Below are 576,172 nucleotides of genomic sequence, written 5' to 3'. Positions count from 1 at the left end.
AGTCTTGGTGGTAAATCTTATTGTCTTTTTTGTGTGGATGACTTTACTAGATTCACTTTGGTGATTTTCTTGACACACAAAAGTAACACTTCTTCTGCATTTACTGCTCGTTGTAAACGTATTCGAAACATGATTAGTCTTACTATTTGTAGCATTAGAAGTGATCATGATAGAGAATTTGATAATGATAAGTTTATTTTATTTTGTAATAAGCATGGTATTGATCATAATTTTTTTGCTCCCCGAACTCCTCAACAAAATGGTGTGGTAAAAAGAAAAAATAGAGTTTTTGAGGAAATGGCTCGGACTATGCTTTGTGAAAATAATTTGCCAAGATATTTTTGGGCGAAAGCCGTAAATACAGGCTTGTTATGTTATTAATCGTGCCATGATTAGACCCATCCTTAAGAAAACGCCATATGAATTATGAAATGATAGAAAACCCAACATTGGTCATTTTCATGCATTTGGATGTAAATGTTTTGTACTTAATAACAATAAAGAAAATCTTGAGAAGTTTGATGCAAAATCTGATGAAGCCGTGTTTCTTGGATATGCAAATTCTAGTAAAGCTTATCGTGTTTTTAATAAAAGAACCTTACTTGTTGAAGAATCTATACACTTTGCTTTTGATGAATCTAACTCCTTTACTTCCAAGAATACCGCTAGTGATGATGTTGCAGATTCTAATCCAAGTATTGAAGGCATTTACTTATCAGAAAATGATGAGCCTCTTGCTTCGGAACCCAATATTGAAGTCTATATAGAAGATCTTCAAAAAGAGTATACCCATCCAACAAAGGAAAATGATCTACCCAAAGAATGGAAGTACGCTCATGGACATCCCAAAGACCTCATTATAGGACATGCCACACAAGAAGTAAGAACTCGTTCTTCTATTCATAATGTTTGTGGAAATTTAGCTTTTGTTTCTCAAATTGAGCCAAAAACCTTTTCTATGGCTCAACACGATGAAAACTGGATTTTTGCTATGCAAGAAGAGTTAAATCAGTTTGAAAGAAATGAAGTTTGGTTTTTGGCTCCTCGTCCTATGGATCATCCCGTTATTAGAACTAAATGGGTTTTTCAAAATAAAATGGATGAATCTAGGATTGTTATCCAAAGCAAAGCTAGACGAAATAACCAAGAAGAGGGCATTGATTTTGATGAGACATTTGCACCCGTTGAACGCCTTGAAGCTATTCGTATATTGCTTGCATTTGCTTGTTTTAGAAATTTTAAACTCTTTCAAATGGATGTGAAAAGTGCCTTTTTAAATGGGTATATTTCGGAGAAAGTGTATGTTGAACAACCTCCCAGTTTTGAAAACCACAAACACCCGGACCACGTTTATAAACTTTCAAAAGCCTTGTATAGTTTGAAACAATCCCCTAGAGCGTGGTATGAACGATTGAGCAATTTTCTTACTGAAAAAGGTTTTTGTCGTGGGAAAATTGATATCGTGGGAAAATTGATACCACTCTTTTCATAAAAACTAAAAATGAAGATATGCTTATTGTTCAAATTTATGTTGATTATATTATATTCGGAGCTACTAATAAATCTTTGTGCGAGGAATTTGGTAAGGATATGCAGGGCGAATTTGAAATGAGTATGATGGGAGAATTAACGTACTTTCTCGAATTACAAATAAAACAAACCCAAGATGACATTCATCTATCCCAAGCCAAATATATCAAAGATCTCTTTAAAAGATTTGAAGTGGATTTGTCCAAACTTGCAACAACTCCTATGAGCACTTCGATTAAAATCAACAAAGATGAGCAAGGTAAACCAGTAGACGAAAAGAAATGACGAGGTATGATTGGTTCCTTACTCTATCTACTCTATCTAACGGCTAGTAAACCCGATATCATGTTTGGTGTTTGCATGTGTGCTCATTTTCAATCATCTCTAAAATAATCACACGTCACCACAGTAAAACACATTTTTAGATATCTCGTTGGCACTCCACTTTTGGGGCTTTGGTATCCTAAAACAAATATTTTTGATCTTTATGGTTATTTGGATGCCGACTTTGCGGGATGTAGACTTGACCGTAAAAGCACTAGTGGCACTTGTCATTTTCTTGGAAATTCACTCAGATCTTGGTTTTGTAAAAAACTAAATTTTGTAGCTTTATCTATAGCTGAAGCGGAATATATTGCCGCTGCTAGTTGTTGTACTCAAATGATTTGGATGAAAGAACAACTTCTTGATTTGGAATTCACTTTGATCACATACCTATTAAATGTGATAACACTAATGCCATTAATCTTTCAAAAAATCTCATACAGCACTCACACACTAAACACATTGAAATAAGGCATCACTTTCTATGAGATCATATACTTAAAGGTGAGATTGAACTCGAATTTGTGCCTACAAGTCAACAATTAGCTGATATTTTTACAAAGCCTCTTAGTAAGGAACATTTCTACTTTATACGGACTGAGCTTGGTATGTTAAATATTCTTATATGATATTAAACTATGTGTTATTATGCTTATTTGAGAAATTTGATGAGAAAAAAACTAGTTTTTGCCTTCCAGGACCCTAAGGGTCGACCCCCTACTCTATAGGGTCGATACCTTGTGAACTAAGCTTGTGTCTTTTTGTTGCTTAGGGTCGACTGTAGCTCGACTTTCTTTGCGCCCCCTTTTGGAGAGCTCGAATTGGTCCTACAGTTTGGACTCCTATCACGGTTCGGACTCCTATCACGGTTCTAAATCTAATCTCACAAAATGTAATGTGAAACTGATAAACACTAAAGAATCTAATTCAGCAAATCATTTTGGAAAATCAGATTTTGAATCAAATAATGCCAAAACTGGACTGCTTTGTCAGATTACAAAGTTGCCACCTAAATATTTTATTTTTGAGAAATTTAGGAAACCTTGACTCGTGCCAAATGCCACGTGTCTGTCATCACCAAAGTTGTATCGGCTCGGGAACTTGGGTACGAGAGGGGAAGGTCATAAAATGAGCACCCCCGCTCGCTCGATCAAAGGATCGGCCTCTATTAATCATGATATGTTATTTTATAAACCTCATGTGTTCTTATCCAGTTATTAGCTAACTTTACTATGTGACACACACATACAAGTATAGACTAAAATCGCAAGAATTGGAACGAATTCAACTTATGTTTGCTTTCGAAAATGGTTTGAATTTGCCACCAACCAGTGGGCTAAAACGCGGATTTCACACCCTCAAGTGGGCTTAAAACATGATTTGCCACTTCGTAAAGTGGACTTAAAACTCACAATCATCGAATTGTTCCAATTCAAGCAACAAAGCCTTCATTCACAGGCATTCATGCAGTTAATCATTTAAGCAAATAGCCTCATGGCAAGCATTGCAAACATGACAACACTCACACTCATGCAAGTGTGCTAAAGTGTAAAACTTACCGAGTACTCCAAGCCAAAACAAAAACTAGTTAGAAATATGCATGATCCTAACTATGCTAAAATGCTTAATGCAACACATGTAATAATGCAATTAATAGTCTCGGCTACTTAATCATGGTATATGATACAATTTGAATAACATGTGATAAACACGTATTCAAAGAAGTGTATTAAAATACAATGCAGTTTGAATGATGCGTCGAGCCTCGGTACATGTAAGAAAAATGAATGATGTAAACATGCAAGAATAAGGTATGCTAATCGAAACATGATCCCTAATCTAACCATCGAAAGTGGATAAATAAAAGGAAGAAAGACGTGGGGTTAGAAGACATGCATACACGCACGCACACTTATTACAACATTGTGCCCTTGTGAAGGAGGGTCCGAATGAATAAACTAAGCTAATTAAGCTAATCTAATTAAACTAATTAGACTAATTATTACAAAACAAAATAAAGAAATACCTAAGCTAAGCTACTTAATTATTACAAAACTTAACTAATTAGCAACTAGTTAATTAAATTACAAATTCATGCTAACTAAACATGTAAAGCACTAAACTACACTGCCTCAGCTCTACTACGGGAAGTTGAATATGCATGCACTCGGTTTTCGTCCCGAAAAGCCTTCCGGTTTGCTCTTGAGAGGCTCTGTTTCCAGGGTTGACCATACTCCAGAACTTTCTGCTCCACCTTACTAAACCAATGCTAAAGACTGCACCAGTGGCCTGCCGGCCATGAATTCTTGCTGCCGGCCCCCTGCCGGCCAAAAATGTGCCATGCCGGCTAAGGATGAAGCACTGCCGACCATCAATGAGCCACTACCGGCCACTGGTGTGCTAAATCACCACACTGCAACAGAGCACAAACAGAGAAAAATTGAGGGTTTTCCAAGGATATGTTTGTACTGTGCCCCTCCTTATCATCTCAAAACATCAAAGGAGTGGCACTCTTGGATCCAAAACCACCAATCAAGCATTTTCAATGCATGACGGCCAAAGACCCAAGTTGTACATTTTCAATAAATGCATAAAAACAATACTCTAGACCACTACCTTGTCATAAATGATCAAAGGCAATGGAGACAAAGGAGATTGGCTCATTTCATCACTTTGAGTATGAAATGCTCCAATCTACCTTGTGTTCAATATAACGTCCGATTGAACACATGCAATACAAACACAACATGCTTAACTTGCTCAAGTTTTACTTGTCATGTTTTATTTACTCATTTTACATTACCAAATCATTCTTTAACCGATTAAGTCCAAGGTGATTGTCCTCTAATGAGAGAGGGGTCAACCAAAGGATGATTTAAAACATGAGAGAGATCATGCCTTTGGTGAGTAAAAACCCTCAAAAGATGATTAAAACCATTGAGCACAAGTTCTATCTCAAGCTTAAACACAACCTTAAGGTTAACCAAACCTCAAAACAAATGGAAAAGTGAAGATGTGAGGGAGGTTGCAAATATTTCAGTGCTGAAATGGCATGAAAAATGATACTGCAACATGCAAGCAACCCATGCACAACATGTTCAAAAGCCAAAAACACTGAACTAGTGAAGAGCACTACACTATAGACATGCAATATAAAAATCAACTGACCATACTAGCTCAAAACAGAGTTAAAATATGCCAAAACAGTGGCTAAAACTTGCTGAGATTAAGGCACAAAAGGCTAGAAAAATATGCTCACATGTTAGGCTACAAACAAGACTCAAGAGCAACTCTAAAAAGTAATGAAAGAGTGAAGCAAATGAGCATGTGACAGAGCTATGAACACTGAAATTACATGTAAAAAAAGACACTTCAACATGCAAACATCTCAAGCAAATCAAGTTTAGAGACCTAAAATGCCAAGCTAGTGAAGCCATTTGCACTACAACCATGCAAGACAAGGCTCATATGACCAAGATAGCCCAAAACAAAGTTAAATTATGCCAAATCAGTAGCTAAAACATGCTGAGATCAAGTCACAAAAAGGTAAAAAAACATGCTCACATGTAAGGCTATCTATACTTGCAAACAAGACACAAGAAGGGGAGGCCACCCCCTCCTATTTTGGACCTCAAAACAAGGTTTTTACCACTGAAAATCCCATGGAATTCAGTGGATAAAAGAGCCAAAAAAGTTGTTTTAAAAGCTTTGAAAGATGGCACAACTCTTTAATAAACAAGCTACAAAAATGATGGATTGCTCCTAACTCAAATCAAACCTCAAACCACCATTTTAAACCATAAAAATAGAGATTTTAGAGGTTAAAACCAGCCTCAAAATAGCATGCAAATGTGGCCAACAAGTATTTAAATTAGACTTAAAATACAAGTATTCAACCTCTTTGAAGACAAGATGGTATTTAGGCAACAAAGGAAAGTCAAACCAAACTAATATCCTCTTCTAGAGCTCAAATAGGACCTCAAGCAACCTCAACACAATGGTGATCAAGTTTGATCAAGAGCTCACAAGGAAAAGTGTAAAGAATTTAGGCTTTAAGGCAAAATATTTAGACATAGAGGATTCTAGAGAGAGAGAGAGAGAAATTTTTGTCTTCAAAATTTCCAACCTTGAGCATGCAAGAGGAAGGCTTCTATATATAGAATATACAAAATCCTCTCAAAGAGATCCAGCCATACACGTGCAATCAGATGGCTCAACCTGTGCAAACAGCTGGTACAAAATATCAGAAAATATCTACTAATACACTGGTGGCCGGCCGGCCATCAGTAATGGCCGGTAGGGGTTCATTGATGGCCGGCAATGACTTAACATGGCCGACAGTGCATCACGAATAACATGCTGGAAGGACCAAAACATGATCCAAAACTGAGAGAATTGATACAGGGTTTGGAAAGCTCAAACCTGTGGCATTCCGCTGCGGAGTTTGAGCGCTTGACAAGCAACCAAACTTGTCACTGGATGTACCTATAAGAACATCCAAGTCTTGAGGATGGTCAAAAATGGGGTGCCTATAGTCGACACCTGATGAATCTGTGGATATTGCTTTTCAGTGTCGACCCCCTTCTCTTAAGGGTCAACACCTACCTTTTGAGTAAAATGTTTACCGCGCGATCTGCTCATATTCGAAGGGTCGGCCCCTCTCTTCGTAAGGGTCGACACCCTCTCAAGGGTACTTATACCCCACGACCCTTCCTTTCTCTCTCACAACACCTCCTAAAATTTAGCCCTAGCCCCCTTTTTTGTTTAGGCGACTCTCTCCGACGATCCACATTCCAATCATCTTCCATCTTTCTCTCGATCTCTATCATTCTTTTCTATGGAATCTCAAGCCCCTCCTCCTATTGCAACACGAAAGCGACCACGAACCTCCTCCACTTCCATAATCAAAAGTGGTTATCCCTTTTGAAACTCGACTATGATATTTACCCTACACTCATCAAAGAGTTTTTTGCAAATCTATCCTGTGATGAGGACACCTCTCCACATACCCTTGACTATTTTGTAAAAGGTGTCCCTTTCACTCTGACATCCTCTGTTATTAACTCTATTTGAAAATCTCTAATGATGGATATTGGATAAATCCATCTGTAACTCTCAAACCACCTTAATACTCTCATCTCACTAGCCTCCGTCTCTTCACAAACAACCCTGATTTAGATCACCTAGTTACAGTCTCTGGGAAAGATCTCTCCCTAGAATTGAGACTGTTACATCATATCATCACTCATAACAATATTCCTCATTCCGGCTGTTTTGATGTCGTCACATACGGCCACATTTATCTCATTTGGGCCTTAACCACTGGTTTCGCCACTAATTTTGGTTTTCTGGTTATCCATTGTATCAAAAATGCCCACAAACAGAACAATCAAGCTATTCCCTACGGAATGGTCTTCACTAAAATCTTCAAACATTTGGACTGCGTTTGGGGCTGAAACTCTTCGTAACATGGGATATTCTCTCGTTAACCACGTTTGGACCAAGACCAAGAAACCTTTAACTTTCCCTGGCCTCTCTACCCCTGGGTCTTCTCTTCACAGTCCTCCACTTCCCTTCTCCACCCCTGGTCCCTCTTCTTCATCACCTTCCTCTGACCTCTCTTCTTTCTCTCAAAAAATCAACCATCTTGACTTTATGGTTCAGGGTCCCCTGATGGATGGGATTGCTTCGATTAATTCTAGGCTTAACAATCTCAACCTAGATTCTCACTCCATCCTTGCCACTGACATTCTTTCATTAACTTCTCACTCTATTTCTGCATCATCCTCCTCTGCCCTGGAAGAAAAAATAGATGAGTTGAACACCCTGGTTCTCCAACTTGTTTCTCAGCAAACTGAAATGCAGCATGATATTGATCGCATGAAACTATAACGAGACCAAGTCATCGCAGCTGCTAAAGAAAGTGTTGAAAGTATGGTGGTCGCCGTTTATGGGATCAAGGCCTCCAATGAAGAATCTCGTCAAATCTTTCAACAGTGCTGGGACGATGATTTGGGGGAACATATTAGGAAATTTATGCTATAGTTTGTTTAAGGCTGGCACGAAGCTGTTCCTTACTGGCCGCGCTCTCTTCCACATTTTTGCTAACTACTGCCTCTTTTTGATGATGACAAAGGGAGAGAAAGTTGTAGTTGTTATAGTTGCTTTTCCTTGAGTTGTCTTTGTACTTGGTTACTTATTAGGTGTGGATGTTTAGATATTTAGAAAGCTTAGATGTGGATGCTTAGGTACGTGGATGCTTATGAACAACTATTAGATGTGGATGCTTAAAAACATTTACTTTTGGACAAACATTTGAGAAACTGAAGTTCTTGATATTTTGGAGACACAAATATATTATGGTATGAAAAACTGAAGTTCTTGATATTTTGGAAACACATATATTATGGTATGAAAACACTCCATTATTAATTGCGATTGATTATGAATGCTTGTGATGCGTTGTGAATATCTATATTTTAAGCATTATGGAATCTATGTTAAATGCTTGTGATTTCATTCAATGAAAATAAATTGTAGAACTTGATTTCACTAATAATTGCTTCAGTATATGTTGACAGGGGGAGCTTAATCTATTATCTTGACTTCTCATCTTCTTTGATTTGGTCATAAAGCCCTTTTTATAGGGGGAGTTTTTGATCTCATGTTTCAAATCCCTTATCTTACAAAAATTCCTTAAAACAAATCTTCTTAATGCTTTTACTCATTCTTTGAAAACTTTAAATATTTGTCATCATCAAAAAGGGGGAGATTGTTAGCCCCAAGGTTATTCAATTCTAAATTTCTATTGATTTTGATTATGAACAAATATTTTGAACTTATTTTGTTATTTGAAGTTTTCAAAATAAAAATATAAAAATTGTGCTTCATAATTTCTAGAAGTTATATGACTCTAAAGTATCATTTTTAATGATTTTTGGGACTTCAAAACATGAGCTTCAAACCTTGATTACAAAACTCTATCTATACTTAAAACAGGTCTAAGGGTCGACACCAAAATGAGGCTCAAAATGCACAAGTGTTCTAGCTGCAAGGGTCGACACCTAATTTCAGAACGCAATGCAGCAGCAAGAGTCGATACCAAGAACTACAAGGGTCGGCAACAAATTTCATAATGCAATTCAGCAGCAAGGGTCGACACCAAGAACTACAAAGGTCGACACCAAATTTCAGAATGCATCTCAGCAGCAAGGGTTGACACCAAGAAAGATAAGGGTCGACACCAGAGACATTTGAGACTCAACGTAGAGAAGAGAGAGAAGCAAAAGGTCGACACCTGTAATATCTGGGTTTAAAAATTCAACCTGCCAAATTAGATCCAAACTGCTGTAGATCGTTTCTCAGTCACTTTTTCAGAGTTTTGTGCATAATATGTTATCTTTTCTGACCTTTGAACAGATCTTCTGGAACCATATCCCCTCCAAGAAGTTGACCTATGAAGAAGAACATTAAATAAAAAGCATATGCATTAAATGATCATTCCTTACCCAAGACCTGTCCACAATCTGCAACTCACCATACTCTGATCAAATAACAGTTGGAATATATCATGCTTGATCTTCTTCAACAGCTAGAAATTTCAAAACCTCTCTCTCTCCAACGGTGAAGCCATTAATGCTATAAAGATGAAGTTTTTCCTGTTCATTCACTACACTCCTTAAACACAACAAGCCTAGTGTATTCAAGAGCAATCAAGAGCTTTTATTATACTCCATTTGTACTTCCACTTTCATATCTGAGTGAGACTTAAATTACTTAAGAGCTTACACTTTCATATCCATCTCTTGTAAGAGAATATTTGTAAAAGATGACAGTTGTACCTCTTATTCTTGCTCCTTATTTTCTGAGTGACACACCTGTAAGGTGAGGCATTTAGTTGAGAGGTCCTCAACAGATTGAAGTAAGCTCTTTTGAAATCCACAAGCTAGGTGAAGCTTGGTGGTGCATCTATTCATAGTAAAAAGATTCTCAAGAAAGTGTCTTGAGGAGTGGACGTAGGCCGGTGAGCTGAACCACTATAAATCCTTATGTCAAGCTCTTATTTTCTTTTCTTTCATTTTCTTTTCTTTCATTTTCTGTGCATTCATTCATTATCATCTTTTTAATCACTTAGTCTTTGCTAATTTATTCTTGGACAAAATTTTTAAATTACCCAATTCACTCCCCTCTTGGGTTGCCTACCTAAATAACAAAAATAAATAAAATTATTAGTGTACCCCAGCCATACTCGTATCTTACTTTTTTTAGAATTTGACGTATCAGCGTACCTGTACTCACACCCGTACTTTCTAGTCCAACACTAAAAAACTCGTTACGCTGTGTTTGGGTTATGGGATTTAGAAATGTATTTGGAAAGGAAAAGAGAAAATGTAGGTGAAATGTGAATAAAATATACCCACATTTCACTTAATTTCACACGCATTTTTCTTTTTCTTTTTTTCAAATTCATTCCAAAATCCCTTAACCAAACACAGCGTTAGTGTATTTTTCCATAAAGTAACACTTTAAGGTAACACTAAAAAAAAAAACACTCCAACGTAACACACTAAAAAACTCCTTAATGTATTTTTTTCAAATGTAACACCCCAACGCTCCAATGTAACACATTAAAAATTTCTTAGTATATTTTTTTCAAACGTAATACTCCTTCAACATAACAATTTTAAAAATTCCTTTAACGTAGCACACTAAAAAATTTCTTAATGTACTTTTTCCAAACGTAACACTTTAAGACTAAAAAAATTTTTAATATACTTTTTCCAAACGCAACAAACATGACATGCTAAAACATTTCTTAATGTATTTTTTTAAAACGTAACACTTCAATGTAATTCTCCAAATGTAACACTTTAATGTGGCGGACAAGTAAGTCATTACACATTTAAAACGACTAAATGGATCATAAAAAATAATATGAAATTATATGAATCACAAATTTAAAATATGAGGCTTATTAGTGAATCTCTCATTACTATTAGGGCTTTTACTTTATGAAATTTTTATAATTGGACTTTTGTATGATTTTTCTTTTCTTTTCCCTTTTTTATAATTGGACTTTTGGACTTTTGTTCATTTTCACTTCCAGACAATAAAGAGATTTTTTCAGCCTCTTATTAGAGCCTTTAAACAATTTTTTTTTTTTATTGGTCATTGGACTTTTGGACTTTTGTTCATCTTCAACCCACTAGGCATATCATGCTTGTTAGTCAAAATGCCTAGTATAATTTATTTTTTTCAACTCCAATGCACTAGGCATATGATTAGGCATTTTAGCTCAACTCACATTCACTAGCTACATGTAGCTAGCCTTCAAGACTAGGCAAAATATATTTAATCATTAGGATCATTTCCCTCCATCTTTGTTGTTGATGTGGCATTTTATAAAATTAATAGTATTTAGATGAATAGCTAAAATAAAGAGCATGGTTGGAATAGAAATATGAAATAGTTGATAGGCAAAATAAAATATCTACTTTATAGTAATATTTAGATAGGTAAAATGCCTATTACCGTTGGAGATGCTTTACGGGCCTTAGACGAAAAATTTGTTTTCATTATTTATGATTGGGGCTTCAGCCATAACTTTTATTTATTTATTTATTTATTATTTTTAAATTTTCAAACAAAAGTAAGCACTCTGACGTGTCCAAATTTATTTGAAAGTTTACGTGGCGTTTTGATATTTTTAAATTTGATATATGTAATAATATGCACTTCAACTAAAATGATAAATTTATTATTTTATTTAACTTTATTCTCTTCCTTTGTGTTTTTTGTTTTTATATCTCTTTTATTATATAAAGTATATTGAATAAACAAATAAATAAATAAATTTGAAGGTTAAGACGTTTCATGTCAAATTTGAAGGTGGAAAAAAACTGCCAAATGCTACATAGAATTTTGACATGTTTGTTGGAGTATTAAACACCTTCAATTTTTTTATAATTCCACTTGTCATCTAATAGTTGGCATCATCCCTAACAGTTGGCATCATCCCCAGAGATACTTTAAAGACCATATTTTACTTGATTGATACCAAATTACTAAAATTGGAACAAGGTTAACATTAAAAACAATGAAATTAAAGTCGACCAAAAACGTGAAATTGTCGTAAAAAGGTAAATTACCGTCGTTAAAAGTCGACCAAAAACGGCGGGTAATATAGGATAAAAAACGGCGATTTTTTACCGCCGTAAATAGGTTCAAATTTTTCAAAAAATAATTCTTTCTTCTTGCACTCCCCAAATTTTGAACCCAAGACCTCTCATCCACCAACACCAACCACTCTACCATAGCCACTCTTCATGAAATATATTCCCTAAATAAATATTTAAACATTACTTTTACTTTATTGTAGATGGTTTCGCCGGAGCTCGCCGGAGTTTCGCCGGAGCACGCCGGAGTTTTGCCGGAGCTCCGTCGGCAAAGACCGCCGTCATTAACGGCGGTAATGATTGGGCATTAGCGGCGGTTTTGTTACCGCTGTTAAAAAAGAGTTTCATTATCGTCGTTAAAGACACTTTTAGTGGCGGTTTTTTAACGGCGGTATTAACGGCAGTTTTCGTTACCGCCGTTAATAGTACATTTAACGGCGATTTTTGTTACCGCCGTTAAAAAAACCGCCGTTAATACTCTGTTTTGGCGTAGTGATTAGAATTGCTTAAAGTGAAAAATTAAGAAAATTATAAGAAGGAATAATATAAATCACACTATTTTGAAGCAACACAACTTAAATTGTATAATATAATATGAAAAAGATATTATTTAGTATCGTCAGTAAATATTCAATTTAAATTATCGTTTTTTTTTTCATCAACCATATACATAGTGTGGTGTGGTGTTTAAACAAGTGAGATTTGCAAAAAAATATAAAATAAAAAATGGATAAATTAATTAGTATTGTTAAAGACTTTTTTGTTTGTTCGGATGAAAAACATTTTATAATAAAAACTTTTTTTTTTGCTTTAAAAAAAAATGCTTTTATAGATAAAATATTTTTCGATATTTGGTGGCCGTGGTGGTGAAACGAAAGTCAAGGTGGAGGTACTGGCATGGTGGTGGGGTGGCGATAACGATGATGGCAATGGCTGTAGTAATGGTGATGTAGTGATGGAGGTGAAAGTAGCAATGGTAGTATGGTGACATTGGTAAAATTTTAATTTAAAAAATATTTTTTAACTTTTAAAAGTAAAAAATATTTTTTGCCTAAATAGATTTATTTTTCATTGCCCATAAAAAATATTTTTTATTTGCTTTTATTTTTTATTATACTAAATAATAAAAAATATATAAAATATTTTATAGCCAAATAAACGGATCATAAATGAATTATTAAATATTTTCTTATTACCTAATATTTTTGTAAATGACTTGAGGGACCATTTAGCGGAAGTGGAGATGCTGTGCGAGCTGCACAACAGCAGTTGTTGTGAGGCAAAATAGGCTCATTTTAAGGCTTATTTTGATAATTTGAACCGTTCACATTTTAGAATACATCAAGTAGAACATATCTGCAAAATATTAAGTCAATCTAATATCGTTTACCTATTCATCCACTCATATTTGTATTTATTTTAATATTTTAAATCACAATTACTATTTATTTTTATAAATACAAATATAAATGGATGAATAGGTAAACGATATCTAATTAATTTAACTTTTTATAAACAAATTTTAATTAAGATATTTTAAAATATAAACAATTTAAATTATCAAAATAAATCTCGAAATAGAGCCATTTCACCGCACAACAGCGGGCGCACCAGCATCTCCACTTCCCTATTCAGCAAAGCTGGCTGGATAAATAATAGTGGCCCCACTTGGCGCCGGACTTTCCGTGGACCTCACCCCAACAACACATTTTTTTTAGTGGTGTTATTACCCCCTCATCAATTATTTTGAATCGAATAATGCTAAAAAATTTTAAAATTTTATTAAAATTTTTATTAAATATTTTATATGAGTGTGGGATCTATGTAAATTCTATATGTATGACATTTGGTAAGATTTTGATAGATATTTTGAGATATCTAACATTTTTGTTTTGCACTCCTTATTTATTTGGACGCCCACTTATAAATTTTAAAACCCTTAAAATTTATTTTCTCTCCCTGATAATATCAAAATTATCTTTGTGAAAACATTCTACTCATTCAATTAAATGCACACCTCCACATCTCAAAAAAATTCTCTCATAAAAATCCTAACAAAACCCATGAAGGTGATTACTATTTCATTTCCCCATTCTTATTCATGACTTAAGAAAAAAAAATGTAGGATTTTTTTATTATTGATTCAAAATTCTCTTTTTACGAATTCTGCGATCTCCACGAGTTTCGATTATCTGTTTCTGAACAAATAAGAAATGTTCGATTATCTATTCCCAAACAAATGAACAATGTTCAAGTCTGTATTCTTGAATTTCGGTCATATGTTTTGGAGTTCAATCCCAAAAAAATGACGAATAGCTTTTATTATTTTTGTCATTTTTTTTTAAAGAAACTTACTCTTATAAGGCCAATCTCTTCTGAATTAATAACACTATCAAAGTTATTAATCTCCTTTGAGCTTTTTATTGTTGTACTCCTCTCGTCTCATGGTGTTGTGGTTGCCATAAAAAATTTCACTCATTGTCATTACCGAAAAAGTGTAAGTAATCAAATGGTTGTCACCGTTACCGCCGGAATATTACCGCTAAAGGATTTTCAACATATTAAGAGTGGATAGATTTTGAAAGTGAAATTTGAGGAAGATGGATAGGTGGTGATGAAGGTGAATGCTCTCCTAAACCCTAACTCATGATGTAGTGGGTGTGTAAACTTAATTGTGAAATGAAGTGCCATAAAATTATTGATATCCTTTTTAATAATTACATTTGAGGTTATTATCGTAATAATAAATAAAAGCTAAAATATAGAGGGTTCAAAATAATTAATGGAGTGCTAATAGCAACATTTTTTTTTTTTTGCTTTGCTCATCCCGTTACGAATTGACTATCATGTCCCTAGACCGTTTACTTACAAAATTGAAATGATTGACAAACAGATATAAGAGCTCGTTTGTTTTCAGAGATAGAATGGACGAAGTTAATAGTGAGGAGATTATTAGTGAGGGGATTGATAGTGAGGAGATTAAGTAAAATTATGTTTGTTTTGATGATAGTTGTTAGTGTGAAGATTGTTAAATTATTTTTATATAAAAGAAAATAAAATAATAAAACAAATAAAATTGTAATTTTTACTTAACAAAAATACAAAAACATTAAACATTAATGTTTAAAAAAAAATACCTAAGGAATAAAAAATGAAAAGAAAAGTTAAGCCGAATGATTAATTTTGTAATACCAAGTCTTTGGCCTTTATCTCAATCTCAACATCCAAGGCCCATCATAATCCGGTGGACTTATGAATCCTCTCTCTATCTCTCAAAACAAACACAATTTAAATAAGTTTCATCTCTATCTCAATCACATTCCTTCTTCCATCTTCCAAAAAATGTTATTTAGGGTGTTAACTTTGTTATTAAAAAAATTAAATAGTTAAAATATCTAATTAAATTAATTTATATATTTTTTAAAAATATTAAAAAATTAATTAAAATAGTGAATCCTCCCAACTAGGAGTGCAACTCGGGCATGTTCGGTCGGGTTAGGAGGTTATCCAAACCCAACCTAAGTTTTGTTGAAACATGCCCAGACTCGAATTGTAACCCGAGATTTCCTGTCAAAACTCGACTCAAGTTAAACCTGAATTGCCCGAATTATAAATGATTTTTTTTTTGGGTAGCTACATTATTAAATTATTAAAATTTGATTCTATTTACATTTTTTTTTATATAGAAAATCATTAATACCATAAAAATAAATAATTTATATAATGTAAGAGAGATGCCGCTATAGTAGTCTTTATAATTTATGAGTGAAAATAAAAAAAAAGAGTAAGATTTTATGTTATTTGTATATATAATATGTATTTAATATGATTTAATAATTTAAATTAATTTAATATCATATAATGACCAATAATTTATGGGTATATTTAATATTTTTATATATCTATATATGTATAATTCAGGTTTTGGGTTGCTCGGGTTGTCTGACATTTTTGCCCAAGCCCATCCAAATTAAATTCAGGTTTATGAATTTTTGTCTAAGTCCATATCAAATTTAAAAATATCTTATCTAATCCCTAAAAAAATTTAGATTGAGTTCAGATTGTTCGAATTGAGCCCTCCCAAATTGTACCCTTACTCCCAACAGCATTGGAAAAAATTGGCATGAAAAGTTACCATTTGCACTAACAACAATTATTTGGACCACTAAAAAATACACCACTAATAGCACTAATGCATTGAAAATGGCAAAAAAAAAAAAGGCGTAGAAAGTGGCCAGGGCCCACTGCCACATCATTAGTGTTCCCTTTTTAGTACTCCCAAACATTTTTCTTGCACTAATGACCAATAGGCTATTCATAGATCACGTGCCTACCACTGCTAGTGAGTGGGTTGTTGGTCACGGGCTAACTCTTCTTTGCTTACTGGATTTAGGTCCCGTTTGGTAGAGTTGTGAGAAAGTGATTATAACTTATAACTTATACTTGTGAACATAAGCTGATTTTTTATTTATAAATTAAGTTTCTCCTCCCCAACTCAAAGAATAAGTTAATTTTTGACTTACAAAAAGTTATAAGTTGTATTGTTAAGCTGAACCAAATACATCAAAATAACTTAAATTAAGCTAAAAATTAAAATAAGCTGAAAATAAGTCCTACCAAACATGACCATAATGTGGCATGAAAAATTTACCATTTGCACTAGAGTAATATTAGAAATTTTAAATATTTTATTAAATATATTATATAAGCATGGGGTATAAATGAGATTTATATGGTGTGAGTTATACATTTATATAAAATATTCAATAAAATATTTGATAAAATACTTAAAATTGCTCACATTTTTATTACACTAATGACCAATAGACTATTCATAGGTCACGCGCCTACCATTGACAGTGGGTCGTTGGTCACAGCTACTTCCTTTTTGATAGTGTTATATGCGTCAATTAATATATATATATACACCAATTAGTATATATATTAATTAGCATATCACCTGTGTTATGCATAAGATTAAATTTAAAAAAAAAAAATTAATTATATTAGTATTTTATCAAATACTTAAAATTGCTCACATTTTTATTACACTAATGACCAATAGACTATTCATAGGTCACGCGCCTACCATTGACAGTGGGTCGTTGGTCACAGCTACTTCCTTTTTGATAGTGTTATATGCGTCAATTAATATATATATATACACCAATTAGTATATATATTAATTAGCATATCACCTGTGTTATGCATAAGATTAAATTTAAAAAAAAAAATTAATTATATAATGTCAAACATATTTATAAATTGTTAGCATAAAATGTATGTAATTTTAAAAGAAAATGTTGACATTACATAATTAAAGTAATAAAAATAAGAATTTATTACATTTGTTCGAAATTCACTGAATAAGTAAAACAAAAAAATAACTAAAATCTAAATTGTTGTGAGCATTCCATCAGCATTCTTGCATTGTCAACATGATAGTTAGGTGGTGTTTGGTTATCATATTTGGCTAACTAATCACAAAAAGACAAAAAAAAAATCAAAAAATCACAGAAAGCCAAAAATCACTTTTCCAAAGCTAAAAAGTCAAAAATCCAATCAAGAATACTAAACGAACAAAAAATTCTCAGGCTCAAAAAGTCAAAAAGGCCAAAAAGCCAACTAAAAAAGTCATTGTCAAACAAAGGCTTAGTATTATAATTAATGAACAATACATATATTATGTATTTATAAAATGATATAAAGTAAAAATGTTATATTTACATTTTTTTTTAACCTTCTGAAATGTATAGACATTCTTCTGATCAATCTACTTTTAAAAAAAATAATCGTTGAACTAACTGCAATCACATTTTTTTCTTTGTGAGTGTTTATATTTATCTAACTTCAATCATATTAAAAAATCAAATTATAATTTTTTTTTGGCTAGACCAAATACAAATAAAAAAAAAGATAACTTCAATCATACAAATCACAAATATTTTTATGCTATCTAACTACAATCATATTTTTTTCATAATAAAAAAATAATTATAAATAAGAACTATTAAAGCAGTAAATAAAACGACTAAATCATGTTAAAAAAAAAAAGTATTGAACAAACTACAATCACATCACATTTTTCTCATAATAAAAAAAATAAATGAAAAAAAAGAACTATTGAACTAATTACAATACAATCACATTAAAAAAAACAACCATTGAACAAACTACAATCATATCACATTTTTCCCATAATAAAAAAAATGAATGAAAAAAAAGAACCATTAAACTAATTACAATACAATCACATTAAAAAAAAAGAACCATTGAACTAACTATAATCACATTAAAAAAAAGAATCGTTGAACTAACTACAATCACATTTTTCTCTTTGTAAGTGTTTATATTTATCTAACTTCAATCATATTAAAAAATCAAAATATAATTTTTTTTTAACTAGACCAAATACAAATAAAAAAAGAAGATAACTTCAATCATACAAATCACAAATATTTTTATACTACCTAGCTAGAATCATAATTTTTTCATAATAAAAAAAAATAATTGTAAAGAAGAACCATTAAAACAGTAAATAAAACAATTAAATCACATTAAAAAAAAATCATTGAACAAACTACAATCACATCTCATTTTTCTCATAATAAAAAAAACAAATGAAAAAAAAGAACCATTAAACTAATTACAATACAATCTCATTAAAAAAAAGAATCATTGAACTAACTACAATCACATTAAAAAAAAAAACTGTTGAACTAATTACAATCACATTTTTCTCTTTTGTGAGTATTTATATTTATCTAAGTTCAATCATATTAAAAAATCGAATTATAATTTTTTTATTACAAATCACAAAAAAGAGATAATTTCAATCAAAAGAACCATTAAAAGAACTATTAAAATAGTACAAAAAAAAAGAAATTGCTAAACCAAATACAAATTATAATTTTTTTTTACTAGACCGAATACATAAATAAAGGAGATAACTTCAATCATACAAATCACAAATATTTTTATGCTATCTAATTACAATCATATTTTTTTCATAATAAAAAAAATAATTATAAAGAATAACCATTAAAATAGTAAATAAAACGATTAAATAATTATGAGAGGGTTTTAACCAAATCTCCCAAAAGGCATAGGGATTGAGAGAAATTAATACATGCTGAGTTTTTTTTTTTTAAATCAAAAAATTAGAAAATTAGGATTGAGATATTTGAGCTCCCACAAGACTTGTGGGTTAAAAATATCATTTTGCTTAATATATAGTACTAGCCTATGCACGGAATAATTATAGATATTTATATTTGTTTTAATATATAAATTATGTTTTTAAAGATTTTTTATAAAAATAATTTAATAATCTTATCACTAATCACAGTGTACAGGAGAAATTAAAAAGGCTACTGCAGTAACTATACACGGGCTGTATCTATAATTATTTGTATGAGAGAATTTTAAATGCCAATCAGGGATTTTGACCAAATCAATAAATAAAGGCATGTGGATTGGAAAAAGTTAATAAATGCTGATAAGGGGATTTTCACCAAATCAATAAATGTTGAGGTTTTTTTTTTTAAAATCAAAAATTTTAAAAATTAAGATTGAGAGATTGGAGCTCCCACAAGGCTTGGGGTTTAGAAACCCCATTTTCCTTAATATATTTACAATTATCTATATATGTGAATTGCGATTTTTAAATGTTTTTTTTTATTTTTAAATGTCTTATTTTTTTCTTTTTTTATATTATATTAAAGTTTAATATTTTGATAATAATCATATGTGTTGGACTTTTCAAGGAATTAAATGTCTTCTTTTTTTTATTATATTATATTAAAGTTTAATATTTTGATAATAATCATATGTGTTGGACTTTTCAATAATTTTTTTTATGCTTGTTCTTAATGCATTAAAGTGTTATTATGGGGGATAATAATCATATGTGTTGGAACTTTTTAAATAATTCATATGTGTTGGATTTCAAAGAATTTTTTTTTATGCTTGTTCTTAATGCATTAAAGTGTTATTATGAGGGTAAAACTTGGGAGTTGGGAGAAGTTAATAAATACTAAGTTTTTTTTTAAATCAAAAAATCAAGAAATTTAGATTGGGAGATTAGAGCTCCCACAACGCTTGGGTTTAAAAACCCCCTTTTGCTTAATATATAACTAGCCTATCACCCGTGCTATGCATTGGAATAATTATAAATATTTATATTTGTTTTAGATTTTTTAATATAAAAATTATGTTTTAAAGATTTTTTATAAAAATAATTTAACAATCTTATCACTAACCATAGTGTATGAGATAAGTTGAAATAGGTACTGCAATAACTATACATGAATTGTATCTATAATTATTTGTATGAGGAGATTTTAAATGCTGATTAAAGGATTTTGACCAAATCAATAAATGTAGGCATGTGAAAAGACATGTGGATTGAAAAAAGTTAATAAATACTGATCAAGAGATTTTGACTAGATCAATAAATGTTAAGTTTTTTTTTTTAATCAAAAAATCAGAAAATTAGGATTGGCATATTGAAACTCTCGCAAGGCTTGGTGTTAAAAATCCCCTTTTGCTTAATATATAGTATAGATAATATAGATAGTATAGATAATATAGATAGATATATAAATATAGATATAGATATAGATAATATAATATAGATAGATAGATGTGTTGAAATTTTCAATGAATTTTGTTTATGCTAGTCTTTAATGCATTAAAGTTTAAGTATGAGAGAGTTTTGACCAAATCTTCCAAAAGGCACAGGGATGGGAAGGAATTAATAAATATTGAGGCTTTTTTTTTTTTTTAAATCAAAAAATTAAAAAATTAGAATTGGGATATTGGAGCTTCCACAAAGCTTGTGGGTTAAAAATTCCCTTTTGCTTAGTATATAGTATATATGTATTAACTAGTGTTATGATATTATTAATGACCTTATTTATTATACAAATTATAAATACTCAAAACTTCTAAAATTATGCCACATCAGTAATTGATATACTAATATGTACACTAATTAGTGCATATAACATTATTCAAAGAACTACTATAAGTTATCATACTATTCTATTTATTTATTTTTTCATGTTTTTTTATAAAAATTAAAAAATTATTAAAAAAGTTTATTTTCAAACAAAAACTTAAAAGAAAAAACTAAAACAGTGATGACAGATAGGATTAGAGTTGGAGTTTTTGTCCCGTTTGTTTTCAGAGGTAGAATATATGAGATTTATAGTGAGAGGATTATTAGTGAGGGGATTGATAGCGAGGGGATTAAGTAAAATTGTGTTTGTTTTGATGATAGTTGTTAGTGTAGGAATTATTAAATTATTTTTATATAAAATAGTAAAACAAATAAAAAAATATAAAAAATTAAACACTAATATTTAAAAAAAATTCCCAATATATAAAAAATAAAAAAATTTATAATCCCCTCACTATTTTTTTAATACCATCTCCACCTCCTCTATCTCAATCCCCCTTCCAACCTCCATCTATATCACATCCTACATCCTAATCCCCTCACCAACTCTACAAACAAACACAACACTAAATAACTCCACCTCCATCCTAATCTCCTCCCATCTATTTAACCCCAAAACAAACGGTGCCTTAATTCCAACTTTAGTGATGTGGCAATACATAATTAAAAAAAAAATACAAAATCACAAACCAAAACATTAAATCATAATAAATAATATTAGGGATTATGAAAAAAATATCATAAAATGCTTTATAAAGATTTCTCATATTTTGATTAGTGTATGGTATTTTCTTGTATGTATAATCTAACAGTGAAGAATCTTTTATAATTATTTTTGTGATTTTTTTTTTTATGATACCTAGCATTACTTACTCACCTCAAAAGCTAGGTCTGAAACATTTTTGAAACTAAAAAGGGAGAAAGAGATTATGGTAAGGTAGATATATAATTTAAAAATAAAAATAAAAATAAAAATAGTGGGTGTAATGAGTTAGGTTGGTGGCATAAATAGAATACCTCAGTATTTTGGTATATCAGTTGTGTTTTTTTTTTTTTTTAAGATTCTTATTAGGTGTGAGAGTCATATGGTTTGATGCAAGGCATTTGATAGAAATTTTAATAAAATTTTTAAAGTTTCCTCCATTATTTATTTTTTTTGAGAAGTGTATATAAGTTTTATGTATGTATATATGACTAAGATTAGAGATTCTAAAAATTTTACTAAATATCTTAGGGTGGATCCACATAATGTAAGTCATTCCACACCCATATAAATGTTTAATAGAATTTTTGATAAAAATTTAGGTTGTGTTTGATAAAGTTTTGTAAATATGATTTGAGAGTATGAGTTGTATTTTGAGTTTGTGAGTTGTGAAATTATGATTTAAGTGTAGAAAATTTGTTTGGTTATAGTTTTTGAATAGAGTGTTGAATTGAGTTTTGAATTGTACGTGGAATTGAGTTTTGAAAGTTTGATATGACATGCGAAATAAGAAAATTTGTTTGGTGATGAAATTTCAAAATAGATTTCAAAACTTAATTCAACCTATAATTAATAATCAAACACACAACACATAACTCGATATCCGTATTTTTAATCAACAGTCATAACCAAACTATTTTTAAAATACTCAAATAAAAAATATATATTTTTTTCAATTAATTGTTTTTAAGTAATTTTTTTGAATAATTTTTTTTTCAAATAACTTCTATATCAATTATTTTATGTCAATTAATTTTTCTGTCAATTCATTTTATATCCCTGTATAAACATTAAAAATATTAAAATTATTTAGAAAATTAAAATATTAAAAATATTTATAAAATTAAAATATTAAAAATATTCTGAAAATTAAAATACTAAAAATATTCCGAAAATCAAAATATTTACAATTAAAATATCAAAATATTAAAATTCAATTAAAAAAATTTATTATTAACAGAAAATAACATTAATCAATTTTAAAATTGAAAATACTACAAAGGAAATAATTTTTTTTCAAAATAAATATTCAAAAAATTTAAATCATAAATATTTAAATAATTTAAATAATCTAAAAAATTTAATAAGTAAAAAATTAAAATAAATATTCAAAAAATTTAAATCGTAAAAATTTAAATATTCAAAAAATTTAAATAATTTAAAATTTTAATATTTTAAATTTAAAAACAACTCTATACTCAAATCGTAACTAAACACATAAAACAAAACTCAATTAAGAAATTATTTTTAAAACTTATAACCAAATATATAACTTGAAACTCCATATATTTTTAGGCCTGTATAAACATTAAAAATATTAAAAATATTTTACAATTATTTAGAAAATTAAAATATTACAAATATTAAAAATATTTAGAAAATTAAAATATTAAAAATATTCTGAAAAATAAAATATTAAAAATATTCTGAAAATCAAAATATTTACAATTAAAATATCAAATATTAAAATTCAATTTAAAAAATTTATTATTAACAGAAAATAACATTAAACAATTTTAAAATTGAAAATACTACAAAGGAAATAATTCTTTTTTCAAAATAAATATTCAAAAAATTTAAATAAAATAGAGTTATTTATTTTTATAAAATATTTTAAAATTTAAAAAATTAAAATCATAATATTTTAAAATTAAAATATTTAAAAATATTCAAAAAATTAAAAAATTAAAAAAATCGTAGCATATTTAAATATTTAAAATCTTAACAAAATGAAAATATTTTTAAAATATTTAAATATTTAAAAAATTAAAATATTAATTTAAATTGAGTTTTGAAAAGAATTTCAAATTATGTGTTTGATTATGAGTTTTGAAAAGTAATCATTATATTTTGAATTGAGTTTTGAAAAATAAGTATAAAATTATGATTTAAAAGCTGAAAATAAATACCACACTCAAATCAATAGGTAAAATTATAATTTAAGGGCTTACCAAACGGAGCATTAAAATTTCTAACATTTTTGTGTATATATACCCTCTCACTCTGCTACCTTAACCCTCTTGTTTTTGACGAAGGCTCTTTCTCTTCTCTCTGTCTGCTTTTTTGTTTGTTCAATTTTGGGGGCTAACTATTAGCAAAAAGAAAGAAGAAATGGGAGAGACGAAGCCAAAAGCCAGTGGTGTTTGGCCCACCGTGAAGCCTTTCGTCAATGGCGGAGCCTCTGGAATGCTCGCTACCTGTGTCATCCAACCTATCGACATGATCAAGGTAGTCAAATACACACACAAACACACACACACACACACACACACACACATATATATATATATATATATATATATAATATGTTGTGTATAGGTTTCAGATCTTAGATCTGACATTGAAATGGATCTTTGTCAAATGTTGAGTTCCTTTTATGTGTAACTAATGTTGATTGTTTAACTGAAATATGAGATTGACAGGGATCTTAAGATCAAAATGGCTGGTTATTTGTTAAATCTTGAATTTGTTTATATATGAAATAGTGGTTGATTGGAAATTATGATTTGATATATGTATATATATATATATATATATTTGCTCTTACTAACAGTCCGTTTGGATTGAGTTACTTGGAGAGGGAAAAAAAATCGATTTCCCTTTGTCTTAATTACTTGCTTGGATTATTAAAGAGGAGATAGCTTACAACATGAATCTCTGGGAGAGCAAAAGAAATGTGATGATTAATGATTTTATATAATAGCAAAATTGTTCATCTAGCTATTAAGGCAGTGTTTGGTTAATGGATTTGAGATTTGTAAAGGGAAAGATAAACGCGGTGAAACGTAAATAATATATAGTTATCTGTACTCAAATCTATGAACCTAACAGTCTTAAAAAAATAAAAACAGAGATGTTTATTTTAGTAATATAACCATAAAGTTTTTATTTATTTATTTATTTTAAATGTAATCTATCCAAAATAGATTGGAGAGAAATAACTATATTTTCTTTTCTTTTGTCTCCGGTATAACCAAACAAGATGGAGAGAAATTGCTATCTTTTATTTTATTTTCTCTCCTAGCTTAACAAATCATTTTTTTTCTTCTCTCTCCTAGACATCCAAATATAGTGTATGAGCTCTTAGTACTAATCGCTGTATATGTAGTCCTTGTCCCGCATACCAAATCAAACTAAACCTTGTGTCCAAATCATGGTTATATGAATCTTTTTTGACATTCGTCTGCTCTAGCATCTATCGAGAGCTATATGCTTAAATAAATTCATATATTTTTTACTATTGCAGTCCATGTCAGTTTTGTTCTCCCGCCACATTTTCATTTGTGGTGATCATATGACCTTGCACGACATGAAGTTTGAACCCATGATAGGTTTGATTTTGAGTTATTCTTTGACAATTACAGGTCAGAATTCAATTAGGTCAGGGATCAGCCACTGATGTGACAAAGAACATGTTCAAGAATGATGGTATTGGTGCCTTTTACAAGGTTTGTTTCTACCAATTGATTTTTTCTAAAGTTTATTTTTGTTTCATTGATCCTCCAGGAAGGACTGTAAAATTGGGGGTTTTCTGTGAAAAAAAATCTATTTGATTTGAGTTATGCTTCTTATATAAGAAAGAAAACTACTCGGGAATGACTAAATTATCCTCCCACACCCCCAGTCCCAACAGCAGCAGTCATGCATTAAAGTTCAAAAAATTTTCATTTCAAGGAAACCTAAAAGTAATCACGTAGGAGAAAAATGCATTCTCCTATTTCGTTAGTGGCCCCTTATTATTAATAAATTTTAACTTCAGTGACATAGCAAGTGCAATGTCTCAATTCAAATTGAAGGGAGCATCATATGACATTCAAAGTTTTTAAATATATGAACATATATTTTAGGCAATATCAGTAAAATGATGTTTCCTTCGTACTGATTTAAACTAAAATTATTTGTGGTTTTTGTTATACTATGTGCTGGCATTCTTGCAAATAAAAGAGATATTGCCCCCCGTGATTTTTTGCCCTACCAACTTCAGTACATTAAAGGACTAGAACATCGTTGTGATCTCCTTTGGGACTTCTTCATGCATTTTCATGGAATATATCAGTAGCTACTGCTAGAACCACTTTCTTTATGCACACTATCTTGTCTAATTTGAATTGTTCTTGAGCAGGGGCTGACTGCTGGGCTGCTTAGACAAGCTACATATACAACTGCCCGACTTGGATCATTTAGGTGAGTGTTTCTCAATGTTAACCACATACTAAGATTGATTATGTGCTCATTTATTTGAATGCTTTGCTTCATTTATTTGGGTGGGGTGGGGTTAAAGCCACGGGTAGAACAATTTGGGATCTTGTCTTAGGAAGCAGAGGTCTTGAATTTCAAACCCAACCATTCTGGGCACCCCCAAAGGCCCCATGTTCCATGACCTCTAAGATGTTTGCAACCTTCACACATTAATAGGCCACCGAGCACCTACACACCACCTGGCACCTGCCCACCCACGCACATCACCTACACAACCACTCCAAAACCACCATGTGTGGCAGCGAGCCTCTCTCTCTCACCTCTTCCTTCCTATCCCTTTTCTTTTCCTTCTACTGACCGAAGTCCCACCACAAGCCATGAGAACTTTTGCCCACCCTATTGCACCACACCACAACACCATTGAACCACTGGCATCCTCATATATATTGCTAGAAACGTCACCCAAAAATATAACTGTCTTCTTCTTGCAACCCACGAGAAACCAACCACCCAGCCTCACCGATTTCCACCACACATGTTTTCACCATGGTTGCACAACTACTGCCCACTTGTGTGCTTGTGATGATTGCAGTGGAGAATACTTGTTTTTCCTTGCAGACTTCTCTGCATTGGAATAAAGGATGAACGTGATGAGTATGTATGTATATGTTAGATATTAATGGAAAAAATTTCATTTACTCGGTGCATTTGGCGCCAATGTCTTCCCACCCTATCACACACATTCAATTTAGGTCGTGTGCAACACATGTTGATAATTCAACGGATTGTATTATTTTTGCACTTAAATCTAAACCACAACTCCACCGGTCCCAAGCCCGGGTTAAGGAGGAGGGTTGTGTGTTAGGTAGCCGACAGCCAACACGTAAAAAAGCCGCTCGGATCCCTTATGAAAATGAATCCTACTTTGAATCGTTTAAATGCTAGGTCGTTCCCCTCAAGTGACGCGTTGCGCCTGCCTCCGGGTGTTTCGAAAAGTGAGCAAGGGGCACCGCATCGACGCCTGGGTGCGGTGAAAAATGGGCAAAGGTTTCCACGTTTTTCTGGACGAGCGCGGGTAAAGAAGCTAGTCCAAGACTATAGGTTTAGGATAGCCACTTGGAACATAGGAATCTTAACTGGTAAGACGATGGAATTGGTAGATGTTATGATTAGGAGGAGAGTTAGTATAGCTTGCATACAAGAAACTAAGTGGACGGGAGAGAAAGCTAGGGAAATTGAGGATACTGGTTTTAAACTTTATTATAGTGGTAAGGATAGACGCAGGAATGGGGTAGGAATCATAATTGCCAAGGGTCTTGTGGAAAGTGTGGTGGCGGTCATTAGGAAAGGAGATAGGATTATGCTAGTTAAATTAGTTATTGGAGGGAATATAGTGAACATTATTAGCGCTTACGCCCCTCAAGTAGGGTTAGATGATCAGACTAAGAGGGATTTTTGGGAGCACATGGATGAGATCTTACAGGAGATACCCGTAGGAGAGAACCTGGTTATAGGTGGAGATTTTAATGGCCATGTGGGCATAGATAAAGTAGGTTATGAAAGGGTGCATGGTGGATACGGTTTTGGTGACAAAAATGAGGCTGGAGAGAGAATCTTAGATTTTGCGTTGGCTTCTGACCTGGTGGTGGCCAATACTATGTATAAGAAGAGGGAGGAGCATTTGATAACCTTTAAGAGTGGATTAGTTAAGAGCCAAATAGATTATTTCTTAGTGAGAAAAGTAGACTGCCTAAAATGCAATGATTGTAAGGTGATTCCTGGAGAGAGTCTGGTCTCTCAACATAGGATTTTGATACTAGATTTATGTTTTAGAGGGCAATACCTGTTAAATTTGATGTATAAAGAGAAATAGAGAATTGTATTATTGATTGATATATTGATGTAGTGTATATTACAATTACAAGGATTCCTATTATATAGGAGTGTGTTTGGGAGTAGGTGGAGAGTAGGTGAAGTGGAGGTGGTAGTGGTGTAGTGGGTTAGGTTTAGTGGAGTAGGTGAGGTGGTAGTGGTGGTAGGTTTATGGTAAATTCTAACAGCCCCCCGCAAACTCAAGGGGGATAGGAACTAACCAACTTGAGTTTGGAGATAGTAACAAAACAAGAAAATACATAAAAATAAAAAAGGATAGGAGACACTGTATGGTCGTGTCAGACCATTGGTGAAGACACTGGATGGTGGTGTCATAACGTTGTAGAGGACACTGTATGGGGGTGTCATAACGGTGTAGAGGACACTGGATGGTGGTGTCAGAACGGTGTAGAGGACACTGGATGGTGGTGTCAACCGATGTAGAAGACAGTTTACGGAGTCTTGTCGGACCCTTGTAGAAACTAACCGGAATCTATGTCGGGACAGTTTACAGAGTCTTGTCGGACCCTTGAAGTAGCTAACCGGAATCAATGTCGGGACAGTTTACAGAGTCTTGTCGGACCCCTAAAAAGTCGCACCCTCAAAAGGTGTGCCCAATCTGTTAAAAGGCGTGCCCTCAAAAAGCGTGCCCAATCCATAAAAAGGCGTGCCATCAAAAGGCGTGCCATCAAAAGACGTGCCATCAAAAGGCGCGCCCATTTTGTCTTCGAGCGCCGAGCAGCGCATGATGCGCGTGTCTGCCTCTTCGTCAGGGTCTTTATAAACTGAGGCGGAGGCGGTGCTTGAGGCAGAAGCGAAGACAAAAAAAACTTTGTGAAAAAACTTCTGAAAAAACTCTTCATTTTCTGAGAGAGATATTCGTTTTCTGAGAGATTGTCTCTAAGAGCTGCAAATCTTGAAACACTCTGTAACCAACCCTTCTCTGAAAAACTCAGCAACCCATAACATGGCCTCTTCTTCCCGTCCAGCTAACCAGAACATGGCCTCCTCTTCCCGTGGGCTGCTTACGCTCTTTCCAGAACTGAATGAGTCCACAAGAGAAATAACTGGTGTGGTGGCCAGTGAACCTCAACCAAACACCTCTGGTTTTGCTCCGTTGAACTTTCCGATGCGGTCGGTGGAGCAAAAAATGGCGGTGCAAACTGATATTGAGGCCAATCAGTATACTCTGAAGTCATGCGTGGAAACCATGACTGCGGTCACAAATTTGTCGCACCGGCTGCAGAGCAGGACAAATGAGGTGCAACAGTTAAACTCCCAGCTGGCTCTGCTCCAACGCATGTATAAGGATGCGCGAGCAGAGATTAGTGTGCTAAAGGCGGAAAATAAGGAGCTGAAGCGGAAGGCCACCGGTATGTTCCGATTTGGAGGGCCGCCATATGCTGCAGTGGAGGAGCAGGGAGTAGTGATCATGCCCAGTGGAGTGGGAAACACGGAGGCAATACCGGCAAGGGCCACTCAGGACGGAGGCAAGAAGAAGAGACCGGCGGCAGAGTAGAGAAGGAAAATCCTACCTGTGGATGTGGTTGTTTTGTGTGTTTTTTTTTTTTTTTTTTTTTTTTTTTTTTTTGGGTGTAAAATGCTGATCGGGGTTGATCCCGGCATGAAAAAAAATGACAAGTTTGTGGAATGAAAACCGAGGTGGGGGTGAATGGTTTTTTTTTTTTTTTTTTTTTTTTTTTTTTTTTTTGAAAATAATAATAATAATAATAATAAAAAATAAAACGAAGTGGTGGATCAGCAAGAGTTGTGAATCAGCAAGATTTTTGTTTTTTTTTTTTTTTTTTGAAACAATAAAATAAAGAAAGGAAAAAAATAATAATAATAATAATAATTAAATTGGAAAGCAAACGTATGAGAGAGAGGGACAAACTCAGGTGGATGGCATGATAAAAAAAAAAAAAGGCAAAAGAAATAAAAAAAGAGAAAAATGCAAAGTGGAGACAAATTGAGTGAAATTCGGTGGAAAGAAGTGAGAAATCAGGATTATAAATTGCTTTGGCTAGTGGTAGGGTCCACCAGCACTATTCACTTCAAAAATGTGGAATGGGGAGCATGTGTATGCATGTGCTCTCTCTTGTCAGGATAGCTTGACAGGGAGAACAACTCACACACAGCACTAGTCTCTCTGTCGGTGGTGTTCATGGGCAGGGGTGAAAAATAGATTTCAAAAGGGAGAGCTTTTCTGAGGGAGGAGAACAACTCACAGGCAACACACACTCACACACAAAAAAACACACACATACAGCAGCAGCTGAGAAGAAGAACCAAGAGCCATCACCATGGTGACTGCACAGCCAAGCCACTGCAGCCCATAGCTCTGACCACCAGACTCACTGGAACAGCAGAGGACCAAGCAGCTGGATCTGCTGGGCTGTTGCAGGGGTGACAAACGTGAAGAGCCGAGCACGGATGATTCAGCATCACCCCTCCAGCCTCCGTCTTCCATAGTCGCTCTAGCTGTGCTGAGCTGAGCTCTCAGATCTCCGAAAATGCCGTTCAAAAGATACGTGGAGATAGGAAGGGTCGCTCTCGTCAACTACGGGAAGGAATATGGGAAGCTCGTTGTCATTGTCGATGTCCTCGATCAAAACAGGGCTCTTGTAGATGCCCCTGATATGGTGCGTACCCAAATGAATTTCAAGAGGCTTCCACTCACCGATATCACGATTGACATTAAAAGGGTTCCAAAGAAGAAGACTCTGGTTGCAGCCATGGATGCTGCTGATGTCAAGAACAAATGGGAGAACAGTTCTTGGGGCAGGAAGCTTATTGTGCAGAAGAGAAGGGTTGACCCAGATGAAGATTTGGATGCCCGGAACTGGAATGTGGATAAATCAAAGAAAATGTTGGAAGAGACAGGAAACTGAAGGTATGTGTAGAGGTCCGGCGGGCGGCCAAGGCGAGGCTGCCGCCCGCCGGTGAAGCAGAATTATTCGATTCTAAACCTGCTCTGATACCATGTTAAATTTGATGTATAAAGAGAAATAGAGAATTGTATTATTGATTGATATATTGATGTAGTGTATATTACAATTACAAGGATTCCTATTATATAGGAGTGTGTTTGGGAGTAGGTGGAGAGTAGGTGAAGTGGAGGTGGTAGTGGTGTAGTGGGTTAGGTTTAGTGGAGTAGGTGAGGTGGTAGTGGTGGTAGGTTTATGGTAAATTCTAACAATACCAAGCTAGGAAGGATGGTAGGCGTCGTAGGACGAGATGGTGGGACTTAAAAGGGGATAAACTAGAAATATTTAAGAATCGAATGGATAAGGAAGGTACTTGGGATTTAGAAGGTGATGCTAACACTATGTGGAATTCGATGGCCAATTGTATGAGGAGAATCTCAAGGGAAGTGCTTGGAGAGTCGAAAGGAACGGGACCCAGCTCTAGGGAAACTTGGTGGTGGAGGGAAGAGGTCCAAGCGGTAGTTAAGGCAAAAAAAGAGTGCTTTAAAAAGTGGCAGAATGATAGAACTGAGGAAAACCTTAAGAGCTATAGATTGGCTAATAAGGAGGTCAAGAAAGTAGTGAGAGAGATTAAGTTGAAAGTTTATGATGACCTATACACTAGACTAGATAGTAAGGAGGGAGAGAAGAGGGTATACCAACTTGCTAAGATACGGGAGAGGAAAACAAGAGATTTTAATCAAGTAAAGTGCATCAAGAGTGAGGATTCTAAGGTATTGGTGAAGGACGATGAGATTAAGGAAAGATGGAAGAATTATTTTGAGAAACTGTTAAATGAGGAACATGGAAGTACGACAATAGGGGAAGAAATAATCAGTAATACGATAAACCAAGACTATAGGTTCTATCACAGGATTAGAAATTTTGAAGTGGAGATTGCACTTAAGAAGATGAAATCAAATAAGGCTTTAGGACCTGATGATATCCCTATTGAAGCTTGGAAGTGTTTGGGTAAAAAGGGAGTTGCTTGGTTGACTAGGTTGTTTAGCAAAATTTTGTTGACTAGGAACATGCCAGATGAGTGGAGGAAGAGTATTTTAGTACCAATCTATAAGAATAAAGGTGATGTCCAGAATTGTAACAACTATAGAGGAATTAAGCTAATGTGTCATATAATGAAAGTGTGGGAGAGGGTGATGGAACGTCGATTGCGAGACATAACAGAGGTGTCAGAGAATCAATTTGGGTTTATGCCTGGTAGGTCAACAATGGAAGCGATATATCTTTTGAGGAGAGTAATAGAAAAGTATAAAGAAAAGAAAAGAGACATTCATATGGTGTTTATCGACCTTGAGAAAGCATATGACAGAGTGCCCTGAGATATAATATGGTGGGCGTTAGAGAAGAAAGGGGTGACAAAAGGCTACATTGACGTGATTAGGGACATGTATGAAGGGGTGGTGACCACTATTAGATCGCCAGCTGGAGAAACAAATGAATTTCCTATCACTGTAGGGTTACACCAAGGATCTACCTTAAGTCTTTATCTTTTTGCTTTAGTTATGGACGAGTTGACGATAAATATTCAGGATGACGTGCCATGGTGTATGCTTTTTGCAGACGATATTGTGTTAGTGGATGAGACTAGAGAAGGAGTTAACACAAAGTTGGAGATCTGGAGAAAAGCTCTTGAATCTAAAGGGTTTCGAATAAGCAGAACTAAGACAGAGTACATGGAGTGTAAATTTAGTAACAGTAACAATGAAAGCAGAGGAGAAGTGAAGATTGAGAACCAAGAACTGCCTAAGAGTGAACATTTTCGTTATTTAGGGTCGATTATCACAACAGCGGGAGAGATTGATGCAGATGTGGCCCATAGGATTAAGGCGGGATGGTGTAAGTGGAGAAGTGCGTCTGGGGTATTGTGCGATAAACGAATACCCACTAGACTAAAAGGTAAGTTTTATAGAACGGCTATTAGACCAGCTATGTTGTATGGGACGGAGTGTTGGGCAACTAAGAAACAACATGTAGATAAGATGAGTGTGGCTGAGATGAGGATGCTAAGGTGGATGTGTGGTAATACTAGACAGGACAGGATTAGGAATGAGTGTATTCGGGAATGGGTAGGAGTAGCACCGATAGAAGATAAGTTGAGAGAGAATCGTTTGAGATGGTTTGGTCATATTCAACGGAGACCAACAGAGGCAGTAGTGAAGAGATGCGATGCTGTAACGGTAGATGGAAGTGTTAGGGGACAGGGTAGGCCTAGATTAACGTTGACTAGCGTTATAAATAGTGATATGAATCTACTTAATAGGCCCTAATGAAATGGCCTTTGATAGTGCCGCGTGGAGAAGAAAGATTCATGTAGCCGACCCCATTTGATGGGACATAAGGCTTCGTTTGGTTTGGTTTGGTTTGGTTTGGTTTGGTTAAACCATATGGGGGTATATTAGTAACCTTATTGTAATTATAATTACTTTTTTTTAGCTGTTGCCTGGCCTTTTGATCTTTTTGTTGATCCAAAATCTTATTTTAGAGTTTTCAAGAAAATGGTCTGTATGGAACATTTGGAGGAAGACTGCTCTGTGTATTGTATATGATATCTCTGAAGGAACATGAGGTCACTACTACATTTGGGTAGTATTTACCATGTTAACATTCAACATTATTGTGAGTTCAAATCAATACAATTTCTTTTTTTATTTTTATTTTTATTTTTATTTATTTTTTCTTTTCTCACTTTAAGATTCTAGTGTAATTGGTTTTTCACTCATAGGTTTTTCAAGCTCTAGAACTCTAGTTAAGCAGAAAAATTCAAGAAATATATTAGTTCCTATGCTAATTTACAAATTTAACCAACTGGGGCTAGCTTAGTTTGCTAGAATAACAAATCTATGTCTTGAATTTTTAGCATATGGGTACTTTGGGATGATGCCTGCAATTGAATATTTAATTTTTTTTAAGAATGATCGTGTTTGGAGTGGACCAACAGTAGTAAATTCCATGCATAACATTTAGACTCATTCTGAATGTTATGTTAAATAAAAAGCATGAATTGCTTCTTTGCGAGTCCACCAGGGCAAATCTAAGTGTTCTGGAATACTTTTAGTCATGCTTATTTTTCTTTTTGATGGCTGTGTATGGAGTCTTGGACACAAGCAGGTTCATATATGTGTTTACAATTACATGTGGATGTTAGTCATCTTAACTCTTTTATAATGCCATGATGTGTCTGTAGAATACTTGACTCTGTTTCATGATGTTGAAAAATGAAACTCTTCAATATTGTTTGGAACTTATTTTTTCCTTCTGGCGCCAGGATTTTGACAAATAAAGCAATTGAGGCCAATGATGGGAAGCCCCTACCTTTATATCAGAAGGCTTTGTGTGGCTTAACTGCTGGAGCAATCGGAGCATCAGTTGGTAGTCCAGCAGATTTAGCACTCATTCGTATGCAGGCAGATGCTACCTTACCTCTCGCACAGCGCCGGAACTACACGAATGCATTCCATGCCCTTTATCGTATTGTTGCAGATGAAGGAGTTTTGGCACTCTGGAAAGGTGCAGGCCCTACTGTAGTGAGAGCAATGGCACTGAATATGGGAATGCTTGCCTCATATGACCAGAGTGTGGAGTTCTTCAAGGATTCTGTGGGTTTTGGTGAGGCTGCTACAATATTAGGTAAGACTGTCAAATAGTAAATAATGCACAAAGTTTTTAAAATGCTTAGGCACAATATTGACCAAAATATTGAGTTGTTTATGTTTTATCATTTATAATATATATTTATAATAACATGTATGTGTAATATATTTAAATTTTTTATTGATTTGGACTCAGCTTTTAGTTCTCTAGTGGCTGCTTCTTTTACCCCAACTTTAATGTCATTTGTAATAAGCTGTATCAGTATGGTGTCATGATGTAATAATGAAGTTTTAAAATAGTAGGAAGGATTTTTAACCAAAAAAAAAGGATGGGGAAAATTTTACTTTACTAGAAGTTTGGTCCATGGGTAAACGAACCCCTTCCCTATTTCCCTCCCTTCCTTATCTTGGCCAAAAAAAATAAAAATAAAAATAAAAATGGAAAAGTAAATTATTTCTATTTTCTTTTCCTTTTGCTTTCCTTCAATTCATTTTTCAGGAAACATTCTTGTGTGCAGTATTCCTGACAACTGAATAGTGACCACTTCTGTCGTTGGTCCAATACAGTGGGATCTTTAGGAGGTTATCGAAGCAGGATTTTGGCATTCCTATGTTTCAGCGTTTTTCTCTCTTCTTAAAGAATGTAAATGTACAACAAAACTTTTAATGCTTGGAATCATAGCAATTTTTTTGGCAAATCATTTCAATTATTAGATTAAGTTGTGATACAATTGAATGTGGTGCGACATCTTTGTTTCAGCAACCCATTATTTGAATGTAATTGAGGAATGTTTACGGATTTGTTTTGTGTTTATTGTAATGGACATTGATTCTCCAGCAAAATATCACTCTTATGTTTGGTTTGATAGGTAATATGTGTCTTTGTTGTTTTTTTTCAGGGGCGAGTAGTGTTTCAGGATTCTTTGCTGCAGCCTGCAGTTTACCATTTGATTATGTGAAAACCCAGATACAGAAGATGCAACCTGATGCTGAAGGCAAATTCCCATACACTGGTTCTTTAGATTGTGCCATGAAAACCCTGAAAGCTGGAGGGCCCTTGAAATTCTATACAGGATTTCCTGTGTATTGTGTTAGGATTGCTCCCCATGTCATGGTAATCTCTCTCTCTCTCTCTCTCTCTCTCTCTCTCTCGCTGCATGAACACTTGTTAGCTCCTGTAATCCACCCAGTAATGAGATGGAACACCAGAATCCATTTGTGTCCTTCAAATATCACATAATTGTTGGGTGTGCGCTTTTGCAGATGACATGGATATTCCTCAACCAAATCCAGAAGTTGGAGACGTCTGTTGGGTTGTAGTGTTTTTCAGAGATAGAGATCTAAATTGGAGTTGAGCTCGAGCCATCAGAATAATAATGGGGTTTTGTGTTGTATTTTCTTGCTGGCTTAGGTGACTTTTACCCCCCTCAAGTCATACCATTGCTTCAGAAAGAATTATTTTATTGCATCTTAAATAAGTTAGAATTTGTTTTTGGTGGGACTGAAATAGAATTTTGCATATTCCTGCAAGATTAATTTTGGAGAGTTATTATATGGAAATGCTTGAGAAAAAAATTGTTCCGGCAAAATTATCTTTATGTACTACTCCAAATTAGCTATATAAACAGGTTTTTTTTCCATCATTTTTTTGCAATTTGCTTCCACTTGATCACTGGGTTAATTAATTTTCTTCTAGCTGATGATTTGTCATCTTGCACAAAATCCTTTTTTATCATATGGAAGAGTTTTGATGTGGTTGAGACTTGATAGAACAGCAATTCCCAAATGGGCTATGGTGAGTCTATAAAATTATTATATGGATGTGGTAGTCTTTGAATGGTATACAATGATCCTGGTTGGTGGTGGTAGTGTGTGCATGTTATACAGCCTCCGTTTGGGAAGTGGGCTGGCTTTTTGGTTTTTTGGTTTTTTTAGCTATTTTAGCCTGGGCTTAAAAACTTGGTTTGGAAATGGTTTTTTGGCTTTTTTGAGTTTTTTTGTGAGAGAAGAATGTAATGATTATGGGTTGGATGTGATGCTTTGTTTGTTATGGCTAAAATAGCCTATTTTGTTTTTTGTGGCTAAAATAGCCAAAAAAGCCTGCAAACCCACTTGCCAAACACAGGCACAATAGTTCAGAGGAAATTTTGTTTCAATCCACCTAGTGTACACACTTGATAAAATATTATTTTAACAATAATTAAATTTTAAAATAAAATGATCATAATAGATATCAAAATACACTCATAATATTATTGTGGATGTTTGAGAAGTTGTTATTTTAGTAGGTTATTTTAATTTTTAATTATTTTAGTTGGTTAAAATTTATGCGTTCGAGAAGATAATTAAATTTTTTTGTAGTTAGATATGATGTTTGTGAGAGAAAAAATAAAATGATTATGGATTTGATATGATATTTTGTCTTATTAATTATTTTAGTTTACTTTATCTTTTTGTAAATTTTAACCTATTAGGTTAAAATTTCACTTCCCAAACAGCAAATATTCTCTTATACACCTCTTTTTTTTTAAAAAAAAAATCTCAATGTATATTTTTTACAATAAAAAACTAAGTCCTAAACCTCAATGCATCTTCTTCTCGGTTCGCCGGAGTTCGAGTCCGTGATGACGAATTGAACTCGAAAATTTCACCAAATTAGCATTTCTCAATCCGATACATCAATGATTCTCTACTCTTCAGGAACTATTAACAAATCCAAAGGCGTAAAGCTTAGTCATCGGAGCTTCATATCGTCGTTGGCCACAGCACAAGCTTCTCGTTTGGTGAGATCTTCGCTGACAGTTAGTTTCTGTGCGATTTTGTACTTCCACGTGTATGGATTTCTGTTGTGTTTGAGGGCGGTGGCGATGTGGTCTTCAATAGAATGGAGGTCTTCAATGGAAGAATGTGGTCTTCACTTTGTCTTCAATGTGTGTTTGCAACCGTAACAGGTGGGTTTACAATTTTCAACAACTCTGAAACCGTAGCAGTACTCAACAAATGTGTATAAGGACAGTAAGGGTGGTGTGTGTCCAATGGTATGATGGTACGAGTGAATGATATAATTGAATATTTAGTATGTAGATTGAAAAAAATAATTAATAATCAAATTAATAAATGTGTATACTAAGGTCATGTTTGATTGGGGGTTTAGGAGGGTGGATTGGATTACCAATCTGTGGGATTTATCAAACCCTTGCTTGGATGCAACAAAATGTCATAAAATTAGTAGTGAAGGGGGCTTAGTAATCCCCTTCTGTAAGGGGATTAGCTTGAGTAAATTTTAGGTGAGATTAATAAAATAGTGATGGGATTGAGTCTATTTTATATAAAAAAAATTATTTTTTTTTAACAAGTGCACCTATTTGTTTTATTTTTTTAATATACAAATTATTTATTTATATATTTTATATAAAAATAATTTAACAATCTCATCACTAATTATCTCTCACACTATCATCAAAACAAACACGATTTTACTTAATTCACTCACTAACAATCCACACATTAACAACCTCTTCACTAATAATCCCATCTAACCTAATCTGCCAAACAAACGTGGCCTAATAAAAGATGTGCATTAAGCTAAATAAGTGTGTGAGAATAGAATTTTCCATAATTCGGGTTGGTGAATTATATTAGGGATATTCATATAATTTTTATCTTGAGAATTTGTATCATTAGGGCAGATTTAGTTTAATACAAAATAATCAATTTCCCATTTATTGTAATACATTAACTTTATATTTTTTTAATTTTTTTTATATGTTTTGATTTTTGGCCTTTTAATTGGCTTTTTGAAAGTCTGTCACATGATTTAAAACTTTTAGTTTAATGGGCTAAACAATAAGCCGAAAATAATTTGACTTATAAAATGTATATTATGCCAAAAATATTATTGAATATCTCATTTTTTAGTTTCTGGAAGGTATATGACAAGCACTTTATACAGAACTTTGTTTGGTCCCTGTTTTCAAAAAAATACTTTTTAGAAAATTTTATTTTCTTATTTTTTATATTTTTTTTATTTGTACTAATTTTTTTTAATATTTTAAGTAATTTTTTTTTTATTTTTTAGACATACCTAACATAAATATACCTAAAAAGTAAAAAAAATATAAAAAAAACCTTTTAAAAATTTATTAAATACCAAAAATATAAAAAAAATACGAGAATTCAGTATATTTTTTATATTTTTATGTATTTATTAATTTTTTAAAATATTTTTTCACAAATTTTTTACTTTTTAGATATATCTAAGTAAAGTGAATCTAAAAAAGTAAAAAAAAAATGTTTAAAATTTTAAAAATATTCACTAAAAACAAAAAAAACACAAAAACCAAAAAATTCAATTTTTAAAAAACTTAATCTAAAAAACTCAAACCAAACACACTATAACTTTTTTGAAAAATATAACTATTTGTGCTTTTGTTATTCACGATTCTAAGAGTGTATACCATAAAAATCGTAATTTTTTTTTTTTGGATAAAGTGCACATTTTAGTATTTCTCTTTCTTTAAACACCCATTCTCAAATTTGAATTTTGTTATTTTTTTAACACTACAAATAATCCCAATCTTACCTGCACCCATCCACTTAACCACCATTTGTTGCATTCGTAACTTTCGTTACTGTTTCATCTCCCATGTCCAACGCCCGATATTCCCTCTCTTTCCCTTACTGTCGCCACCTATCGCCCTCTATTGTTCCCCGCCCATCCTCTTTATCTTTTTTCTACTCCCTACCCTCTCTGAGAGAGAGAGAGAGAGAGAGAGAGAGAGAGAGGGGGGCAGGGAGCCATTGGGGGTTAGCAAGGAGAGTTGTAAGGGAGTGAGGGTATGGTAGTGATTGGGTGACTATAAAAAATGGTGTTGACAACATTGATTTTAAAGAGGTAAAGTAACTGTGAACTAGTATTGAAAAAGGTCATTTACAATTCTGCACCAATCATAAGCGAAACAAGGAGAAGACCACAAGCCCAAGGGCAACGCCTAGGCCTAGTAACGTTACAAGATTAGAATGTCAAACCTAAGCACGAGATTGGGCCAAGCTAGTGTTCAATGGCCCAAACCGTGCAGGCCAAGCGTTTACTTGAATTAGAGAACCACCAAGGGACTAAACATGAAGACCAAATGTGATCTTAAGCCGAACGGACCGAGTGGTCCAAACCATGCGTGCGACGCTCCAAAATTTGAGGATATCATAATAAGGTTTAAAACTTAAAATCAATTTTCTTAATTAAGAATCCTTATCAATGTTGCCACCAAATTTATCATCATCCATTAATTAAAAACACAAAAAAAAAAGTTCTTAAATTACAACTCCAGTCAAATTTAAAACTTTGTCTTAGTACACAAATATAAAAAGAAACTAGAGAAAAACTAGAAAACTCAGAAAAATGATTCTTGGAACTTTGGCACGCTTCAAGCTAACCAAGGCTGAATGTTGCCTTCCAACGCCTCGGTGTTTCCTTCGGTTTCTTCGGTACCTGGCATGAAATGCCAGGGTAACGGGAATGCCAATGAGCGACGAGCTCAATAAGATAATACAATCCAAAAATACCCACCCCGATAATAATACTCACAAATAATAGATATTGTGTAATAACAGAATAATAAGTAGCATTTAATAAGCATAACAGAAATGCCAACAGTTAAAATAATAACAATAGATAAATAAATAAATAAATAAATAAAATGGCAAACGGAAATAGTAATTTATCATAAGGAAAATGCACACTTTTCTTTTTAAAGTCACATAGATTTAGTTTAATAGGTAAGTTTAAGTAACTCCCCGCGGAGCACTATTTCCACTCAACCGCTAAACAATGACCATGGGTAATTCTGACTCCCCCTTGGTCAAATATTCAAATGTTACTTGCTGTAATTACCAATGATGCCCATGCACCAGGGTTACATACCCGAGTCGTGACATCACGGTCTACCCTAAAGGAACGATCTATGTTGTGACACCTGCACCACCAACCTTATATCTCCTACACCGATAAGAGCCGAAATACCTTCCCGTGCCATGTTAGGGTTTGCAACTCACTTGCGCAAGATTCTAAACCAGGCTCACCCCATCACTTTTAAATTTTATATGTATCATCAGTTCAATTTCGTGTTTCTTTACTTCGTTGAATTCACATTTTTATGCATGTGTGAGTTTTAGTTTGAGAACCACAGTGACATAAGGTTTATATAGCACAACACAATCATATATGGCAACCAAAATAAATGTGATAGAATGTCTTAAGAATCATCACAAGATTTCCTAAGAATTCACACACTTCTTCTTTCAGCACTGTATGATTAGACAAAAAAATATGAAACCCATACCAAACGAAGTTCAACCATTATAATATTTTAACTGGTGCTAGTTCATCGAGTTAGGAAAATATTTCGAAAGAATACCAGGGCTAAAAACGATTTTAAAATGGAGAAATAATTTTTGGAAGAAACTGGACGGTGAGTTACTTTAACCTCCAGCACAGGTGTTCTGTGTTTGAAAAATAAAAAGGGTCCTCAAACGGGGTCGAAAAGAGGCATGGTCCGAATGGTTTGCTAATTTTTTGAGTTTAGAACATATTTCTAGTAGAGTGTGAAGACTGAAAACCAGTCGAAGATGGTCAAATAATTTCTATAAGAAAACTGGACAGATTCAGTCACATTTTGGAAAAATTGGCGTTTCTCTCTCAATACTTAATAAAAAATTATGAAACCAGTGGCGTTTGAAAGGTGAGAGGGTAATTTATAAGTAAATTGGGCCGAGCTAAGGAAGAGCCTTCTTTGTAAGTTAGGCCGCACAATGGGCTAGGGTAAGGTTAATATAGCTCGATCTTAGAGCTAACGAGTTGGGCCCACGTGAAGTTCGGACCGAGCTAAGCATCATGCATAATAGTGCCGGGTTGAGGTCACCATTGGGCAGAGTTAGCTCAGTCTTAAGTAAATAGCCCGGTTGAAGCATGCCTAGCCGAGGTACAGGCAATGAAGGGAAGATCTGAGTTGGGTAAAGCTCGGTCAAATCTATTGCTTGAGCATGGCAATATTAGCTCGGTCATTTTGTCATACTACCAAGCTAAAACCATTTCACTTGGTTAAAACAGTGATAAGGGTGCTAAGGGATAAGCATTATCTTTTACAAGTGTGATTCCTAGGAGGACTCTATATTGAGGAGTACGAGTCCTACTAGGATTATGCTAGGAAAAATTAATAAATGCTCACAACAGAACCTATGTACAGGTATCACAACTTTAATTCTCAAATACACAGAGCTTTTGTCTATTTGTCTATTTTGTTGACTTAAGCATCGGAGAGGTATCCGGCACACACCCGCCAGCTAGCTCACGTTTGTGTTTTCAGGGAATGAAGCGACGACGTTTGGAGGAGTGCAAACTTGATCAACAGGATAATACGAAAAGATTATTTCGTGTTCGTACAATTGGCGCCGTCTGTGGGAATTCCACAAAGAACAAAACCTCTTGATCAAGTTTTCCTCTCTAGTTGGAAGTAACGGCGCACAATGAAGACTTGCCGCAATTAGCCATTGATGGGTAAACCCCGGAGGGAGGTGGGAGGCGTGAAGGTTTGCCTTCTATCCCTCTCATGTCGGATTTAGAACCCAGCGACAGAACCCCTGGAGGGATGCAAGGGGGAGGCGGGCTAACAGCCCCTGTCGCTCTCAAAGTCTTGAAAGACAGAGGCGGAGGATGGACTCTCAAGTTCTGGAGGATCGCGTGAAGGAGCGTGACGAGTTAATAAGGAGGATGGCGACAGACATGGAGTCAATGAAGCACCAGATAAAAGGAAAAGAGGTGGCGATTGGAGAGGGGGGCAAAGGCAACACGCCCCCTCGCTACTCGGAGGATCGTGATAGGCGTACCACACCATCGCAAGCAGAAAGTAGGAGCCTTAGAGCAGGCGACACTTAATCAAGGACTTCCAGGACTCGTTACTCCAGGTTTAAGAGAACGAGAACTGAGAGGTCATATACTGAGGGAAGCACATATCGACCCTCGCACACGCACCAGACGTCATCTAGGCACACGGCGTTGCTTAGATCATCTGACTTACGAATTGTGCTTAAAGAAAGAACACGATGGAAGGAGGATACCAGGGCACGCGACCCGCGCAGAGTTTCAGCCCTTCAGCGGTTGGCACATCGGACGTATGAGAGTGTCGAGGTAGGAATGCCAATGCCGCGCGTTGCTTACGCACCAACCAACAAAGCATTAGCAAGGTTACAGAGCTCGCCATTCGTTCCGACAATTGAGAACGCGCCACTACTTTCAGGCTTCCACCAGCCCAAATTCACCACTTATGAGGGGAAGACAGACCCTTACATGCACTTAAGCCACTTTCGCCAGGTTATGGCAGTATACCGGCGAAACGAGGCTTTAATGTGCATTTTATTTCCATCCAGCCTTGGCGACCTAGGATTAACCTGGTTCGAAAGGCTACCAAAAGACAGCATTGCCTCATGGGCACAATTGGTAGAGGTGTTCATGACTAGGTTCAAAACGAACACCAAGACACCAGTGGAGATTGATCAGCTACTCTCCATTGACATGGGCGCACAAGGAGACGTTGAGATCCTACAACAGTCGCTACTGGGAAACCTTTAACCAGATTGGGGATTGCCCTACAAACCTCGCCATTGCACAATACAAACGGGGCTTGCCAGTCGGTAACAAATTAAGGGACTCAATTACTATGACACCACCCCTCACGATGGAGGCCTTAATAGAGAGAGTGCATCAACATATTCGTGTGGAGGAAAATAGCGCCCCTGCTAAGGCAAAATCCGACACAACAGCAATGCCAGATAAAAAGACTACAGTAAAAGTCAACATGGTAGAGCAACCTAATAGGAACGGACGAGGCCGGCGGGCCAACAGAGAGGACCCAGATAAAAGGAGGTTAAGAGTTCGCACTACCATTACCACAGTGTTCAAAAAACCAATCTACTGAATTCTCAGTAAGATATGCAATGAACTTTTCGTCCGATGGCCAGCTAAGTTAGGAGAAGCACAAAAAGACTATGACGAGAGGTCTCGACACACTTTCTATGATGAGAAGGGGCATCGCACTGAAAATTGCACGCCGTTAAGGCAACATTTGGAGGAGTTAGTGGCAACTGGGCACCTGGACCAGTACATAGAAGGAGGAACACAGCCAGCCCCTCAGAACCACAACAACCCAAACGGGATGCCGGTCGACGCTCCACCTCAAGGCGTAATTAACGTAATACGTGGGATATTCAAACCTGAGCGGGTATGTCAGCTCAGGGGGATGATAAAAAAGGCTGAGCACTTAAGGGAAGTATTAAGTGCACAACCTACCATCAAAAAGGGGAGAATAGAGGCCACAAATGTCATATCTTTTTCGGACAAAGATTTAGCAAGGATATACTGCCCTCACAATGATGCACTAGTTGTCACTCTACGCGTCAAGAATTTCGACATCAAGCGGATTTTGATTGACCAAGGAAGCTCATGTGAGATAATGTATTACGAAACCTTCAAACAACTAAAACTAAAAGACAAAGACCTGGCACCTGCAATATCTCCCCTAATTGGATTCAATTCAATGCCAGAGTGGCCAGTAGGTAAGATAATCCTCCCAGTCAAGGCAGGGATCATGATGAAACAAGTGAAATTATGGGTATTGAAAGTCCCTTCCACTTACAACATAATCTTGGGGTGGACATGGTTACACTCCATGCGATTTGTAGCGTCAACCTACCATCAAGTACTGCGATTCCCCAATGAAATCGGAGTAATTGAAGAGGTCTTTGGACACCATATTATGTCCAAACAATGTTTCGTCACAGTAAATGGCAGCCGCGCTGCAAAAGGGTATGTACAAATGATGGAAGAGACTGAGACCAATGAACTATTTGCGGATGTGGGCAAGGCAGCTGAACAGAAGGCAGTAGAAGACTTGGTACAGGTAAGGATAGATGAAAAAGACCCAAAAAAGTTCTTTTTGCTCGGCTCGTCTTTGTCCAGCACTGAGAGAATAGAGGTCATGGAATTCTTAACCTCTAACATCGAAGTGTTTGCCTGTACATCGTATGACATGCCTGGCATTGACCGAAACTTCATTTGTCACCAACTGAACGTCCACCCAACTGCCAGACCAATTATACAGCGCACTCGCAGATCAGCACTCCACTATGCCAAAATAGTAGTGGAAGAAGTGGGAAACTTGTTGGAGGCATGAGCTATCAGAGAAGTGCACTATCCCAGGTGAATCTCCAATACCGTAGTAGTGCCAAAGAAAAACGAAAAATGGCGTGTCTGCGTGGACTACAAAACAGTCAACAAGGCATGCCCAAAGGACAGTTTTTCCCTACCACGGATAGACCAACTGGTAAACCTGACTGCAGGACGCAATCGACTTAGCTTCCTTAATGCGTATAGAGGTTACCATCAGATCGCTATATATGAACCAGATCAGAAGGTCACATCCTTTACAACGCCTAGAGGATTGTATTGTTACAAGGTCATGCCCTTTGGCCTAAAAAACGCAGGGAAAACATTCTAACGGATAGTCACCAAGATGTTTGAAGCATTGTTAGGCAGAACAATGGAGGCTTACATAGATGTCATGGTGGTCAAAAGCAAGGATGAGAAGGACCATCTCAGGGACCTAGGTGAAATATTCCAGATTCTGAAGAAGAACAAGTTATGCCTAAATGCATCCAAGTGTGCATTCGACGTAGGATCAGGCAAATTCCTAGGCTTTCTGGTGACCAACCGAGGTATAGAAGCAGACCCTTCTCAGATCAAAGCAATCCAGGATCTAGAGAGGCCCAACACAGTAAAAGAGGTGCAGCATCTCACTGTCCTAGCTGCCGTACTCAACCGGTTCATAAGTTGGTCATCAGACAGATGTCGACCATCCTTCCAAGCATTGAAGGCCAAGTTTGAGTAGGATAAAGAATGCGATCACGCTCTAGAGAGCCTAAAAGAGTACATGTCTTCTCCACCGTTGCTAGTAACCCTAGTACCTGGAGAAAAGCTCTTTTTATACTTAGTAGTTTCACAGCATGCAGTCAGTGCAGTGTTGGTCAGAGCGGAAGGAATCCAACATCTGCCCATCTTTTATGTTAGCAAAACCTTGCTGGACGCAAAAACCAGGTACCTACCATTGGAAAAACTGGCCTTAGCCTTGATGATGGCCTCAAGGAAGCTGTCGCATTACTTCCATGCCCACACCATAATCGTCCTAACAGCTTTTCCATTAAAAGCTTTGTTTGAGAGGGCGAACTTTTCTAGACGAATCTTAAAGTGGGCGGTGGAATTGGGACAATTTGATATCAAGTTTCAACCCAGAACCGCAATAAAAACCCAAGCCTTGGCAGACTTTGTGGCAGAGTTCACACCAGGAAGTCATCATATCTGCCCAGTTGACTTGACTAGCACAACAGAAAAGGGGATGGAAAGTGCCACAGGAACCGCGCAACCTCCAAAACAAGATGCCCAGCCACATCCCAAGGCATACCGAATTGAAGAAAGGAAGGAAGAGGCAAACCAAGCCATCCCCAGTAAGGACTTATCAAAAAACAGAGATTTGAGGCAGTCTGACAGTGAAGATACAACACCTACAGTCGGCATGGACTTGGGGAAAAACATCAGCAACACGCATGACCCCAAGACATTATCCGATCCCTCCAATTGCTGGAAGTTATTCGTTGGAGAGATGTGGAAGCTCTTTATGGATGAAGTATCCAACAGGCACGGTGCAGGACTTGTCATAGTCCTCATCTCACCAGATGGCCTAATAGTGGAACAAGCAGTCAACCTTGGCTTCCCAGCATCAAACAATGAAGCGGAGTATGAAGCGCTTTTAACAGGCCTAAAATTAGCACTCTTCATGAAGGCCACCGAACTAATGGTTTACAGTGACTCCAAACTGGTAGTAAACCAGATTTCAGGCAACTGCAAGGCAAAAGACCAGAGGATGGCTAAGTACCAAGAGTTAGTCAGAAAGGAAATCATGAAATTCGATGTTGTACGGATAGAGCAGATTGGTCGAGAAGAAAATAGTAGAGCAGACGAACTAGCAGGCTTTGCTTCAATGGCAGATACATCCATCCCACATCCATTACTGATCGGCTTCCTACCAAGACCGAGCATTGAAGAACCCGAAGTAGCTGAGGCATGTTGTGCCGAACTAGGCCCTTCATGGATGGGCCCCATTATAGTATTCCTAAAAGACGGCGTCTTACCCGAAGAGAAGAAAGATGCCAACAAAATAAGAGCAAAGTCACAGCGATTTTGGCTCTCCCCATCAAAGGCCTTGTACAAAAAATCCTTCACAAGACCCTACTTGAAATGTGTCCATCCTAGCAAGGTCGAGGCATTCTTGTTCGAGATATATGAAGGCGTATGCAGAAGCCACCAAGGGGGACGATCATTGGCCTACAGAGCAATTTCACAAGGGTATTGGTGGCCTTACATGCAAGCAGATTCAGAGAAGTATGTTAAGAAGTGCGAGAAATGCCAGAAGTTCGCACACCAAATACATCAACCAGCCAAAGAGCTTCTACCATTAACTAGCCCATGACCCTTCGCAATGTGGGGCTTGGACATAGTAGGACCGCTTTCAACGGCACCTAGCAACAGAAAGTTCTTTCTTGCAGCAACAGACTACTTCACAAAGTGGTTGGAAGTAGAAGCTCTCGCATCAATAAAGGAGAAAGATATGAAAAAGTTCGTCTGGCAGAATATCATCACTCGGTTTGGCATACCCAAGGCTCTAATATCTAACAATGGCACTCAGTTCGATGGCAAAATTTTTAGAGGCTTTTGTGAGGAGTACAAGATAGAATTCTACAATTCTATACCAGTATACCCCCAAGCAAATGGCCAGGTGAAAGCATCAAACAAAGTTGTCTTAGATGGATGGAAGAAAAGGCTGGAGAAAGCAAAAGGCAGGTGGACTGAAGAGCTTTCTCGTGTTTTATAGGTTTACCGTACCATACCCCGGCGGTCAATTGGAGAAACACCTTTTTCCTTGGCCTATGGCATGGAAGTAGTAATCCCACTGAAAGTTGGCCTCCCTACTATTAAAAGTGAAAATTTTGACCCAGACTTAAATAGAGAAGCCATAGCCTTAGAACTCGACCTTGCAGAAGAGAGAAGAAAAAGAGCACTGGTTCACATCACCTCATACCAGCAAGAGTTATCTAGAAAATATAACAAGACAGTACATCCGAGGCAATTCAAGATTGGAGATTGGGTGCTGAGCAAAGTAATGGGAAATACTCTGGTACCCGGATATAGCAAGTTAGGGCCTAATTGGGAAGGTCCATACAAAGTGTTGGGCTTAGTAGGAAAATGGGCATATCACTTGGAAGATGGAGACAGTAAGGCTATTCCCAGACCATGGAACACTGTCAATCTCAAACTATTCTATTTTTAGCTTTTCATTAAAAGTACTTGTAATTTTTTCTTTTTTCAATACAACAATTAGCTTCCTTTTTAGCATAATTCTTTTGTAAAAGTTGTTTTAGTAAGCTAGGGACAATGAAAGCAGAGTTGGCAGGAAAAATCAACACTTGGCTCTAAGTTGGCAGGAATAACCAACTTAGAGCTTTCTTCAGCCAAGATCAGGATCTAGGCTGAAGAAAGTTTGGCAAGAATAACCAAACACTTGGCTCTAAGTTGGCAGGAATAACCAACTTCGAGCTCTCTTCAGCCAAGATCAGGATCTTGGCTGAAGAAGTTTGGCAGGAATAGCCAACACACTTGACTCTAAGTTGGCAGGAATAACCAACTTTGAGCTCTCTTTAGCCAAGATCAAGATCTAGGCTGAAGAAGTTTGGCAGGAATAACCAAACACCTAGCTCTAAGCTGGCAGGAATAACCAACTTTGAGCTCTCTTCAGCCAAGATCAGGATCTAGGCTGAAGAAGTTTGGCAGGAATAACCAAACACTTGGCTCTAAGTTGGCAGGAATAACCAACTTTGAGCTCTCTTCAGCCGAGATCAGGATCTAGGCTGAAGAGGTTGGCTGAAAAAACCAATACTTATCTCTCTTCAGGCGAGATAAGGATCTAGGCTAAAAAGGGGTTGGCTGGAATAACTAAGGTTGAGTACTCTTCAGCCGAGATAAGGATTTAGGCTGAAGAGTGGTTGGCTGGAATAACCAACTTTGAGTACTCTTCAGCCGAGATAAGGATCTAGGCTGAAGAGTGGTTGGCTGGAACAACAAACCTTGAGTACTCTTCAGCGGAGATAAGGATTTAGGCTAAAGAGTGGTTAGCTAGAATAACCAACTTTGCGTACTCTTCAGCCTAGATAAGGATCTAGGCTGAAGAGAATTGGCAGTTGAAAAAAAAATGCAAGAATAGAATGAACCGAGCAAAAAGATGAAAAATTTGAAAATTTCATTCCAAACTGGAGATTTCATTCCAAAATCCATTACAAAAAAAGGGGTCATAGCCCGATTACAAACTCCATTGATATCAAAAGAAGATCAGTACAAAATCAAGCAAAAAGATCATCAAGGTCTGCATCAAGATCAACTCGAGTTTCATCACTCCGTAGCCCGGTCTCAACAGGAAGGTCGGTCGCATCTCCAACTGTACTGGGCACCGGGAGCTCCACCCGAGCTGACTGAACAACTTGAACACCGGGATCATTGACAACAGCTAAGGTGTTGTTGGGTTTTGGGGGTGCCTCTTCTTCTTTCTCAACTTGAAGAAATTTTTGCTGAATGGCATTGGCATACTCCGCCATGTAAATCGGTATAAAATGTGGAGGAGGGTTCTGAAAGACCTCGGTCTCTTGGCCATGACCGAGCTTCGCCACAACTGCCTTCCATCTGCATTTGAAGAATATATCTTTGGCAGCTTCACATTGTTGGATGTAAGTGGCCTCCCATTCCTTATAACGCCGGTCTTCAGCATCTTCCACACTCTTCTCCAGCCGAGCGATCTCAGCATTCTTTTTTTTCTCGAGCTTGGCCAGCTCACGCAGATATTTATTTTTCAACTCGGTCGAAGCCTTTTGCTTATTTGCTTTAGCCGAGTTGACTAGGCCGATGAGTCGGGCTACTTCGGTGTGTAGCTCGGCCATTTTTTTCTTGGACTCTTTTAGCTTGGCCGACTTAGCATTGGCCTCTACCACGGCCTGCCGTGTGTTCTTACGTAGCTCCAACACACGCTTGTGAGCGACATGATTCTTTTGCATGGCCTACAAAGGGAGAGATAACAATTATAGTTAAAACTGCGCAAACAGATGTACAAATTAGAAGGACAAGCAAAGGGAGAACTTACCAGCACCATCGATTTTGTTGCCGAGCGAATGGCCTTCAGCTCGGTGAGATGGTCGTGGTGCTCTATATCTGCTGGTAGGCATATGCTCTTGGCAAGGTTAAAAGCCAGCGAATGGTCTTTTTCTGTGACCACTGAGTCAGTGTTAGTGATAGCTCGGTTCTTGTATGTGATCTTTGACACCCATTCTGAAGGGCTAGCCCGGTTTGAACGCATTTGTTCTGGGCTCAACTGGGTGGATTGAGGAAGCGCGGTGTTATCTTCATCAATGAGTTGTGATGGCTCGATTGCAAATGTGCGAGCACGTTTGCTCGGCCGGGATGATGAGACACGGGCCGTTGGAAGGGCCACCACTACCTCATTTGTTTGGCCGGCTTGTGGTACCTTGGCTTGAGTAGCCGTTTCGGTGATCAAGGCTCGGACAGCACGGCGTTTTGCCATTTCTTGTTCTTCGGTTAAAGGAACAAGGTTGATTTGGGGTAGAGATGGATCAGGTTCTAGGGAAGGTTCCGGGAGGAGGTCTGTTACCCTGGTTTTCCTCCTACTGCTATATCTGTATGTCGGTTCAAAGTTGAATAGCTCGGCCCAACCTCGATCGCGGTACCGCAGCGCGACGTGGAGTGCGTCTAAATTGGGGTAACTGTACTACGACTTTAGTTGGTTCAAATCTGCATAAAGAAAAAGGCAACGGTTAACACGGTGCAAAATTTATAAACAGAGTAAAGAACGCAGAAAACTGAGCCGAGGTATATATACCGGCTACTCCTTTATTCCAATTAATCCGATCTCCTGGTATTTGGGCTTCCTGGTCCTCGAAGTTACCAGAAACCCAGATGAAGTCGTCACCATTTACATCTTTATCTGGAGTGTTTTTTATTATTTTCTCTCGACGGCGTCATATTCTTAAATAGTATACCCAGCCATCTTCGTTTTGGCCTAGAGAGTACTGGTGAAATAGCTCGGCTAAACTAAGGTTGAGGCCAAGATGGCGATTTAGCTCAGCGATGCCATTTATTATTCTGTAAGAATTGGTGCTGAGTTGGGTTGGGCATATTCTAGTCTGCCTAAGGAATTCACAGAGGAGTGGATGAACAGGGAATCGGAGTTCGGCTTCTACAATGGAAAAGACGGTAAAGGGAACGAAGCCCTGTTTTCCCCACGGAGTTGTGTCTAGTTTGGCGAGTGAAAGTTGGACGTCATCAGGGATGTTGTAATCCTTGCAGAATTCCGCAATAGCCCCTGATGAGTTTACTAGGAATCAATATTTGCCTATGTGATCTTAAATTATGTATAAATTAGCTCGGAGTGCTAGCTCGGTGTTAAGATGGCGTTGAGTATCTCAGTTGAGCGTGCAAAGGAGTGCCTGGCCAACCTAGTTAGAGTCTGCAAAATGGAAATGAAAAGTGTTAAGCCCAGATCGTTGGACCGTGCTAAGTACGAAGGCAAAATAAGTATAGGCCTAGCTCGGCTACGTGGGATACTATTCATTCTTAGTTCTGTTGGGGCGAAGAACCTTAGCTCGGCTACGTGGGATACTATCCGTTCTTAGTTCTGTTGGGGCGAAGAACTTTAGCTCGGCACAATGAAGTGGAGGGTTCTTAGACTAATTAAAACTAAAGGTGTGGCGTGAAGTTTTAGTTTGGTTATTGGAGGAGTTATCTAGTTTGGCTGGGTGCACACCTAAAATACAAACAAGCTCCCTAGTTCGATTGTACCGAAGCCTAGAGTTGCCTAAACAGGTTTTTAGCTCGGTTACACCACGATTCTAGATTCAAACTTCATATTTTCTGAATCCAGAGGGTGTGTTCTTGAGCACGAGCCTATGGTTTAGGGGTCTGGTTTTTGGTACTATCTGTTCTTACCAATTTCATCAAAACTACAGAGTGTGTTTTGTAAAATATGTGAGTATATGCATCTATACTATGTATATTCACAAAATAAATGGAAAAAATGAGGATTTGAGTCACTTACAGTCTTGGAAGAAGAGGATGAAGTTCCAAAAATTGCAAAGATGGTGATGAGAACGCAGGCTCTGCAAGTACTATGATTACAAAAATGGAGGCTCGAAGTGGACAAGAGAGAAAAGATGAATAGTAGAAGTGATTGGTTTAAAACGTAGGGTTTTTGTATAAAGCATGTGAAAAAGGCGGGACTGTTCAAATTTTTCAGAGTACGAAGATGGCAGTGACAGCTATGCTAGGCTAATGAGAGCTAGCCACGTGCCCATGGAATAGAAAGCGATTCAAATGTGCAGAAGCAATTGAAAAGACGTTTATAGGCCGGACTATTCCATAGCTCGGTAGAATGTGAGCTCAGTTGGATTGAATGTTCTTAGCTCGGCTGGAGGAAAAATAATCCCAATCATGCTGCCCAGATGGGATTAAGGGGCAATCGAGAGGGTAATTTATAAGTAAATTGGGCCGAGCTAAGGAAGAGCCTTCTTTGTAAGTTGGGTCGCACAATGGGCCGGGGTAAGGTGGATATAACTCGGTCTTAGAGCTAATGAGTTGGGCCCAGGTGAAGTTCGGACCAAGCTAAGTATCACGCATAGTAGCGCCGAGCTGAGGTTACCATTGGGCAGAGTTAGCTCTATCTTAAGTAAATAGCCCGGTTGGAGTATGCCTAACCAAGATACAGGCAATGAAGGGAAGATCTGAGCTGGGTAAAGCTCGGTCAAATCTATTGCTTGAGCATGGCAATATTAGCTCGGTCGCTTTGTCATATTACCGAGCTAAAACCATTTCACTTGGTTAAAGCAGTGATAAGGGTGTTAAGGGATAAGCATTATCTTTTACAAGTGTGATTCATAGGAGGACTCTACATTGAGGAGTAAGAGTCCTACTAGGATTATGCCAGGCAAAAGTAATAAAAGCTCACAACAAAACCTATGTACAGGTATCACAACTTTGATTCTTGAATACACAGAGCTTTTGTCTGTTTGTCTATTTTGCTGACTTAGGCATCGAAGCGGTATCTGGCACACACCCGCCGGCTAGCTCGCGTCTGTGTTTTCAGGGAGTGAAACGACGACGTTTGGAGAAGTGAAAACTTGATCAACAGGATAATACGAGAAGATTATTTCATGCTCGTACAAAAGGTAACTTAAAAATCTAACTTTTTAGATTTGAATCACTTGAAAATTTATTCTAGGGAATAAACGGTGACCTGGTAAAGTCAGTATTGCTGCTGCCTCTAAACAGCAATGAAGTAAAAATATATTCAGGCTATGAAAATGTCAGCACAGGTGTTCTGTGTTCGAAAAATAAAAAGGGTCCTCAAACGGTGTCGAAAAGAGGCATGGTCAGAACGGTTTGTTAGATACTTGAGTTTAGAACATATTTCCAGAGGATTCGAAGACTGAAAATCAACGGAAGATGGTCAAATAATTTTTCTAAGAAAGCTGAACAGATTCTGTCGCATTTTAGTAAAACTACAATTTCTCCTTTTAGACTTATCCATTTTTTGTGAAATTGGTGGCAAATGAACGATAACTCTTATATCTAACTATTCCAAGTGGTCGTGTAGAAAAATACCATTTGTAGAGAAAATGGGACCTGTTTGAAGCCACTGCTTCTATTGTGTTGTAAGCGACACTTAGGGAAAATATTTGTTTCGGTAAGAAAATGGTGTCCAATGATTTTATAAAAATTTTATACAGTGTATAACACTTATATCTACTTCCAGTATACATAGATTTTAAACATCAATTATTTTCAATTCATTAGAGCTCTCTTTTTATCCGATAAAGTCTGGAACAGTAAAGAAGAATCTAAGTTTTAGATAAAAGGAAGCCATTCTCATCTCATTTTACTCTCTTGCAAGATTATTTCAAAAATGGAGAATATTGAACACATAAAAACAGTAGCTAAGTCATATATCTATATTTGCAAGAAGGAATATGAAATTATAACATAATGAAACCCTCACCCTATCAAAAATTCAAACATGCACGGTACTATTTTGCTATATATGACTTAACCATGCTATAAATTTAGTTAGAAGTATCTAAGGGAGGATAAAGGTGATGTATTCTTACCTCAATGAAGTAAAAAAAAAATTAAGTGTTGAGCCTTTCTTCCCCTCTCTTCTCTCCTCTCCCTCTTGCTTTCTCTCCCTCTCTTTCGCTTTGTTTTGCTCAGTTTCCTATGTGTGCAATGTGGCTGAATAGTGCTCATAATTATAGGAGATTGAGGGCCTAATTTATTATTATTATTACTATTATTATTTTATTTTTACTTTACTTCTCTTTTGGCTTAGGAACTATGATCTAAAAGGCTAGATTGCAGTTGGTTTGCATGTTGTGGCAGCCTTGACAAAGGCTTGAGATTTGCCATATGCATGTAGGTATGGAGTGCTGCAGTGGGCAAAGGCATGCATTGGCTAAATCCCTCTAGGAACACTTGTGGCAACAAGCAAGGGCATGCATTGGCATGCATTGGCAACACTTATTGCAGCAAGCAAAGGCATGCATTGGCAAAGGCTTTGATTTTTTTTATTTTTTATTTTTTATTTTTTTGTAAAAACTAAAAATCAATTGAATATATATAAAACCTAGCCACTAGATATTTTGCTCCCTACTATTTTCTAACTAACTTAGTTATTATTTGTTTAACTCATTTAGTTTCCACAACTGTATTTAGATACAAAACTTTAATCACATAAATAAATTTATTTAAAGGAGTTTAATATTGGTATTAATCGTGATGTTATTATCATTATAATTTTATAGTTTAATAATCACTATTAATTGACTTAATATTATAATATTATTATATGTAACTAAAAGATTTGAGTTTGAACCAATTAATCTCCATGGGTTAATTTTCTTGCACACAAATTATTAATGTAAAACTTTATACAGAACAATTATACAAAATAATATATTTCAAGAATTAGATTTGTGTAGTCATAAAAGTGACGACAATGACGATGACAATGACGACAACAACAATAATAATAATACTATGAAGATAAAAATTACACTAATTAAATAATTAAAAGTTAATTATAGAATTTTGTCACAAAATGTTGTTATGGAATTGGATTATGGCTGTTGATTACAAAATTTAAGTAGCTAATTATAATTACCACAATAATTTAATATGCAAAAATACGGGTTCTCACAACGCTGCCTAAGTACAAACTTGAGCCAAGCGCAACTAAGGAGGATGACCAACTTGAATCAATGCACTGAACCAACCATAAGAGTGTCCGGTACGATTCAATCACGCAAATTAACTAGTATCTAATACATGGAAAGAGCGCATGATTTTCCGTATAGCGATTCCGATTTTTGACCTGTTATCTATTGTATTCCGGGCTCAGGTTTAATGTTTCCATATTATTGTTTACCTCTTATTCCCCTCGTATCCCTTTGGAATTGGCTTTCAGGTTGTGGTTGTGCGTTTGGAACAGGTTGGTTGTGTTTCTTTTTCAAACCTGTGATGCCCAGATTTTGGCCTCCCTGCTCGAACAGGAATTCTTGCGCTTGATTTTGCCTCTACGCTCGAGCAGGATTTGTCAACTTTCAGTATTTATTTTATAGTTCTGAAAATATTGGGAAAGTGTTTTGGATGCTCGAGCGTCCAGTCCCACGGTCGAGCGGGGACCTTCGTCTACAGAACTTGTAGAAACATGTATTTTATGCCCGAGCGCCAACTTTCACACTCGAGCGGAACTGTGTGTCTGACGCTCGAGCGGACTGCGTGTATTTTAGTCCGAGAAGATAATATTTTGAGTCACTTTTTTCTCTCTCTCTCTCTCAAACTTTCCAAAAAGCTTGTTCTTGAGCTTCTCTCTTTAGAAATAACCTTCTCTCTTGGATCTCATCTAGATCCATCCATCCATCCTTTCACCCTAGTACCTTTGAGAAAAAGGTAGAGCTCGTCAAGATCTACATTTTGATCCGAATAGAAGTGGGTTTCGGCATTATTGGAGTTTCTATTTTGTTTGGGTCATCTTCTTCCTTTGAGGTAGGGACTCTTTCTACACTTTCATATGATATTTAGCTTAGATATTGTCTCTTGTGTAACAATGGTGTGATTTGGAGATATTTTAAACAAACCTAGGGTTTGAGCACAAAGTGAAAAGAGGGTTTTGGGGTGTAGATGAAATAAATGCTTGTGGGATTGAAAATGATATTGTGTTATGTTTAATTTGATGATTTTGGCACTTGGCTAATATTTGGGGAGAATGGGAAAATTGCCCTAATTTGATCAAATTATTATGTTGCGCAAATAATTGGAATTGACATTGAATATGTGAAATTGAGAGAGTATTGATATAAATGATGGGATTGGTTATGTATTAACTCATTCTTCTGGAAGTTTTGAATAAACTATATGTTTGAGATTGAATATCTATCTAGAGATAACTGTATCGGGTTATCGGTGGAGGATAGCTTTGACTGTTGTAAAAATTGCATGCAGATTAGGTAAATTGAAACTAATCCTTAATGGTTGTCATTGAATATGACCATGTTTATATACATTGCATATGTATGGATGATTGTTTAGGAGGAGAAAAGGGGTTGGACTCCACAATAATTAAGTTGGCCGGAGTGTCTTGGGTGAAAGTCCGGAAACTATACATGGGTGCCTAGCCCGCGGACGAAATATCCGTAAAATGGCAATGATAGTACTTGTGAAGCCTAAACGACTGCCCGTAGATGAAATTTCCGTGAAAGAGAAGTTTGAAGTGTTTGTGCATTGTTGATGTGATTGTAGAACTTATCAGTTGAAATTTCATTTGAATTGTTAAAAGATGATAAAACCGGTTCATGAAATGAAATAAAATGAATGGAAATTGGTACTTTATGACTATCTAAACTGTGGGTATCTCTATCACTGACATTGTGTATGCATAGTGTACTTATACCTTTGCTAAGTTTCATATATTGTGCTAGATGATTTCTATTGGGATGTAGCTTACCTTGTTTGGGAATAACATTTTCAGGTGTTGGTGACTTACCTCCACCAAGGTAACAGCTTAGAGGGACATTTTGAGAGCAAGAGCTTCGCTATTTGAATTGTATATTTTTGTAAAACCTAGGGCTAAATGTGTACGAGGTAGTCTCCTTTTGTGTAACCAAGTCAAGACTTGGAAAGATGTAAACCAGTAGGGCATTTAATTATGTTAAACTCTTTTGTATCATTCATTTCATGAAATGAAGGGACTATTTACTCTGATTTGTGTTGTTATTAATAAATGTTTGAGTTGTATTTATTGTATTATTTTTTTGGGGGCATTACATTCCGCAAATAAAGGAATTGCTTAAACAGATTCTTTGCTCTTTTCCATTGCGGAGTGACCTAGCATTACAGCAAGTGCTAGGTAACGAAGGGAGAAACTCGGTGAACAAGCCAAACATCATTATGAAAGGTAACCTCACTCTTCTTGTTGAGGGATCGATCTCTTTACATTCTAGACATACTCGTACTCTCTATATTTTCTCTACCAAACTCTAGTATTGACTTGACTGTCGGAGGGTTTTCCAACCAACCCCCGATCAGGCAGCCTAACTGTTTGTTCCTTGTGCAGGCTTTCACCCATTGGTACACTAGGGTTCATCTACGAAGTTTCATCTTACCCTATTGTGGAAACTAGTTTGCACAAGTATAAAGAGAGTGTACATAGAAATGAATTTTAAGTTAAGAATATAGAGTGTGTTTGTTTGGACGGATTGGATAAGGGGGGATTGAAATCCACCAGACGGTTAGTCTTGAGATATATTGTCCCCAGACTATTTGGTTGGATTGAATTTGTATCTCATGTTTGTTTAGTCATGTGATTAGATGACTATTTGGTTGGATAGTGTATGGATCTTATATTTGTTTGAGATATGATTAGATATGTTTGTTTAGTCATGGGATTATATTTGTTTCAAATGGCTATTTTACCATTTTCAATTATTTACAAAGTAATAGCAATATTAAATATATCTTTAATATTTTAATTATTTTTAATTAGATTAAATAAAAAAATTATTTTATTTTATTTTTACACAATTAAATAAATTTATTTTTTTTAAATTAAAAATTAAATAAATAAAATATCAATAAAAATATATGTTATTTTTTAAATTAAAATTTAAAATAAATTTATTTAAAAAAATAATAATAATTAAATAATGAAATTAAATAAAACATCTATTAAAATTTAAATAATGAAATTAAATAAAATATAAACAAAATTTTAAAATAAAATATCTATAAAAATTTATTTTAAAAAATTAAATAAAAAAATCAATAAAAATTAAATAAAATTATTTTATTTTTAAATTGAGACATTGAAATTTTATTCAATTTTACTAAATATAATACATAATTAAATAGTAGAGGGTTGAGAAATAATAGTCCAATGAATTTGGGACTAATAGTCTGACGTAAAAATTTTAAACCAAATAAAGAACTATTAATAGTCTAATCTCACAACTCAATCCATGAAAATAAACACCACATAATAGTTTTAAAAAAAAAAAAAAAAAGTCATTAAATAAGGAATTTCCAACAATATATTAAGATTCTCTCTTAATTCATATTTTTTTTGGGGTTTCTTTGTTTGTTAGATTTAGACTAGGGGTGGGCGCGGGTCGGTTGCGGCCACGAAACCTCCAATCCGCCATCCGTCCGCCAGATTGGCGGATTGAAGAAAATCAATCCGCATCCGTCGGCCAATCCGGTGGATGCGGATTGAGCGGATTGGCGGTTTGGCGGATGGATGCGAATCGGTTTAGCGGTTCGAAATTTTATAAATTTTCAACATAGTTCAACTTGTGCACTTCCTCAAAAAAAAAAAAAAAAAAGAGAAAGTATTACAGTCAATGACTTAAAAAAGTATTACAATTATTGCATGCCCCATCCAAAGAAAGAAAGTTTGAAACTTTAGAATATCACAATCACTGCATGTCTCATCCACATATTACAATCACAGCATGCCTCATCCACATAAAGTATTACAATATGTGGTTCTTCAAATATAAAAACAATTCAAACCACAAAAATCATGAACAGAGCAATAGTTGAGATTGTATGTCTCTGTATTATTATATTTATATATGTTTTGAAAACTAAAACCAACTAGCATATTTCATATTTTCTATTTATTATTTTTAGAGTTAGATTTAAAAACTAAAAAATATAGATAAATAATACGTTTACTTTTTTCAATTCAAAAAATATATTCAAGTTGAAAACTTTTTTTCAACAGAATATTTGAACTCTTTTTCATTTGAAAACACAAACAAAATATTTAAACAAATTGAAAGCATAAAATCTTATAAATTACTAAGGGTACTCGCGGTTTGGCGGTTCGGTTGCGGCCAAAAGAATCTCAAATCCGCCATCCGTCCGCCAAATTGGCGGATTGGAGAAAATCAATCCGCAACCGTCTGCTCGTCATCACGCATCCGTCCAAAATACAGCGGATCGATTTAGTTCGGTCGATTTTGATGGATCGATATATCCGCTGCTCACCCCTAATTTAGACGATCCCTTCGTTTGAAGCTAATAAATTGGCTAATATATATATATATTCCAAACACGAGCGATTGACGCTCCAGCAACGTGGTGCAGTTGGAGGGAAATCCATCCGACCGTTCATTTAACAACTTACGGTCTTGATTGCCTTCTCAATTCAATCCCATAGCAAAACCAAAATAGGGTGAAAAGAAAAGAAAAGAAAAGAAAGGGCGCAAAGTGAAGTTTTGTATATTAAAGAGATTGAAAACTGAAGAAGAAAGGAGGAGGACAACTTCTTCTAATGTCACCACAAAACTGCTCTTTCCTCTCTTTTTCTTTTTTTTATTTGGGTGCTCTGAAACTGGTAGCTGTAACAGAGAGTCTTCTTCTTATTGTATAATCTTTTTCTCCATTTCCATTTCCATTTTCTGCTTTCTGGTGGGGGGTTTATACTATATGTATGTTAATTGGTTCTTGTGAATCTGGCTAACTTTTGTTGAATTTGGAGTTGTACTTGCCATAGATCTTGAGGTGGGTCACATATTTTCCTCTGCATATTGTTCTTTTTTCTTATTAATTTGTAATTTTTCTGGGAAAACTTGCTTGCAGAGGAAAGAGAGAATGGATAAGTTACAGTGGGGAAACAGAAAGCGCCTCCGTTGCGTCAAGGTCAAAGACTCCGTTTTGGACAAATCTGACGACGGTGGCGCCGGTGGTGGTGGTGCTGCTGCTGCTTTGAGGAAGAAAACCACCTCTCGTGTTGATCGACGAGTTGTTGTCGGTGCAGATAATAAACAACCCTATCTTCCTCCTCCTCCTCTGCAATCTCCTCATCGTCTCGCCAGGTAACTGAACAACCCACCTCAGAAAAGAACAGAAAAAAAAAAAAAAAAACAATTTAATTGTGATAAGATAATGCTCTTTTTGGCTGCAAAAAATGCTTTAAATAAATAAATAAATAAATAAAATTCCAACTTTGGATTGGGTAAAATCCTAGTTTTTGAGTGGCCAAAATGGAGAGTTAAAGATTAGATTTTGACAATGGTATTGTTTGGTTGCTGACAAGTGTTGGGAAATAGGAAGGAAAATAGGTCATGGTTTGGTCAGTTATTGTTAGATCCATACTACTTTTGAGCAGTAAAATGCCAGGGTTGAAGATATGTACAGAACCCAATAGGTTTTGCTGCAGAATCTTTCGGGGGTGTAGACAATAATGCTGTTTGATTGCTAAGGAAAAAAGTAGGAAAATAAAGGAATAATTAGATTCCCAAGTTCTCTCAGCAACCAAACAGAATAGATCTGTGAAACCCAAATAAAAAACAGAGAAAGAAAAAGAAGGGAAAATCAGATATTGAAGCTATAACTATTTTATGTGGTGAATTTTTGTTGGTTAAAGAGATTTGGGGATGAACAGATCGATGTTGAACGAGAATAGGAAGATATCAACATCATCCTCACCGGAGAAGGAAGATCGGTATTACACGACGAGGGGGTCGATTATAGGATTGGATGACAGCAGTAGTAAGTTGTTCATGGAGGCAAGGAGGGAGGATAATCATAATAAAGGAGTTGGAGGAGGAGGAGGAGGAGGAGGAGGGATTGTTTGGCCTAAACTATATGTTACATTGTCAAGTAAAGAGAAGGAAGAAGATTTTCTGGCTATGAAAGGGTGTAAACTGCCTCAGAGGCCTAAGAAGAGGGCCAAGTTAATCCAGAAAACCTTACTTGTAAGTCCTTTTACATCACAAACAATTACTTCTTTTATTACTATTATTGAAGAATTTATATATTGTTTTCTGAATTGGGTTTTTTCTTTTAAAAATTCCTTGAGTTGTGCAGTTGGTGAGTCCAGGGGCATGGTTATCAGACCTTTGCCAAGAAAGGTATGAAGTGAGGGAGAAGAAGTCTTCAAAAAAGGTAATGATTTAGTAGTTATTTTTTTTCTTGATTTGTTAATATGCTATATATTCATTCATTCATAGATTTATTAAAAAGAAGGGATATTGATTTGAATGTTGGTATTGGTGGGTGGATGCAGAGACCTAGAGGATTGAAGGCTATGGGAAGCATGGAAAGCGATTCAGAATGAGATTTTTTGAAAGAGAGATAGAGGAAGAGGGAGGGGAAAAGAAATGGAGTGGTCCCTGTTTATTGTAGGTTTTTAAAGAAATTGGAAATTGGTAATATCTATCCCACCAATCCAATCTAATTTAATCTTGGAAAACACATTTCTTCCATGTCTATTCTTTTTTATCTTTCTGGTTGATAGTGATGCTTTTCATGTTTGATGATGATGATGTTCTCTTGTTCTTTATTTCTTGGTTAAAATTAACGCAGAGGCCGCTAACCAAAGTTATGGAATTACTTTAATTTTAAGTTTTTTTTTTGCTGACTTTAATTTTAAGTTGTAATGATTAAATTTGACTATAGAAAAAAATGAAATTCTCCTCTGTTGAGCACCCTCATCTCTATCTCTCCCTCTTAAAGTTGAAGTTGTTGAAGTTGAAGTTGAAGTTGAATGTGAATGGGGCCTAGAGATTCGAGGAGGCGCGCTTACAAACACACACTGCGTCCCCAACGAACCCACTGAATGAAGCTCACGTGAACAAAACAATACATTACATTATATACATTGGGTGTTGCCTAAGGTCTCAACCTTTTTAGACCTTTCATTTTTTTTATTATAATTTTGTGCTTATATCAAATTTTACTTTGTTTCAATCACTATCCTCCCAAGCCTAACTTTAACCCTATCCCTAATCTCACTCCCACCGGCATCTTCAAGCGACCTTCTCCCTGCTGAAAACCACATCCCTCATTTTTCTCATTTGGCGAAACCTCTCTTCGTAGCAACACCCCTTTTCCTTTTGGCGACCCCCCTTCCTATTGCAACTCCCACCCCCGTCCTCTTCCAACCCAACTACTTCTCACAATCACGATGCCCATCCCTGTAACCTCGACCATTGTGATCTCTGCCCTTACCACTCGCTTGTCTCTACAACTACTTTCATTGCTATTCAAATAACCAGATTTGAACAAAGGTTGGTGTACGGTATTATGTAGCCAAACAAAGGGGATTTGTTCCAACATGGTCGCCAGGAGTTGGACAAAGAGCATCTATTCGGTTGTGGAGCATTGAACATATTCAAAAAATCAGCTTTGTATAGCTAAACGAAGAGAGATTGATAGGGAGAAGAAGAAGAAAGGAAGTTCGGTCAGAGTTTGGGTTTTGAGGGTAAGGTGTTGGCGGAGAATGACTGAGAAGGTTGGTTGCGGTGGGTGGGTTGGGGTTAGTGGCGACACAACCGGAGGTGGTTGCTGAAGTGGGAAATGGCGAGGAATAAGAGTTGTCCGAGTAAAGTAATAGAAAAGGTGAGGGTGCAAAGAAAACGAGTGATGTTAGAAATATGGTGGGGGTCCAAAGCAATACAAGGAGAGAGCACTTTTGGAAGGTGGGGGCTAAAGAAGTAAGGAGTCCAAAGTAAAAGGTTAGGGTATTTAGCTATATATATATATATATATATATTATATATACACAATTTAAATATTGATATTATTATAATAATGATAATAAATAATGTGGTAAATTATAAATACACTTCTTAAGATTTATTTAAAACATGAATTGTCTCATGTGATTTTGAAAATTACATCATACTTTGTGAAATTTTTAATTTCATAAAAAAATAAGTCAATTAATAATTTTTAATGATGTTCAAAATTCATTTCAATTTTTAATTCAACTAATTTTATTTTATTATTATACAAGAGTGCATTTAAGAATTTTATTTTTTTTCATTTAATTTTGTTAATTCTGATATGGGAGTATTTATAATTTTTAAACCACATAGAACAATATTTTAAATGAATCTCAAAATGTGTATTTGTAATAATAATAATAGTAATAAAGCAAGAAGCGTTGACATTTTAGGGGTAAATTACACTAACAGCCCTTGAGCTTTCTATTAATATAAATTCCCACATATTTGAAAAATTATATTTCTCTTTTTGAGATATAATCTCATTACAAATTTTTCCTTGGATTGTTGATGTTATGTCTTAAAAATTTCTAAATAACTATCTTATCATTTTCCTGTTGAGAGGTAATTTTTGGGAAAGAATTGGGCCGAGCTGTGAGTTGGGCCCTGCGGCCCAAAGTGTGAAGGAATCGGTAAAAAGCCGTAATGTTATTTCGGCCCAGTAGAGGTATAGGTACTCCGGCCCAGGAGAAGTGAAGTTATTCCGGCCCAGGAGGGGTGTGGTTACTCCGGTTCAAGATGGTGTAAAGCTACTCCGGTCTGAAGGTAACTTGATGTAAGTCCGGTCTCACAGTTGGTCCGGTTGCGGTGTATTATTGTTAGATCGGTCGGAGCTTGCTACTCAGAAGCTTGGTCTCAGCATACCATGGTTGAACGGGAGAAAACCGAACTAAGGATAGTTCGGCCTACTCTGTGGCTCAGCATAGCCAGTGTTATTTCGGTCACATAGAAGTTCGGTCGTGGTAAAAACCATTCCACTTGGTTTAAGCAGTGGGGGAGGGTGTAAAAGGATAAGCATTATCCTTAGGAATATGAATCCTAAGAGGACTCTGCATGGAGAAATAAAAGTCCTACTAGGATTATGCCACTCGAAACCTATAAAAGCTCACAAGCACCACCTTGGAGGAGGTAATTGAACACAATTCTTTCTGAGAGCTTAAAACTTTGTCTATTTGTCAAGCTTACTGACTTAGGCATCGGAGAGGTTTCCGGCACACACCCGCCGGCTAGCTCATGTTTGTGCTTTCAGGTGATAAAGCGACGTCGTACGGAGGAGCGTGAACTTGGTCAACAAGATTATACGAGGAGAATTATTTCCTCCCCGTACACCTGTCATTTTGTTTTCCCTATTATTATGATTATATTCTACAACATTCCATCATTAAATTCTACCTGAACATATTTTTATTAAGTGATGATATACAAACATAAATTTTATATAGAATTTTCAAATACTATGATATAGCTTAATGGTGATCTTTTACTTTAAAACAAAACACCCATTAACATGATTTATATTTATAACAATATCGCTATCACAATATTTATATGATATTTTTAATATAAATTTTTATTATGAATATAATTTTTCATTTTTATTTCCATCATCATATCTAGATTAGATCAATTTAATTTAGATATATTTAAAAAGTATAAAATTTGTACACAAAATTATATATATAAAAAAAAATCTATTGAATACAACAAAATAAGATAATGTATTTAATTTTTGTATTTTTGTATTTTTTTTGTATTTGGTGAATTTAAAAAAAATACAAAATATTATATTTCTTAAGTATATTTAGATTAGGTGTATCTAGAAACAATAAAAAAAAAAAAGCTTAAAATATTAAGAAAATTTAATAAAAATAAAAAAAATAGGAAAAATAAAAAAACTCTAATTTTTTGTGTTAGTTAAACCAAAGAAAATAATTGTTGTTTCTCTTGAAATGATATGAACAAAATATCTGCATTATTTTATATGTATAAAGGTTAAAGAACAAACATGTCATTTTAATATGATAGAGAGATAAGTGTAATTTTTTAAATATGAAAAAGATCTGTATTAAACAAAAATCTCAATTTGTATAATTTACCCTAATATTTTTAATTTTAATTTATTTTTGAGGAAGAAGGGGTCAACACTTCATTTGTGAGATTTGGTTTTCATCGTCACTTCACTATCCCTATAGTTGCTTGACAAATATTAAACGCTATAAATCACCTTATTAATTGGTTTGCTCATGAATTATTTTATAAAATAATAATAATAATAAAATTATTATTAAATATTCTTGGCATATTTACCATTTACACAACAAAAAAAAAAACTTTTAAAAGGTTTATATATATATTTTTCAAGAATATAAGATTATCAAAAAAAAGTGTGAGGATCAAAGTTATTCGCCTTGTTTGGTTTGATTTTGAGAACAACGCTGTTACACACCCCCACTGGGGGTCGACCCCTAATGACGTAGCGGGCCTCCATTGGCCAGTTTTCTATATTTTTTTTTCTTTTCTTCCAATCCTGCAGTGCCACGTGGCACTGGGGGTCGGTGGGGGTGGGGTTTACTGGGGGTCCGGTGCATTTTTGTTTTGAGAAACAAATTTTATATTTTTTCTTTAAAAAAAAATTGTTTGGTTTAGTTATTTTGAAAAAAAAAAAATTCAAAATCATTTTATATCTCCTACACATCAATCAATCACTTTTTCTCTCTCCTCTTTCATTTTCAATCATTTTTTCTCTCCCACACATTTACTCAACTACAACAAAATATCAAATCATCCCAAACTCCTATACTCCAAAACTATTTCCAAAATATATAATCAAACAAATCAAAAAAAAAAAAATTTAAACTCTTTCCCAATTTTTTTTTTTAAAAAATTATCTCTCAAAATCAAACCAAACACACCCATTATGTTTCTATTTCAATTGGTTTCAAATGTTTGAAGTTATAAAAATAAATAATCACATTCTTATTGATTCTTATTCCTTCAAGGCAAGAATAAGATATACTATTATAAACATTTGCATTATTACATATAAACTTGGCCTACATATAAACTTTTTTTTTTTAGATAGTTAAAGGAAAGCAACTAGGAAACATTCAAAACATCACTCAAAACAAGCGCCCTGAGCGAACTTTCCATCCCCGAAGCTGGTCGAGATGAGCTTGAGTAGTGATGATACTGCTGATCCCTGGAGGGCAAGTCGGGTTGACCCACGCTTCCTACACCGTTCACTAGTCACTAAGCCCATTGGAGTACCTGCAAAAATGTCCAACGCGGAACGAGAGTCCCCAAGCGGACCCTTCGACGATCAAATTAGAAGAGAAAGAAATTGATGTGTGTAGAGACAGAGAGAATAAGAATAGAGAACTTAACCCCTTTTTTGTGTCTTGGAAGCCTTCTTATATCCTTTGTCCAGCATTTCCTTGTCCATTCCGACCTATCGTGTTGGCTGAAAGTCTATACTCTACCTTGCATTGTTCACGGTGAGGCTGCTCGTTCCGTCGTGAAGGGCTTACTGCATTTAATGCTGCAGGAGCCTCATTAATGGTTGATGTGTAGTGTAATAACTCTGCAGGATCTTTGTCTGCTTACATGGCTGGTTTCCTGTTTGACACATGTTCAGATGTCATTGGTTCCTAATTCAACTCTGGGTTCTCGAGGGTGTTGGGCTTTAGTGCTTGAGCTGTGAATTCGGCTCTAAGTAGTGGGTCAAAACCTTTTGTGAGCCCACCGATGTTAGTAATCCCCCATTTCCAAGTATAGCTTCAGTCCAACGAAGGGAATAAGAAGGAGGATGGGGAGTGTGCGGGGCCGAATGAGAGAGCCGACTGAGAGGAGAGTCGATCGCAAAGGGGGCCGAGTGAGAAGTGGCGGCGGCGCACGGGGCTTGAGGAGTGATGAAAGCACGTGATGGAGTGGAATATACAGGGAAGGAAAAAAAAGGAGGGTGAATCATGGTTGTACACGTGGTATGATCCAGTGGTGAGGGATGTGATGCGTTAGTAGGAAGCGAAGAGTTAGGACTAGGATGGGACGTGGAAAAGGCAGGGTTGGAAACTTTTGAAATTTTCAAACTAGGGAAATTTAATCTCGATATTTGGGATATAGGCAAATCGTGGGCATTTGGAGTTATTTGTTTTACATATCTCTTTGCGAAAAACCAACACATGGCTTGAAGCGAAGCGCCAGCCATGAGGCTAGAGGCATTGGGTGAAGACGATACGGTGGAGTTGGCGGAGCAATATAGGACGGAGAGGTAGAAGGACAGAAGGACGAAGCAAGCGGCGCGACCCCGTCTGTCTACCATGATCGTGGCCGCAAGGCCGATTAGCCAAGTAGAACCTGACCACTGGCACACCAAGGCCGACAAGTCGACGTTTAGGGCAGAGGAGTTGGAGGAGGTACGTAGGAAATACCAGATTCCGACGGAGATAGAGTTGAAGTTTCCCACGTCTAAGGAGAGGGCGTCGGATGCACGTCTGATGGAGTTTACGCTGTACGAGAAAGCGTTGCAGAGGGGGTATGAGGTTGCCACTCCCACAAATAGTGGTGGACGTGCTGAACCGATTGGAGGTGGCGCCAGGGCATTTGATGCCCAACGCATGGAAAATATTATTGGCCTGTGCGATTGCATGGCCACGGGAGACCGGGGAAGCAGTGATGATAGTGGAGGAGTTCTTTTCATACTACAAGGCCTCCAATCAACAAAAAACATGGGTGACCTTGCAGGCGGTGGCGCGCCGAGGGTTAGTGGCAGGTTTACCATTGTTGGTGAAGGGGTGGAGACCGAGGTGGTTCTATGTATCAGCGAATGGTGGGATAGGGGTGCGCACAGCATGGAAAGTTCCCACAAAGTCAGTGGAGCCAAGGCTGGAGCCAGAGACCGAGAATAGGGTGAAGTAGATGAACGAGTAGAGGGAGAAGGAGGGTGTGAAGTGGGATGACCTAATCCGGCCTTCGACCTTGTTCGCCTTGAGTCTCGGGCCACAGCCGACTGAGGAGGATCTTGCGCCAAAAGAGTTGGAGGCGAGGAGAAAGGTGCAGGAGGCAGAGGAGCAGAAGACATGTGCCAAGGCCGACAAGTATAAAGAATCACAGTTAGGCCCTGCGCCAAAACTGGTCATGAAAGAGCGAGTTTGACCACGCCCCAAGCCTTTAGGAGATAAGGATCTGACTAACTTTGCGCCACTATCGCCCTCAGTGGATCCCGCTGAAAGAGAGGAACAAACAGGAGATAGATGCAGTGTTGAAGAAAAAGAAAAAAAAGAGGGCGACTGCGGAGGAGAGTGAGAGGAGGCTAGCTTTGAAGAGGGTGAAAGAGAGAATGACTAAGGCAAACCAGGAAGTAGAAGTTGGGAAGACAAGGATGAGGGTAAGAGAAACCATGGGCCCAGATGTCTAAGTGGTGATTAGCCTAGCTAAGCTAAAGATTGGGCCTGCACCAGAAGTGTCTCCAAGTCCTAGGGAATGAAAAGGGGGAGTAAGCAGATAAGAGATGGGCGCCATGTCGAAGACCGTCACGTATCATGTTCGCGCGATAATTGGTCGATCGGCAAAAGTCGATCGGCAGAAGAAGAGGGAGAGGCCAGGGTCGCTGCCAATCATCTCCTAAGGGTAATTGAGGATGCAGCCGTGCGGTCGATGGCTTGATTCATGGAGGCCGACCTCCTGAGAGGGTTCTGCTCAGCGCAAATGGAAACGATGACCTTGGTGGTGGCCCTGCTGAATAAGGTGGCACGCGCGAAGGTGAAGGCAGAGCCGCTAAAAGCCCAACTGGAATTGGTGAAAGCATAGTTTCAAAACCTGAGGGTCGAGACGGCAGGCTGGAGGAAAGCTGCACAGAATGCCTGTGCAAAGGGCCTAGAGTATGCGCAAAGAGCTAAAAAGATGGAAATGCTGGTAGTGGTGCAGAGATACTTGGCAGAATGTGCTACTTTCGAGCTCACCATGACCAAATCAGAGCTGGAAGTGGTGCGCCACAAGGCGGTATCGCTGGAGTTTGAGTTGGCGGGCGAGCAGAGAAAGGTAGGCGAAGTCCAAGAAGCCTGCACCACTGCCAAGGAAAGGTTGGAAAAGGCCCTCGCCAACAACGAAGATCTGCGCGACCAAGCACTTAAAGACAAGGAAGAAACAGATGGGCGCATTGCGGAGTTGGAGAAGACGTTAGAAGAAGAGAGGGCCAAAATGGCCTCTGAAAGGGCGGCGTACCTCGACGTATGTGTGGCAGCTGTGGAGCAATTTAAGGGGTCTGCCGAATTCCAGATGGCCATTGACACGGCGATCGCCAGGAGCTTAGCTAAGGAGGGGGAAGGGGGTGCTGGGCCGTCGGGAATGGCCGTTAGAGGTAGGAGCGAGGAAGAAGTGATCCAAAGCTTTCAGCGGTCAGAATTTTACAGGCACGAGATGAGCCAGTATTGGGACAGCGGCTGGATAAGCTTCAAGTATAAGGCACAAAAGCTGTTCCTAGATGTGGATTTCAATCTAATGAAAGTAAAAGAAGACGATGTTGCCTAGACTTCCTTGGACGAGGGGGTAGAAGAGGAAAATCTCACGTTAAGCGAAGGGGAGTAAGGGCAAGGTGTTTTAGTTTTTTTTTTTTTTGAAGTAAATATAATTTATGTAATGAAGTGTATAACAGTGCAAATTGTTAATAAAACTACCAATTCTGTTATTGTTATTGCTGTTTTTTTACTTTGAATGGTAAAGTTTAAATGGTAAAAATGGCTGAGTAGAATTGGATAACTAAAATGGGTAAGAAAAATTTGGGAATGTGAAATTGGACAAGTGACCTAACTTGTAAAAATGGAAAAAAATGGGCAAGTAGGTTGACTTGTATGAATAGTAAAAATGGATGAGCATGAACTGAGATTTTAACTAAGTCTGGCTGAGACTAATTATAACTAATTGTAACTGCATGCTTTGTCTGGATGGGACTAGTTTTGACTTAGACTAGCTGAGCTCTTCATGCTCATTCTGGCTAAGACTTGGAGGGCTCAGTCGGGCTGAGGTTTCGGTTAACTCAGTCTGGCTAAGCTCTTCATTCTTAGTCTGGTTGAAACTTGGAGGGCTCCGTCGGGCCAAGGTTTTGATTAACTCAGTCTAGTTAAACTCTTCATGTTCCGTCTGGCTGAGCTCTTCATGTTCAGTCTGGCTGAGGCTTTAGTTAACTCAGTCTGGCTGAGCTCTTCATGCTCAGTTTGGCTGAGGCTTGGAGGGCTCAGTCGGGCTGAAGCTTTGGCTAACTCAATCTAGCTGAGCTCTTTATACTCAGTCTAGCTGAGAATTAGAGGGCTCAGTCGGGTCATGCTCAGTCTAGTTGAGACTTGGAGGGCTCAATCTGGCTGAGGCTTTAGTTAACTCGGTCTGGCTGAGCTCTTCATACTCAGTCTGGCTGAGAATTGGAGAGCTCAGTCAGGCTAACGTTTTAGCTAACTCAGTATGGCTGAGCTCTTCATGCTTAGTCTGGCTGAGGCTTTAGTTAATTCAATCTGGCTAAGTTCTTTATGCTTAGTCTGGTTGAGGCTTGGAGGGCTCAGTCGGACCGACGTTTTAGTTAATTTAGTCTGGCTGAGCTCTTCATGCTCAGTCCGGTTAAGGCTTGGAGGGCTCAGTCGAGCTGAGGCTTTAGTTAACTCAGTCTGGCTGAGTTCTTCATACTCAGTCTGGCTGAGGCTTGGAGGGCTCAGTCGAGTTGAGGCTTTAGTTAACTCAGTCTGGCAGAGTTCTTCATATTCAGTCTAGCTGAGGCTTGAAGGGCTCAGTCGAGCTGAGGCTTTTGGTTAACTCAGTCTGGCTGAGCTCTTTATACTCAGTCTGGCTGAGAATTAGAGGGCTCAATCGGGCCGACGTTTTAGTTAACTCAGTCTGTCTGAGCTCTTCATGCTCAATCTGACTGAGGCTTGGTCTAAAAGTTGTCATTGAAACATGACACAGATAATGGAGATATCAAATTGTTGTCATTTCAAGCACAGCCTGTTGATCACAAGTTTACACCATGTATGGAAAGGGCAAAAATGAACAAGTGCGCAGATCGACAAAAGAGAACGTACAACAATTGAACGACACAAAAACAGGAGACGCCATTTTACTGGAAATAACGCTTCAAGTGCTCGGCATTCCATGGATAGGGGAGGTCTCTGCCTTTCATATCTTGGAGACGGTAAGTGCCCGGACGAGGTCTGGCCTTGACAAGATAAGGTCCTTCCCATTTGGCTGCTAGCTTGTCCTCGGTCGAATTTTTAGTAGCAAGGGTGGCTTCGCGTAAGACTAGGTCTCCCACTGTGAACCCTCGTGGTCGGACTTTGCGGTTATAATGTGTTCTCATTTTTTGCTGATATGATGGCTACTGGACAGCAGTTGCCTCTCGGAGCTCTTCAATTAGGTCCAAGTCAGCCCAACGCAACTCTTCGTTTAGTTCAGGATTTGGGTATGAAACCCGAGGGGTTAGCAGGCCGATTTCCACTGGGATGACTGCCTCGACATCGTATGTTAGGTGAAAAGGGGTCTCCTCAGTGGGGGTTCGAGCGGTCGTCCGATAAGCCCAAAGTACATTTGGTAATTCCTCAGCCCAGAGTCCTTTAGCGGCTTTCAATGTTCAAAAGGGAGCGATTGGTGACTTCGACTTGCCCGTTAGCTTGGGGATGACCTAGAGAAGAGAAACATAGTCTAATGTGGAGCTCTTCACAGAATTTCCTGAACTTGGCATTGTCGAATTGTTTGCCATTGTCCGAAACGATGGCTTGGGGTATTCCAAATCGGCACATGATCGACTGCCAGATGAACCTAGTGGTGTTTCGATCAGTGATTGTAGATAAGGGTTCTGTTTCCACCTATTTGGTGAAATAGTCAATGGTAACCACAGGGAACTTGGTTTGGCCCCTACCAGTGAGCAGGGGACCAACTAAGTCGATGGCCCCTACCAGTGGGCAGTGAGCATGGGGGATGTTGGCAAAGCGCTAGCATTTATCACACTTAAGTATAAATTTGGTGGCATCTTGATTGAGAGTAGGCCAGAAATAGCCGATGTGGAGGATTTTATGGGCTAGAGACCTTGCACCCGAATGATTATCATAAATGCCCTCGTGGACTTCTCTCATCACATAGGTCGCTTGAGCAGGACTGAGACATCTAAGGTATAGGCATGAGAATCCTCTTTTGTACAGTAGGCCACTGATGAGGATGTAATTGGACGACCGAGCTCTGACTTTAGCGGCCTGCCGTTTATTATTTGGCAACTCCCCTCGTGTCAAAAATAGAAGGATGCCTTGAGTCCATGGGATAGGTTCGTTCTGGAAAAAGTGAACCTCCTGTGGGTTTGGTGAAGTAACCAGATGGGTCAGATATTCAATGCGGATGCCATGGCTGAAGTCTGATTGGTCAGCTGAGGGTAATTGAGTCATTTTGTTCGCCTTGGAGTTTTCTGACCTAGGGATGTGTTTGATCTGGAAAGTATTGGAAAGGAAATATCCCTGTATGCTCGCAACGTCTCTTCCTTTGCATCGAACTCCCCAGTTATTTGTCCGACAATCAATTGAAAATCACTGAATACTTAGATATGGTTTACACCAATGTCTCTGGCTAGTCGAAGACCTCCTATCAAGGCCACATATTCGGCCTCATTATTGCTTACGTCGAACGGGAAACGGAGGGCACACTTGAAGTACTCACCCTCTGGGGTGGTGAGGATTAGACCGGCTTCACTACCCTCTTTGCAAGATGAACCATCAACACTGAGGGTTCAGGAGTGAGGGTCTTTTACATCAGTGGTGAAGTGTGTTGGTGGAGGGAGAACGTTTGGAGGGAGATTGGTGAATTCCAAAATAAAATCGGCGATAGCCTGATCTTTGATCGCTGTTCGAGATCGGTAAGAGATTTCAAATTGACTTAGCTCGACAGACCATTGCATAAGTCTGCCTGACGATTCTGGTTGTTGCATGACCTTTTTCAGAGGTTAGTCAGTGAGAACCACTATGGAGTGAGCTTGGAAATAAGGTCAAAGGCGTCTGGAGGCGATGACCAAAGCGAAGGCCATTTTTTTTCCAGCAAAGCGTAGTTCTGTTCTGCCCCCTTGAGAGCGCGGCTAATATAGTAAACTGGACGTTGTACTGAGCCATCTTCCTTAACGAGGGCAGCACTGACTGTAGTGTTTGACATAGCTAAGTAGAGGAAGAGGGTTTCGCCTGGCAGCGCTTGAGAGACGAGGGGAGGGTTGGCCAGGCACTGCTTCAGTTATTGGAAAGCCTCCTCGGACTCGGTGTTTCATTCAAAAACCTTTCGGAGGACTTTGAAAAATGGAAGACACTTGTCGGTTCCCCGAGAAATAAAGCGTATAAGGGCGGCAACTCTGCCTGTGAGCCGTTGAACCTCCTTGACCATTCTGGGAGACCGTATTTCTATCAAGGCCTTAATCTTTTCGGCGTTAGCCTCAATGGCCTGTTTGCTAACCATGAAGCCCAAGAACTTCCCAGATCCTACGTCAAAGGCGCACTTCTCCGGATTCAGTTTCATCTGATATTTATGTAAGGTTTCGAAAGTCTCTCGCAGGTCTGCCAAGTGATCGGAAAAGAGCTTACTCTTGACTACCATGTCATCGATGTAGACTTCCATGTTCCGACCTATCTGTTGTTGAAAGACAGCATTAACCAGGCGTTGGTAAGTTGCTCCGGCATTTTTCAAGCCGAATGGCATATGATGATAGTGATAAGTTCCTCTGTCCGTGATAAAGGTGGTGTGTTCCTGGTCGGCCGGGTACATCAGGATTTGATTGTAGCCAGATAAGGTATCCATGAAGCTAAGCATCTGATGTCTGGCAGTTGCATCGACCAACAGATCTATCTACGGGAGAGGATAGCTATCTTTGGGACAAGCCCGATTGAGGTCAGAGTAATTGACGCAGAGTCGTCATTTACCATTGTGTTTGCAGACCAAGACTACATTGGACAACCACCTGGGGTAGTCCACGTTCTTAATGAACTGCGCCTTCAGTAGTTTGTCCACATTAGAGGCAATGAGGGTATTGCGTTCCGAGTGAAAAATACATCGCCTTTGTCGGAAAGGTCGGAAATGAGGCTCAATACTAAGGTGATGAGTGATGAAAGAGAGATCAATACCTGGCATGTCTGAGTGGGTCCAAGCAAAGACATTGTTGTGCTCGGCTAAGAGAGCTGTGAGATCGGCCTTGGCCTGAGAGGATAGTTGACTACCAATCCTGGTTATTTTAGCTGAGTTGGTATGATCGATGGGCACTTCGACAAGTTCTTCCACTATTTCCCTCTGACTAATTCTTCCTTATCTCTGACGTCAAAACCTTCGATGATCATAGTCTCCTTCATCTTGATTTCCTTTAGTGAGGCGACGTAGCATTCCCTGGCCATCGTCTGCTCGCCCCTCACGGTGTCGACCCTGAGGTCGGTCGGGAATTTCATAGCTAGATGGTATATGGAGGTAATAGCTTAGAAAGTTTTGAGAGTCGTGCATTCAAGGATTATGTTATGAGCAGAAGGACAGTCGACGATGAGGAATGTGAGTAGCTTGGTGGTCTGCCGTGGATATTCTTCGATGGTGAATGGGAAATCGATGGAGCCTATGGAGGTCACCTGATCGCCAGTGAAGCCGACTAGTGGGGTTTGGAGAGGGGACAATTTTTCCTCTCCGACATTGAGTTGGCGATAGGCGTTCAGGAAGATGATGTCTGAAGGGTTGCCGTCGTCGACAAGCACCCGTCTGACTTTGTAATTGGATAGGAAAGTAGAGATGACGAAGGGATCGTCGTAGGGCTAACGAATGCCTGTGCAGTCGACCTCCATAAAGGTGATGGGTTTGGTCCGCTGCATGGGGTGTTTGAAGGGGCGATCCAATGTCGTGACTTCTTTATCGGAACCTTATCTGATTTTTCTGAGTTCGGCTCGCTGGGCCGAACGGGATGGACCTCCGCATACGAGCCCGCCAGTGATAACTCTGATCTCTTCGACCAGAGGGGCATGATTGCCTTGTGCTCAGGGTTGTGGTGGGGGCCGATCATTGTCTCACTTAGGTTGTACGGGTTGTCAGGGGGGTATGTCGGCGGTGGCCCCCAGGCGAGTCGGTACTTGGTTGCTGTCACGACCCAAACCCGGCCCTATGGGTTTAGCACCGTAACCGGCCAGTAATCCGAGATTACCGATGGCCTGCAGGACAGTAGTACAGTAAAACAGAGTACAGGGCCTGGCGGAAGCCAATACAGTAAATAAACAGTGCCCAATGAGCTGTGACAATCTGTATGCAAAAAGACTTCTCATACATTTATACATAAACAGTATAGAACAGTATGCACAACATTTACAATCACACAGTACAGGGACTTAATCCCTGATAACAGTACAGTAAACAATTGACAGTCTATACAGAACGGTAAGACAGTACAGAAAGGGGAAATCTAAAACACCCCTAAGCCTTGACGGTTAGGCTCGGAACCTCGCAGTGAGGCACATAGGCTGGCTTGACAAAACTGGAGGAATCCTGACGCTCCTAGCCGCAGTCTGGTGCCTGTACACCTACATATATATATGAGCCGTGAGCTAAAGCCCAGTGAATAACATAATGCGTAAAGAGGTTAAGAATGAATGTCCTTACAGTATGAAAACAGTTCATTTCAATCAGTCATTCAGTTGTTCAGTACAGTAAACAGTCATATGTGGTACATCCGTTAGCATAACAGTAAACAGTAGGTCTAGAAGACCGAACAGTAATGATGGCCATCAGTCAGTAAACAGTAGTGGTTCCAACAAGGGAACCGACAGAGATCTCTGTAACAGTAACAGTAAACAGTAGGTGCTAAGGATGCCACAATACAGTTTAGAATATAGGACATACATTCATTCAGTTAACAGTAATCAGTTCAGAAAACAGTACAATTCAGTTGTTCAGAAAATAATCATTTGTGAACATATCTTTACACAATCGTTACTCACAGAGTTCGGCCTACAGTATGCTAGAGCGTGTCTCCCCAGTCGCCAACCCTACACAGATAACAGATTGAACACACTAAGCTACACAGTTGGGAAAGATAACACCTTAATCCCTAATGCCTCGGTGTGTTCTACATCTATATCCTCAACAAGATGCCTTAAACTAGGCCTAAGAATGCCTAGAATGGGATGAGGATGCAAAGATGCACATTTAAAAGCATTTTCAGGATTTTCAGAAAAACAGAGTCCCGCTCGAGCGCAGGTTTCCCCGCTTGAGCATACAGGCAAACAAAGGTACACGCTCGAGCGTAAACTTTCCCGCTCGAGCGTACTGTAAAAGTACTGGATGGGTGAAATCCCCACTCGACGCCCACTCGAGCTTGAGACATGACTCCGCTCGAGCGCCCAATCCTCCGCTCGAGCGGACTGTAAAACAGTGCAAGATGCTGGAAGCTCGATTTTACCGCTCGAGCGGCACTTCCCCCTGCTCGAGCGGACGACTGAAATCTGGAAATCCCAGATTCGAGCTCCAGGTTCAAAACCAAGCTCAAAAGCATCAAAACCAATCCTCTTGGGCCCATTTTCTAGAAAACATTTATAAACACATAGAATAACATGTTTCAAAGCTCAATTTTAAGAAATCAAAGCCCAAGGGTGTTTAATTCAAACTCAATTTAAACCATTTTTCAAGCACAAGATGAACATGCAAACATGCATGAATTCAAACCATTTCAAAGCTTCGATTTGATGCTCTAAAGAGCCAATTCTTTTCAAAACATGATGAAATCATGGACTACACTCAAGACATGAACATGCATGTAACATTTTGCCATGAAAACAACTCAAAATTCAACAATACTACCATGCATGCAAAGATTGGGCTTCAATTCACCATTAATGAACCAATTCATGACTTAGCTCTACAATTGGACATGAACCATGCATGAATCAACTTAAACACAAGTCAAAAGGATGAAATTCATACCTAGGTTCCTTGAATGCAAGTCTAGAGGTTCAAATTAACAATCCACACTTCAATCTTCAAGCAATTCTACCAATGAACTCAAGATCCACTCAATTCTCTCTCACTCTCTATCTTGGTCGGTTGAGTCTAGGAAATGAGCTGATGGAATGTGTATGAATGAGTGTAATGAGGCTCAAAGATGATTCAAGTAGTGGGCCACTTAAGTGGCATTAAGGTAATTAAGCCTAACTCTTTAATTAGCTTATTTTAATCTAATCTAATCATACCTAATCAATTTTCAAATAAATATACCATAAAATTACATTAATTATGACGCTCATAAAACATCAATCGGTTACTAATTCGGCCGCCGATAAGGCCTTCAATTAAACGCTCAAACATGAACAGATAAAATAAACAATCAACAGATAGAATGCAATTCAAACAGATGTATTCATTCAATTCAGTTTCAATTTCGGTCAGTCAATTCAGTACTTTAATCAGTTCAACTATCAGTCATAATCAGTCTCGGTTAACAGTAATTAGCAGTTAATTAGTCATTAATCGGTAAGCAGTATGAGGGTTGTTACAGTCTTCCCTCCTTATAAAGAGTTTAGTCCTCTAAACTCGAGTTACCTTCAGTCTGGAAGAAAACAGGGTTCAGTGGAAACAGTTCAGGATATCTTTTAGCCATGTCATATTCCCTTTCCCAAGTGGCATACATACCACCATGGTTCTGCCAGTCAACTTTCACTAGCGGGATCTCTTTGTTCCTCAGTTTCTTGATCCGTCTGTTTACAATCTGTATGGGCCGTTCCTCGTAAGTGTAGTCATCACTCAGCACTATACGAGTAGGCTCTATTACATGGAAAGGATTCCGGAGGTAATCTCTTAACATCGAAAAGTGGAAAACATTATGCATGTGCTCCATTTCAGGAGGAAGCGCAACTTGATACGCCACCGGATTGATTTTCTCAATAATCTCATATGGCCCGACGTATCTCGGTGCTAGCTTGCCTTTGACTCCAAAACGAGTCTGGCCTTTCATCGGTGTCACTTTCACAAATACGTGATCACCCACTTCATACTCTCTGTTTCGTCTTCTGACGTCAGCATAACTCTTCTGTCTACTCTGTGCATTTTTCAGTCTCTGTTGTATCAGTTTCACTTTCTCAGTCGTTTCATATACGATCTCGGGCCCAAGCAAAGGCCCGTCTCCAACTTCTGCCCAGCAAATCGGAGATCTACATTTTCTGCCATACAATGCCTCGAAAGGCGCCATACCAATACTCGAATGGTAGCTGTTGTTGTAGGTGAATTCAGCCAAAGGTAAATGACTTTCCCAGTCTCCCTGAAAATCAAGGACACACATTCTCAGTAAATCCTCCAGAGTTTGGATGGTTCTTTCTGACTGGCCATCTGTCTGAGGATGATAGGCACTACTCAGCCTCAAATCAGTACCCAATGCAGTCTGTAGACTTTGCCAAAACCTTGATGTAAACTTCGAATCCCTGTCAGAAACAATAGACACAGGCACTCCATGCAGTCTTACAATTTCATCAATATAGATAACAGCCAATTTGTCCGCATTATAGATTGTCTTGACAGGTAAGAAGTGAGCAGATTTGGTTAGTCTATCAACAATGACCCAAATTGAATCCATACCTTTTCTGGAGCGAGGTAACCCAACGATGAAATCCATCGTGATATGCTCTCATTTCTACTCTGGTATGGGTAAGGGTTGCAATAGTCCGGCAGGTCGTTGATGTTCAGCTTTGACCTGTTGGCAATGAAGACATTTGGATACAAAACCGGCGATTTCTTTCTTCATTCCTGGCCACCAGAAATTCTGTTTCAGGTCTTGATACATTTTCGTATTCCCCGGGTGGATAGACAATTTCGAATTGTGGCCTTCTTGCAGAACTCTTCTTTTCAGTTCAATATCATTCGGTACACACAGTCTTTCTTGAAATTTCAGTACACTATTCTCAAATTTGAATCCCGGTCTCGGTTTGGATTCTCTTTCCTCGATGATCTTCTTCAAGAAGTCATCCAGTTGTTGTTTCTCTTTAATCTCTTCAATCAGTGCTGGTTGGGCAGAAATAGCAGCTAAGGTTCCACCTTGTTCTCGCAAAACAATTTCGATTTCAGATTTTTCAAGGTCACAAAGCAACTCTTTCTGTCCGGTAAGCAAACATGCTACGTTTCCAATTGACTTTCGGCTCAATGCATCGGTGACGGTATTGGCTTTTCTCGGATGGTACAAAATCTGCAGGTCATAGTCTTTTATCAGTTCTAGCCATCTCCGCTGTCTCATGTTCAGTTCTTTCTGTGTGAAGAAATATTTCAAACTCTTGTGGTCGGTGTATACTTCACATGTCACTCCGTACAGGTAGTGACGCCAGATTTTCAGCGCAAATACTACTGCAGCAAGTTCCAGGTCATGGGTCGGGTAGTTCTTTTCATGCGGTCTCAGTTGACGGGAAGCATAGGCAATTACTCTCCCATTCTGCATTAAAACACATCCCAAACCCTTATGAGAAGCATCACTAAATACAGTGTAGCCATCCGTACCTGAAGGTAAGGTCAGAACAGGTGCAGTCACTAATCGAGTTTTCAACTCCTGGAAAGCAGATTCTCTTTGGTCAGTCCAGGCAAATGATATCCCCTTCTGAGTTAACTGAGTCAATGGTAGGGCAATTTTGGAGAAGTCCTTGACAAATCTTCTGTAATATCCAGCCAATCCCAAAAAGCTTCGGACCTCAGTCACATTTGTCGGTCTAGGCCAGTTCACTACAGCTTCAATTTTCTGCGGATCAACAGAAATTCCATCTTTGCTAACAACATGCCCCAAAAACATAACATGGTCAAGCCAAAATTCACATTTAGACAGTTTACCATACAGTTTCTGTTCTCTTAAGGTTTGTAGGGCAAGTCTCAGATGATGTTCATGTTCTTCTATATTCTTGGAGTAAATCAATATGTCATCAATAAATACAACAATAAAATTGTCAAGGTACGGTTTAAAAATTCTGTTCATAAGGTCCATAAATGCAGCTGGTGCATTCGTGACTCCAAAAGGCATAACTAAAAATTCGTAGTGTCCATACCTCGTTCTGAAAGCAGTTTTATCAATGTCTTCCGGTTTAACCTTCAGTTGATGATATCCCGATCTGAGATCAATCTTAGAAAACACTTGGGCACCCTGTAACTGATCAAACAGGTCATCAATACGCGGTAATGGGTATTTATTCTTTACAGTTACCTTATTCAGTTCACGATAGTCAATGCACAGTCTCAGTGAGCCGTCTTTCTTCTTTACAAACAAAACAGGCGCACCCCATGGTGAGATACTGGGTCTGATGAACTTTTTGTCTAACAGTTCTTGCAGTTGCACTTTCAGTTCTTTCAGTTCAGTTGGGGCCATTCTGTAAGGAGCTTTCGATATCGGCTGTGCACCCGGAATCACATCAATGGTAAATTCAATCTCCCTGTCAATTAAATCCCCTGGCAGATCATCTGGAAATACATCTGGGAATTCCCTGACTATAGGAATACAGTTCACATTAGCATTATCATCAGTAGACACAGTCAGCACCGAACACAGATATCCTTTACACCCCTTTCTAATTAATTTAACAGCTTTCACTGACGAAATCAAATACGGAGGAGGTACTACTCCACTCCCATTAAACACAAATTCAGGCAAACTAGGTGGACGGAAAACAACTTGTTTGGTCACACAGTCAATAGTGGCATGATATTTTTGTAACCAATCCATCCCCAATATTACATCAAAATGATCAATGTTCAATGGTAGTAAATCAATAAACAGATGCATGTCCCCAACAATGATTTCACATGCAGGGTACATATAAGCACATGTCATGGACCCTCCTACGGGTGATGATACGGCTAGCAGATAGTTCATGGGTTCTAAAGGTCTATTCAATTTCCGTGAGAAAGCATGCGATACATAAGAATGCGTAGACCCCGAATCAATCAATACATATGCATTTTGTGTACAAATAGAGAGGATACCTGACACAACGGTCTTAGTATTTTGCACGTCTCCCGGTACTAGGGCGAATACTCGGCCCTGCCTCATGGGCTCTTTCCCGATAGCTTTGGGGTTAGGCTTTGGTGCTACAGTTGATGCTGTCACGCTTGGTGCAGCTTTACTACTGGCTTGTGGAGCAGAGGGGCAGTCTTTGACCATGTGGCCCACCTTGCCACACCTGTAACAGGCTCCAGATATTTTGTAGCAGACCCCTTTGTGCTTCTTGCCACACTCAGAACAGGGTGGTATGAAACCACTTCCTTGGCTGGGGCTAGTTGTCGACCCCGTATTCTGTTTCTTGTTGGCCGGGTTGTGCTTGCTTTTCTTGAATTTGAAACCCTGCCTTTTACCATGCCATTCAGTTGTTGGTGTTTCAGATTGTTTCACTGCTGCAATGTTCGACTCGGCCATCAGTGCCCGGTCGAGAACACCCACAAAAGTCGGTAGTTTCAGAACATTTATTCGGTCAAGAATTGCAACATTAAGGCCACCTTCAAATTTTCTGGCCTTCTTATACTCAGTATCCACCATATGCGGTGCATAACGGGCAAGTTCAGTAAATTTTGTTTCATATTCCGCAACCGACGTGGTGCCCTGTTTCAGTTGTTCAAACTCAGTCACTTTCCTATCCCTGACACACTGCGGGAAATACTTTTCAAAGAAGGACTCCTTGAACTGAGCCCAGGTCATAACAGCATTTGTGTCGCGGATCAACATCCACCACCTTCTAGCTTCTTCTTGAAGGGTGAAGGTAGCTAACAATACTTTATTCGCTTCTGAGCACGGAAACACTTCAAATAGTTTTTCTGTCTCAAGCACCCAAGCTTCAGCCTTTAGCGGTTCCAATCCTCCCTGAAAGGATGGCGGTTTCATCTTGCTGAATTTATGGGTCAGTGCAATTATATCCCCATCGTTTACATTAGCATTAGGTTCCGGCTGTACCGGAGGAGGAGGAGGTGGGGGCTGTTGGTTCTGTTGTTGTTCCAGTCTAGCAGTTATCAGTTCTATCATTCTTTCCATTCTTTCCATTCTTGCCTCGGTAGATGAGGATTCAGGTTCATTTGCATTGTCCATTTCACTATAAGCAGTTTTAACAGTTTAAACATAAGCAGTCATTTGTTTAACAGTTTTAACACGTTAATATACATTCAGTCATAACATAACCACACACTTATCATGCTCATGAGATGCCCTAACTACTTTTCTAGGACACCCTATAGCTCATTTGGACACGTGTGTGCGGTATAACTCGTGGTTAAGTATCGCTCTGATACCACTCTGTCACGACCCAAACCCGGCCCTATGGGTTTAGCACCGTAACCGGCCAGTAATCCGAGATTACCGAAGGCCTGCAGGACAGTAGTACAGTAAAACAGAGTACAGGGCCTGGCGGAAGCCAATACAGTAAATAAACAGTGCCCAATGAGCTGTGACAGTCTGTATGCAAAAAGACTTCTCATACATTTATACATAAACAGTATAGAACAGTATGCACAACATTTACAATCACACAGTACAGGGACTTAATCCCTGATAACAGTACAGTAAACAGTTGACAGTCTATACAGAACGGTAAGACAGTACAGAAGGGGGAAATCTAAAACACCCCTAAGCCTTGACGGTTAGGCTCGGAACCTCGCAGTGAGGCACATAGGCTGGCTTGACAAAACTGGAGGAATCCTGACGCTCCTGGCCGCGGTCTGGTGCTTGTACACCTATATATATATATATGAGCCGTGAGCTAAAGCCCAGTGAATAACATAATGCGTAAAGAGGTTAAGAATGAATGTCCTTACAGTATGAAAACAGTTCATTTCAATCAGTCATTCAGTTGTTCAGTACAGTAAACAGTCATATGTGGTACATCCGTTAGCATAACAGTAAACAGTAGGTCTAGAAGACCGAACAGTAATGATGGCCATCAGTCAGTAAACAGTAGTGGTTCCAACAAGGGAACCGACAGAGATCTCTGTAACAGTAACAGTAAACAGTAGGTGCTAAGGATACCACAATACAGTTCAGAATATAGGACATACATTCATGCAGTTAACAGTAATCAGTTCAGAAAACAGTACAGTTCAATTGTTCAGAAAATAATCATTTGTGAACATATCTTTACACAATCATTACTCACAGAGTTCGGCCTACAGTATGCTAGAGCGTGTCTCCCCAGTCGCCAACCCTACACAGATAACAGATTGAACACACTAAGCTACACAGTTGGGAAAGATAACACCTTAATCCCTAATGCCTCGGTGTGTTCTACATCTATATCCTCAACAAGATGCCTTAAACTAGGCCTAAGAATGCCTAGAATGGGATGAGGATGCAAAGATGCACATTTAAAAGCATTTTCAGGATTTTCAGAAAAACAGAGTCCCGCTCGAGCGCAGGTTTCCCCGCTCGAGCGTACAGGCAAACAAAGGTACACGCTCGAGCGTAAACTTTCCCGCTCGAGCGTACTGTAAAAGTACTGGATGGGTGAAATCCCCGCTCGACGCCCGCTCGAGCTTGAGACATGACTCCGCTCGAGCGCCCAATCCTCCGCTCGAGCGGACTGTAAAACAGTGCAAGATGCTGGAAGCTCGATTTTACCGCTCGAGCGGCACTTCCCCCCGCTCGAGCGGACGACTGAAATCTGGAAATCCCAGATTCGAGCTCCAGGTTCAAAACCAAGCTCAAAAGCATCAAAACCAATCCTCTTGGGCCCATTTTCTAGAAAACATTTATAAACACATAGAATAACATGTTTCAAAGCTCAATTTTAAGAAATCAAAGCCCAAGGGTGTTTAATTCAAACTCAATTTAAACCATTTTTCAAGCACAAGATGAACATGCAAACATGCATGAATTCAAACCATTTCAAAGCTTCGATTTGATGCTCTAAAGAGCCAATTCTTTTCAAAACATGATGAAATCATGGACTACACTCAAGACATGAACATGCATGTAACATTTTGCCATGAAAACAACTCAAAATCCAACAATACTACCATGCATGCAAAGATTGGGCTTCAATTCACCATTAATGAACCAATTCATGACTTAGCTCTACAATTGGACATGAACCATGCATGAATCAACTTAAACACAAGTCAAAAGGATGAAATTCATACCTAGGTTCCTTGAATGCAAGTCTAGAGGTTCAAATTAACAATCCACACTTCAATCTTCAAGCAATTCTACCAATGAACTCAAGATCCACTCAATTCTCTCTCACTCTCTATCTTGGTCGGTTGAGTCTAAGGAATGAGCTGATGGAATGTGTATGAATGAGTGTAATGAGGCTCAAAGATGATTCAAGTAGTGGGCCACTTAAGTGGCATTAAGGTAATTAAGCCTAACTCTTTAATTAGCTTATTTTAATCTAATCTAATCATACCTAATCAATTTTCAAATAAATATACCATAAAATTATATTAATTATGACGCTCATAAAACATCAATCGGTTACTAATTCGGCCGCCGATAAGGCCTTCAATTAAACGCTCAAACATGAACAGATAAAATAAACAATCAACAGATAGAATGCAATTCAAACAGATGTATTCATTCAATTCAGTTTCAATTTCGGTCAGTCAGTTCAGTACTTTAATCAGTTCAACTATCAGTCATAATCAGTCTCGGTTAACAGTAATTAGCAGTTAATCAGTCATTAATCGGTAAGCAGTATGAGGGTTGTTACAGTTGCTGCTGGGAACGGGCTGCCGTGAATCGACTAAGGCGTCCCTGACGTATCAAATCCTTTACCTGGTCTTTAAGGTTAACACATTCCTCAGTGTTGTGGTAGTGGTCTTGATGGAAACGGCAGTACTTGGATTGATCTCACCGGTTGGAGGGAGATCGTGATGGTTAGGGTCATTTCAGGTTGTAATCTCATTGGATTTGGTTCAAGACTCGTTCCATGGGGGAATTAAGGGGGGTGTATCGCTCGAATCGATCGGGCGGTTGGATAGGTACCGGTCGGTTGGTTCGAGCGATTTAGTTTGTATACTGAGGGGTTTGCTGTGTATATTGGGAAGGTTTGGTTTTGGATTCCTTTCTTTTCTCCCTAGGGGTTGGATTTTTAGTTATAGTATCTTGGCGGGCTGCCAAAAAGTCTTCGGCATTCATATATTTTTCGGCTTTGGAGATGAGGGTGGCCATGGTGGTTGGAGGGTTTTTAGAAAGGGAGAAAAGGAAATCGAATGGTCATAAACTGACAATGAAGGTTGTGAGGATGACCTTGTCGTCGTTTTCCGCCACTTGTAGGGCTTCGCTGTTGAAACGGGTGACAAAGCTACGTAGTGACTCCTTTTCTGTCTGATGGATATTAAATAGTTGAGTTGCTGGGCGTCGCTGGCGCTGAGCACCAATGAAATGGCTCAGGAAGGAATCACTTAGGTGTTGGAAAGTAAAGACAGAGTCTGGTGGCAGCTGACTAAACCATAGTCGAGCCGACCCCTTAAGGGTCACAGGGAAAGCCCGACACATGATCTCGTTAAGAAAAGCATAGGGATCATAAGGGTCCTGTAGGTCTCCAAATGGTCAACCGGATCCGTTGTGCCGCCGAATGAGTCGATCGAGGGCATTTTGAACTTGGGGGGTAGGGGTTTGTCCCTGATGGAGGTGACAAACGGGGAGTTGGCTATTGTGGAGGGTTTTTTCTTGTGTGTTCTGCATGACTCCTTGAAACTGGAGTTTCATGTCTTGGAGTTCCGCATCCCAAATAGGAACATTGTCACCTCCAGAGTGCAGTGAGGGTTGAACACTACAAGCCTCTCCTTTAAGAGCAGGTGCTTGAACTGATGGATATAAACCCCGACATGGCGGGTTCATGTCTTGAGGTAAGGCTTGCAGACCCTCTAAGTTGGAGAGGTGGGCTTGTTAGAAAGGATGGCTCGGGGTTTGTTCTCGATTGGGAGGGATATCTTGTGGTGGTGGAGGAGGTATAGGGAGGTTTCGCTGGAGCAAGGCGTTAATCAACACCTGGTTTTGCTCGGCCAAGCGATTGATGATGTTGGTGAGTTCTGTGAAGTACTTAGGTGGGTTGTTTGGGTTAGGAGGGTTGGTTTGGGGGTCGACGACATTGTGTTGAGAAGCCATGGATCTCGTTGTGATCATCCACCTTGATGGCCGATAAGGAGGAATTATCGAGAACGGGTCTCCAGCAACAACGAGCACAATTGTTACCCGTAGTGGCGTTTCCACAAATGGCACCAACTGATGATACTGTTGATCCTTGGAGGGCGAGTCGGGCTAACCCACGCTTCCTACACTGTTCACCAGTCACTAAGCTCACTGGAGTACCTGCAAAAATGTCCAACAGGAAACGGGAGTCCCCCAGCGGACTCTCAGACAATCAAATTAGAAAAGAGAGAGATTGATGGTATGTAGAGAGAGAGAATAATAATAGAGAACTTAACCTCCTTTTTGTGTCTTGGAAGCCTCCTTATATCCTTTGTCCATCATTTCTTTGTCCATTCTGACCTATCGTGTTGGACGAAAATCTATACTCTAGCTTACATTGTTCATGGTGAGGCTGCTCATTCCGTCGTGAAGGGGTTACTGCATTTAATGCTGCAGAAGCCTCATTAATGGCTGATGTGTGGTGCAATAACTCTACATGATCTTTGTTTACTTACGTGGCTGGTCCCCTGTTTGACAAGTGTTTAAATACCTTTGGTTTCTAATTCAACTCTGGGTTCTCAAGGGTGTTAGGCTTTAGTACTTGAGTTGCGAATTGGGCTCCAAGTGATAGGCCAAAACCTTTTGTAAGCCCACCGATATCAAGTAGCATCAACTAAATGTTCAAAATTGGACAATTGCTCACTCAACGAGATAAGAGCCCGAATAATAGACCCTCCAAGATGATGTCCTACAAACCCAGATCGACAGCAAATTGAACTGCTCTGAAGGCAACCCAAGCTTCAATACACTCCACGTCCCACCACGCATCCATGTTATGCCTGACATAGACACATTAACAGCTCCGTCATGGTCCCAGACAACAACCCCAACTCCCACCAAACCCTCCGACGCAAAGCAAGCGCCATCAAAATTTATCTTGGTAGTTTATCTCGAAGAAACCACCGGTTGGTGGCCTCCAACCCAACTGAGATACACAGGTACAAATAGTCATCATATTACCCATGGGTTACATTACATATATGATTATAAGTTTGGTACTACTACTAATCCTAGAATTTTTATTTTTATTTTTTTTTTAAAACCAAACCCATTAATATAGAAGGGCAATGACTCAAGAAAAATATTTAAGACTCACAAAGCACTTTTAGTATTATACCCACAATGATATGATATTATAGCCTAGTTTGGGAAGATTGAAAAAAGACAAAAAGTTAAAAAGTTACTATCCTATTTAAGTCACATCATCTTATTTAAGTCACATCACCTCTCTAATACATCACTTCAAACCCAACCCAAACCCAACCCATATTTCATAAAAAGTCAAAAAATACACTTATTTAGTCTTCCCAAACTAGGCCTATATGTATCAATTTCTAATTGTTACACATCTAAATCATATATAGGATCCTACTCCATTATCACATCATTGTAGGTGGCTTTATGAGTCTTAAATGTAGTCTCTAACATTACTCACGACTCAGAACGAATCATTCCTAGAACGGATCATTTCTTAGACGCTTTACGAGAAACTTTGCCAGTTACTCAATCACTTTACATGGATTCCCCAATCACTTTACATAAGAACAACTTTTAAGCCAAAAGCAAGAGCCAAAAACTTCCCACCACTACAGAAAATATTACATTTGCTAACCCGACCTAAAAGTTAAAAAAGAAAGAAAAAAAGATAAGAGATAAGAAAGACATTGCACTCCATTAAGACTGACACAGAGGGGTAATGGGATTCCCAAGGGTTTGTTCATGGACAATTAGCGTTTCTACCAGGGCCTCCATAGTAAAAGTAGTGACCCCAATCCCCATTAGTGCCAGTTTGGACATCATAGCAATTAGATTGCTCAGTGAAAGTGCCAATCCCTTTAGGAGCCTTGAGGTTGTTGGAGCTATCCACAATTTGAATATTCTTGAAATAGCTTGATTTCCCAAATCCTTCTTCAGGGAAATGACCACTCCCCATTTGAGTTGAGGTGTGTTGCCCATCAGCTTCTGAATTCACTACCTCCCCACCCCACTCTATCATGGATCCACTGTCTGCCAAGTATGAGAACAAGAACGATGGCCAATACCCCAACACATATCCATTCCCAAATTGCATCCACCAGTTTCCCTCTCTTGGATCCTACATTAAAAATAATAATAATCATCATCATTCCAATCCGAGTTAGCAAAAAAAAGAAACCAAAAAAAAAAGGAGGTGATGAGCAAATCAATAAGTACCCTCCATGGCTTTATCCAGAACAGTCAGAAAGCTACAATAACTTTTCATTTACTGTGAGTAGAGTACCCTCCATGGCTTTATCCAGAACAGTGAGTGTCCAGATCAGTAACCAGAAGAAAAATGCCCAGATTCACTGCGTCTGATCTGAGCCTAAATTATTTATCTAGTCCGTAAGGGATGACTGGATGAGGTACTCTCTTATCAGGTGTGATGCATGACCCGATTTTGAGTCTTTACTTTTCATGATGCAACTTTCCTTCCCACATTCCTCTTCTTTTATTTAATTTTAAGAATAACCTAAAGTATTTTTTTTTTTAATTTTCATCACATCAATATAAACTACTTATTTTTGGTCTACCAATTTTGTCAAGGTTGCATTTTGTTCGTGCAAGCATTTTCAATGCCATCCTTGACAATCCACCCACCAGTCTTAGATTTTCCTGGGTGTATTACAAAAATCCATTAATTTAATAACCAAGACCGAGTGGGATTGTTTTGGATTTTACCTTCCAGACAAGAATACTGATATCGTATTGGGAATTACGATAGCCAGAGACAGGGGAGATGCTTGCTCCCATCGCTATTTCACTGCTGATTTGAATGAAGCCTGAGCACAGTAGATTATAGCAACCTGTGGCTTGATATGCATCACTCTACAATATTTTAAGAGAAATAACCCCCCAAAAAAACCATTAACACTGTGAAGATATGATTGTGGAAAATCAAAAGTGACAAAAACCCAAAACCAGAGTGAGAATTTTTTGAAAGCTTACAGTCCAGTAAGTGAACAATCTTGTGTTGTTATCACCATAAAGATCTGGGCTGACCTGAAATCATATTCACTCTACAATCAGACTCCAATTCAATTGTGGAACAAAAAATGCAATCAAATCAGAAGAATGTATTTTCATTTTAAGGTGGTGAGTAAATCCAGAATTTGAGTTAGAAAAAAACACCTGCCAACCAGCTTCAATGCTGTTGAGATCTTCACCAAAAGAACCACCCAATATCCAAATCTGAGACAAGCTGAACTCATTAGGCTGCTGTATTTTGGGTTCCCACACATTTAAGGTTGCTTTTGCTCCATAGTACTTGTCTCCTTCAACATAAGCTATTGCATGCTGATAACCCCCAAAATTAACCCAAAAAAACCAAAAATATTAGTTCAAAGAAATCAACATCACCAAATCAAGAAAAATGTCAGCTCTAAACTTGTTTGGTTTGGTTTGGTTTTTTTTTTTTTGTGTGTGTGTGTGGTGGTGAGGATTACGTTCCTTTTCATTGATTTACCTGATGACCACTTTGGTTGATGAGGTCAGGATCTGCAGACCTGGGCTGAGGGAAGCTTCTATGTTGCTTCTTTCCATATCTTTTCACTGAGCTTGCTCTCAGCACTTCTTCCTCCTTTGTTCTTCTAATGGGTATAGTATCTTCAGGGCACCTACCATTGACGTGCCAGAGCTGAGTAATTGCATTTGTTCCGTCATTGTTCTCTGTAGAAACCTTGTTCTCAAACACATCATAAAGCCCTTCTGGGTGATAGCTTGGCCTCATCTGAAAACATAAAAATCAAAACCATGAAGGGAAAAACAAAAACAAAAACAAAAACAAAAACAAAAAAATTTAAACATATATATAGTTTAGAAGCTACTGATTAACCTGAATTTTGTGGTCTTTGAGGAATGGGTGATCAAAAGCTGGTTGCTGAGAGATGTGAACACAGTCAATGATATCCCCATCTGGGCTCTGTTCAATCGTCCAAAAATTATTAGAACGCAAATATGAGATATCTTTTATAGTAATTATTACTTCTAATTCTCAGAATACTACTCCGATTTAAATACAGAATGCATATTTTCTTTTTCAAAATACCAAAATACTGATTTGGATATAAAAAGGAGACCATCATTGTACATAAAAGACAGGCGACGGATCATCTTCATCATCCCAAAAAATCATTGCTACTCCAACAGCCAAAAAATCCCACAGAAGTTACTAACATTTTTTTCCCTGTTTGGCAGTCTAGAAAATGTGGGAAAAGAAAACAAATCAAGAAAAGAGGAATTCCATTTAAGTGAACCGGATCCTACAAAAATGACCGATTAGAACCGAATTTATCCTTAGAAGAAAAGAAAACAGAGAAACGAAAAGCAGCTAAAGAAAAAAGGACAAAAAAGCATATTAGCACTCGTGAGTGTTGTTTTTCCCTTCTACTTTCCTACATTTTCTCAGCAACCAAACAAAAAAGGGAAATTTCCATTCAACAGAAAAAAGGAAAAAGAAAGAAAAAAAGAGAGAGAGAGAGAGAGAGAGAGAGAGAGAGTGTGAGAGAGAGAGAGAGAGAGAACCTGAATGGTTTTAAGGGCGGGTTTGTTCAAGCGATTCAAATGCTTCTGGACTTGAAACTTCTGCTTTGAGATGGGCAACCTAGCGGCGCAAGATAGCGAGATCAGACCCCAGAAGAAGAATACAACCACTGTCACAACTACTCTTCTGCTCCTCCGCCCACTGCTAAAATGCGCATCTCCCATTGCCATTGTAGACCACTTCCACCACGCTCAAGCTGTGTCGGTGTTATCTGATCAAAAAAAAAGCTGTGTAGGTGTTAGAGCTCATTTGATTTCACCACCATCAAGTGACAGACAGACGCACTGACTAGTACTCTCTCTCTCTCTCTTATCCTACGCACCGCTCACCTCTAACAAACAAAATAAAACAACCCGAGCCCGAGTCCTTTCTTTCAGAAATGGGACGGACTTTTGCTTTACTCTCTCTCTCTCTCAGCAAAAATCCAACTCTGCCTCTCAGCAAAAATCCAAACAGAAAGTAGATGGATATGGACCCAGAGACACACACAAAAAATTGGACCGCAAAGTGTAGGGCTGAGATCTACTTTTGTATAATGAGATTCTAATTGGAAAATGTTTGACATCATAAAAAAAAAATTACAATTTCACTTATATTGTGATAATATGGTAAGTGTGAATTTTTAATTAATTATAGACTTAAGGATATAAGATTTATCTTCTTTGTTACATTATTATCAATGAATTTGTAAATTTAAAATATATAGCCTTACTCATTCTAATAAATAATAAGTGTGTATTTTGATTGCTTATTTAAATATATATTGCTTATTTTCGATAGTAATTTTTTTTTTTTAAATTATAAGTTTCTTGATTTAGTTTAATGCTTCTGTTTGGAAAGTTGGCTATATGTGTTTTGACTGTTTTAATAGGTTAAAATAATTGTGTTCGGAAAGTTGGTTGAATTTTTTTATAGTTAGATGTAATGTGTGTGAGAAAAAAATGAAATTATTATGAATTTTTAACTATTTTAATATATTTTATCTTTTAATACTATTTTAGTCCAAAAAATTAAAAAAACTTCTTTCCAAACAACCCTAATAAGACAAACTAAAAATAAAAAATAAAAAGTAAAAAATAATGAAAAAATTTAGGCTTATTTTAACTTTTTTTTATGAAAAAATATTTTTTAGATGGATTGTAAAAGTAAAAAAAAAAATTAACATAATTTAAAAAAATATTAAAAATAAAATAAATTAAGAAATAACTTTTTAAAATGTTCCCAACACCTTAATCAAAATCATTTTAATTTATATTTTAATATTTTTTAGATTTTCTTTAAAGAAAAATTGTAGAACAGCTCAAAATCCAATTCTCACACTCAAGTTATATTTTCTCTAGAATTTTCTTACTTTCTGTCCTCATATATTGGATTTTATAGAAGTATTATACAATGAACAAAATAGAAGAAGAAAAATTGAGAAGAAAATCTTCATTCATACACAAATTCGTATAAAAAAATAATATCATTTTTATGAATAAATTTATTTTTAAAATAAAATGTGTGTATATTAAATTAATTATATATTTTTTGTATATTATTATTTTAAAATTAAAAAAAAATTTAAAAGTGAGTGAGCGAGTGGGTGGACAAAAAATGCACCACCACCACCGGGGTCCGTACCTAATCTGTCCACTGTTTTGGATCAGCAGCTATCTGCTGTGAGTATGTAAAGACTTTTTTCGAGTTATTTTTGATAATTTAAATTATTTATATTATAAAATTTATTAAATAAATTATTTATAAAAAATATTAAATTGATTGAAAATATATTACAAGAATATATTTGTTTTTATAAAAATAAACAGTTGATATCATCTTGATAAATTTTATAAAATAATTTAAATTTAATCATAAAATTATCGATTTGTAATTAATTTAATTTTTTATATAAATAATATACTTAATAAATATTCTAATACAAACTATTCAAATTATAAAAAAATACTCCACGAAAAACCTCTACACACTCAAACAGCATCCCCAGGTCCCGCTGGTTTTCGTCACTGCCGGGTTGGAGCCTGGCCTTGCCACCCGTGAACATCATTACCTACTTTCCCGTTTTGCACTCCACTTTCAAATTTGACTGTCCTTTTATTTACCGATTTGCCGTTATCATTTGGCTTATTAAATAAAAAAACCCTCCCACCCATAATTGATCATTTACTCCTAATTAACTAGGAATTAATTATGACATAGTAAACTATAATGCAATGGAATTATTAAATCACTCGTTCTGATTGACAATTATATGCTCTGCATTTCAAAATATAAAAAAAAAAAAATAATAATGTCATGATCCCTAACTTTCTTCATAAAATAAAAAAAAGATATATCCAATCGTTTATTTTAAATTTGAGTAATTCCTTTTGATATAGGTAAGCACATAAAGATTATAGCTCACCGCTTAGGACCCAATATATATCTCAAATACTAAAGTCCAGCACTGCTAAAGTCCCACATAGCAATAAGAACCAATGACATCAAGACACGTGGCGAGAGAAGGGCAAGCCACATCCGCAGACAAATATCTACAAAGTTATTGCTACGCCACATCGCCATTAATGAGGCTCCTTACAGCATTTATTGCGATAACCCCTCTCTGTCGAGACAGCACGCCCTCACCCTGAATAAGGTAAGCTACAGCATAGACTTTCGGCCAAGATGACAGGTTGAAAGGGACAACAAAATGATTACCAAAGGATATAAGCAGATGTTGAAGACAAGAAGAAGGTTAACCTTTTCTATCTTTAATCTATCTACATCCTCCGCTTCTCTCTCTAGCTTGCTCGTCGGAAGGTTCGCTGGGGGACTCCCCTTTTCCCGTTGAACTCTTGTGCAGGTCTTCCGGTGGACTTGGTAATTCGGACATAGGCTTGAAGAGCGTGGATCAGTTCGGCCCATCTTATCATCACAAACTGTATTATCAGTTGGCGCCGTTTGTGGGAAAGCTTTGCTCCGCACGCTGGTTGTGCTCATTGTCGCCGGAGACCCTGTCCCAATAACCCTTTCCTACTACCCATCAAAGTGTATGGTCACGACTAGATCCATGGCTTCTCACCATAATGCAGCCGACTATAAGACCGACCTCCCCAATCCAAACAAGCCACCACAATATTTCATCGAGCTTACCAACAGCATTAATCGCATGGCCGAGCAAAACCAAGCCCTGATTAATACTCTACTCTAAAGAAACATTCCTATGCCCCCTCCACCACCTCCAAATATACCCCCCAACCAAGAATGAGCCTCGAGCCATACTATCCCGCAGCCTAATCCACACAACTGGGAAGGCTTGCAACCCTCTCCCCCGGGTATAAACGTGCTACCTTGGGGCCCACAACCATCGATCCCGACACCAACCCCTGAAGGGGAGGCCAGCAGCGTCCAACCCCAGCTCCCCTCCGGTGGTGACAACATCCCTCTTTAGGACGCAGAACTCCGAGCCATGAAGCTCCAACTCCAAGGGGTCATGCAGAATATACAACATAAACCATCTACCACAGCCAACTCCCTGTTTGTCGCCTCCATCAGAGACAAACCTCTCTTTCCTAAGTTTAAAATGCCCACCATCAACTCTTTCGACGGTACAACAGACCTAGTCGATCACTTGGAGACCTACCGAACCCTCATGATCCTCCATGCATTCCCCAACGGGATCATGTGTCGAGCTTTCCCCGTAACACTCAAGAGGTCGGCTCGACTTTGGTTTAGTCAACTCCCAGCAGACTCCGTCTCCACTTTTCAGCACCTCAGTGACTCCTTCCTTAGCTATTTCATAGGAGCCCAACGCCAGCGACGTCCAGCAACCCAACTCCTCAATATCCGTCTGACCGATGGGGAGTCGCTGCGCAGTTTCGTTACCCGCTTCAACACCGAAGACTTGTAGGTAGCGGAAAACGATGACAAGGTCATCCTTACGGCTTTCATGGTTGACCTACGGTCATCTGATTTCCTTTTCTCCCTCTCAAAAAACCCCCCGACCTCCATGGCAACTCTACTCTCCAAAGCCCAAAAATACATGAACGCAGAAGATTCCCTAGCCGCTCGCCAAGACCCTACAACAAAAAACCCAACCTCCCGAGAAAAGCAAAAAGACTCAGAAGCCAGGAACACCGAGTACAATAACCAAACACCGCATTATACCAACCAACCAACCCCCTCGAGCCGACCGGTCGGCACCAGGCTGACCGCCCGGTTGGTTCGAGCGATACACACCCCTTAATTCCCCCATGGAACAAGTCCTCTATTAGATCCAGCGGGACTACCCCCTAAAATGGCCCCAACCATCACGGACTCCTTCCAATCGGAAAGACCAGTCCAAATATTACCGTTTTCACCAGGATCACGGCCATAATACCGAAGAGTGTGTTAACCTCAAAGATCAGATCGAGAGCCTGATTCGTCAAGGACGCCTCAGCCAATTCACGGATACTCGTCCTCAGCAGAGGCAGCAGACTAAACCCATCAGAAACAACTACCGATGCATACCTCCTCGACAACTAGCACAACCTAACCAAGGTCATGACCGCTCTCCGCAGCAACCCCGGGCACAGGGTAACCTTGCTCCACCTGTTGGAGAAATTAGAGTTATTACTGGCGAGCTTGCTTGTGGAGGCCCATCCCGCTCGGCTCAGAAAGCAGAACTCAGGAAAATAAGACAGGGCTTAGACAAAGAAGTTGCCACACTAGACCGACCCTCCAAACAGCTCAGACAGTGGACCGAGCCTATCACGTTTACGAACGCCGACTGCACAGGCATCCGTTACCCCCATGAAAACCCTCTCGTCATCTCCGTCCTCCTCTCCAATTACAAGGTCAGATGGGTTCTCGTCGACAACGGCAGTTCTTCAGACATCATCTTCCTCAACTGCTTCTGTCAGCTCAAGATTGGGGAAGAAAAGTTTGTCTCCCCTCCAAACCCCTTTGGTCAGTTTCACTGGCGACCGGGTGACCTCCATCGGCTCCATCGATCTTCCTATCACAATTGGCAAGTACCCGCGGCAGACCACAAAGTTGCTCACCTTTCTTGTTGTTGACTGCCCCTCTGCCTACAACATCATCCTTGGTCGTACTGCCCTAAATATTTTTCAAGCTATCACATCCACATATCATCTTGCCATCAAGTTCCCCACCGATCTTAGGATCAGAACAGTGAAGGGAGAGTAGACCGTGGCTAGAGGATGTTATGTCGCCTCACTTAAAGAAATCAAGCTGAAAGAGGCTATGATCATTGAAGGACTCGATGTCAGAGATGAAGACGAGCTAGTCAGAGGGGAACCAGTGGAGGAACTCGTCGAAGTCCGCGTCGACCCCACTAACCCGGCCAAAACTGCCAAGATCGGCAGCCAACTATCCCTCAAAGCCAAGGTCGACCTCACTGCCCTCCTGGTTGAACACAACGACATGTTTGCTTGGACTCACTCCGATATGCCGGGAATTGATCACTCCTTCATCAACCACCGTCTTAGTGTTGATCCCCATTTTCGACCTATCCGCCAAAAGCAGCGCATTTTTCACCCGAAACGCAATAACCTTATTGCTTCTGAAGTAGACAAACTCCTTGAGACACAGTTTATCACTAATGTGGACTACCCCAGATGGCTGTCGAATGTGGTTCTGGTTCGTAAAAACAATGGTAAATTGCGACCCTGTGTCGACTACTCTAACCTCAACCGAGCTTGCCCCAAGGACAGCTACCCTCTCCCTCGCATAGATCTACTGGTCGACGCCACGGTCGGTCATCAAATGCTCAGTTTCATGGATGCATTCTCTGGATACAACCAAATCTTGATGCACTCATCTGACCAGGAGCACACCTCCTTCATCACCGACCGAGGCACCTACTATTACCGGGTGATGCCATTTGAGTTAAAGAATGCCGGGGCCACTTATCAACGGTGGGTCAATGCCGTCTTCATTAATCAGATAGGCCGGAACATGAAAGTATATGTCAATGACATGTTGTTCAAGAGCAAACTCTCCACCGATCATCTGGCCGACCTGCAAGAAACCTTCGCCAACCTACGAAAGTACCAATGAAGCTCAATCCGGAAAAATGTGTCTTCGGCGTAAGATCTGGCAAGTTTTTGGGGTTCATGGTCAGTCAACGGGGCATCGAGGCTAACCTTGAAAAGATCAAGGCCTTAATCGAAATGCAGTCGCCCAGAATGGTCAAGGAGGTTCAGAGGCTTACTGGCCGAGTGGTCGTCCTCAACCGCTTCATTTCCCGAGCAACGGATAAGTGCCTCCCTTTCTTCAAAGTCCTTCGGCAAACTTTTGAGTGGACGGCAGAATCTAAAGAGGCCTTTCAACAGTTGAAATAGTGCATGGCTAACCCCCCTTACTTTCTCAAGCCATCACGGGCGAAACCCTCTTTCTCTATCTAGCCATGTCACACACTGCAGTCAGTACAACACTCGTCAGAGAAGACAGATCTGTCCAGGGACCGGTCTACTACATCAGTCGGGCTCTTCGGGGGGCGGAACCAAACTACCCGTTGTTAGAAAAAATGTCATTGGCCTTGGTCACCGCCTCCAGATGACTCTGCCCTTACTTCCAAGCCCATTCCATGGTTATCCTCACTGACCAACCGTTGAAGAAGATAATGCAACAACTAGAGCTCTCCGGTAGGCTTATGCAATGGTCGGTCGAACTCAGTCAGTTTGATATCTCCTACCGGCCTCGGACAGCAATTAAGGGACAGGCTGTTGCTGACTTCATCCTGGAATTCACTAACCCCACCCCAACCACAACTCCTCCACCTCCACCAACCCCTACCGAGCCAGAAGACCCCCACTCTTGGACCCTCAACGTCGACGGATCATCCCGCAAAGAAGACAGTGGAGCTGGTCTCATCCTCACCGCCCCTGACGGTGGTTATTTCAAATGTGCTCTCCATTTCCTGTTCGATGCCAACAATAATGAGGCCGAGTATGAGGCATTGATCGCAGGTCTCCGTCTAGCCAGAGACATTGGTGTCAGCCATATCCGAGTGTTCAGTGACTCCCAGCTTATTGTCAAACAAATTACGGGGGAATTCGATGCCAAGGATGACACAATGCGGGCTTATAGGGATCTTGCACTCCCCCTCGCTCGTCTTTTCAATACTTTCCAAATCCAGCACATCCATCGGGCGAAAAACTCCAAGGCAGATGAGATGGCTCAATTAGACTCTACAGACCAGTCAGATCTCAACCATGGTGTCCGCCTCGAATAGCTGACCTACCTTGCCATCTCCCTCGACCAGTAAAATTAACCTATCCCCTGGGCGTCTGACATCTTTCTATTTTTGACAACGGGAAAACTACCAAATGACAAACAGCAGGCTGCCAAAGTCAGGGTTCGGCCGTCCAATTACATTCTTGTCGATGGTCTTTTGTACAAGAGGGGCTTTTCACGCCCATACCTCAGATGCCTCAATCCTGCTCAGGCGACTTACGTGATGAGAGAAATCCATGAGGACGTATGCGGCAATCATTCGGGTGGCAGGTCGTTAGCCCACAAAATACTTCGCATTGGTTATTTCTGGCCCACTCTCAATCAAGATGCGACAGACTTCGTGCTCAAATGTGATAAGTGTCAACGCTTTGCCAACATCCCCTATGCTCCTCCTACAAAATTGATCACACTCTACAGCCCCTACCCGTTCGCCAAATGGGGAATCGACCTGGTCGGCCCATTGCCCACGGGCCGAGGCCAAACCAAATTCACCATTGTCGCCATTGATTACTTCACTAAATGGGTGGAAGCAGAACCCCTTGCCACAATTACCGAGCGGAACACAACCAGATTCATCTGGCAGTCGATCGTCTGCAGATTTGGCATTCCTCAAGCCATCGTCTCCGACAACGGTAAACAATTTGACAACGTCAAGTTCAGGAAATTTTGTACCGAGCTCCAAATCCAGTCATGCTTCTCCTCTCCAGGCCATCCCCAAGCCAATGGCCAAGTTGAGGTCACTAACCGTTCTCTTCTGAAGATCATCAAAACTAAACTGGAAGCTGCTAAGGGACTCTGGGCTGAGGAATTACCGAATGTACTTTGGGCCTACCGCATTATTGCCTGAACTCCCACTAGGAAGACTCCCTTTTGCTTGACATACGGCGCTGAGGCAGTCATCCCAGTGGAAATCGATCTGCCTAACCCAAGGGTTCTACATCCAAATCCAGAACTAACCGAAGAGCTGCGTCGGGCAGACCTAGATCTGATTAAAGAACTCCGAGAAACCACCGCAGTCAGATGGGCCTCATACCAACAGAAAATGAGAACACACTACAACCGTAAAGTCAGACCGGGGGAATTCGCCGTGGAGGACCTTGTTTTGCGAGAAGTAACTCTTGCCACCAAAAATCCGACTGAGGGCAAACTGGTAGCCAAGTGGGACGGACCCTTCGTTGTTAAAGCCAGACCTCGTCCAGGCACCTACCGACTTCAGGACATGGAAGGCTGAGATCTCCCCCACCCATGGAACGTCGAGTACTTGAAGTGCTATTTTCAATAAAAGTCCAATTCTTGTATCAATCTTTTGTTGTATTTCTTTTTTGGCCATTTGCACACTTTATTGTTCTCATTCTCCTCTCATGTGATGTAAATTCCTGATCCAATGGGCTACACTTTAATGACAACAAGCTTATATCTCAAATATCCGTGTAATCATTCAAATAACACTTTGATTGAAGCCTCAGCCAGACTGAGCACGACAAGCCTCAGCCAGACTGAGCATGACAAGCCTCAGCCAGACTGAGCACGACGAGCCTCAGTCAGACTGAGCATGATAGGCCTCAGCCAAATTGAGCGTAACAAGCCTCAGCCAGACTGAGCATAAAAGCCTCAGCCAGACTGAGCATGACAAGCCTCAGCCAAACTGAGCGTAACAAGCCTCAGCCAGACTGAGCATAACAAGCCTCAGCCAGACCAAGCATGACAAGCTCGGCCAGCCTGCGTTCCTCTGAGCATGACGAGCCTCAGCCAGACTGAGCATGACAGGCCTCAGCCAGACTAAACGTAACAAGCCTCAGCCAGACTGTGCATAAAAGCCTCGGCCAGACTGAGCATAACAAGCCTTAGCCAGACCAAGCATGACAAGCTCGGCCAGCTTGCGTTCCTCTGAGCATGACGAGCCTCAGCCAGACTGAGCATGACAAGCCTCAGCCAGACTGAGCGTAACAAGCCTCAGCCTGACTGAGCATAAAAGCGTCGGCTAGACTGAGCATAACAAGCCACGGCCAAACTGAGCATAACAAGCCTCAACCAGACCAAGCATGACAAACTCGGCCAGCCTGCGTTCCTTTGAGCCCGAAGAGCTCGGCCAGACTGAGTTACTTAAAGCTACTGAATTACTTGAAGGGTCAGTTCATCATAGCTTATCCCAAACTGAGCACGGATGTAGAGCTCGGTCGAGGACATTCACGTAAACTTCATGGTTGTAGCATACTAACCATACTTAGTCAAATTCTAGGTCCATGTTCCTACGACACTCTTTACGTTTTTACTTTTTGACTTGCACTTCCCAAACCAACCTCACATTTCTCAACACTCTTGCAAAATATTTTTGGGCGTAATTTGAAACTTCACATTTTTGACATTCTTACAAGTCAGATTATTTTCTTACTTATCAACTTTTGCAAGTTAGCCTCTTTTCTTACAAGTCAAGCCTAATTTCAATAAACCATTCTTCATTCATTTCAGACTCACAAAAATGAAGACAACAATTCAACAATTATAGCAATTCAACAATTCATTTCAGACAAACGCAAATATAGCTCATAATTTTATTCATTCACACCTTGTACATAGGTTTATCAACAGTACTTCAACAAAAAAAATAAAAAACAAAACAAACACACAAAAACAACTCTAAATACAAATTTTGTTCACTTCAATTATTCTTCCTCACTTGAAATGAGGTCTTCTTCTTCCACACCTTCATCCAAGGGGGTCTGGGCCACGTCGTCTTCGTCAATTCGCACACTGCTGAAGTCCAAGCCTGGGAACAGCTCTTCTGCTTTGCGTTTGAACATCTTCCAGCCATTGTCCCAGAACTCAACCATCTCGTGTTTGTAGAAGTCCGACCGCTGGAAGCTCTGGATTACTTCTTCTTCACTCCTGCTCCCAACAGTCGCCCCCAACGGACCAACCCTCCAGACGCCTCCCTTGCCAGGTTATTGGCGATCACAGCATCAATCGCCATCTGGAAGTCAGGAGACCCTTTGAATTGCTCTACTGTTGCGACGCATAAGTTAGTATATGCTGCCCTTTCAGACACTGCTTTGGTCTTTTCTTCCTCCAACTCCTTCTCCAACCTAACCTTCTCTGCCACCACCTTAGCACGCTCATCTGCTAACTCCTTCTCCAGCGCTGCCTTTTCTGCCGCAGCCTTAGCGCACTCGTCTGCAAGATCTCGCTCCAACTCAGCAATCTTGTGATCTAACTCTTCTTTCTCTTTGATTGACTGAGCACGAAGCTCTTCGTTGCTAACCATTGCTTCATCCCACCGCTCGTTGGCGATGGTGCAGGCTTTCTGCTCCTCTTTCACCTTCTTCCGCTCGCCAGCTAGCTGGAACTCAAGCGACACCACTCTACAGCGTTTATCATCCAGCTCCAACTTGACCGCTCGCAGCTCAGAGTGGGTGCGATCGACAACATTCTTCTGCACTACCGCCAACACCCCTATCTTTTTCGCCTTCTCAGCCTCCTCCCAACCCCTGGCATACGCGCTTCGCACAGCTTTCTTCCAGCCTGCACTCTCCTTCTTGAAACTTACAAGCTGGGCCTTCGCCTTTTCTAACTTGGCCTTCGCAGCCGCCGCCTTTCTCAGCAGAGCCCCTGCTAAGGTGGTTACCTCCATTTGGGCAGAGCACAACCCCCTCAGTAGCTCAGCCTCATTGAACCTGGCCACTGAGCACACGGCTGCTTAGTCCACTACCCCCACAAGGCGATCTGCAGCTACCCTAGCTGGGCCTTCTTCTCCCTCCAGCCGCCCAGACACTGCGTGAGCATGGGTGATAGCAGTCGTCAGCCTGACCTCATCTCCTTGGACAGCAGGCCCCCCCTGGATTGTTGCTCCACTCCCTCTACAGGACCAGCTGACCCACTCTCCACTAACACCTTGGGCACGGCACTCAGGTGCTCTTCTTCCTCCTGGCCCCCTTGACCTTTGTCCCCTTGCACGTCTGGGAGAACCACCCTTTCTGGGGTCGCCTCTACTCCCTTCTCCCTTGCCTCCTCCACCATGGGGGTAACCTCCCCCCCAATCCTCACCTTCTTCAACCCAGGCACATTTGAGGCCCCCTCAGGGGGAACCCTCCTCTTCTTCTTCTTCTTCAAAGCCTCCGCCTCCTTGTTTGCCCTTTCCTTCACCGGATCAACTGGGGGCGGTCGTGGCTCAAAGCTGCCCAAGTCTTTTTCCTCCAGCGGCTTGGGGCGCGGTCGGATTCTTTCCTTCGTGACCGATTTTGGTGGCGGGCCTAGCTGCACTTCCTTGAACTTTTGGGCTTTAGAAAAAATGGTCCGATCCTCCGCCTCCTGCGCTTTCCTTCTCACCTCTAGTTTCGCCGGTGCCAGATCTCCACCGGTCGGCCGAGGGCCCAATCCTGCGGCAAACAAAGCTGACGATTGAACGGGATCGTCCTATTTGACGCCCTTCTTCTCCCTCCATGCCTTCACCTTTTTCACCCTCTCCTCCGCTACGGCCCCCAGCTTCAGCTCCATAGACTTGGTGGGCACTCTCCACACCGTACGCACCCCCACTCCCCCGTTTGCGGACACGAAGAACCACCGCGGCCTCCACCTCTTAATTGATGACGGCAGCCCCACCACCAGACCCCTTCCTGCCGCCGCTTACAAAGTGACCCAAGTTTCTTGCTGGCCCAAAGCCTTGTAGCAGGCAAAAAACTCGTCCACCGTCATAGCCTCCCCCTCGTTCGCCCTCGGCCACGCACTTGCACAGGCCAGTACAATCTTTCACGCATTGGGCATTAGTTGGCCAGGTGCCACTTCTAGTCGGTTTAGGACATCCACTATTATCTGCGAAAGTGGCAACCTCAACCCTCCCTTCAACGCCTCTTCGTAAAGGGCGAACGCCCCCGGCCGGGCGTCGGATGGCCTCTCCATTGGTGTTGGTAATATTAACTCTATTTCTGCGGGAACTTGGTATTTTTTATGCATACCCTCCAACTCCTCCGCGGTAACGGTTGACTTGTCGGCCTTTGTATGCCAGTGATCTGGCTCAGCCTGGCTGATTGGCTTCGGAGCCGCTATCATTGTCAACGAACGAGGTCGCCCCGCCAGTTCCCCTAACCTCTCCCCTTGTCGCTCCATCCTGTACTGCTCTGCCAGCTCCACCGCATCGTCGTCCCCAAGTAAATCAACCCTGGCGGTTCCAGCTTCTTCCTGGGCCATTCCTGTCGTGTATCTGTGAATGGCTTCGGATGCGGGTGCAAGAAAACTCACAAAGTGTTGCAGGGGTGTATCGCTAGCAACGAAAGATTTTACACTTGAAATATTTTGGTTGTTTGCAAAAAGGTACATAAAACGGATAATACCAAAAGCCCACGGTTTGCCCGTATTCCAAGGGTCACAATTAAATTTCGCCAGTTTAAAAATTTTCAAAAATTCGCCAAAACCGTCTTTTCAACACCCTATAATGACCTATCGTTTCACTTATTGCCCAATGCCTAACCTCTCCCACTACGCGATTCCGCCACGTGTACGACCACGACCCACTGCCCCTTTCCCTTCCCTGTCTATTCCACTTCACTTCAGTACGTGCCACGCCACCTCTCGAGCCCCGCGCCACACCACTCGGCCACCTTTCGCGGTCAGCCTTCTTCATGGTTGATCCCTCCACTCGACCGTCCTTCGCGATCGGCCCCCCTCTTGGTCGGTCCCTCCATTCGGCCGCCCTTCGCGGTCGGCCCTTCTCTTGGTCGGTCCCTCCACTCAGCCCCCTTTCGCGGTCGACCCTCCTCTTGGTCGGTCCCTCCACTCAGCCACCCTTCGCGGTCGGCCTCCCTTATGGTCGACCACCTCTCTCGGTTAGGGGTGAGCATAGTCCGGATTGGACCAGATTGGAGTAAAACCAGGACCAATCCGTTATCTACGGATCCTGAAAAATTGGAACCAATCCAATCCATTTAAATCATGGAACCAATCCATTTAAACACGGATTAGATCGATTTAGGACCACGGATTTGCATAATTAAATAACAAAAAAATATATACAAGACTTTAATTTCATAAAAATATAAATATAGTACCATATTAGTTTCACAATAGCAACATGTCTTTTCATAATAGCGACAAATTGTTTTAGAATTTAAACAATCATAAGAAAATTAGTTCCACCATAAGTATTTAGACCATTACAAATTAACACTAAAAACTAGCAAACAAAAATAATAAAAGAAGATACTATGCAAGTTTAGGCTTGGATTTAAGTTTTATATGAAATAAGAGAAGATACTATGCAGGAGGGTATATAATAAAAATATAGACTATTTGTATACGGTCCGGATCGGTTCTAATCCGGAACCGTGGGGTTCAATCCGGAACCAATCCATGAACTACGGATTTTTAATTTTTCAATCCGGAACCAAACCACGGATTCAAAAAACCAATCCAAACCTACTGGATTGGACTGGATTGGATTGGATTACGGATTTCACGGATTCCTTGCTCAGCCCTACTCTCGGTCGTCCTTGACCCTGCCGGTCCCTCACAATCCTTATTTTCTTCATTATTCCCTTCGTTGGACTAAAGCTGCACTTGGAAATGGAGGACTACTGACATGGGTAAGCCCATAAAGATTATAGCCCACTGTTTAAGGCCCAATACATATCTCAAATACTAAAGTCCAGCGCTGCTAAAGCCCCACAAAGCAATAAGAACCAATGACATCAAGACACGTGGCGAGAGAAAGGCAAGCCACATTAGCAGACAAAGATCTGCAAAGTTATTGCTACGCCACATCGCCATTAATGAGGCCCCTTACAATATTTATTGCGATAACCCTTCTCCGTCGGGACAGCACGCCCTCACCCTGAACAAGATAAGCTACAACATAGACTTTCAGCCAAGATGACAGGTCGGAAGGGACAACGAAATGATTACCGGAGGATATAAGCAGATGTTGAAGATAAGAAAAAGGTTAAGCTTTTCTATCTGTAATCTATCTACATTCTCCGCTTCTCTCTCTGACTTGCTCGTCGAAGGGTTCGTTGGGGGACTCCCCGTTCCCCGTTGAACTCTTGTGCAGGTCTTCCGGTAGGCTTGGTAATTCGGACATAGGCTTGAGGAGCATGGATCAGTCCGGCCCATCCTACCATCACGAACTGTATTATCAATATGGGTTGTTTATTTATATTTATTATTATGTGACTTTTTCTTGTATTGATATTAGAGCAATGTTAAGGAATAATATTTTTAGACTTACAAATTTACCCATAATGATGTGGTAAGAGAGTTAGATTCATTATTAAATTTGTAATAAATCAAAAATTGACACATATGATACTGCATTGTTGTGGGTATTATTGTGAGAATTTTTTGTGAGTCTTAAAAACATTTTTCCTGATGTTAATATTGGTGTTGAACTTGTATGTGCTTTTTAGATTTATTTTTTTTTTTACATAATTAATTATTCAATTTCATATAATTTACATATTATTTATAAATAATATCCTACCATTTAACAAAATAAAATAAATTCGGGGTTATTCTTGACATATCAAAGAACAAGTTTTTGTATTTGTTAATAAATACAATACAAATTAAGTATAAAATTAAAATTGAATTCGAATGAATCATATTTATATTTTTAAATGTTATTTTTGACCCGTTAAACTTGTCATTGTTACAATTGCCAATTGCTGTCAACTGTGGCTAGCCCACTAACAAAGAGAAAACGTTGTTGTCAGCCCATAAACATTGCTAGCCCACCTTGTATCACATCTCAATGGATGTGCTAAATGCCACTAATTAAATGATCATATGCTCATAGATTTATTATTATTTATTGTTATTAAAGTGATGACAGATGTTCTTTTTACTTGGACGTTGATTGGTCAGAAATCATAAAAGGTTTAAAGTTTGGAAAGTGACCTCTTAAGCTTACAGAATAATGCAACATTTATTATATTTTTGGGTAAATTATATCAATCTTTTTAATATTTGGAAAAAAAAATATAGTAAATATCACAAATTTTTACACAAATATACTAACTTTTCTTTTAATAAAATTAAATAGATTAGAATTAGGAAAAATTAGTCTAAGGTCCCTCTCCCATTTTTAGTAATGAAAAATATTTATAATATTATTTTTTGATGTCTAAGATCCCTAAACCCATACCCATATATCATATCAGAGAAATTTGACTATCTTTCTTTCTGATCTTCATTCTATCAAACCTCATTTCCCCTCTCTCTCTCTTTTATCATTGAACCTGCCTGCTGTCTTCTTCTTCCATTTCTTTACCCCCAAGCAAATTCTCCAAAGAAAGTTTGAACAGCAAACGCATCGGTCATCTTTACGTTCTCATCATCAAAGAACAACCAGTGGTCCTGGCTTTTCACAAGGCTAGCATAGTGCCCGCGGTTTGGCACACTACCAACATGAATGACAGCAACAAATAAGGAGTATTCAGAGTTGGCATCTCTCTCTCTCTCTCTCTCTCTCTCTCTCTCAAGTTGCAGAAATGATAGATTCAGCCATCTTAGCTCCATTGAGTTTCTCCATTGCTTCTCGCAACAGAGCGTCGCCTCTCTCATTTGTTTCTCGTAGGTATTAAAATCTCTCTCTCTAGTAAATGTCTATACATATACGTAAAATTGTGAATTTGTGGTTGATTTGTTTTCTTTTCTTGAATTTTGGAGTTTGTGATATTTCAATTATTGTTTTTACTCTTCGAAAGCAATCTTCTTTGCAGAAACTCAACAAAATCGATAATATGTGCCTTGCTCAGTCCTTACGGTGACTTCTCAACAATTGGTAATTATTATTATTTTTTCTCAATTTAATTTTCTCGAATATTTAGTTTTCCATTGAAATACAACTCTGAAAGTCAGATTCGAGTTTAGAACTCTTTTCACAGTTACAATTTCGATTTCACGCAACAATGCCTTAATCTGAGTTAACTCTTTCTAATTCTAAAACCAGTCACATTTTTTTTTTCCTTTCCTTTTTGGGTTTGTAATTTTCTTGTGAACTGTGCTTTACAGCTAATATACTTGGATTGTCACGTAAATCTTCATAATAGCTCCCAAAAAGGCTAATCCTGAGTTTCCTTTAGTTGCACCACCCAACCAGGTAAGAACTAATCCTAGTGGAATTTTGAAAATTGAAGATTTGTTTTCCATTCAATAGCATCTGCCAAAACTGGCTGGGTAGGTATCTGGTTTGTTCAAATTTTTTTGGTTGTTCAAATTTCTCTTGTAGGTCTCTAGTTGTTCAAATTTTTGTAGTATTGGATTTTCTCTATATTAGAATTTCTCTGGTGGTTCAAATTTCCCTGGTTTTTCAAATTTCTCTAGTAGGTCTCTGGTTGTTCAAATTTCTCTGGTATTGGATTTCTTTGGTTTAACTAAACAACATTAACTGAGTTAATTATTATTTTATCATCTTGGAATAGCCCATCTGATATTTATTGGACATTTTCAATTTATTCTGAATTTCTCTAGATTGAAATTTTCTCTGGGTGTTAATTCAATTTTCTCTGGATTGAAATTTGGAATCCATGTTTTAGTCCATATTTTAGTCCATGAATTACAGAGTGTAGATTGAATTAACAGGTACTGAATTAATAGGTACTAGATCTTTGGATTATATCACTACTCTCGTGTATTGCAGAGTGTAGATTGAAATTAATAGGTACTGATCTCTAGATTGAAATGTTCAATTTTCTTTGGATTGAAATTTTCTCTGGGTGTTCAATTTTCTCTGGATGTCCATTTAATTTTCTCTGGATTGAAATTTGGAATCCATGTTTTAGTCCATGAATTACAGAGTGTAGATTGAATTAATAAGTACTAAATTAATAGGTACTGGATCTTTGGATTATATCACTACCCTCATGAATTATAGAATGTAGATTGAAATTAATAGGTATTGATCTCTAGATTGAAATGTTCAGTTTTCTCTGGGTGTTCATTTAATTTTCTCTATATTGAAATTTGGAATCCATGTGTTTAGTCCATGAATTACAGAGTGTAGATTGAATTAATAGGTATTGGATCTCTGGATTATATCACCACCCTTGGAGGACTAATATCAAGAAGCAGAGCACTATCTAGAGAAATTTAGAATTTTCTTTGTGATTTGTCTAGACAAATTTGAAATTTTCTCTGTGATCTGTCTAGAGAAATTCTCTGGATCGAATTTTTTCTAGATTGATGTTGAGGGACCTTAGACATTATGAAAATATTGAGTGTCCTTTATGCTATAAAATCTTAATACTAGGGACCTAAAAAAAAAATCCCTTAGAATTTATGTAGTTGATATAAAAATACAAGAATAATATATATATACATATATATTAGTGTAAAAGATATAACAATATAAATTTTTTATACATTTGACTAATAAATTATTGATGAAAATGAGATTAAGTGTGATATAAATTAAAACATTAGGGAAAATCAAAGTAATTTGTATTAAAATTATGAGATTTATTATATTTTTCCTAAACCCCAAAAGCGGTCGGTGTAATTTACTCTATTTTTATAACATACTATACTTATTATTTTATTTAGGATAAATTACAAATATATTGCTGAGTTTTGCTTAAAATACTAATTGCCTTTTGTGATTATAAAAATTATTCCCCTCAAAAAAAGAGTAAATTATTATCTCTCTAACACCATCTCCAATCCAGACTTACATCATTCATCAAATTTGATGAAAATTTGGTAAAAGGTGTTCCGACCATTTCATTAAATTAGCATCAAATAAAGGGAGTCCTACTTTTTTTTTATCAAATAAAGAGAGCGTTTAACCTTTCATTAATTCCACAAATGACCGTTGGTGGATGATCGACCGGACAACTGGCTGGATGATCAGATTGTGAAAAATTTGAAGAAAATTTACTCTAAGCTGGGCGACCACTTGAACATCTTTCCAGTTGTCCTCTCGATTGATCAGTTGTTTGATGAAAACTGAAAATTTAGCGTTGGAATGCTTGTATCAGATGAAGTTTCTAACCCAAAAATCTTGACTTAAATTTGATATAAATAAAATAAAAAAAGAGAGAGTAAGTGTTAGGAATGCTCTAAGAAATTAATTTGTTTGGTTTGGTTTTTGAAAATTACTTTTTAATTCATATTTTAATCAACTTATTTTTATTTTCTAAATGTACTTATTTTAGATACATTTAAAAAGTAAAATATTTATACAAAAATATGATTTTTTTTAATAAAAAAATTATAATAAAAATATGCACATTTTTTTTTTATCTATTTATATTTTTTTCATCTTTAAAATTTTGTCTTTAGGCTATGTTTGAGACGTTGGTTTCAGATTATTTTAGTCCAAAAAAGATAAAATAGTCTAAAAAATTAATAAGATAAATGTCACATCCAAATCATAATTATTTCATTTTTTCTCTCAAAAAAGTCAAAAAATTCATCCCACATGAGACTTTTTAGCCTCAAGCTAAAAAAACAAAAAAAACAAAAAAAAAAAGACCTAACCCACATCCTAAAAGAAAACTTAGGAGATGACTGGTGTGGATTATTAGAAGCTAAAAGCTGATAATCAGAAAGCTGTAAGCAGAAACACCCATTCTCTAACTTTTAAATAATCAGTTTTTCTCAGCTTATTTAAGTTATTTCTGCCTAAAAAACTGTAAACAGAAGTTACACCAAACAGTCTAGCACAGATTCCCAAATTAAAATAAGCTATAATCACATTTTATAATCCACACCAAACACCCCCTTAGTTTTGGTAGCGTTGGGTAGAGTTTTAGAATTATGATTTGAGAATAGAGTTGTATTTTGAATTTGTGAGTTTTGGAATTATGATTTGAAATGAAAATTTGTTTGGTTATGAGTTTTGAAAAGAGTTTTGAATTGAATTTTGAATTGAGGCCAAATTTGGCATGTGCCCAAAAAGCCAAAAAGTCAAAAAGTTAAAAAATTATCACTATTCACCAAAAGTCAAAAAGTATGGCTGCACAATTCCTAATCCTAATTTTCCCCTACACACTAATTTATATAATTTTTTAATACACATTTTTCCATAAAAAGTCAAAAAGTTAACCCAAACAACCATATTTTTTCCTCAACTTTTTAGTCCAAAAAGTCAAAAAGTGCACTTATTTAGGACATTCCAAACAACCCTGAGTGTTGAATTTTTTAAATGAGTTTTAAAATAAGAAAAATTGTTTGAGTATGAGTTTTAAAAAGGGTTTTCAAAATTTTCAAAAACTAATAACGCGTAACCAAACACACAACTCAAAATTCTATTAAAAACTCATAACCAAGCTCTTTTTAAAATTCAATTCTAAAAATAATTATTGAAAAAATTTATTTAATTTTTTTTTTCACATAACAGTTGCAAAAAAAAAAAAAAAAAAAAAAAAAAAATTGCTCCGGTCAACTGATCAAATGTCTGGCAGAACGACTAAGTATACCCAAAAATTCAAAAACTGTCTAGGATAATGTCTGAGAGGATGACCGGATAGACCAAATTTCAAAATTCAAAATTCAAGTATGTTGTCTACTATCCATATTCTGAAAAGAGTTATCAAACATAAATATAAAATTAATTTTTAAAAATTATATCTAAATACAACACTCAAATATGATTCATGGTTACAACTCTATTAAAACAATTCTTCACAATGTTTTCTTTGGGGTCAAGTTCATAAATTCCTCAGAGAACTTCAGGCAGTATCATTGGAATGAACCCACATGTGAAGCAACTTGAGAAGCCTTCATGGCTAGCTAATCATTGCACAAAAGAAACGTAAGGTATCTTTTTCATTATTTATTTATTTATTTATTAGAGCCTTGTTAACCTTAACAAAATCCTTTTTAATCAACAATGTTAAACATAATTACTTATAATGTTTCAAAATGAAAAAAGGAAGATCCCAAATAATAATAAAAAATTAAAGCAACATGAGGATATTTCGATCCACACCTTTTATTTAGGAAAAATATAAAAATCATATGCAAACAAAATAACATATATTGAATATAGATTTTTTATAACTTCGATATATCTACATTTTTTAAAAAGATTTATATAATTACTTTAAATGTTAGTAAATTTGTATTTTAATTATTTATGCAGTAGGAGTAATAAATGTATACAAACTCAATATTTTGATATAATACTTTTGAATACGGTGTGTACATTCACCATGCTACTCCAACATATTGAATAATTTTATGAGTTCGTTTGGAATGTGAGTTGACTTTTTAATTTTTTAATTTTTTTAATCTGATGCTAAAATGTCTCGTTTGTGATAGGTTTTTATTTTTATTTTTGTGAGTGAAAAAATGAAATGATTATGGGTTGGATGTAATGTTTTGTCTTATTAGATTAAAAAGTCTATTTTGTATTTTTTTGACTAAAATAGTCAAAAAATCAAAAAGCATGTATATTTGAAATAAGGTTGGCTAAGAGCATTTGGATCAAAATAGTCAAATTTTTAGTTAAATTTTACTTAAAAGACTATTTTTCAATTTTAACAAACCATCTTTTTAAATACATTCTCTTACAAGCTCTCTATTTTTTATTTCATTTATTGAGTCTTCTTTCCGTAGTTACTTATAATTAGTGGTTTGATATTCAAGCAAAATAGTTAGTCAATAATTAAATTTAATGAAATGTATTTATATGATTTTGCGCTATAAAATAATTAAAAAAAAGATTCTAACGAGCTTAATAATAATCCCCTAAACTTGCTCTTAGGTTTGCGTTACATCAAAAGATACCCCCAACAATCTATATTCAGCATTATTTTGTCTTTTATGTATGCATATGTTCTTGTCTTGTACCATCTTATTGACCTCAATCTTTTTATGATCTTTATATTAGTTCTCATCCTGCCATCGTTAAACTTTTTTTATTATTAAGCTTATGTTTGGCAAGGGCTTTTTCAGGTTTTTTTGACTATTTTAGCCACAAAAAATAAAATAGGCTATTTTAGCTATAACAAACAAAACATCACATCCAACCTATAATCATTACATTCTTCTCTCACAAAAAAAGTCAAAAAAACCAAAAAGTCAAAAAGCCAACCCACTTCCCAAACCAAGCTTTTTAGCCCAGGCTAAAATAGTCAAAAAAGCCAAAAAGCCAAAAAGCCAACCCACTTCCCAAACGGAAGCATTCATTATACTTGTAAGATAGGAACAAATGTACAATAAATATATTGGAGTTTATTGGATTTTTTTAAGGAAAATAACAATTTAGTGGGTATTTTAAAAGTTAATTACAAATTAAAGATAAAATTTATAAATATTAATAATTAAAATCATTAAGGTTGTGTTTGGTTGTGCTTTTGAAACGTGATTCTACACCTGTGTTTCAGTATGATGTTTGTTTAGGATTTTGTAATCACGTTTCAAAAGCTCTGCTGAGAGCTCTGTACCAAATCTGTCTCAGCCGCTCTTTTGCTCTGTTTTTTTTTTCAAAATTTTTGCTAAGGGGACGTCCGGCCGGTCGTCCGGCCGGTTGACCGGCCGGCTGTCCGGAACAGTAATTTTTTTTTTTTTTTTTTTTTTTGCAATTGATTTATATAATCGGAAAAAATATTTTCTGAAATTTTTTTAATTTTTTATGTGTTTTAAAATAATTTTGAATTGTATGTTTAGTTATGAGTTGTAAATTTTTGTATCACATATCAAATGTCACATCAATAATTCCCCACTCAAATCAAACCTCTTTTCCAAAACTATTTTCAAAACTCTTTACCAAACAAATTTTCTACACTCAAATCATAACTCCACAACACACAAACTCAAAATACAACTCATACTCTCAAATCACATTTACAAAATTCTACCAAACGCTACCTAATATTTTCATGAATTTGTAATAATTTTGTGAAACTACCTTTACGTGGTAAATTTTTGTTTTTATTTTTGTTTTTGGTCCCCTTCATAGACAGCTTTGATTAGATGTTGGTTAGTTGGTAAGGAAAGCAGCTTTAAATTTGAAAAGGTAGTGTGTAGAGTATAATGAAAAATGCTTGGGAGCACTAATTAGTGCTCCTACTAATTAGGTGGTAGTGGGTCTCGTCATTAATGATGTGATGTTTTGGTCTTGGAGTTGTATTTTTTTTTTTTTTTTTTACTTTTTTAATGCATTAGTGCTATTAGTGATGATATTTTTAATGGGATGAATCATTGTTGGAGTATAATATTGTTTAGGAAATGCTAACCACAACCATTGGGATTGTGAAACTGTTCATCATTGTAATTCAAATGAGAGTATGGGACTCTTTATTATAGTTAAATGAGTTGATTATAATTTATTTTAATTAAAATTTTATATTAAATTGTTTAATTAGTTATAAATTAGGATACAGATATTTTTTTACTTTTAATTTTTTAATATCAATTTTTAACAATGAGCAGTAACAAACAGGCTTCTGTATCTGCCGTAGACTTTTCCTTTTTCTTTTCTTTTTTTTTTTTAAAAATTCTAAAAATGTCAGCTCTTTGATAAAAGTAGATCCTCTATTCTACCCTCCAATTTTCCGATTTTGATTTGACAGTTGTGAGGTTGTTAATGAAAGTTCTCACTCCTCAGAGAGGGTAGGATGGTCATTTTCCAATCTTTTATTATTTTTAATTATTAGAGACAAGATTACGTGTATCTTGTCTTTCCTGACAAAAACTTGAAAAGAAAATCAGAGAGATTTCTCTTCTTGATAATATATGATTTTTTTTAATTTTATTTTTTATGACGTTTGTTTGAGAAGGAGGGGTACCCATTTCGCTTTAGATTGAGAATAATTCAACATTATAACATTCTGTGAGCTTTCTAGGATTCATCTATCATCTCTTCGTTTGGAAAACATTTTTGATTTTCTTCTTTACCAATTACTCAAAATCAGTGAGCAATAAATGTCCTCAATTTTTACTAGTGTTTTGTAAGATTTTGGATTCTGGGTATTTTTTTTTCAAACTTTAGTTTAGTACTAATATACTTTCTTGGTTTGCTGGTCGTGTATATGACTTTTGCTTCTCTCTTCTTTTTTGTTTCTGTTGTGGGGTGTCAAAATTGACAAGAGTTTCTGTCAATATGTTAATAATTTTTTCTTTTGAAATTCCTATATAGAATTTTTGCCTAAGAAAATGAAGGGAATTTGAAGTCATATAGTAATTTAGAGATTTGTGTTTCTTGATTCTTGTTATAGTTGTTGGAAAGAAATGAGGAGTGGTTGTTGTTTGTTGTTATGTGTCAATGAAGAAGAAGCAAAGTAAGTAAAGTATTTTTGTTTGTTTGTTTTGTTTTGTTTTGTTTTTTTTTTGATGAGGGTTTTGTTGTGCAATATCCACTGTCCTCCATTCATTTGCTTTTGCAAACCCTCCTCTGCTGCTGCTCATCTGTACACTCCTCCTGGGCCATTGAAATTGGAAAACACCCCACTTCCACATGTTACTTCAACACTTGTGTCTGTTGTTACTCATCATGATACCACCTCTCATCAACTATCTGGAGGTGGTGGTGAGGCCACTGAGGCTAAGGAAGCCAGTTCAGAATCAGATGGGAATCAACAACAACAACAACAACAAGCTGAGAATCCTCTCAAAAGCTGTATCAGGAAGCCGTGTGCCGAGCACAAAGAGGTTGAAAAGAAGAAAGTACAATGGATTGACAACATGGGGAAAGAACTTGTTGAGATCAAAGAATTTGAATCCAGGTGAGGTGGTCTCTCTCTCTCTCTCAATTTGGTTTCTGACATTTCTGTTTCTTTGTATTTATTCTTCTTTTGGTCAATTGGGATTTATTTCTGCACTAATTGTGACTCATGCCCATGGAGTTAGTGATTTTAGATTAAGTCAATAAATTAATCTCACCTTATAATCGTCTGTCTTCAATTGCAATATATAGGTAGGATGTAGGCAAATTGAAAAAGAAGAAGAAAGATTCATTAGGAAAGATACATAAGAATTGACATCCAGAAATTGGGAAAAAGGAAAGATAATGAATTAAATTATAAGACAACTCACATTGCCTGCAAGAGAGAGAGAGAGAGAGAGAGAGCTAGCTAATTTGTAAATGTCAAATGCTAAAGAACCCAGCAGAAACACATGCCGGTAAAGTGGGATAGAAATCCTACTGTGAAGATGCTTGCTTAATTTGAAATCTCGGATTTCATGTGTTGGATATTACTGAGTGGGAAATTGTAATACATCTGAGATAGCTTGGTAGCCATACATAGAAAACAAATTAATGAGTTATTTATGGAAATTATGCAATTGAAAATGGGGTAATATGATTGGTCAAGTGGAGTGAGTTCTTCTAGCAGTAATACTGAGTAAACACTTTACCATAGAGGTTGTTGGAGCATTAGTTAGAAATTTGAATCTCTTCAAAACTAGTCCTAAACAAAAGAAGCAAAAATTAGAAAATATTTACAGCTGAAGAAGAATATTTTGACTGATGAAAGAAAGAAGCATGACAAGGGTATTATATAATGGTGGTGAAGTTTGTTAGTAGAAATTTCCAAGCCTTTTTTGGGTGAATAGAAATTTCCAAGCCTGTTAGCGAATTTCTTTGTAGAGTGTCCAAAGATCATATTTGGAATCCTAGAACTCTGGAGGGTTTGGCCTCTAGGGTAATGTAAACTCTGTTCGCACAGCAAACTCCAATGGTCATACGCCAATCATGAATACTCCTTCCCAAGGCCAAGGGGCATAACAACTGGTAGGGATACATACCCAATCTTGAGGAGGCATCCCCCAATTTTTCTGTCAAGAAAAATTTTGTCGGACTGACTTTTCTTTTCAAATTACATATTTCATTCTCATAAGCCCAATAATTCTTCAGAGTGACTCGTGTCTTATGCGCTCATTTGGATCTCTGTAATAAAATTGATGGACGTAACTCCAATGGGTTTGCTCAAATGCTGAAAAATGTTTTTTATTTTTGTTTTTTATCCTCTCTCTCCCAGCCCTCTTTCAGGAAGAATGTTTCATTTGACCATAAGCATTGTGATCCTTTCTCCTGTACTTGTTTAACCTGTTGGCATGACTTCATAGAAGGAAGAAAATATCCACCATTTGTACCATCCTCAATTATCTTTCAGATGAAACTTAATGAGCCATGGTACAAAATTATAAGAAGTATTGATTTAACAAAGAACCCTCAATGGTAAAACATTGGCTTAATAACCTTCAGGTTATGTGTTCGAGTGTCGGGACAACTACTTTGTACACTATGCCAAAGGTTAGGTGTGTACCTAATCTTCCCATGCCAAACACACATTAATGTGTACTAATTAGGCGTTTTTTTTATTGATTTGACAAAGAAGAAAAATAGGATATTATTTTTCTTTTTGATTAGGAAAAAGAATATATGGGAGTTCATGCATAGTTAATTTTGGTGGTTGGGCAAAATGGACTCTTGAGTCCTGATAATTTGTTAGCATAGTGAACGTAAATATCTATACAATTGTTTATAACGATGGCCCCTGTTTCCTTTTCTAAAAACATTTATAGGGGTAGATCATTAGTTTCTCCTTTCTAAATGCAGCTGTTCAATATCTATAGGATGTACCCCTAATGATGTCGTGAGAAAGCACCTCCTCTCTCTTCTACCTTATCAGACAGTTCCCTAACTTAAGGCCTGGAAGTGATTCTCCGTCACTTTCCTGTTGTCTGAGAACTTAACTTGATACAGCAAAGTCAGACATGCTTCTTGGTATAGCTCAGAATTTGTCATGAAAACTATAGTTTGATGGTATGTATTTTTTATCTCACCTTCGTAGATAATTGAAAGCAGACCAGTTTATTTCTGGCCATCTACCCATGAAATCCCTTTGTAATTCTCTTAGAGCAAGTGGGAAGCAATCTCATGAATTTTTCACAGATAAAGTCACCCATCTGGTTTTCACAAGAATCTAATTAACCATCATATAATCTATATCTAATAGTTGAGGATCCTGGTACATGGTTCACCTCCGTCATAAATCCATGTGGTTGAATTATGACTTGTGGAAAATCCGTCTCCAATTTTCCTTTTTGTCTTTAACCAAAAGGCAATCAGGAAAGAAACTAGTTACCATTGACACATTTGAAAAGAGGCTGTCTCAGAACGTGTCAAAATTTATTAATTGTTGCTATTGAAAGCACATTACCTTCATTCTCATTGAGAAGGTTGTTTTTCAGCTATAATCTAATTATGATTTTATCTTTTGGCTTCATTTTATCAACAGTGATACAAGAGACACCAACAACAAACATGAGAATCGAAGCTGTGTTTGTATAATTCTTTGACGCTGCTTAACCAGAAAAACAAGTTACTTGTTGCATCTTCAGATATATATATTCTTTGCTGCGGGTCCTCAGCTCTCAAATTTAAGAATTTTTCTACGACAACAGTTTGATTTGGCTGAGACTTGGGATGGGATCCCTTTGTAAGAAAGAGAGGCTATTGTTTCTTTTTACAGCTATGTTGATTCTTCTACCAAGAATGAAAACTGCACTACTTGTTAATCTTTTCTTCTTTTTTCCTTATTTATTTATTTATTTTATCATTCCTTCTCTGCTGTAATATCAGAATAGTTTTATTAATTGATATTCTCCCTTGACGGAAGCTGAGGCAATTTGGCAGTTTTGTTGGGACCAAATAGAGAGCAACATATATATGATTGATATTGACAACAAGAAGCTGAGTGGAAATCCAATTCCTTCCCATGTAAAACCTTCGACTCCTTGATCTAGGCCTCCTTCCTGTGGCAGTGGCAGTTCCTATGGACATGACACCTGAATTTGCATTCAGCGTAAAACCTCTGTTATATATATGAGCATAGTATGAAGCGATCTTTTGGATCATTCATTGTGTGCATTTGTCCATCCGTTGGAATTTGACCCAAGAGCTTGGTAGGTGTTGGCTCACGTTCAGAGTAGAAGTGAGTTGATGTAGCTTTGCAAGTGTTGGTATGATTGAGCGACATGACTTGGATGCCTGACAAGTCCTCTCTCTCTCTCTCTCTCTCTCTCTCTCTCTCAAAATCACCAAATTAAACTTGCTGGTGTCTCACCAGCAAGTCTGTTGAATGCAGGATATGTTCAGTTTGTTCCTGATGACGGGTATAGTCTGGACTGAATACATACATTAATGTTCTAATTTCTAAATCTAATAAAGTGGATGTGGTGATTCAATATTTTGCTCCTTCAATTCAAGAGTCCAAAGTCAGTCAGTGTTTCATGAAATGATTAATTAATTATATTTCTTCAACACTGTTGTCCAGATAATTTAATTACACTCGATATAGAATCTGACTGAATATACTATTTTAGAAAGCAATCAACAAAAAAAATTAAAATAAAAATAAAATAAAATAAATATTTTGAACTTCTTTCAAAATTTATCCTGAGCTAAAGTTTCTATTATAAACTAAACCAAAAGCCATATCTGTATGAAACTCCAGATGATGATCAAGGAGGGCCCAAAACTCGTGCTCATGTCAGTTCAGTTGCAATCTCTCGAGCACAATTGCAGAGTCGGATCTTTCAAGGTGGGAATTGACTTCCATGGCTCTCTATTTCTTGTCGAATATCCCAAACAAAGACTTGATGGCATTGATGGCATTCTCATTGATAAAAGATTCATCAAACCTTTTCATAAGTAGCTCAAATTCTTCAGATTTCCTGATGTTAGCTAGATCAGGGTCTGTCCTGATTCTCTGTGATATATATATATATATATATATACGCACACATATATGGTAAGTTAACCATTTCAGATAGCTCTTGGAATCAGAATTTAAAATTAAAACAAACCACTGAAAAGTTATATGGTACTATTCATTTTACCTTGAAATCTTCAAATCCTGCTTCTAAGGCATCTTTAAGTGCAGAAAGTCCAGCTTGTATCTGAAACAGCAACAACCACAGAAAGAAAAAAAGGCAAAATATGAATTATCAATCAGCTACAAGTAATTTGTAGAGACTACCACAAATTGTAATTATATTTGTTTTTTTGTATAGTTTGGTCATGCCAGACATGGAATATCAATAAAAGTAAAATGGTCAACTGTAACCAAATAAAAATCGAGGAGATCAGTTTAAGTTTTCAGGTTCTAATCAATTTTGGGTAGACAGACAGAGGTGTCAAGTGTATGATCATACTGGTGAGAGAAGATAAAGATTAGGCATGCTAGTTGGTTGTTGGGTTGGGATCAGTTATATATGCCAAAATGTTAGCATAAGGAAATGGCTTAATAGAGTTGTTAGGCGTAAGTAAAGTAATGGTGTAACCACATAACCATTGCTTTGAAACTATAAATACACTACCTGATTAAGTTTAGAATAGCAACATGCAACATTGTAACTTGCTACCGAAGCTTCGTTTGGATCTGGTTTTGTCCCCAACACAGACTCAAATTTTTCCAGTGCTTCTTCATATTTTGCATTCCTGCATCCAATTTATTATGACACAGAAGGTGTTTGGAAGGTAACAAATGATCCCCAAAGGCATCTCAGGCCAGTATAGGCAAATAAGTCTCTTTATGTGTGTGGAGAGAGAGAGAGAGAGAAAGAGGTGTTGAACAAAACAAAAACAGAGCCAAAGAATATAAAATTTGACCAATAAAAAGGCTCACTTGTAAAGCTGCAGCCCTTGACGGAGGTCATTTTCTCTCTGTTCTTTCATCTCTTTCTTCCTCAAATAATTTTGCATCTGAATCAATTACAAGTTTGACACTATACTAATCAAACACTGAACAGCTCAAAAACTTGTCTCACATGAAAAAGTAATGAATATAAAAGCATAGGAAACATGAATTGCACTGTGCAACTTCAGCATGAGTTTTAGGATGGATAGGATATGCTCTACTCACTTGGATTTCCCTCACTCTATTACTAATTACACCAGAGTTCCTCTCGGCTCTGATAATCTCCTTTTCTGTAAGCTCACCTGTTTCATCCATCTTCCCTGCAAACCGTGTAAAATAAACAATAAAAAAATAAAGATAAAAATAATCGATTCACAATTTCAAAATGGCATACTACATACAAAATTCATAAGTTCAATTAGGACCATGAATGAAGTGAACTATGGAATAATTTTGACTGAGCAATATAATCATGTCGTCCGTAAATGTAATCTCTCTCTTTTTGAAGTTCAAGTGGGCTAATGTAAATCTGAATCAGTGCACGTACCTCAATCAATCTCGAATCAAAAAATTAAGATGATTATAATGTTAAAAGTGAAAAACAGTTTCTGGAAGAACTAACTAACCATATCTTTTCTGCATTTTCATAAGTAATGGGCCAACTCTCTGTCGGATGGTGTACATCGTTCTCCCATATTCAGCAGCTGGCCATATTTCTTCTCCAAACACTGCACTGCGTACATTTCACAACTACTACTTGGTCAGCTACCTCACATTCTCTACTCTACTCGCTCAACCATGCATGGATATGCACCCAATCACAAATTTTTTTTTTCTTCCCCAAAAGGCTTAAGATAATATCATATATGCCTCAAATCAAATCATACACATCATACATATGTTAAAAATTGGTATGTAGGTAATTGAAATGTTAGGAATTGACGCTTCCTAACCAAGATTGGTGAAATAATAAACAAAAAAGAAAAAACAAATCACCCACACAACAACACAAGGATTACATGATCACCCACAGCTGCTGCGGTTTTCATTATGATCAGAAAAAACACAACTCTTTTAACCTAAAAGAGGCGCCGCTCATCTATTTATAAGTATAGAATTAGGTTATACGGAAGCAAGATGAGAATTACGAAATGACCCAAAAAATTTCGGCCCCTGAACGGCCCTCCCTCTTGGGGGAGGCCCCTAAACCCCATTCGACCTAGTATTTGAGTGAACAGTACTTATCAAGTCATCGACCCAACATGAAATGTGTGAATGGCATACTTAAATTGGGCAAACTGACAAACTTTCTAAGATATTAGTCATGATGAAGAAACCAAATCTTGACCAATAAATCATTATTCTGGTCGATATACCACATAATAAACAGAAGAATGACTGCTAAAATTATAAATCTTCCGAAAAAATGAATTACACTGAAAAACAAATTAAAATTTCCTAAAATTTGCATATATTCATGCAATTTCATATACTACTAGTATATAAGAACATATATATATATAGAGAGAGAGAGAGAGAGAGAGAGAGATACCTGGTGGCAAGTACTTTATCCCCAACAGTGAACATGCCAGACTTGTCAGCTGATCCCCCAACACCAATGGCATCAATGTAAGTTCCACCATCTCTGCCTTTTCTAAACTTCAACCCATATGGCTGCACCAATTCCACCTCATACTCTTCAGCTTCATCTTCCTTCTCACCTTCACTCTCCGATTTCGATGATGATGTCTTGGCCTCTGTTTCCGATGCTCTAACCATCAATATTGAAGTTGGTTTTTCCAAATGGAAGGTATTGCAGAAACTTATTGAATTGCTCAGAAATGAGAGATTTCTGGATACAGATTTCACAAATTGGGGTGACAGAGATAGGTATGCCTTTGCTGATGCTGCTGCTGCTGATGGGTTTGATCTTGCCAATGGTGGGGAAGAACAGAGCGATGTGTAGCTACTTGGAGCTATAATAGACATGGTTGAGTGGTTACTAATAATTACTTCTCTCTCTTTTTCTCTGCCCCTCTCTCTCTCTCTCTCTCTCTCTGTCTCTGTGTATGTGTTTTGCTGATTTTGAGGTCAGAATTGAGAGAAGAAGAAGAAGATCATTGAATTAAGTTGAGTTGAGTGAGTGCCCATTTGTTGATAATAGACTTTTTCTTTTTTTGGGTCTGGGGAGGGAAGGACAGAGATTAGTCTGCAAAAGATAACAAACGCGAGTGGACAAGTGGCTCTGATTAACAGTATGCAGCTCACCTATTTTCAGCCACGTGTAAATTTCTGGGTGGGCTAAAATTGTGGTCTGATCTGAGTATATTCGTTGTTCTTGAAATAAAATCATAGCGGGGACACGTGGCTACATCACAGCGAGCTGACACTATATCATCATGCATGTTCCGGGATGAGTTCAGGTCACTGACATTTTCTCTTCTTTTTTTTTTTTTCAATTTTTGCTACATGCAATGCAATATAACATCAGTTAAGTCTGCACTTAGGCAAGCTTTAAAATTTTCTATTTAAGTTATGGAATAAAATAGGTGCATAAAGTTTCTTATCCCACTCATTATTGAAGGGTTCTAAATGCCCCTGAAGAAAATTTCTTCACAAAATACAAGGATCTCAATGCATGAAGTGGAAGCAAGCGACTCATACAGGTCCATATACGAACGAACCGAACATAATGATACCAATTAGATCAGACTTAAATCCTCAACGATCAGCTTAGAATTAGATCATCCGAATTTCCCTCCAAGCATCGATAAAATAAAATTAAAAAAAATAAAAATCGTTGAGAAGATTATCTCATAAATCATAACCAGGCCACAGGTGAAAATTCTTTTTCATCTAAACTCAAGATTCAATATTATTTTTCACTTGTACATTCAAACTGCAAGCTGCTACATGCCGGTACTCTGACAAGCTAACCTAGTCAGATTCTTAGTAACCATACCAGGGCTGACTACAAATGAAAATTACAGAAAAAAAAAAATAAAGCACTCAAGCACTCCTTGGCTACAATTTTGCTACCCACTAAATTGAAGTTGGATTGTTTCTTTCTTCACCTTCGTCACTCCACAACGTTGTACAATAGTTTTAGTAACCGTATCCTGATACAGACAAGAGGAGGCAATGAATCAAATGCATTTCAAAGAGAAGTAAAGACACAATCTGAAGGTAAAACAATGTCCAACTTATTTTAAATCACCAGCTATTACCTGAATTGTCCATGGGGTTCCCGGCCACCATTGGCTCAGGCTCTTTGATCGCAACAACCACACAATCTGACATCAAGAAAGTTTTAGCCACCGAGGCTGCATGCTCCAAACAACATCTGACCACCTGAATTAGTGCAACACAACAGAATTTTTCCAAGTCAGTGGAACACACGTCTTTAGTTCACCTGGCCTGCTAACTTCATAAAAAAGCATGAGCTTTAAAAAAGTCATTACCAAAATAGTGGTCCAAAACAATATTACCTAAACCTACCCGACAACAGGTACAGACTATGGATGAACCAACTCAGCCAACCTGAATGTAAAGCTACATGAAGAAGCCACTGCACTCCTCACAATTTGAAGAAAAAAAATGAAATGGTTGTGATAAGATTGATCCACTAATTGAATCATGTCTGTAAGCATGCGCCTGTTACTATAACAACATAACACAAAAACCTTAGGACCACCTAAGATTGGTAATAACTTGATTCCAAATTTCCACCGAACTACTGAAGTTAGTGCAATATAAACATATTTAAATGCATAAAACATATTGTCTGCTAAAGACAATACGTATCCACCAGTTTGCTTTCAATGATCCAAACATGCTATGCCTTGAAGAAAACCCGCAAACCAACAAATACTGAGTTCCAGCCTTTCGAGGAAGCAGATATCATTTTATTCTTGTAGGTATTCCATATTCCAAGCGTTGGGCAAACAGTAAGTTACCATTCAGACCTCCTAGTTTATCAGCTGACTTCTCACCTTCTGTGAGATAATTTTAAACATATCCTGCCCTAGCATTCTAACTGTATGCAACCTAATCGAATTTTTTTTTAAAAAAAATTACTATTGTCACAATTCACCTTGGTTGGATCAATTATTCCAGCAGCCATCAAATCTTCATAATTTCCAGTTGCAGCATTGTATCCAAATTTTTGGTTGTCACTGGAGAGCACCTGAAGAAAAAATAACATAAAATGACATCTTGAACATAAAACGTGACACCTTAATGATATAATAATATAGGTAATTACCTTCTCACTAACAACACTACCATTAACACCAGCATTCTTGGCAATTAACTTCAAGGGGTAACTCAAAGCTCTCTTAACTATATCTGCTCCAACCTGCAAACCACTCAAGTATAATTAGCAAGATGATAACCAGACTAATTGTACTGTTCTATGTGCATGGATTCCTTATATAAGTTACAAGACTGTTGGATGCCAGCTTACCTATAGACAGGTCGCCAGCTCTCCTTGGCTCAACAGAGCGGAGATATCAAGCCTGTTGTTGTGTCCCATGAACCAAACCTCAAGAGGCCGTATCATGAGAGTTGTAGGGTTAGGTATAATACCTAGGAGGGTATATCATGTCATGACAAACTGTAGGTATGATACCTCTTTCAAGGTGTCAGGTAATGGGTCAATGGCCCTCTCTCTTTAAGACTAGTCAAGGAGGAGCTACTCCCCAAGAGGGAGGCAACCCAAGCAACCTAGATGAGTCCTTAATCCTAGCATCCAATCCACAATCCTCCAATGATCCCCAGCAGTGGATGCCTAGGCCCTGCTCCCAGCCTAGGATGCCAAGTGATGGCCATGATATTAGTAGCCCTAGCTAAGAAGGTGAGGGCATAGGGAATATAGAGGCAAACCAAGGGTCAAGCCATGTTGCTACCTAGTGGGAGTGACTGAGCGAGGCACACTGGTCAGCGATGCTCCTAATTGCCCCTCAGCATACCCTATGGGAATGAGAAGAGACATGGTTGAACAAGAGCTCGTTCGGGTGAGCCAGAGCCATGGCATTACTGAGCGGGGCTATGGCCAAGCAACTGCGCTTGGCACAGCTGAGTAGTGTTGTGATCCATGCCTTGGGCTCTTCATACTTTGCCTTGTTCACTTGGTGCTTTGGCTCGCAACTAGGGTGCCAAGCACGCTAGTGGCCAAGCAGCCATACTTGGTGGTCTATATGTCCCCAGTTTGGCGGGACATATAAACCCATTTAGTCCACTAGGGAACATCACGGTGCCTTGGAAGGATTGCCATGTGGAGATGGTGAATACCAAAGCGGCTGCAACATAGCGCCCTATAAAGCACGGACACCTCTCCGAGGGCTCCGTACCAGTGTCGGACACGTGTCGGACACGCGGTTGACACGTGTCCGACACGCACTAGAGAGTGTCCAATTTTTATTTTTTATTTTTTTTTTGAAGCCGGACACGTCCAGGACACATTGTGGACACTTTCGGGACACGCACGGGGTCAATTTCAGAATTTACAAAATATTTTTAGGGTCAATTTCAGAATTTACAAAATATTTTTGGGGTCAATCTGTAAAAAAACAAAAATAACTTATATTTGCCCTAAATCGATCAAAACCCTAAATCGATCAAAACCCTAAGTCGATCAAAGAAAGCAGAGAACAAAAAGAGAAAGAGAGAAGGCAAAGATAACATAGGAGAAAGAGAACCTAGTCGCTCGTCCGTTGCTCGTCATCGCTCGTCGCTGCTCGTAGCTTGTCGTTCGTCGTCGCTCCTCGGTCGTCGCTCGTAAGGTACACCTTCTTCTTCCTTCCTCGGCTTCGGTCTTCTTCCTTCTTCTTCTGGTCTTCGTTCGTTCGTCAGTCGATGTTTCTCTCTCTCTCTCTCTCGACGTCTTCTCTCTCTCTCTCTGTCTGAGTATACTTTTATTTTTTATTTTTATTTTCATTTTATATTTTTTCCCCTTTGTATGGTGTGCCTTATTTCAGAATATATATATATATATATATATATATATATATATTTATATTTATTAATTAGTTTTGTTAATGTCTTATATTTTCAGAATATATATATATATATATATTTATTAATTAGTTTTGTTAATATGTTTTATTTGAAAATATATATATATATTTTATTAGTTTTGTTAATTTTAATAATTTTATGACATATAATAAATAAAATTATATGTTTTGTTAATTTTATATTTTATTAGTTTTGATAATTTTAATAAAATTATATTTTATTAGTTTTGTTAATTTTAATAATTTTTTCCACCTTTATTTTTTAATAATTTTATGACATATAATAAATAAAATTAATTATACATATTGAACGTGTCCCCAGCGTGTCGTGTCCCCCATTTTTTGAAAATTTACGTGTCGGCGTGTCCGTGTCGTGTCCGTGTCGTGTCGCGTGTCCGTGTCCGTGTCCGTGTCCGTGTCCGTGCTTCATAGATAGCGCCTGAGGGGCTTGCCACATGGCAAAGGTGTCCCAAACTTAATTATAAGACTTTGGCCAGTAGATATATCTAAGGCAAATTAAAACATAAAATCACCTTTTCCTCGTCATTATCAAGGCTCTCCTTAATGCAATCAACTTTTGAAGCAAGCCTCAACAGAGTGCATCCACCACCAACAACAATACCTTCTTCGACAGCTGCCTGAAAACCAATCCCAACGTCACTGTTAGAACCTGTTGTTGTTTTACCAACAAAGCTGAGGAGGAACTACATATATGAATTGAAATCTATGGTCTCATCAAGAACTTGCCTTTGTTGCATTAAGAGCATCTTCTACTCTCAATTTCTTCTCTTTCAGCTCTGTCTCAGTTTGTGCTCCAACCTTCAAAATTTAATTGGAAATCAGTACACATAACAAAATCAAAATTTATTTCAGAAACCACCAAACTGAATTAATCGAGATCATATGATTAAAACTGAAAGATTACCTGAATGACAGCAACACCTCCAGACAGTTTTGCTATTCTTTCATTAAGTTTTTCCTTTTCATAATCTTGCTCCGCAACCTGCTTAAACCAACCCCGCATAGTCAGCATTGGCAAATATGCATGTGTGTGTCACGCATGCAAAGGGAGAGAAAATCAAACCTCTATGAGATTTCTAATCTGGGCAACACGTTTATTCACTACTTCCTGAGTGCTCCCATCGCCAATTATTGTTGTTGAGTCCTTGGTGAGCACAACCTTAGCAGCATGACCCAGGACTTCTTTATCTGCTTGGTCTAAGGTAAGCCCAACCTCCTCTCTGATAACAGTCCCTGTTTATCGAGAAGAAAAATCTCTTAACATGAACAAGGAAGAAACAGACAAACCCAAGAACATTCCTATTTACAGTTATGAAGAGGAGAAATATTAGTGGAGGCAGTGGAAAGAGGGGGAAATTGAGATTGAGTGAACATTCAAGTTATATATAGTATGGTGGAAAACTATGACCTCCAGTCAGAATCGCAATGTCATCAAGGTACTGGCTCTTTCTTTCTCCAAATCCAGGAGCTTTCAGAGCGGCAATCTTCAGTGCTCCTCTAAGCTTGTTCACAACAAGAGTTGCCAATGCTTCTTGCTCAATATCTTCCGCAACTATTACAATTGGGTACCCACCTCTGATAGCATCTTCCAGGACGTTAATAAGATCCCTTGCATTTGATATTTTCTTGTCAACCAGTAGCAACTGCATGAACACCAAAAGAATAATTAAACCGAAAAAACAAAAAATACATAGTTATTATCTAATAGAAATAAATGCCGTTCTTTACAACTACAAGAAATAAACCTAACATCCCTACCTTGCAGTTCTCATATTCAACTGTCATTTTCTCACTATCTGTGACAAAGTAAGGTGAGATATATCCGCGATCAAATTGCATCCCTTCGACAACATAAAGACTGTTCTCAGCACTTTTACCCTCTTCGAGAGTCACCACACCCTTCCGACCCACTTTACTCATGGCTTCAGCTATCATATTACCTACTTCATAGTTGTTCCCAGCACTAACGGCAGCCACATCTGCAAGTTCACTGTCTTCAACCTACAATTCATATTGCAGTCCGTAAGTCCTAGATTACTATAATAAATTGAGACCAAGACATCAAGCTTTTTAAATAAGCCTGTCCAAAAAATTTAGGACAATTTACAGAAGCATTTACAATTTTAATCTCAAGCCTTAATTATTAAACCCATTTGTGAAACCGCTTTCCATTACCTCTTTAGACATCAGTTTAAGCTCTTCAACCAAAGCTTTTGCTGTCTTCTCAATGCCTCTAGTAATCAGAACAGGGTTTGCACCAGCTGCTACCACCTGAAAAAGTAATACCACTTAGCAAGTTTGCAAACACCAGAATCACTGATTGCTGTGCTCTTTGGATTTCAAAGAAAGATATACAGCATGAATTTCAAAGCAGACCTTTACACCCTCAGTGATAAGACCTTGCGCAAGAACAACAGATGTTGTTGTCCCATCTCCAGCCAGGTCATTGGTCTTGGCAGCTGCTTGTCTAACCAATTTAGCACCAATGTTCTCTACTGGATCTTCCAACTCGACCTAGAAAGAAATGAAGTATTACAGTACATTAGGGCCTCCAATATAAAAGGTTTATTGGAAATTATTAATGAATTCATTATAGAAAATCGGACAAATTTCAGGTTGAGCAACTTATTTGAGCCATTAGATAATTGCAAACTTCAGTGAGGACATTGAAGTACATAAAATCATGGCCATGAAGGTTTCCGCTGTTTGTTGGCTTCATAAAGTTGGAAAAACCTATTGCCCCCAACTCTCAGACAATTCTAGGCTTCTAAAATAAATTGTTTCCAAAAAGAGTTCAGTGCTATCCAAGGAAAAGTGATCAAACTACTTAAAGCCATGGCATGGGCTATTTATACCAATAGAGAACTAATTACTTCCAATAATTGCGATAAAGTATACCTCTCTGGCCACAGTCACCCCATCATTAACAATTTTTGGGGAGCCATATTTACTCTCTAGAACAACATTCCGGCCCTTCGGACCAAGAGTAACCCCAACAAGATCCGCAAGCTTGTTGACACCACTCTGACACAAAAAGGATAAAATTATTGTTAGAGATGGCATGCGCATGAACCTTCAATACAATATAAACCTCAACTCATTAAGAGACTCACTTGCAGTTTCTTAATAGCCGACCCATCCTTGTTGAAATACAACTCCTTTGCCATGGCATTTATTCTGGGAGAACATGTTCTACGCAGAGCAACATTTTGTCTCCTACCAAACAAGCTTGAAGATATGGAAGTGAAAGATGATAACTTGTCCAAAGAAGTTGCAAATCTCTTATCTGTCACACGAGCACTAGGTGCAGCCAAGGAGCCGACCGAAGACATGCCAGCCAAAGTTGATGCCATTTATTCTTTAAAATCTGATAGAAAAAAAAATTCAACAATAATCCTTCCCTAGAGTTACTTATCAAAAAAAAATTAAAAAATTAAAATTAAAAAATATATATATTCCTTCGGTGGAGAAATCAATCTACAGCTGAAGAATCATTACCCAAAACAAATAATAAATGTCAATAATCATAATAGCAGCAATAACAGAGAAAATGGAGTTAGGATTGGCTTGGCTTGGCTTGGTTTGGTTTGGTTTGGTTTGGTTTGGTTTATTTTATTTTGAAAAAATGTTGGTTGCGTTTGGTGCAGCTTTGTAATCATAATTCTACCTCTCCGTTTGCATGCATTGTTTGGATGGAGTTTTGGAAATGTGATTCCACCACACATTTCAACACATAGTTCTCTTTTACATTTGGCTACTCTCTCTCTCTTTCGTCTTCTTCATTTTGAAAAGCAGAGGATTTTTGAATTTTGGGTCTACGCGGTCATCCTTCCAAATATCCGGCCAGTCGACCGGAATAGTGTATTTTTTAAATTTTTTTTGCAATTGCCAATCGCTACCTATTATTTGGAAGAAAAAAAAATATATATTTGTTTTTGATATTTTTTAAATATAAAAATTATTTTTTTTGACCAAAATGACAAAAAAAAAATGAATTGAATGGTAAAAATAGTTTGGTTATGTGTTTTGAATAAAATTTTCAATAGAGTTTTGAGTTGTGTGTTTGGTTATGAGTTATAAGTTTTTGAATTTAGTTTTGAAAACTCTTTTCAAAACTTATAACTGAATAACTTTTCTCATTTCATATGTCACATAAAAAATTCAAAACTCTTTTCAAAACTCAAAACCAAACAAATTTTTTCTTTTCAAATCATAATTTCAAAACTCACAAACTCAAAATACAACTATATTCTCAGATCATAATTCTAAAACTCTACCAAACACTACCGTTATTTATCCCAAAAATGTACCTTAAAATATCTTGAAAGTGAAGTGTATGATATAAATTCGAAGTTGGTGTGCTGTGAGTCACACCATAATGAATGTGTATGTGGTACATAAATAAACTTTTCAGAATGAGCATTTAGCATTGTTTTTTTTTTTAAACCCTGAAAGGAGGAGAGGAATCCAATAACTAATCTCTAATTGGTTTTCTCTAAATAAGGATGTAAAGTAGAGATTGGCTGCAAACAGAGGATTTGAGCAAGGGGCTCTTATTCTTGTCTAGTAGTAGTACATCAAATAAGAGTTGTTGTTCAAATTGGAGTTTGAAGTGTCAATCCCCTAGATTGAGTTAGGTGGTAACACCTCTGTTTTATTGTTATTGCTATGTTTTTGTTGCTGTTGTTGCTTGGGTCTCCTAGGTTGTGTTGGTTGAATTTGTACTATTATGCTAGTTATTGACCACTTGTGAATCGGTTTGCGTTGTCTCAAGTTTGGGGTTTGCACATGATTTGTTTGTGTTTACGTGCCAATCTAATTGGGATATGCTCACACAGCCAGTGATGTAGTTCTTTTTCTGATGCATTTTATTAATCTAATGTCTTCATTTTTTTTATTTTTTGCTGATAAAAAAAACAAAAACAAAATAGAGCCTGCCTAATTATAGACCAAAACCATTAGGTCATGTTTGTTTGGGTGGACATGAGCTTGGGATTGGACTAATAGTCCAATAAAATTATTAATCCGATATTTGGTTAAACAATTGAAGTACGGACTATTAATTTTAAACTTGACTATTAGTTAAGATAGGATACATAATCCAACGGATTCGTAATCCTAGGACTATTAGTCATGGGAATGCTAATCCAGTCCGCCCAAACAAACATGGCCTTAGAGTAATGCCCTTCCTTACTTTTATTTCACATTACTAATATTACCCTTTTTGCTTATCAAAAAAATTATTAAAAAAATAAAATAAATAAACAATGAATAATAAGCACTTGAGAATATTGTTGCGAGTATAAGCAGCAATTTTGTAAACAGTTTGCTTCTAGTAAACTTTTAACAGTTCGATTCGAAACTCCTTCAACCTATCATTCAATTATGCATTTTCATTTTTTTACTTCTCTATCAACTGCCATTTAACAAGTTCAGATTTACAATTCAAGTGGTGGAGACAATAACAGTTCAGCTGAGAGAGAAGGAGAGGAGAGGACTTACGGTAGTGATGAAAAAGGCGGTGGTGTAAGAGGAGAGGAGGCGTCGCCGTGAGATGGTTAAGAGTGGAGTCGTCAGTGAGCCCTCAGGCGGCGCTGAGAGAAGAGAGAGAGTGACTTTTGAGAGAGAGAGAGAGAGAGAGAGAGAGCGATTGTTGATTTACAGCAAACTAAATTTAGGGGAAAACGAACGGCGTCGTTTAATAAAAATAATCCACGGGAAAAATGTGCGCATCGCAAATATCCAATTAATTTGTTAAGATAAGATCGTCTTATATCATCTCTTAATTCTTTACTTTTTTTAATTTGATAATTGAAAAAAGTACTTAATTTTTTTAATATATTCATCAAATGAATATAGAATTATTTTTTTAATCAAATTATAATTTCAATGAAAAAATATAATAAAAATATATTTTTATAAAATAATAATAATAATTTAATCAAATCAAATTTTTTATTTAAATTTAAAATTAAATTAAATAAAAATTAAACAACTTCTTTGCGACGCTATTTTCTTTCATTGCGATTTTTTTTTTTATTTATTATTATTTTTTTTAAGAACATTTTTTGTGATGGAAATGGCCATGGCTAATACACCATGCTTAAAAGAAAATTAAATCCAACTACAATGCCGTTTTGTTTGTCGTGCCGCGCCCTATGACACTCTAGAACTTTGTTTTGCCTTTTTGTTTTAGTTATTTTTAATTTTTTTAAATTGCGTACGACTTTGTATTTTCATTTCCCTACCATTATTTTGGGTAAATGATAGACATCCCCTAATCACTACTTTTATTCTTTGAATACCACTTATCTCCTTTACTTTTAATTTTATAATAACAAAATCACCCATTCGTTAACACAAATTTTTTTCTCCAAAATGCTAACATTACCCTTGTTAAAAATTTCACACGATTCATTTTCTCTCTACATTAAACATAGGGAGTTTTTTTAATAAATTCATTTTCTAAGAGCTTTATTCTATCCAACCCATATTCTTTTTGACTATTCCATTAGGTCCAATTTGAGATAAGAAGACCAAAATACCCTTTTCATCTACTTATGTTCCATTTAGTTCACATTATTTTCTTATGTTTCAATAAGTCTTATGGGTGACATAATTACCAAAATACCCTTAATGTGAATGTTCACACCGTCAATATAAATGTTTATATCGTCAATGTGTAGGGGCCCGGCTCATGTTGATCCTTGTGGGTGCCCGAAAAAATTCGAGTCGGTCCGGGCCGGCCCACAAGCCAAAAAAATAGGCCAAACCTGGCCCGTATTGACAAGTTAACATTCACATTGATAGGAGTGTAAAATTGGCTTGCGGCCCGTGGGCGACCCGAAACCAGCCCATCGCCCGGGGCGAGCCCGAGCCGGCCTGTTCACAATATGAATATTTACATTGACATATTAACATTAACATTAACATTGACAAGAGTGTAAAACTGGCCCATGACCCGTGGGCAACCCGAAGCCCGGATCGGGTGGGCCCGGCCCGGCCCGTTGACAATGTGAATATTCACATTGACATGTTAATATTCACATTGATAAGAGTGTAAAATTAGCCCGCGGTCTATGGCCGGCTCGAAACCCGCCAACGGCTCGTGGGCTGCCTTGGATGGGCCCGGCCCGACCCGTTGATAATGCAAATATTCACATTGACATGTTAACATTCACATTGATAAGAGTATAAAATTAGCCCACGTCCCGTGGCTGCCCGAAACTAGCCCACGGCCCGTGGGCAGGCCCGACCCGGCCTGTTGACAATGTGAATATTCACATTGACATATTAACATTCACATTGATAAGAGTGTAAAATTGACTCGCGTCCCATGGGCGGCCCGGGGCAAGCCCGGTCCAGCCCGTTGACAATGTGAATATTCACATTGACATATTAACATTCACATTGATAGAAGTGTAAAATTGGCCCGTGGCCCGTAGGCGGCCCGAAGCCCGCCCACTGCCCAAGGTGTGCCTGGCTCGGCTCGTTGACAATGTGAATATTCACATTTACATATTAACATTAACATTGATAAGAGTGTAAAATTAGCCCGTGACCTGTGGGCAGCCCGAAGCCTGGCCCCGGGCCGACGCGGGCCCGGCCCGTTGACAATGTGAATATTCACATTGACATGTTAACATTCACATTGATAATAGTGTAACATTAGCCCGTGCCCCGTGACTGCCCGAAACACGCTTACGGCCCGAGGGGGGCCGACTCGGCCTGTTGACAATGTGAATATTCACATTGACATGTTAACATTCACATTGATAAGAGTGTAAAATTGACTTGCGTCCCATGGGCGGCCCGAGGTGGCCCCAGTTTGGGTCCGGGCCTACCCCGGGCCGCGGGCGAGTTTCGGGCAGCGGACAAGTTTTACACTCCTATCAATGTTAATGTTAATATGTCAATGTGAATATTCACATTGTCACGGGTCGGGCCAAGCCCGCCTCAGGCTGCGATCGAGCTTCAGGCCGCCCATAGGCTGCGGGCCAATTTTACACTCCTATCAATGTGAATGTTAACATGTCAATGTGAATATTCACATTGCCAACGGGCCGGGCCCGCCCTGGCCCGAGGTCGGGCTTCGGGCTGCCCATAGGTCACGGGCCAATTGTACACTCTTATCAATGTGAATATTCACATTGTCAACAGGTCGGGCCGGGCCCGCCCCGGGCTGCGCTACGGGCCGTGGACGGGTTTCGGGAAGCCACGGGGCGCGGGCTAATTTTACACTCCTATCAATGTGCATGCTAACATGTCAATGTGAATATTCACATTGTCACGGGTCGGGCCAAACTCGCATCGGGCTGCGGTCGGGCTTCGGGCCGTCCACGGGCTGCGGGCCAATTTTACACTCTTATCAATGTGAATGTTAACATGTCAATGTGAATATTCACATTGTCAACGAGCCGGGCCGGGCCCGCCCCGGGTCGCGGGCGGGCTTTTGGTCGTCTATGGGCCGCGGACCAATTTTATACTCTTATCAATGTGAATGTTAACATGTCAATGTGAATATTCACATTGTCAACGAGCCGGACCGGGCCCGCTCATGGGCCGCAGGCGGGTTTCGCGCAGCCACAGGACGGGGGCCAATTTTATACTCCTATTAATGTGAATGTTAATATGTCAATGTGAATATTCACATTGTCAACGGGCCGGGCCGGGCCGAGTCGGGCCCACCCTGGGCTGCTGTCTAGTTTTATACTCTTATCAATGTGAATGTTAACATGTCAATGTGAACATTCATATTGTCAAAAGGCCGGGCCAAGCCCGCCCACGAGCCGTGGACGGGTTTCGGGCAGCTACAAGGCGTGGGCTAATTTTACACTCCTATCAATGTGAATGTTAACATGTCAATGTGAATATTCACATTGTCAATGGATCGGGTCGAGTCCGCCCCGGGCTGCGAGGGGCTTTTGGCCGCCCATGGGCCGCGGCCCAATTTTATACTCTTATCAATGTGAATGTTAACATGTCAATGTGAATATTCACATTGTCAACGGGCCGGACCGGGCCCGCCCCGGGCCGCCCATGGGCCGAGGGCAGGTTTCACGTCGCCACGAGACGAGGGCCAATTTTACACTCCTATTAATGTGAATTTTAACATGTTAATGTGAATATTAACATTGTCAACGAACCGGGCCCACCCTGGCTCGCTGGCGGGTTTCGGGCCGCCCACGGGCCAATTTACATTCCTACAAATGTGAATTTTAAAATATGAATGTTCACATCATTAAATTGCTAATCGTTGAAAAAATATTTATAAGGGTATCAAAATTAAATATAAGGGCATAAGTGTCCAAGAAAATAGTGTAAATCAAGAAAATGGACTTTATGGAATAAAACTATACATACATGGGACTAAATGGGTTAAAAAATTCTTTCATGGATTTCTTGAATTAAAACACTTCTAAATTGGACTTATCAATAAAAATCCCTTAAACAATTTGGATATTTAATTCTCCTATAAAACTAATATATTTTCATGATATCTCCAATAATGAAAGAAAAATAAATTTTCTTTATATAAAATTATATCTTCAATACTTTGATTGATTCTAGATAAACCCGATAAAATTAGATTCGATTCTCCATTTAAGCTAGTCTAAGATCCAAACCTATATTTATATATTGCTTCAAATTATATATATGTTGAGTTGTCTTTTTATAATTAGCATAAAGTGTGGACAATGCTACACCTAGCCACACCATTGCAAGAGAAAATTTATGACATATCAGACTTATTTCCACAATTCTTTGTTTTGTTCGTCTGTGTTATGTTAAAATGTTCAACACTTTTGTACTATAATTATTTATAAATAATATTATGGAGTCTTTTGAGAAACTGGCAAAAAGTCAACCTCTAGTTTTTTACTCATTTTGAGTCATATCATCTCTCATATAACTTATTCGCAAAAAGATAAAATAAGCTAAAAAAAGTCAAAAAATCAGTTTTTTATCAATTTCCCAAAACATCACCTTTATCTACCATGAATTTATTCAGAATTATTATTTTGTGACTCAGCTTTATTTTACACATAGACTTACACTACACAAATTCAATCACAACCACACAATCTCATTCGGGCCAAATTCGAAATAGATAAAGATGGGTACCAAGAATTATTCATCATTTTTATTGTTGATTTATTTTAAGAAAATTTTGATGATGCAATGTCGAAGGCTGTGTTTTTTAAATCAACAATTCATTTATTTTCAATATAGTGAAATTGTCGATTGGTTTATTTTGGTTTGGGTTGATTCACTTTCCCCTAATTTGCCTTTGTATGAATATGTTGAAATACAACTGATTGGAGATAAAATATGAAATTTTATTTATTCCAGTATATGTATACTACGTATATAGATAGACTGGTGAAGGGTAATTTGGAAAGCTAGCTAAAAAGTTAGTTTTTAACTTTTAATTTATTTTGGATTAAATTATCTCTCATATTTTTTACACATAAAAAGATAAAAATTAAAAAACTAACTTTTAACTAGCTTCTCAAATCACCCCCTATATAGCGTGAGGATCCTCTAGAGTTTCTTCTCTAGAGTGATCTCTCTAAAGTTAGATCCAACGGTTGATATTAAGGGATAGAAAATGACGTCGTTTTGATATTTAAAAAAAAAAAAAAACACAACGACAACAAACCATATGTTGTCTCTGTTCTGTTCTTTGTTTTCTTCCCTCAAAACCCTAACTCCCTTCAACAGCAAAGACAGTTGCAGAATACAAATTGAAGCCTTCAAATCATGGGTTATCTTCTACAAGCTAAAATCATCAGCAATCAATGAGTATTTCAGGACCTGTAAAATTTATGTTTCTTGGATACCCACTGAGAAAATAAATTCTATCTAACAAATTTTCTTTTCTTTTGTGTTATTTTATTTTTCTGGGTTTGTGAATGACATACTTGGAATATTCAGAAATTTGATTTGGGTATTTCGCAAAGTTTTTCATTTTTGGTTGTTGAAAACAGTTTTAAAAGGATTGAACCAAACTGGTGGTGTGTAATTAAGAGAAGGTTTGAAGTTGAAGATTTTTTGGTGGAGGAAGGAGGGGTGGCGGTTAGTGGAAGAAAAAGAAGCTGGAGATGGCTCCGGCGGCTGAGAGGGAGGAATCCGACGATGCTGGCAGAGAATCCATCCCTTTTCTCACTCTGTTTGTGTTTTGTTGTTCTTCTCTCTCCCTCTTCTTGTCTCTCTCTCTCTCTCTCTCTGTCTCTCTCGGTGATGGAAGTGAAACCCAATAGCAAAAGAAATTTGAATTTTTTATTTCTTTTTTTTTTTTAAAATTACTCACCAAAATCTTAGCCCTTGGTTCGCTAATGGGCCACGTATCGGCTCCTTATCTTTCACTGTAGGAGATGACTTTAGGGATAACACTCTAGAGGATCCTCACGCCCCTATATATACTAACATCCTTCGTGGGGAAGAATATAAACTAATTGAGTTTGGAAATTAAGGCCGAGTTTGAAAATAAAAAATGTTTTGGAAAGAAGGTAAAAAGTTAACTTTTGGCTTTTTATCAAACCTTTTTGACTATTTTAGAAGGTGATTTGAGAAGTTGGTAAAAAGTTACTTTTGACTTTTTTAGTTAATATTTATTTATGATGTCATATCACAATAAAATGACCAAACCACCCCACTCAATTTAAAAAATTTAGGTTGTGTTTGATAGAGTTTTGTAAATATGATTTTAGAGTATGAGTTATATTTTGAGTTTGTGAGTTGTGGAATTATGATTTGAGTGTAGAAAATTTGTTTGGTTGTGGTTTTTGAATAGAGTGTTGAATTGAGTTTTGAAAGTTTGATTTGACATGTGAAGTAAGAAAATTTGTTTGGTTATGAGTTTTGGAAAGAGTTTTTAAGACTTAATTCAAATTGTTATAACTTATAACAAAACACACTACTTTCACACTATTAAAAATTCTGACCAACACTCATAACAAAACTTTTTTTAAAATTCAATTAAAATTTTTTATTATCAACAGAAAATAACAGTAATCAAATTTTTTTATTGAAAATACTACAAAGGAAATAAATTTTTTTCAAAATAAATATTCAAAAAATTTAAATCATAAATATTTAAATAATTTAAATAATCTAAAAAATTTAATAAGTAAAAAATTAAAATAAATATTCAAAAAATTTAAATAATTTAAATATTCAAAAAATTTAAATAATTTAAAATGTTAATATTTTAAATTTAAAAACAACTCTACACTTAAATTGTAACTAAACACATAAAACAAAACTCAATTAAAAAATTATTTTTAAAACTCATAACCAAACACATAACTCGAAACTCCATACTACTTTCAAAGTTCTACACTCAAATCGTAACCAAATATATTACAAAAAAATTAAAATATTTAAAAATATTTTTATAAAATAGAGTTTCAATTTATTTTTATAAAATATTTTAAAATTTAAAAATTTAAAATCGTAATATTTTGCAATTAAAATATTTAAAAATATTCAAAAAATTAGAAAAATAAAAAAGCCGTAACATATCTAAATATTAAAATATTTAAAATCTTAACAAAATTAAAATATTTTAAAAATATTTAAATATTTAAATATTTAAAAAATTAAAATATTGATTTGAACTGAGTTTTGAAAAAAGTTTTGAATTATGTGTTTGGTTATGGGTTTTGAAAAGTAATGATTATATTTTGAATTGAGTTTTAAGAAATGGGTGTAGAATTATGATTTGAAAGCTCAAAATAAACAACACACTCAAATCAATGGGTGAAGCTATAATTCAAAACGCTTACTAAACGGAGCCTTACATTTTCACTTATGTATAATCTTAAATAATATAAAGGGTATAATTAAAATTTTATATGTAATTTTTTTTCACCTTGCCAAAGACTTTTTGCTAAAAAAATCAATGTAAATTTTTTGACGACAATGCTATGTAGCTCAAATTTTGTGACTCAAAAGTGGCTCAAATGGCCAAAACGACGTCATTTTGAGTGCAGAACAACATAAAAATGGCCAAAACGACGTCGTTTTGGCCATTTGAGCCACTTTTGAGCCACAAAATTTGAGTTACGAGACATTTTTTTTTTTTTGAAACCAAGCTGTAAACGCAGCTTTTTATCATGTTACCAAAAGAGTGCTAAGTTTTTTTTTAAAAAAAAAAAATTAAATTATGACAAAAAAAAAGAGCATAACTTTTAGATATTTTTTAACTTTATACAAAAAGATGTTTAAAAAGTTTTTTTAATAAAAAACTTTGACTTTCTTTAGATTGCACAAGTGAATTTTTACGTCATGTAATTTCTTGAAATATATTATATTGCTAATATAATAACATCACATTAATAATTCTCTTCAATTACTTCGATTATATTAAACATGGGCTGTATTAGGAGTGTAAAGCAAACTAGACTATTCAAATTTAGGTCAAGTTTGATATACACAAAATAATTTATCATTTTATTTTTTTATCTTTTTTCCATCACATCACTTCTCTACTTTTTTACACATCTTTTCGTAAAAAAATAAAAAGTACACTTATTTAGATCATCTCAAATAATCTCTTAACTTGTGCTCGACTCGTTAAAAACTTAATTAAAATAAATTAAAATAATTATAATAGAAACTTCCACATATACATAATCCCACAACCCTACTCTCATTCAAACCATTTATAATGTAGAGTACACACAAACAGAAGGAATTCCACGCACATATAAACGCCAAGATCAAATCAAAAGTCCAGGAACGAGGTCCCAAACATTTATGTGGATCAATGTGTAAACGTGTAACAAGGAGGGGGGCTGTTGCGCACCTAAACAATCTCACCGACAGCTCATTTAAAGCTTTTGGTAATGGAATTATTTTGAGAGGTTAGTTAAAATTAAATTTTTTAATTTTTTATATTTAAAAAAAAAAATATATGTAAAAATAGAGAGATAATAAGTTTGTTTGGTTTTGATTCTTAAAAAATATATTTTTTAAACAATTATACTTTTTTATTTTTCATTTTTTTCTTTTCAATTATTTTTAAAAATATTTTAAGTATTTCTTTTTAATTTTTAGACATACCTAACATAAATACATTTAAAAAATATAATATTTATGAAAAAATATTTTAAAAATTTATTAAATACCAAAAATATAAAAAAACGGAAAATTCAGTACATTTTTTACATTTTTGTGTATTTATTAATTTGTTAAGATATTTTTTTATAAATATTTTACTATTTAGAGATATCTAAGTAATGTACATCTTAAAATTTTTTAAAATTTCTTAAAATTTTAAAATTATTCACTAAAAATAAAAATACAAAAAAAATTAATTTTTAGAAAATTAAAACCAAACACACTAAGCCTCCGTTTGGAAAGTGGATTGACTTTTTTGGCTTTTTGACTTTTTTGGATTTTTTGGCTATTTGAGCCTGGGTTCAAAAGCTTAGTTTGGGAAGGACTTTTTGGCTTTTTTGACTTTTTTTGTAAGAGAAGAATGTAATGATTATGAGTTGGATGTGATGTTTTGCCTGTTGTGTCTTAAATAGCCTATTCTGTCTTTTGTGGTTCAAAGAGCCAAAAGAACCCAAATAAACTCCTCCTAAACGACACCTAAATATAACTTGGATAAAAAAAGATTAAAAAATCGACTTTTAACCCCATTGTCAAAATAAATCAATATATAAAGCTTGAAATGAAAGGTATTTTATACGGAGGCATTGGTAGGTCGTGTGGCGGGTTCCGGCCAATAGAAACAAGAGAATGACGTAAGTAGATAACCCGCAGGGGACGTTAGTATTGGGGGTAAAAAGTAAATAAAGAAAAATAGAGGGGGTGATGTGGTGTGGAGGTGGGGTTGGAAACCGTGGTGCTATTTGAATCACCACTTTTAGATGGATTCTCTCTCTTCGCTTCGCCATCAAAACCCAAACCCTCACTTCCCTACCCTTGGCGGCTGAAACTTCCCCCCCTTGTCTCCCTCTCATCTCTCTCTCTATATCTCGTAGGGTTTTCTTTCCTCTCCAATTGGATTTAGGGTTTTAGATCGTTACTCTCATGGCCACTGTTGCTCCTCCCGCAGATCGTATCCTTACCAACCCTGTTGTCCATCTGGGTATTCTTTTTTTGATTGTTTCGTTTCGTTTCTTTTGCTTCGTTTTTTTTTTTTTTTTTTCTTTTCTTCCTGATCTGCTCTTTCTTGATCGAACTTGGTTTGTTTTATTGTATATGCTTATATATAGATACCATGTTAGCCTTGTATTCTTGCTTCTCTATATAGATCTGGGTGTTGTTTATCTGTGGTTGTTGTTTCATAAGGTTTTGGATTTGGATTTGAATTTGAATTTGAATTTGAATTTGAATTTGAATTTTTGTCGGTTGATTTAAGTTTATTGATTGATTAGTGATGTCTATTGTTGTTTGAACTTGATATATAAGTGAAATTCTTGAAGACATGTCACGTGCTTTGCTTTATGCGGTGTAGTTCTTATGTATGGGATATGGGTGTATCTGGTTTGATTGTCTTTTTTACTTGTATGGTGTTGCTGACAACGACTGTTTCAAGAATAAATTTTTAGTGGTTTTTCTGAAATTTTTATTTGTTTTTTTTACCCTCAAAACTGAGTAGTTATTGTAATTTTGCTTTTGAGATCTGGATTCAGAGAATTCAAAATTTGGGTCTGGGGGTTTTGTTATGATTTGTTAATTATACAGGTTTAATTATCTGAAAACTGGGGTTTTCCTTTACTTTTTACTTCAATAGAAGCTGCAGATTTGCTGCAAAAGTTATCATTGGATTCTCAACCCAAGACCTTGGAAATTCCTGAACATACAAAGAAGGTGATTTGAAGCTCTTCCATGTTATTTGTTGGGTATTGTTTTTACTTTCAGGATTTGTTTGAATGAGTGATTTTAAGGGTTGTTCTTGTTATCTTCTGTACAGCCGTCTGTTGATGCAGCCGATACTACAAATGGTCAGATCCAGTTGTATGAACGTTCTGTGACCCCGTTATTACAGGATTTCAATGATCCATCCATGTGCTATGTCCCAAACAGTTATCCATCGACTGCTTATTATTATGGAAGTAAGTTGATAGTTAGGGAGTCCCTCAATAAAAATCTGAAATCGACTTTGTTTATTATTTCCAAGAAAAATTCAAAATTTAAATTGGCTATAGATAATTATACCATTCCTCTTTGATGAATTTTATGCTGAAAGGGGCATGTATGCTTTTCTTTCCTAGGTTACGATGGGACTGGTAATGAATGGGATGACTACCCGAGATATGTAAATCCAGAGGGAGTTGAAATGCCTCCTGTAAGTATTTTTTGTAGTGCACTCGTGTAATCTGGGAATAGAATTTGTATTTTGGTCTATGAAGAAATGTCATTGATTGTAGGTATTATTTATGATTTATGGGCACTTGCTTTGCAATTGAAAGAGAGATTATTAATTGTCATACTTGGGTTGCAGGTTGTACTTACAGTAATTTGTGTTCTTTTGTTGTTTGTTATATTTGCTTATTTACAGGGAGTTTATGGGGACAACGGATCGCTTATGTATCACCACGGTTATGGGTATGCCCCCTATAGCCCATATTCACCTGCTGGTTCCCCGGTTCCGACTATGGGACATGATGGGCAGCTATACGGGGCTCAGCATTACCAATATCCACCTCAATATTTCCAACCCCTGACCCCAACTAGTATGCCATACACCCCTACTGCTGCTCCCTCTAAAGGAGAAATTCCCAACTCTGCACCTGCTGACCAAACACCTTTGTCCGTGGAAACTGCTAATGGAAACTCCAATGGCATTGCTAACAGTGGGGGCGTAAAGGGAAATAATGGTTCAGCACCAACAAAACATACATATCAGAATTCATCATTTAATACCAATGCTTCCTACGGGAGGGGTGGCCTTCCTGGGGGAATTCCTGCGTTGGGTTTTCAAGATCCAAGATTCGGCTTTGATGGTTTAAGGTCTCCTATCCCTTGGTTGGATGGCACAATATTTTCTGATGGGCAGCCTAGGCCTGTGACTAGCACTTCGATGGTTTCATCAATATCACATGCGAATAACTCCCCAGCATCAAGGAATCAGAATTATCGTCCTCATTCTCATCTCATGGTATGTGATATCAAACATTAAGGTTCTATTTGATTGAACTGAATTTGTAGTTCTGAATTTCTAGTGCTGACATAGTTGAGTACTGGATTTTTAAATTTGAAAATTTTAAGATATAAATGTTAGTTGTGAATGAAACTGAAAATTACCTTTCGCTTTTTGTTCAGCATCGGTGAGTCAAGTCTCTCTCTCCCTCTCTCTGTGACTTAATTTTAAGATTCATTTTTAGTCAATTCAGATCTAAGTGGTGGTTGATTCTAGGTTGTTAAATGCACTTAATTGTGAAACTACTGAATGCGTAGGTGCTTAATAATGTTATCAAACAAGCTCTAAGTAAACTCTTCTCTGGGTCAGTTGAGTTTGTGAACCAAGGCCAAATAAGCTGATTGTTTGCAGTAATGGCCCACTAAGCTCAGCTAGTGGATCCCAAGTCCCCACTTTCACATTCCAAAATCGATTTAGGGAGTAAAAACAGCAGTGACTGACTTGGTCTGACTGGTCGAACTGAATTGTATTTATCCTGTTCTGTTTGATTAAATTGGATCATTACAGGATGTCATGTTAACTTGTTTTGAAATCTTTGATGATCCGAACTGTTTTGATTGCTTGATGATTTGTATATAATGTAATATAGTCCTCAGTATTTTTTTCCCATATCTGCAGGGTTTGCACCAACCGAGACCAATGCCTAGCATGGGCACAGCTAATGGATATATGAATAGGATGTACCCGAACAAATTATATGGCCAGTATGGAAGCACCTTTAGATCTACTCTCGGTTTTGGATCTAATGGTTATGATTCACGAACAAATGGACGTGGGTGGTTGGTCGATAGCAAGTACAAACCCAGGGGGCGAAGCAATGGTTTCTTTGGTTATGGCAATGAGAACATAGATGGTTTGAATGAGCTGAACAGGGGACCGAGGGCCAAGAGCTCTAAGAACCAGAAAGGTTTTACACCTGTTCCCTTGGCAGTGAAGGGGCAAAACACATTAAATGGAACAAATGATCTGGAGAAGGATAGGTCAAGTGTGGCTCCTGATCGGGAACAATACAACAAAGTAGATTTCCCTGAGAGTTACACTGATGCTAAGTTCTTCATCATTAAATCATACAGTGAGGATGATGTCCACAAGAGCATCAAGTATAATGTGTGGGCTAGCACACCGAATGGTAATAAAAAGCTTGATGCAGCATATCAGGAAGCTCAGCAGAAGTCTGGTGGTTGCCCTGTTTTTCTTTTCTTCTCGGTAAGCATATTGATGCGACTTGCATTATCAGGATTATTTCTTTAGTAACTTTGTTTGGTTTAGCAACTAAGTTTGAATTGTTGTGCCTAGGTCAATACTAGCGGGCAATTTGTTGGTGTTGCAGAGATGACAGGGCCAGTTGATTTTCACAAGAATTTTGAGTACTGGCAACAAGACAAGTGGAACGGTTGTTTCCCTGTTAATTGGCACATTGTAAAAGATGTGTCCAATAGTCTGTTGAAGCACATAACCCTAGAGAACAATGAGAACAAGCCTGTAACTAACAGTAGGGACACTCAAGAGGTATGTGTTATTCAGGCTTTTCTTTTTTTTTTTTTTGACTCGTTCTGTTGATTCTTCTTTTCAATCCAAAACTTGTGGTGTTGTGTAGGTTAAATTGGAGCAGGGGCTTCAACTGCTCAAAATATTCAAGGATCACTCAAGTAAGACATGCATCCTGGATGATTTTGGTTTTTACGAGGGTCGCCAGAAGACAATTCAAGAGAAGAAGGCCAAGCAACAGCATTTCCAGAAGCAGGCAAGAGATGTGTCATTGCCCAGTTTATATATCAATTAATACATCCTTGGTGAAATTTTGTTTAAAATTATCAGGAGCTCAGCAATATCTGCGGTCTACTTGTTTTTTTCCTGTCATCTTTCTCATAATTGTTCTGAACTCTTCTCCTTTTTTTATTTTTTCCCATGAGACATCAGTTACATTTTGATTGTAAGCGAAGCTAAATTTGGTCTGTTTGCTTTGGTAATACCAACACAGGTATGGGAAGGAAAACCAACTGATGAAAAGAACAAAGAAGGGGCAAATGGGGAACTGAAATCACAGCAGAAGTCTTCAGAAGCTGCCTCTGATTTTGTCAAGGAGCCTACTACCCCTGCTGTTCAGACGAACAGGGATGTAAAGCTTTCAGAAAATGGATCGGCAGTTACAAAATCTGGAGACGGGCCGAATGGTGCTAAAACAGCTGCAGTGCCAGAGAAAAAGATTGCGGCAAATGGGGTTGCAAATGTTGAGGGTACATTTTTTCCCATGTGACAAGGCAGAGAGGCTTAGCTGCTTTTGTTGAGAATGAAAACGAGCCCCATTTTTTCTCATGATGCGGGTCAGGTTCTATAGCTGTTTAGTTTCAAACAGGTCTCCTTACCTTGGGGGTTTGTGGGTTTAGGGCCTTTTTTTTTTTTTTTTTTTCTTTTTTTTTTTTGTGTGGCTTTAATATATTTTTGTTGGTCTATTTTTTTCTCTTTTGTTTTTTTGAATCTCCTTTTTTATTTCTAGTTTGGCCTCATCTTGTAAAATCTAGATCTACTTTTGCTAAAAGCAGATTTTGCTTTTTGTAGTTGGGAGAGAGCTAGAGGCAAGGTGGGAAAAAGTATTGCAATAGATAATAGTTCCTAGTAGTTGAAGCTTTTGAAAGTTAAATTGTTTTTTTTCTTTTAGTGTTTTCCTTTCGTTGCTTATGTTATATGTTTATGTTAATGACCTTTTATATTTATATTTTTACTGTGCTATTGAGTAAATGTCTTTTTTCGAAACCAACACACGGTTAAAATCATGTCTTCCGTTTTTTTCCTTAATTCTATTGTCGAAGACTTCATGTACCTGATATGGGTTGTTTGTCACTATAAATGTTATCACGTTAGTCTAGTACATTGCGATTGTGTTTGACCAATGATGTTGCGTGTTTTGTTCACATTATTCTTTCTTCTCTCTTTTTTTCTTCTATTACGTGCATATAATCTCCTCCTGTTATTTGGGTTACGTTTTTTTGACAGGTTATTTTGCTTGAAATTTAAAATCAGACAGTTGTATTTCAAAAAAGGTATTAAGTAATTTTTTGAAGGTTTTATTTAGTGTTAATAAATGGGCAGCAGTAAACATTTTTGTCCAATCGAAGAAGGTGACATCCAGTGGCGTAGCCAGGAATTTGATAGAGAGGGGGCACAAATTAATGATAACATCAGTGTATTTGGTTTGAGTTTTTTGAATTAAGTTTTTTAAAAATTAAGTTCTTTTGGTTTTTGTGTTTTTTTGTTTTTAGTAAGTATTTTTTAAATTTTAAAAATGTTTTTTTTTATTTTTTTAGATGAATTTTACTTATATGTATTTAAAAAATTTGTGAAAAAATATTTTAAAAAATTAATAAATACATAAAAATACAAATGATGTATAGAACTTTCATATATATATATATATATATATATTGTATTTTTGGTATTTAGTGAATTTTTAAAAAGTTATTTTCATAAATTTTTTATTTTTTAGGTATATTTATGTTAGATATGTCTAAAAATTAAAAAAATTCAGTGAAAATAAATAAAAAAAATCCAAAAAATAAGAAAGTAGAATTTTCTGAAAAATATTTTTGAAAAACTCTAATCAAGCAAATTTTTATTTTTTTATTTTTATAATAAACAACAATGAGATATTACTAAACTTAAATATTAAGAGTCTATTTGAATAAATGTGAATTTTAAATTATAGGATTTGAGATTAAATTTTATATAAATATTGGGTAGTAATTATTTATAGGTAGATTGAAAAATTAAAAAAGAAGATAAGTTGAGATAGAAATAATATATTTTAGTAGAGAAATTTTATAAAACACAACATAAAAAAAAGTGTCTATTATATGTCGTAATTACGATTTTCGTGGACTTTAGTTATGACACATTATAGTGTTAGATATAATTTAGTTATAACTTCTTGTGGTTGTTATTTTGGCTATTACTATATATCAAGTAATAGTTAGTTATGACTCATTTTGATATTAGTTATGACCTATTGTAATTTTTTACTTTTTTTTTATAACTGAAGATGTGTTACTTGATTATAATTTATATAGTGGTCATTTTAGTTATGAATGGAAAAAAAAACATATGGAGGACAAACTCTACATGTCAAATGTACGTAACAATTCAATAAATTTCATATATCTTCATTGAGGTTAATTATATTTGCGTGTCAATAATTATAAACATCACCATTATATTGAAATTTTTATAAATAATAATATAACTTATCATAGTCTCTTTACTTTCAATCAAAATAATCATTATTGTTCTTATAATTTTAAAAATATTATTGACATTTCACTTTAAATAATATTTTTATAAATTTTTTTATTTAAAATTTTTTCTTTATGTTTAAAAAAAAAAAAAAATCTCCAAAATCCCAAGGGGCACGTGACCCCCTGGGCCTTGAGTGTCTCCGCCCGTGGTGACACCTGAGGGAAGGTGCACTCTCTTGTTAAGCAACGGGTGTTTGTGTTTTATTTATTTATTTTTACAAAAATACATGGGACTCCTAAAGTTGGGGATCTTTATGATCCCTAAAATGATGTGGATCAATTATTTATTTTTTTGTTTTTTTTCTTTCTTTCTTTCCTTGGCCAATTGCAAGTGAGTGGGAGTTGTGCTAGTTGTGTTTTTTAGAGATCTGTAGTATTATTGTTATTTTTATTCTGTTTTAAATGTTATTGGTTGGCATGCTTTTTTTTGGATTGCCTTAGGGGGGTGTTTGGCAAGAAAAATTTTGGCCTTTTTTAGGTTAAAATTTACAAAAGGACAAAATATGTTAAAATAATTAATAAGATAAAATATCATATTAAATCCATAATTATTATTTTTTTTTTCACAAATATTACATCTAATTATAAAAAAATTTAATCACAGTTTACTAAAATAACCACTTTTCTAGATCTTGTTCATTGTGGAAATTACAATAAAACTGAATGAACAAGAGATGTTTGCAAACTAATGGGGCAAATACTTACACCGACCCCGTTACGTAGCTCGAGAGTTTAGAGCTCGAATTTGTTTTTCCTTCTTCCTCCTTTCTTCTCTGTCTCTCTCTCTGGTCTAAAACTGAGACGAAGAAGAACAAGAAAGAAGAAAGAAGAAAGAAGAGGAGGGGATTCAGTCCAGTTCTTGAAGAACGATCCAAATCAAAAACAGACTAGAGGTCTTCATCATCTACCAATATTCAGTTCTTGAAGAATGATCCAAACACACCCGACAGAAGATTTAAGATGAAAAAAAATGTATTTTGACATGAAGGTAATTTAAGATTAAAAAAATGATCCAAACTTATATTACAAATTTTCATCTTAAATAGAAATTTACCAACATTCAGTTCTTGAAGAATCATCTTCATCATAAAAAACATACCTTCATCAACAACAACACAGAGGTCTTTATCATTTCCAGATCAAAAAAAAAAACAGATCGGTGACCAAATCAATTTTTGAATGCATAAAAAAACAGATCGATGGTCAAAAAAAAAACACAGAGGTCTTCAACACAGGAATCAATTTTTTTCCCCCCCTTTAGATCCAGGTCCAAATCAACTAGAAAAAAAAAAAAAAAAAAGTGGAGAAAGCGGAGGCGATCGGTGACCGGCGTCGATCTTCCTTCTCTTCCATCACCTTCGATCTTCTCTTCCTCCTTTTCTCTCGCCTCTTCTCTCTTCCTCTCCTCTTCTCTTCTCTCTCTCTCTCTTTCCTCTTCTCTGCCAACTGTAATCGAAAGCAAGAAAAGAAAAAAAAAATTAAAAAAAAATTAATACCCAAAACGACGTCGTTTGGGTATTTTAGCCAATTTCGAACCCCATGTTTCGAGCTACGAAGCTTTTCCCTACTTACAATTGCAATATGAGTGGAATGTAGAAAGAATAATGTTTGAGAGTTCGAATTTGGCCCCCCCTAATCCCCCTAATCCCCCTAATCTCCAAAACGACGTCGTTTTGGGGATTTTTTTTTTTCCTTTCTTTCTCCATTTTCGACTCTGAAACAGGGAGAGGGAGAGGGAAAGAAGCAGAAGGGAGGGGAAGAGAGGAAGAGAGAGAGAGAGAGAAGACGATCGTCGATCGCCGATGCCCAGTCGCCGATCGTCGCCCAGCCGCCGGTCGCCGTCGCAGCCCAGCCCCGCCGTCGCAGTCCCCTCCTTCTTTCCTCCTCCTCCCTCCTTCCTCCTCCTCTTCTCCTTCTCTGCTTCTGAAAGGCCCCTCCCAGTCGCCGATCGTCGCCCAGCCGCCGGACAAAATGCTCTTTTCTCTACTACTATGGTGGCTAGCCATCTATTGTACGACTGTCATATCCTTCGCTACTCTAAAATCTCAACCTCAACCCTCATTATCTTCACCACCATTGCCGCCCTCCTTTACCCTTTCTGCCATCCATACTAGTACCACCACAGCTTTCACCTCATCACTATCCCTTGTCACTCTCCTGCCATTCCTAGTCTCTACCACTCACACAACAGCCCCTTTTGCCCAACTCATTGTTCCTCATTTTTTTGGAATTGAACCTCTAAACATATGATCGGAATTCGAAAATACATATTTAAATATTATTTATTTGTTTGGGAATAAATAACCAAACGTAGTACAATTTTAACATCTCTATTGAAAATGTCCCCTTATTTTAAAATAAAAAAATTACTCAATCTTTTTCAAACTTTAAAATCGCAAAACCCAATGTTTGGGATGTCCTAAATAAATGTATTTTTGACTTTTTATGAAATATGAGTTGGATTTGGGTTGGGTTTGAAGTGATGTGTTAGAGAGATAATGTGACTTAAATAAGATGATATGACTTAAATAGAATAGTGACTTTTTAACTTTTTGACTTTTTTTAAACATGCCAAACTAGGCATAAGGAAAATCTAAACTTGAGAGATCACAAATCTAAACTTGTGAAAATTGCAAAACCTACAAAAGGAAAATTTTGAATCAACAACAAAAAATCTTACATTTATTTTCTCAAGTTATAAAGAAGTATGTGGAGATGAAATAGTAATCACCTTCGTGAGTTTTGTTAAGGTGATTGAGAGAGAAGATTTTTAGGGTTTAGGAGTGTGCATTCAATTGAATGGGTGAAACGTTTTCACAAGGATAATTTTGGTATTATTTGAGAGAAAATTTTATTTTAAGGGTTTTAAAATTTATAGATGAGAGTCCAAAAAAATTGGAATTTAAAATAATTTGTGAGGTCCTAATAACAACACTCTAAATCTTTCCAATAAATATCCAACATTTCATTCGTTTTACAATTTTAAGAAATAATCGTTATTTTTTATTTGCTCTATTATTTGCAATTTGCAATTTTCATTTTTTATGTTTTCTTATTTGTGTGTGTATATATATATATATTAATTAAATTACACTCACCTCCCTTGAGGTTTAAAATTAAAGTAACTCTATAGTTTTGATGCAATTATATTAACCTCTTTTTTGCTACGGCTGTAGTGACTAAAACTAATACAAATTAGGGGTGAGCAGCGGATATACCGATCCGCCAAAACCGACCGAACCAAACCGATCCGCCGTGTTTTGGACGGATGCGTGATGACGAGCGGACGGTTGCGGATTGATTTTCTCCAATCCGCCAATTTGGCGGACGGATGGCGGATTTGAGGTCCCTTTGGCCGCAACCGAACCGCCAAACCGCGAGCACCCTTAATAATTTATAAGATTTTATGTTTTCAATTTATTTAAATATTTTGTTTGTATTTTCAATTGAAAAACAGTTTAAATATTCAGTTGGAAAAAAGTTTTCAACTTGAATATATTTTTTGAATTGAAAAAAATAAACGTATTATTTATTTATATTTTTTGGTTTTTAAATCTAACTCTAAAAGTAATAAATAGAAAATATGATACATGCTGGTTAGTTTTTGTTTTAAAAAACATATATAAATGTAACAATACAGAGACATACAATCTCTACTACTGCTATGTTCATGGTTTTGGTGGTTTGAATTGTTTTCATATTTTAAGAACCACATATTGTAATACTTTATGTGGATAAGACATGCTGTGATTGTAATATGTAGATGAGGCATGCAGTGATTTTGATATTCGAAAGTTTCAAACTTTCTTTCTTTGGATAAGGCATGCAGTAATTGTAATACTTTTTTAAGTCATTGACTGTAATACTTTTTTTTTTTTTTTTTTTGAGGAAGTGTACAAGTTGAACTATGTTGAAAATTTATAAAATTTCAAACCGCCAAACCGATTCGCATCCATCCGCCAAACCGCCAATCCGCTCAATCCACATCCACCGGATTGGCGGACGGATGCGGATTGATTTTCTCCAATCCGCCAATCTGGCGGACGGATGGCGGATTGGGGGTTCCATGGCCGCAACCGACCCGCGCCCACCCCTAATACAAATCATGTAGACACTAAAATAAATAAAAATAAATATGCATTTTAGTTGAAAGTAGATAACAATGTCATTTTTTTATTCATACGATTAACAAATTATTGATAAAAAATAACTTAACTGTTACGTAAATTAAAAACTCAAGAAAATTAATATAATTATATAAAAAATGTAAAATTATCTCTATATTTTTTTTAAATCTCAAAGTAGGTGAGTGTAATTTATCCACACACACGTGTATATATATATATATATACAGGTGCTTAAAGGAATGGACCCAGTTGTCTATTGTGGTGAACCTTGAATTAGCAGAATTTTCAATTTTGGCAACCATTTCTTAACTTCCTACCTACCCTATCCTCATATACCCAACTGTGTTCATTACTAAAAGTGCATATGGGGCTTTTTTGGAAAGCAAAAAAAAGTCGGTTTTTAATTTTTTTTACTCATTTTGAGTCACATCATTTCTCATATTTTTTAATTATAAAAAGATAAAATAAATTAAAAATTTAACTTTTTTTCAACTTTTCAAAACACCACTATATCACTTATTAATTTTACACAATACAGTACAAGCGACGATGCTACTATGGCCAACTATGTAAAACAAATTTTCTCCAAAAAATAAATAAAAATAAAATTATTTTGGGATGGTTCTTGAGATCCTCTGCTTAGTAATAAGCTTAAAAGTAAAACTGTCCATAAAAATAAAAAAATTAAATGTAATGAACGCATAGAGTATACTCTTCATTGAGTGCTGAGCATGTTCAAGTTAGAGGATTGAATAACGCTATAGATACCAATTAGTATATTAATTAGTACATCAATTGATGATGTGACATATTTTAAGAGATTTTTAATATTTATAATTTATATAATAAGTAAGGTTAATAATAATATTTTAATTAGTATTGATACACTAATTAATGCATATATGTTTAGAATATTTTCCTAGGATACCTGTGTTTTTAAAATTGCAGCAATGTTGATATTTTTACATTATATAGGTGTTTTTTTTAGTTTTAAGACGTTTTACATTAGATGGGCCTTTTATTGGTGAGTTTACACTGACCAATCAAGTGATTATTAACGAATTGTTGACATATTGATCCCTAGCAAAAAATTGCTGAAGGATTGTTTGGAGACCGATTGCCCCCAAGATGGGGCAGAGGTATTAATCATCGAGCACTAGGGATAGGTTTACGCTGTGTTTGGTTAGAGAATTTGAAGAGAGATTTGAAAAGAGAAAAGAAAAAGTTAAGTCACTTAGTTTCACACACCTTTTCCTTTTCTCTTTCTAAATCTCTCTCTAAATCTCCCAACCAAATACAACATTAAGGATCAATCTATAGAGAGAAAAAGCCAATTTCAACCTCATTTGAATTTCTAATTTTCCGTTGCTTGTACATATTACCCTAACATATTTTTTTAGGGCTAAGTTTTCATATTTTGAACAGTCAAAATATTAGAGATCCTAAAAGATTTTTTAAATTTTTTTATCAAATGTGGTGTGAGACAATACAAATCATTCAAAATGTAAAACATTTCATAAAAATTTTAATAAAGCTTTTTAGGATATTTAACATTACTCTTTGAATAGTGCTAAGAGGTCTTGAGTTTAATCTTTTCCATGTTTAGGTAAAATTTCATTTGAGCATTTTGTTAACAAAAACCCTATACACCAGTTTGCATTGCAAAAAACTGCAACATCTTGACATCCAGCATCATTTGCAAGTGAGTTAAGATTAAATTTTGAGATTGCTAAAAGAAGCTTGAAATATTTTGAAAAACCAACATAGAGGTGATAAAGCATTCACCGCTAGAATATACAATACGCTTCTTCTCTACTCTGTTATTATATGCTCAGTTCCTCCTTCCTTCCCCACGGATCATGACAGGCAATTAATGGGGCCTTCAACCTTACCAACATATTTTTGAAAAATATTATGGATCTCAAATAATTTATCAAATTTTTTATCGTAAAACTCATATAAACCCATATGTATACAGGTCCCACATATTCTGTTTGATAAAAAAATTGATAGATTATTTGAGACTCGTAGGTTCACTCTATATTTTTTTCATATTCATCATATTTGACTCTTATGATTTCCAAATCACACACTAGTGCTAACAAAAAAAAATATATATATATAACAAAATAAATACTGATATAGAAGAAAAGAGGCCTCAGAGATCTTGGTGGATAGGAATCATCAGGGGGGGTTTTGAAACAAAACTCACTCAAGAGTAGCAAATATTTGTAATCACATCACCGGCCTTTCCTTTCTTGTTCTTCGAATCAAAGTCGGAATAAATATTAAAAATACAAATTGAAATGTATAATACTATAATCTTTACAAATAAATAGAGATTGGGGCACTGATGAAGAGTCAGCAGCAGATTGTGATATCATCTCTTTTTAAAATAAGAGAAATCATTGGGAATCCGTCTGATTTATTTCATCATCCTACAACATCACGGCCACCAAAGTTTTATAAAAAAAAAATTTAGGTATAAATAAAACTATGAATGTATGTATCTACCTTGTCACCACCGATAAATTCTCATTCTGTAGATACATATAAAGTATTGAATATGGCCCAACGATAGATCCTTTGATTCACTCAAAATTATTGGAATCCAATCAAGGAATTGCAATATTAGGCGCAGTAGAAGATTACATATCTCTGCAACCAATCAAGTGTCATCAACAATCAGCTGAGGATGTTCTCCCTCTATCCGCAGGACTACGTACTCTACCCTAAACCCACCGCCCTTGGTTGCATTTTTTGAATATCTATATCTATTATATATATATAGGTGGAGGTGACGGCGGGTTATACGAAAAGCAACCCTACCTAATGAACAAGCGATGATGCCCTCTTACACTGTTGGTTTGAAATGATATAAATAAATATTGAGTAAATTATACTAATATTTCTTGATATTTATATTTATTATAGTTTTCTTCCCATCTTTTGAAAATTACATCACCTCTTATGAAATTTAAAATTTTATTACAGATTCCTTTTTTAGCAATTTAATTTTTTTAAATACCAATTTTGCCTTCATTGGGTAAATTACATTGACACTCCTCACATTTTAGAAATTACAATCCCCTCGTTAATGTTTAAAGTAGCATTACCAATTGTCCCCTTGGTTAGTATTAGTTGGAAAAAAAATTCATTGTAAAAAAATTAATTGGAAAAAAAATTATTTGAAAAAAAAATTTGTTACTAAAGTTTTTAAATTTCTATTTAAAAACCAACGTAAGCTCATTTTTTGAATTTACGTTTTTTTCTCAAATTTACAAACTGAAACAACCATTTATAAATCAAAAAAATTATCAAACAAATTTTTATAATAGTTTTTAAAATTTTTAAATAAGTTACCAACATAAGAAATGACTTATCAAAAGGTTCTTAGTCTATGTATGGTTTGATTTTTAGAATTTTTTTTTAAAAAAAATTAAAATTAATTTGGTTAAGAAATAAAAAATAATTATCATTTAAGGGTAAAAAATAATTATCATTTTAATTTTTAGACAAGTTATATACATACGTATGGCTGTTTCAATTTAATTTGTAAAAAATTATTTCTAACCACTCGAAAGATAAAAATTATATAAAAATGATAATTATTTTTTATTTTTTATTCTTAACCAAATTAATTTTTAATTTTAAATTTTTTTTTCTAATAATCAAACCATACATCACCTAAGAATCTTTTAACAAGTCATTTTTTACATTAGTAACTTATTTAATTATTTGTTAATTTTACGACATTCTTATCATCAAGCCTGTTTGGTAATCATTTCGTTTTCAATTTTCAATTTATATTTACAAAAATTTTAAAAACTATCATAAAAACTTATTTGATAATTTTTTTGGTTTATAAATGGTTGTCTCAGTTTGTAAATTTGAGAAAAAAAAACGTAAATTCAAAATATGAGCTTACGTTGATTTTTAAATAGAAATTTAAAAATTTTACTAACAAAATTTTTTTTCAATTAATTTTTTTTCCAATTAATTTTTTTTTTCAATGATTTTTTTTTTCCAACTAATACTAACCAAGGGGCCAATTGGTAATGCTACTTTTAACCTTAGGGAGGGGATTGTAATTTATAAAATATGAAGGGTGTCAATGTAACTTACCCAACGAGGGCAAAATTAGTATTTAAAAAAATTAAATTACTGAAAGGGGGAATCTGTAATGAAACTTTAAATCTCATGGGGGAGATGTAATTTTCAAAAGGTGATGGGAGAAATTGTAATAAACATAAATCTCATTGGGGTGTCAGTGTAATTTACCCATAAATGTATTTTTTGACATTTTGTAAAATATAGATTGAGTTTGAAGTGATATGGTAAAAAAATAATATGACTTAAATAAAATGACATTACTTAAATAAGATAGTGGACTTTTTAATTTTTTTAAATTATGCCAAACCTAGCCTTAGTTTGTTTAGAATGAAATAGGTAAAAAGTAAAAGAAAGAGAGAAAAAAAATTAGTTTTTATGAATTTGTTTAGCAAAGTGGTGGAATGTATAAAAAAAATTAATTTTTTTTGTACAACTCATATTGGAATTGGGGATGTTGTTGCGTGGGCTTATAACTAATTATTCTTATTTATTTATAGGTAAATCTGTATCTATAAAAATAAAAAATAATTATGATTTAAAGTATTAAAATGAATATAAATGTGAGTGGATGAATGTGTAAACAATATCCAATTAATTTGATTTTTTTCAGGAATGTTTTACTTAATGTATTTCAAAATATGAACGGTTTGAATTATCAAAATAGGCCCATTTCGTTGCACAGTAGTTGCTGCTGCGCAGCCCGTGTAGCAGCATCCCCAATTCCACTCATATTAGCATTATAACTAATTTTTTATTTCTTGCAAAAAATATAATAAAAATTGAATGTGTGAGTTATCCATAACCAAAATTTTAAATTTTTCTATCTTTTCTTATAAAATTTTCATCTTAATCAAATGTTTGAAAGAAAATATATTTTCTTTTCTATTTCTTTTCTTTCACTTCATTTCCTTTTAGTTTCACTTTTTATCAAATTTTCTTTCTAATCAAGTAGAGCGTTACCGCTGGGTGAACACAAAAGACTCAGGAAAAAAAATGAACATATATTAATTCAAAATATGTATTATTAATTTTGAAATAAAAAATTTACTATCGTCTTTTTTTCATCTTTAGTTTATATATATATATATATTTAATTTAATTTATTTTTATTTTTTTAAATACATCTAATCTAAATGCATCTATAATGTAATAATATTTATGAATAAATTAAAAAAAAAAATTCATTAAAGACAAACAAAATTCCATATTTTTTTGTTTTTTACATCTTTAATGGATTTTTTACATCACACACGGAACTGATGTGTAGATAATGTAACAAATTCTGTTAATTTTTTAGATGGAAGTTAGTTTAGGATTAAAATGAGAAATATTACAAATATATAGGGCCAAAATGAAAAAAATTAAAACTTAAAGAGGCAAAGTAAGAAATGACTGAAACTTTAGGAGAGCAAAGTATAACTTACTCAAATAAAAAATAAAACTAAAAAACAAAAAAGAAGGAAAAAAATTGACTTCTTATTTTAAAATTTTTAGATTCTTCTAGACTAAAAAGACTGTAAAAGTAAAAAATTGTCACAAATTTAAATTATTATTATTAATTTTTTTTTTTACTAGAGGCCAAAAAAGTTGAGAAAAAGATGTATTTTTTAAGCTGTTGCCATACATATGGTCAGTTTACCAAGGCTAATCTTTTTTAATATACTCCAGGAAGCAACTGAATTAGCTATATACATACCAATCACCTTTCCAGATTATTTCTAGATAAATTATAATTCCAATATTCAAAAATCATCCCATAAGAATGTCTACTCCTACAATATTAACTCAATTACTCATCCCTAGCAAACTCTAATATCCTGAAAATACATATATAATAATGAAATAGGAACCAACTATGTTGACCATGCTAACTTAACCTACTACAGCCAAGCCAACCCAAGCCAACTAACAGACAGGAACACCAATTATGAACCAAAACTGCATTGCTTGTGTTGTGTTGTGAGCAGCCAACAGGTCAATGCCAATGCCACTCACATATCCATCAATGTGAGTGAGTGAGTGAGTGAGCGAGCTAAGAGTTTGTCTACTGTTCAAGTGGAAACCCCCAAGCTCACAAACCTTCAGAGAGTCTAGCAGTAATGTTACATTGTTGTAGATTGACAATTGACAGTACTGCATCCACATATAGCAAAAAACTTCGACATCATCACAATCCTTAGATGTCAAGAGGAGGAGGACAAGACATGAGGTTCTCCTTTTACGGTTTTGGGATCAGCATCTTTTCTTTTCTTTTCTCCCGGAAAGAATGCCACAACTGAGTGACTGACTGTACAAAGCTCACTTTCATACCTGGCTGAATTGAGAGTATAGAAATAATGTTTGAAAACTAGAAAAAAAAGACTTCACCAACAAAATGCTCCAATTCAAACACTCTGAAACTTGCTTATTACATTCTCATCCTGCAAAAGAGAAGCTTATTGAAAAAAATAAATAAAGAGAACTAAAACTTGATAGAGCTTAGCAATATGCGGATCGGAAAAGAAAAAAAAGGAGTTTAGCAATATCAGTAATTTAGTGGGAAAATTCATGTTGCTCAAACCTGTTAATCCACGCATTTTATACACAGGACCATTGGTTAAATTCAATGGTTAAAACTCAACCTATCAACTCGAGGTGGTGAGTTTGAATATGAGGACAACCACTTTATGCATATCATGTCAAAGTTTAGGTCTACACCCAATCTACCCTTGACCCTCATCCAACAGAGGATTAAATTGAATGTACTTTTTGGGCAATCCACACAGTTAAAGCAAGGGAAAAAACTGAAATCAATATTTTGTCATTATGCAAATATGTGAAGGCCAAATCCACCCCACAAATGCTATTGTGAAATTAAAGATGCCCTCTCTGCCTGGCCTCATTTTGGTCACTAAAACAATATCTATCATGTATCCTATTGTACCCTTGCTTATATTTTTGCCCATTGCACTCTCTACATATTATCTTTTCTCCTACAGGTATTTGTTGCATTACTCATTTAGATGATCCCAAAATTGTTCTTTTTTTTTTTAATTGGCACTGGAGTGTCCGAATCAAAGTCCAACTAATCTCCAGGGGTGCACTAGCCCTTAGCAAGGAGTTTCCCGCAAGTGCACCACGGTTAATTCAAAGGTTTTTTTTTTCCTAGTCCGATGGCTCCAAGGAATTGTTAGCACCTAATAGGTTTCGATCCCTAAACTTTGGAGGGAGCATCAAGACCCAAGACCTTGCCATCAGGCCAACCCTTTGGGTTTCAAAATTGTTCTTTAATATATTCTTCCTATCTATTTGGGGTGCATAGGCACTAATTACATTAATTATACTTTCTCCATTACAAGTTTAATTAGCATTATTATGTCTCCTCTTTTTGTGACTGTAACTACCTCATCCTTGAGATGTTTAGATTTAAATACAATTATTCTCACATCATTTCTATATTTATATTTATCTTTACCATTACAATAAATTTTATACCCAGTATTTCCTTTGCTTTTTCACCTCTCTGTTTAGTTTCTTGTAAACATGCTATATTAATTTTCCTTCTTATCATGGTATCTACTAATACCAGTCTTACTTGCTAGTGTACAAATATACCAAGTTGCTAATTTAAACCAACAACTCTGGTCTAACTTCTTTACCCACGGTCGTCTAGGAAAGTGCAGGGACCCTTCCCAATTTTTCATTGCACCTGATCACCGACGCAATGCCCCTTGCCCATTTTTCCGTAGTGCCTGAAAGCAGGTGCAGCTCATTGCTTACAGAGAATGCCCCTATCCCTAATGCAGGAACACCCTAGCCCTTACAAACATGAAATCTATCCTTAGAAGCCTAAGCCAGGGCCCATTGCTTAGAGAACAAGAAACAAAATATTAAATGAAATAATTGCTCTCTTAATCCAAGAGATCAACAGTTGTCTCCATATTTAAAGCGGGAAAAGATGTCTTTCTGGTTGAAGAAGAAATTGGAGAGAGAGAGAGAGAGAGAGAGGGGGGTAGGACCATATTCTTCTGCAGTTTCAGATAATCAAAGATTATTAGAAATATGTATGCAATACGACACAACAGACTCCAAATTCTGAAAATCTTTACTCTGAAATATGGAGTGGAATTCTTGAAATTGACATGAATAACTGTTTTCAAAGAAAGTATCATTGGCTTGTTTTTTACTTGATCCTCAATTTGAAATGGGCATCCATATTCCATCAAAACAAAGTCAGCCAATACTACCATGCTTAACTACACAAACTCTAACTAAAATATTTATCCTAACCATCAAGCTGTGCCAGAAACATGAATAACCCTTCCAGCACCAAAATGGAACTCAATTTCTGTACAACAGAATGACCACATCATGTTATCAAAGCAAAATTCCATATTGTTTGCCTGTGATGTTTACTAGTGTTACTTTTGACACAAGTTTCTAGGAGTAAAAATAAAACACAATACTGAATACTACTATGATTAGAGTTCATAGAAATAAGAGGTTAATATCGCCAAGTTACCTTTATAACCTGAGAATATCTTCCTTCGGATGGCTTCAGTAGAAAAGCCCCGTCATCAGCAGATGTAGACCCTCCTTGACCAATGCCATGATTGCAACCCTACAAACAGATAAAAAGAGTGTAATGAAAACACACATACATTATAGAAACAGTTATAGGAGAGCCTCAACCCTGAAAAAGGGCCAAAAGAACCTCAAGTTTTGTAGGTCTTGAGGATATATCACAATATGAGACTGAAATATATGAATTGCCTTAGGGTTTTAAGAAAAGTGAAACTAACACCTTTCAGTTCAGATTTTGGGGCAAAAGGTGCTGAGAACAGCTCTGGAGCAGAAATTCACAATCAAGAAAAATAATTTACAGAAAGAGAGCAAAGGAAACTCTATGCCACAAGGGCTGTTTCAGATCCCAACCCAAACTAACAGAAAAATTTCACATTCATTCCATAACCAAGAAAAACCTTTCATTCAGCAGTGATCTTATTCTACACCAAGGGCCCTCCATGTAGATTGTCTAAAACCCTAAAGACTCAAATTAGCCTTCTAAAACTCAGCCCACAATAATATGACCGAATAGAACTAAATTTAATTAAAATAATTTCTAAGGTAATAATGAGCTGGATTGCAACCCGAAAAAAAATCAGGACTCTTAAACTTTAACACTATGTTTGGATACCTAGGAAAGAAAAGAAAAGACTTTGCTAAGATTAGGATTTCTCCCCCCTCTTGTTTAGTTAAGCTGGAGAGAAAAGAAAAGAAAATATTGTGATATCTCTCCAATCTTGTTTGGATAGACTACATAAAAAAAAAAAAAAAAGAAACTCTTACAGGTCATATTACCAAAATACAGAGCTGGTTTAAAACCTAGTATTTTCGCTTCCCCGGCGGGCGGCAACCTCACCTTAGCCGCCCGCCGGACCTCAACCTATTCCGCTGATAAAATCAACAAAGATTTGTGCAACTGTAGTCATGTGTGAGGCTGATGGAGAAGAATTCTTCACCTCATATGACGAGACAGTCTGGAACTGGAAACACTGCAACATTCTGCTCTGGAATTCTGCAGCAGCTAGATTATAGCTTGGTTGAGTGCCAAGCTTTGGTTCTTCCACCCACTCTTGAACTTGCCCAGCAAAGTGTGAAGGTTCATGCTTGTGTTGGAGGGACTAGTGTGCGCGAAGATCAGCGCATTCTCTCCAGTGGGGTTCATGTTGTTGTTGGTACTCCTGGTCGTGTGTTTGACATGTTGCGGAGACAATCACTTCGCCCTGTTTACATCAAAATGTTTGTCTTGGATGAAGCTGATGAAATGCTGTCACGAGGTTTTTAAAAATCAGATCTATGATATTTTCCAGTTGCTGCCACCCAAAATTCAGGTTGGGGTGTTCTCAGCCACAATGCCACCAGAGGCTCTTGAAATCACCAGGAAATTCATGAATAAGCCTGGAAAGAGAAAAAGCTCATACTAGGATTTGCGAACTGATTCGCTGCAGGAATTTTGGCTTTGGATGAAACCCTTACCATACTCCACTCATTCTCTCCAACTGTTCTAACTTTTTATTTTTATTATTATTATTATTATATCAAATAATCAATGCACTCATGTTCCCCACTAACAGTGTCCACTTTTGACCCAAACCATTTTCAATCCATTATTTCTCCTTCACCTTTTGCACCCCACTCACCGACTCTCTCTCCACTTTATCACATGGGTTTGTCCCTCTCTTTCCTCCATTTGATTTCAAAAATCACTTATTTTTATTTATTTTTTCCAAGTCACTTTTCCTCTTTTTTAAATACCCCACTTTATTTTGAAACAATCGCACTGATGTTTTTCATATAATCCATCTATAAATATTTTTTATCTATTTTCTTTCTCCCTTGTTTTCTTTCATTTTATTTTTATTTTTTCAACAAAACACTCCCAAAACAAAAACAAAACAAAAAAAAAAAAAAAAAAAAAACATTTTACAAACTTGTCATTTCTTCATGCCGGGGATCAACCCCGATCAGCATTTTACACCATAAAAATAAAAAAAAAAATAAAAAAAATAAAAATAAAAAAACACAAAACAAAACAAAACACAACCAACACAAATCGGAACAGTGGGATTTTTCTTCTCGCCTATTCCGCCGGTCTTTTCTTCTTGCCACCGTCTTGGGCGGCCCTTGCCGGTGTTGCCTCCGTGTTTCCCACTCCACTGGGCATGATCACTACTCCCTGCTCCTCCACTGCAGCATATGGCGGCCCTCCAAATCGGAACATAAAACTGGCCTTCCGCTTCAGCTCCTTGTTTTCCGCCTTTAGCACACTTATCTCTGCTCGCGCATCCTTATACATGCGTTGGAGCAGAGCCAGCTGGGAGTTTAATTGCTGCACCTCATTTGTCCTACTCTGCAGCCGGTGCGACAAGTTTGTGACCGCCGTCATGGACTCCACACATGCTTTCAAAGTATACTGATTAGCCTCCACATCCGTTTGCACTGCCATTTTTTGCTCCACCGACCGCATCGGAAAGTTCAACGGAGCAAACTCCGGGGCGCTTGGTTGAGGTTCCAGTGCCACCGCACCAGTTTTCTCTCTTGTTGACTCGTTGAGGTCTGGAAAGAGAGTGAGCAGACTCCGGGAAGACGAGGCCATTTTCTGGGCAACAGAGTGTTACAGAATATCTCTCGCAACAGAGTGTTACAGACTCTCTCTCTCAGCACAACGAAGAGTTTTTTCAGAGGATTTTCAGAAGTTTTTTGTCTGCCTCAGCCTTTGCCTCAACCTTGGTTTAAATAGCCAGGGCCGATCCGCGCCTCGCGCGCCACTTGCCGACAGACGACAAACGGGCGCGCCAACCAAGGCACTCACGTGCCTCGCCATCATGTCCGGCACACCTTTTGATGAATTGGGCACACCTTTTGATGGCACGCCTTTTTATGGATTGGGCACGCCTTTTGATGGCACGCCTTTTGAAAGATTGGGCACACCTTTTGAGGGTGCGACTTTTTAGGGGTCCGACAAGACTCTGTAAACTGTCCCGACATTGATTCCGGTTAGTTTCTACAAGGGTCCGACAAGACTCTGTAAACTGTCCTGACATTGATTCCGGTTAGCTCCTTTATGGGTCCGACAAGACTCTGTAAACTGTCCCGACATAGATTCCGGTTAGTTTCTACAAGGGTCCGACAAGACTCTGTAAACTGTCCCGACATTGATTCCGGTTAGTTTCTACAAGGGTCCAGCAAGACTCCGTAAACTGTCACAACAACTGTCACCACATTGTCTGCTACAACGGTCCGACATGACCCCATAAACTGTCTTCTACATCGGTCTGACACCACCATACAGTGTCCTCTACCACGTTATGACACCCCCATACAGTGTCATCTACAACGTTATGACACCACCATACAGTGTCCTCTACAACGTTATGACACCACCATACAGTGTCTTCACCAATGGTCTGACACGACCATACAGTGTCACCTATCCTCTTTTATTTTTATGTATTTTCTTGTTTTGTTACTCTCTCCAAACTCAAGTTGGTTAGTTCCTATCCCCCTTGAGTTTGCGGGGGGCTGTTAAAATCCACCTACTCTCCACCTACTTCACCCACTTAAACCTACTCCACTAAACCTAACCCACGACACCACTACCACCTCACCTACTCCACTAAACCTAACCCACTACACCACTACCACCTCACCTACTCCACTAAACCTAACCCACTACACCACTACCACCTCCACTTCACCTACTACTTACCTACTACACACTCACCTTCTTCTATATATAGGAATCATGAATCATTGTAATAAAAATCAAAATATCAATCAATAATAATACATACAATTTATTCTCTCTCTTTCTCTATACATTATTTCTTACAACCTTTTATGCTTCGTTTAGATAATAAATAAAATAAAATTTATTTAGTGTCTAGCAATAATAACAAACGATTCATTTTCCATGGATATATGTTGCAAAATAAGTTCGAACAATATAACACCCTAATGACTTATTTTTAGAAGCCTCAAGGATTTAGGGTTTCAAATATTTAAAGGGGAAGTTGCAAAGGATTTAGGGCTTCAAATATTTAAAAAAAAAAAAAAAGGATTAGTACGAATCAATTTTTGTATTTTAATAATAGAAGAACTCATAAGACGTGTTTGGACATATGTCCAACATGGGTTTGGCACGTGTATAGTGCGATAGGAGGCGTAGCCATCCTTCCTAGCACTATAGGTAACAAACATGTAAGAGCTTAACAAATGCAGTTTCAAACCTTAAGTTAGTTTTTTTGAAAAGAAAAAACGAAACAATGCTAAGTTGAAAACAAAATCATTTTTCTTTTTTGCATCATTTTAAATAACAAAAAATTGTTTCGTAGAAATGGGTTGTTTCTAGAAAATTTCTCAGAAATATTATTCAAAAACAATTCTACCAAACATATTTCTAACCTCTTTTTTTCCCCCATTTTTTCAGAACAGATGTAAACTAAATTTTTTAGAACAAGCATGTTATCTGATAATTGTTGTTAATATACAAACTGGCAGGTACAAACTCATATGATCACATTTTGTCATATAAATGATTTTTTTTTTAAATGGCGCAAAAAATAGTAAAAAGCAATAGTAATTTGAGGCGTGAGAGAAGGAAACTGTACCCCACATGAATGACCATTGCCTGGACCATCTTCAAAGAGAGAAAAGTAATATGCTGGATCATATATAGAGCCTCCTAAAACGTCATCGCAGTCAGAGGAATGTCTATTTATAGCAGGAGTTGCAGGACTTAGAAAACTATTTCTCATATCAAAATCAGTTTCTCGAGGAGCTGAACTGTCTACATATGAAACACCCAATCTGTACATCTGAACCCATAATGATGAGGACAATAACCTCACGAAGAACCCAATGATTTGCATGGATAATGTGATTTTCACTGAAAAGATAACAAAAGCCCCATACATCACAGAAGACATGTTCCTGCATACACAAATAAAGCTTTCTCAGAAACACAACCAAAAAAAAAAAAAAAAAAATTGCAATAATAATCACAATACTGGGTGTAATTATTAAATAAAGACCTTTCAGTATATGCATATGCATTATCTTTAATAATTTCATGGTTAGTTAGAATCTCAACCTCTGAAGTTGCATATCAAAAAACATTTGAAATGTTTGCATGCTCATTTGCATCAACCTAATAAAGCTTCCTTCAATTTCTTCTTAAACCATGGTTGGTAGTATGTTTTATTTTCTTCCATCTTTCCTATAAATTATTTAGTGGGTTCCCCCTACCTCACCCTACTAAGTGAAGACATAGTTCAATCTCTCACAAAACTTCCTTTGTAGACCAGAAAAATCTCAGGCATATATTTCACCAGTTTCTATAACCTATGAAGCATAGACAAGGACATGGGACATGGATACGACACAACATGGATACGTCTACATGAAAAATTCCAAAAAAGTAGGACACAGACACGGTTCGAACACACCAAAAATAATTATATCTTGTTATGTAGTTATCTATGTGCATAACATAATATTTACAAAATTAAATAATTTCTTTATACAATGCAAATATTGTATCTAATTCTCTTGCATAAACTTTTAGACTATAGCAAACATATATAACTGAGACATTTGCCTCATCCTTCTTAGACATCAACTACTACATATTTTATTTTATCATTTTTCATTTAATTTTATGTGAATCTTATACAAAATTATTCTTAATCATTATACATTTTTTGGGGATATAAGATATTTATGTCAAATTCTTAAACTTTGAGAATCATATATTAGCAAATGTCCAGTAAGTGTTGGCCTCGTTTTTATTTTATAGTGATAAACATGGCCAAGAAGTGACGGACACGTTGCAAAAATGAGTGTCAAACACGTGTCCAAAATTAAGATTTTTTACATGGAAAAAGAGTATCGAACATGTGTCCATGAGTGTCTGAGGAATGTTGACATTCGACATGTCTCCGACACAGACATGTCACCTTTTTAGAAGTGTAGTGCCTGAGGAATGTTGACGTTCGATATGTGTCCAACACAGACATGTCACCTTCTTAAAAGTGTCCTTACTTCTTAAATTTATAACAACATCCACGAGACTTAAAATGGGATTTTAGGGGCATCTTCATCATATCAACATTATTAGAACATCAATTGTAAGAACATATCTTGAAGTCCTTAATTATGCTTTGAGTCAAAACAGAACAACTAGGAAAGGCAACACAATGGTGATTGTTAATAAACAATTTTTATCATAATTGTAATAATAATTTATTGATGAAATTTTATGGGAAAACACCAAAATCTCACTAAGATTTTCTTCAATTTGAAAAATTCTGGGAAAGAGTAGTCTTTCATCCACTCAATGCAAAAATGTAACTTGCAATCCAAAAGGTCCAACATCAGTAGTGTGTTTTTGGCAAGTCCAAATGTCAAGCCTTGGTTAAGATTTGAGAAACAAAATAATTCCTTACATGAAATTGTTGCACACAAACATGAGCAAGAGTGTTTCTATGAACTATATCATCCCACGCAAGGATTGATCGCCACACAGCATGTCCTTTTATTTAATTAATTGCATTTAGGAGACGCGTGAAAAAAAAAAAAAGAAGTGAAAATTCATTTTTTTTTTAAATATTGAATTAGTGTTAATCTACATATTAGCAAAATAACAAATATATAAAAAAACAATTTTTTTATTGTCATGTTTTTAGAAATCACCGTGTCTATGTCCACGTCTGTGGTCGTGCTTCTTAGCCCTCAAATTTATAGGAGTTCGCATCCTTCATAACTATAGGGGTTTGCACCCCCAATAAACTATATGATAAGATTTTAAAATTAGTTTTCCAATTGAGTTTTATCAAATATTAGCCCCCAATTGTGTTTTTTTTTTTTTTTTTTGCCTTGGGACCTTTTCTATTTAATATGTGTGCAATATATGTATATGTATTATATATATTTTCATGATTTGCTTCTATTCTTGTATTTAAAATAAAATACAATGATTTAACCTAAAGAGCTGTTTTCACTTTGATTAATTCAATAACCTTGCCTGTTTTTGGTCCAATCTATTTGAAAATATTGTCATTTTAAGAAAAATATCTCACCACTGAAATAAAAAGAACATTTTCATTAATAAAATTTAACAAAACATTCATTTTACGAAGAATATCTCCAGTAACAAATTTGTCTTGAATAGCTCTCCAACAAAAAATCTTTATTGGAAAGAGACAATCTTTTCCCAATTCTAGCACAAGAGACAATTAGAGGATTTGAATCTTTAATGTCCTTGCTTGTTACTATTCTTGTTTTTTGTCCTAGTCACTTGTGTCTTTTCTATACATCACAATTTAAATTTTTATACTCCTTGTTTTATTGTTTCATCATGCTGTTCACCCATTAGCAATGAATATGTTAACTGTTTGACATGACATTCGTAAAAATGATTTCATCAAATTTGATAGTGTTTATTGAAATTAGTTATCCTCTCATTGAAAGATTGATTCATGTGGTGTTAATTTTACATGTTTCGAACGTGCATTGGAACGTGCATTTTCAGCTATGAAACTTGTCAGGACTAAACTGTGCAACAGGACGGAAGATGATTTTTAACTAGTTACTTAATCACATATATTGAGAAAGATTAATTGTGTTGATAAAGAATGTTTAGTTAATGGTAATGTTATTGAATTTTTTATGATGGTAGAAATTGATATTATATTTTAAAATTTTTGATAAATTTTCTTGATTGGGAATTACAAATGCTTTCACCCCCACAATGTCAAAATTCTAGATTTGACCCTAACCTCACGCCACTTCTTCCAATCATTACTGTGACTGTGAAATTGTCACAAAATTACTGCGAAAACCAGTAATTTACAGTTCACTATGATGATATGGGATGCTATGCTTTAATGAATTCTGAATCGAACGCAATTTCTCCTACCAATCACTATTGTGAGATATTCGACTTTCTAGAAAACCAAGCCAGTAACTAACAGTTCACTGTGATGATTTGGGGATTATGATTTGAAAGATACAACCCAAATTTAATAGACCAAATGATTGGTGATGATATTATGTTTCATATTAGACTCTCTCCATGCGTTCGCGAAGATATCCCTCTCCCCCAACATTTTTCTTCCCATCTCTCATAGCTTGCCGCCGCAACCCCCCCCCCCCCCCCCCCAATCGGAACTTAATATATTCCAAAAAAATAAAATCTCACATTCCAAAAAAATAAAATCTCACATAGTGTTCAGTGGCCCTCTAGAAAATTGATTGTGAAAGATTCCAGGGAGATAAGAAATATCTGCATATGCCGTGATGCATCCTAGTATGTCTTTAGCAAAATTATTTGGTTCATAAGAAAAACTCCTATTTCAAGGACAATTGAAAATGTGGGTATTATTGAGTAATTAGCAATCTGTAAAGTAAGGAGCACTCTTTAAGGTGTTGGGAACTTGCTTTGTAGTTAGAAAAAATTCATTTGCTGGGAATTTTCCCTTTGCAGCCTGTTTAAGCTTCTTTTGTAATGATCAGCAAGTTTCTTGTTAACAGCGTTACCCAACAGTTTCCACTACCATTGTGCTACGGTGGTTACACCACACTACTACATCAGTGCCACCGTAGCCAGAACAGCAGCAGCCAACATTAGTTAAAACCTTGATCCTACCATTAGCAACCTGTTTTTGTTTAATTGAAAATCTACCAAGACTTTTTGACCATAATAACCACAGTCGAGTTCCAAAAATGTGGCCTTAATGACTGCTTCTTTCTTACTTCACATATTACTAATAACTGAAAAAAGGCTACAGTTATCATACCCCGCAAACTGCATCAGTGCCAACATAGCCAGAACGGCAGCAGCCACCGTTACTTAAACCTTGATCCTACCATTAGCAGCCTGTTTATATTTAATAAAAAATCTAACAAGACTTGTTGACCATAATAACCACAGTGCAAGCTCCAAAAACGTGGCCTTAAAGACTGCTTCTTTCTTACTTCACATATTACTAATAACTAAAAAAAATCCCCTCTTTTCAACTGTCTCTCAAGTAGAAATCTTTCTCAAAACTAATTAATTTTACTAATCAATGGATGTAGGAACACTCCAGGTCAGGGACCTCTAAAAGACAATCCATGTTGCCCATCATTCAAATGAAGTACTCCATCGAGAAAAAAAGTAATGCCACCCATTACTCACACTGTTGGCATAATCAATAGATGAAGAAACACTTATGTTGCCAAGTATGCTCATCACATAATAGAAGCGATTCCCAATCTACATATTTTCCTTGAATGAAGATATACAATATTTTCCTTCATTTGTGAGCCAATCACAGCTTCTACATCTTGATTGACTATGTTAACCACAATGCAAGTTCCCAAAATGTGGCATTAAAAGACTGCTTCCTGCTTCACATATTATTAATAGCTTAGAAATACTATCGTCTATGCTATTCCCAAGCAGGAATCTTTCTCGAGCACCAATAAATTTTGCACTATTGTAAATGGTTCTTCTCCGCTGTCTTTCCCTTTGCTTTAATTTAGATAGTCAACAACATGAAATGTGTATATGTCTTGACTAGAGTAAGTATGTATCAGAAGTTAATAAGACAGGATGAGGACGAAAAATAAGCAAACGCACCAAATTTCATGTGTGAAGAGAATGAACCAAAAGATGTCGAGCAAAATTGTGCAGAAGAGAAGAACAGCATAGGTTCGGCCAAGGCTCTGACTGCTACTCTCGATTGCAACTAAAGCGAACAATGCAATTGCCAAATGAATAAGCAAGACTCCATTGTACAGTGCTCCCAGAGATCCAATCAGTGCACAACCAATCTTATCACCAACATGCATATATACATACAGTATCAATTAAAAGTTGCACCACGCAATAAAAACAAAACAATATTCATCTTAAATAGTAAAATTATATTCTTTTCCTTGAAAAAAACGATAGGGTAATCAATAAGGTCCAGATCGTATAATCTCCGCAAAAAAATTAAAAAAACTGAACTTTGTCCAAGAACAATTACATAAATTTAAGAAATTAAAACAAGAAGGAGCGTAGATACGTACTTGAATGTAAATGAAAATCACAGCGAGGTATTGAATCTTATCATAATCACGAAGCCATGACTGTATCTGACTTCTCAATGCAGAACAAAGCATCATATACCGGAATTTCCAAATGCAAAACCCCCAATTTCTGAACCAATCCCAAACGCACCAATTAATTAAATAAATTGAAAAGTATCGATTGATAGACAAATATAGAGACAGATGGAGGGGTCTACATTGAAAATGACAAGTATTTGAAATCTACCACGATTCGCTTATAAATTGATAAGGGTTCTATCATCTAATAGTTCGGATTCGTCCATTCTCGCCCAGTATCAGAGCGCAAAAACGATAAGAAAAGAAACCCTCCTCCTCTTCTCTTCTCTTCTCCACTTTATTTTCTTTTTCTTTCTTTGTCCGCGTGATTGTTCGACCTCGCCCGCGTTTGGATTTAGATGTTTCTGAAAAAATAAAGGCTGTGCTTGATTTGTGTTTTGAGTTGATTTTTTTTTTCAAAAAAATAAAATAAAATTGAGAAGAGAGTTTAGAATTTTTTTAATTTGTTTAATGGTATATTTTAAAAATAGTTTTAAATTTTGAGAGTTTTGGATTATTTGATATTTTATTATAGTTGAGTAGATATGTATGAGAAAAAAAATATTGAGAAAGAGAGATGAGAGAAAAAAAATGTTTGATGATGTATGAGAGAAAGAGTGATTTTAGAAAAAAAATTCAAAAAATTTGAGACAAACAGAATTTTAGAAAATTTGAGACAAACAAAATTTTAAAAAATTTCTAATAAATTGTATCTAGAGATATAAACCAAACAAGTCCAAAATATATCGTTTGGTAACATTTATATTTTTTGTTTATGTTTACAAAAATTTTATAAACTAGTTTTTGTTTATTTTTAGAAAAACATAAACTACAAACGCGTTTGGTTTGAACAAAATGTTTAAAAAAATTTAAAAACATAAATTAAAAAATATGTTTATTCATGTCTAAAATATTTATATTTATTTTTTATTATTTATGACAATGGGATCATACATATTGTAATTGAAAAAAAAAATAATTAAAAAATAATTTGAAAATAAAATATTTGAAAACAAAATTGTTAGTCAAAATTTTAATATTTTGTTTAAAAACCAATCTAAACTCTTTTTTTTTTTTTTGTGTTTTTTTCTCAAATTTATGAACTGAGACAACCATTTTAAATAAAATAAAAAATTATCAAATAAATTTTTATGACAATTTTTAAAATTTTTATAAATATAAACGGAAAACAAAATAGTTATCAAATAGGAACGAATATATTGTGTAAATCACAACAATCAAAATAAAATTTATTTTTGATTCTCGTAATAAAATAAAATTGAAAATTTTAGCTAAAACCCAATATGCTAGTGTGTAAAAAATAATTCAAAACATTTTACTTCCTAAATTCCTTGATTAAGAAGCGGAATTTTCATGAGTGGCATATTAATATTTTTTTTCCTTTTTTCTTTTAACAATCTTGCCCTTAAAATATATTTTAGATATTTGAATCAGATTCATTGACGATTAATGTTAAAGTCTGTTCAATGATCATTGTTGGCCATCGTTCAATGATCAAATCTAGGTCACAAGGAATAAATTTACCATCGGGAATACTATTCCAAACTTGTTGACCATCGCCAAGCATCAAAGTGAAAGCTTTTCGTTGAAAAAATTCAAGGTATCCATTGTTCAGTTGATGATTTCCTCCAACATTTGCAACATATTGGGGATATCTAGTTTATTGCTGTGGAATGTTTTTTTATGATTTGTTTGTTGAATTTGTGTTATCTTGGTTTATTTTAATTTTTTTATTTTTTTCCTCTTCCCGTTGGTGATTTGAATTGTTGTTTGTTGATTTATTTGTGAACTTGGAAGAAATCATAAAACTTTCTTCAGTTGATACTATTTTTTTTTACTAATTCCATATTCAATAAGATAGTAAAGTGTTACTCTAATAGTCAATAACATTTTATCGTAAATTATAGTAAAATATTAATTTTATGTCAATATCGACGTTAATTTATTTAATATTTTTTAAAAATAATTTCATAAACAATCTTATTTGATAGATCTTAATAAGAGAATTTTAAAAATACTAATTTTATTAAAAATAATATTTAGATCAAAAGTTATATCATTTTAAAATTTAAAATATTAAATTACTCACTAAGGATATTTTGATAATAATAGTGTGTGTTTAATTTCTCAATAAAAACTTTTTAATGCATTAAAATTTTAGGGGTATTTTTTTTTAAGGTCATTGATATTATGATTTTATAGTATAAAGGACATCAAATATTTTCATGATGTCTAAGGTCCCTCAACATCAATCCAGAGAAAATTGGTCCAGAGAAAATTCAAGCTAGAGAAAATTGGTCCAGAGAAAATTCAAGTCAGAGAAAATTGGTCAAGAGAAATTTTGAATTTCTCTGGCCTCCTTAGCCTTTCATGGACATTGCCAGAGAAATTTCTTTAGCCTTTCATGGACTCCAGAGAAATTTTCAATTTCTCTGTCGTGGGTTTGATCCTCCACCAAATGTTGTTGAAAGCTTTCACTGTGTCATAGATAGAAGGTTCTAAAAACGCTCCCAAATAAAATTACTTCTAACCCAGAGAAATTATGAACTTCCCAAAGAATTTCTTTGGGTTCAACCCAGAGAAAATTGAAATTTCTCTGCAGAGGAGGAGGTCTTGGAAATTCAATGAGATCAGATCTAATAAAGTTGGTATAGTTGAAAATTTCTCAGAATTCATTCATCAAATTTCACTTAACATTGAAATCTTTCTTCACAACCATAAAAAACAACAAGCAACCTTCATCATCATCATCATCTCCTTTCTACATCATCTGTAGCAGCACCATGAAAAGCAAAATAAGCAAGAGCACTTTGATAGCATTAACACAATTACACAACAAGATAAATGATTAATTGGAGATAGCATGAGACAATAACAAAACTTCCAAAGAAATTTGAACAACCAGAGAAATTTGAACAACCTAGAGACCTACTAGAGAAATTTGAACAAACCAAAGATCTACCAGAGAAATTTGAACAACCAGAGAAATTTGAAGGAAACTAAATTGCAAGATATCTCGGAGGAGAATGAGGGGCTGCGTATGAAGCTTGAGAAGAGCTTACCAAGCCAAAGAGAATATGAACTAGAAAAAGAACTGAAGAAATCAAAAGACAACATTGAACATTTGAGGGGCAAATTTGATGGATAAGGAGACGGAATTGCAAAATATATCAGAAAAAAATGAGATGTTGAAGTCAGAAACGAAGGGAAGAGAAATGGGGAAAAGTTTGAAAAAACACATCCAGAGGCACAGCCAGCAAGGACAGAAAAAGCAAACTCACACTTTGTAGGAAGAGATTAGGGAGAAAGAAATAGAAGAGAGTTTCCAGTATAAGAGAGAGCGGAGTCCTCTTCGTCGGCTTGTCGATTGCCGCGATTCCATTTCGGTGCTTTTGGAGTAACTCGTTGATTTGGTCTGTGTTCACAGCTCCATCAAGACCACGGTTTGTGGGTCTAGACGTGTTTAAGCAAGAACAAGGTCTGATAGCTGTGAGCACGCTCACGAGAATGAAGGAAGAAGCTAGGGTTTGGGGTTGATGTAGGAGAGAGAGAGAAAGAGCAGAGAGTCAGAAGAGAGAGACTTCTTAAATTTCTCTGTGATATATGAGTTTGGGGTTGAAGGAGCTTAGATATTAAAAAATAATTTTGTGGATCTCTTCTATTACGAAAAGTGGGAGAGGGACCCTAGACTAATTTTTCTAAAATTTTACTATGAAGTGACTTTAGCTAAATTCCCCTAACTTCTTTGATTTTAGTATATTTTTATTAAATAAATTTGACAAAAATTAGTATTTTAAATGTTTTATGCATGTATACCTTGAGTTTAATCACAAAAGTGTATTTTTTTCATTTCACTTAACGGAAATTGACAGATAATTTAGATCAACAATTAAAATAAATTTATAAGTATTATAAATTAATAAAAAATATATAGTTAAGATTTTATTTCAGAAAAATTTAAATTTAAAAATGGTGTAAGTTTTTTAGTTAATTATAACATTTACTCATTGGTTTATGAAATGTCTAACTAACATTTATATAAATAAATTATTTAACTTCAAAATAATTGTAACAAAAAGTTGCAAATACGGGTTGGGCAACGGTTTATCCGAACCGTTCGGGCCGCTCAACCCGCCCAATCCGCATACAAATGGGTGGGTGGTTTGGCAAACATAATGCGGGCGGATGCGGTTTAAAATATGACAAATTTGCAAGTTGCGGGCGGGTCGCGGTTTAAATTTGCAAACCGCAAAAACCGTCCGCACTTTAATTATTATTGTTATTATTATTATTTTTTTATATACCAACTTTGTAACTTTAACAGGAGCCCCATTATGTTTTCTATGACACTAGGATCCTTATTTTTAAGTATTTCTCAACTTTCTTAATGCCGTAGAATTATCAAGTCCTAAACTTGATTTCTTATATATTTTCATTAGTGACTCATCCACTTTTTTCTAATAAAATTTTTCTGCTGATGGTCGATGGAGCTTCTAGTTTGATTATTGATTACTGAACTGGCAATTCTAATTGCGTACAACCTTTAATGCATTGATATATATTTTTTAATGCATCGATATACATTTTTTTCATGGCAAAAATGCTAGTATAGAGTCTATTTGTTTTAGGTACTTTCATTTAATGCATTGATATTCAATTTTTATTTGTAAACTCATCAGAAATTTGTTGCCAAATAATCACAAATATATAAAATGAATCTGATGCCTAAATTCGATGGGAAAAAAAACTCAAAAATTAATTTTTAAAGAAAAAAGTGTAAACCGCAAACCGCCCGCACATACGCAAACCCTATCCGCATAAATCGCAAACCGCACTGCAGGCGGTTGCGGGTTGATTTTTTCCCAAACCGCATAGATACGGACGGGTCAAAACCAAACCGCAAACCGCACAAAACCGATCCGCGAACACCCCTAACTACCGTGAGTTACTTTACTACGTGATGACATATTTAAAAAATAATTCAGAATTACATTTTTTATAGAAAAAATTTGTGTTACAAAAATTAATCAATTATTTGCTGTGTTTATAAAATAAAAAGAAAAAATTGGCTTTCTTTACAAAAGACTAATTTGTGTAGTATTATTGATAAAAAGAATGTCTTTTTTTATTATTTTTTATTTTTATGTTTTTGATTTTTTTTTTGTACATGTTAAAAATAAAATCAGTTTTTTGACGTGTTTATAAATTTCTAAAAAACTGGTTTCTTTAAGAAATACTAATTTTTTTACTGTTGTTAGAGAATTTATATGTTTTTTTTTTTTTTTTATTGTACCATTAGTCTCTATTTATAATAAATGGTAGAGGGGGGATTTTATAAAAAAATAATGCTTATTCTAACATTTTTTTTGGACAGCAAAGTAACAAAAAATAATTACTGTGCTTATTTTCAGTTTTCAGAATTCAGTTTTCAAACAATTGTACTTTTTCATTTTTCGTATTTTTTTTACTATTTTTTTAATATTTTAATCAATTTTTACAATTTTTAAACATACCTAACATAAATACACTTAGAAAATATAATATTTGTGAAAAAAATCTTCTAAAAATTCACTAAATACAAAAAATACAAAAAAATTGAAAATTCAATACAATTTTTATATTTTTGTATATTTATTAATTTTTTTAAATATTTTTTCCACAAATAATTTACTATTTAGATACATCTAAGTAGGGTCCATCTAAAAAAGTAAAAAAATTGCATAAAATTTTAAAAATATTCACTAAAAATAAAAAATATGAAAAACAAAATACTTAATTTTTAAAAAATTGAAATCAAACACACTGAATGAAATCTAAAACAATGTTTAGAAGCAAGAAATATGACAATGCCATTTAAAAAACCCCAAAAGTGATAAATGTAGTTATCATAAATTTCATGAAAGGTCATTGTGATTTATTTATTAAAATAAATAAAATAATTATAATTTGATAGATGGTTAGATTAGGAGGGAATGAACTATATTAATTGGTATAGAACTGTTTAGATAATTCATATAATAACTTTATATGAATAAAAATTTATTTTTTATTTGTTTACTTTTAAAATTCGGTTACACAAAACATACAGTAAAACTATATATATATTTGTTTACATAATTATGTAAAAAGATCAATAAATACATCAAAAACAAAATGAGAATATATATGTGGCTTATTTGAGAGTTCTAAAAAACACACATTTATGATGTAATCTTTTGAAAATATTAAATCATATAGAATGCATATAGGAATGCATAAAGGATATATATATATATATATAAAGATTTTACCCCACTTTTCTGAATAATAGTGAAAATCTAACTTAATAAATAAAATTATACAATTTAAACAATTTAAATCATATGTTAAAACACTCATATGTATTGCTTAATTTATTATACAATCTTATTTTATAACCAAATATCCATGTTATTCTCCATAGGTCTGTCTCCTTCGTCATCATATTTGTTCACCTTCTTCTAAAATATAAATTTTTTGTCAATCAAATTAACTTTCAATAATTACTAATTTGGGCAATCATATGCAATTGAGATTCATTAAGTGAAATATTTTTTTAAAAAAAACCTAAGAGGTAATTACCAAAAAAAGAAAAAGGAAAAACTGATTGACTTTTATAATAAAATAAGTTAAGATTTTGTTTTTATTTTGTCAATTTAAATTTAAATTTCTTAATTTATTTTCAATCTAATCATATGCCTATTTATGTTAAATAAAAATAATAATAAAAATATTTTAGTTATTAAACTCAACAAATATAATATATGAGACATTTTATATATACTTACATTAAGTTAAATGATTAAAACATATGCGTTTTGATTAATTTTACGTAACGAAATTAGAATGACAGTTTAAATTAAAAATAAATAAAAATTAAGTTTTAAATTGATAAAACTAAGGTTTTGTTTGGCTAAGTTGGATGGAACTAAAAAAAGCACAAAGGACAAAATAAGTTAAATAAGTCAATAAAATTATAAATATTTCACTTTTTCTATTACAAAAATAAAAAAATCCAAACATTATTTCCAAAGAACATTTTTGTCCCAAACTAAAAAAATCTCCACTCAAAAAACATTAATTAAAAAAGTCATTGCCAAAAGGCAGCTAAAAAATTTCAATTTCCTCAAAATCTAAATAGTTGAAATTAATAATAATAATAATAATAATAATAATAATAACAAAAAAGTTGAAATTAATAATAATAATAATAATAATAATAATAATAATAATAATAAAAAGGGCAAATTACATATACACCCCTCGAGGTTTGGTTAAATTACAGATACCCCTGAGGTTTCGGAAATTACATCCCGCCCCCTGAGGTTTGTATTTTCATAATAATTTACCCCCTGAGGTTTATATTTCATAACAAATTACCCCCTAATTTCTTATGCAAATATAGCATTCAGGGGGAATTCGTAATTTCTCAAACCTCAGGGGTATTTGTAATTTAGCCAAACCTCGAGGGGTGTATATTTAATTTGCCCTAATAAAAAAGATATAAAAGCTTAGAAGATCGACCTGGGTATCACCCTGTTTGGTGCTGTATACCACCCGGATTCGCTTGTACTTCAGAAACTCTGATTCAGGTTTCGTCCTCTACATACCACCACGATTAGTTTTTATACTCGAAGCTCTGATTCAGGTAAAGATTTTGAAGATTCTGCCTCAAAAAATTTCGTATGAATTGCATCTAACCCTAATCGATGTGTTCCACAATAGACATGGCAGTTCCAATACCAAGTTTGAAGGATTGGGGCTAGATTTCATGAATTGGGATTTTTATAATTCATTGTCTGATTGTTTTGATTCTGACATAACTATCGGGTGATCTAAGATTTGGTTTCTGATTTGTATAATTGATTTGTTGCTTGCAGGATCTTCAGTCCAGCGTAGGAGTATGATGAGAAATCTTGCAGTGGGAGTGGTGACAATCTTGCTTGTCGTGGCTCAGCTACCGTCGGGGCTGACCCTCCCATCCACGGTACCTGCGTTTCTCTGGTCGTCTCACCAAGATGGGTATGCAATTATTAAATTGTAATTGAAATAATTTTTTAGTTTATTTTATTTTTTAAATTTTATGAAAAACACATACTTTGATGTTTTTAGTATAATAGGATTATGAACTTACCTAGTTTTACAATTTGAAATTTGATTTTTTTTTTTTTAATTTTTTAATTTTTTTTTGGTCGCCAATAACTCTATTTGTTGTATTATTACGTGTTTTGTGTCACCTCATGCTATTTAAAACAATCTGTCTAGAAAGGAAAGGTCTTTCAAATTTACTCCTCATTATCTCACTTTTCCTCTTGTTTGATTGGACAAAGATCTTGCACTAAGTGAGATGGCAAATTTACCCGAACCGACTGGATTTGTCCCAACCCGATTTTAATGAAAAAAAGAGAGTCAAGGTTAGGATAAAGTATAAATTTGCATCATTGAAATAGTTTAGTACAATCAAGATTCGCCCGCGAAACCCAAAACATCCCAACCCGTTGATGTCACTTTTTTCAAGTTACACGAAGAGGGATCTAGTATGTCTCTTTTTCAAGTTACTGATAACATGTGTTGTGTGTCTGGTTTGACCCTTACCTCCAACATTTTGGTCAATCTGTCAGTGTATTTGATTGACCATTTTCAAACATATGAATTTGGTTGACACTTAGTTATAAATGGAATTGATATGTAAAAAATGCATAGAACTTAATTATTTGACAACGGAACAAAATCAACGGTGGTATGTTGTCTAGTTTTCAGTAGATGGAGTTACTTTCAGTCTAGAGTTTCATATGCCATCATCAAAGATTATTTTTCCTTGGACTTATTTTGTAATATCTTCAAATTTTCCATTCACTCAAACAAACTATAATTCCAAAATCTGAAAATCATTAGAATAGAGATCATATTGGTTTTCGTGGATGGTTAGCCTTGAGGTTTTGGAGTGGGGATCCTTTGGCAGATTGTACGTACTGAGATGGCAAGGGAACGCTGAAGGCGGAGGAAGTGAGAGTTAAGAGTAGAGAGTGCTTTTGAGCTCACCAAAGGAGGTCACTCATTTGTTGCAAATAGCTTGTTGTCTTCATGCTTGGAGCAGGCTTCCTTATATGGTGTTGTCAAACCCTGGGTGCTAGCTTATTCTTGCATGATGTCCCACACTCAGGGATAGGTGGCTCCTTTTGGTTTGACAATCTAGATGTTTTGCAACTGCGGCAAAGACAATGATTCATAAACTTATGTTATATCTACTTTCTTTTTTTTTTTCACTTTTGGGTCGAAGAGAAAATTTCTTATACATCTTTTGATTCGGTAGATTTCTTAGGAGAGCTCAATTTTGGTGAGGGCCCTATAGTAGTGTTTTTGTTGCTTTACACTATATTTACCTCTAGTGTACATGGGTGCACCCCTACGTGGTGATTTTAATACATTATTATCTTATTAAACAAAAAAGATACCCATTTTTTATTATTTGGAAATCTTTCTCTAGACTAAGGCTTCGTTTGGGAACAGGCTTTTTTAGTAATTTTTTGACTTTTTGGCTAAAATGTGAGGTAAAAAAAACTAGTATGTTTGGGATGACTTTTTGACTTTTTATGAAAAGATGTGCAAAAAGTAGAGAAAAAAATGAATCTTTGATTTTTTGATACGAGTTGTTGGCTTTTTGATTTTTTTAGTGACTTTTTGGCGTTTTAGCTAAAAAAATCACTTGTCAAACGAGGCCTAAGCAACACCAAAGGAGAATAGCTTTCTACCGATAAAATGCTCCTAGTCATCCATTAAGTCCACATGCCCCTAATATGCTTCAACCTGTCTTTATATTTGTCTAGAGATAAACCAAACAAGACTCATCTTCCACCCCTTCATCCTTCTTATTGCCATTTGGCACAACCCACCACCACCTATTCATCTGAAAAAACTCTTTGTCTTCTATAAGCAAATTGTATTGAACTTCGGCCCTGTTTGGTAGAGCTGTGGGAAAGTGCTTATAGCTTATGTCTAAACAGCTTATAGCTTATAATTATGAACATAAGCTGATTTCTGACTTATAAATTAAGCATCTCCTGCCCCACTTAAAGAATAAGCTGATTTCTGACTTCCAAAAAGCTATAAGTTATAAGCTATAAGCTAAACCAAACACATCAAAATAGATTAAATTAAGCTGAAAGCTGAAATAAGCAGCTTTTAAGCTGCACCAAACAGTCATCACCTTTGGCCTTGTTTGGGAAAGGATTTTTTTGGTTTTTTGGGCTAAAATAGCACTAATAGACAAAATAGGTTAAAATAGACAATAAGACAAAATGTCACATCAAACATATAATCATTTCACTTTTTCTCTCACAAACATCATATCCAATTACAAAAAAATCCAACTATCTTCTCAAACACAACTATTTTTAGCCTTACTAAAATAGCCAAAAACTAAAATAACCTACTAAAATAGCCAACTTCTCAAACTCCCCCTTTGTCGCTACTTGCTATTGCTACTCTAAGATATGTCTACAGATCCTCCCCATGCCAACTAGCCTCATCAACCCCTTGTAACTTGTGTTGATTGTTGTCTAAATGTAAGCTTACTTTCCTCTCACTTCCACTTCCAAAAATCTGTCCCCCGCATTTCATTTCCAAGGCTTAAAGCTTCCACGTGGTGATCTCTACCCCTTAAACATTTATAGAAGCCCCTACCTTATTGAGACACCTCTCTCATCTTTTTGCAGACCCAAAACAACCCATAATGCACCAATGCAATGAACGAGTTACTTCTTTGCCTCTTTCTTGCAACTTGAAACTCCTCCATTGATCTTCTCCAATGTTGAGCTGATAGAAGGTCTTCCACCACCCACTTGCACTATCCTACTTTTTCTATTCTAACGAGCTATCTCTCATATTCTTTTGACTTACTGTATTCTCTACTCAGAGAAAAACAATCGTATAACTAGGGAACAATGATTATATCTCAGTATGTCATGAATTATGTGTCAAATGTAACATATTATATGATGAAACCTAACAAAGAATGCTGAAAACTATTTGATTCATTGCTACATCATCAGTAGTTTTGCACAACCTAGTGAAACTATGTTATGTTTATTGCACTTTGGGACGCCTTATCATTGTTTTTACAAGCTATTTTGGCTAGATTTTTTACTACTCTTGAATAGGTAAAATTATTGTATTTTCTTTTGACTATCCTAGTGAAATTAATTTAAGCAACAAAACTTAAGTGGCGAAAAGGTGCAAAAGGGCAAAAGATTTATTTTGAATTATAATATTTGAGTGTACACTACAAAGTTTTACCCTTGGTCAGAGCACTGCCCTGTGAAGGCAGAAGTTATGGGTTCGAGCGCCGTTAGTGCCTACAGATTTAATAAATACATCAATTCATCTCTCAATTTTCTGTGAAAAGGGGCATTGGGAGCAAAATTTCATTCTTGACGGTGGATCTTTATTTATTTGTTTCTTTTAGTTATCTTCTTTCTCAACTCCTGGTGTCAGACACGCCGGCTGACATGTCCCTTTGTTTAGTTAATTTGTTTTCTAAGACATAGTGGGACACACCAACTAGTTCCCTTCCCTCCCACCCCGCTCTTCTTTAGTGCTTTTGATGAATGTAGAATGTTTATTATTTTTTGCCTAGATGGCAATGAACTAATGATACATTGGATGATAACTTCTTTGTCTTAAGTTAATTCTTATTGTGTTCGTGTTCGTGTTTGCTTTTGTTTTTGCTTTGTTTTTAAATTGAATTAGTTTTGATTTTTGTTAATTTTAATTGTTTTTTGATGTAATATTAATCTACATTGCAAATTAAAATATGTATATATATATTTTTATTGTTGTGTCTAATGTTTTGAAACCCAGATTGTTAAGTAAACCAGAAAAGGGACTAGATCAAGGGTTAGTGGTTCAACCGTTGAGTCAATTGGAATCAAACTGTGATGTCACAATTACATCATAAATATATTAATAATTATGAATAAATAAAATATAGTCGTTAAAATTAAACAAATGTATTTATTTATATTATCAATTTAGTTTTAATTCAAAATTTAAAATTTTATGCTATTTTTTTTGGGGTACAAATATAATAAATAATATGCATCTCAACGTTTATCTCAAAAGCAGTGCATGGCTCAGTGGCGGGAGGCTAGGACTTTCTCACAGTGATAACAAGTTCAAGTTTCCAGCCCTGCACCTTTTTATGTTGTGACTTGTGACATGAATCAGCCGGTTGACCTGAACTGGTGGCGGTTCTTATGATTGACTGGTTTAACCGCTAGTTCATACAGTTCTCCTAAAAGACGCTGGTTCTTAAGAGCTTCCGGTTTTGATGATTAGCGCAAACTAGAACTTGGACTGGTCAACGGTTCAACCAGTCGGTCAATTCTGGTTTTAAAAACAATGGTTGTGTACCTGCCATGTTTGTGTCCTCATTTTTTTTAAATCGCCATGTCCGTGTTTGTGTCCATGCTTCTTAGTTGCTGAGGTATTAAACTTTGTCTTTGGTTGGAATGTATGCTGAACTTCATGTTTCTCTTGCACCCTCTATTATGTTATATTGGTATTTTCAAATTTGAATCTAATGTACAATAGTACAGATTGTTAAACAGCAGAATGAAGGAAGCTGTAAATTATCAAACTCTCTCTTCAAAGGAGTTAGCCAATTCTGTTATGTCTGAAGGGGGCTGGTCTAGCTTACTGGTATTGTGTATTTCTTACCTTTCAAATTTGATTGAATTTTTCTCTCGTTCAAGTATATCTATTTTTGTGTCATTTCTTTGCAAAATAAATGGTAATAATGCTTTTGCATGGGCAGCCTTGATCTCTTATAATAGTTTCTTTTCCTCAGTGTTCGGGGAATGAAGCTCAACAGCCTCTGGATCTTGCACTTCTTTTTGTTGGGAGAGAGGTAAGAATCTCCAATCTTTGGGTGAAATGAAATATGAATTATGGAAGGCATCATATTGATATGTTTGTCCCGTACTTTCTTCTTCTTGTTCCTGGCACTATAGTGCAAATTCTGCAGGTATAGTTTAGTGGTAAAAGTGTGAATCGTTTTTATTTCATTTTGTTTAATGCTCTCTGCCAATTAAAACGACAAAGCTTTTGGGTAAAATACATTCAGGAGCTCTTCACATATATTCAGACTGCAAATTTTGTTTATTTTGTTTGGTTGCGTTGCGTTCATAATAATAAAAAAAACATTTATTATGTAAGACATAATAAAATGTATGAAATAACTATATTTGAGAGGAAAACAAATTTAATGGTTTCATGGAAGTGGCACATTAGAAGCCAATGTGCGTGCCTTACACAACCTTCATAAGGAAGTCTGTACAAATTCATTTATTTACTGCTTTTTGGATTGGATTCCATTCGCCCCATGGGTGGGAACTAAGGGGACACTCCTCCAAATTTTGCGCAACGAGCTCTCCTCGAAGACACCAAATTTCTCATGCACAGGTGCAATTGCTCCATCAGTTACACACCTAGAGAGGCCAACAAATGCGCAGATGGACTAGCAAATTTAGGAGCTACCCACCAAGACAATCTGGTAGTGCTTGATGACGCACCAAGTGCCATTGTAAGTCTGTTGATAGCAGACATGGTGGGGGCATCTTGTGTTAGGACTTAGTGTCCATTGTTTCTTTCCTGCTCTTGTTTTATTTCCTTTGAATCAAAAAAAAATAATTGACTGTGTCTAGAAAGATTTTGGATTTGTTCAAATTTCTTGTTTTCACTAGAGAACATTGCAATCCTTGAGCTGCTGTTTCTGTTACTGGCTACTGATTTTTTATCCTTTCTCATCCATAGTTACAATCGTCGGATATTTTTGGAGCCAAACATGCAGACTCAGAACTTGTGGACTTTCTCAAGGTAACCCATCTTGACTGTGCTGAACTAGTTCCTCCATTAGTGATAATGAGTCAGGTTTCCAACACTAAAAATTGCCTCCAACTTGTGCCTCATGGTTACGACTTCATCTTGATGAGCAGGTCTCTTTTACAAGGGCCAATTTTTCATTGGCATTCCCCTATATTGCTGCTTCAGAGAATGAAGAGGTGATGGAAAGTATGTTGATTTCAGAGTTTACAGAAACTTGTGGGCATAATTTTGGTGCCAGTAAAATTGCTTTCCTGGAGTCCTGTTCTTTAGAGGGAGGAAATTATGAAAAACTTGCAGACTTGCACACAGTCAATGTAACTATCTAGTATATAATCAGTAATTTTATGAAATTCATTAAAAAATATAGCAGGTGTATGGGAAAGGTTTAATGCTGTTTTCTCACAATGAAATATGAGCAGGACTATCTAGTTTCAAGGATGGAAAACAGACCGAAGGGGCAGGCAGATCTGGTTGTGGCCTGCCAAGGAAGCTCACATTCTGAAAGTATGTTGACACAATAGCTCATGCAGGCATTGAAGATAATTTAGTTTTATAGTCCTTTAACATGTCATTTTAGCTGGAATATTTATAAAAAAAGTTTGGTCAAACATGCAGGGCAGATTTTCTCCGAGCTTATCAATTCTGTGGAGCAGTCTGGGGCAAGATATACGGTTCTCTATGTTTCAGATCCAGTTAGGTCAATTCAGTATCCTTCTTTTCGGGAGCTAGAAAGGTTTCTTGCAGAAAGTAGCCCGGGAAATGAAGCAGTTGATTCGAGGGTTTGTGATGGAGTTTGCGAGATAAAATCATCACTTTTGGAAGGACTCCTAGTTGTAAGTCACTCGCTATCTTTTCCTTTTGGTGAAATCCACGTTTAACTACGGATGAGTGTGAAACACAGGGATTGTGTCTTGCTCAGTTTGGATGACAGGAATCTTGAGTAAGAATGGAATGTGATTTTACTACCCATGATTTCAGTTTGGAATGGATTGGAATAAAAATATGATTTATTGAGAACCTATTCAAGCTAGAATCACATTCCCAAACTAAGTAGGAATCTGATTTTCCCACTCTCCCTTGAGAATCTAAGATTGTTGGAGGAATGTTTTGTGCTCCAAGAGTAAAAACTATAGTTGGGCCTACCAAATTTTAAAATTTTATCATTTTTTCATACATATTTCCTAATGAAACCAACGCTTGAATATTGACACAAGAATTTTATTACTGGTAGCGGTAATGCAATTCCTAATAATGAGATTTCCATTTTCGTTAAAGATTCTTGCCATCCAAATGCATAGCCCAGAAGCAATCCTTCTGTATCTTTATTTTGTGGTTTTATCTAATGGCATTTATGAAATGCACTTCATTCTGATATTGTTTCTTCTTGTGATGTTCAGGGGATTGTTTTGCTTATAATTTTAATATCAGGCCTTTGCTGCATGATGGGCATTGACACTCCTACTAGGTTTGAAACCCCCCAAGATTCTTGATCCTGAGATTGTTTTGCACCTGATAAATTTTCAATAAAGAAATTTCAGGGATAAGGCACGAGGTTATGAGGGTAATGGTTCTTAGAGATTTGTTCAGTATTCATTTCTTACTTGTGTGGTGTAACTTGTTATTGGTCCATTATTAGACTGTTTGTAATCCCTAAATACTTGCTTTTGTAAGTTAAAACACAAATGACATGGGATGGGACTGAAATATTACTTGATTATATTCTAAATTGATAATGGATTGTGGTGACTTTTAAATTGATCTATTGTACTTGGATCTGTGATAAGATGTTTTGATTTAGGTGCAGGATACTGAGGATATGAGGTTGAAGCTTGAGAATCTGTATTATAAACTAGTCCACTTGAGGAAATTGACTTCCTCCCAAGTATTTTTTTTGAGAAAAGTTATAAAGCAGTTGTGTAACTAAACTATTCACAAAAATTACCGGTATGTTTGGTTTGTCTCTCGAATCGTGTTTTTAGGGAATAAAAAAAATTCAAAAACATGTTTAATTGAAATTTTAAAGAAAAAAAATCAAAATTACTTTTCCATATGCACATCAATCAATCAATCACTTTCTTTCATATATATTTATTCAATTATAATAAAATATTAAATCATCTTAAATTTTAAAATTTCAAAATAATTTTTAAAGCATATAACCAAACAAATTTTTATACATTCTCTTCAAAAAAAATTTAACAAATATTCTCATTGGAACGATACTTTTAAAAAAAAAAAATTAATGCTACAAAACATAGAAATATCTCTGTTATTGAACTGAGAAATTTGTAATACAAAATACAGAAATTCACCACCACCATCTCCTACCATCCACCACCACCACCACCACCACCACCACCATAACATTTTTAACAAAGAATCTGTTTAAAACAAATTTTTTGAGTTTTATGTTTTTTAAATTTCACTATTATTAGTCGGAGTAAATTTTGTTACTAAACAAAATTATGTCACCACCACAATCACCTTCGCTGCTAGAAATATCTGTTACTAATCAAGACCTAAAAAATTTTTTGGGTGGGTGAAGACCAATAAATTTAACCACCACTGCCATTGATATTTCTAACAAGAAGAAATTTGTCAGTTTACGAAGAAATTTAACCACCACCCGCCATCGCTGCCACAACCACATTTATCGCCATAGCAACTACCACCATCAACCGCCTCATGCTACTTGCACCACCACCACCAAAGAAATTTCTCTATTACTGTGCAAGGATAAAATCATCCCAACAACGGATTACCAGAAAATGTAACCCTCACCTTCCAAATAAGCAAGTTAACACAATTACAATACATAAAAATGCTTGAAAACGAACCTGCATTATTTGTTTTAATTTCTACATATTGACAATTATTGTAGATATAGACGAATAATATGCCACCCTAATGTACTGACAGTTACATCATGGCTTGTTTATTTCTCCATTATTTTCTATTTGAAATCAAGCTTCGCAAATATTCTCTCCTTACGCAACCTAAAATAACGAGAAATAAAACAACTAAACACAATGAGATCATTACTGCAACCCATAGTCAAACAAACAGTCATGTGGATCTGAAAACCCTTCATTGTTCGCAATTTATCACACCAAACCCGCAAGTCCTAGCATTCATCTTTGAGGAGGGTCCAGTGTCCTAACATTGGCACTGGTCATTCCTTCAATTCGATCTTTAGTGATCTCTACAAAGTGACCCACCATTTCATAAAACTGCTTCAGCCCTGAAAGCGGGAGAATGATGGAGGAGCGATCAGAACCAGCAACCTGCAATTATGATAAAGAAACCTCAGAATATTGGTAAATCAAACCTAATAATACAAACTTGTTATCTTTACGACATCAAAAGAAAACAATTTTCAGACCTCGGAAATTCTTAAGAAATGCCCCCTGTTATTGCTCCCAAGATCAAAGAAGAACCTCTTTTGGTCAGCCCTGATCACCTTTGATACTGCCAAGTTACCAATTTCATCTGGTGGAGGCAAATCAACTGACCTGTCTACGTTCAATTCAGATGCGGGGGCAGGTTGGGAACTGTGCCCTGATATAAAGCCAGCTCCCACATCATCTGATAGCCCAACAAGGCGCTCTGAGGTCTCAGATTTTTGCTGATGTGACACACACATGCGGGAACCCAAGAAAAGTGAGTAAAGAAACAAAGGAGGCATTAGCTAGCGAGGCACCTCTTAAACAAAAAAGAGGGGATTAGTGCATGTGAAGACACCTGATTGGGCAGTATAAAAAGGCTTGATGATTCATTAATCTCTTCCAAGATGTTCCTGAACGCTACCCACCCTTCATCCCGGGCACTTCCTGCTGGAACAATAATAGTGCTGCGGTTTCTACTAACAGAAGCTTCAGACACCTGCTCACACAACTCTGTTAGTTCAGAGTACAGCTAAATTCTTTGGAATTTTCAAAGAGAAATAAACAGGTAAACCCTTCAAATTGTCTTCCATTCACAGTTTCAGCAGAGAGAATTTGAACACTAGAGACATGCAATCTCAGATAACATACAAAACAGAAAAAGCATCATACTGTGGCTCTTAGCATTAGAAGCCCCAATGATTCTCACCTCAATTCAAGCCAGCATCCTTAAAAGTTTGAATAAGTCACAGCTCCAATATATTTATTAAAAAAAGAAAAATTGCAGCTCCAATATATCTGCCAACTTTTAAAATGTGGTCATGAATTTACTTTTAACTGAGCATATGGCCCTTGATAGAGCAGAATGGAGGAAAATGATTCATGTAGCCGATACTGATTGATTGGGACACAAGGCTTGGTTTGGTTTGGTTTGGTTTTAACAGTGTTCCATGACATTTTGTACCATTTAAGTGTATAGCACAGGTTATTGGAAGAAGAATTAACTTACCTTCTACAGGACCAGCTTCCGCTATTGAGAAAAAATTCACAAAAGTAGTAACTTCAACAAAATATAGACAGACCTTGAAGTTTATTTAACATGAGCACTAAATCTGATGCCGTTTGACACAATATGAGCAAGCTAGGAAGCTGGCAAGCAACTTCTGAATCAAGAGGAAAATGATTTCGGGAATGACATGGTAGTAAAGACGCATTTATCCTATTGCTATCCTAATATGTTGTGTGTGTTAATTCTTTTGGTGTATAGGGCATTTGAAGAGGAAAATGTTGTGTTAATGAAATGATGACATAAGGGCCCTGACCTATGAATGCGACATATACAAAACAAAACCTATACCTCCAACTATCTACTCAAAAGGAGGATAGATCCTTCCCATGATCCAGCTGCACGATAGACTCAAAATCCAAACATTTTTTTTTTCTTTTTTTCTTTTTCCTTTTCTCTGTGGGATCAAAAAAACAAATTGTATTAGAGAATGTGCTGAGGGAGCACAACCCTCATACAATGAGGAAAAAAGAAAAAGAAAACAGTACACAAATAATCCCAAGACCAAAATACAAACAATAGACACCACAACTAACAAAAAACCTTAAACAAATGATGCATTCTCAGCTTTCATCATCAACTTCCATTTATCACCTCCAACCTTTCCAATAACGAAAGTGGATTTGATATCTGGATACTTTTCCTTAAAACTACCTTTTGAACTTATCCATGAAGACAAAAAAGGAACTGAAAGACTTCCTCCTCCCACCATGCCACTTTAGAGACTCACATCCCTATTGTCTATCATAATTAATTGGACTTCCTCCTTTCCTAGACAACTTAATCCTCTTTCCCTTCTCCTTCTCCTTCATAAAAACCTTCGACCCATACATCTTAGGACTAGCACAACCCTCAATCATGCCTTCCATTCTCAAATCAATAATCTTCCTAACAACTAGTTTAATTTGATCTTGAGTTAAACAACCTCCCTTATCATTGGTAATTAAGAAGAAAAAGGATTACAAGAAACTGGAAGACAAGTCGCAAGAAACTCTCAAGAGAGCCACACTTCTCGCTCCCACTCCTGCCCCCACCTTTGCTCCTGCCGCCAACCTTAAACTCTTCTGTAGGTCCCTCACTCCCGCTCTAGCCCCTACCCCTGCTCCCGCTTCATGCAACTATGAGCCCAACCAAAATTAAAAACTGCCAGGTCCATCTAAATTCATTGCAGAATTCCATTGAAGCCCAATACCATAACAAAAACCATACTCATTGCAAAAGATCTTATCGAAAAAACTTCTAATCATAGTTGTCAAATCGGGATTCGTATCGTGAATTGAAATGGTCTCGTACCGAATCGCGAATTGAATCGAATCGTGAATCGTAATGATTCGGTCACTTTTTCTAAATCACTTAAAAACATATATCTACAAATTTATATGTTAAATGTATCTTATGAATATAAAATATTTAGACTTAAATCAACAAAAATATTATTTTGAATGATAATCACGTAATTTAATAAGTAAGAAGTTAACAAAGGCTCCTATGTAAAATCACCATCTTACCCTTTTTTTTTTTTTTTTTTTTTTTATAGATTTTTTTATCAACCATTCTTAATAAAGGTGATAACCAAATAGAAACTATTAATTTCTAAAGTAACAATAGTTAACAACGATATTGATATTTGGACAATAAGCATATATACTTTTTTAAGTAAGAGTGAGCAAATAATAAGAAAGAATTATTTAGGATATTTTATTTTAAAGCCTAAAACATTTTAACAGGTATAACTGACCTCACACATGTAGTATTCAATTTAATAAAATAGTAATAGATAATTCATAGTGTAACTCTAATCTTAAACATTTTTAGAAGATATATTACAATTTTTTGAAGGGGACAAAAATGAGAAGAAAGGTTAAAAATATGTTAGGTTTGACTGAATCTGATTGGATCCTATAAAAAATTCCATGATCACTAAAACAATAACAAATCATATATGTTGGTTATTTTGATATTAAATACTATTAGAAGTTGTATTATGTCATTTTCACTAAAAAGATGAAAAAAAAATGAGTCGAAAATATGTCAAACACAATAATTTCAAAAATTGCATGAATCGTAAAAAGTGAATCGAATCGTGAATTGATTACGAATCGTGCGATTCACTAAAGATTCACTTCCAAAATAGATTCACTCATAGATTCGTATCGATTTTGCAAAAATTGCGTATCGAATCGTGAATCGAATCGCATCGCGAATCGTAAGATTCTGATAACAGAGCTTCTAATCAACTGAGGAACCACAAGTTTCCAAAAGGCCCTTTCGATATAACAACTCATCAAATCTTGCGAACCCAATATGATTACCACACCAAAAACCACTTCCCTCTGCAAAAATATCTCCAATACCCACCATGTGACCTCTCTATCTCATCCTCCTTCCTATCTCCACCAAGCCCCTACTTCCCTCAACTCTCCTCCCAAACTTAGTTGCACAAAGTGGGGGCAAGGAAGCAAGGACATATAAAAGTTTCAAAGAGTGAGAGCACCTATGGAAGCGTGTAAATATTTCATATATTAAATATACACATTCTAACAACTATTTTTTCAACGTATATGTGTCAAAATATGAATAAATATTTGAGATTGATGTCAATTATAAATTGTCTTTGTCAAGTATGCATAAATATTATGTAAATATAAAGTACTATAATAAGTTTAAGCCGTTTTTCTTTTGTTCCTTTGATATTTGTATTTTAAAGAGTTTCTATTTCAGTTGGGAGCAAGTTTCTTACAAGTTTTTTTACTTGGGAGCTCCAAAATGCATTTCTCAGTAAGAAACATCACCTAAGTAGGAGTTTCTTGCCACTAAGCTCCTCACCGTTCTAAAGTAGGACCCTACCTCTTTCCAATCCTTTCCATAATTTCTCCAAGCCCTTTGATTTCTACCACATCTCATGCCACAGCTTCTCTAACCCCCTAACCCTAGATTAAAAATGCGTTTCTCAAAGGAAAAGAGCCATTTATAATCCCCATAAACTTTTTGTAGTAAGATTTAACCTCACACCTATTGAACTTGAACGCATTGCAACTAGTCCATCCTCCCTACACCCAAGCCCTACATCTTACACAAATTCCAAAAAAACTAGCATTGCCTCAATCTCCCTATTGTTCACAAGGCTAACAATAAAAGATTCCAAGCAACCCATCACACACAACTATCAACCAATCTGCCACCAAACCAATATGCAACCAATCATATCACAAGGCTCACAATAAAAGATTTCAAGCAACCCATCACAGTCAACTATTCCAAGCTCCTCCCCTCTCTTGCTCAAAAAAAATTAAAGAAAGGGGAAAAAAATGGAGTAATAAAAACCCATGTCGCACATACATAGTGAAAATGACCAAAACTTCTTTCTTGATATCTTTCCACAAGCCCTCAGTAGAGCATATGGAGACCTCCATCATAGTCCACTCATACTAAATACATCCCTACTAAGAGGCAAGCACTCTGAAATTTATCTTTTTTCTCAAACAAACCTCCACAACCATTTTCCCCCTAACGCTTCATTAAACAAATCAAGCCACTTAAATATCCAAATCCTATGCAAGCATGAGTAAAATGCTTCCTAACCAACCAATTGGCATTCAACTACCACCAACCTCCCAATGAAAATCCCTCTGTAACCTTTTCCCACTCCGTCAACCTTAAAGTTAGGATGTTGAAAATGAAAATAATGCAATAAGGCCAAAAAACATGTACTTTATAGCAAGTTTGAAGTGTGTATATAACATTTAAACAATTTTTGGGTTAGATATACCCATATCACAACATATTATACATGAAAACACGAGTTCTGATTAAATTATCTCAAATTCAAATATCATGCCCTTTTTTTTTTTTTAAATATCAAGCCTTCTAATTGTAAGATATCATGTCACTCATCGCAAATCGTGCCCAAAAAAAAAAAAGCAAAAATAAAGACAACAATAAATTAGTTGTATCACCTAAAACATCCAATGAATAGAAGTTCCCCAATGAAAGATTGTTAAAATAAAACCATAGTCTTTTGAGCTTGAGCAATTTAAATTTTAAGCATTAATGTACACAATTGAGTCAAAGATGGAAATAGGATACTATTCAAAATATTATAACTTATATGTGAGGCATCATAAGTTTAAAGGTATATCTATAACTCCATACTCTTTTAGCCTTTTAGGCATTATAAAAGTCATCAAGGCGAGTACAGGTCATCCAGACCATGCCAGCATATGACTCATGTTTGGTGGAACAACAATTTCTTTGAATAAGCATCTATTCCATAGAATTTTTACAATCTTGAATTCTGGTTGTGGTCAATCAAACTTTGCTAGTGCCTCAATGTATCAATTATTTGATAATTATTAGTCCTGGTTTTGTATGTTTATTACTTTTCACTTCCCTTTCTATTTGTTTTCATGTATTTTACTTACCCCAAATTATCTTTCTAAATTTATAAAAAAGAAACTCGCAAAGGTGTATTGAGGTGTGTCCACAAAGTGTCCCCAATGTCTTGCAAAAAAATAATAATTAAAAAAATTGACAATACGTGTCTGACACGCATGTCGCCGCCATGCTAGTGGAAAGAATCAAGTAGATTGAGGATGGTGAGAAAAGATGTACTCCATGCATTCTATACGTTCAAAGTACTTTAACTCATATCCTAGAAAGATTTGACTACAATGATAAAGCTAGCCAAATCATCTAAACAAAATAAATATGCTTTACCTTCTCTTTCCTTGATCTTCATAATGCTTATGAACAATAAGATAAGATTTTAAAAAACCCTACACTTTTGTTCCAATTCCATTTTGAACGAAAATGTAAGAAAAAAGACATTAGGAAGCTAGATTATTTTCATTAAGCTGTACGATTAAGTATTATTCTTGCATTTAAGTTGCAATGTATTTTAGGAGTTTGCCATTGGTTGTATTGTTGAGAGTTTCTATGATCTTTTCAATTGTTAAAAAAAAAAAAAGAAAAAAAAAAAGAAAAAAAAAAGGGTTTTCAATTGTGAGGAGGTGGCTTCTTTCAAAGCACTTATCTTTGAGGCGACTATTTTTAGGAGATCATCACCGACCTGTGTTAGGGTGGCTACATGTAAGCCACTTATCAAATGCTTATCAGTTACTATCAAGTGGCAGAATGTAAGAGTCTGCCACTGTGTCATTCATTTGCCTTTTCATTTGGCAAAGGCTTAAATCCTAATCTTTTTCTTTTATAGCCCAAAAAACTCCCAAAAAGGGAGAGTGTGTGTGTGTGTGTTTGTCATGAACTTTTAACTTGTACAAATAAAAAGCCACCTTTCACTCAAAGGCCAAAAGCAAAAGCCAGCTTTTAAAAAATATCCACGGCTATAAGGTTTAGTCTCTCTTTTCTTTTGAGAGAATGATCTTTGGGAGAGCTTGAATCACTTATCTTTGGGAGAGCAACATCAAGGGCACAACTACATGTATAAAACAAAAGCAAGAAGACAAAACTATACCCGTCCAATAAATCCTTTTTGCAACTACAAAATTCCCCAAAAAAGTAATAGAAAATGAAAATTCACTCTTAGCCGAGAAAACAAGTATTTTTTTCATGAATAAAGTTGAGCTTTCATCATTTTCATAAGATCTCTTATTCCTTTCCCTCCAAACACACCAAGCAAAGCGGACAACTCCCTAACCCAATTCAAATGGCATTAAAATTGCCAATAAAAAATGTTAAAATTCCTCATGTTTTCAATCCTCATCATGAGAATAGGTTTGAGAAGGATGGGGACATATACATCCATAATTCATATGCTCACTTATAAAGCACACATCCCTGTCTGCACCTCATACATTGATGTGGGGTCTACATACATATTTAGTGAGCCCACTCCATCACCAAATATACTTCAGATTTTCCCTATCAATCGAGTATCAATGACTGATTTTAGGTTTGTCTCCTCTCGTCAAGGGCAACAGTACAAGCTTATGTTTTTTTTTTTTAGGTAAAATTTTTCATATATAATTTATAGAACTTAAATCATTGACCCCCACCGAAAAAATGTAAATTTTCCTGCAAGATGTTTCTCATAGAAGTTGAGGTGATGATAAATTTAGAGTCAAAAGTTACCTTCAAAAAGCGACCCCTTCTATTTTCGCCAATGTCAAAGTAAAACACCTGCAAACAACAACAAACACTCTCAACAAGCACAGTAGTGAAGGCAATTCAAGAGAATTAGAACAAATAAATGGTATTTGATAAGCATACCTTGGTGTCGAGCTGGAGTTCTTTGCTAAAGATGTCCTGATCATCGGAGGAGGAATTGACGTAGTAATTGAAGAGATCTAAGAACCAGGAGATACCATTGAAGGGGACTATGATTGTGGACCTGGTAGCAGAGGTCTTCTCAGAGATCTTGAGGTATCGTCCCCGAGGATTCTCCTTCAGATCGAAGTAGAACAGCTTGTGCTCCACCTGCAAGGTTTTACACAGCAGCTCCACGTCATTGTTATTGCCTCCGCTGCCTCCTCCTCCTCCGCCGCCGCCCGAGTTTCCGTCCATGGATAGAGAACGCTAATCACTACCACTCTCACTACCCCAATCAAAGCAAAGCAAAGGACTGAAAGAAAGGTTTGAATTCCAAAGAAAATGAATATGAAAATGGAAATTGGGGGTTCCCCCAAACAGGTGGTTACAAAACCCTAACTGTGTACACAGATCTGGAAGAACCGTTTGATGGTGATGGTGATGGTGATGGTGATGGTGGTGGTGGTGGTGGTGGTGGAGGGTAATGGAGTGCCAAACCTCTCGCACTCGGCGTTGGGCGTCTGACCCAAGTTATTTTCGGTTTGTACCTTCTGCCTTCTGCAAAATTAGGGTTTTGTTGGTTGGACCCAGTCCCGCCTTTATGCCTCGTTTAATCGAAAAATTAATCACTTGATTATTGATAATTGATTGTTTTTATTAATTTTTTAATTTTTATAAAAAAATATTTTAAAAATAAATAGAGTTATGTAACTAAAAGAGGGTTTGTTTGGAAAGAGTTAAAGTGACTAAATTAGTTTTTGAAAAATAAAATTGATTAATTTAATTAATAAAATAAAGTATTATATTTAAATTATAAGTAAAAAAAAATCTTTTTAAATAAAACTAATTTAATCATATTAAATTAGCTCAAAAAAAAAAAAATCAAAGGTAAATTAGCTTTTACTAGAAGAAGCCTCAATGTCAAACGAGCAAGGATCCTCTAGAGTATTTTTTTCCTAAAGTTTCCTAGAGTGGTGCATTGTGTGGTTGAGATTTAATGACAAGTCACATCAATTTTTCAACATTAAATCTCAACTACACAATGCACCACTCTAGGAAACTTTAGGAAAAAAATACTCTAGAGGATCCTTGGTGATGTCAAACCTCCGCAGTGTTCTCTAATCACAGACAAAAATCAATTGACCCACTGCTCCAACCCATGACAGTCAACTCGTGGCAACATGTGGCCATGTCCTGTGACATGCATAACTTTTCGTTCTAATAGACTAGTGGTCATATAAAAAGATAAAAGATAAATTTAAAAAATTTCATTCATATAATTTTTTTTTAACAAATCCTCTCAATGATAAGAAAAAAATAAATTAATGACTCAATCTTCTGCACTTATTTTTTCTCTCAAAACTTTGTCATATCATTCAAGAGTGTTTGTTAGGGATAATTTTGTGTGAATGTAGTATTGTTTAAAATAAATAATGATATATAATAATAGGTAAATTTCACTATTAGTCTTATATTTCAATTAGTTGTATTTTAGGGTTGGTTTGGCAACCTTTGAAAAAGTTAAAAAGTTACTCAAAAAGTCAAAAAGTTAAAAAGTTATCATTATTCATCAAAAAAAAAATTAAAAAATTAATATACAAATATTAATACATATAAAGTAGATGGCCCAAGATTGGTACCGACGTGATGAACTAGTCAGTGACAAAGACCCAAAAAAAAAAAAAATTTATGTGTATATTTACTAAATGGGATGGTAAAGTTGGGCCCGTGGGGGCCTACCATAAGTCCCGTTTTAATAATCTGAACCATTCAATATATAGAACTCGTCTAGTGCTATATGCTTGTAAAAAATCACGTCTATCGAATATCGTTAACTACATGATCAAATCAGTTTTGTATAAAAATAGATGGTGTTATAGTTAACAGTTAACAAAAAAAACTAACACGATCAGATAGCTATCGATATCCAATCAACGTAATTTTTTACAAACATAGAGTAATCGACGAGTTTTACACATTGAACGGTTCTGATTGGAAAAACGGGACCCGTGGTGGGCTCCCACAAGCCTAACAACACCATCCAATCAAAACCCGAGAAGGAGACAATATTTTCTTATCTACTCACCCGACAGATTGCACTGCCAATCCGTACGGCCTCTTATCCTATCTTCTCCTACACACTTATTTATAAAAAAATTTAATACACATTTTTTTCATAAAAAGTCAAAAAATTAACTCAAACATCCATATTTTTTTCTTAAACTTTTTAGTTCAAAAAGACAAAAAAATGTAGTTGTTTAGGACATCCCAAACAACCCCTAATTTGAACACATTTATTTTCTTATTTTTTAGAGAAGACCAATATAAAATGAGAGTTAATTTTTGGAGAATTATCAATTAATGTTATTTATAAAAAAAAATAATTGTTGATTTAACGAAACCCCCCACCACTAACTAGCACCTGCCACTGTCATGGGTAAGCCCATAAAGGTTATAACCCACCACTTAGGGTCCAATACATAATTCAAATACTAAAGCCCAACGTTGCTGGAGCTCAAAGTGGCATTAAGAGCCAATGACATCTAAACACGTGGCAAGAGAAGGACAAGTCACATAAGCAGACAAAGATCTTGCAAAGTTATTGCACTGCACATCAGCCATTAATGGAGCTCCTTACAGTATTTATTGCGATAACCCCTCTCCGTCACGACAGAACGGCCTCACCATGAACAAGGTAAGCTAGAACATAGAGTTTCGGCCAAGGTGACAGGTCGGAAGGGACAACGAAATGATTAACAAAGGATATAAGCAGGCATCGAAGACAAGAAAAAGGTTAAGCTTCTCTATCACTAATCTATCTCTACATTCCATCTCTCTTTCTAACTTGCTCGTCGGAGGGTTCCCTGGGGGACTCCCCATTCCCCGTTGAACTCTTGTGCAGGTTTCTCTATGGCATGGCACCTCGGACACTGGTTTGGGAAGCGTGGATCAGTCCGACCCGTTCCATCTGGAACACGTTGTATCATCAGTTGGCGCCGTCTGTGGGAAACCTTTTGCTCTGCGCGCCAGTTGTGCTCATTGTCGCTGGAGACCCCTTCCCAATAACCCTTCTCGCCACCCACCAAGGTGGATGGTAACAACTAGATCCATGGCTTCTCACCACAATGTTGCCGACCACCAAGCCGACCCTCCCAATCCAAACAACCCGCCGTAGTACTTCACAGAACTTACCAACAGCAGCAACCACTTAGCAGAGTAAAACCAAGCCCTGATCAATACTTTGCTTCAAAGAGACCTTCCCGTCCCTCCTCCTCCACCTCAAGATATCCCACCCAACCAAGACCGAGCCCCAAGCCATCCTATACAACAACCTTACCCACCCAACTTGGAAGGCTTGCGACCCCCTCCCCCAGACATGAAGCTGCCACCCCGGGCCCCACATCCATCAGTCCAAGCACCCACCTCTAAGGCAGAGGCCAGTAGTGTCCAACCTTCGCTACCTTTCCGGTGGTGACAACATTCATCTTTGGGATGCAGAACTTCGAGCCATGAAGCTCCAGCTTCAAGGAGTCATGCAGAACATACATAATAAACCATCTACCACAGCCAACTCACCGTTCGTTGCCTCCATCAGGGACAAACCCTTACCTCCTAAGTTCAAAATGCCCTCGATCGACTCTTTCGACGGTACAACGGACCCAGTCGATCACTTGGAGACCTATAGGACCCTCATGATCCTCTATGCATTCCCTGATGAAATCGTGTGTCAGGCTTTCACCGTAACACTTAAGGGGTCGGGCCGATTGTGGTTTAGTCAACTACCGACAGACTCTGTCTTCACCTTTCAGCACCTGAGTGATTCCTTCCTCAACCTATTCATTGGTGCCAACGCCAACGGCGTCCGACAACTCAACTCCATAACATCCGCCAAACGGATGGAGAGTTGCTGCGCAGCATCGTCACCCGTTTTAACACCGAGGCCTTGCAGGTGGCAAAAAATGATGACAAGGTCATTCTCACGGCTTTCATGGCCGGTCTATGATCATCTGATTTCTTTTTTTTCCTCTCCAAAACCCCCCCGATCTCCTTAGCAACCCTACTTTCCAAAGTCCAAAAATACATGAACGCCGAAGATTTCCTAGCCGCCCGACAAGATCCTACTGCCAAAAACCCGACCCTAGAGAGAAGAGAAATGACTTAAAAACCAGAAACACCCAGTACACTCACCAAACACCTCAGTACACCGACCAACCACCCCGAGCTGACCAGTCGGCGCCAACCCGACCGCTTGGCCAGTTCGAACGATACATATCCCTCAACTCCCCCATGGAATAAGTCCTGAACCAGATTCAACGAGATTATCTCCTAAAATGGCCCCAACTATCACGGTCTCCTTCCAACCGGTGAGACCAGTCCAAATACTGCTGCTTTCATCTAGACCACGGCTATAATACGGAGGAGTGTGTTAACTTCAAAGACCAGGTCGAGGGCTTGATATGTCAGGGACGTCTCAATCGGTTCATAGAAGCCTGCCTTCAGTAGAGGCAAAGGACTAAACCCATCAGAAACAACCGCTGGCGCACCCCTCCTCGACAACTCGCCCTACCTAACTGAGGTCATGATCACCCTCCACAGCAACCTTGGGCATAAGGTAACCCCGTGCCCCCTGTTAGAGAGATCAGAGTTATTGCTGGCGGGCTTGCTTGTGGAGGACCATCCTGCTCGGCTTAGCGGGCAGAACTCAGAAAAATAAGGCAGGGCTTAGACAAAGAAGTTGCCACATTTGACTGCTCTTCCAAACAGCCCAAGCAGTGGATGGAGCCCATCACCTTTATGGAGGGCGACTGCATGGGCATCCGTTACCCCCATGACGACCCCCTCGTCATCTCTGCCCTCCTCTCCAATTACAAAGTCAGACGGGTTCTCGTCGACAATGGCAGCTCTTCAGACATCATCTTCTTAAATGCTTTTCGCCAGCTCAAGGTCGGGGAAGAAAGTCTGTTCCCTCTCTAAACCCCATCGGTCGGTTTTACTGGAGATCGGGTGACTTCCATCGGCTCCATCGATTTTCCCATCACAATCTGTGAATACACATCCCTCAACTCCCCTATGTCACCGACCTTGGGGTCGGCACAGTGAGAGGAGAGCAGACCGTGGCCAGAGAATGTTACGTCGCCTCACTTAAAGAGGTCAAGCTAAAGGAGGCTATGATCATTGAAGGACTCGACGTCAGAGACGAAGACGAGCTGGTCAGAGGGGAACTAATGGAAGAGCTTGTCGAGGTCCTCATCGATCCCACCAACCCGACAAAAATAGCCAAGATCGGCAGTCAACTATCCCCTCAAGCCAAGGCCGATCTTACAACCTTTCTGACTAAACATAATGATGTGTTTGCCTAGACGCATTCTGATATGTCGGGTATCGATCCCTCCTTTATCACTCATCATTTGAGTATTGAACCCTACTTCCGACCCTTCTGCCAGAAATAACGCATCTTCCACCCGGAACGCAACACTCTTATTGCCTCTGAGGTAGATAAGCTACTGGCGGCACAATTTGTCAAGAACGTGGACTACCCCAGGTGGTTGTCGAATGTGGTCTTGGTTCGTAAGAACAACGAAAAATGGTGACTCTGTGTCGATTACCCCAAACTCAATCGAGCCTGCCCCAAAGACAGTTATCCCCTTCCTCTCATAGATCTACTTGTTGACGCCACGGCCGGTCATAAAAGGCTCAACTTCATGGATGCTTTCTCTGGGTACAACCAAATTCTAATGCACCTACCTGACTAGGAACACACCTCATTCATCACCGACCGGAGAACCTACCATTATCGCGTCATGCCATTTGGGTTGAAAAATGCCGGAGCTACTTACCAACGGCTGGTCAACGCCGTCTTTCATCATCAGATAGGCTGGAACATAGAAGTATACGTCGATGATATGCTATTCAAGAACAAACTTTTCACTGATCATCTGGCCGACCTGCGAGAGACCTTCGGCACCCTACGGAAATATCAAATGAAGCTCAATCAGAAGAAATGCGACTTCGGCGTAGGGTCTGGGAAGTTTTTGGATTTCATGGTCAGTCAGCGGGGCATCGAAGCTAACCCCGAAAAGATCAAGGCCTTGATAGAAATGCAGTCACCCAGAACGGTTAAGGAGGTTCAGAGGCTTACAGGCAGAGTCGCCGCCCTCAACCGCTTCATTTCCCGCGCAACGGACAAGTGCCTCCCCTTCTTCAAAGTTCTTCGGCAGACTTTCGAGTGGACGACCGAATCCGAAGAGGCTTTCCAACAATTGAAGCAGTGCATGGCCAGCCCCACATTACTCTCCCAAGGGCTCATGGGTGAGATTTAGCCGTATCGAGCACCGCAGTCAGTGCGGTTCTCATCAGGGAGGACGATTTAGTATAGCGCCCAGTTTATTACATTAGTTGGGCTCTCAGAGGCGCAGACAGAACTATCCATTGCTAGAAAAAATGTCCTTGGCCTTGGTCACCGCCTCAAGACGACTTCGTCCTTACTTCCAAGCCCACTCCATAGTGGTCCTCACCGACCAACCTTTGAAGAAGATAATGCAATAACCAGAGCTGTCTGGCAAACTTATGCAATGGTCGGTCAAGCTCAGCCAATTTGACATATTCTACTGACCTCGAACAATGATCAAAGGGTAGGCTGTTGCCGATTTTGTCCTAGAATTCACTAATCTCACTCCAACCACAGCCCCCCCGCCCCCGTAATCCCACACTGAGGCAGAAGACCTCCACTCTTGGACCCTCAACGTCGACGGATCATCCCGCAAAGAAGGCAACGGGGCTGGTCTCATCCTCACCGCCCCTGAGGGTGGTTATTTCAAATGTGCTCTCTGTTTCTTGTTCGACGCAAGCAATAATGAGGCTGAATATGAGACATTGATAGCAGGTCTCCTGTGACAACCCTCACCACTGATTACTACTAAACTGTGACTGAACATGATAAGTAACTGATTAGGATGAAATCCTAAACTGATTGCATGAATGTGTTATGTTAAATGCATTTCTATCTGTCTGTTATTGATATATCTGTTCATGTTTTAAGTTTGAACTGTAAATTGAAGGCTTTATCGGCGGCCGAATTTGAAATTGATTAGTGTTTTATGCTAATTAGAATTTATGTGATTTTATGGCATGTTTAATTGAAATTTGATTTGGTATGATTAAATTGGATTAAATAATGTTAAGTTACATTAGTTTGAATAAGCTACCATATTCCCACTTAGTGGGCCACTTACTAAGGCACCTTGAGACTTATTCAAACACATTTCCTCAGCCATTTGAGACCCATAACCGAGTGAGAGAGAGAGACTTGAGAGAGAGTTGCTCCATCTAGAGAAACTCTTGGAGAATTGGAAGTTTTCAAGAGAGGATTGCATATTTGAGCTCCTACATCTTGAATTGAGACCTAAGGTAGGAGAATCATCTTCTTGAATTTGTATTTAAGTTGTGTCTTGCATGATTCATGGAAATTTGGAGATTAATGTCAAGAATTGGTTTAAAATGTTGAATCGAGAGCTAGATCATGCATGCATGTACATATTCTTGCATTTTGAGATTGTTCTTCATGAATTTCCGCATGCATGTCCATATCTTGACTATAGTTCATGAATTCATCATGTTTTTGAAAGTTTTGACTCATTTGATTATGTATTGGAAGCTTTGAATTCAATTGAATACATGCATGTTATGTTTGAGCTTGTTCTTGAAGTTTATTTAAAAACGGTGTTCAATTAAACTACCTTTGGGTTTTGATTTTGCAAATTAATCTTTGAAACATGTCATATTATGAGTTTTAAAGTGTTTTCCAGAAAATTAGCCCAAAAGGATCGAGTTTGATGCTTTAAATGTTGAGTTTCATGCTTGGAGACAAATCTAGATATTCCAGATTTTGGATCCACGCTCGAGCGGGGAAAGTAACGCTCGAGCGTGAAATGCGTGTATCCAGTACTTTGTATGTGTTTACGGTCCACTCGAGCGAGGGAATGCACGCTCGAGCGAGGACTTGTGTCTCACGCTCGAGCGGGGGTCGAGCGCCCGTCAAGCGTGAATTTCATGCATCCAGTACTTTTACAGTCCCTCGAGCGAGGAAAGTCACGCTCGAGCGGAGCTCCTTTGTCTGCATGTCCGCTCGAGCGTAGAAAGCCACGCTCGAGCAAGACCCCTATTTTCTGAAAATTCTGAAAAGTGTTTTAAAGTGCATTTTTACATCCTCATTCCATCCTAGGCATTCCTAGGCCTAGTTTAAGGCATCTTAATGAGGATAATGCTATAGAACCACACCGAGTCAAGATAGGGACTAAGTTATTGTTTCCCAAACGTGCAACTTAGAGTGTGTTCATCCTGTAACTGTGTAGGGTTGGCATCCGAGGACGCTCACTAGCCTATCTGTAACCCAGAACTTTGTGAGTAACAATGTTGTAAAGATATATTCAATCATGAATATTTTCTGAATGATCATCGTACTGCTTTCTGAAATGATATTTCTTACTGAATGAATGCTTGTCCTATTTACGAACTATATTCATGGCATCCATAGCAATTTACTGTTACTGTACTGTACTGCTACTGTCACAGAGATCTCTTTCGGTTCCCATGTTTGGAACCACTACTGTTTACTGATATGATGGCCATCAACTAACTGTTCGGTCTGTTAAGACCTACTGTACTGTTTGCTATTGGATGTACCACTTATGACTGCTATGATCGAATAACTGATATACTGTCCAAATGACTGTTTTAAATATTGAAAGGACATTCATTCCTAACCTCTTTACGCATATGTTATTCACTGGGCTTTAGCTCACTGTTTATATATATATATATGTAGGTGTCCAGGCACCGGATCGGAGCTAGGAGCGTTGGGTTTGACTCTTTTTTGTCAAGCCAACCACTGTGCCTCACTGTGAGGTTCCAAGTCCTTCAAGCTAGGGCTTTTGGGGTGTTTAGATTCATCCTTTCTGTCTCTATTTTTGTGTAGACTGACTGTACTTGTACTGTACTATTCTAATAGGGATTAGGTCCCTGCCCTGGATGATTGTATATGTATGTATATATTGTTTTGGTTCAGAATGTGAATATGTTATGAAAAGTCTTTTTCGCATACAGACTGTCACAGCTCATTGGACATCTTTTATTACTGTTTTGGCTTCCGCCAGGCCCTGTACTATGTATTACTGTTATTACCGTTAAGCAGGCCTTCGGTAATCACGGGTTACTGGCCGGTTACGGTGCTAAACCCATAGGGGCAGGTTTGGGTCGTGACATCTCCGCCTAGCCAGAGACATTGGTGTCAGCCATATCCAAGTGTTCAGCGATTCCCAGCTCATTGTCGGACAAATCACGGGGGAATTCGATGCCAAAGAAGACACAATGCGGGCTTATAGGGATATTGCACTCCCCCTTACTTGCCTCTTCAACAATTTCCACATCAAGCACATCCTTCGAACCAAAAACTTCAAGGCAGATGAAATGGCTCAATTAACTTCTGCTGACCAGTCAGACCTCAGCCACGGTGTCCGCCTGGAATACCTAGCCCACCCTGCCATTTCCCCGCAACAACAGCAAGTCCATTTCTTCCAAAATGAACATATTCCATGGGCGGCAAATATCTTGCTATTTTTGACAAATGGGGAATTGCCTACCGACAAACACCAGGCCGCCAAGGTCAGGGCCCGGTCGTCCAACTACATTCTTATCAGCGGCCTCTTGTACAAACGTGGCTTTTCACGCCTGTACCTGAGATGCCTCAATCTTGCTCAAGCGACCTACGTGATGAGGGAAGTCCACGAGGGTGTATGTGGCAATCATTCGGGTGCCAGATCACTAGCCACAAAATACTTCGCACTGGTTACTTCTGGCCTACTCTCAATCAAGATGCCACCGAGTTCGTGCTTAAATGTGATAAGTGTCAACGCTTTGCCAACATCCCTCATGCTCTTCCTATAGAATTGATCACACTTTGCAGTCCTTACCCATTCGCCAAATGGGGGATCGACTTAGTTGGCCCATTGCCCACTGACCGAGGCCAAACCAAATTCGCAATCGTCGCCATTGATTACTTCACTAAATGAGTGGAGGCGGAACCCCTTGCCACAATTACTGAGCGGAACACAACCAGATTCATCTGGCAGTCGATTGTGTGCCGATTTGGCATCCCTCAAGCCATTGTCTCCAACAACAGCAAACAATTTGACAATGCCAAATTCAGGAAATTCTGTGCAGAACTTCAAATCCAGCCATGTTTCTCTTCCCCAAGTTATCCCCAAGCCAATGGCCAAGTTAAGGTTACCAACCGTTCTCTTCTAAAGATCATCAAAACTAAGTTGGAAGCTGCTAAGGGACTCTGGGTTGAGGAATTACCAAACGTACTCTGGGCCTACCGCACTACCGCCCGAACCCCCACTAGGGAGACCTTCTTTCGCTTAACATATGGCGCTGAGGCGGTCATCCCAGTGGACATCAGTCTGCCTACCGCGAGGGTTCTGCACCCGAATCCAGAACTAATTGAAGAACTGCGTTGGGCAGACTTAGACCTAATTGAAGAGCTCCGAGAGACCACAGTTGTCATATTAATAGAAAATGAGAACACACTACAACCGCAAAGTCCAACCGAGGGAGTTTGCCGTGGGGGACCTTGTTTTGCGCGAAGCAACTCTTGCCACCAAAAATCCAGCCGAGGGCAAGCTGGCAGCCAAGTGGGAGGGCCTTACGTTGTTAAGGCCAGACCTCGTCCGGGCACTTACTGACTTCAGGACATGGAAGGCCGAGATCTCCCCCATCCATGGAACGCCGAGCACTTGAAGCGTTATTTTCAATAAAGCCTTATTTTTGTATTGATCAATTGTTATATATTCTTTTTGATAATCTACACACTTGGATGTTTTTGTCTTTTTCTCACATGGTGTAAATTTGTGATCAGTGGACTACGCTTTAAATGACAACGATCTTATATCTCAATTATTTTCTTGGTATTTCAACTAACACCCTGCTTGCAGCCTCGGTCAGACTGAGTTACTTAAAGCCTCAGCTAGACTGAGTCACTTAAAGCCTCATCCAGATTGAGCACGAAGGGCTCATTCAGACTGAGTTACTTAAAGCCTTAGCCAGACTGAACACGAAGGGCTCAGCCAGAATGAACACGAAGGGCTCAGCCAGACTGAGTCACTTAAAGCCTCAGCCAGACTGAACACGAAGGGCTCAGCCAAACTGAGTTACTTAAAGCCTCAGCCAGACTGAGCATGAAGGGCTCAGCCAGACTGAGTCACTTAAAGCCCCAGACTGAGTTACTTAAAGCCTCAGCCAGACTGAGCACGAAGGGCTCAGCCAGACTGAGTTATTTAAAGCCTCAGGCAGACTGAGCATGAATAGCTCAGCCAGACTGAGTTACTTGAGCCTCAGCTAGACTGAGTTAATTATGGCTCAAGCCAAACTGAGCACTCGGCCAAGGCCATTCTTGTAACTTCATGATTGTGGCATAATTGCCATACTTAGTCAAATTCCAGGTCCATGCTTTTATGCCTCTTAACATTCTTTACATTTTTCAACTTTCATTGCCCAACCTAATCTTTCATTTCTCAACATTCTTACAACATGATTTAAAACTTCACATTTTAAGACCTTTACATTTCAACGTTTTACAAGTTAGACTGGCTCCCTACTAGGCCGTGATTTAAAACTTCACAATTTTTACCATTCTCACATTTTAAACTTCACCTTGCGTCGTGATTTTTTCACAAGTTAGACTGGCTCACTATTTCTCAACCTTTACTACGATTTATACATAACCCTTATTTGAATGGCCATTCTCATTATTTTTAGATCTACAAGAAATACAGACAACAGTATGAAAAAACACAACTCATAATTTTATTCATTTACAAACTTACACATAAGTTCATTACAGAAATTACACAAAAAAAAAAAACACAACTCATAAAGAAATTACATCAGTCACTCCTCCTCGCTCGAAGCCAAGTCTTCTTCGTCAACCCCCTTATCTGGGGGGGTCTGGGCCACATCGTCTTTATCTATTCTCACAATGTTGAAGTCTAAGTCTGGGAACAACTCTTTTGCTTTACGTTTAAACATCTTCCAGCTGTTGTCCCAGAACTCAGCCATCTCATGTTTGTAGAAGTCCGACCGTTGGAAGCTCTGGATCACTTCCTCTTCGCTCCTGCTCCCAGTGGTCGCTCCCGACGGCCCAGCCCCCCTATCCCCCTCTCTCGCCAAGCTGCTGGCAATAGCGGCATCAATGGCCATCTGGAAGTCGGCGGACCCCTTGAACTGCTCTACCACTGCAACACATAAGTCGGGGTACACCGCCCTCTCAGATGCTAACTTGGCTCTCTCCTCTTCCAAGATCTTCTCCAACCCTGCCTTCTCAGCTACAGACTTGGCCCGCTCGTCCGCCAACACCCTCTCCAACTCAGCGATCTTCAGATCTGTTTCTTCTTTTTCTTTGATCGACTGAGCACAAAGATCTTCATTGCAGACCATGGCCTTATCCCACCTCTCGTTGGCGACAGTGCAGGCTTTCTGGGCCTCTTCCAGCTTCTTTGCTCGCCAGCCAACTGGAACTCGAGCGACACCACCTTGCGGCGTTTTGTCTCCAGCTCTAGCTTGGTCGCGAGCAGCTCAGCATTAGCACGGTTGGCTGAATAGCCCTGCACCATCGCCAACGCCTTCATCTTCTTGGCGTTTTGGGCATACTCCAGCTCTCTAACATATGCACTCCGCGCGGCTCTCCTCCACCCCCTGGTCTCCCTCCTTAAATTTTCAAGCTGGGCCTTCACCTCATCCAGTTTTGCCTTTAATGGCTCAACTTCGCCTTTTGCGTACGCCGTTTTCTTCAACAAGGCTCCTGCTAAGGTTGTCACCTCCATCTGGGCCGAGCAGAGCCCCCTTAGCAGCTCGGCCTGTGTAAAACTCGCCATCGAGCGCATTGTCGCATCCTCCACCACGCCCAAGAGCCGATTAGCAACAGTCTTGGCTTCGCCTTATTCTCCCTCTAGTCGCCTGGACACTGCTGGAGCGTGGTAAATGGAGGTCTTCAACCTGGCCCTCTCTTCTTCTCCTTGGGGCGCAGGACCCTCCTTGGGCTGTTGTTCTACCCCCTGCTCAGGGCCAGTCGCCCCACCTTCCACTTGTGTTTCGGGGTCCGTGGTATCCCCCACTCCATCCCTTACCTCCTCTAGCTCCACCTCTGGGGCGACCTCCGTCACCCCCTTCTTCATCTTCTTCAATGTTGGCCCCTCTTCACCCTTGTCCACCATCTTTTTCTTCCTGTCCTTCAATACAGCCTCCACCTCTCTGTTGCCTCTTTCTTTCAATAGATCCACTGGGGGCGGTCGTGGCTCAAAATCACCCAAGTTCTTTTCTCCCAGCGTCTTGGGACACGGTCGAATTCTTTCCCTTGCGATCGACTTTGGTGGACGGCCTACCTGTGATTCTTTGTATTTATTAACCTTGGCAAAACTCATCCTGTCCTCCGTCTATTGTGCCCTCCTCCTTGCCTCTAGTTCTGCCGGCGCAAAATCTCCACCGGTCGGCTGAGGGCCCAGCCTTGCGGTGAACAAGGCTGAGGGCTGAACGAGGTCGTCCCACTTGGCGCCTCCTTCTCCCTCCATGCCTTCACCTTCTTCACCCTCTCCTCTGCTGCTGCCCCCAACCTTGGGTCCACCGACTTAGTTGGCACTCTCCACACGGTGCGCACTCCTACTCCCCCGTTGGCGGACACATGGAATCACTGTGGCCTCCACCCCTTAATTGAAGACGGCAACCCCGCCACCAGATCCTTCCCTGCCTCCACTTGTAAAGTGACCCAAGTTTCTTGCTGGCCTAGAGCCTTGTAGCATGCAAAAAACTCGTCCACCGTTATTGCAACCCCCTCGTTCGCCCGCGGCCACACGCTTGCACAGGCCAGTAAGATCTTCCACACATTGGGCATCAGTTGGCTCGGAGCCACCACCAGCCGATCTAACACGTTTACTACTATCCGGAGGAGTGACAACCTCAAACCTCCCTTTAACGCCTCATCGTAGAGGGAAAATTCCCCATGTCGAGCATCGGATGCCCTCTCCTTTGATGTCGGTAGTTTTAACTCTATTTCTGTGGGAATCTGATACTTCTCACGCATGGCCTCCAACTCCTCTGCGGTAAAGGTCGATTTGTCGGCCATCGTGTGCCAGTGATCTGGCTCTACCTGATTGATCGGCTTTGCAGCCACTATCAGCGGGGATGAGTGGGGTCACCCCACCGGCTCCCCCCCACTCCCTGTTCACTTCTCCGTCTTGTATTGCTCTGCTAGGTCCATCGCGTCATCGTCTCCCAACGCATCTAGCCTTACGGTGGGCACATCCTCTCGAGCCATCTTTCTGGTATGCCTGCGTATAGCTTCAGACACTAGTACTAGGTAGTTCACAAAATGTTGCAAAGGTATATCACTCGACACAAAATAGTTTACTTCTGGAATGTTTTGGTTTTTTGCAAAAAGGTAGGTAAAGCGGATAACACCAAAAGCCTAAGGCTTGCCTGTATTCCAAGGGTCACAATTAAATTTTGCCAGCTTGAAAATTTTCAAAAAATTCGCCAAAATTGCATTTTCAACACCCTATGTCAACCTACTCTTTCGTTTCTTGCCCAACGCCTAACCTCCCTCATCACGGGATTCTACCACGTGTACGACCACGATCCACTACCCCTTTCCCCTACCCTGTCTTTTCCACTTCAAATCACCATGTGCCCTGTCACTCCTCGAGCCCCGTGCACCGCCACTTGCCCCTCCACTCGGCCACCCTTCGCGGTCGGTCCTCCTCATGGTCGGTCCCTTCACTCAGTCACCCTTTGCGGTCGGCCCGCCTCATGGTCGGTCCCTCCACTCGGTCACCCTTCGCGGTCGCCCCTCCTCAGGTTCGATCCCTCCGCTCGGCCACCCATCGCCGTCGGCCCACCTCTCAGTTGGTCTTTACCCCGCCGGTCTTTCACAACCATCTTTTTTTTCATTATTCCCTTCGTTGGACTAAAGCTGCACTTAGGAATGGGGGACTACTGACATGGGTAAGCCCATAAAGGTTATAGCCCACCACTTTGGGCCCAATACATAATTTAAATACTAAAACCCAACGTTGCTGGAGCTCAAAGTGGCATTAAGAGCCAATGACATCTAAATACGTGGTAAGAGAAGCACAAGCCACATAAGCAGACAAAGATCCTGTAAAGTTATTGCATTGCACATCAGCCATTAATGGAGCTCCTTACAGCATTTATTGCGATAACCCCTCTCCGTCACGACAGAATGGCCTCACCATGAACAAGGTAAGTTAGAGTATAGATTTTCGGCCAGGGTGACAGGTCGGAATAGACAACGAAATGATTAGCAAAGGATATAAGCAGGCATCGAAGACAAGAAAAAGGTTAAGCTTCTCTATCACTAATCTATCTCTACATTCCATCTCTCTTTCTAACTTGCTTGTCGGAGGGTTCGTTGGGGGACTCCCCGTTTCCCGTTGAACTCTTGTGCATGTTTCTCTGTGGGCTTGGCACCTCGGACACTGGTTTGGGAAGCGTGGATCAGTCCGACCCGTTCCATCTGGAACATACTGTATCATCAACATTTGTCCTTCCTTCTTATGCCACCAACTGATTCCCCTACTTTTATGTCCCTAACCCCATTACCTTTGTAACATCGAATCCCCAACATTTTCGATCGGCCCTTCTTCAATATAGTCTGTTTTCAATATGTGATGTTTGATCTACAATAATGGTCTTGTTTTAAGTTTGCCATGGGGTGTGAAGATGGATTTCGTAGTAGACATGATTGGGTGGTGATGGTCTAGTCGTGACAAGGAGTTGGTTTTGGCGGTGGTGTAGAAGATGGGTTTTGGGAGGACTTGATTAAGCGTTGGTTTGGGGTGGATTTGGTGTTGGTTTGGTAAGATGCTAATGTTGCTTTGAGAGTTTTGGGGTCGCAATTGAAGGATTTGGAGGTGGATTCGTGATGGTGAAAGTAGTGGGGTGGAGAGGGTTTGGTACTGATGGTCTGGTAGTGGTGGGACTGGGTTTGGTAGTAGTTCAAGAGTGTTGGGAGTTGGGTTTTGGGATGGTAGAAGGGTTGGATTAGGTGTTAGTTTGGGGTGGATTTGTGTTGGTTTAGGAGTTGAGGTGTTAGTAATGGGTGGTGATGGTTTAGAGGTGGTGGAGAAGGTGAGTGGTTGGTAGTTGTACCTAGTGGTGGGAGTGAGGAAGAAGATGAATGACAAAAATAGAAGGAAAAAAAAACATTTGTCCTTTGAATTTGGTCACATGTTGAGTATGCGACTATTTCTCGTCCAAAAAAATCAGCTCCTTTTTTTTTTTTTTTTTTTTATTTGATTGAAAAATTAATCAAATTTATTTCGTTCCCCCCATTTAATGAGAAAACGAGTCCAAATTGACAAGATCATTTAAGGAATGATATGAAAAGAGAGAGACGAGAACATATTAAATAAAAAAAAAAGTATTGTGTTCAAATTAAAACAATAAAAACTAAAATAAAATTAAAATGAAACTACAAGAATGATAAAATTTGTTGTATAGTAATCTTCTTAATTAAATTATTACAAATTTAATAAGATGCATCTTATGATCAAAACAAGATACATATTTTAAATTTAAGGGCATGTGACATAATCTTAATTACTTATTATTATGTGTGAAATTTCATACCAAAACATATAGTAAACCCAAATTACCACCGCATCAAATTTCACCCACAATCAAAATTATAACCACCTTATGTCAAATCCCCCATTAAAGTAAACATCACACGCATTCTTTTGAATTTGTTTCTTTCTCCCTTTCATATCTTAGTTTCTTCTAAAATTTAAATAAAATATAAAATAGTAAGAAAAAAATAAAAAGATGAGAGAGAAAAGTTGTTTTGGCAACAAGCACAAGTGAGCATAGGAGTTTTGTAAAAGAGTGGCAATGATACAATGACAAATAGCGAATAAGATGGTTAGCAGAGTGGGATTAAAGGCTAATTGGCGTGGTGAAGGTCATGGAGTGGTAGGGAGTGAAAAACTAGAAAATGGGCAGAATGTGGATCACTCAATGCTAGGGAGTGTGAGAGAGTGGGGTTATTGGTACCCTATTTTTCGTCCACTCCATTTTATTTTCCAATGTGATTTTGGTTAAACCAAGTTTGATTTATTGGTTTTCACAAAATATGCAAAGAGTTATTTGATAAATTGACACATATGATTTATTATATCATCGGTCAAACTTTGATGCAAGGCAAATTAAAAGTATGAAACCTCAAAACAAAATGTATTTTGCTTTAGATGTATGTATATTATCGATGTAAGGTAAGTTATACTAGATTAATCATTGGGCCTCGCCTAATTTTTAAGAATAGTGATTGGTTTTAGTATTGCAAAATAACTTTGAGATTCTCTGGTATAATTTGTCGATCATTGGAATTCATTTAATTTTTAGGTGATGATTAACCTATTACCATTGACTAATCTCATGGTTAACTTTTCTTCTCTATTTCATTTATTGTTACGCCCTATTTTGTCTTTTTATATCTTGTTATGTTTATGTTTATGGATGGTGAGTAATGAAATAATTGCGTAAAAATAAAATTAAAAAAGGAATTCTCATGCCATATATATTTCAATCCATATGGACTCATTTTCTTTATAAAAAATATGGATATTTTCTTTTAAAAAATGGAATTATCATTTTTCATAAATTTATTTTTCTCAAAATTGTACAATTATAACCAATTATTTAAACATTTTTTAAGTTGTGAACAATACTTTGTGATTTTGTTGTAAACGATAACAAATTTTTAAAAAATTGTGGTTTTAAACTAAATAAAACCACGTTTGGTTCAATTCGGTTTAATTCTATGATTTACATTATTTGAATTAGTTTCAAATTTTATGCAACGATATATAATGATTTAATTCGTAATTTATTTCTAAATCGAACCAATTCAAACCATCCTCACCCTTTCCTAATTCATATAATATACCTTTTATGTTCAATGAATGTTAATAATTTCAGAAATATTACAAATCCAAACTTAAATTACTCAAAATTGTTTTATTATGGTTTAGATTTATTCTATATATGAATCTCATACTATACAAATTCAATCCTAACCGCACAACTCTCATTCAGGATAAATTCGAGGTATTTAAATGGAGTTCATAGCATTTTTCTAATATTTTTTTTTTGAGATTTATGTAAATTTATTATTTAGTTTAAAATAATTTTGTGGCAATTATTTTGTCAATTGGTATGCGGGAAATTATAGACTATTTCTGTAGTATTATGTATCTGTACTCTCTAGTAGCATCTCCAATGGTATATCTTTTTTTTTACCAAATCTGAGTAAAAACTCCATTTGATATCAAGTGTTCCAATAGAAGATTTTGAGCTTTTCTCAAAACATTGATCGACCAACTAGTGTAATTTTTTCACAAATTTTTTTAAAGAGTGGTCATCCAGGGGACATCCAGAGAGACATCCAGTGTGAAAATCCAACGGCTATGAATAGTGATTTGATGAAAGATCTTAACCATCCTTAATATGGTAAAAGATTTTTCATATCATCAATTTGATATGGAGCAAGAAAAATGATGATTTTTCATCAAATTTAAATTTGATGAAAAAATTGATGATACGTTGAAGATGGTCTAACCAATCATCATTTATTATGTCTCCTTATATTCCTCAATCACCCAACACAATATCCCACATATCCACCTTCTCCATCAATTATAATATTATAAAATATGACGTATCTATCCTTTACGCTATGTTTGGGTTGAGTGATTTGAAGAGAAAAGAAAAGAAATGAAGAGATATATATTTCTCTTACTTGTTTGGATAACTTAAGTGGGAAGAAATTGAGAGAAACTCATTTCTCTTATAACTTTTATTTTCAATCTTCTCAAAAGTGAAGAGATTAGAAGAGAAAAGAAACCAACATATTTTTATATTTTCATACCCTATAAAAATAAAAGAAATAAAAAGATTGAAAGTATAAAAAAGTTATGTTGGTAATATAACATAAAATAATTTCTTTTCTTTTTTCTTATGTTATGAAATCTAATCAAACAAAAAGAAAAGAAATTACAATCATTTTATATTTTTTCTTTTTTCTTATAACTTAAGTTTCATTTATTTTCTTTTCTAGATTCTCAAACGCATTGTTAGAACTACTCGATAATTACCGTTGGTATGATTTCTAAACTAAGAAACAAAGAAAAATTCCATCCACGTGAATGTGTAAGAGAGAGAGCGCGCGAGCATAGGGGAAATGAAACAGAAGCGGAAAAAAACGAAAGGAGAGGCGCAAGGGAAGGTGCAAGCAAGACGGGCGAGACGCAGAGCAATTTGCGGGGGAGGGGGGAGTTTTGAGAGGTGGAAATTGAGAGAGTCCCTTATGAAAAATATATTATAAAAGGGGAAGGTGGTGGTAGGGAACATCACAAACTCATAAAAACAAAACAAAATTTCCATATTCTTCTTCTTACAAAAAAATACATAAATAACAAAGAAGAAGAGAATAAAAGAAAAAATTAAAAAAAGTGAGAAAGGGAGGAGGAGCCAGCCAAACATGGGTAGCATGAAGACGACGTTCGTGGCAGCCGCATTGCTGCTTTGCTTATTGGCCGGGGTGTCAGTGGTACGGGCAGAGGACCCGTACCTATTCTTCGAGTGGACTGTCACTTACGGGACAATTTCGCCGGTGGGAGTCCCCGTGCAAGCAATCCTCATCAATGGTCAGTTTCCAGGGCCTAAGATCAATTGCACCTCCAACAACAACATTGTTGTTAATGTCTTCAACAAACTCGATGAGCCGTTTCTCCTGACCTGGTACGGGATCCAGCAAAGGAAGAACTCGTGGCAAGACGGTACGCTTGGAACCATGTGCCCAATCCAACCGGGCACAAACTACACATTCAAATTCCAGGTCAAGGACCAGATTGGAAGCTACTACTATTTCCCAACCACTGGCCTTCAAAGGGCATCTGGCGGAATTGGTGGCCTACAGGTCCATAGTCGGCTTCTCATCCCAGTCCCCTTTGATGCACCTGCCGATGAATACTTTGTCATTGCTGGGGATTGGTACAACAAGGGCCATAAATCTATTCAGAAGCAATTGGACACCGGGCGCTCACTCGGCAGACCTGATGGTATCCAGATCAATGGCAAGTCTGGCAAGGTCGGTGGCAGCAACGAGCCCATGTTCAACATGGAGGCTGGCAAGATCTACAGGTACAGGGTCTGCAATGTGGGAATGAAGACATCACTGAATTTCAGGATCCAAGGTCACAGTTTGAAGCTAGTGGAGATGGAGGGTTCACACACCGTTCAGAACGTATACGACTCTCTTGACGTGCACATTGGTCAGTGCTTCTCCGTATTGGTCGAAGCCAACCAAGAGCCCAATGATTATTACATGGTGTTTTCCAGCAGATTCACCAAGCAACCATTGACTAGTGTTGCAGTCATCCGCTATGCCAACGGGAAGAATTCACCTTCTTCTGAGCTGCCAGCACCCCCACCAGAGACAGCCACTGGAATCGCATGGTCCATCAATCAGTTCCGCTCATTCCGCTGGAACCTCACTGCTAGCGCTGCCCGCCCCAACCCTCAGGGATCATACCACTATGGTAAAATCAACATCACCCGCACTATCAAGCTTGTCAACTCGAGGAACAATGTGGATGGCAAGCTTCGTTATGCCATCAACGGTGTCTCCCACGTTGAGCCAACTACCCCGCTTAAGCTTGTTGAGTACTATGGAATCCAGGACAAGGTGTTCAAGTATGACATCATCAAAGACGAGCCCGAGGCTGCATCTGAATCTAATGAGAAGATCGTCCTCGCCCCCAACGTCCTTAATGCCACATTCCGTAACTTTGTTGAGATAATCTTAGAGAACCACGAGAAGACCATTCAGACATGGCACTTAGATGGGTATTCATTCTTCGCTGTGGCAATTGAACCCGGGAGGTGGACTCCAGAGAAGAGGAAGAACTACAATCTTGTTGATGCCGTGAGCAGGCACAACATCCAAGTGTACCCTGGATCGTGGGCTGCCATCATGACCACATTAGATAATGCGGGAATGTGGAACATGAGGTCCGAGATGTGGGAGAGGGCTTACTTGGGACAACAATTCTACTTCAGCGTTCTCTCCCCAGCACGCTCCCTCAGGGATGAATACAACCTCCCAGAAAAGACCCCAGTCTGTGGCCTTGTCAAAGACTTACCAGAACCTCCTCCATACAGCAACAGTGGAATCTTCTAAAATTTTTATTTATTATTTAGTACTACGTATGTGTGTGTATGTTTGATGACATGCGAGATGTCTAGACTTGACATACACTATTTTTTTTTTTTTTAAAGCAAAAACAAAAGTAATAAGTTGTAATAGAGGGTTGGAGCAACCTATAGCTCGGTTGATAAGGCGCATGTATCAACCCTTACGAAACATGTAATTGAATTTTCACTTCCTATTTTGTTTTCATTTCTCTATCTTGATTAATTTTCATTCATTTCGTGCTCAGATATTTGTTTTTGTTGCCCTTTCCCATGAGATACTTTTGCTTTTCTTAACAGAGTTAAGGTAGTGAGGGATAAAATGCAGACAAAAAAGAATTAATGAATTTGGAATCGATGCTTCTATTCTTATCAAGAAAAGAGAATATCTATATAATAAAACAAAGTGATTTTTGAATTTTGTCCTACGTATCATTGTAGATGGTGATGGTGAATTCAATAGAATGGTTCAAAAATGTCTTGCATACAATTTGTATTTGAATGGCATGGCTTATCTTTTAGCTTAGATCCTACTGTTAAGGATGCTTTTCTTCCTTTTGTTTCCCTCCTTAAAATGTTCACAGATTTGTGCATAAACATCGTTGGATCTCTTATGATGTTTTACCTCTTTTGAAGCATACGAAATTGCTTTCCCATTTTATATGCTATAATTTTGATTTTAGGGATAAATTTCCCTCCATAATTCATCTCTCTATACCTATTTATACTCCTCTTGAGGTTTTATAGTACAGGTTATACATACAAAAAATTAAATTTATCAGATAACTATAAATACAAAAATAAATCAGATTTTGTTTTACAAAATGAATTGTTTAAACTTTGTAAAACAAGTATTAATTTAAGTATGAAGCAACCAACTCTCATTAACATACCCTCACGGCTTTGTTCTTCCTTTGAGAAAAGTCTTTGTGGTAATTTGAAGGAGTTAGTCAACTTATATAGTCGAGTGTTATTTCCTCACAGAGCGATATGGGATAGACACCCAATGGGCTCCCACATAGGTCTATAATATATATACCAGAAAATAAGTAGAGAGATGGAGGCCGAGGGAAAGGAAGGTTTGTCCTTTATGACGACCTGAACAAATCCTATTGTCTCAGTCCAAAAATTGAATTTATAACCCGAACTCCCAATTATATAATCACTCTTCAGTTTCAAGTTAGTATTGCTCATCATATATATTTATTCATCGTATTTCTACTAATGCATTGGAGTGTTTACTTAAAGAGATAAACTTCTCTATATATACCCTGAAATGGAGAAAGATCCAATCTTGAGCACTATAACAAATATATCAAAGGTCCAGATTTATTAATCTTATAGTAAACCTCATTGTTATTGTTATAATAATGATCGTATAGCACTAAATTTATTTACAACTAGAGAGTATAAAGAATATGTTTGTTCCATCCATATATTCCTTAGAGAAAAGAATATAACCTCATATCTTCATACTTAACCAGAGAAAAAAGAATATATCCTCATCTTCAAAACCCTTTTGGCCAAATTATCCTCATGCTACTAATATTATTCTTCTAAGAAAAAACCTGCAATTCTCTTGATTGAGTAGTCTCATCTATACCTGCTCTGCTGTACAGGATTCTCAAGCTTCCTCCGCACACCTCCTCTTTTGTAGCCCTGCCAAAGAATTGATCAACCTGTATTATGCTCACACCACGACATTAATTAAGAAATGAAGAACTGGGGCCAAATTACATTAATCGCATGGATCACTGAGAAATTCTTCATTAATAAATATATAAGAATCAAATGCAATATAATTTATGTTTGTAATTAATGTTCTGTTGTGTTTAACATGATTGACTAAATATTGGATATAATGGGAATATCTTTGGGAGCATATACGGGCATGCAATGCACGGTCGAGTTGCAATCTCTAGAAAATGACCTGTAATAGAAAAGCAGAAGAATTATCCGAAAGAAATGACCTATTATGCTTGCCACTACCGCCACCATGCACCTCCACCACACCACCCGATGGCTGCTGCTAATCTTCACAATAGGAAGTAGCAAAGTGTCATGGTCAGGATCATCCATATTCCTCCTTTATTCCTCCTCAATTGGGTGCATTGCATGGCATTGGGTCCTCTGCACTCTACCTCTTTGAATTCATTCATATATAAATAGGCCATCTAAGCCACTGTTCAATCATGCATCAGAGTTGTTTGGAGCTTTTTACGTACTTACGTAACAGGTAATTAATGATTTTTTATTTGTTATGTTTCTCAATTAACATATCTTTCTCGTTTTAATTTCCAGTTATATTATCTCTTTCTTTCCCTTCCGCCAGTTACTTTTTTGAAGTCTCTCTTCTCACCACACTCATGTTCTCTCCCTCTCATGATTGTTGTTCTCTGATCATTCCCCTCTCCCCTTTCCAAGTTTCTTTGCTTAGAGCATCCACAGTGGAAGTGTTTACTCCTCCACTGTGTCAGAAGTTAAAGATTTGGTTTGTTTCCCTCATATTTTGTTGCACAGTGGAACTGTTAAGAGTAGTGTTAAGAGCAATTTTTTGTGTCAAGTCACTTGTTTACTGTGGTGAGTTGTCTAACAATTGCAAATAAGAGAGAGAAAGAGAGAGGGGACTGGCACAGCACAGAAATGCTGGCCAGTAGTCCTTTTTGTATTATTTATTTATTTTATCTATTATTTATATATATTTATATATCCTTAACAATCCCCTTAACACATTCGTTGCACCATCATTCACTCTCTAAATTAACAAACTCTTAACATACATTTTTGAGTCCCACTTTTATCACTTTTTGTCATACAACACACAATTTTAGCTATTCCATTCGAGATGCTCTTACCAAGTTGCCATCCTCTTCCTAGCTAGCAATCAAGCCTCAATATTTTGAAACATGAATACCTGAAAAAGTGAATAAATTTTTGCAGGTTTACTCTCAAAGATGGATGATGCTGGTGGAAAGTCCAGTACTAAGTATGAGTGCTTGCTCTTTGGTAAGCTCCAATTAATATATATAATCTGACATTAATTGATTAGTTAGGTGCATGGCATGATCATGATAAGCCAGTTTCTGTACCTTCTCATATATGCAAGTTGAAAAACCAGTTAGAATTGTAGTGTTACTTTTTCTAGAATCTTACAATTGAATGATTAAAATCGACAAGATAGGGAGATTTAAGAGAATAATTAGAAAATTGAATGTATTGTAGCCTATTTTCTTCAATGTGTAAATAATGGTAGACATCGAGAACATCATTACAAGAATTTGAATTCATACACCCACGTACGAGAATCTCACCTTCACTAACACCAGTAGGCTATAGTGCTAGTGGAAAGAATCCTTAGGTGCTTCTTATTGGAGATAGAAATATTCCTCCTCTGACTCTGGTTGAGATTGAGAATATATGTTGTAAAAACAAAAAAACTACTCACTGATTCTCAGATTTGTTCGTTCTTTAACTTGTTTTTCTCAGATATGGATGATACTTTGTACCCTATGAGCTCAGGTCTCAACTTGGCTTGTCGCAAGAACATAGAAGGTACGAGTTGTATATATAACAACTATATATCTATATATTAGTTATCAATTTATTATGATGCATGCTGCTAGTGATGATGATTGTATTGTGGGTATGAAGTGAAATGAAATGATGTTAATTAAATTTATGGCAGAATACATGTTGCGACACTTGCATATTGATGAAAATGAAGTTGCTAAGATGTGCTTGGACCTGTATAGGGAATATGGGACGACCATGGCTGGTCTAAAGGTGAAAACACAACTTAAATTTTTTTTTTCAATTGTTTTATTCAATTTCTTCCCCTCAATACGTTGTAACAGTAACAGGTACTAGTATTCATTGTCAGTTTACATCTATGAAACTCTTATGCTCTCCTTTTCAGGCTCTTGGCTATGAATTTGATGATGATGAGTTTCATGCTTACGTTCATGGAAACTTACCATACGATGCTCTGAAACCCGACCCAGTGCTAAGGAACCTTCTACTTTCTACGCCACAGCGCAAAATAGTATGTCAAGCATAATAAGTTGCTATGATAAGACTTGACAACTTTAATTGCTTGTACCTCGAACCAGAATTGGGATAATTTTTACTCTTTTATTTTTAACCTGCCATTTCTAAATATAATTTTCAAACCCAAACAATTTTGAACTTATATTTCTCAAATCTTATTTTGTCGAGTCATTTGAAGTTGTGTTTCAAAAGTATGACTTCAATTAATTTATTGTAAAAAAAAAAAAAACTCCAATAATTTGGCTATTCTGACAATGCATGTGTATTGGTGGTGTCTTTAGATCTTCACTAATGCGGACAAAGCACATGCAGCACAAGTCCTGAGCAGACTGGACTTGGAAGATTGTTTCGATGGTGTGATATGCTTTGAAACTCTTAATCCCAATCCCTCTTCCAAACCAGTTGATTACATGAACTGTAGTGTAGATGAAGACAAAGAAGACAGTGTGCCCACACAAGGTGAAGAGGGTGAATTAGAGTGCGCCCCCACTGATGATACTCATGACTGTAACAGTTTAGCACCCAAGTCACCCATTCTCTGTAAACCCACAGTGGAAGCTATTGAAGCCGCCATTCGGATTGCAAATGTTGATCCAAAGAAAACAGTATGTATGCTTTCATTCTTTCATTTGGGAAGCTAACTAGCTAGCCGACTACAGTTTAATAATTATTTTATTGAGTAATGGAAATCATTATATGTTCTTTTGTCCTCAGATTTTCTTTGATGATAGTGCAAGGAACATTGCAAGTGGGAATGCAGCTGGGCTTCACACAGTCATTGTAAATTTCTAAATCTCTCTAGGTTTCCTTCTAGTTTTTTTTTTTTTTAAAAAATATTAGTTGATTAGGACTTAACCCTAAAATCAGCTTAAAAACCCCATCAGAGGTAGTATCACTCGACAATTTTATGATAATACAATGTTTCTTTACTATAATAATAACAAATAATAACTGAAATAAATTTGATTTCAAAACTAAGAGCATCAGAACTTATTAATGAATGACAGGTAGGGAGCCCAACGCTGGTGCCTGGAGCAGACCACGCCCTGAATAGCATCCACAATATCAAAGAGGCACTGCCTGAAATATGGGAAAGTGAAAACGAAGAAGGAGAGCAGGTAGAGCAAGTCATCCAATCCACTGCTGTCGAAACTATAGTCCTTGCATAGGCTTCCGTCTCCCCTCCCACGCAAAAAATAGTTGTTCCTAGCCTGTACTTGGCTAGTGTAGTCCCCAAATTGATACATCTATACTCACAGTAAGATGAAGTTAGTTTACAAGTTTTGGGACAAATCGACAATAAAATTTTGCCTATCTCTTCTTGAATTACATAAAACCTGCTCAGGTGATCAATTTAAATTTCCAGCAAAAGCACCACACTCCTTTAAACTGCACAACTTTTTAAATAGCCAAAGCTCCTTCAGCCTACCAAATACCTTCAAGTAATCCTTCAGCACAAAGGACAACTAAGGCTACCAATTCTCATATGCTTAACCCAACTTAAACAACTCGTAACACATAACATCTCCAGAAGAATTATTATCCATTCAACATTTTTTCCAGGCATTATACAAATAATTTTAAGCAATACGATACTTGTCAAATAACAATAATAATCAGTGCCATGATAACAACTAACTGGCCGAGGTTGAGACATAATCTAGATCCACAAGTGCAATTTCCAGATCACCAGACAGAACGGAGTATGACAAATACCTGTTGTATACTATATAGGGCTTGATGTAGCTAAATTCATCAATCAGGCTTGTCAAGTTGAGCTCTCTCTCTCTCTCTCTCTCTCTTGATTACATGGATGATAGAATCTCATGTCCATATTCACCCATAACATAATACATGGACACATGTGAGAACTCGGTAGCAGACAAGAGTATAATGTTTCATTTGCATTTCTCTCAGCGACGGAAAATATAATCCCAAATACATGAGTTTTTGCATAAACATGCACAACCAAGAGGTGAGAACAAAAATGGAATAATGGACCAAATCGAAATTTGTAATCAGTGGTTGTTGATATGATGAGAACACAGACAGATCATCCATCCAGTGGTAGCTCTCCACAGTTGACAATTCTGCAAGGCAACCGAGGGATATCCGATCTACTTGTTTCTTGGGATTCAAGTTTCCGCACAACATCCATTCCATCGATGACATTTCCAAAAACAACATGACGATTGTCCAGCCATGGAGTCTGCAAAACACAAATAAAGAACATATATGTTGTTGATTCTATCAATATCATTACAAGTACTTTCGGGCACTTCAACAGTTTGCATCACATTCAAAGGCATAGCTGAAGTAACAAGTTGAATTACAGTAGCACGCCCAGCCGAGTTAAGGGTGGTAGCCTTCTACCCAAACAGTCTACTTTGCATTTTCTCGATGATGAATTGGAATTGGGATTTGGTCACCCTATTATGCATTATGGGGGTTCCAAGATATTTCCCCAAGTCTTGGGTAAGAGGAATGCCACACTAGCAGCTCAGAGCTCTGGCCTTATTGCTAGGGACATTAGGGGAAACGAAGATTTTAGATTTCTGGAAATTAATCCTTTGGCCAAAACAATCGCTAATATTACCCATGATATCCACAATCACATTGCAGGTATTAACATCAGCTCTAGTGAAAAGGAGCAGATCATTTGCAAAGAAAGGTGGAAATTAGAAGGGCAATGCCCCACAGCCTTAAGCCCTTTCCAATCACCATATCAACTTTATAAGTTATCATATTAAAGATTCTCTCCATGCATAAAACAAAAATGTAAGGGGACAAACACCTTGTCTAATTCCTTTACTGGTAGGGAATTCAGGTAAGGTCTCACCATTCCTAAGAATAGAGGTATTAACAACAGTAATGGAACTCATGATGAGGCTAATCCACATGTCATTAAATGAAAGTCAATTAAAGTTTGGTGAATGAATTCCCACGAGATTCTATCACATCTGAATATTATGCACATATGGGAGGCCAAATTTGTTTCAAAGCAATATGACCTATTTATAGGCTTAAGAAATCTCTAATAATAGAAGCCTTGTAAAACTCTTCCTACTAAACAAGGATACCTAATAAAGCTTAAATACTATCACTAAAGCTACTATAAAGTCCCAAACAAAAAAGAATATAAAACATAGCAATATTATCTAAAAGACTCCTAATAACACAAATCACTTAAACTTATTGATCAATTTATCATGTAGTGTTTTAACATTTCTAGGCTTTTGAAGGAAGCTTTATATATCTCAAAGTTACTCTAGGAAACATTTTATTCAAATTCTAACATCCGTAAGAAGAGAGCCAAATTGTCCCTAGGAAATGAAAAAGTTAGATATGTCAACAATAAAAACACACACACAAAAAAAGAAAAAGAAGAGAGGTTGCAGCTATTGCACCTTTACTGTGCAAATGAAAAATTGGCTGCCATTGGTATTAGGGCCAGCATTGGCCATGCTCAACACTCCGGGTCCAACATGCTTCACTACAAATAATTACACGAAATATCAGCACTTCATACCACACTGATTGAACAGTTTGAAGAAGAGAGAAGAAACAACGGCAAAGAACTGAATTTTACAACGATCCCACATTCACTCACAGGTGAAATTCTCATCTTCAAAACTAGAACCATAAATACTGATCCCTCCAGTGCCCTGCAGTCAGAAAACACCACAATCTATTAAAGATGACATTCTACTTGCAAAACCATATAGGTCCTCCACCTCCCTCAAGCCCAAATACAGCACCCTCGCATATATAGGAGGAGGGGGGGGGGGGGGGGGGGGGGGGCACAGGCACAGAGAGAGAGAGAGAGCTCACATCTCCTTCAGTGAAGTCCCCTCCCTGGATCATGAAATCTTTGATAATACGGTGGAAGGAGCATCCTTTGTAACCATATCCTTTCTCTCCTGCATGTTTTTTTTTTTAAAGGAAACATGAAATATTAAGTTCACTGCCATACAATTCTTTTTGCAGTAACAATATTCATAAATCCGTTGATGTGTAAATAGCTCAACTGGTATGTCCAATATATCTATAACTACAGAAAAACAGGCTGAGATTAAAATTCCGTGTCCATAATGTTTGAATTTCAAAAAATTTAGCATTTTGAAACTACTACTAATATTGACAATGATAGTGACACGTCCAACAACATCTACGTGTTTTTAAAATTACAAAACTGCTTTTCTTCCTTGACGATATTACAAACCGTACTGTAGTGAGTGATGTACTAATTGGCAACAGGTACAGTATTGAATATACACAGATTTCTCACCCATAGATACAAGTAAATGGGTTTAACCAATGGGTATAACTTACTTTAACAATAATGGTTCTAAAAACTTGAAGGACTACCAAGAAGAACTTGCCTGTGCACAAAGCGCGGAAGTTCTCGACAGTTTTAGGAACAATATCTCCAAACAGACCCATTACAATCCTACCAACAACTTCACCCCCAACTTCTACATCAAAGAAGCACTTGGTTGTCACTTTAGCTTGCAGCTCCAAATCCTAAAAGAAAAACCACGTAAAATGTTTAAATCAAAACAACAATTAACCATAAACACAAAAACAAGAATCAAAATGAATAACAACACTGTATACATATATATGACCATTGTTGTCAAATCGTAAATAGTAAGACTCACTTTATTTAGCATAATATATAATTTTATATATATACATATACATATAAAAATATATTGTTTAAAATGAAATAAACATCAATAAAACTAAAGTATATCAATGTAATTAATTACTTCTTTTTTTTTTAATTTTGTGAAATGATGCTGTTTCAGGCATTAAGCAAACGGTACTGAATCACAAGGAGTCGCAATGAATTGCAATGAATCGTAGTGATCGCTATTGAATCGTACAATTCACTCAAATTAAGATTTAATTACACAAATTGAATTATTTTACTTAAAACTCATACCAAATTTTAAATTGTAAGATTCCAACAATCATTTATGACTTTGAAAACTAGTAGCCAAGAATAAAGCATATTTTACCATGATCCAAGGAAACTATTCACTGAGAACATTATCAAGGCTCCAAATATTTTTTTTTAAAAAAAACGAATGAGAACTAAGGATACATTTGGTACACTGGAATGGAATGCAAGTGGGAATGGATACTAGGTTGAATGGAATATAATACTCATTCCCATTCTATTCTACTATTTGGTTGCCAAAATAACATAGGAATGTATTGACAATTCTCATTCCTCTGTGTTTGGGTATACCTAGGGGTGGCCATGGGCTCAATGGCCAGCCCAACCCGCTATTTTTAGGACTTGGGAAAAATATTTAGCCCATAGGGTTGGGGTGGGTTGAGATTTTGAACCCATTTAATTTTCATGCTGGGCTTGGGATAAGGAGTTTTAGCCTAGCCCGACCCATCCCGCACCCATTTATAAAATATTAATATTAATTGTATATTATTTAGTTACAAAATAAAGTAAGAAAATACGTATGTTTAGTCCATTACAAAAAGATACCCAATTTCAATCCAGCTAAATCAAGATGTACTATCCACCAAAGCATGTGTCTGAATTATAGTTTGATGTTCTTTACTAAATCTTACAACCATGTTCCATAAGGATTTTTGCATTTTTGAGCCCAAACGAGAAGAGTAATGCCATGTAGCCAAAAAAAAAACCAAAAAAAAAAAAAAGAGGAGCAAAAGTCTAAAGCAAAGCGATGAACTAAGGTACTTACACTGGCCATTGAGTTGCTACACACCATTCTACGTTTTGCAATTGAAAGTACTTTAGAAGGTTGTGATGCAGAAAAGCACAACGCGTAGTGAGATCTTGATGCTAACACTCTACCCAAGACAGATACTGTTTTAAGTCCAAAACAACTTGGCTGCAATTGTTTTATTCTTGAAACAATAACTGGCCTTTGAAGATATGAAACATCTCGGCTAAAATTTCCCTGAAAAGCAATAAAGTTATCCGTTCATGATGAATCAAGCAAGCATAAAAGATAGTAAAGTTCTAGCAGGTAGCCAAGCAACTTAACAAAGCAAGGTTCGGTGTGATTAATTCTTTAGTGATAAAATGCATTGCATGTTCAAGAATAAGGAAAGACTAGTAAAAATAAGGGGGATTTGGCCAGATGTCTCATTTTATGTACTTATACAACATTCAATCCCACTTAATGTTTTTTAACTCATTAAGTCCCACATGTATCCAAAAGACCATAATACACATCATTAACATGAGTAGAAATCCACAATGTTAATGGCACTCAGCAATGCGCCATACAGTTTTGTTTCAAACTCTAAATTATCATAACTTTCATTGTACACGTCTATTTTTTCTTTTTAAGAATTATATTTTTTGAACCTATTCGTTGAGACCTATCAAACGAGATGCATAATAAAAATGAAACTATGTATTAAAAAAAAAAAAAAACTCATAAATTCATAAATTATCAAAATTTCATTTCTAAGTTTCAAAACTGAGAAACTAAAGAGAAGCTTGAAACAGTGCCAGATCAGCAACATTTCTGACTCTGCCAGTGCCACAAAACTAATTCGAGAAGGTTCTTCTATGTCCGTTGCTCTTGTTGGGTATTTTGGTCGTTTGGTTGGGAATGGGATTTCACGCATTAAACAAGAAGTTTCACATTTTCAAACTGGGAAATTTCTTCGTTTCAAGTCATTTGGGATCAACATTTTGAGGTTTTGAAACCAAAAATTCTCAGTTACAATTTTGAAATAGAAAAAAAGGGTAAATTACACTTTTCACCTTCGTAGTTTGACTTAAATTTCATTTTGGTCCCTACACTTTAAGTCGAGTTTCAATTTCGTCCCACCCCCACCCCCTCTCTCTCTCTGAATTAATGAGAGAGAATTGAGATAGAAAATCGACCCACCAAAAAGGTTTGGAAGAACTATATGCTAGAAGTGCAACTCCACTCTCTCAAAACCAAGGGCACTTTTTTTTTCTTTTTTTTTTTTTTTGACAAAAGAGAATAATGTCATTGAATAGAAGGAAAAAAAATCAAGCACAACCAGAGAGGAAAAAGAAGTCTATCAAGATAAAAAGGAAATTAAGGAAAATACATGCTCACATTCTATGAATGACTCTGTAATCTCTTAAAAAATAAGAAGAAGGGGGGGGGGGGGGGTAAGAGACTTTAAAAATAGCATTTACGCCCAGAAAGAAGACAAAAAAACATATCCAAGAACATAAAATTTTGGTATTTCTTAATAGCACACGAATACCATAAATTAGCACCATCAATAATATAAGTTTCAAATCCAAGAAATAAAATACCACTAAAAAAAATATCATAATAATATTAGGCTTTTGAAATTGTTCCATTGCAAAAAAACATATATCAAAAGAATATGTGAAGAGGAAGACTTCTCAACCGTGCGTGTGCGTTTGGTTTCAGTTTTCTAAATTCAATTTTTTAAAAATTGAGTTTCTTATTTTTCGTGTTTGTTTGTTTTTAGTTAATATTTTTAAAATTTTAAGCAATTATTTTATTTTTTTAGACGCACCGTACTTAGATATATCTAAATATTAAAATATTTGTGCAAAAATATTTTCAAAAATTAATAAATACACAAAAAAAATGTGCTGAATTTTTATATTTTTTTTGATATTTTTGGTAATTAGTGAATTTTTTTTAAAAAAAATCACAAATATTGTACTTTTTAAAATGTACTTACGTTAGGTGTGTCTAAAAATTAAAAAAAAAAATTACTTAAAATATTTAAAAAATTCATTGAAAAAAAAAAAAAAACACTGAAAATAAAAAAAAAATAAAAAAATTGCATTATTTCACATATAACGCAATAGCAACAATTCTATTAATATGATATATAAAAGTCATTTTTTATTTATATAAATTATATTTACAGTCTAACAAATTATATTTACAGTCTAATAAATTATAACCTAATAATCTAATTATAATATTATATAGCCTCAAAATTGTATGCAATAATTGTGATAACTGTTAATTTACAAAGGAAATGCAAATAACGATTTCTATCGAGGTGGGAGAAATAAATAGGAACAATGAAAGTAAAAGAAGAAACATAATTAGTAAAAGAGCAAGCAAGCAAGCAATAATGATTAAAAGGAAAGTAACGGGCGAAAAACTGAGAAGTAGATGTAGAAGCAACCTTGCAAGAAGAGGCCGAGAATGCAGAGGCCAACATAGCTAATATTCTTCTCTATCTTCTTCTTCTAACTGTGACTAGTGCTGGGCTGCTAAATGGCCGAGGGAGGAGAGCAGGAGGGTTTATTGAGAATTTTGGTTTGAGACCTGAGCTTGTAATAGTGCAGAGACAGATAAGGTTAGTTTGGGTAAATTGCACTTTGCCCCTTAATGCTTGATATTTTTTATTTTGGTCCTTAAATTTTATTTTTTTTATTCAAGTTTTTTCTAATTTACTATAATAATTTACTTATCTCCAAAATTAGGAGAAGAAAGTTAAAAAAAAAAAAAAAAAAAACATATTGACAATCAAGTAGTATATAAATATTTTATTATATATAATTCAATATAAACTCAAATTATAATATAATAATACATATTTTATATTTTGTGACAGTGAAACTTTATGTCTAATGTTGAACATAAATTAACATTAAAAGTAATTGATTTTGTAATCGATTATTTTTATGTAAAATTATTGTATACACAAAATCTCAAAACACAATAAAAATATAAAAAATAAAAAGAACACTATACATTTTTTAGTGTGAAGTAACCAGCCTCATTAGCTCATTAGGGCAATATTGTCCGTTCTGAGCGTACGTTCGCGGTTTTATTTTCCTTTTAGGAAAAAGTCTTGTACTAATTTGAAAGAGTTAATCAATTTATGTAATAGTGTGGTTTCCTCACAGAACGATATAAGATAGATATCCAATGAGCTCTCACAACCTATGTCTGAATCTGAGTTAAGCGAGTTCTTGTTATTTGGCATAATCAAATACATATATTTGTATATGTACGAAGAACACACAAGTCTCATTGAAGAATAACAACCAAAGACTCTTGAATCTCATTACTGACAGTTTGTGTTGATTTAGGCTAAGTTTGGTGTGTGTAAAAAAAGATAAAAAGTCAAGAAGTTATCACTATTTATCAAAAAAAAAAAATTAATATTACACACAAAATTACAAGATAGATCTGACCCGTGGCTATTTTTTTTTAGATCTGTGGCTGCTTTTTTTAAGAAAAATTGCACAGTTGGAGTACAATTTTAACACACTGCTGTTCGGTCCGTAGGAGCCCATCACGGGTCCCGTTTTGATAATCTGAACCATTCAATGTGTAGAACACGTCGATTACTATATGTCTATGAAAAATCATATTGATCAGATATCGCTAACTACATGATCAAATTAGTTTTGTATAATAAAAAGAAAGATGATATTATAGTTAACAGTTGAAAAAAAAACTAATCTGATCAGATAGCTATTGATATCTGATCAGAGTGATTTTTTACAGGCATATAATACTCAACGAGTTCTACACATTAATGGTTCACATTATCAAAACGGGGCTCGTAATGCCCCCCACGGGCCGAACAGTACCGTCCAATGCAATGCCCGAAAAACAACCAATTATTTATTGGCATCAATTCGGCTGAGCAGATGATACGGCTGTACAACTTAAACTCTTAATCTTCTCTTGCATACTAATTTATACAATTTTTTAATATATATTTTTCTATAAAAAGTCAAAAAGTTAACCCAAACAACCATATTTTTTCCTTAACTTTTTAGTTTAAAAAGTCAAAAAATATATTTATTTAGGAGACCCTAAATAACCCCTTAATCTTTCTAATTTTTAAATTATTTACTTTTAAAGTATTAGACTTGTCATATCTATACTATATATATAATCAAATGTAGTTGTTTTGTCAAAAGCCTCCAAATATTAATTCTTAAATTCTCATAATTTTAAAACACTCTCTTTCCTACTTGGCAACTTTCTTTGATTGCCTTTCATGTTTTCTATTTTTTTTCATTTTTTATTTGTTTGATTAATTAAAATTAAAATTAATTTCATTACTTATGGATAAAGATTTGAATTTCAAAATTCCTCCATATAGATAAACATATAAAAAATGAAAATTGATTTTATAATCTACAGATAAAGATAAAAAATAAACAATTAATTTAAAAAAATTAATTTCATAACTTATAGATAATTTAAAATTTCTTCCCATAAATAAAAAAATAAAAGTTGATAAATAACTTATAAAAATTAATTTCATGGCCTACAAATAAAGATAAAGATTAAATAATTGATTTTTTTTTTTTAAAAAAACAAAATTACTCTCTTTTTTTTCCCCCTCATTTCGTACTTTAATTAATTTCATTATAGATAAACATATAAAATTCATAAATAATTTATGAAAATTTATTTCATGACCTATAGATAAAGATAAAAAATTTTAAAATTATTTAAAAATAATAATTTCATGACATAGATAAATAAACATATAAAAATTGATAAATAATTTATAAAGATTAATTTCGTGGCCTACAGATAAAGATAAAGATTAAATAATTGATTTTCAAAAAATTAAAATAATAAAATTTAGATAAAGATATGATTTGTTAATCTATATATCTATCAAAAACATATATATCTAAATCTTTATTTTGATTTACTCTTTTTTTTTTCTCCTATCACATATTATCTTTTTTTATTTTAAATTTTTTATCTTATGAAATGCTCTTATCTATAACTTCTTATCTCCTATTAAATTCTTAACCTTCTCTTGATAATTTTTATTATTCGTTATTATCTACCAAATGATAAAGATTATTAAAAAAAAAAATTATCGCTCTGAAGGAGAATAGTATTAATAATGAAATAATAAAGGCTACATGGGAGAAGGTAGCACAAAAATCTCACAAAATTAATTTTCTTCACTATATTTATAAAAGGTAATAATTTGAGATTCTTTCTATTAGTTATTAAAAATAATTTGCATTAGATCATTGTTTTTTTTTAAATTTTTTTATAAGACTGTCATTCGTTATAGTATTTCTTCAATCCTATCTCTAAATTCTCTCTTTGAAATTTTTGTTTTTTCAATAATTAAGTTTAGAATCAATTTCTTATCAAATTTGTTTTCTTGATCCTTATTTTATTGAAGGATCGAGACGAATAAAACTTTCATATAATATATGAAATTAATGAATATAATACAAAGATGAAAGGGAAGTACTACATATTTGTCAATATCTCTATGTTATTATTAGTTGATTTGCTAGATTATACTATCAATTTAGAGCCCATATGATTCAATTCAATGTTCATGACTTAATTTGTATTTGATCATTTTTTCGTTGAGTAACCGATATAATTTTTTTTTTGGGTATATAATGATTAAAGCTATCATTTGTTATATTTTTTCAAATACAATTCAAATAATTTTTTATCATTTTTTTTATAAATAAAATGGATTAAAACTATTCTCTTATATAATTTTTATAATACTATGACATTCTTATCTTGATTAATTTTTTTAAAATGACATAGAAACTATGCAAGTATTATTCAAATTATGGAGAATGATTTATACTTTGATATGATATGAGTGTGTCGTTGATAGAGGAAATCAAAGATAGAGAGTTGCTAATATAATCAATTAATGATTTGTTTGAGAAATTCTTTTTATAAGCAAGGCAACAAACTTAGATTAAATTTTTTTAAAAACTACTTATAAATTATAATTAAAAGTTGATATTTATTCATAATTTGATCCCACAATGATAATATACACCAGTAATTTAAAAGTCCATGTAAATTTATATATATAGTATAGATATTATCAAGTGATTGTGATACTATTATTCTCAACAATTTTTATAATTAATAATTTCTTATGCATATCAAATTTTATTGTAAAATTTTGTGGGTTAATTATTGTTAACATCTACCTAGATGGCTTAATATTATGGCTTGTCGCTATTAAGATATAATTTAAGATTAAGATTATTTATTTATCACACAAGATATATATAGTCTATTTTTTCGTGCATCGCACGGGTTACCGCTAGTTATAAAGTATTGTAAAGTATAAGGGCCAAGATAGTTCGTTGTTTATCAATTAAAATTCAAGTGGATGTATATTTTGAGAGTGATCTCTCCATCAGTGATGGTTCCAACTCTTAATGGATTCGTTTTTTTTCTTGTTTTTTTCAGCACGCTTATCATTTATCATTCATACGAGTGAGAAAAACGGGCTTATTGACAATGATCATAAAGAAGGATTTAACAAGAATTCGGATGGGATTTGCTCGAAGCGACCTTATTAGCTAAAATGGCCCTGCTTGGTAGAGCTGTGGGAAAATACTTATAGCTTATGCCTCAACAGTTTATAACTTATAACTTTCAGCTTAAGCTGATTTCCAGCTTATTCTTAAAGCATCTCCTGCCCCACTCAAAGAATAAGTTTATTTCCGACTTCTAAAAAGGTATAAGCTATAAGCTAAACTAAACACATCAAAATAACTTAAATTAAGCTGAAAGCTGAAATAAGCTGTAATTAAGCTCTGCCAAACAGGCACAATGTCTCGAGACGACCTGAGTGTAATCAAATTGATATTGGGGACGAATTTAACGACAAATAATTTAAGAATTATGATAAAAATTAGTCAGTAAGACAACAACAAAAATTCAATAATGTTTTCGATAGGCATAATCAGACGAAGCATAATTCTTCACATTATTCTGTAGAACCATAAATTTTGAATTTAAATGCTTGAAAAATGCCTTAGACCCCCCAGTGGGGACCCCCACCACCCCACTGAGTTTTTATTGGCTGAATTTATTTATTTATTTATTTATTTGTTTGGGTCTTCCACTCACAGCCCCCACGTGGGGTGGGGGTGTTGTGGGTCACCCCCACTTGTGGTATGCAGCACTGTTGTCAATGCTTTATGTCGTGCTGAGGATTTTATTTATTAATTTAGTAAAGACATTCTTTAAGTACATGAAAATTCAAAAAAAAAAGAAAAAAAGAAAAAGAGTCAAATAAAATGTTTTGTGCATGAAGTACAAAGTTATGTTCCTACATAATAACAGCAATTGCATTACAAACGAAGGTGACAGTATAAACAATTGTTAGAATGTGGCACAAGATGACGTAGATGATCATCTCGATGACAACTTATTTTCTCCGGTGGTAAAGCGCTGAGTTGACAACTAGTTATTTTATTTTTAATTTTTTTTATAAAATCATGTTTAAAAAAATAAAGAGAATAATTTTTTTTTTTACTATTTTAATATAAATTAGGTTTATTTGTGAGGGGGGATTTGACAACAATCTAAATAAACATTTTATTTACTTATTTGTTATAAGTTATTATATTGTCTCTTTATTTTTTTTATATATCTTTTATAAAAATTAAAAAATAATTAAATAATTAAAATAATATTATTTAGTTGAAATTAAATTTATAAAGTTATATAAAAAATGTTATCGTTATATAAAAAATAATTTAATTATTTTTGTAAAGTGAGAATTGTGTAAATAGTAATGCTAGGACATTTTCAACCCATGTCATTTTATTTTTAACTAGAACATATTTTTTCATCATCGTCGTGCTAGAATGCGGACCGCAATAATCTTTCCGTATTTTGGAATTGGAAGCCTTTTTTCAATTCCAATTTTTACAACCATTACTGCTTTTTTTCTTGTGCACTGAATCCAAGTCCAAGAAAGACCAACGCGAATTAAATAAAAATAAGAATAAGAATGGTTTCTTCATTGACGAAGAAGGAGCTAGGCAGGATTGTAGATGGCTTATCCCTAATCAGCAAGGAGGTTGTGAAACATTCTCGATCTCAAAATGGAGATTTGCAATCCCTAATTACTTCCTCCTTGAAGAAAGCAATCCTCGTCGTCACTGATCTCTCCGGACTCACCACCGGCGAGGTCCGCGAGTTCTCCACTCCTCCTCCTCCTCCCTCACCTCCTACTAGTAGTAGTAGTAACAATTCTAAAGCAACAACCAGTGTTGTATACTTCGAGGCGGCGGTTGAGGAGAACCAACCTCAAACACCATCACCTCTTCAACCATCGCCATCGCCATTGCCATCAAATGTTGGTGGTAAGGAAGTTCCCTTTCCCGAGATACCACCGCCATTGCCATCGAATGTTGGTTGTGATGTCAAAGACGGTTTGCTCGCTTCCGAGGCCAATGTTGCCCTTGACAAAGAAGAGCCTGCTCCTGCTCCTGCTCCTGCTCCTCCTAAGATACAAAAGAGGAGGCCGAGGGAGAGGAGAGTTCCTTCTACGCCCTTTTCTAGAGCTCTTGGGTAAGTTTTTCCCCATTCACAACCCCTAAACAATCCAAACCATATGGTAGTATTTATTTCACTGGAATGAAACGGAATGGGATATTCATTCTATCAAAATGTTCATTTTTATGTTTGGTTGACTAATAAAATAGCCACAAAATGTATTACGATTCCATATGAAAGCCTAAGGAATGATCATTCCATTCCATTTCAATTCATTCCAGTGAACCAAATGAAGCCTATATGACCACTGCTTATGGTATTTATTTTAGTTGATGCATATACTCGAAATTGAAAAGGATATACAAGTATAACCTCCAGCACAAATAGCAGCTACCAAAGCTTGTGTCAATTTCTCAAATTTAGCACATGCTATGGCAAGTCATTGGAGCATATACTGCTCTGTTGCAGCTGCCAAATTATGGCAATAGCAGCTCCAATGGCTTGCCATTGGAGATGCTCTTAGGTGCTAACAATTTCTTAAGCCATCGGACTAGGGAAAAACTCTTGAATTAACCGTGGTGCACTTTCAGAAAAACTCCTTGCCGAGGCCTATGCACCCTGGGGATTAGTTGGGCTTTGATCCGGACATCCAGTGCCAATCAAAAAAAAGAAAAATAAGAAAGAAAAAGATATACAAGTATGTCCATTTAGTTGATATGTGAAAAGATTCTCACTTTTTTTCTTTCTTTTATTTTATTTTTTCTATGTTGCAAGTATACATAAATATACATGAGACTTGGACTTGTACTTTCTGTTGAGCCCTGCACTTAGATTCCAGGAGACTTGGTTCCCCCTTTATTTAATTTTGGTCTATTACACTAAATGGTAATTCCCCCTTTATTTAACCATTTCAAAAAAATATAGAATTTCTAAAATGCCCCAAAATTTCTTAACTTAGTAGAACACGAATGCATATCCATGAAACTAGCGGTAACCTGTGCGATGCACGGAAAAATAGATTATTTATATTTTATGTGATAAACAAATCATCTTAATCTTAAATTATATCTTAATAGCAACAAACCATGATATTAAGCCATCTGGGTAGATGTTAACAATAATTAATCCATAAAATTTCACAATAAAATTTGATATGCATAAGAAATTATTAATTATAAAAACTATTGAGAATAATAGTATCATAATCACTTAATAACATAAATAACTTTTTTTTTTTATCAGCAAAAAGAAATATTTATTGATACAACAAACACAGTATGAAATATTACATCAATAAGGGGAGCTTGGAGCTAAACAGAAGCTCCCAACGCCAGTTGGTGAGGAACCAACAACAAAAAGCAAGAAAAAAGACAAACAGATAGAGAGCTAGACTACGTCTTCGAACTAAGAGACTAAACAAATGACTATCCAGCAAGGAAGTAGAATTCAACCAGCAGGCCAAATCCCAAACAGTTCAACCCAAAAACCACCTAAATACCTCATGATCTGTACAATAAAGCATCATTCCCATAAATAAACAATCCTCCATAGCAGACCAAAAACCTCCCACACTACCTATCAAATCCCAACACTACACACCTGCAACCTACAACACAGCAACAGAACAGCATAAAGCAGAACAACATACACCAATCCACCGCAACATAGCAAAACACCAGTACAGCATAGCTTAACAGCACAGCTTAACAGCACACAATCTGAGTAATACACCATACCAGCCCAACATACACCATACACCCAAGCAGCAAAATAGCAAAACAGTAGTATACCAAGCAGCAAAATAGCAAAACACCAGTACAACATGCACCAATCCTCAAAGCATAACAGCATACAATCTGGGTAATACACCATACCAGCCTAGCAAACCTCTCAAGTCCCACAAAAAAAACAGTAGTGCAGCATACACCCAACAACAAAGCCTAACAGCGCACCACAGATCAGTACACCAAACCAACACACCCTCCCAAGCACTTCCTCACTTGCCTCAAATTAAGCACAAAATCCTGAACTGAAAAATTAAACTCACTGAAAGCTGACTTTAACCAAAATGCAATCCTATATTTAATTAAGTTACAAAGGTCCTCCGCATTTGGAATAGTTTTTTCTGAATACACACTCATTCCTGCACTTCCACAAAAACTGGGGGTGATCAACTCTAGTGCTTCCATTGCTTGCGTGTTTTGTGGCAGTGATACTGAATCAGTGACTCATGTCTTAATTTGGTGTCCATTTGTGTGGAGGGTTTGGGATGAAATGTTGGGTTGGTGGGATGTCCAAACTGCTATTCCAGGATCTGTGGAGTGTTTACTGTTGTGGTGGCCAGGGGAGAGGTTAAAGAAGAAAGAAAGGAAGATCTGGAGGGTGATTCCATTGGCTGTGATGTGGTAAACACCAAATTAATAACATAAATAACTTGTATCAAACTAAACAAAACATTAAAAGAGAGAAATTCTATAAGCTTATAAAAGTTATCATAAATTTACTTGGACTTTTAAATCATTGGTGTATATTATTATTGTGGGATCAAATTATGAATATCAACTTTTAATTATAATTTATAAGTAGTTTTTTAAAAAATTTAATCTAAGTTTGTTGCCTTGTTTATAAAAAGAACTTCTCAAACAAATCATTAATTGATTATATTAGCAACTCTCTATCTTTGATTTCCTCTATCAATGACACACGCATATCATATCAAAGCATAAATCCTTCTCCATAGTTTGAAGAATACTTGCATAGATCCAACGTCATTTTAAAAAAATTAATCAAGATAAGAATTTAATAGTATTATAAAAATTATATAAGAGAATAGTTTTAATCTATTTTATTTATAAAAAAAAATGATTAAAAATTATTTGAATTGTACTTGAAGAAATATAACAAATGATAGTTTTAATCATTATATACCCAAAAAAAAAAAAAATATATCTGTGGGAAAAAATGGTCGAATACAAATAAAGTCATGGACATTGAATTAAATCATATGGGCTCTAAATTGATAATATAATATAACAAATCAACTAAAATAACATAGAGATATTAACAAACATGTACTACTTCCTTATCATCTTTGTATTATATTCATTAATTTCATATATTAAATGAAAATTTTATTCGTCTCGATAAGGACCAAGAAAACAAATTTGATAAGAAATTGATTCTAAACTTAATTATTGAAAAAACAAAAATTTCAAAGAGAGAATTTAGAGATGAGATTGGAGAAATACTATAACGAATGACATCCTTAAAAAAAAAATGATCTACTGCAATTTATTTTTAATAACTAATAGAAAGAATATCAAATTATTACCTTTTATAAATATAGTGAAGAAAATTAATTTTGTGAGATTTTTGTGCTGCCTTCTCCCATGTAGCCTTTATTATTTCATTATTAATACTCTTCTCATTTAGAGCGAACCAATTTCATTATTAATACTTTTCTCATTCAGAGTCAATAATTTTTTTTTTTAATCTTTATCACTTGGTAGATAATAACGAATAATAAAAATTATCAAAAAAAGGTTAAGAATTTAATAGGAGATAAGAAGTTATAGATAAAGACATTTCATACGATAAAAAATTTAAAATAAAAAAAGATAATATGTGATAGGAGAAAAAAAAAAAATGAGCAAATGAAAATACAGATTTAGATATATATGTTTTTTATAGATATATAGATTAACAAATCATATCTTTATCTAAATTTTATTATTTTGCTTTTTTTGTAAATCAATTATTTAATCTTTATCTTTATTTGTAGGCCACGAAATTAATTTTTATAAATTATTTATCAATTTTCATATGCTTATTTATCTATAATTCATGAAATTATTCTTTTAAATAATTTTTTAATTTTTATCTTTATCTATAGGTCATGAAATAAATTTTCATAAATTATTTATGAATTTTTATATGTTTATCTATAATGAAATTAATTAAAGTACGAAATGAAGGGAAGAAAAAATGAGTAATTTTGTTTTTTTTAATAAAAAAATAATTATTTAATCATTATCTTTATTTGTAGGCCATGAAATTAATTTTTATAAGTTATTTATCAACTTTTATTTGTTTATTTATAGGAAGAAATTTTAAATTATCTATAAGTTATGAAATTAATTTTTTAAAATTAATTGTTTAATTTTTATCTTTATCTGTAGACTATAAAATTAATTTTTAGTTTTTATATGTTTATCTATATGGAGAAATTTTGAAATTCAAATCTTTATCCATATGAAATGAAATTAATTTCAATTATAATTAATCAAACAAATAAAAAATGAAGAAAAATAGAAAACATGAAAGGCAGTCAAAGAAGGTTGCCACGTAGGCAAGAGAGAGTTTCAAAATTATGAGAATTTAGGAATAAATATTTGGAGGCTTTTAACAAAATAATTACATTTGGTCTTTATCACTTGGTAGATAATAACAAATAATAAAAATTATCAAAAGAAGGTTAAGAATTCAATAGGAGATAAGAAGTTATAGATAAGGACATTTCATAAGATAAAAAATTTAAAATAAAAAAAGATAATGTAACGCCCTCAAAATAACAACAATAAACCCATCAGATAAGACATGCATTTATATATAAACTAACCACATTCTTTTATTCATTAGAGTTCCATTACTTAAGTATTACATGTTAACATCAAAACAAAATGCCCTACGGGCTTACAGCTTTCCAAGTTAACACTTGGTTACAACAAAAGAGTACTAACTCGTTTACACATTAAGCCCTTGGCTTGAAGTTACATGTAATACATCAAAAGTTAAGCGACAAAAGTATGTCCGCCTCTAGCTTCCAGCTATGTCCTTGGAGGTGGCATGCTTCTTGCACCTGAAAATGATATTCCCATATAGGGTGAGCCACAGCCCAGTAGAAATACACTAAACCAACCATGGACAATGACTAAAATATTAGCAATTGATAGATGGTCAACACTGATACGTCCACATAAATCACATATTTATGCCATACAACTTATGAGTCTAAGTTACCTTTCATTTTCCCTTTTTCAACAGATAAGCATGCTAGCTCTATCATCATTTCCACAGATATGTATAAAAACTATATCCCACATTCAGATAAGCATAAAAGCTATATCCACATTCTCAACAGATATGTATAACAACAATATCCCACATTCACAGATAAGCATATAAGCTGTATCCACACTTCTCTAGACAAGCATATGAGCTATGTCTACGGAGTTCATCCCCTATTTTCTTCCAACACTATCCGGTTTAGAGGTACATCCCCTATCTTCCCCTGAACCGCGGAGTACATCCCCTATCTCCTCCTCTACACATAACGTATATAAACACATTGGTTCTATATACAATCACCCAATACATACAGTTAATGTATTCTATCAACCGTCAAGTTCCATGACACATTTCATTGATTAGTTTCAGTTTACCTAATCATCATGCATTGTCTACAACAATCACGACTATCCTCCACCGATAGCCCAAAGCAGTTATTTCTAAACAGAAAATAAATGCACAATGGATATTCAATCAACATTTTATTTCTTCATTCTTCTCAATTAATTATCCCAATTAATTAAACAATGTAATTAGGTCAATTCCCATAATTAACATTTCAACCCTTAGGTCCCATTTCCATCAATGAATTAACATCTATTCCATTTTTCCATGCCAAACATGCATCTAGGTTTATTATGAATAAAACCCCAACTTTTGTAAAATTACACAAAGCCCCAAACTTTCACAAAATTACCAAACCAAGCCCAACATCTCAAAATACCAAAATTTAAAGACAAAACCCATAGAGAGGAGTAGGATATCCCCACCTCGAAGTTTAAGCCACAAAGGAGATGAAGACTCGAAGATCAACTTGCTCCAAATCCAAACTTTTTCAGATTAAATCGAAGCCCTCAACGCCCTCTATCTTTTTAACAAAGGCCCTAGGCTAGATTCACACCCTAGGGAGATTAAATCTTAGAGAGAAAGCAAGTTTAGAGAGAGAGGGTGTCGGATTTAGGTTTTGCTCAAAGAAAGGGACTGAAAAAGTGATGTTTAAGACGCTACTGTCCGCTGATATAAAACACGCTCGCTCGAGCGAAGACTTGGTCGCTCGAGCGACCAAACACAGAAAACTCTCGCTCGAGCCAAGAAGTTCTCGATCGAGCGAAGAAAAATCCAGACCGCTCGAGCGAAGGAAGCTCGCTCGAGCCAAGAAAGGCAACTCTCAGGTCCAGAACCAGACGCAACACTACTCTCGCTCGAGCGACAAACTCCTCGCTCGAGCGAAGGACCAAAAATCTGGGCAGCAACACTAGGCTCCCAAACACAACCAACCTGTAACAAACCTGCCCAACACATCCCATAACTCAATATACAAAGTACAAAGGATGCAAACACGATAATAAACAACAACCAACATCCACGGACACATGTCCGGATCACTGTACAACAAGGGTAAACCCGGGATCGCTATAGATAATATGTGATAGGAGAAAAAAAAATTGAGAAAATGAAAATAAAGATTTAGATATATATGTTTTTGATAGATATATAGATTAACAAATCATATCTTTATCTAAATTTTATTGTTTTACTTTTTTTGTAAATCAATTATTTAATCTTTATCTTTATTTGTAGGCCACGAAATTAATTTTTATAAATTATTTATCAATTTTCATATGTTTATTTATCTATAAGTCATGAAATTATTTTTGTAAATAATTTTTTATTTTTTATCTTTATCTATAGGTCATGAAATAAATTTTCATAAATTATTTATGAATTTTTATATGTATATCTATAATGAAATTAATTAAAGTACGAAATGAAGGGAAGAAAAAATGAGTGATTTTTTTTTAAAAAAAAATAATTATTTAATCTTTATCTTTATTTGTAGGCCATGAAATTAATTTTTATAAGTTATTTATCAACTTTTATTTGTTTATTTATAGGAAGAAATTTAAAAATTATCTATTAGTTATGAAATTAATTTTTTAAAATTAATTGTTTAATTTTTATCTTTATCTGTAAACTATAAAATTAATTTTTAGTTTTTATATGTTTATCTATATGGAGAAATTTTGAAATTCAAATCTTTATCCATAAGCAATGAAATTAGTTTTAATTATAATTAATCAAACAAATAGAAAATGAAGAAAAATAGAAAATATGAAAGGCAGTCAAAGAAGGTTGTCATGTAGGAAAGATAGAGTTTCAAAATTATGAGAATTTAGGAATAAATATTTGGAGATATTTAACAAAACAACTACATTTAGTTATATATATAGTATAGATTCCCAACTTGGTTACATGAGGTACCAAGTAAGCCCTATATGAATTTCCAAACTTGCTTTTATTTTTCTTTGAATGTCTTGCACCAACTTAAATACAACCAATTCATTCCAGGGGAGGAGGTGACTAACATTGATTTTTGAGCACTCTAGAGAGTACTACTGTAGAGTTGGATCCCTTCCATCCTCTTACTTGGGCATGCCTTTGAGTTTCTTATTCAAAATGTAGTCCTTGTGCGATCCAGTAATTGAGACATTTCAGAGAAGACTGGCAGGGTGAAAGAGGCAATACCTATCTAATGAAGAGTACTTTATCTAGGTTGCCTACATATTTTATGTTTTTGTTTGTCATTACTTTGTTGCCGAGAGATTGGAAGCTGCATATAGATTTTTGTAGGGAGGAATAGGGGAGGATTCAAGTAACCATTTGGTTGACAGGGACTCAGTTTGCAATCCTATGAGGGATGAGGATTGGTATCAAGAAGCTAGAAAATTTCAAACAAGTTTTGTTGGGGGAGTGGCGTTGGAGGTTTGTGAGTATGAGGGATAGATGTTGGAGACATATGGGTGTGATTAAGGAAGTTGGTCCTCTTTCGAGGTATCTCTGTCTTATGGATTAGGCCTGCGAAAAGGAGTTGTCTATGTATCTCAAGTTCCCCCCTGCCCCCCCGTAAGTGTCATGTAAATTTTTTGCCTTAGTTTGATTGGTGTGCATTGTTCACACGAAACAAAATTAAAGAAATATATCTCCTTCATTATTTACGAAAGTTACTTTTATGGCTAATGACTACTTTGGTTCCTCCTCTATGGATGATAGAACTAAGATTTTGTCTATTGTTATTATTGGCAATTTCCTTTCCATTAAAAACAATAAAGACAGAAAGAACTAGAACACTTTCCTTTTCAAATCCCAAATGTTACTTATTACATCCCAAAAATCAAGTCATTTGGAATATTAAAAAATGGAGCTCATCATTGATGCATGTTTTGTGTAACTGTATTTATTTTTGTCCTGAACTATTCTCAAACTAGTTACCACTGCATTATTCAGGTCTTTGTAGTGCCAATATTGTTATTTGGCAGTCCTTTTCTTTTCTAAAACATAACATATCTTGGACATGGCTTTCAAATCTGTTAGTTATGAGGGAAATCATCAATTGTATAACATGTTTTTTTGTTCTTATGACTGAGATTTTTACTTAATTCCTAACTTATTTTGAAGGTTTTCCTAGGAGCTGGTCTTGCATGCGGGACAACCCAGGAATTTGCCAAGAGGATTGTCTTTGGTATGCCCGATTCACAAGAAAAACAATCCACTGTTTCCCCATTCTTATCGGAAAAAATGTGGAACGTCTGGCTCTTGCATTGTGCAGAATGCGCGGAGCGGCACTTAAATTAGGGCAGATGCTGAGTATTCAAGATGAATCCATTATACCTCCTCCGGTATTGTTTTTTTGACCTTTTACATTATTCACTTTTTGGTAAGTTATTTTATTACCAAAACAAAAGGATAGTACCACAAAAGCTCAAGACACAACCCTAAAGGGTACACAACACATGCTCAAGGCTTCAATAAGAGTGATGTGCTAAAAAGAAAAAGGAAGTATATTATTCTTTAGGAAGGATAGGGAACTTAAAAGGCTTCAATATTCACTTAATTATGATGGACAAAAGTAGAGTGAGGCTTAAGTGAGATTGTGTATTTAGAAAATGAGGATTAGTGTTTGAGGCTATCACCTAATAAGTCTGTTAGTGCGTTTTTTTATTTTGTTGGAAGAATTCAGGATGCAATTTAAGGAGAAGCATCCAAATATTGAGTTGGTTGAGGTTATTGGTAAAGTTGGAAGAAAACAATGAAAATTGATGTCAAGGAATGAGAAAGCATCCTTTGTCAAGAAGGCACTTTATTAAAGCTGTTAACACTTGGGATTTGATTTTGTTTTAGTTGTTAAAGGGGTGTCAGGTTTATCTTTTGTACTTTTTCTTCTTCTTTCTGTTTATTTATTTGAATTGTATAAGGGTTTTTTCCCCTCGGCACACTCTCTAATAGACTAATACAATTGTACTCTGTTGTTGATCAAAGAAAAAGGTGTAATCAGAGTGATTTTGTTCATCAATCCGTTTTAGTAAATGCTGACGGGTTAAAATTCACAATAAAAATTTTATGTTTGAAAATAAAAAAAAAATGTTATAATGTGATAAAACAGACAAATAGTACCGACCCTGATTTAGAAAGGATAAGTGGACCCTATCTGGATGATTATTCACCATTTGTTCTTCTTCAAGTTGACTTTTCCTCTGTTATGATTAAGTTTTATATTGTTGGCATGAATGAGGCTTGTTATATTTTGGTTCCAAAGCATGTGACAGCTCTTATCCCTTCGTAGATCTTGGCTGCGTTGGATATTGTTCGTCAAGGTGCTGATGTGATGCCAATGAGCCAGCTGAATCAAGTTTTGGATGCTGAATTAGGTCCTGACTGGTCATCTAAGTTGATTAGTTTTGATTATGAACCAATGGCTGCTGCAAGTATAGGCCAGGTGATGCAGGCAACTGTATTATTAAATGTTATTTATTCATTATGTGCTGGTTCCTTGTTTTATCCCTTTTAGCATGCAATCAAACAACTTAAGTACTTAATGGTGATAGAGTATGACTTGAGAGTATGGAACTGTGTTTATTTTGCAACTATTCTTGACCAATAGACATTTTTTTTATTAGTAGCAGCAAAAATAAAATTATTAAAAGGAGAATCAAGGTGGACAAGTTGTCCGACAAACAGAAGAGATAAAAAGAAGATACAAAAAAGAAGGTACAAGAAACATAACTAGCTTTATATGGCTCTCCCATTACTAGAAGTGAAAAAACAAAGGAATTCCCTTAAAAGGGGAGATGCAGAAGCCCAAAAAGAAGCCAATTTGCAAATTTTATTCCAAATACCCCCTAAGCTATAATTTCTTTCTAACCAAACAACCCACCTAGCTGCCAATACAAGTCAATTTAATATTTTTCTCTTTTTTATTTTTATTTTTTTGTTGTTTTGATTTGATTATTCACTAGGTGAGTGTTTTAGACAGTGAAAGTAAATGGATACAAATCTAACACATAATTTGCATAATTTTTTTTATGAAGATAATTAATTGCTAATCAATTAACTTCTTTATCTAATTATTTACTCCCTCAATGAATTTCATGAGTTACGTTATGAAATGAAATTTGCATATCACCAAGTATGATTTTATTTCCCCTAAAACAAAAGTTGTAATCATTACATCATTATTGAGCCATTATTATTCGTCAATACACTCGTTGCGATTTGCGCTTCTTGGCTCACTTATTTGAGTAAAAATCCATGCAGTTCTCTACTTTCTCTTCGCCTGATGAAAGAAAACAAAAACAACAAGAATAAAGGGGGGATATATTAAAAAGTGTAATACTATCCGTCATAAAATAAATATAATGAACAGTTTCATAAAATTAATTTAAGGGTGATTGCATAATATATGATAAACACTACAAACTAATTCAAGTATAAAAAATCTTCATGAAGGATTTTCATAATATTTTTTTCATAATGCCTAACAATATTGTATTAAAAAATCAATTGCCAATAATATACAATCGTCATCGGCATAAATATGATAGTTAATTAGAATCTATTAGATTTGTAGTTATGTACTAATAATAGAATTTACCATCCTGTATAATAGATTATTACTAAATAATTTGGTGATATTCCACATGTCGATAATGAGGTGTGTTAGAACTACTGTATAGATTTTTTTTTTCTTTTAATTAAAAGAGAGGAGAGATAAAAACTTACTAGGATTTTCTTTAGTACTAAAATGGGTGCGTAAAGAGGAAGCACAACCCAAAGTGCACAAGTCATGTGTATTTGGAGGAGGAGGAGCAGGAGCAGGATTGTTTGGTAGAAAGATGCAATCTTTGAAGCATTTGGCAGCACAAATCAACGAAGAAGTATTGGAAGATATGCAAGAAATATAGCATGCACCAAAACAAGCAGGGAAAGAAGGTCTGGGTTGTCTCGGTCCCATTACAATTGTTCCCATAATCAACCCTGCCATTACAACCATCACAACCTCCCTCATCATTCTCCCTCCCTCCATATTCTCTGTCTCTTTCTCAAAGCTTGATAGAAATATATATAATCCAAAACTGAAACTTGAAATCCTTTGTAGATCAAAGAAGGGTTTATATAGTACACATATAGGTAGATATAGTATGTAGACAGCTAAAATGATGATAATTATGTCTTTATTATGAGTTACGTTATGAAATAAAATTTGCATATAGGTTTGATTTTCTTGAAATATTTTCAATTGTATTTAGTTCTCCAATAAGTACCATTCTTTTTTCCAAAAATGATTTGTAAACATAAATTATATACTAAATATTTTATTAGAATGACATAATAATAATATTTTTTTAAATAATAAGTTACTTTGAGAATTTTTTAATTTAAAATAAAGGTGGGGTTTCTCTCCGATCCACATCTATACTAGAGGGTATTTTTTAGCTTTTTGATAATTTAATCATTTATTTTGTAAAATCTTTCGTATATATCATTCAAGGAAAAGAAAAAATAGTTGCATTTGATAATTATGGGTTGTTTATTTTATCACATTTGTTATGAAAAGAAAAAAAAAAGGGGTCTATTTTCAAAAGCACATTTGCCATTCAATTTTTGTTGTTGTTGGAAATAAACTTAATAAATTAAACATGTTACGATTATCGGATCTACTTAATTTATTTTAAAAAATGATATATATAAAGGGTACAACAAATAGTTCAGATTAGGAAACATGGTTAATGGTGGACCCGAACATCACCGAGTAGTTCAGATTCAGACTGGAGACAATTTGTTCTCTTTAAGTAAATTGACACAAATCTGACACATAATTTGCATAAATTTTTTTATAAAAATAATTAATTTCTAATCAATTAATTTCTTTATCTAATTATTTACTCCCTCAATGATTTCATGAGTTATGTTATGAAATGCAATTTGCATATCAGCATGTATAAGGTTTGATTTTGTTGGAATGTTTTCAATTGCATTTAGTTCTCTAGCTGGTACCATTATTTTTTTTCTTTTCTTTTTTTAAAAAAAATGATTTGTAAACATAAATTTTTTGTTAAATGTGTTATTAGAATGATATAATAATGACATTTATTAAAAGATAAAAAAATAATTTTAGTTTCTAAAATATGTACTAATTGTTATTTTAGTTCCTCAAGTTCTAATTTTGTTATTTGATCTTTGAAGTTACCAATTTTAGTCATTTTAATCACGAAGCTAACGTTTGTTTACTTGCTAACTTTAGCTAACTTTAGATCCATTTTGTGTGTGTCAATTTCTGATTACACTGCCAATCAAACACTCAGCTGGAGAACACTGGCAGAATAGACTAAACCCGAGCGACTTGCAACAGAAAGAAGAGATCCCGGCAATGGCTCGTCCACCCGGGGGCACTCCGACGATCAAGTCAATTATCTCTCAAAGATAGTAAAAGTGCTTAACTCACTATTCAGAGCATAAAAAGCATACCTTAGACCTATGGGGGTGCTTCTCTTTTATAGCAAACTCAATCCTAGTCTTAATAGAAGCCTAACTCCAATGGACTTAGGATTATTGCTAATCTTGGACTCCCAGTAGGATTAGAATAAACTCTCTAAGAGTCTTATCTTTATCCAAACTAAAGTCTTCTCCCATTCTAGGACTTTTGTCCCTTATCCGCTTATCTCGGATTCCGGTATTGCCACAGAATACCTCGGCAGTGCCCCAAATATCTCGGCAAACACGATCTGCCCACGTAGCACCTCGGCTAACAACCTCGGCCACATGGACTACCCAAAAAATATGTTCTCATAACTGCCCCTAGGTTCTATTACCTCGGCAAACTGAGGTGATGGAACCTATATTATCTCTTTCATCTAGCACATCGGCTAAGCTTGCTTCATCATTTATTGCCAAAGTCAGAACTCGTCGGCTCAATATGACCCAGACCTATAGTCTGCTTTCATCAAGGCTTTGGAACCAATAACCAAATTCGTTCAAGTTTTTCAACTGAAACTATCCTTCTAGCCGAGGTATTTGTTTAATTAAATGACGAACTTCAAGAGTTTCCTTCATGCGTATGAGCTGGCATGTACAATTTTTCAACCGTTTCTGCCACGCATCTTTCCTCTACTGAGCTGTGTCTGATATGCGTCATTAAGTCGCCTTGCATCTGCGTATTTGATCAAAATCTCTTCACTCTCTCCATCTTTTCACTTCTGCATCTTCGTTTTTGTTTAAACTCTCTCTTTCAAATCCTCTATTGCTGCTTTTGCGAAGCTGCTTGCAACCAGTTTCACTCTCCCCTCTGGCGAGGCTTCTGCTGTACTTCCTTACTTACGGCCACCGTATAATCCCGGCGAACTTTACTTCGGCTTCATTGTTTTACTTGTTCATGTCTTTTGATCATTTAACTTGTATCTTGAATTTTTACCATGTACTGAACATGTATTGTCTTTGTACCTTGTACTTTTTTGTTACTCAAACAATTTATTCTTCAATGTCAGGCCGAAAAGCCTTTTTTCCTTATCTGAATGCAATTTTTAACTTCTTCTTTTAAGTGTTTTGAATGTTTGCCCTCTTCTTAATGCCTTGTATAATTCCATACTTAGAATACAATTTGCATGTCTTCAACATACACCTTAACTATGCAATCTCCCCAGGTTAACATACCTTGGACAAAACTTCCGACCTTGCTTATCTCGATCTCGGTTTAACATTTGAAAACATTGTAACAAATATTTTCACAAGTGTTGCTTTTACTTCTTAAGACTTCTGTCTTCCATTATCTTCCAAGTCTTGGTAACACAGTCACCTCGGCACGTGTATAGATACTTCTTCCACTCATAATCTTGGATTTAATTTCAACTTGTAAATTTTCTCAAAATTTCAACAAGTGTTAAATCAATCTTCTTTCTTGGTTTAACTTCAACTTGTAAATTCTCTCAGAATTTCAACAAGTGTTAAACATGATCTCGGTTTAACTTCAACTTGTAAATTCTCTCAGAATTTCAACAAGTGTTAAATATGATCTCGGTTTAACTTCAACTTGTAAATTATCTCAGAATTTCAACAAGTGTTAAATCAATCTTCTTTCTCAGTTTAACTTCAACTTGTAAATTCTCTCAGAATTTCAACAAGTGTTAAACATGATCTCGGTTTAACTTCAACTTGTAAATTCTCTCGAAATTTCAACAAGTGTTAAACATGATCTCAGTTTAACTTCAACTTGTAAATTCTCTCAGAATTTCAACAAGTGTTAAACATGATCTCAGTTTAACTTCAACTTGTAAATTCTCTCGAAATTTCAACCAGTGTTAAACTGATTTTAGCATGTATATTCTACCTTGCCAAGAACCATTTTCTTTCTGCCCCATAATGTGAACCTAAGTTCCACTTGGGTTCTCATCAATCATGGGGTTTTTGACCTTGTTGCCGAGGTCAGATTCAAACAAAGACTGGCCGAGGTCACCAACTTCGGTCTCTTTGTTAATCTTGACTGGCATACACTTGGCTCCAATCTGTGTTTCAGCTGATATGCCCCATTTCCGGCAACCTTTCTCAGGATGAGTTCCCTATCCTTGAACTCTCTTGGGCTGACCCTCTTGTTTGTAAGCCCTAGCAAGTTGTTGCTGGTCTGCCTCCAGTCGATTTGCTGTTCTATCGCACATTGCAAGTGGATTTCAATAGCATTTTTACGTTTTTTTACATAGGCTTCAGCTTCCTTCTTCATGTAAGGTTGAAAGAATCCTTACGATATTGCTCTATGGACACGGGATCTGCCCTCTGCATGGCTTCCACATACTCTTTTGTGGACCTTATATAAAAATTCTTTAACTTAGGCCAAGCTTTTCTCTCATTGGACTTAATCATCTAGGCCGAGATCTCGTCTTCTGGGATCTAGGATCTGCTCACTTGGGTTGAGCTCTTGTCTTCTCGTATCTAGTGTTATCTTGGCTTCGCTTCAGCGAACCATTTCTCTTCTCTTGTTTGGACGCCTTTGTCCCCGGTGTGTCCTCCTCGGCTCTGGCATACTTTTCTATCCTGGCCATCAGCTCCTCCATGCTATTCGGCAATGTCTTTGCCAGTGATTTTTGAAGCGGGCAGTCATCCTTCAAGCCGTTTTTAAACGACACGACCGCCACCTCTTGGTTACATCCTGGTATTCGGTTGAATACCTCATAATACCTTTTGGCATAGGCCCTAAGGGTTTCATCATCACCGATCTTCAGGGCCATTAGGGCGTCCACTCTCAATGGCTGTAGCTTGTTTGTCACGAACCTGGCCACAAACATCTCGGCCAGGCCTTCCCAGGTTTTCACAGTTCTTTTCGGCAACTTATGAAACTAGTCCGATGCAATTTCTCTGAAGGATGAGGGGAACACCTTGCAGAGCAACGATTCATTCCTGGTGTACAACGCCATCGAGTTTAGGTACAAGCCAACATGAAAGTTGGGGTCCGACTTACCGTCGTAGATCTGGAATCTCGGCATGCTAAACCTCTTCGGGGCTTCGAATTTGTCCAATTCTACCGAGAACGGCGTTCTCGACTTGACTGGGGAGATTACCTCGGTATCTTGTTGCTTCTTCTGTAGGTGATCTCTCAAGTCCTCCTTGGTCTGCCCAAGAGCTCGGCTATCTCCTAACTTTAATCTTTTCGGTGCACTGTTCTCAGCTTCGTTGTGAGCCCTTTTTGATCTTTCTTCATTAGTTGTGTTGAAGCACAACTCCTGCCCTTGAACATGCCGATGTTCTTTGGGGTCTTCTTTCTTGGTGCGGTGTGTCCTTCGAGATTCTTCCCTTCTCGACCCTCCTCGCCTGACCTGCATTGAAGGCCGATGAGAGTGTTCTTCGCTCTTGGTGTGTTGGGGGACTGTAGGGACTGTTTTCTGCCCTCCCTTCTGGGCATTGGCCGCTGGAATCGGCGTATCCTGCAGCGGGAATTGTGGCTGCATGACGTTGTTTTGCATCATGAAATTGATGACTGATTGCAGGTCTGCTGTAGCGCCCTCAAAATAAACCCATAATAACATACATTCAAGATAAAGAAAAGAGATTTCATATTACAATCATCAGAGTATTTTTACAAAAGGTATTACATGTTGACAACAAAAGTAAATGCCCTACGAGCTTACAACTTTCAAAGTCAACACTTGGTTACAAAAAAGAGTACTAACTCTACACAAAATAAGCCCTTGGCTTGATATACATGTAATACAACAAAACAGCAAAAAAGAGTCCAACAGCCTCAAGCCTCCCAAGCTACGTCCTTGGAGGTGGCATATTATCTGTACCTGAAAATGATGTCCCATATAGGGTGAGCCAACGCCCAGTAGAGATATGCTAAACACAATATGAGCAATAACTAAAACATTAGCATTTGATAAATGTTTAACTCACATAAATCAATTCATAATCCATTTCAATTACATGACAAATGTATCTATGTTTCATTCCATTTTCCATTTCTTATCCAATTTCTCAATTCATAATTATGGCTCAGAACCTGGCCAAACAATTTAAATGAGATTTCATCTCATATCAACAGTACTTCCATTTCAATTGAGATAACAACTCAAATTAAACACTTCATACTTCACAATAGATACACATAATTGCTGTATCAATCTCAAATAAAACACTTCCGTACTTATATATGATACACAGATTTGCTGTATCAATACTTCAATAGATACACATATTTGATGTATCAATGGAGTCCATCCCCTATTTTCTCCCAAACAATATCCGGTTTAGGAGTCCATCCCCTATCTTCCCCTAAACCGTGGAGTACATCCACTATCTCCTCCCACACAATACAATGTATACAAACACATATCATATACATAATCAATCAATACATAAATTTGATGTATTATTCTAACTGTCATATTCGATGACATATTCAATTGATTAGTTTTAGTTCGTCTAATCATCATGCATTGTCCACAACAATCAAGATTATCCTCCACCGATAGCCTAAAGCAGTTATTTCTAAACAGATAATAAATGCCTCAACAGATATATATATTCAACATTTTCAAAGTGAGTGATTAATAAATCCAACTCCACCATTCTATCTCATAATGAGCCAAGTTCATTATTTCCAACTCAATTTCATATTTCCATAATAAATGTCATTAATTACATTAATGACCCAAATATACCCAATCATGACATTTCTCCCATTTTTCTCAATATTGACCCAAAGGCTCAAATATTATCAACAACATCAATAATCTTTTTTTAAGAATATAACATATCTCAAACCCTAACTTCCCAAATCAAACCATCTATACAAATAGCTCAACATCTATGTTAAAGTACATAAGAATGAGTAGTTATCCCTATCTCAAGTTTGGAGCTCAAAGAAAGAAGATGAAGAAATTCGAAGTGCTCCAAACCCCCAATATTTTCGGATCAAAATGAAGTCCTCGACAAACTCCACACTTTTTACAAAAGGCCAAAGGGCAGAAGGTCACTCTTACTAGATCAAACCCTAGAGAGAAGGTAAAGTTCTAGAGTGAGGTGCTCTCCAATGGTGGTTTTCGAAAAGTAAGAGAGAGAAAGGAAATCAAAAAGTGATCCAAAAAGGTGAAACTCAGACTGATATAAAAGTCGCCTTGCTTGAGCGTGGGAACCCCCGCTCGAGAGTCAGACACAGACTCACGCTCGAGTGTCAAAAGCGCCGCTCGAGTGTCAATTGCACACTTTCAGAAGTTTTGCAAGTGATGGTCCCCGCTCGAGTGTCAAACTCCCCGCTCGAGTGGAGGAACCAAAATCAAAGGTTCACGCTTGAGCGTCAAAACTCCAGCTCGAGTGTACGAAGACCTGCAGAGAAAAATACTGGGAGATGGAAATTCACGCTCGAGCGTCAAAACGCCCGCTCGAGCGGAGAAGCAACAACAAAGAGCCCGCTCGAGCGTTAAAAGCCCCGCTCGAGCGTGAAGGCCAAATTCTGGGCATCAACTCTAGGTTTCAAAGCATAACCAACGTGTTCCAAACCTGTCCAACACAACTCAAGACTCAAATACAAAGAGTAACGAATTAAAGGATGACAACATGACATATACAACAACCAACTCCACGGAACCTAAGTCCGGAGTACTGTTAAGCAGTGAAGGAAAAACCGGGATCGCTATAACTGCCAATTTATTCACCATCTCTTTCACCTTTTTGTCCCTCCGCAGGCATCTATCTTTCCATAGCTGGAGGTTGTCCTCATTGTAATACCCGTTTTGATCCGATTTCTTTGGTATGTCGTCCTTCTGGCCGACGTCTTTCTTTCCATGATTCTGGTCTCGAGTCTCCTCATTGCAACCATCTTCCTTCATGTTAGGGGCAACATGATTACCGTTCCCAACAGGGATTTCGTCCTCAACCTTATCCTTTTGTCCGTCACTGGCCATCTATTCTTCTTTCTTTCCCACAGACAGCGCCAAATTGTGTGTGTCAATTTCTGACCACACTGCCAATCAAGCACTCAGCTGGAGAACACTGACAGAATAGACTAAACCCAAGTGACCTGCAACAGAAAGAAGAGATCCCGGCGGTGGCTCATCCATCCGGGGGCACTCCGACGATCAAGTCAATTATCTCTCAAAGATAGCAAAAGTTCTTAACTCACTATTCAGAGCATAAAAAGCATACCTTAGACCCATGGGGGTGCCTCTCTTTTATAGCAAACTCAATCCTAGTCCCAATAGAAGCCTAACTCTAATGGACTTAGGATTACTGCTAATCTTGGACTCCCAGTAGGATTAGGATAAACTCTCTAAGAGTCTTATCTTTATCCAAACTGAAGTCTTCTCCCATTCTAGGACTCTTATCCCTTATCCGCTTATCTCGGATTCCGGTATTACCGCAGAATACCTCGGCAGTGCCCCAAATATCTCGGCAAACACGATCTGCCCACGTAGCACCCCGGCTAACAACCTCGGCCACGTGGACTATCCAAAAAATATGTCCCCACACATTTGATAATTATCGGCTGTTTATTTTATCACATTTGTTATGAAAAGAAAAAGAAATGGTCTATTTTCAAAAGCACATTTGTCATTCAATTTTTTTTTTTCTTCTTGTTGTTGTTGGAAATAAACTTAATAAATTAAACATGTTACGATTATCGGATCTACTTAATTTATTTTAAAAAATGATATATACAAAGGGTACAACAAATAGTTTAGATTAGGAAACGTGGTCAATGGTGGACCCGAACATCACCGAGTAGTTCAAATTTCAGACTGGAGACAATTTGTTTTCTTTAAGTAAATGGATATAAATCTAACACATAATTTGCATAATTTTTTTTATAGAGATAATTAATTGCTAATCAATTAATTTCTTTATCTAATTATTTACTCCCTCAATGATTTCATGAGTTACATTATGAAATGAAATTTGCATATCACCAAGTATGAGGTTTGATTTTGTTGGAATGTTTGCAATTGCATTTACTTCTCTAGCTGGTACAAATATTCTCATTTAAAAAAAAAAATGATTTGTAAACATAAATTTTATATTAAATGTGTTATTAGAATGATATAATAATGACATTTTTTAAAAGATTAAAAACAATTTTAGTCCCTAAAATACGTACTAATTGTTATTTTAGTTCCTCGAGTTCTAATTTTGTCATTTGATCTTTGAAGTTACCAATTTTAGTCATTTTCACCATGAAGCTAACGTTTGTTTACTTGCTAACTTTAGCTAACTTTAGATCCATTTGACAATTATGGGCTGTTTATTTTATCACATTTGTTATGAAAAGAAAAAAAAAAGGGTCTATTTTCAAAAGCACATTTGTCATTCAATTTTTGTTGTTGTTGTTGTTGTTGTTGGAAATAAACTTAATAAATTAAACATTTTACGATTATCAAATCTACTTAATTTATTTGAAAAAATGATATATACAAAGGGTACAACAAATAGTTTAGATTAGGAAACATGGTCAGTGGTGGACCCAAAACATCACTGAGTAGTTCAGATTTCAGACCGGAGACAATTTGTTCTTTTTAAGTAAATGGATACAAATCTAACACATAATTTGCATAGTTTTTTTTATGAAGATAATTAATTGCTAATCAATTAGCTTCTTTATCTAATTATTTACTCCATCAATGATTTCATGAGTTACGTTATGAAATGAGATTTGCATATCACCAAGTATGATTTTATTTCCCCTAAAACAAAAGTTGTAATCATTACATCATTATTGAGCAATTATTATTCGTCGATACACTCGTTGCGATTTGTGCTTCTTCGCTCACTTATTTGAGCAAAAATCCACGCAGTTCTCTACTTTCTCCTCACCTGATGAAAGAAAACAAAAACAACAAGAACAAAGGGGGATATATTAAAAAGTGAAATACTATCCGTCATAAAATAAATGTCATGAACAGTTTCATAAAATTAATTTAAGGGTGATTGCATAATATATGATAAAACACTACAAACTAATTCAAGCATAGAAAATCTTCATGAAGGATTTTCATGATATTTTTTTCATAATGCCTAACAATATTGTATTAAAAAATCAATTGCCAATAATATACAATCGTCATTGGCATAAATGTGATAGTTAATTAGACTCTATTAGATTTGTAGTTATGTACAAATAATATAATTTACCATCCTATATAATAAATTATTACTAAATAGTTTGGTGATATTCCACATGTTGATAATGAGGTGTGTTAGAACTACTATATAGATTTTTTTTTAATTTTTTTTTATTAAAAGAGATGAGAGATAAAAACTTATTAAGGTTTTCTTTAGTACTAAAATGGGTGCATAAAGAGGAAGCACAACCCAAAGTGCACAAGTCATGTGTATTTGGAGGAGGAGGAGCAGGATTGTTTGGTGAAAAGATGCAATCTTTGAAGCATTTGACATCACGAATCAACGAAGAAGTATAGGAAGAGATGCAAGAAATATAGCATGCATCAAAACAAATAGGGAAAGAAGGTCTGGGTTGTCCCGGTCCCATTACAATTCTTCCCATAATCAACCCTGCCATTACAACCATCACAACCTCCCTCATCATTCTCCCTCCCTTCATATTCTCTGTCTCTCTCTCAAAGCTTGATAGAAATATATATAATCCAAAACTGAAACTTGAAATCCTTTGTAGATCAAAGAAGGGTTTATATAGTACACATACAGGTAGATATAGTATGTAGACAGCTAAAATGATGACAATTATGTCTTTATTATTAGTTACGTTATGAAATAAAATTTGCATATAAGTTTGATTTTCTTGAAATGTTTTCAATTGTATTTAGTTCTCTAGTAAATACCATTCTTTTTTCCAAAAATGATTTGTAAACATAAATTATATACTTAATATTTTATTAGAATGACATAATAATAATATTTTTTAAATAATAAGTTACTTTGAGAATCTTTTAATTTAAAATAAAGGTGGGGTTTCTCTCCGGTCCACATCTATACTGGAGGGTATTTCTGAGCTTTTCGATAATTTAATCCTTTATTTTGTAAAATCTTTCGTATCTATCATTCAAGGAAAAGAAAAAATAGATGCATTTGATAATTATGGGTTGTTTATTTTATCACATTTGTTATGAAAAGAAAAAAAAAATGGTCTATTTTCAAAAATACATTTGTCATTCAATTTTTTGTATTGTTGTTGTTGTTGGAAATAAACTTAATAAATTAAACATGTTATGATTATCGGATCCACTTAATTTATTTTAAAAAATGATATATACAAAGGGTACAACAAATAGTTCAGATTAGGAAACATGGTTAGTGGTGGACCAGAACATCGCCAAATAGTTCAGATTTTAGACTGGAGACAATTTGTTCTCTTTAAGTAAATGGATACAAATCGAACACATAATTTGCATAAATTTTTTTATAAAAATAATTAATTGCTAATCAGTTAATTTCTTTATCTAATTATTTACTACCTCAATGATTTCATGAGTTATGTTATGAAATGCAATTTGCATATCACCAAGTATGAGGTTTGCTTTTATTGGAATGTTTTCAATTGCATTTAGTTCTCTGGCTGGTACCATTCTTTTTTCTTTTCTTTTAAAAAAAAAAAAATGATTTGTAAACATAAATTTTATATTAAATGTATTGAATGATATAATAATGAAATTTATTAAAAGATCAAAAACAATTTTAGTCCCTAAAATATGTACTAATTGTTATTTTAGTTCCTCAAGTTCTAATTTTGTCATTTGATCTTTGAAGTTACCAATTTTTGTCATTTTAATCACGAAGCTAACGTTTGTTTACTTGCTAACTTCAGCTAACTTTAGATCCATTTGATAATTATCGGTTGTTTATTTTATCACATTTGTTATGAAAAGAAAAAAAAAAGGCCTATTTTCAAAAGCACTTTTGTCATTCAATTTTATTTATTTATTTATTTATTTATTTATTTATTTTTTTTGTTGTTGTTGTTGGAAATAAACTTAATAAATTAAACATGTTACGATTATCGGATCTACTTAATTTATTTAAAAAAATGATATATACAAATGATACAACAAATAGTTCAGATTAGGAAATATGGTCAGTGGTGGACCCGAACATCACCGAGTAGTTCAGATTTCATACTGGAGACAATTTGTTCTCCTTAAGTAAATGGATACAAATCTAACACATAATTTGCATAATTTTTTTTATAAAGATAATTAATTTCTAATCAATTAATTTCTTTATCTAATTTTAGAATTTACCATCACCTACCACCACTACCACCTCACCTACTCCACTAAACCTAACCCACTACACCACTACCACCTCACCTACTCCACTAAACCTAACCCACTACACCACTATCACCATCCACTACACACCATCCACTACACCTACATCTATATAAGGAACCATTTGTAATAGACAGGAAATGTATCAATTCATCAATCAATATAAATCAATTAATAATACAATTCTCTATTTCTCTTTATACATTAAATTTCTACATGGTATCAGAGCAAGGTTAAGCACTTAGTATTTTTCGTTTCACCGGCGGGCGGCAACCTCGCCTTGGCCGCCCGTCGGACCTCAACCTATTCCGCTTATTTTCTACACATACCTTCCCATCACTGCCTAAATCCTCTCTCTTGAGGCCAATGTGAATTCCTCTTCTTCATAATCTGCACTAACTGTGGCATCTTTTCCTGGGGCAAACTCTGCAACCCAACACTCAATCTATGCTTCTCCTCCATGCTCATTTGCCTCTTGTTAGGATCCTTCGCCTTCGGCTTTGGTTTGGGCTTCGCCACAGCCTTGAGCTTCACTGCAGCTTTCAGCTTCACTGCAGCCTTCGGTTTCAAAGCAGCTTTTGTCTTAGCCGGAGCCTTCTTTTCCTTTTTCGCTTTTACAGCCTTCGGCTTTGCAGCAGCCTTCGGCTTTGCTTCCCTCTGGTGGCTCCCCAGGTTCCACCTGAGCTGCATGATTCATTTATAGCTGCAATTGATAAGGGAAGTATTAGAACAATGCCCAATAGAAGTATGCCAGCTGCTCCTTACCCTACTCCTGGAGCACTATTAATAGGTGATGCTTTCAACATGCGTCATCCTTTAACTGGTGGAGGAATGACTGGAGCCCTATATAAGGTGTTTTGTGCATCTCCTGATCAAGCAAGGAAGGAAATGCGTGAAGCATGTTTTGATTATTTGAGCCTTGGAGGTGTGTGTTCAACAGGACCAGTGGCTTTACTCTCTGGTCTAAATCCTAGCCCATTGAACTTGATACTCCATTTCTTTGCTATAGCCATATATGGTGTTGGCCGTCTCTTGCTACCATTTCCTTCCCCTAAGCGCCTGTGGATAGCAGCTAGATTATTTTTGGGTGCATCGGCTATCATTTTTCCCCTCTTTCTCTCACATGGGCTTGTCCCCTCTCTCTCCTCCGTTTGATTTCAAAATCCATTATTTTTATTTATTTTCTCCAAACCACTTTCCTTATTTCCCCCATCTTTCATTTTGATTTCAAATATATTTTTATTATTTCTTTCTTTATTTTTCTTTCACATTATTTTTTAATCTTTTTCAAATTCCATTCATACCATATAGCTTTGCACACCAAACCATCTTTTATTCATCTCAGGGATCAACCTCGATCACATTTTTAACAAAAAAAAAAAAAAAAAAAACAACCACAACAACACAAACCACAACACCACAAGATTTGTTTTCTTTTCTGCAGACGGCCACCCACCGACCTCACTTTTTCGCCTATTCCGCCGGTCTTTTCTTCTTGCCTCCGTCCTGGGCGGCCCTTGACGGTGTTGCCTCCGTGTTTCCCACTCCACTGGGCATGATCACTACTCCCTGCTCCTCCACTGCAGCATATGGCGGCCCTCCAAATCGGAACATCACGGTGGCCTTCCGCTTCAGCTCCTTGTTTTCTGCCCTTAGCACGCTTATCTCTGCTCGCGCATCCTTATACATGCGTTGGAGCAGAGCCAGCTGGGAGTTTAACTGCTGCACCTCATTTGTCCTACTCTGCAGCCGGTTCGACAAATTTGTGACCGCCGTCATGCTTTCCACACATGCCTTCAAAGTATACTGATTGGCCTCCACATCTGACTGCACTGCCATTCTTTGCTCCACCGACCGCATCGGAAAGTTCAACGGAGCAAACTCCGGGGCGCTTGGTTGAGTTTCCAGTGCCACCGCACCAGTTCTCTCTCTCGTTGACTCGTTGAGGTCGGGAAAGAGGGTGAGCAGCCCGCGGGAAGACGATGAAGCCATTTTCTAGGCACCAGAGTGTTACACAGTATCTCTCTCAGAATTCTCTCTCAGAAAACAGAGTGTTACAGAATCTCTCTCAGAAATCTCTCTCAGAATATCTCTCGCAATTTTTTTGCCTCAGCCTCAGCCTCTGTCTTATAGCTGAGGCAGCCACGCGCATCGCGCGCCTCTTACCACCAGCCGACAAACGGGCACGCAAGCCAAGGCGCCCACGTGCCTCGCCATCATGTCCGGTACACCTTTTGATAAAATGGGCACGCCTTTTGAGGGCACGCCTTTTTAAAAAATTGGGCACACCTTTTGAGGGTGCGTCCTTTCAAGGGTCCGACAAGACTCTGTAAACTGTCCCGACATAGATTCCGGTTAGTTTCTACAAGGGTCCGACAAGACTCTGTAAACTGTCCCGACATTAGTTTCTACAAGGGTCCGACAAGACTCTGTAAACTGTCCCGACATAGATTCCGGTTAGTTTCTACAAGGGTCCGACAAGACTCTGTAAACTGTCCCGACATTGTTTCCGGTTAATTTCTACAAGGGTCCGACAAGACTCTGTAAACTGTCCCGACATTGATTCCGGTTAGCTCCTTCATGGGTCCGACAAGACTCTGTAAACTGTCCCGACATTGATTCCGGTTAGTTTCTACAAGGGTCCAGCAAGACTCCGTAAACTGTCACCACAACTGTCACAACATTGTCTGCTACAACAGTCCGACATGACCCCATAAACTGTCTTCTACATCGGTCTGACACCGCCATCCAGTGTCCTCTACAACGTTATGACACCACCATCCAGTGTCTTCACCAACGGTCTGACACGACCATACAGTGTCTCCTATCCTTTTTTTATGTATTTTCTTGTTTTGTTCCTCTCTTCAAACTCAAGTTGGTTAGTTTCTATCCTCCTTGAGTTTGCGGGGGGCTGTTAGAATTTACCATCACCTACCACCACTACCACCTCACCTACTCCACTAAACCTAACCCACTACACCACTACCACCTCACCTACTCCACTAAACCTAACCCACTACACCACTATCACCATCCACTACACACCATCCACTACACCTACATCTATATAATGAACCATTTGTAATAGACAGGAAATGTATCAATTCATCAATCAATATAAATCAATCAATAATACAATTCTCTATTTCTCTTTATACATTAAATTTCTACAAATTATTTACTCCCTCAATAATTTCATGAGTTATGTTATGAAATGAAATTTGCATATCACCAAGTATGAGGTTTGATTTTGTTGAAATGTTTTCAATTGCATTTAGTCTCTAGCCGGTACCATTCCTTTTTAAAAAAAAAAAAAAAAAAGATTTGTAAACATAAATTTTATATTAAATGTGTTATTAGAATGATATAATAATGACATTTTTTAAAAGATAAAAAACAATTATAGTCCTGAAATATGTATTAATTGTTATTTTAGTTCCTCAAGTTCTAATTTTGTCATTTGATCTTTGAAGTTACCAATTTTTGTCATTTTAATCATGAAGCTAACGTATGTTTACTTGCTAACTTTAGCTAACTTTAGATCCATTTGATAATTATGGGTTGCTTATTTTATCACATTTGTTTTGAAAAGAAAAAAAAAATGGTCTATTTTCAAAAGCACATTTGTCATTCAATTTATTTATTTTTGTTCTTGTTGTTGTTTTTGTTGGAAATAAACTTAATAAATCAAACATGTTACGGTTATCGGATCTACTGAATTTATTTTAAAAAATGATATATACCAAGGGTACAACAAATAGTTCAGATTAGGAAACGTGGTTAGTGGTGGACCCGAACATCACCGAGTAGTTCAGATTTTAGACTGGAGACAATTTGTTCTATTTAAGTAAATTGATACAAATCTAACACATAATTTGCATATTTTTTTTATAAAGATAATTAATTGCTAATCAATTAACTTTTTTATCGAATTATTTACTCCCTCAATGATTTCATGAGTTACGTTAGGAAATGAAATTTTCATATCACCAAGTATGATGTTTGATTTTGTTGGAATGTTGTCAATTGCATTTTGTTCTCTAGCTGGTACCATTCTTTTTTTGTAAAAAAAAAAATGATTTGTAAACATAAATTTTATATTAAATGTGTTATTAGATTAAAATAATAATGACATTTTATAGCGATCCCGGTTTTGTAAACCTAGATATTTTCATTTTGTATAAATGGTGGGGTTTGGGAAGATTTTGGTAAAAGTTAAGGTTTGGGTTCTAAACTAAAGGGGGGGTTTTTCATGTTGATTTACAAAGTAACCTTGGGGGCTTGTGGATGAGGTTCTTTATTGTTGAAGTGGTGAGATTTGGATCTACGGGTTGATATTTTGGAAAAAAAGAGAAATTTTGCTTTAAGTTGAGTTGAAATAACTATTTATGTAAATAATGAAATTGGTTTGGAAATTATGAAATTTGGGGAAATGTGATTGAATGGTGTAGTTTGGTTTGATAAATCACACACCTATGGAATTTGATAAATTATCTATTGATAGATTTATTTATCTGTTTAGATATATTTGTTTTGGGCTATCGTTGGAGGATAACTTTGATTGTTGTAGAAACTGCATGATAATTAGGATGATTGTAATGTCCTCAAAATAATACATAATCCCATCATTTAACAGTTCTATTCTCATGATAGATAATCACATTTCCATACGTACATCAGAGTTAATATTATAAAAGGGTATTTCATATATATTCCCAAATGTTTACAAAAATAATAGAACGTCCTGAGGCTTACATCTTTCCAAGTATTACTTGGTTACACAAAAGAAGAGTTCTAACTCTTTTACAAGTAAAGCCCTCAGCTTAGATTTACATTTAAGTACAAATATAGGCAAAACAACAAAATGAAGCCTTTAGCTCCAAAACCTCCCAAGCTATACCCTTGGAGATGGTATATCGCCTGTACCTAAAAAATGGTGTCCCAAGTAGGGTGAGCCAAAACCCAATAGAGATATGCTAAACCAAATATGAGAAATAACTAAAACATTAGTATCTGATAAATGTTCACCACATGTACATCGCTTTACCCCGTTTCTATAACCCGTCAACATTGATATTCATCTTTCAATCCGGTTTCATTTCTATTTCCAATTCACTTTATTGACATGGGTCATTTATCCAAGTAATTCAAATGAGACTACAACTCATAAAGACAACACTTCAATTCATCAACAATTCAAAATGAGACTACAACTCATAATATCAACACTTCAACTCATCAACATTATTCAGATGTATACAAGGTTTCGGGACTTTCACCCTGGATACTCCGGCCAACTTAATTATCAATGGAGTCCATCCCCTATCTCCTCCCAAACAAAGATATATATGCAATGTATTTAAAAACATTACCATATACAATGATTAATTAGTGCACATATTCAATGTGTTATTCCAACTGTCATATTCAATGACATATTCCAATTGATTAGTTTCAGTTTACCTAATCATCATGCAACTCTACAACAATCATGGCTATCCTCTACCGATAGCCCAAAACAATTATTTCTAAACAGATAATTAAATTTATCAAACAGATAAATTAATACATTTTTCACAGGTACACGAGTTTCAATCCAACTATACCAATTTATTACATTTTTCCCAAATTTCATCATTTTCAACTCAATTATGCATTCCCATAATTAATTTCATTATTTTTACAAATAATTTATTCAATCCCAATTAGGGCATTTTCCCATTTTTCTCAAATAACACTTCTAAGGCTCAATTTCATCAATTGTACACCCATAACCCCATTTTAAAACCTCACATTCGCAATAGAGTCCAAAACCAAGAACTCTTTTATAATCTCAAATCAAACCCTAACTTTCCAAATTCCTACATTTATACAAATGCCCAACATTTATGTTAAAATTCATAAAAATGAGTAGATTATCCCTACCTCAAGCTAGAGGAAACGAGCAAAAATTCAAATTTTCAATTTTGACGAATTTTGATCTCTACCGATCAAAATGTTGTTCTCACCAAGCTCTTCACTTTGGATTTATACAATTTTTTGTAATCAACATAATTGTATCATGTGAGCATCATAAATATGAGGCAGTATATATTTCATTGAGTTCATATCTAGTTTTCAAATTCTGCAGGACTCCAGGTTCATGCAAATAAGATAGTTTAGTCATATCGTCAACTCCAGCAGCAGAAGCTTCCGTATCCTATCGGATATAATTTTGATAACTTTGCAACAATCTTCTTCCCATTGGCAATCTCGATCTCAGCTTCTGCTGCATTAATTTTCACTACTTGTCCATCGATCCAAGCTTCTACTGGGTCCTCAACCCGCGTAAAGATCCTCTAGAGTGAAATCCTACAATGATCTGGTAGAGTGAATTGGTAAGGGTGCGACACCTATCCTATTAATAGAACGAAGGGCTAAGATCACTTCTTTACCAAAATGACGTGGTTTTGGTGATGAAAACCCAAACAGCAAAAAAGAAAGAACAGAAAAGAAATAAGAAGAAGAAAGAGAAGAGCAGCAACAACACGAACCTAAGAGAAATCGCCGGCGACCCATCAAAAGAAGAAAGTCCTATTTCTACCCCTCCAAAGTAATGAATCAATATATATATTATAATCATGTGGAAACAATAAATTTAATTTTTATACTGAAAATTGGTGATAATTTATGATGATACAATACCCAGTAAGAAATCCAAATAGCTTGAATGAAGTGATTACCAGAAAGAGATAGAGAGAGAGTGAGAGATTGATTACCAGAAAGAAACCCAAATAGCTTGAATGAAGGGAAGAGTCTTTTGAAGCATAAATGCTTTATTATTAGTAGAAAATTTTTATTTCCTTTTTGTTTTCAGTTAATTACCTCATCAAATTCTTATAAACGATAATAAATTTTAGCACTTCCGATCAACATTTTTTTCCCTAGAATATTTACAAGTTTAATAGAAATATTTTTGAAAATAGAGATATGCAAGGAAAGGTTATGATTGAAGGTGAATTTTGAAGGGAGAAAAATGAGTTAAATCAGTGAAGAAACCCCAAGACAAAATTTCAAGCATTGAAACCATTTAGACTTTCAAGTGCAGAGAGAGAGAGAGAGAGAGAGCAAAAAGGGTATCCTAGATCTTGCACGATGGTCCAAGAGAAGGAGCGGCTGGCGTCGACGGGAGTCGGCAGGCGACAGGGCGTCGGAAGCGTTGGGAGGCAGAGTCGTCAGCTAGAGGGAATTTTAAAATCTGAATTTTTTTTTTTTTTTTCAAATTTTGCATCTCAGCCCTTGGAAGTTAAGTGGGACAGGTGTCAGCCATCCATGCATCACTGTAGGAAATCATTGTAGGATTTTACTCTAGAGGATCCTTACGCTCTCAGAGGACCCAGACATGAGAACCTACAATAATATTTACTGGGGTGCCCATTTCGAGCTCCAACCCAAACCTCAGCCAAAAATGAAAGAAGACCAAACCCAGTCAGCACTAGTCATTGAAGCCCAGCCTTCTATTAATAGACCCAGTTTCCACAAACCATGACTTAATATTCTTCAAACTCAAAAGGACGGATATCAAGAGGAAATGGTATAAGGCAATGGGCTGGCAACACAAAATCTCACCAACTGACTAAACTATGGCAACACAAAATCCCAATTACCTAGTTTGTCCCCCCCACAATGCACCTCTTTGGTGGAAAGCTCAGATGAGTAGGGAAGAACAAAGTTGACAGTGAACTTGGTGGGGATCGAAGATGGGGTCGGAGGACGAGGGGTCATGAAGGCGAGAGGGGTCTTCGGGGGTTCGATGTTGGGGATCACTTTCCTCCACGCCTCCACGAAAGTCTCGTCGGACGTCGATGCCGCCGGTAAATCAGTGGAGAAGAGCCGAGCCCCGGCGGCTTCGTCGCAAGAGGCAAAGGTGGATCTGGAGAAAATGCAAATGGTGATTTGGCGGAGCATGGTGGGGTTTGGGATCGCTCGGCTCGCAAGGTCGGAGAGGATGCAAATGAATTGGGGGAAAGGGGTCTCTTTCTCTCTAAATTAACTCTGGTGTGTATGCTTCTCTTTCTTTCTCAAATATGCTCAAAAACAAAACCCGACCCTCACCCCATTACACAAATCCCATTTTTTTTTATTCCTTTTTCGTTCCCTCAGTGCATAGTCCACCAACTCTCTCTCTCTCTCTAACATAATAATTCTCCACCCACACAAATGAACCCCTCCACCGAATTGAACACTCAGAGAGGGAGATATATTGTATTTTAAAAAAAAACATTTTCCACCTACCAAACTCCCTTTAACCGAATAACCTTTAACATCCACTTTGCACTAACTCATTATAAAAAAAAAAACAAATCCTCCACCACAAAAATCATCATCAGAAAGTATTTCCTACCTTTATTTTATTTTATTTTTTTTTTTTGAGTCATTACAATGATTGAAACTAATCAATTGAATTATGTCATTGAATATGACGATTTGATTAAACCATTTGTGGGAGTCGAATATTTTGGCAATGTCGAGAAGAGCGTACTCTGCGGAACAAACACTATTTAGCGTTACCCGGCGCGCTTAGGAGGCCGAATATAATAGATAGGCCGGATAAGCGTAAATCCATGGAGCCGAATATGAGAGAGGACAATAAGTAACGAGTAGGCCCTGGCCCCGAGGCCCAGTAAACGAGTATAAATACAGGAACTACAGAGAAGGGTAGGGATCTCTCCTTGTTTAACTTAAAATACAAGTAACCTAGAGTTTGAGACTGACTTGTCCGTCGGAGTGCTAATTACGGCACCCACGTCGGAGTGTTTATTTCCTTTCAGGTAACTATCTGAGGAACCCAAGCGTCTCCCAGGATCCGAAGGGTATTTCCAAACCATTTCCCCACAATTGGCGCCGTCTGTAGGAATACTCGAATACATCTATGGAAGGCGTAACCGAAGATCCTCCGGTAGCCACTAACGAGATTACACAGAGGGATGACCTTACTCCAGCAAATATGCTCGAAAAGAAAACCATCGCTGCAAGACACGCTTTGAACTTTGACTCACCAACGACTTCAGCACAAGAGACAATGCAAGTAATTATGGAACAAGCAAAGCAGAATGAATAGACGCTGGAGAATATGATCGCTAAAAATGAACGTCTCCGTTAAGATTTGGCCCTGGAAGTAGCGAAATCCAAAGAAGCCGCGCGCCAAGATCCCGAACGACCTCCAAGGGCAGGTGAACATCGACCTCGAGCTCGACCAAGGGACACCGATAGTGACTCCAACTTATTATCCACGGAGCCCGACAAGAAGGGACGATCCGAAACCTCCAGCTCCTCCGAAAAAAGTCTACGAACAAGGAATAAGCGCAGGAGAAACAGTTCGGATGAAGAAGATCAGTACGATCCCTTTGTTCGACGGATTGCAAGGGCAATTCTGCCCAAGAAGTTCAAAGCCGCGCGTCATTTACCCTCTACGATGGAAAATCAGACCCCACCGATCACATCCGTCACTACAAGCAAGCCATGACATTGCATGCAGACAACGAGGCCCTCATGTGCCGAATATTCCCCAGTAGCTTGGGACCTCTGGCAGTCAGGTGGTATTACAAACTGGAGCTGGCTTCGGTCAAAAGCTTCCATCAATTACAGAAGTCCTTCAGGGCCAGATTCATCACCAACGAGGTCCAGCCGAAACAAGCAGACTCTCTCTGGGCGATGCAAATTCAACCTGAAGAAACACTGAGAGCGTATTCGGCGCGCTATTGGGAATGCTTTAATCTTGTTGACGACGCTTGCAACGACTCCATGGCCATCACCGCCATCAAAATGGGATTGCAACCAGACAGCACCCTCCGCAGTTCCTTGACCAGAAGACCCCCAAAAACGGTCTGGGGGTTGATGAAGAATGTTGAAGAATACTGCAAGGTAGAGGACGATGCCTTGCGGGTTAAAGCCGGACGCGTATCTAGTAAAACGGCATCCCCTGAAATTGCTCAGCCAATAAGTTCCGTACTGCCTCAAAGCCCAGAACCACGACAGCGGGGTAAACGAGATAAAATGCGGGATTCTCGCCGATCGAACGATTAGTGCTCTCACCGAACGGATGAACTGCTGCAAGTCGACAGCAGGCGCACGAGACGTACCGACAAAAAATATACGGAACTGACAGAGCCGATCAATGCGGTAATGTCCAAAATCCAACATCTCCTGTTCTTCAAATGGCCGTCAAAGATGGTAGGCCCCCATGACACACGAAGGCGGGATAAGCGCTGCGAGTATCACAAAGATCATGGCCACGAAACTGAAAGTTGCTATGCATTAAAGGATCACCTGGAGGAACTGGTGCAAGATGTCCGGCTACAACAGTACGTAAGAAAAGGCAACCCAACCATGGCACTAGTCTTAAGACAAGATTCATCTCCACTTGGCCTGATCCATATGATATACAGCCTGCTAGCACCTCTAACCATGCACACAAATCAATCGCATCCAGTCCCCTGGGAGCAACATACTCCAACCAAACGGCCCAAAAAAGCTGTGAGTATTGCCTTCAACGATTCTGATCTTGTCGGCATGACAATCTCCCACATTGATCCGTTGATCATCAGATTACGCGTAAACCAATTTACCGTCGAACGCATTCTCGTAGATCCAGGGAGTACGTTGGAGGTTATGTATTATGAGACCCTCATCAAACTCGGCTTCAACAAGTAAGATCTGTCTCCGGCGCCTTATCCGTTATTTGGCTTCAACACAAATCTAGAGTACCCGTTGGGGAAGATCACACTTCCCGTTCAAGCGGGCTCCAGAACAGTCAAGGTTGAATTCTTGGTCGTAAAGCTTCCTTCGCCGTATAATGTCATCATGGGGCGAACTTGGTTGCATATCATGCAGGCCGTGCCGAGCACCTATCATCAGCTTATGCGCTTCCCGACAGCCCGTGGTGTTGAAGAGATCCGTGGCTGCCGGCAGTCAGCATGAACAGTTTTATGAAAGTTCTATCACTGACCCGACTTGTGGGCTTTGATACTTGTATTTAGCTGACTTCTGCAATGAAAAGTCTCATCTTTTTCCATCGCGTAATTCACTTCCCATTAGTGTCAATAAGTCTCCGGATTCGGAACCCCCTTCGGTGCAGAACACGTTGGGGCCGATTAAGTCTCCGGATTCGGAGCGCCCTTCGTGGATATCACGACTGGCTCAAATAAGCCTCTGGATTCGGAGCGCCCTTCGGTGCATGACACCTTAGGGCTGATTAAGTCTCCAGATTCAGAGCCCCCTTCGGTGCAGAACACGTTGGGGCCGATTAAGTCTCCAGATTCGGAGCGCCCTTCATGGATATCACAACTGGCTCAAATAAGCCTCCGGATTCAGAGCGCCCTTCGGTGCATGACACCTTAGGGCCGATTAAGTCTCCAGATTCGGAGCCCCCCTTCGGTGCAGAACACGTTGGGGCCGATTAAGTCTCCAGATTTGGAGCGCCCTTCGTGGATATCACGATTGGCTCAAATAAGTCTCCGGATTCGGAGCCCCCTTTCGGTGCAGAACACGTTGCGGCCGATTAAGTCTCCGGATTCGGAGCACCCTTCGTGGATATCACGATTGGCTCAAATAAGCCTCCGGATTCGGAGCGCCCTTCGGTGCATGACACCTTAGGGCCGATTAAGTCTCCGGATTTGGAGCCCCCTTCGGAGCAGAACACGTTGGGGCCGATTAAGTCTCCGGATTCGGAGCGCCCTTCGTGGATATCACGATTGGCTCAAATAATCCTTCGGATTAGGAGCGCCCTTCGATGCATGACACCTTAGGGCCGATTAAGTCTCCGGATTCGGAGCCCCCTTCGGTGCAGAACACGTTCGGGCCGATTAAGTCTTTGGATTCGGAGCGCCCTTCGTGGATATCACAATTGGCTCAAATAAGCCTCCGGATTCGGAGCCCCCTTCTGTGCAGAACACGTTGGGGCCGATTAAGTCTCCGGATTCGGAGCACCCTTCGTGGATATCACGATTGGCTCAAATAAGCCTCCGGATTCGGAGCGCCCTTCGGTGCATGACACCTTAGGGCCGATTAAGTCTCCGGACTTGGAGCCCCTTCTGCAAATCATATCCCCATTAAGCTCCTAAAGCTCGCACGCACAGGCTGATTCATTACGTCGGTCAGCCAAGTACCTAAGTTTAGCCGAATCAGACTATAATTGAACGCAATGTCATTCGTCAACTTAGCGAATTGGGCACATCTTATGGACCCCTTATTACATACAAAAATTATTACACAAACTACAAGTCCGCATGAACAAAACAAAATATGCCAATATGCGAAATGAGGTGCCTAATTGAATATATAAAAACTCCCAGAATAAGGCGCAAACGTTCGAAATGAAACATTTTATTTGATTAAAACAGTAGTTACATAAGCGCAACCCGCAGTTGAACATTACAATATCCATTTTCAACGTCAAAAGCGAAAAAGGGGAAAATACGTGTTGGTAAAGCGGCAGCGCCAAATCAACGCCCGTCGCCCGGAAGTCCTCCACGGCTTACAATGCCTTGAGCCAACTGTGCCCAAGCCCATGACTTGCACATTGCCAAACTTCCCCTGATACCATTGACAATGTCAAGGTAAAGATCCAGGACAATGAAGGATAAACTCAATGGTCGTTGTCTCTCCTTTCGGGGCGATCTGCTTCGACGACTTGAAGACTCATGCCATCTTTTGGACGCCCTACCTCCCATACGGGTGGGTTCTCTGCTGCGGTCCATTGCAATGCCAAGCTCGGCCTAAGTTCGAGCTTCTCTAACACACACCTCCATTTATCTCACCCCACATAACAAGTGATGAGGAATCAAGCGTGTTTATTTGCGCGAGGTGCCCACTCCTTTTATTTTCAATACTAATAGCGATCTCGAGGCCCCAATCCCGAGGCGATTTCATTAACGCTAAACTCCATGAGACGAACGTCGGTCGACATTCACCACTACCTAGTTATCCAAACGGCTTTTTGAAGCACATGCACTGGCTAGGCAAGGACAGAATTATCAATCCAACCGGCCAAACATTCAGGCCCCGAGCCGGGATGAATTTGCCACAGCCACTCCACTCACTGGTTTTCGGCTTCCTCAAGCTACAATGATCTAGTTATCTAGATGACGATCACAAATAAATGGCCTAGTTACGAGTGGTCCAATTACAATGGCCTCATTCAAGACTAAACGGCTATCACGTATGGGCCGACCTTACCCATAAACCGGCATATCACTGGACATTCAACAGATACTCGGGCTGATCAATGCTTATACATTCATTCAAACATTTATGCAATAAAACGAAACATATATATGCTGAATACGAACTGCAACGAAATATTTATAACTAGAACGTTTTTATTCAATCAAACAATAAATTACATAGTTTTGAACGTGATCTGCGTTTCAACCTTACAATGAGTATGCTTATATGGCGTCACCCTCATCCTCACTCTTCTCGACTTCAAAAGCAGAAAACAGAAAATGTTTACTCTGGTAGAGTGGCGATGCCGAATTAATGCCCGACGCTCGAAGAACTTCCGCGGCCTGAGATGCCTTGATCCAACTGTGCCTAAATCCATGATTTTCACATCGGCAAACCTCTTCGGCAAGCTTCTCCTTGGTCTTTTCGATTCCAACTTTTTGGCCTTCATGAAAACCTTTTTCATAGGCCCTCCCATTCACAGATTCCATTGCGAACATACTCGCCGTCTCACGATCGGCGAGCGCGGTGCTGATGAGCCGCTGGGTAACCTTTTCTTCCATGATTGGGTTTCCCTGCCCGGCGGGTTGTGCCTGAGCCACCCTGGCCTTCCTTAACTCACGCTCAGCCGCCTCTGCGCGAGCTTCCAAACTTCGAATACGTTCCTCCCTCCTCTCCATTTCTCGGCGGGCAGCGCGCAGGCACATGTCAATTTCATAGGCAGTGTAAAGCCCCTTCACCGCCCCGTGAATGCCTTCACGAAATACTTTGTAGTCCTATCGACCTACCATTGACTGCTGAACCTCAGGAGGAAAAATTTGTCGAGCAAACTCGACCTCTACGTTTGGGTCTCGAACGATCGAGTCTGCCTCTATCATGGGTTTATTCCCCACAAATACCGCAAAGCTTAATGGGCACGAATTCGCGTCAGATCCGCTTTCGTCTCGGGGTTGCGGAGATCTGCCCTGCGACTGCTTGTCCCGCCTGGGCGACTTGCTTCGATGTCGAGGAGACTAACGCCTCTCTCGATCCCTAGAACTCCTACTTCCTATGCGCGAAGGTTCAACACCTCGATTCATATCTCCGCCCAGCTCAGCTAGCGTCCTCGCTTCCCCTCTGCTGTTAAAGAAGAGTCTGTTCGACATTCACACGATGAATCTTCCTCCAAGAGCTGGAGTCAGTTGTTCACTAAGCTCATAAAAGTTGTATCTTTGTTCCTTTGTTCCTTTATCCTTTACGGAGGCAGCACCCTCGAGGCAATCTCATTAATTGTGAAAACCTCAATCATGTCCATGAGCCAACTACGTCAGGGGCAGATTTATTAATCTAATCAGCTTAAGGGAAGATTCATCAATATATTCAGCTTATGCACCCCAGCCGGCCCATGAATCCATTCTTCAGAACTCTCAAGTTCGTGTCTTCCGGCGCCCGAATGATCATAAACCGCCTGGGGCAGGGACAAAATCCATGCGCCCATCCGGCGTATCATGTCTATGAGCCAACTACGGCAGGGGCAGATTCATCAATATATTCGGCTTATGCGCTCCAGCCGGCCCATGAATCGATTCTTCAGAACTCTTAAGTTCGTCTCTTTCGGTGCCCGAATGATCATGAACTGCCTAGGGCAACGGCGGATTCATCAAACTATTCGGCATATGAATCCATGAGCCAACTACAGCAGGGGCAGATTTACTAATCTAATCGGCTTAAGGGCAGATTCATCAAAATATTCGGCTTATGTGCTCCAGCTGGCCCATGGATCGATTCTTCAGAACTCTTAAGTTCATCTCTTCCGGCGCCCGAATGATCATGAACCGCCTGGGGCAAGGGCTGGTTCATCAAACTATTCGGCATATGAATGATAAGTCAATATTGCCAAGATATTCAATCTTAGAAAGCTCAACAGAATAATCATTTTACCTAAAGTAGTGAAAGGCAAAAATTCTTCACCAGCACAACATCACAAACTGCGCATAAATAGTAGTGAAATGACAATGTAATTTTCATTAATAAATTGAGCGCAGATAATAACCAATTTATACATGAAAACTACTCGAAACCAACAAAAGTCCTTAAAACAAAAACATACATCAAAAGTGAAAGCATTTCATAAAATTCGAATACCTCCCAGATCAATCCTCGGGGTCAGACTCAAGTGGCTTAAGGTCCACCTGCTCATATGGAATTGGCAAGGCCAATGTAACCCTAGCGGCATCAAGGGCCTTGAGCCACCCATGTTTGAATCCTCGATTCTCAAACTTGGGGACTTCATCTACGTATTCCTCGAAGGCGGCGCCTTTTTCTGCTTCAAATGCGGTAGAAGCCTCAGATTCGGCTTTTTCCTTGGCCGCCTTAAACTCTGCTAACTCAGTCTCCACCTTGTTAAGCGCTTTCTTGGCTAGCCTAAGCGATTCCTCGCTCGCGTTCACCCTAACTTCGGCATCAGAACGGAGCCGATCGGCAGACCGAGCCCTTTCTAATTCGGCTTCGGCTCGCGCAGTCTCCATTGCGGCTCTCATAACCTCAAACTCGGCCTGCTCTTTTGACCATCCACTTCTAACTGCAAACGGTCAATCCTCTCAAGGGCATCATGTAAGTGGTGGCCCAAGTCGGTGATCTTGCCGACCGTCTGCAAAATGAGTTGGGATCGTCAGATACCATAGGCAAGGAAAATCAAAACAAGTTAAGGTCACCTACCAAAAGGGCCGACTACGTAGATAGGGCTACGGCCACCAAATCTGGCACGACATGAAACGATGCCATATCAGCCGGTAGGGAGACTGAAGTCGCTAAGCTCAACGCTACCGCTGGGTTGGTAATGATGGATGCGTCAGAGGAAATCGACGTGTCTCTAATCTTCGGCTGAACAATGAAAGGAACAACGACGTTCGAATTTTCTAAGCGAGGCCTTTTGTCAGCAAGACTATCTTCTGAACCGACCTCTCCCTCGGTGCTACGCTTCTTGCCCCGTTCTTTCGGAATCAACCGTTCTTCATTGACCCGGTTGTTCAACCTCTTTTGCCGTTTCGACTGCAACAATCTGAACCGGCTCATCAATAACGGATTTGAAAGACTCAATCAAGACGGGTTCAGAACGGGCGGCCTCGGCCTTTTTCCTGGCGGCCATTCGCTCGGTATTTTTCTTTCGAGCCATCTGCGTAAGGTTTTCCCCAGCCATACTTTCAAAAAAATCACCGGGTAGATCTCCCAAACTTGCAAAAATATCTCCAGAAGAAAACTCCGCCCGTCCCGAAGTGGACGGTGAGGCAGGCTGATTAAGTCTGGCTACCTCAAACACCGAGTTTAGGTCCTCTTCGACCTTTTCGGCCTCCTCAGCGAACTCTCTGGCTGGTTCAGCGACTACCTCTACCACCGGCACCACGTCTTGTCCCAAATCAGAAGCTTCGAGACCAACTTGCCTAAAGCTCTTGAAGCTAGGGAAGATAAGAGCCGCAAGGTGTTGATCGCCGGTTGGAATTTGAATGTTATCTGCGGCCGAAAAAGTAGTATAAGTAGGCTCGTATCGAAGAAGTATGTGGGCTGCTCTCCCTTGCTTCTGTACGTTTGGACGGCCGAAGTACCTGAGTGCAGTCGTAATCTGCGCAAGGACTGCGTCGTCAGTAGAAGTCAGAATCTTCTTCAATTTACTGCCTACAAAGACAAAGGGTTAGACTTGGAGAGAAGGCTGAGTAAAATAAAAGTTCAATAAACGCAAGGAGATACACGGCCACCTGGTTCACCCTTCCGTCTGGGAATAGGGTCTAGGCGATCCTCGCTTTCGCCAAATTCCCAGTTCCCTCGGACATTGACCATCATGTCATCCACTCGCTTGCCAGAGCTAGCAAGCATGGATACCAAATGATGGTCAGTATCTTTGGCCCTAAGAAAGTACTGCCCGAGCCGACCGGAAGATTTGGCTAAAGCATAGCAGTGCCGAATAGCCGGAATGCCAAGATTGATCCTGAGGTGCCGGTTCAACTCTACGATCCCCATTACGATTCGAAAAAAATTCACATTGGGCTGAGAAGGAATCAGACCCCAATGGCGGAGGACAGCCCTAAGGAATGGATGTAGGGGAAAACGGACTCCGCCCTTCGCAATGGATAGGAGAGGCAAGACGATTGTGTTGCGATCCTCTCTCTCCATATCCAGAGTATTGTCCATCACTAGTGATAGATGAACATTATCAGGAATAGAAAAATGTCGTCGGAATCCCGAGATACGACCTTCGGAAAGGAGGTCTTTCAGGTGCTTAGCCATTTTAGCAAAGATCCGAGGGTATACCAAAGCTAAAATAAGCACGGAAAATAGGATTGCAAAGAAAGAAAACTTATGACAGGTGAAGAAGATGAGGATAGACGGACGAAAGTTGCAGAGAAAAGCGTCAGAAGAACGATACCGTCTAGGAATCCAGGAGGCCCAAATATTCGAGAAAAGCATGCATTCAAAAGGACTGAAGTTTCAAATCGTATTAAATGAAAAAGGTACACGAATGAGGCGGGAAACCATAATGATGAGCAAAAAGACGTGCGCGCTCTGACACATTGGTATAGGCAAAGCCGCCTAATTTATGTCTTGGCTGTTCAGAATCAAAACCAAACACGCTAGTTAACTACTGTCAATGGCGAGTTCGGGGGGCAATTGTGGGAGCCGAATATTTTGGCAATGCCGGGAAGAGCGTACTCTATAGAACAGACACTATTCGGTGTTAACCGGCGTGCTCAAGAGGCCGAATATAATAGATAGGCCGGCTAAGCGTAAATCCATGGAGCCGAATATGAGAGAGGACAATAAGTAACGAATAGGCCCTGGCCCCGAGGTCCAGTAAACGAGTATAAATATAGGAACTACAGAGAAGGGTAGGGATCTCTCCTTGTTTAACTTAGAATACAAGTAACCTAGAGCTTGAGACTGACTTGTCCGTCGGAGTGCTAATTCCGGCACCCACGTCGGAGTGTTTATTTCCTTTCAGGTGACTATCTGAGGAACCCAAGCGTCTCCCAGGATCCGAAGGGTATTTCCAAACCACTTCCCCACACCATTGAATATGTGTTTTGATTAGTCATTGTATATGACAAAGTGTTTGAATACATTGTATATGTATCTTTGTTTGGGAAGAGATAGGGGACGGACTCCATTGATAATTAAGTTGGTCGGAGTGTCCATGGTGAAGTCCTGAAATCTTATATATTTATGGGTGCCGGTTCCCTCGGACGTGGTTCCGTAAAATGGCAAGAAATAGAAATGTTGAATTTGATGAATGTATTGAATTGTAAACCATTGAGTTGTAGTCTCATATTGGTTGCTTGATAATAATGAATTTGGCTAATTGATTTACCCGAAATGGTAGAATGGAAATGAATTGAGATATTGGTTATCTATATTGAATGACCTTGAAAAGAATATGTGTTGGTTAAGAATGTTGCACATTTATCTGATGCTCATATTTTAGTTAATTCTCATGTATGGTTTAGCATATCTCTACTGGGCTTTGGCTTATCCTACTTGGGAAACTATTTTCAGGTACAGGTGACATGCTACCTCCAAGGACATAGCTTGGGAGGCTTAGAGGCTAAAGGTTCTACTTTTGTGATTTCATTTTTGTGTTTATATGTCTTCTTTTAAGTCGAGGGCTTTAATTGTAAAGAGCTTCTGACTCTCTCTTTTGTTGTAACCAAGTGATTACTTGGAAAGATGTAAGCCCTTAGGGCATTTATTTTGTTGTTCTAAACTAGAGTTACATGCTATGGTTTCAAGATGGATATTTATGAAAGTGTAATGCATGTGATATCTTTTGTAAAATTAAATGAATGAAAGCATAACATTTCTATTATGTCTCTAGACTTTATGAATGGTTAATTTGTATAATATTTTGAGGGCGTTACAGGTTTAGTGTTTAGTGTTTAGGGTTTAGGGTTTAGGGTTTAGGGTTTAGGGTTTTAGGGTTTAGGGTTTAGGGGTTAGGGGTTAGGGCTTAGGGTTTAGGGCTTAGTTCTTAGGGCTTAGGGCTTAGGGTAAGGGCTTAGGGTTTAGGGCTTAGGACTTGAGGGTTAGGGTTTAGGGTTAGGGTTAGGGTTAGGGTTAGGGTTTAGGATTTTAGGGTTTAGGATTTAGGGTTTAGGGTTTAGGGTTTAGGATTTTAGGGTTTAGAGTTTGGGATTTAGGTTTTGGGGTTTAGGGGGTCCAAATTCAACTGCCTAGCTTTACTCAATATGCTTTTATTAAATTTTGCATAAGTTTCTGTCAAGACCCTCTTCATTTGTTTGGGGTTTGGGGTTTACGGTTTTTAGGGTTTTAGGATTTAGGGGTTTAGGGTTTTAGAATTTTAGGATTTAAGGTTTAGGGTTTAGGGTTTTTAGGGTTTTAGGGTTTAGGGTTAGAAGTAGAAACAACCTTGCAAGAAGAGATCGAGAATGCAGAGGCCAACATAGCTAATATTCTTCTCTATCTTCTTCTTCTAACTGTGGGTAGTGCTGGGCTACTATTGAGAATTTTGGTTTGATAGCCGAGCTTGTAATAGTGCAGAGACCAATAAGGTTAGTTTGGGTAAATTTCACTTTGCCCCTTAATGTTTGATATTTTTTATTTTGGTCCTTAATTTTTTTTTTCATTTTAACCTTTTATGTTTCAAGTTTTTTTTAATTTACTATAATAATTTACTTATCTCCAAAATTAGGAGAAGGAAAAATAAATAAATAAATAACACATTGACAGTCAAGTGGTATATAAATATTTTATTATATATAATTCAAATTCTAATATAATAATATATATTTTATATTATGTGACAGTGACATTTTATGTCTAATGTTGAACATGAATTAACATTAGAAGTAATTGACTTTGTAATCGATTATGTGTCTTATTGTATAAACAAAATCCCAAAACACAATAAAAAGAACACTATACACTTTTTAGTGTGAAGTAGCCAATCCCATTAGCTCATTAGGGCAATATTGTCCGTTTTGAGTGTATTTTCGCGGTTTTATTTTTCTCTTAGGAAAAGGCCTTGTACTAATTTGAAAGAGTTAGTCAATTTTTGTAATAGTGTGCTTTCCTTATGGAACGATATGAGATGGATACTCAACGAGCTCTCATAACCTGTGCCTGAAAGTGAGTTAAGTGAGTTCTTGGTATTTGGCATACACAAATACATATATTTGTATATGTATGAAGAACAGACGAATCTCATTAAAGAATAACAACCAGAGACTCTCGAATCTCATTATTGACAGTTTGTGCTGATTTAATCTTTCTAATTTTTAAATTACTTACTTTTAAATTATTAGACTTGTCATATTATAAAGTATAAGGGCCAAAATAGTTCATTGTTTATCAATTAAAATTTAGGTGGATGTATATTTTGAGAGTGATCTCTCTATCAATGATGGTTCCAGTTTCTCATGGATTCGTTTTTTTTGTTTTTCTTTTTTTTCTTTAGGACGCTTATCATTTTGTGTCAAGTGGTATCAAAGTGATGGTTTTCCTACCGTTCATACGAGTGAGAAAGACGGGCCTTATTGACAATGATCACAAAGAAGGATTTAACAAGAATTCAGATGGGATTTGCTCAAAGCCACCCTAGTAGCCAAAATGTCTTGAGACGATCTAATTGCAATCAAATTGATATTGGGATGAATCTAACTACAAATAATTTAAGGATTATGATAAATATTAGTCGGTAAGACAACAACAAAAATTCAATGATGTTTTCGATAGGCATAATCGCATGAAGCATGGTTCTTCACATTATTCGGTAGAATTATAAAATTTTAATTTCAATGCTTTACGTCATGCTGAGGATTTTATTTGTTAGTTTAGTAGAGATGTAGCGCCCTCAAAATACGCATATAAACCCACTACCTTTACATGCATAGACATAAGAGAATAAAGCATATTTCCATTCATCAGAGTATTAAGTACGAAAGTATTACATGTTGACATCAAAAGTAAATGCCCTACGGGCTTACAACTTTTCAAGTCAACACTTGGGTACAACAAAAGAAGAGTTCTAACTCTTCTTACAAAATAAGCCCTTGGTTTGATTTTCATGTAATACACAAAAGAAGTAACAATAAAAAGATCCTTCAGCCTCTAAGCCTCCCCAGCTATGTCTTTGGAGGTGGCATATCGCCTGCACCTGAAAATGATGTCCCATATAGGGTGAGCCAACGCCCAGTAGAGATATGCTAAACATAATATGAGCAATAACTAAAACATTAGCATTTGACAAATGTTTAACTCATATAAACAAACGTACACCTCTCTCTATTTCATTATCCAAACCAATTCATAGCTATAATTCTCTACTCATCTAGACAGTTCATAATGAGATTACAACTCATATCAACAATACATCAATTATGATCAATTAACATGAGACTATAACTCACATGATAAACACTTCAACACTTCAAGTTCAAATGAGACTACAACTCATATTATCATCATTTCAATATTTCAATTCATCTACGTTATGCAAATGCAATAGGATTTCGGTACTTTCACCCTGAACACTCCGGCCAACTTAGTTATCACTGGAGTCCATCCCCTATCTCCTCCCAAATCCAGTTTAGGAGTACATCCCCTATCTCCTCCCAAACAATATACATATACAATGTATTTAAACACTTATCATATACAATGATCAAGCAAAGCACATATTCAATGTGTTATTCCATCCATCATATTCAATGACTTACTCAATTGATTAGTTTTAATTCACTTAATCATCATGCAGTGTCTACAACAATCAAGACTATCTTCCACCGATAGCCCAAAACAATTATTTCTAAACAAATAATAAATTATCAAACAGATAAATTTTCTACAATTTTAGAGGTGAGTGATTAATCAATCCAACACCACCATTGAATCTCATAATTACCCAATTTCATTATTTCCAACCCAATTTCATATTTCCATAACTTTCCCAAATTAATTATACAAATTAATTCATCACAATAAATTAGGACTTTTCTCCCCCTTTTCTCAACATTGACCCAAAGGTCCAAATATCATCAATAAATATCAATAACCTTATTTTAAGACCCTAATACATGTGTATAGTTCAAAAGAACAAAAACCCCCTTTTCACATTTCAAGATTTGAAACCCTAACACCCAAAATTTTCCAACTTCAACATTACTTCAAAATGACTAAATATTTATGTCAAAGACCATAAATATGAGTAGTAATCCCTACCTCAAATGAAGAGACCCAAAGGGGATGATGAACAAACTCGAAGGTGCTCCAAACCCACAAATTTTCGGATCAAAATGGAGGTCTTGGAGAGCTCTAACACTTTAATGAAGGCACAAGGGTTGGATCTCACTAAACCAAGATCAAAACGTAGAGAGAGAGAGCACTCTAGAGAGTGGAGCTCTCAAAATAGGGTTTTGAAAAGCTAGAGAGAGAGTAGGTCGCAAAAGTGATTCCAAAAGCTACAACTCAAACTGATATAAAACACAGCCCGCTCGAGCGGGGAACGTCCTGCTCAAGCGTCAGACACAGACTCCCGCTCAAGCGTGAAAAGCGAAGCTTGAGCGTTGAATGCACACTTCTAGAAGTACGAAGGTCCCTGCTCGAGCATGAAAGTGGACGCTTGAGCGTCTGATGACCTACATGAAAAATACTAAAGACTGAATAATCTCGCTTGAACATCAAACTCCCCGCTTGAGCGGAGGAACAAAAGTAAAGGGCCCGCTCGAGCGTCAAAAGCCCCGCTCGAGCGTGAAGGCCAAAATCTGGGCATCAACTCTATGTTTGTAAACACAACCAACCTGTTTCAAACTTGCCTAACACAACCCAAAACTCAAATACAAAGAGTAAAGGATGGAAACGATAATAAGACAACAACACGCATCCACGGAACTGAGTCCGGAATACAACAAACAATGAAGGAAAAACTGGAATCGCTATAAAAGACATTCTTTAAGTACATGAAAATTCCAAAAGAAAAAAGAAAAAAAGAAAAAGAAAAAGAAGCAATTAAAATTTTTTGTGCATGAAGTACAAAGTTATGTTTCTACATAACAAGAGCAATTGCATTACAAACGAAGGTGACAGTATAAACAACTTGTTAGAATGTGCCACAAGATGAAGTAGATGATCATCTTGATGAGAACTTGTTTTCTCCGGTGGTAAAATGTTGATTTGACAATTAGTTATTTTATTTTTAATTTTTTATAAAAAGATGTTTAAAAAAATAAAGGGAATAATTGATTTTTTAATAATAAATTTTTTAAACTATTTTAGTTAGTTTCTAAATTTGGGCTAAATTAGAGATACAATATAAATTAGGTTTATTTGTGAGGGGTGATTTGATAACAATCTAAATAAACATTTTATTTACTTATTTGTTACAAATTATTACATTGTCTCTTTATTTTTATTTTTATTTTTATATCTTTTATAAAAAGTTAAAAAAATGATTAAATAATTAAACACTAAATCACCCTTAGTGTGATGATATTATTAAAATTTATAAAATTATATAAAAATATGTTATCGTTATATAAAAAATAATTTGATTATTTTTGTAAAGTGAGAATTGTATAGTCCTGTTGCAGTGTGCACCCCCTAAAGGGTTGCACACCATATGCACCTTCATTATGGGCCATTGGATTACACAAATACATCCTGACCATTGAATTCTTTAATTTTGAAAAATTGGACCACCAGAGAGCAACCGGTTGAGCATCTCTCTTCTTCTTCCACAGGGTATTCTCTCTCTCTACTTTCACTCTTTCGTTTCTCTCCCTCCCTCTCCCTTTGCTACTCCCTCCTTCGAGTGATCTCTTCCCCTGCTCCTCTCTCTCTTCTCTCTCTACTGCGCTCATTCGTCTGTCTTCCTCTAGTTCGACTGACTGCAGCTTCTAAGTGACTGTTCGGTTTAAAACTCTAATCTAACCCAGTGAGCCTCTGTTTGGTTTGTAAGAAAATGAAGGAATTTTTTTTGAAGAGCAATCAACAAGGTATGCCTCCCTCTGATTATTTATGAAACCCTAAACCCTCTTTTAAAACTCTCTTCTTTCCCCTTTTTTACTCTCTGTGTATATTTCTGAAATCCTCCCTCTTCTAAAACTATACTCTCTGATTTTTACCCAATTTTCTATCTCTAGTGCTATCTAAATTTCTATTCCAGTCTCTCTTGGCTCACATTGATTCGAAATTTGCAGTGAAGCAAGGCTTGGTAATGATTTTGTTCTATTTTGCTGTTTATATATCTCGGTTGACATTCTTAATGAAATAATCCATTTTCACGTTAATTAATATAGTATTTTGAAACCATATTGTTGGTTCCATGACTTGTTCTTGAGTTGTTGCAAAATATTTCATAAGAAATTTTGGCATTAAAATTATAGGTCAAATTTTGTTATTTGAATTTTGATTGCATTTAAGATGTTTGTAAAAATGCCTAGTTTGTTAGCAATTTAAACAAATGTATTTTGGAACTATATTTTCATTGCATTTAGATGTTGAAAACTTGTGATTGACTTTAGCATGTTCTCTGAAGATTTATCCCAAAATATATTGAGTGATATTCACATGAAGCAACTATAACTTGTGGTTGGGACCTCCAAATTTGTAAGTGTTTTTGGTAATGTTTAATACTTGTTGTTCTGGTTGAATTAAATAGCCATCTCAAGTAAATCATTTGTTTAATTGGTTTTTAAAAACATGCATATATATATATATATATAAGCGAATGTAATTCACATAGAATAGAAATACTTCTAAAAATGCTAATCAAATAGTGCTTGAACTTCACTTGTATCCTTGTTTAAGCATGAGCAGTTGACAAGATAATGGGGAAAAGACTCCAACCAACAAAAAAGTGTGAAAAGCTAAAAAGAATTGAAGTATATTATTTTAATCTTAGCTAAAATGCAGTCAACATGCTTTTATTTAATAAAATGAATTTCCTCTGTTATACAATTTTAATTTTAATTTTTAATCCACATGAAGCTTATGTTTAATAAAATAAATTTCCTCCGCATACTTTTTTCGAAGTGTATTGATGCTAAGATAATCCATGAATTACTGTCTTCCCTCTAAGCGTGGAGGCTTTCCTAGCAACCATGAAAGATTAGTGTCAAACTTTAGGTTTGAAGTAGTGGAAAGTGTGAAAAAGGGAAAATTTTGAATTTTCCCCCCCTTGTTGTTTAGCCTGATAAATGATAATCTTGTAAATGTAAGATTGTTAAATTTTGTGTACAACCCATAGCAACATGGTAGGTTGCTTTTTAATTTCTTGCAAAATATACATAAATGTTTCTTGCAAAAAATAAAGAATATCTTTCTCACTAGTTTGTCACTTTTGATTTTTGGGTCTTGTTACCATGTGCACCTTATATCTTAACCATTGAATCTCCGCAAACTAATCTAAGCCATTGAATAATGTAATGGAAAAAACTTGAAGCCTTCTCAACCAGTTGCTGCCTTGACTGAATAGCTCCTCTCTCTCTCTCTCTCATGTTTTGATTGCATTTTTTTAATTTCAAAAATGATTTACAAACATAATTGTTATATAGAATGTCACAAAAGCAATGTGAAAACAATATGCTTGAGCAATCATATCGTTCAATTTTATGTATGAATTTTATATTCACATAGCATTAATCATTTTATTTTCCAACAGTGCCCTTTTTAAAACCTTATCAATGAAAATAGCTCTGCAATTCGCAATGCTAATAGTGTTTTGTTTATTTCTTGGTCTAAAACCAAAAATGACCCAAAAATTCAAAGATATTTTTTTTTTGAATGAAAATACGAAGACAGTTAGGTTCATATAATATGGTCATTCCCCATTTGAAGTCTGCATTCTATTGTAGGAATTGGAAGAGCTTATGGTCTCTTTTTTTAGCCCTAGTTAAAACTTAAAACCTATTTTGCAAAACATGGGGACTTTAACGTAATTGTGGATCCAGTGGCAATGATTGTGGAATATATATTTAAAAAATAATAAATTATCTGTTTATATTCAATTTATAGAAAATTTGCAGCTCAAAGTAATCTTGGATTGGATTTATATGCAGTTTTACAATATATGATGAAAGTAAATGTATTACTTCAAGAGCTAAATGATTATATTTGTGTGTGTTAGTGTATTTGGTTTAGATTATATTTGCTCAAACCAAACCATGCCTTAAGTCCCATCAGGTAATATTTACTCAATGATTTTTAATTCATTTTGTCATTTTTTTTCTCTTGTTTATTTATTTTCTTTTGTGTATCAAATGCTAGTTTACTTATGAATTGCACACTATGTACACACATACATACATATATGCATATGTTCTAGACTATGTGTTTAATGAGTTGAATTATATGTTGTTGTTGTTGTTGTTGTTTTTTTTTTTTTTTTTTTTATTAGTTTTTTAAGCAAGCAACAAAAGCCTTCATATGTTGTTGGCATGCTAATGTGTGCCCCTGCAATCAAACTCAAGTTTTGGCTTGGTCGATACCTTTTGACAACCTTACTAATAGAAAAAAGAGCAAGATGCTCTTGGAATCTATCTTACTAATAATAATAACCAAGGGCCGTTTATATGCCATGTCATTGTAAAGCTACAACTTGGAGTAGGCCTTACCTTCTATGAAATACAATTTCATGCACTTTGCACCCCTTTAATTTGACCTAAGTTTCACCTTGTTTTTAGTTTCAATTGTGACAATCAAAAGTTTACATAGTTTTGGTCTAGTTTCAATATCAATCCTCTATTGAATATCTCCCATCAACTTTGACGGGGTGTAAGCATATGAGTGGATAACACTTTCACCACCAAGTTTCACTTTAGTGTTTAAGGAGTTGATTTATATTGTAAAGTAGCTCAAATTGTCAGAAGGCATGTTATTGGGTTTACTTGTCTATATTCTGCTTTGTTCTCTTTTAAATTGTATTATTCTGGTCATGATTTCTTGAACTAGTAAGTTGTTTGGTTGAGTTGTTATTTAATTGTAGCCTCGACTTGAAATTTTTGTTGAGTTGGTTTGTTTGAATAGGAAACAAAACAAAACAAATTCAAGACTAAAATGCTTTGCTTAAGAAAATTACTCCTTTTAATGTTATCTTGTAAACTTTTTTTAGAGCTTTATTTGGTATGGATCGGACAATTATTTGCTATGTTTGATGAGGCAGTTTGTAATGGTGGTTTGTAGGTTTGGTTCTATGTATCCATTGTTGAACTTTTTGAAGGCGTACATAATGTTGTAATTATTGAAGTTATCGTTACTTGGTGTTTTTTTTTTTTTTTTTGTTTCTTTGAGATTCATATGTTTGTGGAATTGCAGGTAGTGGCTGATCGAGTCTGTCTTAGTCTCTTGCCTACTAGTGAGGGTAGTTGGGTTACTGCTGCAAGGGCATTGAGGTATTTTTCTCTAATTATTTTATAGTTCGTACCTCTTGATGACTTATTCATTCCTGGCGCCTTAATGTTATACATTTCTACGCCATGCTACTTTTTTGGGTTTAAACTTCTTTCACAAAGTGTTCAAATGACCGCTGAAATTTGAATTTCATTCAATGTATGTGTTCTATCCTCCCAAAACTACTCTATTATTAGCCCAACAACTTTGACTTTGCTGCAGTACCTGTTATTGTTTGTTTGGGCATTCTCTCAAATATCATCACCAATCTCATCTAGGTAAATCACAGGTTTTGAATTCGATGCATCTATCTATGTTTGGTATAAATTGACTGGTTCTGTTTAAGTGTGCAACCCTCTTAAGGTTGTACACCATATGCACCCTAAGTATTAACCCTTGGATTAGAAAAAAAATGATCAGGACCATTGAATTGTTCAATTGGGGAAAATGAAAACCTGGGCAACTGGTTAACCCTTTCATCTCTCTCTTTCTCTTCCCTCAGCAACTCTCTTTTTCTTCTCTCACTTTTCTTCTATTCCGCTCTGCTGCTCTCACCATTTGTGTAAGGTTCACTATGTAACCCTTGATTTCCAGCAACAACTACCAGCCTCTTTTGGGTGTCATTGTTGGATCTCTGCAATACCATTGATTTCCATCGACAAGATAATAAGGCATTCTCTCCAACCAGATATCAGGTATGGAGCTCTGTCTGTCTGTCTCTCTATATATATATTCGCCCTCTTCATTTCAGCAATTTTCCCTAATCCCTAAGCCCTCATCCTAACTGGTTTATTGAATACACAATTTTAATAGCATAGTTTTAATACTGTCTATTACATGGTTTATTGAATTGTTTATGTTTTAAAACATTAGATGAAATGAATCAAAGATCTTGAGCAACCAACTTCCAGTTAAGTGTTAGCTGTAAATTATGCTTCCTTATTATTTCTAGCTTCGATTCACATTTTCACTGTTAAGTGTTAAGAACTTAAACTTGTGAAGTCTTGCAAATCATGGGCTTGATAGTTTTGATTTTTTTTTTTATGTCAATTGTAAATAGTTTTAGGAACATCCTTCTATCTATGGTCTAATTCGACAAATTTATTGAACAATTTTGGAGGAGCTTACAACCATATTCAAACTAGAAGCCTCAACTACACTCAATCTTTCCATGGAGCAAACTAATTTAAACAATGAATTAAATCCCGATATTGCATACAGAAATTTAGGAAACTAATTTGTCTCTATTCCAATTATTTATTTTCCCTTGTAAGTATAAATTACCATTTTTTATTTCGTTACTCTCTCTCTCTCTCTCTCTCTATATATATATATATATATAAAGTTGCTCTCGACATGTTTGTGTTTGTGTACATGTGTCTTTTGCTTATTTCTCATTTGTTGAGAACTGATTATGTAAGTTTATTTTCTTATTAAAGTAGACACATGTTTGTGCTTTATTTTGCTTGCTTTTGCCATGATCTTAACTTTTTCATAATGCAAAAATCATCCATATTGTGATAAGTTTGGAAGAAACAACAGAGGAATCTACAAGTGAAACCGAAAAACTAGAGCAAACATGTGTCCCTATGCTAAATGTATTAGGGCACTAATTTTATATTTTAAAAAGAAAACTTCAAGTTAACATGGGAATTGGCGTTATTATTGCATTGTTTATGATGTGCATGATATGTGGGCTTAACTTGTGATTTGAGAGAGCTGACACTAGCTTCCAACTTTGTAAATTATTGATCTGAAGTTTTCTCATTTTCTATAGCTTGTATAGGGACATTTGTTTATGTTTCTCATTTTTCCATTTGTTACTATGTTTTTGTATGATATAGTGGTTTTGGTCCATGGAGCATTTAGGTTTTTGCTAACTATAATATTTCCCTTTTGCAGTCATAGGATTAGATGAAAACTATCTGTAAATTTGATATCAGTATTATACAACATTCTATGTTTTTTAATTGGTCCATTTGAGAACCATTTCTAATTTTGAGGCCACTAGTCTGTAATATTGTTTGTTTTAGTGTTTTTCTTTAGGTCACTTGTGAAATTATGTGAGTTTAATGCAAAATGGATAGTGTTTAAATAATTGTAATGCACATTCTTAGCTATTCTCTGAGGTTTAAGGCCCCATAAGATCACATTGTGTATTCTTTCAATTCTTAGTTGCACTTGGTTGGGCCAAAGTTTTAGCCTGCCTTCCACCAAATATAAAAAACTTTATAGTTTCTTAACTTGCTGACGTACCAACAAAGATAGTTGGTGCTTGTGTCACATCTTCGAATTTGAGAGGGGGCTTTCTTGTTTTTGCTTAAATTATAGGCGTTGAGGTGATGGAGCTAGAGAATGAAACAAAAGATGTGGGTTTCATTGACCAAACTGTCCAAGTTATTTACATTTTCCGTTTTTTCTTAAGATGGTAATTGTTACAATTTTTATGTTCAAGAAGTTGTCATTTTGAGCAGTTGGCTGTCCTAGTTAACAATCTCATTATGTATAGTTGGTTATATGCACTTTTTTAATTTTATTCTATTTAATTCTATGATTAAAGGCTTGGGATGTTTATGATGAGGCTTAAGAAACTTATACATCCTACATGAACCTTTCAAGAGCACTTTGAGGCACTTTGACCAATTATAAAACTCAAAAAGACTTTTGCACCAAATTTCCAGCACATTGCCTATACAATAGTCCTCTTTCAAGGTCATATCTCTTACAGTATTTTCAACGACACTTTAAAATTTTTACATCACCTAGCCTCCTTTGTTATCATTATTTTGGCATAAGATGGGCCACTTTTGACTTAAATTTAAGGGAAAATTACCTATTTTATTATACTCGGATGGATTCTAACCCATTGTCATTGTTTTTTTTTTTTGGCTATCGAATATCTTTTGAAACACAATGAATTCATCATGCAAGATCAACGGGGTTAAAAACTAGACTCAAATATATTTTTGGAAAGTGTCATAATTTTTCAATGAGGCAAGTTGGAGAAAATGAATTCAAAGTCAACACCTCAAATATGTTTTTGTCCAAAATGACAAATGTGTGCATTTTAAAGTCAAACTTGTACTTATTCAAAATTTGAGATGTCACTTTGTCCCTGTCTGAATTTGCAGCTGCCTATGAAGCATGGGTGTGGGTACGTTTACGGGTACGGGTACGCAGATACGGCAAATTCTTAAAAAAGTAAGGTTCGGGTATGGTTGGAGTACGTAATTTTTTTTTTAAAAAAATTATAGCTAAACATCCAACATACAAATCAAAGTTCCAATATCAAAACTACAAGGAGAACAGCGAGAACAGCTTCTCTAAAAACTTATATAATTCTTTCTTCTTTTTTTTGATTGTCTACAACATGATGTAAAAGATGGCAAAACCATGATTCATGAGTAAAGGGTGTTGGAAATAAATGACTTGATGATTTTTTAAGTTGAAAGAATAATAATAAAGGCTACAACAAATTCTAGTAGCTACACACAAAAAAAAAAAAATCACCTCGTCATACACGTGTCGTACCCACGACGTACCCAAACGTATTTGCCGTACCCAGCATGAATTCGGCAGCCCCGTACCGTCGTATCGGTGCTCGCACCCGCACCCGGTAAGTACCCGGTACTTGTATGACACGATTTTTGGAGTACCCGTGCTTATAGGCAGCTGCTAAATTCATTACTCTCTTACAATAGAACCTCAAACTAGCTTGGGATGAATTTCATCATAGAAAATTAAAACCATTTTGAAGAATGTTTCCTATACCAGGATGGTTTATCACCTAGAAAAATTGCAAAGTCAAATATAGTTGAAGCAATAAGCTTGACTGTTAGCCTTGTGCTATTTTGCTGCCTCTCCAATTTAGCTAGGCATTGAACTAGATATCCTGTCAAAGGCAGACTTAGATGGAACTAGTTTCTTGATTAATTTTGTGAATGTAGGGCAAAGAGTTACATAATTTTTTCTTTACTAATAAATTATGTCCTAAATATTGTATTCTAGTCACCCATTTTGTGTTTGAAGTGTGAATTTTATATAATACACTTTCATAGATATATATCTAGAGAATCTATTTATGTAAATATCTATGCTTATCATTTATGTATGCGACTCTTCTTAGTAATGTATGATGTATCTAGGGAATTGTCTCTATTAATGATGTGAATGAAACTATTTGTACTGAAGGTTAGACTTAGCAAAATCCTTTTTTAAGTTGTATTATTTGTTTTCTTGGTGGTTTTTCATGATTTCCAATGACTCATGGTTATCATATAGGCACAATTTCAATATTATTGGAATTTATTTGTTAAATTTGAAATCATTTGTTCATTAGGTTTGTGACATATGAACTCGTGTTCTCCTTCTCTTGTAGTTTGTGGTCTGTTGCAATTGAAAAGGAACGTCAATTTTAGAAATGATAGCAGCATTTGAGAAGGCATATGGAAAGGTACAAAATTGTCAAAACTTGTATTTTAAATTTTCTTACTTTGTCAAATCATACAAATGGAACTTCTTGTTGCTGGAACTTTGTGTTTTGGACAACCTATATTCTGCTTCTCCTATTCATTTGATGCGAGTTCTCTACTTATTCTTGATCCCAATCCAACTTGTACTTGAGTTCCTTTAAATTGCTTTTTGTATAATGTCATGAGTTGAACTGGAAGTGAGTGTTGATAATTATTTTTTAATTGTGCTTCTTATGCATAATTTATGAGGTTCTCTTTAGGGAACATTTCACTTGGGTTTTAGAGGGCTTGTAGCAAAATTCTAATTCTTTGTTAGAGTTCAACATAGTTAATGTTACAACAGCCCTTTGAAGTTGAACTATGCAATGGCTAACTTGGCTAAAGTTGTTGTTTAGTTCTGAGTATTGTTATGCTGTGGATTATTTCTCTCAACTAGAATATTGAAATACGATACTCGCAGATATAAAGATTGGAGAATAATTAATGAGGTCCCAGGTGAATGAATTTTTTGGGGTCAATTTAGGCAAAAATTCAAGAAAAATTAATTAAATTAAAATTTTGGTTGGATTCTTTTGTTGCTTGGTGGTTTGTATTGTGGTATAAGAATGTGAAAAATCAAATTTGGTACTCTTTTATGTTTCTTTGATGTTTGCTAATTAGAAACAAAGATAATTTTGAACAGAAAATTAGGTGGATGTCATTGTCTTGTTTAAGGTTTGTGTGGCTTGGTTGGTGAAAGCAATTAATTCTTCATTAACAAATGGAGTCATTGATTTTGTGTTTTGATCTTTGAAACTTGGATGATGGGTTGGTGATTTTCTTAAAAAATGTTATCACAAGGTTGAAGGTTCATTGGGTTTTTGTTTGTTTTTCTGGTTCTTGGACTTTTGGTGACTATAGTTGTTGTGGCAACTTCTTACGAGAATGATATTCTTACATTATATTGATCAATTCTTCTGCTCTAATGACTAGAATAGGGCATCAGCTTATGCCATCTTTTAAAAATCTCAATTTTCAGAAAATCAGTCTAAACAAACAAGGTGACTAGTTTTTCAAAAACTGAACTAAAATTTTTAGATTTTGAAATATCTTTTGTATACGTAAAGCATATCCATGTTCACATCAGAAAATGAAATCCACTACCCTAGTACTGGATTTGGATGGTAAGAAAATTTAAATCCTTTGATCTGTTTACTATTAATCTTGATATTATTTCATTTTATCTCATCTAATTTATTTCTCAGTTATATCAGTATAATATTTATGATCCATACCTATAGTGAAATTTGAACAAACCAGCTTGACATGCTCGTCATGACGTGCTCTTCTAACAATCTGCATATTGATTGATTTTGTTTAGTTAATTTTGTGTTTCTGTTTTTGGTTGGTAAAGGTAAACTAAAATTTTTGTTGTTAATTTGAATTTTTAATTATGTTTGTAATTTTAATTTTTCTGGTACTACTTCTAGCTGGAATTATGCTTCTCACATTTCCATTCTTTTATTTGCAATTGTAGCAGAGACTTTCCAGAAATTTTGATTGTAGTGGAGCTAGAGATTGATCCTTCCAGACCTGATCGGTTCTTCCAGAAGGAGTGCAAAATCCATTCAAATATCACTTCTTCAATGAATAACAACCTAATGTATTTTAGTTCTATCTTGGTATTTTGCGCCAATCTGATTTATTTTTAAATGAATAACAACCTAATGTATAACCATGCAATAGGTTAGGTAGCACACCAGAATTCTTCATATATGGGCATGGGCAACAAAGAAGAGCAATCAGGTAACTAGTTTTGTCATTTTATGTGTTTGTCGTGAATATAAGCAATGTATATTTCACTTATTGTGATAAGTTTTGGAATGAAGAGGCTCCTTAAATATGTTTCAAACAGGTAATATATGGAGACATATGTATATCTATGCACATATAGTTTATAAGTTTCTCACATATGCAGTAAAGTTGTAACACCCTCAAAATAAACCCATAAATCATACAATCACGACATGCTTAGACATAAGAGAATAAAGCATAATTTCATTCATTAGAGTATTCTTACAAAAGGTATTACATGTTGACAACAAAAGTAAATGCCTTAAAGGCTTACAACTTTCCAAGTCAACACTTGGTTACAAAAAGGAGAGTACTAGCCCTACACAAAATAAGCCCTTGGCTTGATATATATGTAATACAACAAAAACAACAGAAAGAGTCTAACAGCCTCAAGCCTTCCAAGCTACGTCCTTGGAGGTGGCATAACACCTGTACTTGAAAATGATGTCCCATATAGGGTGAGCCAATGCCCAGAGAGATATGCTAAACATAATATGTGCGATAACTAAAACATTAGAATTTGATAAATGTTTAACTCACACAAATCAATTCATAATTCGTTTCAATTACATGACAAATATGCCCATGTTTCATTTCTCTTTCCTTTACTTAACCGATTCTCAATTCATAACCGTGGCTCAGAACCTGGCCAAACTATTTAAGTGAGATTACATCTCATATCAACAATACTTCCATACATCACAATAGATACACATATTCGCTGTATCAATATTACACAAAACACTTCCATACTTCACAATAGATACACATATTCGCTGTATCAATACTTCAATAGATACACATATTTGCTGTATCAATGAAGTACATCCCCTATCTCCTCCCAAACAATGTCCGGTTTAGGAGTCCATCCCCTATCTTCCCCTAAACCGTGGAGTATATCCCCTATCTCCTCCCACACAACACAATGTATATAAGCATCTATCATATACATGTTCAATCAATATACAAATTTGATGTATTATTCCATTCATCATAATCAATGACATACAATCGATTAGTTTTAATTTGCCTAATCATCATGCAATGTCTACAATAATCAAGACTATCCTCCACCGATAGCCTAAAGCAATTATTTCTAAACAGACAATAATTATATCAACATATAATTTATCAACTTTTTCAAAGGTGAGTGATTAATAAATCCAACTCCACCATTCTACCTCATAATGAGCCAATTTCATTATTTCCACTCAATTTCATATTTTCATAATAAATATCATTAATTACACTAATGACCTAAATATACCCAAACATGGCATTTTCCCATTTTCCTCAACATTGACCCAAATGTCCAAATATTATCAACAACATCAATAACCTTCTTCTTAGACCCAAAACACATATGTTTGAATCAAAAGAACAAAACACCTCTTTCCAATATAACACATCTCAAACCCTAACTTCCCAAATCAACCATTTATACAAAAAGCTCAACATTTAGGTTAAAGCTCATAAAAATGAGTAGTTATCCCTACCTCAAAGTCGGAACTCAAAGGAAGAAAGTGAAGAAATTTGAAATGCTCCAAACCCCAATATTTTTGAATCAAAACGTAGCCCTCAACAAGCTCCACACTTTTTACAAAGGCCCAAGGATAGAAGAACACTCCTACTAGATCAAACCCTAGAGAGAAGTTGGAGTTTTAGAGTGAGGTGCTCTCCAATGGAGGTTTTGAAAAGTAAGAGAGAGAAAAGGAGTTGAAAAAGTGATCCAAAAAGTCGAACTTCAGACTGATATACAAGTCACCCCGCTCGAGCGTGGAACTCCCCGCTCGAGCGTCAGACACAGACTCACGCTCGAGCATCAAAAGCGCCGCTCGAGCGCTGGATGCATACTCCTAGAAGTTTTGCAGACCATGGTCCCTGCTCGAGCGTCAGACTCCCCGCTCGAACGGAGGAACAAAAACGAAAGGTCCCGCTCGAGCGTATGATGACTTGCAGAGACAAAATACTGGGAGATGAATATTCACGCTCGAGCGTCAAAATGCCCGCTCGAGCGGAGAAGCAACAACAAAAGGGCCCGCTCGAGCGTGAAGGCCAAATCTGGGCATCAACTTTTGATTTCTAACACAACCAACTTGTTCCAAACCTGCCCGACACAACCCAAGACTCAAATACAAAGAGTAAAGGATGGAAATGAGAATAAGACAACAACATAACCACGGAACCAAGTCCAGAATGCAATAACCAAAGGAAAGGAAAACCGGGATCGCTATAAAAGTTCTCACTTATGTTGGATATGTGTGAATTCTTTCTATGTGGTTCTTGCAATTTGTAATATACATGTGATTCTCTTTCAGGATGCCATATCTAAGTGCCCCCCCATTATAGCCATTGTATTTCATCTTGAAAATTTTTCTGCAACAAAGAGAGTTAAATGAGGTGATTCATTTACTTGTTCTGATTAGTTTTCCTACAAACTTTTCCTTTAGATTTGCCTAATTTTAGAGTCCTAAAAATATACTGGTGTATACTGGTGGAATTGGCTTGTATGCGCTTCTTGTGATGCTCATAGCAATGATGCAGGTAATTGAATTATAATAAGTTTTAGCCTGTCAAATGTTATAATCTATTAATCAGATCATACAAGTTTAATCCTAGTTGGCACTCTGAAATGGACAAAAGGCGATTTGCAGAGGAGAAATTATTAGTTGTAGCTACCAACATATCTAAATCATGCGAGAAGGATCTGGACCCTTTGTCCTCCTCTTCCATTATCATCACCATCTTCATCTTCCCCATTTTGTCCGCTCTCTTCCTCCTCCATCTAACCCCCAAGATGACCCCAACTACCAGAATAAATGCCACGACCACCGCAACAACCAATATGATACTTCTCTCTTTTTGTTACCATCTCCTCCGTCACCAGCAGAAGATTCTAAACCACCATCATCCACCGGAGCTGATGGCTCAGTCACCAACGCTGTGGCGGTCGCCACATTCGTGTCAATTTTTGGTGGATTGATCTAATCATCATGAACTGAGTCCATGTTAAACTGTATGTTACAAGTAGGAGTAGCAATCCAACCAGCCCATTTGCCTAAACAAGAACACGGTATTGAATCAATAGCGCCTAACAAGCACGTGGTGCTATCCTGACCATTCACATCTCATGTGCAATCCGCATAACTGTAGATAGTCATGTTGCCAATCATATGAGTCATCCTAACCGCAGATCTCTGATCAGATACGCTGGCAGTTTATGACAGGTTCTGCATTAACATCCTAACTTTCAGATCATAATCGTTTTGATCAGGAGCATCACATACATCGTATAACATGAAGCCGATAGAATAGTCTGGTTTGGATATGAAATTAACTGAAGAGTATCGTAGCATGCACAATGTATACCAAACTTGAGCGATTGTTTTGATTGAAAAGAAAAATGTGTTGCTATGTTCTGTATATAAATTCTAGTTTAAATTGAATATAAATGCTAGGTTTTGTTTATGGTTACAAATTGATTGGTTAAAGAACTTTATTCCCTGTTAGATAGAGCATCTCCAATCCTAATATAGCGACCCCAGTCTTTTCCCATTTGATTATTGTATCCGGACTTAGGTTCCGTAGATTATGTTATTGTATAATTGTTGTTGTTGTCCTTTATTTTCTCATTTGGAATTATAGGATGTGTTGGGCAGGTTTGTTTCAGGTTGGTTGGGTTTAGAAACCAAGTGTTGTTGTCCAGGATTTTGGTTCTTCGCTCGAGCGAGAAGTTGGTCGCTCGAGCGAGAGATGGCGTCCAGTATTGACCTGTAGCTCTGCATTCTTGGCTCGAGCGAGATTTTCTTCGCTCGAGCGAGTTAGTTTGTTCTTCGCTCGAGCGATGGTTCCTTCGCTCGAGCGTGAGTCTGATTACAGACCTGAGGATTTGAGTTCTTCGCTCGATCGAGTTTTCTTTCGCTCGAGCGAGCTTTTGGGTTGTTGGCTCGAGCAAGGTTTCCTTGGCTCGAGCGTAGCTTTTCTGTGTCTGGTCGCTCGAGCGACAAAGGCTTCGCTCGAGCGAGCCTGTCCAGTTTATATACACAGCAGCGGGTTTTGATCAGTCCTTTTCATCTTCTTTTTGATTCCAAACCCTAGGTCCGACTTCTCTCTCTCCCTACTCACCTTCTCTCTTAGATTTGATCCACTTAGGGAGTGTTTCTACCCTAGATCCTTCATTAAAAGATAGAGTGAGTCGAGGGCTTCCATTTAATCTGAACATTTGGCGATTTGGAACACTTTGGTATTTGGGCACTCATCTCTGTCTTCACCATTTGGGTTGTTTTCTTTGAGGTAGGGATTTCCTACTCCATTTTATAGGTTTTGTTCTAAGTTTTGGTATTTTGATATGTTGGGAATACTTTGGTAAATTCTGGGAAAAACCCTGGTTGTATTATTAAATTAATTTGTATAATTAATTCGTGGAGTTGGGAAAAGATGGTTTAATTCATGGAATTGGGGAATTCATTGATTAAATGGCGTAGTTGGATAATTTGAATTATTTGTCTATTGAATTGTTGACATAGTTATTTTCAGTTTAGAAATAACTGATTTGGGCTATCGGTGGAGGATAGTCGTGATTGTTGTAGACATTGCATGTGGATTAGGAATAACTGAAACTAATCACATTGGTTAAGTCGTTAATTTTGACTGTTGCATTGATACAAAAAATACGTGTATTGATTGAGCATTGCATTTGCATACATTGTTTTGTGTAGGAGGAGATAGGGGATGTACTCCACGGTTTAGGGGAAGATAGGGGATGGACCTCTAAACCGGATTTTTGTTTGGGAGGAGATAGGGGATGGACTCCATTAGCATCACTTTTATGTGTGCTTATTTATATAGAAGTGTTTTATTGATACAGCACTAAAATGTGTATCAATCTGGAAGTATGAAGTGTTTTGAATTGAGCTTGAGTCTCATTTGTTTGTTGATATTGGGAGAATGTGAATATGATTTATATAATTCACTGTTGTAAGTTCGGCCAGGTTCTGGGCCATGTTGATTAAGTTGGAAAGTAAAATGTATCTTAGACAATAGTGTCATGAGGCTGTAAAATGAAGTAATTGATTATCTTGGTTAACCATCTGTTGAAAGCTATTGCTTTATTCATTGCTTATATGTGGTTTAGAATATTTCTACTGGGCTGTGGCTCACCCTTTATGGGAACATCATTTTCAGGTTCAGGTGATAAACTACCTCCAAGGACTTAGCTTGGGAGGGTTTGGCTTCTGGTTTGAAGAAGACTACCTTTAGTTAATTGTCTTTATTTATTAGTACATGTAAACATTCAAGCCTAGGGCTTTTCTTGTATTGAGTTAGAACTTATATTTTTGTATCCAAGTGTTGGCTTGGAAAGTTGTAAGCCTGTAAGGCATTTTATTCAATGTTACATGTAATGCTTTATTTAGTAATACTCTGATGAATGAATTAATAAATTGTCTTCTTTAAATAATGCATGTCAATGATATATAATGGGTTAATTTTGAGGGCGTTACAACTTGGTATCAGAGCGTACCGGGTTTGAATACTTTGGGTACGTGGGACGTGATTAGCATCACATTGGGTTCGTCTCGTTTGATAGAGACTTAGTGTAATGTTATATGTTTATGTGATTATGTGGGTATGGAATGTAGTTTCTGGGATGTTGATTGGACCCTTGAGTTTCTAGTAGTCTTGTTGGAAAGGCACTTGATCACTGCTGCTTCCAACCGGAACTATAGTAACGCATTGGGACTATCATTATCCGGGAATGAAATTCGTAGGTGCTTATGTGATTATGTGCTTACGTGGAATGTATTATTGTTGTCCATTGCATTAGGACGCGAGTGTTTAGCTTCGGCACATTTATTAATGTGCTAATGTCTCTGTTTCCTTTATTAGGATGTCAGGACGAGGACGAGGACGAGGACGCGGTAGGCGTGGTAGGCCGGGTAGGCAGGAGGTGCCTGTGCCAGAGGAGATTCCGGCAGTTCAGGAGGGAATTGGCCAGGCTAATGTGGCCGAGCCAGTAGTCCAGCAGGCTATGGGCGCTTTAGCTCGAGAGATAGCAGGAGCATTTAGGGAGTCAGTAGGCATTCTCAGAGCTGAGAATCAAGCTCAGATTGCTGCTGCTGATGCAGGACCTTCCTTTCTGAAGAGGGAGTTCTTCCGGTCTAATCCGGATGAATTTGTGGGTGATCCTAAAGAGCCGCTTAAGGCAGATGAATGGCTCGAACAGACAACGAAGACGTTTGAGATGCTTGGCATCGAAGACGAGGGGTTGAAAGTGACCTTGGCATCTTTCCAGTTGAAGGGGGATGCAGGTCAGTGGTGGAAGTTTACTAAGGGGCGTGTAGGAGGTACGTGGGAGGCTTTTGTGAATGCTTTCCAGGAGAAGTTCTTATCTCCAGCAGTCAGGGAGAAGCTGCGAGACCAGTTTTGTCAGCTTAAGCAGACGAGTTCTTCAGTGGCCGAATTTGAGGCTGCATTCACTAGTTTGTCCAGGTTTGCACCTGAGTTGGTGGCGTCTGAGGAACGCCGTTGTATTGAGTTTGAGAAGAAGTTGAGGCGTGGCCTCAAGCTGAGAGTTGGGGGAACTATGATTCGGGATTATGGGCGTATGGTTGATGCTGCAGCCCACATGGAAATCATGATGCAGGAGGATGAGGAAGGACAAAAGGGCTCCAAGAGGAGTCAGGATGGTCAGAATGATGGTAGGAGACAGAAGGGTTTTAATCCCCAGCAGTCTCAGGGTAGCTTTTCTAGATCGACTTTTCCTGTACCGAGTGCTAGTTCAGGGAAAGGCAGTCAGGGAGACATTACCTGTTTCAAGTGTGGCCAGCTGGGCCACAAGTCTCCAGTTTGTCCTCAGAGGGGAGGAGTTTAGAGAGCAGCATCTTCTTCGGCTCAATCTCAGAGCCAGAGTCAGGGTAGAGGTCAGCCACTCTCGTGTTATCAGTGTGGTCAGTCAGGGCATATGAAGAGGTATTGCCCGCAGTTGGGTGGCACATCTGGTGCATCTGGTTTGAGGCCGATTCAGGGTCAGCAGCCAGCTCAGTCGGGTCATGCCTCGAGGGCCAATCAGGGAGGGGCTTCATCGTCTCAGTCGGTGCAGCAATCTTATGCTCCTAGGGTTGAGCAAGTTGATCAGAGGTCGTCTGGGCGCGTGTATGCTGTTACCGCGCAGGATCTTGTGCCAGCACCATCAGTTGTGAGAGGTACCTTCTTGTTTTGCAACTCGGTTGCTAATGTTTTGATTGATACGGGTGCATCTCATTCCTTTGTGTCTGCTGCATTTGCATCTGTTTTGGAGTTGGAGTTAGCACAGCTAGCATCTCCTATTTGTGTAGTGTCACCTCTTGGGGGTGAATTGATTTTGAAACAAGGCGTTAGGGGTTGTGATATAGAGGTTGGTTATCATAGAATCCCATTTTCCTTTGTAGTTATGCCTATGAGGGGTTTCGATGTTATTTTGGGTATGGACTGGTTATCGTCATACCGGGCAGTTATTGATTGCTACCGCCAGAGGGTCACTTGTTGTACTGTGAGCGGAGAGTATTTTCATTTTCTGGGGGACCGGGTTGGTGATGTGTTGCCACCGGGGTATGTTCCAAGAGGACGGAGTGAGCTTAGTGGTCTACTTGCTAACCTTTCGATTAGTGAGGATGAGGAAACACAGATTGTGTTGCCAAGGGTGGTTTGTGAGTACTCGGACGTCTTTCCCGAGGATCTTGTTGGTTTGCCACCGCATAGGGAGATTGAGTTCTCCATTGACCTAGTGCCCGGCACGGCGCCGATTTCGATGGCACCTTATCATTTTGCCCTAGTTGAGTTAGTTGAGTTGAAGATCCAACTCCAGGAGTTGCTAGATAAGGGCTTTATATGTCCTAGTGTTTCGCCGTGGGGAGCACCAGCCCTCTTTGTTAAAAAGAAAGGAGGCGCTTTGAGACTTTGTATAGATTACCGGAAATTGAATCGGGCTACGGTTAAGAATAAGTACCCTATGCCTCGTATAGATGATCTGTTTGACCAGTTGAAGGGTTCCCGTTGTTTCTCTAAGATAGACTTGAGATCGGGTTACCACCAGTTGAGGGTCAGGGAAGAGGATATTTCGAAGACGGCATTTCGTACGCGGTATGGCCACTATGAGTTTCTGGTGATGCCATTTGGGCTCACCAATGCACCGGCAGTTTTTATGGATTTGATGAACCGGATCTTTCGGAAATTCTTGGATCGGTTTGTAGTCGTTTTTGTGGATGATATCCTTATCTATTCGCCTTCTGAGGAGGAGCACGAGGAACACTTGAGAGTGGTGCTTGAGTTACTTAGAGCCCATAGGCTGTATGCCAAGTTTGGGAAGTGTGAGTTCTGGCTGAGAGAAGTCAAATTCTTAGGCCATGTGGTATCCGGTGAAGGAGTGTCTGTTGATACATCCAAGGTAGAGGCAGTGCAGGATTGGGCACAGCCTAAGAGTGTATTTGAGATCCGCAGTTTTCTGGGATTAGCTGGGTATTACCGTCGGTTTGTGAAAGATTTCTCCAGGTTAGCATCACCGTTGACTAGACTGACTCGGAAGGGAGTCAAATTTGTATGGAGTGAGACTTGTGAAAAGTCGTTTCAGGAGTTGAAAGTTAGACTGACTACCGCTCCAGTATTGATTATTCCAGAGAGAGGGTTGGGTTATACAGTCTATTGTGACGCCTCACGAGAGGGTCTGGGTTGTGTGTTAATGCAAGAGGGGAAAGTAGTTGCCTATGGCTCACGTCAGTTGAAAATTCACGAGCAGAATTATCCTACACATGATCTAGAGTTAGCAGCTGTGATATTTGCCTTGAAGATTTGGAGGCATTATCTTTATGGTGAGAGGTTCGAGGTGTTCTCGGATCATAAGAGTTTGAAGTATTTGTTTACACAGAAAGACTTGAACTTGAGGCAGAGGAGGTGGATGGAATTTATAGAGGATTATGACTTTGAGTTGCATTATCATCCGGGAAAGGCCAATGTGGTGGCCGATGCCCTTAGCAGGAAACCTGTTGGTGACATAGCTAGTATAGCCATCCGAGAATGGGAGATGTTGGGTGCACTTGGGGAGTTTGATTTACTTCTGGGTGAATCCGTTGAGGCTGCGGCCTTGTTTTCTGTTATTGCACAGCCTTCACTTGTGACTCGAGTGTTAGAGGCTCAGAGAGGTGACTTTGAGGTAGAATCTCTCCGTGAGAAGATTTCCGGTGGGAAGGTTGAGAAGGGTTTGACGGTGTATTCCGACCTGAGTGTGAGATACCGAGACCGTCTGTTTGTGCCGGAGTCTTGCCGAGAGGAGGTACTCCGAGAGTTTCATCATTCACGCCTTGCGGTGCATCCGGGAGGTACTAAGATGTATCGGGATTTGGGTCGCCAGTTTTGGTGGCAGGGTATGAAGAGAGATGTGGCAGCTTTCGTATCTAAGTGCCTTACTTGCCAGCAAGTGAAGGCCGAGCATCAGAGGCCAGCGGGTTTGTTGCAACCCTTGCCTATTGCCGAGTGGAAGTGGGAGCATGTCACTATGGACTTCGTTGTAGGTCTTCCGAGGACGCAGCGGGGTAGTGATGCTATTTGGGTGGTCGTAGACCGGTTGACTAAGTCGGCGCACTTTATTCCTATGCGCGTGAGAGATACGGTAGATCATCTTGCCGACTTGTATATTCGGGACATAGTGAGATTGCACGGGGTCCCAGTGACGATCGTCTCAGATAGAGATCCTCGTTTTACTGCCAGGTTGTGGCAGAGTTTGCAGAGTGCCTTAGGCACTAAGTTGACCTTTAGCACGGCTTATCATCCTCAGACTGACGGACAGTCCGAGCGTACTATTCAGATACTTGAGGATATGCTTCGGGGTTGTGTTCTAGACTTTAGTGGGTCGTGGGAGAGGCACTTGCCGTTGGTGGAGTTTGCCTACAACAACAGTTTCCAGTCTAGTATCGGTATGGCACCATTTGAGGCCTTGTATGGCCGACCGTGTAGATCTCCTGTGTGTTGGGCCGAGGTGGGTGATGCACCTCTGTTGGGTCCAGAGTTGGTGAGAGAAACGACGGAGAAAGTTGAGCTTATCCGTAAGAGGCTTGTTACAGCACAGAGTCGTCAGAAATCGTATACCGACCGTAGGAGGAGACCTTTGGTGTTTGAGGCGGGTGATCATGTCTTTCTGAAGATATCACCTAGACGGGGTTTGATGAGGTTTGGGAAAAGTGGGAAGTTGTCCCCTCGGTTCATTGGTCCGTTTGAGATCGTTGAGAGGATTGGCGAGGCTGCTTATCGTTTAGCTTTGCCGCCGCAGTTGTCCGGAGTACATGACGTGTTTCATGTGAGTATGCTTCGGAAGTATGAGCCGGATCCATCACATGTGTTGGATTGGACCGATTTAGTGGTTGATGAGGATGTTTCGTATGAGGAGAGACCAGTTCGGGTCTTGGATAGGCGGGATCAAGTTTTGCGAGGCAAGACTATCCCTTTGGTAAAAGTTTTGTGGAAACATCATGGAGTGGAGGAAGCCACTTGGGAGCGTGAATTGGAAGTCCGCGAAAAATACCCGGACATGTTTATTGATTTGTAATCTTGTATTTAGATTTTGTAATATTGTTGAACTTAAGAGCTTTATAAATGTCTTAAGTTGTAAAACACTGGGTATGTTTTGGTCAATGGTTATATTTTGGAATTGAATTCGATATGGGAATTGCTAACATTGGAAGGAATAATGCACAATAGTAATGCAGGTTGAGATATATGTTGTTTATATATATATTGTGAGATGCCTCTTGACAAAGAGATGAAGTGACCAGTATTGGGTCAAGTTGTTTATTATTGTTTTATGATATCTTTGGGAATTGAGAAAAAAAACCTGTTTTCAAAAAAAATTTATGCTTAATTTCGAGGACGGAATTCTTTGAAGGGGGGAGGTTATAGCGACCCCGGTCTTTTCCCATTTGATTATTGTATCCGGACTCAGGTTCCGTAGATTCTGTTATTGTATAATTGTTGTTGTTGTCCTTTATTTTCTCATTTGGAATTATAGGATGTGTTGGGCAGGTTTGTTTCAGGTTGGTTGGGTTTAGAAACCAAGTGTTGTTGTCCAGGATTTTGGTTCTTCGCTCGATTGAGAAGTTGGTCGCTCGAGCGAGAGATGGCGTCCAGTATTGACCTGTAGCTCTGCATTCTTGGCTTGAGCGAGATTTTCTTCGCTCGAGCGAGTTAGTTTGTTCTTCGCTCGAGCGATGGTTCCTTCGCTCGAGCGTGAGTCTGATTACAGACCTGAGGATTTGAGTTCTTCGCTCGATCGAGTTTTCTTTCGCTCGAGCGAGCTTTTGGGTTGTTGGCTCGAGCAAGGTTTCCTTGGCTCGAGCGTAGCTTTTCTGTGTCTGGTCGCTCGAGCGACAAAGGCTTCGCTCGAGCGAGCCTGTCCAGTTTATATACACAGCAGCGGGTTTTGATCAGTCCTTTTCATCTTCTTTTTGATTCCAAACCCTAGGTCCGACTTCTCTCTCTCCCTACTCACCTTCTCTCTTAGATTTGATCCACTTAGGAAGTGTTTCTACCCTAGATCCTTCATTAAAAAGATAGAGTGAGTCGAGGGCTTCCATTTAATCTGAAGATTTGGCGATTTGGAGCACTTTGGTATTTGGGCACTCATCTCTGTCTTCACCATTTGGGTTGTTTTCTTTGAGGTAGGGATTTCCTACTCCATTTTATAGGTTTTGTTCTAAGTTTTGGTATTTTGATATGTTGGGAATACTTTGGTAAATTCTGGGAAAAACCCTGGTTGTATTATTAAATTAATTTGTATAATTAATTCGTGGAGTTGGGAAAAGATGGTTTAATTCATGGAATTAGGGAATTCATTGATTAAATGGCGTAGTTGGATAATTTGAATTATTTGTCTATTGAATTGTTGACATAGTTATTTTCAGTTTAGAAATAACTGATTTGGGCTATCGGTGGAGGATAGTCGTGATTGTTGTAGACATTGCATGTGGATTAGGAATAACTGAAACTAATCACATTGGTTAAGTCGTTAATTTTGACTGTTGCATTGATATAGAAAATACGTGTATTGATTGAGCATTGCATTTGCATACATTGTTTTGTGTAGGAGGAGATAGGGGATGTACTCCACGGTTTAGGGGAAGATAGGGGATGGACCTCTAAACCGGATTTTTGTTTGGGAGGAGATAGGGGATGAACTCCATTAGCATCACTTTTATGTGTGCTTATTTATATAGAAGTGTTTTATTGATACAACACTAAAATGTGTATCAATCTGGAAGTATGAAGTGTTTTGAATTGAGCTTGAGTCTCATTTGTTTGTTGATATTGGAAGAATGTGAATATGATTTATATAATTCACTGTTGTAAGTTCGGCCAGGTTCTGGGCCATGTTGATTAAGTTGGAAAGTAAAATGTATCTTAGACAATAGTGTCATGAGGCTGTAAAATGAAGTAATTGATTATCTTGGTAAACCATCTGTTGAAAGCTATTGCTTTATTCATTGCTTATATGTGGTTTAGAATATTTCTACTGGGCTGTGGCTCACCCTTTATGGGAATATCATTTTCAGGTTCAGGTGATAAACTACCTCCAAGGACTTAGCTTGGGAGGGTTTGGCTTCTGGTTTGAAGAAGACTACCTTTAGTTAATTGTCTTTATTTATTAGTACATGTAAACATTCAAGCCTAGGGCTTTTCTTGTATTGAGTTAGAACTTATATTTTTGTATCCAAGTGTTGGCTTGGAAAGTTGTAAGCCTGTAAGGCATTTTATTCAATGTTACATGTAATGCTTTATTTAGTAATACTCTGATGAATGAATTAATAAATTGTCTTCTTTAAATAATGCATGTCAATGATATATAATGGGTTAATTTTGAGGGCGTTACACCTAATGCATGATTTAAAATGTTGACAATATGAGAACTCTAATATTTTGTCACTTTTTTTTTTTAGATGGAAAACCAAACAGAAACAAAAGACACTTACAAATAGCATCAGCAGCAACAACTTCAATCAAGGCTTGCGGGACCTTCTCCATCCACACAAGCTGGTGTTCCAAATCTCTAGCCATCCGAGCTAGGCCATGCACCAACATATTGCCCATTCTTCTCACATGGCAAACTTGAAAGCTCCGAAACAGTCGACTAGCACCCACCACTTGTGACACAAGATGACCATATTCTGGTAAGAGCTCGACATCCTCCTGCAAAGCTTTACAATATTTAAAGAATCCCCCTGTAGAATAATATCAGAAAAGCCCAAATATTTTGCTAGCTCAATTGTCTTGGCTGCAGCAAATGCTTCAGCACAGTTGGCATCTACCCAGAATGGTAATTGCTCTGACATTGCAGCCATAACTTTACCCATCGAATTTCGAATAACGACACCAACCCCAACTGTTTGCAATTCTTTGAACCGTGCCCCATCAAAATTAATCTTGAACCAACCTTCTGCCGGAGTGCACCAACGAACCACTCTGTCCTGCAGCATTGGACCCTGAATTCTTTGTTGCACTTGACCAAAATCACTTACCAAACATAGCCACCGTTGCCTCAACCGAAACATGGGTTTCACAAAAGATTACTTGGTTGCGCCGCTGCCAAATACCCCAGCATAGAGCAACAAACAAACCAAGATTAGACTCATCACCATGGAACATTACCTGCCAAAACCACTCTTTAAAGTCCTGATTATGGGCCCATTGTACCAGATTCCTCAATGTACTTCAATTCCACACCTGCACCGCAACATCACAATAACAAAGACAATGCATCAATGATTCCCGATCAATCCCACAACTTGAACACATGTCATCAATAGGAACTTGACGCCTTCGTAACAATGTCTTTACCGGGAGAATATCATTGCACGCCTTCCATGCAAACACCTTAATTTTGTTTGGTAGTTTAAGCTGCCAAACTTTCTGCCATAGCTTGTCCCAACATGATCGACCCACAGAAGACTCCGTTGATTGAGCTACATTAACAATATCTCAGCGTAAGTAATTGGCCGAACGAACAAAAAAAGCCCCATGCTTCGTATAGTGCCAGACCATCATAGTGTTCATTAAAGAACATAAAACAGGGGGAGAAAATGAATTGGGCACAATTGTTTGAATGCTATTCTATTTCTAAACTTTGCACATTCTTTTAAAATATTTATTGAATGCTTTAAAGGACTGTCGTGAAACTGCATGATTTTTATTTTTTAGCTTGATTTTGAAGTCCTACTTTAGGATAATTGTTCAGTACCTGATATGAATATGGAGGAAGTACTTGAATTTGAAATATTTTTTTAGAATAACATTCTAGTTTTTAAATCAATCATGAGGTGTGTCAACAAAACAATTTTCAGTTTTTCTATAGGCAATTCAAGGCAAAGTGCTGCCTTACTTTATTGGGAATTTCAAATTAGTTAGCAATTAGCTAATTAGTAATCAATGTAATGTAGAACAAAATTTCTTATTTTGGGAGGGTCTAGAATATTCAATTTCATATTTTTACTTCGTTAAGGTTGGCTTATACAATAAAATACGCCTATAGAGACTGACGACGTGTAATATAGCGATCCCGGGTTTACCCTTGTTGAACAGTGATCCGGAAATGTGTCCGTGGATGTTGGTTGTTGTTTATTATCTAGTTGCATCCTCTTTACTTTGTATATTGAGTTATAGGATGTGTTGGGCAGGTTTGTTTCAGGTTGGTTGTGTTTGGGAGCCTAGTGTTGCTGCCCAGATTTTTTTGGACCTTCGCTCGAGCGAGGAGTTTGTCGCTCGAGCGAGAGTGAGGTTCGTGTCTGGTGGGTCGAGCCAGGGTGGCTTCGCTCGAGCGAGTGTTGCGTCTGGTTCTGGACCTGAGAGTTGCCTTTCTTGGCTCGAGCGAGCTTTTCTTGGCTCGAGCGGTCTGGGTTTTTCTTCGCTCGATCGAGAACGTCTTGGCTCGAGCGAGAGTTTTCTGTGTCTGGTCGCTCGAGCGACAAAGGCTTCGCTCGAGCGAGCGTGTTTTATATCAGCGGACAGTAGCGATTTTGAACTTGAGTTTTTCACTTCTTTTTTTGATCAAACCCTAAATCCGAGACCCTCTCTCTCTAAACTTACACTCTCTCTAAGATTTGATCTCCCTAGAGTGTGAATCTAGCCTAGAGCCTTTGTTAAAAAGATAGAGGGCACTGAGAGCTTTGATTTAATCTGAAAAAGTTTGGATTTGGAGCAAGTTGATCTTCGAGTCTTCATCTCCTTTTTGGCTTAAACTTCGAGGTAGGGATATCCTACTCCTCTCTATGGATTCTGTCTTTAAATTTTGGTATTTTGAGATGTTGGGCTTGGCTTGGTAATTTTGTGAAAGTTTGGGGCTTTTGTGTAATTTTACAAAAGTTGGGGTTTTATTCATAATAAACCTAGATGCATGTTTGGCATGGAGAAATGGAATTGATGTTAAATCATTGATGAAAATGGGACCTAAGGGTTGAAATGGTAATTATGGAAAATGGCCTAATTACATTGTTTGATTAATTGGGATAATTAACGGTGAGAAATGAGGAAATGAAATGTTGATTGAATATCCATTTGTGCATTTATTTTCTGTTTAGAAATAACTGTTTTGGGCTATCGGTGGAGGATAGTCGTGATTGTTGTAGACAATGCATGATGATTAGGCAAACTAAAACTAATCAATGAAATGTGTCATGGAACTTGACGGTTGATAGAATACATTAACTGTATGTATTGGGTGATTGTATATAGAACCAATGTGTTTATATACGTTATGTGTAGAGGAGGAGATAGGGGATGTACTCCACGGTTTAGGGGAAGATAGGGGATGTACCTCTAAACCGGATAGTGTTGGGAGAAGATAGGGGATGAACTCCGTAGATACAGCTCATATGCTTGTCTAGAGAAGTGAAGATAGAGCTCATATGCTTATCTTTGTGAAGTGTGGATATAGCTTATATGCTTATCTGTGGATATTGTGGTTATACATATCTGTTGAGAATGTGGATATAGCTTATATGCTTATCTGTGAATGTGGATATAGTTTTTATACATATCTGTGGAAATGATGATAGAGCTAGCATGCTTATCTGTTGAAAAAGGGAAAATGAAAGGTAACTTAGACTCATAAGTTGTATGACATAAATGTGTAATTTATGTGAATGTATCTGTGCTAGCCATCTATCAATTGCTAATCTTTTAGTCATTGTTCATGGTTGGTTTAGTGTATTTCTACTGGGCTGTGGCTCACCCTATATGGGAATATCATTTTCAGGTACAGGTAACATGCCACCTCCAAGGACATAGCTGGGAGGCTAGAGGCGGACATACTTTTATCGCTTAACTTTTGATGTATTACATGTAACTTCAAGCCAAGGGCTTAATGTGTAAACGAGTTAGTACTCTTTTGTTGTAACCAAGTGTTAACTTGGAAAGCTGTAAGCCCGTAGGGCATTTTGTTTTGATGTTAACATGTAATACTTAAGTCATGGAATTCAAATGAATAAAAGAATGTGGTTAGTTTATATGTAAATGCATGTCTTATCTGATGGGTTTAATGTTGTTATTTCGAGGGCGTTACATGTAATTAGGACTTGTAGGTTGAAAGTTATAGTAAAATACACCTTAAACTTTGTCAAAAAAGGACGTGCGGGGGTGAAAATGTGAAACAGGCCGTAAACCACTTTTGGGGATGTCACGAGAAGATTGCTCGGTGAAAAATACGACATGTGGGGACAAAATACATGTAATTAGGACACGTAGGTTGGAAGTTAGAGTAAAAAATGCCTAAAACTTTGTTAAAAATGGCGTCTGGTGGGCAAAAATGTGAAACAGCCTGCGAACCATTCTGGGGATGTCACAGGAAGCTTGCATGTGATAAATACGACCTGTGGAATAGACGACATGTAATTAGGACACGTAGGTTGGGAGTTACAATTGAAAACGCCTTAAACTTAGTTGAAAAAGGGGCGTTGAGGGGTTAAAAATACGAAACAGTGCCTAAATCACTCTGGGGATGTCACTGACAACTTGCTCGTGACAAGTACGACCTATTGGGACATATGGGATGTAATTAGGACTTGTATGTTGAGAGTTAGAGTAAAAAATGCCTTCAACTTAGTCAAAAAAGTGCATTGGGGGACTGAAAATGCAAAACAATCTCGAACCACTCTAGGAATTGCGAGGGTAGCTTCCTCATGCCTAATAGAACATATGGGGACATACGGACTCTGAGTAAGACACATAGGTTGGGAATTAGACCTGAAAATGCCTTCAACTTAATTGAAAAATCGCATTTCAGGAGAGGGAAACTTAGGAGAAACTTGTTCGAACATACAACATGTTAGGTTTTTATTCTTGGCAACCCCGTTTGACAAAACTCCTTTAAGTTGTATTTGTTTTTGCACTTTTTATTTCAGTGAGGCTATGAGTTTTTAGATGCGAATCCAACCCGAATTGTGCCTTGTAGAGAAGTTTGTGTTGTTAATACTTTCAAGATTGCCACTTCCCTGATTATGACGGGGATCGAGCTGTCTACCTTTCAAAATTGCATTCAAAGTTGCCTGTCCACCTTTGCTCGCTCGAGCAAAAAAGTCCTCGCACGAGCGAAGGCTGCCTCTGTGTAAAAGCCTGAAAGAGATGAATATACGCTCGAGCGAAGGGTGCGTGGCTCGAGCGAAGCCACTTATGGAAAACACGCGTTTTTGGTTCCTTGCTCGAGCGAGAGAGTCTTTGCTTGAGCGAGCATCGCGATTCAGATTTCTATAAGTACGTGATTCAGTCAGATTTTAGGATTACTTCTCCAGATCTTCTTCTTGGGTTTTAGGGTTTATATCTGGGGATATTTTGCCAGTTTTCTTTGATGTTTTGATTGAGTATTCAACTCATGGTTTAAAGAGTATACATCAAAGGATTATTTGTTTGTTCTACACAAAAGAGAGAGTTGTTCTTCGGTGGATTCTGAAGAATTCGAGCCTGAAGCTATGGTGGATTCCGGAGTGGCTCATCGTCAAGACAATTCCGAGGTGAAGATGGAGTTGGAAGAGGCACATAGAGGTTGGTTCAATTCGGGCGTAGATTCGCTAGGTAATTGAGAGTATACCTGTGTAATTCCTTTATATCTTCTTACTGGATTGTTTTGTGGCTGTTGCCCATGGTTTTTTTTTTAATCACAATTGGAGGTGTCCAATTGTGGTTTTTCCACGTAAAATCGTTGTGTTGATTTGTCTTGATTGTTTGATTGGGATTGTTATATACTGCTTAAAATTGATACATAATCACAAATCAACATCTAGGGGATTTCTAGATTTTTCACAACATATGATTACGACTATAATTATACAATTTTGAAAAGATTATATACATTTGAGTTTTATGTAATTTTCTTTTATAATTTGAAATAATAATGTTATTCAATCAATACTAATGGTTAATTTATTTTTACAGATGGCTTTTGGTGTGGAAATGTGGATATTCCTTATTTGTGTGCGGAGGACGTTGTTTTTACATAATCCGTTATTATGTTGTCCTTTGTTTTTTTGTAGATTACTATTGTTTGTACAGATAACTATTGGCATGGTACAAATTACTTTTGGCGTCGTATAGATTACCATTTGACATGGTATTGTGGATATTTCTTTCTTGTGTACAAAAGACATGGTTTTTGTATAATCCTTGATTTTGTATAGAATTATTATTTTAAGTTAGATTATGCTTGGTTTGTATGGAATTTCTATTATATTTCAAATTTGATGTTAAAAGTTGAATTTTCTTGTATTGTTATTATTTTGTTTATATACAGGATACATGTTGCATAGAATAAATACAGGTCGTGACGAAATTAATAAAAAAAACACTAAATAAAGTTTTTGGCGACTAAACATGTAGTAGCCAAAAAGAAGTGTAGTTGTTGGCAACTAACCAATTGATAGCCAAAACGAAATCAAGGTTTTTTCACGACTAAATATTTGGTAGCCGAAAGAAATAAAATATTTTTGGTGACTAAATAGTTAGTAGCCCAAAAAAAATAAAATGAAAAATAAATTTTATTTGGTGATTAAATATTTAGTAGCCCAAAATATTTGAAGTTTTTACCTACAAAAAATTTAGTCGTCAAAAAAATCGTTGATGATTATTTGGAGACTAAACATGGTTTTTATGGTTTATATATTTTTTTGCAATGTATACATTATTTATGATAGAACCAGTTTTCTTATGATTATTTGGTGACTAAACATTGTTTGTTGGCTTTTAGTTTTAAGAATAATGCTTGGGACCCCCTTTTGGGGGTCACCCCCTCACCCCCTTTGCCACGTGGCAGGGGGTGATTGGTGGAGCATGAAAAAAAAGAAAAAGAAAAAGAAAAGGTAACCAATGAGAGAGAGAGGGGGTCAAAGGGGGTGGGGGGAAAAGGGGGGATGAATCATTACTCTAGTTTTAATTTGTAATGGTCTAAATACTTATGGTAGAACCAGTTTTCTTATGATTGTTTAAATTTTAAAACAGTACGTCGCTATTATGAAAAGACATGTTGCTATTATAGAACTAATATGATGTTATGTTCATATTTTAATGAAATTAAAATGTTCTATATATTTTTTTGTTATTTAATTATGTGAATCAGTGGTCCTAAACCGATCCAATCCGTGTTTAAATTGATTGTTTCGGATTGGTTCCACGGTTTAAATGGATTGGATTGGTTCCAATTTTTCAGAAATCGTAGAAAACAGATTGGTTCTAATTTTACCCCAATCCGAACCATGCTCACCCTTAAATAATACAAGGTGTGTGGGACATTTTTGTATAGCAGAAGAGAGACATACAATGACGTAGAATTGTAGAAGAATCACAGGTTCAATGAGAGAAAAGTATGTTTTGAACCTTTGACAATAGCCTCTACAAATTTTAATTTTTCTATTGACAAAATAGAGACAAAGAGACATCGATCCAGAGAAAATGAGACCCAGAGAATTTCTGTGGACAAATCATAAAGAAAATTCCAAATTTCTTTGGACACGTTACAGAGAAAATTTTATACATCACCCACACCAAATTTCTCTGGACACATCACAGAGAAATTTTACACATCTCCAACACCAAATTTCTCTAGACACATCACAGAGAAAATTTTGACACATCACCAACACCAAATTTCTTTGGGTTCAAACCAGAGAAAATTGAAATTTCTCTGAGTTCAAACTAGAGAATTTTTTTTTCCTTTTCCTTTTCTTATTTCAACTTATGTTTATTAACAATACTGTTATTGTTGACCATTACTCCATATCCACTTTATTCAATCATTTATGTATAAACTAATATTTTTACAAAACCCTTTACAATGACATTAGAATTAAACATTCAAAAAATACAAGGACCAACCAACATTTCAATTTTTTTAGTGAGCATTTTGTGTTGTATGATTTTCCTACCTAGCTAGATTTGGATAAACTTGGCCGCCTTGATCTCGCACGTCTCTAAACATCGAAAGAAATGAGCTCAACCCTTCAGATGAAGCCCCGCCCAAGATCCATAGTAGCAAATTACTAAACGAATTCATGATCCCAGCTTTGTTCACAATTTTTTCTGGCTTTGTTTACATAGAATTGAAATTTTTCTGGCTCTATTCACAGAGAATTCCTCTGACTTTGTTCACAAATTTTTCTGTGTTTGTTCACAATTTTAAACCAAAGAAAATTGTTCTAACTAAATCAGAGAAATTTTAGCACAATGATTTTAAACCAAATAAATTGTTTTAACCAACCAGAGAAATTTTAATCAAACTAGAGAAATTTTAATCAAACTAGAGAAATTGTGTTTGTTCACAATTTTAAACCAGAGAAAATTGAGTATAACAAAAAATCAAACACCTTCTTCGTTGAATGACAAAAATTCTCTCCCTGGCATTTCATCAAACACCTTCTTTGTTGAATCCATATCCCCAGCTCCCCAATACATCTTTTTATGTGGATTTCTTCATTAAATGTTGTATGAGGATTTTAAGATTTAGTTTATTGAGATCAACAATAAAGAAAATGAAGAATAAACAATAAAAAGATAAGAGAAACAATGATGAATATTTTTCAGTTGTGCTTCTGGATATGTAATTGATGCATTTTGTTTTTGCTTTCATATCTGCTATAATGCTTTATAAATCTTACTAGTGCTCTGCTTCTTGATATTTGTCCTCCGAGGGTAGTGGTATTTGTCGACGCAGGAATCTTCATCGGAGGACTAGTGATCGGGGAACAACAATGAGGACTTCATATAAATCTTGCTGTATAAAGCACTGTCACGAATCTTCATATAAATCGATGATCTTAATCGGCAAAGCTTTATAAATGTTGCTAGTGCGAATTCCTCCGTCGTAGTCAATGCCAATGAAGCTCTAAACAATGTTGTGGACGAAGAGGAAAGAGAGAAGAGTTGTTTGGTGCAAGAAAAGAGAGGAGAGAGAATGAGAGAGTGTTATATGTATGGGTGTGAGCGAGGGACCATAGACTATAAAAAAAAATTTATTGTGGACCTCTCCCATTATTAAAAGTTAGAGAGGGATGTTAGACCAATTTTTCCTATAAAAAAATCTATGAATACAAAAAATAAAAATAAAAATTGAATTTTTTATATTTTTATATTTGGTGTAATTTTAATTTTTTTTAATGAGATTTATACTTTTAAATGTATCTAAATTTTATACTTTTCCCCCCCTCAAACTGAGTCATAAAACTCCAATAAAATAAAAATTATAAACAATGAATAATAATTACAAAATATTAATTTAACAAGCATAATATATTTTGAACAACTACAAAAAAAAAAAAAAAATTAGGAACAAATTTTTTCACAAAATTTTATCTTAATTAAAATTCCCTCTCAAAATTTAGGACCTCAAAAATTTGCCCCCAATCCCTCTCCTACATTTCTCATGTCACTCTCTCCTGCTCTCTCATACAACTATTTCCTCTCATTCCTCCTCCCTCATGGACAATTTTGTTGGTCCCATTCCACCATTGTATCGCCTGAATCGAAAGTCGATACCGCTGATTCACGAACTTAGACTATTTCATTCTGACCAGGTAAGTTGATTTCTTTTTCTCTCTCTGGATCTTATTCTCTGCTCTAATTGCTCACAAATCGACTCCCTTTCTTAGCAATCTCTACCTCACACACTTTCATCGCCCTGTAATCACTACCGCAGCATGCCATCGTTGGCACCATCTCTCTGCATACAGCGGAACCCCCACATTCGCACGACCCATCGCTCTTGCCAGCCAATCCCACCGGTAAGCCCGCTTTCCATTGCTTTTGTTGTCCCTCTACATCCTCTCTTGCTTCTTGCCATCGTGCCCTAATCTCTCTCTCTCTCTTAGCCACCATATTTCATTCTGGGTATATGTTAATTTCAAGATTTGGTAATTCGAGGAGTATTTTGTGTTGGTAGTTTACAGTTATGTTTCTTTGATCAATTGCATATTCAGTTAAACACACAATATATTTATGTTGGATGTACACATGAATTATTGGAAGAAAAAACCTAATGTGATGTGAACTAAGAATTTGGGTATTGTGCTGTAGTCTATTTAATCAATTTATTGACTTGCAATGCAATAATGTGTGTAATTTCTTATGTATGATTGATTTTGTATATTATTTTAACAAGAGGAAAAAGACTAACAAGGCACCTCACAACAGAAAAAATGTATGCAATTAGTCCACCAAAACAAACATTAATCATCCTAAAACCTCTTTATTAGTGTTTATGGTTAAAGGGGTAGTAGTTCAATTCAGGTTTTCAGTTTTATTTATTATTATTATTTTTTGTTTTGGTTTGGTATGATGCTTCAGATTGAATCCTCCAAATATCTTTATAAGAAGTGGGTTTACAATTCATTGATTTAAAAGTTCATAGTTTGGGGAAGGTTTATAGTTTAATTTAGGTGGAGTAGTTTAATTCACAATGAACAAATTCTTGCAAGTGTTTAGACTGTTCAAAGTAATTTTGGCTGATAACATCATCTTTCTTCATCTTACATCTCTACATGTAAAGGCATTGCATTTTGCTTTCCTCTTTTCTCTTTTTGTATTTTTTTTTTTTAAGGTTTTTACAATTAGAATTGTTTGCCATTTTGTGATTTTTGATTTACAGGCGTGGTGTGAGCACTTTGAGGTTGATGAATGAGTTATAGCTATAAAAGGTAAATTTGTTAGTTGACTATAGCTGCATTTTTTTATTTTGTTTTTACGAACCAGTAACTAAGTTTAGTCATAACATCTTTTATGGTACGAACCAATAACTAAGTTTTGTCATAACATCTTTTATGGTATTGATTTTTTGATTTGAAAAAAAAAAAAGGAGTTTGACTATAACTTTTGTTTTTTCTCTCTACTTTTGATTTAATTTTAGTTACATTTGTGCCAAGAGATTCAATTGGATCATGCAACCCACTAGCATTGTATTCAAGTCTAATTATTCGTTTGTTGCCTGCTAACTGTTAGTAAAAGAGCATTGTGTATTATTTTTTGGTAGAGAAAGATGATTTTGTCATTACCCTCAAGCTTTTTCGGTCTATGCTCTACTGAAAAGAAAATTTGAGCCAAATGGGAAGCTCTCTCAAAGCTGTTACATGTGAGAAATTATAATGGTGACCATGACATCATCTTTTTCGTTCATATTGTTTGTTGCATCTAATAATTTGTCACGTGCATTGTTTGGTATTTTATTTTAATTTTAATTTTTTAGAATTATAGAGTACTTGCTGGACAAATTCTCGCCCACTGTTGTCTTTTCTCTTATGCTTTTTCCTTCTCCCACCCCTAATCTCTCTCACCTCTCGCACCAGACCTCCTCTCAGATCCACTTTTTCTCTCTCCTACCCTCTCTCCCACCACAGCTCACCTACGCCCCTCCCGAATTTGGCTGCTGCAAGTGGTACTGTTATTGACCACAAGGTAACCTTAAGAACATTCTTGAAGGGGTATTTTTACTTAATTTTCTTGTTTAAACCTTTATTTATGTATATTTTGTTGACATTAGAAAATGAGTATTGACACTGGATTTCCATATTAAAGTTTTCACATTGCTTAAACTTTGGGGGGTCAGTGATTGCATAGTAATAAGATTTTTCCCCCCTAGTTTTAGAACATTAGGAGGCATGATAGCATGATTGTTTATAATTTTTATTGAACAATTGATTAGTGATTGCCAATCCATCCAATTTGAAAAATCTAGAAATCCCCTAGATGTTGATTTGTGATTATGTATCAATTTTAAGCAGTAAACAACAATCCCAATCAAACAATCAAGACAAATCGACACAACGATTTTACGTGGAAAAACCACAATTGGATACCTCCAATTGTGATAAAAAACTACAGGCAACAACCACAAAACAATCCACTAAGAAGATACAAAGAAATTACACAGGTATACTCTCAATTACCTAGCGAATCCACGCCCGAATTGAACCAACCTCTATGTGTCTCTTCCAACCCCGTCTTCACCTCGGAATTGTCTTGACGATGAGCCACTCCAGAATCCACCAAAGCTTTAGGCTCGCATTCTTCAGAATCCACCGAAGAACAACTCTCTCTTTTGTATAGAATTAAACAAACAATTCTTTGATGTAAACTTCTAAAACCATGAGTTGAATACTCAATCAAAACATCAAAGAAAACTAACAAAATATCTCCAGAGATAAACCTTAATATCCAAAAAGAAGATCTGGAGAAGTAATCCTAAAATCTGACAGAAACATGTACTTATAGAAATCTAAATTGCGATGCTCGCTTGAGCGAGGAACCAAAAACGTGTGTTTTCCATAAGTGGCTTCGCTCGAGCCAAACAACCTGTGCTTGAGCATGAAATCATCTCTTTCAGGTTTTTATACGGACGCAGCCTTTGCTCGAGCGAGAACTCCTTCGCTCGAGCGAGCAAGGGCGGACATGTAACTTCGAATGCAATTTTGCATTTTGCTTCGGGGGCACTGCCCCGGACCCGCCAAGGGGCGCTGCCCCCTGGACCCCCGCGAGCTGACCGGGCAGCTCGATCCCCATCATAATCAGCGAAGTGGCAATCTTGAAAGCATTAACATCACAAACTTCTCTGCAAGGCACAATTCGGGTTAGATTCGCATCTAAACACTCATAGCCTCACTGAAATAAAAAGTGCAAAAATAAGTACAACTGAAAGGAGTTTTGGTCAAACGGGATTGCCAAGAAAAAACCTAACAATCTCCCCCTTTGGCAATGCCGTGACAAAACACACCTAACAAATAAAATCCTAATTACCCTAACCCATTACAGCCAACAAAAGCCAACTTCTTTCTCAAGGTCATGATCTGCAAAACAGTTATTAGTGCCACACTCTCCAAAACAACTATTAGTTCCATAAGAGTATAGGAAAAAAACAATAAACATATGACAAGATTATCTTGAAGCATGAGATAGAAAACATGAATAAATGCGACTTGGAGATTTTAAAAACATGTAGCATGAAAAGATGAAACCTAAGACACATGCACCGGACAACATCACTCCCCATTTTTGTCATGAATTGACAAAGGAAGCTCAATCAACTAAACCAAGATCAGAAACCACACAAGCAATGACATGATGATCAAAGTGTTCATGCTAACAAACTCTTACAATGATAAACCAAACTCCCTCTCACTAAAAGCAACCACAAACACTGAAAATAGTGAACAAAAAGCAAACGACAAAAATAATATGGTGGAGCAAGCAAGGAATTACAGATTAGTACCTTAAAACACACAAGACTATCCAAGAAGCACAATTACTTGAAAACACAATGTGCACATCCTCTAGAAGATTCCTCATAAAAGAAAGTGATGCATTATGTGAAAAACATAGATCCCATGAGAAAAGTGTGTATGTGATTCTTGTAGTTCGACCAACTCAAGATTCAAATCCCAGTAGTGATCTGATAGCGGGACCTCTGACAAGAGAATCTAAGCACAACTACGGAAACTCAAACCACTAGGAATCAAGGGGTATTTGGTGAGTAAAGGCGGAGGCTCCCCCTCAATCAATGAATCCTTTATTTTTTCCTTCTTTTTTTTTTACATCTTTTTCTTTTCTCTCTTTTGCAGATCCTCTTTTTTTTTTTTTTTTTTTTTTCTTTCTTTTGCACACTCATTGGCGGCTGACACGCTCAAGAGTATGGAAACCGAACCAGAGAAGCATGGATATAATAAGGATGGCCTGGTTGGTGACTCTGAGGTAGCCTTTTCCTCATGCCTGGACTACAAAGAACAGAGGGGAAAGCCGTGGAGATGCAAAAAGATGGAAGATGGTTAAGAGACTCAACATCACCCATGATATGCTAGTATATGTCAATTCCTCTAGAAACGCAAAATATCAATGACAAAAGTCCATAAAAAAAAATAATCACTAAGGTGGATGACTCCAAAATTTGCTAATCCAACAGTGTGTACAGAATGAGACATACTAATCAAAGAACACACACTCCAAAATGAGTAATGACCACAGAAAGCACACACATATTAACATGTAATGGATATTCTTATCAATTTCAATATGCACCAAGGACCACTCAAAAAATTTTAAGCTTGCAAAACCATACTAAGAAAATCTTTTTGGGATTTTTTTTTCCAAAAATAAAGCAAGACAAAAAAAAAATGAACAAGCACACATTTAATGATAAAAAAAAAACGCATAGAAACCCAAAAACTAAAACGACAAAACAAATTAACACAAGTCAAGTTTTCTCACCCAAACTGCTTTAGTATGAACAAAGTTGTGAAAATTGCGGTTCTTGGGTGGTGTCTTGATGTTGTGGTTCCCTTCCCCTTCAATAAGAACCCGGGCTTGACATGGTTTCCAACTTCCTATTCCTAGGTCTAGGAAAACACAACTTCTGTTTATGTTTGGTCGCAAGCATATCAGAATAACAAGGTCTAATATGACCCTTATCCTCATTACCACCAATGAAGTGTCTCCTACCCCACGAGATGTTGGAATTTCTTCCATCTCTATGAGACACTCTCCCATGCAACTTATAACAATAAGGGCGAATATGACCATGCATACCACAATGATGACAAATAAACACAGGGTATACAGGGTGTACCTTCTTTTCTTTGACCTTACCAACTCTAAGAAGATTTAGAAGTCTTTCCTCTCGTTGAATCTTGTGCTCCCCCTTCCCTTGAGTTCTTGTATCATGAGACGTGGATACATTCTGTTTTTGCTCTTTCTTACCTCCAAATCCAATGCCATTCTTGTCAGAACAGATTTGTTGAAACCCAATGACATCCTCCAAAGTCTTTGATCCTTTGTTCCAAAGACCAATGGTAGTCATAGCACACTTGAGTTCTTCCTCTTTCTTGATCATTAGTTCTTCCAAAGCAACTTGAGACATCTCGAGAGTTTCAATCTTTTCTTCATATATTGCATAGATTTGTTGTAGCTCATTCCTCTCCGTCTCACAAGTCAAGAGTTTTGCACAAAGAGCTTGTCAATCATTAGAAATCTTAAGGGCATTATTCCTAGCCTCAGAAATCTTTTCCTTTAGTTTGATATTCTCACTTTCACATGCTTTGAGTTTCATAGTGAGTTTGTCATTCAATTTGGATAACTTAAGACATTCCTTATACAACTTTTCATAAGCTTGCTCAAGCTCTTCATTATCACTTCCCGAGGATTCATCATCAGTGGCATTCTCAACCGGGCTCTTCGGATACTCTGTTCGTCCTTTAGTTTCGGAAGCCTCCATGAAAGCAAGGAATTATTTATGTCCCTCTTCGCCTTGATCTTCGTTGTCACTTTCATCTTCATCAGATTCTGATTCATCATCCCAAGTGATGGCGAGGGCTTTCTTCTTCTTCAAACGAGTGGGGCATTCTGAAGCAAAGTGGCCAAATCCTTGGCATTCATAGCATTGGACTCTTTCAGAGTTCCCTCGTATCTTTCCTTTCTCCTTCTTGGCTATAGAATTAATTTTGAGTTTATCTTTGCCTTTAGATTTATGAGTATGAGTAGATTCCTAAAGATTAGGATTCTTTTTCAAAAAAGAATTTTTAAATTGTTCAACAAAAGCAGCCGTAATCTTGGAATCTATCTCACAATCCTCATCAGAATCCTCTCCAACTCTATGAGCACTACTAAAAGCAATATCTTTTTGTTTCTTTTTGAAATTCCTATGTGCCTCATAAGTTTGGAGATTTCCAACCAAGTGATCCAGCTTAAGGTTGTCAACATCTTGAGCCTCCTCAATAGCCGTAACTTTTGGTTAGAACCGATCGGGCAAGGATCTCAAAATTTTTCCCACAACTTTGGATTCTGGTATTTTTTCACTTAAATTGAAGCTGGAATTTACAATGTCACTAAACTTTGCATAAAATTCATCAAAGGTCTCACTATCTTTCATTGAAAGGTTTTCGAAACTAGACGTGAGTCTTTGAAGTTTTGAGCGTTTAACAGAATGAGTGCCTTTATGAATAGTTTGTAAGATATCCCAAGCCTCTTTTGCGACTTCACAATTGCAAATACGACTAAACTCTTCAAGTGTGACAGCACAAAAGAGAGAATTAATAGCTTTACTATTCCAGCTACTATTTTGGTAATCAATTGTGTCCCACTTATCAATTGGTTTGGGAAAAGTTACTCTATCAACGGTAATTGTTGGTTTGGTCCACCCATTCATGATAGATTGCCAAACTTTTTCATCTATAGATTTCAAAAACGATCTCATCCGAGCTTTCCAAAAAGAATAATTGGATCCGTCAAGTAGGGGTGGTCGAACCATAGAATTTCCCTCATGAATCCATTATCACAAATAAAATAAGATCTTGTTCTAAAAGAATATTTTTTTTTTAAAAAATAGAACGACCTGTTCTGATACCAATTGAAAAATCTAGAAATCCCCTAGATATTGATTTGTGACTATGTATCAATTTTAAGCAGTAAACAACAATCCCAATCAAACAATTAAGACAAATCGACACAACGATTTTACGTGAAAAAATCACAATTGGATACCTCCAATTGTGATAAAAAACTACGGGCAACAACCACAAAACAATCTACTAAGAAGATATAAAGAAATTACACAGGTATACTCTCAATTACCTAGCGAATCCACGCCCGAATTGAACCAACCTCTATGTGTCTCTTCCAACCCCGTCTTCACCTCGGAATTGTCTTGACGATGAGCCACTCCAGAATCCACCAAAGCTTCAGGCTCGTATTTTTCAGAATCCACCGAAGAACAACTCTCTCTTTTGTATAGAATTAAACAAACAATCCTTTGATGTAAACTTCTAAAACCATGAGTTGAATACTCAATCAAAACATCAAAGAAAACTAACAAAATATCTCCAGAGATAAACCTTAATATCCAAAAAGAAGATCTGGAGAAGTAATCCTAAAATCTGACAGAAACATGTACTTATAGAAATCTGAATTGCGATGCTCGCTCGAGCGAGGAACCAAAAACGCGTGTTTTCCATAAGTGGCTTCGCTCGAGCCAAACAACCTATGCTCGAGCGTGAAATCATCTATTTCAGGTTTTTATACGGATATAGCCTTCGCTCGAGTGAGAACTCCTTCGCTCGAGCGAGCAAGGGCGGACATGCAACTTCGAATGCAATTTTGCATTTTACTTTAGGGGCGCTGCCCCGGACTCGCCAAAGGGCGCTGCCCCCTGGACCCCCGCGAGCTAACCGGGCAGCTCGATCCCCGTCATAATCAGCGAAGTGGCAATCTTGAAAGCATTAACATCACAAACTTCTCTGCAAGGCACAATTCGGGTTGGATTCGTATCTAAACACTCATAGCCTCACTGAAATAAAAAGTGCAAAAATAAGTACAACTGAAAGGAGTTTTGGTCAAATGAGATTGCCAAGAAAAAACCTAACACAATTGATTGGTGTATCGATACTTTTGCAAAGTGTTAGATGTGCACTCGATTAGTGAACTAATTTTGCTGACTTGTAGAAAAGTGATCTTGGGTCTTTACATTGCTTGTGGCTGCCACTATTATGATAGGATACATGGCTTCATGACCAATGCATCATCTCCAATTCATGTAACATTACTTAACTCAGGAATATATTATGCCTTTCAAGCGGATTTTTATGTATTAAATAAAGACTCCATCTATAGCGATCCCGGTTTTCCTTTCCTTTGAGTATTGCATTCCGAACTTGGTTCCGTGGTTATGTTGTTGTCTTTTTTTTTCATTTCCATCCTTTACTCTTTGTATTTGAGTCTTGGGTTGTGTTGGGCAGGTTTGGAACATGTTGGTTGTGTTTAGAAACCAAAGGTTATTGCCCAGATTTTGGCCTTGACGCTCGAGCAGGGCTTTTGATGTTCGAGCGGGCCCTTTGTTGTTGCTTCTCCGCTCGAGCAGGCGTTTTGACGCTCAAGCGTGAATATTCATCTCCCAGTATTTTGTCTCTGCAGGTCGTCGTACGCTCGAGCGGGAGTTTTGACGCTTGAGCGGGACCTTTCGTTTTTGTTCCTTCGCTTGAGCGGGGAGTCTGACGCTCGAGTGGGGACCATGGTCTGCAAAACTTCTAGAAGTGTGCATCTGGCGCTCGAGCGGCACTTTTGACACTCGAGCATGAGTCTGTGTTTGACGCTCGAGCGGGGAGTTCCACGCTCGAGCGGGGCGACATGTATATTAGTCCGAAGTTTGACTTTTTGGATCACTTTTTCAACTCATTTTCTCTCTCTTACTTTTCAAAACCTCCATTGGAGAGCCTCTCTCTCTAAAACACAACTTCTCACTAGGGTTTGATCTAGTTTGAGTGATCTCCTACCTTAGTGTCTTTGTAAAAAGTGTAGAGCTTGGCTTGGGCTACATTTCTATTGGAAAATCTTAGGATTTGGAGCACTTTGAGTTTTCATCATCTTCTCCATTTGAGCTCCGAATTTGAGGTAGGGATTTCCTTGTTCCTTTACAATGCTTCGTCTATAGATAGACATGTGGTAGTTTTGTATTGCATGAAAATCATATCCATGTTGGGTTTATTTGAAAATTATGAGGGTGAACCTAGGGTTGGTTGTTTGAAAATGGGTTTGTTATCATTGATTGTGGTTTGGACTAATTGGGGTGTAAATTAGTATATCATTGTTAAAAGAAGAAAAAGCCCTAATTTATATTTGATTTGATAGATTAAAAGTGGGGTTTTGTACTTTGGGCCAATACATATGTATTTTGGGTCTCAAAGGAGGTTATTGTTGTTTGTTGTTGGTATTTGAGCCTGTTTGGTCAATATTGAGAAAGAGGGAGAAAAGCCCTAATTTACTGTTATGAATTAATTTGCATAATTGATTTGGAAAGTTATGAGAGGAATGATATTGGTTTTATGAAATGAAAAAAAAAAGGTTTTGGAATTGGAAAATCCCGGAAGCCAATCTTGGAAATGGGTAATGTAATGTTAACTCTATGTGAGTTTTAGAAAATGAATATGAGAATTGAATTGTTGTATCTTGAGTGTTGAATACACACATTTGGGGGTTTTACCCTCACCTATCGTACTAGTGTCATTGTTGGGTTTAAGATCTCATGAGAGTTGAGTCTTTATAATAGATGTATTGAAATCATGCATCTAGAGGTTTTGTCCTTGGTCATCGGTGGAGGATGACATGGTTGTGTTGAATTGTCGTGTATGCATTACACCTGTGTTGATTGAACATTGTATGTAATGAAGTGCTATGATACATTATATATGTATAATTGTTAGGGAGGAGATAGGGGATGTACTCCAGTGTGTGGGAGGAGATAGGGGATGTACTTCACACATACGTATGTGTTCATATACTTTAACACATTGCTTACGTATCTTGATAGTTTATGTGTCACGACCCGAACCCGCCCCCGTGGGTTAAGGACATAACCGGCCAGTAATCATGAGATTACCTACGGCCTCAAACCAAACCAGACGTATTTTAACATAGTTAACGGGGCCAAACGGAAGCAATTTTAAAACTTTGTCCATAGAGCCGTGCTTATATGCACATCATAACATTCCATACATACATATGTTAATAACTCACAACAGAAAGTATAGTAACATAAAGTTCTATACAGACAGGATCATTCAAATCTAAGTCAACCAAAACAAAGCTATGTACAGACGTACACCAAAGTCTTCGCCAACATGACAAAATAACATAGAATGGCAGAAGGGCGAGGACGTGTCTCGTGCGTGAGACGCAAAGGCTGACTCTTCAAAACCTTAGTCGTTCCAAACAGACTTCACTGGGGCTGGGTTTGGACTTCTCCTGGCTCACCTACAAACACATGAATGAGCGTGAGCGATAGCCTAGTGAATAATATCAAATAAGGAATATACATTGGAACAATATACATCAAATGGCCTTGGGCCCAATTTATATTTCTAACTAATACATACATACATAGATATATGTAAGTTAAGTAACTGCGGTTCCAAACACATCATATGGCCTTGGGCCTAATCCGTTCGTATCATTCATGTCAAACTGGCCTTTGGCCCATTCATACTTTCAGGTCAAATTGTTACTCGTGTCGAACTATCATTCGTGTCAAACTGGCCTCTGGCCTATTCATTTATGTCAAACTGGCCTCTGGCCCATTCATTTATGTCAAAACGGCCTCTAGCCCATTCATCCATGTCAAAACGGCCTTCGGCCCATTCATTCACGTCAAAACAGCCTTCGGCCCATTCATGCCTGTCAAAACGGCCTTCGGCCCATTCATTCATGTCAAAATGGCCTTCGGCCCATTCATTCATTCTTATCAAAACGACCTCTAGCCAAATTATTTAGTATAACAACCATTGTCCACCAATCGAATCAATGAACTTATAAAACTTACATAGAAGTAAGCAATTTGGACAACAATATATTTCAGATGTCTTTGTTAAGATATTACTCACAGTGATCGGTTGGTTGGTTTGCCCTAGAGCTCGACCCTACACATTCCATGAACACAAAATGGTCACAAACAATTGAATCCGCTCTAAATTTACATTTTCCTCTTTAGGCTTCATCCTTATCTCTTTAATTCAATTGCAATGCTCAATGCATGCCTAAGAGTACTTGGAAGTGAAGGAGAACAGAAAATGAAACACAAAATGTCTTTTCAAAATTTCAGAAAACAGGGTCCCCGCTCAAGCGGACCCATGAGGCCAGCAAAAGTGCTGGTTATGTCGAATTTACGCTCGAGCGTGCACTCTGGCGCTCGAGCGGAAGGCCTCTCTACATGGCTCCCCGCTCGAGCGTGAACTTTCCCGCTCGAGCGGACACCATGTTTGCAGAAAATACTGGGAGCTCGAAATTCACGCTCAAGCGGCGGTTCTCCTGCTCGAGCGGATGTTAAATTTTCTGGGTTTTCTAGAATGTGTTCTTGAGCTTCAACTTGATATTCAAAGGTTCAAAATGCATGTTTTTGGCTCAATCTTCACATATACATATACTAACATGGTATAAACACCCAATTACAACATTTTGAAACTCAATTTCACAATATAATCACATGCCCAATCAACACCAAACTCATTTTCAACATAACAATTCCATGTATTTCAACTCATATTTCCATAAATTGTACATGCATGTGGAATATAACTCCCATTTCAACTTACATGGTGCAAATGGTGATTACAAACATGAGCTTTAACCAAAATCCTACATGGATTACACACATTGTGCTCAATTATGGAAATTCATAGCAATTTCCTACATGCATGCATCAATTGACTTCAAATTCATCAAATACTACACAATCCCTTTAATTATGGCACAATTCTTGCTCTTGATCATTAATCAACTTTAATTTTACAAAATTACAAACTAGAATCCATGAAATACTCACCTAGGAGCTTTAATTCTCACAATCTATAGCAAATTCTGGAGTAATCTTCAAGACTTCCAAGATTCAAGAGCAAAACTTAGATGATCACCCTTTTCTCTCTCTAATTTCGGGTCTTTCTCTCTCTAGAGAGTTAAATCAGCCAAAATGGACAAAAACAGGAATTGAGTGTGTATTATGGCCCCTTTTTAAAAGCTCCCTCAAATACATTCTTTTAATATAAAATAATTGGGCACCATAACATTAATTTAATCTATTTAATCTGGTCTAAATCAATTTTCAATCCAATTTCACCGTAGGTTTTAAAAATTATGCCAATCACAATGGCTCAGTCAATTTCGGTTTCTACGGTCGATAAGGCCTTCAATTTAATTTCCAAAGCGGATAATCAAATAGATATTCCTACGGTGAATAGATAGAAATTCAAAACCACATATATTCACATAATTGGCACACAAAATCATATCAGACACATAATCAAATTCATAATAAGGACCCATTAGCATAATACGGAACAGGGTTATCACAGTCTTCCCCCCTTTAGGAAGTTTGGTCCTTCAAACTTATTTCACCTTTAGTTAAACACAATTCGGAACACTTTTCATTCAACGATTGCAATCCTTTTTGATAGCCATTACTTAGTCTCAAAATCAAGCGACACTCTGTTCTTAATCAGTCAGAGACTTACCTTTTCCCCCATACAAGGTCTGCATGGCGTCACACCAAAACTAGAGTGTAGGCTGTGGTTGTAAGCAAGGTCTGCCAACAACGGATAGATCTTCCAAATTCCCTGAAAAATCTACTACATATATTTTGAGCATTTCTCCCAAAAGTTCTTTATGATTATACATCAATTTGCAAATGGAAAGTAGCGCTGACTCACAATTCAGTTCCCATTGCCTCTCGAAGGCTTGTTAGAATTCAGACACATTTTAGGATTCCGGTGTACTACAATGGACACTGGGATCCCATGCAACCAATCAATCTTATTGATGTAAACAACGGCTAGTCTATAAGCATCATACGAAAATTTTACAGGGAGGAAATGAGCAACTTAGTAATCCTACATACCGTAACCCAAACAGGACTTATACCTTGGGTGCTCAAGGTAGCTCCACAATGAAATTCGTAGCCACACATTCTTATTTCCACTCCAAAATAGAGAAAGATTGAAGTAGTTCTGCCACTGTCTGATATTCGACTTCGACCTGTTGGCACCGAAAAATATTTAGACACAATTCAACAATTTCCTTCTTCACAATAGGTCGTCAACATTTTTATTTCAAATGCCTACTAACTTTACCATAGGAGTTCGGTCTATTCCCTTGTCACAAAAGTTTAATTCATTCTTCAATAACTCCGAAATTCACAATCCGATTCGGCATTTAGTTCGGTGACTCATCACAGTTATCCAAGGTCAATCAAAAGTCTACAGGAATTTAAAGCGGATCCAGACACTGATTCCCGAGTCAACAAAGATAACAACGAAGCAATCAACCACACGACATACGTAACTCATATATCCCCATAGTACCAATTGTAAAGTACAATAACATTGAGGCAGTCGACTTCTAACAGAATACGCGTGTTCTTAATTCATTCAACAGTTTACAGTTTACAATTCAGTCCACATTCAATCCCCTGTTCTATCGAGTCTTTCCATATTATCTGATAGTCGTCAAAAGCATAAGGCAATTCATATATTAATCCCCATGGTATCAAAGATAATCTCAAAACAGTCAATCACAAGTTAAACACAATTTACACATCCTCAGAGCCCCAATTGCAGGATATAATGGCACTGAGCAGTTATTTACACAAAGCGTACTGAATTCACACACTTTCGGATAATCAGGGTTTTCCAAAGCTTCTCAGATGTTAATAACACCCACATAATACCAAAGGATGGCATTCCGAACAAAACAAGGGAATAATCGTCTCAGAATCAAGCACACCTGTTCACGACTGTCGGTGGCCAACCCGAGATCGATTGGACAAACCCACCCGTACAAAACCGTTGGTGGCAAAAGAGTTATCTCAACGAAGGTGCTACATAGGCTTAACGTCTCCTAACACGAAAGGACATCTCGAGAATGTCATCAATAGTTGAGGGTTGGTTCTCAATGGTGTTCATGGTTAGATCAATCTGTTGATAGCCCAAAAAAAGTCTTTCAAATAAGTCAAGTATCCCAAACGGATTCAAGTTTTGGGTCTATCAGTCTTTTTGCCACGAATAATCTGGCTATTTATTTATAAACTATTCTTAATTCCCTTCAACAAAATCAAATTAGATAGAGGGTCTTATCGATCAATCCAAGCAAAGGTCTTGCCATATTAAATCAAACAAAGGTCCCATCAAATTATATCAAATGAGGGTTCTAACAGACCAATCAGACAAAATTTCTATCAGACCGAATCAGATAAAAGTTTTCTTAATGGGGTATTTTTGGTTCTGTAAGGCACACTTCGTTGCTTAGGTACATAGTCGATAGTTTTACAACTATTCTAAGTTCATCAGTTCTCAAAATCATATCGGAGTCATTTATCACAACTGTTCATGTCAAAGTATTTCAAATCATGTACAATATGGCACTGTTCACATAATTTCAGGTGTAGTTGCATATGCATGCAGTTGTTCATATCATGAGGTATGTATCATAATCAATATAGCAGTTCTCAAATAAGTCTTAGATGCAAGCACATGGTACACAATAACACATTAAACAAAGTTCTTCGATTACACATAATATAGGATTTGTCACGCAGAGGTTCCAAATCAATCATAAAACATAGGTTGACGAGTCAAGCTTAATATAGTCACATAGTCCAGTCAATTTTCTACCAATCAGAATACATGACCTCGCAATTTATAGAGTTCATTATTTGGGGTGCTTAAACCGGTCACACAATCACAGAGTCATAATTCCAGTGGTTCAGTCTTTAAAGACAGTAATATAATAAATTACCCCAAGCATAGGTCCAGACGTACATGTGCATTTACAAAGTTAATCGATATCCCAATACATTCAACGAATACGGTCTCGATCTTGTGCGTCTAACCAATCTAGATACACATGCAGCAGATATGAAAAAAAAGATGTCAATCCAAATCAATTAATATCCCAAGCAAAGATGTGCACATGTACTAATTCAGAACTAATCATCACATAAGCACTCGTTTATAAACAGTATAGATACCTGGGATAACGGTCGCAGTATTCTGAGTGCTTTCTGGGATGAGTGCAATTACTCTATCCTGATTAGCAATTCCTACCATTGGTACGAATCTAGCTGAGGGAGAAGATTTATTCACATTTTGTCCAGTTCAGGGACAGTTCCTTACCATATGGTCCATTTTACCACACCTATAACGAGCCCAGAAGTCCGATAACAAACCCCTCGGCGTTTCTTACACTGATGGTTGCAAAGGTTCTCACCGTAGTGGCAACTGACGTTGTTGTCTCAAAATCTCTGTCATATCTTGTACTATTCTTTCCAGTCTATGAAATTAGGCTATAGAAGAGTCTGCCAACTCGTATGCCCTTACTTTATCCGCGTTCTACCCAAATTCTTATTAAGCCTTGCCAAATACCGGGATGCCCAATACAAAGATAAACAACGATACACATGCGTACATTCGCACATAGGCACATTATTATTTTTCTCATTTTATGTATTGACAAGACACAATTAATTACATATGTAACAGATGATTGCATACTTATCAGATATCGCATGCTGAACAATTACTAAGTAGTTATATACTTAAATCATGTTCATATTTCACATAGACCCCCATTTGCAGAATTGAATGCACATAAGGAACTTCTCATGACTCATATGTTCATATATGTGCATTATAACAAAACAAACTTGTTGTACACATTAGTGTAACAATTCGCATCTCATATAATCACATGTTCTCACCACCTGATTAAACTTGCATTATACCTTATATAGAAGATTCACAGGTATGCATATACTAAAGAGCATACATATTCAAATAATTTACAATACAAGCAGATCACAGCTTATAACACATAACTATTCATATCAAAACAGTTAGGCATATTCTCGATGCTTCCAAATTCATACTTATCATATGAATGCATCCTAGATCTTCTCTAGACACTTATTGCTCTTTTGGACAAGTGTGTGAGTTATTAACTCGTGCTCTGATACCACTCTGTCAGGACTCAAACCCGCCCCCGTGGGCTAATGATATAACCGGCCAGTAATCATGAGATTACCTACGGCCTCAAACCAAACCAGACGCATTTTAACAAAGTTAACGGGGGCCAAACGAAAGCAATTTTAAAACTTTGTCCACAGAGCCGTGCTTTTATGCACATCATAACATTCCATACATACATATGTTAATAACTCACAACAGAAAGTATAGTAACATAAAGTTCTATACAGACAGGATCATTCAAATCTAAGTCAACCAAAACAAAGCTATATACAGATGTACACCAAAGTTCTCGCCAACATGACAAAATAACATAGAATGGCAGAAGGGTGAAGACGTGTCTCGTGCGTGAGATGTAAGGGTTGACTCTTCAAAACCTTAGTCGTTCCAAATAGACTTCACTGGGGCTGGGTTTGGACTTCTCCTGGCTCACCTACAAACACATGAATGAGCGTGAGCGATAGCCCAGTGAATAATATCAAATAAGGAATATACATTGGAACAATATACATCAAACGGCCTTAGGCCTAATTTATATTTCTAACTAATACATACATACATAGATATATGTAAGTTAAGTAATTGCGGTTCCAAACACATCATATGGCCTCGGGCCCAATCCGTTCGTATCATTCATGTCAAACTAGCCTTTGGCCCATTCATACTTTCAGGTCAAACTGTTACTCGTGTCGAACTATCGTTCGTGTCAAACTGGCCTCTAGCCCATTCATTCATGTCAAAACGGCCTCTAGCCCATTCATCCATGTCAAAACGGCCTTTGGCCCATTCATTCATGTCAAAACGGCCTTTGGCCCATTCATTCACGTCAAAACGGCCTTCGGCCCATTCATTCTTATCAAAACGGCCTTCGGCCCATTCATTCATGCCAAAACGGCCTTCGGCCCATTTATTCCTGTCAAAACGGCCTTCGGCCCATTCATTCCTATCAAAACGGCCTTCAGCCCATTCATTCATGTCAAAACGGCCTTCGGCCCATTCATTCATTCTTATCAAAACGGCCTCTGGCCCAATCATTCAGTATAACAACCATTGTCCACCAATCGAATAAATGAGCTTATAAAACTTACATAGAAGTAAGCAATTTGGACAACAACATATTTCAGATATCTTTGTTAAGATATTACTCACAGTGATCGGTTGATTGGTTTGCCCTGGAGCTCGACCCTATACATTCCATGAACACAAAATGGTCATAAACAATTGAATCTGTTCTAAATTCACATTTTCCTCTTTAGGCTTCATTTTTATCTCTTTAATTCAATTACAATGCTCAATGCATGCCTAAGAGTACTTGGAAGTGAAGGAGAACAGAAAATGAAACACAAAATGTCTTTTCAAAATTTCAGAAAACAGGGTCCCCGCTTGAGCGTGGACTTCCCCGCTTAAGCGGACCCATGAGGCCTGCAAAAGTGCTCGTTATGTCGAATTTATGCTCGAGCGTGCACTCTGGGGCTCGAGCGGAAGGCCTCTCTACATGGCTCCCCGCTGGAGCGTGAACTTTCCCGCTCGAGCGGACACCATGTCTGCAGAAAATACTGGGAGCTCGAAATTCACGCTCGAGCGGCGGTTCTCCCGCTCGAGCGAATGTCAAATTTTCTGGGTTTTTTAGAATGTGTTGTTGAGCTTCAACTTGATATTCAAAGGTTCAAAATGCATGTTTTTGGCTCAATATTCACATATACATATATTAACATGATATAAACACCGAATTACTACATTTTGAAACTCAATTTCACAATATAATCACATGCATGTCCCAATCAACACCAAACTCATTTTCAACATAACAATTCCATGTATTTCAACTCATATTTCCATAAATTGTACATGCATGTGGAATATAACTCCCATTTCAACTTACATGGTGCAAATGGTGATTACAAACATGAGCTTTAACCAAAATCCTACATGGATTACACACATTGTGCTCAATTATGGAAATTCATAGCAATTTCCTACATGCATGCATCAGTTGACTTCAAATTCATCAAATACTACACAATCCCTTCACTTATGACACAATTCTTGCTATCATTAATCAACTTTAATTTTACAAAATTACAAACTAGAATCCATGAAATACTCACCTAGGAGCTTTAATTCTCACAATTTATAGCAAATTCTTGAGTAATCTTCAAGACTTCCAAGATTCAAGAGCAAAACTTAGATGATCTCCCTTTTCTCTCTCTAATTTCGGGTCTCTCTCTCTCTAGAGAGTTAAATCAGCCAAAATGGACAAAAACAGGAATTGAGTATGTATTATGGCCCCTTTTTAAAAACTCCCTCAAATACATTCTTTTAATATAAAATAATTGGGCACCGTAACATTAATTTAATCTATTTAATCTGGTCCAAATCAATTGTCAATCAAATTTCACCGTAGGCTTTAAAAATTATGCCAATCACAATGGCGCAGTCAATTTCGGTTTCTACGGCTGATAAGGCCTTCAATTTAATTTTCAAAGCGGATAATCAAACAGATATTCCTACGTTGAATAGATAGAAATTCAAAACCACATATATTCACATAATTGGCACACAAAATCATATCAGACACATAATCAAATTCATAATAAGGACCCATTAGCATAATACGGAACAGGGTTATCACATTATGTGTACGTATTACACTTGTTGGTTATACTCTGTTGTATTGTGATTATTGGTGTTATACCCTGCGCTTATAATTAGAGGTACCGTTACCTTCCAGCTAGCGCCTGAAGAACTGACTGCGCTGAAAATCTAAGGTGCCACACCCTTCCAGCTAGTGCCTGGTAAAATGGCATACCGTTGTGAGAGTTGTATCCTTGGCTTACTGTGCATATAGCTGGTAGAGCAGAGTTTTATTGTTTTTGTCTCAGTGTATCTGAGTATATCATGGATTGTGATGGTTACAGTTTTGGAGGGCCGAGTTGCCTCATTTGTTAATTTTATACATGTTGATGATTTGTTATCTCCCTTTTATTGAAGGCATGCATGTATAGATATGAACGTATTGGAAACAAACCAAATGCCATTGTGAGATTTTGGGAAAGTGTGAAGGAAAATTGGGTATTTGGAAGTATATTTTGAAAAAGAGAAAATCTGTTGTAAGTATGGAATATGGGAGAAAGGTAATGGGCTTAGAGAAATTGATTTTTTCTAAGAAGTTGTTATTGTTATGAAAGTTTGGGAACAAAGAGTAATGAAAGGAAAAGAAAGATGAATCGCTTATAGCGTTGAATGAAATGGTCGTTTTCGAGAAAAGTTCATACTTATGTATATTTTGTATAAACTGTCACATTATTATTCTAGTATGAGATAGAGCATTCACGATCATAGCTATCTGTAAGTTGTTATTGTTAAGGATCATGTAGAGATCCCTACTGGACTATATGTTCATTCCACGTTGTTGAATCTTTTTCAGGTATTAAGCAGGATGTGCTACAAGATTTGGATCTTCTTATTTGTTGGCCACGAGGCCTCTTTTGTGTTGGCGGAATGCCATATATGTAAAAGGGTTACACCCTTCTTCTTGATTCTTTAATGATGTAAGCCTTCGGGCATTTTATTCAGTATGCTCATGTTGTATTTAATTTGCATTCGGATGAGAGAATTGTTATTTATTTCTACTCATGGGACTAAAGAGTTTATTTCCACATGTTATCTCTAAACTTGACTATAAGTGAATGAATTTGGTAATGACTTCGAGAAATAAAAAGTGGGGGCGTTACACCATCCCATTTTGTTGGTTCACTTTTTAATTTTTGAATGTCCCAAAATAAATGTCCATTTTGAACAGTCAATGAACAAAGTCTATAAATTGGATTATAGTGTGATAATTTAATAAAATGCTAGGCTACGAAAATCAAGCCCAACTTTAATCTTAACTAAGTATAATTGGCCATAAAAAGGGGCTGAATGTAACTATCTATATATTGGAATCCATTTTTATCTCTTTAATCCAATTCTTTTTTCCTTCTCTCTGTTAACACTGCATGCAACATTGTTCTAGTCACAACATGCTCACATAACCCTTTTGCTCTATGTTTGCCTTTGGTTTATTCATTACAGAAACTTAGTGAGTGGATGTTAGTAGGTTATGTAGACTTTGGCTACACTTTATGGTTTTTCTTTTTATTTGTTTTTGTCTTTTTTCTTTTGGTGTCCACTCCTTTAAACTATACTATCATTATGGCATATTTGCCTGTTTAATGCGTTATTTCTTCTTTAGACTATGGTATCTTGATTTCTAGACTAGCTCTTTTTTTTTTTCCTTCTTTCTTTTTTTCTTTTCTTTTTCTTTTCTTTTTCTTTTTTGTGCATCATAATTTTATAATTTTAAATTTTGATAACTTAATTGTGGATGTGCTTTAGGTTTGTTTGGTAATTGAGACAATGTAAAGAAAGTGTAAAATTTAAAATTATTGAATTGGTGGACGTGTGATCCTTCTATTTGGCTTTAGTTTTAGGAAATTATTTTCTCTCTTGTTTTTATTTTATATTTTTTTTTCATCACTGCTTGTGACTTGTGATAGTAACTTTGGTTATTTGCTCGCGATAGTAACTTTGGTTGTTTGCTCTTAAAGAACCACAAAACACACCGACTTATTCAATGTCTCTCAACTACCAACCAACAAAGGTGGACCAACATTATCCCACATGTAAAATATTTCTCTATGTCATTCATTAGGAGCATCACATACTAATTGAAGCATAAATTTTAATAGTACTAATTGTTCTTGCTTTTTGGTGCTTGAATTGAAGTTTGAAAGCTTAAATTCTCATTGAGAGAAAAAAATCTTAGTATCTTTGCAGAATTTCCACCAAGGTTGTTCACAAAAATTGCAGGGTAAGTCATTTTTTTTTTTATATATTTTTATTTCTTCGCATTTGGATTGTAACCCATTAATTATTTTCTATCCGTGACACTTAATTATTGAAATTAATTTTGGGGACATTGTAAATCAGTGTTAAGACCAAAATAAAATAAAATAAAATTCGCAAAATCATGGGAAACTTTGCGTCTTAAATTATTAAAGTTGATATGCTTTACCATTGATTTACAATTTTTTTTGAAAACTTACAATGAATTGCAATTTCTCCATTAATTTTTAGATTTTATTATTGATTTTGCTATGAATGGTTTTACTTTGAAAAGTGGAGAGAAGAGTCGACAATTTGTTTCTACAATATGGTGAATGTCTTCTAGGCCTTTAGTTGATGGATTGTTGTAGACACCCCATTTTTAACCGTCCTAAAGACTTGGACGTCACCGTTTGAACACTAGGTGATCACCCATGTTCATGTTCGTGTTCGTCTTGAGTTCTCGGAGGTTTTGGTCGCACGCCTTGCCTCAAGACCTCTCGACTTGTTTGTTTTGTGCTTGGTTGTACACCAAACACTTGTGTTTTTGCTTCTGAGGGAAGGGAATGGCTTGTTGGCCATCCCCACACCTCACCGGCCTTGGCTTGAGGCCACCGGCCCTCTTTTCTTGCTACCGGCCAAATATTTTGGTCGGTCGACATTATTTTTGGTCGGCCGGCCATTTTTGTTGGTTAATCGGCCATATTTTCCAGCCGACCCCTTTCCATCTGCTTTTGGCAGATATTTTATGCCAACTGCTGGCATCCACTTTACACCCCCTCCATACACGTGTATGGAGGGATTTGCCTCTTGTTTAGCTTCTCTTGGAAGCTTGAGGATTTGAACCTCTATAAAGAGGGAGCCCCTCCTCCCTCCTCCAGGTTCAGAGGATTAGGGTTAGAAGTTTTATATCTATCTATCTCTATACCTCCCTTTCTTTTGATTTGTGTGTGTATCTTGTGCTCAAAAAGTGTTTTTGTTCTTAGTTTTGCACTAAGGCACCTAGTGTTACACTATACCTTGGAACTGAGGTCCCTTGAGGGTGATTTTGGGGTTCTTGGTTTGATTTGAACTCAGAAATTTGCTGGGGTGGTGTTCTTGAAGAGGTTCTTCAAGGGTAAGAAACTTACCTATTTATTCCCCATTTTTGCACAAGCTTTTGACCTATCTTGCTTATTGTTTTAGGCTTAGCTATAAACTAATAAAAGTTCTAATTTTGTGTGTTTTAGAACTTTGTTTAAGGTCACTTTGAGGTTTGGGGTTGTCTTCCCCCTCCAAGGCCTTGTTAGGCCTTGTTTTGGGCCATCCATTTTGGCCATTGTTTTGGTCTTTGCATGACCTCTCTACCACTGAAATCCAGAGGATTTTCAGTGGTGGAAAGGTGGTTTTGAGGTCCCAAATGGGAGAGGGTCATCCCCTCTCCATGTTGTCTTTAATGCTTGCACAAATGGCTTGTGTTGTAGCATGTTTGCCTAGCTTGTTTTAGCTCCATTTCAGTATGTATTAGGTGTTATTTTGCCATGATATAGCATTGTTTTAAGTTGGTTTAGACATGCCATGTATGCTCCATACACTTGTCTTGTAATCCCATGTTTTGGCCTAACATGCATCATGTTGTAACATGTCTTTCTAGTATGATTTTGGCTTAGCTTCAAGAAGTTTTTTTTTTTTTTTTCCATGTTTTGGTATGCTTGAGGTCTGATTTTGGTTGTCTTGGTCATCCATAACTTGCTTTGTATAGCTACCATGCAATCTAACTTGTAGGCTTTGAGTTTTGAACCCCCTAACATGCATTACTTGGCTCATTTCAGTGATTTGGAGTCACTTACCATGTCATTTTAGTCCATATGGCATGCTCGCTCACTTACATTTGATGCTCCTTTGATGCCTTAAAGAGTTGCTATTTTATGCTCCATGTTTGGACCATGCCATCATGTGTAGGCCATTTAGATGCCATCTAAGTGGGTTTTGGGGCTTATTTTGGCATGATATGATTCTGTTTTGCATTGAATAATCCATGCCATGTTTGGTTGTGATAGGTGTAGAGCAATGCTCCCTTTTGTAACTTTGAATACGTTTTGTTTTGGGCCCGTTTCTTAGCATGTTTTGGCCTTGTTCCATGCATGCTCTAACCTTGTTTTGGTCTGCCGTGGGACTATTTTAAGTCCTCTTGGCCCTTTGGGGCTTGGTTGATATGGTCATGGCTTGAACCCCTCGGCTAGCCTCAAGTTTTGGGACTCCCTTGCATGCTTTACTTAGGTAGTTTGATTGGTTTGGCACCACTCTTAATATGATCTCAGAGCTTAGCATGCTTGTCATTTGTCCATATTAGTCTCTTTTAAATGTGTTTAAGAGTTGACTCTTTTATGCCTTAGATGATAGGCCTTTGTGCATGCATGTTTGCATATCTATTCCATGCTTTTGTTGCATCATATTGGCCACTGATTTTGGCATGCTTGAGAGCTACCCATGTTAGTGTAAGTCCATCTCACCAAGTTGTTGCATGCTTGTTTCATTTTGCATGTTGTTGCATGCTATACATGTCCACATGTTTAGGTTGTATGCCTATTGCATATTGCATGTTAACATTAGATTTGTTGCGCACTTGAGTTATTTGCCTGCTTGCTTGCTTGCCTAGGTTGCATTGCATTGTGTATGCATCCCTTGCCTTTTGATCAATCATGATAGAGGTTGGGGCCCTTTATGTGTTTTGTGCATTTCATTTGATATTGAGTTGCACACTTGGCACCTTGGGCCATCATGTATTGAAATGCATGATTGGTGGCCCGAGGGTCAAGAGCCATACTCCTTTGAGTCTCAAGCATGATGAGGAGGGTGGTGGTGCAAACATTGCTTTGAAATGCATTGCCATGTCTTGTCTGTCCTCTGTTGCAACAAACCAGTATTCTGCAGGAATAAATGGCCGGTCGGCAACTTTCAGTGCCGGCCGACAATCAATACCCAGCCGATGATATAATTTTTGGTCGATGGCCATAATTCCATGGCCAGTGGTGCTCCCTCTTAGTCGGTGGCCTCCCACAACTCTCAGGGAGTATTTCATAAGCAATTTGGAAACTTGTGCAGTCTTCAGAAGAGGGAAACAGTGCAAACAGAGGCAGCATGAGCATGGCGATGGATTTCCGGGCGAAGCCGAGCATGCGTGCATTTATCTCTCTTCTTGAGGCTGCTTTACCGCTTTATTAGCTTAGTTAATTTTCTTAACTAGTTAAGTGGTCTGTAATAATTAATTAGCTAGAGTAGTTAATTATTTATTTGGTTTGTACTATTCTTTCGGTCCCTCGAGAGGGCGCAATTGTCTAACAAGTGTGCGTGTGCGTGATGCATGTCTTCTAACCTCCACTTCTTTCTCCCTTTTACTTAACCGCTTACGATGGTTAGTTCTAGGGCACGTTTCAATTAGCATTCTTATGCTACGCATGTTTGCATCATTCATCTGTATTGCATGCACCGGGCTCGGCGCATCATACTAACTACATTGTATTTAAATTCCAACTCGAATACGTGTATTGTCACGCCCTCAAAATAAACCCATTATATGTATATCATTGACATGCTTTTTTTTTAAAGAAAACAATTTATTAATTCATTCATCAGAGTATTACTAAATAAAAACATTACATGTAACATCAAATTAAATGCCTTACCGGCTAACATCTTTCCAAGCTAAAACTTGGACACAAAAACATGAGTTCTAACTCAAATACAAATAAAGCCCTAGGCTTGAATGTTTATCAAATAAAAACAAATAACTAAAGATAGTATTCAAAATCCAAATCCTTCCAAGCTAAGTCCTTGGAGGTAGCTTATCACCTGGACCTGAAAATGATGTTCCCATAAAGGATGAGCCACAGCCCAGTAGAAAAATACTAAACCAAATATAAGCATTGAATAAAGCTATAGCATTCAATAGATGGTTAACCAAGATAATCAATTATAACTTAATACTGTCTCATGACACTAACGTCTATGACATGTTTCAATTCTCTTTATTATCAATAAGACTCAGAACCTGGCCAAACTTACAACAGTGAACCATATAACATATTCACATTACTTCCAATATCAATAACACATATGAGACTCAGGCTCATATCAAAACACTTCATACTTCCCGTTTGATACACATTTTAGTGCTGTATCAATAACATGTGAAAACACTTCAATAGAATAAGCACACATAATAGTGATGCTAATGGAGTCCATCCCCTATCTCCTCCCAAACAAAATCCGGTTTAGAGGTCCATCCCCTATCTTTCCCTAAACCGTGGAGTACATCCCCTATCTCCTCCCACACAATATGCAAATGCAATGCTCAATCAATACACGTATTTTCTTGTATTAATTCAATAGTCAAAATTAATGACTTAACCAATGTGATTAGTTTCAGTTATTCCTAATCCACATGTAATGTCTACAACAATCACGACTATCCTCCACCGATAGCCCAAAACAGTTATTTCTAGACTGGAAATAAATATATCAACAATTCAATAGGCGAGTGATTTAAATTATCCAACTACACCATTTAATCATGAATTCCTCAATTTCATGAATTTAACCAAATTCCCCAATTTCCTTAAATTAATTATACAAATTAATTTATTAATACAACTAGGGTTTTTCCCAAAATTACTAAAGTAACCCCAACATATCAATATACCAAAAATTAGAACAAAACTTATAAAATGGAGTAGGAATTCCCTACCTCGAAGAAAATAACCCGAATGGAGAAGACGGAGATGAAGACCCAAATTCCAAAGTGCTCCAAACCACCAAACGTTCAGATTAAATGGAAGCCCTCGACTCACTCTATCCTTTTAATAAAGCAACTAGGGTAGAAACACCCTAAAAGGTGATGAAACCTAAGAGAGAAGGTGAGTAGAGGGAGAGAGAACTCGGAACTAGGGTTTTAGGATCAAAATGATGTGAAAAAACGTTTTAAAAACCGCTGCTGTGTATATAAACCCGACAGGCTCGCTCGAGCGAACACTTGGTCGCTCGAGCGACCAGACACATGAAACCCTCGCTCGAGCGAAGAAAAGCTCGCTCGAGCCAAGAATGCAATGCTTCAGGTCTGCAACCCAGAAGCACGCTCGAGCGATAGAATGCTCGCTCGAGCGAAGAAACACTGCTCACAGGTCTATACTAAACGCAATATCTCGCTCGAGCGAAGAAAAGCTGGCTCGAGCCACCAAACACAAAATATAACCCTCGCTCGCTCGAGCGACCAACCCAAAAATTGGACAGCAACACTTGGTTTCCAAACCCAACCAACCTGCCCAACACATCCTATAACTCCAAATGAGAAAATAAAGGACGACAACAACAATTATACAATGACAAAATATACGGAACCTAAGTCCGGACACAATAATCAAATGGGAAAAAGACCGGGGTCGCTATATGTATCAAGTTGCCACATTTCACATACCATTCTTAGAATAGCCGAGCCTATTTTAGTTGCATTTTTCATGTGTTGCATTAGCCATCTTAACATGAACTAGGATCATGCATGATTCCTAACTAGTTTATTGTTTTGGCTCGGAGTACTAGGTAAGCTTTTTATGCTTTAGCATCTTGCATGAGTGTGAGTGTTTCCATGATAGCATGCTTGCCATGAGGCTATCTGCTTACGTGATATAACTGCCTGAATGCCTGTGGGTGAAGGTTGGGTTGCTTGAATTAGAATAATTCGTTGAAACCCGTGTTTTAGCCTACTTGCGAGTAGCAAACTTCAAACCAGTTTCAAAAACAAACGAATATGCGATGCTTTGTTCCAACTTGGGCAATCTAGTCTATACTTGTATGCTGTGCGTATCACATAGTAATTCTAGGCTAATAACCAAAACTCGATATCATGCTTAGTACAGGCCGATCTTCGGATCGGGCGAGCGGGGGTGCTCATAGCTGACCTTTCCTAATCGTACCCAACTTCCCGAGCCGAGGCAACTTTGGTGATGACGGACGCGTGGCCTTAGGCACGAGTCAGGGTTTCCTAAATTCCCCCAAAACAAAAATATTTAGGTGGCGACTCTGTATCTAGCAAAGTAGTCCATGTTTGGCACTTCTTTCTAAAATTTTTTTTTTCAAAACGATTTGCCGGACTTGGACTCTTTGGTGATTTATCAATCTTGCATTGCACTTTGTGAGATTAGATTCAGAACCGTGACATCGAGTCCGAACTGTAGTGAGCCCAATGAACAAAACGGGATTCCCTCCCGGGACGTTCGGGGACGTCTATAATTATGTTTGGTTTATATGTTTGGTGAATATGTTTGGTTTATATTTTGGATTAGTTGATGGATTTTTATTTCTTAATTAAGTTTGAAGGTTGAATGAATGTGATTTGAATTTTGCATAGGTGAATTTGCAACAACTATTAGTGTCGCTAAAAGTGGGAAGCTGGCATATATTTTTGAAAATTATATTAGCTAAAAACCTAAAATACTTTGTTTTAGAATTGCATTCCTTGCTTCATCCCAATTTTACTATAACTAAAACTGTATAATTAGACCAATGTTGTATACGTAGGGTTATGGTGAATGCGGTTACGAAATTGCCAACGAAAAGTTTGCTTTTGTTACAAATAAGGTACCTTCTTCTCATTCATTTAAACTTTTTGTTTATAATAATGTATTAATGAGTAGCAAATTAAAGCTTGTATCCTAAAAAAGCTGCATGAAAACACTTTGAGGTTAACATACCTAATGGTTCACATCTTGCCTAGAGTAAGGTGCAGCCAAGGTCCATGCCTTACGTGACCACCTTTCCTTATTTGAGAAATTAATAGATTTGACCAAAATATGGGTTGTCATAATATCATTAACATTTGCAAACAATCTGAACAGTTGTTGTAACAATAAGGAGTGGTGAGTGAGTTGAATTGAGCTTGGTTTCTATTACCAGTTTGCTGCTGCTGCCACCACGCTCTTCCTATATTAGTGATGGTAGTAATATCACACATTTAACTTGATGATTTATTTAATGAATTTTAATGCATTTGGAGTTTTACATAAGCTATTCTAATTGAAAACAGAGGTATACTTCTATATTCATGTGCTTGCAGAAGTGTTTTTGCATGTGGATTAGTGTCTAGGAGTTGTAAGTCTTATCACATGATAACAACAATTGGCTTTTGATCTAAATTTTTATTAATAGACTTGCTTCTTGTTTTTCACACAGATGCTATGATCAAGCATTTGGAAGCAACTGTATCTGCTACCAGATTGGATATGGAGAGCTTAAACTCAAAGATGGAAGAGTTGCATGTTGGTTTGAAATTTAAAGAGGACGACATTCAACGTTTGAGAATCTCAGAAGAGATCTAGGAGAAAGAAAAGAGTGATCTTCTAAAATCTGTGTAAGTGACATTGAATGAATTGACAAAAAAAATGTAGATACCCCTCACGAGGATGGAGGACAAGGTGGGGATGAGGGACACGAAGAAGAGTTGGGAAGAGATGAAGATGATGATGATGAGGGAGATGAAGAAGAGTCGGGAACAGAAGATGTTAAAGACGGAGATGAATTTTCTAAGGAGCCTTGACCTTGGCCTTTTCATTGTTTTACTATGCTTAGACTAAATTGATAGTTGAATATGTTATGGGTTTTGTGGTTGTCCCAATTTGTTTATGAACACTTTTTACTTACTTTTGGGAGTTTAGTATGATATGTTTCATGTATAAAAAAATTCTTATGGTGGGTGTTTTGGTGAATATAACCTCACCAGGTTGTTTATTGTTTGAAATATGATAGCATATTGCCTTTTTTTTCTTTTTCTTTTTTTTTTCTTCTAAATTTTTGAAAATTGTCAATGAGGATAAGTTGCTTGATGTTTGAAATATGATGTATTTTGCTTGATGTTTAATGTATTGAATAGTAATTTATGAGGAGATTGTCAATGATACAATTTGTTAACTTCAAACATTAAACATCAAGCAAAATACTATTCAATACATTATATTCATTTAAACATCAAGTAAACACTCAAGATTTTGGCTTTTATCTTTTATTTGGATTATGGCCAATGGATTGGCCAATTGATTTCTATCAAGGCAGTGCATTTTCCAATTAATTTGAAAATTGATTGGGGACCCATTAGTCAATCAATTCTTGCGAAAAATGTGAAAACACCAATCAATTAGCCAATCATTTTGGAGCCCATGGCCATGACAAACACAAAAAAAAAAACATGCCAAAGTTTGGCGTCCGTGTATAATTGGCTTCAATATTGTTTACAATCGAATCATAGTGGCATGTTCCAATCTCACAATCATTTGTGCAATCAATTGCTCTGTACTCTTGCAAAATGGATGCATTTTGTGCCGAATAAATTGGCATTCAAAATCAAATTTACAACTTTACACATCAATAATCTACACATACATGGATTACCAAAATCAAATTTACATCCACATTACATCATCCATAAAGAAACCATCCAAATTACATCACGTTTATAAAAAAGAATAGTCACTGGTCACATTTATAAAACTTATTTTGCGTTTTTTTTTTTGCTACTAATTATTTAGTCGCCAAAAATCTTTTATTTCTTTTGGCTACCAAATATTTAGTTGCCAAAAAACCTTGATTTCCTTTTGACTACCAATTTGGTTTGTCATTAACTTCACTTCTTTTTGGCTCCTAAATGTTTAGTCACCAAAAACTTTTTTCAATTTTGTTTTATATTAATTTCGCCCTATATTGATTTTATGCAACCTGTACCCTGTATATAAACAAAATAATAACAATTTAAGAAAATTTAACTTTTAATGTCAAATTCGAAATATAATAGAAATTCCATACAAACCAAGCATAATCCAACTTAAAATAATAATTCTATACAAACCAGAGGATTGTACAAAAACTACGTCTTCCGTACACAAAAAAGAGAAATATCCACAATACCATGTCAAATGGTAATCTATACCACGCCAAATGTAATATGTTCTATGCCAAAACTAATTTGTACGACGGCAATAGTTATCTGTGCAAACAATAGTAATCCACAAAAAAATGAAGGACAACATAATAACAGATTATAAAAAAAGCAATGTCCTCCGCACACAAATAAGGAACATTCACATTCCCACGCCAAAAGCCAACTGTAAAAATAAAATTTACCATTAGTATTGATTGAATAACATTATCATTTCAAATTATAAAAGAAAATTATATAAAACTCGAATGTATATAATGTTTTCAAAATACTGTTATTATAGTCGTAATCGTATGTTGCATGTCTAGAAAAGTTTCTCCAAGTTTTCCCCTCCCGAAATGCAATTTTTCAATTTAGTTTAAGGCATTTTCAACTTTAACTCCCAACCTATGTCTCCAACTTTAACTCCCAACCTATGTCTCCTACTCCCAAGTTTTCCCCTCCCGGGGGCTATTTTGAATTTTCGCCCTTAGAACGTTCCTTTTCAACTAAGTTTAAGGCGTTTTTGACTCTAACTCCCAACCTATGGGTCTGAATTACATTCCGTCTAGTATCACAGGTCTTATTTTTCATGGGGAAGCTGTCCGTGAGAGCCACACGGTGGTTCGGGGATTGTTTTGAATTTTCGCCCCTGCAACGCCCTCTTTCGACTAAGTTTAAGGCGTATTCGGCTCTAACTCCCAACCTATGAGCCCAAATTACATGCCATCAGTTGTCATAAGTCCTATTTGTCAAGAGGAAGCTGTCCATGAGATCCAGACGGTGGTTCGGGGGCTGTTTTGAATTTTCACCTCGGAACGCCCTATTTCGACTAAGTTTAAGGCATTTTCGGGTCTAACTCCAAGCCTACATGTCTTAATTACATTCCGAAAGTTGTCACAAGTCCTAGCTGTCAAGGAGAAGCTATCCGTGAGATCCACATGGTGGTTTGGGGGCTGTTTTGAATTTTCGCTTCCAGAACGCCCTCTTTCGACTAAGTTTAAGGTGTATTCGGCTCTAACTCACAACCTATGGGTCCGAATTATATGCCGTCAGTTGTCACAAGTCCTATTTGTCAAGGGAAATCTGTCCGTGAGAGCCGCACGGTGGTTTGGAGGCTGTTTTGAATTTTCGACCCCGAAACGCCCTTGTTCGACCAAGTTTAAGGCGTTTTCAGGTCTAACTCCCAAGCCTACGCGTCCTAATTACATTCCTTCAGTTGTCACAAGTCCTATTTGTCAAGGGAAAGCTATCCGTGAGAGCCACACGGTGGTTTGGGGGCTGTTTTGAATTTTCAACCCTGAAACCCCATTTTTAACTAAGTTTAAGGCGTTTTCGGGTCGAACTCCAAGCCTACGCATCCTAATTACATTCCCTCAGTTGTCACAAGTCCTATTTGTGAAGGGGAAGCTGTCCGTGACAGCCACACGGTGGTTCTGGGGCTATTTTGAATTTTTGATCCCGAAACGCCTTTTTTCGACTAAGTTTACCATTTGAATGCTTCTTTCTTATTTTTGTTATCTTTCTATATAAATACTAGCCTTTTTATTCAAAAAACCTTCAAGGAGGGAAGAATTTTTTTTTCACACGGTTGATATGCCTTTGTGGAGGAGCTATTACTCACCGGTACACTCTGCAAGTGTAGTAAGTGCAATGGAACTTGCCTTTAGTCCTTCCTTGTTACTTATATACTTGAGCCTACAATAACCATTTTTCAACAAATGAGGCTGCATAATTACAATCACAAAAAGGTGATAGTTCAAATACAGTAGGGGACAATCATCAAAAATACACCCAAGCAGTGATCAATAGACATGTTCAGACCACACCCTCCAAACACAAGGGCAAAACATATTAACACATGGTTTACTAATTCACCCTCAATATATTAGTTGATTAACTTCGATGCCAAAACAAAAATGGGTACAAAGAGCACATTAGGAAGCATTCTTCCTTAATTGGGCTGCAAAGGACTCCTATATTTGGACATATTAGAAAGAAAATTGGCCATATAATTTACAATACCATGAAACTGTTGGACCTGCTTGTATGTAAAATGTTCAGTAAGGAAAATTTGTGAGTCTAACCATCACATCATACCATATAGAAGCAAAAACTAGATGGTAACACAACAGTACCTTTGATTGCTTCATTAACTCATTCATGACCCTTTTGTAACAATCCTCACAAACAGCTGGTGGAACTTCTACACTCAATCTAATCTGAATAAAAAAAACATACTCAATTACAAATACATATAAAGAAGTACTTATACAAATATACTCTAATTAACAAGTGTACGCTGGCCAATAAATGTAGAAGGAAAAAAAAAAGCATACACAATTACAAATACATATAAAGCAGTACTTATACAAAAATACTCTAATGAACATCTGTGTGTGGGCCAATAAATGTAGAAGGGAAAAAACCCAGTTGAGAAAAAGCAATCTAGGATACTCAGGATCTCATGAATATGACAATAAAATAGTACAATTTGAAATTGGGCAAGAAAGTAAAAATGAGAGTGAAAATTGGGCATTACATTACCTAGCAAAAATTTAAAATAGCATTTGGATCAAATAGCTATTCTTTTCGCAACCTACAAGTAATCTATTCAACTCCTCTCTGTAATTGTTCCCCTAATCTGTATCAAATAGCATTTGGATTTTTCAACATGCTAATATTCTTCTCTTTCCAGAAAATGAAACGCAGAAATAAAATGAAATTCAACCTTTAAAAATTTCAATCCTAAAGAAACCAATTTATGCACACTATTTATCATGCACAATGACACTGCTACTTTCCATAATTGAAGTCGCTATTTGGAAGCCCATTGATTATAGATTATAACATCTTAAAATGGTTTAAATCATTACATTCTCCAGCTCTTAACCTTGTGTAGCCTCACAAAAATATGGGAAGAAAGGAATGGAACCTAAAAGCATTCAATGACTCAAACTTATATATATCAAAATGGCATGTGAAAATGGCATCCATCAATAACCAAACTAAAGTTCCATGGCTTGTCACAATGGAATCAGTTAGATCGCATAAGAAATAAAAAAAGCAAGAGAATCCCACCCAAAACCAAAAGTACCAACTCTGCCTAGCGGGTGTTACATGTGTGTGCACAAGATACAATATGGTCTAAAGGGTTGGTGAAGGAGCCATTGGTCAATAGTACTCCCAAAAAATATGGTCTAACTGTTGTTCCCATTACATTACCTAGCAAAAATTTAAAATTAAAAAATCCTCAAGCATTCTGGTAGAATTATCAATAAACTATCATGTCTTGAAGGGTATTCTAAATATTAACTTTGACTTTCCCTAACAAATTAGTCATATAATAGAACCACAAAATGTAAGTTTTTATTTTTATTTTTAATACACAGCAACACAAGAACCCAAACTACACCTAGTGGAGCCAACAAAAGCTTGCATGAACTAGTTATCTAGTGAAAAAGCCTAAGGTCAAAAAGCAAAGTGACAGAAAAAAAAAACTAATAACGCCTATGACGTAATAATCTATTCAATTTGCTTGTAATCCATTTGGTAATTTCAGAATAACTAATTTATTTAAGTTATTTTTCGCACAAACTCTAACTTACAAGTTACAATAAATGTTCTGGCATAGAATTGAAAAAGTAAAATAATAATGATATCTTCATGTTTTCCCATAAATTTCTTTTGATACTATGAGGCGAGGTTTGACAAATGATTTTTTTAGTAAGCTCTGCTTCTTTCCCCCCCCCCCCAAAAAAAAAAAAAAAAAAGACTATTTTAACTCAAACCAAATCAGGCCAATTGGAACAAGAAATAGTTTGAGAGTTCAACTTTTTTTAAATCACAGAATCATCCAGTCCAATCTATGTGATCATCCAATCTACCACGGACTTGTAACTTGTAAGAGAAAACGTAATTTTCACAGCAAGGGGTCAAGTAATTACAGAGAAGTCTGACCCTAGTTCTATCACCATGCAAAATTGGGTACTACAATCATACCCCATAGTTCAACTAAAGGCATAAAAATCTAGATTAGTTATCATATAGTTCACATTCAGCTCAGTGCTACAAGCACATCATTTGGGATATGAAGTTTATGTGACAGAGTGTTGTTGTGCTCTTATATAGGCATTTGTGGTAGGACATGACTGGGGTGCTCAAGTTGCTTGGTACCTTTGCTTATTCAGACCAGAGAGAGTCAAAGCTCTTGTTAACTTGAGTGTTCCTTACAGACTAACTTCCCCTATGAAACCAACTGAATGCTTCACCAAAAAATTTGGAGATGGGTTCTACATTTCTCAATTTCAGGTAACAATCAGTCTGAGAATTTTTCTTCTCATATTATTTAGATATTTTTCTTAAAACCAACAGGATCCAGCTATATATGTTTCCACAAAATCAACACAATATGGCTTAGAATATACAAAACCTGAGTTGTATTGTTTTCTCTTAGTAATAAAATCTAGTTCTTCATTTTTCTATCTTTCTTATTCTTCTCTATATATGTTTTCCACAAAATCAACACAATATGGCTCAGAATATATAAAGTCTGTGAATGATGATTAAGAAGGTCCTTTGCCACTGCATGTGTTTGCATCATTTCATTGGAAGATTAGTCCAGGTCATTACCTAGAAAAATGACAGTCCATTATAATTGAATGCAGCTAATTTGGAAGATGGGTATAGATAGAAAGCAACAAGACCCCCAAAACAAAAGAAGTGTTATTAGAAAAGATGAAGTGGATTATCTTTCTTTTCTTAACGATTCAAACCATGAAATGAAATTAAATCAATGGAAGGTAAAACACGATTTCCAAAATTAGTAGAAAATGATGAAAAAAAATTCTTCAGAAGAGCTTAGAAGATGATCTAACGCACACTCTAAGATTGAGAAGAGTTGAAATGATAAAGGAAAAATACTTCTATAATCAATATTTACCTTCTAGATTTATTATCTTTGCAGAAAAAAGGATACAATAGGGATGGCCTTATTCTATAATGATTTTGTCATTTCAATTTGCTTGTTTAGAAAGTACATATATCACAAAACGAGTTGTAATTGAGAGGATTAGAGTGTAGGATTAATAATTGGAATCACATCACAGTCTATCTTGGGAAAAGATTGATATCGATAAGTTAAAAAATAAAAATAAAATAAAAACTAGAATATTTACCTGTATGGCAAGTTCCCTAGTTGGGCAGATGACAATTACCCTTGTTCGGATTTGATGTAACTTCTCCACAGCAGGTATCAGAAAAGCAAGGGTCTTTCCAGAACCTGTCCTTGCAGCTCCAAGAATATCTTTGCCTTCCAAAAGTGGCGGAATAGATCTGGCTTGGATCTGCAATTGGAATCAGACAACACATGCTATACCTACTTAATAGCATTAATAGAGTTGAAAACTGAAATAGATTGTTTGAGGCAAGATTACCCCGCAGCCATTTCAACAGCCTTTTTGACACTTGAGTTGTGTAGATTCTTCATCTCATCAGCACTCCCCTCAACTCCAGTCTCTATTTTCTTTCCATTTTCTGATGCTGTGGCACTTCCATCGATTTCAGAACTTGAACTGAAAATTAGTTGCACCTATTTTAGGTTTCCACCATAAAAGGACTTCTATTCAGATAATTGCTTCGCTTTTCTTTGGTTAAATAACAAAGCATAGCGGTTGGACAAAGACTCCAATTCCTGCAAATGATAGCAATTTAGAATCTTCAGCCAGAACTATCATTCCAGATGGCATTGAATTGAAAGACATTCAACCAAGAAGATAAAAAAGGTGATCTCCAACTGTTCTGGACCTCCGTATATGTAGAAGCATCTATCAAATGTCATTTCTTCAAACAATTGATCCTCATCATCTTGTGCTTGCGTTCCCTTCTTATCAACTTCAATACCAGTTTCTGTAATAAGAAGATCCATGGTCTCCTTGCCTACAAGCTCAAGCACTTGCATTCGCTTTGCAGTAAAAGCTTTTCCACTCTATAAAACAATGGCATAGAAATAAGTGATGCACTAATTAAATTTTCAGAAATAAGCAATCTTCTCTACCGGAGCATCAAGATACATGAAGCTTTCCTCTATAACTGAGGCACTATTTAAAATAACAAGCACATAATCAAAACAACAATATCATGTGTGTGTGCATGTACATGTATATCCATCTATGTACAAGTAAATTATATATCACAATCAAATTCTGCATGAGGAAAGCACGTGGGAAGAGATACACACCAGATTTCAGCACCAACACCATGTTGAGGGCACCCTTTCTCAACTGTCACCAGTCTACTTGCATTCCGAACTGAAGCATTGATTGTGGCCCCATCCAGTGGCCTAATTGAGCGAAGATTTATAACCTGTTTAAATAGTAAACCAACACTACCATATTTAAAACTGATACTTGAATGATTTTAGGTCTTACACCAACACTACCATATTCATTTAATGTATTTTATACCTCAGCACTGATCCCTTCCTTCGCAAGACTCTCAGCTGCCTGAACATCACAGAACACAGTTACATTTAAAAGGGGGGCACAAAATTTACTAACTGTAACCAAAGGCAATATAAACGAGAATTTGAGAGATATGCAATGTCAACAAACAACAATAATCACTAATGTTCTCATCGAAGATGAATACAAAAGTGTTTATTGAGGAACTACAGCAATACTATATGTGTAGGAACCCACATTTTATGTTCTCATCATGTTCATGAGCATCTGTGTGACTATGATTTGTTAAGTTTGCATGTGTGTGTTGTGATTTGTTTCGCTTGAGTTAATGTGATCCATGCCTTGTTTTGAAGCCTTGTGATTTGTCTAAGTGTAGTATGCTTGTCTTGTTCCTTCCTTGGTGTGAAACTTAGGTTACGCCTTGCCTGAGTTATGCTAGCCGATGTTATTCCAAGCCGAGGTCATCCTTAGTCTAGTGGTAGTATCTTGGAACCCCTTGTTGACCTCCGTCCTTGCCTTGACCACATTAGCCGAGATGTCACCTTGCACCCTAGTGATCTCGTCCTGGAGTGGTATGACCTAGGCCGAGGTGTGGCGCATCTAGGCCAAGATGTGGCACAGCTTAGTCAAGTGTTGTCCTTCCTAGCCGAGGTCATTGTCACTTTAGTTGCCGAAGTTCCTTGCTAGCCGATGTCATTGCCTCGTCAGAGAGCCCATACCGCTTTGCTTGTTGAACACCCTTTCCACCATGCCTTGTCTGGTTTGTCAGCCACCTTTTCAGGTATAACCCAACCAGCCGCCGCCACGTGTCTCAGCAGAGGGTTAACCCCAGAACCGGGTATAGAAAATTATCATTTGGTGTCATAACCTTGTCTTGTAGAGAGAGAAGCTCTAGGAGGAAGAAAGAGTTTTAGAGTGAGGAAGTAGATCTTCAAGCTTGATTCCCAGAAATCTGACCGTTAGATCCGCGTTCTAAGGTTAGATTCTTGATCTACTCATGATGTTCTTTATGTTTATGTTATTGCATTGCATGATTGGAAATGATTTGTAAGCCATGCATCGTTTTGAAGCTCGATTTTAGAAAGAGAAAATGACATTCATGTGTTCTTCAAGAAAAGTCTTGTTTTGATCCGAAAGCTTGCATAAAGAATCATGTTTTTGTGTTTGTTTCCGCAAGAATTCCAAGTACGGGTACCTAGGTCCATGTTTTCAAACTCATAGCACGAAAACCCCAAATTTTGATGGCAGATTATGATCGAACATTCATATTTCTCATGTTTCCACATTCATGCTCTTCATGATCATCAACAGAGGGGAACCCAGAGTTTCCCGATCTCTTTTCCTTGCATGTGGCCCTCGGCAATACACCTCGGCGAGGAGGTGTGGAACCTCGGCCTAGACCTGGTTGGTGCCAGCATGTTTTCCGAAACCATTTGTGTACATACGAAACTTGTTGAAGGTGCATTCAATAGGCTTTGCCCTGTGTTTGTAGGACTTGGGCTTGTCTCGACCCCGACGTGTGAAGAAACTATGTGAGTGGTATTTTTAATAAAGCTATGTTACACTTGCTTTCATAAAACCTCGTCTTGCCTTGTTTTGAAAAGTACTTGATTTAGCATGAATGACTATCCCTACTTGCTTATTAAACGCTATCTTGTTTTGATGACATGTCTTGAAAGTCCTTAGCTGCAGGGGACTATAATGCAACTGCACTCTTGTCTTGAAAGTCCTTAGCTGCAGGGGACTATAATGCAACTGCACTCTTGTCTTGAAAGTCCTTAGCTGCAGGGGACTATAATGCAACTGCACTCTTGTCTTGAAAGTCCTTAGCTGCAGGGGACTATAATGCAACTGCACTCTTGTCTTGATATGTCATCGCACTTGTAATATGTAGATGTAATAACATCCAAGAACTTGATAGGCCGGCAATGAACTTGATTTCCCTCTTGATTGTAAAGTATGCTATGTATTGTTTTGAAAGAAATCTTGGATATCAGTCATGCAAAACCTTTATTTCTAATATCATTCACTGAGTATCCAAGCTCACCCTCTCTATATATATGTAGGTGATGAACAAGAAGGCATTGAGGCCTAGACGTGATGCCGATGTATTTTTGGGTGCATTGCCGACATGTTTTGGATTAGCATTTTTGTGCCATCTTGAAGATCATGCTTCTCGGCTTATTTTCATTTGTACTTGTATATGTCGGCTTGAGAAGCCTTTTGGTCAGGATGTGTTTTGTATCTCATTTCCTTATTGTATTTAAGTTGTAAGACTTTATAAAGATGTATGTCATTTCATTTGACCTATGCACTGCTCTTATGGACCACTTGTAGCTTGAATTATTGCTTCCGCATTTGTGAGCCCCCTATATAAATACTCTGATTGTGTGTGAATCTTGTAAGTCGGCCTTCGGAAATCTCGGATTTCTGGTCATCACGGCACCAAACTACTAGGGGCGGTTTGGGGGCGTGACAGAATGGTATCAGAGCACAAGATCCTTACAGTACGTTATTCACACACTTTGAGTCCTAAAGAGCATAGGATGTCCCTTAGAAGAATGTTAGGATTGCATCATGTTGCTTGCTACTTGAAAAGGTGTGCATCGTCTTGGCATGAACAATTTGTTACATCAACATGATCATACTCTCTTGCATACACGTTCACTTGTTCATTTTGTTCTAAGTGTCACATCCTCCACACCCCAGCGCCATGAGGAGAGGTAGACCTCCAGTTGGCCGAGATCATTCCGAGGATAGGTTGGAGAGACTGGAAAGGTTAGTCGAAGGCTTGGTTCGTGAACTGAGACAACCGAGGCCACAGGATACTGGTACCACCTCTACCCAGGCCGAGCAGACCAATGGCCGATATGCAGCTCCGCCTCCACCTCCTCCAGTGCCACAAGTGCCTTTACAACAGGCTTTGTATGGGAACGACACGATAACCCTGATCAGGGAGTTCAAGAAAATGAAACCGCCAAGATTCCAGGGAGGCATAGAACCAATGAAAGTCGAGGCGTGGGTTTTAGAAATGGAGAAGCTGTTTGAAATTTTCCCCAGTACAGACGCTCAGAAGGTATCTCTGGCAGCGTTCACGTTAGACGACGACGCTCGCAGGTGGTGGATGATGGTTCGAGAAAGTAATCCGGGTTTGACTTGGGCCAGATTCCTGGAGTTATTCTACAACAAACATTTTCCCCTTCGCGTCCGAGACCAAAAGACCACGGAGTTCCAGAATCTGACACAGGGGAACAAGATAGTGGCAGAGTATGACCGTGCCTTTACCGAGTTAGCGAGATATGCGCCCCATATGGTTGACGACGAATACCGAAAAGCGAGAAAGTTCGAAAGTGGGTTACGTGGACCGATACAAGACAGGGTCAACATGCTCAATATGCCGACATACGCTGGAGTACTGGACAAGGCCATCCTGGCTGAAGCTAATTTAAACCGATACCAGAGTTCAAGTGAGGGTCAGAAGAAGAGGCAGAATTATGATAATCGCCGAGTTCCGTTCAATGCCAAGAAGAGAATGAGCACCGACAGTTCCAGCAACTCAAATCAGGAAGGTAACGCCAAGCCGATGTGCGCGAGTTGTGGAAAGCTACATTTCGGGGTTTGTCGTTGGGCAACAGGAGCTTGCTATGAGTGTGGCGAGATAGGCCATCGCGTGAAGGACTGCCCGAAAACAAGGACCGATGATAGGAAGAGGAATGGAAGCACCTCGGGCTCTGCACAGAAGAATAACATCGGGGGAGTACAGGCGAGACAGGGCCGAGTTTTCGCATTGGTGCCAGGAGACGCCCAGAATGCTGAAGCAGTGGTATCAGGTACCATTTCAATTTGTTCTCAAGATGCATACGTATTGATTGATTCGGGTTCTACGTATTCATTTGTATCCACCTTATTCGCCGAGAAGTTGGGTAGGGAATTAGAACCCCTTGATTATGTATTATCTGTGTCTATTCCATCTGGGAGAAACATGATTGTTGCATCCATTTATAGGGCGTGTGTTGTTATGATTGAGGGTGTAGAGTTGTTAGTCGATTTGATGCCTTTGAGCATGACCCATTTCGATGTCATATTGGGGATGGATTGGTTAGTAGCGAATCATGCATCCATTAATTGTGTTACTAAGAGCGTCACATTGAAGACCCCAAGTCAAGCTGAGGTCATTTTCCAAGGTAAAGGAGTAGTACCCCCACCTTACTTAATCTCATCCATGAAGGCCTACAAGTTGATCCAAAAAGGATGTAAGGGTTATTTATGCAGTATACTAAGTGATTTGAATGGAAATGTTGAGTTAGCCGACATACCCGTTGTTGAGGAATTCCCTGATGTCTTTCCGAATGAGTTGCCTGGCCGCCTTGTTGATAGGGAAATAGAGTTTACCGTGGACATCCTGTCAGGAACACAACCCATCTCCAAAACACCCTACAGAATGGCCCCAGCCGAACTTAGAGAACTGAAATCGCAGTTACAAGAATTGTTGGACAAAGGATTTGTTAGGCCGAGCACTTCACCGTGGGGAGCACCCGTGCTATTTGTTAAGAAAAAGGATGGCACACTTCGTCTTTGCATTGACTACAGAGAACTTAATAAGGTGACCATCAAGAACAAGTACCCATTGCCTAGAATTGACGATTTGCTTGATCAACTACGAGGAGCACGAGTCTTTTCCAAGATTGACCTTAGGTCAGGCTACCACCAGTTGAAGGTTAAAGCCGAGGACATCGAGAAAACTGCTTTTCGGACAAGATATGGCCACTACGAATTTTTGGTAATGCCCTTCGGAGTAACCAATGCCCCAGCAGCATTCATGGACTTGATGAACAGAGTCTTTAAGTCGTACCTAGATGAGTTTGTCATTATTTTTATCGATGACATATTGATCTATTCCGGGAGTGCGAGCGAGCACGAGAATCATCTGAGACTTGCCCTGCAGACCTTGAGAGATAAGAAGTTGTACGCCAAGTTAAGTAAATGCGAATTTTGGCTTTCCAGCATTTCATTTCTAGGACATGTGATTAATGAGGACGGTATATCAGTTGACCCCAGTAAGATTGAAGCCATTGTGAATTGGCCGACGCCGACTAACGTGTCCGAGGTTCGTAGTTTTCTGGGTTTGGCAGGTTATTACAGAAAGTTTGTGAAGGATTTCTCGAGGATTGCAGTGCCATTGACACAACTAACCAAGAAGGGAGCAGCTTATGAATGGACCAATGAAAGAGAATCGGCTTTTCAGGAGCTGAAGACGAGGTTGGTCACAGCACCAGTTCTGGTACTACCATCGGCTAATGAGGAATTTCAGATTTACAGTGATGCTTCACATAAAGGTTTGGGTTGCGTGTTAATGCAAGAAGGTAAAGTCATAGCGTACGCGTCTCGTCAGTTGAAGCCCAATGAAAAGAATTATCCCACCCATGATCTGGAACTAGCTGCCGTGGTTTTTGCTTTGAAGATATGGCGCCATTACTTGTATGGAACATCTTGCCAAGTTTTCACCGACCACAAGAGTCTGAAGTACCTGTTCACTCAGAAAGAGTTAAATATGAGGCAGAGAAGATGGCTCGAGCTACTGAAGGATTATGACATACAGATTCAGTATCACCCAGGTAAGGCGAATTCCGTAGCCGACGCATTGAGCAGGAAGTTAGTTGGAAGTTTGGCGTGCCTGACAGCGATTTCGGTGGAACCGACCATCATGGAGGAAGTGAAGACCAGACAGAGGGAGGATAAATTCCTCAAGAAGGTAATTGATGAATTCGTCATCAAGCCGAGGCCGGGATACACTATGGAGAATCAAGTGCTTATTTAAAGGAAGATTGTGCGTGGCCGACGTACCGGAGTTAAAAAGGAAGATTTTACAAGAGGCCCATAGTTCCAAGTTTGCCATTCATCCAGGGAGCACCAAGATGTATCAGGACGTAAAGCGGACCTTTTGGTGGCCAAACATGAAAAGAGAGATAGCCGAGTTTGTATTTCAGTGTCTGTATTGCCAGCAAGTGAAGGCAGAACACCAGAGACCGGCAGGACTTCTTCAACCCTTGTCAATTCCTGAGTGGAAATGGGAGCACATCTCCATGGATTTCGTAGTTGGTTTGCCGAGGACGCAGAGAGGTATGGATTCCATTTGGGTTATAGTCGACAGGTTTACTAAGTCAGCTCACTTTCTGCATGTCAAGACTACATTCAATGCCGACCAACTTGCCGAATTGTACATGAATGAGATCGTTAGGCTTCATGGTGTGCCGATGTCCGTTGTGTCAGACCGAGATCCGAAGTTCGTTTCTAGATTTTGGCAGAGTCTACAAGGAGCCTTGGGAACAGAGTTGAGATTTAGCACAGCCTTTCACCCCCAGACCGACGGACAGACAGAAAGGACGATTCAGACACTCGAAGACATGCTCAGACTGTGCGTGTTGGATTTCCGGGGAAGTTGGGAATCGCATTTGCCATTAGTAGAGTTCGCGTACAACAACAGTTATCAAGCCAGCATTGGCATGGCGCCGTATGAAGCTTTGTATGGAAGGGAGTGCAGATCGCCGATATGTTGGACTGAAGTAGGAGACAAAGCCCTAATTGGCCCCGAGTTGGTTCAGGTGACAACTGAAAAGATCAAACTCATTCAACAGAGGATTAAAACTGCACAGAGTCGACAGAAGTGTTATGCCGACCAAAGAAGGAGGGAGTTAGAATTTGAAATTGGGAATCATGTGTTTTTGAAGGTCTCGCCGATGACAGGAGTTTCGAGATTTGGGAAGAAGGGTAAACTTGCACCCCGATACATTGGGCCGTTTGAAATTCTGGAGAAAGTTAACACCGTTGCTTACAGACTCGCTTTGCCGCCGGATTTGAGCCAAGTCCACAGTGTGTTCCATGTCTCAATGCTGAGAAAATACATCCGAGACCCACTGCATGTAATAGATTACTCCGGAGTTGTAGTTAATGAAGACTTGGGCTACGAAGAGAAGCCGATGAGAATTATCGACAGACAAGTGAGGCAGTTGAGAAACAAGTCGATATCAATGGTGAAAATCGAATGGGAGAAACATTATGGCGAGGAGGCCACATGGGAAAAGGAAGAGGAGATGAAAATCCGTTACCCGGAGTTATTCGTAGGACAAGGTAACTTAAGTTTGGGGACCAAACTTCCTTAAGGAGGGTAGACTGTAGGAACCCACATTTTATGTTCTCATCATGTTCATGAGCATCTGTGTGACTATGATTTGTTAAGTTTGCATGTGTGTGTTGTGATTTGTTTCGCTTGAGTTAATGTGATCCATGCCTTGTTTTGAAGCCTTGTGATTTGTCTAAGTGTAGTATGCTTGTCTTGTTCCTTCCTTGGTGTGAAACTTAGGTTACGCCTTGCCTGAGTTATGCTAGCCGATGTTATTCCAAGCCGAGGTCATCCTTAGTCTAGTGGTAGTATCTTGGAACCCCTTGTTGACCTCCGTCCTTGCCTTGACCACATTAGCCGAGATGTCACCTTGCACCCTAATGATCTCGTCCTGGAGTGGTATGACCTAAGCCGAGGTGTGGCGCATCTAGGCCAAGATGTGGCACAGCTTAGGCAAGTGTTGTCCTTCCTAGCCGAGGTCATTGTCACTTTAGTTGCCGAAGTTCCTTGCTAGCCGATGTCATTGCCTCGTCAGAGAGCCCATACCGCTTTGCTTGTTGAACACCCTTTCCACCATGCCTTGTCTGGTTTGTCAGCCACCTTTTCAGGTAGAACCCAACCAGCCGCCGCCACGTGTCTCAGCAGAGGGTTAACCCCAGAACCGGGTATAGAAAATTATCATTTGGTGTCATAACCTTGTCTTGTAGAGAGAGAAGCTCTAGGAGGAAGAAAGAGTTTTAGAGTGAGGAAGTAGATCTTCAAGCTTGATTCCCAGAAATCCGACCGTTAGATCCGCGTTCTAAGGTTAGATTCTTGATCTGCTCATGATGTTCTTTATGTTTATGTTATTGCATTGCATGATTGGAAATGATTTGTAAGCCATGCATCGTTTTGAAGCTCGATTTTAGAAAGAGAAAATGACATTCATGTGTTCTTCAAGAAAAGTCTTGTTTTGATCCGAAAGCTTGCATAAAGAATCATGTTTTTGTGTTTGTTTCCGCAAGAATTCCAAGTACGGGTACCCAGGTCCATGTTTTCAAACTCATAGCACGAAAACCCCAGATTTTGATGGCAGATTATGATCGAACATTCATATTTCTCATGTTTCCACATTCATGCTCTTCATGATCATCAACAAAGGGGAACCCAGAGTTTCCCGATCTCTTTTCCTTGCATGTGGCCCTCGGGAACACACCTCGGCGAGGAGGTGTGGAACCTCGGCCTAGACCTGGTTGGTGCCAGCATGTTTTCCGAAACCATTTGTGTACATACGAAACTTGTTGAAGGTGCATTCAATAGGCTTTGCCCTGTGTTTGTAGGACTTGGGCTTGTCTCGACCCCGACGTGTGAAGAAACTATGTGAGTGGTATTTTTAATAAAGCTATGTTACACTTGCTTTCATAAAACCTCGTCTTGCCTTGTTTTGAAAAGTACTTGATTTAGCATGAATGACTATCCCTACTTGCTTATTAAACACTATCTTGTTTTGATGACATGTCTTGAAAGTCCTTAGCTGCAGGGGACTATAATGCAACTGCACTCTTGTCTTGAAAGTCCTTAGCTGCAGGGGACTATAATGCAACTGCACTCTTGTCTTGAAAGTCCTTAGCTGCAGGGGACTATAATGCAACTGCACTCTTGTCTTGAAAGTCCTTAGCTGCAGGGGACTATAATGCAACTGCACTCTTGTCTTGATATGTCATCGCACTTGTAATATGTAGATGTAATAACATCCAAGAACTTGATAGGCCGGCAATGAACTTGATTTCCCTCTTGATTGTAAAGTATGCTATGTATTGTTTTGAAAGAAATCTTGGATATCAGTCATGCAAAACCTTTATTTCTAATATCATTCACTGAGTATCCAAGCTCACCCTCTCTATATATATGTAGGTGATGAACAAGAAGGCATTGAGGCCTAGACGTGATGCCGATGTATTTTTGGGTGCATTGCCGACATGTTTTGGATTAGCATTTTTGTGCCATCTTGAAGATCATGCTTCTCGGCTTATTTTCATTTGTACTTGTATATGTCGGCTTGAGAAGCCTTTTGGTCAGGATGTGTTTTGTATCTCATTTCCTTATTGTATTTAAGTTGTAAGACTTTATAAAGATGTATGTCGTTTCATTTGACCTATGCACTGCTCTTATGGACCACTTGTAGCTTGAATTATTGCTTCCGCATTTGTGAGCCCCCTATATAAATACTCTGATTGTGTGTGAATCTTGTAAGTCGGCCTTCGGAAATCTCGGATTTCTGGCCATCACGGCACCAAACTACTAGGGCGGTTTGGGGGCGTGACAATATGAGAATGCTTAGCTGCAGTTCAAAGTAATTTCATCCACAAAGCTAAAAGCAATGTCACAATATCATAGAGACTAATTCAAGGCTTAAAACTCTGTATTCCGCGTGGTAGTGACAGTCAAAACCACTATACCTTGTAGAATGTAGGCTAATTACTAGTTAGCATACCATACCAAATACAGAGATGTTCCTGAAATTTTTCAAGTTCAAACAATAGCTTCATTTTCTTAACTTAAGATCACTTCTTGTGCAAAAGCACTGTCCTCCCATGGAACAAGCAACGTTAGGTTATATATCTAAATGACAAAGATCGCATGACAAACCTGAGTAGCCTAGCCCACCATCCTTGAAAAAGTTATAATCATGACATCCTTTCCTTCTCTCTCAACCTAGGAGACAGAAGGTAATAAATTTTAAATAATAACAATAGTGAATCATGATAAAATAAATAACACAACACAACAGAAGCAGCCACAGAAACTATCATAATCTTAAGGAAAAATACCTTAGCTTTCCCTATTGGGAGGCAAAAACTAGAATCAAGAACTTCTGCCAAAATAGGGAAAGACTCACCATATCTGAAGCACAAAAGTCACATTGGATAATAATAATGATATATACAGATAAGGTTGATATATTACAACTTAATGCTGCACTGAGTACTCACAACAACTCATTTTCAAGGAAAACAACAGGATCAAGGTCTCTAATGGTAGCTTTTAGCTATCCACGAGCATCTTCAGATGAGTATGGGGCCAGCACTTTCAAACCAGGGCAGGCGCCATACTGCGTTGCGAAACACTACAAGACATTCCATATATGTCATAAATGGTTATGTGTGTCGCTGATTTAGAATTTTATCATTGAAAGCATATTTGAGATTAGTAATGAAGAAACTCAACATGTTCATAACAAGAAACGATGCTGTGTAAATCAAATATTAGACTTGGAGGTACTCAAACCTTAAACCTAATAAATACCGAGTGAAAATGAAGAAGGAAAAAAAGAAATCTGATATTCTCCCTATTGACAACTGGTAGGTTGAAACTTATTGATACAACTGTTTGCAACCGTCCAAATTGGACACTAATTTAATACTCTTCAATTATCATCTATACATAGTGGTTTAGAGATATGTAGTTACTATATATCTCTCATATTACCTTAAGGCTAAAGGCAATGATGCTTAATAACGTGTCATTTGTTTAGAAAACAACCAAGCGAGTAAAGAACCATCACTTGCAAAAGAAGCTTGAGGAACCATACTTAGGAGTGTTGGGCACCTACACCAGCAGCAGCACCATTTGGTCCCCAAAAAACAATAGGTACATTTATCTAGCTAGCATACATGTAATTTGATTTTGCAGCAAAATTAATGATGTGGTCAATTGCCTACAACAAAATGAAGATTGAGATCCCTTGGAGACATTAACTGCCAAAGAAAGGCGCCCAACAAAATATAAAGAGAAACTCATATGCAACAAGAGCCGAGATACAAGATTTGAAATTAATTAGCTATTAGTTAAAGCTCCAAAGTAAGTTTGAGCATCACAACCAAGTAAAACAAATATAAATAGAATATCAGAAATTTTTTACTTTTCAATCAGAGAACCAGCATGGACATAAAATAGGTGCTCGACAATGAAGACGGTGTACACAAATAGTTGAATTGAGACTTAAGGTAAGCATGTAGCAAGTCACTAATTCAAATTAAAATATCCAATAAGATGCACTGTAATCATTAAGACTTATACAAAAATACTCTAATGAACGTGTGTGGGGGGCAATAAATGTAGAAGGGAAAAAACCCAGTTGAGAAAAAGCAATCTAGGATACTCAGGATCTCATGAATATGACAATAAAATAGTACAATTTGAAATTGGGCAAGAAAGGAAAAATGAGAGTGAAAATTGGGCATTACATTACCTAGAAAAAATTTAAAATAGCATTTGGATCAAATAGCTTTTCTTTTCGCAACCTACAAGTAATCTATTCAACTCCTCTCTCTAATTGTTCCCCTAATCTGTATCAAATAGCATTTGGATTTTTCAACATGTTAATATTCTTCTCTTTCCAAAAAATGAAACGCAGAAATAAAATGAAATGCAACCTTAAAAAAGTTTCAATCCTAAAGAAACCAATTTATGCACACTATTTATCATGTACAATGGCATTGCTACTTTCCATAATTGAAGTCGCTATTTGGAAGCCCATTGATTATCAATTATAACATCTTAAAATGGTTTAAATCATTACATTCTCCAGCTCTCAGCCTTGTGTAGCCTCACAAAAATATGGGAAGAAAGGAATGGAACCTAAAAGCATTCAATGACTCAAACTTATATATATATCAAAATGGCATGTGAAAATGGCATCCATCAATAACCAAACTAAAGTTCCATGGCTTGTCACAATGGAATCAGTTAGATCGCATAAGAAATAAAAAAAGAAAGAGAATCCCGCCCAAAACCAAAAGTACCAACTCTGCCTAGCGGGTGTTACATGTGTGTGCACAAGATACAATATTGTCTAAAGGGTTGGTGAAGGAGCCACTGGTCAATAGTACTCCCCAAAATATGGTTTAACTGTTGTTCCCATTACATTACCTAGCAAAAATTTAAAATTAAAAAATCCTCAAGCATTCTGGTAGAATTATTAATAAACTATCATGTCTTAAGGGGTATTCTAAATATTAACTTTGACTTTCCCTAACAAATTAGTCCTATAATAGAACCACAAAATGTAAGTTTTTATTTTTATTTTTAATACATAGCAACACAAGAACCCAAACTACACCTAGTGAAGCCACCAAAAGCTTGCATGAACTAGTTATCTAGTGAAAAAGCCTAAGGTCAAAAAGCTAAGTGACAGAAAAAAAAAAAAAAACTAATAACGCCTATGACGCAATAATCTATTCAATTTGCTTGTAATTCTTGAAGCGCCTATGACGCAATACTAAATTCAAGGTATCATCTAGGAAATGTCACAAGGATAAATGCATATACAGTAATCTAATAGGCTTATGGGGGTTGAGTGGCACAAAATCATAAACTAATAGTAACACAAATATGATGTTTCATCCAAGAATAAAAATGTTTCATGTAACTAAAATCAAGATGAGACCTTTGTTTAAATTAAGCAAAGTATCCATTTGCTAATTTCAGAATAACTAATTTATTTAAATTATTTTTCTCACAAACTCTAACTTACAAGTTACAATAAATGTTTTGGCACAGAATTCAAAAAGTAAAATAATAATGATATCTTCATGTTTTCCCATAAATTTCTTTTGATACTATGATGTGAGTTTTGACAAAGGATTTTTTAGTAATCTCCGCCTCCTCCAAAAAAAAAAAAAAGACTATTTCAACTCAAACCAAATCAGGCCAATTGGAACAAGAAATAGTTTTAGAGTTCAACTTTTTTAAAATCACAGAATCATCCAGTCCAATCTATGTGATCATCCAATCTACCACGAACTTGTAACTTGTAAGAGAAAATGTAATTTTCACAGCACGTGGTCAAGTAATTATAGAGAAGTCTGACCCTAGTTCTATCACCATGCAAAATTGGGTACTACAATCATACCCCATAGTTCAACTAAAGGCATAAAAATCTAGATTAGTTGTCATATAGTTCACATTCAGTTCAGTGCTACAAGCAAATCATTTGGGATATGAAGTTTATGTAACAGAGTGTTGTTGTGCTATTATATAGGCATTTGTGATAGGACATGACTGGGGTGCTCAAGTTGTAACGCCCTCAAAATAATAACATTAAACCCATCAATATAAACATGCATTTATATATATATAAGATCCACATTCATCAATTCATCAGAGTATTTCTTTACAAAAGTATTACATGTTAACAACAAAAACAAATGCCCTACGGGCTTACAGCTTTCCAAGTTAACACTTGGTTACAAAAAAAAGAGTACTAACTCAATTACACATTAAGCCCTTGGCTTGGATTTACATGTAATACATCAAAAGGAAATAAGACAACAAAAGCCTGTCCGCCTCTAGCCTCCCAAGCTATGTCCTTGGAGGTGGAATGCTACCTGTACCTGAAAATAATGTTCCCATATAGGGTGAGCCACAGCCCAGCAGAAATATACTAAACCAACTATGAACAATGACTAAAAGATTAGCAATTGATAGATGGCCAACACTGATACATCCGCATATATCACATCACAATTTCATAACATACAAGTCTATGTCACTTTTCATTCTCCATCTTTATTTGATAGATAAGCATATTAGCTATATCAACACATTAACAGATAAACATATTACACATCAACAGATAAGCATATTAGCTGTATCCACACTTCACTAGACAAGCATATGAGTTGTATCTACACTTCTCAAAGATAAGCCTATGAGCTGTATCTTCACTTCTCTAGACAAGCATATGAGCTGTATCTACGGAGTTCATCCCCCATCTCCTCCCAACACTATCCGGTTTAGAGGTTCATCCCTCATCTTCCCCTAAACCGCGGAGTACATCCCCCATCTCCTCCTCTACACACAATGCATATAAACACAAAGGTTCTATACACAATCAATCAATACATAAAATTAATGTATTCTATCCACCGTCATACTCTATGACGCATTCAATCGATTAGTTTTAGTTTGCCTAATCATCATGCATTGTCTACAACAATCAAGACTATCCTCCACCGATAGCCCAAAGCAGTTATTTCTAAACAGAAAATAAATGCACAAAATGGATATTAAATCAACATTTCAATTAGGTGAGTGATAAATGATCCAACTACACCCTTTAATCCCTTCCCTTTCCAATTTCCATATTCTCAATTCAATCCCTTATTTCCAACAATTAATTATACAAATTAATCAATCAATGTAATTAGGGCATTTTCCATAATTAACATTTCAACCCCTACGGTTCCTTTTTCATCAATGTTTCAACATTAATTTCATTCCTTCATGCCAAACATGCATTTAGGTTTTATATAAATAAAAACCTCAACTTTTGTAAAATTACACAAAGGCCCAAACTCTCTCAAAATTACCCAACAACCCCCAACATATCGAAATGTAAAAATTTAAAGACAAAGCTCATAAAGAGGAGTAGGATATCCCTACCTCGAAGTTAGAGCTTGGATGGAGAAGAGACCAAAACCAAAGTGCTCCAAAGACCAAGATTTTCGGATCAAAACGACGCCCTCGACGATCAACACAACTTTTACAAAGGCCGAAGAGAAGGAGGACACTCCAACTAGATCAAACCCTAGAGAGAAGGGAGTTTCTAGAGAGAGGGGCTCTCAAAAATGGGTTTTAGAAAAAGTAGGAGAGAGAATGAAAAGCAAAAAGTGATTTAAAATCACCCAGCAGATAACTCATATACGCATGACCCGCTCGAGCGTAGAATAGAGCGCTCGAGCGTAAAGCACAAATATCTGGTCCCACTTGAGCGCATATATGACCGCTCGAGCGCCAAGAAACAAAAGCAAAACACATCCGCTCGAGCGTGAAAAGCCAGTCCGCTCGAGCGTAGATTTTCATCTCCCAAAACTTTTCAGGAAAAGAACTACCCGCTCGAGTGCCAACAATCCCGCTCGAGCGCAAGAAACCCGCTCGAGCGTAGAAAACACACCTGCAGAAGTTTTGCAGGGTCACGAAATACTGAAAGTGTGTAAACCCCACTCGAGCGCAAAAAGACTCGCTCGAGCGGACAACCAAAAACCAAACTCCGCTCGAGCGCAGAATGACCCGCTCGAGCGTAACACCAAAAACCTGGACAACTAGATTTGAGACTAAGGTTTAACCAACCTGCAATCCACCTGCCCAAAACATCCTAAAACTTACACTGGTGGAATCAAAGGATAACAACAAGGTACACAACCACCAACTTCACGGAACCGAGTCCGGAATACAACAAAACAGTAGAGGGACAACCGGGATCGCTATACAAGTTGCTTGGTACCTTTGCTTATTCAGAAGAGTCGAAGCTCTTGTTAACTTCAGTGTTCCTTATAGACCAAATTCCCCTATGAAACCAACTGAATTCTTCACCAAAAAATTTGGAGATGGGTTCTACATTTCTCAATTTCAGGTAACAATTAGTTTGAGAATTTTTCTTCTCATATTATTTAGATCTTTTTCTTAAAACCAGCAGGATCCAGCTGTATATGTTTCCACAAAATCAACACAATATGGCTCAAAATATATAAAACCTGAGTTGTATTGTTTTCTCTCTCAAGAAATTAGTAATAAAATCTAGTTCTTCATTTTTCTATCTTTCTTATTCTTCTCTGCTTCCTAGTTTTCTATCAGTAGAAGCTGTTCTTTCACAAATTACATAAGAGATGACAAAAATTTGGATTTAGAAAATACACATTCTTCATTTTCGCAGCATAGAAAAACCAATGCTTGGATCAAATACTATAGTCTTCTACAAAGCACATCTGAAATTCACCAAAATACGACAAGCTAAAATCCACACATGCTCCAATCTCATATGATAGAAAATAATAATAATAATTCGAATTTAGAACTGAAATCAAGCAAGTTCATCATTTTCGCAGCACACAAAATACACAATTAAGAATTGAATGGTTCAGCTTGTACCTGTAGCAGATGAGGAAGGATTGATTCAAACCAAAGCTTCGTCGAAAGGTGATCTATGGTTGTGACTACAGTGAGTTTGCAAGCATATGCTGCCATTTCAGATTCTTCCACTGCATAAACATGTTTAGCACCAACCTGATATGAGAAAAAAAGTGAGGCAGAGAAAAGGAGAGGGTGAAGTTGGGACAAAATTCTAGAAGACCAACAGACAAAGATAAATCTATTATGTCAGTATATTTTCATGCGCAAACACAGATAAAACTTAGACAACCAAAGTGGCAAATAATGACAAAATACCACTACCAGCACCAACATCCACAACCACGACACGACCAACAAAATCAGTGCAATTCTCAATGACTGCAACATAATAAGTTCCTGAAACAAGCATGTTTATCATGTCACTCACACATGCACCTTGTGATCTATAACTACTCAGTATAGGCATGCATTTCTTTACAATTAAGGAAAAACAAAAAATTTGACAAGATACAAAGCATTTTACCAGCAGCACAATGGCACATATGCCTTTAACAAAGAATTTTTAATTACAAAAACAGAAGGCGAACACCTACAACAAGATCAGGAAGCAACAAATCAAAGCTCAGTGATATAACCTATCCTCACATAATCCTGTAGCATATTTTGCTGATGTAGTAATTGTCCATAGTAATGAAAATACCTTTTGGCAAAACTAATGATCAAATACAACATGAATTTCTAAAAGGACTAAACCAATATTGCGTTATTTTATCTTCCCTTTCCTTTTCTTTCATTATTTTTATTTTTTAAAGTTTTTTCCATCGCCAAAGTTGTCATAGTCTCATAGAGCAAAGGTGGTTTGCAGACTTGGCACAAAATGGACAAATAATATGGAGTCAACTGTATTGATAAGAATATGTAGTCAATGATGCAACCAACAAATTGATTATAGAAATAAATATCATGAGGATGAGACCATTCATTGGAATCTTGTATGCGGTGAAAATAAACATCAATCATTTTAACAGTTTGAGAAAACCACTCGGTCATCTCAAATAGTACAAAGACACACAACACCCTAATTCAATTTCTTGACAATGCCTAAGACTCTAATCAAAAATTGCTCCCTGAGGGTCCCTCCATTCAAGATAAAAGAAATTTTACATAACCACAGTTAAAGTAGCCAAAGGGGCAAAACTTGCAGAAGCTGTGGAAAAATCGAGAAATGGTGGAGGTCATGGATCAAATAATCTATTGCTTCTTGTGGTGAAGTAAGGAAAATAAGTTAAAAACCCAAGCACAACATGCTCTCTTTTACTACAAAAATATTGAAGACTGTCCCAGAGTGAAACAAAAATAGGAAAAAAATATATTAAACAAAGGCCACCTGAAAAATAGGAGTCAAACAATGTAGAATCATAACACAAGTCCTTTTTGTCATGGGAAAGTTGGTTGTGACATCCGTAGAGTGGTTCGTGGGCCGTTTTGCATTTTCACCCACCTAACGCCCTTTTCGGTTAAGTTTAACGCGTTTTCGGCTCTAACTCCCAACCTGTGCATGCTAATTACATTTCGCCGATTTTCACAGGTCGTATTTGTCATGGAGAAGCTGGCTGTGATATCCATATTGTGGTTCAGCAGCTATTTCGCATTTTCGCCCCCTTAACGCCCCTTTTCGGTTAAGTTTATGGTGTTTTCAGCTCTAACTCCCAAACTCTACATGCTAATTACATTCTGTCTGTTGTCACAGGCCCTATTTTCCATGGGGAAGCTGGTTGTGACATCCGTACGGTGGTTCAGAGGCTATTTTGCATTTTCGCCCCCCTTAACACCCTTTTTCGGTTAAGTTTATGGCGTTTTTTACTCTAACTCCCAACCTACACGTGCTAATTACATTCTGTCTGTTGTCAAAGGTCCTATTTGTCATGACGAAGCTGGTTGTGACATCTATATGGTGGTTTGGGGGCTTTTTTGCATTTTCGCCCCATTAACGCCCCTTTTCGGTTGACTGTAAGGCGTTTTCAGCTCTAATTCCCAACCTACGCGCCCGAATTACATTCCGTCTGTTGTCACAGGTCCTATTTGTCATGAGGAAGCTGGCTGTGACATTGGTATGGTAGTTCGGGGGTTGTTTCACTGTTTCGCCCCCTTAATGCCTTTTTTCAGTTAAGATTTAAGGCATTTTCGGCTGTAAGTCCCAACCTACACATGATAATTGTATTCCGTCTGTTATTATAGGTCCTATTTGTCATGGGTGTTAGGTTTTTATTCTTGGCAATCTCATTTGACAAAACTCCTTTCAGTTGTACTTATTTTCGCACTTTTTATTTCAGTGAGGCTATGAGTTTTTAGATGCAAATCCAACCCGAATTGTGCCTTGCAGAGAAGTTTGTGATGTTAATGCTTTCAAGATTGCCACTTCACTGATTATGACGAGGATCGAGCTGCCCGATTAGCTCGCAGGGGTCCAGGGGGCAGCACCCCTTGGCGGGTTCGGGACAGCGCCACGGCGGGGTCGAGGGGCAGCGCTGTAATAACCCACATTCATATCTTAGTCATGTTCATGTGCATTTGCATGGTTTTATCTTGTTAAGCTTGCATCTGTAGACTTTGACTTGTTTTGCCTAAGTAAAGGTCCCTGTTTTGTTTTGTGCTTATGTGATTTGCCTAAGTGTTGCTTGCATGCCTTGTTCCTTGCTTGGTGTGAGTTTAGCCGAGGTCATCTTAAGCCGAGGTTACACCTTTGAACTTCTTACACCTAGGACCATCTTGGAACCACTTTGGTTGACCTCCACCCTCACCCTGACATATTGGCCGAGATGTCATTATCTAGGCCGAGGTGTTCATCACCAAGGCCGAGATGTGTATTATCTAGGCCGAGATGTTATCATATAGGCATCCTAGATCTCTGATCCTTGCACCTAAGTGATCTTGTTCCTAGACTGGAATGACCTAGACCAAGGTGTGGCACATCTAGGCCGAGGTGTGGCACAGCTAGGTCAAGTGTTATCCTTCCTGGCCGAGATCATTGTTCCCTTACTTGTCGAAGTCTTGTCTTAGCCGAGATCATTACCTGCTGGAGTGCCCATGTCGTCTTGCTTGTTATACACACTTTGTCATGCATTTGTCTTGTCATTCAGTCACCTTTTTTAGGAGATCCAATCAGCCGTTGCCACGTGTCCCAGCAGAGGGTTAAGTCAGCCGACAGAGTTAGAAATATATCATTTTGTCATATCCTTGTCTTTGGAGAGAGAGAAGCTCTAGGAAGAAGAAGAGAAGTTCTTGAGAGAGAAATAGATTTCCAAGCTTGATCTTCACACCTTGAACCGTTAGATCCGTGTCTTAAGGTTAGATTCTTGATCTACTCTTGTTATTTTATATGTTGATCTGATTGCATTGCATGATCTAGCATGATTCATAAGCCATGTATTGATTTGAAGTTCGGTTCTAGAAAGAGAAAATGGTTTCTTGAGTTCTTGAAGAAAAGTCTTGTTTTGATCCGAAAGATTGCATTAAGATCCATGTTTTTGTGTTTGTTTTCATAAAATCTTCAAGTATGGGTACTAAGGTCCATGTTTTCGAACTCATAGCATGAAATTCCAGATTTTGTAATAACAAGTTATGATTTTAGCATTCATGTTCTTCATGTTCTTCAAGGAAGGAAACCCAGATTTCCAGACCTTACCTTTTCCTAGGTGTGGTCACCGGGACCACTCTTGCCTAGATCTCCCACTTAGGCCGAGCATCGTATCTCATCTTGGCCTACCTTGCATGATCACTTGCACCATTAGTCTATCTTGCATGAACACCTCGGCAGACAGCCGTTCGCCGAAGCCTTGGTAACCACACCTTGGCCAAGAGGTGTGAGACCTCGGCAAAGACCTGATTGGTACCCAGCATGTTTTTCCCGAGATGAAAAAAAAAACAATGTTTTAACTTCCATCATGCTTTGCTTTGACTTGACCGAGTTCTGAAAGAAACGCCGGGATCATTCGCATTCATATAAGGCTTGTCTTGAGAGTGCATTTCATATCTATCTTTGAGCATCCTTTCTTGTCTTCTTGAAGTGCATTCAGTAGACTTTGCCATGTGTTTGTAGGACTTGGACCCTTGTCTTGACCCCAACGTCTGAAGAGCTATGTGAATGGTATTTTTAATAAAGCTATGTTATAAAGTTTTGATAAAGCTTTGCTTCATTTTGAAAAGTATTTGATCAAGCATGAATGATTATCCCTAGTTTTGTATCAAGTATTAGCTTTGTTTTGATGACATTCTTGGAAAGTCCTCCCATGCTAGGGGACTCTAAGCCCATGTAGCATCATGTTTGAGAGATCTCTGCCATCGACAGTCTATGAACGGATGGCCTATAGCGATCCCGGGTTTACCCTTGTTGTACAGTGATTCGGACATGTGTCCGTGGATGTTGGTAGTTGGTTATTATCGTGTTTACATTCATTTTTCTTCATATTTGAGTTATAGGATGTGTTAGACAGGTTTGTTACAGGTTGGTTGTGTTCGGGAGCCTAGTGTTGCTGCCCAGAATTTTGGACCTTCGCTCGAGCGAGGAGTTGGTCGCTCGAGCGAGAGTGGGGTTCGTGTTTGGTGGGTCGAGCCAGAGTGGCTCTCTCGAGCGAGCGGTTGCACCTGGTTCTGGACCTGAGAGCTGTCTTTCTTGGCTCGAGCGAGCTTCCTTCGCTCGAGCGGTCTGAGTTTTTCTTCGCTCGATCGAGAACTTCTTGGCTCGAGCGAGAGTTTTCTGTGTCTGGTCGCTCGAGCGACCAAGCCTTCGCTCGAGCGAGCGTGTTTTATATCAGCGGACAGTAGCGTCTTAAACATCACTTTTTCAGTTCCTTTCTTTGAGCAAAACCTAAATCCGACACTCTCTCTCTCTAAACTTGCACTCTCTCTAAGATTTGATCTCCCTAGGGTGTGAATCTAGCCTAGGGCTTTTGTTAAAAAGATAGAGGGCGTTGAGGGCTTCGATTTAATCTGAAAAAGTTTGGATTTGGAGCACGTTGATCTTCGAGTCTTCATCTCCTTTTTGGCTAAAACTTCAAGGTAGGGATATCCTACTCCTCTCTATGGATTTTGTCTTTAAATTTTGGTATTTTGAGATGTTGGGCTTGGTTTGGTAATTTTGTGAAAGTTTGGGGCTTTTGTGTAATTTTACAAAAGTTGGGGCTTTATTCATAATAAACCTGGATGCATGTTTGGCATAGAGAAATTGAACGAATGTTAAATCATTGATGAAAATGGGACCTAAGGGTTGAAATGTTAATTATGGGAATTGACCTAATTACATTGTTTAATTAATTGGGATAATTAATTGGGAAGAATGAGGAAATGTAATGTTGATTGAATATCCATTGTGCATTTATTTTCTGTTTAGAAATAACTGCTTTGGGCTATCGGCGGAGGATAGTCGTGATTGTTGTAGACAATGCATGATGTTTAGGCAAACTGAAACTAATCAATGAAATGTGTCATGGAACTTGACGATTAATAGAATACATTAACTGTATGTATTGGGTAATTGTATATAGAACCAATGTGTTTATATACGATATGTGTAGAGGAGGAGATAGGGGATGTACTCCGCGGTTTAGGGGAAGATAGGGGATGTACCTCTAAACCGGATAGTGTTGGGAGAAGATAGGGGATGAACTCCGTAGATACAGCTCTTATGCTTGTCTAGTAAAGTGAAGATAGAGCTCATATGCTTGTCTTTGTGAAGTGTGGATATAGCTTATATGCTTATCTGTGGATAGTGTTGATATACATATCTGTTGTAGAATGTGGATATAGCTTATATGCTTATCTGTGGATATTGTTGTTATACATATCTGTTGAGAATGTGGATATAGCTTATATGATTATCTGAATGTGGGATATAGTTTTTATACATATCTGTGGAAATGATGATAGAGCTAGCATGCTTATCTGTTGAAAAAGGGATAATGAAAGGTAACTTAGACTCATAAGTTGTATGACATAAATGTGTAATTTATGTGAATGTATCAGTGTTGACCATCCATCAATTGCTAATATTTTAGTCATTGTTCATGGTTGGTTTAGTGTATTTCTACTGGGCTGTGGCTCACCCTATATGGGAATATCATTTTCAGGTGCAGGAAGCATGCCACCTCCAAGGACATAGCTGGAGGCTAGAGGCGGACATACTTTTGTCGCTTAACTTTTGATGTAATACATGTAACTTCAAGCCTAGGGCTTAATGTGTAAACGAGTTAGTACTCTTTTGTTGTAACCAAGTGTTAACTTGGAAAGCTGTAAGCCTGTAAGGCATTTTGTTTTGATGTTAACATGTAATACTTATGTAATGGAACTCTAATGAATAAAAGAATGTGGTTAGTTTATATGTAAATGCATGCCTTATCTGACGGGTTTATTGTTATTATTTTGAGGGCGTTACAACTTGGTATCAGAGCATACCGGGTTCGAATACTTTGGGTACGTGGGAAGTGATTAGTATCACAATGGGTTTGTCTCGCTTGATAGAGACTTAGATGTAGTATCATATGCTATGTGCTTAATTGATAACATGCTTATGTGACTATGTGGGTATGGGATTTAGTTTCTAGGATGTTGATTGGATCCTTGGGTGTCTGGGAGTCTTGTTGGAAAAGCACTTGATCAATGCTGTTTCTAACCGGAACTCTAGTAACGCCTCGGGACTATCATTATCCGGAAATGAAATTCGTAAGTGCTTATGTGTTTATGTGCTTATGTGGAGTGAATTACAGTTGTCCATGCATTAGGACGTGAGTGCTTAGTTTCGGCACATTTATGAATGTGCTAACGTTCTGTGTTGCCTTTATTAGGATGTCAGGACGAGGAAGAGGTGCTAGGCGTGGTAGACCTGCGAGGCAGGAAGTACCGTTACCGAGTGAGATTCCGACAGTGCAGGAGGGAGTTGGGCAGGCCAATGTGGCTGAGCCAGTAGGTCAGCAGGCTATGGGTGCCTTGGCCAGAGAGATAGCAGGAGCTTTCGGTATTCTTAGAGCTGGGAATCAGGTAGCTGAGACAGGGCCTTCTTTCTTGAAGAGGGAGTTTTTCCGGTCTAATCCGGATGAGTTTGTCGGGGATCCGAAGGAGCCACTGAAGGCTGATGAGTGGTTAGAGCAAATGAGTAAGACGTTCGAGATGCTTGGCATTGAGGACGGAGCACTGAAAGTGACCTTGGCATCCTTCCAGCTGAAGGGAGATGCGGGTCAATGGTGGAAGTACGAGAAGGCTCGTGTTGGTGGTACTTGGGAGGCGTTTATAAATGCTTTTCAGGAGAGGTTTTTGTCTGCAGTAGCTAGGGAGAAGCTGAGGGATCAGTTTAGCCGGCTTAATCAGCAGGGCTTGTCAGTGGCCGAGTTTGAGGCTACTTTTACCAGTCTGTCCAGGTTTGCACCGGAACTGGTGGCGTCTGAGGAACGCCGTTGCTATGAGTTTGAGCGGAAGTTGAGGCGGGGCCTCAAGTTGAGAGTTGGTGGGTCTTACATCCGAGAGTATAGACACCTAGTGGACGCTGCAGCTCATATGGATCTCATGATGCAGGAGGAGGATGAGGGGCAGAGAGGCTCCAGGAGGAGCCAGGATGGTCAGGGTGATGGCAAGAGGCAGAGGGGTTTTAACCCTCAGCAGTCGCAGGGTGGTGTTGCTAGATCGACCTTCCCAGTCCCGAGTGCAGGCTCTGGGAGAGGTGGTCAGGGGGATTTCACCTGTTACAAGTGTGGCCAGCTGGGTCACAAGGTTTCTGTTTGCCCACAGAAGGGTGGGGGTCAGAGAGCTGCTTCTTCTACAGCTAGATCACAAAGTCAGAGTTTGGGCAGGGGGCAGCCCTTGTCTTGTTATCAGTGTGGACAGCCTGGGCACCTGAAGAGGTTTTGCCCGCAGTTGAGTGCCACTTCGGGAGCGTCTGGTTCTAAGCAGACGCAGGGTTTTCAGCCAGCTCAGTCTGTGCAAGCCTCGAGGGCCAATCCGGGAGCTTCGTCATCCCAGTCTGTGCAGCAGTCTTTTGCTCCAAGAGGAGAGCAGGTAGACCAGGGGCCTACGGGGCGCGTGTATGCTGTTACCGCGCATGATTTAGTACCGGCTCCATCAGTAGTGAGAGGTACTTTTCTATTTTGCAACTCGGTTGCTAGTGTGTTGATAGACACGGGTGCATCTCATTCTTTTGTATCTGCTGCATTTGCATCTGTTTTGGAATTGGAGTTAGCACAGTTAGCATCTCCTATTTGTGTGGTATCGCCTTTGGGTGGTGAGTTGATCCTGAAACAGGGTGTTAGAGGATGTGATATAGAGGTCGCCGACTATAGGCTTCCTTTTCCGTTTGTTGTCATGTCCATGAAGGGCTTTGATGTTATTTTGGGTATGGACTGGCTATCGTCATACCGGGCTGTTATTGATTGCTACCGCCAGAGGGTTATGTTATGTACCTTGAGCGGGGAGTGGTTCCATTTCTTGGGAGACCGGGTTGGTAGTGTTTTGCCACCGGGGTATGATTCGCGAGGGCGAAGTGAGCTTAGTAGTCTACTTGCTAGCTTTGAGAGTGGTGAGAGTGGTGAGACCCAGCTTGTGTTGCCGAGGGTGGTTTGTGAGTATTCGGATGTCTTTCCCGAAGATCTTGTTAGTTTACCACCTCACCAAGAGATAGAGTTCTCTATTGATTTAGTGCCCGGCACGGCGCCGATTTCTATGGCACCTTACCGTTTTGCTCCAGCAGAGTTGGTTGAGTTAAAAGTTCAGCTCCAGGAATTGCTAGATAAGGGCTTTGTTCGCCCTAGTGTTTCGCCGTGGGGAGCACCGGCCCTCTTTGTTAAAAAGAAAGATGGTGCCTTGAGATTGTGTATTGACTACCGGAAGTTGAATCGGGCTACGGTTAAGAATAAGTATCCTATGCCCCGTATAGATGATTTGTTTGACCAGTTGAAGGGTTCCCGTTGTTTCTCTAAGATAGACTTGAGATCGGGTTACCACCAGTTGAGGGTCAGAGAAGAGGATATTCCGAAGACGGCATTCCGTACACGGTATGGCCATTACGAGTTTCTGGTGATGCCATTTGGGCTTACCAATGCACCGGCAGTCTTTATGGACTTGATGAACCGGGTTTTCCGGGAGTTCTTAGACCGATTTGTGGTCGTCTTTGTGGACGACATCCTTATCTATTCACCTTCAGAGGAGGAGCACGAGGCACACTTGAGAGTGGTGCTTGAGTTGCTTAGAGCCCATAGGCTGTATGCCAAGTTTGGGAAGTGTGAGTTCTGGCTGAGGGAAGTCATATTCTTAGGCCACGTGGTATCCGGGGAAGGGGTGTCTGTTGATACATCCAAGGTTGAGGCAGTGCAAGATTGGGCACAGCCTAAGAGTGTGTTTGAGATCTGCAGTTTTCTGGGATTAGCTGGGTATTACCGTCGGTTTGTGAAAGATTTCTCCAGGTTAGCGTCACCGTTGACTAGACTGACTCGGAAGGGAGTCAAGTTTGTGTGGAGTGAGACTTGTAAAAAGTCATTCCAAGAGCTGAAAGTTAGATTGACCACCGCTCCGGTGTTGATTATTCCGGAGAGAGGGTTGGGTTATGCGGTTTATTGTGATGCCTCACGAGAGGGTTTGGGTTGTGTGTTGATGCAAGAGGGGAAAGTGGTAGCTTATGGTTCACGTCAGTTGAAAATACACGAGAAAAATTACCCCACACACGACCTAGAGTTAGCAGCAGTGATCTTTGCCTTGAAAATCTGGAGGCACTACCTTTATGGTGAGAGGTCCGAGGTGCTCTCGGACCACAAGAGTTTGAAGTATCTGTTTACACAGAGAGACTTGAATCTGAGGCAGAGGAGGTGGATGGAGTTCATCGAGGATTATGATTTTGAGTTGCACTATCATCCGGGAAAGGCCAATGTTGTGGCCGATGCCCATAGTAGGAAGACCATTGGTGATGTAGCTTGTATAGCCATCCGGGAATGGGAGATGTTGGGAGCACTTGGCGAGTTTGATTTGCTACTGGGCGAATCTGTTGAGGCTGCGGCCTTGTTTTCTGTTGTTGCGCAGCCTACACTTGTGATTAGAGTGTTAGAGGCACAGAGAGGTGACCTTGAGGTAGAATCCCTCCGAGAGAAGATCTCCAGTGGGAAAGTTGAGAAGGGTTTGACGGTGTATCCCGACCTGAGTGTGAGATACCGAGACCGTTTGTTTGTACCGGAGTCTTGCCGTGAGGAAGTACTCCGAGAGTTTCATCATTCGCGCCTTGTAGTGCATCCGGGAGGTACTAAGATGTATCAGGATTTGGGTCGCCAGTTTTGGTGGCGGGGTATGAAGAGAGATGTGGCTGTTTTCGTATCGAAGTGCCTTACTTGCCAGCAAGTGAAGGCCGAGCATCAGAGGCCAGCGGGTTTGTTGCAACCCTTGCCTATTGCCGAGTGGAAGTGGGAGCATGTCACTATGGACTTCGTTGTAGGTCTTCCGAGAACTCAGCGGGGTAGTGATGCTATTTGGGTGGTTGTAGACCGGTTGACTAAGTCGGCGCACTTTATTCCTATGCGCGTGAGAGATTCGGTAGATCATCTTGTCGACTTGTATGTTCGGGACGTAGTGAGATTGCACGGGGTCCCAGTGACGATCGTCTCAGATAGAGATCCTCGTTTTACTGCTAGGTTGTGGCAGAGTTTGCAGAGTGCCTTGGGCACTAAGTTGACCTTTAGTACGGCCTATCATCCTCAGACTGACGGGCAGTCCGAGTGTACTATCCAGATCCTCGAGGATATGCTTCGGGGTTGTGTCCTTGATTTCAGTGGGACGTGGGAGAGGCACTTACCTTTGGTAGAGTTTGCCTATAACAACAGTTTTCAGTCTAGCATCGGTATGGCACCGTTTGAGGCCTTGTATGGCCGACCGTGTAGGTCTCTAGTTTGTTGGGCCGAGGTGGGTGATGCACCTTTGTTGGGTCCGGAGTTGGTTAGGGAGACGACGGAGAAAGTTGAGCTTATCCGTAGGAGGCTTGTTACAGCCCAGAGTCGTTAGAAATCTTATGCTGACCGTAGGAGGAGGCCTTTGGCGTTTGAGGTAGGTGATCATGTCTTTCTGAAGATATCACCCAGGCGAGGTCTGATGAGGTTTGGGAAGAGTGGGAAGTTATCCCCTCGGTTTGTTGGTCCTTTTGAGATCCTTGAGAGGATAGGTGAGGTCGCTTATCGGTTAGCCTTACCGCCGCAGTTGTCCGGAGTGCATGACGTGTTTCATGTGAGTATACTTCGGAAGTATGAGCCAGATCCATCACATGTGCTGGATTGGACTGATTTAGAGGTAGATGAGGATGCCTCGTATGAGGAGAGGCCGGTTCGGGTCTTGGATAGGCGGGATCAGGTCCTGCGTGGCAAGACCATTCCTTTGGTGAAAGTCTTGTGGAAACATCACGGAGTGGAGGAAGCCACTTGGGAACGTGAGTTGGGAGTCCGTGAGAAATATCCGGACTTGTTTGTTGATATGTGATCTTGTATTTAAATTTTGCATTTTGTTGAACTTAAGAGCTTTTATATATGTCTTAAGTTGTGAAACATTGAAAATGTTTTGATTATTGGAAGTATGTTTTGGAACTTGCCTCATATGGAAGTTGAATGTGACACTATATGTGTTGAATATATTGTTGAAATTGGAAAGATAGTGCATAATGTTGATGCATGTTGAAAATACATATGTTATTTACATATTGTGATATGTCTCTTGTTAAAGGGATGGGATGACCGGTAATGGGTCGAATTGTTGAATGTTCAAGTGTAACATTGTTTAAAATGGAGAAAAACTTGTTTTTGAAAAACTTGTGCTTAATTTCGGGGACGAAATTCTTTAAGGGGGGGAGATTATAGCGATCCCGGGTTTACCCTTGTTGTACAGTGATCCGGACATGTGTCCGTGGATGTTGGTAGTTGGTTATTATCGTGTTTACATTCCTTTTTCTTCATATTTGAGTTATAGGATGTGTTAGGCAGGTTTGTTACAGGTTGGTTGTGTTCGGGAGCCTAGTGTTGCTGCCCAGAATTTTGGACCTTCGCTCGAGCGAGGAGTTGGTCGCTCGAGCGAGAGTGGGGTTCGTGTTTGGTGGGTCGAGCCAGAGTGGCTCGCTCGAGCGAGCGGTTGCACCTGGTTCTGGACCTGAGAGCTGTCTTTCTTGGCTCGAGCGAGCTTCCTTCGCTCGAGCGGTCTGGGTTTTTCTTCGCTCGATCGAGAACTTCTTGGCTCGAGCGAGAGTTTTCTGTGTCTGGTCGCTCGAGCGACCAAGCCTTCGCTCGAGCGAGCGTGTTTTATATCAGCGGACAGTAGCGTCTTAAACATCACTTTTTCAGTTCCTTTCTTTGAGCAAAACCTAAATCCGACACTCTCTCTCTCTAAACTTGCACTCTCTCTAAGATTTGATCTCCCTAGGGTGTGAATCTAGCCTAGGGCTTTTGTTAAAAAGATAGAGGGCGTTGAGGGCTTCGATTTAATCTGAAAAAGTTTGGATTTGGAGCACGTTGATCTTCGAGTCTTCATCTCCTTTTTGGCTAAAACTTCAAGGTAGGGATATCCTACTCCTCTCTATGGATTTTGTCTTTAAATTTTGGTATTTTGAGATGTTGGGCTTGGTTTGGTAATTTTGTGAAAGTTTGGGGCTTTTGTGTAATTTTACAAAAGTTGGGGCTTTATTCATAATAAACCTGGATGCATGTTTGGCATAGAGAAATTGAACGAATGTTAAATCATTGATGAAAATGGGACCTAAGGGTTGAAATGTTAATTATGGGAATTGACCTAATTACATTGTTTAATTAATTGGGATAATTAATTGAGAAGAATGAGGAAATGTAATGTTGATTGAATATCCATTGTGCATTTATTTTCTGTTTAGAAATAACTGCTTTGGGCTATCGGTGGAGGATGGTCGTGATTGTTGTAGACAATGCATGATGTTTAGGCAAACTGAAACTAATCAATGAAATGTGTCATGGAACTTGACGATTGATAGAATACATTAACTGTATGTATTGGGTAATTGTATATAGAACCAATGTGTTTATATACGATATGTGTAGAGGAGGAGATAGGGGATGTACTCCGCGGTTTAGGGGAAGATAGGGGATGTACCTCTAAACCGGATAGTGTTGGGAGAAGATAGGGGATGAACTCCGTAGATACAGCTCTTATGCTTGTCTAGTAAAGTGAAGATAGAGCTCATATGCTTGTCTTTGTGAAGTGTGGATATAGCTTATATGCTTATCTGTGGATAGTGTTGATATACATATCTGTTGTAGAATGTGGATATAGCTTATATGCTTATCTGTGGATATTGTTGTTATACATATCTGTTGAGAATGTGGATATAGCTTATATGATTATCTGAATGTGGGATATAGTTTTTATACATATCTGTGGAAATGATGATAGAGCTAGCATGCTTATCTGTTGAAAAGGGGATAATGAAAGGTAACTTAGACTCATAAGTTGTATGACATAAATGTGTAATTTATGTGAATGTATCAGTGTTGACCATCCATCAATTGCTAATATTTTAGTCATTGTTCATGGTTGGTTTAGTGTATTTCTACTGGGTTGTGGCTCACCCTATATGGGAATATCATTTTCAGGTGCAGGAAGCATGCCACCTCCAAGGACATAGCTGGAGGCTAGAGGCGGACATACTTTTGTCGCTTAACTTTTGATGTATTACATGTAACTTCAAGCCTAGGGCTTAATGTGTAAACGAGTTAGTACTCTTTTGTTGTAACCAAGTGTTAACTTGGAAAGCTGTAAGCCTGTAAGGCATTTTGTTTTGATGTTAACATGTAATACTTATGTAATGGAACTCTAATGAATAAAAGAATGTGGTTAGTTTATATGTAAATGCATGCCTTATCTGACGGGTTTATTGTTATTATTTTGAGGGCGTTACATGGCCCTACCGACGGTCTGGTGTACAGGTGGATTTGTCTAATCGATTCCAGGTCGATTATTCCCTTGTTTTGTCCGGAATGTCATCATTTTGTATTACGTAGATGTTATTAACATCCAAGAAGTTTTGAAAGATTTGATTGATGAACTTGATTCATCCCATGTTTTGTTACAAGCCATGATACGTATTGTTTTGATAAAGATCTTGGATATCATTCATTTAAACCTTTATTACTAATACAATTCACTGAGTATCCAAGCTCACCCTCTCCTTATATATATGTAGGTGATGAGCAAGAAGGCGGCGATGCCTAGATGATTATTTGCAACTTGTTTTGGATTCACATTTTTGTAGCATCTTGAAGATCATGCTTCTTGGCTTGTAATTTACTTCTTTGTTTATGTCGGCTTGAGAAGCCTTTTGATCAAGATGTATTTTGTACTTTATTTTATTGTATCCAAGTTGTAAACTACATTAAGATGTATGTCATTTCATTTGATCTATGCACAGCTCTTATGGACTAATTAGATTTAAATTATTGCTTCCGCACATGTAGGCCCTATATATTTATACTCTAATTGTGTGTGAATCTTTGTAAATTGGCCTTTGGTAATCTCGAATTACTGGCCATCACGGCACCATTCTACTAGGGGCGGAATGGGGTCGTAACAAGCGCCCCAGAAGCAAAATGCAAAATTACATTCAAAGTTGCCTGTCCGCCCTTGCTTGCTCGAGCGAAGAAATCCTTGCTCGAGCAAAGGCTGCATCTGTGTAAATACCTGAAAGAGATGAATGTACGCTCGAGCGAAGGTTGCGTGGCTCGAGCGAAGCCACTTATGGAAAACACGCGTTTTTGGTTCCTCGCTTGAGCGAGAGAGTCTTCGCTCGAGCGAGCCTCGCAGCTCCAAATTTCTATCAGTACGGGTTTCTGTTAGAATTTAGGATTACTTCTCCAGATCTTCTTTTTGGGTTCTAAGGTTTATATCTGGGGATATTTTGCTAGTTTTCTTTGATGTTTTGATTGAGTATTCAACTCATGGTTTAAAGAGTATACATCAAAGGATTATTTGTTTGTTCTACACAAAAGAGAGAGTTATTCTTCGGTGGATTCTGAAGAATTCGAGCCTGAAGCTTTGGTGGATTCCGGAGTGGCTCATCGTCAAGACAATTTCAAGATGAAGACAGTGTTGGAAGAGGCACATAGAGGTTGGTTCAATTTGGGCGTGGATTCGCTAGGTAATTGAGAGTATACCTATGTAATTCCTTTATATCTTCTTAGTGGATTGTTTTGTGGCTGTTGCCCGTGGTTTTTTTTTTCAAAATTGGAGGTGTCCAATTGTGGTTTTTCCACGTAAAATCGTTGTCGATTTGTCTTGATTGTTTGATTGGGATTGTTGTTTACTATTTAAAATTGATACATAATCACAAATCAACATCTAGGGGATTTCTAGATTTTTCAACGGGGAAGGTGACCGTGACATCTGTATGGTGGTTCAGGGGCAGTTTGGGAATTGGGTTTGTTTTGATATATGGGTGACGCGTTGGCTTAGACAATTCAAATATTTCAAAAGGCTTATATGCATGCCAGATTTAAAGTACAGACAAATTAATTAGTTGCCCTAGCCAGACAGTCCGACAAAAGATTTTAATTAGACATGAATTTTCCAAAAAATCTTATTTTAGTTAAACCCTTAATTGAATATAACATAGCAATATATGTTCAACCACTATTAACTAACAAAAAGTATGCTAGAGCATGATCAGCTGAATATCATACCATATTGAGGGTTTCCTTCTTCTTGTGGAGAAATTGAAGAGTGTTTAAGCATGAGCGTATATCACACTTTGTAAATAGAAGCATATAAGGATATCAAGGCCATAAAACTCAAAAACATTCTGCAGCACAACGCCATAAAGAATATTAGAAGCCTCTGAAGAATTCATCAAGATTACTTGAGGTCCAAAGTGGTTTTAGCCAACATAAATGCTTATCATAAGTAATAGCACATGACTAAATCTGATGTGAGTTTTCTAAATGAGAGTTGAGTGAAGGTCAACAAAAATGTGTGTTATTCTAATTGTTTGCTAACTTGTGCAGCAGCTTGAGGAGCTCTATCACAGATTTTGAGGGTTAAGTGTTGTGAGAAACATACTTGAATATCTCCAAAGATTTGAGTTTATGTTCTATGGGTTGAGTGCAGTTAGCCAATATATAAGCGGTTCACTAATCTCTATTTATCTAGATAGCCATCTGAATCTGCATTTGCCCCCTGCAATGTGAACCCTAGCACTATGTTGCAGTTTAGCTATGAGACTACAAAAGGTTGATCCCTTTATCTACATTAAGGTAACAATTACTGGAGATCTCAGAGCTGGGTATAAACAAAATAGTGATCATTACAATCCATTTACATGTTGACACGCAAACAACATGAAAATGGCAAGTCCAGCAGTGGACTGCATGGAACTTGTTGCGTCTCTGATTCTGCCTTGAAGGCCACTCCTGTATTGGAAGTGTTAGGTTACAATAATAAGGCTTGAGTTCCTGTTTTAAGCCCTAATAAATTGACATAAATTTAGCTAAAATACTGGAGCTTAGTGTTATAGTGTTAGGTTACAATAATAAGGCTTAGTGTTATAGTGTTTTCGTTTTATTTTTTTTTAGCTACTAACTATTTAGTCGCTAAAAATATTTATTTCCCTTTTGGCTACCAATTATTTAGTGGCCAAAAACATGATATTATTATTATTTTTTTTTAATTTGTCCATAACTTGTATATTCTGTGCAACCTATGCCATGTATATAAACACCTCACAACAAATCATAACCCAACCCCATAAAGGGCATTTTCATAAGGAACCAGAGGTCACAATAACAACAGGACAAATATATAGCCTACTACCCACCAGGTCGCCATCCTTGTGATATAACAATTCTAAAGTTATGAATGCAGCAAAAGCATTGCTTCTTCTAATGCTGCAAATGAACCCACATGATCATATCACATCAAGCACAATTAGTAACTCATTATCAAACAAAATACTCATTTGATATACAACAAAACTCTCCTGATTTATATGTGAATCTATCTAATATGAACAATTTAAAGAAGTCAAGAATCATTACCAGAAAATGGGTTTTCTTGACCAAAAACATTCACTTTTAACACCGTGACTACCCAAATCTGCTGCAACACTGGCTGTACGCAATACTTGTATGGTCCATGTAACATAGCTCAATAATTAAAAAATAACCTCTTTTTACTTAGTGATATAAGAGTTATGCTAACCACTTCTACAAGCTACTATTTGCGGAATAATTTCCAAACTTCATAATATCCGGTGATTCCCAAATATTTAATGTTTGTTCACTATGTTGTAAAAGATGGCCAAAAGATACTTGCTTTACCTCTTTAATGGAACTCTTTTAAGCAAGACTAAACAATTCATGACAACTCATGACTTTACCTACCAATAGGGGAAAGAGAAGGTTCATACCGTTGAGCTATTTTCATCTCCAAGCTTCCATGACGGGTTATTCCAAGGATCTGATTCATCAATATATGTCCCCCAGCATGATATGCATACATGTCGATCTGCAATTTTAGCTCCCTGAACAGGACGAATCATCAAATCAAAATTCAAATATCACACTAGATATCTAGATTACAGGAACATCACTTCATAACAACTGGAGCTTCCAAACACAACATGAAAAAGATTCTTCATTAATGCGATATATTTAACGGATCCAATGAGCTAATACCATAAGCTCTACAATCACCCTTTTATCTAAGAAACAGAAGGACAAAACAAAGAGCAGATCAATGACTTGTAATATTGAAATTGCTGAGGTAGAAAAACATATTGGAAATCAATTCCAAGTCCTATTTGTCAAGGGGAAAATCAATTCCAAGTCCTATTTTACAAATCTAATTCCCATATTAACATATCAAACAAAAAAATGAGACGATCAATGAATGAAAATGATCACAGAAATGATTAATATAGCTAAATCTGAGCTCAATCTGTGTTAAAACAACAAAATTGAGACCCAAAAACCCGAGAACGAATCAAACCCAGATCTGAAACAATCGATCAATCACCACAATTTGGAATTTAAGCAAACCTAGATCTAAAAGAGAGAAGAAGATATCAAACCTGATCGAATTGGAGCCAAAAAGTTACCCAAGTCCAGATCTATTGATGTTTTCAGGTAGAGAGAGAGAAACAAAAATTGCGAAGAGCTCCTACAATCGAATCAAATTGTATTTGTGTTGTTGTTCAAATAATGGCAATGTGTGAGAGAAGAGGCGTTGGGAGGGCTTGGTGTTTCTCTCTCTAGAATTCTGGAGAGAGACGAAGCGTTTGGAAGGGCGATCGACAAAAAGAGATCGGCAGAGAGAGACAGACCGAGATCGACGGAGATCGACAAAGAAAGAGAGATAGAGATCGACAGAGAGACCAAGATCGACAGATTTTCTGAAAATTACTCCTTCTTTGAAATAATTTTTTTATAAAATTTACACTTTTAGTGGAACTTACACTGAAAACAAAACATAAGCTACTTATATCTATTGTGAAATAACTTACACAATTTTTGAAAAATTATCCCTTTTGTGAAATAATTTCTTTCATAAAATTTATATATTTTGCTAAAACTTACACTTTTTCTGAAAATGTACACATTTTCGTGGAAATAGTTACACATTTTTTCAGAAAAGGTGTATGTTCATAAAAGGAATAATTTTCAGAAAATGTGTATGTTCATAAAATGAATAATTTTCAGAAAAGGTGTATGTTCATAAAAGGAATAATTTTCTGGAAAGTTACTCCTTTTATGAAATAATTTTTATCATAAAATTTACACCTTTTGTAAAAATGAAACTTACACCTATTGTGAACTTACTTACATCTTTTGTGAAATAACTTACACTAACTCTGAAAAGTTACATTTTTTGTAAAATAATTTCTTTCATAAAATTTATACATTTTCTTAAAACTTACACTTTTTCTGAAAATTTACACATTTTTGTGGAACCTTTTATGAAAAGTTACTCCTTTTGTATCATAATTTTTTTCAAAAATAGTGTAACTTTTCTAAAAATTATTTCATAAAAGGTATAACTTGTTTTACAAAAGATGTAAGTGTTATGTGTAAGTTGTCAAAATTTTATGAAATAAAAATTTTCACATAGGTGTAACTTTCAGAAAAGGTATAACTTGTTTTACAAAAGATGTAAAATAAAATTTTTCACATATGGTGTAACTTTCAGAAAATGTATAGCTTGTTTTACAAAAGATGTAAGTATTATGTGTAAGTTGTCAAAATTTTATGAAATAAAAGTTTTCACATATGGTGTAACTCTCTGAAAAGGTATAACTTGTTTTACAAAAGATGTAAGTATTATGTGTAAGTTGTCAAAATTTTATGAAATAAAATTTTTCACATATGGTGTAACTTTTCAGAAAATGTATAACTTGTTTTACAAAAGATGTAAGTATTATGTGTAAGTTGTCAAAATTTTATGAAATAAATTTTTTCATATATGTTGTAATTTTCAGAAAAGGTATAACTTGTTTAACAAAAGATGTAAGTATTATGTGTAAGTTGTCAAAATTTTATGAAATTAAAATTTTCACATATGGTGTAACTTTCAGAAAAGGTATAACTTGTTTTACAAAAGATGTAAGTATTATGTGTAAGTTGTCAAAATTTTATGAAATTAAATTTTTCACATATGGTGTAACTTTCAGAAAAGGTATAACTTGTTTTACAAAAGATGTAAGTATTATGTGTAAGTTGTCAAAAGTTACACCTTTGGTAAGCAATTTTACAAAAGGTATAAGTCCTCAGAAAAGTGTAAGTTCTCATAAAATGTGTAAGTTCTCACAAAAGGCGTAAGTTTTCACAAAGGGTGTAAATTTTCAAAAATCACTTACGCCTTTTTCTGAAATTACTTACGCCTTTTGTTAAAATTTACGCCTTCTGTGATAATTTACACATTTTGTGAAATTATTTACATCTTTTGTGACAATTTACACTTTTAGTCATATAATATATTCTTTTATTCATTTACCTAGAAAGTGACCTGCATAGCAGGTCACCAATGTGCTTGTTTTCAAATATTTTTGTATAACTTAATACATAAAAGGTGTGAGGATAAAATAGAAAGGTGTAAGTGCCTTGCATACCATATGCAAGGCACACCTAAAAAAAGTTCTCGTATAAATAGTAATGCTAGGACATTTTCAAATCCATGTCATTTTATTTTTAACTAAAACATATTTTTTCATCATCGTCGTGCTAGAATACGGACCGCAATAATCTTTCCGTATTTTGGAATTGGAAGCCTTTTTTCAATTCCAATTTTTACAACCATTACTGCTTTTTTTCTTGTGCACTGAATCCAAGTCCAAGAAAGACCAACGCGAATTAAATAAAAATAAGAATAAGAATGGGTTCTTCATTGACGAAGAAGGAGCTAGGCAGGATTGTAGATGGCTTATCCCTAATCAACAAGGAGGTTGTGAAATGTTCTCGATCTCAAAATGGAGATTTGCAATACCTAATTACTTCCTCCTTGAAGAAAGTAATCCTCGTCGTCACTGATCTCTCCGAACTCACCACCGGCGAGGTCTGTGAGTTCTCCACTCCTCCTCCTCCTCCCTCACCTCCTACTAGTAGTAGTAACAATTCTAAAGCAACAACCAGTGTTGTATACTTCGAAGTGGCGGTTGAGGAGAACCAACCTCAAACACCATCACCTCTTCAACCATCGCCATCGCCATCGCCATCAAATGTTGGTGGTAAGGAAGTTCCCTTTCCCGAGATACCACCGCCATTGCCATCGAATGTTGGTTGTGATGTCAAAGACGGTTTGCTCGCTTCCGAGGCCAATGTTGCCCTTAACAAAGAAGAGCCTGCTCCTTCTCCTCCTCCTCCTCCTAAGATACGAAAGCGGAGGCCGAGGGAGAGGAGAGTTCCTTCTACGCCCTCTTCTAGAGCTCTTGGGTAAGTTTTTCCCCATTCACAACCCCCAAACAATCCAAACCATATGGTAGTATTTGTTTCACTGGAATGAAACGGAATGGGATATTCATTCTATCAAAATGTTCATTTTTATGTTTGGTTGACTAATAAAATAGCGACAAAATGCATTACGATTCCATATGAAAGCCTAAGGAATGATCATTCCATTCCATTTCAATTCATTCCAGTGTACCAAATGAAGCCTATATGACCACTGCTTATGGTATTTATTTTAGTTGATGCATATACTCGAAATTGAAAAGGATATACAAGTATAACCTCCAGTACAAATAGCAGCTACCAAAGCTTGTGTCAATTTCTCAAATTTAGCACATGCTATGGCAAGTCATTGGAGTATACACTGCTCTGTTGCAGCTGCCAAATTATGGCAATAGCAGCTCCAATGGCTTGCCATTGGAGATGCTCTTAGGTGCTAACAATTTCTAAAGCCATCGGACTAGGGGAAAAACTCTTGAATTAACCGTGGTGCACTTTCAGAAAAACTCCTTGCCGAGGCCTATGCACCCTGGGGATTACTTGGGCCTTGATTTGGACATCTAGTGCCAATCAAAAAAAAAAAAAAGAAAGAAAAAGATATACAAGTATGTCCATTTAGTTGATATGTGAAAAGATTCTCACTTTTTTTCTTTCTTTTATTTTATTTTTTCTATGTTGCAAGTATACATAAATATACATGAGACTTGGACTTGTACTTTCTATTGAGCCTTGCACTCAGATTCCAGGAGACTTGGTTCCCCCTTTATTTAATTTTGGTTTATTACACTAAATGGTAATTCCCCCTTTATTTAACTATTTCAAAAAAATATAGAATTTCTAAAATGCCCCAAAATTTCTTAACTTAGTAGAACACGAATGCATATCCATGAAATTCCCAACTTGATTACATGAGGTACCAAGTAAGCCCTATATGAATTTCCAAACTTGCTTTTATTTTTCTTTGAATGTCTTGCACCAACTTAAATACAACCAATTCATTCCAGGGGAGGAGGTGACTAACATTGATTTTTGAGCACTCTAGAGAGTACTACTGTAGAGTTGGATCCCTTCCACCCTCTTACTTGGGTATGCCTTTGAGTTTCTTATTCAAAATGTAGTCCTTGTGGGATCCCGTAATTGAGATATTTCAGAGAAGACTGGCAGGGTGAAAGAGGCAATACCTATCTAATGAAGAGTACTTTATCTAGGTTGCCTACATATTTTATGTTTTTCTTTGTCATTACTTTGTTGCCGAGAGATTGGAAGCTGCTTATAGATTTTTGTAGGGAGGAATAGGGGAGGATTCAAGTAACCATTTAGTTGGCAGGGACTCAATTTGCAATCCTATGAGGGATGAGGATTGGTATCAAGAAGTTAGAAAATTTCAAACAAGTTTTGTTGGGGGAGTGGCGTTGGAGGTTTGTGAGTAAGAGGGATAGATGGTGGAGACATATGGGTGTGATTAAGGAAGTTGGTCCTCTTTCGAGGTATCTCTATCTTACGGAGTAGGCTTACAGAAAGGAGTTGTCTATGTATCTCAAGTTCCCCCCTGCCCCTGGTAAGTGTCATGTAAATTTTTTGCCTTAGTTTGATTGGTGTGCATTGTTCACACGAAACAAAATTAAAGAAATGCATCTCCTTCATTATTTACGAAAGTTACTTTTATGGTTAATGACTACTTTGGTTCCTCCTCTATGGATAATAGAACTAAGATTTTGTCTGTTGTTATTATTGGCAATTTCCTTTCCATTAAAAACAATAAAGACAGAAAGAAATAGAACACTTTCCTTTTCAAATCCCAAATGTTACTTATTACATCCCAAAAATCAAGTCATTTGGAATATTAAAAAATGGAGGTCATCATTGATGTATGTTTTGTGTAACTATATTTATTTTTGTCCTGAACTATTCTCAAACTAGTTACCACTGCATTATTCAAGTCTTTGTAGTGCCAATATTGTTATTTGGCAGTCCTTTTCTTTTCTAAAACATAACATATCTTGGACATGGCTTTCAAATCTGTTAGTTAGGAGGGAAATCATCAATTGTATAACATGTTTTTTTGTTCTTATGACTGAGATTTTTACTTAATTCCTAACTTATTTTGAAGGTTTGCTGGCCTAGGAGCTAGTCTTGCATGGGGGACAATCCAGGAATCTGCCAAGAGGATTGTCTTTGGTATGCCCGATTCACAAGAAAAACAATCCGCTCTTTCCCCATTCTTATCGAAAAAAAATGCAAAACGTTTGGCTCTTGCATTGTGCAGAATGCGTGGAGCGGCACTTAAATTAGGGCAGATGCTGAGTATTCAAGATGAATCCATTATACCCCCTCCGGTATTTTTTTTTTAAGCTTTAACATTATTCACTTTTTGGTAAGTTATTTTATTACTAAAACAAAATGATAGTACCACAAAAGCTCAAGACACAACCCTAAAGGGTACAAAACACATGCTCAAGGCTTCAATATAAGAGTGATGTGCTAAAAAGAAAAAGGAAGTATATTATTCTTTAGGAAGGATAGGGAACTTAAAAGGCTTCAATATTCACTTAATTATGATGGACAAAAGTAGAGTGAGGCTTAAGTGAGATTGTGTATTTAGAAAATGAGGATTAGTGTTTGAGGCTATCACCTAATAAGTTTGTTAGTGCATTTTTTTATTTTATTGGAAGAATTCAGGAAGCAATTTAAGGAGAAGCATCCAAATATTAAGTTGGTTAAGGTTATTGGTAAAGTTGGAAGAAAACAATGAAAATTGATGTCAAGCAATGAGAAAGCATCCTTTGTCAAGAAGGCACTTTATTAAAGATGTTAACACTTGGGATTTGATTTTGTTTTAGTTGTTAAAGGGGTGTCAGATTTATCTTTTGTACTTTTTCTTCTTCTTTCTGTTTATTTATTTGAATTGTATAAGGGTTTTTTCCCCTCGGCACGCTCTCTAATAGACTAATACAATTGTACTCTGTTGTTGATCAAAGAAAAAGGTGTAATCACAGTGATTTTGTTCATCAATCCGTTTTAGTAAATGCTGACGGGTTAAAATTCACAATAAAAATTTTATGTTTGCAAATAAAAAAAATGTTATAATGTGATAAAACAGACAAATAATACCGACCCTGATTTAGAAAGGATAAGTGGACCCTATTTGGATGATTATTCACCATTTGTTCTTCTTCAAGTTAACTTTTCCTCTATTATGATTAAGTTTTATATTGCTGGCATGAATGAGGCTTGTCATATTTTGGTTCCAAAGCATGTGACAGCTCTTATCCCTTCATAGATCTTGGTTGCGTTGGATATTGTTCGTCAAGGTGCTAATGTGATGCCAATGAGCCAGCTAAATCAAGTTTTGGATGCTGAATTAGGTCTTTACTGGTCATCTAAGTTGATTAGTTTTGATTATGAACCAATGGCTGTTGCAAGTATAGGCCAGGTGATGCAGGCAACTGTATTATTAAATGTTATTTATTCATTATGTGCTGGTTCCTTGTTTTATCCCTTTTACCATGCAATCAAACAACTTAAGTACTTAATGGTGATAGAGTATGACTTGAGTGTATGGAACTGTGTTTATTTTGCAACTATTCTTGACCAATAGACATTTTTTTTATCAGTAGCAGCAAAAATAAAATTATTAGAAGGAGAATCAAGGTGGACAAGTTGTCCAACAAACAGAAGAGATAAAAAGAAGACACAAAAAGAAGGTACAAGAAGCGTAACTAGCTTCATATGGCTCTCCCATTCCTAGAAGTGAAAAAACAAAGGAATTCCCTTAAAAGGGGAGATGCAGAAGCCCAAAAATAAGCCAATTTGCAAATTTTATTCACAATACCCCCTAAGCTATCATTTCTTTCTAACCAAACAACCCACAGAGCTGCCAATACAAGTCAATTTATTATTTTTGTCTTTTTTATTTTTATTTTTTTGTTGTTGTTTTGATTTGATTATTCACTAGGTGAGTGTTTTAGACAGTGAAAGTAAATGGATACAAATCTAACACATAATTTGCATAATTTTTTTTATGAAGATAATTAATTGCTAATCAATTAACTTCTTTATCTAATTATTTACTGCCTCAATGAATTTCATGAGTTAAGTTATGAAATGAAATTTGCATATCACCAAGTATGATTTTATTTCCCCTAAAACAAAAGTTGTAATCATTACATCATTATTGAGCCATTATTATTCGTCAATACACTCGTTGCGATATGTGCTTCTTGGCTCACTTATTTGAGTAAAAATCGACGCAGTTCTCTACTTTCTCCTCACTTGATGAAAGAAAACAAAAACAACAAGAACAAAGGGGGGATATATTAAAAAGTGTAATACTATCCGTCATAAAATAAATTCCATGAACAGTTTCATAAAATTAATTTAAGGGTGATTGCATAATATATGATAAAACACTACAAACTAATTCAAGTATAGAAAATCTTCATGAAGGATTTCATGATATTTTTTTCATAATGCCTAACAATATTGTATTAAAAACTCAATTGCCAATAATATACAATCGTCATTGACATAAATGTGATAGTTAATTAGAATCTATTAGATTTGTAGTTATGTACAAATAATAGAATTTACCATCCTATATAATAGATTATTACTAAATAGTTTGGTGATATTCCACATGTCGATAATGAGGTGTGTTAGAACTACTGTATAGATTTTTTTTTTTCTTTCAATTAAAAAAGAGAAGAGATAAAAACTTACTAGGGTTTTCTTTAGTACTAAAATGGGTGCATAAAGAGGAAGCACAACCTAAAGTGCACAAGTCATGTGTATTTGGAGGAGGAAGAACAGGATTGTTTGGTGGAAAGATGCAATCTTTGAAGCATTTGGCAGCACAAATCAACGAAGAAGTATTGGAAGAGATGCAAGAAATATAGCATGCACCAAAACAAACAGGGAAAGAAGGTTTGGGTTGCCCCGGTCCCATTACAATTGTTCCCATAATCAACCCTGCTATTACAACCATTACAACCTCCCTCATCATTCTCCCTCCCTCCATATTCTCTGTCTCTCTCTCAAAGCTCGATAGAAATATATCCAATCCAAAATTGCAACTTGAAATCCTTTGTAGATCAAACAAGGGTAGATATAGTATGTTGACAACTAAAATGATGATAATTATGTCTTTATTATGAGCTACATTATTGTGTGAGTGATTTTCTGATCACACTGCCCAACTCAGTATTCAGCTGGAGAACACTGGCAGAATAGATGACACCTGGCTAACCTGTAACAGAAAGAGAAGATTCAGACGGTGGTTCGTCCACCCGGGGGCACTCCGACGATCAAGTCAGTATATTTCTCAAAGATAATCAATAGTGCTTAACTCACTCGACAAGATATCAAAAACATACCTTAGACCCACGGGGGTGCCTCTTTTTTATAGCTAACTCAATCCTTGTCCCAACAGGAGCCTAGCTCTAATGGACTTAGGATTACTATCAATCTTGGACTCTCAGTAGGATTAGGATAAACTCCCTAATGTTGTGTTTGGTTGTGGGATTTAGAGAGGGATTTGGAAAGGGAAATGGAAAAGGTAGGTGAAATGTGAATAAATCATGCTTATATTTCACATAGTTTCACACACCTTTTCCCTTTCCCTTTCCAAATCCCTCCCCAAATCTCCCAACCAAACACACCATAAGAGTCTTATCCTTTCCCAACTATAGTCTTCCCCTTTTCTAGGACTCTCGTGTCTTATCCGCTTATCTCGAATTCTGATATCTTCAGAGATAACCTCAGCTTAACCGAGATCACCTCGGTGTCATGTCCTGGACACGTGGCACCTCGGCCAATACGTCGGCGTCACTTCAGCCACGTGTTGGTACTCAGAAAATATATCCCCACAACTGCCCCCTAGGTTCTATTTCCTCGGCATTCTGAGGTGATGGAACCTATATCAGTACCTCATGCTAATTCATCGATTTAATCCGAGATCATCATCGTAGGCCGACATGTCTTCTTAAAGATCAAGAATTCCAAGAGCTCCTTCACGCGTATGAGCTGTCATACATAACAACTCATCCGTTAAGCCACGTGTTTTCTCCTTACTGGATCGTACTCTGGACGCGCTTATTAGTCGTTTCGCACCTACATGCGTCGTCTAACGCATTTGCTGTCCCAGGCGCATTAATTGCCCTCTTTTGCCGCCATTTCAAGTTTTTGACAAAACTTGTTTCTCTCTTTCGTTTTTTTTACTTTTCATTCAATTCCATCACTTTTTCTCTCTCTAGCTCTTGAATACGCCATTGTTCCAGACCTTAAGCTCTACAACTGCCTTCATTCCTCCTTCTGGTGAAGCTTCCGCCGTTCTGTTACTTCTGTAACCATTGTCTGACTTCGGCGATCCTTACACCGGCTTCTTTTCTTCGGTGAGTTTACTGTTCCTTTCGTTTTCAATTCTTTGATGCTTTCTATTACTTGCTACCATTACTGCATTTGTTCAAACTTTTAACTTGTGAATCATACATCTGAATGTGTTTTTTCCATGATTATGCCCTTGCCCATATCTAGAACACACGCACTGTTTTACCACTTCCCTATACTTTTGCCACTGTTCTTGGCCCTATACTTCTTGTATTCTTTATGCTCTTGATAGACCATCTCTATTCTTGATTCTGAAACTCATTCTTGTTTCTGTTTTTTGTGTCTTTTCCAGATTCGTGCCTTCAATCTTCGTTTTCATAGACTTAGGTTTGGGATTTGTCTGTAGAACCCACAATTTAGGAAAAAACTGAAACCTGTATTTACCTAAGTGTTTTGCTGTGGTCCCAATAACCCTTTCAAAACATCTTCTGAAATCCAACCCCTTTGATTAAGCCGATATCATGGGTATGTGGAAACATAGGGTAGACACCCCATCCAAACTAAAATTCTTTAGACAAGAGTTTGAAATCTCAACCAACGTCCATCTGAGGTTGGCTAGGGATGATGACTCCATGATGCCTACTGATGACTCCATGGCTTTCCCAGTGGTAGCCTTCATTGAGTGTGGACTTCGGCTTCCACTCAACATCCTTTTCCGTGAAATACTTCATTATTACAAGTTGAATCCGATGCAACTTTCCATCAATTCCTATCGAACTATCAATGGTATCATAGCCTTAGCCAAATAAGAAAACGCTAGGATCACATTAGCCGACATCCAATATTGCTATACTATGTGTGGCCTTAAAAAAGACACTAGCTACGTTTACTACCTCAAGCCGAGGTCCACCGAATACAAAATCGTTGCCGACCTCCCTGACTCCAACAAGGGAGCTGGGGACGATTATTTCATTACTTCGGGGAACTGGGAGTTCGCCCCAGATGAAGACCTCCATCTCCTCCCTCTCCTTCGATCAGTCTTTGTAGAGCGTAATGGTAAGAGCCCTGCATTCATACCTACTTTGTTTTTTAAAGTCTTTCATACTTTATCCATTTCTTAATGTCTGTTTTTCTTACAGCTGTTCCAAAACCACCAAAAAACTTTCGCCAATCCTTTATTTCCAGTAAGGATTTGAAGAAACTCTTGGACCTGCCAGTCCATAAACGAACGGCGCCTCTGCTTCTCAATTTTATTCCAACATACAAGTCAGCTCTACCCGACGTCCCTAGGAGGAAGAAGAAAAGCCTTTCTCCACCATCTGCTACAGCTCCACATACTGTGTCCACATCTCGGACAGACCAAGGGTCAACCTTTGATCCAGCTGAGATACTGTCAACCTCGGCTCCATACTTGATTCCCATATCCCAAAGCTGCCGTCGATACCGAACAGTTTTTTCTGCCAAGATGGGTCGCCCAAAACCAGTTACAAAAGATCTCTTGGCCAACATTCCAACTGATGTTGACGCTCAGCCAACACAAACCCTGCCTCCTCCAAAGCCAAAACGAATCAAAAAGGCTCAGCCAAAGGCAAAGGTGCCTCAAATTGATTCTGAGGATATCTTGCCTATTTCCAAACCAGCTCCGAGTGACAAAATTGCCTTTGTCCCTACGAAGAGGTCCGCCGAAACGCTTCCATCCGAATCTACCAAATCCAAAAGGCCGAGGTCATCTTCTGCAACGACCTCGGGGTCTAAAAAGCCTGTTGCCCCCTGGGCCCCCAAAATTACCTTGGAAGATAAGCCAGTCATGGCCAATGATAGTGTCGAGGACATCAACGTCGGAGCCCTCAGTACTGCTCTGCTTCTCCCCGGCGATCTTGACCGAAACGCCGGGTTGAGCGAGTATGAAAATTACGCTCTGATGCTTCAACGCTCTGTTCAAGTGAGTGTCCTTACCTGGCAATTTTTCCTTTTCATGTACTTTAGAAGATTTTGTAATAACTTTTGTCTTGTGTTTTTTTAGGCCATCCAGCATGCCCATTCTTTCTCTATTCAATCTTTTGAAAATCGGGAGAAGTTGGACGAGATGAAGAGGGAGTTCTCTACTCTTCAAAAAGCCAATAAAAGCCTTCAATCAAAAATGAAGAAGTTAGAGGACCAGGCTGAAGCTGCCATCAAGGCTCAGACCGATGTCGAAGAGAAGTTTGATTCTGTTAAGGCCATTAGGAAGGTTGCTGAGTCCCAAAAAAGAAAGGCCGAGGAGAAGATAGCCCCGGCCCAAAAAGAGCTGCAGGAGGCCTTGGCTACCAAAGAGGCTGAAATTAGGGATGCCGACGAGAAGGCGTATGCCCAGGGCATGGCCGATGTTACGGAGGCCTACGAAAAGCAAGTGAAGGAGGCATGCAACAAGGGTTTCACCCTTGGTTGGATGCCCCTTCTAAAAAAGCTCAATGTCCCTGAGGACTCACCTTTGAGAAACCCTGACGCCATTCCTCTTCCATTCCCTCCCATACTAACTCCAGCTCAATCTGATGAGGACGACTCTGAGTCCGAGGAGGAGGAGGTTTTGGTAAGGAAGTCCAAAGATGCTGCTGGGGTCAAGTCTCCTCCTCAAAATGAGCAAGTCCTGGACTTGACTCAAGATGAGGAGGATGAGGAGGTTCGCAAAAATGCTGCTCCTGAGAAAGCTTTATCCGATGTTCCTCTTGCCGATAAGAGCCTAGATGAAACCCTGAAAGAAATCGACGCTGAACTTGCGGCCGAGAAGGTTGCCGAGATGTCTTTTCAGTAATCCTCCGAGGTCCAAACTCAGCCTGCTGCTGAAGACTCTTAATTTTGATGTTATTTTCTTCCATCTTTTGTACTTTTGCTTCTTTTTTTTTTTTTTTTTTTTTGGGAACGATTGTAAGCTTTTGAGCGACGTGCCTTTTCTGAATATTAATACAACTTTCCTTCTCTGAGTGCTTGTATCTTTGTCTTCCCTTTACTGCTCTTGTATGATTCTATACTTAGAAATTTTTGCATGTCTTCAATATACACTTCAATCCTTGTGCAACCTCCTCGGGGTAACACACCTCGGTTGTACAAACTGATGATTTATATCGACAAGTACCTAACTACCTTTCTCCGCGTAATCTTGGTTTCACCTTGTAAATTCAAAATTTCAACAAGTGTTTAACCTTAGTCTTTCATCTTGTAAATTGTTCACAAATTTCAACAAGTGTTAGATATCATCTCGGTTTAACTCTAACTTGTAAATTGTCCACAAATTTCAACAAGTGTTAAACAAGGATTTCGGTTTAACTTCAACTTGTAAATTGTCCACAAATTTCAACAAGTGTTAAACAATGATTTCGGTTTAACTTCAGCTTATAAATTGTCCACAAATTTCAACAAGTGTTAAACAATGATTTTGGTTTAACTTCAACTTGTGAATTGTCCACAAATTTCAACAAGTGTTAAACAATGATTTCGATTTAACTTCAACTTGTAAATTGTCCACAAATTTTAACAAGTGTTAAACATATTCTTCTTCTCTCTGCCCCTTAATGTGAACCTGAGTTCCACTTGGGTTCTCATTATGCATGTATTCTAGAGACAATGTCAAGTATCTTGAAAAGAGAACTAAATCTTTATTTATTTACTTCAGCTAATGACAAAGGAACAAAGAAATCCTAATGATAGAAAATTTTCAAATTGCAAGTGTTTCAAGGCCTTGGCAACTCTTTGCCCTCATTATCTTCAAGCCAATACGCCCCATTGCCCAGCACTGAGATGATTCTGTAAGGTCCTTTCCAATTTGGGCCAAGTTTGTCCTTTCTGGGATCCTTCTTGTTGCCAACGACTTTTCTTAAAACGAGGTTACCAATCTGAAATTCCCTTGGGTGTTGCTGGTATGCTGCGAGCTGAATTGCAGCTTTCTCCCTTCATTCTTCTAGAAGATCTAGATCTTTGGCTAAGAGTACATCATTAGTCCCGTTCTCTACCCCCTGGGTTCTGATCCCAGGGATGCCGACCTCCAGCGGAATGACTACTTCTGTGCCATAAGCCATGGCAAAGGGGGATTCCCCTATTGATCTTCTCGGTGTAGTCTGATATGCCCAGAGTACATTGGGCAATTCGTCTACCCACTTTCCTTTTGCTGCCTGCAACCTCTTCTTTATCCCATCTAGAATTACTTTGTTGGAGGCTTCTGCTTGTCCATTGCTTTGTGGAAAGCTTGGGGTTGAAAAGTAGTTCTTGATCTTGAACTTTGCACAGAAGTTCTTGATTAGCTTACTGTCAAATTGAGTTCCATTGTCCGCAACAATTGCCCTTGGAATCCCAAACCTGGTGATAATGTTCTTCCAAATGAAGTTCTTCACATCCACATCTCGGATCTTGGCAAGAGGTTCAGCTTCTATCCATTTAGTGAAGTAATCTGTTGCTACCAGCAAGTACTTCCTTTGTCCAGTTGCTTGGGGCAGTTGTCCGACGAGATCCATGCCCCATTGGGCAAATGGCCAAGGACTGGATACAGGTTTCAAGTCTGCTGCTAGCTGGCGTATCAGAGGTGCAAACCTTTGGTATTGTTCACACTTCTTTACATAGGCTTCTACATCTTTCTGCATATAAAGCCACCAATACCCTTGGGTAATGGCCCTATGGGAAAGTGATCTGCCTCCAGCGTGGCTTCCACAAATTCCTTCATGAATTTCATATAAAAAATCTTCCACTTGTGAAGGATGTACACACCTCAAAAGGGGTCCAGTGAAGGATCTTCTGTAGAGGTGTCCCTATGCTATTAGACTGAATCTAGCCGACTTCAATCTGATCTTGTGTGCCTCCTTGTGGTCGTCTGGTAGCTTTCCTTCTTTCAGGAATGTAACAATTGCATCCATCTAGCTTGGTCCCATGTCCACGCATATTGCTTCATGCTCTGTGGACAGTGGTTCGACGCTCGAGCCCGACAAATAGTTAATCATTATTGTCCTTGCTTTTCCAGGTTGTACTGCACTAGCTAGGTAGGCCAACGCATCGGCGTGGCTGTTATCATGTCGGCTAACCTGAAGTAGTCGGCAGTTATGAAATAAGGCTGCCAGCCTGATGACCTCCTTTGCGTAGGCCGACATCAGTTCATCTCGAGCAGCAAACTCGCCCGCTGTCTGGTTGACAATGAGCTGGGAGTCGCAGGAGACTATTACCTCGTCTGCCTTTGCTACTACTGCCAGCTTCAGTCCTGCAATCAATGCTTCATATTCTGCTTCGTTGTTTGAGGCTTTGAACCCCAAACGAATGGACTGTTCCACTATCTATCCATCTGGAGATATCAGCACTACTCCTGCCCCCGCTCTTTGTCGGTTTGAACTCCCATCAACGAATAGTCGAAAGGAGTCGCCGATGTAAATCCTGTAGGGTCTGAGTTTTTTCTCTTTTCTTTGTTCTTTCGCCTTTGACTGAGCTTTTCCTTGCTTGGTTGGACATCGTTCATCCTGGCTCAACAAAGCCCGATGTTCGATGGATTCTGGTGTGAACTTGGCCACGAAGTCGGCTAGAACCTGGCCTTTGATTGTTGTCCTTGGCCTGTACTCCAGGTCATACTGGCCTAGGGTGACTGCCCACCTGGCTATTCTTCCTGTCAGGTCTCCTTGTTGCAGTAAGAACTTCAAGGGGTGCTCTGTTAGCACCACAATTTTATAGGCCTAGAAGTAATGGTTCAACTTCTTTGAAGCCATTACTAAAGCTAGTGCCAATTTCTCTAAGGGTGTGTTTGATTGGACGAACTGGAAAAGGGAGGATTAGAATCCATCGGACTTGAGTCCTGGGACTGTGAATCCCCCGGACTATTTGGTCGGATTGGATATGTATCCTGTGTTTGTTTTTTCATGGGATTAGATGTCTGGATAGGACTATTTTCAGTGAATCCAATGTTTGGTTGGACGGACTGGATAGGATAAATGAACAAAAGACTATTTTGCCCTTTTTCAATTGTTTACTAAGTAATAGTAATATTAAACATATCTTTAATATTTTAATTATTTTTAATTAAATAAATTTGTTTTTTTAAATTAAATAAATAAATAAATAAAATATCAATAAAATTTGTTTTAAATCATTACTGTATAACAAATCATTATTTTTTTTTTACATACAAAACTTTACTGTGTTTGTTTATTTACACAATTAAATAATTTACTGTGTTTGTTTATTTACACAATTAAATAAATTTATTTTTTTACACAATTAAATAAATAAATAACCACTAAATTTGTTTATATTATTTTTTAATTAAAATTTTAAATAAAACACCTATTACAATTTAAATAATGAAATTAAATAAATTATAAACAAAATTTTAAAATAAAACATCAATAAAATATCTATAAAAAATTATTTTAAAAAATTAAATAAATAAAACATCAATAAAAAGTTAAATAAAATTATTTTATTTTTAAATTGAGACATTTAAATTTTATTGAATTTTATTAAATATAATACATAATTAAATAGTAGAGGGTCAAAATGGTCATTTTCGCATCTAATCCCAACAGTGGATAGTCCCCCATTTTCTGTCCCACCCCCCCCCAGGACACAATAGTCCCCCATATGGGGGACATGGAGTCCGGCGGACTAAAAAAAAATCAAACGGCGGATAAGGAGCACTATTTGGATTACAATCCAAATAGTGGATAGTCCCCCCCCCCATAGTCCCCCCAATCAAACAAGGCCTAGATACCTCGTTTCTGCATCGGCTAGGGTTTTGCTTACATAGTAAACAGGCCTTTGCTCCCCTTTTTCTTCTCGGATTAGTACTGCACTTATCGTATGTTCTGAAACGGCTAAGTACAGGAACAGCTCCTCCCCAAGTTCTAGATTTGAAAGAACTGGAGATGTGGTCAAGTACTTCTTCAGGTCGGCCAAAGCAGCTTCGCATTCTTCGGTCCACAGGAAGTCTGTGGCTTTCTTCACCAAGTTGAAGAAAGGTCTGCACTTATCTGAGCTTCTGCTGATGAATCTATTCAGGGCTGCGGCCCTTCCAGTTAGTATCTGTACCTGTTTTGCCGATGTCGGGCTCTTCAACTCTAGGATGGCCTTAATCTGATATGGGCTGGCCTCGATGCCCCTTCTTGTCACCAGGTATCCTAGAAACTTACCAGATCCAACTCCAAATGCACACTTCGATGCATTGAGTCGGAGCCGATATGTTTTAAGGATTTCAAAGACTGCTTTAAGATCGGCGAGATGACCCTCAGGCTCCTTGGTCTTGACGACCATGTCGTCGATGTAGACTTCTACTGTTCGGCCAATTAGGTGTTTGAACATTTTGGTTACCAACCTTTGATAAGTTGCTTTTGCGTTTTTTAACCCGAAAGGCATTACACTGTAACAGTACAGGCCTTTTGGGGTGATGAACGCGGTCTTCTCTTCATCTGGGGGGTACATGGCTATCTGGTGGTACCCCCTGTAGGCATCTAGGAAGCTCATTCTTCTATGTCCTGAAATGGCATCTACTAGCTGGTCAATCTTGGGTAGAGGAAAGCTGTCTTTGGGACAGGCTTTGTTGAGGCTGGTGAAGTCTACACAGACCCTCCATTTTTCGTTCTGCTTCTTCACCACTACTGTATTGGATAGCCATGTCAGGTAGTGAACTTCTCTAATGGCCCTGGCCTCCAGAAGTCTATCTACTTCTTCCTCTACTGCTTCGACGTGCATCAACGTCGGTCTTCTGGCTCGTTGAATTATAAGTTTGACCGACCTGTCAACATTCAGTTTGTGGCAAGTGACCTCGGGGTCAATGCCAGGCATTTCGTAAGATGTCCAAGCAAACACCTCAATATTTGCTCTAAAAAAAGCTTCCAATCTTTTTCCTCTTCTTCAGCTAAGCCCGAGTCGAGAAGAAAGAAACGTTCTTCATCCCCATCTTGGACGAGGATCTTCTTTAGTGCCTCTTCGCTCTTCTCGGCTGGCTCCTTGCCGACGTCTTCTAGGACTTCCACGTCCTCATCTTCAATTTCTGCCTTTTCTGGCTTTCATATGCTACAAGTAGATTTCATTGCTTCCATGGGGCAATTCTTTGCCTGCAGCTGATCGCCTCGGACTTCCTCTATCCCATGCTCTGTTGGGAATCACAATAGTTGATGTAATATTGAGGGAACTGCCCCCATTGCATGCAACCATGGCCTTCCCAAGATGATGTTGTAAGGGGAGGGTGTGTCGATTACAGTGAACTCTGTTGTTACTTTCTTGGTGCCAGCCTGCACCTCCAAGCTTACTGCTCCCAGTGGCCATGTCGGCGTTCCATTGAACCCAACCATTGGGCCATTGGGTTGTTCCATATCATCTGGGTGAAGGCCGAGCTCCTTGTAACATCGGACGCACATGATGTCACAAGAGCTACCCTGGTTAATCAGGATGCGTTTCATTTGGCACTCCCTAACCTGGAGGGATACTACCAAGGCATCATTATGCGGATGTTAGACCATCTCTAGGTTGGCTTCAGTAAAGGTTATCATTGGTCCCTGGCACTCTTCTGCCCGATGTCTTTTCTCCTCGACTTGGTAGACATGTTGTAGGTGTTTTACCTTCTGGGCCTCTCCTCAGATTTCGTTTTCATTGACCTTCAAGTGGATTATGTTGATTACCCGAGGTCCTCCTACCTGCGGCTGTTGTGCTGGGGGAGGTGGGGCTGCTGGTGCCTGAGGCAATCTTGCCCGTTCTTCCCTTATCCTGGTCTCATTGACAAGGTCTCTCAGATGTCCTTGTCTCACCAGGTCTTCCAAGTGTGTTTTCAGGGCTCTACAACCCTGAGTTGTATGCCCATCTTCATTGTGGTAGGCATAATGCGTGCCAACATTTCTTCCCATGAACTCTCCTAGAGTCCTCTCCGGCGTTCTGAAATAGTGCTGGTTCCGAATTTGATCTAGGACTTTATGGATTGGGATTCGGAACACAGTTGTTACTGCTTGTGTGGCCCTCAGTTCTGCCTCTTGTTTGCTCGATCCATTGTTACCTCGACCTCACTTCGGCGAGTTGTTTCCTTTCTCTTGCTTTATCTCCTTAGTCCCTGACGTGTCTTCTTCGGTTCTGGCGTACTTCTCGATTCTCGCTATGAGCTCTTCCATACTTTTTGGCAATGTCTTTGCCAAAGACTTTCGTAGTTGTAGACACCCCATTTTTGACCGACCTTAAGACTCAGACATCACCGATTGAGTGCTTGGTGATGTTACATAATGTACTCGTTCAGAAGTTTCAGAGTCGCGGCCGTGAGCCCTGCCTCCGGACTTCCGAACCCTTTTCTGTGCCTTGTCTCGGTTTGCGAACCAGACTCGGTTTTCTCTGTTTCTTTTCCTGAGGGGAGGGAGAGGTCCCGTAGACTATCTCTCAATGTCCGTAGGCTACATTTGGTGGCCGTAGGCCATTTTGCCCATTTCGGAGCCCAGTTCCCGGTTTTTGGGACCGTAGGCCGTGTGCCTCGGTTCGGGACCGCTTAACCATCTCCTATTGCTCTGATTTTTGGCATACTTCCTATTTGCTCCCTTTTGAGGGACACTGGGGTCTGAGAAACCCACTTCGTGGCCGAACGCCACTTTCGGTGCTTAACAGCCCATTTTCGGGATCCCGAACTGCGTGTTTTGGCCCCCGAACATTCGTTTTGCAACGGTTTTCGTTCATTTTTGGCAGGTACCTCTTTTTTATCACTGGAAAGGTCACTGAAGGGTGGGAGGCCAGCAATTGTTGCAGCAGCCAGTTATCTCTCCTCCGGAGCCTCCCGGGGCCCGTTTTTCCAACTTCCGGGCTAATGTTGAACACCTTGGAGTTAATGTTGCCAACTTTCAACCACATATCTGTGATCTACACACTTGAGAGGCCCCTAAAAGTTGGTGGCCGGCCATTAAGGTTACCTGACCCTTTTGACCCCTTTCTTCCGGGCTAATGTTGAACCCCTTGGGCCCACATTCTTGAACTTTCAACCACATATCTGTGATCTACACACATGAGAGGCCCCTAAAAGTTCATGGCCGGCCAGTAATTCAAATTGACCCTTTTGACCCCCTCTTTCCGAGCCAATGTTGAACCCCTTGGACCCACTTTCTTGGATTTTTAACCACATGGTTGTGTTGTACACATATGGGAGTACCTCCCCAGTAGCTGGCCGGCCAGAAAATCTCATTGAACCTTTTGACCCCTAGCCGGCCGGCTAGGGGGTGTGGCCGGCCGGCCACCTCCAACAAAAGTGAGAGGCCGGCCGTGTTCCTCGCACTGTGCACTTTACAGCTGTGGGGCAATATCCCCCAGATATTATCTGTATCCGGGGGATATTTTGTGGGGGAGTTTTCCTCTCCTTTTCCCCCACCTTTACACCCCCTTTTGAACCCTTATAACCAGCTGGTGGCCTCCTTTGTTGGGGTTAGAAAACTTCATCTTCAAGCTCCCATATAGAACTCCATCTCCATACCTCTCAATTCTTCAAAAAACCCTAAGCCCCTAAACATCATTCCTTCTACACCACCAAGCTCTACCACCACCATCTCATTTCCAGCAACAAGGAAGGATTCTTGAAGGTCAAAGCAGCTGCAAATCCATCCAAGAGGCAACAAAAGCTTGAGTCTTCAAGGGTAAGTAACACTTTTACCCTTTTGACCCTTTTTCTTGATCTATTTCTAAGCCCCACTTCCTTTTTGTTTCAAGCTCCGGTCCTAACTGAAAAGGGCCCTATTTTGAGCTCATCTTCACGTTTCATTGAGGGCTGGTTGAGCCCTCCATAATACACTTGCTTCATTGATCCTCTTGTATGTCATAATTTTGCATGCTATTTTTGACCCATGAGCAATTTATTTTCGAGCATATTGTAAACTGATATGAGGCTTATTTTGATCCCCTCTTCAACATTGAAGAAGGGCTCAACACCATTTGGGACTTCCATGTTGTACCTACCTTTATACTCCTCTTTTCTTCCCCATTCTTACATGCAATGGCAGCCTATCATACTTTTGTTTTTGGCCATTTTACAGTTCTGAAAAAGTTCTTATTTTGGTCTATACTTCATGTTTAATTTAGGTCCTTTCATGGTTTGGGGCCTCCATAGGTCACTTCATGTTATATCCCTCTTTTATTCCCCATTCTTGCATGTTTAGTTAGCCTACCATGCTTTTGTTTTTGGCCATTTTACAGTTCTATAAAAGTGCTTATTTTGGTCCATTCTACATTTTTTATTAAGGGTCTTTGGCTGTTTGGTGATTATTTTGCATGCCTCATGTTATAGCCACTTTTGAGCCTTATTTTGCATCACATTTCTATCATGTTTGTATACTGATTTTGAGGCTGCCATATACTGTAAATATTCATATCTTTGGTCCCTCTTCAATGTTGTAGAAGGAAATTTTTCAGTATGGGTTTTTCTTATGCCACTTGCTTCATTATCCCTCTTTTGGCCCCTATTCTTGCATGCCATTTTTACCATACCTATACTTGTTGTTTGGCCATGTTTATAACTGTGAAAGTGCATCTTTTGGGACTGTCTAGCTTCTGTCTTTGCATTGCATGCCCATATTGTGCATGTTTGGCATAGCTATAGGCCATTTCGGGTGCCTAATGTTGCATTTCGGGACATTTCCTTGCATTTCATGTCATTTCGCTTCATTTCGGGACTGTTTTCCCCCACATTTTAATGCTGAAATTCCATTAGTATGCTTGCATATCATTTTTTCCACATTTCATCGCATTCCATCATTGCCTCGGTTTGCGTGCCCGTGTGCACGCATTTCGAGGCACTCCATTTTCATCCACCGGCATCCTATGTGAGTGTGGCTGAGGCTCACTCATGTTGGTATAAGCCCATTTTTTATTTCCATGTCATTTCATAACATTTTGTCACCGCCTCGGTTTGCGTAACAGTGTGCACGCATTTCGAGGCACTTCATTTTTATCCGCCGACATCCTATGTGAGCGTGGCTGAGGCTCACTCATGTTGGTATAAGCCCATTTGTCATTTCCATGTCATTTCATAACATTTTGTCACCGCCTCGGTTTGCGTGCCCGTGTGCACGCATTTCGAGGCACTTCATTTTTATCTGCCGGCATCCTATGTGAGTGTGGTTGAGGCTCACTCATGTTGGTATAAGCCCATTTGTCATTTCCATGTCATTTCATAACATTTTGTCACCGCCTCGGTTTGCGTGCCCGTGTGCACGCATTTCGAGGCACTTCATTTTTATCCGCCGGCATCCTATGTGAGTGTGGCTGAGGCTCACTCATGTTGGTATAAGTCCATTTGTCATTTCCATGTCATTTCATAACATTTTGTCACCGCCTCGGTTTGCGTGCCCGTGTGCACGCATTTCGAGGCACTTCATTTTTATCCGCCGGCATCCTATGTGAGTGTGGCTCAGGCTCACTCATGTTGGTATAAGTCCATTTGTCATTTCCATATCATTTCATAACATTTTGTCACCGCCTCGGTTTGCGTGCCCGTGTGCACGCATTTCGAGGCACTTCATTTTTATCCGCCGACATCCTATGTGAGTGTGGCTGAGGCTCACTCATGTTGGTATAAGCCCATTTGTCATTTCCATGTCATTTCATAACATTTTGTCACCGCCTCGGTTTGCGTGCCCGTGTGCACGCATTTCGAGGCACTTCATTTTTATCCGCCGGCATCCTATGTGAGTGTGGCTGAGGCTCACTCATGTTGGTATAAGTCTATTTGTCATTTCCATGTCATTTCATAACATTTTGTTACCGCCTCGGTTTGCGTGCCCGTGTGCACGCATTTTGAGGCACTTCATTTTTATCCGCCGGCATCCTATGTGAGTGTGGCTGAGTCTCACTCATGTTGGTATAAGTCCATTTGTCATTTCCATGTCATTTCATAACATTTTGTCACCGCCTCGGTTTGCGTGCCCGTGTGCACGCATTTCGAGGCACTTCATTTTTATCCGCCGGCATCCTATGTGAGTGTGGCTAAGGCTCACTCATGTTGGTATAAGTCCATTTGTCATTTCCATGTCATTTCATAACATTTTGTCACCGCCTCGGTTTGCGTGCCCGTGTGCACGCATTTCGAGGCACTTCATTTTTATCCGTCGGCATCCTATGTGAGTGTGGCTGAGGCTCACTCATGTTGGTATAAGTCCATTTGTCATTTCCATGTCATTTCATAACATTTTGTCACTGCCTCGGTTTGTGTGCCCGTGTGCACGCATTTCGAGGCACTTCATTTTTATCCGCCGGCATCCTATGTGAGTGTGGCTGAGGCTCACTCATGTTGGTATAAGCCCATTTGTCATTTCCATGTCATTTCATAACATTTTGTCACCGCCTCAGTTTGCGTGCCCGTGTGCATGCATTTCGTGGCACTTCATTTTTATCCGCTGGCATCCTATGTGAGTGTGGCTGAGGCTCACTCATGTTGGTATAAGCCCATTTGTCATTTCCATGTCATTTCATAACATTTTGTCACCGTCTCGGTTTGCGTGCCCGTGTGCACGCATTTCGAGGCACTTCATTTTTATCCGCCGGCATCCTATGTGAGTGTGGCTGAGGCTCACTCATGTTGGTATAAGCCCATTTGTCACTTCCATGTCATTTTATCATATTTTATCATCGCCTCGGTTTGCGTGCCCGCGTGCACGTATTTCGAGACACATATCATCGCCTCGGTTTGCGTGCCCGCGTGCGCGTATTTCGAGATACATATCATTTTCTCGGTTTGCGTGCCCGTGTGCACGCATTCCGAGGCACCTCATTTTCATCTTTCTGCCATTTTCTCGGTTTGCGCACCCTAGTGCACGCACTTCGAGGCATCTCATTTTCATAGCATTGAGCATGTTAGGATTTTATCTTAGTTGCATTTCATGCATATCATGCATATTGCATCGTGTTCGGGATAGGAGTTAGCCCGGGCACGGGAAACGAGGTACATTTCGTACTCCGAGTGACGGAATGTGTCTCAATTCCCCCAGTCACCGACACTCCGGATTATCCATGATGGAGCTAGGTTTTAGCTGTAGTTTCATATGCATTCATCCTATATTGAGTTGTGCACTTCGACTCCTCGGCCATCATGCCTCGGTATGCGTGATTGGTGGCACGAGGATCGAGACATGCATATATCTGTGCAAATACATTACTATGCCCCTTTCCTGCTCTCTGTTGCAGCAAAATCAGGAATCAGCAACTTTTTGGGGCTTGGCACGCATTTCAAGAACGGGTGTAAACAGAGGCTAATTGGAGCATTCCGGTGGATTTCCGCGCAAGACAATCCGGACATGCATCATCCACCAGAAGCAAGGCAGTCCCTGGCCTGCACGCCAGTTTTATTTGCTTTCTTAGTTAATTCTTTAATTAATTAGAATTTTGTAATATTTTGGACTGTAATATTCTTTTATTTGGGACTGTAATATTTGGACTGTATATTTATTCGGACCCTCTGCGCGAGGGCACAACTGTAATAAGTGTGCGTGAGTGTGTTGTATGTCTTCCAACCCCACGTCTTTCTCCCTTTTATTTACCTGCTTATGATGGTTAGATTAGGGCATGTTTAAATTAGCATGCAGTATGACAGCATGTTTGCATCATTCATCTGTATTGCATGCACCGGGCTCGGCGCATCATACTAACTGCATCGTACTTTCAATTCCAAATTGAATACATGTTAGTTGTAGCATTTCATATGACATGTTTAGAATAGCCGAGCCTGCTATAGTTTGCATTTTTGCATGTGTTGCATTAGGCATTACTGTATACTTAGGATCATACATGATTTCTAATGTAGTTTCTGTTTTGGCTTGGAGTACCCGGTAAGTTTTATGCTTTAGCATCCTTGCGCGCGTGTGAGTGCTGCCATGAATAGCATGCTTACCATGAGGCTATGTGCTTATGTGATATAACTGCCTGAATGCCTGTGGGTGAAGGCTGGGTTATCTGAATTGGAATAAATCATCAAATGTTTCAAGCCTACCTGCGGGTAGCAAACCATTTTCAAAAACAAGCATGAAATGTTTTGTTCCAATTTGGGCGACCCGGTCTATATTTGTATGCTGTGAGCATCACATAGTAAACTAGGCTAATAACCGGAATGAGAACATACAATGTTTTCAAAAATTGATATCATGGTTAGTAGAGGCCGGTCTATGACCGGGCGAGCGGGGGTGCTCACGAAGTGACCTTCCCCAATCGTACCCAAGTTCCCGAGCCGAGGCAACTTTGGTGATGACGGACACGTGGCCTCTTGGCACCGAGTCAGGGTTTCCTAAATTTCCCAAAATAAAATATTTAGGTGGCGACTCTGTATCTGGCAAAGCAGTCCATATTTGGCACTACTTTTTCAAAAAATCAGTTTCTCAAAACGATTTGCCGGATTTGGACTCTTTGGTTCAGATTAGGAACCGTGACATTTTAAGAGTCCGAGCTGTAGTGACCCCAAATGAACAGAACGGGAGCTAACCCTCCCGGGGCGTTCGGGGGACGTCTACAGTTTCTGGCGACTCTGCTGGGGATCTAGAGAGCTTGACTCGAACTCATGATATCTGTTTTTTACTACACTTGTGTGTTTCTTTGCATTGCATTTGCATTGGTGCGCCTAGGACACCGTGTTTGCCATCTGCTATTCCTGAACGGTTTGCCGGAGGCTTGTCTTGTCAAGGCATGACCATAAGGCTGACCGGTTGTGGGCTCTGCCAGTATGGGAACACAAACCCCGGTTTTACCGGGGCACCCTCTTTGACCATTCGACCTAGTGCATATTCGGATCCATAGTGACCATTCCAAATTAGGACAGGTTGCTTACCCGTTTATAGGTTGTTTGAAACCGCTGTGTGCGTAATGAAACCCTAGCTCCTGACGCAATAGGACAGGGAAATCCTACCCCAACATAGTTGTGTTTTGGCTCTCACTTATCTGTTATGTGCTTTAGAGTGCGTCTCTACAGGAATGCATGTATCAGTATATGAGTTCAGTATCAAGCCTGCGGGCATCAGTTCAGTATTGTCAGTATCAAGCCTGCGGGCATCAGATCAGTATATGAGTTTGAATATCAAGCCTGCGGGCATCAGTTCGGTATTGTCAGTATCAGGCCTGCGGGCATCAGTTCAGTATTATGGGTATCAGGCCTGCGGGCATCAGCCAGTATTTGAGAATCAACTATCTGCGGGTATCAGATTCTGTTTTAGGGGACAGTGATACAGGGATAATAATCAGTGTTTGAGGACAGTGTGTTATTCAGCTTATTGACTGTGTGTTGATTATGCCTGACTATGTGTCTTGCATTTTATTTTAAGCTGTTGTGCTGTCCGTTTATCTGTTTATTTATTTCCTTTTCGCTTTATTCATCTTTTGCTAGGTCAGTTTTAGCACGATTGCTTCCAACCCAACAGGCATTCCCCAAGCACCTTGGACACGAGGTCGTCGACTCCATCGATCTGAGGATCTAATCGACGGACAGCCAGTGTTCCATTCTCTACCCCCTGTTACAAGAAGGAAGCCGAAAAGGCGCAGTGTGTCAGAACAGAGGTTGTCACAGCAGTGGGTTACTTCATCAGAGGACTATAGGACTGAGGTCTCAATTACTGCTGCAGAAATAGACATACCAGTTAGACAGATGGATCAGCAAAATATGTCAGGGATGGAGGCTTTAATGCGCCAGATGCAGGAGAGCATGAGACAGATGCATGATGATGCCACCCGTCAATCGGAGTTTTCCAAACAGCAGGCCACGATCATGGCCCAGCAGGCCGAACTAATCACCAGGCTGCAACAACAGAATACAGCGTCCGCTTCACAACAAATTTCTCCTCCGGCAGGGGCTCCGTTACCTGAGCAGGCACCTACTGTTCAGAACGCCCCCCCAAATGCCCAGAATACCCTACCGCATGTCCAAAATGTACAAGAGGACACGAATCTTCCAACGGGGCCAGCTCCGCCCCCGCTTCCACCACAACTGTCCAAGGTCCATACATCCAATCACCCGGACTCTCCATTCGAAGTCGAGGTTGATCATACAGCTCTGAAATTGAGCAAACTGGAGAAGCTCTTTAAGAAGTCCCAAGGGGTCAAGGCTATGCCGGATATCGGAGATGGATATACCGAGGAGGCCGTAACACTCCCCGATAGGTTCAAAATGCCACAAATCGACCGTTTTGACGGGACCGGCGACCCCATGGTCCATATCCGACTGTTTGCGGATGTCTTGCGGCCAATGGGCCTTACACGACCACAGAAGCTCTCACTATTCGGCCGAACCCTGTCGGGTGTGGCCTCCCACTGGTACGCAAGATTACAAGATGAAGTGAAAAAGAATTGGGATGAAATGGCTGAGGCCTTTGTCACACAATATTCATACAACACTCAGATCGAGATCACAACCCGCGATCTTGAAACGACAAGGCAAGAACCCAAGGAATCTTTCTCGGACTTTGTGATCCGATGGAGGGCAAAAGCGTCAACAATGACTTTAAGGCCCACAGACAAAGATCAAATCCGGATGATTGTGCGCAATCTCCACCCAAAACTGATGCTGAGAATGATTGTGGTCCCCTTCCCTACTTTCGCAGATTTACATGATATGGGGGTGCAAATCGAAGACGCAATGAAACAAGGTCTGTTTGACCACGACAGAGAACAACCGAGGAGGACCTTTAACCGTAACAACAATGCGGGCCCGAGCGGCGCTGCAAATACGAGAGCCTCGGAAGTTGGTATGGTCACCACCACTCCCCCTCCCCCTCCAAGGCCCATGACTGCCACACCCTTCTCCGGCGCGTCCGGAAGCAACACACAAGCCACCAACAGATTCCAACCACGAGGCCAAAGAACCTTTACCCCACTATATATGCCTCTGACCAAAGTTCTGGGAATACTGATCAGAAAGAATCATTTAAAACCCCTGGAACCAAAGCCATTACCGAATCCACTCCCCCCCTCATACGACCCGTCAAAATACTGTGCATACCACCAACAACACGGTCATGACACCGACCGTTGTTACAGATTGCGTCATGAGATCCAAGATCTTATTGACAAACAGGTGATCGCACCTCCCGATCAACCCAATGTCACCACCAACCCTCTCCCACCACATAACCAAGCTCCTCCTCCCAAAAGAATTAACTTTATCCAGACTGGGGTCGCATCTTACGATCCTAGCATCTATATTACGCCCACCCACCTACCCAAGCCGGAGGTGTTCCTCCCCGATTGCACTGATTTCTTGTGCATGGTGGACATCTCCAAAACCCGACCAGAACCGATGGTGTTGACCGTCGAAGACAGGGCAGGGCAGATTTTGGGAGAGAATGAGATTGTTGAATCTGAGACTGGGCAGAATTTTGCTGGGGGAGCCTATGATCCAAGCAAGCACATCCTATCAACGAGCCGAATTGGGCTAGGCGTAGAATTGCCAGAGACAGGAGAGCTATGCATGATCCGGGGGGATGGATCTGGTCTATGGGCAGATAATCTGACAACCGTTGAGGAGGATTTTGCCAACCTGCAATTTCTCGAGGACCAGGAACTGGGGGATGCGTCGATTAATTGGTATGATTACGAGGGATCAGAGGAGGCCACGGGATGGCTCGAAGATCAACCGGATGCAGTGGGGGAAACCCAACCAGAACAGAGCCCGGCAAGGGCAGAAATATCAGTTGTGGCCGGAATGGCCGAAAACCAAGTTGTATCGCCGGAGAGCGCCGGTGTTAAGAATTCCGCTCGAGATATGGGCATTACAGATACGGGAATTATTGAACAAACAGCTATACTGACGCAGCTGGAGCAAGAAAAGTTTGAGGCTACTGAGAGAGCCAGGAAGGCAAAGGGCCCTGAGGGGACTGAAAGTGTTGTGCGCACGAAGACAGACAATGCTGCGAGCATATGGACAGAGAACACTGAGAGTGCGAGTGGACCGGAGCCAGACAGGTGTCTGTTGGCTGCTAGTGGAATGTGGTGGGAAGACGACGACTTGTGTCTTGCCCACACGGATGAAGACTGGGGGAATAACCAGCCGGATGATACTTGGTACCTTGATGAAGTGGACCATATGACAAGAAGTGGGCGGTACTTCAAGCCCCCACATCTGGACCAACCCGAGGCATCCGGGAAGGATAGAGAAGTGGAGAGACAGAAGGAGAAGCAGATTGAAGATGAAGCTGTGCTGAAACAGTTAAAGAAAATACAAGCAGACATCTCCATTTGGGGACTGCTAATGGCATCACGAGTACACAGAGAAGCTATCCTATCTGCTATGGACAAGTCCAAACTCTCCAGAGACACCACGCCTGAACAGTTGGTTGGGCTGGTTTTTCCGGGAGGAGGTTCCCCGGCATTAACCTTTTCGAACAAGGAGCTACCGCCTGAGGGCACAAACCATAACAAACCTCTCTATATTTCTGTGGAATGTAGAGATAAGTGGATACCGGTGGTACTTGTTGATACCGGGTCTACAATTAATGTCTGCCCAACCAGAACGGCATATGCGATCGGGTTAAAGCCCATGGATTTCGTCCCAACCACCCAAGTGATCAGAGCATACGATAATACCAGCAGAGAGGTGATGGGGACTGTTAAAATTCAAACCAAGGTTGGTCCAGGACAACACAGCATTGAATTTCATATCTTGGACGTTCCCGCAACCTTTAACCTACTTTTGGGGCGACCGTGGTTGCACCAGGTCAAAGCAGTCTCTTCCACTCTACATCAAATGCTAAAGTACCCTCACGGGAAAGGGGTAGCGATAGTTTTCGGGAATTCATCAATCCATCCGCCGCCGGAGGTGTCTACGCCTGTCTTGGAGATTGAGCACGGCACGGAGGATGTGTTTTTGTCGGGATTCACTTTGGCCGAGGCTCAAGTGGTGCAGAATGTCATGGCTGCGAATGAGGGCATGTATGTTAGTGCACAATCTATATACCTCATGAACAAGCTAAAGCATACCCCTGGGATGGGATTAGGGAGAAGCGGCCGGAAAGGCGTCTCAGTGTTGGCCGAAGTGCCACACAACCCTCACGCCTTTGGACTGGGTTATCTGCCCACCAAGGAGGATTGGGTAAGGAAAGGAAAAGAAATGGCTGGAAGGGCCAGGGCAAAGAAGGCCGGGAAGCCATTTGATTTAATACACAGACCCATCTGGGGTACCCTGAACGGACGCTTCGTCCGGGAGGGGGAAGATTTTCCATTCTGTGGCTTCCCGGAGCCATGGCAAAACGCGGAGGGGAAGCGCGTGCCTGGTTTTGAAATCTTCTTCGACATACAATTATCTGGGGATGACGTTGCCGAAGCGCAGACAGACCCACCAGCTGAGGTTGAGCAATGTGAAGCAGTGGATCCTGAGAGCACAGAGCTTGAAATGGGGGTAGCACTGGCGAGTCTACTATCAGATCCTCCGATCGGCCAAGAGTGCTTGGGGGATAACTCTTCGGTTTCTGTGATTGGAGATGAAATAGCTGCGGGCTTTCCAGCGCCGATCTTGGATGCATCTATCGCACCTTCTCTCATCTGGCAGTATGAAGAAGGCTTTTTATCTAGCAGTTTCGGGTCAGGTAGTGAGCCGGAATTTGATTCTACCGAATCTTGTACGTCGGAATCAGATTCCAGCTCGACTGAGTCTGAGTCCGGTATTCCTGGGGGTGATAACCCGGATGCCACAGTCCTGTCTAGGTCGTCTTTTTCATTTTCTTTTGAGTCTGTTGTAACAGAGGAATCTGACGGCTTGGAAGTATTTAATGAGAATGATGTGGATGTGGTTTCCGAGTATTTTTCTGTGCCTTTGATTTATTGCTTAAATCAGGATTTTCAAAATTTTGATGAAAACAGCGAGGAAGAAATTCCCCCAGTTTTGCAACGATTAATTGATCAAGAGCAGGAAAGATTTGTTAAACCTTTAATGGATGAAATCACTACTGTGAATGTTGGTACTGAGAAGGACCCGCGGCTGGTCCAGATCGGGTCCACGTTGTCTTCAGAGGAGCGCGAGCGCTTAGTCGCTTTATTAAAAGATTTCAAAGATGTTTTCGCGTGGTCCTATGAAGACATGCCTGGAATCGATCCTGAGATTGTACAGCACCGGATCCCTCTTGACCCCGAGGCCCGCCCTGTCAAACAGAAACTCAGAAGGATTCGCCCGGATTGGGCCCTCAAAATTAAGGAAGAGGTCACCAAGCAAATTGACGCAGGGTTCCTGCTGGTATCTGAATATCCAACTTGGTTGGCCAACATAGTTCCGGTGCCAAAGAAGGACGGCAGAATTCGGATCTGTGTAGACTTCAGAGATTTGAACAAGGCCAGTCCGAAGGACGACTTCCCCTTGCCACACATTGATGAATTGGTGGATTTCACGGCAGGACACGCCTTGCTTTCGTTTATGGATGGTTTCTCAGGCTATAATCAGATAGTGATGGCACCCGAAGACCGAGAGAAGACTGCGTTCACTACCCCGTGGGGGACATATTGTTATCGAGTGATGCCATTCGGGTTGAAAAATGCTGGAGCTACGTATCAACGGGCAGCGACTACAATATTGCATGATATGATCCATAAAGAGGTCGAGGTGTATGTGGACGACATGATTGTCAAGTCTAAAGATAGAGAGGGCCACTACACCGCCTTACAAAAATTCTTTCAAAGGATCAAAGAGTTTCGGCTGCGACTGAATCCCCAGAAATGCACGTTTGGTGTTACAGCAGGGAAGATGCTAGGGTTTTTGATTACACAAAGGGGCATCGAAGTCGACCCTTCCAAAATCAAGGCCATCTTAGAAATGCCACCACCGAGGACTGAAAAGGAGGTGCGAGGCTTTCTGGGTAAAGTGCAATTCATAAGACGGTTTATTTCTAAATTAACCTTGACTTGTGAACCACTTTTTGGCCTCCTGAAGAAAGGAAATAAATTCCAATGGGACGGCCGATGTCAAGCAGCTTTTGAGCAGATCAAAGAGTATCTACAGAACCCACCCGTGTTGTCGCCGCCAGAGCCGGGGAGACCGTTGATACTGTATCTTTCGGTAACTGAGACTACCATGGGCTGCATGCTTGCGCAGGAGTCAGAAGACAAAGTGGAAAGAGCCATCTACTATCTGAGCAAAAAGATGCTAGATTACGAGACCCGCTATACACCGCTGGAGAAGGCTTGTTTGGCCTTGGTATGGGCAACCAGGAAGCTGCGGCACTACCTGTTAGCCCACTCTGTAATGTTGGTTTCGCGTTTGGATCCCATCAAATATCTCTTCGAGAAACCAGCACTTATGGGTAGGCTGGCTCGCTGGCTGCTGTTGCTCTCCGAATTTGATTTGAAGTATGTAACGCGCAAGTCAGTAAAAGGCAGAGCGGTAGCGGAGTTCCTTGCCGACCACCCGGTTGAGGGGGATGAAGCGATTGAGTATCTATTCCCAGATGAAGCCATTCTGCACGTCGAAGATAAAACCTGGACAATGTACTTTGACGGAGCGTCAAACCAGTATGGGTATGGGATAGGGGTGTTGCTGATAGCGCCTGATGATTCCCGTATTCCTTTAGCATTCAAGCTCCGGTTCAAAGTTTCCAACAATGAAGCAGAGTATGAGGCTTGTATTGCTGGCCTGGAAGCAGCCCTGGAACTAGGGGCAAGACGAGTGGACGTCATTGGGGACTCGAACCTTGTTGTGTCTCAAGCAAAAGGAGATTGGAAAGTTAAGGAGGAAAGGATGATAATCTACCACCAAACCTTGGATCTGCTAATTCCTCGGTTTGAGAAGCTAAATTTCACCCACCTCGTAAGAGAGAACAACAGGTTTGCAGATTCATTAGCAACTCTATCTTCTATGATAGACATCCCGTCCGGAGTCCGGATGCATCCAGTCATTATTGATCAGAAGTTCGTGCCAGCATACGAGTCAATTTCCGCCATAGATGAGGTTCAAGACGGCAACCCCTGGTATTACGACATCTGGAACTTCTTGGAAAAGGAGACATATCCACTAGGGGTAAATGCCAAAGATAAGAGGGCTGTCAGAAGAATGGCTACTCAGTTCGTTATCTGCGGGGGAAAGCTGTACAAAAGGGGTCATCTGGGAATGCATAAGCTCTGTGTAGAAGCTGAAGAGTCAAGACGCCTGATGGAAGCCATCCATGGGGGGGAGTGCGGTGCACACATGAATGGAGTAATGCTGGCCAGAAAAATCCTCAGACAGGGCTACTACTGGTCAACCATGGAGGAGGATTGTATTAGCTTTGTTCGGCGATGCCACAAGTGTCAAATTCATGCAAACCGCATGAACATCCCGCCGTCAAAACTGTACAACATGGCTTCACCCTGGCCTTTTTCGGTCTGGGGAATTGATGTGATCGGAGCTGTTACCCCGAAGGGGTCAAACGGGCATGAGTTCATCCTAGTAGCGATAGATTATTTTACAAAGTGGGTTGAGGCCCAATCATACGCGGTGTTGAAGGCGTCGCAAGTCGCAAAGTTCATTAGAAACAACATCATCTGTCGCTACGGGGTGCCAAACGAGATAATTTCAGATAATGGTTCTCACTTCAAGAAAGAAGTGATAGACTTGTTGGAGAAATACAATGTGGCTTTCCATAAGTCATCTACATATCGGCCGCAGACCAACGGAGCGGTTGAGGCCGCCAACAAGAATATCAAGCATATACTGCAGAAGATGGTGGAAACCTATCGAGATTGGCCAGACAAGCTGTCATTTGCTATGTGGGGCTACAGGACTTCAATCAGAACTTCTACTGGAGCAACTCCATATTCATTGGTCTATGGAATGGAGGCTGTTCTACCCATTGAGATTGAGGTTCCGTCGTTACGAGTGTTGGCTGAATGCCAGATAGCCGAAGCAGATTGGTAGCAAAGCAGATTCGAAGAACTCATGCTCTTTGATGAAAGAAGACTGAAAGCACTGTACCACATCCAAGGTTATCAACGAAGAATTGCCCAGGCTTTCAACAAGAAAGTTAAGTCCAGGAATCTGAAAGAAGGAGATTTGGTGCTCAAAGACAACCGAGCTCCCATCCACGACCCGAGGGGCAAGTTCAAACCCAATTGGACTGGTCCTTACATCATCAAAGCTATCTGGTCAGGTGGAGCTGTGGTTCTGATGGATCTAGATGGCTTGGAGTTCTCACAACCGATCAATATGGACAAGTTGAAGAAATACTATCCTTGAGAGGCTCGCTAGGCCGAAAACCCGAAAGGGCGACCTAGGCAAAAGTCAGAGCACAAAAAAATTAGAAAATATAAAAACTGAGCTCGCAAGGTTGAAAACCCGCAAAGGGCGGCCTTGGCAAAAGTTAGAGCGCAAAAGGAGAGTGAAAATACTCGAGTGAACCTTAGCCTGAACTACGTAAGGCTTGATTCCCATCTTTGGGATACGTAGGCAACTTCGCCTTGAAGTTCAGCCATAAACTTTTCCCCGATCAACTCTGTCCACGTTGATCATCTCAGTCATCTTTATCCATCAGCTTTTATCGTGATCTCCGGTACAGTGCTGTTCAAACTAGGGGCAACTTTCCGTTGCCGCGATGGTGCAAAGTTACTCAGACTAGGGGCAACTTTCCGTTGCTGTGGAGTGCCGCATTGTTCTTCAGACTAGGGGCAACTTTCCAGTTGCGGGGATCTGGGGTTGTGCATTCCAGTGACAGATCTCCGGCGTGTCCAGTTCTGATCCACATCGAAAATAGTTTTGAAAAGTTTTAATAAAAGTTGACTTTGTTCAAATCAATCTTTTTACGACTAAGACCATTTTTGGACCAAAAACGGAAAATTTTCAGTACCACAACCTTCAATTTCATTGATTTCAAAATAGAGTTCTCCTGCTCTTGCATTACAATCGAGGTTGCTTCTTTAGTACATTCATAAAGAAAACTTGAAAATGCTAAATAAGCAATAAATTTGGGGCATAGTTGAATCAAGTATCTCTGCGTCCCCTCCCAGAGCTGGATGGAGCATCTGATGCCAAGCTAGGCTCGACCTGTGCCTCTTCATTAAGCCAATCCACGCACTCATCAGACAAAGTACAACTAAAAGTGGAAGCAGGGGCCAGGAGCTCTCTAGTCCTCCATGCCGTGGCATATCGGGCAAGCTGTGCACCCCGGACCGGGAAAGCGGCTGGGTACTCAATCCCCTCCGGTGGACAGGTCTGATCATGGCCAAACTGACGCAGGAACCGGAACGGAAAGTAAAATACGCAGTGGGTTAGACCAACCAATTGGATCCCAATCATGCGAGACATACTATAGCTCATTGCCGGGAGGTTGAGCCAAGGACAACGCCAAGCAATGCCGTCTGCGGACAAATTGCACATCCAATCGAACCACCACCTTTCGTCAAGAGCATTGACTAGGCGCTGCCGAAAGAAGTAGCCTCGAGCTGAATAGGCCGGGCAAGAGTCCACAACCTGCAACTTGTCCATTAACCATACCTAGGGGAGGGATGGAAAATGAGAGAATAAAGAACAGAGAGATGTACGATGAGAGAAAAGTGAGACAAGGGTTTTGTGAGAAAAACCGAGCCTGAGGGCCGAGTGATGTGAGCAAATATATATGTGAGGTCGGGTAGGAAACATTACCTGCAGCAGCAGTGGACTCCCGGCGAACCTAGTCGCCTCCCGGCGATAGACAGAATCTAAGCCCATCAATGTCTCGACCAAGGTCATGGCAATACAGCTCTTTCCTTCTCTCAAACCTTGGGCGACTTCAATCAGGCGAATGCTAGCCCCGCCGAAGCCCGAGGAAAGCAGAAAGTGAGACAACAAACATAAACAGAGGGCGTGTTGTCGGAAACCCTGCCAATAATGGTTGTTGCGGTCACCGGCGTCGGAAAAACGATGGACCAAACCGAGGATGTCCAGTTCCCCACTGCAGATCAAAGACCGAGCGTCACGCGCCGTGAGCCCACACATCCGTCCTAAAGCCTGAGCGTGACCAAAACGGAGCTGCGGCAAGATTACTTCAGAGCATTCAGACTCCATCAAAACCTGAAAATCTTCGAAAGTGGGACATACCTCTTGGCCGCCAAAGCTAAAAACATGCGTCACTGGATTCCAGAACCTTGCCGCGGCATGGAGAAAAGGGAGATGTAGCGGAGTACGGCTTAGCGTGAATAGTGCGTTCAAGCCGAAACCCCGGAAATTCAGCTTTTCCGAGCCGTCTAGAGAAGAGATCCAAGATGTGACATTTTCTGCGAGAAATGCCTCCATCTTTGCCTAAAACTAAGATGAAATGAATGTTCCCGAAGTTGAGGCTTTTATAGAAGGAAAAACACTATTCACAGGAACACGTGTCAAAAATCTGGTGGCTGCAGGACTGAATGGCCGGCCAGCCACTTTTTCTGGCTGGCCAGCCATTTACTTTTTCAGAAATGGCCGGCCAGCTGTCTCTCTCCACCAGAAATGGCCGGCCGGCTCCCAGGGATGGCTGGCAATGCTGCAGTGTATCTCCTTGGCCCTGTTTTACTCTTCGAGGGAGAGTTCCAAGCATTTCCATACAACGGGAGAGTCAAAGGCCTCCGTTTCGGATGCGTTCCGGTGCCCAGATCGTCAGAAGTACACTTTGTTTTTGGTTGAGTTTTGTTTATCGAGTTGTCGTTTTGCTTATCGAGTTGTTTGTCGAGCGGACGTGTTTCGTGTTTTTGAGTCATTGCTCTCTGTTTAAGCAAATTTTTGTTAAAGTCTTGTTTATTTGCGTTGTTGCATTTTGTTTATCGAGTTGTAAACTTGCTAAAGATTCTGTTATATCTTAATAAGTTGAGTTGTTTAGTTTGTTGCGTCGGTTCACTACCTGACTTGGTGATTACACAATGCGCATTACCATTCAATTTCATTCTTGTGCAAAATAAAATGATGCGATACGATACTAAAGTTTAAAATACAAACATCTCTTCAAAAGCTATTTCATTTCATCATGCTTTACAACAAACAAAGGTACAAGTTTTACAAAAAATAAAACTACCTAACAATGTGCAAAGTGCTATAAACTACTAGCAAAAAAGGAAAATAAAGCAGGAAATAGCAGCATCAAAGTCCTCGGGAGCGGGAACGAGAAGCACTCCTCATCCTCTTCTGCGGGACAATCTCCGCACCATCATCATCATCTGAGTCGGAGCCTCCCTCCTCAGCAGATGTCTCTGACTGACGATCGGTAGCCTCCTCCTCCTCAGCATCCTCCTCCTCCTCATCAGGCTCCACCTCCACAACGTGAGCCCTACGTCTGCGGACAGGCCCCCCTCGAGCTCCTCGAAAAGGCCTAGATGGCCCGGCTCCTCGGGAAGGCCGAGATGGTCCCGCCCCCTGAAAAGGCCCAGATGGCCCAGCTCCCCAATGAGGCCCAGGTGGCCTAGCCTGCGGCTGACCGGACCATGAAGGCATCTGAAAACAAAGAGTTCAATTCAAATGCATCAGTCCAAATATATACATCAGATGCAGATGCAAGCAAAGGCTACATGAAGTGGGTGCATGTAAATACAATGTACAAGTGGGGTGTGTGTCAGATATGCTCTACACAAATAGTCTATCGATGCAGTAGAAATCAGCATGTCATCAGAAGTATGATAAATGCCAGAAAACTGAAGGGTACCTGGATGCCCGCGACAGACAACTGTGCCTCCCTACGCAAGACCATGCCCTCGAGTGTGGCCACCAGTCCAACCACCTCCTCCATGTATCCTCGCGATGGCTGCAAAAATGAGCTCATAATCATCAGCGAACAGAAAAGTGTCTAAACATCTGAATGATGAATAAAAAAAAAAGTGGAGCATACCGGCGGTGAGTCCGGATCAATGGCGTATCGATCACTGGGCATCGGAGGCTCTAGTGGAATCAGAGTCGGAGAGCTAGCCCCATACTGCCACGCCATCAACTCAGTAGGCATATCTGGCCATCCGGGATGAGGATGAATCGACGGAGCCGGAGGAACCGGTCTACTCCCACCTCTAGATGTACCGGCCCTGCTAGTAGAAGGGGCGTCTGCAGCCCGAGCCCGAGCCCGAGCCTGGTCCGAGGATGACATACCGGCAGGCCTCATCATCGGGATACGAGCTTCCGCCAATGGAGGCATCAAATATATGTGACGGTAAGTGGCGTAGTCCCCCTCCTCAATATATAGCAAAGCATCAGTACCCAGCATGGCGCCGACTACCTCCGAGTAAGAGAGTCTGTCAGCGGTCCGCATACTGGCTGGAGGTACTGCGGGAATATCCTGAGAAAGATACCCCCATACCTGACGCAGAAAGCGCTCCCCCAGGAACCATACCCTGCCAACCGGCCCTTCGAGCAGGACCCTATACTGGGAGATGTCCGATGCTCCGGTATACTGGAGTCGGACACCATCACCCAGAGGCACCCAGGGCTGCCATGTAATCTGCGGATGATGAATGCATAAACCAATCAGAAATCGAGAATATACAGAGCAAGTCAAAGATGAAAATGAAAAGAACTGAAAGTTCTGAGGTACCTCTGAATGTCGCACAGTGTCGAAATACTGTCGCAGGCGAAGGAGGGTCTCTCGAGGCCTCGGCCGGTGCGGGCCCTCGAATATCAATGAATATGGGGTCACGGGAATCCCTACCACCTCTAGCTCTGGGGCTAATGATGGGAAGTATACATAGACCCATAACTGAGAAAAGTAATGCAGAATGTAAGTACGAAATGCTGAGAGCAAAATACAGACTGTAAAAGTGCGCTGTGTGTGCAATGTACAAGTAATGAGAAGCAGAAATGTAAATCAATGGGACAGAAAGTACCTCCCAGGCTCTCCAGTAGCCGCCAAGCAAATCACCCCGCCCGCGGGAGGTCGCGCTCATATAAAAGTAAAGGGTAGCCAGGCCGGCGCCACCCCAATCGTATCGATGGACCTGTGATAGGTCGACTAGAGCGCTCAGCAAATATAGCCCAACTGTGTTCCCTCTGTCGGCGAACAGGGTAGTCCCGAAGAGGAACATCAAGAAACCACGAGCATACTGCTCCGTCTCCTCGGGAGTCTTGGGCACCATCTCCGCCCACCGAAAATGGGAAGAGAACCAAGTGTATCGGACTCTCCCAGAGACCCTGTCAACAGGTGGGTGAGCCCCCAATAGATATGTCCAGGCGGCCTCCCACTCGCCCATATCCTCATCGTAGGGGATGGACCAACCTCCAACGTCAAGGCCGGTCAATACAGCGAAGTCAAAAGGGGTCATGGTCATATCCCCGGTAGCAGAGAAATGAAAGGAATTGGTGGTGTCCCACCATCTCTCTACCAAAGCTGCCATCAATGTCCTCCTGGCAGGACAACGTGACAACCCGATGCAGAAGGGCCCGAACCCTGCCAAGTCGACTAAGTCTCGAACACCCTCCGGGAGCTCGGCATACCAATCCCGCGCACTGGTGGAACCATATCCCCGCACACTGCGGGAGCAAACCTGCATTCAAAATGAATACATGTATCAACAATGAAATGGAATGGGCTGTGTGCCAATGAAATGAAATGGGCTGTGTGCCAATGAAATAAAATGGGCCGTGTGCCAATGAGATGAAATGGGCTGTGTGCCGATAAAGTGAAATAAACTACATGCAAATCTACCTGGGCTGCGTGATCAGAAAATTTGAAGTTTGGGCTGCGTGTTCAACTTTCAGTTAAAATTGTGGGCTGCGTGTTCACTATCTATCTGGGCTGCGTGTTCAGAAAAATTGAAATTTGGGCTGCGTGTTCAACTTTCAGTTAAATTGTGGGCTGCGTGTTCACTATCTATCTGGGCTGCGTGTTCAGAAAATTTGAAGTTTGGGCTGCGTGTTCAACTTTCAGTTAAAATTGTGGGCTGCGTGTTCACTATCTACCTGGGCTGCGTGTTCAGAAAATTTGAAGTTTGGGCTGCGTGTTCAACTTTCAGTTAATTTGTGGGCTGCGTGTTCACTATCTACCTGGGCTGCGTGTTCAGAAAATTTGAAGTTTGGGCTGCGTGTTCAACTTTCAGTTAAAATTGTGGGCTGCGTGTTCACTATCTATCTGGGCTGCGTGTTCAGAAAATTTGAAGTTTGGGCTGCGTGTTCAACTTTCAGTTAAAATTGTGGGCTGCGTGTTCACTATCTATCTGGGCTGCGTGTTCAGAAAATTTGAAGTTTGGGCTGCGTGTTCAACTTTCAGTTAAAATTGTGGGCTGCGTGTTCACTATCTATCTGGGCTGCGTGTTCAGAAAATTTGAAGTTTGGGCTGCGTGTTCAACTTTCAGTTAAAATTGTGGGCTGCGTGTTCACTATCTATCTGGGCTGCGTGTTCAGAAAATTTGAAGTTTGGGCTGCGTGTTCAACTTTCAGTTAAAATTGTGGGCTGCGTGTTCACTATCTATCTGGGCTGCGTGTTCAGAAAATTTGAAATTTGGGCTGCGTGTTCAACTTTCAGTTAAATTGTGGGCTGCGTGTTCACTATCTATCTGGGCTGCGTGTTCAGAAAATTTGAAGTTTGGGCTGCGTGTTCAACTTTCAGTTAAAATTGTGGGCTGCGTGTTCACTATCTACCTGGGCTGCGTGTTCAGAAAATTTGAAGTTTGGGCTGCGTGTTCAACTTTCAGTTAATTTGTGGGCTGCGTGTTCACTATCTACCTGGGCTGCGTGTTCAGAAAATTTGAAATTTGGGCTGCGTGTTCAACTTTCAGTTAATTTGTGGGCTGCGTGTTCACTATCTACCTGGGCTGCATGTTCAGAAAATTTGAGATTTGGGCTGCGTGTTCAACTTTCAGTTAAAATTGTGGGCTACGTGTTCACTATCTACCTGGGCTGCGTGTTCAGAAAATTCGAAATTTGGGCTGCGTATTCAACTTTCAGTTAACTTGTGGGCTGCGTGTTCACTATCTAATCTGGGCTGCGTGTTCAGAAAATTTAAAGTGTGGGCTGTGTGTTCACTTTCAAATTCGGGCTGTGTGTTCGACAAATCAGTGTTTGAGCCGTGTGTTCTAATGTGGGCTGTTTGTTCGCAATTAATTAATGAGCCAAGTGTTCAGAAATTCAAGTGTTGAAACTACATGTTCAAGATGCAAGCAAAGTACTATGTCATAAGCTAAACTGTGTGTCCAAGCATGGCAAAGGTGCAAAATCTATGTAAAATACAGAAGACGAGGTAAATACCTCTCGGGCCTCATGAGAGAGATGTTGCTCCGGCTCTCTGAGAAGCAGATCCCCGGGTGCTCCCTCGTCAAAACTGGTAAAATGACGGAAGACAGCACGCGGAAGGACGTGTGCTGGCGGACGGTACCTCCCGGGAATGAAAGGCTGGGTCCTCGGAGGTAGAGTCATGGGATCGAAATCATCGCCGGCACCTGGAAAACCTCCGCCGTGAGGAGAATTGCCTGCCATTTCCAAAGAATCTGCAAAGGGGAGCAAAAATGAGCAAAATGAGCCAAAATTGGAAAAAGTCAACAAAAGTCAAGTCTCGGGAAACGAAAAGTCAACAAAAGTCAACTCCCGAGAAAATATTCCAGATATTGAGACAAACTTACCTCAAGTGGTGAAAATGCAAAAAGAAGCTCCGAAGCCGGAATTTAATTGCTTCAAAGTGCTTGAAACTGAGTATTTTTGCGGAAACAATTTGCGCGGGGCGTTGGAAAACGCGCGTGAAACTCAAATCTGGAGAGGAAAGTGTTGTAGAAGGCAAGAAAAAGGGGAGGGCTCGGCTGCCTTTTATAAGCCTCAAGCCTTGGTTGAAGAGGCATGCAAAAAGGAGGGAAAAAGACCAAAATAGCCCCGGGAAAAAGTACATGGCCGGCCGGCCTCTATTTATAGCCGGCCAGCTATCTGCTTTTTGCAGAAATGGCCGGCCAGCCATTAGCTTTAATGGAAACCGGTTGGCCACCTCCCCTTGGGAAGATAAATGGCCGGCCATGTTCCTCACATGCTCACCTAGCTCTCTGCAAATTTTGAGGAAGATCGGAGTTCCCGGGACCTGAAAAAGTTCAAGAAAAATACACTTCCAGTCGCGAAATGATCCGCCGGGACTTCGGCTTCAAGTTCTGACATGTGTCTCATCATCATTCATCAAAATCAAAGTGTATCCTTTTTGAATGAGTTGTAACCTTTCAGGGAAGTGAATCGGAGGCCGCGATTGAGTTACCTTCGCCGAAACACGTGTTTCTGTACTCGTTGTTTCATGACAAATGAACACCCTGATTTATGCTCGTTTTGTACTATCGTGCGCATAATTTGCATTCTCATTAGCATACTTGCCTTGTCATGTACATTCCTTGATATTGGCATACCTCTATGTTTGAGCGTACGTTGTCACACATGTTCCATTCTTGCATTGCGATGCATTCACTCACCGACACTGCGTGTGTCGAACTTTCGGAATCACATTAAATATATGTTGTTAGCATATTGTGCTTGTTGCAATTTCTCTCTTTTGCAGGCACGATATTGTACGTACGGTTCAATTGAGGCTGGTGTGACCAGACGAATCGCGTAGGTATCGTATCTTCTCCGTGTGAGACGTGGCGGGGATTGAATGATCCTCCGCATTCTTAACTGCATGAAATGTAGTTGTTGCTTTGCATTCTTGCTTAAAACTGTTGCATCTATTTGCGAATATTTGATTCATTACAGCTCGCTGCATTTGCATGATCATTGGGTTACCTTCGACTTCTTGCATATCATTTGCGTTTCGCCCCCTGCCTGCGGGCATGCCTACGGGCACATCTCTGTTTATTCTGTATGTTTGTCTAAGTCTTCGGCCTTGTCAAAAATGGGTCGTCTCTGGGCTTTGACATTCACTCCCGTCACTTGTGACTTCCGAGTTCTGTCAAAGAGGGGCAACTGTAGACACCCCATTTTTGACCGACCTTAAGACTCAGACGTCACCGATTGAGTGCTTGGTGATGTTGCATAATGTACTCGTTCAGAAGTTTCAGAGTCGCGGCCGTGAGCCCTGCCTCCGGACTTCCGAACCCTTTTCTGTGCCTTGTCTCGGTTTGCGAACCAGACTCGGTTTTCTCTGTTTCTTTTCCTGAGGGGAGGGAGAGGTCCCATAGACTATCTCTCAATGTCCGTAGGCTACATTTGGTGGCCGTAGGCCATTTTGCCCATTTCGGAGCCCGGTTCCCGGTTTTTGGGACTGTAGGCCGTGTGTCTCGGTTCGGGACCGCTTAACCATCTCCTATTGCTCTGATTTTTGGCATACTTCCTATTTTCTCCCTTTTGAGGGACACTGGGGTCTGAGAAACCCACTTCGTGGCCGAACGCCACTTTCGGTGCTTAACAGCCCATTTTCGGGATCCCAAACTGCGTGTTTTGGCTCCCGAACATTCGTTTTGCAACGGTTTTCGTTCATTTTTGGCAGGTACCTCTGTTTTATCACTGGAAAGGTCACTGAAGGGTGGGAGGCCAGCAATTGTTGCAGCAGCCAGTTATCTCTCCTCCGGAGCCTCCCGGCGCCCGTTTTTCCAACTTCCGGGCTAATGTTGAACACCTTGGAGTTAATGTTGCCAACTTTCAACCACATATCTGTGATCTACACACTTGAGAGGCCCCTAAAAGTTGGTGGCCGGCCATTAAGGTTACCTGACCCTTTTGACCCCTTTCTTCCGGGCTAATGTTGAACTCCTTGGGCCCACATTCTTGAACTTTCAACCACATATATGTGATCTACACACATGAGAGGCCCCTAAAAGTTCATGGCCGGCTAGTAATTCAAATTGACCCTTTTGACCCCCTCTTTCCGAGCCAATGTTGAACCCCTTGGACCCACTTTCTTGGATTTTTAACCACATGGTTGTGTTGTACACACATGGGAGTACCTCCCTAGTAGCTGGCCGGCCAGAAAATCTCATTGAACCTTTTGACCCCTAGCCGGCCGGCTAGGGGGTGTGGCCGGCCGGCCACCTCCAACAAAAGTGAGAGTCCGGCCGTGTTCCTCGCACTGTGCACTTTACAGCTGTGGGGCAATATCCCCCAAATATTATCTGTATCCGGGGGATATTTGGTGGGGGAGTTTTCCTCTCCTTTTCCCCCACCTTTACACCCCCTTTTGAACCCTTATAACCAGCTGGTGGCCTCCTTTGTTGGGGTTAGAAAACTTCATCTTCCAGCTCCCATATAGAACTCCATCTCCATACCTCTCAATTCTTCAAAAAACCCTAAGCCCCTAAACATCATTCCTTCTACACCACCAAGCTCTACCACCACCATCTCATTTCCAGCAACAAGGAAGGATTCTTGAAGGTCAAAGCAGCTGCAAATCCATCCAAGAGGCAACAAAAGCTTGAGTCTTCAAGGGTAAGTAACACTTTTACCCTTTTGACCCTTTTTCTTGATCTATTTCTAAGCCCCACTTCCTTTTTGTTTCAAGCTCCAGTCCTAACTGAAAAGGGCCCTATTTTGAGCTCATCTTCACTTTTCATTGAGGGCTCAACCTTGTTTGAGCCCTCCATAATACACTTGCTTCATTGATCCTCTTGTATGTCATAATTTTGCATGCTATTTTTGACCCATGAAAAATTTATTTTCGAGCATATTGTAAACTGATATAAGGCTTATTTTGAGCCCCTCTTCAACATTGAAGAAGGGCTCAACACCATTTGGGACTTCCATGTTGTACCTACCTTTATACTCCTCTTTTCTTCCCCATTCTTACATGCAATGGCAGCCTATCATACTTTTGTTTTTGGCCATTTTACAGTTCTGAAAGAGTTCTTATTTTGGTCCATACTTCATGTTTCATTTAGGTCCTTTTATGGTTTGGGGCCTCCATAGGTCACTTCATGTTATATCCCTCTTTTATTCCCCATTCTTGCATGTTTAGTTAGCCTACCATGCTTTTGTTTTTGGCCATTTTATAGTTCTAGAAAAGTGCTTATTTTGGTCCATTCTACATGTTTTATTAAGGGTCTTTGTCTGTTTGGTGATTATTTTGCATACCTCATGTTATAGCCACTTTTGAGCCTTATTTTGCATCACATTTCTATCATGTTTTTATACTGATTTTGAGGCTTCCATATACTGTAAATATTCATATCTTTGGTCCCTCTTCAATGTTGTAGAAGGAAATTTTTCAGTATGGGTTTTGCTTATGCCACTTGCTTCATTATCCCTCTTTTGGCCCCTATTCTTGCATGCCATTTTTACCATACCTATACTTGTTGTTTGGCCATGTTTATAACTGTGAAAGTGCATCTTTTGGGACTGTCTAGCTTCTGTCTTTGCATTGCATGCCCATATTGTGCATGTTTGGCATAGCTATAGGCCATTTCGGGTGCCTAATGTTGCATTTCGGGACATTTCCTTGCATTTCATGTCATTTCGCTTCATTTCGGGACTGTTTTCCCCCATATTTTAATGCTGAAATTCCATTAGTATGCTTGCATATCATTTTTGCCACATTTCATCGCATTCCATCATTGCCTCGGTTTGCGTGCCCGTGTGCACGCATTTCGAGGCACTCCATTTTTATCCGCCGGCATCCTATGTGAGTGTGGCTGAGGCTCACTCATGTTGGTATAAGCCCATTTGTCATTTCCATGTCATTTCATAACATTTTGTCACCACCTCGGTTTGCGTGCCCGTGTGCACGCATTTCGAGGCACTTCATTTTTATCCGCCGGCATCCTATGTGAGTGTGGCTGAGGCTCACTCATGTTGGTATAAGCCCATTTGTCATTTCCATGTCATTTCATAACATTTTGCCACCGCCTCAGTTTGCGTGCCCGTGTGCACGCATTTCGAGGCACTTCATTTTTATCCGCCGGCATCCTATGTGAGTGTGGCTGAGGCTCACTCATGTTGGCATAAGTCCATTTGTCATTTCCATGTCATTTCATAACATTTTGTCACCGCCACGGTTTGCGTTCCCGTGTGCACGCATTTCGAGGCACTTCATTTTTATCCGCCGGCATCCTATGTGAGTGTGGCTGAGGCTCACTCATGTTGGTATAAGCCCATTTGTCATTTCCATGTCATTTCATAACATTTTGTCACCGACTCGGTTTGCGTGCCCGTGTGCACGCATTTCGAGGCACTTCATTTTTATCCGCCGACATCCTATGTGAGTGTGGCTGAGGCTCACTCATGTTGGTATAAGCCCATTTGTCATTTCCATGTCATTTCATAACATTTTGTCACCGCCTCGGTTTGCGTGCCCGTGTGCATGCATTTCGAGGCACTTCATTTTTATCCGCCGGCATCCTATGTGAGTGTGGCTGAGGCTCACTCATGTTGGTATAAGCCCATTTGTCATTTCCATGTCATTTCATAACGTTTTGTCACCGCCTCGGTTTGCGTGCCCGTGTGCACGCATTTCGAGGCACTTCATTTTTATCCGCCGGCATCCTATGTGAGTGTGGCTGAGGCTCACTCATGTTGGTATAAGTCCATTTGTCATTTCCATGTCATTTCATAACATTTTGTCACCGCCTCGGTTTGCGTGCCCGTGTGCACGCATTTCGAGGCACTTCATTTTTATCCGCCGGCATCCTATGTGAGTGTGGCTCAGGCTCACTCATGTTGGTATAAGTCCATTTGTCATTTCCATGTCATTTCATAACATTTTGTCACCACCTCGGTTTGCGTGCCCGTGTGCACGCATTTCGAGGCACTTCATTTTTATCCGCCGGCATCCTATGTGAGTGTGGCTGAGGCTCACTCATGTTGGTATAAGCCCATTTGTCATTTCCATGTCATTTCATAACATTTTGTCACCGCCTCGGTTTGCATGCCCGTGTGCACGCATTTCGAGGCACTTCATTTTTATCCGCCGGCATCCTATGTGAGTGTGGCTGAGGCTCACTCATGTTGGTATAAGCCCATTTGTCATTTCCATGTCATTTCATAACATTTTGTCACCGCCTCGGTTTGCGTGCACGTGTGCACGCATTTCGAGGCACTTCATTTTTATCCGCCGGCATCCTATGTGAGTGTGGCTGAGGCTCACTCATGTTGGTATAAATCCATTTGTCATTTCCATGTCATTTCATAACATTTTGTCACCGCCTCGGTTTGCGTGCCCGTGTGCACGCATTTCGAGGCACTTCATTTTTATCCGCGGCATCCTATGTGAGTGTGGCTGAGGCTCACTCATGTTGGTATAAGTCCATTTGTCATTTCCATGTCATTTCATAACATTTTGTCACCGCCTCGGTTTGCGTGCCCGTGTGCACGCATTTCGAGGCACTTCATTTTTATCCGCCGGCATCCTATGTGAGTGTGGCTCAGGCTCACTCATGTTGGTATAAGTCCATTTGTCATTTCCATGTCATTTCATAACATTTTGTCACCGCCTCGGTTTGCGTGCCCGTGTGCACGCATTTCGAGGCACTTCATTTTTATCCGCCGGCATCCTATGTGAGTGTGGCTGAGGCTCACTCATGTTGGTATAAGCCCATTTGTCATTTCCATGTCATTTCATAACATTTTGTCACCGCCTCGGTTTGCGTGCCCGTGTGCACGCATTTCGAGGCACTTCATTTTCATCCGCCGGCATCCTATGTGAGTGTGGCTGAGGCTCACTCATGTTGGTATAAGCCCATTTGTCATTTCCATGTCATTTCATAACATTTTGTCACCGCCTCGGTTTGCGTGCCCGTGTGCACGCATTTCGAGGCACTTCATTTTTATCCGCCGGCATCCTATGTGAGTGTGGCTGAGGCTCACTCATGTTGGTATAAGTCCATTTGTCATTTCCATGTCATTTCATAACATTTTGTCACCGCCTCGGTTTGCGTGCCCGTGTGCACGCATTTCGAGGCACTTCATTTTTATCCGCCGGCATCCTATGTGAGTGTGGCTGAGGCTCACTCATGTTGGTATAAGTCCATTTGTCATTTCCATGTCATTTCATAACATTTTGTCACCGCCTCGGTTTGGTGCCCGTGTGCACGCATTTCGAGGCACTTCATTTTTATCCGCCGGCATCCTATGTGAGTGTGGCTGAGGCTCACTCATGTTGGTATAAGCCCATTTGTCATTTCCATGTCATTTCATAACATTTTGTCACCGCCTCGATTTGCGTGCCCGTGTGCACGCATTTCGAGGCACTTCATTTTTATCCGCCGGCATCCTATGTGAGTGTGGCTGAGGCTCACTCATGTTGGTATAAGCCCATTTGTCATTTCCATGTCATTTCATAACATTTTGTCACCGCCTCGGTTTGCGTGCCCGTGTGCACGTATTTCGAGGCACTTCATTTTTATCCGCCGGCATCCTATGTGAGTGTGGCTGAGGCTCACTCATGTTGGTATAAGCCCATTTGTCATTTCCATGTCATTTTATCATATTTTATCATCGCCTCGGTTTGCGTGCCCACGTGCACATATTTCGAGACACATATCATCGCCTCGGTTTGCGTGCCCGCATGCACGTATTTTGAGACACATGTCATCGCCTCGGTTTGCGTGCCCGCGTGCGCGTATTTCAAGACACATATCATTTTCTCGGTTTATGTGCCCGTGTGCACGCATTTCGAGGCACCTCATTTTCATCTTTCTGTCATTTTCTCGGTTTGTGCGCCCGAGTGCACGCACTTCGAGGCATCTCATTGTCATAGCATTGAGCATGTTAGGATTTTATCTTAGTTGCATTTCATGCATATCATGCATATTGCATCGTGTTCGGGATAGGAGTTAGCCCGGGCACGGGAAACGAGGTACATTTCGTACTCCGAGTGACGGAATGTGTCTCAATTCCCCCAGTCACCGACACTCCGGATTATCCATGATGGAGCTAGGTTTTAGCTGTAGTTTCATGTGCATTCATCCTATATTGAGTTGTGCACTTCGACTCCTCGGCCATCATGCCTCGGTATGCGTGATTGGTGGCACGAGGATCGAGACATGCATATATCTGTGCAAATACATTGCTATGCCCCTTTCATGCTCTCTGTTGCAGCAAAATCAGGAATCAGCAACTTTTTGGGGCTTGGCACGCATTTCAAGAACGGGTGTAAACAGAGGCTAATTGGGGCATTCTGGTGGATTTCCGCGCAAGACAATCCGGACATGCATCATCCACCAGAAGCAAGGCAGTCCCTGGCCTGCACGCCAGTTTTATTTGCTTTCTTAGTTAATTCTTTAATTAATTAGAATTTTGTAATATTTTGGACTGTAATATTCTTTTATTTGGGACTGTAATATTTGGACTGTATATTTATTCGGACCCTCTGCGCGAGGGCACAACTGTAATAAGTGTGCGTGAGTGTGTTGTATGTCTTCCAACCCCACGTCTTTCTCCCTTTTATTTACCTGCTTATGATGGTTAGATTAGGGCATGTTTAAATTAGCATACAGTATGACAGCATGTTTGCATCATTCATCTGTATTGCATGCACCGGGCTCGGCGCATCATACTAACTGCATCGTACTTTCAATTCCAAATTGAATACATGTTAGTTGTAGCATTTCATATGACATGTTTAGAATAGCCGAGCCTGCTATAGTTTGCATTTTTGCATGTGTTGCATTAGGCATTACTGTATACTTAGGATCATACATGATTTCTAATGTAGTTTCTGTTTTGGCTTGGAGTACCCGGTAAGTTTTATGCTTTAGCATCCTTGCGCGCATGTGAGTGCTGCCATGAATAGCATGCTTACCATGAGGCTATGTGCTTATGTGATATAACTGCCTGAATGCCTGTGGGTGAAGGCTGGGTTATCTGAATTGGAATAAATCATCAAATGTTTCAAGCCTACCTGCGGGTAGCAAACCATTTTCAAAAACAAGCATGAAATGTTTTGTTCCAATTTGGGCGACCCGGTCTATATTTGTATGTTGTGAGCATCACATAGTAAACTAGGCTAATAACCGGAATGAGAACATACAATGTTTTCAAAAATTGATATCATGGTTAGTAGAGGCCGGTCTATGACCGGGCGAGCGGGGGTGCTCACGAAGTGACCTTCCCCAATCGTACCCAAGTTCCCGAGCCGAGGCAACTTTGGTGATGACGGACACGTGGCCTCTTGGCACCGAGTCAGGGTTTCCTAAATTTTCCAAAATAAAATATTTAGGTGGCGACTCTGTATCTGGCAAAGCAGTCCATATTTGGCACTACTTTTTCAAAAAATCAGTTTCTCAAAACGATTTGCCGGATTTGGACTCTTTGGTTCAGATTAGGAACCGTGACATTTTAAGAGTCCGAGCTGTAGTGACCCCAAATGAACAGAACGGGAGCTAACCCTCCCGGGGCGTTCGGGGGACGTCTACAGTAGTGGACAGTTGTCTTTTAGGCCGTTCTTGAAAGATATGACCGCCACCTCTTGATTACATTCAGGTATTCGGTTGAACACCTTATAGTATCTTTTGGCGTAGGCCCTAAGGCCTTCATCCTTGCTGATCTTCAGAGCCATCAATGCGTCCACCCTTAATGGCTGCAGCTTGTTCGTCACGAACCTGGCCAAAAACATCTCGGCCCGGCCTTCCCAAGTCTTCACGCTTCCCTTCAGTAGTTTGTGGAACCAATCTGATACAATCTCCCCAAATGATGAGGGGAACACTTTGTAGAGCAACGGCTCGTTCCCACTATACCATGCCATCGAGTTCAAATATAGTCTAACGTGGAAATTGGGGTCTGACTTACCATCGTTTATTTGAAATCTCGGCATACTGAATCTCTTCGGCGCCTCGAACCTGTCCAATTCTACCGAGAATAGTGTCCTCGGCTTATCTAGGAAGGTTACCTCGGTGTCGGCATTCTGTTGCTTCCTCTTGAGGTAATCTCTTAAGTCCTCCTTCGTCCGCCCAGGAGCTCGGCTATCTCTTGCTTTCAATCTTTTTGGTGCGCTACTTGCAGCTTCGTGGTGAGTCCTTTTCGACCCTTCTCCATGAGTTGTGTCGAAGCATAGTGTCTGCCCCTGAATATTCTGATGTCCTTTGGGGTCTACCTCCTTTGTGCGATGCGTCCTCCGTGATTCTTCTCTTCTTGACTCTCTTTGTCCGACTTCCCTGGAAGGTCGGTGAGAGTATCTATCGCTCCCGTTGTGCTGAGGGGCTGCGGGGATTGTTTTCTGCCCTTCCTTCTAGGCATTGGCCGCTGGAACCGGTGTGTCCTGCAGCGGGAACGGTGGCTGCATTATGTTATTTTGCATCATGAAATTGACGACCGACTGCAGGTCTGCCAATTTGTTTGTCATCTCTTTTACCTTTTCGTCCCTCCGTAGGCACCTATCTTTCCAAACCTGGAGGTCATCCTCATTGTAGTATCCACTTCGATCTGGTTTCTTTGGTGCGTCGCCAGTCTGTCTGACGTCTTTCACTCCGTGATTCTGGTCACGAGTTTGTGCGATGCATTCGTCTCTTGTGATATCAAGGTCAATAGGTCTCCCACTCCCAGCAGGAGTGTCATCCCCAATCTTTTCCTTTTGTCCGTTACTGGCCATCTATTCTCCTTTCGTTCCCACATACGGCGCCAAATTGTGTGAGTGATTTTCCGATCACACTGCCCAACTTAGTATTCAGCTGGAGAACACTGGCAGAATACATGACACCTGGCTAACCTGTAACAGAAAGAGAAGATTCTAGCGGTGGTTCGTCCACCCGGGGGCACTCCGACGATCAAGTCAGTATATTTCTCAAAGATAATCAATAGTGCTTAACTCACTAGACAGGATATCAAAAACATACGTTAAACCCACGGGGGTGCCTCTTTTTTATAGCTAACTCAATCCTTGTCCCAACAGGAGCCTTGCTCTAATGGACTTAGGATTACTATCAATCTTGGACTCCCAGTAGGATTAGGATAAACTCCCTAAGAGTCTTATCCTTTCCCAACTGTAGTCTTCCCCTTTTCTAGGACTCTCGTGTCTTATCCACTTATCTCGGATTCCGATATCTTCGGAGATAACCTCGGCTTAACCGAGATCACCTCGGCGTCATGTCCTGGACATGTGGCACCTCGGCCAACACGTCGGCGTCACTTCAGCCACGTGTTGGTACTCAGAAAATATATCCCCATAGTTATGAAATAAAATTTGCATATAGGTTTGATTTTCTTGAAATGTTTTCAATTGTATTTAGTTCTCTAATAAGTACCATTCTTTTTTCCAAAAATGATTTGTAAACATAAATTATATACTAAATATTTTATTAGAATGACATAATAATAATATTTTTTAAATAATAAGTTACTTTGAGAATCTTTTAATTTAAAATAAAGGTGGGGTTTCTCTCCTGTCCACATCTATACTGGAGGGTGTTTCTGAGCTTTTCGATAATTTAATCCTTTATTTTGTAAAATCTTTCGTATATATCATTCAAGGAAAAGAAAAAATAGTTGCATTTGATAATTATGGGTTGTTTATTTTATCACATTTGTTATGAAAAGAAAAGAAAAAATAGTCTATTTTCAAAAGCACATTTGTCATTCAATTTTTTTTGTTGTTGTTGTTGTTGGAAATAAACTTAATAAATTAAACATGTTACAATTATGGATCTACTTAATTTATTTTAAAAAATGATATATACTAAGGGTACAAAAAATAGTTCAGATTAGGAAACATGGTCAGTGGTGGACCTGAACATCACCGAGTAGTTCAGATTTCAGCTTGGAGACAATTTGTTCTCTTTAAGTAAATGGATACAAATCTAACACATAGTTTGCATAAATTTTTTTATGAAAATAATTAATTGCTAACCAATTAATTTCTTTATATAATTATTTACTTCCTCAATGATTTCATGAGTTATATTATGAAATGCAATTTGCATATCAGCAAGTATGAGGTTTGATTTTGTTGGAATGCTTTCAATTGCATTTAGTTCTCTAGCTGGTACCATTATTTTTTTCTTTTCTTTTTAAAAAAAAATGATTTGTAAACATAAATTTTATATTAAATGTGTTATTAGAATGATATAATAATGACATTTATTAAAAGATAAAAAATAATTTTAGTCCCTAAAATATGTACTAATTGTTATTTTAGTTCCTCAAGTTCTAATTTTGTCATTTGATCTTTGATGTTACCAATTTTAGTCATTTTAATCATGAAACTAACGTTTGTTTACTTGCTAACTTTAGCTAACTTTAGATCTATTTGATAATTGTCGGTTGTTTATTTTATCACATTTGTTATGAAAAGAAAAAAAAATGGTCTATTTTCAAAAGCACATTTGTCGTTCAATTTTTTTTTCTTTTTTTTCTTGTCGTTATTGTTGGAAATAAACTTAATAAATTAAACATGTTACGATTATCGGATCTACTTAATTTATTTTAAAAAATGATATATACAAAGGGTACAACAAATAGTTTAGATTAGGAAACATGGTCAATGGTGGACCCGAACATCACCAAGTAGTTCAAATTTCAGACTGGAGATAATTTGTTCTCTTTAAGTAAATGGATACAAATCTAACACATAATTTGCATAATTTTTTTTATAAAGATAATTAATTGCTAATCAATTAATTTCTTTATCTAATTATTTACTCCATCAATGATTTCATGAGTTACATTATGGAATGAAATTTTTATATCACCAAGTATGAGGTTTGATTTTGTTGGAATGTTTTCAATTGCATTTACTTTTCTAGCTGGTACAATTATTCCCATTTTTTTTTAAAAAAAAAAATGAATTGTAAACATAAATTTTATATTAAATGTGTTATTAGAATGATATAATAATGACATTTTTTAAAAGATTAAAAATAATTGGAGTCCCTAAAATATGTACTAATTGTTATTTTAGTTCCTCGAGTTCTAATTTTGTTATTTGATCTTTGAAGTTACCAATTTTAGTCATTTTCACCATGAAGCTAACGTTTGTTTACTTGCTAACTTTACCTAACTTTAGATCCAATTGACAATTATGGGTAGTTTATTTTATCACATTTGTTATGAAAAGAAAAGAAAAAAAAATGGTCTATTTTCAAAAGCACATTTGTCATTCAATTTTTGTTGTTGTTGTTGTTGTTGTTGTTGTTGGAAATAAGCTTAATAAATTAAACATGTTACGATTATCGGATCTACTTAATTTATTTTAAAAAATGATATCTACAAAGGGTACAACATATAGTTCAGATTAGGAAACATGGTCAGTGGTGGACCCGAACATCGCCGAGTAGTTCAGATTTCAGACTAGAGACAATTTATTCTCTTTAAGTAAATGGATACAAATCTAACACATAATTTGCATAATTTTTTTTATGAAGATAGTTATTTGCTAATCAATTAACTTCTTTATCTAATTATTTACTGCCTCAATGATTTCATGAGTTACATTATGAAATGAAATTTGCATATCACCAAGTATGATTTTATTTCCCCTAAAACAAAAGTTGTAATCATTACATCATTATTGAGCCATTATTATTCGTCAATACACTCATTGCGATTTGTGCTTCTTCGCTCACTTATTTGAGCAAAAATCGACGCAGTTCTCTACTTTCTCCTCACCTGATGAAAGAAAACAAAAACAACAAGAACAAAAAGGGGATATATTAAAAAGTGTAATACTATCCGTCATAAAATAAATGTCAAGAACAGTTTCATAAAATTAATTTAAGGGTGATTGCATAATATATGATAAAACACTACAAACAAATTCAAGTATAGAAAATCTTCATGAAGGATCTTCATGATATTTTTTTCGTAATGCCTAACAATATTGTATTAAAAAATCAATTGCCAATAATATACAATCGTCATCGGCATAAATGTGATAGTTAATTAGAATCAATTAGATTTGTAGTTATGTACAAATAATAGAATTTACCATCCTATATAATAGATTATTACTAAATAGTTTGGTGATATTCCACATGTCAATAATGAGGTGTGTTAGAACTACTGTATAGATTTTTTTTTTCTTTTAATTAAAAGAGAGGAGAGATAAAAACTTATTAGGGTTTTCTTTAGTACTAAAATGGGTGCATAAAGAGGAAGCACAACCCAAAGTGCACAAGTCATGTGTATTTGAAAGAGGAGGAGCAGGATTGTTTGGTGGAAAGATGCAATCTTTGAAGCATTTGGCAGCACAAATCAACGAAGAAGTATTGGAAGAGATGCAAGAAATATAGCATGCACCAAAATAAACAGGGAAAGAAGGTTTGGGTTGCCCCAGTCCCATTATAATTGTTCCCATAATCAACCCTGCTATTACAACCATCACAACCTCCCTCATCATTCTCCCTTCCTCCATATTCTCTGTCTCTCTCTTAAAGCTCGATAGAAATATATCCAATCCAAAACTGAAACTTGAAATCCTTTGTACATCAAAGAAGGGTTTATATAGTACACATATAGGTAGATATAGTATGTAGACAGCTAAAATGATGATAATTATGTCTTTATTATGAGTTACGTTATGAAATAAAATTTGCATATAGGTTTGATTTTCTTGAAATGTTTTCAATTGTATTTAGTTCTCCAATAAGTACCATTCTTTTTTCCAAAAATGATTTGTAAACATAAATTATATACTAAATATTTTATTATAATGACATAATAATAATAATATTTTTTAAATAATAAGTTACTTTGAGAATCTTTTAATTTAAAATAAAGGTGGGGTTTCTCTCCGGTCCACATCTATACTGGAGGGTATTTCTGAGCTTTTCGATAATTTAATCCTTTATTTTGTAAAATCTTTCGTATATATCATTCAAGGAAAAGAAAAAATAGATCCATTTGATAATTATGGGTCGTTTATTTTATCACATTTGTTATGAAAAGAAAAAAAAAAAAAGGTCTATCTTCAAAAGCACATTTGTCATTCAATTTTGTTGTTGTTGTTGTTATTGGAAATAAACTTAATAAATTAAACATGTTACGATTATCGGATCTACTTAATTTATTTTTAAAAATGATATATACTGTGTGGGTGATTTTCTGACCACACTGCCCGCTTAGTAACCAGCTGGAGAGCACCGGCAGAATAGATGGCACCTGGCTGATCTGCAACAGAAAGAGAAGATTCCGGCGGTAGTTCGTCCACCCGGGGGCACTCCGACGATCAAGTCAGTATATCTCTCAAAGATAAATCAAGTGCTAAACTCACAAGCTTGAGTATCAAAAGCATAAAATTGCGTACCTTAGACCCACAGGGGTGCCTCTCTTTTATAGTTACCTCAATCCTAATCTCAATAGAAGCCTGACTTCTATGGATTCATGTTCAGTACTTACTTTGGACTCCTTCAGAGATAAAGATAAACTCCCTAAGAGCTTTATCCGTATCTTGGCTAAGTCTCCTCTTTATTCTAGGACTCTTGTCCCTCATTCGCTTATCTCAGATTCTGATATCTTCAGCGATAACCTCGGCTTAACCGAGATCACCTCGGCGTCATGACCCTAACACGTGGCACCTCGGATGACACGTCGGCGTCACCTTGCCACGTGTCGGTACTCAAAAATATATCCCCACAACTGCCCCCTAGGTTCTATTACCTCGGTATTCTGAAGTGATGGAACCTATATCATTCCGTTTTTCCAGTATGCCGGTTTACAGTATCTCAGCCGAGATCATTATTTCGGCCGATATGTCTTTGTTGAAGAACAAGAACTTCAAGAACCCCTTTCACGCGTATGAGCTGTCATATACCATAATTCAACCGTTTCTAGCCACGCGTTTCTTTCTTACTGGTTCGTACCTGTGACGCGCCTGTAAGCCGTCTCTCTCTCATGTGCGCCGTCTGACGCACACGTTCTTCTAGGCGTATTGATTACTTTTTGCCGTCGTTTTCATTTTTAACAATACATCTCTTCGATTTTTTCTTTTCACCTTATTCTCGTTTTTGAAAAACTTTTTCTCTCTCTAGCTTTTCTCATTTCTTCCATTGTTCCAAACCTCAAGCTCTGCAACGGCCCTCATTCTTTCTCCCGGTGAAGCTTCCGCTGTCTTGTTACTTCTGTAACCATCGTCTGACTTCGGCGATCCTTACACCGGCTTTATTTTTTCTGGTAAGCAACCGTTCCTTCTTATTTCAGTTCTTGATTGTTTTTCTGGAACTTGTTGTTATTACTGCTTCATTCAAATGTTCAATTTGCGAATCTGAATGCATTTATTCCATGGTTTGGCCCTTGCCCATATCTTGAACACACGCACTGTTTCACCACTTCCCTGTATTTTTGCCACTAATTTTGGCCCTATATTTCTTGTATTCTTTATGCTCTTGATAAACCATCTCTGTTCTTGATTCTAAAACTCCGTTCTTGCTTTTTGTTTTTTGTGTCTTTTCCAGATCTGTGCCTTTGATCTTCATCTCCATAGTTTTAGGTTTGGGATTTGTTTGTAAAACCCACATTTTAGGGCAAAACTGAAACATCCCTTACAAATTTCTGCACCAGCTCAAACCTAGGTTTTTGCCTAGGTCTCAATAACCCTTTTTTGATACATCTTCTTTCTGAAATCCAATACCTTTAGTTATCCCGATATCATGGGTATGTGGAAACATCGGGTAGACACCCCCTCTAAGCTAGAATTTTTTAGGCAAGAGTTTGAAATCCCAGCCGATGTCAATCTGAGGTTGGCTGGGGATGATGACTCCATCATGCCTACAGACAACTCCATGCCCTTCCCTGTGGTTGCCTTTATTGAGTGTGGACTTCGGTTTCCACTTGACCCTTTTTTCTGTCAAATCCTTCACTTCTATAAGTTGAACCCAATGCAACTCGCTATCAATTCTTACCGAATTATTACTGGTACCATAGCTTTAGTCAAACAAGAGAATGCCAGGATTACGCTTGCCAATTTTCAATATTGTTATACCATGTGTCGCCTTAGAAAAAACACGGACTATGTCTACTACCTCAAGCCGAGATCCATTGAATATAAAATCGTAGCCGACCTCCCAGACTCCAACAAGGGAGCTGGAGATGATTTCTTCATCGTCTCGGGCAATTGGGAGTTTCAGCCTAATGATGACCTCCATCTTTATCCCTTAAGCCGAACAGTTCTTGGGGATGGAGCTGGTAAGGGCCACCCATCATAAGTTTTCTTATCTTCTTGCATAAAGTTTTCAATATTCTGTTTTAATGTCTGTGTTGTTCTATCTTTGCAGTTCTTCCTCAGCCTCCAAAGAACTTTCGCCAATCCTTCTATCCCAGCAAGGATTTGAAAAAACTTCTGAACTTGCCAATTCATAAACGAAAGGCACCTCTGCTCCTCAACTTTATTCCAACATACAGGTCTGCTTTGCTCGACGTCCCTAAGAGGAAGAAAAAAAAGCCTTTCTCCACCATCGGCCACAACTCCACAGACTGTGTCCACATCTCGGACAGATCAAGGGTCAACTTCCGATCCAGCTGATCAACCGTCAACCTCGGCTCCATACTTAATTCCAATATCCCAACGCCGTTGTCGACGCCAATCAGTTTCTTACGCCGAGATGGGTCGCCAAAAATCGGTTGCAAAAGATCTTCTGGCCAGCATTCCGTCATCCGTTGATGATCAACCAGCACAAACCCAACCTCCACCGAAGCCAAAAAGAATAAAGAAGGCTCAACCAAAGGCTAAGGTAACTCAGGTTGAGTCTAAAGATACCTTGCCTATTTCAAAGTTGGCTGAGAGTGACAAACCTCAACCCTCTGCTGGGAAGAGGCGCTCTGAAGCCTAACCATCAGAATCCCCAAAATCCAAAAAGCTGAAGTCATCCTCCGCTACTACTTCGGGGTCTAAAAAAAATGATGCCCTCTGGTCCCCAAAAATTACTTTGGAGGATAAGCCAGTCCTTGCTACTGATAGTGCCGATGACATAAATGTCGGCGTGGCGCTTAGTACCGCTTTGCTTTTGCCCGGCGATCTTGATCGCAATGCCGAGCTGAGCGAATATGAAAATTACGCTTTGATGCTTCAACGCTCCGTCCAAGTAAGTATCTTCTACTTGGTAATTTTCTTCTTTTTTATGTACTTAGAAAATTTTGCAATAACTTTCGTTTTGTTTACTTTCAGGCTATCCAGCATGCCCACTCTTTTTCTGTTCAATCTTTCAAAAATCGGCAGAAGCTGGTCGATATGAAGAGGGAGTTCTTTTCTCTTCAAAAAACCAACAAGAATTTGCAGTCCAAGATAAAAAAGTTGGAGGACCAAGCCAAGGCTGCAATCAAAGCCCAAACTAAAGCCGAAGAGAAGGCTGAATCTTCCGAAGCCATTAGAAAGGTTGCTGAGTCCCAAAGAAAAGAGGCTGAGGAGAAGATGGCCCAAGCCGAAAAGGAGCTTCAAGAAGCCTTGGCCACCAAAGAGGCTGAAATCGAAGACGCCGATGAAAAGGCGTAGGCCCAGGGCATGGCCGATGTTACTGAGGCTTATGAAAAATAGGTGAAGGAGGCATGCAACAAGGGTTTCACCCTTGGTTAGATGTCCCTTTTGAAAAAGCTCAACGTTCCTAAGGACTCGCCCTTGAGAAAAGCTGACGCCATTCCTCTTCTATTCCCTCCATCTCCACCTCCAAGTCAAGACGTCGACGAATCTGAGTCTGAGGATGGTGATGAGGATGAGGATGAGGCCTTGGTGAGAAAATCCAAGGATGCTAATGGGGCCAAGTCCCCTCTTCAGAAGGAGCAAGTCCTAGACTTGACTCAAGATGAGGAAGGTGATGAGGTTCCCAAAGACGCTGCTCATGAGAAGGTATCAGCCGACGTCCCCTTCACCGACAGGAGTATTGAAGAAACTTTGCAAGAAATTGATGCTGAGCTAATGGCGGAGAAGGCGGCCGAGGTTGCTTCTCAACAATCATCTGAGGTCCCAACCCAGCTCACTATTGACGTAGAGGAACCTTAGTTTTCATGTCTTTTCTTTCGTACTTTGTTTTTTGAAACAATGTAAGCCCTCCATATGGCCGACGTTCCTCCCTTTTGTTGAATGCTAATACAACTTTTCTTTACTGATTGCTTGTACTTTTGTCTTTTCTTGACTGCTCTGGCGTAATTCTATACTTAGAATATTCTGCATGTCTTTCATATACTCTTCCTTCTTTGTACAATCTTCTCGGGGTGACACACCTCGGATAGACAAACTTCTTGGTTTTAATCTTAACCTGTAAACTTTTGACAAGTGTTGAACATCATACTGGTTTAACTCAACTTGTAAATTGTCCAAAAATTTCAACAAGTGTTAAAAAATGACTTTGGCTTATCTTCAACTTGTAAATTATCCACAAATTTCAACAAGTGTTAAACAATGATTTCGGTTTAACTTAACTTGTAAATTGTCCACAAATTTCAACAAGTGTTAAACAATGATTTCGGCTTAACTTAACTTGTAAATTGTCCACAAATTTCAACAAGTGTTAAACAAGGATTTCGATTTAACTTAACTTGTAAATTGTCCAAAAATTTTAACAAGTGTTAAACAATGATTTCGGTTTAACTTAACTTGTAAATTGTCCACAAATTTCAACAAGTGTTAAACAAGGATTTCGGTTTAACTTAACTTGTAAATTGTCTACAAATTTCAACAAGTGTTAAACATATTCTTCTTCTCTCTGCCCTCTAATGTGAACCTTAGTTCTACTTGGGTTCTCATTATGCATGTATTCTAGAGACAACGTCAAGTGTCTTAAAAAGAGAACTGAATCTTTATTTATTTACTTTGGCAAATGGCAAAGGAAGAAAGAAATTCTAATGATAGAAAAAATTTAAATTACAAGTGTTCCAAGGTCTTGGCAACTCTTTGCCCTCATTATCTTCAAGCCGATAAGCCCCATTGCCCAATACCGAGATGATTCTGTAGGGTCCTTCCCAATTTGGGCCAAGCTTGCCTTCTCTGGGATCTTTCTTATTGCCGACGACTTTCCTCAGGACTAGGTCGCCGACTTGAAACTCTCTTGGATTGACCTTCTTGTTATAAACTTTTGCAAGTTGCTGCTGGTATGCTGCAAGCTGGATTGTAGCTTTCTCTCTTCTTTCTTCTAAAAGATCCAGATCTCGGGCTAAGAGTACATCATTAGTTCCGTTTTCTACTCCCTGGGTTCTGATTCCTGGGATGCCGATCTCCAGCGAAATGACTGCTTCTGTGCCATAAGCCATGGTAAAGTGGGATTCTCCTGTTGATCTTCTCGGCGTAGTCTGATATGCCGAGAGTACATTAGGCAATTCGTCTACCCATTTGCCTTTTGCTGCCTGCAACCTCTTCTTTATTCCATCCAAAATTAATTTGTTGGATGCTTCTGCTTGTCCATTACTTTGTGGAAAGCTTGGGGTTGAAAAGTAGTTTTTGATCTTGAACTTTGCACAGAAGTTCTTGATTAGCTTGCTGTCAAATTGAGTTCCATTGTCTGCAACAATTGCTCTCGGAATCCCAAATCTGGTGATGATATTTCTCCATATGAAGTTCTTGACATCCACATCTCAGATCTTGGCAAGAGGTTCTGCTTCTATCCATTTTGTGAAGTAATCTGTTGTTACCAGCAAGTACTTTCTTTGTCCAGTTACTTGGGGTAATTGCCCAACGAGATCCATGCCCCATTAGGCAAATGGCCAAGGACTAGATACAGGGTTCAGGTCAGCAGCTGGCTGGTGTATCAAAGGTGCAAACCTTTGGCATTGTTCACACTTCTTCACGTAGGCTTCTGTATCTTTCTGCATGTAAGGCCACCAATACCCCTGGGTAATGGCCTTGTGAGCTAGTGATCTGCCCCCAGCGTGGCTTCCACAAATTCCTTCATGGATTTCGTATAAAAAATCTTCAACCTGCAAAGGGTGTACGCACCTTAAAAGGGGTCTAGTGAAGGATCTTCTGTAGAGGTGTCCCTCTGCTGTTAGACTAAATCTTGCCGACTTCAATCTAATCTTGTGTGCCTCCTTGCGGTCGTCTGGCAGCTTCCCTTTTTTTAGGAATGTAACAATTGCATCCATCCAGCTTGGTCCCATGTCTACGCACATTGCTTCATGCTCTATGGTTGCTGGTTCAATGCTCGGGCCTGACAGGTAGTCAATTATTATTGTCCTTGCTTTTCCAGGTTGTACTGCACTAGCTAAGTTGGCCAACGCATCGGCATGCCTGTTATCATCTTGGCTTACCTGAAGTAGTTGGCAGTTCTGAAACAGGGCTGACAGTCTGATTACTTTTTTGCGTAGGCCGACATTCTTTCATCTCGGGCTGCAAACTCACCTGTTGTCTAGTTAACTATCAGTTGTGAATCACAAAAAACTATTACCTCATCTACTTGCACTGCTGTTGCCAACTTCAGTCCTGCAATGAGTGCTTAATACTCTGCTTCATTGTTTGAGGCCTTGAACCCCAAACGAATTGACTGTTCTAGTACCTGCCCATCTGGGGATATCAATACTACTCCTGCCCCCGCTCCTTGTCAGTTTGAACTCCCATCAACAAACAGTCGAAAAGAGTCGCCGATGTAGATGCTGCAGGGTCTGAGTTTGTCCTCCTTCCTTTGTTCTTTCGCCTTTGGCTATGCTTCTCCTTGCTTGGTTGGATATCGCTCATCCTGGCTCAACGGAGCCCGATGTTTGATGGATTCTGGTGTGAACTCGGCCACGAAGTTGGCCAGAACCTAGCCTTTGATTACTGTCCTTGGCTTGTACTCCAGGTCATACTGGCCTAGGGTGACTGCCCATCTGGCTATTCTTCCTGTCAGGTCTCCTTGTTGTAGTAAGGACTTCAAGGGGTGTTCTGTTGGCACCACAATTTTATGGGCCTGGAAGTAATGGTTCAACTTCTTTGAAGCCATTACTAAAGCTAGTGCCAATTTCTCTAAGGGTAGATACCTCATTTCTGCATCGGCTAGGGTTTTGCTTACATAGTAAACAGCCTTTTGCTCCCCTTTTTCTTTTCGAATTAGTATTACACTTATTGCATGTTCTGAAATGACTAAGTACAGAAACAGCTCCTCCCCAGGTTCTGGATTTGAAAGAACTAGAGTTGTGGTCAAGTACTTCTTCAGGTCGGCCAAAGCGACTTCGCATTCTTCTATCCACAAGAAGTCTGTGGCTTTCTTCACCAAGTTGAAGAAGGGTCTGCACTTATCTGAGCTTCTGCTGATGAATCTGTTTAGGGCTATGGCCCTTCCAGTTAGCATCTACACCTGTTTTGCCGACATCAGGCTCTTCAACTCTAGGATGGCCTTGATTTGATCTAGGCTGGCCTCGATGCCTCTTCTAGTCACCAGGTATCCTAAAAACTTACCAGATCCAACTCCAAATGCACACTTCGATGCATTGAGTTAGAGCCGATATGTTTTAAAGATTTCAAAGACTATTTTTAGAACGGCAAGATGACCCTCAGGCTCCTTAGTCTTAACGACCATGTCGTCGATGTAGACTTCTACTGTTCAGCCAATCAGGTGTTTAAACATTTTGGTTACCAGCCTTTGGTAAGTTGCTTCGGCGTTTTTCAACCTGAAAGGCATTACTCTGTAACAGTACAGGCCTTTTGGGGTGATGAACGCGGTCTTCTCTTCGTCTGGGGGGTACATGGCTATCTGGTGGTACCCCCTGTAGGCATCTAGGAAGCTCATTCTTCAATGCTCTGAAGTGGCATCTACTAGCTGGTCAATCTTGGGTAGAGGAAAGCTGTCTTTGGGACAGGCTTTGTTGAGGCTGGTAAAGTCCACGCAGACCCTCCATTTACCGTTCTTCTTCTTTACCACCACTGTATTGGATAGCCATGTTGGGTAGTGTACTTCTCTAACGGCCCTGGCCTCCAGAAGTCTGTCTACTTCTTCCTCTACTGCTTCGACGTGCATCAACGTCGGTCTTCTGGCTCGTTGAATTACAGGTTTGGCCGACCTGTCAACATTCAGTTTGTGGCAAGTGACCTCGGGGTCGATGCCAGGCATTTCGTAAGGTATCCAAGTGAACACCTCAATATTTGCTCTCAAAAAAGTTTCCAACTCTTTTTCATCTTCTTCGGCTAAGCCCGAGCCGAGAAGAAAGAAGCGTTCTTCATCCCCATCCTGGACGAGGATTTTCTTCAATGCCTCTTCACTCTTCTCGGCTGGCTCCTTACCGACGTCTTCTAAGACTTCCACGTCCTCATCTTCAATTTCTGCCTTCTCTGGCTCTCGTACGCTACAGGTAGATTTCATTACTGCCATAGAGCAATTCTTCGCTTGCAGCTGATTGCCTCTGACTTCCTCTATCCCATGCTCTGTTGGGAATCGTAATAGTTGATGCAATGTTAAGGGAACTGCCCCCATTGCATGCAACCATGGCCTTCCCAAGATGATGTTGTTAGGGGAGGGTGTGTCGATGATGGTGAATTCTGTCTTGATCTTCCTGGTGCCAGCCTGCACCTCCAAGCTTACTGTTCCCAGTGGCCATGTCGGCGTTCCATTGAACCCAACCATTGGGCCATTGGATTGTTCCATATCATCTGGGTGAAGGCCAAGCTCCTTGTAACATCGGACGTACATGATGTCGCAAGAGCTGCCTTGATCAATCAGGATGCGTTTCACTTGGCACTCCTCAACCTGGAGGGATACTAGCAAGGCATCATTATGCGGATGTTGGACCATCTCTAGGTCGGCTTCAGTAAAGGTTATCATTGGTCCCTGGTACTCTTCTGCCCGATGTCTTTTCTCCCCAAATTGGTAGACATGTTGCGCGTGCTTCACTTTCTGGGTCTCTCCTCGGATTTCATTTTCGTTGACCTTTGAGTGGATTACGTTGATTACCCGAGGTCCTCCTGCCTGCGGCTGCTGTGCTGAGGGAGGTGGGGTTGTTGGTGCTTGAGGCAATCTTGCCCGTTCTTTCCTTGTCCTGGTCTCATCGACAAGGTCTCTCAGATGTCCTTGTCTCACCAGGTCTTCCAAATATGTTTTCAGGGCTCTACAACCCTGAGTTGTATGCTCATCTTCATTGTGGTAGGCGCAATGTCTGCCAATGTTTCTTCCCATGAACTCTCCTAGAGTCCTCTCTGGCATTCTGAAATAGGGTTGGTTCCGAATTTGATCCAGGACTTTGGGAATTGGGATTTGGAACACAGTTGTTACTGCTTGTATGGCCCTGAGTTCTGCCTCTTGCTTGTTCGTTCCATTGTTACCTCAGCTTCGCTTCGGCGAGCCGTTTCCTTTCTCTTGTTTTATCTCCCTGGTTCCCGATGTGTCTTCTTCGACTCTGGCGTACTTCTCGATTATCGCCATAAGCTCCTCCATACTTTTTGGCAATGTCTTTGCCAAAGACTTTCGTAGTGGACAGTTGTCATTCAAGCCGTTCTTGAAATATACGACTGCCACCTCTTGATTACAATCGGGTATTCGATTGAACACCTCATAGTATCTTTTTGCATAGGCCCTAAGGACTTCATCCTTGCTGATCTTTAGAGCCATCAATGTGTCTACCCTTAACGGCTGCAGCTTGTTTGTCACAAATCTGGCCATAAACATCTCGGCCAGGCCTTCCCAAGTCTTCACGCTTCCCGTCGGTAGTTTGTGGAACCAATCTGATGCTATCTCCCCGAAGGATGAGGGGAACACTTTGCAGAGCAACGGCTCGTTCCCACTATACAATGCCATTGAGTTCAAATACAGTCCAACGTGGAAGTTGGGGTCTGACTTACCATCGTATATTTGAAACCTCGGCATACTGAATCGCTTTGGTGCCTCAAATCTGTCTAATTCCACCGAGAATGGTGTCCTTGGCTCATCTGGAGAGGTTACTTCGGCTTCGGCATTATGTTGCTTCCTCTTGAGGTAATCTCTTAAGTCTTCTTTGCTCCGCCCAGGAGCTCGGCTATCTTTCGACTTCAGTCTTTTCGGTATACTACTCTCGGCCTCGTGGTGAGCCCTTTTCGACCCTTCTCCATGAGTTGTGTCGAAGCACAACGCCTGCCCCTGAACATGCCGATGTCCTTTGGGGTCTACCTCCTTTGTGCGGTGCGTCCTCCGTTATTCTTTCCCTCTTGATTCTCTTCGTCTGTCCTCCCTGGAAGGTCGGTGAGAGTATCTCTCGTTTCTGTTGTGTTGAGGGGCTACGGGGATTGTTTTCTGTCCTCCCTTCTGGGTATTGGCCGTTGGGATCGGCGTGTCCTACAGCGGGAATGGTGGCTGCATGACGTTATTTTGCACCATGAAATTGACGACCGATTGCAGGTCTGCCAATTTGTTTGCCATCTCTTTTACCTCTCCGTCCCTCCGTAAGCACCTATCCTTCCAAATTTGGAGGACGTCCTCGTTGTAATACCTATTTTGATCAGGTTTCTTTGGCGCGTCACCAGTCTGGCCGACGTCTTTTACTCCATGAGTTTGTTCATGAGTTTCTGCGTTCGACCTTTCTCCTTCGCCATCAAGGTCAATAGATCTCCCACTCCCAGTAGGAGTGTCGTCCCCAATCTTTTTCTTCTGTCCGTTACTGGTCATCTATTCTCCTTTCGTTCCCACAGACGGCGCCAAATTGTGTGGGTGATTTTCTGACCACACTGCTCGCTTAGTAACCAGCTGGAGAGCACTAGCAGAATAGATGGCACCTGGTTGACCTGCAACAAAAAGAGAAGATTCCAGCGGTGGTTCGTCCACCCGGGGGCACTCCGACGATCAAGTCAGTATATCTCTCAAAGATAAATCAAGTGCTAAACTCACAAGCTTGAGTATCAAAAGCATAAAATTGCGTACCTTAGACCAATGGGGGTGCCTTTCTTTTATAGTTACCTCAATCCTAATCTCAATAGAAGCCTGACTTCTATGAATTCCTGTTCAGTACTTACTTTGGACTCCTTCAGAGATAAAAATAAACTCCCTAAGAGTTTTATCCTTATCTTGGCTAAGTCTCCTCTTTATTCTAGGACTCTTGTCCCTCATCCGCTTATCTCGGATTCCGATATCTTCGGAGATAACCTCGGCTTAACCGAGATCACCTCGGCGTCATGACCCTGACACGTGGCACCTTGGCTGACACGTCAGCGCCACCTTGCCACGTGTCGGTACTCAAAAATATATCATTTATTTGGTAAAATCTTTTGTATATATCATTCAAGGAAAAGAAAAAATAGATCCATTTGATAATTATGGGTTGTTTATTTTATCACATTTGTTATGAAAAGAAAAAAAAAATGGTCTATCTTCAAAAGCACATTTGTCATTCAATTTTGTTGTTGTTGTTGGAAATAAACTTAATAAATTAAACATGTTATAATTATCGGACCTACTTAATTTATTTTAAAAAATGATATATACAAAGGGTACAACAAATAGTTCAGATTAGGAAACATGGTCAGTGGTGGACCAGAACATCATCGGGTAGTTCAGATTTTAGACTGGAGACAATTTGTTCTGTTTAAGTAAATGGATACAAATCTAGCACATAATTTGCATAAATTTTTTTATAAAAATAATTAATTGTTAATCAATTAATTTCTTTATCTAATTATTTACTACCTCAATGATTTCATGAGTTATGTTATGAAATGCAATTTGCATATCACCAAGTATGAGATTTGATTTTGTTGGAATATTTTCAATTGCATTTAGTTCTCTAGCTGGTACCATTCTTTTTTCTTTTCTTTTAAAAAAAAATGATTTGTAAACATAAATTTTATATTAAATGTGTTATTAGAATGATATAATAATGGCATTTATTAAAAGATAAAAACCAATTTTAGTCCATAAAATATGTACTAAGGCCTCGTTTGGGAACAGGCTAATTTAGTAACTTTTTGGCTATTTGGCTAAAAAAGCAGGTAAAAAAAACTTGTATGTTTGGGATGACTTTTTGGCTAATTACGAAAAGATGTGCAAAAAGTAGAGAGAAAAGAGAATCTTTGACTTTTTGATATGAGTTGTTGGCTTTTTAACTAATTTAATAACTTTTTGACTAATTGGCTAAAAAAGTAAGTCCCCAAACGGGGCCTAATTGTTATTTTAGTTCCTCAAGTTCTAATTTTATCATTTGATCTTTGGAATTACCAATTTTAGTCATTTTAATCACGAAGCTAACGTTTGTTTATTTGCTAACTTTAGCTAACATTAGATCCATTTGATAATTATCGGTTGTTTATTTTATCACATTTGTTATGAAAAGAAAAAAAAAATGGCCTATTTTAAAAAGCATATTTGTCATTCAAATTTTTTTTCTTTTTTTGTCATGTTGTTGCTGTTGGAAATAAACTTAATAAATTAAACATGTTACGATTATCAGATCTACTTAATTTATTTTAAAAAATGATATTTACAAACGGTATAACAAATAATTCAGATTAGGAAATATGGTCAGTGGTGGACCCGAACATCATCGAGTAATTCAGATTTCAGACTTGAGACAATTTGTTCTCTTTAAGTAAACGAATACAAATCTAACACATGACTTGCATAATTTTTTTAATAAAGATAATTAATTGCTAATCAATTAATTTCTTTATCTAATTATTTATTCCCTCAATAATTTCATGAGTTACGTTATGAAATGAAATTTGCATATCACCAAGTATGAGGCTTGATTTTGTTGGAATGTTTTCAATTGCATTTAGTTCTCTAGCCGGTACCATTCTTTTTTTTAAAAAAAAAAATGATTTGTAAACATAAATTTTATATTAAATGTGTTATTAAAATGATATAACAATGACATTTTTTAAAAGATAAAAAACAATTATAGTCCCTAAAATATGTATTAATTGTTATTTTAGTTCCTCAAGTTCTAATTTTGTCATTTGATCTTTGAAGTTACCAATTTTAGTTATTTTAATCATGAACGTTAGCTAACTTTAGATCCATTTGGTAATTATGGGTTGTTTATTTTATGACATTTGTTATGAAAAGAAAAAAAAAATGGTCTATTTTCAAAAGCACATTTGTCATTCAATTTTTTTTTATTTGTTCTTGTTGTTGTTTTTGTTGGAAATAAACTTAATAAATCAAACATGTTACGATTATCGGATCTACTTAATTTATTTTAAAAAATGATATATACAAAGGGTACAACTAATAGTTCAGATTAGGAAACGTGATTAGTGGTGGACCCGAACATCACCGAGTAGTTCAGATTTTAGATTGGAGACAATTTGTTCTATTTAAATAAATGGATACAAATCTAACACATAATTTGCATATTTTTTTTATAAAGATAATTAATTGCTAATCAATTAACTTCTTTATCTAATTATTTACTCCCTCAATAATTTCATGAGTGACATTATGAAATAAAATTTGCATATCACCAAGTATGGGGTTTGATTTTGTTAGAATGTTGTCAATTGCATTCTATTCACTAGCTGGTACCATTCTTTTTTTGTAAAAAGAAAAAAAATGATTTGTAAACATAAATTTTATAATAAATGTGTTATTAGAATAAAATAATAATGACATTTTATACTGATTGTTATTTTAGTTCTTCAAGTTCTAATTTTGTCATTTGATCTTTGAAGTTACCAATTTTAGTCATTTTAATCACGAAGCTAACGTTTGTTTACTTGCTAACTTTAGCTAACATTAGATTCATTTAATAATTATCGGTTGTTTATTTTATCACATTTGTTATGAAAAGAAAAAAAAATGGCCTATTTTCAAAAGCATATTTGTCATTCAAATTTTTTTTTTCTTTTTTTTTCATGTTATTGTTGTTGGAAATAAACTTAATAAATTAAACATTTTACAATTATCAGATCTACTTAATTTATTTTTAAAAATGATATATACAAATGGTACAACAAATAATTCAGATTAGGAAATATGGTCAGTGGTGGACCCGAACATCGCCAAGTAGTTCAGATTTCAGACTTGAGACAATTTGTTCTCCTTAAGTAAATGGATACAAATCTAACACATAATTTGCATAATTTTTTTTATAAAGATAATTAATTGCTAATCAATTAATTTATTTATCTAATTATTTACTCCCTCAATAATTTCATGAGTTACATTATGAAATGAGATTTGCATATCACCAAGTATGAGGCTTGATTTTGTTGGAATGTTTTCAATTGCATTTAGTTCTCTAGTCGGTACCATTCTTTTTTTTTTCAAAAAAAAAAAAATGATTTGTAAACATAAATTTTATATTAAATGTGTTATTAGAATGATATAATAATGACATTTTTTAAAAGATAAAAAAACAATTATAGTCCCTAAAATATGTATTAATTGTTATTTTAGTTCCTCAAGTTCTAATTTTGTCATTTGATTTTTAAAGTTACCAATTTTAGTCATTTTAATCAGGAAGCTAACGTATGTTTACTTGCTAACGTTAGCTAACTTTAGATCCATTTGATAATTATGGGTTGTTTATTGTATCACATTTGTTATGAAAAGAAAAAAAACATGGTCTATTTTCAAAAGCACATTTGTCATTCAATTTTTTTTTTATTTGTTCTTGTTGTTGTTTTTGTTGGAAATAAACTTAATAAATCAAACATGTTACGATTATCGGATCTACTTAATTTATTTAAAAAATGATATATACAAAGGGTACAACAAATAGTTCAGATTAGGTAACGTGGTTAGTGGTGGACACGAACATCACCATGTAGTTCAGATTTTAGACTGGAGACAATTTGTTCTATTTAAATAAATGGATACAAATCTAACACATAATTTGAATATTTTTTTTATAAAGATAATTAATTGCTAATCAATTAACTTCTTTATCTAATTATTTACTCCCTCAATGATTTCATGAGTGACGTTATGACATGAAATTTGCATATCACCAAGTATGAGGTTTGAGTTTGTTGGAATGTTGTCAATTGCATTTTGTTCTCTAGCTGGTACCATTTTTTTTTTTTTTTGTAAAAAAAAAATGATTTGTAAACATAAATTTTATAATAAATGTGTTATTAGAATAAAATAATAATGGCATTTTATACTAATTGTTATTTTAGTTCCTCAAGTTCTAATTTTGTCATTTGATCTTTGAAGTTTCCAATTTTAGCCATTTCAATCATAAAGCTAACGTTTCTTTACTTGCTAACTTTAACTAACTTTAGATCCATTTGATAATTATGGGTTGTTTAGTTTATCGCATTTGTTATGATAAGAAAAAAAAAATGGTCTATTTTCAAAAGCACGTTTGTCATTCAATTTTTTTTTTCTTGTTGTTGCTGGAAATAAACTTAATAAATCAAACATGTTACGATTATCGGATCTACTTAATTTATTTTAAAAAATGATATATACAAAGGGTACAACAAATAGTTTAGAGTAGGAAACGTGGTCAGTGGTGGACCCGAACATCACCGAGTAGTTCAGATTTCAAACTGGAGACTGTAACGCCCTCAAAAATAAACCCATTATATATACATCATTGACATGCATTATTTAAAGAAAACAATTTATTAATTCATTCATCAGAGTATTACTAAATAGAAGCATTACATGTAACATCGAATAAAATGCCCTACAGGCTTACATCCTTCCAAGCCAACACTTGGATACAAAATATGAGTTCTAACTCAATACAAGAAAAGCCCTAGGCTTGAATGTTTACATGTACTAATTAATAAAGACAATTAACTAAGATAGTCTTCTTCAAAATCCAGAAACCGAACCCTCCCAAGCTAAGTCCTTGGAGGTAGCTTATCACCTGAACTTGAAAATGATGTTCCCATAAAGGGTGAGCCACAGCCCAGTAGAAATATACTAAACCACATATAAGCAATGAATAAAGCAATAGCATTCAACAGATGGTTAACCAAGATAATCAATTACTTCATTTTACAGTCTCGTGACACTATTGTCTAATGCCTGTTTTACTTTCCAATTTTATCAACATGGCTCAGAACCTGGCCAAACTTACAACAGTGAATTACACATATCATATTCACGTCCTTCGAATATCAACAAACATATGAGACTCAAGCTCAAATCAAAACACTTCATACTTCCAGATTGATACACATTTTAGTGTTGTATCAATAAAACACTTCAATATAGATAAGCACACATAAAAGTGATGCTAATGGAGTCCATCCCCTATCTCCTCCCAAACAAAATCCGGTTTAGAGGTCCATCCCCTATCTTCCCCTAAACCGTGGAGTACATCCCCTATCTCCTCCAACACAAAACAATGTATGCAAATGCAATGCTCAATCAATACACGTAATTTCTATATCAATGCAATAGTCAAAATTAATGACTTAACCAATGTGATTAGTTTCAGTTATTCCTAATCCACATGCAATGTCTACAACAATCACGACTATCCTCCACCGATAGCCCAAAACAGTTATTTCTAAACTGAAAATAACTATGTCAACAATTCAATAGACAAATGATTCAAATTATCCAACTACGCCATTTAATCAATAAATTCCCCAATTCCATGAATTTAACCATCATTAATTTAATAATACAACTAGGGTTTTTCCCAAAATTTACCAAAGTAGCCCCAACATATCAAAATACCAAAACTTAGAACAAAACCTATAAAATGGAGTAAGAAATCCCTACCTCGAAGAAATAGCCCCAAAAGAGAAGATGGAGATGAAAACCCAAACTCCAAAGTGCTCCAAACTACCAACAATTCAGATTAAATGGAAGCCCTCGACCCACTCTATCTTTTTAATAAAGGATCTAAAGTAGAAACTCACTCTAAGTAGATCAATCCTAAGAGAGAAGGTGTGTAGAGGGAGAGAGAACTCGTAACTAGGGTTTTGGAATATGAAAATGCAAGAAAACCAGATCTGAAATACGCTGCTGCCTATTTAAACCTGACAGACTCGCTCGAGCGAAGACTTGGTCGCTCGAGCGACAAGACACAGAAAAGATACGCTCGAGCCAAGAAAACCTTGCTCGAGCCAACAACCCAAAAGCTCGCTCGAGCGAAAGAAAACTCGATCGAGCGAAGAACTCAAACCCTCAAGTCTGTAACCAGACTCACGCTCGAGCGAAGGAACTATTGCTCGAGCGAAGAACAAACTAACTCGCTCGAGCGAAGAAAAGCTCGCTCGAGCCAAGAATGCACAGCTACAGGTCCAAATCAGACGCAACCTCTCGCTCGAGCTACCAAACCCTGGCTCGAGCGAAGAACCAAAAATAACAGCTCGCTCGAGCGACAAACTCCTCGCTCGAGCGAAGATCCAAAATTCTGGACAGCAACACCTGGTTTCTAAACCCAACTAACCTAAAACAAACCTGCCCAACACATCCTATAAGTCCAAATGAGCAAATAAGGGACAACAACAACAATATTACAATGACAGAATCTACGGAACCTAAGTCCGGATACAATAATCAAATGGGAGAAGACCGGGGTCGCTATAACCTCCCCCCCTTCAAAGAATTTCGTCCCCGAAATGAAGCATAAGTTTTTTAAAACAGATTTTTTTTTTTTTTTTTAACAATTCGTTAGTAAACATCTTGACCTAAAACTGGTCATTTCATCTCTTTATCAAGAGGCATCTCACATTAAATATATAACACAACATATATATCAACCTGTATCATTATTATGCATTATTCCTTTCAATGTTCACAATTCCCATATCATATTTAATCGCATGATATAAACAACCCATTCAACAATGTACTCAACAGATGCAATATTACACTAAACTTCTATAATGAAGCAAGTTTCAAGATACACCCATTTACCAACACAAACTCAATGTTTTATAACTTAAGACATATATAAAGCTCTTAAGTTCAACAATATAACAGAATCTAATTATAAGATTACAAATCAACGAACATGTCCGGATATTTCTCGCGGACTTCTAATTCACGTTCCCAAGTGGCTTCCTCCACTCCGTGATGTTTCCACAAAACTTTCACCAAAGGGATGGTTTTGCCTCGCAAAACTTGATCCCGTCTATCCAAGACTCGAACCGGTCTCTCCTCATACGAGACATCCTTATCAACCACTAAATCGGTCCAATCCAACACATGTGATGGATCCGGCTCATACTTCCGAAGCATACTCACATGAAACACGTCATGTACTCCGGACAACTGCGGCGGTAAAGCTAGACGATAAGCAGCCTCTCCAATCCTCTCAAGGATCTCAAAAGGACCAATGAACCGAGGGGACAACTTCCCACTCTTTCCAAACCTCATCAATCCCCGTCTAGGTGATATCTTCAGAAAGACATGATCACCCACTTCAAACACCAAAGGTCTCCTCCTACGGTCGGCATAAGATTTCTGACGACTCTGTGCTGTAACAAGCCTTTTACGGATAAGCTCAACTTTCTCCGTTGTTTCCCTCACCAACTCTGGACCCAACAGAGGTGCATCACCCACCTCGGCCCAACAAACAGGAGATCTACGCGGTCGGCCATACAAGGCCTCAAATGGTGCCATACCGATACTCGACTGGAAGCTGTTGTTGTAGGCAAACTCCACCAACGGCAAGTGCCTCTCCCACGACCCACTAAAGTCTAGAACACAGCCCCAAAGCATATCCTCAAGGATCTGAATAGTACGCTCGGACTGCCCATCAGTCTGAGGATGGTAAGCCGTGCTAAAGGTCAACTTAGTGCCTAAGGCACTCTGCAAACTCTGCCACAACCTGGCAGTAAAACGAGGATCTCTATCTGAGACGATCGTCACTAGAACCCCGTGTAACCTCACTATGTCTCGAATGTACAAGGCGGCAAGATGATCTACCGAATCTCTCACGCGCATAGGAATGAAGTGCGCCGACTTAGTCAACCGGTCTACAACCACCCAAATAGTATCACTACCCCGCTGAGTCCTCGGAAGACCCACAACGAAGTCCATAGTGACGTGTTCCCACTTCCACTCGGCAATAGGCAAGGGTTGCAACAAACCCGCTGGCCTCTGATGTTCGGCCTTCACTTGCTGACAAGTAAGGCACTTAGATACGAAAGCTGCCACATCTCTTTTCATACCCCGCCACCAGAACTGACGACCCAAATCCCGGTACATCTTAGTGCCCCCCGGATGCATCGCAAGATGTGAATGATGAAAAACTCGGAGTACCTCCTCTCGACAAGACTCTGGTACAAACAGACGGTCTTGGTATCTCACACTCAGGTCGGGATACACCGTCAAACCCTTCTCAACCTTCCCACCGGAAATCTTCTCACGGAGAGATTCTACCTCAAGGTCACCTCTCTGAGCCTCTAACACTCGAGTCACAAGTGTAGGCTGTGCAACAATAGAAAACAAGGCCGCAGCCTCAACGGACTCGCCCAGAAGTAAATCAAACTCCCCAAGTGCACTCAACATCTCCCATTCTCGGATGGCTATACTAGCTATGACACCAACAGGTTTTCTGCTAAGGGCATCGGCCACCACATTGGCCTTTCCCGGATGATAATGCAATTCAAAATCATAATCCTCTATGAACTCCATCCACCTCCTCTACCTCAAGTTCAAGTCTTTCTGTGTAAACAAATATTTCAGACTCTTATGATCCGAGAATACCTCGAATTTCTCACCATAAAGATAATGCCTCCAAATCTTCAAGGCAAATATCACAGCTGCTAACTCTAGATCATGCGTAGGGTAATTCTGCTCGTGAATTTTCAACTGACGTGAACCATAGGCAACTACTTTCCCTTCTTGCATTAATACACAACCCAGACCCTCTCGTGAGGCGTCACAATAGACTGCATAACCCAACCCTCTCTCTGGAATAATCAAGACTGGAGCGGTGGTCAGTCTAACTTTCAACTCCTGAAACAAATTTTCACAAGTCTCACTCCATACAAATTTGACTCCCTTCCGAGTCAATCTAGTCAAAGGCGAAGCTAATCTGGAGAAATCTTTCACAAACCGACGGTAATATCCAGCTAATCCCAGAAAACTGCGGATCTCAAACACACTCTAAGGCTGTGCCCAATCCTGCACTGCCTCTACCTTGGATGTATCAACAGACACTCCTTCCCCAGACACCACGTGGCCTAAGAATTTGACTTCCCTCAGCCAGAACTCACACTTCCCAAACTTGGCATACAGCCTATGTGCTCTAAGTAACTCAAGCACCACCCTCAAGTGTGCCTCATGCTCCTCCTCAGAAGGCGAATAGATAAGGATGTCGTCCACAAAAACGACTACAAACCGATCCAAGAATTCCCGGAAGATCCGGTTCATCAAGTCCATAAAGACTGCCGGTGCATTGGTGAGCCCAAATGGCATCACCAGAAACTCATAGTGGCCATACCGCGTACGGAAAGCCGTTTTCAGAATATCCTCCTCCCTGACTCTTAACTGATGATAACCCGATCTCAAGTCTATCTTCGAGAAACAACGGGAACCCTTCAACTGATCGAACAGATCATCTATACGAGGCATAGGGTACTTATTCTTAACCGTAGCCCGATTCAATTTCCGATAATCTATACAAAGTCTCAAAGCACCACCTTTCTTTTTAACAAAGAGGGCCGGTGCTCCCCACGGCGAAACACTAGGACGTATAAAACCCTTGTCTAGTAACTCCTGGAGCTGAATCTTCAACTCCACTAACTCAGCTGGGGCAAAACGATAAGGTGCCATAGAAATCGGCGCCGTGCCGGGCACTAGGTCAATAGAGAACTCAATCTCCCGATGCGGTGGCAAACCAACAAGATCCTCGGGAAAGACGTCCGCGTACTCACAAACCACCCCTGGTAACACAATCTGAGTCTCATCATCCTCACTAATCGAAAGGTTAGCAAGTAGACCACTAAGCTCACTCCGTCCTCGCGGAACATACCCCGGTGGCAACACATTACCAACCCGGTCCCCCAGAAAATGAAAATACTCTTCGCTCACGGTACAACAAGTGACCCTCTGGCGGTAGCAATCAATAACTGCCCGGTATGAAGATAACCAGTCCATACCCAAAATAACATCGAAACCCCTCATAGGCATAACGACAAAGGAAAATGGGATTCTATGGTAATCAACCTCTATATCACAACCTCTAACACCTTGTTTCAAAATCAATTCACCCCCAAGAGGTGACACTACACATATAGGAGATGCTAACTGTGCTAACTCCAACTCCAAAACAGATGCAAATGCAGCAGACACAAAGGAATGAGATGCACCCGTATCAATCAAAACATTAGCAACCGAATTGCAAAACAAGAAGGTACCTCTCACAACTGATGGTGCCGGTACAAGATCCTGCGCGGTAACAGCGTACACGCGCCTAGACGACCTCTGATCAACCTGCTCACCCCTAGGAGCATAAGATTGCTGCACTGACTGGGACGATGAAGCCCCCTGATTGGCCCTCGAGGCCTGACCTGACTGAGCTGGCTGCTGACCCTGAATCGGCCTCAAACCAGATGCACCAGGTGTGCCACCCAACTGCGGGCAATACCTCTTCATATGCCCTGGCTGACCGCACTGATAACACGAGAGTGGCTGGCCTCTACCCTGACTCTGGCTCTGAGATCGAGCCGAAGATGATGCTGCTCTCTGCACTCCTCCCCTCTGAGGACAAACTGGAGACTTGTGGCCCAGCTGGCCACACTTGAAACAGGTAATGTCTCCCTGACTGCCTTTCCCCGAACTAGCACTTGGCACAGGAAAAGTCGATCTAGAAAAGCTACCCTGAGACTGCTGGGGATTAAAACCTTTCTGTCTCCTACCATCACTCTGACCATCCTGACTCCTCTTGGAGCCCTTCTGCCCTTCCTCCTCCTCCTGCATCATGATCTCCATATGGGCTGCAGCATCAACCATACGCCCATAATCCCGAATCATAGTTCCCCCAACTCTCAGCTTGAGGCCACGCCTCAACTTCTTCTCGAACTCGATACAACGGCGTTCCTCAGACGCCACCAACTCAGGTGCAAACCTGGACAAGCTAGTAAATGCAGCCTCAAACTCGGCCACTGAAGAACTCAACTGCTTAAGCTGACAAAATTGGTCTCGCAGCTTCTCTCTGACTGCTGGAGATAAGAACTTCTCCTGGAAAGCATTCACAAAAGCCTCCCACGTACCTCCTATACGCCCCTTAGTAAATTTCCACCACTGACCCGCATCCCCCTTCAACTGGAAAGATGCCAAGGTCACTTTCAACCCCTCGTCTTCGATGCCAAGCATCTCAAACGTCTTCATTGTCTGTTCGAGCCATTCATCTGCCTTAAACGGCTCTTTAGGATCACCCACAAATTCCTCCGGATTAGACCGGAAGAACTCCCTCTTCAGAAAGGAAGGTCCTGCATCCGTAACAACAACCTGAGCTTGATTCTCAGCTCTGAGAATGCCTACTGACTCCCTGAATGCCCCTGCTATCTCTCGAGCTAAAGCGCCCATAGCCTGCTGGCCTACTGGCTCGGCCACATTGGCCTGGCCAATTCCCTCCTGAACTACTGGAATCTCCTCTGGCACAGGCACCTCCTGCCTACCCGGCCTACCACGCCTACCGCGTCCTCGTCCCCGTCCTGACATCCTAATAAAGGAAACACAGACATTAGCACATTAATAGACGTGCCGAATCTAAACACTCGCGTCCTAATGCATTGGACAACAATAATTCATTCCACGTAAGCACATAATCACATAAGCACCTACGAATTTCATTCGCGGAATAATGATAGTCCCAATGTGTTACTATAGTTCCGGTTGGAAGCAGCAGTGATCAAGTGCCTTTCCAACAAGACTATAGGAAACTCAAGGTCCAATCAACATCCTAGAAACTACATTCCATACCCACATAATCACATAAACATGTTATCACATAAGCATATAACATTACACTAAGTCTCTATCAAACGAGATGAACCCAATGTGATACTAATCACTTCCCACGTACCCAAAGTATTCAAACCCGGTACGCTCTGATACCAAGTTGTAACGCCCTCAAAAATAAACCCATTATATATACATCATTGACATGCATTATTTAAAGAAAACAATTTATTAATTCATTCATCAGAGTATTACTAAATAGAAGCATTACATGTAACATCGAATAAAATGCCCTACAGGCTTACATCCTTCCAAGCCAACACTTGGATACAAAATATGAGTTCTAACTCAATACAAGAAAAGCCCTAGGCTTGAATGTTTACATGTACTAATTAATAAAGACAATTAACTAAGATAGTCTTCTTCAAAATCCAGAAACCGAACCCTCCCAAGCTAAGTCCTTGGAGGTAGCTTATCACCTGAACCTGAAAATGATGTTCCCATAAAGGGTGAGCCACAGCCCAGTAGAAATATACTAAACCACATATAAGCAATGAATAAAGCAATAGCATTCAACAGATGGTTAACCAAGATAATCAATTACTTCATTTTACAGTCTCGTGACACTATTGTCTAACGCCTGTTTTACTTTCCAATTTTATCAACATGGCTCAGAACCTGGCCAAACTTACAACAGTGAATTACATATATCATATTCACGTCCTTCGAATATCAACAAACATATGAGACTCATGCTCAAATCAAAACACTTCATACTTCCAGATTGATACACATTTTAGTGATGTATCAATAAAACACTTCAATATAGATAAGCACACATAAAAGTGATGCTAATGGAGTCCATCCCCTATCTCCTCCCAAACAAAATCCGGTTTAGAGGTCCATCCCCTATCTTCCCCTAAACCGTGGAGTACATCCCCTATCTCCTCCAACACAAAACAATGTATGCAAATGCAATGCTCAATCAATACACGTAATTTCTGTATCAATGCAATAGTCAAAATTAATGACTTAACCAATGTGATTAGTTTCAGTTATTCCTAATCCACATGCAATGTCTACAACAATCACGACTATCCTCCACCGATAGCCCAAAACAGTTATTTCTAAACTGAAAATAACTATGTCAACAATTCAATAGACAAATGATTCAAATTATCCAATTACGCCATTTAATCAATAAATTCCCCAATTCCATGAATTTAACCATCTTTTCCCAATTCCATGAATTAATTATGCAAATTAATTTAATAATACAACTAGGGTTTTTCCCAAAATTTACCAAAGTAGCCCCAACATATCAAAATACCAAAACTTAGAACAAAACCTATAAAATGGAGTAGGAAATCCCTACCTCGAAGAAATAGCCCCAAAAGAGAAGATGGAGATGAAAGCCCAAACTCCAAAGTGCTCCAAACTACCAACAATTCAGATTAAATGGAAGCCCTCGACCCACTCTATCTTTTTAATAAAGGATCTAAAGTAGAAACTCACTCTAAGTAGATCAATCCTAAGAGAGAAGGTGTGTAGAGGGAGAGAGAACTCGTAACTAGGGTTTTGGAATATGAAAATGCAAAAAAAACAGATCTGAAATACGCTGCTGCCTATTTAAACCTGACAGACTCGCTCGAGCGAAGACTTGGTCGCTCGAGCGACAAGACACAGAAAAGATACGCTCGAGCCAAGAAAACCTTGCTCGAGCCAACAACCCAAAAGCTCGCTCGAGCGAAAGAAAACTCGATTGAGCGAAGAACTCAAACCCTCAAGTCTGTAACCAGACTCACGCTCGAGCGAAGGAACTATTGCTCGAGCGAAGAACGAACTAACTCGCTCGAGCGAAGAAAAGCTCGCTCGAGCCAAGAATGCACAGCTACAGGTCCAAATCAGACGCAACCTCTCGCTCGAGCTACCAAACCTCGGCTCGAGCGAAGAACCAAAAATAACAGCTCGCTCGAGCGACAAACTCCTCGCTCGAACGAAGATCCAAAATTCTGGACAGCAACACCTGGTTTCTAAACCCAACCAACCTAAAACAAACCTGCCCAACACATCCTATAAGTCCAAATGAGCAAATAAGGGACAACAACAACAATATTACAATGACAGAATCTACGGAACCTAAGTCCGGATACAATAATCAAATGGGAGAAGACCGGGGTCGCTATAGAGACAATTTGTTCTCTTTAAGTAAATAGATGCAAATCTAACACATAATTTACATAATTTTTTTCATAAAGATAATTAATTTCTAATCAATTAATTTCTTTATCTAATTATTTACTCCCTCAATGATTTCATGAGTTATGTTATGAAATGAAAATTGCATATCACAAAGTATGAGGTTTGATTTTGTTGGAATGTTTTTAATTGCATTTAGTTCTCTAGCTGGTACCATTCTTGTCACGCCCCACTTTTTATTACTCAAAGTATTAGCAATTTCATTTACTTGATTCCATTTCAGAGATAACATGCGGAAATAAACTCGTATATTCAACTTGTAGAAGTGAATAACATTGCTCTCATTCGTATGCAAGTAAATACAACATGAGTACACTAAATAAATTGCCCTTGGGCTTACATCATTAAAAGTCAAGAAGAAGAGTATAACCCTTTTTACATAAATGGCATTCCGCCAACACAAAAGAGGCCCCGTGGCCAACAAATAAGAAGATCCAACCTTGTAGAACATCCTGGCTATCACCTGAAAAAGATTCAACAACGTGGGATGAACATATAGTCCAGTAGGGATCTCAACATGATCTCCAACAATAACAACTTACAGATAGCTATGATCATGAATGTTCATTCTCATACTAGAATAGTAATGTGGCAGTTTATACAAAATATACATAAGTATGAACTTTTCTCGAAAACAGCCATTTCATTTGACGCTATAAGCGGTTCATCTTTATTTCCTTTTTATTACCCATTTCCACAAACTTTCATGACAATAACAGTTCTAGAAAACAATTTCACCAAGCCCATTACTCTTCCCCCATTTTCCGTACTTACAACAAAATGACCTTTTTTGAAAACATGTTCACAAATACCCCATTTTCCTTCACACTTTCCAAAATCTCAAAATGACATTTTGGTTTGTTCCCAATACATTCATATCAATACATGCATGCCTTAAATAAAAGGGAAATAACAAATCATCAACATGTATATAATCCACAAATGAGGCAGCTCGGCCTTTCAAAACTGTAACCATCGCAACCCATAACATACTTAGATACACTGACGATAACAATTAAAACTCTGCTCTAGCGGCTATATGCACAGTAAGCTATGGATATGCCAAACGATAAGCGAGATAATAACTCATTTTAAACATTTCATACCTCATAATAGATACACATTTTAGTACTGTATCAATCTCAGATAAAAACACTTCCATACTTCACAAATGATACACATTTTAGTGTTGTATCAATAACATGTAAAAACACTTCCAATATCAATAAGCACACATATAGTGGTGCTAATGGAGTCCATCCCCTATCTCCTCCCAAACAAAATCCGGTTTAGAGGTCCATCCCCTATCTTCCCCTAAACCGTTGAGTAACCAAAAACACTTCTATACTTCACAAATGATACACATTTTAGTGTTGTATCAATATCAAACAAAAACACTTCTAATATCAATAAGCACACATATAGTGGTGCTAATGGAGTCCATCCCCTATCTCCTCCCAAACAAAATCTGGTTTAGAGGTCCATCCCCTATCTTCCCCTAAACCGTGGAGTACATCCCCTATCTCCTCCCACACAAAACAATGTATATAAGCGATTATCATGTACAAATTCCTCAATACAACAAAGCATAAATAACAAGTGTAATACATACACATAAACCATTCAATAATGTTTACCCAACACAAGTGTAATGCATGCATCACAATTCAACACAACAATGTCATCCTCCACTGATGACCAAGGACAAAACCTCTAGATGCATGTATTCAGTACACCTAATAAAAGAGACTCAACTCTCAAGCAATCCTTAAACCCAACAACGACACTAGTACGATAGGTAAGGATAAAACCCCCAAATGTGTGTATTCAACACTCATGATACAATAGTTCAATTCTCAAATTTATTTTCTGAGACTCACATAGAGTTAACATTTCATTTACCATTTTCAAGATCAACTTTCATAATTTTTCAAGTCAACATGTTCCATCACTTATTCCAAAAACACTTTTCCCTTTTTACAAAACCAATTACATTCTCTTCATTTTACAAAATCAATTCCATGGATAATAAGCCATAACCCAACTTGATTCATTACGTTCATTTCAAAATAACTCAAATACCATAATTAATCCTTTAACTGTTAACACCTTCTACACAACTCATATTAACAATAGAAATTTACTAACATTGTTCAACCATAAACCCTTTTTATTTTACCAAATCAAAATATAATTTAGGGCTTTCTCTTCTTTCAATAATAACATGCTAATTTTATTCTCTAATTAGTCCAAACCACAGTCAATGATAACAAAACCATTCTCAAACAACCAACCCTAGGTTCCCCTCATGATTTCAAACAAATCCAACACGGATATGATTTTCATGCAATACAAAATTACCACATGTCTATCTATAGACGGAGTATTGAAAAAGAATAAAGAAATCCCTACCTCAAATGGAGAAGATGAAGGCCAAAAACCAAAGTGCTCCAAATTGCCAAACTTTCATATTAAAATGAAGATCAAGGGAAGCTCCACACTCAATACAAAGGAACTAGGGTAGAAGATCACTAGAACTAGATGTACTTATAGAGAGAAGATGTAGTCTAGAGAGAGAAACTCTCAAGTTATTCATTCAATGAACTTCATTAAATTGATTAATGTATCTCATACATTCATGATACATAATGCATCTTCTATATTAATGAATTCATTAGATAGATTAATGTATCTTACATATTCATAATAGATACATAATGCATCTCTAAGATCCATTCATAATAAATCCATCACATTCAATGTATTAGCATTAGTCTTCTATACATTGCATAAATAGATATCAATGATTAGTCACCATCTAATTGATGTACATATATCTTACTAATGAGATGAATCTAGTATAATCATGCATAATCTTTGAAAAGTTGTCATATATTACAATTAAACAATGAAGGTAAAATCGGGATCGCTATAATTCTTTTTTTTTTTTCAAAAGAAAATGATTTGTAAACATAAATTTTATATTAAATGTTTTATTAGAATGATATAATAATGACATTTTTTGAAAGATAAAAAACAATTTTAGTCCCTAAAATATGTACTAATTGTTATTTTAGTTCCTCAAGTTCTAATTTTGTCATTTGATCTTTGAAGTTACCAATTTTAGTCATTTTAATCGTGAAGCTAACGTTTGTTTACTTGCTAACTTTAGCTAACTTTAGATCCATTTGATAATTATTTTTTTTTTATCAGGAAAAAAAGAAACTTTATTGATGAAATAAACAAGTACAAGATACAAGACAAAAACATCAATAAAGGAAAGGGAAGTGCAACAGCATCACAGTTAGCTAAATGATCCCAACGAGGTTGGCACCACCGAGCTCACCCTATTATTTGCTAGCACCCCTTAGTTGGTGAGAGACCAACAAAAAAAAAGAAAGAAGAACCAACCAACCAATGCTAGCACCTAAGCATAGCAGACCAACAGACTACACACCAGATGCTAGCATAGACACCATCCAAAGATAAAAGCTCCCAACCTCAAGCAGCCTAGCCAAGCTTTACCTTTCAACAAATTAATGAGTACTCCAGGCATCATGCAGCTTTAATCTCCTTAAAACAACACCAAATCTGGCTGGCCTGGTTTAACTTGACCACAGAATCAGCAGCAGGAGCTTTAATCACCTGTAAACTCCCCTCCAGGAGGAGGCCAAACACTGCAGCAGATGGAGACCAACACCCAAGCATTTCAAGCCAGCCAGAATTTCAAACCAATATACACCAGAATTTCATATGGAAAACAACTACCAGAATTTCAGACCAGCCAGAATTTCACACCAATCTTGGTCAGACAGCAGCAAAGCATCCAGAACTAAAGCAACACAAATCACAGCCAGAAGATGATGGAACACAGAGATGAAGTTGCAGCCAGCCACTGCAACACAGAGATGAAGATGCAACCAGGGGCAGAACACAATTAGTAGCAGACAGAAAAGGTTGGAAAAGCCACCATTTAGACCAATGTAACACAGGTCACAACAGCATAGCACATCTATATTCACTCCATTCACACAGCAACAGCCAGTAGCGGATGGAGAAGCCACCAATCAGTCCAGTGCAAATCAGCCAACTCTGGCCTAGAATACAAAGACACAGAGGAGTACAGAACAGATTAGCTATGCAGCACATCAACTCCCAGCTTTATTCAATAACATACCTGTGTCAAATTAGATACAATGTCATGCACTGAGTACGCATTTCTTTCAGATTTGATTTTGCCCATAAAGCGACTCTAACCTTTACCAACTCTGTTAATTCTGCAAAATCTGGTCTTGCTTCTTTAAACACACACTCATTTCCGAGCTTTCATACAGACCACAGCATTGCTAAAGGATCTACCTTCCAAATTTCCTTCAGCTTAGCCTTCTGACTAATACCTAACCACCATTGAAGTAGATCCTCCACTGAACCAGGGATGCACCAACTCAGATTCCACCAATTGACAATTTCAGACCAGACTCCCCATATCAGATGACAGTGAAGCAGCACATGATTCATGGACTCCACTTCAGACTTGCAAAACACACACAGTGGGTTGGCATTAGGGTTCAACACGCCAATCCTAAGCAAAAAAACTGAGGATTTAACTCTACCTCTCTAAGCTAGCCAACTCAGGAATTGCACTTTGGGTGGAGCTATATTCTTCCAAATGGTCCTTGTAATGGATTTTACAAGACCTTTAGTATATTCCAATGATTTGCACACAGATGCTACAGTAAAAAACCCAGAAGAGTAGGCTAACAAAAGACGAGAATCTTCAACCAAAGTATTTATGGTAGGCGCATTTTGTAACAAAACATTCAATTTAGACACTTCCTCCTCTTCCCAAGCAAATAGGGGCCTTCTAAAAGAAAACTTCCAATTGCGACCCTCTCCTTTCCTTTGGACAAAATGCAGCAGTGACTCCCCTTTCTCTGTTGACAATGAAAACAATCTGGGAAAGACTTCACTAAGACTCTGATTGCTAAGCCATCTATCAACCCATAACTGAATCCTACTACCATTTCCCACCACTGTTTTGACATTGTTGAGAAAGAAAGCACTCAAAGCAAGATTAGATAGGTTCACTGATAAGACATCCTGCCACAGAATAGACATCATGCCTGAAACCACATGTAACGGACTCCATTTGCCGCCAAACCCACCATACTTGCTGCACAACACCTCTTTCCACAAAGCATTCTCCTCCTTACCATACCTCCACCACCACTTTAGAAGTAGGCAATCATTGACCTCTCTCAAGTTTCTGACCCCTAAACCTCCTTGTAACTTACTCAAGCTTACCTCCTTCCAACTAACTAGATGCACTTTTCGCCTTAATTCAGATCGACCCCAGAGGAAATTAGACTGAATTTTTTCAAGTGATTTTACAATACCCACTGGCATTTTAAACAAAGATAAAAAATAGACTGGCAAACTAGACAGGACTGATTTTATCAAGGTTACTCTACCTGCAAAAGACAAACACCTTCTCTTCCATTGAGCTAGCTTCTTCTTAAAATTGTCCACCACTGGCTGCCAGGTGCTCTTTCTCCTTGGATTTGCTTCTAAAGGCAAACCCAGATACTTCAGAGGTAGCTTTTGGCTATGACAATGTAGCCTATTTGCAAAAACTTTCACTAGATCATCCTGTACACCTATTCCACAAACCTGATTTTTGTGGAAATTAATTTTAAGTCCAGACAATACCTCAAAACATCTAAGAATTCGCTTAATAGCAATAATTTCCCCCACATCTGCTTCACAAAATATAATGGTATCATCTGCAAACTGAAGGTGAGATAATCTCAAATCATTTGGACCAATTGAAGCTCCTTTTATCAAACCCACTTCTTTAGCTCTTGACATCAATAAGTTAAGACCCTCTGCAACAATGTTAAATAGGAAGGGTGAAAGTGGGTCACCTTGCCTGAGGCCTTTCATTGGAGAGAATTCTGTTGTAGGTGAGCCATTAACTAGCACTGAGACTCTAGCTGTAGAGATACATGTTTTCATCCACCTCACCCATTTCTCTCCAAAACCAAAATTGGTCAACATTGAATACAAGAACTCCCAATTTACTGAATCATATGCCTTTTCAAAATCCAGTTTAAGGATGATGCCTTGTTTCTTTGATCTCTTCCACCAATCTACCACTTCATTGGCAATTAGCACCCCATCTAGGATACACCTTCCACTAAAAAAGGCCGATTGCACTTCACTAATTATCTTTGGAAGTACCTTTCTCAATCTTCTAGATAAAACCTTAGCAACAATTTTGTATATAAACTTATCAAACTAATAGGCCTAAAATCACTCAAACCCAAGGAATTATCTTTTTTGGGGATAAGAGTAATGAAAGAACTGTTCACACCTCGAGCCAACTTACCATTAGAATGGAAATCAGACATGAGTTGTACTATCTCCTTTTTCATTAGCTTCCAACATTTCTGGATGCAAGATAAATTAAATCCATCAGGCCCCGAGGCTTTGTTACTATCACAATCATTGACTGCTTCCCAAATTTCCTCCTCTGAAAACTCTACCTCTAACAACTCTGAGGCTTTAGGACTAATTGAGACAAATACTCCTGACAGTTTGGGCCTAATCTTCCACTCCTCAGAAAATAATTGGCTAAAATATCTCACTACTGCCTGTTTCATAACATCTGGCTGATCATAGATGACACCATTCTCTTTGACAGAATCTAGCAAATTTTTTCTTTGACTACTACTAGCCAAGATATGAAAAACCCTTGTATTTTTGTCCCCATTGGTTGGCCATGTCAGTCTGGATTTTTGATGCCATAAACACTCCTTCTTTTTGTTCAGATCGTAGACTAGCTTCCTAACCTCCCTTCTCCTTTTGACCTCGTGTTCCAGCAAGTTCCTACCTTCAGCCTTAATATCCCAGTCATGGTGTTCAGCCTCAGCTTGTTTCAATTGCTCATCAATGTTTCCAAACACTTCACTATTCCATCTTTTGAGATGTGCTCTGAGATTCCCCAGCTTTTTCATAAACCTATAACTAGCCCAACCGCTAACCTGACTATTATCCCAAGATTTCCTCACTTCAGATTTAAAATTAGGATGTAATCTCCAAGCATTTATAAACTTGAAAGGCCTTGGACCCCAATCCCTCTCATCTTCCATTAACAATACAGGGCAGTGGTAAGAAATACTTCTAGGTAGCCCCAACTGCTTAAATGAGAACTTTTCCAACCATTTATGGTCAAGTAGGAATCTATCAATCCTACTCCACCTATCCCCATCCAAAGCATTGCACCATGTAAAGATTCTGCCAATCATTGGGATATCAATCAGCTCCAAGTTTTCAATTAACTCATTGAAATCCTTTATTCCTCTATCCCTCCTCAAACACCCTTTCCTTTCACTCATAACTTTAACTTCATTGAAATCACCTCCTACACACCAAGGTCTTGCAAAAGTAGATTTAAGTCTCAGCAGAGATTCCCATAGCTGCCTCCTTTTCAGTATTTCATTTGGAGCATAAATACTTACTATAAAACAATCAAAAGAGTGGTTTAAAGTACCTGGCAACAGAACAAAGTTTCTATTACTGCAGCATTCCTGTAAAGCAAATATATCTGGATTCCACAAGCATAGCATACCTCCAGCACTACCCTCTGCACCAGCCTCCATGAAGTCCATCTCCTCCCAAGGCCAAATGACTTAACAAAGTTTGCATCAACATTGCATCTCTTTGTTTCTTGTAACAATAAGACATCAATCTTTCTCTCCCTGACCAAATTCTTTATATGCCTCCTCTTTTCAAGCCTTCTTAGCCCTCTAACATTCCAAGATAATATCTTCATAATAAAATTACTAACATACACCAACCTCCTGGTAACAACCAATTAACTTAGGAGGCTGCATCTAAGCCTTTCATTCTTTCAAGATCCTTTTCCTCTAACTCAACTATTTTGTTTACCACCTCCTCCTCCTTGCCTTTACAATTCAACCCTAACATTTTCCCGACTTGGACTATGGCTTGTGCTTTAGTCAATATCTTCCTCATTCTCCTTGCGTCTGAACTCTAGGAGACTGATAATGAGATTGCAGCAGCTGCTGCCCGAAATATAGCTCCCTTTTGCAGACCATTGCTGAACAGCACACCTTTGTTCTTCAGTTGCTTACGGTTTGACATTCCCTTATTCTTTATATCAATGTTTTTTCTCAAACTACGATTGATGGCTTTTTCACTGGTCTTTCCCTTTCTTGCTGAAATGCCCCTATTGTTCTGTAGCGATCCCGATTTTCCCTCTATTATTTATTGTATTCTAGACTTAGGTTTCGTGGTGTTGGTAGTTGTATAAGTTTCATTTCCGTCCTTTAATTCTTTGTATACGAGTTTTAGGATATGTTGGCAGGTTTGTTACTAGTTGGTAGCGAGTTTGAACCATTAGTTATTGCCCAGATTTTTGTTTCTTCGCTCGAGCGAGGCTTTTGTCGCTCGAGCGAGATTTGTGTTTTAGTTCCTTCGCTCGAGCCAGGGTTCCTTCTCTCGAGCGTGTGTCTGCGTCTGGTTCTGGACCTGAGAGTTGCATTTCTTGGCTCGAGCGAGCGAGGACTATGTTTTGGGTTTTTTCGCTCGAGCGAGCTTTTCTTTGCTCGAGCGTGCTTCTTGGTTGCAGACCTGAAGCTTCGATTTGTTGGCTCGAGCGAGGCTTTCTACGCTCGAGCGAGGTTTCTTTGTGTCTGGTCGCTCGAGCGACCAATCCTTTGCTCGAGCGAGCCTCGAATATATCAGTTGATAGCAACAATTTCTTCTTCTTTACTTCTTCATCTCATTTTTCTCTCAAACCCTAGAACGGCTGCCTCTCTCTCTAAACCACCACTTCTCTCTACAAATCCATCTAGTTCTAGTGTGTTTGTACCCTAGTCCCTTTGTTAAAAGTGTGGAGCTTGGTGTGGGCTACATTTCAATCAGAAAATTTGTGGATTTGGAGCATCTTGGATTTTCTTCATCTTCTCCATTGGGTCTCTTCTTTTGTGGTAGGGATAACCTACTCCATTCTATGAGTTTTAACATAAATTTTAGTCATTTTGATTAGATGGTGTTGTTGGGTAATTTCGAGAAAAGTTAGGGTTTGAAGTATAATTTATAAAAGGGGGTTTTCAAATGTTAAACTCCATGTGTATGTGAGACCTTGGAAAATGGGATTATTGTTGTTAAATTGATGAAATTGAACCTTAGGGTTGATAATGGAAAAAGGGAAAAATGCCCTAATTGTGTTGAATAATTAATTTGGAGAAATATGAAATTGGGTTGGAAATCATTAAATTGGATGGAATTGTAATTGAATGGTGTGGTTGGATTAATTTATCACCCACTTATGAAATTGTTGATTATTTATCTGTTCGATAAATTTATTATCTGTTTAGAGATAACTGCTTTGGGCTATCGGTGGAGGATAGTCTTGATTATTGTAGACATTGTATGATGATTAAGGAAAACTGAAACTAATCACATTGAATATGTCATTGAATATGACGGTTGGAATAATACAACAAATGTATGTATTGATTGATCATTGTATATGATAAGCATTTAAATATATTGTATATGTATATTGTTTGGGAGGAGATAGGGGGTGTACTCCATGGTTTGGGAGGAGATAGGGGATGGACTCCACTGATATAGCAAATCTATGTATCATTTGAAATATAGAAGTGTTAAAGTATGGAAGTGTTTTAATATGAGTTATATTCTCATGTGAATTGTGAAGTAAGGAAGTGTTTTAATATGTGTTATAGTCTCATTGAATTGTTTGGCCAGGTTCTGAGCCATAATTATGAATCAAAACTGTATAAGTGAAGGAAACTGAAATGAAAAATGGATGTACTTGATGTTGAATTGAAAAATGTTGTAAGTTGGTTTATAAGTGTCAACCATATATCAAATGCTATTGTTTTAGTTATTTCTCATACATGGTTTAGTATATCTCTACTGGGCATTGGCTCACCCTATATGGGACATCATGTTCAAGTTCAGGTGATATGCCACCTCCAAGAACATAGCTTGGAAGGCTTAAAGGCTGAAGATCTTTTTTTTTTGTTGTTTACCATTTTGTGTATTACATGTAAATTCAGGCCGAGGGCTAAATATGTAAGAGTTAGTACTCTCTTTTTTTGTAACCAAGTGTTGGCTTGGAAGGTTGTAAGCCCATAGGGCATTTACTTTTGTTGTCAACATGTAATACTTTTGTGATGAACACTCTGATAAATAGGTGTACACTTTATTCTCTTGAATATATTGTCAATTTCTTGTATCATGAATGTATGAATTATGGGTTTATTTTGAGGGCGTTACATGTTCACACCCAGTTGGGCTGATATAGTAACCAGTGGACTTGGCTGCGTGTGTTCTGCACAATCACTAAGGTTAGAAGCCTCTATGATAGGCCCATCTACCAAGTCCCCAAGTTGTGCCTTATTTAATACAACCTCTAAATTGATATTGGGCCTTAAATTTTCTAGCCCACTAAAACTCCTAATGAATCCAGTGGACATATCTGACTTGTAGTTTTTTGAATTTCATTTGCTACCTCTTTTCTTGAGCTACCCACCTGTTGCAGACCTACCTCCATACAGACACCTCCATCATTTGGATTTTCCACATCACACCTAGTCTCTTTTATGGCTAATATAGACACCCATTTATTGCTTCTTCCCTTTTCCTCAGCATCTGTGACTGTCATGCCTTGCTCTTTGCTTGCAACATCATCTATCATTGACATTTCCTCATTCCCTGCCTTTGCGTTCTCATCATCCTCATCTCCATTATCATGTTTTGACATTTGATCAACCTGTTCTTGAGATTTGGAAGCTACCTTCTCACTCCCTTGGCTTTGTTGTTGACAAACACAAGGAGTGACAAACACTGATAAATCCTCACACACACGAACTGGGAAGAACTTACCATTGCATTCAACCTTGATCACTGTGTTTATGAGCTCAAATCTGTTCGTAATAATTCTAACCTTACCATGCTAGAAGGAGTTATGATTAAGAATATTGTCATCCAACTGAACAGCTTCCCCCCATAGTTTACCAATATCTGAGAAAGTGTGGACACTCCACAAGTTAAGTGGAACACCCACACAGGTAATCCACACACACCTTTCATGAGCAACATACAGCCTTTTTCCCAATCAGTTATGGATTCACACCAATCAAAAATCCATTCTTCAATAGATAGTCATGTTTCTTTCATATGTTGTACTAATTTAAATGATAACAGTGCTAACCTTCCACCTCCATCTCACACCCTTATCTCCTTCATTTCTCTTCTTTCAAACTCCTACTTAAAATCCTCGAAGGAAAAAAAGTTCTTCAGTGGTGGACCCGAACATCACCGAGTAGTTCAGATTTTGTACTGGAGATAATTTGTTCTCCTTAAGTAAATGGATACAAATCTAACACATAATTTGAACAATTTTTTTTTGTAAAGATAATTAATTGCTAATCAATTAATTTCTTTGTCTAATTACTTACTCCCTCAATGATTTCATGAGTTACATTATGAAATGAAATGTGCATATCAGCAAGTATGAGGTTTGATTTTGTTGGAATGTTTTCTTTTTTTTTTTAAAACTGATTTGTAAACATAAATTTTATATTAAATGTGTTGTTAGAATGATATAATAATGACATTTTTTGAAAGATAAAAAAAAAATTTAGTCCCTAAAATATATACTAATTGCTATTTGAGTTCCTCAAGTTCTAATTTTGTCATTTGATCTTTGAAGTTACCAATTTTAGTCATTTTAATCATGAAGCTAACATTTGTTTACTTGCTAACGTTAGCTAACTTTAGATCCATTTGGTAATTATGGGTTGTTTATTTTATGACATTTGTTATGGAAAGAAAAAAAAAATGGTCTATTTTCAACAGCACATTTGTCATTCAATTTTTTTTTTTATTTGTTCTTGTTGTTGTTTTTGTTGGAAATAAACTTAATAAATCAAACATGTTACGATTATCAGATCTACTTAATTTATTTTAAAAAATGATATATACAAAGGGTACAACAAATAGTTCAGATTAGGAAACGTGGTTAGTGGTGGACCCGAACATCACCGAGTTGTTCAGATTTTAGACTGGAGACAATTTGTTCTATTTAAATAAATGGATACAAATCTAACACATAATTTGCATATTTTTTTTTTATAAAGATAATTAATTGCTAATCAATTAACTTCTTTATCTAATTATTTACTCCCTCAATAATTTCATGAGTGACGTTATGAAATGAAATTTGCATATCACCAAGTATGAGGTTTGATTTTGTTGGAATGTTTTCAATTGCATTTACTTCTCTAACTGGTATCATTCTTTTTTTTTAAAAAAAAATGATTTGTAAACATAAATTTTATATTAAATGTGTTATTAGAATGATATAATAATGACATTTTTTAAAAGATAAAAAACAATTTTAGTCCCTAAAATATGTACTAATTGTTATTTTAGTTCCTCAAGTTCTAATTTTGTCATTTGAACTTTGAAGTTACCAATTTTAGTCATTTTAATCATGAAGTTAACGTTTGTTTACTTGCTAACTTTAGGTAACTTTAGATCCATTTTATAATTATGGGTTGTTTATTTTATCACATTTGTTATGAAAAGAAAAAAAAATGGTCTATTTTCAAAAGCACGTTTGTCATTCAATTTTTTTTTTCCTTGTTGTTGTTGGAAATAAAGTTAATAAATTAAACATGTTGCGATTATTGGATCTACTTAATTTATTTTAAAAAATGATATATACAAACAGTACAACAAATAGTTCAGATTAGGAAACATGGTCAGTGGTGGACCCGAACATCACCGAGTAGTTCAGATTTCAGACTGGTGACAATTTGTTCTCTTTAAGTAAATGGATACAAATCTAACACATAATTTGCATAATTTTTTTTATAAAGATAATTAATTGCTAATCAATTAATTTCTTTATCTAATTATTTACTCCCTCAATGATTTCATGAGTTACATTATGAAATGAAATTTACATATCACCAAGTATGAGGTTTGATTTTGTTGGAATGTTTTCAATTGCATTTACTTCTCTACCTAGTGTCATTCTTTTTAAAATAAAAAAAAAATGAATTGTAAACATAAATTTTATATTAAATGTTTTATTAGAATGATATAATAATGACATTTTTTAAAAGATAAAAAACAATTTTAGTCCCTAAAATATGTACTAATTGTTATTTTATTTCCTCAAGTCCCTAAAAAACAATTTTAGGGTTTACGGTTTAGGGTTTAGGATTTAGGGTTTTGGGTTTTGGGGATTGGAGGTTTAGGGTTTAGGGTTTAGGGGTTTAGGGTTTGGGGTTTAGGTTTTAGGGTTTAGGGTTTGGTGGTTAGGGTTTGGGATTAGGGGTTTAGGATTTAGGGGTTTAGGGTTTAGGGTGTTGGGGTTTAGGGTTTAGGGTTTAGAGTTTACATTTGGGGTTTAGGATTTAGGGTTTAGGGTTTTAGGGTTTAAGGGTTTAGGGTTTGGGGTTTAGGATTTAGGGTTTTTACGGTTTTGGATTTAGGGTTTTTAGGGTTTAGGGTTTAGGGTTTTAGGGTTTAAAGGTTTAGGGTTTAGAGTTTTGGGTTTTGAGGTTTAAGGTTTTTAGGGTTTTAGGGTTTAGGGTGTTTAGGGGCTTTGTAGCACCTGTATCTTTCAAAGTTTTGGGGAAAATGTATTCGAATCCTTTATTTTTATTTTTATTTTGGAAATCTTTGGTGTTGTTGTACGTTAGTTTTGGAGAAGTATAATCCGATTTAAACTTGTTGGGTTTGATTGTTCGCACTTATTCTTGTCAAAAGTTCATTGGAGACTTAGAAATTCTATTCTAGGGTCGACACCAGCCTTCCTAAGGGTCGACCCTTATCTGTTGGTAAAGTTTCTGGGAGTGTTACTGGAAAATAGAGTAGACACCAGACTGGAGAGGGTCGACCCTCTTATGTCTGTTTGTTAGTTGCTGGAAGATAGGGTAGATACCAGACTAGGAGAGGGTCGACCCTCTTATGTCTGTGTGTTAGTTGTTGGAAGATAGGGTAGACACCAGACTGGGAGAAAGTCGACCCTCTTATGTCTGTGTGTTGGTTGCTGGAAGATAGGGTCGACCCCCTCTTGTCTAAGGGTTGGCCCCTGCGTGTTTTTTTTAGATTTTTGAGGTCCGAATGGGCCCTATCTAAGGGGTTTTTGAGCCTATTATTTTATTCAACCTTAGGGCTTTTCCTCACTATTATAAATAGGCCTAAACCATTTTTCTCCCATGATTTTCCTTTCATTTTTCCTTTTAAACGGTGATTTCTCTCTTCTCTCTCTAAAACCCAAACTTTTTCACTTAAATCTCTAAATCTACTCACCTAGAGTCATCTTTTCACCTTGCTCCTTTGAGATAAAGTGTAGAGCTTGTCAAGGGCTTCGTTTTGATCGGGGCAAAACGTGGTTTCGTCGCCATCGACTTTTGAGCTTTCTCTTCTCTCTCTCATCTAAGCTTGAGGTAGGGATATTTTACTCTTTAATATGAGTTTTAATCTAGATATTTGTCATTTTGTATAAATGGTAGGGTTTGGGAAGATTTTGGTAAAAGTTAAGGTTTGGGTTCTAAACTAAATGGGGTTTTTCATGTTGATTTACATAGTAACCTTGAGGGTTTGTGTATGAGGTTCTTTATTGCTGAAGTAGTGAGATTTGGACCTATGGGTTGATATTTTGGAAAAAAATGGCAATTTTACCCTAAGTTGAGTTGAAATAACTATTTGTGCAAATAATGAAATTGGTTTGGAAATTATGAAATTGGGGGAAATGTGATTGAATGGTGTAGTTTGGTTTGATAAATCACACACCTATGGAATTTGATAAATTATCTGTTGATAGATTTATTTATCTGTTTAGATATAACTATTTTGGGCTATTGATGGAGGGTAGCTTTGATTGTTGTAGAAACTACATGAGGATTAGGATGATTGAAACTAATCAATTGAATTATGTCATTAAATATGACGGTTTGGTTAAACCATTGAATATGTGTTTTGATTAGTTATTGTATATGACAAAGTGTTTGAATACATTGTATATGTATCTTTGTTTGGGAGGAGATAGGGGATGAACTCCGTTGATAATTAAGTTGGCCGGAGTGTCCAGGGTGAAAGTCCCGAAATCTTATATATTTATAGGTGCCGGTTCCCTCGGACGTGTTTCCGTAAAATGGCAAGAAATAGAAATGTTGGATTTGATGAATGTATTGAATTGTAAACCATTGAGTTGTTGTCTCATATTGGTTGCTTGATAATAATGAATTTGGCTAATTGATTTACCCGAAATGGTAGAATGGAAATGAATTGAGATATTGGTTATCTATATTGAATGACCTTGAAAAGAATATGTATTGGTTAAGAATGTTGCACATTTATCTGATGCTCATATTTTAGTTAATTCTCATGTATGGTTTAGCATATCTCTACTGGGTTTTGGCTCACCCCTACTTGGAAAACTATTTTCAGGTACAGGTGACATGCCACCTCCAATGATATAGCTTGGGAGGCTTAGAGGCTAAAGGCTCTACTTTTGTGATTTCATTTTTGTGTTTACATGTCTTCTTTTAAGTCGAGGGCTTTAATTGTAAAGACCTTCTGACTCTCTCTTTTGTTGTAACCAAGTGATTACTTGGAAAGATGTAAGCCTTAGGGTATTTATTTTGTTGTTCAAAACTAGAGTTACATGCTATGGTTTCAAGATGGATATTTATGAAAGTGTAATGCATGTGATATCTTTTGTCATATTAACTTTGATGAATGAAAGAATAACATTTCTATTATGTCTCTAGACCTTATAAATGGTTGATTTGTATAATATTTTGAGGGCGTTACAGGTTTAGTGTTTTAAGGTTTAGGGTTTTAGGGTTTAAGGTTTAGGGTTTAGGATTTTAGGGCTTGGGGCTTAGGGTTTAGGGTTAGGGTTAGGGTTAGGGTTTAGGGTTAGGGTTAGGGTTTAGGATTTTAGGATTTAGGGTTTTGGGTTTTGGGTTTAGGGTTTGGGGTTTAGGAGATCCAAATTCAACTGCCTAGCTGTACTCAATGTGCTTTTATTAAATTTTGCATAAGTTTCTATCAAGGCCCTCTTGATTTGTTTGGGGTTTGGGGTTTACAGTTTTTAGGATTTTAGGGTTTAGGGTTTAGGGTTTTAGGGTTTTAGAGATTAGGGTTTAGGGTTTAGGCTTTTTAGGATTTTAGGGTTTTTACGGTTTAGGGTTTAGGGTTTTTAGGGCTTTAGGGTTTAAGGTTTAGGGTTTAGGGCTTTTAGGATTTTAGGGTTTAGAAGTAGAAGCAACCTTGCAAGAAGAGACCGAGAATGCAGAGGCCAACATAGCTAATATTCTTCTCTATCTTCTTCTTCTAACTGTGGGTAGTGCTGGGCTACTATTGAGAATTTTGGTTTTATAGCTGAGCTTGTAATAGTGCAAAGACCGACAAGGTTAGTTTGGGTAAATTGCACTTTGCCCCTTAATGTTTGATATTTTTTTTTTATTTTGGTCCTTAAATTTAATTTTTTTTCATTTTAACCTTTTATGTTTCAAGTTTTTTTTTAATTTACTATAATAATTTACTTATCTCCAAAATTAGGAGAAGGAAAAACATAAAAATAAATGACACATTGACAGTCAAGTGGTATATAAATATTTTATTATATATAATTCAATATAAACTCAAATTCTAATATAATAATATATATTTTATATTATGTGACAGTGACATTTTATGTCTAATGTTGAACATGAATTAACATTAGAAGTAATTGATTTTGTAATCGATTATGTGTATGTAAACTTATTGTATAAACAAAATCCCAAAACACAATAAAAAGTATACACTTTTTAGTGTGAAATAGCGAATCCCATTAGCTCATTAGGGCAATATTGTCCGTTTTGAGCGTACTTTCGCGGTTTTATTTTTCTCTTAGGAAAGGCCTTGTACTAATTTGAAAGAGTTAGTCAATTTTTGTAATAGTATGTTTTCCTCACGGAATGAAATGAGATGGATACCCAACGAGCTCTCACAACCTATGCCTGAAAGTGAGTTAAGTGAGTTCTTGGTATTTGGCATACACAAATACATACACAAATACATATATTTGTATATGTATGAAGAACAGACGAATCTCATTACAGAATAACAACCAAAGAGTCTCGAATCTCATTATTGACAGTTTGTGCTGATTTAATCTTTCTAATTTTTAAATTACTTACTTTTAAAGTATTAGACTTGTCATTTTATAAAGTATAAGGGCCAAGATAGTTCATTGTTTATCAATTAAAATTCAGGTGGATGTATATTTTGAGAGTGATCTATCTATCAGTGATGGTTCCAATTTCTCATGGATTCGTTTTTTTTTTTTTTTTTTTTTTTCTTCAGCGCACTTATCATTTTGTGTCAAGTGGTATCAAAGTGATGGTTTTCCTACCATTCATACGAGTGAGAAAGACGAGCCTTATTGACAATGATCACAAAGAAGGATTTAACAAGAATTCGGATAGGATTTGGTCAAAGCCACCCTAGTAGCCAAAATGTCTTGAGACGATCTAATTGTAATCAAATTGATGTTGGGATGAATCTAACTACAAATAATTTAAGGATTACGATAAATATTAGTCGGTAAGACAACAACAAAAATTCAATGATGTCTTCGATAGGCATAATCGCATGAAGTATGGTTCCTCACATTATTCGGTAGAATTATAAATTTTTAATTTCAATGCTTTACGTCATGCTGAGGATTTTATTTGTTAGTTTAGTAAAGACATTCTTTAAGTACATGAAAATTCCAAAAAAAAAAAAGAAAAAAAGAAAAAGAAAAAGAAGCAAATAAATTTTTTTGTGCATGAAGTACAAAGTTATGTTTCTACATAATAAGAGCAATTGCATTACAGACGAAGGTGACAGTATAAACAACTTGTTAGAATGTGGCACAAGATGAAGTAGATGATCATCTTGATGAGAACTTGTTAGAATGTGGCACAAGATGAACTAGATGATCATCTTGATGAGAACTTGTTTTCTCTGGTGGTAAAATGTTGATTTGACAATTAGTTATTTTATTTTTAATTTTTTATAAAAAGATGTTTAAAAAAATAAAGGGAATAATTGATTTTTTAATAAAAATTTTTTTAACTATTTTAGTTAGTTCCTAAATTTGGGCTAAATTAGAGATACAATATAAATTAGGTTTATTTGTGAGGGATGATTCGACAACAATCTAAATAAACATTTTATTTACTTATTTGTTACAAATTATTACATTGTCTCTTTATTTTTGTTTTTATTTTTATATCTTTTATAAAAAGTTAAAAAAATGATTAAATAATTAAACACTAAATCACCCTTATGTTGTGTTTGGTTGTGGGATTTGAGAAGGGATTTTGAAAGGGAAATGGAGAAGATAAGTGAAATGTGAATAAACATGCCTATATTTCACCTAGTTTCACACACCTTTTTTCTTTCCCTTTCCAAATTCCTCCCCAAATTTTCCAACCAAACACAGCGTTAGTGTGATGATATTATTTAAATTTATAAAATTATTTAAAAAAATGTTATCGTTATATAAAAAATAATGGAAAAATTGGTCTAAGGTCCCTCTCCCAATTTTAGTAATGGAAGAGATCCACAATATTATATTATGATGTCTAAGGTCCCTCAACTTCCACACCAATATATCACAGAGAAAATGAACTCTCTCAAGTCAATCCACCGAATAATTTCTCGTTGAAGAAAATCTGAGCCTACTATTTCTCTCCATATCAAGAGACCCAGCTTCTTCTTCCTCAAGCAGCTCTGCTTCGGGTTTCCTCCAGCCGTTGCTGCATCGATCACGGAGCTGATTTGCAAAGAAACAAGCCATGGATGCTTACACATAACAAGAGAGAGAGATGTGTAAAGAGATCTCTCTGGCACTCTCTCATAGAACTTCCTCAGAAGGCTCTCCCAGTTGAATTCAATTGACCTCTCCAACAACTCTCTCCAAGGCTCTGTTCCAGGCTGGTTCTGGTTCATCAAGACTCTCACTCACGTCAATCTGGCTAAGAACAGGTTTGGAGGGTCGATTGAGTTTGAACCCACTTCAGATGTGGTCCCATCTTGGTCAACCCAGGTGCTCAATTTGTCATCCAATAGGTTCACCAACTTAGCTAACCTCCCTGCTTTCCCTAGCCTCTCTATTCTTGACCTTTCTCACAATGATCTTAAAGTCTTGCCTTTTGGGTTCAGTAATCTAACCAATCTTCAATATCTTAACATCTCAAGCTGCCAAATCGAAGGAAATTCAAAACCCATTTCGATTCTTCACTGTAAATCAAAACACAAAACATGCAGTGGAATAAAGTGTTTAGATCATACCTCGTTTGATCTAAAACCTCGTGGATAAATCACGTGCTTCCAGAATCTAATCAATCAATCCCAGCAGTGGGGTGATATTACAATGGTGAATATCACCCACACAAACCACAGTGCATATGACTTGATCGTTGTTTCTTGGGAGAGAGTAAGTTTATGGGTTGAAACAAAACCTACGTTGTTTCTATCTTGGGTTACCCATAACCATATATCAGATATATATTATATTATTATTATTTATCCATATCAGTTAAAACTGATAATATCTATATCCTGAGTGGATATCCTAAATAGGTTTGAATTTAATTCAAAACCTATTTGGATAAGATCCAAATAATGTTCAAATGGTCATGCCACATGGGCGCCCATTACTAACATCTCCCACTCGCACATGAGTTGGCATGACACTGCCACATCTCTGTCTCAATCTCCCCAAAAAAATAAACAATCTCATACTAGCCACTGCACCGTGCGACTGCTGAGAACACCTGCATGTGGGAGCTCTATACTAGAAACTCAAAATGAGCCAGCATAGAGACATCAACCCAAAAAGAACAGAAATAGTGTCTCATATACCCCAGACCCATCTAATTACACCGGTCCAAAAAACATCTCTAATCCCTCAAAAAGAGCATGTTTGACCCTCTCAATTCTTGCAATATATTCACACTCAATTCGCCTCTCATACAGAGCGATGTGAGTTGCCGGCAGTGAATATACAACAGTGGTGTAATACTAGATGATCTTCCCTTTGCACTCATGCCATTTAGTTTAGGATTGACCGCTTTCCCAGTGATGTCCCTTAAGGCCGAATCATGCATGACCGCAGGCAACATACCAAAGTAGCAGAACATCAACCCCTTACCTTATGACATAGTCAAAAGTCACAAAAGGGTACATAACTGAAAGTCATATCAATAATGACTCGTAAGACTCACACGGTGAGGAAGCAGGGATCCATTCTCTCACCTCATTACTCGGTCGCTAAGCACATATAGTATGAATACATGTTACGGTGGAGTAACTCTTCCATAAAGAGTGATGTCATACTCGATACACCGTACAGATATTAGTCTAGTCGCTTTCTAGCGCCTAACCCGAATTCTCTATTTGCTCGCCTTCTAGGCGCCAAATGAGATCTCGTATCTGGCTAATCATAACAGGCACAACATGGAAAGTGGGTACTAACATCCATGTTTGGTCCTTAACACGACCTCATCTTGGTTATAACTAAGGCGACATACATAGTGGATGATTTAAGCCTCTCTTGGCTCCAAATAAAATAAACCACCAGTCTCATCCTTGCTCGCTCCCAAGCGTCAAGGGCGATTGCTCGTGTGAGTGAGCCAATCTTGCCTGCTGACATCATCATTTGCTAATCATTATGACACAAACCGTAATAGTGTCAACATCCCATCATCTCAAAATAAGTGATCGATTTAAAAAAAAAATTGACCACAACTTGCGCAATTATAGATTCCAAACATAAGCCTTATCAGCACCTCTTGCGATAAGTATATACAACGGAATCCACCATGTGCGCCTCACATGAAATGATTTAAGATCACTACCTCTTGCGCAATAACCTCTCTAAAGATATTTTTGGTGACCAATTTGTGTTCATTCTTAATGCGCCCAACTAGCGCAGATGCGCCCAACCAGCGCATTGAATTTTACAATGAGCAAATTAATATGCTTCTAATAAAGCATTTTATCCACAGTCTAATGAGCAAGGTCAAAGTCTGAACAATTCAGTTAACCATTTATCAAAGATAACACTTATCATGCCGAATACGCCCACATAGCGTACTTTAGGCTCCCACAACAAAGAAAAGATCAAGGAATATAGGTCATCTGTTTCTCCCAAAGACAATCTGAGGATTCACTCAATAGCTAAGGCTCTGGCTTTTACCGATAGGTAAGTCAATGGATTTGCAATTTTGTATCTAGAATCATTCTAAGATATTCTCTATGTAAGTCATCGAAGACAGACCGAGAATTTTCCTAAAACAATCCCTAAGGATCGTACATCCGAGCATATAAATTACATCACCCATGTCCATCATATCTAAAATAGAGGACTGCCCACCCTAGGTGGCGACAACCTTATAAATTCCTGGCTCATAATGACTAAGAAAGGAAAAACTTCTTTTGGACCATTGATCATGCCTCAGTGGTCTTCATTGATCATCGTTGGCCTATCATGGCTTGACGAAATCTAAGAACCACTGTTTGGATAACTGCTTTAGGCTGTAAAAGATTTATTGGAACCAGCAACCTTTTTGCGCTCCTAACTTTTCACCATAAAAGCAGAAGGTAAATCCTTACGGATCTACTTATCCAATTCTCTAATGAAAAAACGGGTCACAATGTCCACAAATCAATGTTCCGAACTTATGTCAATCATAGCCTAAGTCAAAATAACCTCACTCCCCAGGAGGAAGTCTTCTCATGGTCTACACTTTCCTCAATGGTGCGACCATTCGGTATCTAGCGAGCCTTATGCCTCAAAAATGACTATCCAAATTACGCATAACTTTATAACAGTTTTGCGTCATAATGGAAAGTCAACCAAATTATAAAAATTGGTTAATCCTCAAAGACTTTGTCTTAAACTGCGCAACATTGATCCACTTTCAAAAAATAGGGGACTAGAGCCTTAGGCATTATCCTAGGCTCTTTATCATCTTGCGGAGCAATCATGAATTTTTCCCTCTCAATCACCCAGTGATGACGTGAAAAATTTTCACATTTGCTACCACGCAACTAAGAATGTAGAGTATTCTGCTCTAATGGAGTAATCCATTAGTAGGCACATCGCTCTCACTGTCCCTAGGATATTGGAAATTTCTTTCCATTCTCAACTAGGCTACATAGAGCGCTATGCTTGGAATTCTCCATCTTATAGAGTTCCAAAAACTCTATTCACGTCACCTTTACTAATAAAACTTTATGTGACTTAGTTACACTACCACAAAGCTGCTTACCTATATGCACATGACCCGGAGGGTTTGCATGACCGCATACAATAATGCGCCACACGACCCTTTGTGTTTACAAGACAGCATACAATAATGCGCTATAGAACCCTAGGTCTTAACTTCGCAATCTTATGAGAAGTAGAATAAAGATAAGCTGCTTAATGGTTACAGATCGCCCATAGATGGCTCTCTACTAACCCATTACTCAAAATGGAGTGTAAAATCTGATATGGAGGGCACTTAGTTAGGGATATAGGCAACAAACTAGTGCAATTCCCAATTGGGAAACATTTTGCGCCATTATCCACCTAACATTAACAATATTTAATTCTTTATCTCTACTACACCAGTGTGTTGTTGAGTACTAGGAATAATTAATTTTCTAAGCATCCATCTCTCTTCACAGAGTTTTTCTGAAAAATAACTCAAATAGATACTCGCCATCTTGGTCAAAAACTAAAAGCACAAAAAACTCTTATCTAATTAATCTCGACCTCATATGTGCAATGTCAAAAATCATCTCAAAACTTTTGACTTATGGGAGATCAAATAGTCTTGACTCAGATGCGTATCGTAATCTATAAATGTGTCGAGATTGAGGCTTAGCTATCATACCCTCACACATATCTAGTCACAAAATATCATAGTGGACTAAATGCGCCAAAACAAATGACCTTCTGCGGTTTTCCTACTTACTTGTGCGCACCCATTGCGAACAAAGTTACACATTCACATGAGAGCAGGATGTCATAAGCGAGTGGGCCCGAGAAGGCCTACTCAAACCATCGTGTCATCATCTCATTAATGTGATTAAGTATAATAAGCCACTGGTTCATGACCAATGTCATAAACTAATTCCAATCATTTTAATGTGTGAGTTCTCGAAGACAAGTTTTAAAGGTTTAGGCCCAACTAGGTAATGACTCACGACTAAGTCATATTCACTAGATCATAAAAAGGATGTCATGGAGATATCAACTGCGCCTAAGTCGCAAATTTAACTAGTAAGTGCTAATCCCCTGCACCTTCAAGTCAATTTTATTCTCCATACACTTTAATACATCTAGTTGAAAGATGACGATACTCCTGTTGCCATCTCTATTTCTCGCTTCATAGTTACTTGCAATTAATTCTACTATCCACAAGAAGGAGAGAATAAGCTATCAACTATGATAGCTCCTGAAGTAACTTAAGCGCGAATTAGGCTAAAGAGTCTAATTCAACACAATGCTCTTACAAGCGATGCGTTAAATTCTTAGAGTCATAACAACCTTGTCAGCCTTAACCTTTTCATTACTATGCTGCAATGTTTGCGCTTAGTGGTAAATGTTATTCAAAACGTTAGCCTAGTAAAGGAATCACACAAAGAAGCACCTCATCCATGTTTCACACTCAAGTGTGGAAACAGTAAGTGTCCACACTTAGACAAGTTGGCAATGCTAATAGATTTTGCAGCCACTAAGCGCTAATCTTTTCACTCAGTGTTAATAGATTTTGCAGCTTCTAAGCGCTAATCTTTTAACTTCACGTGATATTTCAACGCACACTATTATAGTGCATGAAATTTCGCTCAATCCACTCCCAATAATTGGGTAGAGAGCAAAACACTGCTCATACTGGCTACTCGTCTTACACTTAATGACTAATTTATTTAAGCTCGCATTTCTTGGATGACGTGACTCTTGAATGTTACTTCATCCAATGATGTAACATTATTTACAAGTCAAATTACAAAGTCAATCCGCGCAGCTCATTAGTCAAGATCATATACAGATCTATTGAGGGCTTACTAATTTCATAACTCCAAAACTCGCCAACCAAAACTATGTAGCGTGCCGCTAACTATAACGCACACATTAGTTTTTATTGTGCCAAACAAGGCAACAAAAACACGGCGACTTTGAGTCATGTTTCCTTACTTTGACTCAATTAAGGTTTGACCTAAAGTCTCCAAGACTTTTGCTCATCTAAAGAATGGGATTAGTTTGTTCACATTTGAACATCTCTACTAAGTCTAGGTCAACCAAATTAACTTCCATAAGCTAAATCAATTTAGAGAGAAATTCGCATTGGGATTAATTTGATTAGCATAATATAATTTTGCCGCAAAAATCTAAATTAAATAGTGACAATATTACACAAGTCGCAAGATTGAAAATCCGCTATGCTCGTAATCATCTCTTGCGCCACAAGTGACAATTATCCAAAATTTAGTTTAATTTATGCGCAAAATATTGGTTTTCGGGAGTTAATCTACAAAGATTTCTCTCAACCGAATAACCTCCCACTGACTATGGCATATACAAAACATGATAAATTCCATACAATAGCATTTTAATGTAAATCTACAAATAACTCATGCTATATTTATTTAATAATGGAATTCTAATAAATAAATAAATAATCATGCTCTTCTAATTACAACATATTACAACCCCAAAAAAAATATGCTGTATTCAATATTCAGATTATGCCATAATTAAAGTGTACATCATTTTGAAATTTTCTGGAATTTTTCTGAAATATTCTGGAATTTTAAATAACTAATAAACACAAATAAAATTAGAAATAAAAAATCCAGAAACTGATAAACTGAAACAATATTACCAGTAGATAGTAAAACATTTCAGAAGTCCACAATAAAAATTTCAACCCCAGAAAATTAATTATGCAATACCAGAATCATTTTAAAGCATAAAAAATGAATTATTAACACAGAAAAAATATTTTTTATTTTCGTAAAATTTTCAAAATTTTACAGAAGATATAAAATTTAATTCTGAGTGTAACGGTACCAACCATACTTAAAACAAAGCTATAACGAATAAACTATGGCCAATTAACGCAATTCAGAATTAAAAAACAAACAAACAGAGCCTTAGAGCCAAGCCAGGCGGGGAAAAACGGCTCGGCTCGGCTCGGCGCCGCTCAGCGCAACTCGGCGCGAGTCGGCTCAAGGAGCGGCTCGGCGCGCGGCTCAGCCGCGGCTCGGCGCTCGGCTCCAGCCCTCGGCTCGGCGCTCGGCTCCAGCACGCGGCGCGCGTGCAGGCGCGAACGGCGCGCGTGCGTAGACAGCACCGCCGACGCGCGCGTGATGGCGCGTGTAGGCGCGTGCGGGCGCGTGACAGCGCGTGCGAGCGCGTGACAGCGCGTGGGAGCGCGTGGCTGCAGCTCACGGCGTCAGGTGGCGCGTACATACCACGCGCCGCCTTCCAGGGTGTTTTCTGGTCCCATTTTTGTACTGCCGGACTCCTTTTTCCAAAATAAAATCATTTATGCTCTTAAAAATGACATTAATGATCATAAAAATGAAATATTTTGGATCTCCACATCTTTTATAAATATACATATGATAAAAGAAAGCACGAAAATATCCATTAATGGCTCTGATACCAATGTAAATCAAAACACAAAACATGCAGCGGAATAAAGTGTTTAGATCATACCTCGTTTGATCTAAAACCTCGTGGATAAATCACGTGCTTCCAGAATCTAATCAATCAATCCCAACAGTGGGGTGATATTACAATGGTGAATATCACCCACACAAACCACAGTGCATATGACTTGATCGTTGTTTCTTGGGAGAGAGTAAGTTTATGGGTTGAAACAAAACCTACGTTGTTTCTATCTTGGGTTACCCATAACCATATATCAGATATATATTATATTATTATTATTTATCCATATCAGTTAAAACTGATAATATCTATATCCTGAGTGATTATCCTAAATAGGTTTGAATTTAATTCAAAACCTATTTGGATAAGATCCAAATAATGTTCAAATGGTCATGCCACATGGGCGCCCATTACTAACATTCACTCATTGAATCACTTGGATTTGTCAAACAACAAAATGACTGGTTTTTTTCCCTCTGATTTTCCTCCTCTGTTTGGCCTCAAATTCTTGAATCTCTCATTCAACAGTTTCAATGGTCAAGTGAGTCCGAACATGGTTAAAACACAGACAGAGTCGTCCCACCCGAGCAAACTCCAGAGAAATTTAGAATTTCTCTAGAGAGAAATTTCGAAGTCCAGATAAATTTGGTTAAAACACAGACAGAGAATCCAGAGAAATTTAGAATTTCTCTGGAGAGAAATTCCGAAGTCCACAGAAATTTGGTTAAAACACAGATAATCCAGATCATTTGCACCTTCTATCATTTTCATTAACGAGATAGATGCTATTGGTAACAAACGTGGTGGACCTGATATTGGTGGGGTATGATAATAAGCTTCATCTTTCATGCCATTTGCAGACTATATATGTACACAGACATATCTTCTTGAACATGCTCCACAGTAGTTATCACTTGTGAGGATGTAACCTGTTCATCTTTGATTGTAGTTGTTGGAGTCTCCAACCAAACTACGTCACTAGTATTTCAATCAATATGCACTTGATAGTTCCAACTGACTGCCTAAAATATTATTTTGAAATTTCTCTGTGATGTGTCCAGAAAATTTTACAGTGGGAAATTTCTCTGTGATGCGTATTTTCTCTGGATCAATTTTCTCTGGACTGATTTTCTCTGGATTAATTTTCTCTGGATCAACTTGAGGGACCTTAGACATTATGAAAACATTGAGTGTTCTTTATACTATAATCTTAATACCAGGACCTTAAAAAAAATTCCTCAAAAATAATTTGATTATTTTTGTATAGTAAGAATTGTATGAATAGTAATGCTAGGACATTTTCAAACCCATGTCATTTTATTTTTAACTAGAACGATATATTTTCATCATCGTCGTGCTAGAATGCGGACCGCAATAATCTTTCCGTATTTTGGAATTGGAAGCCTTTTTTCCATTCCAATTTTTACAACCATTTCTTGTGCACTGAATCCAAGTCCAAGAAAGACCAACGCGAATTAAATAAAAATAAGAATAAGAATGGGTTCTTCATTGACGAAGAAGGAGCTAGGCAGGATTGTAGATGGCTTATCCCTAATCAGCAAGGAGGTTGTGAAACGTTCTCGATCTCAAAATGGAGATTTGCAATCCCTAATTACTTCCTCCTTGAAGAAGGCAATCCTCGTCGTCACTGATCTCTCCGGACTCACCACCGGCGAGGTCCGCGAGTTCTCCACTCCTCCTCCTCCTCCCTCACCTCCTACTAGTAGTAGTAACAATTCTAAAGCAACAACCAGTGTTGTATACTTCGAGGCGGCGGTTGAGGAGAACCAACCTCAAACACCATCACCTCTTCAACCATCGCCATCGCCATCAAATGTTGGTGGTAAGGAAGGTCCCTTTCCCGAGATACCACCTCCATTGCCATCGAATGTTGGTTGTGATGTCAAAGACGGTTTGCTCGCTTCCGAGGCCAATGTTGCCCTTGACAAAGAAGAGCCTGCTCCTTCTCCTCCTCCTCCTAAGATACAAAAGAGGAGGCCGAGGGAGAGGAGAGTTCCTTCTACGCCCTTTTCTAGAGCTCTTGGGTAAGTTTTTCCCCATTCACAACCCCCAAACAATCCAAACCATATGGTAGTATTTGTTTCACTGGAATGAAACGGAATGGGATATTCATTCTTTCAAAATGTTCATTTTTATGTTTGGTTGACTAATAAAATAGCGACAAAATGCATTACGATTCCATACGAAAGCCTAAGGAATGATCATTCCATTCCATTTCAATTCATTCCAGTGAACCAAATGAAGCCTATATGACCACTGCTTATGGTATTTATTTTAGTTGATGCATATACTCGAAATTGAAAAGGATATACAAGTATAACCTCCAGCACAAATAGCAGCTACCAAAGCTTGTAACAATTTCTCAAATTTAGCACATGCTATGGCAAGTCATTGGAGCATATACTGCTCTGTTGCAGCTGCCAAATTATGGCAATAGCAGCTCCAATGGCTTGCCATTGGAGATGCTCTTAGGTGCTAACAATTTCTTAAGCCATTGGACTAGGGGAAAAACTCTTGAATTAACCGTGGTGCACTTTCAGAAAAACTCCTTGCCGAGGCCTATGCACCCTGGGGATTAGTTGGGCTTTGATCCAGACATCCAGTGCCAATCAAAAAAAAAAAAAAAAAAGAGAAAGAAAAAGATATACAAGTATGTCCATTTAGTTGATATGTGAAAAGATTCTCACTTTTTTTCTTTCTTTTATTTTATTTTTCCTATGTTGCAAGTATACATAAATATACATGAGACTTGGACTTGTACTTTCTGTTGAGCCTTGCACTTAGATTCCAGGAGACTTGGTACCCCCTTTATTTAATTTTGGTCTATTAATGGTAATTCCCCCTTTATTTAACCATTTCAAGAAAATATAGAATTTCTAAAATGCCCCAAAATTTCTTAACTTAGTAGAACACGAATGCATATCCATGAAATTCCCAACTTGTTTACATGAGGTACCAAGTAAGCCCTATATGAATTTCCAAACTTGCTTTTATTTTTCTTTGACTGTCTTGCACCAACTTAAATACAACCAATTCATTCCAGGGGAGGAGGTGACTAACATTGATTTTTGAGCACTCTAGAGAGTACTACTGTAGAGTTGGATCCCTTCCATCCTCTTACTTGGGCATGCCTTTGAGTTTATTATTCAAAATGTAGTCCTTGTGGGATCCCGTAATTGAGATATTTCAAAGAAGACTGGCAGGGTGAAAGAGGCAATACCTATCTAATGAAGAGTACTTTATCTAGGTTGCCTACATATTTTATGTTTTTGTTTGTCATTACTTTGTTGCCGAGAGATTGGAGGCTGCTTATAGATTTTTGTAGGGAGGAATAGGGGAGGATTCAAGTAACCATTTGGTTGACAGGGACTCAGTTTGCAATCCTATGAGGGATGAGGATTGGTATCAAGAAGTTAGAAAATTTCAAACAAGTTTTGTTGGGGGAGTGGCGTTGGAGGTTTGTGAGTAAGAGGGATAGATGGTGGAGACATATGGATGTGATTAAGGAAGTTGGTCCTCTTTCGAGGTATCTCTATCTTACGGAGTAGGCCTACGGAAAGGAGTTGTCTATGTATCTCAAGTTCCCCCCTGCCCCCGGTAAGTGTCATGTAAATTTTTTGCCTTAGTTTGATTGGTGTGCATTGTTCACACGAAACAAAATTAAAGAAATATATCTCCTTCATTATTTACGGAAGTTACTTTTATGGCTAATGACTACTTTGGTTCCTCCTCTATGGATGATAGAACTAAGATTTTGTCTATTGTTATTATTGGCAATTTCCTTTCCATTAAAAACAATAAAGACAGAAAGAAATAGAACACTTTCCTTTTCAAATCCCAAATGTTACTTATTACATCCCAAAAATCAAGTCATTTGGAATATTAAAAAATGGAGCTCATCATTGATGTATGTTTTGTGTAACTGTATTTATTTTTGTCCGGAACTATTCTCAAACTAGTTACCACTGCATTATTCACGTCTTTGTAGTGCCAATATTGTCATTTGGCAGTCCTTTTCTTTTCTAAAACATAACATATCTTGGACATGGCTTTCAAATCTGTTAGTTATGAGGGAAATCATCAATTGTATAACATGTTTTTTTGTTCTTATGACTGAGATTTTTACTTAATTCCCAACTTATTTTGAAGGTTTGCTGGCCTAGGAGCTGGTCTTGCATGGGGGACAATCCAGGAATCTGCCAAGAGGATTGTCTTTGGTATGCCCGATTCACAAGAAAAACAATCCGCTATTTCCCCATTCTTATCGGAAAAAAATGCGGAACGTTTGGCTCTTGCATTGTGCAGAATGCGCGGAGCGGCACTTAAATTAGGGCAGATGCTGAGTATTCAAGATGAATCCATTATACCTCCTCCGGTATTGTTTTTTTAACCTTTTACATTATTCACTTTTTGGTAAGTTATTTTATTACCAAAACAAAAGGATAGTACCACAAAACCTCAAGATACAACCCTAAAGGTTACATAACACATGCCCAAGGCTTCAATATAAGAGTTGATGTGCTAAAAAGAAAAAGGAAGTATATTATTCTTTAGGAAGGACAGGGAACTTAAAAGGCTTCAATATTCACTTAATTATGATGGACAAAAGTAGAGTGAGGCTTAAGTGAGATTGTGTATTGAGAAATGGGGATTGGTGTTTGAGGCTATCACCTAATAAGTCTGTTAGTGCGTTTTTTATTTTATTGGAAGAATTCAGGAAGCAATTTAAGGAGAAGCATCCAAATATTAAGTTGGTTGAGGTTATTGGTAAAGTTGGAAGAAAACAATGAAAATTGATGTCAAGCAATGAGAAAGCATCCTTTGTCATGAAGGCACTTTATTAAAGCTGTTAACACTTGGGATTTGATTTTGTTTTAGTTGTTAAAGGGGTGTCAGGTTTATCTTTTGTACTTTTTCTTCTTCTTTCTGTTTATTTATTTGAATTTGTTAAAATCCACCTACTCTCCACCTACTTCACCCACTTAAACCTACTCCACTAAACCTAACCCACTACACCACTACCACCTCACCTACTCCACTAAACCTAACCCACTACACCACTACCACCTCCACTTCACCTACTCCTTACCTACTACACACTCACCCTCTTCTATATATAGGAATCATGAATCATTGTAATAGATATAACATTAGATCAATCAATAATACAATTCTCTATTTCTCTTTATACATTCAATTTCAACATGGTATCAGAGCAGGTTTAGAACCTAATATTTTCGCTTCACCGGCGGGCGGCAACCTCACCTTAGCCGTCCGCCGGACCTCAACCAAATTCCGCTAAAGTTTTCTACACGCCCTCACTCCGCCGCCGTATTTCACCGCCGCTCATCTTCCTCCGGCCAAATTCCTCTCAAACTCCATGTCTTTGCCACTGCTAGGCAGTCGGTCTATGCTTACAGGAGTAAATGATGTCAACACCTCTGTATCAGAAGGAACTTGTGATACTGTCCATACACAAGTAGATTATGACACCACTCTGGAAGACTTAGTTGCTCAGGTGATGGTTCCTGTAAGATCCCCAGCCGTGGCACTTATTGTCACTAATGCCTTGATGTTGCGTATGCCTTTTGAAGCTCTGGCAGAAACATGTGAGGCATCATCTGCTTTCGACATGCCCTTACTGCTATTTGTAGCCCTTGTAGGGGCCACAGTTGGAGGACTGCTTGCAAGACACAGGAGAGGAGAATTGGAACGGCTGAATGAGCAGTTGCGCCAGATCAATGCAGCACTAAGAAGGCAAGCAAAGATCGAGTCTTATGCCCCCACTCTGAGTTATGCTTCTGTTAGTGGTAGAATACAAGAAAATGAAGTAATTGTTGATCCAAGGAAGCATGAATTGATTTCCCATTTGAAATCTGGAAAGAATTTTCTGAGGATTCAAGATCCAGAGAAGGCATTTGTGGAGTTTAACACTGCTGTGTTGTTTTTGAGAAGAGTCAGAAAACTTGCAACGAAATTCCTCTCTCTTACTTTACTTTTTCAAACCCACAGCTCCTTTTTCTTTCACCACATGCCTTTCTTTTCTTTTCTTTATTTTCCACTTTCAAACCCACAATCCTTTTTTTAATCAACCCACTCAACTTTCTTTTATTTTAATATATATCTATATATATATATATGTTTATTATAACATATTGCACAGATTCACAAACCCATTTTCTTTTCTTCTTTTCTTTCTTTATTTATTTCTTTCTTTTCATTCCTTTATTACATCTATACCCATATCCATCATCACACTCTTTCTTTATTTATTTCTTTTAATCACCTTTTGCACCTCCCTCACCGACTCCCTCACCACAAAATAGAATTTTTATTTATTTATCTTATCTTTTTTTTTTTGTGTTCCATTTTTCACAATAAAAAACAAAAAAACAAAAAAAAAACAAAAATATAGCTTTGCACACCAAACCATATTTTATTCATCTCAGGGATCAACCCCGATCACAATTTTACACACAAAAAAAAAAAAAAAAAAAACCAAAACACAAACACCCAAAGATTTGTTTTCTTTTCTGCCAACGGCCACCCACCGACCTCACTTCTTCGCCTATTCCGCCGGTCTTTTCTTCTTGCCTCCGTCCTGGGCGGTCCTTGACGGTGTTGCCTCCGTGTTTCCCACTCCACTGGGCACGATCACTCCTCCCTGCTCCTCCACTACAGCATATGGTGGCCCTCCAAATCGGAACATCACGGTGGCCTTCCGCTTCAGCTCCTTGTTTTCTCTCTTTAGCACACTTATCTCTGCTCGCGCATCCTTATACATGCGTTGGAGCAGAGCCAGCTGGGAGTTTAACTGTTGCAGTTCATTTGTCCTGCTCTGCAGCCGGTGCGACAAGTTTGTGACCGCCGTCATGGTTTCCACACATGACTTCAGAGTATACTGATTGGCCTCAATATCAGTTTGCACCGCCATTTTTTGCTCCACCGACCGCATCGGAAAGTTCAAAGGAGCAAACCCAGAAGTGTTTGGTTGGGGTTCACTGGCCACCGCACCAGTTATTTCTCTTGTGGACTCGTTCAGTTCTGGAAAGAGCGTAAGCAGACCACGGGAAGAGGAGGCCATGTTCTGGGTAGCTGGACGGGAAGAAGAGGCCATGTTATGGTTGCTGAGTGTTTCAGAGATGGGTTGGTTACAGAGTGTTTACAGAGTGTTACCAGTGTATCTCTCTCAGCCCACGAAGAGTTTTTTCAGAGGTTTCAGACTGGTTTGATTTCCACATGTTCTCTCCGCCTCTGCCTTCATTTATATAGCGCATGACGAAGAGGCCGACACGCGCACTGTCGATCACGTGCATCGCCGCGTGTCTGGCGCGCCTTTTGATGGCACGTCTTTTTATGGATTGGGCACGCCTTTTGATGGCACGCCTTTTTATGGATTGGGCACGCCTTTTGATGGCACGCCTTTTGAAAGATTGGGCACACCTTTTGAGGGTGCGACTTTTTAAGGGTCCGACAAGACTCTGTAAACTGTTCCGACATTGATTCCGGTTAGTTTCTACAAGGGTCCGACAAGACTCTGTAAACTGTCCCGACATTGATTCCGGTTAGTTTCTACAAGGGTCCAGCAAGACTCCGTAAACTGTCACAACAACTGTCACAACAGTGTCTGTTACAACGGTCCTACATGACCCCGTAAACTGTCTTCTACATCGGTCCGACATGACCCCATAAACTGTCTTCTACATCGGTCTGACACAACCACACAGTGTCTGCTACAACGGTCCGACATGACCCCATAAACTGTCTTCTACATCGGTCTGACACCGCCATCCAGTGTCCTCTACACCGTTATGACACCACCATACAGTGTCCTCTACATGGTTATGACACCCCCATACAGTGTCCTCTACAACGTTATGACACCACCATCCAGTGTCTTCACCAATGGTCTGACACGACCATACAGTGTCTCTTATCCTCTTTTATTTTTATGTATTTTCTTGTTTTGTTACTCTCTCCAAACTCAAGTTGGTTAGTTCCTATCCCCCTTGAGTTTGCAGGGGGCTGTTAAAATCCACCTACTCTCCACCTACTTCACCCACTTAAACCTACTCCACTAAACCTAACCCACTACACCACTACCACCTCACCTACTCCACTAAACCTAACCCACTACATCACTACCACCTCCACTTCACCTACTCCTTACCTACTACACACTCACCCTCTTCTATATATAGGAATCATGAATCATTGTAATAGATATAACATTAGATCAATCAATAATACAATTCTCTATTTCTCTTTATACATTCAATTTCAACAGAATTGTATAAGGGTTTTTTCCCCTCGGCACGCTTTCTAATAGACTAATACAGTTGTACTCTGTTGTTGATCAAAGAAAAAGGTGTAATCACAGTGATTTTGTTCATCAATCCGTTTTAGTAAATGCTGACGGGTTAAAATGCACAATAAAAATTTTATGTTCACAAATAAAAAGATGTTATAATGTGATAAAACAGACAAATAGTACCGACCCTGATTTAGAAAGGATAAGTGGACCCTATCTGGATGATTATTCACCATTTGTTCTTCTTCAAGTCAACTTTTCCTCTGCTATGATTAAGTTTTATATTTCTGGCATGTATGAGGCTTGTTATATTTTGGTTCCAAAGCATGTGACAGCTCTTATCCCTTTGTAGATCTTGGCTGCGTTGGATATTGTTCGTCAAGGTGCAGATGTGATGCCAATGAGCCAGCTGAATCAAGTTTTGGATGCTGAATTAGGTCCTGACTGGTCATCTAAGTTGATTAGTTTTGATTATGAACCAATTGCTGCTGCAAGTATAGGCCAGGTGATGCTGGCAACTGTATTATTAAATGTTATTTATTCATTATGTGCTGGTTCCTTGTTTTATCCCTTTTAGCATGCAATCAAACAACTTAAGTACTTAATGGTGATAGAGTATGACTTGAGTGTATGGAACTGTGTTTATTTTGCAACTATTCTTGACCAATAGACATTTTTTTTTATCAGTAGCAGCAACAATAAAATTATTAGAGGGAGAATCAAGGTGGACAAGTTGTCCGACAAACAGAAGAGATAAAAAGAAGATACAAAAAAGAAGGTACAAGAAATATAACTAGCTTCATTTGGCTCTCCCATTCCTAGAAGTAAAAAAACAAAGGAATTTCCTTAAAACGGGAGATGCAGAAGCCCAAAAAGAAGCCAATTTGCAAATTTTACTCCAAATACCCCCTAAGCTATCATTTCTTTCTAACCAAAACAACCCACAAAGCTGCCAATACAAGTCAATTTAATATTTTTCTCTTTTTTATTTTTATTTTTTTTGTTGTTGTTTTGATTTGATTATTCACTCGGTGAGTGTTTTAGACAGTGAAAGTAGGAGATAGATCTAAAAGAGAATTAACCTTCAATCCTTGGATAATGTGACAAAAATTTGGAAACTATTTTAGCACTTTCATTGTTTTACTTGGGCACTATAATAGTACTTTAGTAAATTAGTATACGAGAACAAGTTTGGAAAAGTCAATTCCCTGTTGCTTAACACAATAATGTAAATGTTGTTTGAAACTCTTCATTTCTAACATTCTTAGTAGAAATTGGAGTTATCCAGTTATATATGCTCTCTTAATGGGTAACTTCCTTGCCTAAACATTGTGACTACTCTGGGTTTTCTTTTCTTCCCCAACCAACCCACATGCACATGCACACACAAAACAAAAAAGTGGAATATGGATATTTAGGTACCTTGCTTACTTCTGCTCACACATACATCTATAGGCTACATGGAATATGAATATCTGTTGCAATTGGAGCCATAAAGATGAAGAAATTTGCAAAATCATAGTTGGCGTTAGTATTCAAGCCCTTAACAAAATTTTGAGGTCTCAACCTTTTAGGAAACATTTGAAGGCATGATGGATGATGTTTTGCCAAAAAAATTGATTAATCCCCCAAAGCTATGATGATGCAATGAGATACAACTTTTTTATTTTATTTTATTTTATTTTATTTTTTCACACTAATCAAAATCCAACTTATAAACAACAGATCAGTAGCATGAAAAGAAATTTGAAAAAACAGAATAATTAAAGGACACTTTGATACTATGAGCGTGCAGATAATGGGATAAAGTATGTCTATCTTCAGTGGCAGTTGAGCTCAAGTATGCATAAAATGATTGTGCGTGTCATAGACTATATACAAGAATTATGACAATTATGTACCATATCAAGCTATTATTAACATAATCGAAATAATAGCTTTTATCTTGGTTAATTGTGACTTGGAAATCAAGTTTGTATTACACATGAGGTTAAAATCATTCCAAAAATAATTCTTGGACTTCTCTCTTACACCTAATCCTATTTCCCTCTTTCTTCTGATTTTCTGACCTCAAGTTTCATCAATTCAAAATACTTGTGGATTAAAGTATTATCAATTTAAAACCTTGGAAAGATATGAATTACACACACTGACTAACAGAAAGTTGCATTTCCTTGTCTATGTTATTTACTTTGATTACCATAATCTAAGAAGCATGTACACTTCTATGAGGAGGCACGTCGTTTTGGACAATAACACTCTTTGGACACTTCTAAAAGCGTGTTTGACACTTCTTTTACGTATCTTAATTAAAATTTTAAATTCATAATATCAGACATTTTTTTTTTTTTTTGGGATAAATAATAATATCAGACAATTTTGAACACTTGAACTCGTCAAACACGACTTATGTGATGAATCTTTTCATAGCAACAATGAACTGTATTCTTCAAAATGCAATTTGTGCACTCTAAATATACTTTGACATGTTTATAAGGTTAATATGTCATGTGTATTTCAATGTTCTACTTCTACAATTGTTTTACTTTCTTTGAAATGCAAATGTTACTTGAATAATATCTTGATGTTTAAGGTATGTATGACTTTTAAATTTTAATTAGTGTTATGTTATGTGTTTTTGCCCCCATTACCTTTGAATGTTTATTTGACATATAATAAATTTAGAAAAATGCAAAATTTTAGTGTGTCCTTAGTGTTAAGTTCCTTTTTGATGTGTGTGGGTTCGCACACCTTTGCTATACTACGTTAAGTGGCATTTACTGTGTTTTACGTTTGAATATATTATGTATATATAAATTATAATGAGAGACAGATTAAGTTTTTTGGGAATTAATGTGTATATCTGTGTATAGCTCCCTTTTTATGGAATTCTAGTATTTTCGGTTAAAACTGATGGACCCATCCTGCATCACCTTACCTTTATTCTTCTTCTTTTATGTTGCTCCTTCATGCATCCATTTTGCATCCTTGCATAGTTTTATAGTGGCGGTCTGGGTTTCCATGTTTGATTTTTAATGACTAGCGTTGCGGTTGCATTTTTTTGCGCGAATTATTATAATATAATAATATCTGATGTTCCCTGCTTTATATAATATAAGCCTTTCATGTCAACTGCCATGTATGTTTATGTGCACAGTTCTAACATGATCTTTAGGTGCACCGAGCTGTCACAAAGAATGGTTTGCACATCGCAGTGAAAATTCAGTATCCTGGTGTCGCAGATAGCATCGAAAGTGACATTGAGAATGTGAAAAGACTATTAGACTATACAAATCTGATTCCAGAAAATCTTTTTCTGGACAGAGCTATGAAGGTAATCATCATTCAGGCTAGGTTTGTCATTTTGCTTATATTGTAAATAGTCGTGTTCTTTTGAATCTTTATAAGGTTTAATCATGCCAAGGGGAAAAAATCATACAGTGCAAAATTGGGTTGGTTTGTCATGGTTCAGCTTTGTTGCTGGAAATTTCGGTCGGCTGAACTGTGAATTGCTTGGGATGGGCTGAGCTCATGCTAGGGAAATTTTATTCACACACCATAGAAAACCTCAGTACAGACCATTTGTACCGTTCAGATATAAACTATTGAATGGAATTTATATCTAAACTCATTTTTTAATAGAAGTTAATGTCTGAACATTTGACTTCTGTTCAGAAGTTTATATCTGAACGAGACACATGGTGTGTATTGAGATTTTATGTGGTGTGCGAATAGAATTACTCTTCATGGGTTGAAGTTGGTTGTGGGCTTAACATGGATCGATTTTAGCTGGAATCAAGGCCTAGCTCTTAGTTGCAAGAATCGTGCAACTAGGTGGCGATTCTCAATAAGAATCGTGATTCCGCGATTTCTAGAAAGACACGTGTAAGAATCACGTTTCTGTGGAGAGAGAAACGCGATTCAATCCAAGATGGGATCGTAAAGGGCAAAGAGAGAGAGAGAGAGAGAGAGAGAGAAAAACCCTAACTTTCGACGTCGACATGAGAGGGGAAAGGGCTTCGATCATCTTCGTCACTCTCGCGATCGTCTTCGTCTTCGTCTTCGTCTTCGTCACTCTCTCTGTGCTTCTCTCTCTCTCTCTCTCTCTCTCTCTCTCCGTCTCCGCTTCTCTCTCTCTTCATCTCTGTTCGTTCTTCTCCTCACTCTCTCTTTTCGTCTGGATCATATCATATATAATAGATAATATATATAATTTATCATATATAATATATATATGATAAAAGGGCCTCTTCTGATTATAATATATATATAATTTATCATATATATTTTTATCATATATTATATATGAAATAAAAAAATATTTAATTATTATTTCTTAAAATATCATATATAATAATAATTTTTGTAAATTATTATTTCTTAACTTTTTAACGTATAATAAATAAAATAAATCATCCAATTATTTAAAAGAAATCTAATTAAACCATATATAATAAAAAAAAATTATAAAATAAAATATCTAATTTTTCTTTTTATTTATTTTAACATAATTTATTATTCCTTATTTATTATAATTTTTTATTTATAATATATATCAATTAAAAATAAAAAAATAAATTAACAATAATACATTATTTAAAAAATATAATAAATAAATAAAATAATTAATGTATATTAAAATAAAAATATTTATAAAAAAACTTCTAATGTGCATTAAAAAAAATATATATATATATATATATTACCGCTCCCCGAGACGCTCCCAACCTAAGAAACTTCTATCAGCTCACGATTCCCCGCTCCCACTCCCGCTCCCGCCCCCGCCCCCGCCCCCGCTCCCTCTCCCGCTCCCGCTTCGTGCAACTAGCTCTAACTAATGTTATAACACTATAGATATGCATATTACATACATTCAATTTTGTATTGTAGGTTTTTCTGGATGATATATATGGTGCTTTGTATTGTTCAATTAGTATTGCTGGAATATATATATATATATGCATATATGTATGGTGGAAATGTTACATGTATACATGTATGTAAATACATACATCGTTTGCGTATGTATATTTACATGCAAGCTTATCTAAGTGGTGACATATGCTGCTCCAACATTCATATATGTTTTGAGTTCTCTGCAGGTGGCAAAAGAAGAATTATCTCGTGAATGTGACTATGAGTTGGAGGCAACAAACCAGAGAAGATTTCGTGATCTGCTATCCAACACGAAAGGGTTTTATGTTCCAAAGGTCATGACTGATATCTCTAGTAAAAGAGTTTTAGCAACAGAACTCGTTCCTGGTAATTGTCCTATGGATTTATGTTATAGTTTGCAGATCATGAAGGTTCTTGTGTAGACATAACGAAATCTTTGTCAGCATATATATTTGATTAAAAAATTGTGGACAGCTTCTTGCGGTTAAATTGAATAGTATATATATCTACTCGTGATGTGTGGCAGATTTTTGATAGATAAAATAAAAGTACCATATATGTGATTGATCACTGTTTTACATTGCTCTAAAAACTGTACTATCTTTTTTATCAATACTAACCTGTCACAGTTTCATTGTATTAGTCATGTTCACAGACTCTGGTGCTGATGAAGGACAGCCTAGTACCTTTGTATTCTAGGGCTGTATTGCGATGGAAAAGTAGCAGGATATTAGATTAAAACAAGGGGAATGAGGTTAGAGTTTGAAAAATAATTGATTTCAAGCGATGAGATCATGTTTTGATGAGCAAACTGTTGCTAGACATATTTGAAAAAAACAGAAATCCAGCAAATAGGAAAATAAAAGAAGAGTACCCTACTCTACTAGGGTTGCTTGATATCCATACTCATGTCAAAAGAAGAGTTTTACACTCGTCTTTAAATAAGAAAAAAACACTTTCATTCCAACTCCAAATTCGTAATACAAGAAGGGACCATTTATATAGACACTGGAAAACCCTAATGGCACAGAAACTTTCTAAAAATTGTCCCATCTTACATAGAAACAATTAGGGGTGTTCACGGATGGGTTTGATTCAGTTCTAAAGTGAACCAAGAACCAAATCTCTTTATACGGTTACAGATTTTTAGGAAGTGAATCAATGTGAACCATAGAGCATTTGGAACCAAACGACAAAAACTATTTGGTTCTGGTTCGGTTCAACGGTTCTAGGTTAGAAAACCTATCACTATATCCATACTATCACGTTCAAATAATAAAATGGTTCTACCTATAAAATCATTCCAAAAAATTCACAAACATGCTTAAGCTTAACAATTCTTACTATTCGCCAAATTAACTTTTAATCAAATGTGTAAAGAGACATCAAATTCTTCATAGCATATATTGAATACTACATAAATGCTATATTCAGTTCAATAATATAAGAAAAGAAGTGTAAAAATCTTATTTATAAGGACCGGTTAGGTTCGGTTTTATTCAGTTCTCTTTTTAGTCTTAATGGGGGAATCGAATTGTAATAAACGATTCTTAATTACTTGGAACTGGAACCAAATTGTTCTTTCAAAAACCAAACCAAATTGTATGGGTGAACCAATCCAGATCAATTTATCAGTTCCACCGCTTTTTTTAAACACCCCTAGAAATAATGACTCAAAAGATCCTGCAAAATAGGTATGTTCTAAACAAGTAATTGGCTGGATTTAGCCCAAGAAAATACTGCTGATGAACTTTGGAATAAAACTCTTGAAATTAGAAATGAACTTAGAAGGAAACTAAAGAACATTAAAATTCTAAAAAAAAATCCAGCACATTTTAAGACTTGCTATATGGATTTAACTTATTCTAATCAAGAATAAAGCATAAACTCATAACCAAACAAGCTTGACATTATTTAATTGAGATGTCTCTTCTTCTTGTAAGTACTTTTGCATCAGATGTGTTATGCCTATGCCGCAACATGGGTCTGTGATACATGTAGGCATGACCATTTTTTCAGCAAAATTTCCATATTGCTTCATGTAGCTGTAATTATCAATTTCACTTCCGTTTAGGTATATTGAAATTATGGGTATAGCACCTTTTGAATTGGGACGGATTTTACCCTAAGTCTAACCTAATAATGCCAATTACATTTTGTGGCAAATCTTTCTGGTCTCAAGGGGCTTCTACGTGTTGAGTAGCCAATTTCACTCAAACTGAATATATCACATTTGTTTTTTTTCTTTTTTTATATATAGGGCATAGTTGTCAAATCGGGATTCGTATCGTGAATCGAAATGGCCTCGTACCGAATCGCAAATCGAATCGAATCGTGAATCGTAAAGATTCGGTCACTTTTTCTAAATTATTTAAAAACATATATCTACACATTTAAATGTTAAATATATCTTATGAATATAAAATATTTAGACTTAAATCAACAAAAAATGTTTTTTTGAATGATAATCACGTAATTTAATAGGTAAGAAGTTAACAAAGGTTCCTATATAAAATCACCATCTTATCTTTTTTTTTTTTAGATATTTTTTATCAACCATTCTTAATAAAGATAATAATCAAATAGACAAACTATTAATTTTTAAAGTAACAATAGTTAACAACAATATTGATATTTGGACAATAAGAATATATATTTTTTTAAGTAAGAGTGAGCAAATAATAAGAAAGAATTATTTATGATATTTTATTTTAAAGCCTAAAACATTTTAAAAGGTATAACTGACCTCATACATATAATATTCAATTTAATAAAATAGTAATAGATAATTCATAGTGTAACTTTAATGTTAAATATCTTTAGAAGATATATTACAATTTTTTGTAGGGGAAAAAAATAAGAAGAAAGGTTAAAAATATGTTAGGCTTGACTGAATCTGATTGGATCCTATAAAAAACTCCATGATTACTAAAATAACAAAAAATCATATATATATGTTGGTTATTTTGGTATTAAATGCTATTAGAAGTTGTATTATGTCATTTTCACTAAAAAGATGGAAAAAATGAGTCGAAAATATGTCGAACACAATAATTTTAAAAATTGCATGAATCGTAAAAAGTGAATCGAATCGTGAATCGATTGTGAATCGTGCGATTCACTAGAGATTCACTTCCAAAATAGATTCACTCATAGATTCGTATCGATTTTGCAAAAATTGCGTATCGAATCGCGAATCGAATCGCGAATCGTAAGATTCTGATAACAGAGATATAGGGGTATATACATGTGTATCTATGGATGTGGTGTTTGTTTATCCATTTTAATTTAGCTTGTCTATCCACCTTTTTGTTTACAAAATGAATGCAACACGGATTTTGCAGGCGTGATTGCCTCTTTACATGTATCCAGCCATAAATAGTTTACACTGAAGTTTTATTGAGTTGGTTAAAACAATATTTCCCCTTGTGTGATTGCATTTTTGTCTCGCATGATTTGCCTCGCTACAGGAATTCCAATTGATAAGGTGGCACTGTTAACCCAAGAGAGCCGTAATTACGTTGCCAAAAAGTTACTGGAGCTTGCTTTGATGGAGCTCTTTGTCTTCCGTTTCATGCAGGCACATTCATTTTTCCCCAGCTTGTTTTCTTTTCTTTTACCTTTCCTTCTTGTATCTTGTTATGTTCCTATCTTATGGTTCCATAAATTTCTTCCATTTTCCGTTGCTTTTACTAATCACTGAGTTGCCAGCAAATCAACTATTTAATTGATACCCTGCATATTAGTCTCTGAAGTTGCTCCTCACAGATGCTGTTTCTAATTTGGGAAAGTGACCTGAAAATTTACCTCTCCCCAATTATTTGTTCTTCTTGGATATGACAGAATAAAATAAGACAAGTCTGAAACCAATGTCAGGGGAAGAACCAACCTTCTGTGGTTGATGGACATAGTGTACCAAATATGTTGTGTGTGGATATTAAGATATTGAATCTGGCCATCTTGAAATTAAAGCCTAAATTTTTATTATTAACTTGTACTTCTAAAAGGACAAATATTCTTCAGGAGAGATGACAGAGAGTATTTTTGGGATAGGTCAATTCCTCCTCACTCAAGGCATCAATATCAAGTCAAATCCAAAACTGTACTTGGATCTAAAGCTTTCCTTTTTCAGAATTAGATTTTTTAGTGGAATTTTTCACTGGCATATTCAGTAAGCTATGGATTTGAAACATTGTTATAAAAATGAGGATCCGAGTTTGCATCTAAGCTTGATGCACAGATTTGAAATTGGTTAATAATTGAATTTGAAATGACAAACCTTCTATGAAGCATGGACACCTCTCCGGAGGTCGCATACAAGTGTCTGACACGTGTTGGACACAAACACGCTGGAAAGAGTTGGACATGTTAGGACACTTTGGACACACTGTGGACACGCTGAGTACTATCTTTTTCAAAAAAAATTAAAATTTTCAATTTTTTTTACTAAAATAGCATACCTAAGGTTGATAAATTTGATATAATTAAATATTTGACGTAAAATACATATTAAATATTTAAAAATATACATATGATGAAAATATAAAAATATATGTTTTGAACATGTTCCCAACGTATTGTGTCCTGCATTTTTTTAAAATTTACTTGTCCGTGTCATATGTCCGTGTGTGTGTCCGTACTTCTTAGGCAACCTTAGTGTTGACTGATGAATGATTGTTTTTTGCTTTCAAGAACTCATATTATTAATTGTTGTACTTTCGATCTTATTTTGGCTTGCTTGATCTGATGCAGACTGATCCTAATTGGAGTAACTTTTTGTATGATGAGGCAACAAGAACCATTAATCTTATTGACTTCGGAGCAGCCCGGGATTTCCCTAAATGTTTTGTCGATGATTATTTAAGAATGGTGAATTCTCTTTGCATTACTCTTGAATTACCTTTTGATTTCTATGTTTAGTTAAACCCATTCTTAATTATGATAGCAAAATTTTATGAGGTTTAAACCAAAACTTCAAAGTTAAATTTGAAGAGGTAACAATTTGTTCTAATTAATTTCATTTGTTTATAACCAATATGGATATTATCTTGTTGTCTAAAGAATTATTAGAGTAAACAATTTTCTGAAAGAGATGAAGTACAAAATATATCATTAGTACAATGATGTAGGACATCTTTAGGAAACTTACCCGAATGCTGCCTACCAGTAGATTTTGTGGTGGATGTTGGTTGTGGAAAACTATAGGGTTAGGGTTATATGGGGTGATTTTATTTACACTTTTATCTCATACACTACTCATTTTCTTTTTCTTTTCTTATTACAATTTTGCCCTTATCTAAAACTACCAAAAAAGACACAAAACCCTAAAACATCTAACTCTAATTTCTCAACCCACCCACCCCTTCACCACCATCTCCATCACTGCCAGTGTCGGCACCACCTCGAACCCCTCTCTGCCCCGCCACGCCTTCTTCTTTCCAAAGAAAAACAAAACCTAGATCTACTCTCTCTTCGTCTCTCTTGCTAGCGATGGTGGAGGGCATGAGGGGGTTCACATTGGTGGAGGGATGAGAAGGAGTTTGCGGCAGCAATTGACGGCAGAGGAGATGGGTTGTGGCTGAGGAAATGGGTCACAATGGAGAAGAGGATCGCGGCAAAGGAGGGGGCTGGGAAGGTGATCTTGGCGGGAGAAGGCAATTGGTGGTCAGAGTTGTCAATTAACCACCATCAAGAAATGATATATTTTCACTCTTATACCCTTGTATAAAATTATTGTTCCAAATAATTAAATACACTATTCTTCTTTCTTTTTTCCTATCTTCGTGACCAAACAGAACCAATCCCATCAACTCCAAGCTTTGCAACCAAACATCAATTTTCTTTCATACCAAATCCATTGCAAGTCGATCACTGCGACCACGCACATTGTCACCACTAATCACCACCATTTTCACCAATCAACACCTCTCTAGATCCATTGTTGTTGATAAACCAATGCATCAAACTCCTCATTTCCCACTAAGTGAATCTCTCACTTATTTCCCATGTACTTCTAATTTTTAAATATTCACAAGGCGATGCTAACTTAAAAACGAAGTCAAAGATGTATAATATGATGTCTTCTGAGATAATGCCACAAGAGAAAATGAACCACTCAAAAGTAAAAATAACTAGTGTACACAATTTTTTCCAAAAAAAGGTTCACAAAATGCAGTGTTGCCGGCATTGTATTTACTATGGATGGGACCCACACTCCACTCAACATTGAACGTTTTTGTGAATCATTTGTGTTTGTAGCATTTTTATAAAGACAATATCTAAATGAAATCAAATTTAACTCTATTCTCTCCCAAAATTGTTTTTTTAGAGAACTGGTGTCTTAAGTTCAGTATTTGATGGGACCAATCATGTCTAAGTGGGGACCAAGCTTCTCCTTAGCAGCAACTTTAACCCTCAGTTTCGTCAACTGTTGCTTCCTCTTGTATGTCACCTGCAGCCACTCCTTCCTCTTCTTTTGAAGTTCCCTGATAGTATCATAATGGTTCCATCTGACCTCTGAAGAACCATGTTACATGGACTCTTTTACTTCTCCTAGTGTACCCATGTCCACTGAATATGACAAGGATTAGGGTGTGGAATGTGTCTGACATTTTTCTCTAATTTTGACACTTAATCCTCTAATTTTATGTATGTTTTCATTAGAAGATGCTCATATTTACTAGTAAGGAAACATTTCTAACTTCTCACGTGAATGAGAGATATAAATTTCATATTTTTCCTAAATTCCATTTAATTTGAAGTACATTTATAAATAATTGTCATCATCTTATTTAAGAATATAATCGCTCTGCCTCACCCACTATTTGAAACAATTCAAAAAATTCATTTGTATTTTTTAATTTGTTCTTTTTCAATGATTTTGAAGGCTTTATTTACAAGAACTAATTGAGATATTTTAATTGTGATTTTTTTTTTTATAATGAAAATACATTATTTATTGATCCGATTAAAGGGCACAAATGCCAAAATTTAGGTTTATAAATGTTTAATACATATCCCCATATCCATACCCATCATTCGGGTACATATCGCAATATCCTAAAGTTTAGGTTTATGAAGATCTGACGCTTGGACATGCACCCATACCCAATACTCGTCTTGAGTGTCCATGTAACATAGCCGAAGAAAGCCTTCCCAACAAGGTGTACTTATGCCCAGCTTGAAGTCTCAGAACCTTGTGAGCATTAGGGATGCCATCCCACGAATGGTGTGCCAAAGGATCTTGGTGAGGGAACGGAAGTGGATTGGGCAGTGGGATGGCTTGGTGTTCATGTGCTGGTGGAGGAAGTGGAGGTACTTCAACTTCTGTTTGATGAAAATCCCACAGGGAGGCATATCTCCTCACAACCAATGCCTTCTGCCCATTCAGCAGCTCCTTTGCCACTATCAATGCCAGCCCCCCAACATGTGGTGGCAAACATCCACCACCACCCTCTTTGCGTAGATCCCTGGCCCTTACACCATGGCTCCTTCTCTGCTGCTAAATAATCCTGTGCGCTGCAAAATTAGTAATTGGTGATTGTTGAACAGACATGTATACGTGTGATGGTTGTTGCAGGAAATAGTTTCAGTGCCTTGTTGACTATGGAATTTTTATCTTAAGCTGAATTTACTGAGAGAGTTGCATAAATTATTTGATCAGGTTCTTGCATGTGCAAATAGTGACAGAGAAGAAGTGATAGCGATGTCAAAGAGGCTGGGTTTCCTAACCGGGATGGAATCGGAGATAATGTTAGAGGCTCATGTTCAGGCTGCTTTTGTTGTGGGATTGCCTTTCTCAAAGACTGGTGGGTATGACTTCCGCTCTACAAATATTACTCAAAGTGTTTCTAACCTTGGGGCAACCATGCTGAGGCACAGGCTGACACCACCGCCCGATGAGGTGTATAGTCTTCACCGTAAGCTTTCTGGTGCTTTCCTTGCTTGTATCAAGCTTGGGGCTGTTGTACCATGTAGGGAACTTCTACTAGAAGTAAGTGAAAGTTATCAGTTTGGGGAAGATAGTGGTGAGATCTCTAGTGGTTCAATTTCATGATAGTCATTGGTTTAGTTTTTTTTTCTATTAATTTATTTCATTCATGCAATAATTTTGTAGTGCCAATTGTTGCTCTTGGTTGGTGCATAATTTGGATTGGATTAGGCAAAATTATTAAATAACTAGAGTACAGGGCAGGTTCTGATATGAAGGAATGCATCAGGAAGTGATTGTTTGGAGGGTATGGTATTGGAAGGTTTTAATACATGAACAAGAAATATCAAAAGAAAAACTTGGAAAGCTACTTTCATGCATACCTTTCTTGTTCCTGTTTTATGTAATCTTTTACGTCTGTCTTTTTTCTTCTTCTTCTTTTTTTTTTTTTTTTTTTTCTTTCTTTCTTTGATATCTTTATCATTGTTTTGGAGGTTCATGTAACTCAGCAAAGTTTGATGATTATCAACCGTATGACTCCCTGTAGCTCGCAATCTTCAAGTACCTTTTCGAATAATTATGGCAAATTCCTAATATAAGTCATGTGTATAGATCTCCAATGTTCAGGCTGCCACCAATAGGGTGATGTGGGGATGACGTCTTCATTTGGAGGATCATGGGCATCAATGGTGTGGTGGTGTGAAGCTATGGTTGTCTCGGAGAACAAGGGCTTGTTTCTGGTTATTTTGAATTAGCCTATAATGGCTGGCTGGCATTGTGAGTATACGTGGATGATGATGATGAGGAGGGCGATGATAATGGGTAGGAGTGGTGGGGGTGAGATTGGCAGTGTTGTTGAAGTTCATGTTTCTTACATTAGTGGTGATGTAAGCAAGCTGTTATTTGAAGGTTTGAAGTGGTGTGTATATACATACATTGAAAATGACCAGTTAGCTGCTGATGTAGATGCAATTTTTCTGTTATTTAACTGTCCATTCATTATGGATTACGGATTAAAAATTACGCTGTTACTTTTTGACTCAGGAGTTGTTTGAGATGACTTAAATAAGTGTACTTTTTGTCTTTTTACGAAAAGATATGCAGAAAAATAGAGAGATAATGTAATGAAAAAAAGATGAAAAGATGGATTATTTTAGAGTTGCCAAACTTGGCCTTAAAATGCCTTCATCTTCTGTCATCTCTTCTGACCTAAACACACGTATATGTGAAATACGTATAAACTGTCGTTTCAATTAGTCCTGTGTTGATTGCGGAGCTTCTACAACCAGTTAGAAACAATCTGTGTGGGCAGATAATTGGAAAATACTGCACGCCAAGCGTAAGCAAGGGTGTTAAAAATTGTTCAAACCAAATGATTTAGGGTTGGTTTGGGAAGTGGGTTGACTTTTTGGTTTTTTGACTTTTTAGCTATTTTAGCCTGGGCTAAAAAGCTTGATTTGGGAAGGATTTTTTGGCTTTTTTGATTTTTTTTTTTTGTGAGAGAAGAGTGTAATAATTATGGGTTAGATGTAATGTTTTGTTTGTTGTGGTTAAAATAGCCTATTTGGTCTTTTGTAGCTATTTTAGCCACAAGTCTTCTTCCCAAACGGACCCTTAGTCTAATTTTTTTTCCAGGGAATTATTTGGTTCCAATTCCAAAAAATTAAGAACCATTTATTAGAGCTTGGTTCATGGATCAGAGTTCAGATCCTCTCCTTGAGGATCATCCTTCACTTCCTCCTTGCAACGGCTGAGATCAGCCATTGCAGATTCAACGGCTTAAAAAAAAAAAAATTAAAAAATAGAGGAAAGTCTGAATCTTTCTTAAAAAATAGAGGAAACTTTGAAAATTATGATTTCAAACCTAATTATATATACGTACACATTTTTGTCTTCCTCATTCAATCTCTTCTCTCTCTCTCTCTCTCTATCTCACTCAGCCTCACCCTCATCCTTTCTCCTCCACCGAACCCACCCTCACCGGCGATCCACTTCCGACGACGGTGAGAAGCTCCTGAAACCCAACCGACCTGCTTCGCAAACCAGAGCTCTCACGCTCTTCTCCTCCACCTCACCGAACCCGTCTCATCGGCGACCCTCTCGACGGACCCCCACTCCCCAAACTTCACCCATTACTTTGCCATCATTCTCTCTACCCTCACTTCGCGAACCAGAGTTCCCCTGTGAGCAAACCAATCTCTGTAGCTTCAACAATAGCAGCTCATAAATGAAAGTTTTCAAAAAGTGCTGTTGAGACTGTTGCTGTTCAAGTGGCTGAAAATGGTTGAAAATAGTTGCTGAAATTGTTGCTCATAACTAATTTTTTTTGTTGTTGTTGTTATTGATGCTGTTATGGCATAAGATGTTTTTAGGTGAATGTACATTTAGTAATGTTGTTGATGCAATACCTACTGATCTGCAAAATTTTGGGTTGAGTTTGTGAATTTAAGATGTTTGTTTAAATGTCTCAATGAAATGTTAATTTAGTTACATGTTCAAAAGTGTTAAAGAATTACAACTTCTGAATCCATTGCAACAGATACGATTATGACTTTATGAGATGATGCCAACATATATATTTTTATTGATAATTTGTTTTTTTTTTTTTTTGTGGTAATTTACATTCTCTAAATAGACAAGCTATGCCTTTTCAAAAGTGTCTCATTTTCATTGCCATTATTCTAAAAGACTAAAGTGACTAAAGTGTTAGCTTTAATATAGTGAATTCTCACTTAAAAAAATTTGATTATGATTTGAATGGCTTAGAAAAAAATGAGATTCATTGCGGGTCTCATTTTAATTATTCGAACCATTTATTTTATTGAAAATTTCATATATTTGATCTACATAAAAAATTAAGTCAATTGGATAATTGTAAGTTGGTTGATTTTTTTTTTTTATCAAAAAAATGTATAGTTTATTTTTTAAAAATATAATTGTTGTTCATTTTGTAAATGAAATTAATCTTGTACATTTTTTCTTGCTTAAAAATCGAAACCACATTGCGCACAGAGAACTCAAAAACTTTATTACTCATCTGTTTGTATAAAAAAGTTAATGGTTTGATTTTCCGCATTCATACAATTACATAAAGATTGAGACTTCCCTCTGTTTTTAGCAACAAAAGAATCTCAAATGACATATGTACATATATCATCATAATAGCCTTACATAATGCAATGGATTCACACGTTTCAATGGCACTGTTTAGTACTCTGAGCAACAGGTAGTAAACTAACATTTCTTTGAGGACTTTAATCAAACATCTAAAGTTCACGGACTCAACCCAAAACTTTAAAAAAAAATTGGTAACAACCACAAACCAATTTAAAAAAAGAGAAGAAAAAACACCTAAATGGTGTTCCAATTTTCAATGGCGAGAGCCTCTGTTCATGGAGATATCATTCAAAGCTAAGTTTGAAGCTCCAATTTTGCCTGTGGGCAGCTGGTGGGCGCAATGATTTGAGAAAGATAGGGAAAACGAGAGGAATAAACACTGAGTTTATGTGGGTGATGGATGTGGACTGGAACATAGAACGGTGGCAGTGGCGATGGCGGTAGTAGAGATTGCACTGGTAGACGACGACGACGATGGTGAACGGTTCCGGTGATCATCGGCGCCGGCGGTGGCTTTTGTTATGCAAGTGTGAAGAAATGGAGAGAGGTAGAGAGAGATAGAGAGAGGAGATTGAATGAGGAAGACAGAAATGTGTACGTATATATAGTTAGGTTTGAAATCAGAATTTTCAAAGTTCCCTCTATTTTTCAAGAAAGATTCAGACTTCCCTCTATTTTTCAAATTTTTTTTTTTTAAGCCGTTCGATCTGCTACGGCTGATCTAAGCCGTTGCAAGGAGAAAGTGAAGAATGATCCTCAAGGAGAGGATCTGAACTCCATGGATCAAGACAACGAATTGGGATCCTCCCCTTCATTTCGGTCCTTTATTCCCTCCTTGCAGGGCCTTCGGGCCCACTTTGAGGCCCAATTTTGATAATCCGAACCGTTCATATTTTTAGATTTATTCATTATATCATACCTGTAAAAAATCAAGTTGATCGAATATCATAAAGTATGTGTTCGGAAAATTGTTTATTAAAAAATAGTTTGTAGTTCCAATTTTCTGAACGCATACTTTCTGATATCCGATCAACTTGATTTTTTACAGGTATAATATACTGAATAAATCTAAAAATATGAACGGTTTGGATTATCAAAACTGGGCCTCAAAGTGGACCCGAAGGCCTCTACAAGAAGGGAATGAAGGAGGGGCTCAAGGAGGGGCTCTGGACTCCAAGACAACAACCAAAAAAATCAAACCATATTGCTCCGTGTTTCTGTTAATTTTAAGAGTAGAGGGTGTTCTACAAGACACTAAGGCATTGCATGCACTTATTTACTTATTTTAGGGTTGTTTGGAGTGTTCTAAATAAGTATATTTTTGTCTTTTTAAACTAAAAAATTAAGAAAGAAAATATAGATGTTTGAGTTAATTTTTTGACTTTTTATGAAAAAATGTGTAATAAAAAATTGTAAAAATTAGTTTGTAGAAGAAAATTAGGATTGAGAATTGTGCAACCGTAATTGTTGATTTTTGATGAATAATGTTAACTTTTTAACTTTTTAAATAACTTTTTAATTTTTCCTGTACATGCCAAACTTGACTTTACTACTCCCTCCGTCCCAAATTAATGGTCCCATTTGGGGAATCCAACTTTTTTTGGTAGTACAATTATTGTACTTTTAAAAAGTTAGTTTTCCAAAATTACCCTTTGATAGTACTCCTTTTTGGGAATATCAATGTCATAATTGTACTTTTTATATTATTTATGAATTTAAAAAAAGGACAAAATGGGAAATTTATATTATTTTTGTACTTGATTTTTGAAGAGGGACAAATATTTTAGGACAATGAAAAATGGAATAAGGGACTAATATTATGGGACGGAGGGAGTATAAGTTTTCACATTACTTCTTTACTTTTTATACAATTTTTTTTAATAAAAAATTAAAAAATCACTTAGAGCATCTCCAACGGTGACTCAAATTTTTCACCAAATTTGAGTAAAAAATTATCCATTTCACCAAATTTGATACCACTCACTCCAACGGTTCACCTTTCACCAAATCTATTTCGGGACAACCGGGTGGTCGACCGGCCGGTTGACCGGTTAGGCAAAAAAAAGTTTTTTTTTTTTTTTTCGCGAATTATCTGAACTTTTTTTTGAACTTTCTGAACTTTTTTCGGGACGACCGGGTGGTCGACCGGTGGACCGGTTAGGCAAAATTATTTATTTATTTATTTTTTTAACGGTTTGAACTTTTTTCCTGAACTGTTTGAATCTTTTACTGGTTGACCGGCCGGTCAACCCGGTCCCCCTTGCAGTGGTCATCAACAGTGTTTTGGTAAAATCAGTATTTCGTCGTCAGTTTGATGAATTTTTTGATGAAATCTGAATTTGATATTCATTTGGTACCACCGTTGGAGCTGTGAACAGTGATTTTTTCATCAAAATTTAAATTTAATATCAATTTTGATGAACCATTTGAGATGGTCTAAATAAGCAAATCCAAAACCACCCTACTCTTATAGTCATTTGACTTTTTCAAACCTCAAATCTCATTCTGATGTGGATAGGACTTCCAATTCATCGTATTTAGGAAGGCTCTCAAAGCACTGGCATGGATGGAACTCTGTTTATACAAGGACTGCGATCATTTTTCTGCTCCTAAGTGTGTGTATCTTTGAGAATCGAAGTTCATGCAAGTTGTTTGGCACGTGATTCCCCAATAATCTGTGTTTTTGGAGAAAAATATTCAGTTCTGGTTCTGCCCACAGAGACACACATATATATAGTTCTTACTATTGCATATATCATGGGGGGGTCCACCCACCATTACAAAATTCACTAACTTGAAATTTTATCGATATTTTACAGGAAAAATGTCTCGTAACTCAAATTTTGTAACTTAAAAGTGACTTAAATGGCCAAAACGACGTCGTTTTGACCATTTTTATGTTGTTCTGTACTCAAAACGACGTCGTTTTGACCATTTGAGCCACTTTTGAGCCACAAAATTTGAGTTACGTAGCATTGTCGATTTTACAGTTAAAAAAACAATTGATTGGAAACATGCAAGAAGCAACAAATTTGTAAACTACCAACTACAATGACATGCAAACACAGTTGTCCTACATACACATACATAAACAAAATTCCAAGAGTTCCACACACACACACACACACACACACACACACACACACACACACACACACACACAAAGAGTAATGTGATTATTTTATTTTATTTTATTTTTTAATTTGTGTGCGCGCGCGCGTTGCCTAGCATCATCATCTAATCCTTCGTACAGAAAATTAAGCATTGAAGGGAAAGATACATAAGATGGAAGTCAGGGGGATTTAGAAGAATTGGAAAATAATAAAAATTTGTTCCAACAACAATACAATATCTTCAAAACCCATCCCTCTCGGGCAACGAAAAGAAACAAGAAGCCACTCTGTTCATTCCATTCCAAAAATGCAAAAAGGAAAGAATAAAAAAAGCAATCCAAGTCTCAAAAGTATGCACACAACACACAGCCTATATACATATATGTATAGTGAAAACTCCCTAGCAGCTGTGCCGGGATGTAGATGCGAGTGCCACTGCCTGAGCCCATACTTTGAGTCGAGCTTTCACATCTCTTGGATCATCACCTAAGTTAAACAAATTAATTTCACACTAGAGTCAGATTTTGAATGAATAAAATTAATAAACTCATGAACAATATAAAAACTTTGGTAGTTTCTTCCTATAGTAACATTTTAAAATTAAGAGCTTTGGTAGACCACCATGTTTTGTTTTAGAAATAAATGGGTCCTAGTTGAACACCTTTTTTATGTAGTAGTATAATATTTAGATAACCCATAATTATAAGCAAAATGCACAAAAGAATTGAACTTGGATGAATTGTAATGTATAATGAATCTCACAAGTTAAAAAGTATTTCTGTGAACTACAAACTTAATACAAATCAATACAAACAGAATTTTCTAAAGAACCCATTAGGCATAAGTAGTAGTAGTAGTAGTAGTAGTAGTAGTTGTAAAATAAATTGATGTATATTATTGATTGATATTGTTACATGATTGTTTGTATATTTTGTATATTACAAGAATGTATTATATAGGAGAGGTTTTGGGAGAGGAGGTGAGGAGTGAGTGGTGGAGGTAGGTTTGGTGGAGTGTAGTAGGTGATAGGAGTGAGTGGTGGAGGTAGGTTTTGGTGGAGTGTAGTAGGTGATAGGAGTGAGTGGTGGAGGTAGGTTTGGTGGAGTGTGTAGTAGTAATTTACATTTACATTAACAGCCCCCCTCAAACTCAAGGAGGATAGGTACTAGCCAACTTGAGTTTGGAGAGAGTAACAAAACAGAAAAATAAACTGATAAATAAAACAGGATAGGAGACACGGTATGGTCGTGTCAGACCGATGTAGCAGACAGTTTATGGGGTCATGTCGGACCGTTGTAGCAGACAGTTTACGGGGTCATGTCGGACCGTTGTAGCAGACACTGTGTGGTCGTGTCAGACCGATGTAGAAGACAGTTTATGGGGTCATGTCGGACCGATGTAGCAGGACAGTTTACGGGGTCATGTCGGACCGGTGTAGAAGACAGTTTACGGGGTCATGTCGGACCGTTGTAGCAGACAGTTTACGGGGTCATGTCGGACCGATGTAGAAGACAGTTTACGGGGTCATGTCGGACCGGTGTAGCAGAGGTTGTGGTGATGCACAGTGCGCCATGAGCGACTTATACATGATACTGTGTATAACCCCCCCCCCAAACTCAAATAGGTGTGAAGATAGAAACCTATTTGAGGTTGAAACAAAGGGATTGATAAAGCTGACCGGTGTAAAAGACACTGTATGAGTGTGTATATAGGCTGCCCAAAAAATATACATTGATGTAGATATCGAGCCCTCAAAAGTCGTGCCCTCAAAAGGTGTGTCATCAAAAGGCGTGTCATCAAAAGACGTGCCCGAGTGCATCAAAAGGCGTGCCATGAAAAGGCGTGCCATGAAAAGGCGTGCCAGGTTGTCGGCGTCAACAGGCGCGCGATGCGCGTGGCTGCCTCTGTGTCATGGTCGTTATAAACCGAAGCGGAGGAGGCAGAAACTGAGACAGAAAAACTGAGAGAAACCTCTGAAAAATTCTTCGTTTTGCTGAGAAAGAGAGGTCGTTTTGCTGAGATTGCTGAGAGAGATAGTCTGTAACACTCTGTTGTGAGAGATATTCGTTTTGCTGAGAAAGAGAGGTCGTTTTGCTGAGATTGCTGAGAGAGATAGTCTGTAACACTCTGTTGTGAGAGATATTCTGTAACACTTTGTTGCCCAGAAAATGGCCTCGTCTTCCCGTGGGCTGCTCACTCTCTTTCCCGATCTCAACGAGTCCACAGGAGAGAGAACTGGTGCGGTGTCCCGTGAACCTCAACCAAACACCACTGGGTTTGCTCCGTTGAACTTTCCGATGCAGTCGGTGGAGCAAAAAATGGCAGTGCAAACGGATGTGGAGGCGAATCAGTATACTTTGAAGGCATGTGTGGAGTCCATGACGGCGGTCACAAACCTGTCGCACCGGCTGCAGAGTAGGACAAATGAGGTGCAGCAATTAAACTCCCAGCTGGCTCTGCTCCAACGCATGTATAAGGATGCGCGAGCAGAGATAAGCGTGCTAAGGGCAGAAAACAAGGAGCTGAAGCGGAAGGCCACCGTGATGTTCCGATTTGGAGGGCCGCCATATGCTGCAGTGGAGGAGCAGGGAGTAGTGATCATGCCCAGTGGAGTGGGAAACACGGAGGCAACACCGTCAAGGGCCATCCAGGACGGAGGCAAGAAGAAAAGACCGGCGGCAGAGTAGAGAAGAAAAATCTCACCTGTGAATGTGGTTGTTTGTTTGTATTTTGTTTTGTTTTGTTTTTTTTTTTTTTTTTTGTTTTTTTTTTTTTTTTTTTTTTTTTTTTTTTTTGTGGAAAATGGTGATCGGGGTTGATCCTTGAGATGAATAAAATATGTGTGGGTGTGCAAATTTGTAAATTGTGTTAGGTTGTGGCTTTTTTTTTTTTTTTTTTTTTTTTTTTTTTTTTTTTTTTTTAATATATATACTTTAGTGGGATGAATGATGAGGATCATGTGAGGGAATATATATTCTATATGTTGTGTGGGTGGAGAATAAAGAAAAGAAAAGAAAGAAAATCATGTGATTGTATTCGGAATGGTTGCCTGGGTGGAGAATAAAGAAAAGAAAACAGGATAGCTGTCCTTTTGTATTCTGAATTGTGGCCTCAGACCCACATGAAATGTGGCCAAAAAAAAACCCGTGAAAGAAGTAGAGACAGAGAGTGAGGGGATATAGTGGAGAGAGAGAGGGGAGTGGATGATTTTCCCCAATAAAAAATCGTAGAGAAAGAAAATCTTAAAGATAAGAATCAGAAAAAGGATGGAAGAAGAGGGGAAGAGAAGCAAGACCCCCGAGACTTGATGATGATAAGAATCAGAATGAAGAATGAAGCTGGAGAGGATTGAGGCTGAGGCGACGATGACGCCGGAGGGATGAGCGGCGACGGAGACGACGCCGAGGTAGTGGCCGGTGTTGGTGGCGACGCTTGTGAGCTCGTCGGGGCTCCATACCCTCACCGTTTCATCCAGTGACTCCGTCAGAAGGAGCGCTGGCTGCAGAAGGAGCGCTGGCTGCGCATCCGTGGCTGGGACCCACGTCATCGTCCACACCGAGTCGTCGTGGTCATTGTCGACAGATAAAGGGATTGTGGTGGCAGTGATGAGGCTACAGGTGGTCAGTCTCAGACCGCGGTAGTCGCGAATAATGGCAGATGGGAAACTCTCCTCCCTACAGGTGATCGTCACTTTTGAGGGTGACGATGAGGAGTCGGAGAGTTAGCGAGCTCTGTAGACATCGGAGTAGGCGCCGGAGCCGACTCAATAGAGGATCTCGTACTTGGAGGTGATCTCGCAGTGGGTGTAGATGTTCCAGCTCTTTGCCGATGATGGCGGCGGTTGGAGGGAAGTGTAGCAAAGGTAGCAAAGGTATCTAGGCCTGGATGCTGTGTTTACTGATATGGGTTTGTCCGGCGGGCGGCTAAGGCGAGGTTGCCGCCCGCCGGTGAAGCAAAATTATTAGGTTCTTAACCTAGCTCTGATACCATGTAAAATAAATTGATGTATATTATTGATTGATATTGTTACATGATTGTTTGTATATTTTGTATATTACAAGAATGTATTATATAGGAGAGGTTTTGGGAGAGGAGGTGAGGAGTGAGTGGTGGAGGTAGGTTTGGTGGAGTGTAGTAGGTGATAGGAGTGAGTGGTGGAGGTAGGTTTTGGTGGAGTGTAGTAGGTGATAGGAGTGAGTGGTGGAGGTAGGTTTGGTGGAGTGTGTAGTAGTAATTTACATTTACATTAACAGTAGTAATAGAAGAAGAAGGAGGAGAAGAAGAAGAAGAAGAATACCAGGGCTAGAGATGCGCCAATTGGAGATGGGGGAGTTGCCGCCGCTACTGGTGTCAAGAGGAGATCCAGCGACGGAGACAGAGAGTCGAGTGGGCATAATTTCAAGGGAGGTTCGTTCATGTTCCAACTCAAAACCAAGGTCTCTACACGCCTTCACTTCATCCAAATCCATACACAGTGACCTCCTCCCTCCTTTAGGCCTCGTTATCACTACCAATCCCCGACCACCACCACCACTACCTCCCCCCTCCTCGCTCTCCCCGCAGCTGTTTCCCCAATTGCTATTATTATTGTAATTATTCCCACCACCACCACCACCAGCACTACCCATGTCCATATTAATCGCCGCCGTGTCTTCTTCCATATTGGCCATCACCGTCTTCTTATTCCGTTCCCCCATAGCATTTACCAATCTCTCCCTCACGATTCTCCTCCTCCTCCTCCTCCTCATCTTCTTTTTATGAAGAAGAAAGTCCTTGTGAACTTCGTTCTCGCTTGCGTACTCTTTCACTTGCTGCTGACTCAAACCCCCATTTCGGTTCCTCCGTCTCGGCGGTGTCATCGGCAGCGAGTAACACCCCATCGGCTCCTTATCGGAGTCCGACGACAATAATTGTTTTCCCTCTTTTTCATCGGAAAATTCTTCGTCGGCATCGGCATCGGCATCAGCATCGTTAAAGCAGCTCTCGATTGATAAGCGTGACATGAACATCATGATGCTATGATGATTGGCGTCGTCGTCGTCAAGTTGGAAGTAGTTATTGGGATCCCCATCCCCATCATCATCTTGACCGCACACAGTGGTGGAATTGCTACTACTGCACATAGATAGCCTTGAAAGATTGTGAGGATGAGTCTGTAGATGATGAGGATGATGAGTCTGCTGGTGCTGATGATGATGATGATATCCATCATCAATGTCACAACAGTCGTCCTCTAAGTCCGCCATACTCACGCTTTCGTCTGAAGCCATATACATCTATCTATCTGATTCCCGGCCAAATCAACCCCAATTGATTGAGAGTGAGAGTGAGAGCGAGCGAAGCAAAAGACAAAAAAAGGGGTTTTGGTAGAGCTAGTGTACATGAATGGGGCTCCGTGAACCATTCGTTTCTTTTGCCATGGATCCTTCTCGAGATGGTGATTAGGCTGGCTTTTCCTTTCCTACCCACCCTCACGGGCCTCTCACCCTTTTATAACACCACCCAACACTTTCACTGTGACTAGTATTTAATTTATTAAATAAGAGGATAACACGACTACAATAAAAATCAGCAATAAATACTACTCTCTTTTAGCAATAAATACTATATTTTCTTATTAATTTTTTTTTTATAATAACACAATAAAATGCAAGTTATTCATGATACAATGCCGCACAATAAAATTGGAGATAATTGTTGGAAAATCTAAATTATAAAGGGTACAAGACATTAGATTTTGTAGATATTTTTCATTAGTGAGATATTTATTTTTTTGTGAAATAATTTGGTGAAGAAAAATGTTACAGACCCTAAACGTTTTACCAGCATTTTTACTAAATGTCTCGCATGAGTATAGGACCCACACCATATGAGTTCCATGTGAGTCCTACACTGAGACATTTGATAAAAATATTGATAAAATATTTAGAGTCCCTAGCATTACTCTTTGGTGAGAAGTTCTTTTATTTGTTTTGAAAGATATTTTGTTTTAATTTTATCCCTTAATTTAACTGTTGATTTTTTTTATCTGTTGAATTTTCTTGACTATTTATTCAAGAATTTTCTGTCTATTCAATTTTGTTCCTATCTATTCAATTTTTTTACCCTATCTGTTTATTTTTTTAATCTTTTCAATTTAAATGTCTCTTATCTATTTAAATATTTATTCACATAAATTTCTATCTATCCAAATTTATTATCTATTCAAATATCTAACCAAATTTGATTATTTGTTGCAATTTGTTTCATCATTACAACAACAACAACAAAATGAAAAAGAGATCAGAGTTTAGTTAAGGTTTATCAGTCACAGTTGAATACAAAGAATCATCAGACTTTAATCTATTGTATTGTTCCAGTTTTTCTCATCATATGAAATTCTTCAATTCAATCCAAACAAATTAAAACAAACCAAAATTGAAAACACACACACACACACACACACACACACAGAGGAGTTGTAGAGAGTTTGGTTAGATTTTGGTTTGAAAACAATATATATATATATATATATATATATATGGGTAACTTAGTCATTTTATAAGAGTTTGTCCTCATGGCCAAAGTATTTTAGAGTATGGATCTTTGACTAGAGAAAATTTGAAATTGAATTTTTGAACTGAATGCCTATAAAATTACTTAAACCACTTTTTTAACACAAACTTACCTCATTCAAATGGGGTAAAAATCTATTCAAACTTAGAAGTATAGAGAAATTAATCTAAATCCAAATTTATCTCAACTAATTTAGATTAGGCTTGAAATTATCCTGATTCAAAGCAAAAATAATATTATCTGTGGGTGTTAATTTTTGAACACATAACCAAACAGGCAACTCAACTGGAGAGCATCGGCAGAATAGATTGAGCCTAAACAACATGTCATAGAAAGATAAGAATCTGGCAGTGGTTCATCCACCCGGTAGGGATGGCAATTTAAACCCGACCCGACGGGGACCTGATTCCCCGACCCTGAAATAAGTGGTTTTTCTCCGAAAAATATCCCCGCGGGGACGGGGATGGTATTAAAAAATCACTCCCCGATTAATTTCGGGCCAGGGACGGGGATAGGCTCGTCGGCCCTAGCCCCGGCCCGGCCCCGCCCTGCCCCGCCCCGATTCATCCCCGCCTCTGTATCTCTTTGTATTATATAAATATTATTAGTTGTATTATATTTTGTATTATATAAATATTAGTTATACTTTTGATCTCAACTCTCTTAGATCTCAACACTCTCACTGACTCACTCTCTTTCACTCTCTCGTCTCTCTCGTTCTTCTCTCTCTGACTCTCACCGACACGGCGACACAGTCACCGACTCCTCTCTCTCACTCTCAGTCACTGACACGGCGACACCACCACCACTCTCTCTCACACCTCGTTTGCTCTCTCAGCTCTCGTCTTCAGCCGCTGATCGCATACCAGTCATCGACACCACTACCACCGCTGGTCCAGACTCCGATCTACAGATCTGTTGTTTGAATCTATTTACTGGATTATGATGATTATAGATCTATTGTTTGAATTTGTTTAATGGATGATGATGATTATAAATCTGTTTACTTGGATGATTATAGATCTGTTGTATGATTATAGATCTGTTTCCACCGCTGGTCCAGACGCTGATCTCATTTTTTTGTTTTTTTTAGCTGGGGAATGTTCGAGGTCGGGGAAACCCGATCCCCGTCGGGGGTCGGGGGTGGGGGCGATGATACGTTCCCCGTCGGGGATCGGGGCCGGGGGAAATTTGACCATCGGAGATCGGGGACGGGGAGGGTGATCCCCGGCCCCGCCCCGTCCGTTGCCATTCTTACCACCCGGAGACACTCCGACGATCAAGTCAGTAATCAAATATCTCTCAAAGATAGCAAAGTGTGCTTAAACTCACAACAAAGCACTTATTGCTCACAATATATCACCCATCCTTGGGATCCACGGGGGTGCTTTACTTTTATAGCCAACACTGACCTGATACCTATAGAAGCTGCACTTCAATGGACTCATGCTCAATGTTCATTATGGACTCTCAGTTAGATAGAGATAAACTCCCTAAGAGCTTTATCTTTATCCAGACTGAGATCCTCCCATATTTTAAGACTCTTGTCCCTTATTTGCTTGTCTCGGATTCCGGTATCTCTGTAGATAACCTTGGCCTAGCCGAGATCACCTCGGCATCAAGACCAAGCCACGTGGCACCTTGGTTGACACTTCGGCATTACCTTCGCTACGTGCTGTCACTCTCAAAATATGTCCCCACATTATCTTATTGTTGATTAACAAGTTGTCCGAAATAATATATTTCACTCTTTGAACTAAAAAAGAATTTCTCAAAAAAAAAAAAACAATAATATAAATACTAATTTTAAAAAATTGAATTGAGTTGTGTGTAATAACTAGAGATGGCAATAGGTTCTGAGAAATCGGGGAGTCAAGACAGGGCGGGAATGGGATGGGAAAAAATGGCTGATTAATTAAAATTTTAAGTCTCTGTTTGGGAAGATGGGTTGAGTTGGGTTTAGGGTTATTTTAGTCACAAAAAATAAAATAGATTTTTTAGTTCAATAAGACAAAACGTCACATCTAATCCATAATCATTACATTCTTTCTCTCACAAAAAGTAAAAAAAAAAATCAAAAAATCATTCCCAAACGAGACTCTTTAGTCCCAGGCTAAAATAGCCAAAAAACCAACATACTTCCCAAATGAACCCTAAGTATTTGGTTTTATTTTTCAAATTTTTAGTTTATTTTCTTTTTAATTTAAAAATTTTCAAAAAAAAAAACATTTTAAAATTATTATTTTAGTTTTTAAACTATTTTTTGAAAGTTAAAATCAACTTCTCTTTTGAAAAGTGTAAGAGGGGCTAATTTGAGCCCACTAAATTATTTAGGCCCAATAGCCCAAGATTAGTGGGCCTGAATTTATCGCAAGTCCAAGAATCGATGGGCCCAGATTTATCGCCATCAAACGGATTGAATCGCTGTAAGCCTCGAAAGGGTTCGGGTCCACGAACATAGAGACTTACTCGGGCCCGGACTCGAAAAGGTATTAAGCAAGCCTAGAGATCCGAGGCACTCGGACTCGAAAGGATTCGGACCCACGAATCTAGAGATCCGAAGTACTTGGCTTCGAACGGATTCAGACGCAATCTAGAAGTCGCTCCGTTAATGAGTCCCAGAATACTTGCGGGCTCGGAGCTTTCCGGGATCTACGCACCAGAACCATGGGCGTAATGGAGTTCGAACAAAGGACCCGATCCCGAGGACGGTGAGTGGAGACAAATTCACTCTTCGGTTAAACTAGCCTATACCCGGGTCGAGGTGGCACGACCCCGGGGGGTCCATGAGACTCGGCAATATTTTTGCGGCAGGACGTCCTCTGGGACTACCCCTGACCCTTTGGGATGATTGGGGATCATTGGTTAGGTGTGGCTAAGAAGAAGGGTTCGCCGAGGGATTGATCTCCTCTTCGGGGTTTTCTCATCCTCGGAGAAGTCACCTCCTCGGAGAAGTCACTTCCTCGGAGAGGTCACCTCCTCGGAGAAGTCACCTCCTCGGAGAAGTCACCTCCTCGGAGAGGTCACCCCCTCGGACAAGGTGGTTAGAGAAAATATCCCCCATGTGCCTTGCACATGGGCTCCATCCTACATCATGAGGTGCCTATAAATAGCACCCACCCATAGCTTTACAAGGGATGGATTTTGGAGATTTTTAACTCTTGGGAAAGAACTAATTTCCTTTCTCCATTATCGACCTTGAGAGTGAAAGTGGGAGATCAATGGGAGAGCCTTGCCATTATTCTATTCTCTAGCCATTTTGCCTTCTTCTTCACCCAATCTCTTATCTCCATCATCTCCTTTGTTGTTGTGTTCCTAAGTTGAGATTATTGAAGAATCTAAGCCTCTTATCATATTCCAGAGAATTCGAATTTCTCAACTCCTTTCTTGAACCCTCTCCTATATTTTGGCGACTCTGCTGGGGAGGCGGATTGGTTAATGGTCTCAACAAGATCTGGAATCCACACAACTCCAACAAGAATGGCGGGAGAAGATGAAGTTCACCAACAAGGATCCTCTAATGGTGGTGATGACAGAACCATGACTCCAGATCAACCACTTTTGCTTGAAGCCATTCAAGGACTTCAGAATACTCAGCAAGAGATTCTTACCACTCTTCAGAATCTCACTCACACCATGTTGGTGATGAGTTCTAACTTTGCACCGGCGCCAAACGGGAATCAAACTGGTGGTGGAGTTATTCTCGCCGGAGCGCAAAATCAAATCCAAGGAGAAGTAGGCCCCAATCAGCCTATGGCTCATGGCAACACGGCTACAGTAACACATGCTCAAACCACAGTAGGCGGCGGCAGTTTGCCCATGCCCGGGCTCCATGGCGTGCCAAGCCAAGATCCAATCGTGACTAGGGGAGTTTCTAGTGTAATGAATGGTGCTCCGGCGACTGTTGGTGTCCAGGAAAACATAAGGAGCGTGATGGCGCAAAAGGGAGCTCTGCCCGTACCTAATCTTGTTACGCCACCAGTGAATGTTACCCAAGCACCAAGCGGGCCTCCTTTGGTGCCGACAACAAATCTGCAAGCACAACCCGGTATAGCGGCGCCGTGCGGTGGACTCTATGGGCCTCAATTCAATATCCCATCACCAACTGGCTTGTCTATAGGCGCTGATGGCCAGTATCGTCAAATGTCCTCACCAATGATGAATTCGCAGCACCAGAATGGCCAAGACGCCCCTAGCTCAGTCTTCGGGTTCATAAGCCAAGTCCCGGGAATACCACCATCAAACTCTCTCCCTCAACAGTTTCTCACTCTCGCCGATGTGCAAGCCATGTTCGATCTCGAACGGGGCAAGAGGACCTTACCCTCTTTGCCTGATCCAGACGTCAAGCCGCCTTACCCCATTGAGATGCTGAGCTATCCATACCCTGAGGGGTATACAGTGCCGAAGTTCATCAAGTTCGACGGCAAACAAGGAAATGCCCGAGAACATGTTGTGCGATTCATCGAGACTCTAGGTATTCATGGTTCAAACCACGTCCTCCGACTGAGAGAATTCTCTAAGTCCCTCACCGACCGAGCATATAGTTGGTATGTTAATTTGGCCCCAAACTCTGTCCGAAGTTGGGAGGAAATGGTTAACAAATTCCACTCCAAGTTCTTTCAAGTGGCGGAGAAGGTGACCACACTTACATTGTGTAAAGAGAAGCAACAAGAAAGTGAAGACATCCTTGACTACGTCAAAAGGTTTCAGGACAAGGCCGTGGATTGTCATGAAGCAGTTGAGGAGAGTTATCTGGTTCAAATTTGTCTAGAAGGGGCATTGAGCAGGTACAAAATGTTTCTAGTTAACCACAAGCTACCCACCTTCTCGGCATTAATAGAAGCAGCTCGGAACATTAGCATTCCTCAGGCTCAGGAGTCCGGATTTAAAGCCAGTTACAAGACTAGTTTCAAGTCATCTCGTGGACCTATCGTTGCTGCTGCCTCTGCCCCGGATACCCGAAATTCACAAGGAGGAGGTCATAGAGGCCAGAAAAGAAAGCAATATAATGGTGAAAAGGGGAATGTTTCTTATCCATGTGGAATCGAGGAAGTGAAAGCTCTAGTTAAGGAATGGGTGGCTGACGGAGAGCTAAAATTACCTTATGTTGAAGAAATGCCATCAAAAAAGGACCGTGAGAGCCCTGAATTTTGTGTCTACCATCGTACATTGAAACATCCGACAGAGAAGTGTTGGACTCTCAGGAAAATCTTCAGAGATAAAGTCGAGGCAGACGAATTGAGGTTCAAAAAGCGAGGGACTCAAGACATCCGAGAACAACCATATCCTCAACACCGAGACAAGGGCAAGAATGTTGCTATGATAGCTTATGAAGGCCCAATGATCGAGGCTATCGCTAATCTCGATGACGATGACTGTTATCTGGACGACATCCTCGAGCCAGAGGGTGAGCAAGTTTACTATGGAAGTGCTCTCGATCCAGAGGGCAGAACATTTATGACTCATGGCGAAGATCCCTTTGATCCAGAAGGAGGAGAAGAATACTATGGAAGAGGAGGACACCATGTTTATGTGGCATCTTATTTTGAGGAGACCGAGGAGATGGTTAACTACGAGCCTCCAAGAGTGGAAAAAGATCCGGATCACTATGCCAAAACCTTGCAAGACTGTGTAAAGTTCAAGCAGTTCTTTGACCAGCTTGGACTTTCCAAGGTGGCAAGAACAGAAATCACCAGGTCTATCATTAATATAGCCGAAGCACACCATGAGGAATGCATGTCGACTGAGGGATCTATCCCGAGGAAGGCAAAAGAGCAATCTAGTGCCATTACTTTCTCCGAGGTTGATCGAAAGTATCCTTTTTCACACAATCGCCCGCTTTATGTGACTGCTTTTATTAACGGGGTTGAGTTCAAAAGGGCCTTTCTAGATAGTGGAGCCTCTATCAACATTATGACTCGCGCTACTCTAGAAAAGGCCGGAATCTCTGAAGAACGCATTGTGAAGCAGCCGATAGTCATCACTGGCTTTGGTGGAGAAAGGAGAGTTACTATCGGATGCGTAACAGTTGATTTAGCTGTTGGAGAGATTCGCTCGGCCACCAAGTTCCATATTATCGATTCTGAGGCAAATTATCACATCATTCTAGGGAGGACCTGGATGCATAGATATGGGGCTGTACCATCGAGTTATCATCAGTGTGTTAAGGCTAAATGGGGAAAGAAGACGGTGACAATTCAGGCTACAGAAAGGCCTTTCGAGATCCATGAAGCTCATTATTCTGATGCCATCTACTTCACCGAACTGGCTGTCGAAGAAGTTCCCACCACCTCTAAGCCTCGAGGGGTCAAAATTCCTCGTTGGGAGGATATCAAAGATGACAAGGAGCCGATGGCAGAGTCAAGTAAGCGGGCAATGTCTAGAACAGAAAGTCTGCCTATTCCTCGAAAGGTGATGAAAGTTCGAGAAGGAGGCAAGATGGTGTACTATTTATGAAGGTGCGGGGAGTCGGTTTCTTCAGTCACCGACTCCGAGTCAAAAGAAGAGCCTCCTGACAATGATATAGTAATAAAGCCTGAAGTGGCTCCAGAATGTATGCAAGATGGGCCGAAGCCTCAGCCCGAACAACTTATTGAAATAGATCTGAGTGATGGACAAGATGCACCGAGGCCGGTATTCGTAAGTTCGAGCCTTAGCCCAGAGAAGCGGGAACAGTTGTTAAAGTTGATAAGCCGATACTCAGATGTGTTTGCTTGGTCATATAAGGAAATGCCCGGACTAGATCCTGACCTAGTCTCCCACTATCTTGATGTATTCCCAAACTCCAAGCCAATTAAGCAAGCTGCTCGAAAATATCATCCAGATCTCGAAGAGAAGATTAAGGAGGAGATTGAAAAACTTCAACAGGCTGGTTTCATCCGGCCAATACAGTACCCCACGTGGTTAGCAAACATCGTGCCAGTAAAGAAGAAGAATGGCCAAATCAGAGTATGTGTAGACTTTCGAGATTTGAACAAATCTTGCCCGAAGGATGAATTCCCTCTTCCTCACATCGACACCCTCGTGGATACTACCTCGGGACACCAGATGTTCTCATTCATGGATGGATTCAGTGGATACAATCAGATTAAGATGGCTGAAGAGGACGCAGAAAAGACTGCTTTTAGAACACCTCTCGGAAACTTCTTCTATACAGTCATGCCTTTCGGACTCAAGAATGCCGGTGCAACTTACCAAAGGGCTATGACTGCAATCTTTCATGACATGATCCATCATGAGGTGGAAGATTATGTTGATGATCTAGTGGTGAAATCCAAGAAAGAAGAAGACCATCTCCGAGACCTTGAGAAGGTATTCAAGAGGTGCCAGAAATTCAAAATGAGGATGAATCCTCTCAAATGTGCTTTCGGGGTGACGGCCGGGAAGTTCCTCGGGTTTCTTGTACATAGGCATGGTATCGAGGCAGATGAAGACAAGGTCAAATCTATCAGAGCAATGCCTCCCCCGCATTCTCAGAAGGAGTTAAAGAAGTTCCTCGGGAAGGTGTCTTATATTCGGAGGTTTATCCCAGCACTGGCAGAGATCTCTGCGCCTTTCGGCTCTTTGTTAAAAGGAGATGCCAAGTTCGAGTGGAACCAAGAGCACCAAAAGGCCTTTGAGAGAATCAAGGCGGCCTTGACCTCGCCTCAGACCATGATAGCCCCGCAGCCCGGGGTGCCTCTAATGTTGTACCTAACTTCAACCCCCAAGTCCATAGGGGCATTATTGGTCCAAGATGTAGATGGAGTAGAACGCCCGGTGTATTACATCAGTCGGAAGATTCGAGGAGCAGAAGTCCGATATACTCCAGTAGAGAGACATTGTTTAGCTTTGGTATTCACTGCCCAAAAGCTCAGACATTACTTCCTAGCACATCAGATTCAGATTGTTACTAGAAGCGATCCAATCCGATACCTCCTCAGCAAGCCTGCTCTAACCGGGAAGGTGGCAAGATGGTTGTTAGCATTGGGTGAATTCGAGATCACATGTGTAGCCCCCAAGGCGATCAAAAGTCAAGCCTTAGCTGATCTCCTTGCCCAATTTCCAAGTGGTGACTATGAACCAGTGAATGAAGAATTAAGAGGAGAGGTGCACGCAGCTATGGCTTCCGAGGAAAGCTTCTGGACATTGAGCTTTGACGGAGCAGCAGCCGGAGGGAAGGGAGGAACCGGGATAGTCCTTACAAGCAAAAGTGGGGAAAAGTTATATTTGTCTTATAAACTGGATTTCCATTGTTCGAATAACGAAGCCGAGTATGAGGCTCTTATTTTAGGCTTGATAGCAGCTGAGAAGCACAGTATTAAGAAGATTCAGATCCGGGGGGACTCAAAGCTGATAGTGAAGCAAGTTTCAGGACAGTTCGTCTTAAAGGAGCCTGCCTTGGCCACATATCGAACAACAGTCCAAAGGCTTCTTGACAAATTTCAGAAGGTCGAAATAGAGCATGTGCCTCGCTCCGACAACAAGTTTTCAGATGCCCTCGCAACATTAGGGGCAAGAGTTGACATTCCAGAGGAAGAGGCAACAATTGTTATCAAGAAGAGAACAGAACCTTCAATAATACCCGAAGACAAAGGCCTTCCGGAGGACTGGAGAGGAGAAGTCCTCGAGCAACTCAAAAGCAAAGTTGGAAAACTGACTATGGCCAAGCTTGCCCAATTCACAATTATTCAAGGTGAACTTTACTTCCGAGGAGGTACCGGATTCCTAGCCCGGTGTATTGGCCAACAAGAAGCAAGCTTCCGACTACAACAGATCCATGAAAAGTCTTGCGAGGATGGGGATATCAGTCTGTATAGAAGAATCCAAAGACAAGGTTATTATTGGCCCGAGATGGAGAATGACTCGAATCAATTACAGAAGGAATGCCCCAAGTGTCAGTCATACATCCGGGAGGATGAGAGTTGCTTTGAAATTGATACCCCTGACTGGAGGCAAGTCTACATTGACTATCTCAAAGAGGGAACACTACCTGAGAGCCCGAGGGACATTGCACACCTCAAGAGGAGAGCGAGGCGGTACTTTCTTGATCAGGACAAGCTGTATAGAAGAAGTATTGAGGGCACTCCCCTGAGATGTCTCTCCAAGGAAGAGTCAGATCTAGTCCTCGGAAGAGCCCACGAGATTGAACATCAAGGAGGGGTTCGGCTGTTCGAGCAACTTATACACCTTGGGTATTACTGGCCGACCATGGAGTCAGATGCATCCCATCACGTGAAGAGGTGCCAGACTTGTCAGAAACACGGAAATTTGATCCATGCTCCAGCTGTAGACCTGCATAGTATCCGAACGCCATGGCCGTTCCATACCTGGGCTTTTGATCTGATAGGGCCCATCTCTACATCTTCTAAGGGGTACAAGTGGATTCTCGCAGCCACAGAATTGAGTACAAAGTGGGTCGAAGCAATTCCTCTGAAGAACGCTACGGGGCCTGCAGTTGCGAACTTCATCAAGGAGAATATCATTTGCCGATTTGGAGTACCAAACACCATCCTCTCGGATAACGGCACTCCCTTCATAAACAAAGATGTGAAGAGCCTCCTAGAGACTTACCAAGTGAAGCATCACAAATCCACACCCTACTATCCAAAAGGGAACGGGCAGGCGGAAGCCACAAACAAGACACTGATAAGGATTCTGAGCAAGATGATGGATGAGTTTGGGGGGACTTGGTCCGAACAGTTGATAGTAGCCCTATGGGCGTATCGCACTTCGAAGAGAAAGCCAACTCAAGCAACTCCTTACTCCCTTGTGTATGGGTCCGAGGCAGTGTTACCTATAGAGTTGGAAACGCCATCTGCTCGAATGGCTCTCGCCTTGGGAATGGTATTGGAGCCTCGAACCACCAGATTGGAAGCATTAGAGGAAAAGCATGACAGAGCTGCAAAAGTCATGGAAAGGTATCATGAGTCCATCGCCCGAGCCTATAACCAGACTGTGGTACCAAGGAAGTTTGAAGAAGGTGATCTAGTATGGAAGATTGTAGACCCAATCATGCGAGGACAGCCTTTACCCAAGTTTTCTCCAAAATGGGAAGGGCCCTACAAGGTGGTTCAGGCAAGCTCAAGCGGGTACTACAAACTTGTAAGGGTTGAAGACGGCTTCCGAACTGGCCCGCTCAATGCAAAGTTTATCAAGCATTACTACCCATAGTTGGACTCATCTATGTTGAAATTCATTTTCACTTTCTTACTTTGTCTAAAGGTTGTATTTCCCTTGCGTTATGAAGAAGCTGGTTTTCTCTATGGTGTATGTTTTATCCCATCACTTACAGTGAATCTATTATGCTTTTGTCAAGAAAGTTGAAGAACTAATGAGAATATTTCAGCTTTTATAAACATGTGCATATGATTGTTCTATCATTCGAAATAAATATTTTATCAAGTAGAATGAGAAAACAATGCGAAAATATCCAAACAACAAAAATTTTGTCATTTCATTGCATTGTCCTAGATAAAACATTTTTATCGAAAGGGGCAAGAAAGTAATGATAAAAAAAAACTCAATCTTTCCTAAAGACACCTTCGAAGAAGCTGCCCGTCACATCTACATCTGGAGGACAAACAGTAGAGTGTGCCTCTAAAGTCTCCAAGGCCCGAGCATAACCCGACTCAAGTTCACGAAGAGTTGCCTTTGTCTCATCTATAGAGGTGCGATAAGAGGCAAGCACAGACATAAGTTCCAGCCGATGACTGGCGTTCGAAGCTATATCCAGGCGCTTCCGAAGCCATGATAAGTCCACTTGGTGACGCTCCATGTCAGAGATCCCCTGATACGCCGTCTCGACTACTTTTCCATTAAGGTCACACAACCGTTGCGTGTCCAAGCTATATAAGATAGTGGCAAAAGACTCGAGAAGAGCAGTCTGAATGAGTGGACACTGGCAAGCAAATGAAGCAAAGGTCTCCGGGTAACTTGAATGCACAAGCTGTAGAACTGAAGCAAACTCAGGAGCTACCCAATAATGAAGAAATGATACTTTGCCAGAAGTCGAAGGAGGAATTGGGGCCGGAAAGTTGCTAGTCTCAGGAATCTCCCCAATGTCTATCGGGTTAGATGAACCACCCGGAGGGGTAACTCCCGGCAGAGGTCCCGAGCCTGAGAATGCCGAACGATAAGGGGACAGACCAAAAGCATCACTATCAATGTGGAAATCACTGAGATTCAAATCCAAAATATTTGAAGGCACTGGCGATGAAGAACCTCTGGCAGTCGTCTCAAAGGCAGGTGTTCCCCCTTGAGAAGGAGAACCGTGAGGAGTTACAAAGAGAGTCGGAGTAGAGTCCGGGGCAGGTGAAGACGGGACCCCGGTAGCAGCTAACACCGGAGCAGAGTCCGAGGCAGGTGAAGGCAGGACCCCGGTAGCAGCTAACACTGGAGCAGAGTCCGAGGCAGGTGAAGGCAGGACCCCGGTAGCAGCTAACACTGGAGCAGAGTCCGAGGCAGGTGAAGGCAGGACCCCGGTAGCAGCTAACACTGGAGCAGAGTCTGAGGTAGGTGAAGGCAAGACCCCGTTAGCAGCTAACACTGAAGAAAAGATAAGAAGGCCTTATTAGAGGTAGGGAACAGGAAAGTCATTTAAGTAAAGATTTCTCACAGATATAAGTAAATGACAAACTTCAGAAAGAAAGATTACCAGAGGGAGAATCAATATGCAAAGCAGGGGCAACTGAAGGACTCCTAGCATCAACAAAGTCACTTGGTCGTGTAGAGACCACCTGATCGATCTCAATGTCTGATGAAGCCTGAACAGTAGTAGTCATCCCTGAAGAAGGAAGGAGGGCCGGAGGATGAGAATCACCATAAGTGCCAGAGCGAGTCTCAGAGATCTCTAGCACATCCACCTCCACACCATTCCCAGAGGCGCACCTCATCTCTACATCGCCTCTAGAAGCATGGCCCGCGACATCAATTTCTGTGGCATCAGTCCCTCCAGCAATCTCAACATCAGAACGGTGAGCCCCAACAAACTCGTCACCAAGGTAGTGCTCCTCCTCAGCTACGGTAGGGCGATGACGACGCGTGCGTGGAATAAGGTCACAAAAATGATCGGAGGACTCAGCCTCATCATCATCGTCATCTATAACTGCTGTACGAGGGGTGCACATCTTCACAAGTCTTGCAGACAAAGGGAGGGTGTCGTCCAAGTCTGAGTCCGGCCTGGGGGAGGCAGCATGGCCAGGAGCCACGGTACCGAGAACGTCAACAACCGCAGGATCCTACATAACATGGGCAAATAAAAGTTTTCATTTTAGAAGGTATAGTCGCAAGAAGGAAAGTAGCTTCAAATCAAGAATTTCGGGTACCTCACGAAGCCTTTTGGAAAGGCGAGGAGCGGAAGGACTGGCATCAGAAGTCCTCTTGTGAGCCATCTTCTTAAGGCGGGTCGTCCGAGGACCAGAGGCCTTATTCAAAGGGACTGGCTCTGGAGAAGTAATTGCCAAGCTAGAAGCAGATGCCCGAGCAGAAGGGTCAGTTGGAGCAGATGAAGTGAAGAAACCCTCGTACATGTGGTCAGATTTTCGGCTCTCGGGTAGCCGAAGAGAAGAATCCTTCTTATAAATCGGCGGAGGCAAACATACGGTCGGTCTGCTCTGGACAAATGCAATAAACGCATCGATATTCTTCTGCCAATACCGCCTGAAAGAGGGGGTGAAACCCCCTACTCGGCTCAAGCCTGGCATCGTCAAAGAGCCGGATATGGGAAGCATGGTGTGTACAAGCCGGCGACTGAAGCGCCCGTAGCTCTCTGAAAATGATAATAAATGAGGTGCTGGCCCCGGGGCACATTGATCAAACCCGAATTGACATACTACACGGTCAGGCCTATAAACGGCACTATCAACGCCTTCCTCATGCCACACCGGTAATGAACTCGGACGGATCATAATCAGCATATCAACAAAGGGTGCAGGGATGTTCTTCGGCAAAGGAAAGGACACCGAGCGGGAGGAACCATGATAGATAAGCGGTATGGCCACACCTACAGGTGGGCATACATATGGCCGTGCCACAAAGCGTCGGGGATCATCCACCAGAGTATTCAAGGATAAGGTGGAAATAGTACGTGACCAACGTGTAATCAACGGCTGGCAAGACTTCGCTTTCTCAAATGTCCGAGACCCATCAGTATCGAGCACGGGGATGCCATCTTTATCCACTATCTCCCGAAGAACTTCCGCCTCAAATACAGTCGGAGCAGGGGCAAATTTTGGAAACCTCTCGAAGAAGAAACATAGCAGGAACTGGCTGTGAATAAAGGAGACAGGCTCATATCGACCCACGGAGCGAACCATATCTCGATGTAGCAAATCCAGTCGATAATAGAGATTCCCAAGAAATAGGGGAGCCAAAGGGATCCGATCTCCTCTGAAGAGCCTGACTGCCAAGGGGAAGACGAAAGGATTGAGGGAATCCGGAGGTGTGCTCGGAAGAATGAAGAATGAAAGGAAGCAAGCCAGAAATCCCAAGAAATAGAGCCTGGAGCCATACATCGGACCGGCTTCATACTCCCGAGAGTCAGGATCAGCATCTCTGGCCAAGGGCTGAAGATCCTTGAAGAAGTGACGGATCCATGCAGTATAGGAGGCACGGTCCGTCCTTACTCGACTAGTCCTCCTCGCTGAACCATCAAAAACAGAACTCCACCGACCACAAGTTTGAAGATTTAGCTTCAGAGATTGGATCAAAGAATCATCTTCGGGGGGTGTCTGCTCAGGGTCGAAGGCATCAGGGCCGGTCACTTCCAGACGCAGCAACATGAACACATCCTCAAGGGTGGGCCCCATCTCGTGCTGGCCAAGTATAAAGGTGTGTGTCTCGGTGCTCCATCGAAGAGCCATGGCTTCCAGGCTAGCATTGTTGCGACGGATGGATAGAGATCTAGATATTTTCACCGGGATCAATAGCCGGGCCTCCTGAAGTCGTTGACAGAGGCTCCTGTCCGAGAGGACATCATCGACCCACTCTTGCCAACCGAAAGGAGGGTTTGAGAAGGCCTTGAACTGAGGATAACAGTATGGAAAGTCCCCCTGCTCAATTCGAAAGCGTAGCACCGAGGAAGGAGAAATGAGGGCCTCATGTCCAGAGTCAGTGTCCTCAGTGAGACATAATGGAGCCGCCTTCGGAGATAGAAGAGAAGTGGTGGAGGTAGCCGCCCGCCAGAAGGGGTCCTTCCGACCAAAATAAGGAGATTTCCTCCACTCAGATACCGGAGGTACATCCCTCTCTTTCATGAGAGCCGGTTCCGATGACCCCGGGACAACGGGTTTCTTTCGAGAAGACATATGGCTGAAATAACCTGTATAAATATTAAAGAGTTGACCGTATTAAAATTCAGAATATTGTTACATGCAACATGATGGGTTTATCAACAAATTCAACTTCGGACGTCATCAACAATTCATTTTCTTGGATATTCTTCAAGCTCAACAAATTTTAATACCAATGGGTGCATCATCAACATATAGATTTTCGTCTTCTATCATCAATAAGAGGTGCAATGTCATAGGTCGCTTCATGATGAAGTTCAATTGGGTCAATTTCTTAAAGTCACTATGTTCTATATTAAAGGTCCAATTTATACGGGGTTCAAAATTTGGACAGAGTGAAGTTCAATAGCAAATTTCAGGCCCAAGATCCGAAGTATTTTACATTTCTCATCAGTAGCAAGATTCAATGGATTGTCATGTGAATTACAAGAGTGTTCCTCCCAAGCCAATATTATTTGCTCAATTCAAGTGGCAAATATTCTATTACGAGGGCAAAATTCAGCAGCAATGGTTCAAGTTATGCAATAGTCCAGAATTTCTTTGGCAAATTTCAAGTCAGAAAAATCGTTTAAATAAATCCCATAGCCTATTTCAAAAATTGCAAAATCCAAACAAATTCAGGCCTCACATTGGAATTTCAAATCATCAATATTAAGGCTTAGTATATCAAAGTCTTTGAGCTAAAAAAAAATGGGAATTAGAAATTCTGAAAAGCTTACTCTACAAAAAAAGTTTACACCAAGATTAAAATATATATTTATATATATATATATATATATACTTACCCACAGATTTGACGGAGTAGATTTAAGCCAACAATGACAAAGAAGAAGCTGAGAAATAGTGCCAACCGAGAAATGGTGCAAACCGGAGCCGGAGCAAGCCGCAGCTAGAGGCAGTGGCAAGGCCGCAAGTGTGAGACGCACAAGCACGGATCGTAGATATGAAACAAGCACACTCAAGGCCGACGACGAGCTGTGCAGTGCTAGGCAAGACCATACACGTCGCGTTGAGTGGGCGGACGTGTGTGGTCAATGTCGGACAATCCGAAGCCGGAGGCAGCAGTGTTGTCGCAGAGGAGTTGACAACCACACGGGTCCCGTTGAATGGGCAACGGTGTGGTCGTCTCTGGGCAGTCGGGATCGATGGCGAAGTTGCAGCAGAGAGGCCAACAGTGGTCGAGCTCGGCAGCCTAAGGCCAGAAGCGGCAGTGACGTCGTTGAGGAGTTGGTGACCACACACGACGCGTTGAACGGGCGACGTGTGTGGTGGGTACCGGAACAACAGTCAAGGTTGGCGGAGAGGTCGCAACGGAGAGACCGACAGTGGGTTGGCAATGAAGCTGCAGCGGAGGCGATGAACAACGTACAACCAGAAAATTTTCGATAGTGAAGTAAGGAAGACGAAGCTTGGGTTGATCTTAGTTTGCAGAGGAAGTGTGCCGAAATGGGTCCTTGGAGTTTGATCTCCTGCAAATAAATTAAAAAAAAAAAAATTCGTTACTGAGGTAAGGAAGATGAAGCACAGAAAAGAAAATAAATAAATAAAAGAGATGCCGTGGATGCAAGTAACTGGGGTCGGCCTCTGTTATTACAGAAACAGAGCTTTCTTGAAGATGAAGAAGCTGGGTCTCTCTTTTTAGAGAGAGGAAGGGTGCTGCCGAAGGGTGCTGTCCATATCTCCAAAAAGGAAAAAATATAATATAAAAAGAAAAAGATAAAGTTTGTTTCTGGTGATAAGGCTATGTATATATAAAATATGTGATTTTGAAACTTTACAGGTTGTTGAACGAAAGTAATAAAATAAAATGTGTGTAGCCGTTAAAAAAAAAAAAAATAAAATAAAAAAAAAAAAAAATAAAAATAAAAAAAAAAAAAAAAATAAAATTTTTGCTTGTCAATTTTTTCTGTAAATTGAAGTGCGTCATCAGCTTTATCCATAGGCTCTGTCGTGACAAAACGTTTTTTTTTTTTTGGGAAACGTGATGCGAAACAGGGTCGAAGAAATGACAGTATGCATGTCTGAGAAATTTAAAATTTCTCATACACGCAAGGGGCAAATGTAAGAGGGGCTAATTTGAGCCCACTAAATTATTTAGGCCCAATAGCCCAAGATTAGTGGGCCTGAATTTATCGCAAGTCCAAGAATCGATGGGCCCAGATTTATCGCCATCAAACGGATTGAATCGCTGTAAGCCTCGAAAGGGTTCGGGTCCACGAACATAGAGACTTACTCGGGCCCGGACTCGAAAAGGTATTAAGCAAGCCTAGAGATCCGAGGCACTCGGACTCGAAAGGATTCGGACCCACGAATCTAGAGATCCGAAGTACTTGGCTTCGAACGGATTCAGACGCAATCTAGAAGTCGCTCCGTTAATGAGTCCCAGAATACTTGCGGGCTCGGAGCTTTCCGGGATCTACGCACCAGAACCATGGGCGTAATGGAGTTCGAACAAAGGACCCGATCCCGAGGACGGTGAGTGGAGACAAATTCACTCTTCGGTTAAACTAGCCTATACCCGGGTCGAGGTGGCACGACCCCGGGGGGTCCATGAGACTCGGCAATATTTTTGCGGCAGGACGTCCTCTGGGACTACCCCTGACCCTTTGGGATGATTGGGGATCATTGGTTAGGTGTGGCTAAGAAGAAGGGTTCGCCGAGGGATTGATCTCCTCTTCGGGGTTTTCTCATCCTCGGAGAAGTCACCTCCTCGGAGAAGTCACTTCCTCGGAGAGGTCACCTCCTCGGAGAAGTCACCTCCTCGGAGAAGTCACCTCCTCGGAGAGGTCACCCCCTCGGACAAGGTGGTTAGAGAAAATATCCCCCATGTGCCTTGCACATGGGCTCCATCCTACATCATGAGGTGCCTATAAATAGCACCCACCCATAGCTTTACAAGGGATGGATTTTGGAGATTTTTAACTCTTGGGAAAGAACTAATTTCCTTTCTCCATTATCGACCTTGAGAGTGAAAGTGGGAGATCAATGGGAGAGCCTTGCCATTATTCTATTCTCTAGCCATTTTGCCTTCTTCTTCACCCAATCTCTTATCTCCATCATCTCCTTTGTTGTTGTGTTCCTAAGTTGAGATTATTGAAGAATCTAAGCCTCTTATCATATTCCAGAGAATTCGAATTTCTCAACTCCTTTCTTGAACCCTCTCCTATAAAAAGTTACAATAATAGTTAAAAAGTCAAAAGTTATCAAAAAAAAAATTAAAAAGTAAAAAATTATACAAAAAAAAAAAACTCTCTATTTTTTGTACTTTTTTTTTTGTGTGTAAAATGTCAAAAAAAAAAATCTCAATTTTCACTTTCTATTTTAGTTAAAAATTAAAAAAAATTACTTAAATAACTCATTCTCAAACATATAGATTAGAGATTATAGTTTGAGAAGAGAAATCTTATTTGTAAAACTTTTTCAATTAGAAATTCTAAAAATTTTAAGAGGTTGACCAGTAAGTCCTTTCTTTTGGACTTATGATCTATATAATTTTATATTTTTTCTTGTAATGCATTTAGTCATTTTAGATGTATGATGACTTATTGCTCGTCACATTAGAAGGTTATATTTGGGGAGTTATGTTGGAGTGTTACATTTAGAAAAATTATACTAAGGAATTTTTTAGTATTAATGTTACATTAGAATGTTACATTTGAGAAAAATAAATTAAAAAATCTTTTAGTGTGTTATTGAAATATTACGTTTAAGGAGTTTTTAGTGTGTTACGTTAGAGGAGTGTTACATTTGTAAAAACTATACTAAAAAGTTTTTTAGTGTAGTGTGTAATATTGAAGTGTTGCGTTAGAGAAGTCTTTCAGTGTATACGTTGGAGGAATGTTACGTTTGTGAAAAATATACTAACGAGTTTTTTAGTGTATTAGTGTTACATTGAAGTGTTACATTTTGTGAAAATATACTAAGAAGCTTTTTGGTGTGTTACGTTTGTCAAAAGTATACTGAGGAGTTTTTTAATATGTTACGTTAGAGAAGTGTTACATTTGAAAATGTACACTAAAGAGTTTTTTAATATAGTGTGTTGCGTTAGAGAAGTTTTTCAGTGTATTACATTGTAAGAGTTTTACGTTTGTGACAAGTATACTAAGGAATCTGTTAGTATATTACATTGGAGTGTTAGAGTGTTACGTTATTAGAGTACTATATTTTAAAAAAATAAACTAAGGAATCTTTTAATATGTTACGTTAGAGTGTTTGAGGAGTCATTTAGTGTTACGTTGGAGTAATGTTACGTTTTTTAGTGCTACGTTGATGTTTCTCAATGAAGAATGGTAGAAACGTCCATCAAATTATATCAAGATTTAAAATAAAATTTTATGATAAGGTTGTCAAAATAATAATAAAAAAATCTATCAATATATTTAAAATTTTATTAAATTGTTTGGAGTAACTATTCTCGTATAAAACTTTTTGATAATTTTTTTAAAATTTTATTAAATACTCAGGCGATAGGTCTCGCACTCACATAAATGTTTAGTCAAAAAATTAACAAAATTCTTGGAATTATGTAAGTCGAATGGAGACTGAAGACTTTCGGGGTGGGGAGAAAAGTAAAGCCTTACACAAGTTATTAATTAGACTTTGGTTATCGCATCCATGGTTGTGGTGACGAGTGTCCTTATCTAACCCCACGTAGCACCGGACAAAGGGTGAGCAATGGACCTCACGGCAAAATTAAAATACTAAAAACAAAACAGCTCATCCTTTTGGTGTCGACGTGGGGTCCGCTCTAGCCATGACATGACGCACCAAACCAAACCACACGTCTTCACTCAGTGAGCACGTGGCATCCAACGGTTTAGCAGTCAGACTCAGCTAGGGGTGAGGTGTGATAAACAAATTAAACGAGATGAACTAATTAAAGTTTTCGTTTGGAAAAGTTAAAATAATCTGATTTTTTAAAATTTTAGTTATTTAATTTAATTTTTTTAATCTTGTTTGGTTTTGTTTTTAATTTTTTTGATTTTTATAAAAAAAATTATAATAATTATAGTTTAAATATTACATTTTGTTTTGTTAACTTATGTAATTAATTTTGTCTTTTGTGATTTTTTAACCAAAAAGTCAAAACTAAATATTAAGCCTCCGTTTGGGAAGTAGGTTGGCTTTTTGACTTTTTAGCTATTTTAGCCTGGGGCTAAAAAGCCTGGTTTGAGAAGGGCTTTTTGGCATTTTGGTTTTTTTGACTTTTTTTGTGAGAGAGGAGTGTAATGATTATGGGTTGAATTTGATGTTTTGTTTTTTGTGGTTAAAATAGTCTATTTTATTTTTTGTGGCTATTTTAACCCTTAACCCACCAAAACCAACTTCCCAAACTATGCCAGCTTGATTTGATAACTTTCAAAATTTATTTAAGTATGATTCATCAAATTTCTAAATTAATCTTAAATATGTTTTTATCAGTCGAGTTCGAGTCATCGAATCGAATGAGTAATTGATTGTTCAAGCTTAATTTGAAAACCTTAATGAGCTCTAAAATGTGTTTAAGCTTGACTTATTTATTTAACGAATTGAATTTGAACGAGTTTTTAACAAATTGAATACGAGTTGAATTTGAGTTGTTTAATTCATTTATCACTCGTAAACTCATAGAGAACACTGATAAAATATTAAAACTAAGGCCTAGTTTGACATAATCTAAAAAAGTTAAAAAGTCAAAAAGTCACATCATCTCTCTATCACATCATTTCAAACATTATCCATATTTCACATTTTTTCTTAAAAAGTCGAAAAGTGCACTTATTTATATCATCCCAAATAACCCCAGCCTGAAAATATTAAAACACAACTTTTTTGAGAGGAAATTGTAGATTTTTAAAAATAATTAAAAATAAAAAATAAATTTTATAAATATTACTAATTATAATTATAATTTTTTCATAAATTTATAATATTTTTTAAAAATATTCACTAAATAATAATTTATTTATTTTTAGTGTGAAGTATCACGCTTTTTTTATTTATTTTCAAATTTTGAAATTTTTGATAACTTTTAAGGAAAAATTCGTCATCTCTAAATTATTGGATTTTAGCACAACATTTTTTAATAAGAGTGGAGAGTAGATAGAAGCTTCCATTTCCATACATGTTGTGTTGCACACGGTTTTATACGCGTCTGGTCGGAAGGCGGGGCCTCCGTCCCTACCCCCTCGCTGCATCTGTTTCAAATGTTTTGTTTGTGTGGGCATAAATTTTTTAAGTTAAAATAATTTTAAAAAAATAAATTAAAATATTAATAAAATAAAATGTCATATTTAAATTATAATTATTTTATTTTTTTTACAAAAGTAAAAAACTAACATCCTAAATAAAAAATTTTAACTTCAAGTTAAAATAAATAAAAAAATCAAAAATTTAACTCCGGTCTCAAACGAAGGGTTTATCAATGAACAAAAATTAACTAATCACGTTTCTTCCTTAATATTTAAGGAAGGGGCTGATCTTTTCTGTAGTTCATTATCTATGCATTGAGGATGTTGTTCAGGGGCTATTGACTTTGATTTCGATAATTTAAATTGTTTATTTTATGAAATTTTACACACCCCACACACACACACATATATATATATATATTTTTATGAATCAGTCTAATATTTGTAATTCATTCATTTTGTATTAAAAAAACGAATGATTTATTTTTAAATTATATTAACCATTTATTAACCATTAATTTTTTTAGAAACAAATTTCATGAGTTACAATTATCGAATCGACTTAATTTCTTTTTATGAATAATATATAAATAAGTTTAATAAAATGAATCACTCAAATTATCAAAACTAAATTCATAATGGATCTTATGGATCCAAATAGCATCCTCCAATCTAAATTTAAATTGAAATAAATTTCAATATTAGGCTATATTGAACATAAATTTTTTAAATTAAAATAATTATAAAAAAATAAAATACACTAACCTTCCTAACGAAGGCTTAATAAAGTACTATCATTTCCGTCAACCTTCAAAATATTTTTTATATATAGATATACTATTACTGGTGTAGCATATGGATTTAGTAAGATTGATAACACACCAACCACTGATCTCTCTTGACCAAGCCAGCCTCCGCCCCGGCCCCTCCATGCCTGTGGGATAAGACGGTTGCTCTCTCCTGACGGTGAATTAATATATATAATATTACTACTTTTTCAATAAATTGTATATTATATGTTGTTTTTTACTTTTAAATTATTTGTATTTTGCTTATTTTTATTCTCTTAAACCCATCATAGTAATGCCAATAAAATGTAGTATTTGTGTTTCCATTATTAGGTCGTGTTTGGACTTTATTTAAATTTGTGGATGTAATATAAAAGAAAAGATAAATTGAGCTACTAAATTTTCATTTTTGGCTTTTCAATTATTTTGTTTTATTTACTAAAAATCATTTGTTGTGGATAAAGCCATCTCTCTCTTGCTTACATTAACAGTTATTATGTAAATTTTGATTATTGTAAATATAAATAAGTGAAAAATTAATTAATTATTGAATAAGGGAAGGATGGTTGTTGGGATAATTATAAGAATCAATGGCGAAGTCAGGAAATTAAATTAGAAGGGACACTTCTTAATTATGATTTTAATTTTTTTTCCCATAAACAACAATAAGAAGATAATAATAATTTTTGAATTAATATTAAATACAAAAACTTAAATAAATTATTACAAAAGTATATCACATAAAATTTTACAATTAACTTCGAGTAAAATCGAAAAGAAAGTATTGCATGTAATTAGTATATCATGGACAATGTAAAAACAGTCATATATTTAAGTCTTAAAATAAATTATATAATGATAAGATAAATTAAATTTTTACAAAATTTGAGTAAAAATTTCATATAATAGTGATATCAAGTCATTATTGACATATGATATCACCAACCAATAGTAAAACAACATATGGAGAGTGGACTCCACATGCAAATAACACTCGTAGTAATTTATATATATATATATATATATGTAGTGAGATTAATTATATTTGCATATCAATAATAATGGATATTATCTTTATATTGAGATTTTTTCATAAAATTTTCATATATAAAAATATAATTTATTGTAGTCACTTCATTTTGAATAAAACAATCACTATTATTTTCATAAATTTAAAAAAACCCTTGACATTTTTTTCTAAATATTATTTTTGTTTAAAATTTTATTTATATACATATGTTAAAAAAATAAAAATCAAAATCAAAAATCTAAGGGGGACATGTGACCTTCTAAGCCCCACGTAACTCCGCCACTGATAAGAATTGAACAAACCTCTCACACCTAATCATGTTACTTTAAAGTTCCAATATATTTAATGTTCATTATATGAACAATTAATAAAAGTTGAATGTATAGTATTGTGTTCACACATGCCCTCTAGTCTATTTATAAGTAAATGAAACATAAAAATATGGACAGATCATCACACGATTCAACTATAGGAGTAGATTGTGAGTTGTTTGATTTGGTCTAAGGTTGAGAAATAATTTAGCATCGAATTGAATATTAATTTTTGATTTTGTTAGTTGAGAAACTGAAACAAATTGCATGCTATGGTTTAATTTTGTTAGTTTTATCGGTTTGGTATAAAAAATAAATTAACATGAGGTTTGAAAGAATTTAAAAAATTAAAAATCTTACGTTAAGAATAAATGCAGAATTTTTTTAAAGGTTACTCTATAAATGTCTCCCCTTAACTTTTATTGCAAAACATGTATTACTATTCACTTACATCTTTTAATGCTCAAAATCAAAATATAAAAAATATTTAAGTATAATATTTTGATTGACTCAGTTTGTATTGGTGTAATTTTTTTTTGTTTAAATCGAAACAAAATGCATGCTATGAAAAACTTATCAAAACTTAAGATTTTGATCAATCTTTAGTGAGTGGTTCAATTTTATCCATATGTGGTTACACTCATATGCAGGGGTATATATATGGCTTTATGGCTATTGTGGATTCACCATAGATCCATTTAATTTGAAGGGAAAAAAAAGTAATTTTTTTTAAATACATTAACATTTTCCGACATTATATTTCATTCCACATTCGTATATTTAATACTAATAAAATATATATATATATATATATATATAAAAAAAAACTTGCTTTAGGTTTGAATTTAAAGATTGCTAAATGAGTTGTCTACATCTCTAACACCTTTCGTGGGGAGAAGATATGGACACAACACAACACATCCAACCTGAGGATCATATTAATTGTAACCAATAAATGTCTAACTCGTAGTTGAAATTGGCTCAGCTATCCTAAGAAAAGAAAAGTATATGTAAGTAAAGGTCAAATGAGTCCAATGCATCATGTTCACAAAAAAAAACATAAAAATGAGTCCAATCCACAATAATGATTTATCTCCCTAATTTAGGAGTACTAATTGACCACTAATGAGGTAGAATTTCAAAAGAAAAAGAAAAAGAAAAAGAAAAACACAAGAGCAAAACATCCCATCATGTGGGACCCACACCACTTTAGAGCTATTAGTACTCCTCTTTTTAGTGGTCTCACTCGTTTTTCTATTAATAATATGTTTTTATATAAAATAATATAAATAATTAAATTTTTATGTACAAATTATAAAAATAAGGATTGATCCAATTAGAGGGTATTGTTCGGCTTTTATAGGCCCACTACAAAGGCCATATCGATAAATTGAACCGTTCAATATGTAGATGTCACACCCCAAACCCGCCCCTAGAAGTTTGGGCATGACCACTTCAGAAACGGACACTTAACCTGTTATATATAACATATGGGGCCTGAATGGAAGCGTAAATTCTATATAATAACAAGCAAGAAAAGAGCTACATCTATTGAGCGACCACTATCATGCTAGGATCACAAACAGATAGATAATAATATTACATACACATATACAACCCCGCCCCTTGATTGGGTGTATAACAAAAACAAAATTAGAATTTACAACATTTTATAGACAATCAGAATGTAAGCCAAAACTTCACAAAACGGGTAGACTTCACCCAAATGCTTGGGCACACAGAGGTTGACCTTCAAACGCAGGACCTACGGAATCAGACAAAATACAGAGTGGGATAATCTCAGTGAATAATAGTACTTGAATAATTAAATGTTCAACTTGAATTATACTACAAAGCAGAGCGTATATAATATAAAAGACAGGTAGTTAATCCGATTCTATACTAATGTCAGAACGGCCTTAGGCCCCTTTTTAACTAAAATGACTTTAAGCCCTTAAATAGTGTGGCATTGAGCCCTTTACCAGAACGGCACTAGGCCCATATCATAATGGCATTACAGCTCTTAAAAAGTTGGCATTAAGCCCTTGAACATATGTGTATGAACCCAAGAGGTGTCTCACACGGATCCTAGAGGTGACTCACGTCGTACCACTTAGTTCCGTGTAGCACTTTGTTTCATACTAAAAATCATTAGGTCTTAAAGACCGATCAATTCATATCGTGTTATACCATACCATAAACGAATCGGATAAATAGAAACATATTCATACATATTTTTCATTAAACTCAAATCAGAAATAGAAATTAGAGTTCATGCTTGATCATAACCCACCCGTACAAGACCGTCGGTGGCACCATCCGTACAAGACCGTCGATGGCAAAACATAATCCACCCGTACAAGACCGTCGGTGGTACCATCCGTACAAGACCGTCGATGGCAAAACATAATCCACCCGTACAAGACCGTCGGTGGTACCATCCACACAAAACCGTCGATGGCAAAACATAATCCACCCGTACAAGACCGTCGGTGGTACTGTAACAACCCTCATACTGTTTACTGATTAGGGACTGATTGATTACCGATAATTACCGATTACTGTTAAACGAAACGGATAATGACTGATAACTGACTGATAATTGAACTGAGTAAAGTACAGAACTGACTGACTGAAATTGGAAACCGAATTGATTGAGTATATGTTAGTTTAATTGCATTTTATCTGTTGACAGTATGATTATCTGTTCATGTTCATATGTTTAAACTGCTAATTGAAGGCCTTATCGGCGGCCGAATTAGAAACCGATTGATGTTCCGTGACCCTCATAATTAATGTGATTTTATGGTATATTTATCTGAAAATTGATTAGGTATGATTAAATTAGATTAAATTAAGCTAATTAAAGAGTTTGCCATATTTACCATTTTGCCACATGAGTGGCCCACTCAATACACATACTTGAGCCTTGTATGTACACACTTGAAGAACATTCCCAACAGCCATATCTCTTGTTCTAGCCGACCTTGAGGAAGAGAGAGTGAGAGTTTGTGTAGTTCTTGGGATTTGGCTTAAACAACTTGGAGAATTGAAGGTTGATTGTTGCTTTGTGGTCCTACACTAGTAATTGAGGCTCTAGGTAAGAGAACTCAACCTTTATTGATGTGTTTGAGCTAGTTCTTGCATGATTCATGCCTCATTTGTAGAGCTAAGCCATGATTTGGTTCATTAATGGTGGATTGAAGCCCAATCTTTGCATGCATGGTAGTATTGTTGGATTTTGAGGTTGATTACATGGACATTAGTGCATGCATGCTCATATTGTTGTTATAGACCATGTTTCCATCTGATTTGAAAAGAAATGAGCTCATTTGATCAAGCTTTGGAGCTTTAATTTGGTTTAAAACTCATGCATGACATGTTTGAATGTTGTTCTTGAAAATGGGTTTGAATGTGGTTTTAATTGACTCACCTTTGGGGCTTGAATTCATAAATTGAGCTTTGAAACTTGTTATACATTGATTTTAATGATGTTTTCCAGAATTTGGGCCCAAGAGGTCGAGTTTGGAGTGGTAGAATGCTTGGTTTGAGCTTGGGAGGCAGATCTGGAAATTCCAGATTTGGCTTCCTCGCTCGAGCGAAGGATTCCCCGCTCGAGCGAGCACCTTTGTCCAGGGCTCCGCTCGAGCGACCATCGAGCGACCATCGCACGTAAAATTTCAGCATCCAGTACTTTTACTGTTTTGCAGACCGCTCGAGCGAAGGATTCCTCGCTCGAGCGAAGCCTTTGATTTTGGACTTACGCTCGAGCGTAGAAAGTCTCGCTCGAGCGAGGCTCCTATTTTCAGCAAACTTTGCAAAATATTTTCTAAGTGTATTTTTGCATCCTCATCCCATCCTAGGCATTCTTAGGCCTAGTTTAAGACATTTAGATGAGGATATCGTTGTAGAACACACCTAGGCAAATTAGGGATTAAGTTATGAGATATTCCCCAACTGTGTAGCTTAGTGTGTGTTCAACCTGTGAACTGTGTAGGGTTGGCAACTAGGGAGACACGCTCTAGCATACTGTAGCCCAGAACTCTGTGAGTAACAATTGTGTAAAGATATGTTCAACTGATTATCTTCTGAATACTGAACTGAACTGTTTACTAAACTGGTATTATTTACTGAATGAATGTATGTCCTTTATTTCTGAACTGTACTGTGGCATCCTTAGTATCTACGGTTTACTGTTACTGTTACTGTCACAGAGATCTCTGTCGGTTCCCTCGTGGAACCACTACTGTTTACTGACTGATGGCCATCATTACTGTTCGGTCTTTTAAGACCTACTGTTACTGTTATGCTAATGGATGTACCACATATGACTGTTTACTGTACTGAACAACTGAATGACTGATTGAAATGAACTGTTTTCATACTGTAAGGACATTCATTCTTAACCCCTTTACGCTTTATGTTATTCACTGGGCTTTAGCTCACTGCTCATATATATATGTAGGTGTACAGGCACCAGACCGCAGCTAGAGGCGTCAGGGTTACTCCAGTTTTGTCAAGCCAGCCTTTGTGCCTCACTGTGAGGTTCCGAGTTGCCATGCTATGGCTTGGGGGTGTTTTGTCTGTTTTTCCCCCTTCTGTACTGTTTTACTGTTTTGTATAGACCGTACTGTTTTGTACAGACGGAATGTTTTCTGTACTGTTCTGTAGGGTTGAGTCCCTAGTTGAATGGATGTGAATATTGTACATACTGTTCTGTACTGTTTATGTGTGAATGTATGAAAAGCCTTTTTGCATACAGACTGTCACAGCTCAATGGACACTATTTATTTACTGTATTGGCTTCCGCCAGGCCCTGTACTCTGTTTTACTGTATTACTGTTCTGCAGGCCTTCGGTAATCTCGGATTACTGGCCGGTTACGGTGCTAAACCCATAGGGCCGGGTTTGGGTCGTGACAGAGTGGTATCAGAGCGATACTTAACCACGAGTTATACCGCACACACGTGTCCAAATGAGCTATAGGGTGTCCTAGAAAGTGATTAGGGCATCTCATGAGCATGTTAAGTGTGTGATTACGTTATGACTGAATATCTGCTAATGTGTTAAACTGGTAAGCAAATGACTGCTTATGTTTAAAACTGTTATAACTGCTTATAGTGAAATGGACAATGCAAATGAACCTGAATCCTCGTCTACCGAGGCAAGAATGGAAAGAATGGAAAGAATGATAGAACTGATAACTGCTAGACTTGAACAACAACAGAACCAACCGCCCCCACCTCCTCCTCCTCCGGTACAGCCGGAACCTAATGCGAATGTGGATGATGGGGATATTATTGCTCTCACCCATAAATTCAGCAAGATGAAACCGCCATCCTTTCAGGGAGGCCTTGAACCGTTAAAAGCTGAAGCTTGGGTTCTGGAAACAGAAAAATTATTCGAAGTGTTTCCGTGCTCAGAAGCGAACAAAGTATTGTTAGCTACCTTCACCCTGCAAGAAGAGGCTAGAAGGTGGTGGATGTTAATCCGTGATACAAATACTGTTATGACTTGGGCTCAGTTCAAGGAGTCCTTCTTTGAAAAGTACTTCCCACAGTGTGTCAGGGATAGGAAAGTAACTGAGTTTGAACAACTGAAGCAGGGCACAATGTCCGTCGCAGAATACGAGACGCAATTCACTGAACTTGCCCGTTATGCACCGCATATGGTGGATACTGAATATAAGAAGGCCAGGAAATTCGAAGGTGGCCTTAATGTTGCGATCCTTGATCGAATAAATGTCTTGAAACTACCGACTTTTGTGGGTGTTCTCGATCGGGCATTGATGGCCGAGTCGAACATTGCAGCAGTGAAACAATCTGAAACACCAATAACCGAATGGCATGGTAAAAGGCAGGGTTTCAAATTCAAGAAAGGCAAGCACAACCCAGCCAACAAGAAATAGAATACGGGGACAACAACTAGCCCCAGTCAAGGGAGTGGATTCATACCACCCTGTCCTGAGTGTGGCAAGAAGCACAAGGGAGTCTGTTACAAAATATCTGGAGCCTGTTACAGGTGTGGCAAGGTGGGCCACATGGTTAAAGACTGCCCCTCTGCTCCACAAGCCAGTGGTAAAGCTGCACCAAGCGCAGCAGCATCAAATGCTCCATCAAAGCCTAACCCTAAAGCTACCGGGAAAGAGCCTGTGAGGCAAGGCCGAGTGTTCGCACTAGTACCGGGAGATGTGCAGAATACCGAGACCGTTGTGTCAGGTATTCTCTCTATTTGTGCACAAAATGCATATGTATTAATTGATTCGGGGTCTACGCATTCTTATGTATCGCATGCTTTCTCACAGAAATTGAATAGACCCTTAGAACCTATGAACTATCTGCTAGCCGTATCATCACCCGTAGGGGGATCCATGACATGTGCTTATATGTACCCCGCATGTGAAATCATTGTTGGGGATATGCATCTGTTTATTGATTTACTGCCATTGAACATTGATCATTTTGACGTAATATTGGGGATGGATTGGTTACAAAAATATCATGCCACTATTGACTGTGTGACCAAGCAAGTTGTTTTTCGTCCACCTGGTCTACCTGAATTTGTGTTTAATGGGAGTGGAGTAGTACCTCCTCCGTATTTGATTTCGTCAGTAAAAGCTGTTAAATTAATTAGAAAGGGGTGCAAAGGATATCTGTGTTCTGTACTGACTGTGTCTACTGATGATAGCGTTAAAACTGATGTGAATTGCATTCCTATAGTCAGAGAATTTCCAGATGTTTTCCCAGATAATCTTCCAGGGGATTTGACTGACAGGGAGATTGAATTTACCGTTGATGTGATTCCCGGAACACAACCAGTTTCTAAAGCCCCCTACCGAATGGCTCCAACTGAACTGAAAGAACTGAAAGTGCAACTGCAAGAACTGTTAGACAAAAAGTTTATCAGACCTAGCACTTCGCCATGGGGTGCTCCTGTTTTGTTTGTCAAGAAGAAAGATGGCTCACTGAGACTGTGCATCGACTACCGTGAACTGAATAAGGTAACTGTAAAGAACAAATACCCATTGCCACGCATTGATGATTTATTTGATCAGTTACAGGGTGCACAAGTGTTTTCTAAGATTGATCTCAGATCGGGGTATCATCAACTGAAGGTTAAACCGGAAGACATTGATAAAACTGCTTTTAGAACAAGGTATGGACATTATGAATTTCTAGTTATGCCTTTTGGAGTCACGAACGCACCAGCTGCTTTTATGGACCTCATGAACAGAATTTTTAAACCGTACCTTGATGACTTTATTGTTGTATTTATCGATGACATATTGATTTACTCCAAAAGCATAGAGCAGCATGAACATCATCTGAGACTTGCCCTACAAACCTTAAGAGAACATAAACTGTATGCTAAACTGTCTAAATGTGAATTTTGGCTTGACCATGTTATGTTTTTGGGGCATGTTGTTAGCAAAGATGGAATTTCTGTTGATCCGCAGAAAATTGAAGCTGTAGTGAACTGGCCTAGACCAACAAACGTGACTGAAGTCCGAAGCTTTTTGAGATTGGCTGGATATTACAGAAGATTTGTCAAAGATTTCTCCAAAATTGCTCTACCATTGACTCAGTTAACTCAGAAGGGGACATCATTTGACTGGACTGACCAAAGGGAATCTGCCTTCCAGGAGTTGAAAACTCGATTAGTGACTCCACCAGTTCTTACCCTACCTTCAGGTACGGATGGTTATACTGTATTTAGTGGTGCTTCTCATAAGGGTCTGGGGTGTGTTTTAATGCAGAATGGGAGAGTTATTGCTTATGCTTCCCGACAACTGAGACCACATGAAAAGAACTACCCGACCCATGATCTGGAACTTGCTGCAGTAGTATTTGCCCTGAAAATCTGGCGTCACTATCTCTACGGGGTGACATGTGAAGTATACACCGACCACAAGAGTTTAAAGTATTTCTTCACACAGAAAGAACTGAATATGAGACAGGGGAGATGGCTGGAACTGATTAAAGACTATGACCTACAGATATTGTACCATCCGGGAAAAGCCAATACCGTTGCCGATGCATTGAGCCGGAAATCGATTGGAAACTTAGCCTGTTTGCTTACAGGGCAGAAAGAGTTGCTTTGTGACCTTGAAAAATCTGAAATATAAATTGTTTTGAGAGAACAAGGTGGAACTTTAGCTGCTATTTCTGCTCAACCGGCACTGATTGAAGAGATTAAAGAGAAACAGCAACTGGATGAATTCTTGAAAAAGATCATCGAAAAAAGAGAATCTAAACCGAGACCGGGATTCAAATTCGAGAACAATGTACTGAAATTTCAAGAAAGACTGTGTGTACCGAATGATTCTGAACTGAAAAGAAGAGTTCTGCAAGAAGGCCACAATTCGAAATTGTCTATCCATCCGGGGAATACGAAAATGTACCAAGATCTGAAACAGAATTTCTGGTGGCCGGGAATGAAGAAAGAAATTGCTGATTTTGTATCCAAATGTCTTCATTGCCAACAGGTCAAAGCTGAACATCAGCGACCTGCCGGATTATTGCAACCCCTACCCATACCAGAGTGGAAATGGGAGCATATCACGATGGATTTCATTGTGGGATTACCTCGCTCCAGAAAAGGTATGGATTCAATTTGGGTTATTGTTGATAGACTAACCAAATCTGCTCACTTCTTACCTGTCAAGACAATCTATAATGCGGACAAATTGGCTGTTATCTATATTGATGAAATTGTAAGACTGCATGGAGTGCCTGTGTCTATTGTTTCTGACAGGGATTCGAAGTTTACATCGAGGTTTTGGCAAAGTCTACAAACTGCACTGGGTACTGAACTGAGATTGAGTAGTGCCTATCATCCTCAGACAGACGGCCAATCAGAAAGGACCATCCAAACTCTGGAGGATTTACTGAGAATGTGTGTCCTTGATTTTCAGGGAAACTGGGAAAGTCACTTGTCCTTAGCTGAATTCGCCTACAACAACAGCTACCATTCGAGTATTGGTATGGCGCCTTTTGAGGCATTGTATGGCAGAAAATGTAGATCTCCAATTTGCTGGGCAGAAGTTGGAGATGGGCCTTTGCTTGGGCCCGAGATTGTGTATGAAACAACTGAAAAGGTGAAACTGATACAGCAAAGACTGGAAACTGCACAGAGTAGACAGAAAAGTTATGCAGATGTCAAAAGACGGGACAGAGAGTATGAAATGGGTGATCACGTCTTTGTGAAAGTGACACCAATGAAAGGCCAGACTCGTTTTGGAGTCAAAGGCAAGTTAGCACCGAGATACGTCGGACCATACGAGATCATTGAGAAAATCAATCCGGTGGCGTATCAAGTTGCGCTTCCTCCTGAAATGGAGCACATGCATAACGTCTTCCACATTTCTATGTTGAGAGACTATCTCCGGGATCCCTTCCATGTAATAGAGCCTACCCACGTAGTGTTGAGTGATGACTACACTTACGAGGAACGGCCTATACAGATTGTAAACCGACGGATCAAGAAACTGAGGAACAAAGAGATCCCGTTAGTGAAAGTTGACTGGCAGAACCATGGTGGCGTGTATGCCACTTGGGAAAGGGAAGATGACATGGCTAAAAGATATCCTGAACTGTTTCCACTGAATCCTGTTTTCTTCCAGAATGAAGGTAACTCGAGTTTAGAGGACTAAACTCTTTTTAAGGAGGGGAGACTGTAACAACCCTCATACTGTTTACTGATTAGGGACTGATTGATTACCGATAATCACCGATTACTGTTAAACGAAACGGATAATGACTGATAACTGACTGATAATTGAACTGAGTAAAGTACGGAACTGACTGACTGAAATTGGAAACCGAATTGATTGAGTATATGTTAGTTTAATTGCATTTTATCTGTTGACAGTATGATTATCTGTTCATGTTCATATGTTTAAACTGCTAATTGAAGGCCTTATCGGCGGCCGAATTAGAAACCGATTGATGTTCCGTGACCCTCATAATTAATGTGATTTTATGGTATATTTATCTGAAAATTGATTAGGTATGATTAAATTAGATTAAATTAAGCTAATTAAAGAGTTTGCCATATTTACCATTTTGCCACATGAGTGGCCCACTCAATACACATACTTGAGCCTTGTATGTACACACTTGAAGAACATTCCCAACAGCCATATCTCTTGTTCTAGCCGACCTTGAGGAAGAGAGAGTGAGAGTTTGTGTAGTTCTTGGGATTTGGCTTAAACAACTTGGAGAATTGAAGGTTGATTGTTGCTTTGTGGTCCTACACTAGTAATTGAGGCTCTAGGTAAGAGAACTCAACCTTTATTGATGTGTTTGAGCTAGTTCTTGCATGATTCATGCCTTATTTGTAGAGCTAAGCCATGATTTGGTTCATTAATGGTGGATTGAAGCCCAATCTTTGCATGCATGGTAGTATTGTTGGATTTTGAGGTTGATTACATGGACATTAGTGCATGCATGCTCATATTGTTGTTATAGACCATGTTTCCATCTGATTTGAAAAGAAATGAGCTCATTTGATCAAGCTTTGGAGCTTTAATTTGGTTTAAAACTCATGCATGACATGTTTGAATGTTGTTCTTGAAAATGGGTTTGAATGTGGTTTTAATTGACTCACCTTTGGGGCTTGAATTCATAAATTGAGCTTTGAAACTTGTTATACATTGATTTTAATGATGTTTTCCAGAATTTGGGCCCAAGAGGTCGAGTTTGGAGTGGTAGAATGCTTGGTTTGAGCTTGGGAGGCAGATCTGGAAATTCCAGATTTGGCTTCCTCGCTCGAGCGAAGGATTCCCCGCTCGAGCGAGCACCTTTGTCCAGGGCTCCGCTCGAGCGACCATCGAGCGACCATCGCACGTAAAATTTCAGCATCCAGTACTTTTACTGTTTTGCAGACCGCTCGAGCGAAGGATTCCTCGCTCGAGCGAAGCCTTTGATTTTGGACTTACGCTCGAGCGTAGAAAGTCTCGCTCGAGCGAGGCTCCTATTTTCAGCAAACTTTGCAAAATATTTTCTAAGTGTATTTTTGCATCCTCATCCCATCCTAGGCATTCTTAGGCCTAGTTTAAGACATTTAGATGAGGATATCGTTGTAGAACACACCTAGGCAAATTAGGGATTAAGTTATGAGATATTCCCCAACTGTGTAGCTTAGTGTGTGTTCAACCTGTGAACTGTGTAGGGTTGGCAACTAGGGAGACACGCTCTAGCATACTGTAGCCCAGAACTCTGTGAGTAACAATTGTGTAAAGATATGTTCAACTGATTATCTTCTGAATACTGAACTGAACTGTTTACTGAACTGGTATTATTTACTGAATGAATGTATGTCCTTTATTTCTGAACTGTACTGTGGCATCCTTAGTATCTACGGTTTACTGTTACTGTTACTGTCACAGAGATCTCTGTCGGTTCCCTCGTGGAACCACTACTGTTTACTGACTGATGGCCATCATTACTGTTCGGTCTTTTAAGACCTACTGTTACTGTTATGCTAATGGATGTACCACATATGACTGTTTACTGTACTGAACAACTGAATGACTGATTGAAATGAACTGTTTTCATACTGTAAGGACATTCATTCTTAACCCCTTTACGCTTTATGTTATTCACTGGGCTTTAGCTCACTGCTCATATATATATGTAGGTGTACAGGCACCAGACCGCAGCTAGAGGCGTCAGGGTTACTCCAGTTTTGTCAAGCCAGCCTTTGTGCCTCACTGTGAGGTTCCGAGTTGCCATGCTATGGCTTGGGGGTGTTTTGTCTGTTTTTCCCCCTTCTGTACTGTTTTACTGTTTTGTATAGACCGTACTGTTTTGTACAGACGGAATGTTTTCTGTACTGTTCTGTAGGGTTGAGTCCCTAGTTGAATGGATGTGAATATTGTACATACTGTTCTGTACTGTTTATGTGTGAATGTATGAAAAGCCTTTTTGCATACAGACTGTCACAGCTCAATGGACACTATTTATTTACTGTATTGGCTTCCGCCAGGCCCTGTACTCTGTTTTACTGTATTACTGTTCTGCAGGCCTTCGGTAATCTCGGATTACTGGCCGGTTACGGTGCTAAACCCATAGGGCCGGGTTTGGGTCGTGACAGGTACCATCCGTACAAGACCGTCGATGGCAAAACATAATCCACCCGTACAAGACCGTCGGTGGTAAAACATATCTTGTAGAATACTTGAACCACGGTATTATTACCCCCGGGTAAGGGCCTTGTGCTAAGGATGACATGCATACTTTTACATATATGAATAATCATTCATTAAGTCATAACATAACTTATCAGAAAATGGAGCATTACTTGTTATATCATGTCATTATCGTGCGCTTAACAAAATAGAATAATTCATATTCTTATGTGGTCACATAATGATGTTAAACTTTTGCATTCATGTCGTAGATTTCGAATAACTTCGAATTCATATGTAACATAAGAAAGTAACTTCAGATTCATATGGATTCACATAACTTTCCAATTATTCTGATACTTCGAAGATGAACATAAATTCTCTTTATTCGTTAAGAAATAACATGGTTCACTTGAGCCATTAATCAATAACATACACCTTTGTTTAATCGTTCATATATGTTAACATGGTTGACCCGCAATTAACAGAGTACTAATGGTAACCATGGTATCATTCACATGAGTTCATGCAGTTAACTTAAGTTTAACAGAACGTTCTTGACAATTGTTAACGAAAGGTGAGCACATTTTACCGATTGAATGATTCCAGAGATACCGGAATACTATAGTTTCACAATGCTCATATGTTCCATTTGTTTGTCATGAATCACCCTAGCTATCTTGCAAATAACAGAAAATTAGTATTCATTGTCAACAGAAAGTCAATACCATCCCACATAATCACCACATATGGGCTGCTCAATAATGTCTCTAGATTCGCCAATCAACATATTGTTAATTTAATTACTTGCAAGGGTCATAATTAACAATACTTGAACGTGCGACTATAGTACTACTACTCACAGCGTTCAGATGCTTGGTCCGCCCCTGCAGCTGACCCTACACAATACATAATAAACATAAAAATCGGGTCACATATACTTTAGTCCGTTCTTAACTCGTTTAATTCTCTTTATACCAAATTACACATCAATTCGCAATTAACATCATTAACTCAATACACTTCTCCATATATATCTCAACACAATCCAACATAATTCATGCTATTTAGCATGATTTAACTTACTACCACTAAATATAATTCAACATCTTTCAAGGTGAAGTCTTAAATTCTCATTTCATCATTTCATCCCAAGGCTCTTATCACCCACGACATTAATAATCTTGTTCCCCAACTTTCATCTTACATAATAGCATGATTCAGAATGTTCATAGCAAAATTCATTCGCAAATTTTAAACATAACTTTCAAGTATAACCCCAATTAAACTTGTACATATGTAATTCAACCTACCAATTTCATTATTCTACTTTCAATTTGGGCCAAATCATTGGTTATCATCATTAATCAACCTAGGGTCAACCTAGGGTTTTAAAGAAAATTGGGGGTTTCCTCCTTTCTTAGTTAAATCTTCAAATCAACAATTACTATAGATCAATATGCTAAAAACATTCAACATCCTTTGAAAATTGGAGTAGAAGCCCCATTTGTGAATCAACAATAAGCCATTAATGTTTCTAACCCATAATCAACTCAAAATTCCAAAATGTCAACAAAATCCCAAAGTGTCAACAAAATCACTTTGAATCATAAACATTCAAGGCTAAGAGAACCCCCTACCTCAAGATTGGAAGCAAAGAAGCTAGGTCAAAAGCGTCCTCTCGAAAATCCCACAATCTAATCGGTTGGAAAGTTGATCTTCACTTCTTCCTCATCCTTGATGCACGATCCGTGGGGGCTTGTTGGTGAGAATGGCTGAAATCAAAGGTTTGAGGGTTAGGTTTTCGGACCTAGGAAAAGAGGAAGGAAGAGGGAAGAAGAAAATATATGAAATGATCCAAAAATCCCGTTTTTTAAGCTGCTGACCCGTAAAACCCGCTCGAGCGTCTATCTTCCCGCTTGAGCGTACCTTCTTCCAGCACAGAATTCAAAACTTCAAACAGGTATAACTCTCCCATCCGGACTCCGTTTTAGGTCGTTCTTGTGTCCGAATTGAACCCCCGGAAATAAGCTTTCCAATGGTTCTAACCTCACATCCCAATTCAAAGTGTGGAAAAACAAAAGGACAAATGAATGACGGATGATCGTAAAATAACTATCTGAATTATATTCTTTGGTCCAATCTTACTTTACCATCATACCACCGCCTCAATCAATACCCCAAAATAAGGTAAGAACATTCCAAATAAATTAATAAGAATGTCAAAAATGAGTCCACGTGCCTCAGAAGTTCAAACTTAACCAGGCGACCCGCTCGAGCGCCCAACCTTGCGCTCGAGTTCGAAGACCAATAAATCCGTCCACTCGAGCGACCATTACTACGCTCGAGCGGAAAATCACCAGTCCCAGAATTTCAGTCCGCCTGTAAAATTACTGAAAACCCCAAAAGTCCGCTCGAGCGCCAACTCCCCCGCTCGAGCGGAAGGAAAAATTTCAGATCGTTACAGTAAAGGTCATCAATTCCAATAGATATAATTGATTTAAACCACGTTAACCCCATATAAGGATGACTTCCTCTACGCATTTTGGGGTCATTACAGTAGAGCTCGTCGACTACACCATCTTACAAAATATCACGTTAATTGGATATCAATAGCCACTTGGACATCATCCTAGAGTCACATTTGTGTTATGACTGTGGACTTGTCTTTCTTCAGATAAGAGGAGGATTTCTGTTTTCCTTTAGTATATTTTCGAGATTTCTTCTGGTAGGTTGGTTTTGTTGTGTTGTAATTCTTCGGATAAGATTTTCAGGAGTACTTTTTATATGGCTTTCCATGCTATTGTCATTTGGCTTTAGATGGATACTGAATTTTGGTGTCAAACGCAAATTGATCACAAAATTCTCCAAGTTCTTTACGTCTGGTCAAATTTTGTTTTTTCATCAGATACTAGCTTTTAAGGTCGTTGCATAAAGTAAGACCTTCTTCAACAATGATGCCAACAAGTTGGCCACAAGTATACTGGTTATAAGGAATGGCAATACCATTATGGCGATCCCTAAGTTTTTTATGGATTTTTTCTACAAAAAGGTTAGGAATGCCATCAATGAATTTGACTTTCCAATATTCATTGTTAGCATTGGTTCTTTGCATAACTTTTAACATAAACACATCTTTATACCATCTAAAATGAGTTAAAGATGGACATCTAAGATTCTATAAAAGCTTTCGGCTTTTATCACTAATAGCTATATTTGGTCCTACAAAGTGATGTAGAATACTTTGAGTAAGGGTATAGACAACATCTTCCCTCTCACAATGCCTGTAATTGGGTCTGTTTTAATCTTAAAGGAATTAAGAATTTCATTCTGTTGAGTAAGAGTGGGAACATTATCCCACCATCCTTTAAGAATACTTGTAAAGCCATTAGCAATAAAGCGGGCAATTTGTTGATCCATATTGTCATTCTGTTTACACACAATACTATACATAAGAATCTGGTGTATGGTTTGAAAATTTTGATATTCAGATTTACCATCAATATTCCATTCATAAATTGTTTTTCCACAGAAAGATTTCTGGGTATGAAGAAAGTCTTCTTCATAAAGAATATCTTGAGGAGTAGGTCAAGAATAATAATACCTACTAGGCCCTGTTAAAACCATACGGAAAGTTTGTTTAGGAAAATAAGTCTTATCAACAGCCTGCATATCTTGGAAATTATTCTGAATTTCAAAAATCTGTGATGGGGACAGCTCCTCATCATCACTAGGAACTTTGGATTGTTGTGCAGAAAGCATATTAATTTGAGAATTGGACTACCCTATTTGGATGTTTTTCATTTTATTAATAAGAGTACCCATGAATTCATTATCTTGTTTAGTAGAGCGAAGTTTAAAATCGGATATTTCTAAAGGTGGTTTAATATTTACTTGTTGAATAGGTGGTTCTATTGTAGATTTTATTTTTTGGTTATGTACTAGTTCAGTGACCGATTCTTTAATTCTGGTTAATTGTTTTCCTACAGTTTGGAAATTAAGATTTGTATAATTATTCTTTTTAAAGATGGGTTTAGAGTTTTTAACTCAAGTAGTGTAATATTTTATATAATTTTAAGTTTATTGAATCGAGCCGACCGAGTAATTGATTGTTCAAATTTAATTTGAAAATCTTAATGAACTCTAAAATGTGTTCAAATTTGACTTATTTATTTAACGAACCGAATTCAAACGAATTTTTAATAAATCGAATACGAGTCAAACTTGAGCTGTTTGATTCATTTATCAACCCTAAATGCATCAGAGAGAGGATATTGATAAAATATTAAAACCAAGCCTAAAAATATTAAAACACAACTTTTTTGGGAGGAAATTGTAGATTTTTGAAAATAATTATAAATAAATAATAAATTTTATAAACATTGATAATTATAATTATAATTTTTTCATAAATTTATAATAATTTTTTAAAATATCCATTAAATAATAATTTATTTATTTTTAGTGTGAAGTATCACACTTTTTTTTTATATTTATTTTCAAATTTTGAAATTTTTGATAACTTTTAAGGAAAAATTCGTCATCTCTAAATTATTGGATTTTAGCACAACATTTTTTAATAAGAGTGGAGAGTAGATAGAAGCTTCCATTTCCATACAAGTTGTGTTGCACACGGTTTTATACGCGTCTGGTCGGAAGGCGGGGCCTCCCTCCCTACCCCCTCGCTGAACCTGTTTTAAATTGTTAGGTGTCGTTTGGTAACACTTACGTTTTCAATTTTCTGTTTATATTTATAAAAATTTTAAAAACTCAAATAAAAACTTATTTGATAAAATTTTTGATTTATAAATCAGTGGTCTCAGTTTATAAATTGGGCCAAAAAATGAAAACACAAAAAATGTGTTTCCATTTTGAGTTTTGAGTTTTTTTTTTTTTTTACCACCCAACACTAGCCACCACCCGCCACCGTCTTCCGCCACCACCACCCACCACCCACCCCCCACCACCACCTGTCACCACCACCACCCACCACCCATCCACCACCACCCACCCCTCGCCGTCGCCACAACCACTACCACCACCCACCACCCACCACCCACCTGCCATCCACCCGTCACCACCGACCACCCGCCACTACCATCCACCGCCCGCCACCACCACCATCCGCCACCTACTTGCCACCATCACTCACCACTCACCTGCCACCACCACTCACCACCAGCCACCCACCACCCACCACCACCACCACCACCACCACTACCATCACCCACCACCCACTCTCTACCACCTACCACCCGCCACTGTCACCCATCTACCCACCACCACCACCACCACTACCCGCCACCTACCCGCCACCACCCACCACCACTCGCCATCCGCCACCCACCGGTCACCACCACCCACCACCCGCCACCGCCACCACCACCACCCACTCGCTACCACCCGCCACTGTCACCCACCCACCCACCACCACCGGCCATCCGCCATCCACCATCCACCCGCTACCACCACCCGCCACCTGCCACCATCACCACCGCCGCCTACTCACTACTACCCATTACCCACCACTGTCACCCACCCATCCACCCACCACCACCACTTACCCGCCACCACCACTCGCCATCCGCCACCCACCTGCCACCACCACCCACCGCTCGCCACTACCACCACCACCACCCACCACCCTCCACTACCACCACCACCACCGCCCACCACCCTCCACTACCACCACCACCACCACCACCACCCACTCGCTACCACCCACCACTCGCCACCGTCACCCACCCACCCACCACTACTAACCACTACCACCAGCTACCCACTACCCACTATCACCACTTTTCACCACCGTCTTCCGCCGCCACTTGCCACCACTTGCCATTTCTCACTCTTTTTTATATTTTTAAATTTTTTTTAAATATTTTGTCAATTATTACCAAACGCGTTTGTAGTTTATGTTTTTCTAAAAATAAACAAAAATTAAACAAAAACCAATTTATAAAATTTTTGTAAATATAAACTGAAAACGTAAACGTTACCAAACACACCAGTTTTTGTGGTTTTGTGTGGCACAAATTTTTTAAGTTAAAATAATTTTAAAAAAATAAAATAAGTTAAAATGTTATATTTAAATTATAATAATTTTATTTTTTCTTATAAAAGTAAAAAAATAACATCATAAATGAAATTTTTTAAGTGCACTTTTTGACTTTTTTTATATTATGTGCAGAAAAAATAGAGAGGAGATGTTGATTGATGTAACTCAAAAAAGATAAAAAGATGAAATAAGTACACTTTTTTAGATTAGTCAAACTTGACCTTAGTTTCAAGTTAAAATAAATTATAAATTAAAAAATTAACTCACCTCTTAAACGAAGATTTTATCGATGAATAAAAAGTAACTAATCACATTTCTTCCTTAATATTTTAGGAAGGGGCTGATCTTTTCTCTAGTTCATTATCTATGCATTGAGGATGTTGTTCAGGGGCTATTGAGTTTGATTTCGATAACTTAAATTGTTTATTTTATGAAGTTTTACATATATATATTTTTATGGATCAGTCTAATATTTGTAATTCATTCATTTTGTATTAAAAAAATGAATAATTTATTTTTAAATTATATTAACCATTAATTTTTTTTAGAAACAAATTTTATGAGTCACAACTATCAAATTAACTTAATTTCCTTTTATGAATAATATATATAAGTTTAATAAAATGAACGATTCAAATTATTAAAACTGGACTCATAATGGATATCACGGATCCAAATCAATCTAAATTTAAAAAGGATTAAATCCTAAATGTTTAGCATAAGCTTTTTAGAATAAAATAATAATAAAAATAAAATAAAACAAAATAGATTAACCTCCCTCACGAAGGCTTAAATAAAGTACTATCATTTCAGTCAATCTTCAAAATGTTATATATATATAGATATACTATTACTGGTATAGTATATAGATAAATGGATTCAGTAAGATTGATAACACGCCGACCACTAATCTCTCTTGACCAAGCCAGCCTCTGCTCCTCGGCCCCTCCATGCCTGTGGGATAAGACCGTCGCTATCTCCTGACGGTGAATTAATATATATAATATTATTACTTTGTGAGTGTTTGGAAAGTAAATTTTTATGTAAATTTTTTTAGTTTTAGGATATTATTGGATAAAAAACTTTTAGTATTTGAAAAAAGAGTTGAGTTTTTTTGTGGTTGAATGTGATGTTTGTAAAAGAAAAAGTGAAATGATTATGGAGTTAGATGTAATTTTATTTGAATTTATTTTTTAAAATTTTACAAAACCTTTGTCTTTTAGTGAAAAAAATTGAAAAAAAAATCTGGAACCAAGTTCCCAAACACCACCTTTGTCAATAAAGTGTATATTGTATGTTGCTTTTTACTTTTAAATTATTTGTATTTTACTTGTTTTTATTCTCTTAACCCCATCATAGTAATGCCAATAAAATGTAGGTCTTGTTTGATTTGTTTTTTAGAAATATTTTTAGAAAAAATTTTTTACAAATAAATTTTTAAGAGTTATTAAATCAAACAAATTTTTTTTAAAAAAAATTCAAAATTTTGTTTGATTACCTACTTTCCAAAATCACTCATTCTCTCATACACATCAAATCAATCACTTTTTTTAAAACTCTCTTCCCAAAATAATTTTCCAAAACCATTTCTGAAAAAAAGTAAACCAAACAAGTTTTCTTACTTTTTATCTCAAAAACTACTCTACAAATACAAATCAAACACAAGTATTTGTATTTCCATTACTAGGTTGTGTTTGGACTTTACTTAAATTTGTGGATGTAATATAAAAGAAAAGATAAATTGAGCTACTAAATTTTCATTTTTCCTTTTTAATTATTTTGTTTTATTTACTAAAAACCATTTGTTGCGAATAAAGTTATCTCCCTCTTGCTTACATTAGAGTTAGAATAATGCTATATACACCAATTAGTATACTAACTAGTGTATCAATTAATGATGTGACATAATTTAAGAGGTTTTTGGTATTTGTAATGTGATTAATGAGCGAGATCAATAATAATGTCATAACTAGTGTTGATACACTAGTTAGTACACTAATTAGTGCATGTAACACTACCCGTAAGAGTTATTATGTAAATTTTGATTATTGAAAATACAAATAAGTGGAAAATTAATTAACTATTGAATAAAGGAAGGATGGTTATTGGGATAATGACAAGATTTCTTCATCGCGCTGAGATTCCATCAAAGCTTGAAAGTTTTCGAAAGCGGGACACATCTTTTGTTTGCCAAAGCTAAAAACATGAGTTACAGGATTCCAATACCTTGCCGCGGCATGGAGGAATGGAAAACGTAGCAGGGTGCGGCTCAGCGTGAATAGTGAATTTATTTCGAAGTCCCGAAAATTCAGCTTTTCCGAGCCATCCAAGTTAACAATCCAATTTGTGAGATTTTGGACAAGAAATGCCTCCATTTGGTGCAAAAACTAGGTTAGAATGAGGGAACCACGAAGTTGGAACCTTTATGGAGGATAAGGCACTGTTTAAAGGACAAGTGGCCAAAATCTGGAGGTCCCCAGCCTCACTGGTCGGCTGACCACTTTTTCTGGTCGATCAGCTACATTTTCTGGTCTGCAGACCACAAAAGTGGCTGGCAATCTATTTTGGTGGTCGGCAGTGAGCAAAAAGTGGTCTGCAGCCACTTCTTCTCTCCAGCAAAGAGTCCCTAGCCTTCCTATGTGCTGAGAATGCTGAAGGTCTGAGTTTATTTCTGCTTTGGATGCATCCTGTCGTTTTGTTTATCCAATATGCATTTGCTTATCGAGTTGTTGCTCATTGATTATCGAGTTGTTGCTCATTGATTATCGAGTTGTTGCTCATTGATTATCGAGTTGTTATAATTCGTTTATCGAATTTTTCTTTAAGTTGTTTTGTTTGTTACATTGGTTCACTACCTGACTTGGTAATGCACGAATGTTCAATTTCCATCAATCTCATTTTTGTGCAAAATGATGCCATGCGCACTTAGAATACAAATGCAACACTTTTTGAACAAAAAGTCATTTTCATTCCATCATGCTTTCTTTTTACAACAGGGTACAAGTTTTAAGGAAAATAAAACTATCTAACGTTGTACAATGTGCTATAACTACTAGTAAAAAGAAAACAAAGCAAAAACAACTGAGTCGGTGCTATCTGGCTCAAGATCGAGAGGCCCTCTTCACCCTCTTCGACTGAGCAACCTCTACACCACCGCCGCCGGCACCCTCATCTGAACCGGAACCACCATCCTCGGAATCCTCCTCGACGTCGTCTCTGCCCTCAGGACCTGAACCGGTGTCATCATATCTGCCCGCAGATGTCTCTGACTGAGGGTGTGTTGACTCCTCCTACTCGCTGGACTCGTCATCATGTCTGGCAGGCTCTCAACGCCTCCCTCGGCTACGTGTCGGGATCCCTCTCCCTGCTACTCGAGAAGGTCCAAGTGGCCCGGGCCGTAGAGGTGTGACCTGAAAAGCAGTTTGAATACATCAGTCAGGGTATGTCTATCAGATGCAGATGCAAGTATAGTGCATAGAGTGAGTGTATGCAGATATAGTATGTGAATGTAATATGTCGGATGTGATCTACACATGCAGTGAATCAGTCTAGTGAAATGTTCAGTTTCGACATATCATCAGAAGTATGATAAATACAAGGAAATTGAAAAGTACCGAAATGCCATGGGCGTACAGCATTGTCTCCCTCCGCAAGACCATACCCTTGAGTGAGGCCATCGCCTCGAGTAACCCCTGAACATATCCTCTAGGAGGCTGCAGATGCAAGTTCAAGTCATCAGTGAATGAATGAATGTCTAAATATTTGAATGATAGATGTAAGCTGTGGAGCATACCGATACTGAATCAGGGGCACTAACATATCGATGATCTGGCAATGGGGCCTTCAGCGGAATCTGGTAAGACGTCCCATACCGCCAACCTGTCAGCTCGGTCGGAGGATCTAGCCGCCCAGCACACTGCCAAGTAGGGGGCATCTCCCTTGTCCTACCTCTCGATGTGCTGGCCCGGCTATTCAAAGGCATGTCTATTGCTCGGGTGTGGCTCGATGAAGGAATATCAGCAGCTCTCCTAATGGGGGCACGAATACCTGTCAGCGGAGGCATCAGGTATGTATAAAGGTATGTTGTGTACTCCCCTTCCTCATAAAAAAGAACTGCGTCGGCACCGAGCATAAGGTCGCTAGCCTCTTGGGGAGTAAGACTCTCTGTGGATCGCATGTCTAAGGGAGGCGATGAAGGGATCTCCTGAGCAGGATGGCCTAGTGTTTGGCGCATGAAATGCTCCCCGAGAAACCAGGCTCTACCAACTGGTTCCTCAAACAAAATCCGGTACCGGGAGGCGCCCCATGCCCCAGCAAACTGGAACCGAGAAAACCCTGGCATCGCCACCTAAGGCCGCCAGGTGATCTGCAGATAGCAAGTGCATGAATTGATTAGTTGTCATAAATGTGCAAGATGAACTGAAGCTGAAAGCATGAAGAATTGAGAGTTCTGGATTACCTCGGTCGCTCATACTGTGTCAAAGTACTGCCTGAGTTATGGCAATGTCTCCCAGGGTCTGGGCTGGCATCGACCCTTAAATCTGCAGGAGTATGGCACCTCGAGTGGTGCCTCAACCTCCGGATCAGGAGCGAGTGTCGGGAAATAGGCGCATACCCACAGCTGTGAAAGGCAAGACAGTGGTAGTCAGAATACAAAATACACAAAAAATGCAGATTGCAGAATGCAGAGTACAGAATGTAATGTGTGCAATGTGTAGAGTGTGCAGTGTACATGTAATGTAAAGCAGAAATGAAAATGAAGAGGGCAGAATGTACCTCACAGGCTCTCCAATAGCAGCCTACTATATTCCCCCGCCCGCAGGAGGTCGCACTCATATAGCAGTAAAGGGTAGCAAGGCCAGCGCCACCCCAATCAAAGTGCCGAACTTGGGACAGGTCTACTAGAGCACTCAGAAGATATAACCCGACCGTGTTCCCCCTGTCGGAGAATAGTGTGGTCTCGAGAAGGAACATTAGAAATCCCCAAGCATACTGCTCCGCGGCCTCAACATTCTCGGGCACAGTTCCTCGGTACTGCTCTGTAAACCAAGTGTACCTGACCATGCATGATGATCGGTAGATCGGCGGATAGGCTCCGAGTAAATAAGTCCAGGCTGCCTCTCACTTACCCATATCGAAGTCATATGGGATCGGCCGACCTCCCACGTCGAGGCCCGTCAGCATAGAAAAGTCGTACGGGGTCATCGTCATGTCCCCGATGGTTGAAAAATGGAAGAAGTTGGTGTTGTTCCACCATCTTTCTACTAATACGCCCTAGAGGGTCCTACTCGCCGGAAAACGCGACAACCCCACACAAAATGGGCCGAACCCCACCTCATCTACAATATGTCAAACACCATCTAGGAGCTCCATATACCACTTCCTCGCTATGATTAACCCATATCCCCGGGTGTAACGGGAAGCCACCTGTGTTCAGAATGAGCAGAAATATAGTTTGTGAGCTGTGTACAGAATGAACAGATGTATTCAGTTTTAGAATGAGCAGAATGCTGTGTGTGAGCTGTGTGTAGAATAAACAGATGTATTCAGTTTCAGAATGAACAGAATGCTGTATGTGAACCGTGTGCAGAATGAACAGGTGTATTTAGTTTCAGAATGAACAAAATGTAGTGTGTGAACTGTGTTCAGAATGGACAGAAGTGCTGTGTATGCAAATGTGTTCAGAACGAGCAGATAAAATGCATAGCGAAAGCATGAAGTGTGTAAGAAATGCAAAATACATCGCAGAAAATATAAAATTGAAGTACACACCTTACGCGCATAGTGAGACAGGTGGGACTCCGGCTCCCGTAGTAGCAAGTCTGCGGGTGCTCATCGAGCAAAATCTGTGAAATGATGAAAAGTGCTCGGTGGTAGTATGTGCTCCTGAGGGTGGTACCTCTCCGGGTCGAAAGGCCGAATCCTGGGCGGCAATGGCATGATGTCAAGCTCGTCTTCTACTCGCAGAGAACCCTCATCGTGTGGGATGTGGTCAGCCATCTGAAAAAAGGTGTAAAATGAGCAAAAATGAGCGAAATGAGCTAAAATTGCCAAAAGTCAACAAAAGTCAACTCTTGGGAAGAGAAAAAGTCAAAGAAAGTCAAAGCCCGGGAAAAGGTGCTAAACTTCGAGAGAAACATACCTCAAATGGTGAAAATGGAGAAAGAAGCTCCGAAAACAAATTCTGATCAGTTTAAAACGACGAGAGTTGAAAGTTTTTCACGAATGAACTTCGCGTGGGGCGTTGGAAAATGAGCGCAAAGCCCAAATCTAAGAAGAAAAAGGGTCTAAGGAGGGAGAGCAAGATATTTTGGCACTAGAGGTGTAAATGAAATGAAGCTTAGAGCTATACACTTATAGAACCGAGGCTAAAAGACCAAACTGCCCCAAAGTTGTGTAAACTGGTCGACCGACCAGTTTTTCAGGTCGACCGACCACTTAAGTGGTTTGCAGGTGGTCTACAGCTGGTCTAGGTGGTCGGCAGCCCTCCTGGGTGGTCTTCAGGGTTCCATTTTCCTCCCTGTGTGTTTTTATGTTGATTGGAGTCCTTGGCTCTCGAGAAAGTGCAAGAAAAGTTCACTATTTTCGACTCAAAATGTCCCCGCGGGAACTTCGACTCACGTATTCGATGCACGGCTCATCGTCACTCATCCAAAGCAAGGTGTATCCTTCTTAAGTATGTTGTGACCCCTCCGAGAGGTAAATCGGCGGTTACGTTTGAATTGGTTTCATTAAGGCGTGTATTTCCTTATTCGACATTTTACTTCAAACATGCTATTGATGTTGCATTGAAAATGCATTGTTATTGTGCACGGAATGTGTATGCCGGGTTGCATTGCTATGCACTTTTCACTTGCATTGCTATGCACTTTTCACTTGCATTGCTATGCACCACTTGCATTGTATATGCACGTGTTTATCTCGTATTGGAATTGTATCTTGATGTAACGTTGAACATGTGCTTCTACTATATTGTACCTGTTGAGTTTCTTTCTTATGTAGGCACAATATTGTATGTACGTTTCATTTGAGGCTGGTGCAATCAGACGATATTGTATGTACGGTTCATTCAAAGAAGTTCCGCTTAAGATTGTTCACTTAGTGCATCTATCACACTTTGTTCACTTTGTGTATCTATCACACACGTTCACTTAGTGTATCTATCACACTTCGTTCACTTTGTGTATCTATCACACATGCTCACTTAGTGTATTTATCACACTTTGCCCATCTAGTGTATCTGTCACACATGCTCACTTAGTGTATCTATCACATTTTGCCCATCTAGTGTATCTATCGCACTTTGTTCATTTAGTGTATCTATCACACTTTGTACATCTAGTGTATCTATCACACTTTGTTCACTTAGTGTATCTATCACACTTTGCTCACTTAGTGTATCTATCACACTTTGCTCACTTAGTGTATCTATCACACTTCGTTCACTTTGTGTATCTATCGCACACGCTTGCTCACTTAGTGTATCTATCACACGTTCACTTTGTGTATCTATCACACTCTCTTCACTCAGTGTATTTATCACACTTTGTTCACTTAGTGTATTTATTACACTTTGTTCACTTTGTGTATCTATCGCACACGTTTGCTTTGTGTATCTATTGCACTTTGCTCACTTTGTGTATCTATCACACTATGCTCACTTAGTATATCTATCACACTTCGTTCCCTTTTATGTATCTATCGCACTTTGCTCACTTTGTGTATCCATCACATTTTGTTCGTTTTGTGTATCTATCGCACATGTTCGCTTTGTGTATCTATCACACTTCGTTCACCTTTTGTGTATCTATCACACATGCTCACTTAGTATGTCTATAACACTTTGTTCACTTAGTGTATCTATCACACTTTCTTCACTTTCTGTATCTATCACACATTCTCACTTTGTGTATTGTAACAACCCCCATACTGTTTGCTGATTAATGACCGATTGATTACCGATAATCACCGATTACTGTTAAACGAAACTGATAATGACTGATAACTGACTGATAATTGAACTGATTAAAGTACTGAACTGACTGACTGAAATTGGAAACCGAATTGATTGAGTATATGTTAGTTAAATTGCATTCTATCTGTTTGCCTGTATGATTATCTGTTCATGCTTATATGTTTAAACTGCTAATTGAAGGCCTTATCGGCGGCCGAATTAGAAACCGATTGATGTTCCGTGACCCTCATAATTAATGTGATTTTATGGTATATTTATCTGAAAACTGATTAGGTATGATTAAATTAGATTAAAATAAGCTAATTAAAGAGTTTGCCATATTTACCATTTTGCCACATGAGTGGCCCACTCAATACACATACTTGAGCCTTGTATGTACACACTTGAAGAACATTCCCAACAGCCATATCTCTTGTTCTAGCCAACCTTGAGGAAGAGAGAGTGAGAGTTTGTGTAGTTCTTGAGATTTGGCTTAAACAACTTGGAGAATTGAAGGTTGATTGTTGCTTTGTGGTCCTACACTTGTAATTGAGGCTCTAGGTAAGAGAACTCAACCTTTATGGATGTGTTTGAGCTAGTTCTTGCATGATTCATGCCTCATTTGTAGAGCTAAGCCATGATTTGGTTCATTAATGGTGGATTGAAGCTCATTTCTAGCATGCATGTTAGTATTGTTGCATTTTGAGGTTGATTTCATGGACATTGGTACATGCATGCTCATATTGTTGTTATAGGCCATGTTTTCATCTGGTTTTGAAGAAATGAGCTCATTTGAACAAGCTTTGGAGCTTTAATTTGGTTTAAAACTCTTGCATGACATGTTTGAATGTTATTCTTGAAAATAGGTTTGAATGTGGTTTTAATTGACTCACCTTTGGGGCTTGAATTCATAAATTGAGCTTTGAAACTTGTTATACATTGAATTTAGTTATGTTTTCCAGAATTTGGGCCCAAGAGGTCGAGTTTGGAGTGGTAGAATGCTTGGTTTGAGCTTGGGAGGCAGATCTGGAAATTCCAGATTTGGCTTCCTCGCTCGAGCGAAGGATTCCCCGCTCGAGCGAGCACCTTTGTCCAGGGCTCCGCTCGAGCGACCACCGAGCGACCATCGCGCGTAAAATCTCAGCATCCAGTACTTTTACTGTTTTGCAGACCGCTCGAGCGAAGGATTCCTCGCTCGAGCGAAGCCTTTGATTTTGGACTTACGCTCGAGCGGAGAAAGTCTCGCTCGAGCGAGGCTCCTATTTTCAGCAACTTTGCAAAATGTTTTCTAAGTGTATTTTTGCATCCTCATCCCATCCTAGGCATTCTTAGGCCTAGTTTAAGACATCTTGATGAGGATATCGATGTAGAACACACCAAGGCAAATTAGGAATTAAGTTATGATATTTCCCAACTGTGTAGCTTAGTGTGTTCAACCTGTGAACTGTGTAGGGTTGGCGACTGGAGAGACACGCTCTAGCATACTGTAGCCCAGAACTCTGTGAGTAACGATTGTGTAAAGATATGTCCATAAATGAATATCTTCTGAACAAATGAACTGTACTGTTTTCTGAACTGATTACTGTTAACTGAATGAATGTATGTCCTCTATTCTGAACTGTATTGTGGCATCCTTAGCACCTACTGTTTACTGTTACTGTTACTGTCACAGAGATCTCTGTCGGTTCCCTCGTGGAACCACTACTGTTTACTGACTGATGGCCATCATTACTGTTCGGTCTTTTAAGACCTACTGTTACTGTTATGCTAATGGATGTACCACATATGACTGTTTGCTGTACTGAACAACTGAAATACTGATTGAATTGAACTGTTTTCATTACTGTAAGGACATTCATTCTAAACCCCTTTACGCTTTATGTTATTCACTGGGCTTTAGCTCACTGTTTATATATATATGTAGGTGCTCAGCCACCAGATCAGAGCTAGGAGCGTGGGTTAGACTCCAGTTTTGTCAAGCCAGCCTTTGTGCCTCACTGCGAGGTTCCGAGCCTATCTGTTAAGGCTTAGGAGTCTTTTATAATTCCCCCTTCTGTACTGTTTTACTGTTCTGTATAGACTGAGTGTTACTGTACTGTTATATAGGGTCGAGTCCCTAGTCTGAATAATTGTAAATATTGTGTATACTGTTCTGTACTGTTTATGTATAAATGTATGAAAAACCTTTTTGCATACAGAATGTCACAGCTCAATGGACACTATTTATTTACTGTATTGGCTTCCGCCAGGCCCTGTACTCTGTTTTACTGTATTACTGTTCTGCAGGCCTTCGGTAATCTCGGATTACTGGCCGGTTACGGTGCTAAACCCATAGGGCCGGGTTTGGGTCGTGACATGTATCCATCACACGTTCCTTTTGTGTATCTATCACACTTTGCTCACTTTGTGTATCCATCACACGTTCTCTTTGTATATCTATCACACGTTCACTTTGTGTATCTATCACACATGTTCACTTAATGTATCTATCACACTTTGTTCACTTAGTGTATTTATCACACTTCGTTCGCTTTGTGTCTCTATCACACATATTCGCTAAGATTGCATAATTTTCTTACATCCTTTCTGCATGAAATGTAGTTCGGTCTGTAATCTCCACACGTGGCGTGTTTACTTATTTGCTTGTGTACGAGTTTGCTGTAGCATTTCTTTGCATAACATTTGCATCTAGATGTTTCATTATAGCCCTCTTTGCATAATCATAAGTTATGTTCTGCATTGTGCATGTCTTTTGTATCTTATCCCTGCCTGCGGGCGCATCTCTTTGTTATTTTGCCTGTTTGTCTAAGTCTTTGGCCTTGTCAAAAATGGGTCGTCTTTGGGCTTTGACATTCACTCTCGTCACTTTTTGACTTCTGAGTTTTGTCAAAGAGGGACAACTGTAGACACCCCATTTTTGACCGACCTTAAGACTCAGACGTCATCGATTGAGCTGTAATAACCCTCACCATTGCTTACTGATAAACATTGATTACCGTCAAACTGAACTGATTACGACTGATAAGTGAACTGATTAAAATACTGAACTGACTGACTGAAATCTAGAACTGAATTGACTGAGTGTATCTGTTTAAATGCATAATCCATCTGTTTGACTATCTGTTCATGTTTTAGTGTTTAAACTACTAATTGAAGGCCTTATCGGCGGCCGAATCCGAAATTGATTAGTGTGTCTTGATCATCGTAATTTATGTGATTTTATGGTGTATTTATCTAAAATGTGATTTAGTATGACTAAATTAGATTAAATATTGATCAATTGCTTAAGTTGGCCTTATTTACCAAACTAGCCTTAGTGGCCACTACTTGATTCATTGTGAGCTTCATTACACTTGATCACTAACACATTGCTCAGCCATTCTCCTTGCCTTAGTCGATATAGAGAGAGAGAGACTTGAGGAGTTGATTTCATCTCAATATTGCTTAGAATTTGAAGGAAATTGAAGTGTGGTTGCTAATCTAGTTCCCTTGCCTTTAATTGAAGACATAGGTAAGAGAAATCAACCTTTATTGATGTGTTTGAGCTTGATTCTTGCATGGTTTATGTTGAGAATTGAGCCATGGATTAGTTCTAGCATGTTGAAATAGAGCATAATTCATGCATGCATGTTAGTATTATTGAATTTTGAGTTGAGTTCTTGGCAAATCGTCACATGCATGTCCATGTTTTGAGTGTAGGCCATGTTTTCATCATGTTTGTGAATCAATTGGCTCATTAGAGCATGTTTTGAAGCTTGAAAGTTATTTGAAGACCATGCATGTCATGTTTGAGGATTGTTCTTGAAAAATGGTTTGAAATTGGGTTTGAATTAAACACCCTTGGGCTTTGATTTCTCAATTGAGCTTTGAATCATGTTATTCCATGTGTTTACAAGTGTTTTTCCAGAAATTAGCCCAAGAGGATTGAAAATTATGCTTTCGAACTTGGTTTTTGGCTTGGAGGTGCAATCTGGGTTTTCCAGATTTTGCACTCCCGCTCGAGCGTGGAAAGCGACGCTCGAGCGTGGAATCCGAGCATCCAGTATCTCTGCACTGTTTTACAATCTGCTCGAGCGGAGGACTGGGTGCTCGAGCGGAGTCTTGTGTCTCAAGCTCGAGCGGGCGTCGAGCGTCCGTCGAGCGGAGATTTCACCCATCCAGTACTTTTGCAGTACGCTCGAGCGGGGGATTTACCGCTCGAGCGGGTACTTTTGTCTGCATGTCCGCTCGAGCGGAGTGACCTACGCTCGAGCGTGACCTCTGTTTTCTGAAAAATCTGAAAATGCTTTTAAAAGTACATCTTTGCATCCTCATCCCATTCTAGGCATTCTTAGGCCTAGTTTAAGACATCTTATTGAGGATATAGATGTAGAACACACCAAGGCAAATTAGGGATTAAGTTATTATCTTTCCCAGCTGTGTCGCTTAGTGTGTTCAATCTGTTAACTGTGTAGGGTCGGCGACTGGGGAGGCACGCTCTAGCATACTGTAGCCCAAACTCTGTGAGTAACAACTGTGTAAAGATAT

At 38.1% G+C, this 576,172-nt stretch overlaps 15 protein-coding genes, 4 long non-coding RNA genes, 2 other non-coding genes and 4 pseudogenes across 34 annotated transcripts; 12 read left to right on the top strand and 13 right to left on the bottom strand.

Annotated features, from left to right (window-relative positions):
- The first annotated feature begins 23,945 nt into the window (after nt 1-23,945).
- On the top strand, nt 23,946-36,265 carry LOC114266542 (mitochondrial dicarboxylate/tricarboxylate transporter DTC). The gene is made up of 6 exons (XM_028207442.2): nt 23,946-24,202; nt 25,339-25,422; nt 26,097-26,158; nt 34,298-34,659; nt 35,522-35,736; nt 35,886-36,265. The coding sequence occupies exons 1-6, from the start codon at nt 24,086-24,088 to the stop codon at nt 35,940-35,942; spliced, it is 897 nt and encodes a 298-aa protein (XP_028063243.2). The 5' UTR covers nt 23,946-24,085; the 3' UTR covers nt 35,943-36,265.
- On the top strand, nt 30,462-31,047 carry LOC145804074 (large ribosomal subunit protein eL14y pseudogene; annotated as a pseudogene). Its single transcript, XR_014345664.1, has one exon. The product of XR_014345664.1 is annotated as a large ribosomal subunit protein eL14y pseudogene (transcript).
- A 23,180-nt stretch (nt 36,266-59,445) lies between the features above and the next one.
- LOC114266543 (uncharacterized) lies at nt 59,446-61,655 on the top strand. Of its 4 annotated transcripts, none has more exons than XM_028207445.2 (5): nt 59,446-59,895; nt 59,974-60,209; nt 60,779-61,091; nt 61,204-61,281; nt 61,403-61,655. In XM_028207445.2, the coding sequence occupies exons 2-5, from the start codon at nt 59,986-59,988 to the stop codon at nt 61,451-61,453; spliced, it is 666 nt and encodes a 221-aa protein (XP_028063246.2). In that variant the 5' UTR covers nt 59,446-59,895; nt 59,974-59,985; the 3' UTR covers nt 61,454-61,655. The 4 variants fall into 4 exon arrangements, with proteins under 4 accessions (XP_028063246.2, XP_082753755.1, XP_028063244.2 ...); XM_082897629.1 differs by having other exon boundaries at nt 59,456-59,758; XM_028207443.2 differs by having other exon boundaries at nt 59,462-59,895; nt 60,761-61,091.
- Nucleotides 61,656-87,503: 25,848 nt separating this feature from the next.
- Nucleotides 87,504-91,150, bottom strand: LOC114266544 (protein neprosin). The gene is made up of 7 exons (XM_028207446.2): nt 90,595-91,150; nt 89,906-89,992; nt 89,537-89,800; nt 89,203-89,367; nt 89,020-89,073; nt 88,753-88,899; nt 87,504-88,147 (listed from the first exon to the last, which is right to left on the bottom strand). The coding sequence occupies exons 1-7, from the start codon at nt 90,781-90,783 to the stop codon at nt 87,770-87,772; spliced, it is 1,284 nt and encodes a 427-aa protein (XP_028063247.2). The 5' UTR covers nt 90,784-91,150; the 3' UTR covers nt 87,504-87,769.
- A 21,858-nt stretch (nt 91,151-113,008) lies between these two features.
- On the top strand, nt 113,009-117,396 carry LOC145804073 (uncharacterized). Its single transcript, XR_014345663.1, has 2 exons — nt 113,009-114,489; nt 117,007-117,396. It is a non-coding gene; the product is annotated as an uncharacterized LOC145804073 (long non-coding RNA).
- A 600-nt stretch (nt 117,397-117,996) lies between these two features.
- On the bottom strand, nt 117,997-122,097 carry ZKT (protein containing PDZ domain, a K-box domain, and a TPR region). The gene is made up of 7 exons (XM_028207452.2): nt 120,962-122,097; nt 120,036-120,142; nt 119,635-119,729; nt 119,398-119,474; nt 119,090-119,210; nt 118,610-118,669; nt 117,997-118,479 (listed from the first exon to the last, which is right to left on the bottom strand). The coding sequence occupies exons 1-7, from the start codon at nt 121,396-121,398 to the stop codon at nt 118,336-118,338; spliced, it is 1,041 nt and encodes a 346-aa protein (XP_028063253.1). The 5' UTR covers nt 121,399-122,097; the 3' UTR covers nt 117,997-118,335.
- Nucleotides 122,098-122,246: 149 nt separating this feature from the next.
- LOC114266547 (ruBisCO large subunit-binding protein subunit beta, chloroplastic) lies at nt 122,247-131,191 on the bottom strand. The gene is made up of 15 exons (XM_082897628.1): nt 130,950-131,191; nt 128,561-128,814; nt 128,346-128,471; nt 127,824-127,961; nt 127,623-127,718; nt 127,206-127,448; nt 126,856-127,090; nt 126,511-126,680; nt 126,352-126,429; nt 126,170-126,245; nt 125,960-126,060; nt 123,674-123,766; nt 123,503-123,595; nt 122,637-122,760; nt 122,247-122,528 (listed from the first exon to the last, which is right to left on the bottom strand). The coding sequence occupies exons 2-15, from the start codon at nt 128,798-128,800 to the stop codon at nt 122,515-122,517; spliced, it is 1,827 nt and encodes a 608-aa protein (XP_082753754.1). The 5' UTR covers nt 128,801-128,814; nt 130,950-131,191; the 3' UTR covers nt 122,247-122,514.
- Nucleotides 131,192-140,149: 8,958 nt separating this feature from the next.
- LOC114266546 (YTH domain-containing protein ECT4) lies at nt 140,150-145,369 on the top strand. 3 transcript variants are annotated; one of them, XM_028207448.2, is made up of 9 exons: nt 140,150-140,523; nt 141,202-141,278; nt 141,382-141,523; nt 141,683-141,756; nt 141,970-142,569; nt 143,230-143,817; nt 143,908-144,120; nt 144,209-144,355; nt 144,593-145,369. In XM_028207448.2, the coding sequence occupies exons 1-9, from the start codon at nt 140,496-140,498 to the stop codon at nt 144,866-144,868; spliced, it is 2,145 nt and encodes a 714-aa protein (XP_028063249.2). In that variant the 5' UTR covers nt 140,150-140,495; the 3' UTR covers nt 144,869-145,369. The 3 variants fall into 3 exon arrangements, with proteins under 3 accessions (XP_028063249.2, XP_082753753.1, XP_028063248.2); XM_082897627.1 differs by having other exon boundaries at nt 140,286-140,553; nt 141,153-141,278; XM_028207447.2 differs by having other exon boundaries at nt 140,305-140,553.
- Nucleotides 145,370-153,181: 7,812 nt separating this feature from the next.
- Nucleotides 153,182-153,276, bottom strand: LOC114266606 (small nucleolar RNA SNORD24). The gene has a single exon (XR_003630694.1). It is a non-coding gene; the product is annotated as a small nucleolar RNA SNORD24 (small nucleolar RNA).
- A 107-nt stretch (nt 153,277-153,383) lies between these two features.
- Nucleotides 153,384-153,470, bottom strand: LOC114266607 (small nucleolar RNA R12). Its single transcript, XR_003630695.1, has one exon. It is a non-coding gene; the product is annotated as a small nucleolar RNA R12 (small nucleolar RNA).
- A 3,359-nt stretch (nt 153,471-156,829) lies between these two features.
- On the bottom strand, nt 156,830-170,231 carry LOC114266551 (uncharacterized). Of its 4 annotated transcripts, none has more exons than XM_082897624.1 (6): nt 169,957-170,231; nt 169,739-169,868; nt 169,305-169,498; nt 164,293-164,614; nt 159,642-159,740; nt 156,830-157,560 (listed from the first exon to the last, which is right to left on the bottom strand). In XM_082897624.1, exons 1-6 carry the CDS (start codon nt 170,019-170,021, stop codon nt 157,525-157,527), a joined length of 846 nt encoding a protein of 281 aa, XP_082753750.1. In that variant the 5' UTR covers nt 170,022-170,231; the 3' UTR covers nt 156,830-157,524. The 4 variants fall into 4 exon arrangements, with proteins under 4 accessions (XP_082753750.1, XP_082753752.1, XP_082753751.1 ...); XM_082897626.1 differs by having other exon boundaries at nt 169,986-170,221; XM_082897625.1 differs by having other exon boundaries at nt 156,830-157,454; nt 169,986-170,216.
- Nucleotides 163,121-163,429, bottom strand: LOC145804072 (uncharacterized). The gene is made up of 2 exons (XR_014345662.1): nt 163,305-163,429; nt 163,121-163,262 (listed from the first exon to the last, which is right to left on the bottom strand). It is a non-coding gene; the product is annotated as an uncharacterized LOC145804072 (long non-coding RNA).
- Nucleotides 170,232-177,260: 7,029 nt separating the features above from the next.
- On the top strand, nt 177,261-185,493 carry LOC114266553 (uncharacterized). Of its 3 annotated transcripts, none has more exons than XM_028207462.2 (9): nt 177,261-177,503; nt 177,736-177,877; nt 182,452-182,554; nt 182,703-182,762; nt 183,668-183,730; nt 183,850-184,053; nt 184,159-184,243; nt 184,355-184,572; nt 185,137-185,493. In XM_028207462.2, exons 2-9 carry the CDS (start codon nt 177,759-177,761, stop codon nt 185,227-185,229), a joined length of 945 nt encoding a protein of 314 aa, XP_028063263.2. In that variant the 5' UTR covers nt 177,261-177,503; nt 177,736-177,758; the 3' UTR covers nt 185,230-185,493. The 3 variants fall into 3 exon arrangements, with proteins under 3 accessions (XP_028063263.2, XP_028063264.2, XP_082753748.1); XM_028207463.2 differs by having other exon boundaries at nt 177,365-177,503; nt 182,464-182,554; XM_082897622.1 differs by having other exon boundaries at nt 177,389-177,503; nt 182,703-183,437.
- Nucleotides 185,494-186,561: 1,068 nt separating this feature from the next.
- LOC114266554 (purin-rich alpha 1) lies at nt 186,562-195,101 on the bottom strand. Its single transcript, XM_028207464.2, has 5 exons — nt 194,417-195,101; nt 194,279-194,326; nt 187,481-187,621; nt 187,122-187,364; nt 186,562-187,023 (listed from the first exon to the last, which is right to left on the bottom strand). The coding sequence occupies exons 1-5, from the start codon at nt 194,708-194,710 to the stop codon at nt 186,871-186,873; spliced, it is 879 nt and encodes a 292-aa protein (XP_028063265.1). The 5' UTR covers nt 194,711-195,101; the 3' UTR covers nt 186,562-186,870.
- An 18,761-nt stretch (nt 195,102-213,862) lies between these two features.
- Nucleotides 213,863-215,974, top strand: LOC114266555 (L-ascorbate oxidase homolog). Its single transcript, XM_028207465.2, has one exon. It carries the CDS (start codon nt 214,062-214,064, stop codon nt 215,760-215,762), a length of 1,701 nt encoding a protein of 566 aa, XP_028063266.2. The 5' UTR covers nt 213,863-214,061; the 3' UTR covers nt 215,763-215,974.
- A 1,766-nt stretch (nt 215,975-217,740) lies between these two features.
- Nucleotides 217,741-221,156, top strand: LOC114266556 (Haloacid dehalogenase-like hydrolase (HAD) superfamily protein). The gene is made up of 8 exons (XM_028207466.2): nt 217,741-218,009; nt 218,714-218,779; nt 219,260-219,325; nt 219,459-219,556; nt 219,690-219,815; nt 220,102-220,425; nt 220,535-220,600; nt 220,828-221,156. Exons 2-8 carry the CDS (start codon nt 218,728-218,730, stop codon nt 220,987-220,989), a joined length of 894 nt encoding a protein of 297 aa, XP_028063267.2. The 5' UTR covers nt 217,741-218,009; nt 218,714-218,727; the 3' UTR covers nt 220,990-221,156.
- Nucleotides 221,157-221,346: 190 nt separating this feature from the next.
- Nucleotides 221,347-479,656, bottom strand: ROC4 (rotamase CYP 4). Of its 2 annotated transcripts, none has more exons than XM_082897621.1 (7): nt 479,556-479,656; nt 225,553-225,771; nt 224,203-224,344; nt 223,652-223,740; nt 223,431-223,485; nt 223,228-223,313; nt 221,347-222,029 (listed from the first exon to the last, which is right to left on the bottom strand). In XM_082897621.1, the coding sequence occupies exons 1-7, from the start codon at nt 479,589-479,591 to the stop codon at nt 221,874-221,876; spliced, it is 783 nt and encodes a 260-aa protein (XP_082753747.1). In that variant the 5' UTR covers nt 479,592-479,656; the 3' UTR covers nt 221,347-221,873. The 2 variants fall into 2 exon arrangements, with proteins under 2 accessions (XP_082753747.1, XP_028063269.2); XM_028207468.2 differs by lacking the exon at nt 479,556-479,656 and adding an exon at nt 227,981-228,157.
- Nucleotides 233,439-389,923, top strand: LOC114266577 (protein ABC transporter 1, mitochondrial pseudogene; annotated as a pseudogene). The gene is made up of 3 exons (XR_014345981.1): nt 233,439-234,147; nt 388,436-388,661; nt 389,606-389,923. The product of XR_014345981.1 is annotated as a protein ABC transporter 1, mitochondrial pseudogene (transcript).
- LOC114315513 (uncharacterized) lies at nt 242,596-243,849 on the top strand. The gene is made up of 2 exons (XR_014345661.1): nt 242,596-242,816; nt 243,761-243,849. It is a non-coding gene; the product is annotated as an uncharacterized LOC114315513 (long non-coding RNA).
- On the bottom strand, nt 348,930-365,789 carry LOC114324001 (pyruvate dehydrogenase E1 component subunit beta-1, mitochondrial-like; annotated as a pseudogene).
- A 10,645-nt stretch (nt 479,657-490,301) lies between the features above and the next one.
- On the top strand, nt 490,302-510,530 carry ABC1 (ABC transporter 1). Its single transcript, XM_082897620.1, has 8 exons — nt 490,302-491,037; nt 493,163-493,388; nt 497,677-497,829; nt 500,500-500,658; nt 502,427-502,586; nt 505,691-505,800; nt 506,973-507,089; nt 509,884-510,530. Exons 1-8 carry the CDS (start codon nt 490,490-490,492, stop codon nt 510,274-510,276), a joined length of 1,866 nt encoding a protein of 621 aa, XP_082753746.1. The 5' UTR covers nt 490,302-490,489; the 3' UTR covers nt 510,277-510,530.
- Nucleotides 508,567-509,705, bottom strand: LOC114271561 (large ribosomal subunit protein uL13w-like; annotated as a pseudogene).
- Nucleotides 510,531-516,568: 6,038 nt separating the features above from the next.
- LOC114271562 (uncharacterized) lies at nt 516,569-522,066 on the bottom strand. Its single transcript, XM_028213173.2, has 2 exons — nt 520,678-522,066; nt 516,569-516,866 (listed from the first exon to the last, which is right to left on the bottom strand). Exons 1-2 carry the CDS (start codon nt 521,654-521,656, stop codon nt 516,781-516,783), a joined length of 1,065 nt encoding a protein of 354 aa, XP_028068974.2. The 5' UTR covers nt 521,657-522,066; the 3' UTR covers nt 516,569-516,780.
- Nucleotides 517,290-517,603, top strand: LOC145804071 (uncharacterized). Its single transcript, XR_014345660.1, has 2 exons — nt 517,290-517,428; nt 517,475-517,603. It is a non-coding gene; the product is annotated as an uncharacterized LOC145804071 (long non-coding RNA).
- Nucleotides 522,067-533,214: 11,148 nt separating the features above from the next.
- LOC145803854 (uncharacterized) lies at nt 533,215-536,695 on the bottom strand. Its single transcript, XM_082897231.1, has 3 exons — nt 535,241-536,695; nt 534,571-535,153; nt 533,215-534,461 (listed from the first exon to the last, which is right to left on the bottom strand). Exons 1-3 carry the CDS (start codon nt 536,693-536,695, stop codon nt 533,437-533,439), a joined length of 3,063 nt encoding a protein of 1,020 aa, XP_082753357.1. The 3' UTR covers nt 533,215-533,436.
- Nucleotides 536,696-576,172: the final 39,477 nt, after the last annotated feature.

The sequence above is a fragment of the Camellia sinensis genome, chromosome 12, assembly GCF_055761805.1.
Source record: "Camellia sinensis isolate YWXY chromosome 12, ASM5576180v1, whole genome shotgun sequence".
In the NCBI taxonomy this organism is placed as follows: domain Eukaryota; kingdom Viridiplantae; phylum Streptophyta; class Magnoliopsida; order Ericales; family Theaceae; genus Camellia; species Camellia sinensis.
Note: the sequence above shows the minus strand (reverse complement) of the source record. Positions and strands in the feature narration are given on the sequence as shown.

What these genes read in the sequence shown, in the direction of transcription:
- LOC114266542 (XM_028207442.2), top strand. Translation starts at nt 24,086, where the DNA reads ATGGGAGAGACGAAGCCAAAAGCCAGTGGTGTTTGGCCCACCGTGAAG. An exon ending in AACCTATCGACATGATCAAG is followed by an intron (nt 24,203 to 25,338) that starts GTAGTCAAATAC and finishes TGACAATTACAG; the next exon opens with GTCAGAATTCAATTAGGTCA. An exon ending in GGATTGCTCCCCATGTCATG is followed by an intron (nt 35,737 to 35,885) that starts GTAATCTCTCTC and finishes GCGCTTTTGCAG; the next exon opens with ATGACATGGATATTCCTCAA.
- LOC114266544 (XM_028207446.2), bottom strand. Translation starts at nt 90,783, where the DNA reads ATGGCAATGGGAGATGCGCATTTTAGCAGTGGGCGGAGGAGCAGAAGA. An exon ending in TCAACCAAAGTGGTCATCAG is followed by an intron (nt 89,368 to 89,536) that starts GTAAATCAATGA and finishes GGGGGTTATCAG; the next exon opens with CATGCAATAGCTTATGTTGA. An exon ending in TCAGTATTCTTGTCTGGAAG is followed by an intron (nt 88,148 to 88,752) that starts GTAAAATCCAAA and finishes TTTTTAATGTAG; the next exon opens with GATCCAAGAGAGGGAAACTG.
- LOC114266551 (XM_082897623.1), bottom strand. Translation starts at nt 170,021, where the DNA reads ATGATAGAACCCTTATCAATTTATAAGCGAATCGTGGTAGATTTCAAA. An exon ending in AAATACTTGTCATTTTCAAT is followed by an intron (nt 169,869 to 169,956) that starts GTAGACCCCTCC and finishes GGATTGGTTCAG; the next exon opens with AAATTGGGGGTTTTGCATTT. An exon ending in GATATTCTCAGGTTATAAAG is followed by an intron (nt 157,455 to 159,641) that starts GTAACTTGGCGA and finishes CTCTCAATTCAG; the next exon opens with CCAGGTATGAAAGTGAGCTT.
- LOC114266547 (XM_082897628.1), bottom strand. Translation starts at nt 128,800, where the DNA reads ATGGCATCAACTTTGGCTGGCATGTCTTCGGTCGGCTCCTTGGCTGCA. An exon ending in GGGTGACTGTGGCCAGAGAG is followed by an intron (nt 127,962 to 128,345) that starts GTATACTTTATC and finishes ATTTCTTTCTAG; the next exon opens with GTCGAGTTGGAAGATCCAGT. An exon ending in GAGGTGTTGCTGTCATTCAG is followed by an intron (nt 126,246 to 126,351) that starts GTAATCTTTCAG and finishes TAAATTTTGAAG; the next exon opens with GTTGGAGCACAAACTGAGAC.
- LOC114266543 (XM_028207444.2), top strand. Translation starts at nt 59,666, where the DNA reads ATGTCACCACAAAACTGCTCTTTCCTCTCTTTTTCTTTTTTTTATTTG. An exon ending in CAGAGAGTCTTCTTCTTATT is followed by an intron (nt 59,759 to 59,973) that starts GTATAATCTTTT and finishes ACTTGCTTGCAG; the next exon opens with AGGAAAGAGAGAATGGATAA. An exon ending in TAATCCAGAAAACCTTACTT is followed by an intron (nt 61,092 to 61,203) that starts GTAAGTCCTTTT and finishes TGAGTTGTGCAG; the next exon opens with TTGGTGAGTCCAGGGGCATG.
- ROC4 (XM_082897621.1), bottom strand. Translation starts at nt 479,591, where the DNA reads ATGTTGGCCTCTGCATTCTCGGTCTCTTCTTGCAAG. An exon ending in GGGACTTCACTGAAGGAGAT is followed by an intron (nt 223,486 to 223,651) that starts GTGAGCTCTCTC and finishes TTCTGACTGCAG; the next exon opens with GGCACTGGAGGGATCAGTAT. An exon ending in TTTTCATTTGCACAGTAAAG is followed by an intron (nt 222,030 to 223,227) that starts GTGCAATAGCTG and finishes TGTGTTTTGCAG; the next exon opens with ACTCCATGGCTGGACAATCG.
- LOC145803854 (XM_082897231.1), bottom strand. Translation starts at nt 536,695, where the DNA reads ATGTTGCTGCGTCTGGAAGTGACCGGCCCTGATGCCTTCGACCCTGAG. An exon ending in TTTCCAAAAGGCTTCGTGAG is followed by an intron (nt 535,154 to 535,240) that starts GTACCCGAAATT and finishes CATGTTATGTAG; the next exon opens with GATCCTGCGGTTGTTGACGT. An exon ending in GCATATTGATTCTCCCTCTG is followed by an intron (nt 534,462 to 534,570) that starts GTAATCTTTCTT and finishes TCTTTTCTTCAG; the next exon opens with TGTTAGCTGCTAACGGGGTC.
- LOC114266556 (XM_028207466.2), top strand. Translation starts at nt 218,728, where the DNA reads ATGGATGATGCTGGTGGAAAGTCCAGTACTAAGTATGAGTGCTTGCTC. An exon ending in GTATGAGTGCTTGCTCTTTG is followed by an intron (nt 218,780 to 219,259) that starts GTAAGCTCCAAT and finishes TGTTTTTCTCAG; the next exon opens with ATATGGATGATACTTTGTAC. An exon ending in CGACCATGGCTGGTCTAAAG is followed by an intron (nt 219,557 to 219,689) that starts GTGAAAACACAA and finishes TCTCCTTTTCAG; the next exon opens with GCTCTTGGCTATGAATTTGA.
- ZKT (XM_028207452.2), bottom strand. Translation starts at nt 121,398, where the DNA reads ATGTCTATTATAGCTCCAAGTAGCTACACATCGCTCTGTTCTTCCCCA. An exon ending in GAAAATGCAGAAAAGATATG is followed by an intron (nt 119,730 to 120,035) that starts GTTAGTTAGTTC and finishes CACGGTTTGCAG; the next exon opens with GGAAGATGGATGAAACAGGT. An exon ending in CAAGGGCTGCAGCTTTACAA is followed by an intron (nt 119,211 to 119,397) that starts GTGAGCCTTTTT and finishes AATTGGATGCAG; the next exon opens with GAATGCAAAATATGAAGAAG.
- LOC114271562 (XM_028213173.2), bottom strand. Translation starts at nt 521,656, where the DNA reads ATGTATATGGCTTCAGACGAAAGCGTGAGTATGGCGGACTTAGAGGAC. An exon ending in TTGGCGCATCTCTAGCCCTG is followed by an intron (nt 516,867 to 520,677) that starts GTATTCTTCTTC and finishes TGTTTAACTTAG; the next exon opens with GTGATGATCCAAGAGATGTG.
- LOC114266546 (XM_028207447.2), top strand. Translation starts at nt 140,496, where the DNA reads ATGGCCACTGTTGCTCCTCCCGCAGATCGTATCCTTACCAACCCTGTT. An exon ending in CAACCCTGTTGTCCATCTGG is followed by an intron (nt 140,554 to 141,201) that starts GTATTCTTTTTT and finishes TTACTTCAATAG; the next exon opens with AAGCTGCAGATTTGCTGCAA. An exon ending in AACAGCATTTCCAGAAGCAG is followed by an intron (nt 144,356 to 144,592) that starts GCAAGAGATGTG and finishes ATACCAACACAG; the next exon opens with GTATGGGAAGGAAAACCAAC.
- LOC114266555 (XM_028207465.2), top strand. Translation starts at nt 214,062, where the DNA reads ATGGGTAGCATGAAGACGACGTTCGTGGCAGCCGCATTGCTGCTTTGC.
- ABC1 (XM_082897620.1), top strand. Translation starts at nt 490,490, where the DNA reads ATGGGTTCTTCATTGACGAAGAAGGAGCTAGGCAGGATTGTAGATGGC. An exon ending in CCCTTTTCTAGAGCTCTTGG is followed by an intron (nt 491,038 to 493,162) that starts GTAAGTTTTTCC and finishes CTTATTTTGAAG; the next exon opens with GTTTGCTGGCCTAGGAGCTG. An exon ending in TCGATGATTATTTAAGAATG is followed by an intron (nt 507,090 to 509,883) that starts GTGAATTCTCTT and finishes TTATTTGATCAG; the next exon opens with GTTCTTGCATGTGCAAATAG.
- LOC114266553 (XM_028207462.2), top strand. Translation starts at nt 177,759, where the DNA reads ATGATGAGAAATCTTGCAGTGGGAGTGGTGACAATCTTGCTTGTCGTG. An exon ending in TGGTCGTCTCACCAAGATGG is followed by an intron (nt 177,878 to 182,451) that starts GTATGCAATTAT and finishes ACAATAGTACAG; the next exon opens with ATTGTTAAACAGCAGAATGA. An exon ending in AACTTGTGGACTTTCTCAAG is followed by an intron (nt 183,731 to 183,849) that starts GTAACCCATCTT and finishes CTTGATGAGCAG; the next exon opens with GTCTCTTTTACAAGGGCCAA.
- LOC114266554 (XM_028207464.2), bottom strand. Translation starts at nt 194,710, where the DNA reads ATGGACGGAAACTCGGGCGGCGGCGGAGGAGGAGGAGGCAGCGGAGGC. An exon ending in AACTCCAGCTCGACACCAAG is followed by an intron (nt 194,327 to 194,416) that starts GTATGCTTATCA and finishes TGTTGTTTGCAG; the next exon opens with GTGTTTTACTTTGACATTGG. An exon ending in ATTTCTTAAGAATTTCCGAG is followed by an intron (nt 187,024 to 187,121) that starts GTCTGAAAATTG and finishes TCATAATTGCAG; the next exon opens with GTTGCTGGTTCTGATCGCTC.